The sequence below is a fragment of the Semicossyphus pulcher genome, unplaced genomic scaffold (genome assembly GCF_022749685.1).
Source record: "Semicossyphus pulcher isolate SPU_LCO1_2020_fin unplaced genomic scaffold, fSemPul1.0.p SCAF_20, whole genome shotgun sequence".
NCBI lineage: Eukaryota > Metazoa > Chordata > Actinopteri > Labriformes > Labridae > Semicossyphus > Semicossyphus pulcher.
In genome coordinates, this window is record NW_027211694.1 from 10045789 (window position 1) to 10477500 (window position 431712).

Below are 431712 nucleotides of genomic sequence, written 5' to 3' on the forward strand. Positions count from 1 at the left end.
CACTTTGGGCTTTGTTTTGCGCACCGAGCGGTAAACCTAAGAGTACAATTATAATTCAGACAAAGCTTTAAAAATGAGCGAAAGTAATCCAAAGTAAAATGTAGTTGCATCTTCTATTCTTAGAACCCTAGAAATACTTAACCTCATAACTATTCAAATTTCATTTTGACAGAGCAGCAACAAAAGCAGGAAAAAGACCTGGAAAGAGACCTTCAAAATAAGAGCACATTTTTAAAGCATACACTCCCAGTCTTTGTGTGTCTACATGTGCTACCTGTGAGGCCACTAGGTGTCTCAGTGTGTTTATATTATAAGCTCCTGTTCCGTCTTTCTTCTCTTCTTCCTTACATCCTCCCTTTCCCCATTTGCTCCAGTTCTTACCTTTCTTTTCTTTCCTCCCTTCTCCTCCCTCTTTCTTTCAACCCCTCCTCCCACATGACAGTTATATTTTAACAGCCACCTTCTCCTCCACCAATTCTTCTTTCCAAATTAGAAAACACACAGACCAAAAAGTGCAGAAATAAAGGGTGCAAAGCAGGTGAAAGAAAGCCCAGGGGGAAAGAATGAGGGAATGAAGAGCGAGAGAAAAAACTAGAAGCCAAAGCAGGACTAGAAAGCCAGTAGGTCAAAGAGCGTAAGATAAGGGCAAGAGAGATATAGTGTTTGTGGTAATGTGTGTGTGTGTGTAGGAGAGAGAGAGCGCAAGAGGGATGGAGAGAGGAAAAAAGGAGGGATGGAGGGAGGGAGGAGGGGTTTAATCCTGCCGGGATTATGGTGTAAACTGGTGCTGGACAGCAGGAAGAGATACGCTGGCGAGAGAGAGAGAGAGAGAGAGAGAGAGAGAGAGAGAGAGGAAGTCCCTTTAGCTCTCCATCCATCACTCCATCCTTCTTACTCTCCATCCGGTAGCGTAGTCGTGATTGTGGTTTGGGTCCACCACGATGTGAGGTCAGCAGAAAGGAGTCATTCTGGAAAAAAAGGGACGGCAGGAAATATTCTTGTCCTGCTTTGGATTACTTCTCTGATATCAACGATCGGACTCGAGTGAAAGACAGAAGTTTACGAGGACGACTCAAGTCTCCTTTTTCACCCCGGCATCCTGTGGATCCAAGAGAGAGCGAGCATGGAGGAGAGAAGGGGATGATGGGAGGGGTGATAATAGGATTAAGAGGTGTGGGAATATGGCTGGACTCTGTTGTGACTCCTGGTGCGCAGAAGTGACCTTTGACACCGGAGACAAGAGCTTCCTAGACTCTACATCCTGCCGGTATAACCAGCTGAGCTGACATCAAATCATCAACCAGACGCTTTTAACTTGTAATAGTTGAACTTTCTTTCCATATTTCTCAAAGGGAATGCTTTCACAGCTCTGACAGCATGACATAGTGAGTAATCGTCAGTACCATTCTGTGTGTAATGATATGGGGAAGCATGTTAATCTTCTCGCAACCCACTTTTTGGCTCCTGCTTGTATTTCCCTTTAATTAGCGTCCTGCGTTTCTGGACAGCACGTGGGATTGTTCGATCTCCCGGGAAAAGTGTCTCTTAATTATTTCTCAGTATCATGGACAGCCAGATTTAGTCTTAAATCTGTGATTGCTTTTTGGATAACATGCCTGTTTTATTTTTGGATGTTGAATCTGAGCGTCCTCGATCCTTTGAGGATTCTGAGCGGGCCTCGGACTGTCACAGATGTCTCACTAAAGACCCTTGTCTATTTTAGACTGCATGGTTAAAGGTCCAAAAGAGTCTTAAGATTTAAACATACATGAAAATCTTTGCAAGAAAAGAGCTTCACACCTTTGTAACGATTACTTCACCAGGCAAGTTGACAAAAAAAGTGTTCTTTTTTTCTTATAAACTCTAAGCTTCAATTAAGCTTTAATCTATGTTTTTTAATAATACATTATTATTATACAACATACATTTGTTGCTGGTAATAACAAACCAACTGATTTTCTCCCACTTCATCTACTCTGTTCTATCAAGCTTTCCAGCTTCTTTTAGCCACTCTTTTAGTGTAGTTTTCCAACTAAAGCAGGCAACTATTTTCAATGAAAAAGCTTTAAAACCCCACTAAATTACACGCCCAGGACCAGACGCAAATAGTTAGCAACAAGCTAGTGAAGCCACATATTTTCCTCAGGAGTTGGTGGAGACCAAAACAGAGCTAAAAGAAGAATAAAGAATAAATCAGACTAACACTCGCCAGGTGGCCAGAAACAATGTATCCAAAAGAAGGTTGCTACGTATCTGCTAAAGTGTTAGCTAAAGTCATAGCCCATAGCCCAGGATCACAAATTTGCCCGAAATGGCTTTAGCATATATGCAGCACACAACAACCTGTGTCCCTAGATCCTCAATTCCGATAAGAAAAAACTCCCCCTTTAACTCGCATTAAATGGGGATAAACTTGGCTCTCCCTTGTTACACTACGCAGAACTACAATCCTTAAAAATCAGATGAGATCTATGAAAGTTTCTGACTTGGTTTGTGAAATTGTGTCAATTCATACAAGCCAAAAACCATCCATTCCGACTGTTTCAGATACAAAACTTCATACATTATGCTAAAGTCATTATCAGGGGGATTTCACACTCTGACATGGCAGTCACCAGCTACGTCACTGCACCTTTTACGCTTCCCTCTTTCTGTGTTGGCACTGTGACCTGAGCACTTGTAATCTCACTTTGCCCTGTCCTAATTTCATCTTTTTTTTCTCTTTCGAGCCAGCGTGCAACAATTGCTGGGCTGATGCAGATTGCGGCAGCTGCAGGGATGAACTGTTGGAACTGCCGGGGAAACGCCTGGAATGCCAGTAAATCGGACAGAAGTGGGCCGCACAGGGGGAGGCTGATGATGCTGCTGTGGATTATCCTCTCCAGCTCACTGTGCCTGATGGTTGATGGCCAGATGAAGATCTCACCAGAAACGTGAGTACAGTTGCACTAGAAAACCCTGATACTGACTTTTTACCCATATGGAATCAACCACCAGGAGGGACCATTTAAGTCCAATCAAGTTTTGATGTCGGTGTAAAAACTAAACAGAATATACTGAAAATAGACAATTTTCCATTTGGTTGTATCCTCAGCATGAGGCTGACAAAGGTACTAATTGTGATCATGCAAATTTTGTGGGCAACAAACTTCCACATTCCATTTGGACATATGGACATTTTTTAGTCCATATACATTCAAATGTATTTAATCATTCAGTTATTCTGTCTAGATTTTCACATCATTCATTTCAAGGTCCTTGACATGATACAATACAATATACCGTATGATACAGTACGATACGATACGACACAATATGATACAGCGTGGTTTCATACGGTGCGATACCTTACGATATGATACGACGCAATATAATACAGTCGGTACGATACTGTACAATACTGTACGTTACGACACAATCAAATACAGTGCGGTTTGATGAGGTACGATACTGTACAATACTGTACGATACGATGCGACACACTATAATACAGTGCGGTTTGATGAGGTACGATACTGTACAATACTGTACGATATGATGGGACACAATATAATACAGTGCGGTTTGATACGGTGCAATACTGTACAGTACTGTACGATATGATGCGACACAATATAGTACAATGCGGTTTGATTCGGTACGACACAATATAATACAGTGCGGTTTAATATGGTTTAATACGGTGCGATACTGTACGATACGATACGGCACAATATAATACAGTGTGCTACAATATGGTACAATACAGTTCAAAATTGTACGATATGATATTATACAATGCGATACGGTCCGGTACAATGCGATACAATACGCTTTGATAGGGTACGATATGTTACGATATGATACTATAGGATACACTACGATAAGATACGATAGAATATGATGCGATGCGATACGATGCTCAAGTCTCAACCCTCAGAATTTAATTCATCTGTGTGATGCGCCCAATGTGCTGCCTTTTAGTTGTAAACACAAGTAAGATGACCACACACCCAGTTCTTTATTAAGACATTACATCAACTATTGCACCAAGTGATTTCCCTGTGGACACCCTGGCGTGTCTACATTATCCTTAAGCCACATGTCAGATGGATGAGTCAATGGTGTTCTTTCTATTTTAGCGGATTACTCAACTCAGATACATATTGGCCATATGGGCACCTGTGGTGTAAAGCCAACTGCCAAACTATCCTACAGCTTCCCCACAGACGCAGCCAAATACACTGAAGCTGACGTAAGGCTTTGGCTACTTTTGCTACTAGAGATATAAAAAAAAGATAGTTTGATGATTGTCCCTCATATTTTTTCTTCTTAGCTCCTTTGATTTTATTAATTAAGACAAACATTCAATTTTTTTTTTTACTCAACTGTAGAATGCATTGCCTTGAAATTTTTTACAGACATTAATGATACCCAGAAAATAAAGTCTATAGATTTAGCTGATTCCTCACGTGCCACCACAAGGTTAATATTTGTGGTTTTCACAGAGACATTTTAACAACTAGGGGACAGCTTTCCAGTCAGTCCAGAAGTTTGACCAAATACCTTCAAAAATATTGACATCAGCCTCACCCTCGTCTTGTGCTAGTTAGCATGCTAAACTAAGATAGTAAAGCAAGTAAACATTATTCTTTCTAAATATCACCTTAATAATAATAATAATAATAATAACTTTAATTTTACTAGCGCATTTCATGGGACCCAAGGTCGCTTTACAAAGAGGAACACAGAAACACTCACAAACAGACTAGACACAGTACATTAAATACCTAGTTTGCATTGTCAATGTTAGCATATTAGCATGCCAACATTAACTCGGAGCCTCTAGCATGGCTGTCAATTGATCCAATGTGCAGTCAAAGCTTACATATACAGCTACGTTTGAAGCCTTTTTTCAATTAGATCTTCATTGGCAAAAGACTTGCAACGTGAGATACAGTGCTTGAGCTTGAAACAGTGTTTTAATCAATTGTATTAATTCATCGTTGACTCGAAATAGAACTAATACTCAAGTTGCAGTTTATACAGTCAGACACTTCTCTCATTAACTGTCTATTTGGTGCGTCAAATCTATATGTCTCATTTCCTTCTTTATGTCATCAATCCTTTGTTTAATATTAAGACGTTGTTTGCATATCAGGGCTTGTGAAAGACTTTTGATACCATGGTTGGAAAAGCAGTACTTAACAGAAATTAATCACATTTCCCAAACACAAATTTGGACTTTTACACAAGGGACTCACTATGACTCACAATTCCTAATGTGCTTTAGCATTTGCTTTGTAAGTGTCTCTCAGCTGGATATTTCTTTTGGGAATGAAACGCTGCGTTTGATTGCTCTCCAGAAGCTAGACGCGGCTCTTTTCTCTGAACAGATTTCGGACCGCATGCTGACTAAAAACACTCACAGATCGATACGGTGCTGTCAGTCCACAACAGCCCATTAACTATGTGTTTGTGTGTTAAAGTGGAAGAGAAACTCGGGGAAACAGACACAGCATTTTGTTAGTATGCTCACACTGTCTGGATGCTGTTTGTGATTGTATTTGCGCGTATACTGTAATGTCTCGGACAATAACATTTTTATTCAAATGGACTTATGTACTTAATCCATAAAAGCTATGATTGCTTATGAGTGTCAGGATATATTTTGCGAATGTGTGAGGTTTTGTGCTGTCAGTTGGCCGGCTTGTGTCATTGAGGGAGATTAAAGCTCCGGGGACAGAAGAGGTCAGCAGGCCAACACATGTCACTGAGCCTAAAGTGCTTCCCTGTGCCTGGGGAAGATTTGGCAGTAGAGCCCCTCTGGCTCTGGTAGTTAGCAGGCCATGCCCGGACATAGCAGGCCAGGAAGGTCAAACCTTTAGTTCAACGCAGGAAACGACGCTCTGTTGCCACGAGGAAACTGGCATTAAGACAGCAACACCTGTTTTTCTGTAACACCCAAGATATCTGCTTTAAAGCGATGCCAATGGGGAAGAACTTCCTAATGGCCAGCAGGGGGCGACTGCGCTGGAGTCTGACTGTATGGAACCAGACGAGAAAAATACCCAACTTCTCCCCTGATTTATTAACTCAGTAAACATTCCTCTAAGGAGTTTTGTATCTCAATCTCTAGTTTTAAGACTTCGTTAACTCTGTATGATGTACATTTAGCAAAATACAGTCCCATTGAGTGTAAAATCAACGATAAATTCACCCTGTTGTCCAAATATTGTCCCTTCTGGTTCCAGAAAAAAAGATGGCGACTGCTAAAATGTTGAACAGAAGGCTTCAAAACCAGAGTTCACAACCCAACACTTACATCACGATGGCTACATCCACTTCTTATATACAGCCTATGGTTTTACAGTGAACAGTTGTTGCCGTTTGCCCTCTCACAGTACCGTAGAGAGCTACTTACTGTGATGTGTTTGTTCCTTATTTGACCCAGGTTTGGCCTTCCTGAGGCTCTACCTTAATCTGACCTTTCTTGGCTCTGTGCAGTGTTGCTTTAGCCCGAGTCAACAGCAAAACAGTCTTAGCTGCACTGCAGGGAGTGTTTCAACAACTCTATCTAAATGAATTGATTCCTAATTTATCTGACAAGACATTTTCTTCATTGTAGCTGTGACAACCCTGCTTGTGATCTAGCAGCGAGCTGGCTGACCCCCTATTGGCTGAGCCATCTGTCACATCCTGTATTCTCTGTAACCTCTCTTTGCCTTACCTGTGCTGCATTCACATGGAGGATTTGTAGAATTACTGCATGTTATTGAGCACAGAGTAACCCCTGGAGCTGGCGGATTGTCTGCTTTTACTGTCACCTGAACAGTAATCTGTTTTAAGCTTTTTATTGCTGAATGCTGGGTTACCTCTTAACATGATTGGCTCGGTTCTTTCATGGTCACCTTCAATACCGATTGGCTTATAACCTTTGCCAAAGAGGTTATGTTTACAGTGCTCGTCAGCTGGCTTACAGAAAAGAAAAGTACTTTTAAACTTCGTGGAAAGGTGGAGCATTACACTTTGGAACGGACCCAGAACAAGGAATAAAACATACTAGGTACGATTGCTTCATACCGTGCTTGAGTACGACTGCCCAGGTCCCTAATGTGAAAGCCCCCTAAGTAATGTAATCAGTATATGAGAGAAAAATCTCTACTTAAGTGATACAGAAAGACATAATTATTCTACTAGTCTGTAATGATCTTTTAATGGTACCAAAAGTGAGAACAAAAACCCACGGTGAGGAATCCTTTCATTACTATGAAGACCTGAACGCAGCACAGAACGTCAATATTTTTAAAAGCAAACTGAAGACCTACCTTTTGAGTCTGGTTTTTAATTAAATTTTATTTTCTTATTTTTTTTATTGATTTTTATAAACGTACCTCTTACTCGACACAAGGCGGCGTCTTCGCCCATGGTGTCTCTCATTTAAGGTTGTTGAATGAATGAAATGCCGATACGGGTGGAGGTGTGTCAGTGACGTGCACGGGTGTGTGGGGAAGCAAACCAATTGTATTGAGACTATGACAGTAGTGACTTGAGATCGCTACAATTGTGTTTTACTCAAGACCTACCTTTTAAATCAAATTTTAGTTTATGTAACTTTATTCATTTTCTTACTTATTTTACATTTTATGCTGTTTTATCGATTTTTTTATTGATTGTTTTATTCTATTTTATTATTCCTGATTATCTTTTAGTGTTTTATAAGCTTATTTATTTATTTCTTCCTTTTTATTCTATTTTGCTATCAAGACTTTTAACACTTTTATTCTACCTCCTGTGTTTCCTCAGTACAAACACATGATAGCGTTTCTTCGGTTTCTCAGTTTCTCAGAGTCCATTATTTATTACATTCTTTTTGTTGGGTGGTGGGGACTGTATTGTTTTTATTGATTCTCTGTTTTTGTTAAGTACTTTGTGTTACATTACTGTTGTATGAAAAGTGCTACACAAATAAAGTCTGATTGATTGATTGATAATGATACGTTTTTTTTTGCTTAGGCGTTAATCGACGCCTCTTCCTGATAAGCAACTAGATATTTAGCAGATGCAAATAAAAACCTTACAGATCAGTTTTAAGCAGTTTATAAGAGGTTCTTTTTAGTTGCCATGATGTGAAAAATCTGCTTATACTTGATGGGAAAGGGGACGCATTTATTGATGAATTAGCAGCATTTGTGATTTGTTGTTAGAAAGTGGTACCTTTGGTTATCATGTCTTAAGCCTCTTTCCCACTGGTCAAAAAAACAGCTAACACCCGCTAACACTCGGCTTTTTTGTTGTCGAGCGGCGCTCGAACATCATTCCAAATCTGTCGGCGCTAAGTTTGATAAACAGATTACAGAATGAGTAATAGATACAAAAGACCTAACCACCGTAACATCTTCACTGTTTACTAACCGTGTTTCAGGCGGGTTTGTGACGTCAGGCGGTGATGCAGCGTGACTGAAAGGAGTATACTTCACTGGCAATGGGAAAAGAGACAATCGGCATTTATTAGCGGGTCCTCCCAGGTCTGAATAACCCACGCCAATGCGCTAATTTTGGTGGGAAAGGGGTATAAGTATCCCTTATGTCTTACGTAAAGCACTTTTAATTGACCTTCATGCCTTCAAAGTTTTCCTTGCCTTTTAATTTACTGCATTGTTTTCAGTAATATAAAATAATATAATAACAGCTTTGACTGTCACGACTCATGTTTTTTCTCCGTGTCCAGGGTGCAGCAGTGGGCTGTGTCGTTTGGCAAAGAGTTATCGTCCATGTCCGCCAGATACTCCGGAGCTAAGCTGCTACAGAAGGTAATAAGACATCACACCAAAAGCACATTTATTTAAATATAGACACACAAGTGCACTCATGCTGTTGGACAGAGAGACACGCACATGCCAAAAACAGCAGAAGACAAATGTTTTCCAGGGCATCACAATTTCATGTGATTTGAAATAAGATCCATCATATTCTGTATATTACCAACTATCTTCTATCTATATGAAATCTAACACACAAACTTAGACATGAATGTTTTTACAGTTGTAGACACAGTTGGATATATAACACACAACGTCATCACATCAGACTGAGACGGGCCGGGTCTGAATCCCCCCCCTCCGTTCTTCTCCATCGGCCAATGGGAGCACGACTGACTTGCATACAGTTGCTGAACAACATCTGCACATGGCCCAGAGACCAAAGTGATGACACACTTAATTCAGAAGCAGATACACTGACACACATATTCACACACACAACTTTAACGTCTCTTATCATTATTTCCTTGTTAAAGACTTTATCATTGCACAGAGTTCGTTTGACTTGAGTTCATGTTTTGCGAGATTCAAGAAGAGGTTATGCTTGTGTTTGTGTGTGTGTGTCTTTTAGTAATTAGGATGTGCTGGCCTCCTCTGCATGCCACCCTGTAGAATCCCTAGCAGGCCCGTTCACCATCTGCCACACACACACTAACACACACATGGTGCGTTCACCGATACACGCACTTTGTGACCATCGACCTCTCCTGCATAAACTCCTCTTTATTTTTGTTTGTACCCTGCAATTTTCTGCAGCGATCTAGCCGCGCAGACAGTGAGCTGACACAGATTTCAAAAGAAGAAAAACAGAGCACATTGCGATTGTTGTTTCTGCCTGTATTTTCGACTGGATTAACCTCAAATAGCCCCAATGTTTAGCTGGGAGAAACAATGTTCCAGATTAAGCACCAGGCAGCATGTGAAAAACTGGCTAACTTTTACAAGCAGACACAGAAACAGGAGCAGTAAAAGCAATATGATTGTACCAATATTTGCACCGGTCGCCATAGTAAGCGTATATGATGTAGGCATATCGCTCCGCCCACATTATCTGTGTATTTGGTCAGTGATGTGTAAAAAGCGCAGAGTGCAGTAGTTTAATGTGAGCGACAAGAAGCCATTAATCACCCTCCTCTGTCCAATCGATGGCTTTCTCGTTATCTCTGGAACATTTAGTGACTCTGCTTCTTGCCTGAGTTCACCGCATAGGATATTGAGTGTTTGAAGAATATGCAGAAAATGTTGGAGCTGTGCTTAATTGTTATTTGCAGTGAGATTTAGTTTGTCTTTCTTATCTGTGTAACATAGGCTCTCCCTCCTGTATCGTCTGACAAAGTAAATCATCTGTAGAGGAAATGAACCTCTAAGTCATCATCTGACAACGGCACAGGATCCCATTAATAACATATGTGTAGCTGCCACTATTTAGCAACCTAGTGAACAAGTCCACCTAAGAGAGAACATTAAGTTCAAACAAAGACATTCACATGAAATTGAAGTATGCCTACACACCTCATTTTAAAAGCTAAATTGGTTTACATTTCCATGAGACTTCGTCTGATTAGTTTGAAACAGAAACACAGTTTTAACAAGAGTTTAAAACTGATAGTAATCCCACAACAGAATAACAACCCCGGAGGATATACAGCTCCGGAAAAAATGAAGAGACCGCTCCAAACGTTCCTTAAATCTGCGTGTCTCTCTACATGTCAGTGCAGATCTGAACCCCATTGAAAGCCTCCTGAATGTGATCAAGAGGAAGATAGAAGCCATCGAACAAAGCAGGGCTGCTTGAATTTTTGCACCAAGAGTGGCCTAACGTCACCCAACAGCTACGTGAAAGTCTTCCCAGACGCATGAACAGTGTAATTGAATAGCAGGATTATTCCACCATTAAAAAATGAACATGAACTTGTTTTCTTTGCATTATTTGAGCTCTGAAAACTATTTTTTGCATCTTTGTTATCTGAACCAGCTGTCATTTTTTTTTGCAAAAAAAAAGACCTAAATGAGATATTTTATTTGGAATTAATGAGAAAAGTTCTTTAAAATAAAACAAAAGTTTAACAGAAACACAAACCAAAATAGAAAAACCAGTGAAGAAATATTTTTGCAGCGGCCTCTTAATTTTCCCAGAGCTGTATTTGTGGTTATTTGACAGGAGAAACAAAAGATTAGAATTTAATTCAAACATAGTTTTATTCTGTTGACAGATTTTAATCAATGTCAAAGTAAGATTTCTTGATTTAATTTTGTTTCTGTATTTAATTCTTGATTCCTCATTTTGACACAGATGTTGTAACTGCTGTAAAATCATTTGATGCCTTCAACACCCACTTTAATAATCCAAATTATAAGTGATTTTTAAACATATATGTTTCCTAAAACTCAGCACATTCATAACAACACACACAGGCTGTGTGCAGCATGCAGGAAAGCGTTGTCCCCTGGCATCACTCTGTCATATTGCAGATTAGAGAGGGGGTCAGGCGGGGGGATAAAGTCAGGGCTTGACCCCCATCTGTGCTGCAAACTGTGAATGTGTGTGCGTGTGTGTATCTGACCGTGTAATTGTATAATACCACGATATCTCTGCCACGGTTATGGGTGTATCTCTGTGTTTGTTATTTTCCAATCCACTCAGCATTTCAGACAGATGTTATGTTTTACCCCTAAATGAACCTCGTCTGTTTTGCAGAAATACAAGGATGTGGAAAGTGTGGTGAAGATAGAGGAGGTGGACGGAATGGAGCTTGTGAAAAAGTTTGCTGAAGAGATGGAGGAGATGCTCGGGAGGAAGATGAAATCTGTGAAGGTAATTCATTATATGAAAAGCAAAAATACATTTCATGCTAGCTAATTTGACACAGCCTCCTCTGCAGTTATAACCATGTTTAATCGCAGATCAAATCAAAACATTATGCAGAATTAAACACAACGTTAAAGTGTATCTGTTACCTTCTGAATTCTCTCGCAGAGGTTAGCAGAGTCAGCGGAGGATGCTGACCTTTACCACGAGTACAATGAAACACTTGAGGTGTGTGACAACATGCTTTGAAGATCATCTGCTTGACTGTTATTTATAGCCTTACATTTCCAAACTCTAACTTTATATTTTCTCATCAAATAATTGTAGTAGCTAATCATCGTTTTCTGTCCTGCTCAGTTTGACTACTACAACTCCTTGCTGATCAACACGGTGGACGAGGATGGGAACTCAGTGCCGCTGGGAGGAGAATTCCCTCTGGAAGAAAATGAGCACTTTAATAAATTGCGGGTCAACACGGAGCAGAGTAACATACAAGTCCCTACGAATGTGTACAACAGAGGTAATACAGCCTTGCACATACTTTATAATACATCTAATCGCCAGTAGAGCATTGCATTCATCCCTCTTTCCCTCTCTTTTCCTGTAGATCCAGACATCCTGAATGGAGCGTATATGTCTGAGGCTCTGAATGACGTCTTCGTTGATAACTTCCAGAAAGATCCAACTCTCACCTGGCAGTACTTCGGCAGCGCTTCGGGCTTCTTCAGGCTCTACCCGGGTGCGTTCACACGCCCATTAGTGTTGAGACAACATGAACAGAGCTGTAGACAAACAGTCAGCCACGCAAGCCAAACAGGATACTAACACAGCAACTGATGATGCAGGAAACTGTCTGTCAAACGTGATGACTCAGTCTCAGCTGCAGTATGTCAGCTGGTGATTTCTCTCCTGTGAGGGTGTGGGAGAGAGGAGTAATTAGCAGAGGATTTGTGACACAGCGCGTTTTACTCGTCTGCTACCTCATCCATCTCTCCCTCATTTGACAATCTGTCGCCATCCATCCGCGAAGCCGTTTGTCAGCAGTCAGCCAAGCATCAGCTTTTGCTAAATCTCCCCCTCTCTCTCTCTTTCCAGGGATCCAGTGGATTCCAGATGAAAATGGTGTTGTCACATTTGATTGCAGAAACAGAAACTGGTAAGAATGCTGTATACTCCTGCCAACATCGGTTCTATTGCCTTAATGATGCTTTTTGAACGGTTGTAGCGTTCTGTATAGTAGTTTGTAAGTAAAAGGCTGAAGAACTATGGAAACTCAGCACCCAGATCATGGTTATGGGCTCTAAATCTCCAAGCATACAGCCATTACAGCATTGGGCAACATTAAAGGGGGGGTATTATGCTAATTCTAAAGCTTCATATTTCACTCTGTGATACCTGTGGAGTAGCTTAGCATAATTTACAGTTTAAAAAAACGCCTGATTTTTCTCACTCTAGTGCTCTGTGCAGGCCCTCACACAGCCTCCGCCTAAAACGACTCAGTCAGCTCTGTCCCTTTAAGAAACCTCACCCCTACAAGCCCACTTTCTTCTGACTGGCCAGCTCTCCGAAGCCTTGGTGACGTCACAAAGTGCAGCGTGTAGAAAAAACTGTGTGAAACCTGGCGTTCACAGCAGCCTGCAGACAATTAGCCTGGACATCCAACATTGTAACATTATATACATGTCCTAAAATGTTAAACAGCATAATACCCCCTCTTTAAACTATCACAGACTATCTCTGGCTGTAGTTTTTTGTGTGTGTGTGTGGCGAGTTAGCACACGTCTGACCATATCAGCATCTATTTGGACGATGGAGCGTGTTCAATCGGCTGCAGAGGCAGTCACTTAAAGAAGTCTTTCGAATCAGTCACTAGTCCGGGTTTACCTCATTTTTCTGCCTCCATTTGAAACTTTTAACAGAGGATGTGATTTGGTTTGACCAGCCTGTTCTCGCTCCAAAATTCTGAAATAGCTTTAATATTGGCCTAACAGGTTAAAATTTGAAGCTCTAGGTACCTCTCTAGCCTCATATCTGGATGGTGTCCTTGAACTCATTGTTTTGATGTGCCATTAGAGACAGTTAGAAAGAGCAAAAGTCCGATTTGGTTGGCTGATGTTGGGTCAAAAAGCCACAAGACTTTTAGTAAGTGTTGACTTATTTTGAAAGTTTCAATAAAATTAAATTTAAACAACTTTATTAATCCCTCTAGGGGCAATTGGTTTGGAGCAGCTTGTACGTAAAAAGACAAAGGGACGTACAGACGACAATAAATTACACATAAGATCTAAAATAAATACCGACATTGAGTAAACTGATTAATAAATAGACAAACTGGTTAAATCAATAAAAGGATCAGTCTTGATAAAAGGATCAACACTCTGTAAGAGATATATAAAACCTAAGGTGCATTTGGCAATCAGAGGGGATGAATGCAGAGAAAATTCACTTCAAAGAACATGTCCAGAAGAAGCTAAAATAGCTTGGTGTTTCTGCTGGTTACAAAAGGAATTTAGATCTCTTTTATCTTACAACAGATTTTGACAGTGTTGGTCAGACTGTGTCTGTCTTTTACTGTGGGGATGTGAAACCAGCAGATAAAAGAAAAACGAAGAAAACTCTCAATTAAAGATTGCTAAAAAGGACAGAGGATTACAGGACTGACTGAGAAGGAATTTAGTTTCCTTTAAAGGTGAATTTTCTGTTGCCCCCTCTTCACAATAGCCTCGCTGTTTAAGAGGACCGTCCTCTTACATCTGGTCGATTCGATATTGATTTTTGTTTGGGGTATTTCAGTTACAATATCAATGCACCTCTAACCTGGTGCATTATCAACATTTAAAAATTTTTTACAACAAGAATTGACCCCAAATAATTTACATCATGTACTTTTTATTTAACATGACAAACACGAAGCAGTCAACACAATATTAACAATTTTATGAATTAGACAGCTTATGAACCTTTTTTCCAATTTCAGATTTCTAGTCTGAACATCTGGCTCATGGTTTTGATTACACGAACTGGGGTTCAACTTGCGCGAGATTTGGCCACGAGATCTCTTATTGCGAAGAACAAAACCACACGAGACTAAGAGTTATGGTGAAAGGCATACTTTACAACATGCCGAAAATACACTCGCGGCCAAAGCCGACACTAACAGAGCGTAACATAAACATCAGTGCAAACTTACATATTCATGGACGCACACACGGTAAAAAGAGTCCGTCAGCGACCACTGACAACAAGTCCGGGCATGTCTCCCTCACTGCCGTGTTTCGGAGGTATGAGCTTAGACGTGCTGCATTCAGGAGCGCTCAGAAACGGGAGTGTTTAGACACGTTTTTACACATATTTTTAAAGATCGATCTCAGAATTTAATAATTGATATTGGGTCATTCAAATGAGAATCAATTCAAATCGGAGAAATTGATTTTTTTAACCCAGCCCTAATGTTAACCTTGTGTTGATTATAGTTTCACATCCAAAAGTCACAAAATATAAAATGTTTTATTTTGAAAGTCTACCTGCATGTTGCATATGTTTGTTTCTGGCTCGACCACAGAGCCCTGCACATTCAAAATTATGCTAGAGAGGGATACCCACAGTGTCATATTTTGAAGCATAGGACCACTGACCAAGCTGCTCAGTTGACCAGGTATGAATAACGAGACAGAAACCAATTAGTGTGTAGTGTGAAGTCTGTGAGCCAGCTTATTCAAGTGTCCCAGTAATATCAGGACCCTCTGAGGACGCAGCCACCATTAATCTTATCAGTTTCACCTGTGCATTTTGTTCCCATGACATGTTAAGTTGTCTACCAGGTAACAGCTCTACCTATTAGAACTTGAGCTGGATTACAGCTCAAGTCTGTCTGGCTCTCAGACGCCGTGTCCTCGAATACAGGGATCCAGGAGCAAGACGGCATAGGACTGGAAAGTTGCCGATCGCATCTGCTGCAGTGGAAATCCCATTGATGCTAATAAGCTTGGGAAGTCAGGGGATGATAATACGGAGGACAGAGAAACAATTAAAAGGATAAGGCTTGATCTCTGCAAGTTCTGTCTGTCCGCTAGGGGACTTGTAAATAACTTTGTTTATGCTATTGGATATGTCATTACCGCTTCTTACTTTAACTCTCCGTCTCCTTTTAGGTACATCCAGGCAGCCACGTCTCCTAAAGACGTTGTAATCGTGGTGGACGTCAGCGGCAGTATGAAGGGGCTCAGACTGACCATAGCCAAACACACCATCAACACAATCCTGGACACGCTGGGAGAAAATGACTTTGTTAACATCATAGCTGTGAGTACACGCCCCGAAAACAACACAAAACACACAGCGAGCAGTCTAATTCTCCCCAGAGGCGGAGTGTGCTTAAGTCCGGATGAGCGTCACTTTGCGATTAGCAAGCCTCGCTCAAAAACACACAAAACCTAATGCACAGGTGCACTAATCAATCACAAACAATCAGATCACACCAGGGCGATTACTTTCATTGACATCAAAGCTTCAAAATTCATTTTGTTTTGAGGTTTTTCAGGATTTTGGCTGTGCAACTACAAATCGGTGTAATAAGCATGGTTTATCCCGGTATTACTCTGTGTGTAATCATAGGCACGCAGCAAATCCCCTGCCCTTAAGCTGTTTTTACACAGAATTCAATGCTGCGCTCCTTTCCATTGAGTGACCATGCAACAAAATACGAGTTTTATTTGGGAATAAGTTGGAGAAAAAAAAGGATTTCTTTCCTGGAATTTCACACTGTTGTCCGACCTTGATCCTGTTTTACGCAGAATCGGATACCGGCTGGATTAAAGAGGTGTAATATTATTAGGGGATATTGTGTTATTTAGGGATTGATTTGCAGGTTGTTAAAATTCAATCGCTCTTAATTATCGCCTTTTATAGAGGTTAATCATAATTAGTGTTGTTATTGATTGTTTCTGGTCGTGCATGTGTTTCCTCTCTACAGTACAGTGACTATGTTCGCTACGTGGAGCCATGCTTCAAGGGCACCCTCGTGCAAGCTGATTTGGATAACCGCGAGGTAAGACAAACAGACACACACTCACAGAGGACACAGACGAACTCACAACTAATACACTCACTTAACCTGAGCTAACCTATTAATCTCGGGCTGTTATCTCACTGATCCTCTAAAAGACAACGATTATCTGTCATCACATTACAGTTAAAGATTCTCAGCGGATATATCTTCACCTCTTCTTTTCCTGTTTTTATCTCCGACAAAAAGCCATAGCATTTTTTTCCTGACCCCCTTCTTTGACTTTACACGTGTAACTATGTTACTATCTCATATTCCCACTGCCGCTGTCTTTATCTTTTTCCCTCCTAATCTGTTCCCTTGTTATTCTTATACACCAGTCTGCTCAGTTTGTGTGTTATGTGTTGGATGCATGCCCTACTTTCACTCCCCTTCACATCACCAGAGATCAGGTGAGGTCACCAAGCGCCGCCGACAATTTTAAGTAGGTCACATGACCAGTCAGCAAGGGATTTGATTGGTTGTCTGCCTAGAGTGGCGGATTGTTACAGAATGGGCTTACAGATGTTGGCTGACACACTTACGTACAAATAACATCATGTTGGAGCACATTTACAGAATGACATGTTATACAAGAGGTCCTTCATTCATAAACTGTACATGTCTTGTTTACTCCACACACTCTTGGTATGGCAGAATAACTTGGCCAAAACTTTAAAAGAGACTTATTTATGTTTTTTTTTAAATCATTCTGTTTATCAGTTTTGTCAAGTATTGGCCCGTTGATTTGGATTTGAGAGAAAAATAAGCCCAACAGAACCCAATTGGTGGTGGCAATATGGTGTACTATAAGTTACCTGATTTAAAGTTGTAATCTCGAAGATCTCAGTTTCCTTCTCTTTGGCGACACCTATGGCGATAAACAGTAATTGTGGGAGCACACTTCCCAGATATCCAGACAGTGTTGCATGTGTGACGTCCACGGTTGGCTCCGGTTGTAACTCTTGATTTTCTTCGCTGACGGTCGCTTTCCTTTTTAGACTGTTTGCCTTCATCTGAGCGTCGAGTTTGTTTCTTTTTCTTTGTATTTTCACTTATTTTTGAAGTTGTATCTGTAGTCATCGATCTTTTCTTTGTTTGTTCAGCCATAGAAGATTACTGTTTACTCGCAATACTTGCAGAGACCGGAAAAGCAACCGCTTAGCTCCGCCTACCCTCTCTGGCAGACCAACCACTGATGGGTGATGGAAAATGCGTCACTAACTGGGCGCCGCTTGTGATTTTTTTCCGTGAAAGTCGCCACAGACACCCAGTCTGTAATAATACTAAATACTGCAAATGCAAAGGCTTTCATCAGTGGGCCAGTAGATTGTGACCTAACATTTATTTAAATGAAAATCTTTGAGATTATTACTTTAAAGCTCCTGTGAGGAACTTTCGGTTTGTGTTGATTTTGGCGCCCCCTGTGGACAAAGCTGTACCTCTCATGTTTGCTGATTTTGTCCTGTACATGCTTAAGTGGTGTTTTTTTTACTGGTGCGACCAATATACCAGTGTAAAATGCAGAGAGGTATTTTCACTGTGTTGCGGTATTTTACCCAGATGATGGCATTATAATCTAGCTAAAGCTTGGTCAGGGACATGAGCTGTCATGATCGCCAGTGCAGGCGCCACCATCACAACAATCAACATTACCGTAGGCTGAGCTCGACCACTGCACCGGTAGCTAGCAGGATTGCAAACTCGACATGGCGAAAACTGATGGTAGGCTGTAATTTGTGTGTGTTTTGAATGTGTTTCAAATGAAAATACATTGTAATAGAATTGAAATAACTTTTATACACTTTCTTTTAAATAAATAGTTATAGAAAACCTTTTTCCCTCTGGGATACCCTCCAAAAACAAACTGTGTCTTATATTCCAATGCACTTATATACACTTATAGAAATCATAAATCTTGTTGCTGGTGGTCTGGTTTGCTTTTGTAGGTCATATACAGTAATCAGAATTAATTTCTGTCTCATAACCAGAGAAAAAACTCCTCACAGGAGCTTTAAGTTAAAGAAAGATATTATATAAATACATTTTAAAAATATAAATACAGAAAACCTTTTACAGAAGGAAAATATGCCAAAAATGGTACGCAAGTGTCTAGGTGTAGTTCATTTTAATATAAAATGTAGTTAATTTCTGTTTTTTCATGTTCACATTTCAAAGTTAAACATTTTTAACTTCAGACATTTCAATACAATTTACAGCAATAATTACAGCTATAATTTATAGTGAGCTTTTATTTTGAATCAAATTCTATGAAAAAACTCCATGAAGGCAAGGCCTATCGCTTGTCCACAAAGTGGCGAACCCCACAGCCATGTGGCCATTCATCCTGAGTGTGTGCGGCTGTCTGTGTCTGTGTGCGCGTGTTGATTAATCCTGATTACCTCCTCGTGTTGTTGTGACTTTGCGGTTTTGGTCAGTGTGCCAGGGAGCCGGGGATAATCCCTCCTCTACACTCTGTCGTGATCTCTCTCTCTCTCTGTTTGTGTGGTGACCCATAGTGTATTCACCTGCATTTGCTGATTTGCTTTGTCTCTCTCTCCAGCATTTCAAGCTTTTGATCGAAGAGCTTCACGTCAAAGGAGAGGGCAAAGTGAAAAATGCCATGAAGGAGTCGTTCAAGATCCTCAATGAGGTTTGTGCCTCTGTGCAACAACCACCACTATACAGCAAAGAAATATTATTATCTGCACTTTATCAGTTCTGTACAGATGATTTCTTCAGTACAAATCTGCAAAAGGACGTAAATTGTGTGTGTGCGTGTTTAGGCTGCAGCGCTGGGCCAGGGCAGCCTGTGTAACCAGGCCATCATGCTGATCACGGACGGGGCCATGGAGGACTTCCAGGATGTTTTTGAAAAGTTCAATTGGCCAGATCGACGGGTACGACACAAAAATACACACACAAGCATAACAACTACAAGCACTAAGCCAAACGCACTGTAAGCACACAAACACACATCATCGATATAAATCTGTTTGGAGGAACAAATTGGACGAGAAATAAACAATATACTTTATTGTTTTTCTAGGTTCGAGTGTTCACGTATCTGATTGGACGAGAGATGACATTTGCGGAGAATGTTAAATGGATTGCCTGCAACAACAAGGGTAAAAAGAAAAGGAATAAATCATTGGCCTAAAGGTCAGATTAACTGTTTGAATCCCTGGATCTGCAACAAAATTGGGAACAGGAAGTTTGGGTAACTTCAGCAACAAGGAATAGATTGATGGATGTGTAAACAACCACAATCAGTTGCTATATCTATTATAAAACAGTCAAGAAAGGAGGCCTCGTTGCTCTCTGCGGTGTTCCCAGGTGGTGCTGTATTGTACTGGGTATCAGCTGCTGCCCTCTTGTGAATTACAAGGGCTCATGCAGCATTTCAGCCCCGAAAATAATCGCATTATTCAGCTCTGAGCTCATCTAAAACCCTTGACTAAATACCTGATTATAATAACAGTTACACTGTAAACACATCTATGGCCAAAAAATATCAAATCTGCTGGTGTGTTTGTGTCTGTGGGTGTAATGGGTAACAGGTGCACTGCCTTCTGTTGCGTACACTGGCAGTTGCTTCAGCCAAAAACAAAATATCTACCATAAACAGACAGCTTATTGCTACAGTCCTGCAAATAAACTTCTACAGTATATGCAGATTAAGTTTCAGTTGGTTAAGCAGGTTTACCTAATATTCGCAGTGGACTTTTGTGGAGCCGTTACAAGGGGGAAAAGGGTTTCACACATTCACATATTTATACCTGGCACTGCTTCAGTAGCGTGTTGTCACTGACCAGCCTCACTGCAGGTATCCCATTGACGTCATCCTCTCCCACTTGTAGAAATGCCACAAACCTTAGACTGAGCCAAGCTTTAAAGAACATCAAAGCATTCATGGGAGATTCAAGCTGTTTATTCACTAAAAACAGCTTAGTGTTTTGGGGGAATACAAGGTTTTTGAAGTTGGATAAATTATTTTGCTCCTTTAAATGTAATACCCAAAGGCCAGACGCAGAAAAATAAAAATAATATTGTGAACATTTTCTCAGCTTAACTTTATGGGTCCTAGTTTTTCCATCTGAGTACAGTATTATGTGATAAATGCATGTATTTTTGTGTCCTGTAGGTTACTACACACATGTCTCCACACTTGCCGACGTCCAGGAAAATGTTATGGAGTACCTACATGTTCTCAGCCGGCCGATGGTCATCAACCACGATCATGACATCATCTGGACTGAGGCCTATATGGACAGCGTGGTCAGTCTTCTTCTCTCTCTCTCTCTATATATTTTTTTTTGGTCTGGCTGGTCTGTTCAGCTCTTTCTTTGTGGTGGTGTAACATGCTATCCTTTAAGCTCGATGACCAACCTATCCACTGTTTACCTACCTTGCAACACCACACCAAACGTCATAAAAGCCACCTTGCAAACACCTGTCAAAAATACTGAAACACTGAGAAAATACTTTTTTTTTTAAATAACTACATTAAAAAAACAACATGATTTTAACTTTAACTGAGAATTTATTCCACCACTTCCTGACAGCAGCTAATCGATCAAACCCCACCCTCCATCAGCCTCTGCAACAAGCTTGGCAACACCCTCCCTTGCTCATTTCTGTTTCTATTCCCCCTATCTTTCAGCTTGTCTTTTCATCTGTATCATATGTGGCATGTCTTTCCACACTCATTTCATACCTGATGTTGTCTTTCCACCCCTCCATCTTAACCTTCAGTTACCGAGCACGGAAGAGGTAATGATACTTAGCTCTTTAAGTTTACTGTAGTAATCTTATTTTTGAAGGAAAAATACTGTGAAATTAATAACAGCATAAAGTATCTATGTTGTCTTTCTTAGCCTGTAATTTATAGCTAACAGCAACAAAACTTTCCACCACTTTTTCTAATGTTGAAGCTAACTTAGCTCATCCTTTAGTTAGCTAGCCTAGCTAGTTTCCCCCCCCCCCCCCCCCCTTCTTAAACTGAGGGTAAACATGCTGTTTTGACATTGCTACTTAGCTGCTTAGCTAGCAAGTATAGCACTATTTAACTCTTTCTTTAACTAATTTTACGGGAGGATATATTTTTTAAACTTTTCAAATGTTAATGCTAGCTTAGCTCATCCTCTAGTTAGCTAGCCTAGCTAGTTTTCTCCCCTTAAAGTGAGGGTAAACATGCTTCTTTGACATTGCGTCTTAGCTGCTTAGCTAGCTAGCGTTTTTTAATTTGTGTCTACTATTTAACTATTTATTTAACTCTTTTTACAGGAGCATATATTTTTTAAAACTTAATTAGCCTGACTCCTGAGTGAATATTTCTTAGCTTCTCTTAACATTAGCTCCCCCCCTTTTAAGATGTTGGCATAGTTAATGTTCTTTGGGTCAGACAGGTTTAGCGCTTTTAAATGAAACGTCATCTTCCATTTCATCTCCATTTTCTTGCATTTTTCAATTTTGGTCAAAAGGAATGAACTCTGACAACCTAATTTCGATTTAAGGTAGTTTCTTCACGACTTAGCTAAACCCATTAAGCTTAACAATAAGTCATCATGGCTGTTTTTTGCGTATTTGTGCACAACAGCTGTTCACAACTCAGGCTCAAAGCCTGCTCCTGATGACCTCAGTAGCCATGCCTGTGTTCAGCAAGAAGAAAGAGACTGTAAGTATTCATCTTAATCTCTATTAATATCATTACCCTCAACCGGACTCGACTTGAACTTGCTTTGTATTTCCTGCAGCTGTCTCATGGGATTCTGCTGGGAGTGGTAGGAACTGATGTGGCCTTGAAAGAACTGATGAGATTAGCTCCAAGATACAAGGTAAATCATCCACAATATACACTGTGTCACATGCAAGGATTAGAAACTACAAGTTGTATTGGCTCTTCTCTGAGATGGCCAGTGGCATTATATTTATACTTCTGTTAAATTATTCACTCTTTAATTATCTGTGTTTCTGCCTTATAGTTTGTGTCCATATTTCTTTCTGTCTCTTCAGCTGGGTATCCATGGTTACGCCTACCTCCTCACCAACAACGGCTACATCTTGTCTCACCCCGACCTACGACCTCTGGTACAGACAAAGACTGGATTATTGCAATAAACCAAGTACTATAAAGTAGGATAACTTGCTAAAGACTTGTTTTGTTTTTTGTACGTTTGTGCGTGTGACAGTATAAGGAGGGGAAGAAGCTAAAGCCGAAACCCAACTATAACAGTGTTGATCTGTCCGAGGTGGAATGGGAAGACACAGAGGAGAAAGTGAGTAGTTTTCTTTTTTCCGTAAATCATTGTGAGATTTGTTTTTCACAATCTAAAGAACCGAATTGCTGAGTATGCAATGTCTATGTTACAGCTAAGGACAGCCATGGTTAAAGGAGAAACTGGAACGATGTCTTTAGATGTGAGAACTACTGTGGATAAAGGAGTGAGTACATTTGTTGGAGCTGTCTTCTCTATTTGTCCTACAGTGGATGTTTTATTGTCTTTTCTCGTTTCCGTAGAGATAATACATTTCTTAAGTCAGCTTGTATATTTTATCTTCTAAGTACCTGCTGTTTTTCTTTATCTCTGTGTTCGCTGTCATTTTATAAACTCTGTTTCCCTCTAACAGAGCAGAGTCATGTTCCTGAAAAATGATTACTTCTACACGATCATCAATGAGACACCATTCAGGTTTGTTTGATCCCTTTTCTTTTAACTTAATAGGAGAGTATAAAATTCTAGGGTTGCCTTTTTTAAAAATCTTTTATACGACTATACATGAAAGGAGGTAAGATAACATTGTCCTTCGTTTTACAGCCTGGGTATCGTCCTGACTCGGGGATACGGACAGTATATCTTCATTGGAAACGTCTCTGTTGAGGAGGGTAGGTCTTTCCCTTCTGTCTTAGTTTCTCTACATTTATGTCTGTCATACCTGCTTCCTGTGAACTCCTATATTTTTCTTTTTTGCGTTAGGTCTCCATGACTTACTCACGCCGGACCTGACCATAGCCAGTGAATGGTGAGTACTGTATAACCAGCAGAACTGTGACGTTACGGGTTCCCTATTTCTTCATAGAAATACCACTACAGTAGATTTTCGTGGATGTAAAAACTGTTTGTGTGTGTGTGTGTGTTTGTAGGACGTACTGCGAGACAGACATTGACCCGGACCATCGTAAACTGAGCCAGCTGCAGGCTGTGGTGAAATATCTCACTGGCAAAGAACCAGATCTGGAGTGTAAGTAGACACTTCAGTTCAAGCACATCATCTATTGATGAAAGGGAAAATAAAACAGACTTTAAGCCTGCAATTAATCATCAAACGGATTCTTTGATTTTTTAAGTGCCTGCTTTCCAAACTAAGTAAAATCAAGAACGCTGCAAATATTCACCAAATTAGTTTTTAAGTGTAAGTTCTCTTTGGCTGTCGCAATAGTCTAAATAGTGTTGAAAATTGATTTTTTTCTCTTTCAAATCAAAGTACAAACAATTTGGGGGTACTCATTTTATTCACGTGATCTTGGTAGACCTTTGGATTCATCCTCATTTACGTCTTCTCCTTTGGTTTCTCTCTACAGGTGATGTGCAACTGTTGCAACAAACTCTGTTCGATGCCGTGGTCACAGCTCCTATGGAAGCCTACTGGACCGCCCTCGCGCTCAATTCATCTGGGTGATTATAAATTAATTAAGACATTGACCTTTTAACATATTTACAGAGTAACTACATTTTATTTTTTACAAATATTAACCTTGTTTCCATTTCTGTCCTAGTATGGATGAGGGGATAGAAACGGCGTTCTTGGGGACCCGCTCAGGCCTGATGAGATACCAGAGATTCACTGGTATCGAGAAAAGAACTGGAAAGTGAGAAAGAAAACCACAATCAATGTTTATATTAGCAAATAGGTCTTGTCTTTAATCCACAAGCAAAAGGTTTAAAATTGGGGAGCTAATAAGGGAGAGACAGTGACAGTGATTAAGGTCTGATTGGAGGCTGAAGTAAGGCTAGAGTTCGCCCTCTGGTGGTCAATTGAGGGGCAGCAGCTGATAATGAGGTCCTTTTAGAAGTCGTTTTCTGTTAAGCATCCGAGTTACAGTCCCATTGCTGCAGACATGCAAGTGATTAAAATTATCACATAGAATAATAGTTAAAGTTGCTCACACAAAAATGGCTACAGCAATAAGACATCAGCAGTTGAGAACACCTGCAAAATGCTGTCATTCCTACTTGTCCATATCCCTTTTTTTATTCTTCCTTCCTTGCCTGACTCGTCATCTTTAGGACGTAGATAGTACGTTTTAAGTTCACGTTTATTTTTGTCTCTCCCCAGGTCTTTCCTGACCTCCACAGACAAGGAGAATATGTTCACGCTGGACCATTTCCCGGTGTGGTACCGTCGAGCAGCCGAGTACCCAGCTGGAAAGTTTCTCTACTACATGCCCAGACAGGACACGAGAGGTAGAGGACATACCTTTTCTAAATTTTGCTTTACATTCCTGTTTTTTTCAGCCAGAAATCTCTCAGTGACAGGCTCATTTCTCAATTTCTGTGTTTTATTTATGTAGTCTGTATTCACCACAGGTTTAGACACTTAAAGCATGGATTTTATTATGCAAAATGCTCATAAAATGTCTCTTCAGTCTTGATTCATATTCTCTTTTGGTTGTTCTCCACTACAGTTTATTTCGCTGTTGTGAAGAATAATCATCAGCTCCGGTGTGACAAAGTTAACAGCTACTATCACCATGTTTATCATCACATCATACTAACACTTAACTCCATCTCTAAATCTAGTCGGTTGAAAGATGAGCCGGGCCCCTTCTCTGCCTCTGGATGTAATATTCTTATTGAGCTCTAAAGGAATAAAATGTATTTTTAAATGCTTTAAAACACATCTGCTCAGAGTGCTTTCGGCAGAACTGGGGGCAGGAATATGAGTTTAATCCTCACTACAAAGAGAATACTTTAATTTCTATTTAACTGAAATAAATAACATTCAATATGTATGAGGCTGATAATACCGCCCTGCTTTATGACAGGATACGGGATGTGAGTTACTTACTTTAACATATACATTAAAGGTAGTTTGTTGTGTTTTAGTTTACATAGAGTGGATTGAAGCTGCTTATCATTTAACACAACGATACTAAACAATGACTGTATATATATATATAGATGGACGACGCATCTCCATCTGCTCTCACTGTACGAAATTAATGCCAAAATAGCCCCTGAGGCGGGTGCTGCCGTCTTGCGATGGTGATGTCATTTGGAGCCAGAGCTCGGCGGGTGGAGCCGCTGTCAGCCACTTCCACTAAGAAACAAATTCGACGCTCAGATGAAGACAAAAAGTCTAAAAAGGAAAGCGACCGTCAGCGAGGAAATTACAACCGCAACAAAGGGAGCCAACCGTAGACGTCTGGGACGTATGCACCCTCAATTGCCTTTTAGCGCCATTAGGTGCTGCCAAATAGAATGAGATCTCAACTTACAGAAAAAAACCCAGCAAAGATCCCGCACGTTGGCGTATTTAACAGCAGAACAGCTTCTTGTGTTGGTTTGAAGCAGACGTTCACAGATATGTAAACTTCAATGACTGTAGTGATTGTTTTAGTTATGTCTCCTCTCGCCGTTCCTGCTCTACTCTGCTAATCGGGATCAGATCGGCTGCAGGAGCCGGATTTGTCAACAAAGCTGTCAATCATCATTTTTACAGCATCAAATAACTAATTAAAAGTAAACTTGTCAGAAAAATTAACACTTGGACGTAAATCAGTATGATAAGAACTAACTATAATGACAGAAACCATGTTTGAGAAACATTTATGTGGGTGTTTTTTGATTTTATAATTTGACTCATGTCCCATCTGTTAACATGGAGGAGGCGGGCTTTATGACCTATACTGCAGCCAGTCAGCAGGGGGTGCTCAAAATGTTTTGGCTTCACTTTTAGGGAGCTGTCATGCCGTTCGTCTTTTTATACAGTCTATGGTACTAAACTATAATGACTCTACAGATTATTATTACATGTAAAAGACACTGGATGGTATGAGAAGTTCACATAGTTGCTCTATTTCGAAGTCCTATTTTAAGATGGTGATAAATGTTTCATGTCGCGTTAATATTGATGAAACATTGCATAACACTGCCATCACTTTAAACCTTAACAATAAAGTACAAATATACAAAAACATGTCTTACATATGTTTTAGGTTGATGCTAGATATAGTGTGTTGTGTTCAGATATATTCAGGGACTATGAGGCTGAATATAGCGCCGCCTTGAGCGCAGACGAGGTGGAGCTCCAAGCGGAGGAGGGAGGGAGAAAACGAAGGGAAGTGGATGATGAGGAGGAGGGTAGAGGAAAACTTACTGATACTTGGCATGCCTCCTCTTTCTCATTTATATCCATGTCCTGTTTTTTTTCCTAACCCCTAATCTCAAAGCATGAAGAGCGCTGTCGACCGCTTCTTCACCCCTCTCTCTCTCTCTTTTTCTGTCTCGTTCCTCCTCCTCTTTCTATTTCTGCCTCTGCGTGAGCATGCAATCAAAGTATGGGAACCTCCTCTCCTCTCTTAGGGAGTCAGTAAGGTCACTGGTTCATTTGCATCGTGCTGAGTCAGCATCTTCCCTGTCTGCTGAATTCTTGCTTAGAAGTTAATCTGGTTTTATAGAGTTTGTTGGCTGTATTTTTCTGTTACTACTTTATGTTACAGTGTTCACATCACTTTCAATGAGGCATAGACCTACAGGGTTGAATAAGAGAAACATAAACACACAGTTCACACACGCAGTCCTTCAGTTATGAGTGTGTATTAGCCGATTAGCTCTCATACTCTGTGTTACATAACGCTTAAACTGTTAATCCGGCTGGATTCTGTGGCGAGGTGACAGTTGGCATCAGCTGGCACGAAGGCTGTGAATCAACACACAGATGCACGACTGTATTAAATATTACCTACTGAGCCACATGTTTGACATATCTGCTCTCACACATCAGCTGTCACAACCACTGCTCACGCAGAATTAAAAAAGATACTTCTGGGAATACTTCTCCTTTTCAGTTCTTCAGCATGTTCGGAAGGACTATTGACTATTGTGTACCTGTGATGTGCATGCCTGCATGTGTTGGTTAAGTACTCTAAATTCTTGCTAATTATAACGTGTTGCTCCAACAGCAGGGAGGATCGCGATCGTTACGACTGCTGTGACTGTTACGGTTGGAAAGAAAACGGCCATCGCTGGAGGTAGGATGATCATTTTTGTTTGAATACACACGCACACATCATCTCGCTCTCATGCCTGCCTCTCTTTTCTCTTCTCTGTTTCCTCTTGCAGTTTATTGCAGTGTAATTGATTGGTTGATTATTTTGTTGATATTTGAACCTGCTGATTGCTGGTAGCCCCTTCCAATCAGCAGTTTGATTTTGATGGGCTGATTTGTGTTTGGGATGTGCCGTGGGATTTGAATTTTGTTGTTTTTTTAACAGAAAACAAAGAGTTAAGCTTCTTTATATTCATAGCTTAGTATTTACTTGATGTATTCTCTTCTTGTATCCGCTCTTGTACTCACTTGAAGTTGCTCTGGATAAGACAACAAGGCTGTATTTAGTGCCTGTATAAAAGGATTCATTTATATATCCACAAGAGGATAAGCAATTGAGACAGACGTGAAGACTTGAACCAGAGTGGACTTTGAGGCCTACGCTTATATCTTAAAGTTGTAATCTCCAAGATCCAGATTCGTTCTCTTTGGCAGCACCTTTAACGATAACCGGTAATTGCGGGAGCACACTTCACAGATACCCAGACAGTGTTGCATGTGTGACGTCCACGGTTGGCTCCGGTTATAACTCTTGATTGTCCTCGCTTTGTTTCTTTTTCTTTGGATTGTCACTTATTTTTGAAGTTGTATCTGTAGTCATCCATCTTTTCTTTGTTTGTTCAGCCATAGTAGATTACTGTTTACTCGCAACACTTGCAGAGAGCGGAAAAGCAGCTGCTTAGCTCCGCCTACCCGAAAACATGTCACTTACTGGGCGCCACAGACATCCAGTTTGTCATAACATTATATACTGCAAATGAAAGGCTTTCATCAGTGGGCCATAGGCTCAATCACCATTGTGTTACCTCATTCAGCGATAGATAGTGACTTAACAGACATTTATTTACATGAAAATCTTCGAGATTATTACTTTAAGAATGACAGAAAGTTGATGGCAGTAAACTGTTTTTGTTTCAAAGGCTTCAGTAACAGTACATATGGGCAAAATGTTAATTAAATCAAATAATGATTAGAATTCATAGCAATAGTGGGCTTTCGCCTCACAGTTAGAAGGTTCCTGGTTTGAACCCTGGTTTGGACGTAGTGGGCCTTTCTGTGTGGAGTTTGCATGTTCTCCCCTTGCATGCGTGGCTTCCCTCCGGGTACTCCGGCTTCCTCCCAGAGTCCAAAGACATGCTTGTTAGGGTAATTTGTGATTCTAAATTGCCCGCAGGTGAGCGTGAAAGGTTGTCCGTCTCTATGTGTCAGACCTGTGATTGACTGGCGATCAGTCCAGGGTGTAACCCCACCTCTCGCCCAGTGACAGCTGGGATAGGCTCCAGCCCCTGCGCAACCCTGAACAGGATAAGCAGTACAGATAATGGATGGATGGACATATTACACATGTAGAGAAAACATTCAAGTCAAATACACAAAAAAAAGATTTATTTCAGACATTTGCCCAAATGGACATTTAGCAGATGTTTGGGAGCATTCATGTTCTTCATGAGCAGATAGTTTTTCAGATTGTGTCATAAAACCTCAGATTTTATGGCATCATGGATGCACGGCCCTGAACGTGATCTAAATGTGATTGCATACCTGAGATGCTTGAAGAGCTCTTTCGCCTTTATTGTGTCTGGTTTCTTCAGTAGCTCCCATCGCTTATTATTGTGTGTGTGGTATTGCTTGGTAAAGATGTGTCTGATGGCTCCATAAAGAAAACACTTTTGGAGCTGAGAGTCTGTGATTGAGCGTGTTATATACACTGAGACATTTCGTCTTATAGCCTCTGTCTTTGTTTTGCTGCATCCTGATGTATTCCTGTGCGGCCTTGTTTGATTTCTCCTTGCAATCCCGTCTTTGACAGACGCGCTCATCAATCATAATTATCTAAGCGAGACAACGCTCTCTGAATCGGCATCCTGATAGCGTCTGTGTGTTTCTGTGAGTGTCCGAGTGTTTACCTGCATGCATTCGCAGTCTCATTACGATGAAAGACAGACGCGAAAAAACACTCCCGTACAAACACACGCTCTTATCTGCATTTCACAGCTTTCGTCGAAATGGTCTCAGGTGTGAAAATCTTGTTATGTTTGGAAATGGAAAACAGGGGCGGCGGGAAGAAGTGAGGAAGAGTTCAGGAGAGATGCAACCCCCTTAATCTGTCTGCTTTTCATGCTTGTTTGGAAACCTACTGTGCCGAAAAGAAACATTTTTATATACGTTAATTTTCATTTAAAACTCATGTCACCAATTTGAGGTCAAAGGTCAACATAGATTGCTGCAGTTTTTCCTCCACTGCTGCATCACTAAAAGTCAAGTGGTGCAGCTTTTTCTACCTGCTTTTCACCGTGCTGTAACAAGAACACTGAGGGAACGACTGTATCAATGTTTTATAGACCTGCTCTCTCTGACTTTCTTTAACACACCCTCACATGAAATACACACACGCACACACGCTCACACTACTCATCGTGTTTCACCCTTTGACACTCCTCCTTACCCTGTTAACTCTCACATACATCCCTCTTTTCTTAGCCTTTCTCTTTCCAGGCTGTCAGGCCTGTCTCATTCCCTGCTCCACGCTTTTTTTCCCCCTCCATCTTTCTCTTTCTCTCGTTGCTCTTTCCCCCTGTCGTGTCACTCTCCCTCTCTCTCTCTCTTTTAATGCCTTTGTCCACTCACTTCCTTGTTACAGCTTCTTGCTGCATCTGTGTAAGCGTGAGGGTCACTTTTACTATCTGAAAACAGACCAACCTCGTTCAAATATATGTAGCAAAAAATCTGTTATACATGGTGCATTAAATTGTCAAACATTCTCTTTATAAGGAGAAAAGGCTGCTATTTTATGCAGCAGTCCCATAGGAGAGGTGATACTTGATCAGTTCCTGTTAAATGCGAATTATAATTAACATTGCGCGCCTGTAGAAGCAGGTTGTAATTCCACGTCTGACCACAGAGTGTCACTATTTGTCTGTTTGTCCTCCGTGTTTGTGCTCAGCTTGATTCAGTGGCAGATTTAATTTCTCCCCCTGTGATGAAGGCCAAGGATTTTGTATTTCAGAAGCTGATCCAAAGTCAGTCAACAGTGACTTAGAGAAACACCGTGTTTATACTGTTCTTAGGGCTCAGCGATGGATTAGTATATCCCTGTGGCAGAAGTGGCAGACTGTATGTAAATAAATCTAATATGCAGCGATCGACAGCGAAGCAGCAAGAGAGGAAGAAGGAGAGATAAGAAGGTAAATAAAGAAGACGGAGGGAGCGTAGGGAAGGTGTAAGTGATAGGGAGAGGACGCGGAGGAGGAGGGAGGAAAGGAGGTGAGATAAGGGTGAAAAAGGAGACACAAAGGGACAAAAACAGCAAAGGATAAAGAGGGCGGAGAGGGGAGAAAAGAAGGTGAAAAGGGTAAAATATGGGAGGATGATGAAGTAGAGAAAGGTGAGAGGAGACAGAGGGCAGGGGTCAAAGAGCATTAGAGTATCTCATTTGACCCTGATATTCAGTCCACTTTTAATATGTTCTTAACATGTATTTCCCTCCATTTTGGATAATAAACAATGACCTAAAACGAAAGAAATAATGTAAGGCTTCTGTAAATTTTTATGTTGAAAATATCCAGGAGCTAGGATGGAAATATCGACATTATTTCGTGCTTTTATTTTGAAAGGATCGGCAGTTGTAGTCCGTCTAAGCTCGTCAATAGCCTGGATATAAACTTGACATAAGTGTGATATGTTTTTATTTAAATCAATGCATATTGACCAGGAAATGCTTCATCATCATCATCATCATCATCATCGTATCATTGCCATATCACAATCATCATATTAGTAACACAACACACCAAAGATTTCTGGGTAGTCTAGTCTTTGAGGCCCTCAGTCATCATGGCTGCTGCAGTTTTTTACGTAACAAACTAGAATTTATTATTCGTCTTTACACACACAGGCTATAGGAACAGGTTCAGCTAGCTAAGATACTTAGCTACCAACAACACGAGACCTGCAGACCAGGAGGATGAGGGGACAGTGTTTCTGGATTTATAGACAGAGTTTAGCCATTGTCTCTTTTTAGCTACTGCCCCAGAGTCCTTGTGAAAGTCATGGCTATGTGTAAATCCAGTTAAAATACTACTCTACTTCCTTTTCACACATTCCCTGATGAATCCAGCTGTTACATTTATTAGGCGACCATTATGGCTGTTTGTCTCGACTTTGCAATGCAAACTTAACCAGTGCTGGCCTGAAGGAACAAATAATCGTGCAGCTTGACATCTTACCTGCTCAGTCTCCTGCAAACAGTATTTATATGCAAATATTCTGATGAAAAAAGTTGTTTAATCTTTTTAAACGCTGCAAAATGTACAGGTGTAGAGGTCAGAGTGGTGGGTAAGGGCCTGTGTCCACTAACGACGCTTTTAGTGCTGGCAGCACAAAAACGCTCTCGGGATCAGCTTTAGATATCAGCTTTGTCAGTGGCGGAGGAGAAGCTAATCCTTTCTTTTTCTCGAGGATATAATTTCCAGGTGTATAGCTGCTGCTAACGCCAGTACACAATTTCTTTTCATTGTTTTTATATGTTCTTTCTTTCCTTAAATAAAAGCAAATATTAAGCATACAGAACAATATTAAACAGACTTTTACGGTTACTACCGAGGGAAGCGGAAGTGCCAACTTTCGTGACCTAGCAACAGTAAGCGCTGGTGAGAAGTGCGCTGCCAGCGCAAAAAACGCCGTCAGTGGACACAGGCCCTTAGTGTATCGTAACACTGGTGTCTTTGATCTCATATCCCATCTCCTACAAGACATAACTTAGCTTTGACATTTGTATGATTTAACCAGGGCCCTAACCTGTCTCTAACACTTCCTCACCTTTGGTTTGGTTTCCATATCTTCAAGGCCGTTTAACCGTATTAGTTATTGTGTGTGACTATTGCAGAAGTAATAACAACTGCAAAATTGTTGAATGCAAGATCTTGCAGACACATTTGTTCTGCAGTTTCTCCATAAATGCTAATGCTGTTAGCTGTTTGTTATTTCAAATAAGTTGCATAATGAAAATTATCTGTAGGAGACTGAATCGGTTCTATGCTTCATGAAAAAAAAATCCTATTACAACAATCATTTTCGACTTTATGCAAAATATCGTCACCATGGTGACAGCAGCAGTATGGGGCCCTTTTTAATCTCAATGGCCAAACTCTTTCTATGCCTCCTGCAGAAACTTCACCAACTACTGAATACAAATAAATGAACACAACGACAAAACAAACATTACAGAGATATTAAAACCTAAAACAAAGAAGTCATTAACACAACAAAAGACGTACATCATGAAAACAGTTACGTCAAAAACATTTTTGGGATCGCTGGGCCAACACACAATATTAGAGACTAATATTATAATATTTATCTGCATCATACCCGGGTATAAGATAACACATTAGTTATATAAGTTTCTCTCCAGCCAATTTAGATTTCAGAGGGAGCAATAGTTCGACTGCAGGGGAGCAATATGCAATGAAAGCCTGATTGTTTATCACTGAAGACACAAATATAAAGTGTACATACATATTTCAAGGCATAAATAAGGATAATTTTAGACACACTATGTAAAGCAAACAACCTCTTTAGTGAGCGAGAGAGAGAGTGCCAAACGAACAGATTCCTCTTGATCAAGTGATGATTACTAAGTTTAGAACAGATAGACTCTTTGGCAGTGACACAATTTATATGTTATGGTGACATAACTTCCATTGCATATTGCTGACCGCACAGGTTATGGGAGAAGGGATGGATGGAAGGAAAGAAAGGAGGTGTAAGTCTTTAAGGAAGCGTGAAAAAACGTTCCATAAATAGCACTAGATGGAAAGATAGATGGGAGAGATACAGGGATGAGAAGGAGGAGGGGGGAAAATAGCAGCGTCTTTCTTCTTAATCCCTTGTTCGTTTTAATCCCTCTGGGCAAATCGTCCATTTTAGAAAGAAAGAGAGGGAAAGGAGGAGGGAGAGGAAGGCCAGAGGGGATCTGATAAGGGAAATAAAGTGCAGGAGTCTGAAGTTTGTAGTCCTTAGATGATTTTTTGTAGTCCTTGCCAGGAGACAGGTCTTCTCTGAGATAGTGCTTCCATGCCATAGTAGCAAACATTCACCTCTGAGGGGGTGAAATCAGTCTGAACAAAGAATAGATTCTGTGGTCCTTTAAAATCTCAACAATTTAATTAAAACCATTGTGAATAATTTTCTGAAGCAGTCACAACGCGTGGTCGAAGTCACGCCAGAAAATCTGTTCGCTTTTTTCGCACGATAAGAGGCTTTTGATCCGTCCAGATACTCATCGCAATCATTTAACAAGCATCAAGTAACAAGAGCCTCGTTCTGAGGAAAAGTGACAAACACAGCAAGTTTATTTCCAGTTAAATCGGTTTGTTCCCATTTCAGCTGATTGATGAGATTCATTACAGAATCGCATACACAGTTCCAGTCTGTGTAGAGGGTTTGATTGGTCCAGAGGTGGTCCGAAAAGGTCCAGATAGGTGAGAATAGCTGACCTTTGTTTTTGATCTCATGTATTTGAAAGGTCCAGACATCTATGAAGGATCATTTTCTCAATCCAAATGGTCCACAGGTCCATTTTAAGCATCCTGAACAAGTCTGAATCTGTCCAGTATTCGCTCTGCAAGATAAGTGTTGACTGAATGAATGACATCTCTTTGTGTTTATCCACACCGTTGCTATCAGTTCGCCCAAGTTTTCCAACTATGGCTGTTTCTTTGAGACGAGGCGGTCCGAGGGAAAGTCAGAGGAGCGTTAGGCCAGACGAGGGTGAAAGGATCGGGGGCTTCTGTCCTGTTTTATTTGGAGGAACAATTGGCTTTGGAGTGGTTGAGGAGGAGAAAGATGCAACCAAAAAGGGAACTGGGCGCCACCTAAAAGCAGATATTCTAGGGATGCACGTTATCGGTATCTGTAGATTATGGCTTGAAAATGACGTATCGACATCGGCAGATATGTCATTTTTCTGCCGATATTTTCCGCCGATATGACAACACTTTAATTATGCCAAAATGCGTGATTTTTCCCTAAAAAAGCTTCATGTAATGCCACGACATTAACTCAGTGCGAGTGCCTGCGCAAAGTTATCAATAATATACAAATAAAGACTAAAAAGTCACAGAAACTCGAGCCAATGAATAGAAGTTAAACAACTTTCACTGCTCTTAACTAGCTCACAGTTAGCTCACATTCTTGTCATTTTACCGACTTAACATCAAACACGCCGAAAATACACTCGTGGCCAAAGCCGACGCTAACAGAGAGTAACATTAACATCAGTGCAAAACTAAATTACATATTCATGGACGCACACACGATAAAAAGAGTCCGTCGGTGATCGCTGATGTCTCTGTAGTAGGTGCAGTAAACAAGTCCGGGCATGTCTCCCTCACTGCCATGTTTCCGGGGGATGCTGCATTCAGGCGCGCTCAGAAACGTGAGTGATCAGACACGTGACCTTTTGTACAACAAGAAGGGTGCAAGATGTCTGCTTTATGGCAGTTTTTGGCCACTACAATAAGAGTAGGCCAGATATCATTCCCACTACAGGGGAGATTTGATGTTCTCTGCAATTAGGTGGAAATAAACGGAAAAAATGTGCCTAATATATCGGGATCGAAATTGGCAAAAAGGGTTGGAAAATATCGGCATATCGGATATCGGCAAAAAATCCAATATCGTGCATCCCTAATAAATTCTTCTTACCATTGTGAATATTGGTCGAATGGACACAATACCCACAGCTAATACCTGAAAAATCACCCCAGTGTTACTAATAAGTCTTGTGACATCTTCAACGATGTTTCATACTACAGAGAGGACCAGATATTTTTTTTATCTCTCTGTAGATACAGCGATAAATTCAGCAGCAGCCAAGAGCAGCAGTAGGTGGTTGGTAGGCGAGTTGGAGGGATGATTTGTAAGAAATGCTGCAGCGAGAACGGCTCCAAATGGAGGGAAATCAGGGAGCAGATAAGGTGTGTGTACGTGAGGGAGTGTGTTAGAGAAAGGGAGAGTTTAAAAATAGAAAGAGGACGAAGAAAGGAAGACAAAAAGTGGGAGAAAGGTGTTTTAGAGTGAGAGGGAGAGATACAACATCTGTCTGTGTGCATAAAACAAGCCATTCCATCTCTCTCCTCTTCGAGCCCTTTTGATTTTCGCCCCTTCCAACCTTCACCCTTCAGTGAGCCGACCCTTCCCCGTCCACCTCTCCTCTAGGCCACAGAGGAGATCTGTTTCTCCTCCCTGTCCTCCCCGTCCGCCTCTCCGTCTCCCATCAGCGGCTGCCTCTTCTTCAGCTCTCTCTGGTACTTGGCCATCAGCGAGGCGTAGATGCAGCCGTAAGCCGCCGCTGCGACCATCATGATGCAAACGATGCCGCACACCACGCCGGCGATCACCACTGTGCCGATGGCGCGGCGCACGCTCACGGGTCGGTAACGGGCCCGGACGCAATCAGACGGAGCGTCTCCGCCTCCTCCTCCTCCTGTGTTTGAAGAGGAGTCATCAGCAGTGTTGCTGTTGTCAGAACTTGGTGTTGCCCCACTTGGGCTAAGAGCGTTTCTGCTGCAGGGAGGAACGCCTCCTTGTCCTGAGCGGGAACCGTCGCCACCTCCTCCCCCGTTCTCATCTTCAAGTTGGAGGCAGTAGTTGAACATTTCCACTGGAACGCCACGGATGTCTCGCCCACGCAGATCCTTTGGCAGCGTGCACTCCACCGCGTCCACCTTCCCCCCTGACGGAGAGAGAAAGAGGTGCAGACACAGGAGGACAGTGAGAGGTCATTTATGAAATACCTTATGCCTGTAAAGCACTTCCAATTAACTGAGAGAGAGGAGAAGACGGAGAGGGGGTTGGTTGTACCAACACTTGGATGAGTCATACATCACTTAACACACACACACAGTTTGCTGTACCCTCTACACTAAGTTGGAGATAGCCTCGACTAAGCCCTTCTATAATTCATGAGATGACATGCCTAGCTTCAGCAGAGCTTTGGTGTATGTGTGGAAGAGAGAAAAATATCTGAGTCACTAATTCCCACAGGCTGCAGGAGGCTAAGGGATCTACTTTGTTATCATCACATAGTAGTCGTCTCCAGGTCGCATTTCAGAGAGCCATTGATCTGCACCCTCAGATACGTAAAGCAAGAACTAAAGGACGGATAATGCGACGACAGATTGAAGAAAGTGGTATTTAGCCCCTCGATTCTTTCATCTCAGCGTGTGACTAAAGAATCCACTCTGGAAACAGGGCTCGCTCCCTAAATATCTCCAAATATCCCAGCTGTGTGTGCTTTGCAAAAGATAGAAGCCATTTCAGGCTGCTGTCACTAAGCATTTCACACTTGTTTTGTGGTTTGTCTTACTTCCTAAAACACATATCGTGCACCATCTACCCTGTTACTGCTATGCTTTCATGTTCAACTGCAAAATGTCTTGTAATTTTCTCCGCTGCTGTGACGATTATTAAATAATCACGTCCGCCGCGTGTCATTCTCCTGAACCGGAGCGCAGCGGAGCGGAAAGGGAGCACAATGAAGCAAACAGGAGAGTGATGCAGAAAAGAGAAGAGATGCATCATTAACGGGGCAGCTGAGGCCCGGGGCGCTGAGGTGAATGTAGATTTTTACACATGAAGAGAGCGCGGAGAGCAGCTGTGGTTATCTGATGTATTAACAGCCTGCAGAGACACGTGGGTAACACACAATGAGCGTGGTAATGTGCATTCACACGCTGCTGCGTCTCTAGTAGGTTACTGAGGATACAAATGCACACCTCGCTTTTCTAAGGTGCATCCTCTAGTTTCCGCCAACTGCTTCGTGACTCTTTTGCCCTCAAGTCCAATCCCCTAATTGAAATCAAACGCACCCGCTCAAAGCTCTGGCAACATAAATCAAACATCTACCTCTGTACAGCAGCCACTCCATCCAGTGTTTGAAATCGCGGAGGTTGCAGTCACACTCCCAGGGGTTGTGTCCCAGTTCCAGGTGTTGCAGGTTGGCGAGCGGCTCAAACGCTGCCCTCTCCAAACCGTGAAGCCTGTTACCCGCTAGGGACAGCCACCTATGAAATATTTAGGATACACTACATTTATTCTTAAGAGAAGCGGCACTGATTTCAAAAGCAGCTGATTAAAAGGGCAGCCACTACATGTGCAGGTGGTGAGTCGATATCTACTGTACCTGAGGCTCTGCAGCTCGTCCAGCACCCCGAGAGGTACAGAGGACAGACCATTCAGGGACAGATCCAGACTCTGCAGACCCCCCAACCCCTGCAGAAACATTCAAGCAGTTCTCCTTAACCGTTTTGGCTCATGCAGTATGTTACAGAACTGAACACTTTTCCCAAAACTCATATTAGTTTTATTGGCTTCTTTCATGGTTGTTATGCTAGCATCATTTGATGGGCTAATCTTGTTTAATTCAGGGTCCCAAGTGAAGTTATGACAGAAGCTCATCCTGCTGACGGCTTCGCCTCAGATAAAAGTGGATAAAAGCGTTGAGCAAATGGTTTATGACTAATTTATCACCTGGATGGTAGCCCAGACATGTATATCTACTCAGGTTGGCTCGTCTCCTAAACAGAGTCTGAGGAGCCATACCCAGGAGTTGAAACAGAGTATCAGTGTCAGCTTTTTTTTATTCATATAGTAATTAGTCTGATGGGATGATCAGAAGGATATCTCATTCCATTATGACTCTTAAGTTTTCAAATACAGCAGCTTGGTAGGTGGCCAAATGCGTCAAAACGTGGCAACATATCTGCCCTTTAGCTTTTTGTCTAGATGTGCAGTTAAAGTAAGGAAAGCCAAAAGACTGCTTCGGGGCTGGTGGTCTGGGGCCATGAATGGTATCACTAGACTCTCATATGGTAAACCATGGTTAGATTTCTGTATGATACGAATAGGCATAACTGACTCCCTTGGAAAGTTATGTAACTTAGTTACATCTACGTATATGTGTGAATACTTATTCACAAAGTCCATCCATCCATCCAGCAGGCTAAGCAAGGCGACCCAGGCGTCCCTCTCCTCAGCAACGTTTTCCACCTCCTCCTGGGGGGGATTCCCAAGCGTTCCCAGGCCAGACAGGATTTATAATCCCTCCAGCGAGCTCTGGGTCTGCCTCGGGGTCTCCTCCCAGTCGGACGTGCCTGGAGAACCTCCAAAGGGAGGCGCCTAGGAGGAATCCTAATCAGATGCCCGAAACCACCTCAACTGGCTCATTTCGATGCAAAGGAGTAGCGTAGTAGTTGTAGTTGTATGTAACCTACTTATGCGACTACGTATATCTGTAAATACTTATTTACGCCCAAAGCTAAAGCCTCTTTCCTAAACCTAACAAAGTAATCCACCTAAATCTAGACGACCTAAATCTAACCTAACAGCGACTGTTTCACAAAGTTGATCACATGTTTATTACTGTTTCAGAGTCAATGTTTTGGGCAAGCTTTATTTTGAAAGTCCGACTAGACATTACTTATTTATTTTTGGTAAATTTACTACTTTATTTTGAAAGTCTGACCAGATGCTGCATAGTTACTGTTGCTAACTACACTGTGGAGACACGCGCGCCAAACTGCTACTCGGCGGTACCTACATCATCACATTTTGAGGCACAAGGCCACAGACTAAGCTGCCATATTTGACAAGTTGGTAGCTATACTGGACAGCCGAACACAAGTGCGTTACTGTATAACATTCAGCACTGTCTGAGCCGGAATATTGCGGATTAAACTGTATCAAGTTTGATGTTGTATAATCCACAGTGCCTACCTGGAAGAGTTCTCTGTCCATCCCTGTCAGTGAGTTGTTGTGCAGAGTCAGCCTCGTCAGGTTGGACATGTCTCTGAATAATCCAGCTGGTAAATTATCCAGGTAGTTATTAGAGAGGTCCAGCTCCTGGAATACACACGGAAAACAATTCTTCAGTGAGATACATATTAGCATTTTAGACACTGATGCTCCTCACTAAAAAATGATCTAAAAATGGAAAGTTCAAAGAGTTCTTGCTGAGGGGCTTCATGCATGAGGTCTGGAGGAGTATTTCAAATGGATTAACTGCTATAAACCTTTAATGCACATTTTATACCTTAAGCTGACACTTCTATTAAGCACAAACGCAAAGGTAGGATGAGAATTAAGCATTGACAGTGAATTGACCAAATCCGGTGTGTCTTACGTGCTAAAAAAACAGAACAGTATGTAGGATTGGATGTAAACAGCAGCCAGGGGCCTTTTTGGCCTGTGCAGTAACTTTCCATTATTTTTAGCTTAGATACCAACTTTGCTAGACACAATATGCTCGTGGTAAGTCGCCCTGTAAAACTTAGAAAATGTCAACTTTTCCTAACTTTCCCGACTGAGAGCAGAGGTTGCCTGTAGTTTGCTCGATATGAGACTCAACATACACTCTCACTTATTGTCCTACGGGGAGTTCAGTCAGCGATGTGAGTGCAAAAAGCGTAACAACACATACAACATGTTCAAACTGTTAGGCAAAGAAAACTTGAACAATAAACAATGGGCTGCGCACCTCCAGGGAGGAGAGGTTAGCGAAGGCAGAGGCTCCCAGCGAAGCGAGCTTGTTGTTGGCCAACAGGAGGGAGCGGCTCCCCGGAGGCAGGAGGTGAAGGGGCGGCGGGGATGAGAGCCCCCGGCCCCCGCAGTCCACCAGGCCGTCTGAGTAGCAGAGACAGGGAGGAGGGCAGGAGGAGGCTGGAGGCGGCAGCACGGCCAGGAGGCAGAGGACGCAGAGGAAGACTTGAGGAGGAAAGAGACATGATTATTGAGCTGAATTATCGTTGCACTGTGCAAACAGAAACAGTAAGCAGCTACGATGCTATTTTAATGCTGGACTCACACTGGAAATTTCCATTTCTACCATTTTACGCCACAGGAAAGATGAATGTTTAAACCTTGAGCAACCAAACATTCTGCCTGAAAGATCACTAGATCACCACAGAACCAAAACATGGCCAGACTAGTCATAAATTATTCCTCAGTGTGTGTGTGTGTGTGTGTGTGTGTGTGTGTGTGTCTAGCCTTCTCTGCGGAGCCACAGCTCTTTGAAAACAAAGCCGTACTTGTGTGTTTTGTATTGTGTCCGGATTTGCCTTTGTTTTTCTGTGTTTATGTTTGTGTGCAACTCACAGTAAGACACTCAGGAGGGAAGTCCCCTCTGTTTTCTTTTATTTTCAACTCATTGTTTTCCTGCAGACAATATAGTCATTCCACCTCTATCACTCATTATATCTTTCTTTCTGTTTTAGACATTTTTGATTCGTATTTAATTTTTTGCTCCTATACGTCTTTAATTGAGGCCTTTTCATTCATTCCTTTTCTTATTTATGTTTCTCTGTCTGTCAGCCTTTGTCCATCCCTCTCTCCACTCTCTAATTCTCTCTCTCTCCCACTTGTGTCTCTTTATCTTTCTCATTCTCTTTCACTGCCAGTCTCTCGGCGCCGCTCTGTATTCCCTCACCGTCTCGTTACAGTGGCTGACTTTGTTTCGATGCAATAGCTTATCAGCAAGACTTATGCTTTATCTCTCTGTGTAAGTGTGTGTGTGTGGGCATATGCTAGTGAGTCTGTGCGTGCGCGTGTGTTAAGCACCAACAAAGCGTGATATTAAGAAAACTACTCAGTCTAAACTCCAGACACAGACGCAGCACTTTTTGCTTCCTGACAAGGCTCTGTGCTGCACCAGCACATTTCATCACTTGCATCATCTGCATATTATTAGCATCTATTTCTCAGCGTGCCATTGCCTTTTGTCACACTATGTCTCACCAGCTCCCGGTTGTTATATTTTCTCCTTCTGATGGTCCATCTGTTTTGCCTCTATATTTGCTTTCTTTCTCATTTTCTCTCTCCTTCCGCTCGCTCACATTCAAGAATTAATTCCCTTTCACGACACATATTGGATGTCTGGCTCTGAATGTGATGAAACTCCGTGAAATAGCCCTTTACAGCCCGGTCTACATTGCAATAAGTAAAAAAAAAAGAAAGAAAAAGAAGTGATGAATATAAGAAGATATGAGTGATTGCGTTATAAAAGTCACATCATTCCTTCTAAGTAACTTGACTTTCCTCAGGGCCTCCGTATCTCATCACTGATCAGATATGAAGTTTCTTTGAAATCATGTTTTATTCCCTCTTAAATGGCTCATAAATATACTTTAAGTGAGAAGAGACTGTAGGAAATTACAGTGTCAGCACTGGATAGACAGTCAAATTAGGTCCAATTAATAATAAATGGTGAGTTATACATTAGGAATGAGTACTGATTTGTCAGATAAAATTATACAGTTTTTTGACTTAACTTAGTGTAACATTTGAGCATATCTGGCTTGTTTTTCTATAGAAATTAGACACATTTAGCTCATATGTAATTTAATGTAAGCCTACATTACAGTGTTTATGTTAATTAGCTAAAGCTGTGCTAACAACAGCGGCCACTAAAGGTGGCCAAAATGAATTAACTGAAGGACTTATTTGTGATTTAGGCTCATCAAAAAAACTTTAACGTATAGTTTGACCTTGACGGAAAAGTAATAAGCTAGCATGTTGGTTGCCTGGCAAGCTAACGGTGACGACAGCCTCTGAGAAATCAAGCCAAGAATTAGTATCTCACAAAACACCCCCAAAAGTCACACCTTGAATTTACATTTAGTTTTTTGTACAGATCAAACTAATACCTTACCTTAGCTAGCTATTTCACAGTCATTATGCTAAGCTAAGCTCGGAGGCTATAGCTCCAAAAGCTGTCATGTTGTATTTCAATCTTCTCATCTCACTCTTGACAAGAAAGTGAACAAGATAATTTCCCAAAATGTCCTAGTATTTCTCAAATAACATCAATTCTCTCTAAATTAAAATATAAGGAACGTCTCTTTTAAACTACACTTTATATTAAAAAAACATCTCACTTATGAGCAGCAATGGAAGTCTTACAGTTGCGCAATTTCATCTTCATTCAAAGGATCTTTTTAATACATCTCGACACCAGAGGGGAATGTGCAAAACTTGTTAGTGAATAATTAATATTAAGAGATTAAATCTGATTGATCTCATTTATCCTTGATGCTTAAACCCGAGCGTTTGAAATTATATTACATTGCACTATGTTTAAACCTCTGAAAACTACATGGTGAAGTTCTGCAAAGACACTGTGACAAAAGTCCAGAAATAGCACCTTTTCTCAGACAGCTTTTACCTGCCAGACAGAACATGACCCCTCTATAACAGGACACTGCTTCATTTTACATTCAGGACCAGAAAGGTTCAAAGAGGTAAGACTGTGGCCTTGTAAGAAAAAAGTGTGTGAACTCCACTCTGTGTCCCCTCTGCTCCATCCTAAGGTATAAGCCTAATCTCAGGGAAAATTAACTCCACTTCTCAAAAATGGCAGAAAGGAGAGATTTGAACGTATCCTGAAGCAGTTTGTACTGGAAATACTTCAGAGGGCCAATCTTTCACTGAAGCAGCTCAGTGGGAATGTGGAAGGATTTGGGTGCACTGTGGCTGTGAATTTCTCCTAACAGGTTTGAAAAGGTACAGTGGTGCAGCAGATTTGTGCGGACAATGTAGCTCAGAGGTAGAAGCACTGTTATACAACAGAGAGGGAGTGCAAAAGGGAAGAGAAATTTAGTGTATTTCTCTGCTTCTCCCTTATATCATGTCGAATTTCAAATTGCAGTGTGCTTTGTGCACAGTTCATCTCAGCATGCAATACGGGTTTTACTTCTCGAAAATATTCCTTTTCTTCCCTCGCTCTTTCATTCCTCCATCCTCACCACAACCCCTCTCCTCTCCTTCTCTTACTGTACGTTATAACTCCCCCTCACCTCCTCCCTCCGTCCCTCAATGCTGCAGCCTATCTTCCAACATTTATGAGTGGTTTTAGCTGCTCTCGTGGAGGAGGTGGTTGTTGTTTTGGCTTATTTTAGCTGCTCCAAATCCTCTCTTGCTGTAGCGCTCGACGCAGCCAAACCAGAAGGAAAAATGTTCAGCCACACAGTCAGAGTAAGGGAGGTTCAGTCCAAATAAGTTTTAAGTGGTTCTGTGCAGTTTAATTCAGTCCGAACAGACTCCGGACTGAATCTTTTATAAGAATCCCCCAACACACGCCGTAAAAGCGCTGACATTTTTGGCAAATGTAGGCTGGCAATGCTCTCAGCGGCAGGAAACAAACTAAGACACGGCATTAAAATGCAACAAGATGTTCCTGTTTGATTGAAGCAGGAGTTCTGAGGCAACTCTTAGAGCAGTTCTACCCATCAGACCACAAATACCCCCATCTAGTTGTCAGAAATGCCGATTAATATTTAAAAAAAAAAAAAAGATTGAGCAATATTAACATTTTCAAACCTCTTCACATTACAAATTCATCAGTGCACTGAGTTTTAAGGCTTTTATTTTGAAATTCTTAGGATTAGGATGACCTTTTCTTTCAGCTTGCATGCTAACTGACGCACACACATCTACAGTCTATGCACGCGTGTGTTTGAAGTTGCCAAAGATCGCAAATGTAGATTTGTTGGTTCAACAGTAATTAACTGTCAGCGTATGTTTGCAGTACTTTCTGCATATTTAGCTTCCCAATCTGCACCAAATTGAAGGATTATAGTTTCACGCTGATACACACACAAATCCCCACACGCTATACATCTATTTCTACTCTCTATTAATATGTAATCCTTATTTTTCCACCCTCAAATAAAACTGCAGTCATATGACACTCTAAGCATTGTTAATGTTTGACAGCATCTCCAAAGCAACTCCGGGGGCCTCAGCTGTCAGTAAGTTTATATCCAAGGGCCCTAGGGTGACATTGGACCCAGCTATGATGTCACCCCCACAGGCACTTATGTTACTGAACCCACTTGCATGTTACCAGAGGCCAAGCTGTTTTCCATGCAATAGACGGAGCCGCTGGTGTCTAATTACTAGAGCAGCCAGCTGTTGTCTATGCAGCACGCCTCCATTTCAAGTCTTTAATGTTTCACATGGTCGTCTGTGCGCGAGGATATCCTGCTGCTGCAACAGTACATGGTTCAATATTAGTGGGCCTTCACATATTTCCTTTGTATCATTTTTGGTCCAGCATAAAAGCAGTCAACAGATGTGTTTATATGATTACTCAGTTAATCAAACTTCCTTAAGAGCAACTCATGCCTCACATAAATGCAATAACCAATCAATCATCAGTCGGCTAATTCAACAACAGTGTCTGTCGGAGGTTGTTACATGTCTGATCTGTCTGTAACCCGAGCCCTCATGCAGTTAGCAGATGGAAAACTGTGTGTGAGTGTTCGCCTTGAATCTTTGTGTGTGTCTAAATCCCTTACCCACCAAAGTATCTCACTATATACATCTAAGCGCTCCGCATAAGAGGCGTAAAAGCATACACACATGCTAATATAATATCAAGGTCCCAGCAGTACCGCCACGTTATTTCAACATTGACAAGGTAATGCTGCGTTACCGTAGCAACCAAGTGCTGTCGACGATGTTCAAAAGACTGTAGGAGGCGTATGGGGAGAGAAGTTTGCGCTATACATCAAATCCCATCATTTAACCCACATTATGTCTCTTTTCTCTGCCGCACACAACCTTACCGGGCGACTCTCTGGCTCAAACGTGAATAATCCTGTACTTGCACGCACACACACACACACAGAAGTGTGTGAGGATAAGTAGGAGCAGGGTGTAAGGGTTTAAGCAGCACTCCTGCTGACGGCGTGATGACGAAAGGAACGGTCTTTTTTTTGTCCTGGAAACATCTTTGATTGTAGATGTCATTTCTTTGCATTTCATCCCCTTCTTTCATCCTCCATTTTTCTCCCTCCCCCTCTCTCTGTCTCCCCCGTCCATTTCTCCAGTGATGAATTCCGCATCACCAAGACAGACTCATCATTTAGACTTGGAGGTGTAAGTGGGTAATATGTAGGCTGATCTGCCTCTCTAATTCACGCTATCTGCATCAATTTGCTGCGACACACACACATAAAAGCATGGCTCGCGGGAAAGTATGACTTGCAGTGACATCCTTTTATGCGATAGCGGCTATTAATTAGCAAGAGTGGCAGGTAAGACAAAGACAGGGAGCGATAAAGAGACATGAGGAAGGGGGAGAAAAGTGAAGCTTATTATGAGGCCAGTTTTATCAACTCCTATATAACCGCTACATATTTCACTCTAACACAATCTCTTTGATGGATGCAGCTTTGCTTCCTTCTGACCAATCAGCTGGGCCGCCGTCCAAGGCTCCAAGAATTTGGAGAGAAAATGAAGGACGCTTGGCGTTTGATGTCACATCCTCATCAGTGTGACTAGAATAGAAAAGATGGTGCCGTGGATGTGTGACAGGTCGTAATATAGGCCCACTTGTTCCTCAGAGGGGATGTAAAGACGGGTTTAAATGCCATGTTTTGGGAGTTTTAGTTGGTTATTTTTTGCTTTAGACAACATTTTTTTAAAGATAGATAGATGGCTGAAGTCGTGGCTCTAATCCTAATATTGGACTTGTGCTTGAGATCTCTTATCTTGCTAATTGGATGCCCTTTTCCGAGGCTTGCAGAGTGTTCACCAAGACAAATCGAGCTCATCTCGAATGGCTTTATTACCCCGCACCATTATCAACCATTCTCTATGATTACTTAGCCAGTACGGGACTATTTTTCCTCAGCGATGGGCCTTCCTATGATCATCATAGCACTCGCTGTCGTCTATTCTGGGCTTGTTTTGGGTGCGATGCTGTATCGGCGTTGCTCGGCAAGTGTTGAAGTAGAGTGTGGCTGTTTGTGGTCGAGAGGATTATCCAGATTTATCCCTGCCAGTGTCCTTTGAAAGTGGGACAGTGCCATGTGTTTGTGTGGCTCATCTGGCACCATGCGATTGTTCCCGCACCAAACCAAACTGTGGGCAGAAGGAATCAACCTGGTGTGGCGTTCAGGCACGCGGCACAGCTGGAGCTACTTCAAGGTCATATTGGCTGTAGGAATCTTCTAATTCCAGCGTGACGCTGGTAGCCAAGCTGGCATTAAATCGCCTAAACAAACAACACTTTAAGTCCTGGATCGTGAATGTTACAAGCTGCCAATCCATAAGGAGGTCAGGGGTCAAATCCACATCGCCCTGATAGGAGATTATATCTCGTTATTCCTGGAAAGATCAATGCTACAAACAATCGGTTCATGGGGGAACAATGGAGGAACCAAGTTGCCTCATTGTGTTCTCAAAATAACCATCAACAACATTAACATAGCTTTTGATCACATGCTTCAATTTAGCCAGATGCTTTGGATGGTTTGCCACCAATCTGTCATTCCAGTTTCCATTTAACTCCAAGTCTCATATAACACTGTGTGAAGGGATCAGGCTCCATTCCAAACCTAATGCTACACAAACACTGGGTCACATTGTTTGGGCTGCATGCCAAACCAAACAACCCTAGCCGTGTCGTAAAGTGCCACCTGCTGCTAACCAACCAGGGTTGTTTGGTGTGTTCACCTGTACGCCAACCACAGCCAAAGTGACTGCATTATGGCTGCATTCCAAACCACATATTTTAGTCTGTGTATTATGTCTCCATTTACACCCAAATCCCCCCGCCTTTGACTCTCTCCCCCCGTCACTCTCTCTGTCACTCTTTTGATTAGAAGCTATGTGGTCACTTAATCTGCCAGCTTAGTTTGAAACTGCAACAAGGTGCATGAACACACACAGCACGATCAGATAAGCTACAGTGTGTGTGTTTACGCGTGTGTGTGTGTGTGTGTGTTGTGTGAGATGAGACAGTCTGCTGGGATCGCGGAGGCCTGGAGGCACCATATGGTCTCTGTGTCGCTCATAGACCTCTCTGTTCTTCTCTCTCGCCTCCTCTTCTTCATCCGTTGCTTTTTTCCTCACTGTCTTCTTCTTTCACAGCGACTCTTTGATCTCACATCCCTCTTCCTCCTCCTCGTCCTCCTCTCCTCCCAACTGTTCCCAAGTTTTTTTTTCTCACTTCCTCTGTCTGTCTCAATAGTTTGTGCTCTTTTTAAGCTCTAATTTAAGCTCTAACTTTTTCCTGTCTTTTAACTCTATCTTCTATTTCCTTTAACTTTTTGGGTAACAATTTGGCTAATCAATCCATTATCTGTTCAGGGTCGGGGAGCTGGAGCAAATCCCAGCTGTCATTGAGCAAGAGGCGGGGTACACCCTGGACTGATCGCCAGTCAATCACAGAGCTGACACTTAAGTCCCTTTCCCACTAGTCAAAAAAGCTGCTGACACCAATTTTTTTTGCTAGGTTACAAATGACTCCGCATTAGACCTGGGTAATTATCGCCTCGGCTCCGATCGGCAATGATGAGAACACAAAAAACCCGGGTCGGCGTGCTAATCTTCGCCCCCTTTCTGGCGTGATGGTATCCCAGCTAGCAGGGAACGTTCCCATAACATTGTCTAACATTACCTACAAGTTCTAAGTACGTTTGAAAGAAAACATTTTAATCTAATATTTAAAGATGTTTATCATTTCAAATAAAGTTCTTGTAACGTTAAAACTTAAACTAAGACAATACATGTTAACTGCAACCTTCTGAAGATATTTTCAGGATGTTATTGAGGCCTGTGATATCAGAACGCCTTTTATAAAACATTTGCTCAATGTTACATAAAAACAAAGGTAGAACACGCTTACTGCAACATTGTGAGGATCTTTTCAGGACGTTGGTACGGCCTGAATTATCAGAACGTGATTTATAAAACATTCCTGAAATGTGATTTGAACATTCTCACTGCAACGTGTTTTCAGAGAACGTTCTCCTACTATTAAAAACATTGCATGGAACAGTATCAGAACGTTCTTAGAACAAAACATTTCTATCTGGGATGACGCGCATTGAAGTTCTGGCCGTTGTCGCGTAAATACAAAAGAACATACAACGGCAAATTTGTTCTTTATTTCGTGGAAGATGCAGCAACACTGGCAAGACAGCGAGGTGAGAGAGCTTCTTCTGATCCGAGGGGAAGAAGAAATAAGGTGTCAGGTTTCCAGCGCGTTTGTGACGTCAGACGGTGACGCAGCAGAAAAGAGGCCGAAAGGAGTATACTTCACTGGCAATGGGAAAAGAGACAATCTGCATTTATTTCCCGAGTCTGAAAAACACTCACCTACGGGCAATTAAGAGTCACCAATTCATCTAACGAGCATGTCTTTAGACTGTGGGAGGAAGCTGGAGTACCCGAAGGAAAGAACATGCAAACTCCACACAGAAAGGCCCACTTCCTCAAGGAGGAACCTTCCAGCTGTGAGGCGACGGCGCTAACCACTACACATTTAAAAGAAAGGCTTAAAAGCACCCAAAGGAGAGTTTAAGTGGCTCAGAATTGATCTAAAGCATTCATTTACCACTGATTAAGCCTATTAACACTTTGTTTATAGAGGACTTGTAGATTTTATTCCATCTCTGTCCTTTTGTTTTGTTTAGTTTATATGGATGAGTTTAAACTGGAATCTTTGCTGAAAATACAGATATTTCTTCCTGATTATAAAACCATCAACCACTTAACGAGTATAGGTGATTTAGTGGGAAATAAATTATGCAATAGACTGCAATGGAAATGCATTTATTCAGTATACGCTTTAAAAATGTCTTGGAGCAGTGAAAAACACCCTCAGAGCATCCTCCGCAACCTCTCAGAAACCTCACATCACTTTCTGTCTCCTCTCGGTTACAATGTTTCATCACATTCGTACCGCCGCGCTTCCACTTCCTTATTATTTCTTGTTGATCTTTTTTCTGTCAGCTGATGAAAGCCCACCTCTGATTGTTTTCATGTTGGCGCAATATTCATAAAAAGATCATCTTTGTCCGTGACGCCACCATCTCTAAATGAGCTTCATCAGCATTAGAAGGAACACACACCCTTAATGATGTGAACTCTGTCGCTCTGTACTGTAGCAGCCTGACATATTCGTCGCCTCTGATTTGATGGGATGCCTCTGCCTCTTTATGCTCTTCTGACATGCATCACTCAGAGCGTCAGCGTGCGTTTGTGTGTGACAGCATGCGAGGATGGCAGAGATCAGAGAGGAGTCAAGCTTCGTGAGAAAGACGGCAACAAAGAGAAGGAGGAGAAAACACCTGTTATGGCATGGCAAGAATATTGAAAGGAAGAGAGAAGAAGAGAAGCTGCTTTGGCGATATTGTGTAGCACTTACGCCAAAAGTGTAATTGCATGGAAGAGCCTGAGGAAGAACGTTTGTGATGGCTAACCGAGAGTATTTTTGATTCCTGCTCCTAAAAGGCTTCAGTAATACTGTTAATGCAATATTTATGGGGATGGATCTTAATGAAACACGCTCAGAGAGGGAAACCGAGACAGATAATGTTGTTAGGTTGAACTGAATTTAATACGAAGATGGATGGCGGATGAGGAAAAGCTGCAGGACAGGTGAAAAGAGAGCGTGGCCACTGTGGAGGTTCTGACAGATAGTGCTGCCCTGTTATTTAGTGTCCCTGGTGTTACACAGCAGAATGTGGGGGCGTTTTTTTGCCAGACACCTCAGAAGCAATAATACCCTCTCCAACAGGAAGACAAACATCCCCGTTTTCACAGTCTCATTCTTTCCTGCAGAAATCGCAGCACGCCTTCATGTGCGCGCCGTGTCGCACGTTCCGTTGTCAAATGACGGGAAGAACATAGAGAGGTGTTTTCATGTTTGCCTATTAGCTGAAGAAGTGTCTGGAATCTCTCCGAGAGCACGATCCGTCCACAACGCGCACACACAAGAATGCACACAGCTGTCGTATCTGTTGCTATGCCACCCGACTTCTGATGGATTTTGTTTTGACTGAGTGTATGCGGAGTGTAGGGAAAGAGGAGGAGGATTATGGGGGGAAGAAAGACGGGGAGCAAAGTAGACAGGGAAGAAGAGACAGGTGAGAAAAGGGAAGTGAGAGAATGAGAAGAAGAGAGTGTGAGGGGAAAGAGGAAAGAGGAAGTAAAGGGAGACAAATAACCTGCAGCTCTCTCCCTCAACACTCGCTCTGCATGCTTTTGTGTCCACAGACCTCTGGCTGTATTAATACATACTGTAATGTGGCATTTCAGTGGGGGAATTGGCACACGGCCACAGCATGCTCAATGCCCTTATCCTTTGTGTGTGTGTGTGTGTGTGCACGCTAACATTAGCAGCTGTCAAAACAGACAGCGCTCCTCCTTTCATGTGTGGTTAGGAGCACAATAGACGGGGATAAAATAGAGCAGAGGTTGAGTAAGAATGGAGCGATGTTTTCTTTTCATTCTGCGCTTGGTTTTGTCGACTCACCAGGTCTGGCGAGGTGCTGGGTGGCAGAGCCGGGTGGGGGCGTGCCGGCGCCCCCAGGGGGGTGGGTGTGGGGGGGCATGACACAGAGCTCTGCTGCAGCCTTCCTCTGTCGGAGGGGGCGGGGCGATGGGGGCGTCAAGCCGCCATGCCTGCAGCCTCCACTAGGGCGGCGACTGCGCAAAAGCGACACCAAAACACCTGAGGAGAGAAAGGAAACAGCGAGTGAGACATAGATAGATACACGCACACATAAACGCCAGCAGCAATGGAGGCCACAGCAGGACGCATACATAGCGCTTTTCTTCACACCTTTGCATCCCTCTGTGTGTGTGTGTTTATGTGCACGTGTGTAAGCATCACAAACAACCCCCTGGTATGTCATAGTCATAAATTATAAATGCGTGGCTTTGGCAGTGAGTACACAATCAGTTTGCCTTTCCCACAGACAGACCCCCTACTGCTGGTGTCTGGCACCGAGACTGACACAGAGAGAGAGAGAGAGAGAGAGAGGGGAACAAAGTGAGCATGACACTAGGAGAGAGAGAGAGAAGAGGAAGAGAGATGGAGAGAAAAGGTAGCGAGAGACGTATGAAGGCATAAACTGGGACATATGGAGGCACTAAGGGGAAGCTTTTCCACCAAAAGTACCAGGAACTTTTAGTTCTAGGAACTTCTCTTCAGGAGCTAAATGGTTCCTGTGACCCATTGTTGTCTGCGTTTCCACAGCGGCCTAAAATCCCAGGAATATTATGCAAATCAAGCCAATGACGTGTGGAGAAGCAGTAAATGCTCAGCAAGGCCTGCACCTCGTCATCGGTCCATCTGTCGCAGGCTTTCTTCTCTGACTGCATCTCGAAAGCTCGGTGATAAACAGTCTCAAAGCACGGTGATAACAGAGAGCTTGCAGCTGCAGTTTTTCAGCATGGCGGGTGAAGTAAAACGCTGTGAGTACACGACCAATCAGGAACGATCAGCGCTGCAGGCCCCGCCCTGATTGTTCCTGGGAACTTTGGAAAGTACTACCCCCTGAGCGGGGACTTTTCAGGGGATGAATCGATTACCCCGGAGCTAAATTTAGACCCTGGTTCCTGCTATCGAAGCGCACAGTTCCTCAAAAGGCTCCTAATTCTTGGGCAAAGTTCCTGCTGTCGAATTATTCGAAGTATCGGCCAAGTTTCTGACATCAAGTACCTGAAATTCAGAGGTTTTTAGGAAGATGGTTTCCAACTAATCCTTTAAATTTTGGCTCTAAAAACCCTGAGGTTCTTTGCTTCACCCCAGCAAAGCTTTTAAACAATCAACACTTTTCCATTAAAGGAAAAACAATGTCCTAGACGAGTAAAACCAGACTACTGGATTGCAAGACGAAACCTGCAGAAAACCTCCTTGGTTGTGATAGACTCATCTGAAACATCATGGAAAACTGTGGCGCACAGGACAGCACTGCCACTATTGTAGAACATATAAGACAGCTTTTTCTCCTGTTTAAAGCTGTATTATATTGTCTGCAGTAATATAAGCAAACATGGGGTAAATTGACATAAAACCTCCTGACGAGAAAGTTGAAACAAGGACACCCCACTCCGATCACAGGAGCGAAATGAAACATATCCCACATGAGCTGAAAAAAGTCGAGTGTTTTTTACACCGTTGAGTCATAACAGCGAAAATAGCTTTTACAAGTGGGAAATTACCACGGGAGAACGCTCGCTCATGCCTCAATACCACATGACTGTTGACTCGCACCCCCCCTGGGCCAATCAGTGTAATTTTGAAAAACAACGCTGGAGTGCTGCTGTGAGACGCGTGTTTTCGCAAAGTATCATCAAAACGCAATCAGCGGCGTGTGAAATATGGCACTAATCAGATTAGGCTGTTGTTCAAGGGTCGGTCGCTTGTGGGGGAAACACAAGTGGGTTTTTTCACGCGGCTCGTTTCGCCTTAAATCTGAATGGAGGTGGACGTGCGTTTGTGGATGCATATGCTGGGATTATGTCAACTTTAAGCAGGCATGTTGGGCTAAAAGGATCTGGAATAGCAGAAAGATAAAGTGGATTTCTGGAAGGAAAAGAAAGAAACATATTTACAACTGTTCATATGTGTCTTAGTGCAGGGGGAGGAGAAGAAGCGGGGGAATAAGAGAGAGGGTGATATCGAGGAAATGAGCAGCAGAGGAGAGACATTGATGAAAGGATAAAAAGGAAATACAGCCGAGGCGGTGAACGCCAGAAGGAAAGCAACAAACAGGACATTAAAATTCTCCTCCACAACCTCCGGAGTGTTTTGATGCGTGTGTGTGTAAAGTGAGATTGTGTTCTTGCGCCCCAGTGGTGCTATTTGTGTTATCATTATCGCTATTAGTACCTGCCAGACACACCAAACATAAAAACAGTTGTCTAATCTATCAGCTCCCACTCCTTCCTCTTCTTCTCCTCTTTCTTCATGACCTTCGTCTTTCAGTTTTCCTCCCAGCGCTTCCCATCTCTCCCCGTCTTGTTCGCTCCTTGACGAGGGAACGCAGGCATGTAGCACTGATATCCAGCAGATGGATTCCCCTGCATGTGATTAAAGTCACATTAGGCCGACTCTGCTGGGAAATTTCAGTTCTTTTCCAGAACGAGCGAGCGAGCTTCGTTTGAAAAATTCAGGATGAGGAATGGGAGGAAGTGAAGGAATTGGGGAAGATTTATCGTCTTTGTGCTGTGCATGTGTCCTTTGTTCGGTTTATCACTCACTGAGATGAATGCCATTTCCACTTTGTCGTACTGGCTCACTAAATTTAATATTTCAAGCAGTGAAATCAATGTTTAATTCCTGTTTCGGCGTCGGGATTGTAAGTGTTGCCTCGCTTTTTTGCATGCTGGCCATTTGTCAAATGATTCATGGCTTTGTGTGTGTGTTTATTTTGATTTATTTTGGGGAGGGAAACTGTTTGTCTGGGAAGCCGTTACGAGCGTGTTACTTCATGAGCAGAAAATCAGTCAGTTGTTCTAAATGTCTGCCTTGATAACAAATGCTCAGAGGAGCTTTTAGCAGCTTTAGAGCCAATTCTTGTTTACCAGCCTGTCTTTGAAACCTTGATTGCTCGCTTGTTGAAGTTTTCTTTCCCAGAATGGAGATGTGTGCGCTCATGGCGGAATCGTCCTTTAACTGATGCTCTACAGGTGCAGCAGAAGGTCACCTCTGCAGCCACATGCTTCTGTGTCATCACTTCCCATCATGTTAAACTGGTTGTGCTGGTAAGCATGTCCGTTGGTCTATTCTCAGAGAGCTTTTTACCACTTTGACCTGGACCTGGTGGCGGCCGAACTCCACACATGCTCCCACACACATACGTGTAAACACTCGGTATGCCAAAGTGGCCCTCAAGTCGGGGAGGGATCATGTAACACCTCCTCCCATTCCTCCTCTCCTCTTTTCGTCCTATTTTTTCCTTCTGTTTATTCCTCTAACTGTTTCCTGTCCGCACTTAAGCCGGATTTACACTCCTCGGGGCGTTGCGGAGGCTTTCGCGCGGAGCTCCTGACGTGCATTAGCTCAAAAATTTAAGCACACACCTGGGGGGCCGAGATAACAAGTCGAGACCTCCGACTGCGCTCGGTCAACTCGGGCTGCGCGTGTGTGCTCTTCCGCGTGATTATAATACCGGTCAAGATTGTGGATAGTGAAGAAACGAGATAAAGAAGGCTTACCACTGCTCTTATTTAAATTCAAGCTTTACAAATGTACATTTTCCGATATGGCAAATCCATTTCCGGTGCCAGCCAGCGTACCTCCTGTGATCCTCGCTCTCTGTCTCGGAGTGAAAAAAAACAACAAGAATGTACACATGATTACTGTAGGTTTATGTTAATTTTATGACTCAGTAATCTGCAGCAGCTAGACAAATTTGCCTTCCTGAGTTCAAACATTCCCGTCATGTCTCATTTAAGCGTAAAGAAGATAACCTAAGGCACGTAAGGAAACATTTAGCGTTGTGTTGATGCCAAAACAGGAAGCGGCCTCAAAAACAATCAGTTACACGCCTTCCTACATTGAAGACATCGACTACAAACGCCTTAAAGACGCTTAAAAACCTGCTGTAACTGGCACGGAAAGCAGTGCGTGTGCGCTTGGCACATCATTCGTCCGATTTGCCCACTTGAGCCCAGCTTTCAGAGTGTTTCATCACTCTTGTCACATACCTGCGTGGCTTGACTAATAGTTTTTAATCAATGTGGCTGGACTTCTGTCCAATTTGCCACCAATTGCACACAAAAGGACATCTATCCATGTGTGAAGGCGGGCGTCTGTTTCTGTGTGTGTGTGTGTGGGCCTCCTATGAGTGACATCACAGCTGTAAACACACAGCCCAATCACTCACCTTCAGCTCTAACCTTTACTTTCTATTTACACACACATGCACACATACGCTAACGCACACATTAGCATTTGGCTGGTTAATACGAGCCTCGTTTAAGGGACCTAGAAATGACGAAACAGCCTATTATACGGTAAAACACCTGAGCGGGTTGTGTTCCTACCTGCTGTCTTTCCTTCATGTGTGTGCATGTGTGTGCAGGTTGCTAACAAAGGCAGGGAGACGCAGCCGAGCTCGCCTGGATGCATTTTTAATGCCTTGCTTACATCAGAGAGGGGAGAGAGATTGGGACAACAGAGCACATGTAAACACACACACACACACCCACTGTTAAGCACATGGTGATAGCTTGACAAATAGAGGCACCTACAGGTATTTGCTGACAGGCGTGTGGTGCAGAAATATGTACTGATATATTATTAGACTTGCATGTACGTGGACAGATAGAGGCTGTGCGTGAATACACACATTGTATAAGAGTGTGCATGCGTCAGCAAACACTTGCATACATAGCCTACAAGTCACATTCATGCGTATTTTAAGAATAGGACTTTTTAGATCAAGTCAAGGTCTGCTGGGAATTACATGTTTTTTAAAGGGGGGCTGGTCTGAGGTGTTAGCCGTGTGTTTAGTAGTCGTAGTATTAAACTACAGCACTAACCATGTTGCAAGATAGTGTTAATAATGTGTTAGAATGCATCTTTACTTTAAGGACATTCACACAATTCCCATTAATTGCTATCTAACTTACAGCAGCACAGGAGCCTTGAGCACATTAAGATGGAGTGCCTCGCACCAACTGCATTATCATATAACCACGGTGCAGCTCCTCCAACTTAATCACTCTTATATTACAGCTTTTTTAAAGCAAGGTTACAGCGTACAAAATGTTTTACTGCAGGTGTGAAAAACACAGCAGCGCACTGCTCGGCGGGCTCCTGACTGTGAATCAACAGGAGAGCGAGTATTAGGAGCTGTGAAGGGTTTCAAATGGATACATGAGATACTGTGAAGGTCAGATAAACAGGCGTGTGTATAAAGTAGCTTTATTGGAGTTCTTTAAAGTTTACATCTAGCCAATAAGTAGACAGAAGTAAATATTACATTATAAATTGTACAGTAATAAAGCTTACACATCCAGCTCACAGAGGTGCAGCATCACCTCTGCCTTCATAATGTCCATTATTAACCAAACAGACGTAACACATTTCCTTTGCATCTTGCAGATTGTCTGTTTAAAATCGCCATTATCTTGAACAGGATTTGGTTTGGAGACATGAAGCAAACTTTTTTTTTTGTGCTGGGTGAGCAGCTTCCATTGGAATACAAGGACTGCCATGTTTGAATGCCTCATCCAAGTTTAAAACATCTGCAGGTGCTACATCTGGTTAGCACTGCTTATAAAACATGGCATTATGTTAACCTTTGATCTCAACAGATTATGCATCAACTAAGCTTAGAGTTTATACAGGAAAATACAAGGGAAAATAGTCCCCGACACTGTTTAGACCGGATCATTTGTTGCCCCTGCATTTTAAGCCCTGCAGGGTATGTTGTCGTTCTTTTAAGGTCTTTACATGCTCCCTTTTTTCTTCTCATCTTTTCATCTAAATTCCTAACACAAACCTGTCATATCAAACATATCCTCACTTGATTTCTTCGCCCTTACTAAACCATTAATGCTCTCCCTGTCTCCCTCTCCCCCCGCCTCTGGCTGTCCACCTCTGCAAGCTTTGCCCCCGAAAACCACAGCCCAAACATTTCCCTGAACGTGCGTTTTGTTTTGTGTGTGTTATGTGTACACAGGAAACAGGTTAAGGGCTGACATTTTCAGCATCCACCTCCTCACAGCATGCACTTTTCACCCGATAAAAAAAATGCCCGGTTTTTTGAGTCGGCTAAAAAAAAAAGGGAAGTCTGTGTCTGCAGGACTTTGAGTGACATGTTTAAGGCAGTCGTTGAATTAGATAAGAAGCAGTTACGATGGAATAAAGTGTGTGAGTGAAGAAAGATACAGACAGACTTACCTTTTTAATAATTTCTTAAGATAGCAGCAGCCTTATAGATTTTTACAAGCAGCCATGCCCCCAAAAAATGTCCCAAAAATTAACACAAAAGCTGAAAAATCTCAGAGAAGAAAAACTATCGCCACTTCAATCAAAGAAATTCCATACATTAAAGATCCAGATGAATATCGTCGGAATAATCCTTCTTTCTCGTGTAGACAATCCCCCCCAGCTTCCCCTTCAACCCACCAATGAAATGTGCAAAAAGGAGGGATTGTGTCGGAAGAAATACGGGATTGTAGAAAAAAAAACGAGGTGAAGAGAAGCTTAGAGACACAAGAGGAGGGAAGAGAGGATGAGGTCCGTGGAGGCAGAGGGATGGAGATAGTTAATCCTTTTCTTCCGATCTATTCCCTATTTGAATGACACGTCCAGCGCCGTCCTGCTCTTCTGGCTCGAGCGACTGATGTGTGTGTGTCTGAGAGGCGTGAGAGACGGAGTGTGTTTGTGTGTAAGAGAAAGAGAGAGAGAGAGAGAGCGGCGTTAGGTTGCTGGCGTCATGCGCTAGCCCTTCTGTGTGTCGCTATGTTTGTGATTCCTGCACTCAGCACGCGTCGGTGTGTGTGTGTGTGTGTTTGTCCACACATGTTCACTTGAGGGCTGTCTTTCCTGTGTGTGTGTGTGTGTGTGTTGGTGCCCCCTCCTCCCCTTTCCTCTTTTCCGTATGTGTGTGCAGTCGTGCATGTGGCAGGAGAATGTGTGTGTGTGTCAAATATAGTAACATTAGTGCATGCTGCCTCTGTCTGCCTGCAGCTCTCCCACTGTGACAGAGAGAGGATGAGGGAGGTGGAATACAGAGAGAGCGGCGCTACGAAAGAGTGGAAAAGAGGGAGTAGGAGTAGAGGAGAAAGAGAGAGAGAGAGAGTTGGCGAGAGAAATGGAGAAGAGGTTGGTTGAAAAAAGATAAAGGTAGGAGGGAGAAAGAGAAAGAGGGAGGCAGAGGACAGGGACGGATGGATGGGAGAGAGAGAGAGAGGGAGGGAGGGATCAGCTGATTTCAGTAAAGATGAGAATCTCCCTCTGCCACATGGGCTTTTCTCCTCCCTCGTTTTTTTCTCTCTTTTTTTTCCCTTTTTTTCTCCTCCTGTCTCCCTCGCTCAGCTTTCATTTTCATCCCATTCCCCCCCGGCAGCTCTTGTAACGGCAGGCTTTGTGTGTGCGCGCGCACCTGTAGAGTATGTTTATGCATATGGCTGCATGTCGAGCGTGTTTACGAGGACAATTTCTGTCCACTTTTGGGGACAAAAAACGGTTGCATAAACCCTCAACAAATTAATGGAAGTCAATTAAACGGCCTCCAAATTTATGTGTTGAATGCGTTTACGAGAAAGCGGAAATATTTCCTCTGGAAGACGCGCAATAATTTCGAGAGAGACAGAAAGAGGGAGGGTGGGGAAGTAAAGGGGTGAGGAGGAGTGGCAGGAGCTGGTGGTGGTGGGGCTGTGTGTTTGTTTGCACACAGCATATAATTGCTTGGCTGCATCCTTACATGGACTGAATCATAGTTGACACACACACACACACACACACACATTGTGCTGCTAATGAGCATGTGAATCGTTTGGCTCTACTGTGCAGCTTTTCCCTGCATATGAGAGTGCGCTAATGTGGAAAATTTGGCTGCACCTGTGTGAGTGACACTGAGATTGGGAAAATAGACCGATTGGCCAACCTGATGTTAATGAAGCTATCGTCACATCTGTTATCTTTTGCAAAGAGCAAAAGGTTCAAGTAGCAGCATCTCTTTGGCAGGTCAGAAGGTTGTTACGGGTCATATCAGCTGTTGCTAAATAACCTTAAATGCACCTCAGACCAAAATACGTGTAAAACTTCAACAGAGTTATATTCTCCTCTCTAGCTGGCCATTTTAAATCAACTCCAGGAGTCGCATTCTCTCATTAAAGTTGTGTTAGAAAAGGTTTGCCAAATCAAGATTACGTCCCATGTGCGGAGGCCAGAGTCCTCGGTGCGGTGGCCCCGGGTTCGTCTCCCGACCTCGGCCCTTTGCCGTGTATCGTCCCCGCTCTCTCTCCCCGTTTTTGACGTTCTCCACTGTGCCAATGGCCATTTTGGCGCCCTAGGCAACTTTAGAATTTGGCGCCCCCACTGCAAATGGTAAAATATAATTGCTTTTCTGCCACACAATATAATTTTTTATTCTGCATGCCAGTGTGCAACACAGTTATCCAGAAGAGACCTGATCATTAGAGTTGATATTGCGATAAAGATCGATCAAACTTACTACAATGTGATATGAGGACATTGTGAGGTCTTAGACTCCAGTGGGGGGTTTGGGACTTGGAAAATGTGAAATTCAGACATTAGCATTAGTTTACTGTGATATTAAAAGGGTTTTTCTTCATTCATAGACACTCGCAATAAACTTTTTAAGATAGAGTTTCTTCTTCTCTCTTTCCATGACATGCTGCTGTCTCTCTTCCCCTCCCCTTCTATTTGTTGTCTGTCTGTCTGTCTCACTTGTGGGATGAGTCAAGTAGGGCGAGCTAATTAAACAACACAACATACATTATACGCACGACAAAACCTGCGTTTGAGTTTTTCCAACTGGACCTGAACGCATTTCTCCTCTCCTCTCTTGTAACTTGTGTCGTGGAAGCGCGCGCTGAGTGAGTGGTCGAGGAAGTTAGAGAGAGAGCGCGGCAGAGTGAGAGAAAGGTTGGGAGTGAAGGTGTCAAGCTGGCAGTAGGCTTGGATTTAACATCGAGGCTTCATTCAAATGTTTGGGGCTCAAGCCAGTGCCCCCAAAAACGTGGCGCCCTAGGCGACCACCTATGTCGCCTATGCCTTAAGCCGGCCCTGCACTGTGCTCTCTCTGTCAAAAAGGCATAAAAGGTGAGCACGTATTTATCCGGCTAATATCCAATACATAAAGGACTTGTATCAGAGTTATAAGGACACTAAATATAGTGCTTTTATTTTGAAAATGCATCAGATAGGCAAAAAAAAGGGACTCCAAATGAATGCTTCTACATTTCTGCTTCCTTGTATCAGCTGTGTAGGGTGATCACTTTGATATATTGAGTCTTATACCAATCCAAATATACTCATAATTTAACAGGACAAAAAAACTGTGACCGCTAACTCGAATTGCAGCAAACAATCAGCCTGTCAGAAAAATAAGCAATGACTCATCAGCATAAGACAGGAAATACCTTACATTCGTATATTTAAAAACACTCACCAAAATAACTCTTACAGTAAACCATAATATGAATTTCAAGCCATGTCATCCAGCCCTTCTATTCAGCAGCACCCTCACCACAATTTGAACTCATCACTGTCTGTCTCCAGCTCCATGGCTTTTCACCGGCCAATAAAAACCCTGGGAGTGGAAACTGCCCAAACGCGCACAAAAAAAATACAACCTGAACATGAGCGCTCTTGGTTTCCTGTCCAAACGTGGGTGCTGCGCTGGCGTCGTCGGTCCTGAATGTACTTCCTGTTAAACAGAAATCGGTTCGAGCTGCCAGAAGCTGCCGCCGCTGCTGCCAGTGACGGCTATATAGGACACACTCTTCAACGGTAGTTATGAAAGATGATTGGCTGGAAGAACAGGAAGAAAAGTGAAGGTGCAGACGGCTGTTCCACTTTTGATTTTGTTGTGTTTTATTGTTGAAGGATATTTTGTGATAGAAATAGCACCAGTAACGGCCCTGTGTGTGTGTGTGTGTGTGTGTGTGTGTGTGTGCGTGTGTGTGTTATCCCAAAGGGGTAATTAGTCCTCTAATTAGCCATGCCCCTTCCTCTCCACCGTGCAGGGGTCGGTGACCGAGCGAGCCACAGTGATGCAACCCGTCAGCTGCTGACACTTTAATGCCAGGCTCAATACAGTTTCTATCAGATATATCAAAAGGTCTGCACTGTTAGAAATAGCCTAAATTGACTAATGAATTACAATTTAAATTTTATTTTTAATTGTGCTCTATTTTATTGTTGTACATTAATGATGTGCTCTATGTAACTATCTCGGGAGGACATATTAGCCAGGCCTCTCGTAAATATTTCCTGGTTAAATAAAGCTGAAATAAAGATCTGCAACTCTCAGTGCAATTCACACATCCAGGGACGTGTCATTCTTTAATAGCAGGTGATTAGGTTCGTTCACTGCCTCTGCGTCTTACAGCTGACACGCAATTTAAAAGCACTTCTCTTTCATTTGTGCACCACCCTTATGGTGTCTAATAGAGATGTTTTGATATCATATTTTCCTTCCTGAATCTGAGTCAAACAGATACCTAGACTTGAGTACCCCTCTACTAAAACTGCAATAAAAAAACATACATATTATTAATGGAAAAACATTGATTTCTAACATTTAGCTAGATTTGACTAACGCAACACTCTCCGCTTGTTCTGCCGATTTTAGTCATTTACAAATTATATTTGCGTTTTCCATTTAAAAATAGTCTGGTACACTTAAAGTGAGAGCTGCGTCCATAGCAACGGTTTACTCTAGCCTTCTTAAAATAAGCTAAACTAGCTGTTTTTACTCAAGGTTAAATTGGACAAATCCACTGATTGTGAAGTAAGACACGGTGAACAAAACTGAATCAACGCTGTACCTGTTTGATGATGATTTGTATTTCATGTGCCGTCTTCAGTTTTGTAGGTCTCTCTGTCGCAGCCATCAGATTTTGCATCGTTGAACCTTTATTGCATTTTCTCCGCTGTTTTCGTCTCTTTTCCTTTTGTCCCTCTGTGAACAGACTGACTTAAAATTAACCGGACTTATGTTGGCAGATTGATTTGATCACAGTTAGTCCTCCGGATTCTGCGATTACAGCCAGATCCCTAGCAACGGTCTGTTCTTCATGACAACGGTCAGTTATCGAGAAATAGCAGACCTTGGAATGCTGCTGGAAAGTATTTGTAATATATATTGTTGCTGTGTAGGCTACTTTTGAAAAAGAAGAAAAAACTATATTTTTTAGGGAGGTTATAAATCTCGGTATCAGATCAGTGCACTGCCTGGAGTAATCACCAATACCCTGTACTGCATTGTAGACAGTATATAGAATAAGTCTAGTTTACACAGAGATTTATTTTTGCTTCTGAAAGGAGAGGGTGGACTGCAGAACTTTTCTGCCGTGTCATTGCACCTTAAAATTGAATCCGTTTTATCTATGACTGTGTTTCCTAATGACCTTTCACTGTGCAACAGAGGAGATGACAGCTGCCTGATTGAGATGTGACCTGAAAGAAACTCATGATGGATGAGTAGGGCAAAAAAAGTCTCCTGCAATCTCTCTTGATCGCTTCCTGTTTACTTTTATCTTCTCCAAAGATTTCTGTCTTCTGTCTTACAATCTTGGAAACAGGTGAATCTGCAATAACTTGGTAAAGTAACACTGCAGTAACCTGTATGTTCAGCAGTAGATGTGAAAAATAGCTGTCTGAAAAATGTTGAGTTATTCAAATTCATAAACAACAGTGTATTGACCGTGACAGACTCAATCTCACCTGAGGCCGCTCCTTTGAGACTCTGCTCACTGATTGAAAGGAAAACGTTTTTTTAACACCAGATAAGACGCCCGAGCTTGATTTATTTGCTCCTCCAAGGCATGTGTCCACTATTTTCAGGCTGTTTATGTGTCTGGCAGAGAGGCCCTCTGGCGTGTGGATCCATTGTCGGTGCCAGCACCTCCTGCCAAGGCCACTTTTATGGTCGGTTCTGTTCCATCAATGATGCAGGAAATACGTGTTATGAAAAATGATTACTGGCAGTGGTTTGGAGCAAAAAAAAGTGTGTTTTTTAACCTTTCTGCTTGGCTATTACAGTCATCACATTTATTTATTCCCTAGCTGCAGGGGTATTGGTTTATTTATTATCTAGGAGGCATGATTAAATCCCTGCCCTCCCTGCTGTTCGTTGTCTCTAATATTGATGATGTATGAATTTAAACCCCATTCTGTTGCATTCATTAAAAGTTGCTGGGGGGACTTTCTGCGTCCCTCCTTCTCTTCCCTCCTCTCTTTTCTCTATCTCTTAACACCCCCGCCCCCTCCCTCGCTCTGTAATTTACTGTGCTATTGGGTGCGTGTCAGTGAAGATGAATTGGCTCTAGTCTTTGTATTAACACCAGGTCTGGCCAGGCACGTTTAGCGCTACAACCACCAGTTCCTCCACCGAGTAAGTGACTTCAAGGCACTATCCATCTTCACACACACACACAGAGAGGGACAGAGAGATTGTATATGTCCATGCTTCTATCCCGGGAGTCATTGGTGTCTCTGTTTCCATATATCAGAGTTTTCTATCACCCGAGAATCAGCCTCATATTGACCAGACAGTTTTACGGCCCCTTGGTCAATATGGTCAATGAGGATTGCTCCATAAGAAATAAATCATGTTTTAATTCATGCCTTGAAGCACATTTTTCCAGACAGGATTTCATTAACTAGTCTGCTGTGTTCCCATTGTTTTGCCCTTTTGTTATTTAAACTATAAATCTGGTATTTTTGTTTTCCTCTAAGCTTTAAAGCCGCCATCAAACCCTTCAGGAGGGTTATTTTTTCCAACTTTTGAGCCTCCAGAGCCAAAGCAGATATTACACAACAGAGTACCCCTGTCAGACTGCTGCTTTAGGCACGATATTGTAGATCCTACAACAGCGAAAAATCAAGATGATTATATTTACGCAGTATCCCAAGATACTTGCTCATTTACAGGCTTATTTTGGGACTTATTTATATGAACATAACACACTGTTTTCCTGCTTCTTGTACATTTTAAATCAAAAAAGTAGCAAGCATAGAGTTAATTTGGGCTGCAACTAACCGTTAAATTCCTTATTGATAATCTGCACATTATTTTAGATTAATCAATTAGGGTGCTTTCACACCTGACCTAAAGACTTTCGGACTTTACTTGGAAAGTCTGGTTCGTTCAGAAAGGTGAGAACACGCATTCAAACTCCAAATTACCAGACCATGGTCTGCCTGAAAAGACGGGTCCGGTTCCAAATGAACCACAGTCCAGTTTCGATTCATGTGAGAATGTAATCAGATCTAAAGTAGGAACTAATTTAGGAAGCAAACTAAAAACCTGTGCATTGTGAGTTGTTAACAGGTGCTGACACATGCAGGGACAGACACGCAGCCAGGCAGCGAGATGAGTAGAGGACAGACGTGAGGGAGCGACGAGGAAATAGAAATATGGGCTGAGCAAACAATTTCACAAATGCTTGTGGAAACACACAAGAATACGGAGGTGTTCAAACTGTTCAGTGTAAAACTAAAGATGGATGGAACTAATTGAACAATGTGGAACAATGTAAGTTAAAAGTAAAAAAAAAACTCGGACAACAAAACATTAAAGTCCACGATCCTTTGTTTACTTCAGGGAGTTTTCCCACGTGGAAATTCTGACCAATCAGAGAGCAGTTTCCTAACGCATCAAGACTTCTTTTGTCCGACGAACAGATCAAAACCCATAGACTTTTATTTACGAAATTACAGAAAGCAGCGTATACTAAAATTAAGGCAGCTTGACCCAGAACATGAGACATTTTATTTTGAAAAGTCACAGAAACATTTAATCAATTATCCAAATATTTGGCAATTAAGTTTCTTTCAATCAACTGGTCGATGAATCATTTCAGTTCTACTCAAAGAAGTAGGTTTTAAAATCATCATCTGTAACCCCAAAAACATTAGTTAGCAGTTTCTTTTCATCCTCATGTTAAAAAATGTAGCTCAAAGTGAACGTAGCATGTTAGCCTCACTATAAAAAACAGCAGTAAACACGTGACGTCGACCAAAAACAGGCCCATCTGGGGTCTTGACCTGTACTCAGTCTGTGCAGCCGGCTTTGTCTGTAGTGCTTCCCTGTGACACACTATCTGTCGCTGCAGGATATATTAAGTGGTAAAGTCCACGGATTATGAAGTATTTTAGGTGCACACTCTCACACACACACACACACACACACAAAGTTTATCCCCCTGGAGAGTCTCATTAATTTGGCCAAGTTGATTTGTTCGGAACGGCTCTGAATTCATCACGGCCAGACAGATGGTAGAGAGGGATTTCCTAGAGGAGAGGAAGAGACAGAGAGAATGGCGTGAGGCCGACTGGAGACGAGAGCGAGGGATGGAAAACAAGAGATAAGTGGAAGTATAGAGGAAAGAAAAAGAGAGCAAGAGGGGTTCAGAGAGACGGCAACTAGAGAGCAAAAGAAGTGAAACGATAGAGAGATGGTAGAGAGATAAATAGGGAAGAGGTGAGAGAGTGCCATCTGTCACTTTAAAGAGAGAGAGAAACAGAAGAGGAGAGAGAGAGACGACAGAAGGAAATGTTTTTTTCTTTCCTTCACCTTAAAGGAATAGTTTTGGAAATATGCTTCTTTTCCTTCTTTTTGTGTTTGAGATAAGAGGATCAGTAAAGTTAAATACAAGGCTGTAGTCCTGATGTGTTAGCCTAGCTTAGCATAAAGACTGGAGGCCGTCTGTAACAGCAATCCTGGCTTATTCCAGAGTGAAAAAACACCTTTAAAGCTCTCAAGCTCCTTAAAGCTACACTAATCAATATTTATAAACTAATAACCCCGTGCCAAAGCTTTTTAGCATCTTTCAGCTCATTGTTTTGGTTCACTCTCGAGGCTTTTCACCAGCTGAAAGAAACACTATACACTGCAAACCCAGCACCAAACAACACTCCTAAAGTAAGCGAGTATAGCAAATGAAGATAGTGGAGCATTTAGCAGCTAAAGAGCCGTGTATCTCCCTTAGGAGTTTATGGAGGGGACCAAAGCGGGGCATGAAGGAGAGATCAGCGTGTTGAAGCTATTTGTACTGCCCCCTAGTGTCCAAAATATACATCTTGTTTGTTTAACCTGTACACAAACAAAACTTTCATGTAGCTAGGTGAATGTCCAAGAAGTTCATATTTAGGTATAATAAGTCGGACTTTTCCTTGCATTTTGTCATTCAAGCTGGCCCCTCCTCCTGGGCTCCTCATCACCAGAAGCTCACTCTCACGTGCGACAACACGCCCACCCCGCCAAGCTAACACCGACAGCATCATGGTTACCTTTGCGCTAGCATGTTAACCACCAGTTACCATTGGGCTAGCATGCTAACCGCCGGTTACCTTTGCGCTAGCATGCTAACCGCCAGTTAGTGGTATGCTAGCATGCTAACCGCGGGTTACCTTTGCGCTAGCATGCTAACAGGCACAAGGGTCTCACAAGGGTCTGCACACACTCACCAACACACGTTTAGAGGCCCATATGTGATGATTTATATTATATTATATTTGTAAAAGTCTATATTTGACTTTTCTAGGAAAATCCTACTTATTATACCTTTAAAGTACCAAATCATGACCAAAATATGCATTTAGCAAGCCGCATTGTAGCTAAAGAAGCTGCACTAGAGTAATTGGGAATATGTAAAAACCCAAAATGTCGAACTACCCCTTTAAAATCCTGATACTTAAGTTCTGCCGTAATGAAATTGGATTAGAGAGCTAATGAAAGAGGGGTGATCATGCACACAAAAGCACACACCCATTGCTGTTGATCTCCTTTCACATTATAAAAGATTGAGTAGGTAATTGAATTTCACACCAAATTAGTGCCTCAAAATGTCGCCACTTTAATTCCTTTTTGATGTGTGACGAAATGGCCCTTTTACGAGCGCACAAAGTGCCATGTAAACATCCCGAACAGGAGAAAGAGCCGAGCTTTTTGCATTCACCCTTTCTTTCTCTACACACAGGAACATGTTTCTCCCTGTCTCTCCACTATGAATGATTTAGTGAGCGTGCCTCCGACGGGCCTGCTCGACGAGGCTGTGAAACTAGGTTAACTTAAGGTGGGCTTGGCTGCCTTAGAAGGTCCACACACACTTAAACCCAATGTCAACAACATTTATATCCATTTTAAAGAGGCAGGCTACCCATTTAACACTCTGTCACTTCTGCTCCGTCACCTTAAAGACGGCTGAACAAGGGTGACAGAAGCCGATGTCCATCTTTTTGCTGTGTCAGTGGATTTCAAAATAAAAGTATCCTTTTAACTGTGTAAAGGATGACTTGTTCCTTATGTGTCTTATCTAGTGGTGTTTGGTACTTTCTCTAAAGGAAACACAGTGTCTAATTGTGCTTTAATTTAGCACACTTATGCTGCTTGCTTTTGGTGTGTGTGTTTGTGCGAATGCCTGTCTTGTGTGTAAAATTCAAAGTCCGTCCAAGCCAACACGTGCCACCACTTCCATTCTTTAAATTGAAAAATATCATGCGGCTCTCCCCGTGCGCGTGCCTCTGTCTGCATCCTTGACGTTCAGAAAGTTGCGCATGAGAAAGTGAGAGACACTTCGAGAGAGAGAGAGAGAGAGAGAGAGAGAGAGAGAGAGATTATGGTGAGAGAGAGGAGGAGGATGAGGGAGGGAGGTTGAGTCATCATCCTTTTCATCCAATCCCAGCCCTCTGCCTGTTGCTTTGGTAACGTGATGTCAGTGCAGCCTCTGGCGTCTCCTCTGAGGTTAGTGAGCTTCAGTACAGAGGTGTGTGTGTGTGTTTTAAGTTGTCACAAGCAACAGGTGTAACTTTAAAATATTAAAGGTCAGAGGTCGGGTTTTATTCGTTAGTAGGATGGCCTAACTTGAGCGTTTGTGTGTCGATGTATTTGCATCCATTAGGTCTGTTTCTTTCTGTGCATGTGTGTGCTTTACTGTGAGAGTATGTGTGTGTTTCAAGGACATCTTGTCAAACTGATCATTATAATCAACTTCTCTCAGGAGTCGTCCAGTATTTGCCGTAACTCCATTTACCGGCTTCATCAGTGTTTGTTTCCTGGCAACATGAGTTTTTTTTCAGCACTCTCCATCACAAAGTCCTGCTCGGGCTTTGTTGAACGCAACACTGACTGCTGCTTTTTGAAACACAAACAGCAATTTTGGTATTTGAGTTTTTCAAAAAACATGACTCAGCTCTGTGTTTGTGTGAGTTTTATTTTGTCAGGGTCTCTGTAACGTATGTGGGATGGGAGATATTAGTCAGATGAAGGATGCCCTCATCCAAAGTGACCTGAAACTGTAGAAAACTCTTCAGCTCATATGTTGCCAAAATTACAAGAGGAGGTGCAGAGGCCAGTTCTTTAGTATGAGAACAAAAGCTTTCTCCCTCGCTTCTGTCTCTACTTCTGTCGAACAGATGTACTTTATGAACTATATAGAGCTTATTTACATATCACTTATCTATCATTTTTGGTCAGATATTGCCTTATAGCATATACTGACAGTAAAAGTACTTATCTAAGAGCAACCTGCACTAAATTGTATGGAAGCTGAAGTGCTTGAAATCATGTCTTTGTTCTTTATCTCGGGGTAATGAGGAGATTAACCTGTTTTATTCAGGAAAAAAAAGGTTGGTTCCTCATATTAAGTATGATGTTCGTCTGAGATAAGGACCTCCAGATGGGATCTTGACAACTGTACTTCTGTCGCTGTGCAGTCCATGACCGTCAGGACAAGTATCTTAAATAGGAGTGGGACAAATTATTGATACGACAATATATCGTCGTCCTGACTCGCGCAATACAGTTACTACAGCAATTGATTTCCCTGCAATTTTGACTCACCGCGTCGCTACTTCATGACTCCTCACGGTGGCGCTTATGACATGAATGAGGGTAACGCAGCGGAAAGTAATTGGCCAAAGAAGTTGATCAGATATCACGATGTAGCGTTATATGATTGTCTTGCAATATATCAATTATCACAGAATCGCTGTATCGTGATATTATCCTGGGCCACGTATCGCCTGTCATATCGTCCATCATATTGTATTGCGGATCGCTCGTCTTATCGCGTGTCGTATCGCGTATGGTAATGCATTTGGTATCACATATTGTCGCCTATTGTATCGCGTATCGTATCACGTATTGTGTCGCGTATCATAACGCGTATCGTGTATCATAACGCATATCGTATCGCGTATCGTATGGCATACCGTATCGTATCATGAGTTGCCCTGCGTTTTCCGACCCCTAATCTTTAAGGAAGAAATCAAATGAACCCGATCAATCATTTTTGAGTTCTCCATGATTATCTTGTGATCTCTAGAAACTGGTCTTTTGTTTTCTCAAGACAAAATGATGAATTCACCCATTTTCACGAGAACAGAACCTTTGATTATCTGAAGGTAACATTATGAACTGTGATCTTCAGATTACAGCACTGAAAAAGTAAATGCAAGCAAGGCTGTGCTCGGCTTCTGTAAAAATGTTTAATATATCTGTATGTGCAGGACACGGCCAATCAAATTAGAGAATAAAGGATAACAGATAGAAAGGCTTACTCATGTCAGACTAGCTACAGTATGGTCAGTAAGAAGCATTTTTGCAAAGTACTGAATCACAAAACAATGTTTTAAAAAGTCCTGCGTAACTGCTAATTCACTCCTCTGTGATCAATGTTTTATTTGACACTCTGAGTACATTTTCCCTTCTAGAGCCGCACAGCTAATTAAAGAGTTGAAAGAGTAAAAGGTTTATTTACCAATTAAACACTTGGGAGCGAGACTTGAAAGGATATTTTTTAATTTGTCAAATAGTATAATTACTATTAAGTATCCTAAACGCCCCATCAACAGAGACTGCAGTTGCAACATTGCAGAGATGGAGGAATGTCAACAGCACATCACAGCTGTACAATAACACTCATTGTATCCTTAAAATTCCCACAATAATCCTTTTCCCCTCACCTTTATCGCCATGTTTGCATTCCTTTTTTTGCAGTACACAAAACATACACATTAACTATTAAAGACAGCCAATTGATGGTGAGGTTGGGATTAGAATGAGGGAGAGATTATGTTTTCACAGGGTCAAACAGTCACGTATTAAAGACAGACAGATGAGGTAGAAGTGAAGAGAAAAAAAGACTGCCTCTCACTTTATTCCGTCTTACAGATGAATGTTTGACATTTGTCGATAAAAACTGTAATTATGCGTTTGTGAGGGAGCCCGAAAGAAAGAAAACACAAGTGACATTTCTAAGTAAGGAAGCTGTAATCTCTCCGTGCCTGTTTGTGTTGGTATGATTGTCTTTTTCAGTGTTCGAGTGCAGAAGAGAGAATAAAGAGGGAGACGTCATAACGCTGTGACATTTGTGCAGATAAACAGTAATCTTGTTGTCCGCAGTCAGCCCAAATAGAAAATTCAGACGCTTTTAAGACTTCAAGCTAGAAAGAAAACACAAATTTAGTTAATTGGCTGCTTTTGTTAATACCGAACACGCGTACGTGAATGCTTACTCCACTCACAGCTAAAAACATGCTCCTCTTGGTTACAGAAGATTCACTGGTCCAGAATGCAATGGTTTCAAGGACGAGGTTTTGAATAAGTTGTCAACTGAAAAAACCTCACCGTACAATAGGTCCCTTGTTACATAACCCCCACTTCTCCGACTCAGAATAGTTCTCCGAGGTATTCCGAGTATGGACTGAATGGCTGTGACGTGCTAACAGCAGTCTCTTCAGCACCACTGGAGAAAATGCTCTGTGACATCAGCAAACTTGTTTATTTCTGCTCCCAGTTTCAGCTGCAACTTTAATGTTAGAAATTATACAAACAAACATGGTGGTCCGACCTATTCATGCAGATTTTATGTACTGCGTTTCTTTGCTGACGTCTTTGAGAAACCAAATCTAACGAGCAGCATCATCTAGACACCGGTTACATAAACACAGTTCAGATCTAAACATAATTGCTGAAATTCCTTTAAACTCCAGAAACATACAATAAAAGCATATGTTTATTGTAAATAAGAGCATTGGCAAGCCGCAAAAAGTAACTTTAGCCTAGCTAAGCCTCCTAAAATGATTGAAGCCCATCACGGTAGCTGCGTCTCAATCCAGGGGCTGCATCCTTCGAAGGATGCGGACTACTAAGGATAAGTCATTCGTGGCCGGCGTAGACTACTAAGGCCGAACTGAAATGAGACCGCTTGGTCTACGGAGGATTGTCTGTTTGCGTCTTGCTTCACAAAGCGCCGCTCCTGTCGCCTAGCAACAGTTAGCTAGCTGGCTAACTAGCCGACATAAACGTCACGTAACTTAGCCTGCTATTTTAAAGATACTTTAAAGGTTCAAGACCCCTTCGGTTATCTTTGATATTCGTATTGCTAGCTGTTCGAGCTGAAACCAAAAACTTTACATTCAAAAGTTTGTAATCATCGGCCATTTAAGAGTCCGCCATCTTGTTTGAATTTGCACGTGTGGCAGGGTGGTGGGGAGCTGAGACACTCAGCGGACTAAGGGTAGGCTTAGTGTATGATAAACCAGAGACAGTAATAAAACGGACAATGTAAGTTTATTAATGATTTAGACTGGAAGTATCTGTGAAGAGAGGGTGTTAGTTATTGCTTTGAGATAAATGATAAAGGAAAAAATATTAAAGTTTATTACAATAACTGGTATATTTTATGCTAAAAAGACACTTCTAACCGATGTTAATTTAAAAATAGCAAAATGGGTAGGGAAAGTGAAGGGTGCCAGCAGAGGGGAGGCAGCCTAACATCAAATGGTGTGTTCCAGGAGTGCAACTTACTCACCACTCGTGAACCCACAGCAAACGGCAATCACAGCAAACATGTGCAAACTATTGTGTCCCAGTGCGCTTAACACTGCAAACAGTGCAGGGAACCACCTTGAGTGCCTGGCCTCCACCAGCAGCCGGCAACCACTTCACTATGAGGGGTGATAACATAAGGATTAAGCAAAGAAAAGCAAATAAAGGTTATTTTAAAAAGACAAACCTTAAACCGGACACCAGTACACATGGAGCAGAGAGGCAGACAGACAGGGGACTATTTCAAGACAAATAAACTTTGTAAGTTTTAAGTGAATGCAAAATCACTCAGAACAAACTTGAAATAGACTCAAAACCTACCTTAACACAGGGAACATGTGGCAACCAGCAAGCAGACAAGAGAAAAGGCAGCCATGTTGCCACAGGTGCTTTATATATGGCTCAGCTGATTAAGGGGAGGGGCCAGAGGAGGAGTTGATCTACTTTCAAGAGGCTGCATTCAAGACCAACAATGAAAAACACAGGCTAGAACCACGACTCCCACTGCACACGCAATGAATCTTGGGATACATTAGGCCAGGAAGGATGCTCGCGATGGATCCTTTGTGGCCCGGGAAATGGAGGACGCATTTGTCGGCCGCATCTGAAGGAGCCTTCGAAATGGGACAGCCTTCGAAGGCTGCAGCCCCTGGATTGTAACACAGCTTGTGATACATTCTATATTCATCAATCAACTGATGTCGGCAAGAAAGATGTAAATGTATTTTTGCCAATTCTGACTTCTTTATAGCGAGTCTGCCATGTTCGCACATCTCAGAAATGAAAAATACCCCTTGAAAATCGTATTTTTGTGGTCCTCAACTTGCTGCAGTGATGCAGACGTGCACTCCAGGGTGTGTCACTACATCGTGACATCAGTCAACAATGAACCTAAGTGGTGTCAGAGTTAAAACAGGCTTAAAATCTTTTTACAGAGGGCTGTTAAATAGTGAGTACAATATTATTATTATTATTACCAACAGTAATGATGGTGAGAAGTACAAAAATAAAACTCAAGCTTTAATAAAGCATAATTATCCTTCAAAATAAGGTGTGAGTTTTAAAATAAGAGCTTGTTTTCACACATCCCAAAACACACAAACATCATCCTGAACTCACTGTTGTCCTCTCCTCACCTCCCACCTCCTCATCTCTTGTTTTCTTTTCACTCAGACAGAGCCACGCACACACACAGACTGAAAACACCATACTCTCATGCATGCTAACACAACCATTTGATCTCGCTCGCTCTATTATTGATAGGCACTCGTGGTTGAAATGAAAAGAGTTTCCAAATTATAACACTATTAACAATTGATTCATCCTCTTTCATCCCTCTGGCCTTTTGTCTTCTTCTTTTCCTGTCCTCCTTGAACGTCCCTTTTCATCCCTCCATCATCCTCTCTCCACCTGCCCCACCTGACTCCATTATATCAATTAATCCGTCCTTTGATTACGCTGCCTGTGCTCTCTGTTGATGACCTCTCTCTCTATGTGTGTGTGTGTGTGAAAGAGAAACAGCAAAGAATGAAATGACCTCCCCAATAGTGGCCTTATTTTCAGTGTGCCCAGAGACTTAGACGTTGTGTCAGTTTAATTTATTGACTCTGCGTGTGCTTGTGTGTGTGTGTGTGTGTGTGCTCCTATATATTTAGCCTCAACTCCAGGGTCTTGCTAAGGGAACCATCAACACCGGCTCCGCTCTCTGGTCATTTAACACAAGCTGACCTCCTGTGCCACCTCGGAACAAACTTAACCACACAAACGCGTGCGCGCACACACACACACAGTCAGTCAAACTAGCTAAACGATGTCAAAAATGTGTGAACAGACGCAGGCACATATTTTTAGAACTGCAGAGTCACCACACGCTTTTTCTACCAAGTGAAAATGATGGCAACTTTGTCGTCATAGATGGATAGATAGATAGAGAGATAGATAGATAGATAGAAAGCTAGATAGACCTTTGCCTTCCCTCTCTCCTTCTCTTCCCCCCCATCATCTCTCTTTCTTCACAGTCTGTCAGACACTTGACACTCGCGCTGCTCCATTTAGCAAAAGGCCAGCAAGCTGTTCACCTCTCGCCCCTCTTCTGTCTCTCTGCTCAATTATAGTCAAATCCAGCAGCAACACTCCGCAGCGCTGGTTTCTACATATTCAGTTTTATAGCTGCATGTGTCGTGTCCTTTTACACCACAGAAGTCAGAGTTGGGGGGGATAGTGGGCCTTCAAATAGGGTAGATAAATTGGGACAGGGTTTGTTCTCTACATCCAGGGTGTGGTTAGGTTAAAGCTGCAAAAACATTGGTTAAAGTTATCGAAAGACAGTTATTGTTTTGGGTTAAACCAATGACGCTGTATATAAAGATGGACGCTGCGTCTCCATCTGCTCTCATTGTACAAAACTGAAGCCAACATACCCCCTGTGACGGGCGCTGCCATCTAGCGATGGTAGCATCATTTGGAGCCAGAGCTGCGTAGTAGAGATCAGCGGGTGCTGCCGCCGTAGCCACTTCCGCTAACCAAAACACACATTAACTTATAGGAAAAACAGCTTTAACAGCATCTTGTGTTGGCCTGAAGCAGACGCTCACAGATATGGAAACTTCAGTAACTGTAGTGATTGTTTTAGTTACGTCTCCTCTCGCCGTTCCTCCTCTACTCTGCTGATCCAGAACAGATCGGCTGCAGGAGCCGCATATGTCAACAGAGCTGTCAATCATCCTTTTTACAGCGTCAAATAACACTTGGACATAAATCAGCATAATAATATCCAACTATAATGACAGAAACCATGTTTGAGAAACATTTTTTTGAGTTTGTGTTTTTTGATTTTATAGTTTGACTCATGTCCCATCTGTTAACACGGAGTAGGCGGGCTTTATGACCTATACTGCAGCCAGTCAGCAGGGGGCGCTCCAAATGTTCTGGCTTCCCTTTTAGGGAGCTGTCATGTCGTCCATCTTTTTATACAGTCTATGGCTTAAACATACTGGAAAAAACTGCCCCATTTAACCCTAATGTTTTCAGTATTTAACCAAATAAACAATCCTTTCATAACATTCACCAGGGCCTTTAAGTTGTCAAGAGGTTTATAGAAACATAACACAACACAAAAGGGCGGCGTATTTTTGGCTGTAATCGATGCAGCGTTGTTGCTGTTTAGAAGGCTTATGCACGTAGAAAACACCAATTATAACTTTATTAGCTACTTTCAGACCATAAATAGCACTTTTTATCTGTATTTATTTGCCCTACATATATTATACAATGCACATAATAAAAATGATCCAACACTTGTATAATGATTTTAATACACTGACATCTAAATGTTCGCAGTTTGTCTCCATTAATTGAAATGCATTTTTATCAGCTATCATCACCTAAAACTGCAAATGCATTCACTTTACTTCACTGTACTATAAATATTCAGTTCTGTCGTCTGTTTACTCCTGTTCCAGTCCCCCATTTCTGTCTAACGCATTATTTCCTCCCGCTGTTCACACTTCGCACCCCTCCGTCTCAGATCCCTCTATCTCTTCAGTGTAATAACCAATTAACGCCGGCTCTTGGTTTGCTTAAATTTTTTATTTATTTCCTCATTAATTCATTTCCTGTTGAAAGCGCACTCCACTGTGATTGGCAGCTCACGCTAATTGCAACTCAGACTGCGAGTGTTCAGGATACGCTCTTGCACAAGCACACACATGCACACTGCAAGGTCACCTATATTCTTGTAAGCAAACTGAAGACACTTTTGGGGAATGCTGGGTAGTTTTGCACACAGATTATGGGAAAAGAAACATTACAGCACACACACACACACACACACACACACACACACACACACACACAAGGATCAGTGTGATGGTTTTAATTAGATCTGGCCTCCAACTCCGAGAGGGAAAGAAGGCAGATTACTGCTGGCCTCCATAATGGCCTTTCAGCACTTTATCTGAGATTATAGCGGAGGGAGACGACTTCAAGGTCGCTGGCAGAATCGAGGAGAGATGTGTGTGAACGGGCGTTTGAACACCTGAAGAAAACGATCACAGATTGAATATCATGTTGATTGTAACACATGGAGATTTCCTGATCAGCTGTCCTGGTGGCACGAGCTCTACGAACACATAAACCTCCCCCCAATCAGCTGGACAAACGTTTCTGTGTACATGACTGATTACGGGCTGATTACAGCCACGATTCGGCATCATGACTGATTGTCAAGAGATTGGACACAAACCGAACGCTGGCAAACACACACCATCATGAATACGTCAGAATACATCCAAACGGATCCCCATGAGTGCACACAGCTCATTGTTTATTCCTCACTGATGCATTATTCATCCCCTAATACCATTTAAAGTATAACTGAGTGAGATGTTGAACTTTCAGCCTATAGATATCGACACAGCACTGACCATTAACCACAGCAGTGTGTGTAATTTCAGCTCTTCACCTACAAATGATGTGTACTCTTTCGATGTAATTTTCAAAGCCATGCTGCACAGTTATAATATCAAAGAGTATCGGTGCTCACTGAGATGGATTAAGGTTGGTTGGGATTCTTTTTGACTCAATTTAACTATCCAAGGCAAGAAAGAAATTCATGTAGGAAGTATATTAAGTATTCATTACCTGAATAACCCATCCCGCCTCCAGATCGGGATGTAGACTGGAGTAAATGTAAGAATATTCACTCAAAAGTAAAAAATAAACAAATTAATTAAACCTTTAACATCCTTTATTTACTGTCAAATCAAGAACTCTTCCTTTGACAAAAGTGACGTGCCTTTTTTTCCATTAAGTCAAAAATCAGAGCTCTTTACTAAATGTAATCCTTGTGATGCAAGTTATATTCATACAGCTGCCAACGTATCTTTCATTTTCTTATGTGTCCGGCCTTTTGCTTCCTCATGTTTTAATCATTCAGCTCAGTTTTATGCAGTGACTCATACAGATATTGGTACTGCCAAAAAGAGAGCTACCGTTATGAATAACTTCTGGTGAGATACCCTGAGTCAAGCTATCCAACTTGCACATCCTCATACCTATTGGAGAGACTAAGCTGACTTTTAATGACCCCCAAAAAGTAATCTATGCCTGTTCAGTAGTAACACGCACAGGCTTACCAGACAAACACATGGTGTATTTTGTCAAACAGTTGCAGTTTGTTCAGGTGAAGGTAAAGAACTGTCTAGTTTAGTTTTTGGAAATGTCATGGTTTGGGTTCCAAAGTTTCTGAGCTTAAGACACATAAGTTACATTACACACGTGATGTTAAGTAAGTTAAAAGCACTTACACAAGTTGACTCATTGTGTCACTACTTCATGACTCCTCGCGGTGGTGCTCATGACATGAATGAGGGTAACGTGAACAGAAATTAATCTGCCAGAGGAGTTGAACAGATAACATGATGCATCATTATATGATTGTGCTTCAATATATCATTTATCACAGAATCACTGTATCGTAATACTATCGTTAGCGGGGACCACGTATCGTATCGTATTGCGTATCGTATCGCGTATCGTATCACATTGCACATCGTATCACATATTGCTTATCGTATCATGTATTGTATTGTGTATCGTATCGTGTATAATATCGCATATCGTATTGCATGTCGTACTGCGTATCGTATCGTATCACGTATCGTATCACATTGCACATCGTATCACATATTGCTTATCGTATCATGTATCGTATCGTGTATCGTATCGCATATCGTATCACATTGCACATCGTATCACGTATTGCTTATCGTATCGTGTATCGTATCACGTATCGTATCACATTGCACATCGTATCACATATTGCTTATCGTATTGTGTATCGTATCGTATCATGTATCGTATCGTGTATCGTATTGCGTATCACGTATCGTATCACATTGCACATCGTATCACATATTGCTTATCGTATTGTGTATCGTATCGTATCATGTATCGTATCGTGTATCGTATTGCGTATCGTGTATCATATCACATTGCACATCATATCGCATACTGTATCGCGCGTTACTCTGTGATTTCCACCCCTAGTATGTATATAAATAATAACTTAATGCTAATTTTTGTTTTACACATGGAACATACACTTATCTTCTGTGTGGACTTCTAATGTTTTTGGACCCTTACACTAGACCCCACCTCCTTCCTTTTCTCACTCTTTAAACTACATCATCTCCTTTGCTCCCATCTTTATCCCTCCCTCCACTAGAGGTCACCACCTAACGATAATTAAGAGTCGTATAAACTGCTCAATCTGGAGAAAACACTGTACTTTATTGCAATCAGGAAGGACAAATTCTCCTCAGTGGATCCCTAGCTAAAGGTTGTGATTGTAGTGTATGGAATAAGACATAAAAAACGACTGGCATCGGCCCTTTAATGTACGACTTAGGTCTGAACATAAATCATTTTATGAATCCAACTCCAGCACCTTGTCTTCACTCTTTTACCTTCCTCTTCTCCCCTGCAATCAGGCCTAAAAAAGACCAACCTATAAACTAATGGTCCTCATAATAAAGCCTTTTTTGCCACCTGACTCCATTAAAATAATTATCCTGCTCTGGGTATTTATCACAGTACATGATTGCGTGTGTGTGTGTGTTTATGCCAGGCTGTGTGAGGGGAGTTGGGTGCGTGTGCAGGCATGTGTGTTTATATGTGTTCTGTGTATTGTGAGCAGCGTGGAGGCTTTCCCTGTGTGGCAGCACAAAGCACGCTGGGAGAAAATCGCTGAGTATTTGATGCTAATATGAACTGTCATATCTTCCCTCGCAGTTGTGTGCATTTGTTGTGTAAGTGTGGGTGTATACGGTGTGCGCGCTTTGAGAACTTACGCAATTACGGCCCCCCTTTCTGCATTACCACGGCGACTAAAATGCTGATGGACATTCAGCCGTAAGCTGACACAAGCAATCACTCTGCTGCCGTGTGTGCGTGCGCGTGTGTGAAACATGTACGAACGCAGGCTAATTCTTGGCTTAATGTTTAGTGGCTGAGAGGGCTGTGTTGTAGGCAGAGGTCGGGCGCACACATACGGCGGCGCAGACGCACACTGTCTAAGAATAGTCGGTTCACACAGCGGTTTTTGAGCCTCAGAGGGCCAGTTACTGTAAAGGGGTTTAAGTTCTGAAGGCAGAGCTGATCTGTGCAGCAGGTCCTCTTCTGAGAGCCGAGATAGAGAGAGATAGTCTCTCTGTCTGGGGCGTTAATCGGCTCATTAATATTCTTTCTTCTAAACTGCTGGTATTAAACTTTCCCTCTGCATTTATGGCCTACTTGTGCTGCTGCAGCCATTACTTCTAAAGGATTAACTACTTAAGCTGAAATTATTATCACATATCAGAGAGAAGTAATTGGAGCATTGTGTGTTCAGGTTGTCCGTCCGTACATATATATATACGTTCTGTGTGAATGTGAAGCTCGGGAAAGCCTGAGGGTAATATTTGGCACAAATGTCCACTTGCATTTCAAAGGTCAAAGGTCATCGGGATTGCTCAAAAATGCTAAAACGTCATAAATTATGACACAACTTGTGAAGTGATGAAATTTCTTACACAAAAAGTCAAAGGTCATATTCACAGTGGTCAGTCGTCTCTCGATGTGCATAGATCCTGATTGGAGATTGGCACTCAGGCCTCTGCCATCAGTGTGTGAAAGGGTGAATGTGGCATGTAGAGTAAAAGCAGCTGGTGGTCGGAAGACTAGAAAACGCTATATAAGTACAGTCCATTTACTGTGACATCATAATTCCCAATTAAAGAGCATTCTTCCCGTCCGATTATTGCGGACGCAAGGGATGTGTGGAATTTTATTACATCTCGTTTATGTTGGTTCTTATCCGTCTGAGAGGCCAACGACGTCTGCAGTTGATGTTGCACAATCTCCCTTCTCTCTGCTTGATGCCTACGTGTTGGTTCTGCTGTTACAAGACGGATCAGTTGATGATAGTGATGAATAATCAATTTATAGTTTCCAGAGAAACAGAGATGGAGAGACGCTTTCTCGGGGTGGTATTTGTAGTTTCACATGGTCTTCATCATCAAATTTAACTCTTGAATCACAGGAAAACAACTGAAAGGTTAAGATCCACTTTTTAGCTCTCATCTGCATCACACGGACGGCTGCTAAGCTTGCATATCTCTTGTACAAATGTGCAGACTCAATCTGCTGAGGAAGACTGTTTGAATTGGTTTAAAGCTCAGGAATCTAGAAGGTAGACTTATTACAGAATATATTAATATATACTGAAGCTCTTTCCTCCCCCTGCTCATCCTCTCCTCGATCTAACTTTTTTTTTCTATTCAGGTTTATTACACTGTGATTAATTCTGTCTCTCTTTCTTGTTCTCTCTCTCTGCAGCTATCGGCGTCCAGATGACCTTGGAGCTGATGGAGTCCAAATTCTGGACCATCACCGCACAGGTGAGTACATACACGCTCAAGTGCTCTCCACTTTAATGGATATTCTACAGAGACAGATGTTCGTCCCCAGAACCTTAAAGTGAATACACTCTTCAAGCCTTTAATTTGATACCAAAATGAGACGTGTGGTGCTGAAAAAAGGATAAAACACACCAGATGTTTACAACTTCCTGCACTCTAAACAGTAATGAATGTCAGGTACCAACTCGCACTCTTCGGGAATTAAACAGTAATTATTGCATTATTGCTTTATTATTTGTCTGTGTTAGATTTATACTGCTTTGTTTGTGTTTTTTAATGTCCCTTATAAAACAAGTTAATTGCAGTTAGCACTGAGCGGGCGAAATTTATGGTCATAGCAGTTTTATTGAATGAAGCTTGTGGAATACAAACAACTCTATCATGCTGATCTTCATTTACTGAACGCTCTTATTGCTTTAACCTATTGTCGAGGGTTATCTTCCTACTTTGGTGTTAAAATTTCACATTAAAGGAGCAGTTCGCCCCTGGAAAAATCCACTGTCAGTCAAAGCTGGTGTTATCTGTAATCGGTAGAAGCAATCATAGTTGAAATTGGCGCCATAGCTGTGGAGAAAGTTGTACAAACAGCTTGCATTCCTACAACACCCAGTGTGCATTGCGCCCCTCCCTCTGAAAGGAACGACCCAGCGAGAGACGCCGTTTTCGCTGCAGCCAATGGCTCAGAGCGGTACAGAATCGGAAATACGATGAGAATATACCGGTGGATCGTCTAAAAAATCTTCAGGTCTGCAGTCTACATTTCAAACCTGACGATTTTGAACGAGACATGACATCGGAGGCGGGCGTCATAGATTGAGGAAGTGTAGTCCAGCGAGGTCCCTGGCCTCTGCCAGCTGACGCTTTTTATGTAGTCTGGCGGAGGTTTTCCACGGCCCATTGGAGAAGCGGATAGCGTCCTCCAAAGGCACAGAGTGAAATTTTCCTACCATAATGGCATTAGCTCCCCATAATAGCATGATAGGACTGAGGTTTAAAATCAGTTAACTGGCCCTTTAATCAAACTTCAAAATCTTGTCATCGTTCAATATCTTCCTCAATAAAATACATGGGGATTTATAAGTATACTATCTTTTTCAGGGGACACCTTTTACTGCTGCGTGACAAAGAGTCAGAGTATTATAGCTTCCTTTTCTGCTCTATTAGTTTGTAATTACGGCATTTAAACTTTGTGTAATTCTAAGCTCAGAGTTTTCCATACCACTGCACCCACCATTAAAGAAGCACTTACCCTGCCTAAAGTATTGTTTTCAGCTCATTTTTTTAAGTGCTGCTCAGAGAATTGAATCTCTACAATTTACAGTGGTGGGTCACAGTATCCTTTAAGTTATTCTAAGAAAACCTTTAACTCAAGAAAAACCTGCCTAATCTAGCGTAACACCTTTGCTGTAGCAGGTGTTCTCCTCTGCTCCCACTGCAATGAATGACAGCAGTTAAAAGAGCATTAGGGCTGCTGGATAGCTGGTAAATGATGGATAGGTAGTGCAGCGCGGCTCAGCAGCTCCAAGGTATATATGTGAGTGTGTGTGTTTGGGTATTTGTTTCTGTGGAAGTGCATGAATAAGAGAGTGTGCTATATATGTGTCTATTACTGTTGATGTGCATCACGTTGACAGGGACCATATGCATGACCATCTGTGCATGAGTGTGCTGTTATGTCCACATCCATCAGCTAAGAGCTCATTAGCTTCATTAGCCGCAGCCTTGTTATTCACTGGATTAATGCCGCATAGAAAGTCACTGACACCTTCGTCCCTCTCTCTTCTTCTTCTGCCTAAAGTTTTATTCTTTTTCCCTCAATGCTTTCCTGCCGCCCCCACCTCCTCTCCTCTCCTCACCCCCCCCTCAGATCTCTTACATAATCATCTTATCCTCCTGTCATGTATTCACTGTCAGGCATCTTTATTTCATGGCGTTTGTGTGCGCGTGCAGTCTCAGCATGTGTTTGCTTTGACTGCGTTATGTGTGTCCACCCGCACTGCGTTAAATCCTGCATTTGGTCTAATTTAGGTGAAGGGTGAAGATACTGTATAACCTGTAAATCTTAAGTTGAACATGTAGAATCAGGAGGAATTAAAATAACAGGTCACATGATACCCTTTAAACCTCCTCCTTCAAAGGCAAAATAGGGCGTTGTTTCGACCCAATGGGTTAAGACGCAGAAAGTGCTTTACAGGATGTGTAAATAGATGAATCGTGACTAAATTATAATTTACTTTCTTTAACTACAAGCAACGTATACTAATAAGAGGAATGATTATTTCAAGGAAGTCTGCACATAGTCCTCAGGGTCCCTCGGGAAGGGTTACATAAGCGAGGGAAGCCCTAGACCTTACAGCTACAGTATAAGGTTGACTGCCTTAAAATCAGATGTTATTAGAAGATGAATTATGAATAAGTGAGGGGAGGAAGAAAAGCAGGGGCTGCCATCTAATAGGGATCAGTCAGGATGTTAATCGGGAAATGTTCTGACATCACTGCACAGCCTTTCTGCTCTGCCTCCTGTCTCAGTGTGTGAATGTGTTTCCTGAGAATGAGTGCCATCAAAATAGAAACAAACAACTACAAAGGCCGCGATCACTCGTCACCGTGCTCTGCTGACACTTTAAATCCCCACCTGGGTTACATTTGTAAACCTGCAACTTAATACAAATGTGTCACATTAGAATAAACAGTGTGAATCCTGCAGTCTAAGGAGCCATATGTCTCTCGCACTCCATCGCTGCCATTATTTATCTGACAGGAAGAAGAGATGCGTTCAGAGGCTGCGAGGTGTTGTAACGAGAATCAGAAGATGATAGATTTTTTGCCATTTAGATCTTGGCATCCTCTTTATCTCATGGACAAGACTCAACTGTTCCTTCCCTCTCTATTTTTCAGTGCTGGTAACTTGTTTCTGCAATCACAGAAATGTTATTTTTCTCTCTTTCATGCGATTTTCTTACCGCTAAATCAGACATAATAGCAGAGAAAGAACAGCATACAATAGAGCATGGTGATTGTAATACTGCAGTGTGTTCAAGTGCATATGTGAGCACACAGAGGGAGCGTCAGTCGTGGTGAGAAGCTGTTCGATTGAGGTTCAGGGAATGAGCGTGATAATTGATGCTTTCACATCACCTCGACTCCTCCTAGAGCTCTCAGACGAGACACATTTACCACCACAGGATGTGGGGGAGCTGCCTCAAACTTGCTGCCATGATTTAGAACAATGGCTATATATATAGATGGATGACGCGTCTCCATCTGCTCTCATTGTACAAAATTGAAGCCAAAATAGCCCCTGTGACGGACAGCCATCGTGCGATGGTGACGTCATTTGGAGCCAGAGTTGCACAATAGAGATCTGCGGGTGGAGCTGCTGTAGCCACTTCTGCTAACCAAAACACACACAGCGAAGATCCTTTACTTCAACGTGTTTAACAGCAGAACAGCTTCTTGTGTTGGTCTGAAGCAGACGTTCACAGATATGTAAACTTCAATGACTGCAGTGATTGTTTTAGTTACGTCTCCTCTCGTCGTTCCTCCTCTACTCTGCTAATCAGGAACAGATCGGCTGCAGGAGCTGTATTTGTCAACAGAGCTGTCAATCATCCTTTTGACAGTAACTCATTAAAAATAAACTTGTCAGAAAAATGAACACTTGGACGTAAATCAGCATGATAAGAACTAACTATAATGACAGAAACCATGTTTGAGAAACATTTATTTGGTGTGTATTTTGATTTTATAGTTTGACTCATGTCCCATCTGTTAACATGGAGGACCTGGATGACCTGTACTGCAGCCAGTCAGCAGGGGGCGACAGAGAGGTTTTGCCGTCACTTTTAGGGAGCTGTCATGTCGTCCATCTTTTTATACAGTCTATGATCTAGACAGCTGAATTCTATGTGTACACAGGAAATAAACTTTTTGCTCCATGAAGAGTGAGCCTTTTGTACCTAAACCAAAAAAGAATTTGTACACACATATAATACTTCTTCAATAGACATTTTTCCACCCAATTTACCAGCAAATTGGTGCTGCAAGCAACATAAACACTTTCTGATTCCAAGGACCAATCACAACAACATCTTTTGGCCCAATGTCCAGCCAAAGCTGCGTTAGCAAACAAACTTCCAGTTGATTAGACAATACATACGCTTCAGGAACAGATGATCTAGTTTCCTACAGATTTGGTCCCCTCATTTGCCAACAACATATGGGGAAAAGATCACCATCCTGCTCCCTGAGTTGTAGTTTATCTCAGGAGGCGGCGATGGGAAGCGGAGAGAAAGACTGACACTTTGCTGTAATGGGATCGAAAAGGATGATAGATTGTCTCATTCACACCTGGACACGCTCTGTATAGCTCGGCCGTGATTCCAAAGACATATTGTCCATAGACACCACATACAGTAGACACAGGGTGAAATCATGAGGGGGAATATTGACGTTTTGACTCATGACCCTTCCGCGAACGAGGGAAGTAGCTTGGAGGCCAAATTTAAAGATAGAAAACTCTCATTATAGAAGGTGCTTCTCTTACCTGGTTGCAATTTTGGGGTGTTTTGGTTGAACAAAAGTGTTTACAGCCTTTTGTCCCTTCCTGCATGTACTCTGAAGATGTATGACGTGTCAACAGCAATGTAACAGCAATGAAGTGCGACAGTCTTTTCAGTGGATTGACCTACACATCATTAACTGAAGTAATGTTCTCTCTCTTCTCTCCACGCTCCCCTTTTATCCCTCTTTGTTCCTCGCTTCGCGTCTTCGCAGCCGAACGACACAGATGTAAGTATGAATAATTTCACCAGCGCTCTTCCCTTTTTTTTTTTTCGCTCACAGGGAAAAATTTAACATCTTCCCCGCACGCTGAGCTCTGTGTGGCGTCAGCTTCACACCCCACTTAGAGACGCACACACATGCTGACAGCCACTGACATGCAGAAATTACAGCATGCACAAGCTTGCAAACAAGGAGCACTCAGGAGCTAATCACAGGTAGATGCGAGCTATCAGACAAATTAACACCGTCTCACGAGCACAGACACTTTTTTTTCCACACTCACACGTACATACGCACTTGTCAACATCTCCTCCAGAGTGTGTGATCATGTCTTTTTCTTGCATACACAAACAAGCCCTACTTTTTTACCACTTTAACCTTCCTTTGCACAAATAAAATCCTTCCTTTGTTTGTTAATCGTGAAACAAACATACTCGTCCTTTTTTCTGCAGTGCTCTGATGCAGACTGGGCTTGTCCTCTTCGCTGTGACAGCTATGTGAGTATATCCTCCTGCTTCCTCCACCAAATACAAACTGTCAAGCTAACTTGAATTTATGACTTTATAACGTCGTTGTGTTCAAGCCCTTAAAAAGTTCAGAAATTGCTGTAATTGCGAGTCAGCTCACTGTTGTTTTTCTCTGTGCTGTTTGACACAGATCCCTCCTAACGTAAGTAATTGCTTCCCCTGTTTGTCTCTCATCTCAGGAACTCGAGTGCTACGTGATTGACAATAATGGCTTTGTCCTAATTTCTAAACAGCGCAATGATGTGAGTTCACACACACAAACACAAATGCTTCCTACACCTTCTGGTTTTTTGACCTGATTATTTGAGAGCTCTCACGCCTGTCGATATTCATTACCTGACAAGAAAAGAACACAGTCGGAGTACGGGTCATAAATATTCAGTACCAATATATTATTTATGAGTGCATTTGTATATCTCACAATCTCTAAACACAATTTTGAGTCCATCTAACAGACAAACTTGTTATGAGAACAACACAAAATCACATAAATTGTGTTTTTGCTTTGTTTTATTGCCTCACATAATCTTACTTAGTTGCTGATATTGAATGACTTCTATCACCTGTATGAAACTTATATACTTTTAACATCCTTTTCCCGAAGTAACTATCAATATCAATAAAAGTATGAGGGTGTGGCGGTTTTGCTCAGGCTGTAGTCAATATAGCCTCTGGGGACAACGGTGAACATGTCAGGCGTGACCAGTTTAGCCAGCGGTTAGCAATAAATGACTTCCTTTTCCGCGTGCTGCATTGTTTACAATAAAAGTTGTTCTTGTGATTTCCTTTAATTAAAAAGTTTTCTGAAATTTCAACATCATGATGCAGAATAGTAACAAGTCTGTCCTCAAGAGGAAAAGAAAACTACTTTTAAAATGCTCGTTTGTTGAACGTAGGTGGGATCGATCATTTCTGATGCATTCAAGGAAAGTCAGGAAATCTAAACGATGAACGGCTTTCGTATCAAGGCATTTATCTCAAGTTGAATTTTCGGATTGTTACCTGTTAGCATGCAGATGTCTGTTTATAGAGATTAATAAGAAGCTAAATCACCATCAGATGACGCTGATGGGAGCCGGCATGTCATTACAGCGCATTTTGTTTCGCCTGCTTTTGCTCTCCACACGGACTGTTTTTCCTGCATACGCTGCAGCCTGCTGATACGTGATTACTCAATATGACTCGGACTACAAGCATAGTACACTCGCCGTACTAAAAATCCACGTCCCTGCCTACAGATTCTGCATTTCTACGTAGTAAATAGAGATTAAGTTGCACGTCCCATAGGAGGATACAGTCCTCGATGCGGTGGCCCCGGGCTCAACTCCCACCCCTCGGCCCTTTGCTGCGTGTCCTCCCCACTCTCTCTTCCCCTGTTTCCAACACTATCCACTGTCCTTTCTCTTTCGTTAAAGGCATAAAAAGGCCAAAAATAAATAAATAAATAAAAAGCAATAAAATCAGTTGTTGCTCATAAATCAGAACAACTGTATAAGTAGCACAGCTCTATAGATGCGTAAGGGACTACAGTTCCCAGCCTACAATTATGCAAAACATAAGCAAAGCAGCTATTTGCAGCTCTGTAATTTTAGTGTCGCACTCAAAGATTATATTGTTTTTTTAACCTCTTTATGTGTGTGTGTGTGTGCGCGTGTATGTGTGTATATTTAGACATCCATCTAAAGTTCTTAAGCAGGAAACAGAATAAAATTCTTCTGCGCTATGAGTCATTGCTGTGTTATTTTAATCATTTAAGCAAACAAAAGTTAATAAATAATGAACAAATTCTCAACAGACATAACGCTTTTATTATTGATTATAAAAACCATGTGTATAAAGAGTACCAACTCCTACAATATAAGCATATGTGTTTTCGAGGTTTGAGTGAGATTACCGGTGTGTTAAACAGATCAGGAGGGTGGTTAAACACATCATGTCAAAAATAACAGCAAGAAAAGGAAGACAAGCCCGCATTGTGATGATTAAACTGTGTGGCATTGAGTGGCCACAGTCCTCGATGCAGCAGCTATGGGCTCAACTCCCACCCCTGGCCCTGTTTCTGACATTATCCGCTGTCCTCTCTTTCTAAATAAAGATATAAAAGGCCAAAAGAAAGACAAACGACAATTAATTATTGATGTTTACAGCTGTTTGTATGTTGGATTTTTTAGCCTTTATCCAGGCTAGCTTATTCCCCGTTTCTTGTCTTTATGCTAAGCTAAGCTAACCAGCTGCTGGCCTTGGTTTCGTGAAATCTTCTCATCCTGCTGTCGGCTAAAAAGTCAATAAGCCTTGTTTAAAAAACACTTAGTGGCCACCTCTACTGAGTGTATTTGACTGAGACGCTACAAAAACATCATGTGTGTTCAGACACATTGCTTCTAAATCAACACCCACCATAACATAGTTGGATGAATAATTGATCAAGTTCAAACGGAGGTGAACGTTGAAAGGAAGAACATCATGAAGGGAGTCGATATCCACTCTCAGCTTATTTTAATTTGCTCAGATAATTTCATGTTTTTTTCCCCTTTCTCTTTCCTGATAGGCTGGCAGATTCTTCGGCGAGGTCGACGGATCAGTGATGACCACGCTGATCAGAATGGGCATGTTCAAAAGGTAAATGACTGGTTGACAGGAGAATCGTCTTCATGTCAGCAGAGCTGTATTTCTCATTGATATGTTAAGTGGCGTTTATGCATCCTGGTATCTCGTGCTCGTAGAACCAAGCATGCATTAGTATGCATATGCAGCCCTTAGCCTGTAGGGCGTGCTTTACTGTCATTATAGGGACTCAAAAGCTTTGTTTCTGTTGCTGTATAAGATTGGAGTCTCCTCCTGTGTTGTTCCTTCTGCGTGCCGAGGGTACTTTATTCATCCATCTTTGTATTTGTGGTTCAGATATTCCCCCCTTTTTCTCCCCTTTGAGCTTCTTTGACTGCTTCGCTTCTTTATTTTTTTCTCTCCCTCTTACTTTTTGCCCGTCTTTTATGTTTGAAATCTCATGAGTGATGCGCTATTTTTAAAAGAGCTAAAAGATTTCGTCACGCTTCATTTGTCACAGGATATTACATAACGGGGTTTCGAGCATGCATTAAGTGGCTGTGTGTGTGTGTGTGAATGTAATCCGTATGTGGATGCATCCACAAATTGGTGTGTATTAAAGTGTTCTCGTGCGTCTACGCGCATTAGGACCAAATATACACAGTGTGAAACAACAAGACGACTTTGTTTAAAAAGAAAATAAAAATTTTCTCTCCGGCTTTTCTAAGTGAAGTTTGGAATCAGCTCAGCCGTTCACCACTGTGTGTAGTAGTCTAAAATGGGTCAAGGAGTCAATATAAGCCGTGAAATCCTGCCTAAAGGCCAACACCATGCGTTTCTGTCTCTGTGTGTTTCCTCAGGGTGTCCTTGTTCGACTACCAGGCCATGTGTAAGATGCACTCGCACTCTGTCAGCAGCGCCCGTCCACTACTCAGTGTAAGTACAATAGACTCACAGCACTCTTATACAGCACTATAACCATAATGATCCAAGACATGCTGCAGTAACTATAATCTATATATCTATCCGTCTCTTCAGCCCTTCTATGGTTTGGCTGCAGCCCTCAAGTGGTTCCTCTCCAACTTCCTACTGTGAGTTTTGCAAGGGGCACATTTTCTATACTAGTCTGTAGTGCATACTACAGTTTTCTCTTCATTGAAACTACAGAATCATTATATGAATAGTTTGATTTACAACCGGAGCCAACCGTGGACGTCACACATGCAACACTGTCTGGATATCTGGGAAGTGTGCTCCCGCAATTACCGTTTATCGTCATAGGTGTCTCGAAGGAGAACGAAACTGAGATTACCACTTTAATTTGCTCTCTTGCTGAGTGTTAGATTAAAAAAAATCTATAAGCTACTACCTACAGTCGATAAGCTTAGCACAAACACTGCAAACACTAAAACAAAGCTAGCCTGGCTCTGTCCCAAGCAAAGTGCACCTACGAGCACTTCTAAAGCTCACAAATGTACACATTATATCTCAGAGCTTTCTTAGCTTGCGTTCTGTCTTTCGTCTCTGCTTGTTGTCATGCAAGCTCACAGGGACAGCAAGACTCCAGGAAGTCACTATACCCCAAAAAAAACAGTACATGTTGTTTTTTTTTACGGTCTTAACAATGTTTATGTACTAAACAAACAAAGCATATCATGTAAATTTATAAGCGTTAAGCGCAGATTAGTAGGTAGATGTTATCTTTGAACAGAGCCTGGCCAGCTGCTTCTCTATTTCCAGTGTTCATGCTGAACTAAGCTCATCGGCTAAGGCTTTATTTTTATCATACAGTCATGTAGAGCGGCCTTCTTCCTTAATTTTTCTCAAGATAGCAAAAAAACATTCTTCCCACAATGTTCCCAAAGTTAATAGAGAGACTCTGTTTATTTAGGAATGATTACTGTATTGATTTGTTAAAGCTAAAGTCACTTCCAGCATCTTAAATAACAGGAACAGGCTGGTTATCCTATTAAGAAAAAACAGCTACCAAAGCTCCAATTACTGCTGAATAACTGGAGGACCCATTTTAATATTCCCATGACACAACTTTGGGTCCTGGCCCAGTTTTTAAAAAGCTGCATGCAATCTGCCTGCAATCTGCTGTGGTCTGTAATGATGTCCGCCTAAGTGACTGCCTCTCTGTGTCCACTCTCTTCTTCACCAGGTTTCTCCTGGAGTTTAATATCTGTGGCTACTGGCACGCGGAGCATTTCGCTGAAGGTGAGACAGAAGTGTGGCCTTCAAATACATTTTTAAAAAATCATATTTAAATATTTACATAAAGCCACCAGTCATTCACGCCCTCATTACATCTTCATCATCACTGTGTTGCCAGCTCCTTACAAACATGTTACAGAGTGTTTACTGTGGCGTGTGTGAAACATTGATGACCAGCCGCCTGCAGGTCATTATAGAATAACGACATTGTGTCCTCTGATCCCCTCACCTCTCATCTGCCTCTGTCTCTCCATCGATCGCACATTCACCCACCTCATTACTCCACCTGTCAATCACTCCTCCTACGACCAACCTACTCCATATCATCATCTTCATCACTCCATCCAGCCAAGCCATCTTTCAGCACATGTGAGTATCTGTCATGTCGTGTATTAAGGGAGAACAGGGCCTTGTAAAACTACATTTTCTATCTCATTTTGTGTGAGGTCTAGTGTTTGTAGTGAACTCTTTCAAAATAAAAGTTGGTTTGTCACATAAGTAGCTTTCAGTGGAACCCCTTTCCCACCAAAATTGGCATTTGACGCAGGGTTTTCAGACCCAGGAAGACCCGCTAATAAATGCAGATTGTCTCTTTTCCCATTGCCAGTGGAGTATACTCCTTTCGGTCTCTTTTCTGCTGTGTCACTGTCTGACGTCACAAACGCGCCGGAAACAGGCTCAGTAAACAATAGTACGCACAAAGAACATACTCTTTGGTAAGCAGAATGGAGGCCAGTGAAGATGTGACGGTGGTTAGGTCTTTATTGTATCGATTACTCATTCAGTCTGTTTGTCAAACTAGGCGCCGACGAATTTGGAACGATGTTCGAGTGCTGCTCGGGCGGAAAGGGGGCAGAGATTAGCATGTCGCCCGGGTTTTTGTGTCCCCATCATTGCTGATCGGAGCCAAGGCGATGCACTGCCACTGCAGAGTCAAGACCCTTTCCCTTTTTTGCTTAGTGGGAAAGGTTACAGACCCGGGTCAAATTACTCTTTGTGCGTACTATTATTTTCTAACTCCGTTGCGTTTGTGACGGCAGACGGTGACGCAGCAGAAAAGAGACTGAAAGGAGTATACTCCACTGGCTATGGGAAAAGAGACAATCAGGATTTATTAGCTGGTCTTCTGGGGTCTGAAAACCCCACATCACTGCCCTAATTTTGGTGGGAATGGGGTATCATTTGACCCGAGTCTGAATGCTGATTGTAACCTTCCCACTAAGCAAAAAAGCCAGGTGTTAGTGGGCGTTTTTTGACCAGTGGGAAAGGGTCTCTAGACAGAGTTAACAGAGTTATTCTGCGAGAGTCACACAGAACCACAGCTCACAATTGGAAATGTGAAATTTTGGGCGAGCTATAATGGCGCTTATGTCTGCTTTCAACCTATAATTTTAGCTATACACACACAGACGCCAAATTCAATTTTGTCGGGAGTACACAGCAAGCTAAAGCACCTCCGGTCATTGTCGACAAAGCCATTAATGGCTTCAGCATTCTCCTGTCACAGACTCTCCTCCTGTCAGTCACCAACAAACTACTGCCCTTTAACACCCACTCATTCATATTCCTAACCTCCAGACTTAACTATTTCTCTATTAGCCTCAGCCCATAAGAAGAGAGGGGACCTCCTGCAGCCGTGCGACACCGAGTACCCCAGCTTCGTCTACGAGCCGTCAGTCAAAGAGACCAACAGCATTATTAAGTGCGGACGCTGCCAAAAGTAAGCACACACTCATGCACGCACAAATCTGCAGTGCAGTGCTCTCTAAGCCCTCAACCAGTCATATTAAATTGTCCTTCCAAAATCCATTTTCCACGGCTTGGCTCCACTCTGCATACTTATAGCGGCGAGTGTTTATGGAGTATGAGGAAGTGGGAAATAAGAGGAAAGGAGCAGAATTAGATCAGGGCGCGCAAGGTTAAACAGAAAGAGCCAGAAGCATGTGGAGAGAGGCTGGAAAACTGAGAGGAGTTATTAAAAGAGGTAAATGAAAAAACAGAGAGATGAGGGGAAGAAACAGGGGGAGGCAACAGGAGGAGGAAGTGTCACAGCATGCGGGCTTGTGTGTTAAAAACAAAGAGAAAGAGAGGATAGCTGGGGCTCTGGGGTTAGTGTGTTTTTTCAGAACGTTTGTGATGATAGGTTGAGTGTGAGCGCCCTCTTCAGGCCAAAAGAGGTATAACACATCACATTGTTTACTGCACCACTGCAGGAAGAGTGTTTACTTCACTTTATTACTCATTTTTTGCACTCAAATATATCTGCAAAATATTTTTGTCATAGAAATAATCCTTGACTTATTATGTGGGTCATTTATTTTATATTAATTGTATGTTTTATTCATGTAAGTGTCATTTTGGGTGTTGTGTTTACAATGTTTTTTCGCCTCTTAAGTGGACATTACATGAGAGGCTTTTCATTGTGTGTGTGCCCGTTTTCACGCTTTGCATGTGTGTTTCAGGATGTTTGTGGTGCACCAGATACCTGAGAGCAACCTGTTGATGTTGGTGGTGCAGGCAGACTGCGACTGCTCCAGACAGTACCCACCCATCACTATGGAGCCGAGGGAAGTCAAATATATCCTTTGGTGTTTTGGTATTCAAGAAGCACTGCAGTTCATCTTGCAAAATGATCTCAACATTCATAATACATTAGATATACTTACTTATTTTGATTTATCATGGCACCACTGTGCTTTTAAAGGAGCAGTCCGCCCCTGGAAAAAGCCACTGTCAGTCAAAGCTGGTGTTCTCTGTAATCGACAGAAGCAACAATATTTGAAATTGGCGCCATAGCTGTGGAGAAAGTTGTACAAACAGCTTGTGGTTTCACCCATTCTACATTCCTACAACACCCAGCGTGCATTGCGACCCTCCCTCTGAAAGGAACGGCCCAGCGAGAGACGCTGGAGTGAAATACTACCGTTTTCACTGCAGGTAATGGTCAGAGCGGTACAGAATCTGAAATACGACGAGAATACACCGGTGGAACGTCTAAAAACTCTTCAGTCTGCAGTCTACATTTGAAACTTGACGATTATGAACGAGACATGACTACGGAGGCGGGCGTCCTAGATTGAGGAAGTGTAGTTTAGTGAGCTCCCTGGCCTCCACCAGATGACGCATTTTACGTAGTCTGGCGGAGGTTTTCCAGGGCCCATTGGAGAAGGCACAGAGCGAAATTGCATTTTTTTTCCAACCATAATGGCGTTAGCTCCCCGTAATAGCATGACAGGACTGAGGTTGAAAATCGGCGAACTGGCCCTTTAAATTCGCTGGTACATTCCCACTGTGAGCTGCTGAGCACATGCAAACTTTTCAGACTTTGTAGGGCAGGTGATATTCTCGTGCATACCTCATTTGCATTTTAGTAACAGAAAAAACATAATGAGTTGTTGCCCTTTTTGACTTTCTTCCAAAGTAATTTCCTTTGTTCTTTAGTCCCTGAACAGTTGTATTTTTTGCTAATATTGCAGCAAGGACAGAATCTCCTACCAGCTCCCCACCAGCGAGCACTATAATTATGTTTTGATTAAGCTTTTCCCATTGCACGATTGTCGCACCACTCAATCAAATGCTGATTTCCTGTGTGACAGCTATTTTAAAGTTTGACATAATCAGTGGAAAACTTTTTTATACACATTTTAATGAAAATGTCCTGGTACTGTTGCTTCTCCTTGACCCCTCTGTACATAACTCCTCTGTGAAATGCGACAGGATGAGGTCACAGAAGATTCGAAGGCGCCCTGAGTCCTGTCATGCCTACCACCCACAGGTGAGACTCTCATTGGTTCATAACCTAAATTATCTCTTATCATTTTATTCCATTGAATTGAAGTCAAACACACTGTTAATTATACTCTCTGTTTGGTCTCTGCAGGAGAACGCCAATGACTGTGGAGGAGCTTCTGTAATCTCCCTCTCCGCCTCTCTCTTCCTCACCTGTCTCCTCTTTTCCACTCTCAAATCCTGATGAACGACATCTCTGCTGTTTCGCCCCTTCTCATGTAAATGAGGAGATTTGGATGAATCATGGGACGTGTTTGGACACTGGACACCTCAAGTGGATTTTTTTTTTTTTGTTAAACTTACCTGATCCTGCACATTTTGCTCGTAATCACCACAAACCAAGTCTCTAATGACGGACCTTTGACGTGGTTGTTGAGCATTTATTGGATGACTCCTGAAAATTATTACATTTGAACTAAAAACTGCAAAGAAAGCAAGTCGACGGGGCTGTTGTTGCCATGGATACTTTTCCACGAGTGACTTTCTCATACACCACTTTGCATCTCAAAATGAAAAGGGACTAAAGAGATTCAGGTGGTGGCTATGACGTGCATCGAAAAAAGGGAATTATGAGTCACAAGATGCGACAAAGTCCAGAGGGGGAAATAATCGCATTGAACTGAACACTGCAGACAAACATGCATATTATATATGCAGCTGCAAGCATGCACACCTTGGATCCTGAATGCTTCCTCTACAGACAGTCATACCTGCTTTTTAAACACTGAATGAGAGAAGAAAGAAAAGGGCTACAGAAATATATGGTGTTGTGTCACATCAGTGCTGCTGCTTCAACCGATGTTTCACAATGTTGTTCTCAATATGCGTTTCTCTGCAAAGGCCGATGGCTCAGTGCCAAGAAAGGAATCACAATGGAGGTATAATAAATGGACTGAAAACACAAAACACATACAGAAGGAGATGTTCCTCAAGGACTTCATTTTTTTGAGTTTTTACTTGGATTTAATCCTAAAAATATTTGTTTCTGTGACATATCTTTTTTGAAAATGTCTGCCTTTCTGTCTCTATCGGCTGTGTCTTTTTCTGTGTTTGTATACTCTGTGTAATTATGTTTGTCTGTTTGGCTGGACACAATGTGGAAACAATGATCTACAATCAGCATGGATAACACAATGATGGACTTGAATTGCAATTACCTACATTGTTTGAATGCAAATCCAGTACATAATGTAAACCCCGCAAAATGAAGTTGTAACAAAACTGGATGTTTCTGAAATAAAAACTATTTTTAAGGCAGTGTCATATCTTTCCCTGGAGTTGTTGCATTTAGGATCCTTCACTTAGATACTAAGGTCATGTAACTGGCAACTACAAATCTAACTGCATAGGTTATTTTTGCATATTAATTTCAAGTTTAACTTTAAATGTTTTTTTAGGGCTGCAAGTGTCTGTGGTATTTCTGAATAACCTAATAGAGCATGTCTTTAAGTTCTGATGACAAAATTCCCTGAGAATTTGCCTCTCTATGCAATAGGCTCGCATACATATTGTGTGTGTTAGCGTACATTCTGTCTTGCTGACAAATTCTTACACCCTTGAATGAATTTAATTGAGACAGTAATATAATTCCAATCATGTCGGATTTCATTTTGAGGTTAGTATGATAACAAACTAACCTAAATTTCCATTAAAGTATTTAATCCAGTCTAAATCCAGAATTTAGCCTTCATGTTTCCTCTAAAAACATTTGGTGCTCACAGTTTACTTTAAAATCTATCAGGATATACCCAGGATATCAAGACCCTGATTCCAGTGCTAGTAAACAAGTAAACAGTAGACTGATATCATTTTTTAAGCTATAACTTAAAGAAAGAAAAATTAAAATAATAAAAATGTTCTGTGGCTATAAAGGTCACTAAGTCTTCTTCACTTCTTCTGTGGGATAATAAATGAATGTAACATTTTCTGATGCAGACTTTACTAGAGATAATTCTCTTCTATGCTATTTAGAGTATATATTATTGAAGGCAGAGAGAAGCAAATAAAAAATTTGATTGGTTAAAAAAAAAACATGGTCAAGTCAAATTTAGAGATGCTTCGTTAGACTTGTTTCTTTTTATCTGACATGATGAGAAACTGAATCCAAATGTTGCTGTACTGTAGGTGAAACTTTAGTCCACATTTTTACTTACTCAAGATTCAAGACGTTTATTGTCACTCCTGTTATACAGGTACAACTGTGTGAAATTTCTATGGGGGCTGTAAGGCTGTAATTAAATGGTTAATATTAGATATAAAATAAAATATAGAAACAAAAAAGTATGCAGTAATAAGACAAAATACAAAAAGAAAATGAGGATATTTAAGAAATATGTCATTTAAAATATATATATATATATATATACAACGTAGGCAAAATACACATTTAAAAATAGATACATTGGAGGCAGAAATATAGATTCACGGGTAGATATTGCACATTTACGAATAAGTATTGCACAAATATTGTTATTACTTCTAAATAAATAAATTATCATTATTATTATTTATATTCTGGGTTTTAAAAAATTAACCTCCTTAAATAGCTTTTGTGCAGTGGACAAACTAGTTTCCCACGCGAGTCCTTGTTTGAATTGTCGTGTTTGCATGGTCTGCAGCAGGTGTTGTAATTAGTGAAGTCGGCCAGCAGGGGCGCTAGTTGTCCGTCTCTGTCTCATTGTTTGTGGCTCGCTGTTTCTCTGCACCGCCAGGCGGAGGGAGCGACGGGTCAGAGGAAAATGGCGGACGGTGTGGATCACATCGATATCTACGCCGACGTAGAGGAGGAATTCAGCCAGGTATTTAATCCACATTAACTTCCTTTGACTAATGAAACTATTCTCTGTATATTTGTATAATTTCTTCGTCGTCAATATAACCGGAGAGGGGCGTGCTCTACTGAAACGACGAGCTTCTCTGGCGTACAGGCCCCCTTTCACCATGCCGCAAACCTGCATCCTCTGCTACAATTACAGCGCGAAATGTTGCACCAGTGGTGTTTTCGACAGTAAACATAACCAATGCTGCATGTAGTAATTGATTTACCATTTTCTTTGTCAAATGCCCAAAGCAACCCCTTTATTGTTTATCATTCAAAGTTTCAGGCCTCGGCCTCGCCTCCTATGGCGGGCTACCGAGCCAAACAAACGTAGTGTCGTTAGCTAACTAGCATTAGCTGCTGTGCAGGTATAATTTTCACTTAGTTGCCTTTCCTGTCGTTTGAGCTTTCAAGTGATATAAGATAACTTTGACTAAAATATCGGTTTACGCAAACTATATGTTTTGGACTAGAAACCCATTTATCAGGTGTATTAATTGTTAGCTAAGGGCTATTAGCTTCTTAGAGGATTAATGTATTTGCTTGGTATATAATGTTTTCTTCCTCCATGCACGCGTTTCTCTCTCTCTCTCTACAATGAGGAAGCCACATCAGCCTTATAAGACATGTAAAAAGTGTTGTGTGAAGCGTTAGAAAACTTTATTTTCGCCAATATCATCTTCTACCTCATTTTTGTGTTTATTATGAAGAACTAGAGTATACGCTAAGGCTTATGCTATCCTGACTAGGTTTCTCTTTTAGTAATTATTCATGCTCTTAGACTATAGTTATAGTGTAGCAGTGTCATGACAGCATTATATTAATATGACTTCCCCATAACCTGTTTTGCAGGTATTTGCAGCCTTAGTCTTTGAATTTTTGGCGTGGGGTTGGTCACATGAACAGAAAATATCTATAATAACTAGACTGCTTAAACACAACATAGAAGTTTAAAGATGTAATCTAGACAAGTACTTTTAAAGTTGAAAATTGTTTCACTTTGCATGAGTAGTAAACATCACTGGAACATAATTTAAACTATACATGTGGACTTGTACATATTCTGCTACAGTATATAGTTGTTTGTTTTTCTGTCACATGTTTTACTGACATTTTTCTTTCATGGTTAACAGGAAGCTGACTACCCAGTTCATGAGCAGATCGACCTGTATGATGATGTAATATCGCCATCAGCCAACAATGGCGATGCACCAGAAGATCGTGACTACCTGGACACACTACCTGCACCAGGTGGCTCAGAGGGAGGGAAGAGTGCTCCTCCAAACGTGGTGTACACTTACACAGGCAAAAGGATTGCCCTGTACATAGGAAACCTCACATGGGTAGGTATCAGATCCTTTTTGTGAAGGGAAAAGCCTTCTTTGATTTTAGATACCCCATGCTCTTAAACTGCAGTTAGTTAAGTTAGAAATTATTTTATTTGGAGTTACGGGGTTAAAGACAGTCCTGTAAACAAGGCATTGTTTTACCATGCTAAACAAGCCTCAAACAGTTAGCAAGCAGTTTTAAAACATTGCTTTGAAATGTATGAAAGTTTGCATGTATAAACTGATGATGTTTTTTTTCCTATGCAGTGGACGACAGATGAGGACCTGACAGAAGCCATTCGGTCGATAGGCATCACAGACGTGCTAGAGATCAAGTTCTTTGAAAACAGAGCCAATGGCCAGTCAAAAGGGTGAGGTCTTTTTTTATCTACATGTCACATGATTGGACTTAATCAACAGCCAGCTCTAGATAGTGATATATACTTCCTGGTGTTGGATGAGGCGATTTTATGCATGTCTGGCAATAATGGTTTCAAGTTACTGGTAAGGATGCTGATGGAAATGCATTTAAACAAAGGGCATTCTTTTGTCATTTAAATTTCTTGTTCTACCTTGTTGTTTTAACACTTGTCCACTGGCACACATTTTGGTAGCCAGGACTTGGAAAATGTCATCTGACCTTTGCCAGCTTGAGATTAAAACAGTTCAAATGTTTAAACAAGGCAAAGAATCAGAGTCACAAGAAATCAAACAACTGTTTTAGATTGAAAAAAAAGTTGCATTAATCTGATTGTGCATGTCCTTTGCAATCCTCTTCCAGGTTCGCGCTCGTGTGTGTGGGCTCAGAGGCATCATCCAGGAAGTTAATGGAGCTGCTGTCAAAGAGGGAGCTCCATGGTCAGAATCCCATCGTCACGCCGTGCAACAAACAGTCCCTCAGCCAGTTTGAGATGCAGTCACGCAAAAGTAAGTAGGACAAGTGCACACTTGGAATTGTACATAATGCACAAAGGAAGAAGTAAATAACTTCCACACTTGTCGCCATGCTGGTTTGAAGAGGTCATGTAAAATATAGCAATAAGATAGATGGACTTTATGTTCAGTCAAATACTTAAAGTGATAATCTCGGAGATTTTCATTTTAATAAATGTCTGTTAAGTTACTATCTATCACCTGAATGAGGTAACACAATGGTGATTGAGCCTATGGCTCACTGATTAAAGCCTTTGCATTTGCAGTACTATGGACTGGGTGTCTGTGGTGACGTTCGCTGAAAAAATCACAAGCGACGCCCAGTCAGTAGCGCGTTTTCCATCGCCCAACTTGGTTGGTCTGCCAGAGAGGGTAGGCGGAGCTAAGCGGCTGCTTTTCAGGTCTCTGCAAGTGTTGTGAGTGAACAGTATTCTACTATGGCTGAACAAACAAAGAAAAGATCGATGACTACAGATACAACTTCAAAAACACGTGAAAATCCAAAGAAAAAGAAACAAATTGGACGCTCAGATGAAGGCAAACAGTCTAAAAAGGAAAGCGACCATCAGCGAGGAAAATCAAGAGTTGCAACTGTAACAAAGGGAGCCAGCTGTGGACGTGTGGCTAAATTGGGAAGTGTGCTTCCGTTCATCAGCAAGGGTGCCACTAAAGAGAAGGCAACTGAAATCTTCGAGATTTGACCTTTTAAGTTAACATATAGACACTTGAATCCACACACTTGGATTATTAAATATTGAACAGAAGACTTATGTTGTTATTTCATAGGTACCCAGTCAGGCCAGATGTCAGGGGAAGGTAAAGCTGGTCCCCCTGGTGCTGGCCCTCGTGGAGGTTTCCCCATGGGTCGAGGCAGAGGCAGGTTCCCTGGACCACCCGGCCCTGGAGGAGACCGCTTCCCTGGTCCTGTTGGCCACGGAGGACCGCCACCACACTTCCCTGGTTAGTTTGGGGACAGCTGTTTGTGCCAGAATGGGGGACTGGTTAGTGCGCAGATTAGGGCTAGTTATTATACCAGCGATAGACACACTAAATCAAATATTTTTACCAAAACTACAAGTGGGGAAAAACTATTGATTGGGCCTTGTTGAATGCTACATTGATTTTGTTGTTCAAAACAAGGTGAGTTCACGGTAGAAGATATTTGTTTTCTGATCACGTCTTTTCTGAAAAACTCGCTGAATTTGTTTTTAATTTCTCACGGAAAGAAATTAAATCATTTCCAGCCTCAACAGCAGGAGTCAATTTATGGATGTATACATTGGAAATGCATATACATCATGAATCAAGCAATTAGCTCACTTCAACATGCGTGATGTGTTGTGGTCGTGCTCTATTATCTGTTAAGGTGTATGGGTCAGTGGATTATTAGCCCTGCTATTGTTTTCAGGTATTTGTCATTCTTGTTGTGCTGTTTTATTTAATGTTGCAGTGCAACAGATAATCATCACAGTGTGCCCGGTGCCTTGAAAAATTAACATGAGATCATTTAAATTGTGCTTTCTGTCTGGCATTGTTGCTCTGTTAGCCCAGGCCAGGCTTTGCTACTTTTCTCACCCGCATGAAACTGAGGCAAGTCTGTTATAGTGTGTGTTTCCTGCGAGGGATCTTTCACCCATTAATCTCTCCTGGCAGGGCTCAGTCTTTGCATGTTTCCCTCCCCATCTGGTTTGTACTTCCCTTGTCCCTCTTCACCTCTAGTTGAACAAATAATCCTTCCCTTTCTGCAATTTTCTACTCACTGAAACACCATTGCTTGAAGAGCAGTTTGCTCAAAGCTTTAATTGGCAAACTTTTAGCCTTACACTCCTCGCAAATCTTGGATTGGCCGCCTTTCACGAGCAGTACAGAGAATGGAGCTGCCAGCTTTTCTCTTTTTTGTTTTCATTTTGGAGTCTTTTTTTTCCCCCCTCCATCCCACCTTTTTCTCATCTCCTCTTTGGCTTAGTGGCTGGTGCCCCCGTGTTGCAGGGCTGTGACAGGCCTTCAGTTAGTAGGCGGGAGTTTAAAAAGGGAAGACGTGTGATTGGTTTGCTTTCTTCCCCATTAGGCTCGGGGATGAGACCAGATCTGATTAGGCACCAAGATGGCCCTCTGATGGATATGAGTTTCAATCCCTTCCCGCCGGGGGGCAGGAACGGGAGCTGGCGCGGCAGAGGTGAAAAACCTCGATTGATTGGATCGATCGCCTTTTTTATCCTAACTCTCAGCTGTTTATTGGTAGGAGTTGTGCCATTGAAACTGTCTGGTTGACTGCCCCAGAAACAGCTGGATTTCTAACCCTTCTAAATCCATAAAAACAAGAGTTTCCATCAAATACTGTTTGCCCTACATGAAGCAGGCAATCAAACGAAATGCAATGGCTCAATGTCGGAAAAACACTCCCCTTTAAACTGTTTTCTATAAAGTTCTTTCATGCAGCTGCAGGGGAGACTTAAAACAAAATATATCTAGTGACAAAGCCTTGCAGTACCCAATTTTTCCCTAAACGGGAGACCCCTGCATGGAACAATCTGTTTGCTAACTGCATTATCTCATTAAGTATATGAGCTTGTCATGCTGAACTCTTGGGCTCTTGGCATCTTACAGCCGTGCGCCCACACAATTAAGAGCTGAGGAAAAACAATCAACCATTATATGCTGGGCTGCTGTTTTAAGAAAGCTGGCGAGAAGCAATTTGCCATGAGTGTATCTCATCCTTTCTGTTACTTTCTCATTTAATTTGCTGCATTATTATGTGGCCTTTTTATGTTTTTGTTCCCTGTAGCTATGGCTTGCTCTTCCTTATCTGTCTGCGTCATTGTCCCTTCTTTGAACTGCCTAAATACATCTGAAGGAAAGGATGGAAAACAGACTGCAGGATGTAAAAACAGCTTAACTGTTACATCAGCTGATGTAGTAATTGTTTCATGTTTGAAAGTATTTTTTCAGGTAGAAAATGTCTTTGATTTCACCTTCATACTCTGAAATGGTGAAGGAGGGGGGCTCTGCCTACTGTAACCATAAATATAAAGAGTCCAGTGAGTCCTACTTTGTCTCATGCGCTTCTCTTTTGTGACTTATGTTCTTTCTTAGGTGGAATGCAGGGTCCCCCACGTCCCCCTCCCGGTCCACCTGGTCCCCCAGGCCCTCCAGGACCTCCACCCCCTGGCCAAGGCCTCCCCCCTCCCCTCCCTGGTCCTCCAAACCGTGGCGACAGGCCACCCCCTCCTGTTCTCTTCTCTGGTCAGTTCGGCCAGCCTCCAATGGGACCCATGCCCCCAGGTCCCCCTCCTCCAGGTTACGGCCCTCCCCCTGGTCCCCCACCCCCTCAACAGGGCCCGCCACCTCCGGGACCCTTCCCTCCACGCCCCCCAGGCCCCATTGGTCCCCCCATGGCTTTGGCGCCTCCTCCTCATATGGCAGGGCCCCCACCAGGTGGACCACCACCAGCACCCCATGTCAACCCTGCGTTCTTCCCCCCACCGGGCAACAACAACATGCCTCCCAACGACAGCCGAGGCCCACCCGGACCAAACGACCCCTACGGGCGCCCGCCGCCATATGAGAGAGGGGACTACGGTCCCGGAGGCCGGTAAGAACATAAAAGCAGTGTAGCTGGGGGTGTTATAATGATGATTGATACTCTTTTTGTGAAAGATAGTTTGCTTCTTGAACTCAACACATGCTTTGACCCCTGTGTGTTTGTAGGGAGATGGAGGCCTCACGGACCCCTCTGAGCGAGGCAGAGTTTGAGGAGATCATGAACAGGAACAGAGCCATCTCCTCCAGCGCCATTTCTAGAGCGGTGTCTGACGCCAGTGCAGGTAACCAACATTATATGATGCATACCAGACCAGAGCTTCTTTACTGTGTGTGTTTCTGAATCAATTTAGCTGAATGCAACCTTGTCTTCTCGTCAGCTGATTATGGCAGTGCGATAGAAACCTTGGTGACCGCCATCAGTCTGATTAAGCAGTCCAAAGTGTCAGCAGACGACCGCTGTAAGGTCCTCATCAGTTCCCTGCAGGACTGCCTCCATGGCATTGAGTCAAAAAGCTATGGTTCCGCCTCCAGGTAAGATTTGAATGTAGTGAGCAGCCCTTAAATGCGACACTGAAGTTTTACATAAGCTAAGAGTATCTCAACATTTTTGAGATTATTAAAAGTAGAGATAAGACTATTTGCCTAATCTATATTTGGCAGTAAATTTTTAATTTTTTCTGCCAGGCGAGAGCGTTCCAGGGAACGAGACCACAGCCGCTCCAGAGAAAAGAGCCGACGCCACAAGTCTCGCAGCCGAGACCGACACGAGGACTATTACCGAGAACGCAGCCGGGAGCGCGACCGCCATCGCGAGCGGGACCGCGACAGAGACCGCGAGAGAGAGCGGGAGAGGGAGTACCGACATCGCTAGAGGAGGAGGAAGGTGGGTACAGCTTTTCCTGTGTTGTCCTCTGTCTTAGGCTGTCTCCTGTCTTCTTTATCTCTGCTGTTATCTCAGGCCTGGACTTTATATTTGAGAAAATGGAGAAGGGAAAACTTTCATTCAGGTAGGTCTAAGGTAAGTTTGATTCTCAAAGAATTTCATAATAGTGATCACAATTGTGTTATTGTGTCTTTCAGGCAATGTGTGTAACACACACTCAATGTATTCACCGACAGTTGTAAGATTTGTATTGATTCTGTGGTTCCCAGAGACAGATAGTTATTGGATCTGACTTTGTGGGTGCAATGTTATTTTTTGGTCTGCATGCCTCTGAGGCTGGTGAGCTGCAAAATGTGTCACTTTTTGTTATCTGCCAAGTAAATTTAACAATACAAAAATAGGTCTTCTTAAGATCCTGTGCATAGCTATGAAATAGGTACATGTTTGACTGTGGTGGATAAGGCTTTTCACTAGTTCTGCTTTGTTTTGGTAGATCAGAGACTCTTGCTCAACATCTGTTTGGCACCTAAAAAGTGAAAAAGATCCACATTTTGTTTTTACCAGCACTTACGGCAAGTGGACCAAAAAAGTGGAGACATTTTCTGGCTTGAATATCAAGGTTCAATACTTAAGGGGCCATCCCACTATATGTTAAAATGTACTTTGCCCTCTGGGTTGGTTTTGTAATAGTCCCTTTATGAATTGAGGTGATTGGTTTTAACTAGACCACACAAAATCCTATATCTGTACTGTCTGTCCTGATTGGATTGTATTTTTTGGGGGGGAGAAATACTGCAGTTTATAGCTTCTCAATACCGATCTACACTTTGTAAATGTTCCATTCAGATTTATGTTGTATACATTACACCATTATTATATTTATATATCATTGTCATGTTATCATGAGAAGATTACTATTTATCAATCGAAATGTGTCTATCTAATGATTTTTGGACACGTTTTGACAATGTAATTGTACCATATTTGCATGTCAGTAATATTGTCTGACAGTTTGTAAATTAAATGTTTTGCAGCAAAGTGTTGCTCACGTTTGAACAATATTACCTCAATTTAAGATGTTGAGGTAAAGTGAAAAACTATTAGTATGTTTTTTGATATCTATGTTGTGACAATACAGATGTAATGTCCCTATGTTGATGCCCTCACTTCCCATAATGCTTTGGGGCGAGGGTAAGAATTGGATTTGTGATTTGTTGATTTTCAGAATTTATTTACATTAAGCATCAGTCCACAATTCATTGCAGGATCTTACAGATATAATGTTGTGAAGATTAAATAACACACACATTGAATATGTTGACAAATTTTAAACAAGGAACAGGAAGATGTTTCTGTGCCTGTCACCAGGGTAGTTTTGAAGGCAGGATTGAAGGTAGACAGTGAATCAAAACTCTCTAACAATTGTAAAGTCAGTTGATATTTATATGCTATCTGTTTCACATTGCGTAATTCATTTTAGAAGTGTACATTTTAGCGTTGAGTTTTTGTGTGTTTCTTGTCTGTACATTGAAAAGATCTGCTTTGGCTGCAGTGTTGACTTTTTATTGACAAATCATCTCAGGTTGGCAGGAAGTATTCTGGCTCTTAGCATTACATGTTTTGTTGGCCTTTTGGATGTTGTCATGTAATGATTGAGCTGTAGATTAATTTATCTGAAACTACTCAACACCGTGTTGTAAACAACTAATACCGATACCACACTGACAATGGTGTGTTGCTCTCAAATTGTTAAAGGTAAATATTTTTCAGGCAAATTTTCTGAGACTCGCTGGCGTTTTTCTTGGATTGTTGTTGTTCGGGCTTCACAAGTCATTTTGTAATCTTTGTGGGGAGATGCTTTGTTGAATTTCTGCATGTTGAACATGGAAACTTTTGTAAAGCGTTGAAATTGAAGTTGAATTATCTTTGAGTCATTTTGTATGTCGTTCTGACGCCCATTACTGCCAAACTATTAAGATGTTTGTGGTGTTTTGTGTAAACTGGTTCTTGTAGAGCAGAGTCTTGTAGGTCACAGGGGCTCTTCAGCATCTCTGTATAGTTGCGCATCACCCCAAATAATATTTCCCACACTTTAAAATGAGCTTTCAGAAATGAACTTAATTACCATAATTGAATTTAAGCAGAGCATGAAACATGCCCTCTCCCATTAGACACATTATTTAAACATGCCATTTTTCTGAGCTTACTCCATACTGAGAAATCTTAAGTGGGGTGGTTTTGCTTGTGGAGTTGCTGAATTCTGAAGCAGGCTGTACCAACACAATGTAAGTTAGTAACTGTCTGTGTAATCTGTACTGTGATTTTTTATAGTGATGAGTTGTGCTAGTTTGCAGTTTACACCCGTATCTAAATTGATCAAATCCCTGTTCTCCTGAACTGTTATATAATTACAGTTTTTAATGAAAAGTGAGACTTTGTGTCCATCGGGAACCTCTTTTGAAAAAAAACTTTATTTAATTAAAGGAAAATATTTTTTTTTTCCTGTCACTTACAGTATATATTTTTCACATGTAGGAAATGGTAACAGCTCAAACTCAAAACCTTAAGGTGTCTTTTTTTATTAAATATGTAATGCATTTCCAAGTAGCATTGCAACTGCAGTGTCCTCTAAGCCATATGTAGTTAATTCTGTTAGATAAGAGATCCCCGGTGGGTACTGAGCCTGAACTTTTGGGAATATTTAGATGCCAAAAAATGCTTTTGTTCAGTATATTTTTAAGAATGTTTCTTGCAATATAAATGACATAACTAAAGACCAAAAATCTGAAATCTTTGAGCATGGTTATCAGGGAATACTTGAGAATAAGCTTTTATTCCTGATAGTGGTATGGCTGTTTGTTGTGTCCACAGATTTGCTTTCACACTGATATATCTGTTCATATTGCTGTGGGGGGGGGGGGGGGGGGGGGGTGTACACTGTTTGCACAGGGCTGAAATGACTTTTCGTGCTCTCTCTTCAGTCTGTCTGTAGGTGTATTTGTGTAGGGGATCACAGACCTGATGTCCTTTTCAAACAGTCGTGATATTTGCTCATGTTGAACCAGGGTCAAACAGAGTTTCATTCCTGTTCTGCATAACAATTCATGCATAAATAACGAGAAGGTAACATAATTTACTCTTTAATGACATAGAAAGAGACATGAATATACAGTTTGTGACTGAGGGAAGTATAAAATAACAATAACAAATCGAGTAGAAGCTAAAGTAATTTAGCTTAGCTGAAGCAACTGGTGACAATATAGCAGTAAATATTTTTTAGTTCCCAGGTTATTTTAGCCAACAAACCAGCTGTGTTGCAAAACTGAGCAGAGTTTTGGAAGTGTAAATTTCGCATTCTTATTGAATTAAAACTTTTTTCTGATATAAAAGGAGATTTTACAAGCCTTTCTTTAGATATGATGATAATGCCAACATTGCTTCCACTTTGTGAAATGGTAAGTATCACATATTAGGCTGCTGTTGGAGGTCTTTTGTGGCAGCTAAACAAGTTTAAGGTGGAGGAGTATTTTATGAACTGCTTGACCCTGGTTTGACTCTGACAACTGTTTCATTCCATGCTATATTAGCTGACAATGTGCTACACATGTTAATGTTTTGTCAGAACTATAATATCCCCAAATGAAAAGACTTGAAAATTTCAATTTTCAATATGTAAAAAGATTTGTTAGTGTAATATTTCTGGATGATATTTGATCACTGAGAAAAGCTCAGTTATGCCCATTTCCACTTCTCCTGAATGTTATCTATCATCTTAATTAATAGTGCTACAATGAGTACCACTAAGTTTGATTACTATGTTGTGTAAAAAAAAAAAAAAAAATATTGGTGTGTATTTATTTGTAGCCATTTACCATGTAAAACAAAACACCTCTACAACGTATCACATTTTCATCTGCCTTTGAATTATGTGTACTCATTTGACCTGTAAGTAAGGCCTTTGAGCTGCAGAAACCAGATCTGAATTCATCTTTTTAAAGGCTTAATATATTTGATACCTAATCCTAAAGAATACCATGCCATTTTGAAATGACTTTCTGTATCAGAAATGTTTACATTTCATATGATAAGTTCAACAATTTCATCAAAATGTGGTTTTTAGTGGATACAAATGTAAATTGGTCAGTGGACCATTGATGACAGTGTAATTGATCATTTATCTTGCCATTTACTATTGTTGTAGAGGTTCCAGTTTCCTGTTCTTTGCATACTGGTCTTTGTCTTTCTCAATTTAAGTATAAAACATAGCATCCAGTTCCCTTGCATTATGTCCAGTAGACCATTAGCGGTTAAAGAAAATTACATAGCAAAAAACTGCCCAGTGAAATCAAATCGAAAATAATAATGTGAAAGTTTACTGTGCTGTCCCAGAGTCAGATGTGTGCCTTTCTCTCCATAGTTTTGTGTTTTGATCTACAGCTCTTGTTGTCTTTTCTGTGTTTTACTCCTGTGTTGCTTTATTACCTGAAAAATATAGGTTGTGTTGCAACCAGTCATGCACTTTTTCTGTAGTTTGTCACATTGGATCCATTTTTAGTGTTTAGCCCGGTCTTCATGCCTGCTAGTACCAATTGGTTGCAAGGAAAATCTGGCTAATGCAGAAAAAAATAACAACTTATAAATTAATATTTAGTGAAAGCATTTAAATACAACTACAGTTGGCCCGTGTCCTAAACTATGAGAAGCTAGTGAGTTTAGAATTCCTATTTTAAGACCCCAGAAAGCCATTACTTCATTATATTATTGATAGGTGAGATTTATTGTGATGTTGTCTTTGCTCATTTGGCTAATGTTAACAGCACAATACAGCAGAGGAGGTTTAATTTAACAAATACTCTACCAATTTACCAAGATATTCTATAATTGCTGAAAAACGCATAAAACAGACACGATGCTACACAGTAAATTACTGGTCCTATGAAGCCTAACGCTGCATTCACACATGAAGCGTGTCGGCTATGTGGCGTGGCCACAAAAGTAAAGGCCATAAACAATTTGAATATGTTCTCTTTATTAATGCCATTTAGATTTATTATATACAGGAAAGAATGAAGAGGCATCTGTGCAACTTTAAATAATTAGGTTAGTAAAGATATACATCAATCACTCTTCACTTTGACTGGCTGTTTGCCATATCCAGGGATAGTTTCGGGTCTTTGTTTTAAAGTTTTCCGTGGGTTGGTCTTAACAGAAAACAATCTTATTTACATTAGAAACGGGACCTTAATTAACACAGCATAAACGACAACCGTTAGCCGAGACGGAGAGCGAGCGAGGGAGAGAGGGACAGAACGTTCCCGAATGACGTCCATAACATGATTTTATTTATTTATTTTTTACATATACACTTATGGCCTGCAGGCCACTTGCGACTACGTTTTTATTTCAACGAATATTACGCAGGAACCACAATAAGGAGCCTGTGAGTGACTTAATGTATTAAATAACCTTCCTGTTAAAGTTACTAATAAAGTTTAAAAAAAAAAAAAAAAAACGGCCCGGGAGACACTTCAAAATAAAAGCATTGTGTACAAACGAGGGGAGTCAGAATTCCAGATTGGGCTTTTACTTTGAAAAAGCATACCGAAGGCATTGACGTACTTTACTCCCCATGCCTGTGACTTTTACTACAGGAAGAGATGTTAATATTGCCGTCAGTCATCAGTAGGACTCATCACAATTCATTTTCACCGTGAATTTAAAAATAGGCGAGCTTCCTATTCTCTAGATTTTCGGTGCGTGAGCAGCGCTAATCACGCGCGCGTCGCCGGCAGTGTGAACAGGATAATTTGTTTTCATGCATTTAAAATGGAAATGAACACGCCACGGAGCAATAACGCACGCGCCACGCTTCTTGTGTGAATTAGCCGTAATGCACATTTTATGACTTCAGGCTACATTACCCTGCCCATTATTGACGAGTCTTGTTTAACCCAGCATAGTTTTACCTCTCTAGACTCTGTCAACATTTCCCCTTATGTCTATGCCTGAATTTGGAGTTCAGTATACATAGTAGACAATCCGTAACTGAAGGCCAAAATTCCGTTCCAGAGTTTTAAATACACATTTTAAATCTGGTCAATTCTTTAAAAATTGTTACATGTAATGCGGAAGCTTTTATGTATGATTTTACGTAAAATGCATGTTCAATATTTCAATGGGAAATTGAGGAATTGCATTTAGGTGTAGACTCTTCTGAGTATTGTTTTATTTCCTGGTGTGTACATATTAATAGATATTTCCTGTTCAAGTTTGCATGTTTCTGTGTCGTGCTAGGGTTGGGGGAAGTACACTGTCTACTGAGCAAGTAATGTTAATGTCCTTAAGTTTTGACTTAATGTGTCTTGTTTTCCTGACCACAAAACATTTTTCATAATAAAAACTCCACCCTTGAGACTCAAAATGACGGTGGATTGAACCCAGCCCTGGTGCGCACTATGTTTGTGTAGTCTAGAGGTTTAATGGTGGGGGGGGGGAAGTGTTCACTGTTGGGCTGCCTCGAAACCAAACTCCACCCTTCGTTTTGAAACCTTTCAGCTCACGAGGATCAAGGATGGATGGAAGGAAAAGGAGGAAGGATTTCAGTGCGCCACCACCTCCCCAACCCTGCATGACCGGACAGGATTACAACCACCACCTCTTCCTCCACCCCTTCATCTCTCCTCTCCTCTCCGTCTCCACCCATCCTTCTCTCTGTCTGTTCATCTTGTCTGCCTGACTTAAGCGCAGTGGATGGGAGACCCTGACCTGTGTAAGGCTTTGTTATCCAAACCTCTTTACTCCTGGTAACTAAAGATGAAAGAAAAGAAACTTTCCAAACAGCTCTTTTATTTTTATGATGTTTTATTTCACCTGAAGATGACTACTTGTGATGCTTTGTTTTGCAAAATACAATAAAATGGCCCACTCAATCCCCAGGTAGAAGACACAAACATTACATCCTATTGTTTTTTATTTTCCCTCGGCTCGCTGTACTGTGTACATTCAGTTTAGAGATCAGTTTTTATAGGGTACATGTTTGATGTTTTCTCCCCACCCCTCCCTCTCATTCTCATTTATTCTTTTCAAGGTTAGTATGTTTGTAAATGTCTCTCTGCTTTTGATTAAAAACTAGATGGTGTTGTAATAAAAAATGTTTAATGAGGTACTCGATGCATTTGGTGACTTCCTCTATACGTTTGGCTCATTTATATTAAATGTGTATTTTTGACTGCAAACTGCTTTTCATGTTGAATTTGCCTACATACAGGTAATGTTTTGTAGCTCTTAGTGAGTAGCTTATGTTATAGAAAGTTCTGCCCTATTACTTGTTTTATTTTTTTATGTTGGAAAAAACGGAGTAAGCGACATGAGATGAATTTACTCTGTTTGGCAACTTACATTTATTGTAGCTCTACATGTACATACAGTGCATTTCACCACACAGCCAATAGCCAAAAATACACAATTCTTTTTGTGGTGTGTTATCGCACTACACCACACCAGGAACTTATCGAATGATGACTGTGTTTGAATTCTTTGTATTGTTCATTTAAAATGTGTTCATGCTAAGATTTGAATCCAAGCAGCCATTGTAGTTGGTGTATGTTTGATCGTTCTTCAATCGCATTTGTGGAAAATTTACCATTTAAAGTAAGTGGTACTTTTTTCTATACAACACACCTTTTTTGTTCGTTTTTCAGCATAAATATGAAACACCAAAGATTGTTTTAACATGAACAGATTCGAATGCAATTTTAGTATTCACCTTGCTTTTCCTTTCCACCACTCATAAGTTTCATGTCATGCATTACCACTGAAATAGACTGTTATTGTCAACACTTTGATACAGAGCTTTTACTTTGTAATGATCAAGATGATTGGTTCAGCCAATAAGCACTGAGTTGCATGTATTTTTTTTTCACTATCTTGCATAATGAAATATATCAGCAGTAGGTGTTCTGATATTAGACCTTGGATCATGAGGCCAGATCGGTTTTTGATTTACCAGGAAAAACATGTTTGTGGTACTGCAACAGTGTTTTAACAAGGGTTTGACGTATTGCTATTTGTTCCATTTGTACTCCAAAAACAAAGCAATATGGACAAAATGAGATGGAAATATAATATTGCAACAAAAGAAAATGTGGTAAATGCTCATTAAGATGTGGTAAAACATCTGTTTAAATTGTCTAAATCGAATCCAACTTTTGTGTTGTGTTTTTATATAATTGGAACTTCTTGTTGTTTGACTTGTCAAGGTTAGTGTTTTCTTTGTTTTATTTTCCTTAAATCATCTTCCATTTTGGTTCTAATCATGACCATGCTCTGAAATGTTGCATCTCAAAATATGATTATTGTTAAAAAAAAAAAAAAAAAAAGTGGACACTAACCCTCAACTAGTCATTTTAATGGTGACGGGAACCACTCTTAACTTTGATGAAAGATCAAACTGTCTCAAGACATTTTTTAATATCCTCATGGTGTCCTTGAAATGTCTTCTTGTGCTAACAGTATGATTTAAAAGAGTTTTATATTTAAAAAATGTCTCCTTTAATCCTGTAAATTGTTAAAGTGGATTGAATCAAATTGTTAACTTGTTTTTGTATGAACAGAAAATGCGTGGGGCATTTTGCACTTGACTATGGAAAGATCGTATGTCAGAAACCAGCTGACTTTTTGGGGCTGACTGGACTTTTCTCTCAGGACTGTTCAATGTGTACAAATCAGTCAGTGCCCTCTTTAGTAGAAACTATAGGACAGCTTTATACATCTTTCATCAGCTAGAATAAAAACATGTATGTACAGCTTCCATCAAACATCCCTAGGTGTCCTCCTGTATCTGCCTTTTGCTGCCTTCTCTCCACAGCGCTGAAGGTAAGTGTTTCAGGTCTACATCGCTGCAGAAGAACAAACAGTCCAAGTTTGGCTGACTCTGCTGCCTTAACCTCACACAAGCAGCTGGAAAGTTTGTTAAGTATTTCATTTAAATGGTTAAAATTAATTTCACCATTTATTACCTGTTCTTCAGCTACTGCTTGATTATCTGTAACAGATAATACCTTTAGCCATGTGTGACCCCAATCTGAAGCTCTCCAAATGTTTAACATGGGGAGATCCAAAACACTTATTAGGTAACTGGTCCTTAACAGCAGACCTTTCTCTCTGTAAAAGTAATTGATTGGTAAAGCTTTGCCCAGTTTTTATTGTGGGTGCAACTTAATCCAACTTGGGTTTAAAGTTATATGGGGCCTATTCTGCTTTATTCCCAGTAAGGGCTTTTGATATCCTGTACTTCCATTAATGTCCTGCTTAAATTGCAGATATCCTGTCATGGAAAGCACATGGTTTCCAAATTGATGAAATTTAAACTAAAGAAAATAAACATTTTTAAATCGATTCAGTTTTGTGGCCGTCCTTTGTACAAAATACATTAAAGTAGCCTTCACAGTGGACTTTGGTTAAGAAAATCATGGACAATATAAAAAATCGTCAATGTGAACGAGGTTTTATTAAAAAGTTCATCTGCAATTTTCTTTGGTAAAATGCTGCCCTTTAACAGTTCTTTGCTGTTTACAAATTGAGGACAGATAATCGAGTATATTTTTTAAAAGACTAGCGTTACATGGAAAAGAATGAACCGTAAATACGAAGAACTCCAACTCACCTACGTAAATAATATTGATATATGGAAACGGGAGTAAAACTAACATTATAGTTATCTAAAATGCTATTTTAACAAACTTTAGGCAAAATAAAATTCAATATTAATTTTAAATTTTGGGGCATTCTGCTAGTTCGACAGCCGGAACCTTAATCTCCGCATGTCGCATTCCTCCGTGCAATTTATATCATTACACCAGCTATTTCCGGCGGTTGTTTGGCTGCCGGTTTGAAATGAGATCGCTGGCTATATAAAGCGTGCTTTAAATGCTTAAATGGCAGGTTTATTAAATCTGGATACACACTGTGGATCAAGAAGAGTCCTATAGAGTGTACTACGGGATTAACTTCACTCGTTTTCTACCGTACTATGTTTAAAAAGATGACTGAATTTGGTCCAGATTCCGGGGGGAGAGTTAAGGTAACGCAACGTTACAATAACAGTCTGTGGTTTTTGTAATAACATTAGCTCATTGAAAGGCTTGAAAGGAGTTTGATAAGCAACAAACAGTGTTCATTATAAGATAATATTTATTTTAAGAAAATATACAGTCAACAGGGAGCATTCACAACGTTATTCACAGTTTCTTTCTTTCCAGTTTCTCGTTTTTTAAACGGTGTTAACATTGTCAGCAACCGAGTAATATTGTTATCAATGTTTTCCCTCTGTGGTCTGCAGGGAGTAACCATTGTAAAGCCTATCGTGTTTGGGAACGTTGCCCGTTACTTTGGGAAAAAGCGAGAGGAGGATGGACACACACATCAGTGGTCAGTCTATGTGAAGCCTTACAGAAATGAGGTAAGACATCCAGATTGCATTACGGCTTCTATAAAGTCTATTTTATACTTACATTTCTATTGACATAGTAATTGGTTGAAATATATTAAACAACTGACCTCTACTAAGTTTATTCTAAAATATGTATCTTTGTTATTCCAGGATATGTCTGCATATGTGAAGAAGATCCAGTTCAAGCTCCACGAGAGCTATGGTAACCCACTGAGAGGTGAGTAGACCTTAACATGACAGAGATGGGATGGTAGGATGCAATTGCGTAAACAATCTGAAAATAATACAAATGCAAAATGTGTAAATAAAACAAAAAATGTTCCTCTTTCTAGTGGTTACTAAGCCTCCATACGAGATTACAGAGACCGGCTGGGGCGAGTTCGAGATCATCATCAAGATCTTCTTCATCGACCCCAATGAGAGACCTGTGAGAACAGTTTCATAGAATATAAAAACATGTCCTGTGTAGTAACTCATTGTGCAATTTTAAAAGTACGCTTCTTGAATGTATAGGATGTTCTTTGATAAAAAAAGAAGGCACCTTAATGTTGAACTTAACCTCCCTGTATGTATGTTTAATTGTGCCTGTTCTTGTTTGTATTTCAGGTGACTCTGTATCATCTGTTGAAGCTGTTCCAGTCTGACTCCAGTGCCATGCCTAAGAAGACAGTTGTATCTGAATTCTATGATGAAATGGTACTTCTACTTTCATGCTGTAACTGATGACAATTGTTACTACACTGCATCAATTCCTATGTTTCCTTACAATGAAAACTGTAGTTATGTGTGATATATTAGCACCAACATGAATGGTGAAATGACATAAATAGCATCCAAAAAGCCCCTATTGCAGAGCTCTCACACACGTAGAACTTGAATCTAATGGAAATGTTTTTGCAGATCTTCCAGGATCCAACAGCCATGATGCAGCAGCTACTGACCACTTCAAGACAGCTCACCCTGGGAGCATACAAGCATGAGACAGAGTGTATGTACGCACACAATGAACATAGAAACATGTAAATACAGCTTCCCATCTTAGACTGTCATTGTCATTTATGTGTGTTTACCTGCCCGTGTCTACAGTCAGTGAGCAGGAGCAGAGGACCAAGGAGAAAATGGAAGCAGCAAAGAAGAGAACAAGTCAGGAGATCACAGAGCTGAAAGACAAACTAAAGGCCAGCAGAGAAAATATCAACCACCTGAAGGCAGAGATCAGGAAACTGGAGGAGGACGGAGATCACAAGGAGCACTGAGACACAGACAAAGACGAGACACACACACAGAAGGGATTGTCCAGCAGAGAACGGCCTTCATTTTTGTGTTCTAGACCACATTAAGGAAAAAAAATGCCTTGTTTTGATAAATAGAAAATGCTCAATAATTTTCTGATGTTATTGCAGAATTAGTTTTGTTCAGTCATGCTGATGAATTTGATCTTGTGCTGAAGCGGTGTTTTTCAATACCAGAATCAGAGTACTATCCTTAAAACATTCACATCTGTGTGTTGGATGTGAATAATGCATTTGTTGTTGTTTTTATGGATTTGATGTTTTTCTACATAAAGAAAATGGGTTTAAAATATTGCAGTTTTTTTTGTAACTGTAAGTGGACAGATTTATCAAGCATGATAAAATACAGGTGCAAGTTAAGGTCAGTGGGAGGAAACTTAGTCAAAGCATTTTGTACAACATTGACACACTGGGAGTTAAACAAACTGTCAGTGTCAGTAAAATCAGTTAAAAAAAACATTTCGTTAAACCCGGAGTTTGACCTTATACAACCTGCTCCTGTTTAGATTAACTCTTTAGGATCCACATTTCAAAGCAGACAAGTTTACATGTGTTTATGTGCATAATAAATACTAGCTTAGTTTAATGTGGTTTACAATGTTACAATTTAATTTAGCGGATTCTTTTGTCCAAAGCAATGTACACCTGAGAGTTAATGATCTATGCATTCATGCACGATCTTGCCTGAGGACACTTCCGCATGTGACTAGCTGTCAAGGATCAAACCCCCAACCTTCCCATTGAGAGATGACGACTCTACCACTGAGCCACAGCTGCCCCGTTTAAATAGCAGAAGGGGCTCTACTAAAGAAAAGGGTGTATACCGTCTTGATCTTAGTATATCTTATAAAAACTGATATCAGAGTACTTGAAAGTAAGAATAACAGTTCTAAGATCTGCAAGACAGTAGATCAAAAATATCAATACAAAACAAGCATGAAAAATTTCCCTTTTATAGAATACATTTTTTTGTAATCATCTTTTAAACCGTTTTTGTATCTAGAGGTGATTCAGAGCTAATACTAAATGGCAATATTTGGATTTTCAGATTTCCGTGAGTCTTTGAAGGCATCGGCAGGAAGTTCGAACTACTTTTGCTGTCCGACAAAAAAAAAACACGAGCTGTCTGGACCACCATGGACGCTGAGCTACTTCCCTCGAGTTGTACACAACTTTTGTTTCTTCTTCACTAAAACTCCCAAACAACAATGTTCGGATACAAAGAACAAGAATGGAGAGGGTGTTGTGCAGGCCTGTACATTTGTTGCTTGCGTGTAGCCGTAAGTTTAGTAAATGCGCTGGGCGACTGAATGTAGTTTGTCTGCTCGGGTTGAAAGCTCTCCAGGTGCCCGTAATCAGGAGGAGGCAATCAAGGTAAGACTACAATTGTATGTTTTGACTACAAGTATAATAAGGCTTTCGACAAAGCCCCGGAAACATGTTTTTATAAAGTTGGAAGTAAGTCTGAATTTCAAACCTGTGTACTCTAAAAGTAATAATATTTAACTCAGGTGTCTTCTCAGTGGAAATATGTGCCAATTTTGTGCCTAACGACACGAAAAAAAACTTGAGCAGTACACGAAAGTGGGTCTTGATTATTAGTAACCTTACAAAAAATGTTAAACATTGTTTCATATTTAATAGAATTAATAACACTTGATGTGTCAGTATTGCATTAATTAATAAAACTATATAAAAAAAAAACTAAAAGTAATAAAATATTTTAATAAAAGAACAGGTATATGCAAGTTTAAATATAGTTCCCTAAATAAGTTAATGATATTAAATTAGCAATGAAATATGTTCGAAATTTACGTCTGTTAACCATATAAATAAAAATAGTTATTATTATTATTATTATAGATTTTTTTGCTAATTTATTTTCCATATTATTTATTATATCAGAATATATAATGTAGACAAAATAGTAAAACTTAGGTACCATTTGAAATAAAAAGTAAAAAAAATATATATATATATTTCCAAAGTGTCGTTTTTGTTTGTTTCAATTTCATTTTAATGTGTTTTTAGTTAATATTTACTTATTTGTCATAGGCTATTTATGGAAGTTTAGCCTGCAGTCAAGGCGACACTTTCTCGGGCGGTCACATGATCAGAGGGTTTTACACCGACGTCACAGCAACAGAGCTGGTGCCGACTAATGATCCTCACCGTCCTGCTGCATTTAAACTCCGCGTCATACCTTTGAAAGACATCTTTCCAACGGCATTTACTGCTGTCTTCAGATTTGCACTTGCTAGTGTCTTAAAGATACCTTTTATAGTTATGTAAACTGTGTTGGAAAGGCGCAGGGGACCGCATAGCAACAAATTATGTTACCCAGCTCGCATTTAAACACAGTATATGGCTAACGTTAATGCAACAAACATGTATCCTAGCTAAAACAACGGGTGGTTTTCTGTTGCGTTGAAGTTTTCAGGTAAGTTGGCTGGAAATTGTAACAGCTGGCATGTTTTGTAGACTTAACTACGCGTGTGGTACTCGACAGTCATTATGTGTTGGCCTTATAGTAACCAATGGAATTAAAATCTGTTATGCTATCACTGTTGCATTTTAATCTGTTTTATGCTACCACCGTTGGACACATTTCACTGGGCTAGTTTTCTGTTAAAATGTGCTAAAAGTTAGCTTGTGTATGGAAAAGTAGCCTGTGTTGTTGCTGCTGTCTTTCCTGTCTGTGTCAATACCTGCTCACACATTTTAAACAGGAAACAGTTGAAGGTGACAAAAGGTGTTTATCATGTGGTTTGGCTGTCACAGGGACTAAACTATTTCATGTTTACACTTGTCATGGTGTCATTTATTTCTCACTCATGGGGACACTTAACAGTTTTTATGAGGGATCTCTCTGTAAGATAAATGGGATATTCTGATAATGATTTTGCACAGGTAGTGTAGATTCTGTGTTTATTTTGAATGATAATTGGTGACATCCTGTCTGATAACTTCATAGAGAGATTAAATGTAATTTCACCACAGACTCAGGGAGAAACTCCTGACTTGTGGCTGTGTTTATTGCTTATATGTCCACATCAGCCACGCTGGCTGGCTACATAGATCTTTGTTTGATTGTTGTCCACAGAGCTCCATTGTTGTCCCAGTGTCTGTGTGTAGTGTGCAGTTAAAGTCCATTCATGAGGCTGAGTGCATCATCAGCACGCCATAGCTTTAATGTATGGAGTTCCCTAGAGAGGGCAAGTGCATTGAGGGGCTTAAGTTGCATAACTGCATTTGTGTGCATACCTGGAATAGTCATACATTTCTCTAAGCATGTAGGATGATCCATCTTTAGCCTAATGTCAGGAAGGGACCACATCTCTTCAATCAATATGGGATAAAGCCAGCCTATAGTGCATTATTTAATAAGTGCAAGAAGGAATCGTTCATGAGTGGATAGTAGTTAGCCAGGGTGTGTACTGCACTGTGATTCTTGTAGATAATAGCAGGCTAAAGAAGGGCTATGATTAGGCTTGCAGGCTATGGCTGTGTAGGTGCCAGCGTCAATTTCCATGTCTACTGGCAAATGTAGGTGTTTCTTATCCTAGCTAAAAAAATAAGATGTATAATTCACTCTGATATAATTCCCTTTTAATCATGCGTTCAGTCCAGGAATGATTGTGAAGACATTAGTCGTACTTAGTGTAGGGTTCGGATCAAAGTTTAACACTGCATCACTTTGTTTGAGGTGGATACTGTCCAAAATCTAGTAGATAAGTAAAGTTTAAAATCGTTAAACGTTAGTCGGATCACGATCAGGCCTCATCATCAAGTCCTTTTTAAAACCTGGAATATCTTGTTTATTATTTATGATTCATGCATGAAAAAACAGGTTATGAGACTGGTTACATACAGTATTACACAAGAGTAAAAACAGAGCTTATTTATCAGTCGTACTTGTTAGGCAACTTATGTCATAATCTTTCCTGTAAACAAGATTTTAAGAGATAAAAAAAACACAGCTGAAAACAATATTGAGGAGTCCTGCTAGGTTAGGTTGAGACATTACATTTAGTGCTCTGTGGTCACTGCTGATAGTAGTGCCATTTGAATAGTGAAGTTGACCATGCCGTGTGTCAGATAATCACCTTTGTGTCTCGCATGCAAACTACTGTCAGCGGTTGAATGTTCTCTGTTATTGTTTCAGTAGAGTTGAGACTCAGTGAAAGGAGTCAGCTTGTGATCTGGTTATCTGCAGCTTCTGTTGCACATTTGAGCAACACGTGACGTGGCTACTTCAGAACAGATTAAAAAAAATGTTTGCATCTACGGACTGTGAAGCAGTTTTTTTAAAAGCTTAAAACCTCTGTGTTTTTGTGTGCTAGGTGTGGTGGTGCGCTAATGGAGAAGCCGTCATCTTCAGACAGAGCAGCACTGGAGGAGAGAAAAGGCCTGGTGGAGGTAAGAAGCCTGTCCATCATCTCACAACTGAGTGGTTACTTTGTCTGGGGATATTTGTTCCTGCGGTTTTAAGCTGTCCAAATGTGGTCGGAATTGCAATCAAGAGCTGGAAATTGGCAGACATTGTGATTACAGACAGAGCAGAAAGAACACAGATAAAACATAATTACAATAACATTGGCTCACTTGTTCTGGTGAGCCAGCATGCAAAACAGCAGGTACAGCTCATCTGAAAGGAATGCAGTTGTTTTCGATGTTATGATTACATCTTTACTCCTCTTACTATGAGATGCCACAATGTCTACTGTATAAATGGTTGATTCACAGTCACTGTTGTTACGTTTCCTCGGGGTTTCCAGTGTGTAAAACTTAAATACAATTGAAACAGACAACTGTTTTAATTTATTATATTATGAAAAGGATTAACAAATGATCACATTTAGTTTTATTTAGGTTTTAAACACAGCATCCAAACTTCTTAAGGAACAGTGTTGTATTCAGCTATCTGTCAAGTTATATTCAGAATCGTGGAGTTTTAAATTGTAGTTCATGGACAGTAGTATTTGTTGTGTTGTGGAAAAGCGGTGACATTTATCTCACCCCAAAGTCACATCACATGGTAGCACATGCAGGTGGGATAGATAATAATTGAATGATGTAAGTTAATGATTAAACCCTTTAAACTTGTTAACCAATTAAATCATGTTAAGATGGTTAGCATTTTTAGCTAAGGTACTTAAAGCTCTTTTCAGTTTGTGTTTATTTTGGCACCCCCTGTGGACAAAGCCTTGCCTCTTATCTCTTTGCTGATTTTGTCCTGTTCATGCTTAAGTGGTGGTTTTTAACAAAAAAATCTCATCCTGCTTTCTTTAACAGTCGTATGCATCACTCACTGTAAATGTTTACCCTGTAAAATGTAAACAAAGGCAGCGTACAGTTAATCACTTCGTCTGACACCTACCCCCCGCCAGCAGTTTCAGGCATTAAAAATAACTATATAGAAATAATTAATGTTGTTGCTGATGGTCTGGTTTGCTTTTGTAGGTCATATAGAGTCATCAGAATTAATTTCAGTCTGTTTCATAACCAGCAATAAAAACTCCTCACAGGAGCTTTAAGTTGATGTGCTAGCTAACTTGATCTGCCTGAATATGACGGTTTATGATTCAACTGTTGAGAGCTGGCATGACATCAAACCTTTGTGGCAGTAGCTCTCAGTGGGTGTGATTAGCCAAGTGAAAGATTCCACCTTGCATTACCAGTGAAGTGGCTGAGGTATGTGAAGTATGTGCTAGAGAGGCGATGGCAGTTAATCTTAGCAAACTCTGGCTTTTAATCCTTCTTTTTGGTACGTGAAGCTCAGACTTTGTCAGACAAATTTAAGGCTGTGGGTGTCAGTGGTGTTCAGGCAGCAATTGTTTATGTAATTCATGAGGAAAAAAGACATAAATACATAGTAATGAGTTGTAATGATACATTTTATTTAAGCACTTGCTAAGCACAGAGCACAAAGGACTTTCCAAAAGGAGGGAAATTCCATTCAATGGTGGAGTACTCTGGATATACAGTTATAGACAATACAGTTGTAATAACAATAGTAAAACAGAGCATAAGAGGAGGTAGTAGTTTAGGTAGTGAAATTAAAAGTATTCCAAAATGTAGGTGCATCTGCAGGTGTTTTTGTATTGTCATATGATTGATAGCTAGATCATCACTGAAAATGGCTTCTGACGATTGATTAAAACCGTTACGTTGTTAAAGGGCAGCGCCGCTTTTTTAGACATCAAAGTATTGCTTCAGGTCTTGGGAGTAAATCAAAGTTATAAGGAGCTTTTTTGTGGCCTCAGAGCGAGCCGTATCAAATCTCATAAATTGCCACAAGTGATGTAACTTGTTTTTGATGTTGACTGTAAACTAGATGTTTTTATATGAAAATAATGTGGGGATGTGAAGTTTGAAAGAAAACCTCTGTAACTAGTTCCTCATCTCTGCTTAAGGCTAGAGACAAAGCTACGTTAGCTGCTACTAGCATGAAACACCCAGTTCTCAGTTTGGACGGTGCCATTGTGAGCTGTTGTGGTTAATGTACATGCAAAGTTTTTATTAGGAAGAAGAATAGAAGAAGTTAAGAGCAGGATTGTTATAGCAAAAGCATTTGTTCAAAGGTCTGTTTGCTATGTGATTTATGGCACTCACTGCACATCCTGTTTCAAAGACCCTTCAGAGCTTTATATTGACTCCATCACTGTGTGTGTGTGCTCCAGGATGTTCGAGTGCTGAGAGGTGCAGAAGGTGGGGAGGTGGATCCTGAGACCCCGAGGAAGAGCAGCTCCACTCGCTCATCCCGCAAAAGCTTCCGCCTGGACTACCGGCTCGAGGTACAACCTCACTTCCCATCATCCTCCTGTCCCCTAAAATAGTCCCCTTTACCCGAAACACACCCATCTTCACATTTGCATAAAGTCCTGCCCTTAACATGCTATCTCTCTAGTTCTCTACCTATTGTGTTAGGTGTATTGACCTGACATTTGAAATTAAGCCTAATATAAATCACTTTTGTCTAATTGTTTTGCTTTGATTGTAGGAAGAAGTGACAAAGTCCTGTCGGGACAAACATGGCCGCTGGACAAACCCCTGGCCCACATGGAGGTTCCCTTCCTACACCACCCTGCTCAGGTTCCTGCTGTTGGATAAAAACCACAGCAATGTACCAACAAGTAAAGAGGTGGGTAAGACATTGTTCAATCAAGTGTACTTTTACATGTATTATCCCTGGAGTCCATATACAGTAAATCTCACCCCTCTAAGAAGGAACATTGCCCTTTGTCGACTCACATACAGTATTTATAGCTTCCAGTGGAAACCTTGCTTAGCTCAGTAGGAGCTTATCAGGCTTCAGAGGCAGCTTTCACAGCAATAGAAAAATGTTTAACCCTCAATAGGACAGATTGCACAGTCTTTAGTTGTTATATAATACCTATATTGTTTGATGATGGAACAGTTGCTTGCAACATGTTTACATCGAGTCTGAGATTAGAAAGAGGGGGGATTATGTTAAAGGATGTGGTTGTTTTTCTTTATTCTGAACCATTCATCCCGGTTTCCTGTGACACCACCCTCTCTGTTCCCATAGGCTCTGGACAGTGAGCTCCCAGTGATGGAGCCCTATTTCATCCAGAACCCGGACCTCTCCGAGTCTGGTCCAGGTCTGAGGGTCACATGGTTGGGTCACGCCACAGTTCTGGTTGAAATGGATGGGCTGAATTTTCTGACGGACCCGATTTTCAGCCAGAGGGCCTCGCCGTTCCAGTTCATGGGGCCCAAAAGGTACCGAGGGCCCCCCTGCACTGTGGAACAAGTTAGTATTTTTGTGTTTATTATTTCCCTTCTTTACATAAACTACCAAAGAACACAACTGACCCAGCCCTTGATGTTTTGGCTGCTGTTAAATTATGTATCCTTCCGCCAACAGCTGCCCAGGATCGATGCTGTGGTCATCAGTCACTCTCATTATGACCATCTGGATGTTGGATCTGTGGCCAGCCTTAATGAACGCTTTGGAGGGGAGCTACGCTGGTATGTGTTGTGGATATGAAGTAAACAATAATGATTTAAGATCGAGATGTTCTTTAATATTCAGTAAATTCAAATGCGTTTGTGTTGACAGGTTCGTGCCCCTGGGTTTGATGGACTGGCTGGTGAAGATGGGCTGTGAGAACGTGATGGAGCTCGACTGGTGGGAGGAGAACTGTGTCCCCGGTCATGATGACATCACATTTGTCTGCACACCCTCTCAGCACTGGAGCAAGCGTACAGCACTTGACGATAACAAGGTATTTACTCTGTTACTACAATTAGAAATATGTACAGTATTGCATAAAAAAGGTAGTTTTATTGAGTTTAAAGCATATTCAGTACGTGCATGTTTAACTTCTTTTCTTGTTTCTCCTCAGTCTTTATGGGGCAGCTGGTCCGTTTTGGGTCCTGACCATCGGTTCTTCTTCGCTGGTGATACAGGCTACTGCTCTTCCTTCCAGGAGATTGGACGGCGCTTTGGACCGTTTGACCTCGCAGCGATCCCCATCGGCGCCTACCTGCCCAGGTTGTGCACATAACGCATATTATCCACTTTATTAGGTACACCTGTACAATTACATGCAATAGATACAACTGTTCTGCCATAAAGTCTACTTGTATGACGCCTAAATGCTTTTGCATTGAGCTCCTTGTTAGTCGTGGTGTTGTACTTGATTCCATTATATTGAGGTACTTCTATTATTCCCCCACAAGAGTGTAAGTAGGGAGGGGAAAATAGCACCTCAATAAAATGTAGTCAAGTACAACAACACCTTCAACCGTGACCTCTAAATAAATAAAACTTTTTGTAAAAGGTTGATTTTATGGCAGATTTTACTGTAATAAGTTGTACCTGAAATGTAGTAATCAAATGCATTATTATTAAATACATACTGTAGTAAATGCTTAGGAGAGCCATTTTGGTGGACATCATATGTAACAATGTTGTTTGGTGTTTCAGGGATATGATGCAGGGGCAGCATGTAGATCCAGAAGAGGCTGTACAGATTCACCAGGACCTCAAAGCCAAACAGTCTGTGGCCATTCACTGGGGGACCTTTGCTCTCGCCTATGAGGTAGGAGAATACAGACACATACAAGGATTAGTTAATATTTCCGTGTTTGAGTTACTTTGGAGGCTGCCGTTTGTATTTCTTTATTTGGAATGATTTATTCAGACAGGTCCATTATGTTGCCCCTCTCATTTTAATCAATGAGTGTGGGCTAGATAATAGAAATACCTCTCTGTATAATGCGCTACAATCTGTCACCTCCAAAGTTAAATCCACATCTCTCTAAAACTGAACATCATAGACTTCATGAAGGTAGGAGTTAGTGCAGAGCTGTTGTATAAAACAGTTTCCAGTTTATTAGAACTAGCTTAACTACACTGAGTGTTTGTGCTCACATTAGTTATGAGAAATTAGTATGGTAGCATTTTACACTACAGCTCAACAATTACATGCTAATTAAGTTATTCCATACAATACCCAGGTAACAGTTGACTGAAATGTATGTAATTTGCTTATAATAAGTAAAAACATTAAAATAAAGCAATTTGACAAAACTAATAATAGCATTGTTATATATTTTGTAAACAATATGGTAACCTTCTAACAGTTTTGACATTAAGTTATAATAAATATGTAATATAGGTTGATGTTTTTATAGACAAGCTATTGTATTACTAGCATATAACTGTCTAAATGTGTCTTTTCATCTAGAAGGAATTTGTGTGTAATAACAGTGAATGAAGGCTAAAAAAAATGCTAAACTACATGTTTGTATTTAAGTTATTTACAGGTGAGGTGATTTTGCTGATCACATTAATGCCTGGTAAGGTAAACAAAGGTGTATAACCAATAAGCATGTAGTTAAGCATATTTGAGGCCCTGATTTGTCGTTATTACACAGAAATTACTATAACTGTTTTCCAGGTAACAAGACACAGCATTGAACATATCATTTGTACAGTATTACCTTGAAACAAAAGGGAATGTCTGTAACATCAGGATGAATGTTAGCATTACAGTAATTAAAGACAGTATTATGTGAATAGTTTCTCATAACATCAACTTATATTACACCTTTATTATTTATGACAACTCTAAGCAGGTTACCATATTACTATATTTAAATGTTTTACTTATTATAAGCCTATTACATGAATATCAGTCAAATATTACCTGAGTATTGTATGGTATAACATAATTATTACTATGTTGTTATTGAGCAGTCGTGTAAAATGCTACTATACTAATTTCCGTAATAACTAATGTGATAGAATTAGTGATGTTTAGCTTAATTTTTCAGGCCACAAACACTCCAGTGTATTAGTAACATTTTAACTACACTCTTATACAACAGCTGTGCAGTAAATCCTACCGTCATGAAGGTTATAATGTTCAGTTTTTTTAGAGAGTGTGATGTGGGTTTAACTTTGTAGGTGACAGTTTGTAGTGCTTTATATAGAGCGGGTCTTTTCTATTATCTAGCCTACACTCACAAAAATGAGGTGGTCAAAATAACAGAAAGACCTGTCAGTATAAATCAGTCCAAATACAGAAATACAAACTGCAGCCTACAAAATAACTTAGTATTATTCTGATAGCCTAAAATGTTGTGAAAACATTAGCCCCTTAAAGTCACAATTTATACACAGTATATTACCTAATCTATTTAAACTGTTCACCATATTCACATGGCTGGGATTTTCCTCTGACACCATTCTCAGGAGGGAAAGCTCAAATGCTGCTTTTTAAAAGAACAATTTCATACTGCTGTGTTCCAGGTTTGCAAATCTGATTAATGAAGGGAATCTTGATAAATCACTGCTTCTCTATTAATTAGCAACTGATTAAGCAATGTAAAGTGAAAATCCAGAGGGACATCTAATGCTAAGCTTAGCTATGCAACCAGTTGTCCGTCCCGATTTCCCTATACTTTGTCTATTCAGTTGCTGATTAATCCAGATGCATAAAAATAATGACATACATTTATATGATGTGCAAACCTGGAATACAGCAGCACAACTTTATAACAGAGCTTTCCACCCTGTGCTTGACATAAGAGGAAAACTGCAACCGTGTGAATCACCCCACAATTACAAAACTGATGTAAAGTGCTCCATCATTATTACTTATATTAAAAAATAGTAGCCTAAAGCCTGTTACTGCTATGAGAGAGAGACACTAAAGCCTGAGTGCTGTACAGGTAAAAAGCTCTGACTCTCTATTATGTTCTGGAAACACAGCACAACAAAGGTGTCATTGTCTGTTAAGCTTCATGACCGTTTCTGCAGCGAACACAGTTTAATGCAGCCTCTGGCCTTGCTGACCAAAGCCAAAACATGCAGCACTGAGCTAAAATAATAAAGAGAAGTCTTTAACACTCACATGTTCTCTGGTCTCTTCATGCAGTACTACCTGGAGCCGCCGGTCCGTCTCAGAGAGGCCCTGGAGCAGAAAGGACTGAAGCCAGAGTCCTTCTTCACTTTGCATCACGGGGAGTCTCACCTTATAGCTTCACAGACAGGAGACGTCTTTGAGTGATCCTGTGCGTCTGCAACAAAGTGCAGAACATTATGGTTTTAATGTAAATCGACTTCAGTGATTTAAGTTTGATATGCAGCACATCCCAACTGAAGAGAGGAACCTTTAAATGTTCCACGATGCTGTTTACATGCTGAATGTTTGCCCTGCCATTGTCTTTTATCAAAACTACCTAAAGGATCTGTGACTCTACAAACATGTACAACAATGTTACACAGATGAGCATGTAATTTTGTAAAAAGATCTGTTCCTTGTGGCTCTTAAAAATAAAGCATAACAGGTAACAGAGGACATTTTTTTATCCTAAAGATTAAACGTTTTCTGCAGCGAAATGTCATCAAAATGTAGTGATAACTTTAAATTTAGTGTCTGTGAATGTAAAAAACGTTTTGCTGTCTGCACACTGCTTCACAATATTAATGTGGGTGTAAAATGTATGGATACAGTGTGGAGTTGAACCACAAACCTTCGGTATGAAGCTGGACAGGAGACTGCCGACGGTGTGGAGCAGCATTATGTTGTGTTGCTGTAATAAAGAAGAAAACAGTTATTTAGACGGTGATTTTTAAAGACTGGTGCTAGCTAAAACCACGTTTTAAAGGTCTTTTTTTTTTTCTAAATGTACTCCAGCCAATTCAAAACTAGAAATCTATATATGTTGTTGTAAATCTCCTTCAATTGTATGCTTTTAAAGTGCAGCTGAAGCTGAGCTGGGTTCAGCTTCATGCTCTGTAAATACTGTAAGCATTGTTCTTGCTGCAAACGTTTGTTTTCTGAAACTACAACACAAACAGTTTTACTCTTTGCTTTTCGGTGTGATCATTTCTTAATTTTACTTCTAAAGTGAAGATGTTTTTGCCTCAGACAGGACGAGATCATTTGAACACCTCTGTGGTAAAATGATTTTGTATTTTTAAAGCCAGAATGTAAACTGTTAACAGAACAATGTTTAGGTTATTTAGTCACCTAGTTATAACTACAAAGCCAAACAGTGCTTACTGTGGTTTACACTTGATACATGTCACTGAATTATCCATTAAATATAAACTTCCATTTCAGACGTGTTTTTCTTATTGTTAACAGCAATTTAGGCTTCCAACCACAGAAAAAAACACTTTATCTTAATGTACCTAGATGTCTGACTGACTTTCACCATTATTTTACTACTCTAATAATACTCTTAATAATGACTTATTTTATGACATGCTATTCCATGACTTCTTTTATGACATGCTATTCCATTACTTATTTTATGACATGCTATTCCATGACTTACTTTATGACATGCTATTCCCTGACTTCTTTTATGACATGCTATTCCATTACTTATTTTATGACATGCTATTCCTTGACTTCTTTTATGACATGCTATTCCTTGACTTCTTTTATGACATGCTATTCCTTGACTTCTTTTATGACATGCTATTCCATGACTTATATTATGACATGCTATTCCATGACTTATTTTATGACATGCTATTCCCTGACTTCTTTTATGACATGCTATTCCATTACTTATTTTATGACATGCCATTCCATGACTTCTTTTATGACATGCTATAATATGACTTCTTTTAAGACATGCTATTCCATGACTTCTTTTATGACATGCTATTCCTTGACTTCTTTTATGACATGCTATTCCCTGACTTCTTTTATGACATGCTATTCCATTACTTTTTTTATGACATGCTATACTATGACTTCTTTTATGACATGCCATTCCATGACATCTTTTATGACGTGCTATTCCATGACTTCTTTTATGACATGCTATTCCGTGACATGCTATTCTCTGACTTATTTTATGACATGCTATTCCATGACTTATTTTATGACATGCTATTCCTTGACTTCTTTTATGACATGCTATTCCATGACTTCTTTTATGACATGCTATTCCCTGACTTTTTTTATGACATGCTATAATATGACTTCTTTTATGACATGCTATTCCATGACTTCTTTTATGACATGCTGTTCCATTACTTATTTTATGACATGCTATTCCATGACTTATTTTATGACATGCTATTCCATGACATGCTATCTCTTGACTTCTTTTATGACATGCTATTCCCTGACTTCTTTTATGACATGCTATTCCATTACTTATTTTATGACATGCTATTCCCTGACTTCTTTTATGACATGCTATTCCATGACATGCTATTCCTTGACTTCTTTTATGACATGCTATTCCATTACTTATTTTATGACATGCCATTCCATGACTTCTTTTATGACATGCCATTCCCTGACTTCTTTTATGACATGCTATAATATGACTTCTTTTAAGACATGCTATTCCATGACTTCTTTTAAGACATGCTATTCCTTGACTTCTTTTATGACATGCTATTCCCTGACTTACTTTATGACATGCTATTCCATTACTTTTTTTATGACATGCTATTCCATTACTTATTTTATGACATGCCATTCCGTGACATGCTATTCTCTGACTTCTTTTATGACATGCTATTCCATTACTTATTTTATGACATGCTATTCCGTGACATGCTATTCCCTGACTTCTTTTATGATATGCTATTCCATTACTTATTTTATGACATGCTATTCCATGACTTATTTTATGACATGCTATTCCTTGACTTATTTTATGACATGCTATTCCATTACTTATTTTATGACATGCTATTCCATGACTTCTTTTAAAACATGCTATTCCCTGACTTATTTTATGACATGCTATTCCTTGACTTCTTTTATGACATGCTATTCCATTACTTATTTTATGACATGCTATTCCCTGACTTATTTTATGACATGCTATTCCATTAGTTATTTTATGACATGCTATTCCCTGACTTATTTTATGACATGCTATTCCCTGACTTATTTTATGACATGCTATTCCCTGACTTATTTTATGACATGCCATTCCATGACTTCTTTTATGACATGCTATTCCTTGACTTCTTTTAAGACATGCTATTCCATGACATCTTTTATGACGTGCTATTCCATGACATCTTTTATGACATGCTATTCCCTGACTTCTTTTATGACATGCTATTCCCTGACTTATTTTATGACATGCTATTCCATTACTTATTTTATGACATGCTATTCCATGACATGCTATTCTCTGACTTCTTTTATGACATGCTATTCCATTAGTTATTTTATGAAATGCTATTCCATGACTTCTTTTAAGACATGCTATTCCCTGACTTATTTTATGACATGCTATTCAATGACATGCTATTCCTTGACTTCTTTTATGACATGCTATTCCATTACTTATTTTATGACATGCTATACTATGACTTCTTTTATGACATGCTATTCCCTGACTTATTTTATGACATGCTATTCCATTACTTATTTTATGACATGCTATTCCATTACTTATTTTATGACATGCTATTCCCTGACTTATTTTATGACATGCTATTCCATTACTTATTTTATGACATGCTATTCCATTACTTATTTTATGACATGCTATTCCATGACATGCTATTCTCTGACTTCTTTTATGACATGCTATTCCATTAGTTATTTTATGACATGCTATACTATGACTTCTTTTATGACATGCCATTCCATGACTTCTTTTATGACGTGCTATTCCATGACTTATGTTATGACATGCTATTCCATTACTTATTTTATGAAATGCTATTCCATGACATGCTATTCCTTGACTTACTTTATGACATGCTATTCCCTGACTTCTTTTATGACATGCTATTCCATTACTTATTTTATGACATGCTATTCCATGACTTCTTTTAAAACATGCTATTCCCTGACTTATTTTATGACATGCTATTCCTTGACTTCTTTTATGACATGCTATTCCATTACTTATTTTATGACATGCTATACTATGACTTCTTTTATGACATGCTATTCCCTGACTTATTTTATGACATGCTATTCCATTAGTTATTTTATGACATGCTATTCCCTGACTTATTTTATGACATGCTATTCCCTGACTTATTTTATGACATGCTATTCCCTGACTTATCTTATGACATGCCATTCCATGACTTCTTTTATGACATGCTATTCCTTGACTTCTTTTAAGACATGCTATTCCATGACATCTTTTATGACGTGCTATTCCATGACATCTTTTATGACATGCTATTCCCTGACTTCTTTTATGACATGCTATTCCCTGACTTATTTTATGACATGCTATTCCATTACTTATTTTATGACATGCTATTCCATGACATGCTATTCTCTGACTTCTTTTATGACATGCTATTCCATTAGTTATTTTATGAAATGCTATTCCATGACTTCTTTTAAGACATGCTATTCCCTGACTTATTTTATGACATGCTATTCAATGACATGCTATTCCTTGACTTCTTTTATGACATGCTATTCCATTACTTATTTTATGACATGCTATACTATGACTTCTTTTATGACATGCTATTCCCTGACTTATTTTATGACATGCTATTCCATTACTTATTTTATGACATGCTATTCCATTACTTATTTTATGACATGCTATTCCCTGACTTATTTTATGACATGCTATTCCATTACTTATTTTATGACATGCTATTCCATTACTTATTTTATGACATGCTATTCCATGACATGCTATTCTCTGACTTCTTTTATGACATGCTATTCCATTAGTTATTTTATGACATGCTATACTATGACTTCTTTTATGACATGCCATTCCATGACTTCTTTTATGACGTGCTATTCCATGACTTATGTTATGACATGCTATTCCATTACTTATTTTATGAAATGCTATTCCATGACATGCTATTCCTTGACTTACTTTATGACATGCTATTCCCTGACTTCTTTTATGACATGCTATTCCATTACTTATTTTATGCCATGCTATTCCCTGACTTCTTTTATGACATGCTATTCCATTAATTATTTTATGACATGCTATTCCATGACATGCTATTCCCTGACTTATTTTATGACATGCTATTCCATGACATGCTATACTATGACTTCTTTTATGACATGCTATTCCATGACTTCTTTTATGACATGCTATACTATGACTTCTTTTATGCCATGCTATTCCCTGACTTCTTTTATGACATGCTATTCCATGACTTCTTTTATGACATGCTATTCCTTGACTTCTTTTATGATATGCTATACTATGACTTCTTTTATGACATGCTTTTCCCTGACTTCTTTTATGACATGCTATAATATGACTTATTTTAAGACATGCTATTCCCTGACTTCTTTTATGACATGCTATTCCTTGACTTCTTTTATGACATGCTATTCCCTGACTTACTTTATGACATGCTATTCCATTACTTTTTTTATGACATGCTATACTATGACTTCTTTTATGACATGCCATTCCATGACTTCTTTTATGACGTGCTATTCCATGACTTATGTTATGACATGCTATTCCATTACTTATTTTATGAAATGCTATTCCATAACATGCTATTCCTTGACTTACTTTATGACATGCTATTCCCTGACTTCTTTTATGACATGCTATTCCATTACTTATTTTATGCCATGCTATTCCCTGACTTCTTTTATGACATGCTATTCCATTACTTATTTTATGACATGCTATTCCATGACATGCTATTCCCTGACTTATTTTATGACATGCTATTCCATGACATGCTATACTATGACTTCTTTTATGACATGCTATTCCATGACTTCTTTTATGACATGCTATACTATGACTTCTTTTATGACATGCTTTTCCCTGACTTCTTTTATGACATGCTATTCCATGACTTCTTTTATGACATGCTATTCCTTGACTTCTTTTATGATATGCTATACTATGACTTCTTTTATGACATGCTTTTCCCTGACTTCTTTTATGACATGCTATAATATGACTTATTTTAAGACATGCTATTCCCTGACTTCTTTTATGACATGCTATTCCTTGACTTCTTTTATGACATGCTATTCCCTGACTTACTTTATGACATGCTATTCCATTACTTTTTTTATGACATGCTATACTATGACTTCTTTTATGACATGCCATTCCATGACTTCTTTTATGACGTGCTATTCCATGACTTATGTTATGACATGCTATTCCCTGACTTCTTTTATGACATGCTATTCCCTGACTTCTTTTATGACATGCTATTCCATTACTTATTTTATGAAATGCTATTCCATGACATGCTATTCCTTGACTTACTTTATGACATGCTATTCCCTGACTTCTTTTATGACATGCTATTCCATTACTTATTTTATGCCATGCTATTCCCTGACTTCTTTTATGACATGCTATTCCATTACTTATTTTATGACATGCTATTCCATGACATGCTATTCCCTGACTTATTTTATGACATGCTATTCCATGACATGCTATACTATGACTTCTTTTATGACATGCTATTCCATGACTTCTTTTATGACATGCTATACTGTGACTTCTTTTATGACATGCTTTTCCCTGACTTCTTTTATGACATGCTATAATATGACTTCTTTTAAGACATGCTATTCCATGACTTATTTTAAGACATGCTATTCCCTGACTTCTTTTATGACATGCTATTCCTTGACTTCTTTTATGACATGCTATTCCCTGACTTACTTTATGACATGCTATTCCATTACTTTTTTTATGACATGCTATACTATGACTTCTTTTATGACATGCCATTCCATGACTTCTTTTATGACGTGCTATTCCATGACTTATGTTATGACATGCTATTCCCTGACTTCTTTTATGACATGCTATTCCATTACTTATTTTATGAAATGCTATTCCATGACATGCTATTCCTTGACTTACTTTATGACATGCTATTCCCTGACTTCTTTTATGACATGCTATTCCATTACTTATTTTATGAAATGCTATTCCATGACATGCTATTCCTTGACTTACTTTATGACATGCTATTCCCTGACTTCTTTTATGACATGCTATTCCATTACTTATTTTATGCCATGCTATTCCCTGACTTCTTTTATGACATGCTATTCCATTACTTATTTTATGACATGCTATTCCATGACATGCTATTCCCTGACTTATTTTATGACATGCTATTCCATGACATGCTATTCCATTACTTATTTTATGCCATGCTATTCCCTGACTTCTTTTATGACATGCTATTCCATAACTTATTTTATGACATGCCATTCCCTGACTTCTTTTATGACATGCTATACTATGACTTCTTTTATGACATGCTATTCCCTGACTTCTTTTATGACATGCTATTCCCTGACTTCTTTTATGACATGCTATAATATGACTTCTTTTAAGACATGCTATTCCATGACTTATTTTAAGACATGCTATTCCCTGACTTCTTTTATGACATGCTATTCTTTGACTTCTTTTATGACATGCTATTCCCTGACTTCTTTTATGACATGCCATTCCATGACTTCTTTTATGACGTGCTATTCCATTACTTAATTTATGACATGCTATTCCATGACATGCTATTCCATGACTTATTTTATGACATGCTATTCCATGACATGCTATTCCTTGACTTACTTTATGACATGCTATTCCCTGACTTCTTTTATGACATGCTATTCCATTACTTATTTTATGAAATGCTATTCCATGACATGCTATTCCTTGACTTACTTTATGACATGCTATTCCCTGACTTCTTTTATGACATGCTATTCCATTACTTATTTTATGCCATGCTATTCCCTGACTTCTTTTATGACATGCTATTCCATTACTTATTTTATGACATGCTATTCCATGACATGCTATTCCCTGACTTATTTTATGACATGCTATTCCATGACATGCTATACTATGACTTCTTTTATGACATGCTATTCCATGACTTCTTTTATGACATGCTATACTATGACTTCTTTTATGACATGCTTTTCCCTGACTTCTTCTATGACATGCTATAATATGACTTATTTTAAGACATGCTATTCCCTGACTTCTTTTATGACATGCTATTCCATGACTTCTTTTATGACATGCTATACTATGACTTCTTTTATGACATGCTTTTCCCTGACTTCTTCTATGACATGCTATAATATGACTTATTTTAAGACATGCTATTCCCTGACTTATTTTATGACATGCTATTCCATGACATGCTATTCCCTGACTTATTTTATGACATGCTATTCCATGACATGCTATACTATGACTTCTTTTATGACATGCTATTCCATGACTTCTTTTATGACATGCTATACTATGACTTCTTTTATGACATGCTTTTCCCTGACTTCTTCTATGACATGCTATAATATGACTTATTTTAAGACATGCTATTCCCTGACTTCTTTTATGACATGCTATTCCTTGACTTCTTTTATGACATGCTATTCCCTGACTTACTTTATGACATGCTATTCCATTACTTTTTTTATGACATGCTATACTATGACTTCTTTTAAGACATGCCATTCCATGACTTCTTTTATGACGTGCTATTCCATGACTTATGTTATGACATGCTATTCCCTGACTTCTTTTATGACATGCTATTCCATTACTTATTTTATGAAATGCTATTCCATGACATGCTATTCCCTGACTTCTTTTATGACATGCTATTCCATTACTTATTTTATGCCATGCTATTCCCTGACTTCTTTTATGACATGCTATTCCATTACTTATTTTATGACATGCTATTCCATGACATGCTATTCCCTGACTTATTTTATGACATGCTATACTATGACTTCTTTTATGACATGCTATTCCATGACTTCTTTTATGACATGCTATACTATGACTTCTTTTATGACATGCTTTTCCCTGACTTCTTTATGACATGCTATAATATGACTTCTTTTAAGACATGCTATTCCATGACTTATTTTAAGACATGCTATTCCCTGACTTCTTTTATGACATGCTATTCCTTGACTTCTTTTATGACATGCTATTCCCTGACTTACTTTATGACATGCTATTCCATTACTTTTTTTATGACGTGCTATACTATGACTTCTTTTATGACATGCCATTCCATGACTTCTTTTATGACGTGCTATTCAATGACTTATGTTATGACATGCTATTCCCTGACTTCTTTTATGACATGCTATTCCATTACTTATTTTATGAAATGCTATTCCATGACATGCTATTCCTTGACTTACTTTATGACATGCTATTCCCTGACTTCTTTTATGACATGCTATTCCATTACTTATTTTATGCCATGCTATTCCCTGACTTCTTTTATGACATGCTATTCCATTACTTATTTTATGACATGCTATTCCATGACATGCTATTCCCTGACTTATTTTATGACATGCTATTCCATGACATGCTATACTATGACTTCTTTTATGACATGCTATTCCATGACTTCTTTTATGACATGCTATACTATGACTTCTTTTATGACATGCTTTTCCCTGACTTCTTTTATGACATGCTATAATATGACTTCTTTTAAGACATGCTATTCCATGACTTATTTTAAGACATGCTATTCCCTGACTTACTTTATGACATGCTATTCCATTACTTTTTTTATGACATGCTATACTATGACTTCTTTTATGACATGCCATTCCATGACTTCTTTTATGACGTGCTATTCCATGACTTATGTTATGACATGCTATTCCCTGACTTCTTTTATGACATGCTATTCCATTACTTATTTTATGAAATGCTATTCCATGACATGCTATTCCTTGACTTACTTTATGACATGCTATTCCCTGACTTCTTTTATGACATGCTATTCCATTACTTATTTTATGCCATGCTATTCCCTGACTTCTTTTATGACATGCTATTCCATTACTTATTTTATGACATGCTATTCCATGACATGCTATTCCCTGACTTATTTTATGACATGCTATTCCATGACATGCTATTCCATTACTTATTTTATGCCATGCTATTCCCTGACTTCTTTTATGACATGCTATTCCATAACTTATTTTATGACATGCCATTCCCTGACTTCTTTTATGACATGCTATACTATGACTTCTTTTATGACATGCTATTCCCTGACTTCTTTTATGACATGCTATTCCCTGACTTCTTTTATGACATGCTATAATATGACTTCTTTTAAGACATGCTATTCCATGACTTATTTTAAGACATGCTATTCCCTGACTTCTTTTATGACATGCTATTCCTTGACTTCTTTTATGACATGCTATTCCCTGACTTCTTTTATGACATGCCATTCCATGACTTCTTTTATGACGTGCTATTCCATTACTTAATTTATGACATGCTATTCCATGACTTATTTTATGACATGCTGTTCCATGACATGCTATTCCCTGACTTATTTTATGACATGCTATTCCATGACTTCTTTTATGACATGCTATTCCATGACTTCTTTTATGACATGCTATTCCATGACTTCTTTTATGACATGCTATTCCATGACTTATTTTATGACATGCTATTCCCTGACTTATTTTATGACATGCTATTCAATGACATGCTATTCCTTGACTTCTTTTATGACATGCTATTCCATGACTTATTTTATGACATGCTATTCCCTGACTTATTTTATGACATGCTATTCAATGACATGCTATTCCATGACTTCTTTTATGACATGCTATTCCATGACTTCTTTTATGACATGCTATTCCTTGACTTCTTTTATGACATGCTATTCCATGACTTCTTTTATGACATGCTATTCCATGACTTCTTTTATGACATGCTATTCCATGACTTATTTTATGACATGCTATTCCCTGACTTATTTTATGACATGCTATTCAATGACATGCTATTCCTTGACTTCTTTTATGACATGCTATTCCATGACTTATTTTATGACATGCTATTCAATTACTTATTTTATGACATGCTATACTATGACTTTTTTTATGACATGATATTCCATGACTTCTTTTATGACATGATATTCCATGACTTCTTTTATGACATGCTATACTATGACTTCTTTTATGACATGCTATTCCATGACTTCTTTTATGACATGCTATTCCATTACTTATTTTATGACATGCTATTCCCTGACTTCTTTTATGACATGCTTTTCCATGACATGCTATTCCTTGACTTCTTTTATGACATGCTATACTATGACTTCTTTTATGGCATGCTATACTATGACTTCTTTTATGACATGCCATTCCCTGACTTCTTTTATGACATGCTATTCCATTACTTATTTTATGCCATGCTATTCCCTGACTTCTTTTATGACATGCTATTCCATGACTTCTTTTATGACATGCTATTCCATGACTTCTTTTATGACATGCTATTCCATGACTTATTTTATGACATGCTATTCCCTGACTTATTTTATGACATGCTATTCAATGACATGCTATTCCTTGACTTCTTTTATGACATGCTATTCCATGACTTATTTTATGACATGCTATTCCCTGACTTATTTTATGACATGCTATTCAATGACATGCTATTCCATGACTTCTTTTATGACATGCTATTCCATGACTTCTTTTATGACATGCTATTCCTTGACTTCTTTTATGACATGCTATTCCATGACTTCTTTTATGACATGCTATTCCATGACTTCTTTTATGACATGCTATTCCATGACTTATTTTATGACATGCTATTCCCTGACTTATTTTATGACATGCTATTCAATGACATGCTATTCCTTGACTTCTTTTATGACATGCTATTCCATGACTTATTTTATGACATGCTATTCAATTACTTATTTTATGACATGCTATACTATGACTTTTTTTATGACATGATATTCCATGACTTCTTTTATGACATGATATTCCATGACTTCTTTTATGACATGCTATACTATGACTTCTTTTATGACATGCTATTCCATGACTTCTTTTATGACATGCTATTCCATTACTTATTTTATGACATGCTATTCCCTGACTTCTTTTATGACATGCTTTTCCATGACATGCTATTCCTTGACTTCTTTTATGACATGCTATACTATGACTTCTTTTATGGCATGCTATACTATGACTTCTTTTATGACATGCTATTCCATGACTTCTTTTATGACATGCTATTCCATTACTTATTTTATGACATGCTATTCCCTGACTTATTTTATGACATGCTTTTCCATGACATGCTATTCCTTGACTTCTTTTATGACATGCTATTCCATTACTTATTTTATGACATGCCATTCCATGACTTCTTTTATGACATGCCATTCCCTGACTTCTTTTATGACATGCTATTCCATTACTTATTTTATGCCATGCTATTCCCTGACTTCTTTTATGACATGCTATTCCATTACTTATTTTATGACATGCTATTCCATGACATGCTATTCCCTGACTTATTTTATGACATGCTATTCCATGACATGCTATACTATGACTTCTTTTATGACATGCTATTCCATGACTTCTTTTATGACGTGCTATTCCATGACTTATGTTATGACATGCTATTCCCTGACTTCTTTTATGACATGCTATTCCATTACTTATTTTATGAAATGCTATTCCATGACATGCTATTCCTTGACTTACTTTATGACATGCTATTCCCTGACTTCTTTTATGACATGCTATTCCATTACTTATTTTATGCCATGCTATTCCCTGACTTCTTTTATGACATGCTATTCCATTACTTATTTTATGACATGCTATTCCATGACATGCTATTCCCTGACTTATTTTATGACATGCTACTCCATGACATGCTATACTATGACTTCTTTTATGACATGCTACTCCATGACATGCTATTCCATGACTTCTTTTATGACATGCTATACTATGACTTCTTTTATGACATGCTTTTCCCTGACTTCTTTATGACATGCTATAATATGACTTCTTTTAAGACATGCTATTCCATGACTTATTTTAAGACATGCTATTCCCTGACTTCTTTTATGACATGCTATTCCTTGACTTCTTTTATGACATGCTATTCCCTGACTTACTTTATGACATGCTATTCCATTACTTTTTTTATGACGTGCTATACTATGACTTCTTTTATGACATGCCATTCCATGACTTCTTTTATGACTTGCTATTCCATGACTTATGTTATGACATGCTATTCCCTGACTTCTTTTATGACATGCTATTCCATTACTTATTTTATGAAATGCTATTCCATGACATGCTATTCCTTGACTTACTTTATGACATGCTATTCCCTGACTTCTTTTATGACATGCTATTCCATTACTTATTTTATGCCATGCTATTCCCTGACTTCTTTTATGACATGCTATTCCATTACTTATTTTATGACATGCTATTCCATGACATGCTATTCCCTGACTTATTTTATGACATGCTATTCCATGACATGCTATACTATGACTTCTTTTATGACATGCTATTCCATGACTTCTTTTATGACATGCTATACTATGACTTCTTTTATGACATGCTTTTCCCTGACTTCTTTTATGACATGCTATAATATGACTTCTTTTAAGACATGCTATTCCATGACTTATTTTAAGACATGCTATTCCCTGACTTACTTTATGACATGCTATTCCATTACTTTTTTTATGACATGCTATACTATGACTTCTTTTATGACATGCCATTCCATGACTTCTTTTATGACGTGCTATTCCATGACTTATGTTATGACATGCTATTCCCTGACTTCTTTTATGACATGCTATTCCATTACTTATTTTATGAAATGCTATTCCATGACATGCTATTCCTTGACTTACTTTATGACATGCTATTCCCTGACTTCTTTTATGACATGCTATTCCATTACTTATTTTATGCCATGCTATTCCCTGACTTCTTTTATGACATGCTATTCCATTACTTATTTTATGACATGCTATTCCATGACATGCTATTCCCTGACTTATTTTATGACATGCTATTCCATGACATGCTATTCCATTACTTATTTTATGCCATGCTATTCCCTGACTTCTTTTATGACATGCTATTCCATAACTTATTTTATGACATGCCATTCCCTGACTTCTTTTATGACATGCTATACTATGACTTCTTTTATGACATGCTATTCCCTGACTTCTTTTATGACATGCTATTCCATGACTTCTTTTATGACATGCTATAATATGACTTCTTTTAAGACATGCTATTCCATGACTTATTTTAAGACATGCTATTCCCTGACTTCTTTTATGACATGCTATTCCTTGACTTCTTTTATGACATGCTATTCCCTGACTTCTTTTATGACATGCCATTCCATGACTTCTTTTATGACGTGCTATTCCATTATTTAATTTATGACATGCTATTCCATGACTTATTTTATGACATGCTGTTCCATGACATGCTATTCCCTGACTTATTTTATGACATGCCATTCCATGACTTCTTTTATGACATGCTATTCCATGACTTCTTTTATGACATGCTATTCCATGACTTCTTTTATGACATGCTATTCCCTGACTTATTTTATGACATGCTATTCAATGACATGCTATTCCTTGACTTCTTTTATGACATGCTATTCCATGACTTATTTTATGACATGCTATTCCCTGACTTATTTTATGACATGCTATTCAATGACATGCTATTCCATGACTTCTTTTATGACATGCTATTCCATGACTTCTTTTATGACATGCTATTCCATGACTTCTTTTATGACATGCTATTCCCTGACTTATTTTATGACATGCTATTCAATGACATGCTATTCCTTGACTTCTTTTATGACATGCTATTCCATGACTTATTTTATGACATGCTATTCAATTACTTATTTTATGACATGCTATACTATGACTTTTTTTATGACATGATATTCCATGACTTCTTTTATGACATGATATTCCATGACTTCTTTTATGACATGCTATACTATGACTTCTTTTATGACATGCTATTCCATGACTTCTTTTATGACATGCTATTCCATTACTTATTTTATGACATGCTATTCCCTGACTTCTTTTATGACATGCTTTTCCATGACATGCTATTCCTTGACTTCTTTTATGACATGCTATTCCCTGACTTCTTTTATGGCATGCTATACTATGACTTCTTTTATGACATGCTATTCCATGACTTCTTTTATGACATGCTATTCCATTACTTATTTTATGACATGCTATTCCCTGACTTATTTTATGACATGCTTTTCCATGACATGCTATTCCTTGACTTCTTTTATGACATGCTATTCCCTGACTTCTTTTATGACATGCTATACTATGACTTCTTTTATGACAGGCTATTCCATGACTTATTTTATGACATGCTATTCCATTACTTATTTTATGACATGCCATACTACGACTTCTTTTATGACATGCTATTCCATGACTTCTTTTATGACATGCTATTCCATGACTTCTTTAATGACATGCTATTCCATGACTTCTTTTATGACATGCTATTCCATGACTTCTTTTATGACATGCTATACTATGGCTTCTTTTATGACATGCTGTATTATGAATTATTTTATTACATGCTATACTATGACTTGTTTTATGACAGTACAAGTAGCCAATTCTACTCGAGAAAAGTACTTCCTCTGTTTTAAATAATGTATTAAAAACTTCTTCAAAAAGTCACACAAATATGTTGTCTAGGACATATAATTTTTGTTTTCGGAAACATTTTATATATTGTGAGGATATGCAGATTTGGATCACCTAGATAAAAAAAAGAGCACTAAGTGCACACTTAATTTTTTTAATTTAAAGATTAAATCACCAATTTTACATCCGTTCTGATTACAGATTGTCTGCAGTTTATTGCTTCATTGAATTTTGGTGCACATGAATGTAAAAAGAGTTTTTAAGGCCAGCACACTGCTTCACAAACCTTTCAACTAATAAAAGAAATCTGAATGCTTGTGTCATTTTTTGGTGTTTCTTGAGAATTTAATAAAAAAAAGGATCAGTGTAAGACAAGAAACCTGAAATGCTGTGACAGTCAAACTCATAAGGTGAACTATAGCTGGTTGAGGCCCCAAGTCATCATAGTATCCAGTGCTTTTTAATGAGATATTATCATGAGTAAAGTTGCGTGTGTCGGGATAAAGTGTGACGCTAAACCACCCACCTTCAGTATGAAGCTGGACTGGAGACTGCAGATGGTGTTGAGCAGCTTTACATTGGGAGCTGTAATAAATAAGAGTTATGCATTGTGAATATTGTGCATTGCAGACAAACAGTACCGAGTTAACTTAGCACTGTTAATGTGCGCTGAATTATCCATGAAATATAAACTTGCATTTAAATGTGCTTTATTTTGGCTGCATTTCACAGAAAAAATACCTCTGTTTTTTCATGTTTGCTGTCTGATGGATTGGCCAATCACAAAAAATGACCTAAGTGTCATCATCTTGACTATCCCAGAACAGAATTTAACTCTTTTCTCCTGAAGAAGTAATCCTTTAAATCCAGTCCTGCTAGAAAGTTTTACAGACACTGTAAGTTATTCAAATGATTGACATATAAAACTTTCTGTTAAAACTGTCCTTAGCATCAATGTGGCAAACATAATACTCTACCAAAGTTTCCAACTGTGGTGCCCCCAAGTGGTAATTTTTGTAACATAAAAACATTGGAAGACAGCATCTTGAATTTATCAACAAGTGGGATTTTTTAATATATACAAATATTAATTTAAAAAAAAATATTCTAAATATATATAGAATATAGTTAAATTAATTTTAATAATTATTTCCACTTTGATATAATTTCCAGTCGTCAGTCTTGTTATGTTGCACACTTTGAATCAACTACATTGATTTTGTCTCGCGGCCGGAAGATTAATGACATTTTCAACCAGAACGACAGAGATGGTCTACAGATATTCATCACCAAAGCAAAGCCAAATAAACTGAAATAATCCAACAATCAATTCCTTGAACTTAGATTACTGTGATAAAATGCTGCCGACAGAAGCAGGTGGAGTTAAGGGAAGCTATAAACGCCACTAATTGAAGATCCCCTCATAAAGTAGCCTACGACAGTTATTAAGCAAAGAATTCAGGAGAAACCTAGTTTTTCTGTTTAAATATAACGATTAAAGAGCGCAACATTCATTATAAGGCGTCAGAAATTAAATTTGAATTTCCATTTAAGAAAAAATTTAAAATCCTGTCTGCACGTGCAGTTTTCACAGTTTTAAGAATACATCAGAGGGCGACAAGCTGTCGTAGATATATGTTTGTTATTTAGAATGAATTGATAAAGTTTTCGTATTCAAATTGTTGCATCTGATAAAGTACATGCTGTGCGCAATATCGTGAATGCGGTGTGTAGGTGTGTCAGGCTCTGTAATGATGCATTCAAGACTGCTAATTACACTGGATATCACAACATTTCAGAAAGTTTTTACCAGTCCATCCTAAATAAATGCAATTATAAGCAAAAACTAATTTCAAACTAATGAGTGAGACTTTCATAGAAAATGCACGCCAACAAAAGCAAAGTAAAGACCTAAAAAAAGACGATAAACATGATTAATTCCGACCTGCTCCGGGGATCGGCGCTCAGCCACGCGCCACGCAGCAGCGTATTCCACGGAAAGGAAATTCATCCGGTTCTTGGAAAAAAGCTAAATCACAACGTTTTATATTTTGCCTACTTACGTAGACAGAAAGAAACTCGAAATGTTTTTTAAATATCTATTTACTTTAGTAGTCTCGCTCTTGTTGTCTTTCTCCGTCATGTTGTGTATGTTGGCGTTTCCCCCTTCCCCACTCTCACAGGTGTTTCTAATTGGACTCCCCAACTTCCGGTCTGCCAACGTCTAAATGGCTAGTCTGCTGTTTTTCGTTTCTCATTTTGCTTATACACTACTACCATCATCTATATCTTGCACTTTTGTCTATCTTGCACAAAAGGATGACACAAGGTGGCAGTGTCTGCAAAAATATGGACCAAAACAAAAATATTGCCTGTTATTCGTGGTTTCTAATCAAAGTTCTGTGATTTTATGACAGTGTGTATATGCAGAATAATTGTAGTGATACTAAATTTTATCCACATTTTATTTATATTACTATTTTGTTATTTATTTTCATATATGTAAATATTGCTGTTATGCAGTCAGAATGTAAAGCTCTTCTTCTGAAAAACCATAATCAATAGTTGGGTAAAACAAGCTGAAATCATTGTTTAGAGACATTAAATTTGGTGCATGATTTGTCAGCACAACACATGTCAGATGTCTTTGAAAGTCTCCATCCGTTCAGACACAAAGTGTTTGTGGCCTGGGTGTTATTTATTGCCAGATGTGTATACAAGGAAAACTCACAAAGGGATGTTTGTCCCAGTATAGACAGACTATGAGTAAACACACTATATAGTTGCTTCACAGAATCTTTACACAGGCATTCTTCCATTTTAAATGGGTACCAATGAAATATGAGGAGAGTTGAAATACACCCAGGATGCATGTCTCCGGTTTAACATACCTTGAAACAGCAGTTTAGTTAGATCTTGACATTTTATCTCAAAACAGATTCCATTTATTTTACCTGATTGAAGTAAATCTTTGACTGACACATCCTCTGAGCCGACACAGAACTGAGTTTCAGTTGATGAAACAGGAAGTGGGAGGAAGAGGTCCGAGGTTTGAAAACAGTTGAATCTTGTACTTCCTACATTCAAAAACTGAATTCGTCATCATATAAAGGGTATATTTTTAAAAACTGACCCTAACTTCAAGAAACTTTTAACTTTTAATTAACCCCGAGGTGAGCTTTTATTTTGAAGGTGCCAGTAAAATTCATTTGCTGGACATTAAAGCAGAAGAAAACAGATGAGGCCTAAAAGCAAACAACTTTGAGTACAGTAGAGCTGTTTCTCTTGACCTGCTATGTAAATATGTCTCTCTGAATATACTAGACACAGTGTATATAGATAAAGATAAAACTTTGAGCGGAGAAGAGGAAACCAACAGATCAAGTACCAGACCAAGTGCAAAATCAAAATTAATATTTTAATAATCAAATAACAATACAGAAGCATCAGTGGTTAAACTGGAGAGTTTGTTTTACACTTGAAGTGAAGTTTGAATTTGACAGCTATAGTTATCGATAGCCCTGGTCGTTAGGAGGTATTTGACAACGGTAAAACATTTAACATGTGCAAATGTCCCAAGGATGTGTTATCATCACTAGCTCAGAGTTTGAGTCCAAGTTTTCATTCATAAAATAAAATCAAATCTGTGACCAAACCCCTCGTCTGTTGTCTAGTTTGAGAGTAAATTGATTAATGTGATTGTAGATTCCCAGAGAGGTCAGTGCTGATTTTTCCATTGCAAAAATGAGGTAAGCCTGTATTTATGGGATGGATGACCACATTTTATAAAAAATATACTTCAGTTTGAAAGATTCCCTGATGATCTGGAGCTCCATAAAATAGCAGGATACCGGGTGTGAGGAATGTCAGTCGTGTCTCAGCATTGTCCCGACATCAGTGTGTATCGCTTTACGCGTGAGTGCATCATGCCACACTCTGCCTGTTGCTGTCTCTGCTGTGCGTCGACCCGACAGAACAGCGGCGTGAGAAATCCAGAAAGATGCCGTCGTGCTCCGGCTCAGAGTCCAAAGACTCCAGGATGTGGTCCATCATGATCTCCGGACTGGAAGCAGGACTGGGACCAGAGCTCGTGTCGTGAGCCAGCGCTCTGGAGGAGGCGGGGGAGTCCGACACCAACGAGCCTGTGCAGTGTGCGTCCTCACCTGGGGACGGCTCTGGGAGGATGCAGGGGGAGTGATGCTGGGGCTGCAGAGGGAGGGGATCTGCGGGGCTGTCAGTGTCTCTGGTTGGGGGCTCCTGGCTGGAGGTCAGAGTGTCTGCACAAAGGGGGGAAGACGTTTTAGGCTTAAACAAATGAGTAGAATATAGAATAATGGGATAAAGTGTATTCGTACCTGAAAGTGCAGCAGAGGCTGTGGAAGCTGGAGATTGGTTGGTGAGGCTGGAAGTGCTGGTGTTGCTGCCGTTGTTGTCGGCAGTGTTGGTGGATTCAGCCACAGAGCTGCCCTCCTCCAAGCACGAGGTCATCTCAGAGACCGAGTGTCGTCTGATTCCTGCGCCGCCTCCTGTGGAGGGGTCGGCGTCATACTCCACCACAGGGGTCAGCAGGGGAACGTTGTAGCTCTTGGAGCGTACCACTGGGTTCTTTGCGACGGGGGAGTTGCCCGGTTTGGAGGGCCAGGTGCGCTGCAGGCGCTTTTCTAGAGAGAGAAACATTGTTTTAGTATTTAAATTACTTTATAATTTACTTTAGTTGAAGTCAATGCAAAAGTTAACTGTTGCTAAGCACTGCTCATAGTGGATTCATGTTGGGTCTTTCTCTGTATCACATAAAGAAAGAGTACGGTCTTGACCTGCTCTTTTTGTGAGGGGTCTTGAGATAACTTTGGTTATGATTTGCTATATAAATAAAATTTGATTGATTGATTGATAAAAGTTCTTCCACTATAAATGATCAATACACATATACACCCTCATGTACACATACCTAAAAGGCAGGAGGAGCAGTGCAAATTGGAAGATCCATCTCTGGAATATAAACCATGAGTCCCGAGGTAGGGAGAGACCACTTTCTGGATGAGAGACTCCAGACGGAGGTAGTCGTCTGTTACACCTTTGGATTCATGGACTCCCTAAAAAAAAAGAAACACACACACAAGGGTAATTGCAGCTTGTTGGCTGTTGGTAATGGAAACTTTAGAAGCCAGGACAAGAAAGAAAGAAAGAAAGAAAGAAAGAAAGAAAGAAAGAAAGAAAAGAGTTCTCCATGGCGAACGGCTTCCAGGTACTGTGAGTAGAATTCAAAGTCTGTGTACGGAAAAGAATGATGATGACTCCATTATGGCAGTCAAAATGATGTACATCCTCAGACTAAAATAAACTTACTGTACTCTTTCGTGATACTCTTTTTTTAAGTGTTAAAGGAGCAGTTCGCCCCTGGAAAAAGCCACTGTAAGTCAAAGCTGGTGTTCTCTGTAATCCATAGAAGCAACAATATTTGAAATTGGCGCCATAGCTGTGGAGAAAGTTGTACAAACAGCTCGTGGTTTCGCCCATTCTACATTCCTACAACACCCAGCATGCATTGCGCCCCTCCCTCTGAAAGGAACGGCCCAGCGAGAGACGCTGGAGTGAAATACTACCGTTTTTGGCTCAGAGCGGTACAGAATCTGAAATACGATGAGAATATACCGGTGGATCGTCTAAAAACAATTTACGTAGTCTGGTGGAGGTTTTCCAGGGCCCGTTGGAGAAGCGGATAGCGTCCTCCAAAGGCACCGAGCCAAATTGCATTTTTTCCTACCATAATGGCATTAGCTCCCCGTAATAGCATGATAGGACTGGGGTTGAAAATCAGTGAGCTGGCCCTTTAAGATCAGCTCCTAATCAAACAGGTTTCCTGGAACAGCTTTTGTCTAATGACTGCATTAAGTGCTTTTTTTGCCCCTTGGAGGCACTGCAACAACCTACACATACAACACTAACACATTATCACCTTATGAAGTTGAATTAACAGTTACGTATCCAGCAGACAAGGACTAGTTTATTCCATAATCTTGTTTCTCTCTACTTTATGAAAGTAAGTCCAATATATTTAGTGGCTCCGTTGGATTCACCAGCTAGTTACTGTTTGGCGCATGAGTTTAATCATACCCTACATCCACTCTCTCTATAGGATACCATCATTGCACGCATCATTACAGACTTTAAAACATAAAATAATTTTCTTTTTTTCCTCCTTTAACAGAATCAGAATCAGAATCAGTTTGAGTCACTTTCACACTTTGAGAGCAAACTTTCACGCTGGCTGCGAAACATGTGGACTCAGACGTCTTCACATAACAAAAGAGAGATCAATCAAATCGAGCTCTCTGAATCATCGAGGCCCATGCATCAAAACCACAGCGCAGAAACAAACCACATAAATAGAGCAGACCTCGGTGCATTGGCGTCACAGAGCGAGAGGGAAATTACTAACAGATGAAACAAGACGTGGAAAACATTCAGCGAAGAATGTAATCTCTCTATACCCTCTTTTTCTGCTTTCGGGTGATTTGATATGCATTGTTGGCAAAACACAGACTCTGCAGTGAACTGTATATCTATCTATCTATTATATTCTTGTTTCAGATTTACTCTCCGGACCTTCCTCTGTCTGGCCGTCTTGCTCTCCTTCTGTCTGAGCCTGGAAGCGGCAGTTTTGGGTCAATGAGTCGCCACAAAGTAACAGAAACAGACTCCCAGACACACTTGAGAGCACACATGCACTCCCAGACCCACATCCTACCTCTGACCAATGAATGACTGACTTTAAAAGAATATTAAAGGTTTTTGTCCGCCTTTTAATGACTGTTTGTTTTTTTATTTTTAAGAACTGAAGCATCTTATCCACAGGGGACACGTGAATATCTGTGCTCTCATCACTTAGGCAATGCTTTATGGGGCCAACAAGGTCTTGCTTCTACAAGTTTCTGCGAGGGCTTAGGGGTCTTAAAGGACAGTGTAAACATGGTGACTTCACACAGACAAACACTGACACAAATATTCAGACACAGACGGGGCGCAGAGGGCACCGAGTGGTCATGGGAAGATTACTGCAGTCTGTGTTCACACTGAGATTACTTCCTGTGAGATCCCTCTGCAAGAAAAAACTCCACAGCCGTCTCTACCCTCTGCTCCTCTTTCCCCCATCTGTTGTCATTTACCCTCCACGCTTGTGTTCAAGAGATAGCGTGAGAGACTGTCAGACAAAGAGGGTAAAAAGTTAAAGAAAAGAAAAAGAAAGGTTGCGTGTGTGTTTGTGCGTGCGTACCTGTAGTATTAGCAGCATCTGTATGATAGAAGGAGGAACTCGGGCTCGGGGTCGGGACAGAGCCTCGTCCAGTTTTAAGTTGAGGGTGATGATGTTCCTGAAGTGGAGCAGAGCCAGCTGACGCACGGACGGCTCCTTTCCCTGAGAACACACACACACACACACATGCATAAACACACAGTTTTGCGAGGAGAATATAAGCATGTGAGCGTTTGTGAGGCTGTGTGTGTGTGTGTGTACCTGTACAGGATAGAAGATGGCCTGCAGCATGGACAGAACATCACAGAAGAAGAAGTCCCATGTGTCGGCCAGGGAGTCCAGCAACTTCTGACCTATAACGCACAAAAAGAACAACCTATCAGATAAAATAACATCAAAGAAATTACAGCATCATGGGACACACAGCAAAAGTGGTCAGTTTGAATATCTTGATATTCTTACTAGTTGCGGCAGGAGCACCGGCTTTACTTACGTGATGCAGATGCCTCACATTAAACAGACTTTAGGGATAATTCATATTATTAATATCATATTATTTAGCGTCCTAATGTTACCAGATGTCTTGAATCTTTATACTTTGCAGCTCAGGTCTGTGCAGACACATTCAGTCACCACTGGTTTGCCTTATCTTAATTCCTTACTGGATGTGGTCTAATGACGTTAAGCATCACTTCCTGTTTGGTTGCTGTGACAACAGCACTGAAAATCTCCTCACAGTCATTGTGTGTGCGTGTGTGTGTGCGTGTTCGTATGTGTCTATGTGTTTGATAATTCAAAGGTGCCTCAAATAAAGGTCACACATAAACCACAACAGAGAACGAATTCATTTCATAGTCTTGTTTTCACCTTGTCAGTCGCTGCTCTCACTCTGACTCTCTGTGTGTGTGTAGGTGATTTTTGCTAGAGAGATAAAGCCTCCTTCTAAAAGTTACACGTCAGAGTTCCAAGGTCAACTTAGCATCTGATATTGTGGTAAATTGTTATTCTTTCCTTCCAGACTTGAGACTTTTGTCACATTAAGATAAAAGACTTAACATTCATCTCAGAGTTTCCCTGAAATTACCCTCTGGTACGGTGAACATTCCTCACTAAAGCCAGTAGGTCGTTAGATAGTTACTATTTGAAGTTGTGAATAAGGGCACAACAAAACAGTTTTGCTTCGTATTTCACTCTGTGATACCTGTGGAGTAGCTTAGCATAATTTACGGTTAAAAAAACTTTTCTCACACTGGTCCTCTGTGCAGGCCTTCAAACAACTCATTCAGCTCTGTCCCTCTAAGAAACCCCGCCCCTACAAGCCCGCTTTATTCTGACTGGCCAGCTCTCCGAAGCCTGCTGAGGCTGCACGTTGTGATGTCACAAAGTGCAGCGTGTAGAAAAAACTGTGTGAAACCTGGCGTTCACAGCAGCCAGCAGACTGAGCTGAGAAGCCTGGGGATTACGCCAACATACTTTTACCGATAGATCTGAAACTTCACCCACGTTTAGTCTGGACATCCAACATTGTAACATTATATAAGTTTTAAAATGTGAAACAGCATAATACCCCCCTTTAAAGGTTAATCAAATGGACCTTCAAGATTGCAAACTTCTTATCTGGTTTTTGCAGAATTTCCATTAAACATAGGAAAGCCTGTTCACCTGAGGCTGAATTCACTGAATCCAATACCTTTCAATAGCAAAGAACAGCATTACTAATTCATTTTCATTAAGCTCAGCTGTTTGTTTAGTGCTGATATACAAATATTAGCATTCAGACACACTGAACAAAGATGATGAACATTGTAAACCTTTTATGTGCTAACTATATTGGATGCTAAGATAAAAGAATTACATTCTGTGTTCCTCCTCCCCTTATTGGATGTGTGTTCATATAGTAGCCCATGTTTTGTTAACAGTCTGTGTGTTCACCTTCATAGAAGCGGATCTTGTCTCTCAGTATGACCATCCCCTTTGTGAGCAGCTGGTTCTGAAGGTACTCAGTGAAGAAGGAGCCCAGCTCCGTCTTCAGCAGCTGCCTGCAAAAAAACGAGTGCATGTCAGTGCATTATTCAATACGCAGACAGAGACACACAACCACAGACAGTATCAGTAATATCTCATAAACATTAACCTAAACTAACGAGGTCTTATGCACAGGGGTGCTGCAGTGTTTAAACAGCAGCAGATTCAGGAAATGAGAAAAGATGTTCTTCACACTGGAAGTCAAAAGGCTACAAAAACAACAGAACATTGTAGGATTTTCCACTGATAAACTGTAAACACAGCTTCAGATTAGAAAGAAACAATTTAACCTTTAATGTTTGAGGCACAGAAAAGATCCCTGTGAAAAAAACGTGCATGTTTTGAGCTTGTTGGCCCTTTGCTTGACACAGAAACAGTCAAAACCACAGGCCATGTTGGACTCATACTCCCTGGGAAGATCTCTGTAATGTGTGTGCATTTAAGTGTTTACTGTACACAGTGTGTACATACATAAACAGTATATTTGTGTGTGTATGTGCACTGTAATATTTACCATTCATGACGGCAATCACTTTCGACAGCGCTGTCTCAACTAACCAGTAATTAAACACACAGCAGTGAGTGACCCCTCCATAACCTCAACCTGTCATCTTTCCTTTAAAACAACTTAAATGTGTTTGTAATTCAGTGGACAGCAGACAGGCAAAAGGCCAAGATGCATCAACAGTAAGTGTCACTGGGCCTGTGTTAATGTTTCAGGAAAGACTAAATTTAGGAAGCTGAAGCTGCTATTACCCATATATGAGACCAAGGAGCGAGCGAAGGTGGGAAATTACAGAAGAAAACACTGTAATTAAGCCTTGTCCTAAAATACAAACCAGCTCAAGCGCAAGACTTGATTGGTGTTTGTGTTAAAATCAGCAAAAGTGTCAGAAAAACAAACAAATAAAGCTTACCTGACACCTTCATTCAGAGTGTAGAGTTCATTTTCCCCCAGATCCTTCTTCTGGAAAACTGATATCACTGCGTTGTGGATGCTGAAAAGAAACACACAAACACATTACTTGCACACACATTCACAATGACTCATGTGTGTGTCCTGGTGTTTATATATACGCAAATCTCTTCTCATATGAGTTGCAGAGTCTTGAGAGTCTCAGACTGAAGCATTCATCCAAAGAGACATGGACTGCTGAATGTCATGTAACTTAAGTAAGATATAAAAGGTCAGGAGGGGCATGAACTTTCATTCCCCGCTGTATTGTGTTAAATAAAGCTGAACACTATAAATACAACCAGAGAAAAAATAGAGAGAGGGCCGAAGAAGAAAAGGATCTACGAGCCAGAATGAGATGAAAAGAGGAGCGAGGTAGGACAGAGATAAAAAGAGATGGACCCTGAGGGAGGAGAGACAGAAAGAGTTGATGCTTATGTGCATGCATGTGTGTAAGAAAAGGTTGGTATTCATAGTATGAATAATGCCACCAGCAGAGCTAGTGATGTGCCGAGGAAGAAAGGCACACACACTAATGAATGCATGACCGTAAAATATACACGTCTATCTCTCAAACACGGACCTGTTCCAGGTGGCGTTGGCTCCGGCCCTCCTCTGCTGGGTCCCTTTGTCCCGGCTGCACTCCTCTGACAGTCCTCCACTTGGTCCTCCCTTGTCTCCTCCTCCTGATGTTTTCGCCTGCGAGAGGTCAGTGAGGCTGGAGGACGAGCCACCTCCCAACCTCAGCTTGCTGTGGAGGCTCCTCGAAATCCAAAAGACAGAAAGAGAGAAATTGTAAAAAACAGGCACAAACTACAAGGGGCATCTGGTGATAGTGGTTGAGCCAAGTCCAAACCTACTCTCCAACTACAGAGACTCAAAACCAGCTGAAAATATAAAGAGAAAACATAAAACTTCTGTGTATTACACCACTGATATCATTGCTTGTTTTAATGGCTGACAACACAAGAATTTATTGATGATTAGCTTTTATTAGCCTTCTGCTAATGTTTACATAAGCAGATGTGATTCACTGCTATGGAAACAGCAGACAGACGAGAAAAGGGAGAAAGGAGTAACAACTAAAACAGAGAGACAGAATGGGGCGCTGGTTTAGCTCAGTTGGTAGAGCAGGCGCCCCGTGTATAGAGGCCACCGTCCCCGTCATGCGTGTCATCCTCCTTCTCTACTCCCCATACTTCCTGTCCATCTTCAGCTGTCCCATTTAATAAAGGCAAAAGCCAAAGAAATAATCTTTAAAAACAAAAAGTGAAAGAATAAGGAGAAAAGGAGGGATGCAGGCACTGGAGGTATAAGAAAGAGTAGAACAGAAAAAGATGCGAGGGATGGAGATTGGAAGTTCAGAGACAGTATGAAGAGGGAACAAGAGGAGAGAGGAGGCGTGAATAGGGAGGTACAGACAGAGGGGGGATGCAAGAGTGGTAATTTCTTCCTAAAACTAACTAAATCTTATTGAATGTATCGATTTAATTGTGAGCAAATTCTTCTTCAGTAACCAAGTGTGTGTGCAAGGTTTAGACCTTGTGAGTGAGGACATGAAGTATTTGGAAAGGGTGAAGTGAGGACATTTTGGCCTGAAGGAAATACATGGGTTAGTGTAGTTGTAATGGTTTAGATCCGTGATTCTCAACTGGTGAGTCGGGACCCAAAAGTGGGTCGCAGAGCTGATTTCAGTGTGCTGCACTTTTATTTTGCGTGCAGTAGTAGTGTACTTTATTCCCTGATTAGTTACATTTACATTCTTTATACATGATGAGCCCTACAGTAGTTTATGTTGCACTTTTTTAAGTCAATTTCTGTTGAAAAAACGCTTTAAATTGAATGAATTTTAGAGGAAATATATATTCCTCTTATGTACCCTTGCTGGTGATTTTGGTTGACCATTATACTGCTGTGCTTGTGATTTTGACATACGGTGATGTTTTGTTCCTTCTCAAGTCCAAACAGCACCATTTTTAATTAAATAAATTTGACTGGTTGAAATTTTTCAGAAATGTAGGTGAATAATTGTCATTAAGGAGGTGCTGGGTCCTGAGGTCAGATCAGTTGAGAACCACTGCTTTAGACTGATGCATTTTTCTCACAATGACTGCCCTAAAAACTTCAGAAGAAGAGAAACAAGGTGTAAAAAGTGTGGGTTAAAAGAAACGAGTGTTTTACCGGTAACATTTAGGAACAAAAGCTGTATCAACACAGGAAATCTATAAGTCTTTATATCACTGCTAGAAAATGATGAATGAGTGAATAAAGGTGTCCATACTAGTATTTCTACAATGGTTAACATCATACATCATGTGGACACAGACACACTCACACTACCAGTATTGAGTACTTACTCTAGTAACTGAAAAGGTACCACGTATCCCCACTCCATGAGTGTTTGTCACTCTGACTGAAAGAACGAGAGTTGGATGAAGATCTGGAGGAACAAAAGGTCTCTACCTCACACTTTCACATGCCCCTTTTAATAAAGCTTCTCTTTTATTTTATTTATCTCGCTTCCACTTCTCGTTTCTATTTTTCTCTCCTCTCTTTCTGCCTTTTACCAGCTTGTGCCAACCGGTGACCATGTGACCCGGTGAGCTTTTGTGCTAGGCGAACAAAGGAACCCTTTGAGGTTCAAGAGCTGCCAAGAGAAGGAGGGGAAGGATTTAAAGGTGACACACAATTCACTTCCTCCTCCTCCTCCTCCTCCTCTCTTTCTGTCTGTGAGGGGCCCAGGACAGATTAAAGGAGTATTCAGGCTGTTATTATGAGTACACCATTTTTTCATCCTTGGTCAGTATTTTGCTATTAATCACACTGATTTTGTCTGCTTTTGGTGTGGAATTAATCACTCATTTCATCACATTTATAATGATCCATACCCTGGTGAACTCTGTTTACATGAACTAAGTTGAATTTTAAGGAATTTGGACTGGAAACTGACGTAAAATGTAAGAAAATATGGAAGGGAAGAGGGGAGAAAGTGTGTGAGTGTGTGTGTTTTCGGTCCGTCTGTCAACCTGGATCTTACTTCAACTCCATATAAATAGGTCAGTGTGAGAAACAAGAGCCCTGGGCTCAAACACACACACTCAAGGAGACCCTCACACACTCTTCATGGGTCAAATTGAGGATGAGTTTCCAAATTCTCTCTGAAAAGGTTGTTCCTCGTGCCACTGAATCTACAGAAACGTCACTTTCTGAGATATTAAAGGTGTCAAACCTCCTGCTGATCTGGAAAATTCTGTGTGAGGTAAAGGACGCCGATCTAACACGTAAGACAGACACTTGGCTCGTGTTCTTGGCTCTGAAACAACAGGAAGAGTTGAGAGAGAAAATGTTGCGGTCTAATTACTAAACAAAGGAGGATAAGGGGGATGTTTGCATGAATGAAAGAACGAATGAGGTCATTCAGGAATGTGTGTGAGTGTGTGTTTTTCCACTTTCATCTACCTCCGTGTGTCCCAAAAGACGGGGACAATGAGAGAAAAAAGGGGAAAAGAAAAGGTATTGGAGCTGCGGTGGAGCTCTGGACTCTGAATGAGACCTGCTGGCTGAAGTGTGTTTGAGTGTGTGAGTGTGTGTGTGTGTGTTTTTACCTCCGAAAGGAACCCTCTCGTTCCATGCTGGCCTTGACAGTCAGCTGCGACCTAGCGACCGCCCTGCAACCACCTCCAACGAGTCAGCATCTGAACAAGGAAACGAGCAGAATTACTGGTAGAAAACTTCCTCTGACTTGATGAATCAAACTTAACAAGCTTTGTGGATCAGACTTTCAAGATTTTCTGGAAGATATTTTGACATATTACAGGAGAAAAGCACAGGTGTACATATAAAAATTAAAAAAAACAGGTGCATCCTGACCGGGCTCATTGTAACTCTGTCATGGCTTACTGCAATTCTTCACTGAAACAAAGCCGTCTTTAATGTTGTAAGTAACACCTGTTATGTCTGCTGTTTATAAGGTCAAGGCGGCATTCCAATAACATATTTCCATACTGTTAAGTATGCCAGAAAAATGTTTAGTATGTCTCAATACATGCATGTAAAGGTATGCCAAAAACACCAGGATGTCCTGCTTCATCTGGCAGGATGCAAAACAGCGTTTCTTTTTGGCAATTCTGACCCACAATCCCCCGGCAACAGATGATACATCGCTTAATTAAGCTAGCTGTGAAACTAACAATTAAAAAATACATTAAATATATATATAATATATAATTTTACTCTTGGATATATAACGCTGCATGTAAGAATAATCCATCCATTATCTAAGCTGGAGCCTATCCCAGCTGTCATTGGGCGAAAGGCGGGGTACAGTCTGGACTGGTCGCCAGTCAATCACAGCATTCACACCCAGACCTATGGGCAATTTAGAGTCACCTAACAAGCATGTCTTTGGACTGGGAGAGGAAGCCGGAGACCCCAGACCCACGCATGCACGGGGAGAACATGCAAACTCTGCACAGACAGGCCCACTTTTCCCAAACCGGGGTTTGAACCAGTGACCTTCTCGCTGTGAGTAAGGCAACAGCGCAACAGCCTAACCACTGCACCACCGTGCAGCCCCATGTAAGGATCAGTTATGTTGACATTACATATTATACAAACTAACAACAGCGGAGCGCTCTTGCTTGATACATGATAGTATGCACGTCTTTAGCAAGCCCTTTAAAATGGCATTTTGTGTCGTCATGGTATACTCAGAGTTTTCACTACAACTGCGACAGATGTAGGAGTAAAAGGGTCAAAGTTTAAGGCACAATGTAATAATAAAGTAATAAGTTATTATACCAAAAAGACAAAGTATGTGATTTGGAACGCCTGCTGTGATAAATTAACTACACATTCTAAGAAAAGAAACCTTAAATAATTAACCATGGAGAAAAACAAGAACTTGATTTAATCAAATTGGATGAGTGAAGCGTGAGAGGACTTTCCCCTTAAGAGTGATACAGACGAAACTCAGACAGGTGCTGCTTGTCGTACCCCCCTCTCTGTGTCCCGTCTTTCCCTGCCTGTATAACCACAAGCTCTATTATATATAGGCAAATTCTAAATAAATATGAGGAGCTGCAATGTGTTGTGGTACATTGCTTCAGTACTGAGTCAGACATATTCAGTAAACTCGCTGACACTCACAGACAGACAGACGGACAGGTGTCCCTACTGGCCGTCCAGCTAACAAGACAGTATTATAATCTAATTACAGTAAAGTGGTTGAGACGGACATTTGATACAGCATGAACTCAAATGCCCCCACTCACTCACTCACTCTCTCACACACACAGATAGAGTAACACGTATATCACGCTGGTTTGTAGCAGAGGGCCAAACAGGGTGAAGCCTGGGCTTCCTTCAGGCCTTTGTATCTGTCTGAAATAAAACAACATCTCTGCTGTTTTCTTTGCTATACTGACTTGCAATGACATCGATACAATCTGAAATGTGTCAGTGGATACGTTTGCAATTCAAGAGATGGTTTTGGCTGCAGAGCAAGAATACAAACATTACTCAGAGAGCTGAGTTTTATTTTGAAATATTGCATGGGTGGAGTTTAGGTAGGAGGCTTCTTGTGAAGTTGAGGTCAAGATCAGGGTTATTAAAGTTTGTATAGATGAAAACATAATGTGTTTCTGCAGCTAGTAATGACTCTCCAATGGTTCAGGCTTTACTTCCTGTGTATTATATTAGTCACTATACCTTACGCTATCTTGGAACCCATCCACTTTCGTCCGATGATAGTTTAGCAGCGAAGAGTGACGGCCATTTTTGGGGGCTGGTCGTTGTTTACAGTCCGACTAGCAACTTTATAAGGCAGAATTAAGAGGAGGAGTTTAGAAACTATTTTTATGACTTATTTTTCTATTAAAAATAGAGGATAATAAAACGCTAAATTACCTTTAGATCTGTGGCTCTAAACTGGTGGTTCGGGACACAATAGCGGGTCACGGATGTGTTTTCAGTGGGTTGCAGATGTGTGCTTGAAAAAAAAAAGTTGTGACAAAAAGTTTATGCTGTGCTATTATTTTGAAGGCCATGGGTTTCCTTTGAGTGTAGTTTATTCACACTCCTTGAATCCACTTATCACGTAATCTCAGCTAGAATTACATTTACATTCCTGAAACTCGATGAGCCCTGCAGTTGAATTTATGTTGCACTTTAAGATTATTTTTGTTGACAAAAGAAATTTTGAGAAGAAGAAGAAATATTTTCCTCTTATGCACTTCCACCTGCTGGTCAATTTGGTTGACCATTATTCTGTTGTGTTTTGTGACGTAGACATACTGTGATGTGATGTTTTGTTTCGTCTCAGGTGCAATGTCACTTCTGCTCTCTAAGTCTTGCCGTCTGTCTCTGACTAACTCCCCAAGTTAAAGGGCTTTCAGACTGTACTTTCATGGATTGTGGTTCTGTTAGCTCGAGAATATTTGTCATTCCGCCCTTGGACAGATATTCATGAGCTATCCAACAAATAAAACCAGCGAGCTCCCACTCCTTTAAAATCCTGACTTCTCTGAGTATAAAACCTCCTCCTCCTCCTCAGCAGCAGACAGTTTACATTGTAAGTAGATATCAGAGACTCCACTGCTGAAAATTAACACCCATAATCTGCTTCAACTGGAGCACACAACACACACAGCAATCTGTAGCCTGGCAGAGCAACAGGGAAATTACCACCCTGCGCCAGACAAGTGCTAGAGTGAGTGTGTGCAGCGTCTTGCAGCAGGTTTTTCTGCTCCACCTCTGCCAGCCTCTGCCACAAAACCAACCCACCAAGTTGGAGGTCCTACAGTACAAATCATTGGTGTCTGATTTTTAGAGCTATTCAACTGAAGAACAGTTCTCAAGTCTGCCTCTTGACTTCCTCAGGGCAACTAGTGAGCAATACAACACCTTTTAATTATAGGCAATGTACATAAAACCTGAAATATGGTGGATGAAGATAGCCAATTATACTTAACTAGAAAAGAAAACTCTCCTTAGGGAGAAGTATTACTTTACTTTTAGGGCTATACTACGTTTAAAAAAAGAAAAGAACTAATTTTTCCTCCTATTAAATCTTCAATCAGTGTCAAATTGTCGAAATGACTGTTGTTTTTCATAAGTTTGGTCTGAATTGACCACTTTTCACACAAAATACTCACTTTTTCAGAAGTCTGCCTCGCTCCCTTTAATAGCAAGTGTCCTCAGTGTTTAAATCCCGAAATAAAGCCAAAAATAACTCCTGTATATCAGTGGAAGCCGTAGGTGTTCACGACGCTAGCTAAACAGTCCACTGTCGCAGCTATTTAGCGCAGATAACAGCCTGCGAGAGGCTGCGCACGTTCACCTGAAAAGCTCCGATATGCGGACCTGACCTGGTCCGAGTGAGCTGCTGCGAGCTGTCAGCGCCGCTTTCAGGACTGTCCGCGAGCGTCAGAGAGAGGAAGTGAGAGAGAGAGAGAGAGAGAGAGAGAGAGAGAGAGATGTCTGACAGATGACGGTGTGTGGGGGTGTTTGCAAGAGGCTGCATGAGGCTCTTGTGTGTGCAGGGGTCGGCACATCTGCAGCCTATGGAAAGTGTCTGTGGTTGAATCTGTGTGTGTGTAATGTAAATGTATATAACACACACAACAGTTCATTATAAAGAAAGCTTGCTAATGTTGTTTACCATGCACATATGACGCCTGAAGCCAGTTTTGAAAACAAACAAAGTACATTTACTTAAGTGATGAAGTACAGTTTTTAGGTACAATTGAATAGCTACATTTTAGTGCACTTTTAAACGTGTACAGGAGGTTGATGGATGGTAAATGGTCTTCTGCTTTTCTAGTCTTTGTGACCACTCAAAGCTGCTACGTAACGTGCACAACTGTCAATCAGCCGCCGGGAACAATTTGGGGTACAGTGTGTCTCGAAATGTAGACTGAGGGAGCTGGGGATTGAACCTTTGACCTTTCGATTGAAAGACGACCGACTCTACTACCACTGAGCCACAGCCGCCCCGGGGATGAGTGGGGGTCCTCAAATTAAAATACATAAGCTAGCACTTCTGCTGTTGTTTTAATACGTGGAATTTTAGCATAAAGTACCACAACATCAAAGCAGCGTGATTAGTAGGCTATGATAAAGCGTAAAAGGAGTGATGGATTATGGGTAGAGTATTCCAAGTGTGACGGTAAAGGATGCAGCTTGTATGTGTGCAGAGATGGAAGGAAGTGAGGTGGAAAAAAGGTAAGAAATAACATAAGAAATTAAGAAAAACATAGAAAAAGGAAGAGAGAAAGAATCTCTGCTTGTGTCCTGAACGTAACTTGTGTTGCAGCAGCTTGAAAACAGAGTTGTCATCAGCAGATTGGACTCCCATTATGTTTAATTCATAGTGAAATAATTCACAGCCCAACCAACACAGCAGCAGCCCACTCACAACACTGGACATCACACTGAGAGCTTTTACTGCCGGCAGAGGAGGCGACTCAGCAGCTACACACAGCAGCTTCTGTGTGTGTGTTCTCGCTTCAGAGCCAACTTACATTTACTGCTCACACCTATCTAATGTATCTAATGTAGACATCACTGCACTCACCACAGAGCTCACTGTGACACAAACTGTATGCACAGATTACACACATATTACAAAAAACAAAAACACACACAGACGCTCACACTCTACACCGCCCCTCCCACTGCAATAAGGAGCAGGTTTATAATAGCAAAGTCTACCGGTCAGGGCCACAGATCTTATCTTAAGAATTTCTCAGGGTCATAAACCAACCACACATGCACGCACACACACAGGAGCACCTGGAAAAACACAGCTCCCCCGGAGTTCACTAATCACCTCACAGTGTAACTAATGTGCACAAACACACACACGCTGTATTTTGGCGTACAGATAAGAGACATTTTCTAAAAGAGACAAGCACATATTGTACGCTGACTGACGCAAAACACTCCACTTATCAACCAGTTTATAGACTATGTCTGAGGATACGCGTGTGTGCGTGTGGGAGAGAGAGTTTGTGTGTGTTTGATCAATGGCATGTGACCACCTTAAAACCTGCAGTAAATGAGTGATGCAAGTTTTTCTTGCAGTTAGTGAGTGTTTGTTTAGGGACATTCTCTCTCACCCTTGTGACTTGAAGAGAGGCCTCCTTGCAAGAAGTGTGTGTCTCAGTTGGGGTGATGTGTGTCTGTGTGTGCAGGTGTGTATCTTGATACCAGGAAATACAGGATGAACCTGCATTCTTTCTGTAACTGAACATTCGGTTATCTGGAACGTGCGTCTCTTGCTCTCTAATTAATCCAGTGATAGCTGGCGACTAAAACCAGTTTTTAGCTGATATATTTCTTCTTATATCATACTACTTATTACCCTTACTGTTGCGATTGTACTAGTTGGATATAGAGCATTCCGTGCTAAAGTGTTGTAGAAAAAAACAGAAGTTAAAGGTAAGCAGCAACAGTAAAAAAAGAAGATGCAATCGATTCTGATGCTCATTTATTCCTGCAGCAGAACTGTTCTCTTTCACAACCTCTTTCTGATAAGGTTTGCGGCGGACGATTTGCACTCTTACGGCACATCTTGAGGTTGATTTTAACAGGGACACTGTATGTTCAAAACCACAAAGCACACTTTCAGAGTGTACCAAAGGGTGTGTGTGTATTAGCATCTTTATCTCCTACAGATCAAACGATCAAACATTGGTGTTTGAAGTCATCAACAAATAATCTGTGCTTCCTCATAAGTGTGAAAACTGTATTCTCTAAAGATGAGTTGTTTTAAGTCGGCCTGGTTTTGCTTCTCATTTCCTCTCCTACACACACCCACACACACACACCTCTCACTCTCAGAGAAGGCGTCCCCTTCCTGGTTAGCGTTTTCAGTGTGTACTCCTGATATCAAATTAATATTGAAGTAATTTAGGCGTCTCACGTTCTGACAAACATCTTTTGAAAGTGAGTGAGTAGGTAGAGCTCCACCGCCTGGCTCGAGGCCACTCAGGCAGGACAGAGTGTCAGTCCCTGGGACTAAACCAGCGACCTTCTGGTTGGAGAGCGGACGGCCTGTATAGAGATACACAGTGTTTGTTTGTGTGCAGCTACACTCCATCTCCTCCAGTCTATTTGAACACACACAAACTTACACCAGGCTGACGCAAACAAACAGCAGACAAGAGCACACACACGTGTACAGAGAAAGTTCTTAAATTGCAGGTGGGCGCACTTTTTTACCATAAAATGCACATGCACACAAACACTCTGTCTGCAGACTATTTTGTGCACCATTTAAAACTTGTCTCTGTGTTAATCTGGGCCGTGTAAACACGCGAGGGGAGAAAAGCTGCTCTCCGGCCAAAGGAAACACCAGCAGGAGCCTGTAATGACTCAGGAGCCCACATAGGCCAGCACAAACCTGCAGCCTGTGCTTACACAGCTACATGATTACACCAAACACAGCCAGGCTGCAACATCATCTGTGCTGCATAGGGGAAGGATGGGATTTTCCTTCAATTAATCCAACGTTTGAAACATTGTGTAGTTTATCTTCTGTTTTATGTTGAAACACAGAGGTTTAACCCATCACGCCATCTTAACCAAATACACCATTATTTGAATAATCTCAGTCCTTCCAGAATTTTCTTACCTTCATTCCCAACCTCAGAGTTATTCAGAAAAAGAGAAAGTTTTGTCGGACAACCCGGACGGGAAATTGAGATAACCAAAGGAGGTCAAACAACCACCACCAGCACTGCTGAGGAACCACCAAGCAGAGTCAGTACTAACCTGCATTTACCCACATCATCGGTCGGCATAAGTGTTCCACTTCAGCTGCATCCTGGTCACGCTCCAGCTGCAGGTTAAGGTTGAATTCTTCATTCGAGGGCGGCTGGAGGACGCTGGAAAGCAACTAGCACTTTAATGAGTAAATGAGCAAGAGGAAAAAACGAGGATGGAGACACATCCAGGAGCATTTATTTTGCATGTCAACAATATTAGTTACTTGATTCCAGATCCTAAGGGTGTGTTTGCAGGGACAAGAACTGCTAAGGGTGACCAGTGTTTAGTAAACACACACACATATACACACAGACCTCCATTAGGACCTTATGGAAACTCTCAGTCAGCTGAAAAGGTTATGTAATAAGTATTTATCTGTTTGTGTATATTAGAAAAATCAGTGGTTAGCCCCGCCACAGTAATAACAACCAGTTTAGACACATGACACCGATGGAGTGACGGTTACCATGTTGTGATAATATCAGCAATGCTATTTCTGTTAAGCTACTGTAACAATGAAGCTTATAGTGGAGATATAGAAGCATTGTGGATTTAAAGACTACATTTCCCATAAACACTTGCTAAAAGAAAATGCTGTTTTCGTGCTTACATTTCTCTGTTTGATCGTAAGTGATTTTTTAATCGAAAGCTTTCACCTGTTATTGGTGAGAAAGTCTGACATTTAGCTCTTGTTAAAGCATGGGGAAAAAATTGCGACCACTTCCTGTTTTGTGCAGTAAAAAAATAACGCAGCAGGGTTGCCAAATGTGACCTGGTTGCACCCTGAGTGAAAAGTCAATGGTGTTGTGATGCTCGGGCTGACATGTTATCTGTGGTCGCTGAGGTTCCACTGCGGTTTAGATAGGTCACGTAGTACAAAGTTATTTCAAAGAAAGGCAGCTCTTTAAAAAAGTGAGTTAAATAATCTCCTAGATTCACAATAATAATGTAATTATAAGTATAAGTGTTATGTTGATTGTGGCTCAGTGGGTGATAATGTAAGCCTGTCGGTCAGCTAACCACGGAAATATCTCAACAACTATCGAAAGGATCACAATGAAATTTGGTAGAGACATTCAGGTTGCCAGAGGATGTCTGCTCATCATATTAGTGATCCTATTGTTGTGGTAACTTTAAATAAAAACCTTCATTGCCACTCTTGCAGGACGTGAGGTTTCTGACACGTGCTCTCCAAAAGGCAAACTTCCACGTGATCCAAAAGACGAAAGAGACACATGTAAAATGACTCCTGACTTTCAACCTATAAACAAACAAACAAGACTACAAGACGCCTGTTATCGTATTAGCAACGCTCAGAAAAACGAGTGCTCCCCGTCCTGCTCGCTTGAATGCGCCATCTACAGAGCGTGTCCAAACAGGTGCCCACATGGCTTCACTACACATGGTTGTGCTTTATGACACCAGCAACAATTTAACAAATTAAGGGAGCACAAATATCTTTATAAATCTGCTATGATATATGATCTTTGATCTGCTATGATCTTTCATTAAGAATAAATGCCTAGGTGCTGGTTTGGCTCAGCGGTAGAGTTTGCTAAAAATGACGATGGCGGTTACAGCTGGCTCGCGCATCGCCAAAGTGGTTGCCATAGGTTGCACATAATGATATGCATAGCATCACCTTGTCCATTAACGGGATTGGCTCCTTAGGTTTGTGACATCACAAACCTGCCAATCTGTAAACGTGTTGTTCAGCCTGTCCTTGGTACACTGCAGTTTAAAAGCAGACAGGCCCAGCCGTGGAGATGACTGCTTATGCTTTCCCTGATATGTCTTGTAGCACATGAAGAACACCACATGGATTACAAGATTAAAAAGATCAGTACGCATGCATTGTCATTGTAAGCATAGTAGCATGTTTACATTACTATTAGCTCAAAGCACCACTCTATGCGTTAGTGCAGCTTAACTGCTACTTTTTGTCGACACTTTGTCTGGTTGTTTGGGAGTGTTTCGCTTCAGTTATATTCTATATTAACTGTTCTCCACAGTCACGCCTTTATGTGTTTGTGGTCATTTTAATCCTGCTCTAAAACACCACACATGGCAACCGTGCAAGTGGTAAGAGCAAGACAGTTAGTTCAGTGTGTCATAAAGTCCTTAACAAAGAGGCAAAAAATAAAGCTAAAATCTTTCATGTAAATGTTCTGAAGTCAGGATCAAATGTTTTCTATTCAAATGATTTCTACAGCTTAATCTGCATAAACTGGAGGATAGAACTGAAAGTTCTTTCTGTCTGCCGTCTGTGCATTTGTGCTTTCTCCCACACACATGACATTTGAAGACCCCCCTCATCTCCCTCCCTCTCTCTCCCTCTCTCTCTCTCTCTCTCTCTCTCTCTCTCTCTCTCTCTCAGTGTCCTTTCATTTCATCCTGCCATAGACAAAAGGCCATTGTCATGCACGTCCACTAATTGGTCACGACAACAGGATGACAAAACGAGGCGACACTTACAGTACACAAATAAGAATCCTATCTGAGCAGGTTTTCTCACCTAATTTAATCAATTAACTCCTCTTTTACAAGGCAGAAGTATCTTTTTTTTATTCACCCAAGTCAGGCACAAATCGTGATGTGTTCGTGTCACTGTGCAGAACTGAAAGGGATCATTTCCTGTATTTATGTGTAATTACATTAGTGTGTGTGTTGCATCTCTTTAGCTTAGAATTGGATCTTACTGAGTGTTACCTGATAGTTCCCCTCTGTTTCTGGTGTGATCAAGGTCACGCTTGTCCTCAGGCAACAGTTAAGGGCAGCTTCCAAAATTCACTTGCTAAACAGGATCCTGCAAGACTGTGAAAAAGCAGGTACATCATGTGACTTAAAAAGTACTATAACAGTACTGGTGGTTGTCACAGTCTATATATCTATTGCCCTTAAATAAAAGCATTTATTTGGCTTATACGGAGCTTAGCCAAACACACAGTATATGGGAGGACTATGTTAAAAGGGGATGTGAGATCATATAGTTCGTGGAAACAGTTTGTACGTGTGAAGTTGTGGGTTTGTCTGCATCCTCTCTTATCTTTTAGTCTCTGATGAATCTACAGACAGAGGAGGCTTTATTTGCACAATAAACAGGGCTAATAGAAGTTTGGACAGCAACTAGAGAAATCACACCTCTACATCTTGTGCGAGCTCACCTGTAAACCTTCACTTGGCTGTGGTTCACGGCATGGATAAAACTAAGCTCTACGCTGCAAAAAAGTGATGACTTAAAGGATACATTTGCTCAGCCAGAAAGAGTAAAAGTAAATGTCAAATGAAAGAAAAATCAAAATAAATGAATTTATATTTAGAAGCATTAAAATCACTTAAAGAAATGTCACCCTCGCAGTTTGACAAGGCCCTAATGCAGATTAAAATCCACATCAAAGTGTGATTCCGTGCAGCACAGTATTCATATCAAAGCAGGAAAACTGCACGATGGAAATTTATTGTTATAGTGTACCGGTAAGTCTCATTTTCCTTCCCCCCTTCCTTCCTCAGGCCTCTTTTCTTTGAGCTGACGCCGTTATTTTCATGGTATCCATGGCGACAGATAGGAAGCACAGATTCACACCTCACAACAAGCTGTTTCCTGATTGGCCTCGAAGCAAGAAGCTGGTTAATTTGGTGTGGATAAGAGGAAGGAGTCCAATATATACAATAAAGGTTCTACAGTTATTAAAGATAAGTGCTGCAGCCTAGTGGGGAGGAGAAGTACTGCAGCTAAAGGGAACTACTTTCTCTGACTGTCTGAGCCAATTATACAGCTTGGTTAAAGTATGTATGCTGTTTTCTGTCTACTCCAATGTTAGCAGAAAAGATTCTCATGGTATCATTTTAGTAATGCTATTTATTAGATTAAATAATAATATATATGTTAAATAATATTATACAACAGTTAGACTCGACCAAGTAATCTGATTGGAGAAGAGGCATCCCAAGAGTTTCCGAGGACTTTTCACTCTGTATCACTCCACCTCATCCAGGTGTTCTGAATACTGTTAATTAACATTACAGCAGACCTTGTGTGTCTACATTAATCAAGCTGGTACCTCTGAATCACACAGCAGACTCTTATCTCACTGATCGATGATAAATTAAAACAAACAGATAAATGTACATGATAAATAAACAGCCGATCTGTGATAACCTGTAGACAGAGTGCAGGAGAATGTTTGGTTGCAGTCCAGTTTCAGTTAAGTTGTGGAACTATTTGAGTTGCTGGAGCAAAAACGTATCTGTTATTGCTGTTCACTACTATCTGCCGCTTGTGTAACTGTTGTATAAAAGCAATATCACACTCGAGGTTGTGATGTTATACTGAATATCAGCACGGCTTGATTCGGTCGTAGGCTCGAGGCTGCAGTACAACATAACTCCCTCTCATGTAGGGCTGAACAATTAATCGAAATGTTATCGAAATCGCAATATGGCCTACTGCAAGTCGCAGGAGGTGCGATATTTGTTAAAGCTGAAATCTGTGTCAACATCCCATTTTAATTTAAATATTGTGCTTCAGAGATGTTCTGGCCTACTAATCATACACAAACGTAAGTATCAAATGAATTTTGGTTTGGCACAGATCCCTGCAAAAATCTTACCATTATCATTTGTATATACGTTTTCTTAATGAAAGGAGAACAATGCTGTAAAAATGATCATTCCCTTTAATATCGCAATTCATATCGAAATTACAATACAAGTCAAAATAATTGCAACTAGATATTTTTTCAAAATTGCTCAGCCCTACTCTCATGTGTCTCTCATTTATTGCTTAAATGAAAAGACTGAATAATTCAATTTAAACATTTTTAAGTTATAAACTTAATAAAACTACTACTATTCCATTACACGTATATATGCTAACATTTCAACCGTTTGTTATACAATTAAACATTAAGGGTCTTGAAAAGTCTCAACACGTCTTTAAAAGCTGAGAGAAACTTACAAAACAAGATAAAACATAATCAGTGCTGTGCTCTTATAACTTGACTGTTTGTTCATGTCTGTGTGTACCTGTCTGTCTTTTATTGCAGTTGCTCCTGTTCACCTTCAACAGACGCCTGTTAAAGAGACGTTAAACACAATCAGCAGAGGGACATGCTTCTGTTTCATTCCTACATTCATAATGATAGAAAGTCCAGTCGCTCCAATTCATTTAAACAACTTTTATTTATTAAGTTTTTACAAATAAAGTAACAAATTTCATTGTATTGTAGCGCAAAGCGCAAAGTTTCTTTTAATATGAAGCTTGAACACTCTTTACTTAGTGCAAAACATACCTTTAAAGGCTGCCGATGACTCCCTACATGGATTTTTTTGATTTGCTTTCATTCATTCATCCTTGTGTTTTTTTTTTTAATCCAACCACTTTGTACAATGTCAAACACGATACAGAAAAAAAATGAAACCACTGAATTAAGTTAGGTGCTGCTAGAGACGTTAAAACTGCTGATAAAACGAGTGAGAAATAAAAACATGAGAGCATCAGTGAGACCAGAAACAAAATCAACATGGTTTCAGTAACAGCCTGCAGAGGAAACTGTTGCTGTGCTCGAGACTCGACGTCAATCCACAGGAGCAAGCTATCTGTGTGTGTGTGTGTGTGTGTGTGTGTGTGTGTGTGTGATGTTGGTGCACTTAAAGGCATTGTTGTACACGTGGGCACTTCTACAGTAAAAAGCAGAAAACTCTCTAAACTGAATCTAATGTGAATGAGATAAAAACGACTAATGCTACACTGCATGTGTGTCACCAGAAAAAGAATCCACTTCTCCTCTTTAGCTTCAGAAAACTTCACAATAAGAGCGCCCGAATGGATAACTCTCAAGCCTTTCACAGTAAGAGCCCTCCCCAAAAAACTTCACAATAATTGCAACCAATGATAGAGCATTAAAAATAATCGTCTTCCAGCAGGTGCATAACTTTAACCCTAAGCAAACTGTAACTTTAAATAATATTGCATTGCTTTATGTAATCTGTTATTAGTTAGGATGTACAAACACGGCAAAATAGCATCAAACTTCTACTGTGGAAATCATTAGAGGCTCGAGCAATTGTGTAAATCCAACCGAAAAAAGCAGCTCCAGTGAGTAAAAGCAGGTAAATACACTCATCTTTCTTCTTTACCTCTGATGTTTTCACTTGGCTGAAGTCAAATGGCACTGAGTCTGACGCATCGTTAAAGGTTCGACTTCTTCTACCAGATCACAATAAACAGGCTAAACTAAAGCAAAGTGGCTCAATGATTATTCACAGCTTCAACCAAACTTGCCTAGTAGTAAAAATGTTGCATTATTATTCAGAAGAAATGGAAAAAAAGAAAAAAACAGGCAATGTTTTTTTGTTTTTTTTGCACGACGTAACACCTATTCCCAGCAAACGACAACAAAAAAAAGATACGTGAATGTTAAAGTTTGTACCAGATATGTTTCATTTGCTCTGACAAATGAAAAGAGAAAAGAGGACAGGGTGTCAAAGGCCTTGAATCTAAAACCTCCATCATCGCTTCTATCGCTTTAACCACCATCATCACTATGAGTACAATCAGTCATAACCACAATCATCACCTCCAGCACTGCGATCAAAGCCTGCTGATGACCAATGGCGCAGCTGCAGAACCGTGCAGTGGGGATGAACCGTGGATGAGACGGTGTTCAAACCTTTTTGCAGACGTGCTTTTTGGACTCTCTTAAAAAGCTCTGCTGGCCACGTGAACGTTTTTGGTTACACAATGTAAGACAGCCAACATCTTTCCTAGCGGGACAAAAATGGGATAACAATGGTTACAATGGCCGATTTTGAAAGACTGTTTTGGTCATTTCTGTATTTATACATTTTTCTGCTTGAGTGGGCGGGGCTTAGTTGGAAAAAGGTACACGTGCACCAATCAGGACTTTTGGTGGGTTGTTTGGTGGTTCAAACGACACCCAAACAGCCCTAATAATGCAGATTATTATGTTAAACGTGTTTTTTTGGCTTTAATTGCTGCTTCTAGAAATAAAAGTGACTTTTTGGGGGCTTTAAAGACTATAAATGCATAGTAACTTTGTTCACTTTGAGGCCGCTATGTTATTCTTTATGAAGTTTATAGTAGATGTGCCGTGTTTAGTGCGAGCGAAACAAAACACTGTCGCTCTGTGGCGAATGTCTGCACTCACTGTTCACTGAAACATATAAATGTGCTCAAAACCAACGCAGGAGACGATCTAATCCAGAGGCTGCAGCATCATCATTACTGTTTGGTTATGCGTCAAACATTAAAAGCGAGTAACTTTCGATCGCCACACCTCTGCCGACCGATTCCTGCTCTTGCACGGGCCTGCGCCTCTAAAGTACAGAGTGGTCCAAGCTTCAAATACAATCTTCAACAACTCCCTCCTGCAAAAAAACACAAACACGTTCGCTTCTTTCCCTCCAGCATCTACGTTTAAAACCCTGAAAAAACAAAATGGCACTGATGCACCCTCACGCTCCGTCCATTTGCCATCACGTCGTCGGTGTTGATGTGACCGTTTTCAGTCTTCAGTGGTCAATCTCATTGGCTTAAATGGCAGCAGAGTTAGGCTAAGATTCATGTTTTCTTATTGTGAATCAGCTTTGTTGCTTTAAACTCTCTATTAGCTGAACATAAAGAGAATTAACCAGCTGTAGCGCACCTAGCAGCTAACAAAAGCCATCATTACTGCACCCATCTACTGCAGGCCTGCAATCATATAACACCACTGACTTCAGAGCGACACCCCGAAAACTCTCCACACATGCTGCCAAGTGTGCTTACTTTAACCCAAAGTCCTCAACCCCCAAACGAAACAAGCAACAGGGAGGATGCAAGGCACTAGTGAGCACCTCCGGTATTCGCCAGAGGCTCTAGGTGGTGGGGGTGGGGGGGTCGGGGGATGCAAAAGGAAAAAAATACAGTTTTCAAGTACATTAAAATGGACACCATTGGTTTATACATTCACATTCATCTAACAAAACCAGGGAGAAAGGGAAGAGGAGGGCTATTTAAAGTGTCTGATATATAAGTACTGTATTAAGAAAAAAATAGCTAGCATTACTTTATTATCTAAATATCAACTATCCTGCCGTTCACCCCGGTTTGTCTTCTGATCGGGCTTCGAGGTCGGCTTCCACTTTCAATTCTCTCAGTGTTTACGGACTGAAGCTGCAGATGATTAGTTGTTGTAAGGCATTTGTTTTGAATCATGTCCTCAGTCCCTGACAGGAAGGACGATTATTGTAAAGAGGGTTACATTTTCACATTTTTAAAGAGACTATTTGCTGAATTTGCAGTGAATTTGCAGCGAAAGGACCCCGAAGCCGTTCTCTGTTTGCTTTTGTTTTAATAATTGTGACATCTCACCCTAGAAACTAATGTTGTCCAACAACATCGGCGAAGAATAAACGACAATAATCACAGTGTTTCCACATCGGTACGCCGATGTGCTCGTATAACAGGTCCGTCGACAGAACACACTCTTGTTTTTGTTTCTTTTTAAATAGAATAATAATCATTAACAACAATAATCATGACAGTAATGTACATTGCAATCATTTCAACACAGATGTTGACAACAACCTAATGATAACGAGAACTGAGGCATTCATTTGTGAATCTGTAAAACTGCTGCTACGCCTCAAATAACGTGCGTGTATTTACATGAGTCTTGTAACTGTGTGTGTGCAACTATGTGTGTGTGTGTTTATTAGGGATGCATGATATTGGAGTTTTTGCCGTTATCCGATATGCCAATATTTTCCAACCCTTTTTGCCGACTGCTGATTTCAATACGGATATATTAAACACACGTTTTATTCCACCTTATTGCAGAGAACATCAAGTCTCCCCTGTGGTGGAATCAATATCTACTCTTATACTCTTGTTGTAGTGGCCAAAAACTGCCATAAAGCAGACATCTTGCACCCTTCTTTACACTTGATGGAAAAGGCGAAAGGTCTGATCGCTCACGTTTCTGAGCGCACCTGAATGCAGCATCCCCCGGAAACACGGCAGCTAGTGAGACATGCCCGGACTTGTTTCCTGCACGAACTACGGAGACATCAGTGATCTCCGACGGACTCTTTTTATCGTGTGCGTCCATGAATATGTAAGTTAGTTTAGCACTGATGTTTATGTTACTCTCTGTTGGCGTCGGCTTTGGCCGCGAGTGTATTTTCGGCGTGTTTGATGTTGTTAAGTCCGGTAAAATGGCGAGAATGTGAGCTAACTGTTAGCTAGCTAGAGTTGTGAAAGTTGTTTAACTTTGAGCAGGCAGTGCGCGCGCACACTCGCGTACCGATAACATGCCGATAATATCATGCATCCCTAGTGTTTATATTATATGACTGTATTGTGTGTGTGTGTGTGTGTGTGCAGCAAGCCAAACAAAACCCAACACAACAAAATAAAACAACAAAATGGAATCATAATAGCCGACATTCTAAAAAATAAACCGAGACACAAACTGTACAGGGACTCGATAATTATTCTGATAACAAGGCCACTGTTTCACGACGAGTCCGCTCACGTTTTCTCTAAAAGGTTTCTGCTGTTATTGCTTCAAATGGCAACAGAGAGGCGGAGAGAGAGGGATGGAGGAAGAGGTGGAGTCGTGATGGTGAAGCCATTCAGTGCTTCACGCAGCCGGAAAGTGAGCAAACACGATGAGGTGTCTGTTATCTAACACTCTCTCTCTGCTCCCTTCTTCTTCTTTCTCTCCTCCATCTCTCTCCATCTGTTTGAACAGTTTGTCCGAACAAGGGAGGATCAAGACACAGAAGGTAACGGAGGAGTAGCTGTCACGATTTTTAACTCCACCACGTGCTGAACTACACCTACTCCGAACCAGGCCAGAGGTCAGCTCAGCTCCAGATTCTCTTATTTTGAATGTGCGTTTGTTTGTATGGGGTTTTTTTTTTGTGCTTTGAATGGCTGAGAAAAATCTCTAATTCTTGGACATTAGATAAGTTTAGACATCATTCTTCTCCCTCTTGTAATCAAAGCATTTACCAGCTGCTGTTTGCATGCTTTTCACAGACACTAAACACTTGGACAGACTATGCTCCGCTCTGTATCCACCAGTTACTTCTTATGTCTTCCTTGTATCAAATCTGGAAAAACCTGCTTTTTTTTTGGATGTTTGCTTCTTCTTTTAGAGCTGTAGAATTGTTATAAATGCAACTTAACTTCAGCAACTCCAGCATGAGAATCTATTAAGAGCTGCTGTGTGGACACAAGGGCTAAATTTGGTTCCTGCAAAAGCTGGCCACCACATTCCTCCCCCTCAAACTGATGCAACATCATCTCAAAAGGGCGCTTGTTTGACCTGCCTTGAAAAGACTTTCTCTATTTAGAGCATTAAATGGAACAAATGCGACCGAACCAAAAGTGCCTAGTTACTTAAACAGATCCCACACCCTGTCAATACCTCTTTGGCCTTTTAACATTGCACATACTTTTCCTTTATCTTTGAGCTTTTAGCTGGCTCTCATGAGCCCACAGTCAGGAAGGAAGATCATGTGACGCTTTTGTGACAGCTTCTCACACATGGATGGATACAGAGATGATTCCTGACTTCCTTTCTCCTCTTCTTTTCCTTCCCTTTCCTCGCTCCACCAGTTCTTCCATCCTCTCCGGCCGATCGAGTGCACAACTCTGTTCCACCCCGTTCCAGTCTAGTCGGGCCGTGATTCACACCAGCCCTCACCCCCAGCCCTACGTGGTCCTCATGTTGGGTCCTCCTGGGTTGCTGACGGACTTTTGCAGAGCGTTGGCGAGATGGAAAGCCTGGAGCGGACCCTGCCCGGGGATCTGGCCCTGTCCGCCAACCGTGCCGGCTGCGTAAGGCCCGAGGGGCTGGGAGGTGCTGACCAGCAGGGGCCCGGGCTGCGTCGGGGCCTGGTGTGCGGTCGAGAGGCCGTGAGCCGGGCCGGACCATTGTGCGCTGTAGGCGGCGGTGGGGGTGTAGTGGATGAACTGGGGCGGTTGGGGTTGAGTTGGAGTGGAGGAGGCGGGCGCGTGGCACAGGGAGCCCTTGCGGACGGCCAGAGAGGTAGTGGTGGTAGGGTTTGAGGGGAGGTGGGCGGACCCTCCGATGCTGCTGGTACACAGCTGGCTGGGAGCAGAGTACTTCCTGCCCAGACTGGCTGACTGGATCACCTGGAGAGGTAGAGAAGAGAAAAGTTTATTAATGCTTACACTTGCAGTTCTTCAATCAAGCTGTCAAAACAGCATATTTATGCCCTAACCGCCCAACAGGTTAAAGAGGGGGTGTTATGCTGTGTCACATTTTAAGATATATATATCGTTTTATGATGTTTGATGTCCAGACTAAACGTGGGTGTTTCAAATCTGTAGGTGAAAGTATGTTGGAGTAATCCCCAGGCTTCTCATCTCAGTCTGCAGGCAACTTTATGACATCACAAAGTGCCGCCTCAGCAGGCTTCAGAGAGCTGGCCAATCAGAAGAAAGCGGGCTTGTAGGGGCGGGGTTTCGTTAAGGGACAGAGCTGACTGAGTCGTTTCAGGCAGAGGCTGTATGAGGGCCTGCACAGAGCACCAGTGTGAGAAAAATGAACTGTAAATTATGCTAAGCTACTCCACAGGTATTACAGAGTGAAATATGAAGCTTGAAATTAGCATAATACCCCCCCTTTAATGTGGCCATGAGGTCAAGTGTATTTTGAAACTAACCTCATAGCTGTGTCCTTGTGCTGGGGCCTGCTGCAGCTGTTTGGCACTCCTCTTCCCCTGGAAAAGATGATATTTAGTTCAGTTTGCTAGCCACAAAAGCGTTTCATTCTACACCTCAGGGATTCATAAATTAAGACAAAGAAAGGGGACTGCCGAGGGTTCAAATCACTTATTTTAACAAAGTTTACAGAGTAATTGATTGGCTTAAAAGAGCAGTAAAACTTCCCAATACTCCCTCTCTTTTCTTAACTTTTGATCAATGTAAACACAAAGATCAAGATGGATACAGGACGTAGAAGAGGTTTAGAAAACTTCACCAGCTAAGAGCCACTTTAGCTTTTAACAAAATTCCATTTAGAGTTTAGTTTTCTGTCTTCTTATTTGGCAAACAGGAACAAAACAACTCCTGCTGCAGTGAGAAGAATTATAAACCAGCAGTAAACCTGTGAGAGGTTCATGGCGTCTCTGGCCCAGTTGTCCACCAGTTTATGGAGGTCGTCTGTGAAGGTTCCTTTCCTCTGGTGGGGGGCTGACATGTTGGGGGGCAGACACTGGGATCCGCCCTGGCTCTGACCCAAACCACCTGAACCGCTCACTGCGTTGGTGCTGTTCGTCCCTGTGGAGGGAGACCGAGAGGAAGAGAAGAACAAAGGTGAGATATCGTTCAAACTAAATGTGTGTTTTCTAAATTATGAAATGTATTTCCTGTCTTGACCATGAAAGGGGGCCATTACATGGTGACAGAGGCTGATCGGGGCAGAGTTTAAGGGTAAATTAGCATGTTGACATTATCTTAGAAGTATTTTGTTTAGATGTAATGATGGAGATAATGATGACTAATGGGAAAATGAGGAAAATTATAACTTTTCAAACAGCAGTGAGGCACTTTTGATGACAAACGGACATGCCCAGCAGCATTCACACAGAAGCAGTGCTGAGCCAGTCCTGCTGTAGATCACTGTTGCTCGCTGTAGTGTTCAACTGAGTACGTTTGTCCAGCAGAGGGCATTCATGCTCTAGTCTATCAAACATGAGCATCAAGGGGAAAAGCACACACTGCAAACTGGCGTCGCTGCATTTAAGTGTTGTGCTGTCATCCGGGTAACCTCAAGTTCAAGTATTATACCAGTGCTGTAATCACGGCATGTTCGTAAATGTCTGTTTGTAGTCATTGTGTGCCTTTTTTGTAGTTTTTCTGACTCTTTCTGTAATTGTATGCATCTGTATGTAGCTGCTCTGTGTCTGTTTTTAGTCCTTTAGAGGAGGAAGAGTATTAAATACCTCAGCTGTTTTTTCAGAGATTTTCAAAATAAAAGTTTCCAAAAATATCGCAAAACACATCCTTGACAGTATGCATAGGAATTTATACAAATATACAGTTTTAACATATTATTAAGCCCAGTGAAAGAGGAAACAATAATAAAATCTATTATTTTACTACCATGAATAATGCATCATAATTATGCCCTTATATATATATATATGTAAAAAAATCTTAAATACACACATATTACGTATTCCACATAAAGACATTAAAGAATAAGATGCAGGGATACGCCTGTAAAAATGAATCATACAGTTGGTCGGACAAAAACTGTCATGTCATGCTAATAAAATGGAGGAAAATAAGAATGGGGAGATGCTGAGTCATGACTGACTGCAGCAGCATGGAATTCTGGGCAATGTAGTCAAGACCACAAGCCATGACAAGGGAGGAGAGGAAGAGAGGAGGCAGAGTGGCTGACAGATGTTTAATTGTGTTAGTGTGTGTTTGATGTGTGTGAGAGTGGCGGGTTCATGCACTGTCAGATTAAATGTGTCATGGCAGCTCAATTCAGTTATTTCCCACTAAGTTTCTTTGATCTTTTATTATTATTTAAAAATATATACTTTTTTTTTTTTAACCAAAATGTCAAAACTGGAATGGAAATGATTCTGCGAGCTTAAATAACTGAATTGAACTCAGATCTGTCAGAGGCTTGATGTTTAGATCAAAGAGACATTAAAGAGCAGGAGGAAGCGTGGGAGAGCAAGTGCAAGGATGGAAGAGGAGGGGATGGATGGAGGGAGGGAGGAAGGACCAAAAAGAGCGATAATTACTACAGAGCTGGTTGCAGGGGCAGACTTTTTTCACCATCTTCCCTGTGCGGCCGGAAGACAACGATTGGAGGATTGGGAGAGAGTCAGAGTTAAACCCCGCCCACAAGACCCAACAACCAAACACAAAGCATCTGAGAAGGATTATTCCAGGTGAGAGAAGTTGACAACATTTTTGGGGTTGAGTTGCCCAATAACATCTGAACACTTAAATCAGCACCTTTAATGCTGTGAAGAGGGATTAATACACTGAGATGTTTAGTATCTGTGTGTAGTGTTTATATGTATGAATTAAAGGCACGAGAAACAGCTGAGTAAAGACCCGCTGAGGAAGTTTAGACACCAACTAAAGGCACGCTTGGAATATAAATATTTTGTAACTTGAAGGTAATACTTTAGTCCTTGCACTCTGCCTTTAAGGCTTGCCTGTGTATTGAGGTTTGAAGACGCTTTTGGGTAACCAACCCCTGGTTCTGATTCCTCTCTACAGCTCGCAGGGCCACACCAGAACTGGGTCCAAATCAGGGTTTACATAGTGCATATATACCTGTGACTCGCTGCACACATCTCTACTTATGTCAGCGTCTTCAACAGAATGAACATGATGGCAATTTCGTCTTATATATCAGCCAATGTAACGGGAAGGAATAAATGAACAAGTTCCGATCAATAAGACCCAGGTCTGTCTCTCTCCCCTCCTGGCTGTGCAGTGATCAGGGGGACAGGTGAGAGAGAGACAGGGCGGGGGGTGAGGAGAGGGAGTGAGGGAGGGGAGGGAGAGAAAGGCTTCGAGCTGCAGAGGGTTCAGAGGCATTCATAAACATCCCTTCATCAAGCACAAACATTTCACCAACGCTACATATTATGATTATAATATAATGATTTGAGAAAAACTTCTTTTAATCATGAAAAAATGGAAATAAATGAGGATGCACAGTATTTAAACAGAACTGTGATCAATTAATCAGGTTAAATTAAAACAATATGTTCAATTAAAAACCAAACTGAGGAAGAAATCTTAAGTCATCAGGTCTCTACTTGTCTTCCCCTGTTAGTCTGCTGTTCTCACAGAGACAAGGGTTAGAAACGGGATTAGCCTTTAGAGCAGCAGAATGCCTACAAAGCCAGTTATCATGGACTTTTTGACTGTTAGCATGTTGCCATGTAGCCGAAGCTAAATGCTTAAAATGTAAACTGAAGCACAATGCAGTAAAAAGCTAAATTAGGTTATGAAGAGTCTTTTCCACCAGGTGATTTCCTCTGCCTCTAACTTGCATACATGCAGTCCTTTCTGTCATGTTGCACTAATGGTTGATCTCAAAGCTACTCGCACTGTATGCAACCTAAAATCCGGTTGCAGCTGCGCATAAAAAAAGATATTATTGACTGCACAGGTTTGGCCTGCTGCACTGTAAACAGATGCACCAGCTGCTTTGCTGTTATATTGCTAATAGTAGTAGTTGCTTAAAAAGTGCCTACAGTCCCGAGAGAATTGGGATGTGTAGTATCAAACTGGACTTGCTACTACCACCAGTAACCCTGCGTCGGCAAATAAACCAGGAATGGTACTCTAAGAGTTAAAGGGGACATATTTGAGCTATGCAATCAATTTTCTATTATGTGTTTTTGAATCACGTTGATAAAGTTTGTTTTTCAGTTTAAAAATTGTTTACATATTTTAATTTAATTATTTTTTGGAGCCTCTCCTGAAACGAACAAGCCGTTTTGCCATTCAAAGGTCAGACCTTAGCCACGATTGGCTGACAGTATTTGGAGTGACTGCGTAGCCCCTCCCCCACATGTGCGATCCCACGTGAGGGAGCGGCCGCACTGCACTGTCACTCCAAAGTTGTAGAAAACATGGCTGCACTAGGATCGGTTATTCAGCCTTATATGTACGAGCCAGAATCGGCAGGAGGTATCGCATCGGTAAGCTGAAATCTAAACGACTTGACTACAAGCTAGTGCGAGAAGGCAGCCTGAGTTAAATGACCTCGCCCATTTCAGAGGCGACCTTTTTAAACATGTGATTCTGGAAAAACACGGAATTTTGCAGTTTTCACTTTTTCACTGTGAACAATAAAAAGTGAAAGAAAATATGAAGATATGGCCCCTTTAGTGTAGCGCAGTTACCTGTCTCTCATACTGCTGGTTGATCTCCCAGAATAACAGTCGGTGATTTCTAACATCACACTTCAGATAGAGTGCTAAGTGGTTCAGATATAAATGGCGGTGGAATTACAGTTAACAGCCTTTTAAAGTGTCACTTTACAAAGTAACTGTGCCCTTTCTATCAATTTTGCTGCTAATACATCTTTTGGGTTTTTTTATTTTGGCTGCTGTTCCTCTGCCAAACGTGCAAAGGGCTGGCACTGAAAGTGAAGTTAAGGGATTAATCGCTTGTCGAGGAGGACTATTTCAAAAGAGAGAAAGAAAGATTAAGGAGAGAAAGATAGAGAATTGTAGAAGGAGGTTAAAAGGTAAGTAAAGATGAGAATTTTAAGACTTTTTGTGTCCTGCAGTTATCTTTTTTCTCAGACAAAGAAACTACAGATGTTTGTAAGGATGTTGTGAGGCAGAATTTTAGCTTGAAGTTTTGTTCAGCTGTCAAAGTGTCAAAAGTATAAGCCAGCTGTTCGTGCCGGGGTGGGTAACGTTCTCTATTAATGCTGCAGAACACTGGTATCACAAGCAAAGGTTAAGGTCTTCCTCCATCAAAGAAGGAAGCCCATTGGAAGACAGGACGACCGTGACTTGACAGATATAGAGGTTAAAAAGAAAGAAAAAATAGAGGTAAAAAAAAGAACAGAAGTAAACAAAGGTAAGTAAGGATGACGAGTGAAAAGAGAAGAGCAAAGAAATTAAGCGTTACACACAAAGAGCCAAGCAGGGCGTACTCAGAAAGCGCGTCCTCCTGCCGCCTGGCTTGAAGGCCAAACGCTCCGAACCCCAGCTGAACTTTACACAGCCTGAAGAGAGGGAGGAGGGAAGGAGAAGGAGGAGAGAGAGGGTGAGGAAACAGAGAAGGGAACGAAGAAAGGAAATGAGAGGAGAGGAGAGCAACAAAGAGACAGAGACAGACGAGACAAAAAAAGTAAGATGAGAGGGAAGGAGAGACACCGGTGAAAGAGAGGAAGAATGAAACAGTTAGTCATCACACTGTTTTTCACAGAGAGTAACACACACAGAGAGAGACAGAACAAGATGTGAGAAGTGTCTGTGAGTGAGTGAAGACAATCAGACTGCATGCATTTGTGTTTGTCTGCATTCAAAGTGTGTCTTATGTGGTGGGGAAGCTGGTGAGGCCTGCAGCAGACTGGGATTCACAGTCGCATGCCTACCTGGGGTGGGAGCACACAGGCTGGGCACAGACAGGGCCCCCTCGCTGGTGTAGGCAGAGCACAGGTTGTTGCTGGAGGGAGAGGGTTTGAGTGGCTGGAGCATTGTGCTGCCGCCCGAATCGGCTAATCCTCCTGGGGCTAACAGAGCCAGCTGGCCGGGGTACATGGTGGGGACGCTCTGGGCGGATAAAGTGCTGCCTGGAGATAGCACAAGGCATAGGCAGGAGGGGACAGGGCAGGAAGGACACACCACAGAGACCCGAGATGCGCAAACACACACACACACACACACACACACAAAGATAACAGACAGATGAGACACCCATCACCGCAGACATTACGTAAACCCAACACACACAATTACAGAGAGAGAAACAGACAGGGAAAGCAGTCAGAAATGTTTAAGCTCCGAGCCTGCGTCAGCGCACACCCACATGCACGTGTAACCAAGCAGATAAACACACACACATACATGTACACATGAATGCATAAACACAGAGACGGTGTCATGTTAGGGTAACAGTTTTTGACCATCTTGACTGTATTTATGGTTAAAGGTGAAAAAGTTTGACTATTTTAATTACAGAAAAAATGGCAGCAATATGCATATTTTTATATTTTGTTGAGGTCAATGAAATAGGTGGTAATAATTCCTGTAGACACTGAGCCGTGTGTGTTGTTGTTTTGAGCTAAATGCTAACATGCTAACACGCACAAAATGTAAATGCCAACATAGCAGTAATGTTTACCACATTAATTCAGCATGTTGGCATTCAAACATTTGCTAATTAGCATATTAGCACATTATTTTTGCAGGTTTTTGGTCAAATATTTTTGGTTAAATGTTCGACCTGAAGATGACAGTAGATGAAAAGTACCAATGCTAAAAGTTTTCAGTATCTGTGGGTTATCTTGTTTGACTTTTCTGAAAAGAGACGTTGCTTCAGTTTCTCTTTATATATCAATTTTGCCTGTGAGCAACATAAACTGAATTTTATTCACCACCATTGTGTGCAGGTGGAGGCAGAAATCTTAAAGAGGAAGATCTTAAACCACCATCTACCGTAAAATTCGGTGTATAAGACGCACTAAAAAGTGTGCTGCCGGTGCAACCAGTATACCAGTATAAAATGCAGAGAGGTATGTTGTTGTTCCAGTATTTAACCCAGATGATGGCGCTATAATCTAGCTAAAGTTGTCGGTTGTTAAGTGGTGACGTCACACCTGTTTACGGGTCTGAGCCACTACAACGTCTCCTGTACACAATATGCCGCCGTGCTGTTTTCTACCAACTTGATTGTTGTTAACGCTTCGCCACGGACATGCACCGTCATGATCGCCATCGAAGCCACCACCGTCACAACAATCAACGTTACTGTAAGCTGCCAGCTACCACTAGCTGCAGCACCGGTAGCTAGCAGGATTGCAAACTCGAGATGGCGAAAACAGATGGCAGGCTGTAATTTGTGTGTTCAGAATGTGTTTCAAATGAAAATAAATTGAAATAGTGTTGAAATAACTTGTAACTTTTTTTTGAATAAATAACCCTCCAAAACAGACTGCGTTTTATATTCCGGTGTGACTTATATTCAGGATTTGACGGTAATTCATGGCTGGTATCCACTAGAAATTAAAGTAAAGATTTATGTTTCTTTGGACTTTTAATTTAAATGTTTAAACAGAAGCCTACCTGGCTGTAACGGACTCTTACTGCCGTGCGTGGAGCTGGTTCTGGACGATTTGGACGATTTGCTTTTAGTAGGTCGTCTCCTCCTGCCAGTCAAAGCTATAACTGGAGGGAGCACTGCAGCTGGAGGAACCTGGACCAAGACCAAAGGAAGAATGTCTGCTTGCTATATACTGTAAGTTTTAAGTATCTGCACCAATGTATTGAAGGTGAGTTACCTTTCCCAGCTTGGTGAATAAGCAGTCTATTTCCTCCTTCTGGCGGGAGTGGAGCGCTTGAATCTCACGCATGTGCCTGGTGGTAGAAAGATGGAAATTATGAGGAATAAAATATTGACAAGAAAGAGATAATAAGGGTGAGGGAGCAAGGAGAGAGTGAGAGGCCTGGTTTTCTAAGACGTGCTGAACATCTCTTCAAGAAAAGAGGAAGGAGAAAGGGTAATGACAGATCGTGGGTGGTTAACCTCATTCTTGAAAGTGAGTGAAGAGGAGGAAATAGAAGCAAAGCACAGCTGATTACTCTGGGGGGGCACAGATGGGTGAAAAAAAAAGTGTAAAATCTGGTTTTCTTCAAAGGAAAGAGATAACTTACTTTTCTCTGAGGCGGCTGACTTCCCGTTTAAAGTCTTCATCCTCAAATTCGGAGTCGTTGTCACTGCTGATGTAGGAGTTGTTGAAGGAGTTGTTGTTGAGACTCGGCAGCGAGGCCTTGTGAGCGGAGTCTGGACTCAAGAGCTGCCCAGGAGCACTGGGTCCGTTAGCAGCCTTGGCAGCGGGTGGAGGCGTCTGCCTGGACTCGGAGCTCTGCTCCTGGGCACGGCTGACGGAGAATCTCCCAACGCGGGCCTCAGCGTTGGTGGTAACCTTGGTGGATGTTTTAATAACCAAACGTAAGGTGGGAAACCTCTCACTCATTACATAACAAGATCAGAAACAGGAAGTACCTGGAAGCGTCCGATGGTGGTGGGCGGCTTAGGAGAGGGGCAGGGTGACGTGATGGGGGAAGGTTGGTGGGACCCTCCCAGAGTCCTTTGGGGGAGTCCGTCCACAACATCAGCTCCTTGTCCTCCTCCCACTTTCAGAGGAGACGTGGAGTCCTTGTGCAGCGTGTTCTCCGGGCTGGAGAGGCTGGAGGAGGACGAGGAGGATGAAGATGAGGAGGAGGATGTGGTGGAGGAAGACTCGGTGCAGGCGGGGCGTTTGACAGGCGGCTCCTCGGCAGCCAGTGAGACCTGATCAGAGACGATTAATAAAACAGATTCAATATATGTGACAGTCTTAGGAATTCCGGATGCATACATACTAATGTGTGGTCTACAGGGTGGGGGAAATCTTACCTGAAATCTTCCCAGTTTAACTGCACCTGAAGGAGGAGGATGGCCAGGAGAGGACGTAGTTTCTTCCTCCAGAGAGAAGGGAACTGAAAGATCAACGTTTCAAATATGAGACAGGAATAGAACACATATATAAAGACGTGTATGAATACACTGATTTATGTACATACTTGCTTGTCCCGCTGAAGATAAGCCACCATGAGAGGCCTAGGGTTAGCATGAAGAGAGAGGAAAACTGGATCAGGACACTATACACCATGTCAGTGTGAGTTAAAAGACTGATATTCAAACGTGTGTGTGTGTTTACCTGAGTGTGTGTGCAGACAGGAACAGTCTCCGGGCTCAGCGCTCGCCTTAACTGAGCATCCAGGTCCTCCAGAGGCTGCTGGGACTGGAAAGCGGAAGATACACTTTTAGATACACGCAGAAAATTAAAGAAACACACACACACAGGCTCTTACGCTTAATTAACAATACAAGCACAGGTAAGACAAAAGCACATATGTATGGCTACAAGGGCTGGAGCATTCAGCAGACATGTTAATTTGTGATCCATTCAAATGTGACGGAGCAAGCAAATTTGTAACAGCTCCCCATCTCTGCTACAAGATGTATGACTTCATCTAATGTGGACCATAAGCGCACAAACACAGTGATTTAGAGGGCACACACACACACACACAAGGTGTTCAGCAGCTATATAATTTTAATGAAATCCCCCATTGAACTTTGACTACAGCAGGATTTTCCTAATCAAACAGGACAGAGAGTTACATAATGGACAGAGAAGTGAGAGTCGGCAACTCAGCAGGTCAGAATCTTTTGCAAAAAGAGCTACAAGGCAAACCTCATAACTGAGGAGGTAAATGGAAGCTGTATTTTTAGACAACAGCAACAACAAAACAGACTGGATATTAATGTTTGTGTAGCCGTTCCTCTCCGTCCAGTCTCTCCCCATCTTTTAACCAGCTTCTCCCTGATCTTGTCTTTCATCTTGTATCATTATTCTTCATTGAACATAAAAGTGCAGACATTTCTTTGTAGTTTAATGTTTCTATTTGATGTTACATTCTTCTCCATAGGTCTTTATAGCTGTTAAAATATACTTTAAGTACTTTGTATGAAGGTTTGCACAGCAGAATCACCGTTTATAGCAATGACTGTATATATAGACGGACGACATGTCTCCATCTGCTCTCATTGTACGAAATTAAAGCCAAAACGGCAAAGATCCCGCACGTCGACATATGTAACAACAGAACAGCTTCTTGTGTTGGTCCAAAGCAGACGTTCACAGATATGGAAACTTCAATGACTGTAGTGATTGTTTTAGTTACATCTCCTCTCGCCGTGTCTCCTCTACTCTGCTAATCCGGAACAGATCAGCTGTCAATCATCAACAGAGCTGTCAATCATCCTTTTTACAGCATCAAATAACTAATTAAAAATAAACTTGTCAGAAAAATTAACACTTGGAAATATACTATAATGACAGAAACCACGTTTGAGAAACATTTATTTGGCGTGTATTTTGATTTTATAGTTTGACTCATGTCCCATCTGTTAACATGGAGGAGGCGGGCTTTATGACCCATACTGCAGCCAGTCAGCAGGGGGCGCTCTAAATGTTTTGGCTTCACTTTTAGGGAACTGTCATGTCGTCCATCTTTTTATACAGTCCATTGTTTATACACACAGATACAACATGGAGCTGTGACCTTAAGCATTACATGCGTGGCATGACTATAGCATTGCATTGGAAATAAACTCTAAATAGGAGTGAAAAAAAAAACACCTGTATTAGACAAGGTCCAGGGAAAGATGGCAGGAGTTCTGAAGTAGGAGAACTGGCCTAATCCCAGAGAAAAGAGAGGTGATGAGAAGACAGAGAGAGAAGAGATTTGGAGGGGAGGAATGGTGGTCATTGTGGAGAATGTTAAAAGATATTGTCATGCCAGATGAGATGTAAGGAAAGTGAGTGGAAACTTTACACATATCTCAGCAATTTCTCCTTAAACAAACTTTGGTCTGCTAACCGACCACATAATTAACTACATAATTCAACTACAAGTTTTAGCTAAAATCTAAAAGCACAAGTGAAGCTTCTCGATCACTCACCGGCACCCTGGATAAAGGAGGTTTGGATGGAGTTGTCTGGCCAAACGATGCAGCAGGGATGACTGTAGAAACTGAAATCATAAAGTCAGTAGGCACGATTATCAACCGACGAACGCCCATATGCAGACGCATTACACGATCTGTCTACCTACCAATCTGTGCAGGGGTGGAGATCGGTGTTCCAGGGCCCTGGATTAGAGCAGGCGACCCAAGTGACCCCAGTGCAAGGCTGGAGGGGGGCTGAGGAGGGTTGGTTGGAAGGCTGGAGCCAGGTGTGGTGACCGATGTGCTGGAGGTAGAAGGCGGGCCTATTGGGGAGGAAGTACCTGCCGCATGGGCTCCAGAGGCAGGGTCGGCTGCTAAGATGTCTGCAGATGGAACCCCTCCGCCGAGGTCCATGAAGAGAGAGCGCAGCTTCTTCTCCAGGGCTTGGATGTCGTCTGGTTTGCCTTGGGACTCAGCGGATGCCTCACATCTAAGGAAGAAATCAATGAATGCTTTGTAATTATGCTTAACAAAGTACTGACAGCCCCTGGGAAGATTCAAAGAGAACTTAAAGAGATTGAATACAGACGTCTGGTCCGCCTCTCACCTTGCGTCACATTCCCCACAGTGCGTGTGAGTCTGCCCGGGCAGGGCTGCCGTCTGCGGCTGGGAGTGCACCAAGGTTGGTTGGACTGAAGGAACATTGGTGGTCACTGGCTGGAGCCCCACAGCGGAGGAGGAGGCGGAAGCAGGTGGAGTGAGGTGGGAGGAGGCAGTGGCAGAGGGAACCAGTTGGGGGCTGGGGATGGCAGTGGTCGGGATGACAGTGGAGGTAAGTGAAGAAGTAGCGGAGGAGGTGGGAGACATAGACCGGCGATCGGAGGAGAAATCGCTGGCTGCTAGAGTGGAGGAAGGAGGGGAGGATACAAGAGGAGCAGTCTGGGCGGGAGGAGGGGAGGTGAGCATTGTTGGGGGGATGCTGGCTGGGGGTAAAGCTGAGGGTATTGAAGTGACAGCAGACACAGTTTGAGGATGAGGCTGGGTGAAAGCCTGGGGTTGAATTTGTGCTTGTCCCTGGACCGGTACCTGTCCCTGGGTGTGAGACGCAGCCTGTATCCCCGGCGGCGACAGCACCTGCGACTGAAGGACGGACTGATTCACCACAGTGGGAGGAGGGGAGGAGGAACAAGGAGGGCTGAGACAGACGGCAGGCAGAGACGAGGGGGCGGAGGAAGAAGAGGGAGGAAGAGACGGCTCCGAGACCTGCTCCTGGTTTAAATTAGAATGGACAAGTCCAGCAATAGCATCCACAGGAGGAGTGACAGTGCTAGCCTGTGATGGGACAGGAGCTCCTGCAGGCAGCAGAGGAGGTTGGGTGGAGTGGATAGAAGCTGGGGCCGTGCTGGGTCCAGTATCAAACTGAGTCTGGTTCTGTCTGAGCTCAGAGAAGGCTTGTTGTAAGCTGATTGGTCCGGCAGACTGGGACAACAACAAAGTGGGTCCTGGAGGATGAGACTGAGCTGGAGCTGAAGCTGGAGGAACTGGAAGATAACAGAGAGGCTGTTTGAATCCCTTTGACCAAACAGTGCCTGCAAATACTTTTTACTGTTCGTTTCACTGACTTGGAGATTGAAACTGGGGCTTTATTCCACGTAGGACAGGTAATCTGTCCATGAAAGTACCATTCAGAGGAGGTAGAGAAGTAAAAGGGGAACTTTTCTCTCTTATAAATCTAAATATTACTCGAGGTAGCATCTGTTGAGGCTAAAGACTAGGGGTGTGAATCTGTCAATATCTCACAACAGATCACACATCGCTCGTGTTTGTAATATACGAGACTCGAGCTGCCAGGCATCCGTGATGTAGTGAATGTCATGAATGTCTTGGTGGCTCAAGAGGTCCACGCATCGCAGGTAAGAGCTACTCTGTGGGCGTTGCTCAAGGCTTCCCTCGTACAGTACCGATGCCGAGAGCTAGCTAACTTTAGCAGCGCTACTGGTCCTGCTGCATCAGTTTTGGTCCATGTTTACAACATCTAAAAATAGTAAACTGATTAAAAGGCTGAATTGGTGGAATACTCATTTAAAGGCTTTTTTCGGGCCACAAAGAAGGCTGCTTTGTGAGGCAGTGACTCGCTTGTTCCATCATGTGTCAAGGTCAAAGTGTAGAGAGGGGAGGATTGATAACCACTTATGAGTTTGGCTACCTTCAGTCTAGAAATCTAATGGATTTGATAGGTATGTAAAAACTTCTTATTTGCATTATTTAATAAACTATGAAGGACCAAGAGGAGCTAAAAGTTTTGAAGCACTGCTTTAGCTCTTGATCTACAGTTTAGATTTCCACATTATCCTAATGAAGATCAGACACAGCTTTTATATTCCAGTGTTCCAGCAGAAGATCCAACGGTATCAAATTGAACAAATGCCTGTGTGTTATTACATTAGGACTGTACATTTGGGCAATTTCCTCTAAAAGCATTACAGCCTGATCTGATAAGTGTGTCTGTGGCAAAGTACGCTGCAATTTAGTGTGCATCTAGTGTGGATATTTTAAAGGGCATTGCCGCTCTGTTTATTTATTGTGTTATTTAAGTGTGTCCGTCTTTGTTTGGCAATCGCTAAAGTAAGATTTCCATCCTTACCTGATTCAACAGGAGGTGCAGGAGACGGAGAAGGAGAGGGAGGAAACATTTGTTCCTTCAGCCTGGCTTCGGGTACGGGGCTGACGATGAACCTCCGCCCTGCTGAATGGACCACTTGTGCTGTAGCGCTGGGAGTGATGTCTAGGAGGAGATAAATATTCACATTAGGATGCAAACTGTAATTATTTACCACAATTCATCTAAAAGCTAGAAGAAAGAAAAACAAGAAAGAAAATGTGGAAAATCTCCATGTGGAAATCCCTTCTAAAATACTGTATCAATCTAATTCAGGGCTTTGCTAATGCTGCACTCTGCAGTGAAAGCTTACAGCCAGGCCCTGTTGCCCAACACGCTCCTGCTGCTAATCTACATTGTTGTTTTACCTGGCATGGGGACAGATATGACAGGAATCTGCTGCTCCATATCACCTCCCATCTGTAGATCAACAAGACACACATATATATGCACACATGCTTTAAAAAAACATTCAAATAATAATAATAATAGAAACATTAAAAAGTGTTAAATGCACCTTGCTGCTTGAATCTCTCTCCAGACCCTTCTCATCAGCGTTCTCGATCACCTCTCTGACCTGCTCGATGAACGACTCCCTCTCACTCTCCAGGATGAACTCACTCTGGACCTGGAAACAGAAACAGGTTTAAAGAGCATGACCAAACAGCATATTGCCTTCATGTGGGAACATGTAGATCAGGATGAACATGGGCATGTGAAGCCTATTCAAAATTCTATACATCGTTCAATCCTGGTGAAATATTAATAGTTCGAACTGTAATGATGTGATCGAATTTAAAATTAGTAATCTGCCTTCAGAGTCCCAGAATGCATCATGTTTAAAGTAGTGCGCCTTGTATTCCAACAGATGGCGATAACACGCCGCCTGCTACAAACCAATGGAGGAAACTAACGAGCCGAGCCGTTATTAACCTGTCCTGCTTCAGCGTTCCGACCGCAGTCAGAAAGCACAGGGGAGACTTATTGTTGTTTTGCTCCACAGCCGAAGCTGTCGCTAGCTTCGGGGCTAACTCCAGTCACTTTAATACGCCAGCAGCATGTAGCAAGGAAGGCACAGGAGCGGGAGTGTGGCTTGAGTCTTGGGGAGTCATAAGCTTTATTATGCACAATTGTACATTAGTTCTGTTGTTGACACAGCTACCGATGACTCTTTTTTTCTCTGCTCCAGTCCCTGACAGCTTTTCCTCAAAGTAGTAAAAGCCCCCCCTACTTAGTGTTCGATATAATTCAAACAAACTCCACGTTGAATTCTTACAAACTTCTTTTTTTAAATTTAAATGAATGAAAAGACTGTTGGAGGAAATGAAGCAAGTGATGGTTTGTGCGTGTACCATGATCTGTGCGATCTCCTCGGGGTTGTCTCCATCCAGGTCGAACCTGAAAGTCACCATCTTCCTGTTGTGGGTCTCCAGCTGACACTCGGCCACCCTGTCTCCTCGGTTCGAGATCTACAAGCGAACAGGAATAATAACAGAGAAGAAGAAAAACACCGTTAGAAAGACGATGACAGAATGTCAACAGATGCCATCTCTATTAGATGTTTCTCATTACTTTTATTGGAGCTCATAACTCTGTAACAACCAATAAATACCAACAGTGGAGCAGCACCAGGGAGAATTTATTGTGTAATTATGACTTTATAGATTTAGAGGATGGGCTATTACGTTGAGAACATTGAGTTTGGCCTTGGAGATCTTCTCATGGCGGGAGCGGCTTCGCACAGAGCGCCTCTGATGTCGCTTGGTCGAGCGGCCTTCATGGCGACCTCCTCCGCCCTCGTTGCCGTCGCTAAGTCCGGAAGTCTCAGAGTGGCCACTGAGGAGCAGAGAATATACAGAGATAAATAAGAAGTTAGTGACAAAGAGCTTAGATCAGCTTTTGTTTGAGGAACGTGGCATGTGATCCTTACCTCTCTATGGATGAGAGAACTTGAGGTGGCTGGAGTTGGGACAGGGACAGCTCTGAAGACTGAGAGGCAGACTGAAACAGATACAGGCACATCAATAATGTACATCATGGACAATCCACAGGATCACTATCACAATCAAACAGCGGGAAAGCTGTTGGGTGAGACGATAAAGCAGGAAAGCATGAAATAAAGGCAAAGTAAGACAAAAGGAGGAGAAAAAACTAGATCCAGATTGAGCTGAACAACAACTTAAACTAGAGCATGGAGAAAAAGGAGCAATGTAAGAACTGCCACAAGAGAACCTGAACTGTATTTATAACGTGCATACAGTCTATCTCCAATCACACATGCAACTGTTCCTATAGTTTATGAATGACTAATTGAACGTAAAAAAACAACAGTTTCAACAAAGTTCAGCTTAGGGCGACTCTTGCACTTTGACCCAAATTAAATCTGCTGACTGTGAGAGGTCAAATCCAAGCAAGAAACACGCATGAACTGACTTCTTATGTAGAAAGAATTTCTTGTTATTTGACTTTTGTCTCAGGTACAGAGAAATGTAGGTGTGTCATATATGATACTTAAATTGATGTAATCAAATAAATTACTAAAGAAAACTTAATCCTTGTTTTTTTTTTTAAGTGTTTGAGGCTTAAAAGGATATTTTGACACATTACTCTTACACAGGCAGTGCAGCATTGCATCACATACTGTAGACTATAATATTTTCTCCTCTAGGGCCTCAGAAACTTTGAAGTCCACTTGACCGGTTCTCACACCAGTCATACAACACTTTGATTAAAGTGATAATCCCGAAGATCTCAGTCTCACTCTATTTGGCGGCACCTTATGGCGATAAAAGGCAAATGCGGGCGCATATGTCCCAGATAACGTCCACAGTTGGCTCCGGTTGTAACTCTTGATTTTCCTCGCTGACGGTCGCTTTCCTTTTCAGACTGTTTGTCTTCATCTGAGCGTCAAATTTGTTTCCTTTTCCGTTGATTTTCACTTATTTTTGAAGTTGTATCTGTAGTCATCGATCTTTTCTTTTTGTTTGTTCAGCCATAGTAGATTACTGCTTACTCGCAACACTAAAGACCGGAAAAGCAGCCGCTTAGCTTCGCCTACCCTCTCTGGCAGACCAACCACTGCTGGCTGATGGAAAATGCGTCACTAACTGGGCGCCGCTTGTGAAAGTCGCCACAGACACCCAGTCTGTAATACTGCAAATGCAAAGGCTTTCATCAGCGGGCCATAGGCTCAATCACCATTGTGTTACCTCATTCAGCAGTAGATAGTGACTTAACAGACATTTATTTAAATGAAAATCTTCAAGATTATCACTTTAAAGCAGATGGTCTTCTGTTGGAACAGCCGTGGAACATTTTGATTAGGAAAGACATTTTTTAACGTCCTTATATTAACCCATTCCCTCTTTGTTTGTGTCACAGTATGAAGCTGCTTTGATGACACATTGTTGACACATTGTATTATATATTGTCTCTCTTAAATGTGCTTAATTTGGCATGAATTCCAAGTTTTAAATCCTAATTATACTCCATGTCTCTACAGAAGAATTCAAAAAACAGCCCACAGCTGTTAGATTCAGGACAAGGCATCCACCTGGTGTGGTTGACCGTCCAGTACCTGGGGAGGGGCTTCCATGGGAGTATCAGGCGGGGCGGTGACTACACTGATGATTGGCACCACAGTGGCCAACGGCTGAGGCACAGGTGTGGGCACAGGAGGAGGAGTAGGAGAAGGAGGGGAAACAATAGTAGCAGGCACCGCTCTAACGGGGACTGGCAGAGGAGAGGGAGGGGGAGCCACGACCGCTGTCGGCATGGTAACGGGGAGGGACGGCGGAGAGGGCAGGGTCACCAAGGGAATGGCGGATGGCGTTACACTTGGCTGAGAGGAGGAGGAAAGGCCAGAAGGAGGAGGAAGAGGAGAGGGCAGAAAGGAAAAAAAAGAAGGCAGGTGAGGCAGAGAAGGGTGGGAGGAACAGGTGAGAAAAAGGGAGGCGGCAGAGTTACAGGGAGGATGAGGACGTGGGTAAACCCGGTGCAGTGAGCACAGACAGGTAAGGATTTGATCCCTTTGGTAATGGAACAGTGAGCTACAGCTGGTCTTTAGTTTAACTGATGGTTCCTCTAAAATATAATAGAAGATACAAACAAAATATAAAGTCACCGTAGTTCACTGATCCATGACTAAAAGGTTTGACCTAGAGACCCTCAACAAGCAACTTTTCAAGCACGATAAGTGTGATGTGATTAATCCTATTAGTGACAACATCTCACATTAAAGAACGTCATCATCATGCAACAACAAACGACTTAGATCACTGCAGACAGCGGTCAGTGAGGCTTTACAGGTGGTGAAACAACATGGACACACTTAACGCCATATTAAAAACGTAAACATGAAAACTACCTACAGAAGTTTCCTCTTACTAAGAGTTCATATTTGGATTATAGGAACCAGGTTTTTCAGCTCTTAAAAAATGATCCAAAGAACTGATGCGTTCAAGGTCCTGGAGACAGTGTGGATTAAAAGAGCTTGCGTGTGCTTGGGACAAATTAAAGGGGAGCCACTCGACCACATGAAAACACAGTGCTACTCGAAGTAATAAAAGCCGGCTACCAACAGTTTTCTTCAAATCAAAACGACTTAAACTCTTCTGAAACCTAAATAATATTATACATTCAATTATGACATGATTACAACTGAAGACAGTAAAGTAGCGTGTATAAAACACAGCTCACTTTGCAGGTTTAATGTAAGCATCAGTGACATTAATGCACAGAATAACTATATATTCTCATCCATCCATCCATTATCTATCCTGTTCAGGGTCGTGGGAGGGCAGGAGCCTATCCCTGCTGTCATTGGGCTAGAGGCGGGGTGCGCCCTGGACTGGTCGCCAGCCAATCACGGGCAATTTAGAGTCACCAATGAACCTAATGAGCGTGTCTTTGGACTGTGGGAGAAAGACGGAGTACCCAGAGGGAAGCCACGCATGCACGGGGACAACATGCACACACACAGAAAGGTCCTAACTGAGATTCGAACCAGGAACCTTCTAGCTGTGAGGCAACAGCGATAACCACTGCACCACCGTGCAGCCTGTATATTCTCGGGAGGCAAGAAGACATCAGCAGCACTGTTTCAAATATCCTCCTTATACTGTTATCAGTTCTGACATGGAACTATTTTTCTTGATGTCCTTAAAAAGTGCTCATGTATCTGTGATTCATGCTATAAATAAGACTAGTAGGATCATAAGGGGTGAACGAAGGACAACTACTAACGAGATATATCCAAACAGCACCAACACAATTATGTACTTAAATACACCCATACACACTTGTTTACATCAGGACAGACAGGGACCTACAGTACAGTAAATCCACATACGCTGCCATACATAACGGTACCTGGACCAGAGCTAGCTTAGCAGCTTGGTACAGAAAGTACAGGTGTTCTATGCTGGGAGACGGACTGAGGTCACAAAACTACACACATACACAAAGTCAGAAGTAGGCACGTATGAACACACATAAAAACAAACCGGTGATGAGCGCAGGCAGCATGCCGACGAGAAACAGAGAATGGAAAGAAAAAAAAGAAAGAGGAAACTGAGCTGAAGGAGACGCTGAGTTTACAGTGTTAAAAGAAGCAAACCATGCAGTAATAACAGATAGATCAAGCATGACATTAAATGCATCATACATACATTTAGCTGTACATTTCATTGCTGTGTTTCCACTGAATGTGCCGCATGTTAGCTGACTGTGTGTGTGTAACCTTCTGTAAAGGTCACTGTTGTAATCTGTGTGCATCCATGTATGAAAACATCCAACTTAAAGGAGTCCCTCCAGGTGAATCTCACCCTGAGGTGTATTCACAAGAACTGTAATAACTCGGTGTTTGCAGTTATGAGATTTAAATCTGGGTGCAAAAGTTCAAGTGTGTGTAATTACTGCGACTTTAACCAGGTGTGTGTGTGCGTGTAAAGATGAATGCAGGCATGTATGCGCGGCTTGAACTGCATCCAGAACCAGTGACAGCTTGCGTGCATAAGAAAAAAGTATTGTCTTACATATGTGTTTGTATTAGTGCTGCTACTTTCTGTACCTGTGCAGACGCCTGCGGCAGAGATGTGTGTGTGGGGCTTTGGACTGACGCAGCGCTCTGACTGGATGAAACCACCTGGAGAGAGAGAGAGAGCAGGAGGAAATTACCAAATATATAAATGTAAATATTTTCATGCACACCAATATCCTTGTAAGGTTTGGAACTAGTGCGGTTCAGAGTCATGTCATGCTTATAATAACCAGGATCAAGTCAAATCCCATTTATGAGAAGCCAGTATTTCATATTTCTCTCAATTAAATTCACTTATATATTATCTATCTTTATTGTTAATTTCCTGAGCGGTTGATAACCAATAAAATAACCTCCAGAAAGGTAAGAAACACGTGACAGCACTCCTACAAAATGTGAATACAGTTTCAAAGTGTGAGTGTAATTATGGTAGAAAAGCCGGTTCAAGTAAGGAAACTGAATACATTCTGAATAAGAAACATTTGATCTCTGATTAACATCCAATTTCATGCTCAATCAAATCAGTTCAAGGCTGCAATTAGTTCATAGCAGTGTTTTTGTGCTGGGGGCAAACACAGCTCTCCAGAGATACTGTGGTATTACCGCGGGCACAGTGCCAGCTCAGTGGGAGGGGTTACCTTCAAGCAAAGGCAACAACTTCAAAGACAAGAGCCGATATAGGAGATATAACTGTACGAGTGCAAACATAGCGTGTTATTCTTGGTGTTTTATCTTTTTTGGCATCAAAGGAGAAAGACGTTGGTTTTATTAAGCAAGTTGTCTAACCTGTTGGGAGGCACCAGGAGGAGCTTGTTGGGATGCGACAGGGACCAGAGGAGGTCCTGGAGAGGCCTGAGGGGTGGGAGTCTGAACCTGCTGCTGGAAGACAGATGAAGAGATGCGATGTAGAGCAAAAAGGACGGAGGAGGAATAAAGAGAGAGAGAGAAGTAATAATCAGAACATGTTTGCAGCGTGTGGACCAGAAACTGTACATGAGTGCAAACACAAGGTACGTCAGCTGCTCTCTAGTGATTTTAAGGCTTCTTCTTGTGTATGCACACATGCACACAGACAACACATATGCACAACGATCTGTACGGAAACAGATATATGCATATACACCGTTTAAGTGTAGCACGTACATAAGTACAGGCACAGTACTGGGGTTAGGCAGGGTGTAAGTACAAGGGGTTTATCTCACATGCAGGTCGGACCTAAGTGATTGGTAGTGATAAAACATCAATGAAGCACAGAGTAGAAGCTGGCATACTTACACCAAACACTGAATACTGAACTAGTGTTTTTCCCTAAAAACCCTAACAAACAAACTATTACATTAGAGCAGAGGTACAGTAAGAAAATCAGTGTATGAACCATTGGTCAACTCTTCCTTTTCGGGAAGATGGTATTAAGTAAAAACTGCTGCCTGAGTGAGATTTAAAGGGGCAGGGCATACAATCAATTTAGACAGTATTGAGAATTATTAGACAATATATTTTGGGCAAATATTCTGAGTTTAAGTTCAAGATTGAATCCTGAAACAGGAAAACGTTGCAGTTTTTAAGCTGCATATCTTTTCTTTCTTAAGGCTCCTGTGAGAAACTCTCAGTTTGTGTTGATTTTGGCGCCCCCTGTGGACGAAGCCGTAACTCTCATGTCTGCTGATTTGTCCTGTACATGCTTAAGTTGTGTTTTTTTAACACAAAAAAACAATCATATGTATCACTCACTAAAAATTTCTGATCTTTTCAATGTAAACAAAGGCAGCGTGCAGTTAATCGCTTCGTCTGACACCTTCCCCCCCGCCAGCAGTTTCAGGCATTAAAAATAACTATAAAGAAATAATCAATCTTGTCGCTGATGGTCTGGTTTGCTTTTGTAGGTCATATAGAGTAATCAGAATTAATTTCAGTCTGTTTCATAACCGACAAAAAAAATCCTCACAGGAGCTTTAATTCTTCAAATAATCTGAAGCTTTGTGGGACGGCAGCATACAGACAGTAATGAACCTTCTCCTGACATGAACGCTTAGAAGGTTGTTTGCAACTTTCTACTTGCACCAGACACTGCCACCTACCTTCTTCTAACATCACAGGCAGTCACGTAAACACAATAAAGAATTTCACAACACACATATCTAATTAAAAAATATATAGAAAAATAGAAAACTCAAGATAATTGAAGTGAAAAACAGAGGTAACAACTAAAAGAGTGAGAAAACCAGTGATTATAAGTGGTTCAAAGTAAAAAATGAAGAAAGTGAAGGTGACACTGAAAATATCAGTATTCTAAGGGTTTAATGATTTCAACTGTGACCTTTGAACCTTGTGTAAGAAGTGTGATTTCCAGTCAGGACAGGAAATGACAACACAATACGCTTTAATAAAGAACTGACTTAAAGCCAATGTCTTTAGCAGTTACAACACAAAACAGAAAGAGTCTAAAATATACAAATAAAATCTGCATGGTTACATCGCTGGGTTTGTCTAAGCCCCCTTTGTTTTTGTTGTATGTTTCTGTGTGTTTGTCCATACAAATCGACAAAGTCCCGCAGTGCTGTAATACATGAATGACTTTCTTAGACTCATAACATATTTCAGGTTTTAACATGTTCCTCCCCCCAGTTTGAGCTAATGTTGCCTCCAGACCGAATGGACTTTGGATTTGTATGAGCAAAAATGAAAGTATACCATCCACACAGTATACCCCAACAAACACACATTTCTCATATACTTCATATATGAACATACACACAAAATATTACTTACTGACAAAAATAAAACAATAAGAACAAAAAAATACACATGAACACAGAAAGAAGAGGGCTTAGACTGTTGGCTTGTAAAGCTCGTACACCAGAGTTTGTCTCAAAGGCGACCTTCTGAATGATGCGTCAAATGTTTTGGTTGTACCCAGAACTGCTCCGGGGTCGTACGCTCGCCCATAAATCTTAAAGACGTGGCGTCTACTGACGTTTTTCTATAAGCAAACGTTGTCAGAAGATGAATTGTGTGAGACATTCTGAAGGCGGAGCATGAGACTCACTCTGGAGGGGATTAAAATCACAACCAAAGACTACATGAGGACGAGGAAGCTTCGGCTGGGGCTCCTGGGTTGGGAGGGTAAAAAAAACAGGGACTGGGAAGCCTCTGGGTCAAATTACTATTATATTATTCAATCAGCTACTTTTCATGGAATGATCCACTCTCCCTGATGGATTACACCATTTTCTAGGTATCTACTTTTGTTGTTTTACAATTACAGACAAACGACCTCCTGAGATGTTGAGAGAAAGCATGGATCGCCAACTAAACCGACAGGTGTTTGTGGATCTTTGCTAAAAAAGCAACTGATGTAATGTCAACTAGTAACTGACCCAGAGGCCAAAGGGGGGTATAAGGTCTTAACTTAGTACCAGAGTTGGGTTAGCGGCCTGCATGGCCAGCAATGACTCATGGTACGTCATATCAGGCTGGGCTGGTATCACCCCTCCATGCCGGGCCCAGGCGCTCTGGATCAGAGACTCCAGCTGAGTCGATGATGCTCCCCCAAGCGGGAGCTCGGAGGACGGAGTAGGAGGGAGGAAGCTCTGCATGGAGGGTGGATGTCCCTGGGGGTCTATGGGATACACTCCTCCGGATGATTCATAGAGGGAAGCGGAGGATGAGTGAGGGATTGATTGAGCGGCTGAGGAGTCGTATGATGGGACGAGCGGTGGGGGAGGAGGTGACTGGAACTCCCCGGCATCCGAGGAGGCCATGGAGTCGCTAGAGGGTTCAGGGCTTCTGTCTTTTGCGGCTATACCTATGTGGTGGAGAAGAAGACTTCCTGGAGGCAGGGGGAGCTCGGGACTGACGTACGTGTACAGCTCTTCTGTCACCGGTTGGAGTCGACTGTAGGTGCCGGAACCTCCTGATCCGGTTCCAGTGTTGTCCTCTAAAGGGAGGTCCATGGAGCTCCTCCGGGCACGGTAGAGTCTGGATGCGAGGATGCTGGGGTCCCCAGCTGCAGCGGCAGCAGCTGCTGCGAGGTGGAACTCAAACACACTTCCAGTTGGCGGTGGGGCGTCAGTCATTACTGGGGGTGCCGACATAGCAAAGGGGGAGGGGGAAGTGTGCTGCGGTGGAGGATAGCATCCATCAGATGAAGAAGGAACGGAACTACAAGCGGGGGCACTCATGGGCGTTAAAGGTTGAGGGATCGGGCTGTGTGCGCTCATTCTTTGCATGAGGTGCGGGTGTAAGAACCCTGGTTGTGGTGGAGGAACAGGTTCGAAACCTAAACTAGCAGCTGCAGCGGCTGCTTGCCTCTGCTGGTGGAAACTCAAGTGGCTCAGCTGGTGCGCAGTCATTGGGTATCCTCCATACGCCATAGCTTCGTAATGGTCCAATAAGGCAGCTTGATTCAGACTTAATCTCCTCACTGCTTCCTCGTGCTCTGCTCTCATGTCCTTATAGCCGTACATACTTGGGTCAGATTGTCCTGGGAGATGCAGCGGCTCCCCAACGCCAAGTCTTTGAGCAGCTGCCGCAAAACCCGGATTCACCATGAAGAGAGAGGGAGTCTCAACTCCCTCCATCCCAGAAAAAGGATGCAGGCTGCTGCCGTAGCGAGGGTAGGCAGGCTGGAAGTGTCGGGTGTGCGCCTCCAGAATGGACGTGCTCTTGCGCCTCTGGGTGTTGTAGGCCTTAGGAGGCCCAGTGGGGGGAGGCGAGAAGGAAATGGGACGCTCTGGGATGGAGGGGAAGAACATTGCAGTAGGATCTGGGAGAGTTTGCATGGGGATGCTCCCTCCTCCTCCTCCTGGTGCTCCGCTGTAGGGGTGCGGCATTGAATGCTGCTGCGACAATGAGATACGTGGATTTAAGAATGAGAAGTACAACAACAAAGGCCCCCACAGGAAATGGAGAAAATAGTGCATTAAAGAGCATCAGATCAAAAACAATACCAAGAGAAAAGAAGAGAACAAAATGATGTGGTTAAAGAAGGTAAGAATACATCTTTCAGCTGTAAAAGGAGTGATGAAATGAAGAGAAGAGGTTTCGTAAAAGACACAAAGCTGGAGTCAAAGAGGCAGACACACAAAGAGACAGACTGGTACACGACAAAGACAAGCAGACAATCGAAAGAGAAGACAGGAAAGGGGGAAAGGAGAAGAAAGGCCAAATGCTCACTCTAAGCTGGGTAATATCCTGATGATGCTGCACTCAGGAAAACTCTCTTTAATTATAGAGCTTCTAACTGCAAAATGTTGACCATATAACTAAGCAGCTGCAACGTACGACTTCATATTAGGGTGTTACAATCGTATGAAAAATAGTGACATAGATGGAAATGTGAGTTTGGTTGCAGCCTGTGTTTGCAGAATAATGTGTTTCAGTAGGATCTGACTGAATGGGCAAGAGGACTGTTGACGCAATACCAATGATATGTTTAACTATCTGCATAAAGGATTAGTATTAAGCGTGTTGTCTTCACGGGATATAAAACTCGTCTACCCTGTCATCAGCTGTCTAATAGGGGCTTAAAATGCAGCACCATGAAACCCCCTCTTAGATATGTCGAACGAATGATCAGTTTTCCTCATAGCAGATGCACATAATATTAGATATTTGTATCATAGAGCAAGTTAAAGGGATAGTTAGGAATTTTGGACACCAAGCTGTATGAAATGCTTGCTAGTAGTGTGGTGGATGCAAAGCTAACTGTTCCGAAAGGAGGATAAGTAGATCCAGCGAGATGCCAGGGTCACGAAACCAAAAAGTTTTACTCCACAAAAACACATGCCTCTGCTTCTACCTGCATCTACCTAGTGTATTTTCCTCTGCAACAACAAACATCGTCTCCCTAAGTTACCAATTCCAGCGTGTTCTCTTAGGAACAGCTGATGGATCGCGTCACCTGAAAAAGCGGCCTGCCAGTAAAACTTTTAAGGTCTGATCCGCAGCTCCCTCAGTGTACATGTGGAAGTGTTCTTGGGCAAGACACTGAACCCCAAATTTCTCCCGGTGGCATGGCCAACGGGTATGAATGTAACGTCTGATTGACAGTTGGGTAGCAGCCTCTGCCATCAGTGAATGGGGGAATGTGACATGTAGCGTAAAAGCGGCTTTGAGTGGTCGCAAAGACTAGAAAAGCGCTACACAAGTACAGTCCATTTTGGGTTTCATGACCCTGGCATCTCACCGGGACTACTTATTCGACATTCAGAACCGGACAGAACTCCAACCACGGGGTTCGGTGAGTAAGCTAATAGGGACTTTAAGCAGCGACGGTTGAAGACACTTTGCGCACTTCCTGTCGTTGTAGCCCAGCTGTCTACTACGGGAGAAAGAGTGGTTTGCTGTAGTCAGTACAACGTCAGAGTGTAAGCAGGTAATCCTACGTTTTAAGCGTATTTGACACCGTCATGTCGTTTATATGCGATTCTACCTTTAGTAGCTGTATGGATTATTAATATATTTCTTAAAGATACCCGCGAATGTAACTGTTTTTCCTGTTTGTTATAGACGTGGCATCCGTTGCCAGAAGCAGTCAGGAACAAATCGTTGCTTTGTGACATTAGATTTCTACCACTACGGCAACCTGTACGCTGTAGCCATCCCTCAGCTGCTTAAAGTCCCTATTAGCTTTGAATCCTACTAGCTACTACACTACTAGCAAGTATTTCATACAACTTAAGTGTCCAAAAATCTGAACTATCCCTTTAAAGCTCAAGCCAGTAAATCTGTATTAAATATGAACACATGGTGGCTCAACAGAGGGAGTAAGAGAGAGTTAAGGAGAGGTGGGTGAGTAGAATGACAGACTCACATCACTGTCTGAAAGCAGGCAAATCTACTTACTCAAATTTAGACTGTCGATGCAGCTTTTTCTACTGATTTAATAATGTACGATTAGATTTCATGCCAACGTACAGCACTGACCTCATTGCAAATAGTTAGCTCAGCTCTCGTTAAGAAAGTTTGAGTCATGAGTTGACTATGAAGATACTGTCCTCCTATCAATTGAAGAAAAATGATGCTTGAAAATTCTCGTGCTTTCAGTCTATCAGCAAATGCATTCGATTTTCTGAATTGTGTGGTTGTTTACTCGTTTGTTTTCTGGCTCTAAATGCTCGTACAAAGCTGCAATGAAAAACCTGCTGCATCAGCATGAGTAATACAAGCTGTTTCATTAACAATCCTCCAGCAGTTAGAATAAATTACTGTTTTTTTCTGCAGTACTTTAACTTTTTCACTGGTTTCAACGTTTTGCATTCCTCTTTAAATACAGAAAAAACATGTTTATCTACTTTCAGACACCAAAGCGACCCGTATCCTTTATCTTCCTCTCTCTCCCTTCCTCTCTGATTCTCACCAACCATGTGGCCCTCTGGGATTAAGACTTTTTTTTAACCTACAGGGGTGGAGAACAGGGCAGGCAGGCTGGCCCTCCGCTGCCTGGCCCCGGGCTGAGAGGAGGCAGAGTGAAGGGGGAGGACTGTCTCCAGGGCCTTGGAGAGGCGCCCGGCGAATGTGTCCCTCTCAGCTGCGAGAGGCACGCAGGGGGAGGCGGTGGTGTGGGAGGATGAGGAGGACAGGTCTGGAGGAGGGGTGGAGGGAGGTTTTGGACGGACAGCCAGGGGCGAAGGAGTGTGGGAGAAGGAGTAGGAGGAGGGGGGGACGCAGACGGACATGCTACGGCTTCGACGACGGCGCAGCGCAGGCTGCGGAGGGAGGGTGATGGAGGAGGGTGGGGCCGACATGGAAACAAGCACAAAGAAATTAAACACACAAATAATGACATAAAGAAAACAGGAGTCCAATGAAAACACAACCGAAGAGAATAATGAAGAACTAACAAAACGATGATGAAAAAGTCACAGTTTTAGGGGAAGGAAAGATCAGTTTTTTCAGCACTTAATTCTTAGAGAATAGAGCAAAACCTTTACATGGTCGGTATTATACTGTTTAGGATGAACAACACAAAAACTAAACAACAGAAAGAAAATACGTATAAATAATATAGAAATCAAACTTGTAAAAAGCATCAGAAAACACAAAAGAAAATCAGACTGAAACTGAATAATGACATAAAAAAGGAATAATGAAAATAAAACAACAACAAAATAAATAATAATTTAAGTTGCTCCTTGATAGATAAACCAGTCTGTCAGTAAGTCAGTTTCCGGCTTCAAAAAATGACCTCTGATGAGGACATAAGCCTACTGAGACAGACCTAAAAATAAAACCGTAACATTATCAAACAGAAAGATAACCCAGTTGAACAATAAATCAGCGAGCGTAGGTTCTGGTAATGTGGAAGTTTGACAGCATTTATAGCCAAAAGGTCACCAGAAAGAAGAAATGGTCTCTGGTCTCCGTTAGTAAGTACTTATGAGGTGCACTCAACACCTCTGCTGATCCGTCTGCTGCTGCAAAGGTCAACAGCTGAGCGTTATGGTAAAGTCTCTTTGGATACAAGTGCATCAAATTAATGAGATGCAAAGTTAACATAAAAATGGCGTTTCATCTTCAAATATATCTCTAAATTTAATATCTCAAAAGGATGCGACTGGAAACATCTGTCCAGGGACTACAGATGAGAAATAGCCTCTTGGCTAACTCTGGCACATTTACAGCGATGTTCCTGAATGTCTCTGTTAATGAACAAGCAATGCAGGAATACTTTGTAAACCTTAAACACTTTGCAGAAAAAGTTTGAGGCATATCTAAGGTGAATTAGCATCTTTAAAAGACAACTAATCGGAATATTAGATAGAATACATTTAAAGAAAATATGTCCTGCATGCTTTCCTGAATTTGACGCTCGTATATAAACAAAGTAAAGACCGTGAGGGCTGACGTGTTTCCAAGAAAATATGCCATTCTATCAATGTATAAAACAGGTTTGAATATGGAAACAAAAAATACATACACAACATAACAACTATGAGGAAAAGAATAGTCAATAAATAAACAACAGACAGAAGAAAATGTGTCTTTAAACACGCAGAGTAATGAGGACTGAGGGAAGGAGAAAGAAAGAGGATTGGGGCAACGAGGGAGGCATGACATCTGGTATGCTGAGGACGGAGTGACTTAAACTTTTAAGATGAAATACAACAGAAAATGAATGATAGCTGACATATTATGAACCGTTTTATTAACTAACTGATTGTGCTAGAGCCTCACATGTTAAATCATACCTTCTCCTACTCATCTTCTTAATGTAAAGTGCAATCAACTAAACTAAAAACAACATGCTCTATCTATCTAGTGATTCCACTCACACACTGCAAACGTCACTCCAAACCAGTGCTCACTTCAAACTGGCGGGTCATTTTGAGCACACCTGATGTGTTCAACATGACCTCATAAGTGCAGAGAAACCTACATGTGATCACCACTCACCATCGGCTGCGGCGGCTGGGCGTAGCCTGGGTGCTGCTGCGGGTTTGCAGAGGGGGTGGGAGGGTAGGGGGTTTGGGGTTGAGAGGGGGGCTGGCTGGAAGGGGGGCAGCTGTAGGACATGGTCAGCTGACCCAGGTGGGGGGAGTCGGAGGAGAAAACTGAGGAGCCCTGGCCGCTGTCCAAACCTCCTTCAGCTGCGAGAGACAGAAAGAGATGTGTCAGAGTATCAGGAGCCTTTAGCTAATTCGACTTCCTACCTGCAGTGTTAGAAAGAAACTAACAAGTCATTATTTACAAACCTTACATAAGATGGGAATAATCTTATGTAATTTCACACTCCATTTATATCACTGATTATAAAAGTGCATCGGCCACAGGGGAGCACCGCTTGTTTATAAAAAGCACGACAACTAGTGAGGAACTTCAGCAGCATACAATCACAGGAAGGAAAAACTGATAGTTCCAGTGCAGTGTTTACAGTTTACAATGGGATAGGTGTGACTCAACAATGGCCGCCGCTGGCTTACAGGAAGACAATGACAATACAGGAGTGGAATCACCCTCTTGGCTCATGATGATGGGCGTCTGTACAGTAAATATTTTGTTACATGTGTGCAGCAGTGTTAGTTTTGTAAGTAATGTGCTGGAAAAATATTTTACAGATGCATAATATAAACATATCACTGAATTTATGAATGAGAAAAACATGGAATAAACCCAGGATCTTATCAAAGAACGCAGGCTAAGGGCCTGTGTCCACTAACGGGGTTTTTTGCGCTGGCAGCGCCCATGACCTTAATTTCAGAGTGCTTCTCACCAGGCTTACTGTTGCTAGGTTACGAAAGTGGCCATTACGTCTGTTTTAAATTGCTTTAATATTTGCTTTTATTCAAGGACATTTTACAAAAAACAAACATAAAAACAATGGAAAGGAATCGTGTACTGGCATTAGCAGCAGCGCCACCTGGAAATTGACCTTGAAAAAACAAGAGGATTAGCTTCTCCTCTGCCACTGTTGATATCAGAAGTCCCGCCCCTTCTTGATTTTGATTGGTCAAAACGAGCAACACGGTGTTTCAAAAGTTGAACTATTTTCAGCTGAGAGTGCTGTGGGCGCAGCGACAAAAAACAGCTGTGCGCTGAGGATGCAACTGCATTGGTTTTGTACAGAAAATAGGCGCTGCCAGCACAAAAAAAACGCTGTTAGTGGACACAGGCCCTAATATATTTTAATGAAAGAATGTCTTTGGATTGTAGTTTGTCTTACATGTGTGTGAGATGCCGGTCTGCTGATAGTGATGCTGCTGTTGCTCCACTTCAGTCTCCTCTGCCTCTACCTGCAGACAAACAAACACAAGCCAAGGTCACATTAAGAAGAACTTCAATTATGTTCGACAAGTTAAGTCTGCACATTAACACGAGGAAATGGTACCCAACAAAAAAAGATGCATGAAAAGGTAAAACATCTTTTTGATGACTTCATATTTAAGACCTTAAAAACATCCTAATTTACTCTTCTGATCAAATTGTCCCTTCAAATATTCGACCTTGCCAGCCAACCTTTAACAAACCTGTGAGTGTGTAGATTTGAGTGCCTCTTGATGTTGATGTTGTTGTTGTAGTTGTAGTTGTAGTTGTTGTTGTTGTTGTTGTTGTTGTTGTTGTTGTTGCTGCTGTTGTTGCTGTTGCTGTTGTTGTTGCTGTTGCTGTTGCTGCTGCTGCTGCAGTTGCTGCTGTTCACTCTCCAGTTTCCTCTTCTCCTGCTCCTCTCGCACCAGCTGCCTCTGCTCTCTCTTCCTGCGGATCAGAGACACGCGGTCCTTGATCGCCTTGGCCATGGTCTTGTGGTCGGCCTCAGCGACGTAGCCGGACTCAACCTGGGGAGTTCAGAGAAGTCACACAGATGCCCAAAAACTTGCACACACAGGGATTCGCACATAAATCCCTCTATTTCCATCTCTATGTACCACACTTTTTATCTAACATCCCTCCCTTCTGTCTACTCTCTCTTGCCAAAGCCCATCGCTTCCTCCCGTTGCTCACGCCACCATCTGTCCATCTGATCATCACTCGCTCCCCTCGCGCTCGTACGTACCATTTCCTGGGCCACATCTTCGGGGACGTCCTTGTTCAGGTCGAAGGAGAACTCGATTGCTTCGTTGTCTTTGTATTTGCCTACAAAGAAGTTACAAATGGCTGGTCAGGGAGCTGCTGTTGAAGATTTATTCACCAAAACAAAAGCGTAGATTTTTTATCAGACAATGCAAAGACATGCGTCAACAAACTTTATGGCTTATTTTATGATGGCTCCAGTTGTTGCTAAGACACAAACGATTCCCATAACAGTTGAATGAAACTTGCCTTTGAGCTTCTTGACGTCTTCTATCCTGAGCCAGAGTTTAATAGCAATCATTTCCCCATCATCCTCCTCTGCCAGCTCAACCCTGACCCCCGTGTCCTCCTGGAAGAACGCGTGGTTCAGCAGGATTTTTATAGCATACCTACAGGAACAAGAGATAGAAAAAGAGGGATGTAACTCTTTCATACCAATTAGTTTAAGACCAGCCGTGCCTTGTGGGCTGGCCCTCAGCTGATGAGCTAATAGGACAGACGTGGTTTTTCATCCCTCTGATGGGAACACGCAGACAACATTCAGTCCTGGAACAAGATTCATACACATATTTCACATTATATGCTGTTAGCTTTTAACGGTTCTTCAATAAGGAAAAAAAAACATTGGTAATAAAAAGACAACAAATGTTCCAACTTTCCTGGATTAAGTCCAGTCAGATCAAATGCATCTAATCAGATGACTTATCTTCACCAAGAGACAAAGGAACAATAAGGAGAGGCAGGACGTGAGGACAAACAAAGAGTGCAAGTTTAGCCGTGGTGTATTTCTAAAGAAGTACACTACAGGGTACAGTGAATGTGTTGGCACACATACAGCACGGGCACAGACAGCGAGAGAACAGAGGAGTTCTTATTTCGGACCAAGAAGCTGTGAATCAGAACAGGATTAGATGGAGTCACGCAGATTTGCGAAAATGTTACGTTTGCTTTTGTGATCTCGTTTGAAGATATTTCGATGTTTTGATAAAGTAAGAGATGGAAAGTGTTTCTCACCTCTCGTCCTTGTTTGTTCTGATGCAGCCCTCGATAATTTCCTTCACCTCAGGGATGGCTACCTTGTCAAAGCTGCCAGGCTTCACTCCCTGCACACACAGAAAGAGGAACAGTGGAGACGAGGAACCTTTTAGAGAAAGACTGAGTTTATTGCACACAAACACACGCTCACAAGAGAGTAGACAAACTTGCTGGAGTTTATAGAAACACGTGTTTAGCCTCAGCTGCAATCTTTCAATACACAAACTTTGCATGCATTTGCTGCCCATTCAATGTCTGAATATCTTAAAGGGCCAGTTCACCAATTTTCAACCTACTATCATGCTATTATGGGGAGCTAATGCCATTATGGTAGAAAACCATGTCGCTCTGTGCCTTTGGAGGACGCTATCCGCTTCTCCAATGGGCCCAGGAAAACCTCGCTAGGTAGCTCGCTAAACTACACTTCCTCAATCTAGGACGCCCGCTTCCGATGTCATGTCTCGTTCAAAATTGTCAGGTTTGAAATGTAGACTGCAGACGTGAACGTTTTTGTAGACGATCCACCGGTATATTCTCGTCGTATTTCGGATTCTGTACCGCTCTGAGCCATTACCTGCAGCGAAAATGGTCGTATTTCACTCCAGCGTCTCTCACTGGGCCGTTCCTTTCAGAGGGAGGGGCGCAATGCACGCTGGGTGTTGTAGGAATGTAGAATGGGCGAAACCACGAGCTGTACAACTTTCTCCACAGCTATGGCGCCAATTTCAAATATTATTGCTTCTATCGATTACAGAGAACACCAGCTTTGACTGACAGCGGCTTTTTCCAGGGGTGAACTGCTCCTTTAACATTTATCCAGAACACAGAACAAGGTGTAGTTGGCGTTTTTGTTTCAACTCGATATGGATCATTGTTAATACAATTACAAAGGATTATAGGAGTATTTTGCCAAAATAATGTTGTATTAAGGACAAACATTTGAGAGGCGGAGGTCCTACAGAAAGAGAGACTGTGCCAAATTAAACCCACATAAATCAAGATATCCTTTTTCAGAGCTAATAAAGACAACTACAGCCCACTTTAATGGAAAACACTCATAAACACTATCACCAGGGACGCAATCTGAAGTTTGGCACTATGTAAAGACACCTCTGAGGCCTAATATCGCACAAATGGTCATTGTGACAGACTTCTTTTTGACACTTCCAAATACCTCTAAAGGCCTATCAAACCTCTACAGGCCTATTAAAAGTTTTCAGCGCAACATTCAGAAGCCTGAAAAACTGAACAGAAGTTCAGCTCCACGGCGCGCCAGAAGGCATCTTAATGACCAGTTCATTTGTTCAGACTCTGTGAGCGGAGGAACAGAAAGAACTGAGGCACAGATGAGCTGGAACGGAGATGAAGCTAAATCATGAATAAATAAAAAGGCAGCAAAAGTCGTGTCTAATATGTCAATAACTTTCTAGTTATTAGTGTGATTAATTAAAATGCCGTAGATGGGAAGATCCCACCTGACACGCAGGTATTGAAAACAGATAACAGGCTGTTACAGTAGTTGCTAATAACAGCAGGTAAGGAGGTAAGACAGATCAAGCTTGTTCTAATATAGATAAATCTGTTTTCTTAAAATCCCATTATGCATCAAAAAAATGAACATTTGAATTAAAAAAACACATCCAAAAGCAGGAAAAACATGAGGAAAAAAACATGAATAAAGTAACTTACCAAGTAGACTAGAGGCCGCTTTGGCTGACAGATAAGGATAAAGTTATTCAGCTTAAACTTGTTGGCTAACTGACTGACCGCCTGCCAGAAAGGCAGAAATGTTTGTGTTTCTGTTTGTTCCAGCAAATGACCACCTCCTTCTGCTCCTTTCCTCCAGCCCTGTCCTCCGTTCCTCCTGTCTTTCTTTCTTTACTTTCCTGGCTTATTTCTCTCCTTCAGCCCCCCCCCCCCCCCCCCCACTTCACCATTGCATAACAACCCCCCATCTCTCTCTCTCTCTCTCTCTCTCTCTCTCTCTCTCTCACACACACACGCACACACTCTTTCTTTGATTCCAGGGCCAAACAAAGTTAGGACTGATGAAGGAAGTAATGGTATTAAGTCTGACAGAAGAAGGGAGGATGAAGGAGAAGGAGAGACAGAGAGAGGGAGATTTTAGTTTAACAAGGCTGATTGGAGGGCAGGAATGTTCCAGAAGGAGTCAGGACCATACGTCAACAACACTGTATGTCAAGTGTTATAAGTTAAGCCGTAAAGTATATCACAAAGTAAACCATGATTCAATCGTGCTAAATAATGCAAAGGGCATTGAATGAATTCATTAAAGAGGGGGTATTAGGTTGTTTCACATTTAAGACATGTAATTTTACATTTGGGTGAAGTTTCAAATCTGTAGGTAAAAGTATGTTGGAGTAATCCCCAGGCTTCTCAGGTCAGTCTGCAGGCTGCTGTGAACGGCAGGTTTCACACTGTTTTTTCTACACGCTGAACTTTGTGACATCACAGAGAGCTGGCCAATCAGAGGAAAGCCGGCTGCTAGGGGCGGGTTTTCTTAAAGGGACAGAGCTGACTGAGTAATTTCAGGCAGAGGCTGTATGAGGGCCTGCAGTTTTTTTTAACTGTAAATTATGCTAAGCTACTCCACAGGTATCACAGAGTGAAATATGACGCTTTAAATGAGCATAATACCTTTAACATAATTTTTTGGGTGAATGTCGTGACATTGAGAAACAATCTTTGTAAATGCAAACTTACTGGTTTATAAACACTTCGGCTTGTTATTGCTCTTTAAAATTATGTAATGTTACGGTTATTACCTGGACAACCAAAGGGTGCATTTCCCCACTTTTTAGGCGCTTGAACACAACATTTAAAAGTATTTTCTGAGCTTTCCTATCCATTTATTTGTTTGTTTTCTAAAAAGGGACCAAATAAATAATTTGGGAACCACAAATATCAGACTCTTTGGAGTCTAACCGACAGATTGAGCTTCAAATACAAATTCAGAATGAGTCTGTGATGGTGCAAGAGCCTGATGTAAGTCCAGAGATGGACACGATGAAAGGAAAATACTAGGGCAAGGTCCAACATTGGCACAATAAGAAATAAAAGCAGAAGTTACAGCCAAACTTCCTGTTAGCGACCTTTCAGAATAAAGAGTAGCTGTATTAAAAGGCTAAATAACCCATCTAGAGTAAACTGCTGCTTAACAAAGACAGTCTAATTGTGGTTGTATGCTAAACTGTACACTATAAAACATTGTTATGTGTGTTTTAACTGTAATTAAATTCACATTTACAGTTCAATTTCCAAATAAAATACAGTTGAAACAACTCATGGGTTAACCGAGGTTTCTAACTTAGCGAGGACGACAGAGGTAGAAATGGAGGGTGGAGGGTGGAGAGCTGTGAGGGTGGATTAGGCAGTGAAATGAAAAGGGAGCAGGTGACTGAGGCACCCTGCGGTTGTCACAAGGCTGTGTGTGTATGTGTGCACGCCTGTGACAGTAACAAACACAGACAACTTTAGTGGGTTGTTTAACAACATGTTTTTCTGTTGCATAGAAGCTCATTCAGTGGATTACTGTTGTTACGTTTTAACTCAACAAACAGAGCGGTGAACTTAGAGGCCAAGGTCACAACAGTAATCAAATATTCTGCGATGTAATTGGGGATGTGATTCCAGTTTTGTGTGAGTGAAAGGAGGGGATACAAAGACAGACATATGGATGGGAAATATACGGTGAGGATTTATTCTGTGCAGGAAGAATCTGTCATCTCTAAATTTGATTAAAGAAGACAGACAGTCAGAGGACTATTTTCCTTCTCTCAGAGCGGCGGTCAGAGGCAGGCGGGAAATCTTAATCCATATCCCTCCACTTGAATTAGCCGGTCAGACCGAGCTTAAATTTCAGACTGAAACTGAGAATAAGAGTCGCTAAAAACCTGAAAATTATAAGGACATATCTGCACTTAAAAAATAGCAATTAAAATGGGGAAAGGGAACACATCAGTCTTTATTTCCGTTATACACATTCAAGGAAAATAAACCTTCCACTGCTGCCAGTGTGTCGTCTAAAGTTACCATTAAATTTTAATGTTCAGCAGAGGTAACAGAAGCACTTGATTCAGCTGAGGGGGAGGCTGCACTCACTTAAAAGCCACAAACCACGCTGCATGCTGCATATTAAGAGATAATTGTGGTAATTCCATATATGTATGTAAGCAATCTCGGATCCCATCGGCTATAGCCTGACGACGCTTTAGCCTCTGGGGACAACGGTGAACATGCCGGGCACGTAGCCAGCGATTAGCAATAAACGATTTCCTTTTCTGCGTGCTGCATTGTTTACAGAAAAATAAAACGTTTTTCTTGCGATTGACTTTAAATAAAGGTTTGCTAAAATTTCAACATCATGATGCAGATTAGTAAAAAAAATGAAGCTTTGTCAGGTCTGTCCTCAAGAGGAGAAGAAAACTACTTTTAAAATGCTCGTTTGTTGAACAGAGGTCAGATCGGTCATTTCTGGTGCATTCGAGGAAGTCGGGAACTCTGAACGCTTGACGACTTACGTGACACACCGTTAAGGGAATTTATCTCAAGTTGAATTTTAGATCTAGAAGGGATTGTTAGCTCAGATGATGCTGATGGGAGCAGGGATGTCATTTCTGGGCATTACGTTGCGCCTGCTTTTGCTCTCCACACGGACTGTTTTTCCTGCATACGCCGCAGCCTGCTGATACGTGATTGGTCAATATTACTCGGACTACAAGCGTAGTTCAAAGGGAAACCAGAACGCTTGCCGTCCCTAAAATCCACGTCCCACATTTCTATGTAGAATCTGTAAATAGAGATTACTAAGTAAGTAAATGGCAACATAACAAATATATTATGTTCCAAGAAGGATAAACTGATTTAAAATTAAAAGGATGTAATAGAAGCAGAGAGAAGAGAGCGACTAGACGAGGATAAAGGGGAAAAAGGAGCAATAGAGATTTCTAGTAAATTCCTCTGCTCCATTAGGCATCACTGTCAGCCTCTACAACGGAGGGAGGCAGCTCTGCCTCTGTTTGTGCGTGCGTGTGTGTGTGTGTGTTGGGGTGATGACCTCAGCAGCACTCAACATAAAACCGCCTCTGATTGCATCTGTCCTCTCCGTCTGTGTTTTGGTCTGTCTGGTGTGTTTTTTTCCCTTCGTAGTGTTTTCAGGCAACTGTCAGCTGAGGAATTAGGTGCTTTAGTTTGAGATGTCTTTTTGTCTGTCAATAAATAGAGCGGAGAGAGAAGCTGAGATTCTGTCTAATACAGGTTGTCAACAGACCCTTGCTCACCCTGTTGAAGGAAAATGTCTTGAATGAAAACAAAAAATGTAATCAAATCTCACTGGCCTGAAATGAAGATATAGAATATCCTTTTACTTCCTCTCTCTGCAAAGCTGCAGGGTCAGAACGGCTACCACATCATTCTTTGAGGTAGCATTTGCTTTGCCCTGAAATGACATCTTTGCTCTCTAGTGATGGAGGAAAGCAAGCAGCCAAAAACAACTTTCTATAGAGCTACTGTTTCCTGTTTCACGTGGATGACAGAAAGAGAGAGAGAGAGAGTTGGGGAGGAAGGGAGAGTAAGCGAGAGAGACTGACCGGTGCAAAAACACAGTCATATGACTGGATCTCTTGCGGCTCATGCCAAACTTATTAATACAGTCAGTAAACAAGTGAGCGGAGGGGGGGCAGGAGGAGGGAGCTGGTGGAGATTAAAAGGGACAAACAATGCTGTAAGATATACGAGTGTCAAAAAGTGGTGTCTCCACACTCACTGGGGGTGCATTTAAAAGAAACTCTCTTACTACCGCACTCACACCAAACAGGAAATGCAGACTTACACTCGTAACCCTCCTGTAGATCTGGGCGGCGTTCTGACACTCAGAGTAAGGGTACTCCGAGGTCGCCATCTCCAGCATGCACATCCCGAAGGCGTAGACGTCCACGGATTCATCGTACTTCTCCTCGTACATCTCTGGAGCCATGAACTCCGGGGTTCCTGATGAAAAGGAGAGGGGAAAAGACATCTCAGTTACAGTTATTTTTACTGGCTGTATTCTCCAGTGCGTGCGTAATGGTCGCTTAAGATCTGTCGGCACGACTGTCAGTGCCACAGGTATTTAAGTTTGAGGATTTTAATAAATTTAAATTTTTAGTTCCGTGTGCGAGTGTGTGTGTTTCTGCGAGTATTAGAGAGAGCGCACATCAAAGGGAGCGGGCATGATGGGGAGCTCGTTGTCGGTCTCGGGCTGGAGTTTTTGGCTCGAGCAAGAATCTCCCTAAGATGAAGCAGCCGTGTGTGGAGGCAGCTTAGCTTGTCCACGACAGACTCATGATGTAAGCAGACGAGGGAAACAGAATCCAAATGCACAGCGCGTCCCCGTGTCAGTAACAAGTTGTAAACTTGCGGATGTGTGCAAATCTTACTTACGAGCCCTTGAAATAGCAGGGACAGACTGCGCCATAGACTTTAGACTAGGTTTATGTTGGTCAATGGTGCAGATGCTTTCAGTGTCCTCAAGATAGCAACGTGCCACCCGTTTGCCTGACCAAACCTCATTTAAGACCAACAAATGACACCTGCGTTGAGTGGAAAATAATACTGACACTTGCGCTGCCCGCCGCGGCCCTTTGCACAGGTTGAACGATAGCGTCTTTGATGCCCATAAGCCATTGGTGCGTGGATGCACTGTAGAAAGGAACATAGATTATCCTACACCTGCAGCCTTGAGGGTACTTGCTTTTGATCACTGTCAGTGCTGAAAGCCGACCTGTGTCCTCTCTCTCTGCAGTTACAAAACAATCGATCCATTTTGCCCCACACATCGCAGAAGCTAGCTAACCAGATACAGCTATTATTCTGGTTTATTTTTCTCACGCTGCGCCTCCCCTGTGATCCTCTGGCGCCCCCCAGGGGAGGCATGCCTCACACTTCGAAAACCGCTGCACTAGAGTGTTTGTCAGTGTTATGTGTGTGTTTCTGTTGATTTCCTCAAGGGTTCAAATACTTGAGGTCTGCCTAATTACTACAAAGCAGCTGTGAGATTTACAAAGCATAGCATTCTGGCCTCAAGTGCATGAGAATATGTGCTCTCATGTAGTTGTGTGTGAGGATATGTGTGAATACCAGCATATCTGCGGTCAATTTTGCAACTAGATCGCTGAACGGCAGCCAAGTTAATATATGGAGCTCACACAGCAGACACTCTCGGCTTGGGTGTGTATTCGGGGTGTATTCTCTATCGCATCTCCAGACAGCTTAATCCGAGCTTCCCAGCAGACGGGCTGGTGTGTATTTCACTTTTGGAATACCTGTGGTTTTGCGTTTACAAGCAGGCATTTTAGAAGCAGTAAATTTAATGTACAGTAGGCGTGGGTAGCTTGTGTCTGTGCTTCTATGAAACAGCGTGTGTGGACGTGCGTGTGTAAAGTGGCTGCTATTATTGAAAACACATAAATTATCTGTCACTTTCTCCACCTTTAGAAGTCTGCAGGCAGGTATGTTTGCATGCAAGAGGTAAAGAACTCATCTCATGCATTGTCCTACCTATGACGCTCTTTGCAAATGAGGCCCTCTTCAGCGTGGCTAAACCCAGGTCCCCGATCTTCACCGAGCCCGTGGGCCCCGTGATGAAGATGTTGTCGCACTTCAGGTCCCTGTGAATGATGGGCGGGGCCCTGGTGTGCAGGAAGTGAAGGCCTTTGAGGATCTGTCGGCACCACGAGCGCAGCACCTTGATTTTCATCACCTTGAAACGCTTCAGGTAGCTGCGAGACAAAGAAGATGGCACATAGGGAGGGTGTCAGTCAAGGAAGGATAAAGTGAACAATTGTACAAAGAAAGCAGCAGGTTCAACCAAACAGGCTTTTCAACAGCTATAAATCCAGGTCAAGAGGCCTTTTGTTTGATACAATTACAGCCAACTGGTTACAAAAAGCTTACAAAAGCAAATCAACCCCATTGTGCATCTAATATCTCATTTAAATCACCATGTTATTGAGGTTGAGGTGCCCTCAGATGATTCTTTGAACTGTTTTGATTACAGTAATATTATTGCAGGTGGAATTAATTATTCCCAAGCAAGGCAGATGATAATCAGATTATAATAATCATGAATAATGCTTCAATTGAAGGTGAACGCTTTCATAAGCAAAGTGAATTACTGGGAGACGACTCCAGCTTAAAGAGACGCGTCAGAAATGCTCACACAAATAAGAATGAGGGCAGAAAAACAGACGGAGAAAAGCCAGGCAGTCACTGACGGACAGACTGACAGGTGTCTGCATGAGGAGATGGTTTCACAAAGATGCTTTAGACTTGTCTATAGTGTTAGGCCAGTCTTAATACTGTTCACAGATTAGTCTAATGCAAGTTAGACCGTTTCACAAAAATAAAGACAGACTCATTTTAAGCCAAAACAATTAACTAACTCAGCTCTAAGACCCATGTTACCATGGTAACAATCAGTGACACCTGCTGACCAGTAGCACCAAATTTTGAAAGTCTTTGATGGTCCTTTCAACGGTCTGATTAACCGTTGCTGCAATTTTTTTTCCATATCAGGTTGCTGTTGTTGTTGTTGTTACGCTCTTGGCTGAATTTTCCAAGTTAAATGCCCTTAAAACTGTTGAATTCCTCCAACTGACAAACATTTTCCGCTGGGGTAAACAGACTTGAGCGGTTAGGTGCAGTTCCTCGATCGGCCATTTTTTTTGTTTTGAAAAAAGTCCTAATTTACCCAGAATTCAATGCACCATAGTCCTGTTTAAGATAGTCAAGAGCTAAACTGCTTTGTGAAACGGATGGATTTAGAGGCTATCTGAAGTCTGACTATTTGTTATACCTAAGCCACAGTCAATCTTTGTGAAACCGGCCCCTGACATTTTATGCATAAAAATGATCTACTGGAATACTGAAATACTTTTGAACAAATTTTACATCATGAAAACGGACATATATATTAATTGGATACAAAAATGTCTCAAAGAGCTTCATTGAAGTCAATGACAACCCAAACTCTGAAGCTGTGTCTTCATTCTGCAGAACTTTAAAAATGTCTTAGATCATAATTAGTATAAAATATATGTACTTCTTTAACTATTCAAACCATTTATTTTTGTCGTTTTGATTTCATGAAGTCAAAATATCCCAAATAATCTCATGTTTTTTTAGCAACTTCTACTGAAAAAAGAATCACAATGTTATTGCATATCTACAACATGGTTTCTAAGTGGGAGTTGCCTCTTTCCACTTCACTGTCCAGAGTAATTAGTCTGGAACATATCCCAGCATAACACGGGGAGGAAAGCAGTGATACAACCTCTGACAGGTCATACACAGATCCCCACCTGTGCTGCCTCCAGTCCACCTGCTTCGTACCACTCTGGAATGTGGGAGGAAACTGGAGGAAACCCAGTGACCCCAACGGACATAACTGTGAGTCAAATATGTTTCATTTGGCTGCAAACCAGCAGTTCTAGCTTGAAGGTCTCTTTCACTTTCAGTCATAACGTGCCATTTTAATTTTATTGATGCAATCTTTCGATTAAAAAGGCTTCTGTCATAACTTCTCTTTAAGAGCTTTAAAAACTCGTTTAATATTCAGCAACTGTCGTTCTTGATTAGCTTATTAAAAGTCAGTGTTTGAATTCTTAGCAGTGTTGCCTGTTTTCTTCTATCAGCTGGAGTCATCTATGCCTCTCTATGCTCAGACCGAAGAACAGAAGGAGTAAGAAGAATGTATTCTTTAGTTATCGTGTCATTGTCTTATCAGATAAGCTCAGACTTATCCCAAGCTACATGTTTATGTTGAATTATAAGGCCTAAAACCTGACAAGACAAGCGGCCCAGTGCAGAGCAGCATCAGTGAGTCTTGCTCCAGCATCACTGGCAGCTCCTCTTACTGTACGCACAGATCCTGAGTGATGCTGAGCGTCAACAACGCAGCAACTACAGGTCTGTCTTCACCGACAAGGAGCTGCTCGGACAAATAGTCTGGACTGAGCATCACAGACGAGTCTGCTCTGACGCTGATCCACACTGCTGCTAGAAGCTCCACTGTTATAGCTGCGACCCCTTACCAGAGTAGACTACAGTGTACAAATACTGCACTCATTCTTACTTTACTTCACTAACCTGCTTAAAAGGGGGGTATTATGCTAATTTAAAGCTCCATATTTCACTCTGTGATACCTGTGGAGTAGCTTAGCATAATTTACAGTTAAAAAAACTCCTCATGTTTCTCACACTGGAGCTCTGTGCAGGCCCTCATACAGCCTCTGCCTGAAGCGACTCTCAGCGCTGTCGCTTTACGAAAACCCGCCCCTACAAGCCCACTTTCTTCTTATTGGCCAGCTCTCCGCTGCACTTAGTGATGTCACAAATTGCAGAGTGTAGAAAAACCTACAGATTTGAACTTCACCCACGTTTAGTCGACATCCAACATTGTAACATTATATATATATATGTCTTAAAATGTGAAACAGCATAATACTCCCTCTTTAAACTAGCATTAACTTAAATCAAAATCACATTCAGTCTAGTCCATAACAACAGTGTGGCTCCTAACTAGGAGTCTAGTGGAAGTGTTTGAGAATGACCCTATATGAAGACTTGTCTCTTGATAGAATTATTTATTGTTTGGGGTACAAACTGTCAGAAACATTTATGTCTTCAAATTACTTGTCATGTCTGAGCAAAGATGTTCAATTTAATAGCAGATGAGACAAAGAAAAGCAGCAAATTAAAATCTGGAAAGAGGGAGAGTCTGTTGAAGAGGCTCTCACTGTTTTTATGTTACTCAGAAGAATTTATTAGGCGGAAATATCTGGGTGGATACACATATTTTAAGAGGGAGATGCCTTCAGGACATGGAACAAATTAGGATACCCTGTTGGGGACTTTCTAAGTAAAAATACCTCAAAATGCATCCATGTCTCATTCTCACGTATCTCCTAAGAATCAGCGCTCTCTCCTCCTCTTCCTCCCCTTTACCTTCCCAGCCCTCCTCTCCCTCGCCTGTCTCCTCTGCTTTCTCTCTCTCTGTCTGAAGTCAGAACGGTGTTGACAGAAAAGTTAAACCCCGTGGCATGCCATGTCGGAGTGACGCTGCGCAAAGCCACCTCTACCACACACGCTCGCTCAACCGTGCTCCCCTTTTCAACACACATAGGTAGGACATATACAGTATGTGACCAGAACATACAGTGCACAGTTATGTATGAATGGCAGGCATTCATACACAGACACACACACACGTGAGAAAAATGAAGCGGCGCACACATGCCTCTGTCTCTAACACAAACACGCACACAGATAAGGGGCCCCCTAATACCCTGAGCCCACGCTGGCTGGTCAGTGTTTCCATCCTCACCGTCTCCCTCCCCTCCCCTATCAGTCCTCCCCTCTCATCATCTCGCTTTCATTTTTCCACCGCTGCAGCGGAGAGCGGTCCTGTCTCCTTTTTCAGGATGCATCTGGGCGCCGGCCAAGATCGCCTGTGCAGCTTTGACCCTGCTCATATATGTCAATGCGTGCATTAGGCACACTTTAAAACATGTGGGAAGAATTTATTTCCTAGATCTATAAAATTTAGAACTAAAAGAGTGAATTATTCAGATGAAAACATGTATTATTTATGCTTATTTGTGATTATTAAAGTGAGTATTTGCTGTTATTTTTAGCGCTCTTTGTTGGTACACTGTATATTTGAGGGAATTTTAAGGAGACGCATTAGTACAGTGTTTTATTCCGCTATTTGTTTACTTGCAAGCTTTTCTTGTGACTCATTTTTGTCCAAGGTCTTATCTGAATATTTAAATCACACATGCATTCTTCCTGAGAAACCTTTTAGTAATTTATGTTCCTGCCTTCCTTGATTTTACAGCGTAAATTGACAGAAAAAGATGGAAAACGTAGACTTTTATTTTGAAAAACACTTCACTAATACATGTGGAAGGTGCTGGACAGATGCAGGAGAGAAAGTGTGTCTGTTTCTAAACTAATTTATGAAGCTTGTTTTGTCCAGTGGAGGGCGCTACTGGCCTTAGCAGTGCTGCACTGATAGATTTACTCTCACTGTGCTCACAGGTGGTTCAATAGGCTAATAGCCGCTCCTGCAATAGCTGCTTTTAAACTGGATGTCTGGTAATGTGTTTGTTTATTGATTAATTATGCGTGCCTAAATGCCACCCTAACTTTCTGCCACTCTTCCACAAACTATCTCCCAGTCTGCTCGTTCATCTGCCCCCCCCTCACACGCCTCATTCGGTCTACCCGCTGTCTGTCTCTGTCAGGAATGAGAGGAATCTGCAGCAGAAGCAGCAGCTGGCAGGTGGGCCGGTGTCCCAGGATGCGCCGCACGGGACACGCCGTGCGTCAAGCATTTACTGTAGGCTTTTATTGTGCCCGGGAGCTCAGCAATCACATTCACGGGCGCGCGTCTATTCTGTAAAGAGTGTCATGCGGTCGCAGCGTGGACAATGACAGCCGCAGATGCATGAATTCTCCACTGTGAGTTTTTTGGGGATGGGGGGCGGAGGCTGACAGACGCCCCTGACATTGACATGACAACCACATATGAGGCGTACAGTCAAGTTTTCTACCCATGATTCCCGAGCTTCTGTTGTGTATATGATAAACATACATCACATACATACATAAGCAGTCACTCAGTCAGTCACATGCTGCACATAACACACGTAGACACATACTGTACACGCACACGAGCTGACCCACAAACAGCTGCACTCGGCGTTGATCTCCTGCTGCGATATGAGGTGCTTACGACACTGAAAGACTATTTGAACGGTGAAAAAAAGAGGATAAACTGCATATTGGTTTGACAGGAATAAGAACAGCACAGTTGTGTGTGTGTGTTTGTGTTTGTATACATGTTAACAAAAAACCTGCAGGTGAGTCATCATGTGTAATGACAGTGCTCTTCAAAAGCAAAGGGGGGAAGAGGTTGTTACGAGTGTGTACTTGTGAGTGCATGTGTACTGTAAAAAATGGCTGCAAGCTAATTTTTGGAATGTGAAGACATTTATTATAAACCAAACCCTATTCATTTTTTTGTCGATTTTCAGTTAGCAGTGTCTTTTGTTTGCAAGTGTTTCACACCTTCCAGTGACACATACTGCTTTCTGTTCATTCATCTGATCTGTGTGTCCAAATTAGTTTGGACTGGCAAAACAAGAACTACAACTCCTGTCTGGTGTAGGAGCCTAAACCGGTTGGATTTTATGTAAAGGTACTGAACCGGCATTTTTGCACCGGTCCAACCCTTGTAGTGTTTACAAGCTACAGAAAACACATTTGTAGATTTCTTTTCCGTCTTAAAGGAGAAGTTCGGTGTTTTTAAACCTGGGCCCTATTATTACAAATTTGGCTGTCGAAATGACTCATAGGAACAAAAACTTTTAGAATCAGTCCAGTAGATGCCTCCGCCATAGCCGCGATACAGCCACAATGGCTGCAACATAATCCATTAGGCCAGGGCAATTACGCCCGATCAAAGTAAGTCCACTAAAAGTTGTTTTTGCCACTTACAGGCTCAGATTGTTACTCCAGGTGTCCGACAACGTTACGAAAATGATCCCTTCTTCTTTTTAAAGAGTAAGATGCTTTTTGTGTAACCAGAAACAGAAGTCTCGCTCACCAATTTCCAGAGCTTCGTGGCCTGGCAGCAGCTGCTTCACCCTCTCTCTCTCTCTCTCCTTGTTCTCTCTGCAATTACTATGAGCTCTTCATCCGTATATTCGTGGAAATCAGGTAAATATTCAGCCATGGCTTTTGAAATATATTCCTGTTGGCAGTCCTCTACGTAAACAAATCCTCTCTCCAACTCTAACTCCACCTTTCAGGTGACATATCACCACTGGCGAGATTTCAGAGCGAGACTTCTGTTTCTGGTTACACAAAAAAAGATCTTACTCTTTAAAAAAAAGGCTGATCTTTGGAGGGATCATTTCCGTAATGTTGTTGGACACCTGGAGTAACAATCTGAGCCTGTCAGTGGCAAAAACAAGAACTTAAAGTGATTTACTTTGATTGGGCGCAATTGCCCCAGTGGATTATGTTGCAGCCATTGCAGCCGTATCGCGGCTACGGTGGAGGCCACCTACTGGACCGATTCCAAAAGTTTTTGTTCCTATGAGTCATTTCGACACCCAAATTTGGAATAATAGGGCCCACATTCAAAAATACCGAACTTCTCCTTTAAGGTCCCAAAATCAACATCTTGTAAAATCATCTAATCTATGGAGTACTCACGTTTTAAGTGTGCCAGATGTCATGAGCTCAGTGACCAGAACAATACATTTCTTTCCTTTGCACGGCCCCTCCCAGGAGTCGTAGAAGCGGACAATGTTAGGATGCTGGAGACCCTTCAACATCCCCGCTTCCTCTTTGAAGCGCTGACGCTCCGACTTGGACAGCTTTCGATCCTGCAACCAGGACAGGAGAGGAAAAATTAGTCACGGTTTTAGTCTACAGAGAAGCATTTACCAAAATAAAAGCAAGGTGTTTTAATAGTAGAACACTTTAAGGAGAATTTTGGTTATAGAACACACAACTATTGTTTGAAACCAAAATACAAATGCAATTGAAATATGAAACCAGGCACTTTGAGAAATTGGTGCTGGATGACATGAAAAAACAGCACTGGAGGAGGACGTGGATAAAACGGTAGACTGTCCTTTCATCTTTGCTCAAAGACACCACAAACATCCATTAGAGTCGGAGGATGTATTTTGATGTGGCTTCTTTTTATCACAACGGTACATGCTGTATTTCTCGGAGCGGTACCTTGTGACAAACTACTCCAAAAAAGCGATTTAAAAATAAACAGATTTTGCATTAAGCAGGAGGAAAAAGTAGGTGTTTTTTCGGCCATGTTTCTCCTCCGATATAATGATGCTTTGTTTGAAGACGTAGAAGCCGACTCTCGAGCTTCTACTTCTTGTGTCTTTCACAGCTTTGTTGTTGGGTTGTGGATCTTACTCTGTAACACTGACCAGGCTTTAACTGAGTGTTTTTTACAGTGGCAGCGGTCGTAGCCACCCAGCGAGAGTTACGATTGGCATTCTTCCATCCTGCCGCTCACTAGCGTCCTACACACAAAGTTTAACGGGCATTCCGGCTCTACCACTGATACTTCAATAAACATGGACGCAAAAGGGCAGCGTGGGCGGGTCCGATCTTGTAAAGATGAGTGAGTGTGGGCATGTGTGGCCATTTGTATGAGTCTTAAATGTCAATGTGACCTTTCATATAAAAAAGGCGCTACTTTCTGCCTTTATTTACACAATTATTCATGCAAAAGTGTTTGTTTATGTGCTTTTCTTCTTCATCATTTGCACATTTATGTTTCTAGTTCCTTCACTGGCTCTGTGTCTAACGGAGCTGACACATTCGGCACACCACTGCCCCAAAAATAAACAACATTTAGGCTGGCTGAGAATGAATAAAGTGGCAAAAACATCAGTCCTCATTCCATGCCCAAATATGGTTGCGACTTCCTCTGTAACTCTACGTTATTAAGTTGCTCATACAACACCTGCAGTTACAAGTGGGCTGCACCAGATATAAAACGCAGAGGCTAAAACAAATATGAAAAGAGACGCTCCAATTAACCCGGCACAAACAGGCGATCTGTGTTTTGGGATGAATTCATGACACACATCCCGAGCGTTTCATAATGTCTGTGACCCTTTTAGAGGATGTAATTACAGTCTGGTGTGCAGACACACACGGGGGGGAGCAGCTGGGCCGACACAGAGCGTGTGTAAGTATAGATGACAGAATAGTTGACGGAGGAGCCACAAGAAATGCTGGTTTTATATTTTAGGTGCGTTTAAAGAGGCAACATGATTCTTAAGGTGATGCAACATCAGACACCTACTCTGCGGAATATTATCGGGATTATCACCATAGCAACCGGTTCTAAAAACGAGGACCAATGAGGGTTACCTTGTCTTAAATTGAACTGTTTTGATGTTTCATTCACTAAAGCAAAAAACCTTCTGCTAACTTTCACATACACAGTTAAAGTTGTGAATCGGTGCCTCGGGTTGTTTTATTCAAGTACTTGAATTTGAATATGAAATAAAAAATCAGCACCAACCAGTGTGTTAGTGCAAAGCATTGAGACAAAGCACAACTAGGCATAAATGATTCATGCCGTTTAAAAATGCAGAGCAACCAAATGCCCAAATTCTGGATAATGGTGCAACTTGTCAGGGATCAGTCCTTCTCTAATAATCCAGACCTAACCAATCAACCGAGCATTGAAGATTCTGCCCAATGACTGTATATAAAGATGGACGGCGCGTCTCAATCTGCTTTCATTGTACGGAATTGGTGCCAAAAAAGCCCTGTGATAGGCGCTGCCATCTTGCATTGGTGAGGTAATTTGGAGCCAGAGCTGTAGCCACTTCCGCTAACCAAAACACACACTTAACTTACTGGGAGAAAACAGCAAAGATCCCGCATGCTGGTGTTTGTAACAGCAGAACAGCTTCTTGTGTTGGTCTGAAGCAGACGTTCACAGATATGGAAACTTCAATGACTGTAGTGATTGTTTTAGGTGCGTCTCCTCTCGCCGTTCCTCCTCTACTCTGCTAATCTGGAACAGATCGGCTGCAGGTGCCAGATTTGTCCACAGAGCTGTCAATCATCCTTTTGATAGCATCCGCACTTGGACGTAAATCAGCATGATAAGAACTAACTATAATGATAGAAACCATGTTTGAGAAACATTTATTTGACGTGTATTTTCATTTTATAGTTTGACTCATGTCCCATCTGTTAACATGGAGGAGGCGGGCCTTATGACCTATAATGCGGCCAGTCAGCAGGGGGCGATAGAGATGATTTGGCTTCACTTTTAAGGAGCTGTCATGTCGTCCATCTTTTTATACAGTCTATGATCCAGACCTAACCAATCATCCGAGCACTGAAGATTCTGCCACGTCAGGTCACGGTACATAACTCTTTGAAATGATATAAAGCTATTAGAAGACCTTGTGAGCTGCTTCAGAGATTAGGATGACGATGATCTCATATTGTCATATTGTATAACCGGGGGCCTCATCTATATCATATGACTTACACACACACACACAAATGCACGGAGAGAAAGTCTAAAAGCCTCAGTGTGTCTCTGAGTGCATTAATGTGCGTAGCTATGTGTGTGTGTGTAAGAGCTTATCCCTTCATCCTGCAGAAACCACTTCACCGATGATGGCCCATTAGCAACGCAGAAATGTCCACATGTACTTACTCGCCACCGCCTCACCCTCTTTCCTATTATGATCACATGACCGCGCGGTCACATGACGTGAGCTGGAGGTCACCTGACTGACTGGAAGTCGGTAGTCCATTTCCCAGCAGCACTTAGAAGAGACCCCGACCACCCGTATCTCTGTTAGGACACCTCCCTCGGGGCGCTGGAAGATTACTCCGTCTTTCTGTGCGTGTGTTTTTCTCTCTCTCTTATTAAGTGTGTGTGTGTGTGTGTGTCTTCATAGATGTGAGCAGACAGCAAGTCTACGGGGGCTTCCTACTACATTATTAATGTTTCCTTCTTCATTGTAGTGTTTTGGCTTCATCAGAGACCGTAAATCGAAAAGAAAATTAGATAAAATAATAAAACTGTTCAGATTTAAGGATTTATTTGATCCATGACGCATAACTCTTTCCCTTGAGCGTACTTTTTTCCCCTCCTCTCTCTCCATCCTTTCTTTCCCGAGCTTGAAAACATCATGAGACTTGAGTTTGTCAGCCTCAAAAATACCATCTTTCTATCTCTCTCTCTTACACACCTAAGCAAGATCAGCGCATGCTCTCAGATCTGCTGCCTCTTATCTGACACATGATGGCTTCTCGCTCTCCAAACCCCGGCTTTGCTTTCTCGCTATCTTCCTTTCTCCTATCTGCAGACGTCAAAGACGCCACCTATACATCCCTGTGCGAGCGACACCTCCAAGTACGTTGGCCCTATTTCTGTTCTGCCAAAACAAGAACACGCGCACACACATACTGTACATACACTCAGCTGAGGCAGCCAGAGAGGCAGGCAGGGAGAAACCGAATCAGCAGTGTTAAAGCATTATGCAGCTTCCTGCAGGGAGCCTGTAAGCTGATACTCCTCTGATCGACTCGTCTAGTCTGGACGTCCCGCTGTGCTTTAACACTCAGCGATCATCCGCTCTGGTCTTCTTCCCTGGTTTGTTGCACCCCCAGCGAGTGAGCGGCGCTAACAGCACCAGATGGACGGAGGAAGCACAGGAGACAACACGACGAGCGCCAGATAATGTAGAAGAACTATAACATGAAGCGGTACCTAAATGTACAACATTAAGACTTCCTGGGTACCACATGATGTCGCCCGAAGTGCTTAATCTCTCCTGGGGAGGTGGAAACCTAAATATAGCGGAAATTATTCCATGATTGTCTGTTTTCAAGAGAATTGTCTGTTTCTCAGGCTTTCCATTACATAACAGTGAATTGGATTTGTTTATATAAGAGAAACCAAAACCATTAAAAGGGAGAAGAGACAGACGGAGCTCACAGCATCAGGAGTTGGGACATTAACACAGCCGTCTAAAAGGTTTGATGCTTTAGAACAGAGTAACCTTACTCTCCTTGCAGCGGGTCTTTCGGGCACGTTTATTGGGGTTGAATGTCTTGAATTTTTATCTCAGTATTTCCCAGTAACTATTAAGAAAATCACTTCCTGTTTCCCGGCAGAAATAACGGCAGGTTCCTGAGAATTTTAGCGTGCATGTGCTTGTGTATACGTGTATACGCTGAAGCATATCTGAGGCAGAGACAAAGTTCCACCTGCAGAAGTGTCTCCAATTTCTTTTCATGCAGACTTTTTTTAAAGCTACAGTAGGCAACATTATTTCAGACAAATCTGGTACTAACAACATTAAATTGAAATGATGTTGATTGCTGATATGTGACAGTGAGCTCCCGCCCCTTTGTATTTAGTTTGTTTTTATAATTTGTCCGGTCTGAATGAAATAACCAATCAGGGTTAGCTTTCCACGTAACTTAGCCAATCAAAGCGACTCTGTGCAAACTAGCAACGAGCGGCTTTAGCGTGACTTGTGTCAGCAGCGCGCACGCAGAGGTTGAGGCAGTTAGCAGCTATGGCAACTTGCAGTAAATCTCCTGCACCTCCTTTGCCGACATATACTGCGAAAGAAGCAAAAAGAAGGAAGAGTTTTGAGGAGAAAAAAAGCTACAAAGAGAGCCCGAAATGTTCCTTCTTGACAGGTGACGTTAGCTCTTACGGTAACAGCTAGCTTTAGTAGTATTTGAACATTTTGCCAGCAAGAAAGTGCACTTCTTGGAATAAACAGCACCTCTCCTCTCTCTCCTTGCCTCAGTGCAGCAGGTAGTCACACCGAACGGCAGCTGTGCGGCACACACCAGTTGCGAAACATTTTGTCCGTGGGAATGTTCAAGTTGCTTACTGCCACTTTAAGATTAAATGAACAAATTGGATATAGGCAAAGAAGCATTCAACAAATGACACATTAGTGCAGAAGATCTCCCTGAATGATACAAGTGAATATCCATGGACAATAATCCAGGTCCTAACCTGCTGACAGAACTCACAGAAACAGCTCCATGCAATGGATTGACCTCCCCTGCTCGTGCAACAGTAATAATCTAATGTCAGGTTTATAAAGGCGGTCAGACTCCTACATTTAACCACTTGCACTTAAATATGAGGATATCCTTAAATCAAATGATCTTTATGCATTGTGTTTTTTCATATCAAAAGTAGTGCTCAATAGGGCGCCGGTTTAGCTCAGTTGGTAGAGCAGGCGCCCCATGTAGAGGCTACAGTCGTCGACTCCCTGGTGCATGTCATCCCCCACTCACCCCTCCCCACATTTCCTGTCAATCTTCAGCTGTCCTTTATAATAAAAGGCAAAAGCGAAAAGAATAATCTAAACAGAAGTAGTGCTCGATTATGAGAAAGAGCACAACAGGGAAATGATTTACAATAAAGTAATATCACAATCCAACAAATATAAATGGATAACATTAGAACATTACATCAGCAGTTCTGTTTTTACATTATGTTGGTAAACCCCTGATATCCCACCAAAGGGTCACATATTTCTAGGAAGTAATCATTTAAAAAACAGAAAACCTTTAACTGTTCTGTTCAGTCACATGACAATACAACCAAAGAATTAATGCCGCAAAGGAGCAATCCCCCCCTGGAAAAAGCCACCGTCAGTCAAAGCTGGTGTTCTCTGTAATCCATAGAAGCAATAATATTTGAAATTGGTGCCATAGCTGTGGAGAAAGTTGAACAAACAGCTCGCGGTTTTGCCCATTCTACATTCCTACAATACCCAGCATGCATTGCGGCACTCCCTCTGAAATGAACGGCCCAGCGAGAGACGTTGGAGTTAAATTGGCGAACTGGCCCTTTAAGTCAAATAGCTGTATTCTTCTGATTGTTTTATGTATAAATATATCGTGTTCAGATCAAAGTGTATTGCTTCACAGAGCCTGGTCATGAAAAGCTTTCAAACTGAAGGCATTTAGAGATGATTCAGACGATTAAATAGACAAAGACTCTGCCCATGGTCTGCAGCTGCACACTCAAATAAACTGTGTACATGAAGAGTACAATTAGGAGTGTGAGATGAAGAATGATGATAAACTTTGAAAAATACTGAACTGCAAAAGTGCTGCACATCTTTTTCTCCCCTAAAAATCCTCAACTGACAGCATCATGTAACACTTTTCTGGAACCTCTGTGACCCATAAACTTTTCATCCCCGCTCCTCCAGAACGTGCGGTTGACCCACTTCGATTTCCCTCTGATAAACCTTTGAGTCCGTGACCCAAATTTGGAAGAAAGCTGCTCTGTAAGTGCAGAAAAAAAATCAGGACCTGTAAATCTTTATTACATTACGCTCGGCTGAGTGAATGAGCAGGTTTGTTTCTATAGGCAGTAAAGCATAGCAGCAGCAGCAGCGGTAGATAGGAGGGGCTCATGTATGGTGGGATGGTGGGTGTGTGTGTGCATGCAAAAAGGCCCGGTGTGCTCCATTAGTCAGTATGTAGCCAGCGTGTCTCATGGACCCCCTGGAGTGTGGAAACACTCTCCTGCAAAGAACCACAAACCCCCTACAACACACCTACACAAAAAGACACACACAATCATACATGTTCCACTTGTGCGCACAAACCAAAACCTTTTCAAAACCTTAACCACAGCTTGTTATGGTTAGTAAGAGAGAGAGAGAGAGAGAGAGAGCATCTGTTCTGAATAAGAGTGATTGAAAAGAGGATGAAAAAGTTCCACTTAAAGTCAGAAGGAGAGGGAAAGTTATTGATCTCAGTGTTTCAGCATGTGACGCAAACAAAGCGAGATTTGGGTTCACTCGTTCACACCCTCCGTCTATACTCCTCGACTGTTTGCTTTATATCTCCTTATCTCCTCCTCCTTGTTTCTCTTTCCAGCCGCCTCACTCGGCTCGATGCTTCTCCCTCACCCCGCCCCTTCCTCCTCCTTTCCTCCTATTTAGGTGGTTTTTGGTTTCCCCCATCAATCACCGCGCTACATATTGCAGTAACCAGCCCCATGTGTGTGTACATGTGTGTGTATTTTAATCTGACCTACTTGCGGTTGAAAGAATTTGTCGTTTTTGAGAAGAATGTGGTGTTATACATACACCATGGTTTCTTATGTGTATCCTTGGGAGATATGTATTTATATTGTTCATTTTATTACAATTATGTTGGCTTAAGGAGGGGGTATTATGCTGTTTCACTTTTTAAGACGTATATAATTTCACAATGTTGGATGTTCAGACTAAATGTTTCAAATCTGTTTGTTGGAGCTTCTCTGTGAGCGCCAGGTTTCAGACAGTTTTTTCTACATGCTGCACTTTGTGACGTCACAACGCTTCGGAGAGCTGGCCAATCAGAAGAAAGCGGGCTTGTAGGGGCGCGGTTTCTTAAAGGGACAGAGCTGACTTGAGTCGTTTCAGGAAGAGGCTGTATGAGGGCCTGCACAGAGCACCAGTGTGAGAAAAATGATGATTTTTTTTAACTGTAAATTATGCTAAGCTAGCTAAGATACCCCCCCTTTAAGTATGGTTTTTACAGGCAGTGACAATGACAGTGGAGCTGCAAGAATAAATCTATTAAACAATAGTTGACAACTATGATATTTATCAACTATTTTGATAATCAGTTATGTGTTTGGGCATTTTTTGTAATTCAAACTTCTTATACGCGAGTACTTCCTGGTTTCCTTCTCTTGAATGACAGTTAACACAAACTTTAGGGGAATTATCTTGGGCTTTAGAAACACATATTTTCACCTTTTTCTGACATTTAAAACACTTAACTAATATATAAATCAAGAAAATAATCGACCAACTAATTGACAATGGAAGTAATCATCAGTAGCAGCCCTAAATGACCCACTTGTGCAATAAAGTACTTTGGGGTATCAATCTTCCATACGAGAAACATATTGATCACTTTTTTCTTTGTCTGATCTGTAACAGGCACCACAAACAAACCCATTCATCAGGTTGGGTCCAGTAACAGCCCCTATGTGTGTGTGCACATGTTGTGTACTCATGTGTTAACAATAGGTGCCATCTCAGCCTGCCACTCACTGTGCACCCTATTGTCTCATCCCTCTGTGCCTGGCTGCGCAGCGCACACGCAAAACTACACACACACAGTCATTACCCGGTGCTCTGCTGGTCACGCCTCATCTCTTCTCCTCACTCATTTTATTCCTCTATCTTTTCCATTCCGCGGATTAAAAGCAGGATGTTTTTCTCGCTCGCCCACTTCTCTCTTTCTCCGTCGAGCCGTCTTGATCCAAGGATAATTAGAGGAAATCTGAGGATAATGAGTCGAACTTCTGGTGTTAAATTCTTCCCCTCTAAGGTGTTAATCCTGTGCAGAACAGCGTGTCGTGCACAAAGAATCACATTATACAAGGAATTATACAAAATCTGGAGCTAATGGGCAAGAATGATGACATGCCAGCTTTAAAAGTTTGCAGAGACAGCTGGAGGACAAAAACACGCTTCGAAAAATGATGTCTAACATTTAAACTGCCTTAGCATCCAGCATGCATGTGGACCCCTAACGCAGAAACTCGTCTCTCGCTCTGAGGCTAATAAACATCTGATCTAATGGCCAAATCCTGAGTCAGCTGAGGCAACCTGTTTCCAAGACTCTAATAAAGCCTTATTGTGGTTTTGATTGAAATGATTAGCAAACAACAATAGCTTCCTTTGTCCCCCAAACAGGAAACAAAGATCCAATGGAGTCACATGAAGGAAACAGGGATCCAAGTTTTTTCGGTCAAGCGTTCGACATTGATCACATTAAAATGTTTTTTCGCGATTTGCATCAGCTTCTTTATGACATTGGCATTATCAGGAGATTAGCAGCGGTAATCTGAAACAGAAGGTTTGGAGGATCTGAAATCAAAGAGTGGAGGATTCAATGTAATTAAGGGTCTAAGTTTGGGGAATTTTTAACCTTTTACGCGAACTGCGACAGGTTTGGGCAGGTTTTTCAGACCTGGGAAGACCCGCTAATAGATGCTGATTGTCTGCGTTCCCATTGCCAGTGGAGTATACTTGGTCTTTATTGTATCTAATACTCATTCAGTCTGTGTATCAAACTCGGCGGAGACAAATTTGGAGCTGAGATGACGAGGAGTCGCAGAAGCTACCGACAGAGCATAGCATCGCGCCGGAAAGGTTAGCGTGTCGACACGGGTTTTCTGTTCCCATCAATGCCGATCGGAGCCGAGGCGATAATGACCCGGGTCTGAATGCCGATTGTAGCCTTTCCCATTAAGCAAAAAAGCCAGGTGTTAGCTGTTTTTTTCCAAAGGAAAAGAAAAGAAATGCCAAGAAACCAAGCCTGTTAAATTCTTGCAAAACTTAATCGCATCTCTCTCATCTGTGTCTTGATTGATTGATCATGCAGTAAAATGCTCTTTGAACTGTAAGAAAGATGAATTTGAAACATGAGACATTGCAGAGTAATGGCTGTAATATATCAGCAATCCTATCTGCCCTCGGGGCTCACGGAAGTCTTTCAACTTTGAAGGATTTGACCCCTTCTGCAGAGGAGGCCACGCGGCGCTTATGCAGCTTGGATGTCAAGTTTGAATAAAGGATCTCTATGTAAGAATATACGCACTTCTTAAGTGCATGAAAGAAGGGGGAGGGGAAAAAGTTGCAGTCTTATAATAGCGTGGATCCACCTGCTTCTGTGTTAACACATCATAAACAAACAGATCTGAAATGTTGACGGACTGTTTCCTTTCCAAGTGTCCAAACCTGTAAATCTTTGGCGCAACTGAAACATCTGAATGAGTTACAACGCATGAAAAGAGAGAGCGCACTCAAAGAGGTCAAAAAGAAACTCTAAGAGGAGGATCATGGCTGAAATCCTGCAAAACACTGCCACCAACAAACAGCATATATCCACATCTGCATGTTGCTGTGTGTCTGTGTGCACGTCGCTCTGGATTCCACAGGGTGTAAATGACGCCTTATAGCCGGGTCCTGACACTGTAACAGTAACTGATGATCTAACAGGGGGTCAGGCCTGTGTTGAGAAAGGGCCAGGGCTGTTCCAGATAAAACTATTACATAATCTGCGAGGACTATCCCTTTACACTCCGTTAAACGCCCAGGCTGAACTTTAGCACTTCTTAGGTTTCGCTCTTAAGAGCATCCACAGCCGTCGGCGTCCAATCACGTAGCAGTAATCTGTGTTTCTAGGATATCGCTAGGCTGGAAGTCAAAGTTTTGGGAAAAAGCTTGAAGAATGTTTAGAAAGTTCAGCTGTAAAAGAGAAGGAACCGACTGCAGATATGGAAGACGGCTGATGGGATTTGATCCAGCATCAGTGGAGGCTTCCGAGGAGACACAGCTACCTATTCCAACATTTTGACTTTAATTGAATTATTATATGTGGGGATATCCAAGGAATATTAGCAGATCATTGATCCCAAAGTTTAAGTTGGCCTGAGGAGCTAGAACCAAACTGCGGATAAAATGGTATTGTTATTTGAAGCAAATTCAAATTATGATAGCAGGATGCTAAGAAAGCTACAGCTGCTTATGCATGCGCAAAACTACAGAAGTGTACTGCATTCACAAAATCTGCCCTGTTTTTCTGAATTAACGACATAATTATCTCAGAATTACGATAAAGGTTTTCATGAAAAACAAGAAGCTCTGTTTTGAATTTTGAAGTCGTCAAACTAACAACAGCACTGTCACTCCAAAGTTGTAGAAAACATGGCTGCTCTAGGATCGGTTATTCGGCCTTATATGTACGAGCAAGAATCGGAAGGAGGTATCTGAGTGGTGAGTTGAAATCTTGACGAGTTGACTACAAGCTATTGCAAGAAGGCAGCCTGAGGTGAATGACGGTGAATGATGATTGGTCAATTTCAGCGAAAGCAAGGTTCTACGTAGAAACCTGCAGCTGTTCTGAACGGCCCTTTTCAGAGGCGACCTTTTTAAACATGTGATTCTGGAAAAACATGGAATTATGCAGTTTTCACTTTTTCACTGTGAACAATAAACACCCAAAATTGTGAAACCCAAAATATGAGAATATCCACTCAAACGATACGGCCCCTTTAAAGACACGTGTATCTCCCAGTGTCTCGACCCGTAACCAAAATAAAGCAGGATTAAACTCAACAGGCGGGACATGCCTGCTCTCATAAAATCGATCTTTTGTGTAATGAGTAAATGCATTACACTTCCATTCAAAACCAATAGAAGTTTATAGCGTATATATTTTTTCAGTTAGTGCCAAGATGAGAACTTGAGCTGATTCAGACATAGTGTCATCATGCTACGACTCCATTGTTTATAACATTCTTAACACTGTCTGCAGCTTCATCAGACGCCATATTGGTTATCTGTAAATTGCTTTAAGTAATTATCAGTCTCTTGGGGAGGTAACTTTTTTGCATACATTTTGGTAAAGGTGACCATCAAGATACACTAGAAAGGTCATAACCCAGAACATCCCTACTGAGGTTTGCTCCCTGTGCAATAATAATGATTTTCCCTTCACTGACACATGAAGCATTTAGACACATAAATCTTTTACATTTGTGGTCAGAAACAGACAGAAAAATAAAGCAAGCAATTAAAGCTGTGTGCTGAATATTTTAAGCACTCAACCTTAATGCTCTGTCAGCCTAACAACCACTTTAGCGACAGTAACAGACTGTCTGTTTACATGTATACAGTGCCGCTTTGGCACGAACACACACACCGACTCTAAGAATATTACACGCACTTATGTCAGGCCTGCGTTTGAGTGTGTGTGCTCCCGATTGCGCCGTGTTTTTTTTAACTCCTCCACAAGCCCCCCTGAGGTTGTTAAGGGATTAACAGAAGCCCTGAAGGGACACAAACACACAAACAGTACAAGACGCACAAGTTTAATCTATATTATGAACATAAAAAAGGGGATTAGCTTGTGCCAAATGGAAAGAGATGAGAGGGAAAGAGACAAAGCGAGAAATTAGTGGAGAAGTAGGTGAATTAAAAGTCAACAATTCCTCCTCCATATCTCTGTGCCCCCTTCAGTGTTCCCGCCTGTGCCTCTCTGCCCTTTTCCTCCCCTCGCCGTGGCCTATATTTCCTCTGCAGCTGGTTAGACGAGGGAGAGGAACTGATTTAGGCTGCAGCTCTGACAGGGTAACCAGAGAAGTTAAACAGATACAGGCTACCGATAGAGACGTGCGCTGGAATCTGAAGAAATCTGCGACAGACAACTGGACGGCCTCCAAAGCTGGCCCGGCAGCCAAATGTACGCGTGTGTTATTGCGCGTGTTTGTAGTGTGGGTCTGTCTGACGAGTGGCTGCGGGTTTGTAACGTGCAGGTTTTGGGGTTAATTTGTTCCAGATGAGGAGCCGTTACTGCCAAAGTGCGCACTCTTACAAGACATTAGCCTAGTTTTTCTCTTCTTGGACACTCACACATGATGAAAGGCTGATAAATATATACTAAACAATGTTTAAATATACATACACATCTGTGGCATTATAAATAGGGCCTAGATTTGGATGAACGCCCAGCACAAGCATAAAAAAACTTCTTTTTCTCCCTTTTTACCAACAAGGACAGAATACATCTATAAGTGATTATGTAGTTCATCCAGATACAGACATAGTGATCTAATGTGGCCGACAAAGCAGGGGTGGAAGAGCGAAAGGAAATGCGTTTACAGGAAGAGGAAATGGGCCTTTTTGTCCTCTGATGTCTTTTCCTGTTGGGACGACTAACAATGCAGAAATATTCTATACAGCGGCTGATCTTTCACCGTGAGCGCACACGCAAAGTAAGTTATACTTAAAGCCAGATAAGCATGGCCCCCAAAACAATAACAGTTACCTTGACAGCTAAAGTGCAGCCAATTGTAGCAGATTTAAAAGGCCAGTTCGCCGATTTACAACCTCAGTGCTATCATGCTATTATGGGGAGCTAATGCAATCATGGTAGGAATACATCTCCTCTTTAATTATTATCTCTTTTCATATTTTATCTTGTGCTCTTAACCTTTTATTTACTTTTATCTTCCGTTTGCAGTCCTTACCGCCGGTGTTTCCTCACTGCATACGATAGCATTTCCTCAGTTCCTCTTTTATTGAGTGCTTTTATGATTGTTTTTTTGCTTTGTGTGTGGGCGAGGGGGGTGGGTGGGGGTGATGGGTGGGGTGGTCGGATTGTATTGTTGTGTAAAGCACTTTGTGCCACATTTTGCTTGTATGAAAAGTGCTAAACAAATAAAGTCTGATAGATTGATTCTCCAATGGGCCCTGGAAAACCTCGGCCAGACTACATCAAACATGTCATCTGGCGGAGGCCAGGGAGCTCGCTAAAATACACTTCCTCAATCTAGGACACCCGCCTCCGATGTCATGTCTCGTTTAAAATCGTCAGGTTTGAAATGTAGACTGCAGACGTGAAGATTTTTTTAGACGATCCACCGGTATATTCTCATCCTACTTCAGATTCTGTAGCCACTGCCTGCAGGGAAACGGTAGTATTTCGCTCCAGCGTCTCTCGCTGGGCTGTTCCTTTCAGAGGGAGGGGCGCAATGCACTCTGGGTGTTGTAGGAATGTAGAATGGGCGAAACCAGGAGCTGTTTGTACAACTTTCTCCACAGCTATCGCACCAATTTCAAACATAACTGCTTCTATGGATTACAGAGAACACCAGCTTTGACTGACAGTGGCTTTTTCCAGGGGCGAGCTGCTCCTTTAAATGGAGACAAAGGAGAAAAGGGGAGAGAAGAAAAGACAAGGGAGGCATAAACGGAGGTCTGAGTGATGCAATAAGTGTGAGAGCATCATGCGCACACATGGTGTTGGGTTACTGCAGAGGTGCCTGTCTGTCTCAGCAATGCCTCGCTGAGAGAGAGAGATGTCAATGTCACAAGGACTGAGTCACTCTGACACTTACATCAACTTGAAACACACTCTGCTTTTGTCAGGGAAAAACACTGGACGCTGCTGGATGAAAACGCACTTATCACAGTTTAGATTTTATTTGCTGGACGGGATTTTTTTAATAGATCTTCTAAGAGTTTTTTCCATTGGAATAGGTGCGTAAGAGACGAGGGGAGAGCGGTGCACCAGGAGGCGATGGGAAGCTGTAAAGAGGAGAGAAGCAGAAGGATGAAAGGGAGAGAAATGGGGGAATATGTTCTGAAAAGTATAAATAGGAGGGGACAGATGGGAGCAGGGCAGAAGAGGAAGATGAGAGGGAAGTAGCAGAGCGACAGATGTTAATGGCCGATCATGAGAAGGCAAATGAGCACAAGTAGGGAGACGGCCAGATCAGAGGAGGAGGTGGGACGGAAGACAGCTCAGATAATGAGCCGTCATTTTAAACAAAAGCAGAATTGTAGAACTCCATAATGAGTCTCCTGCTCGGTACGTATAAGTGCAATCAGGACAAAGAGGCCTCGCTAATGAGAAGAAGACACTTATTCAGACAACATTTTTCCAGAGTTAAACTATTATACTGAGATAAGCACGAGCCGCGACTAAAACTTTTAACAAAGACGCTTTTATAAAAGGACGTTAAAAGGTTTATTCACTAAGCCTGGCTAACATTGTTCCACATAATAAGGCATGAAATTAGGTTCTTTATTTGGACTTAAAAGGGTTTGCTCTTATTTTATAGCTGATTATTTTAGAACTCTAAAATGTGTGCACTGACTGAGCAAAGTATAAAAAGTTGCTCTGACCTGAAAAGAAAACAATTCACAGTTTATATACGGAGTCAGATTTAAAGAGACACACACACAACCAGAGTTTAACCTGTGACCCACTTCTGGTCCCGACCCGAACTCTAGCTCCGCTTTCCCAGCCGACCTCTGCTGCAGCGTAATGGGAGGCAGGCTTTCTCATGGGGAGGGATTTCTGGGTAATTACAGTAATGTACAGCTCTGTCGCCTCTGAAAGGAAAGCCTGTAATTAATCACACAGTACATCTGGCTACAATTAGCTTTACAAAGAGCTGTGTAATAGCTGAGCTCCTATCGCTGTCATGGTGCGCGCTCAGAGGCGTCCACGCTGGGCCGCTGAAGATCCACACGGTATGCACACTCGCATAACAAAACTTTCATTGTGCCTATAACCTATTTTACACCTGCGTGCATTTAAGGGCAGGTATAAAAGATTCTTTCATGGGAACAATGAGCGATGACAATGTGATTTATACGCCTGCGATAACAATTGATTCCTTAAATATGCTTTAAATAAAGTGTAGGGTGGCATGAGGGTTTCTGTTCATGTGTCAGATTCCTCGAGGTTCAGCAGCGACAGCCTAAAGGTAAAACGAGCAGCAGTGTGAATGCTGCTGGTTTTGAATTACTGGTAGATGAGGTGAGTAAATGATGGGATATCAGAGCTGAGCCACAGTTTGAGCAGCTGCTGCAGGGGGCTTTCTGAGAGGACCACTGTAGACTGTAGTTAGAGTGAACATCTACAAATATAACTGGGTGTAACCTTCCCTGCCCCTTTTAACGGCCATAACAAAAGCTAATGCTGTTTATGTTGTCATGAGCTGTTAATAAGTTATACAACTGAAACAGCAACTTATGATTATTTTCATTGATTATCATTTGGTCAACGGCCGGGCCGCTGCTTTGTGGGCCCCACCAAACGCAGGGATAGGCATAGGGGTCGGTGTATTATAACCCGGGTGGCCGGGGGCCTTGGTGTGCTGATCCCCCGAGAGCCTGCCTCTCTGATGAGGAAGGAACCAGAGCTGGTGCAGGAGGTGGAGCGCTACCAACTAGATATAGTTGGGCTCACACACATCCACACACAGCTCTGGGTCTGGAACAAAACTCCAGGAGAGGGGACGGACTCTCTCCTTTTCTGGAGTTGCACCGGGCGGGTGTGGGGATACTCACAAGCCCCCGGCTGAGCGCCGCTGTGTTGGAGTTTTCCCCGGTGAGCGAGAGGATCGCTTCTCTGCGACTGCAAGTTGCTCTGACTGTAGTTTGTGCTTATGAGTTGGAGTCACTGTGAAATGTCAATCATAAATTTTCCAGTGTCCAATGTGCCATCTTTCAATTATGTGGACTTTTCAGAAGATGTTGTTATTAGTTAGCATCTGTGTGACGTGAAAAACACAAGACTGACAGTGACTGACCGGCATCACATTGGTTATAAACCTTTGCTTCAATGTCACATCATTTATTGTTTGCTAAGATCATTGTTGGTTGTCATTATATGTATGTATATGTAAATATATATAAGATAGTATCATGGGTCTTGTTAAAAGATTAAGTGGCCAACTAAAACATCGACTCGGATGTTAGCAACAATGGTAGGAAACAAAATGAGGTTAGCCGGCTAGCTGTAGCTAAGGTAGGTTGCATGTAAATGGCGTTGGTTCCTTTGTTGTATTAGCTGATGAAGTAATTTGCAAATGCAAAGGTCCCAGGAAGTCTGTATTAACTAGCTAACCTTATTTGTGTTCCGTGTCAATTGGTCAGTGTTAGATAGGAAGCTAGCAATAGCATGTAAAACCAAACCCCAAGAATAGAGTGCTCTGCTGCTCAACTGATGTGGTGCATTTTCAAAGACAACAACTAATGAAGAAAAAGAAAGAAAGTATATATAAGAACATGTGTTCTACTCAGATGTGTGCTTGGGCTTTTGCAAAATATATGACAAGGTGGGGAAGTAATTACTTCCCTGGAAAAAATATATAAATAAATCAATAACACACACAAAATGAAACTCCTCTGCGATAGGAATCATCTGGAAAAGTTGTCCAGCGAGAGGGAGAGGAGGGGGGCTCACACATAGAAAGAGTGGGTAACGTCAACAGAAATGCCTTCAGCAGGCTTTCTGGCCGGCATCAAAACACACAAAAGCACGTGTACACATACACAAACACACGTTACATCACACTGCTGGAGGTTTATGAGAGGTCAGAAAAACAGGGTGGAGGTCGGCGGGAAGAAGAAAAGAAGGTGAGAAAGTTCTAGAGTTCGATGCAGCAGCTTCATCGTAACATGCGTGCAGCTTCATCGTAACGTGCGCAGGGCACGCATGTTTGTTATGTGACGGCTGGCAGGGATTCAGACGCGTTCAAGTGCAAAGCCCAAGAGAGGAGAGATCGGTGTTTGCTATGATAGGATCCATCAGAGATACAGCTTCAAGAGACTTCCCACACCTGTCCATACCGAGTGCTGTGCCAGAACACACAGCAGCATCAGAGAGCAGGGATGTCCAGGGTTAATCATTTATTTGTCTGATAAAGCACTCTCTTTGACGGTTATTTTTCCGACATGATTACAGGATAATTACCTGTATCATAGGCATGGGAAATCCCCACCCTATAACAACATTTCTTTCTTTTTTTGGATGGTATCACTCAGCGACCGCAGAGGTAATCAGACACCTAAATCTGAAGCGCTAGTGCCAGGCTAAACTTCCTGCTTGAGTCACATGTTTTATAGCTGGCATTATTGCCTTGTGTTGAATGCAAAATTGCTATATAGACAATACAAAAGGTGTGTTACCAATCTTCATAAATCTCTCATAATGTACCAGTGAACCTGCTGCTACTGTGCACCGGCATAGTTCGCTGACAGGCGCTACTGTGGATCACCGTACACTGTCATTATGCAGAGTTTATATCAATAAACAAGCCCGTCATAAAAATGTTTTTTCAAGTGTTCAGGTGTGATCAGCCACGTGTCTGACTGTCAACCAGGAATTATCAGCCGTCTGTTCATTGAATTCTTGAAGCAGTCCGTAACTGCAAAAGACTCAGAACGTGTCGAGTGTCACAAACAACAAGCATAGCTGCCAATAGCTGCCATGGTGGTGATCGCATTGTCAAAACAAGGATTAGAACTGCAGGCAGGAGACAAACATCAGAACGAAGGATGTCAACTTTTTCTGTATCTATACCTGATCTCTTCAACTGTGATAGAGAGGAGATTAGGAAAAAAGAGGAGATAAAGCAAAAGTACAAGTAGTGGAGGGTATAAATGACACAGATTTTTGTCATTAAAGCGGTAATGTGAAAGATCTCAGTGTGTGACGTCCACGATCGGCTCCGGTTGTAACTCTTGATTTTCCTCGCTGACGGTCGCTTTCCTTTTTAGACTGTTTGCCTTCATCTGAGCGTCGAGTGTGTTTCTTTTTCTTTGGATTTTCGCTTATTTTTGAAGTTGTATCTGTAGTCATCGATCTTTTCTTTGTTTGTTCAGCCTTAGTAGATTACTGTTTACTCACAACACTTGCAGAGACCGGAAAAGCAGCCGCTTAGCTCCGCCTACCCTCTCTGGCAGACCAACCACTGCTGGGTAGACAATCTAGAGCAGTTAATGATACCACTGAAAACAGGACTTTAAATTGGGATTATCAAACTTAGCGTACATTTTTACAAAGTATAATTATTTTAGGAAATGTCTTGACTTATATTTTTCTTATTAAATACACACAAAAAGTTTCCCCTGCAGTGCTCTAAAGTACCTGCAAGTTGATCTGTTCCACTGAAAACGCTGCTCTAAATGATGCTGAAAGCTTAGCATTGCAACCCTAAATTACTGGTGCTTTTATGGTCTTTTAATGAAAACCAAACCAGCATTTACCTCATCGGGTCATCACAGGGCCAGACAGAGATAAAGAAGAGTGATGAGGGATTGGCATGCACACACACACACACACACACACACACACACACACACACACGGACACACTCATGTACCAGAAATGACTATGCGATTGCACGCTCACATCCTGTGAAGTCAGCACAGGACATCAGATATGATTCATGTGTTCTTTTCTTCTTCTGTTTGTCTTTACTCATCTATCATCATTTAGACTGTCTCCACCGATAGACACCCAAAGGCCGACCCTAAATGCGACCTCTGACCCTTCTACTTCATGGGAGCCTCAATCTATCTCCAAGTGTGTGTTTAAAGCATGCGAGTGTTTGAATGGATTGATGTGGGTGGTTGTCTTTAACAAACTGTGTTTGCACATGTATTAAACTACATTCAGACATATATTTACATTAATGTGCAGAATGAAAGCCATCTGTATTTGTCTATACGAGCAATTATTAAAAGACGTTGATGGAGTCAGGCAGTCTGCAGTGCAAATACAAGCTTAACATGGGTATTGTGCACGGTTAATAATCATTAAATTGCTCTTTAAGAAGGCTGCTACAATACTGAATTATAACATCACACATAACACACACAGAAATCTGGTGAATTACAGCTCCAAGCTTAAGAGTAATTGCTTGATTGCTTGTGTTAGGTAACTTTCAACATTTATTGACTTAAACAGTTAGTAAGCGATAAAAAGATCAATAATAGAAATTTGGAAGGTAAAAAAAACCAGCTCCAGACAAATACGTTATCCTCCAAAGGCATCTCCTCTTTCTCCCTCATTAAAAATTCCTGAATCTGCATAGGCCCCGCCCACTATGCAAATTTACAACCTCCCCTTCCGTTGCAAAAACAAAACACGTCTCTGCCATCGTTTAGTGGCGACTTGTTGAAACTTAGCTAGCTTGAAATTTAGTAATTAGTAGCAGTAACGTTAGTAGTCAGTAGTGAGTTTGCAGACATCGCTGAAGTGGTTGCCATAGCGTCACCCCGTCCATTAACGGGACCTGCCAGTCTGAAAACGTGTTGTTCAGCAGCCTGTCCTTGGTACACTGCAGTTTAAAAGCCCAGCCATGGAGATGACTTCTCATGTTGTCCCTGATATATCTTGTAGCGCATGAAGAAGGCCACATGGGGATGTTTACAAGGTGAAACACTTGCACTGGAGGGGGGTCTTTAAATAATACTTGGCTGTAGTAAGTGCTAGCCATGAAAGGTCTGACACAATGTGATATACATTTAGGCGTTGTTTCCACCTCATTTCCCTGATCAAAAGGTGGCGGTAACATGTCGAGATATAAGCAAAAGCAGAGAAGAAGAACACTGCGAACAAGCAAACAAGGAGGTTAACAAATAAATACTTTTAAAAACTGACTTTTCAAAGGATTTATGTTGCATTTGTTGGCGCTCAAAGCGTTTTGGTGAGTAACACTGAATGTAAACACAACTTTAGTCTGTTTACAGGAACACTCCACAGGCACCTTTAACTATCATAACAGACTGCAGCAGGCTTTTGCTTTAGCCCTCTTTGGTTTATATATTTAAAGTCCATTTAAAAAGGATGACCGCTCTAATGGAAAGAATAACAGCCCGTACAGTCAGTCCAGCACTGAGCTCTTGCTGTCCCATCTCTCCCAGGATGCTCAGGCCATTTACACAACAAGGAGCCTTTCGTAACTCTTCTAACACTTTTGTAGATATATCTAATCTCCCACACTTCGTGCTCACATTGAAGATGCCAAGCTTCTACGAAGTGTTACAAACACACACACTGTAAAATGGGGTGCGTGCATACATGTAAAACAGCCATACAATACACTTATCCTCTCTCCAGCCGCAAGGCAGACAGATTCCTTCTGTTTAATGTTGCTACAGCTGATGCTAATGGAGCTGACTTTAACACTGAGAGAAAGACGGATCTTCAGCTTCTGAAAGGGTTTAGTGGGACATACCGTTCTGCCATACACCTCTGTGTGTGTTTTCGGTCAGTGAGGCAGAAGAAATAAACTTTACTCAGCTGTAAACACTGCTGACAGAACGCTCTCTGTCCCTCTCTCAAACTTGCTGCGAACGACTTGCCGATACGTGTCTCACATTCAGTTCAACTCTCCCGCAACCACTTTCTCTCTTTATGCTCCACCAGTGTGTCTTATGAGAGCAGTCGGAGGTTACGTGGGAGTTAAAGAAGAGACTGCTTGATGAATGGAGGCCATGATTGTTCACGGCCTCTATTCAGGAAGCGCACACGCACTTTGGTTTTTTGGGGTGAAAGTAATTTGAATATGATCCAGATGCCTTCATGTGAGGAGAGGAGGAGGAGGGGAAGAGAAGGAGAGGGGTCTAGTAAGGAGACCAGCGAAGGTAAATAAAGAGACAGGACTAAAATATGAATCATGCGCTGCTGTTGCTGCTGCTAACACCTCTAGCCCACGAGACTGCTATTTATAGACGGAGAGAGACAGAGAGAGAGAGAGGAGAGCATAGCAGCGAGGAAGCATAACACAGAGAGCAGACAGCAGGAAGAGATTAACGAAAAGAGTGAGACAAAAAAGAAAAGTTGGACAGAGGGAATAGAAGGGATGGACGAATGATTGTGCACCAGACTGAGAAATAGCAGGGTCAAACTGCAGCCGTGCGGAGGATGGAGGGAATGACACACCGCAAGAAGAAGAGAGGAAAAGTTAGGATTGGTTAGGCGGAGGGAAATGCACGTAACTCCTCCCTCATACAGGTGTATGCACCTGCCTCAGTGTGACGAGGCAGAGGGCCAGCACTGTAAGTCACTCAACAGTTTAGGAGAGACACGATCGAACGCAATGGGATGAGGCGTACCTCGCTTTGCGCACACACACCCATGAAATCGTTTCCACCCATTCATACATTAACACCACATCCGTCTTATATTGAGCCTTAATGGAAAACAACATGAGTTACAGTTTGCCAAACTTCCTTAACAAAGACAGGTGTGTGTGTGTTTGTATTGTCTATTCAAATTATATAAAAGATTTTGGTAACGAGGCAGAAATACTTGCTGGCAGAACCTGTCCTTGTCGGCAAGACTTCCAACAGAAGGATGTTGGTTCACCAGAAGAGGCTATAAATAGATTTGAAAGTCAAGAGATCATCAGAAATAAGTGACAAACACTCCTGAGAATGAAAAGATTTAAGACAATCTCAGACTAGAGATGCGTTTGCCAGATATCAAATAATCACACACATGTTGAGACAGGGTGGGTGACAACTGAATTTACGGTTTGTTAAGTGCTTATTCCAACACTTTAACCAACACATATACAAACAAACATCGCTCAATACTTAACCAAACCGCACGGCTGGTTTTGTGAGCAACATATGTTGGAAAAGGGACAAGCCTTGATGATCAACATGATTTGTAATACCTGAGTGGATCTGGTTAGACTGGCCGTGATTAGAAAGCGTTGGTCATGCTGAAAGAGAAAGTGCAAGTAAAGTGCCGCTTTGGCTAAAAGGTGGCACCGATGACCCGGCTGAGCGAGTGCTCCGGCTGCTTTTGCTCAGGAGGTGAAGGGTCAGATCACAGGTAAGACTCGAAAAACACCTATGACGGCAAACTAAAAATGCTAACGTTAGCAGCCGTGGCAAAGAGGAATCGTTATCACTGTTCAAAAAGACAAATAGTCAAAGTTATCTTTATTATTCGACATGCAAGAAAACGGCAATGCTGATTCTAAACGAGCCACGCATTTGTCATCCGTCTGCGTGACAGCAAGTGGACTTTAAATCTGAAATAACTAGTGGATTAGCATTGCTGTTTTTATCAACACAGCATGGATAACAGGAAACCTGGATGGGTTGGATGCACGGCCTGGCACAGGGGAGAAGGCTACGTCCCACTAGGTCGGACAAAAAGTTTTGTTTTAACAGCTGACTAACAGTAACTTGTTGATAGCAAAAGCAACAGCAATTTTCCGGGTGTCTTTGGGTTCGGCCACGACATTTTGGACCTGTGAAAACCTCTAAAACAGACTAATGGGTGCTAAAAACACACAACAAACTTTTTGATAGTGTTAAAACCAGCAGTATGTCTGTGTGAGTCTCCTGTCTCCTTCCTCCTTTTCACCCCTGTCCACTTTTGTATCTCCTTCCCATCCTCCCCCCGCCCCCTCGCCCGCTTCAAGCTACTGAGCTGCAACCGAGCTAATGTTTGGGCTAATTAAGGACATTCCCCACCGCTGCAGTCAGAGCCGATTTGCTGTTTCACCAAAAAGGAAGCCTTCTAAAGAGTTTAGAGCGAAATCCCCCCCTTAAATGTGCTGGAAGATGCTTAACCAGAAATGCCGGCGGTTCTTAGCCTTTTCGGCTCACAAACCCGCCCCCCCAAAACAAAACGGCGCTCTGTTATAAAAGCAGTTACACAAGATGGTCAAATTATACACCGAGTGATCTTCTTATGCTGTTGTTCAATTGGAGAGTGAATCGGAAGAAGGAACGTGTTTGCAAATGTTCATCTCCTCAGCAGAGCATGTTTACCACCAAAATATTGAGAGGAAACAAACACATCTTTCGACACCTGCCGACACCAGAGAGGCCTTTCACTGCTAACTAGGGATGCATGATATTATCAGCATCTTATCGCGAGTGGGTCAATAAACAGTACTTGAGAATGCTAACAGACGTAGCAAGAGCAGCAGGTATCTACAGTATCTATTCCAAGATCATCACACCCTCTTCAGTTAAAGGATATGTAACTCGAAAAGTCCCTTCACTTTTTGGCTTAATTAACGTGTCACAAAAAGTACATCCACACAGTCATGTGTCAATCAGTCTACTGGAGGGAAACAGAGCAGCTTTAAAGTAAACCAAAGTATAAAGGAAGGAGGTCGCTGTTAGCGGTTGACTCACCACAACGTCTGAAATATGCTTCTAAACGTACAGGAATAGCACCATGCAAAGTGTGCACAAGCGAAACCACAGCGTGCGGCTGTATTGCAGACTGTGGTGTGGTTAAGTACCACCTGCATCGTATCCGCTGCAATGCTGCAAAGTTTAGATGTCGCTTAAATAGTCCTAGAAGCGTGCACAGATCACTACAAAGTCACTCATTTGAAATATAACCTCTTCTTACAGATAACTCATAATCAATAAGAGTTAAAGGCCTGTGCAGCTTTAACGTTTATAGAATTCACAATATGATATTGCAAAACAGGAGCAAGTCTTGGTGCGCATTCAAAGATACATCAACACCCGAACCTGTTTCTCTGCAAACAAAGCCACATGGCTATGCACGAATGTTTGCACGCACGGCCACCCACACATCAAACAACACACACGGGCTGGAGAGGCATTGTCAACATGAAGACACCAGGATCTCTTTAGCGTGCGGCTTTGCAAAGCAGTCCTTACATGCTACTTGACGTGCCCTGAAACTAAACTGGTTAATGCAACCTAAAAATCTCTTAACAGAAACTAAACAACAGCGCAGCTACTGATGTAGCGGCTCTGTGCTCTGTGCAGAAGCCCCGGGGCTGGGCAGCATCTGGATACTGAGTATACAAAGGAGCAGACAATGCCTAAAGTACACAGGTTGAATGGGACGACCATCAGACCACAGGGGAGCCACAGTCCATTACCTTCTAAAGCTCCCCATTAGCTTTCTGTCTCACTCTCACTCTGCTCCTGTCTCGCTCTTTTCATCTCCATCCCACCGTCTGTCTGTCTGCATTTATCTCTGTGACATCACACTCTCTCCATCCTGGTTGTTTTTCATCAGATGTCGCCGTCTCTCCGGATCGTCTGGCTGTCTCTCTGTCCTTGTTTCATCTTCCAAACACACATAGCAGTAGACAAATAAGAGGAGATATTTCCAATTAAATATTGATGGAGGGAGAATGAACGCATGGTTTCCGATGAGGTCAGGGTAACACACACAGATACACATGCATGCACAACAAACACAACACACCCGGCCCTTTACTCTCTTCGTCTCTCTCTCTCTTTCTTCACTTCTTCCATCTTTCTATCTCTCCCCCTCGCTCAGCGCCGCCCTCTCAAGCCAGAGTCAACAACAGGGGTGACAGAGGTGAGCTGTTTATCACACATAACACAATGAATAGACAACGCAACACAACCCACACACATTCAAGCAAACAAAGGAAGGACAACAGTAAACACAACAGTCCTGACCTCTCCGTCAACCCTGCCCGGCTATAATTTGTGACCGTGTGTGTGGTCGCAGACATGTTTGCGAGAGCAGGAAAGACGGGTGGGGACACTGTTTAGCTTGTGCGCGTGTGTCGGAGCTATGAAAGGAAAAATGGGAATGTTTCGTGAGATATTGTACAAGTCTTTATCACTCAGCTGTATGACCTCTGGAACAGGTGATCTCAAGAAGGATTTTATATTTCGTTCTTGACTCTGCGCTTCATTACAGGGAAATAAAAAACAACTATAAAAATGATGCTTTAAATTATAAATTTTACAAGTTAATGCAGGAAACAAGCTGCCTGTTTAAGGCAGTGTTAACAACATAAGCAGCTGTGTCCCAATCCAGGTGCTGCGTCCTTCGAAGGCCATATTTAACTCTTTCAGATGCGGCCGACAAATGCGTCCTCTTTTGGCCGGGCCAAAACAAACTGAAGCTGTATTTGCAGTAATCGGTGATGCTTTTGACTGGGACACATGCAAAACTCTATTGTTGAAACAACATGATAAAGATACAAGAAAGGAATGTTGCAGAATAACAGTAAAACCCACTGGGAGGGGAAGGTACGTGAGGGTGCATGAGAAGGTACGTGAGGGTGCACAAGAGGATACATCGGGTGCATCCTTCGCGGCCCAACTTTTCCAGAGATTCATTGCGCGCCAATTCAAGCAAGATGGTGCTAGTTAGCCTGCTTGCTACCTGTCGCTAGGCGACATGTGCGTCATTTGGTGACGCAAGGGTCAGGGCATGAACAGCTGGTGACGCAAACAGGAAATCCTCTGTAGACCACACCGTCTCTTTTCACGTCGGCTTTAACGGTCTACACAGGCTATGAATGGAGCATCCTCTGTAGACCACCTCCTTTGAATGATGCAGCCTCTGAAATGAGACGCAGCTAATGTAAGCAAGGAGGCCACACATTTTTACAATGTAGTAGCATTACTCCTCCTCCTCGGTCCTCAAAACCGTAGTTGGAAGACTCCCGGTTTCTTTATACTGATTCAGTGAGCTGAAACCTCGCTTGTAGCTGCTAACTAGCTAACAGGCTAACAAGAGAAGAATGGCCGTTACAAGTTGGGGCTGCCATAAACTGGTCTGGGAGTTACCAATGAAAGTAGACAAAGACTCTTTTCATAGACGAACCTTTTGTCAGAGCAGGAAGCAACTCTAATGTGTGCTGAAGAAGTGACCAAGCTCGGTATCACATCATTACATTAAGTGAAAACACCTTCATGTGTGTCCCATTGTTGTGTGGGGGCTTTTAACTTGTCCTCAATTTAGCAAGTTTGAAATGAAGGCTAACATTCAAGGTTTTATCCGTTTTATCCTAGCTATGAACATCTACCCGATTTACCTGGTTTAAAGAATGGGTTCAGACTGTCTACCCTTGAGTCTACTTCACTTCTTTCAACACTAATCCATCTACCATTCCATAGCCACGCATAGTGTCAGTCTTGGTGTCTTGAAGTCTATTAGTCATCATTTGCCAGCAAAATAAAACCAAGGTTATAAATACAGACGATTTACCTTAAAAGGAGTCTTTAATAAGCCAAAGCGTCTGCTGCAAGGATCAAACATTCGCCCTTTCTGTTCTGAGATAAAACCAGCAGGCAATATTCCCACATCCTGTCTTATCACATCATCACAGAAACTAATTTCTCAGATAAATGCAACAACACTGCAGGGGAACATAAAACCTGCTATCAGCTGGATCTGGTCTGCATCCAGAATCTCATCGTCTACCTTCAACCTCACTGGGAATGAGTTGGCAAACTGTTGACGGTCAAATCACGCAGCTGTTCATCCTCACACCATTAAAAGGAGGGGAGGGGGGGGGCTTTCCCCATTGATTCGAACAGCGGTGAGCTTTGCATACCATCCATGTGACCTCGCTCTGCGGTGATTACATCATTCAGACTGTGGCTTATGAGGGATTGACTCCTAATCTGGTGTGGAGAACTTCCTACCTCACCGACCACAGTGCGTGTCATGGTGTGTCAATCGTGTGTGTGTGTGTTGATGCGGTTCACATTGACTCAGCATTGTGTCAGGCAGACTCACTCTCCACAAAGTGACCATGAAAGGGACAATTAAGGATATAAACTCATTCTGACCCCAAAACTTTACAATAAAGTGGCATCAATTGGAAACGGCACACGCAGAGGAGAGTTATTTTACCCCTGAAAATATAAACATTATCCACTCTGATGCAGCCTACAAGTTAAGAGGATAAGCAACAAGTGTAAGAAGGCTATAAACACCGAACATAACGATCAAACACACGCTGTGTTCACATTCTTAATTATACAACAGTGAGTTCCGACTGAGTAATCTGATTGGATAACAGGCATTCGATAATTGTGTCCCAAAGCAGAGGCTGCTTCCTTTGAAGGATTTCCTGTTTGCGTCACCAGCTGTTCATGCCCTTAACCTTGCGTCACCAAATGCCGCTCCTGTCGCCCAGCAACAGGTAGCTTGCGAGCTAACTAGCTAGCATAACTAACTTCACATAACTTAACCTCTTATTTTAAAGATAATTTGTTTCAAGGGCCCTTTTGTTTTTTTAAACATGTGCTTGCGAGGTAATTGATTAAGTTGAAACCAAAAACATTTAAAAGTCTATTCCTCGGCAAAGTCCGCTATTTCGTTTGAATTGGCGCGCGATGAACCTTTGGATTTGTTGGGCCGCCAAGGATGCACCCGATGGATCCTTCGCGGCCCGGGAGAAGGAGGACGCATTTGTCGGCCGCATCTGAAGGAGCCTTCGAAATGGGGCCGCCTTCGACGCGACGCAAATGCTCCCTCCAAAGGATGCAGCCCTTGGATCGGGACACAGCTCATGAGTGCTGAAATAGAGAACAACATCACTGGGACTTTTCACTCTGTGTATCACTCCGCCTCAGCCACATGCTCTGAATACTGTTAATTAACGTTACAGCAGACCATGTGTGTCTACACTGACTCTTACTTCACTGGTTGATGATCAGCATGTCTGTGAGGATATTCAGCACATCATCACTCCCTCTCGTGTGATATGGCGTACATGTAATGTTATGCTTTGTTTGTCATGTATGACGATGACTGCGTTATGAGAGAAAAATCAAGAAAAAAGTAGATTAATCAATGATGAAAATGTGTGTACTAAGTAGGCCCACTAAATACATAGTGGTAATGTCACATATACTAAAGTAAGCTCAATACTGGGGCAGAATATTTACATTTTAAGCATTTTATACCCAAAAAGCTCTTTTCAGTGGGATGGACCTTTAATTAAAAATCAAAGCTCTCATCCAAAATTATTCTAATAGCTCCTAAAACATTTACTACACCATCACAACTCATGAAAATTCTTTCAGATTTTTTGTGGAGGCTGAAAGAAGTCGACTAAATATTTTATCAGGCTGATTTAAGCTTTTAATCTTCATCGTGAACGATGTCCCCTGATGTTTGTCAAGCGTTTCCCCAACCTTCGCTCTCTATAAAATCCTGAAGAAAGTGTAGAAAAGTAGAGTCTTCACACGCAGACACAACAGACCCTGATAGTAGATCCACTTTGACACAAGCAGCCACACACAGTCCCCCACTCATTCTGCTCTAGTTATGGCTCAGCAGATGACAGTCTGGGGCTATTTTTAGAACAGAAAAGGGAAAAAAATGAGAGGGAAAAATCCCATCTCTTCTTTCTTTGTGCTCCCTCCCTCCCTCTCTCTCTGTCTGTCCGTCTCTCCTCTTTTTCTCCAGAGGCTTTTGTTAAGGTCATGGAGGATGGAGAGAGAGAAGCAGAGGGTGAGCGAGGAAGACAGAGAGAGAGCGAGAGAGAGAGAGAGAGAGAGGGAAACAAAATGGGGAGGACAGTGACAGAGAGAGAAAAAACAGACAAAGCGACAAACACAGACACACTCGCAGCTGTACACAGACGGAGCATCAATATGACACTTTGTTCTTTCTGTCTCGCTGTTCTTCAGTTCTATTTACAGATGCGAGTGAACCTGTTAAACTTAAAAACTGTCTGAGCATCAATTGTTTTATTTTTACTCCTAATAAAGACACATCAGATCTAAGACAAGTGAGAACAACTACAATCAGTCTGTGAGCCTTCCAGACGGTGTGGTGGTGGGAGCTTCACTTACAAAAGTGCACATTGCTGTGAATTGAAAGTATTTTCAACAAGTAGATCATCCAATGACAAATTAAAGGGCCAGTTCGGCGATTTTCAGCCTCAGTCCTATCATGCTATTATGGGGCGCTAATGCCATTATGGTAGAACAAAAAATGTAATTTCGCTCTGTGCCTTTGGAGGACGCTATCCGCTTAGACGATCCACCGGTATTTTCTCGTCGTATTTCGGATTCTAACCGCAGTGCACTCTGGGTGTTGTAGGAATGTAGAATGGGCGAAACCACGAGCTGTTTGTACACCTTTCTCCACAGCTATGGCGCCAATTTCAAATATTATTGCTTCTATGGACTACAAAGAACACCAGCTTTGACTGACAGTGGCTTTTTTCCAGTCCTGGATAGACGGGCCAAGCTTCCACGCCATTTGTCCAATCAGATCAGCCGTCAGTACAAGAGATATAGCTTGATTGACAAGGGACAGTGCGCCATCATTTACCACAACAAGACAAAAGAATTTAAGGAACTTGCTAACATATGTCAGATAAAAGGCAGGAAATGTAAAGGGAGTCTACACACACAGACACACACACACACACACACTTATCGCACTACCCGCCACACACACACTTATCATGGGGAGGGGTTTACAGCATGATTCGCCTCACACCTCATTCCACAAAGAATGACATCTTATCATTGGAATGTGGGATACCATGAAACCAGGGAGCTGCCCCCCCCCCCTTCCCTTCTTCACACACACACACACACACACACACACACACACACACACACAGAATAAGAGATGAACACAAAGGAAGAAACAGGAACTCTTGCACGTGCACACACACATTCTGTACACAGACTCAGCAACACACAAATAAAGGTAAATTATTGCCTGTGCACAGACAAAAGAAAGGGCAGACTAAACACACACACACACAGAAAGAAAAGACACAAGAACAGGCTCACAGTGTTGTCGAGCAAGCAGCCGAGATGTGCAGCCCGGGTCAATTTACGCTGATGCAGACCAACAGCAGTTTAGATCTATTTTAGACTGAGGACACACACACAGTCACCTATACACCTCTGTCATGCAGGGGGTGCATCGGTCTGTTCAACCACGAAGGCAGTGGTTTATACACGTCTGTCTGCAACTGATGTTTTTTACTAGTCATGAGTCAGTGTAATGACATTTTAATGTGATTAGCATTTAATCAAAGTCCCTAATAAAAATTGCCTTTTAATTAGAAGTGAGAGCAGCAGGTCAGGAGGGGGGTCAAATGAAGTACGTCGAGCCATTCTCGTCAGCACAGTTAGATATGAAAGAGAAGGCAGACTTTACAAGGCTTTACAATCAATACACAGTAAGACACCTTTCTCCTCTTTGACCCGAGATTTAATAAGGAAAAAAACCTCTTAAAGAGGGAGAAAAAGACGACATAGTAGGAAGAGAAGGAGAGAGGAGAGAAGGGACGTTGTATCTACTGAGCGGACACAGACCATTTGAGTGAAAACGAGTGAAACGGAGGCAACAGACTGAGAAACCCAGACATAAAATGCGTCTGGATTCTCTTTATTTCACTAATGTTGACTGATGACGATATTTATCAATGCGGACTTTGTATGCGGTGCTTGGAAACATAATGTAAATGTCATGTTTCTGTCTTTGCTGATGCATCGTCATTACTGCAGCCAGTGCAACTTTTAATCCATCCCAGGGAGCTGGGAGGATTGTTTTACGCAGCTGTTTTCTACATAAATAACACTGAATTCCTTACAATTACACCCAAACAAAGCTAAATCAGTATATAATTAGGCGTCTCAGCTTTTGTTTGCTGCATCCACCCTCGTTTCCGTCTGTCCGGGGGATGTAAAAAAAAAAAAAGCTGCACATCTGATCCCAGATTTGTCACTTTGAGCTGAAGAACAACGTGACCCAATCGGCTGCCTCTGCGCCGCAGCTGCCAGCCAATCGTGGCTCGAGGTTTTCCAGGAAGTGATTAGTCTTGACAATGTCGGTATTGTTTTGCTGTTTCCTGGCAAAAAAAAATTTCAAAAGTGGAAAAACACAATAACCCTCTTTTCACTAATAAGGCACACACTTGCTTTTAGTCTGGCTCCTGTGTGTGTGTGCAGGGTTGAATCAGGGTTGCAGTAAGTGTGTCCAAGAGATTCAGGGCTTTCTTGAGGACAATGCTGCATATAATAGTGGTTTAGTTTGTTGTGGGTTCAAATGCAGGTCTAATGTTTCAAAATAGAAAATATACAATATTTCTGCAGCTCTCTGTCAGAAACTTAATATATAAAAGATCAGACATGCCTTGATAAAATCCTTCAAAGTAGAGACTACAAAAAGATCGATGATGGAATGAATAAGTTAGCAGAGGTGAAGGAGGATCCAGACCGAAGAAAAAAAGCCACTCTCCCTTTTAAAGTGTGAAATTCAAGGAGGAATAGAGATTGATGTCAGGGAGAAGGGATTACGATGGAGAGAGGAAAACAGATGAGAGAATAATGAGAAGAGCAGGAATCGACGGAGGATAAAAAAAAAAAAGAGGGAGGGAGTGGATGTGATTGGAAAGGAGGGAGAGAGAAGCGTGTGAGAGAATAGGAAAACGGAGAGAGCGCATAAGCTGGGTCATCATGTCTAAGTGTGCAAGTCATCCAACATCTGCCTGATGCATTTAACGTCCCAGACTCACCCTGCAACTCGCACAATTCCTACACCACACAGTGCTACAAACGCACAACCTATTTCTAGGGATGCATGATATTGGATTTTCCAACCCTTTTTTTCCGATTTTGATACAGATATATCGGCATGTTTTTTTCCACCTAATTGCACAGAACATCAAGTCTCCCCTGTAGTGGAATTGATATCATGCCTGCTCTTATTGTAGTGGCCAAAAACTGCCATAAAGCAGACATCTTGCAAAGAGGAGTTGCACAAAAGGTCACAAGGCTGAACACTCACATTTCTGAGCGCACCTGAATGCAGCATCTCCCCTGAAACACGGCAGTGAGGGAGACATGCCCGGACTTGTTTACTGCACCTACTACGGAGACATAAGTGATCGCCGACGGACTCTTTTTATCGTGTGTGCGTTCATGAATATGTAAGTTAGTTTTGCACTGATGTTTACGTTACTCTCTGTTAGCATCGGCTTTAGCCGCGAGTGTACTTTCGGCGTTTTTGATGTTGTAAAGTCCGCTAAAATGACAAGAATGTGAGCTAACTGTTAGCTAGTTAAGAGCAGTGAAAGTTAACTTCTATTCATTGGCTCGAGTATCTGTTACTTTGTGTCTTTTTAGTCTTTTGCGCAGACAGTGCGCGCGCACACTCGAGCTGAGTTAATGTCGTGGCATTATGTCAAGCATTTTTAGGGAATCATCGAGCATTTAGGCAGAATTAAAGCGTTGTTTTATCGTCGGAAAATATCGGCAGAAAAATGACATATCTGCCGATGCCGCTACGTCATGTTCAAGCCATAATCTGCAGATACCAAAAACGTGCATTCCTACCTATTTCCAGCTGCACAATAATTAACATTAAACATCAACACATGCATATAATGATACATGCAATGTTATGTAACCCTCAGCAGTTTCTAATGCATCTTTTATCCTGTCTGCTCTTTTCATTTGCCGGATGATTTTATTTAGAAGAAGGTGCCAAAACACTTCAGCATTTGCACACACTCACACAAAAGTCTGTGTTCAGCATGACTTTACACTTCCTTTTATATTTTCTAAATAAACACAGGAGGAAGAGGAAGAGAGGACAGTCATTTTTCACTCGGAGTGCACACACACTGTCACACGCATAAGTGAACTCTTAGCACACACACACACACATCCAAGGCCTCAGAGCCATCAAGTGAGATTTATGTGTGTGTGATAAAATGCCTCACTCCCATGGGTGGCAGGTCTAGACTACATGCAGTACTTTTAACTGTATTTGCATGCTGCATTCTGCTTTAAAACAGCATTTTATTACATTATGAAAATCTTAACCTGAAACAGCACTTAGCTCATGTGACACTTGAAATCGATACTAATGAAATTCTAAAAAGGCAGGGTGGCCTGACCTTGCAATACAACATTAGGGGAAACACAGAGTCGCACATTACGCGGAAGGAAAAGCTGGATGATTTGCATATGAGGAAGTGCGAGCCCCTCTGTCTCCCTTCCTTTGTTGCACACAGCTGGTCACTGACACACATGACAGCGAGACAGAGGGAGCGGGACAGAGCGCGAGTTGGATCTGAGGCAGGAGAAACACAAAGCAAGAGGTCGACCGCGCGCGACAGTGAGAGAATGAGCAGTAAAATGAATGAGAAAAAAGAAGAGATTTCCATTCCAGCGTGCCCTCTTCTTATCCTCTGTCATCTCCTGATTATCTGACATCAGAGCTGAACACTGGGCGACCTCAGCCCCGCGGCGTTTTATTTTTATATCACTCATAAATCCAGCTGGCTAGGCTTAAGGTCCTTTACATAACTAAAGAACACATCTTTATATTCTTGGATATGATTCAAACCAGCAGCTTTATGGAAGGGAACAAACTTGTTTGACAACGTTGACTGCTGGAAGTTGAGTAGCAACATTGGCCCTTTTTACAGCTGGAGTTATCCAAGAAGAAGAACAGATTTATGAGGGATGCTATCATAAAGATTGATGGCTGAGCTGTACGTACAAGCCATTACAAACAACTGTATAGTGACTGTTTTCTATCCTGACCTCAGCATGGAAAGTGATCATTACAGCTGTGATCTTAAAGGGCCAGTCCTATCATGCTATTATGGGGAGGTAATGCCTAATGCTAATGCTTCACTCTGTGCCTTTGGAGGACGCTATCCGCAACTCCAATGGGCCCTGGAAAACCTCCGGCAGACTATGTAAAATGCGTCATCTGGCAGAGGCCAGGGAGCTCGCTAAACTACACTTCCTCAATCTAGGACGCCCGCCTCCGATGTCATGTCTCGTTCAAAATCGTCAGTTTTGAAATGTAGGCTGCAGAACTGAAGATTTTTTAGACGATCCACCGGTATATTCTCGTTGTATTTTGGATTCTAGCCGCAATGCACTCTGGGTGTTGTAGGAATGTAGAATGGGCGAAACAACAAGCCATTTGTACAACTTTCTCCACAGCTATGGCACCAATTTCAAATATTATTGCTTCTACTGATTACAGAGAACACCAGCTTTGACTGACAGTGGCTCTTTCCAGGGGCGAACTGCTCCTTTAAACTACTCATGCAGTCAAATATCACATAAAAAAACACAAAATAATCTGCAATTTTTTTTCAAAAACATCTCCACTTGAGGTTGTTGTATTATTAAACAGTTGAGCTCATGTGCAGTTCTGCTCAGCCAAATGAATAAGTTAACAATCCCCAATGCTAGCTGCAGCATGTGCACTACACAGACCCAAATACAGCCACACCCCTGCTGCACAAGGACATGAAGTCATTTACAGACCTACATTAACACACATGTAGATATTAGCTTAACTGCTTATAAGAAAAAGGAACTGTTTAAATATATACGAGCCAGCATTTGAAACATTTACAAGAAAGAATTTTAAAACTGTTGACACAGTTTCTGTTCTTTTGTGTGTGTGTGTGTGTGTGTGTGTGTGTGTGTGTAGGTTTCTTTTGGGGGCTAGTGAGGAGCAGCCTTTGCAGAAGGTTTGACACAGCTGCATTTGGCTGTTTTGTCAGGGAAATCTGAACCTCTGGAAAGGTGCAACGTTTCACCTCAGCTCTGCCTCACTGGAGGGATTGGATAATTATCCTTAGTTATATACAGGACGCCCCTTTTATCTGTACGGGTACATGATTTAAAAAAAAAAAAATGACAACTATATTAAAAGAACTTTTTCATCAACGTCATTTGTTCGGACGAATCCTCCGATCTGCACGTATTCAAAGTGCAACAGAGGATCCATTGTTCGGTGAAAGTGTCTTTGGGACATAACACTTCTTAAATACCTGATAAACAAACACCTCAGTGTCTTCTCTGTTCCTCATACTCTCCCTAATTTTCTGCCTTCCTCACCCCCCAAAAAATCTCTCCCTCCCTCTGGCATTTTTCCAGCACATGGACGGATTTCAGGCCATGTAGCAGGTTAAAATGGGTCGCCGCTATAAACAAATTGCCGCAATGCTAAAATTGGACACTGTGGGCCTCATTTATTAGCCTTGAAAGATGTGATTCATACAGAATGAATACAGCGATATGACTTCAAATTTTACTGTGTAGAACAGTGGGTTTTTTTTAAAAGGTATGAAATCTGATTGAAAGCATGTCTGAGACCATTCCCCCTGTTATGGCGCTGATTGAATGTCCGTTATTGAAGGAGAGCCTTGAAGCCCCAAAACTGTGTGTGTGTCCTTGTGTATGTGTGTGTGTGTGTGTGTGAGGGGTGGGGGGGCTAATCCGCCTCTGTTGAGAGAGAAATTTCAAGGTCTTTGAGTGCCAGCGGAGCCAAGGGCCTAAGGTCACACACACACACACACACACACAGACTCGGGGTCTCTCTTTTTTTGAGTCTCTATGCCCCTCTCCCTCCTCCTCCTTATTTCCTTTGTCTATTCTCTCCCACTTTTTCCCTCCCTACCTCCTTCCCATGTTTCCCATTTCTCTATTCTCCTGTTGAACCCCCCCCCGCCACAATCACCTCCCGCTTTCCTCAACTCCTGCTCCCGTCCCGTCCCACTGCTTTCATCCTCTCAGACCACCTCACCTCCAAGTGTTGTCCAACTCTGAAGTTTTCTATTTCTGCAATTTATACGATCTAATCTCCTCCACATGTTGCTGTTTACGTCTCACTCTAACCTCTATTCCAAAAGGTGTCTCAACACTGAACAGGCTCCTGGTGTTCGCTTTGGACACACACGCGGCTGAACTTTAACCTTTACCCCACCTCCCGCCAACCTCCATCAATGCCCTCTTAAAAAGGGACTTCATTTATCTTCTTTCCCTCCAAAAGTCTTCACTTTCCCTTTTAACCTCATTGATACTTCCTTAAAGTTGTTTCGATTGCATGCTTCCGTAATTAAGTACATTTTTCTCCATCTTCTCTCATTCCAGGAGAGCTGCGTCAGCCGCTTCTAGGACATCCATCATCTACCACACAGTCAAACAAGATCAGCTACTGAGTGACCTTCTTCTTCTCACTGCTCCCTCCATCTATCCATCACTCTATTTCTTCTAAAGCTTAAGCTAACGCTCCTTCATCTCCTCGTCTGTTTCCATCCATCTTTTAATTCCTGGAAACAGACATTAACCTGCTTTGGATCAGCTGCCAAAGAATTTAAAGACATAACCCATCTCTGAAACACACACACAAACAGACGCTAGAATTTAAACAACCTAAATGAGTCAAAGTGATGAAACTCGCACACATGCGCAAAGAAAGCCGAGAAGTTCCAGATGATCCCGTCTCCCACAGATCTCCAGTTCCCCGTGCCCACCCAGTGTGTGGATGTGATTGGTTGTCATGTGTGCGTCTGTGCGCATATGTGTGTGTAACTTAACTCCCACCGTTCAGCCGCATGTCAGCGGTTGCTCAGTCATCTTTGACACACACACACACGCAGGATTACACCACGGCTCTGTAAAGGAGCGCTTGTCTCTGCATGCATGTAGTCTAGTCACCACAGGCCTTCAATACCCTTACATAACATATGCAGTATAGGATGTTTAATGGGGATGTTCATTCCAGTAATCCTGGGTGTATTAAATAATAAGTATTAAAGGAACATGCATCAAATTATTCTAGGGTCTGAATCTGACCCAATAAAGAACCTAATACACAATCAACAATCACAAGGCCTAAAGAGAGAGAGAGAGAGAGAGAGAGAGAGACAGAGGCATGTGTGACAGAGGGAGAAAGCTTGACAGAGGCGTTTGGCGTTTGTTTCCCGATAAACAAACCGGCGTTTCCTAGACGCAGGGAATCAGGCGAAGCTGATTTTAGCTCCTGGGATTCAGGGAGACTCGAGGAGCATCTTGTGATTGAGATGACAGGAAAACAGGGATGCGCTCCCAACAGGAAAACAATGCATACTGAGGAGTTTAAACACGTGTGGATTTGCAGAGGAACTCTAGTTTGACTTCTCTGGATCGTATTTGTTTAGAAGTGGATGAAACAGGCTCCTTTTAATACTTTATCTCTGCTCATATATTTGCCATCATTCTGCAGAAAAAACTGCAAATTTAAAGATAGAAAGTAAGTTGTTTTCATCAGGGCGAGCAGGTCCACGTGAGTCCATGTCACTGTTTTCTTTCTCCGCTAAACCTTCAGCTCAGCCGGTTCCCTGAATGTCACATGACCAGCTGAGACTGTTATTCTACATCTCTAACTACTGAACACACCTCTCTGTGCCTCTGCTTTTCACCAAGACGCTCTTTTCTTTTTTACTTTCTGCCTGCCTCGCGTCTACAGTCTCTCTCTCTTTCTTTCTTTCTGACACACACACACACACTCTGCAGAAGTTGCATCAGCGCACCATAATGTAGCAACAGCATCCTGCGGTGAACTGTGTGCCATCCTGTCTCATGTTTCTCACTCTGTGTAAGAACGAAGGAAGTAATCCGTCCCGCTTAAGAGCTCTCTCACTACCAGTACCCTGAATTTCCAAGGGATTTTGACAAGGAAGTTGTAGGTTGTACTATTGAGGATGATTCCAGCGAACAAATATGCTGCTGATATCAAGCAGGCAGGTTTATGAGGCGTGATTACCGGCAGGCGAAACCGACATAGCAATCAGGAAATCAAACGCATTTACATATATTTGTTGGCCTTGATTACTCAGCATCCTCTATTTGTTTATGCAACTTGTGGTAGTGGTAAACTGACGCACCGCAGCATCCGTTCACACACACTGAAAAAGCAACCGTTAATATCAGAGTCTCTTAAAAGGTACGGTGCAAGAATGAAGCAATAAAACAGCGTGACTAAGAGGAAAAGTAGAGCCTGAGCGTGCAGGATGTGCGCCAAACTTTCAGTCACGCAAAATCACATCAACCAATTGTACATCTAAAGGAAGTACAGAGTGATCATTATAGAAATACCATGATTACAGCAACTTTTTCCATGTTGCTGTGTAGCTTAGCTCGCTACATTTCTCTTGGGGTTAGCTTCAGTGTTGTGTGTCTTCATGTAATAAAGAGAACTGGCTAGCTCGGCTCACTACACTTTCCAAGTAGCTTGCCAAACGAAGGTAGTAATCAGTCAGCCGAACACTTTCAAGCAGTGCCCTCCACTGAGAGACAGCGCGTCTTGCAAATTTAATGCCTGACCTAGAGATGAATCTATCTTTCATGGGGTAAACAACAGTTTGATAGCTTTTGGGATGCCAGTGTAGCAAAGCACTGACAGGGAAACACAACCTTATCTCAACAAGGTATCAAAAGTAGTAATGGAATTAAGTCACCTTGGAGTTCAAGTTAAGACTTGTTAGAAGGAAGAAGCAGAAGAGGTGACAGTTAAATGAGTGTGGACTCACCTGGAGCTCGCACCACGCCACCTCCACAGTAGTCTCTGTATCCAGTCCTTTGTACACCGTCTTAAATGACCCTCTTCCAATCTCGATGTCAAATTTAAGGAAGCGTCCGTCCGGTGAAGTCCCCACAGCTTTTGTTTCCACCTCCTCGATATCCTCTTGCACTCGTTTCTCGGCCTCCCTCTGCTCCGCCCGTGCTTTCGCCTCCGACTCCCTCTCTTTGTCCTCGGTCAGATTACTTGCGCTCCCCGAGCCCGCACGTTCTGCTGCTTTTCCGTCTTTTGCCACCTGTTGCGTTTCCTCTGACCCGCGGGGGCGCAATGACACGTCAGGCTCTTTTCCCGCCGTTTTTTCCGTAACATCCAATACTGTCGGGCTGGGCTCTTTCGCCGCACCGTCTGCACTGTGTTCAACACTGCTGCAGATAGGATCAGCCACCGTGATACTGCCCACACCTAAATCTACCTCAGCACTTTGGATTTGCTCTTCTGTAACTGCCCCATCAATCCCAAGACCAGGCTGAAGGGTCGAGGTTTCGACCTGCCCATCTTCACCGTCTCCCGCCCCAGGTCCAGGACCCGAGGGCTGTGGAGGGAAGAAGGTGGGAGGCCCCTCACAGTCTGGAGGTGAGGTGAGTATCACAGCTGCTTTGCTGGGCAGGTCCAAAGCAGTGGCATTGGAGTCACAGATGACACTCCGCCGGAAGAAGCGGTGCTCGGCTGTTTTAGAGTCCCTTTCCATCGTGTGGCGCCGACGTTGGACCTCGGGGTGTCCGACAAGCTTCTCCACCAGGTGCGAGTCTGAACTGGCAGCGCCGTTCACATTTTTATGCGCAGATTGGGGTGATAAGTGACAAGGAGAGGAAGAGGTGGAAGGAGGAGCCGGGGCAATTAATTTCACCGCTTTGCTGCTGCTGTTGCTTTCAGACATTCTTACTCAAGGCTCAGACCAAAAAAAATTCAAAGCTCTTCAACCTCTGATCAAACTCTTGAAAAAATTGGGTGGGTTAAAGAAAATAAATCAATCAAATCTATTGATTGCAATTTTCATTGTGTTCTGTAGTTTGGTGAAAGGGTGTATTAACTCTTCTTCTTTGCAACGTCAGCAGTTTCAAAGCCTACAGTTCCTACAAGGCCCTTCTGCACAGGGCTCAGAGAAGCCCCAGGAGAGAGGAAGGGGCCTTCGCTTGAAGATTGGAGAGGGGTGGGACAAAATGCAGTCTGAGGAGGGGGGGTGCAAGCGCTGCAGTGAGGTGATAAACGTCAAATTAACACCTGAATCCATCCTGCTGCCAACATCCAGAGAGGAGCGACCACGACATGGAACGACTGGAGATCTAACAGACCAGTACGGCCTCCAGAAGGCTGATAAGATCAAATATGACTGGAATCCAATCTTTTACAGCTCCACTTGGAGGTCTGGTGAGGATGTCCAACAGCCACTGATGGTTGAGGACTCCTTGGAGGGGTTGCTGGCCTGTCTGGGCTGGGAAGGCCTAGCCGGGCCTTGCCTGGCCCAGCTCGATGTGCGTCGGGCCTTGTCACTGGAAACAAAAAGAGAGAATGATCAGAGCTGTCAAATGACACCATATTTTCTCTATACAGGATTCAACATCTGGTTCCACTTCACGGACCAAACCAATTACACGGGACCCCCAAATGATACTTGGTTCCCAGCGAGAGTGCCTTGTGGTAGAACATACGAGCTGGCAGATATACTTCAACATCTTACCAACATTCTGCCAGTGATGAAAGGTATGAGTGTATGAGGTACGAGTAAGCAGGGTCGGAAATGAACACCAGACAACTGCTGCCACAATTTGGGTTGCAGTTGATAAATCTGTCAGCTCCTTCGACCACTAAGAGATCAAAACCTCATTCGGATGTTCTTTTTTCTGGTTGGTTGGTTGGTTAGTTGGTTGGTAAAGTAGAGAAACTAGGTCAGCAGCACAAGAAAAAACTAAGGGACCATGCATGAAAAAGTGAATATTCACCCTCATTTGCACACTCTTTTAAATTATGTCACTCCTGCACTCTTAAGCCCCTTTCCCACTGGTCAAAAAACCCACTAACACTTGTCTTTTTTGCTTAGTGGGAAAGGCTACAATTGGCATTACGACCCGGGTCAAATGACTCTGCAGTAGACCCCCGTAATTATCGATCCGATCGGCATTGATGGGAACACAAAGCCCGGGTCGGCACGCTAATCTCTGCTCCCTCTCCGGCAAGATGCTATGATGTCTCCGTCCGGGCAGCGCTCGAACATCGTTCCAAATTTGTCAGCGCCGAGTTTGATAGTCGAGTTTGATCTTCTCTGGCCTCCATGCTGCTTACCAAAGAGTATAATGCAAGTTCTTTGTGCGTACTATTATTTACAAACCCTCTTTTCCGGTGCGTTTTTGACGTCAGACAGTGATGGGAAGGAGTATACTCCACCGGCAGTGGGGAAAGAGACAATCAGCATTTATTAGCGGCTCTTCCCTGGTCTGAAAAACCCTAGGAATTTTGGTGGGAAAGGGATATCAGTTTAGGGTTTACCAGTGATACCAGCGTTTGAACCAGTGTACAATCTTCACTCTCCAACTCAAGCTTGTGAACAAGAAAAAGAACTGCACCCTATCCGAAGCTCTCCTGCCCATTTTCCCCGTGCAATTAATGCACTGGAGGGATGCAGCGGAGTGTGCGTCTAATTGCCCCAGAGTCCAAATTTAGCCCAAAGTCATCGCAGCCTGGTTGACCTCGAGGTCCAGCTGCCCTGTGGCAACTCAGCAGCTTAACATGAGAGGGCTGAAACCACTGCACTGAAACTTAATACACATCTGAGGACAGCGTACAAGCATTTTACTCTGCATATTGTATTACAGAAAACGAAGTAGGTGGTAAGAAAAATGCACACTGAAGTTGCTATTTGCCCAACTGCAGATCACTTTTATCGTAGAAGTGGCACAGAGGAGCGGCAGCTGCTTTTGGGTGTGATGTAAATCATTCACAGTACATTAAACATGTCTAAAACAACCCGGAACAAGTTTTCACAAGTCGTCTGAACATGGAGAAACACTCAGAAAACTGTCCCAATTTCATTCGGTCATCTGTAGAGTTTCTTATTATATCTGTCCCTTATGAACGAGGATTAAAAATGCACTAGGCGACTTTGAAAGTACCACAAGTGTGTCAGTAAACTGCGAAAAACACTCTCATATTCACCAACCCAGATGGAATATCATATGACCGCTTCATAGCAAAACACGGGCTACAAAGTGTGCAAAAAAAGCCAAAAAGGATCTCATGACAAGAAGTCAAATGTTTGTGTGACCATACGCAACATCAGGCACTCACTTGGCCCCACAGGCAACTGTATATTGCCTCAATTAGGTAAGCAGGTGATGGATTAGCACTACAGAGGTCAGAGGAGGTATGTGCCACAAGGCCACCAGGTACACTCTGACTGCTTCTTTCCATCTTGTATTTATATTTGTAGAATTATATGTGTAATGAACAGGATTTAAATGCTGACCGGAATAATCCCTACCATGATAAAGCCTGTAGGAATTAGTGCACATGTAATGGCACCTGGCTGCCCTAGAGGAAGTAAACCAGATGTCTCGGGTTCCAGTCCAGGTTTAGACAACAATGAACAGCCCGGAAAGTTGGGTAATACATAGGACATTATGATGATGACACCGGATTAAGAGACTAGACTGATGACTTCAGTGTGAGACAGCTTTTATCATTGAAGATAGGTGTGTTTCATCGTAGTCACAAATCAATATCCCAGTGAACAGCTCAAGTAACACTTACATTAAGCTAATTGCTCTTTAGAAACAATCAGGGTTGTCATGCTTTAGCTAAAACTAGTCTGGCTAACTTACAATATATCACAAATGCTCCAATTTCACAACATAAAAATGTATTGTTTTGAAGCATTTATACAGTATTAGCAATATAACACATTTCTTACTTCTGCTGTATTGTTTTCAGAGTCTGTTAACAGTCTTTCTGCCACATTAAACATTAAAGCACAACTAAAACAAGATGCTCCCACTTTTTTAGTTTTGAAGAGAAGTGGGTGGCAGTTATTTTTCTTTTTATGTTCCAGCCAAATCACTGAGGTCCTCGAAAGCTTCTCTTTTAAAGCTCCTGTGAGGAACTTTCGGTTTGTGTTGATTTTGGCGCCCCCTGTGGACAAAGCCTTACCTCTTATCTCTTTGCTGATTTTGTCCTGTACATGCTTAAGTGGTGGTTTTTAACAAAAAAAATCATATCCTGCTTTCTTTGACAGTCATATGTATCACTCACTTTAAATTTCTGCCTTGGAAAATGTAAACAAAGGCAGCGTGCCGTTCATTGCTTCATCTGACACCTACCCCCCGCCACCGGTTCAGGCATTCAAAATTACTGTATAGATATACATCTTGTCGCTGATGGTCTGGTTTGCTTTTGTAGATCATATAGAGTAATCAGAATTAATTTCAGTCTGTTTCATAAGCAGATAAAAATTCCTCACAGGAGCTTTAAGTGTTCCTCATGTGTCCCACACGAGCACCAGCGAGAGAGCTCTCTGTGTTTATGCCCCTAAACAGTGGAACTCACTGCCTCTGGATACCAAAACAAGCTCTAAGCAAGCTCTGTCCCTATTTTTTACAAGGAAATTAAAGACCTTTCTTTTTAATCTGGCTTTTATAATTTTACATCCAAAGTCCTTATCATTGTTTTATACATATTTATTTTGTCTTAAACGTTTTACTGTTTTTAATTTATTGATTTCTCACTTTTTTCTTTCACATCTTTTTAAAACTATTTTTTATTACTTTCTACTTCCTTGTTTAAGTATTTTAAACAACTACAAACTTGTATTTGTTGTCATTTCTGTTATATTTTACTGTTTGTTCCTCTGGGAAGCACTTTGGGTTGCATGCTTGTATGTATGAAAGGTGCTATATAAATAAATAAAGTTTGAACTAGGTTATTCAAGTATTTATTAATAACGTAAACACATCTCCAGTCGATGCCACAATTAAATTAATTCCATTTGCTAAATTCGGCTCATTACAGCCTAATGAAAAGAAGATGTTCATCCTGTTAAAGGGAGCGCAGGAGCAATTAAATCTCCCGGGTCGTTAAGGAGCTTGGTCTCGCGCAGGCCAACTCTATCCTCAAGTTATGTGAAAATGTTATCCCTGCATGGGGAAGAAACATATTCATGTTAATAACTAGGCTGGAAAAGCTGTAAACCAATGCTAAATCTCCGGAACAGCTTTGTAGGGAAACTGTTGCAGAGAGGGGGTCACTGCTGCCTGTTGAGGAAGCAATGCAGAAACAAGACATATGCAACAACGAGTCACGATGTGGATAAAGCAGGGTAATAAAAAAGAAAATGCACATGTTACCTATTACATCTGTGTGGGCTGTGTTGGCACCGTAGAAATATGAAGGTAAAAACTTGATTTCCTTTAACTCCTCTGCAGAGGGGGTCCGCTTCCACACACAGCACTAATGTCAGTATAGTGCGTCACATTAAAGCCACAGTTGGTTGCCGAAAACCCAGAAAAAAGACGCTATTTACAAAAACACAAGTTAGCTACAACCATAACAGGCTAAAATTTAAAAAGGTCCGGGCAGCGACGCAGTTAGCGGTACGTGCAGCGAGCCACAGCCGACAGACGGACACCTCCCACAGGGCAGAGAAGCCAAGTTCGCTCGCTGGTGTCGCGGCGGCTCTGGTACTTCTTTCTGTCTGTCTCTGTGTTGTCTGTGTCCGGGTCTGCAACCGCAACCAAACAGCTACTGTCTCACTAAAAGATGCTATATCCTTATCCGTGTCAACGTCCAGTCTGCTCCCGTTACCGCCGTTTAGCTCCTCTTGGCTTGCGTGGTGCAATAAATTCACTGTAATCCACAGTTATTCCCAGTTTTCGAGCCACCGGACGGCGGCTCCGTCTGCTCCGTGCTCTTCTCTGGCGATGACTCGACAAGGCGACGGCAAGGCTTTCACGCAGACGTGCCGCGTCAAACCGACAACCGTTAACCCGGATGATACCGGAAAAGACAGGCTCTTTCAAAATAAAATAACTTTATGTTTTGTTTATGTAGTTGTGTTGTGTTGTGTTGTGTTGTGTTGTGTTGTGTAACCAAGAATTAAGTCACATAAAACCATCAAAGCGTGTTTAATCTAGTCAGAAGGGCTATTGTTGACTACATAATCCCATTTTATACTACATGAGTCCTAGTGATTATATCCTGCAGTTCCAACGCAATTAGTTATGTCACAGCTCCTATTTGTCCTCCATCATTATTATTATTATTTTGTGAAGGATGGCAGAAACAGCAGTCTGCATCTGTTTGATCTGTCAGGGATCCAGCTGCAGTAGGGCTTTGGATGACCAAACATTACTCACTTTTCTTTTTCTTTTCTTGTTTGCCACAGCAGCAATGAGCTCCCACCATATAGTGTTAAAAAAAAAAAGTGTATGTCATTGTAGACTTTTTTGGTTTTAATTCATTTTGAGTTCACACAGAAAATTGGTGTTGAGAGTGTTGACAAAGAAATAGATTTTATTGTGAAAAATGCGAAATGAAGTTGGAATTGGACGGTAAAGTCATTTCAGAAATGTTTCCATTTGTTTAAAATGATCAGTGGTTTTATTGAATTTAAATGCTACAACGAATTTTTATACTAATGTTTAAAAAAGCTACATTGCTCAAATTATACATAGAGATGTGGTGTTCTGAAACTTTATACCTATATTGGACTTTTAATCCTATAAATATTTTAAATATATGCATACAAGATATTAATTTACAAGTTGGTTAATTAAACCTTACCCCCTTATCGTGTTTCATTAAAATACTACTACTGAATAATATATATATTTTTTAAACTATAGGCCTATTACGTTAAGTTTTATACTGACAGGTCAAACCGGAAGTTCTTTTATTTCCACAGGCGATTTGACGCTCGCAAGCAGAGGCAAACTCCTGTATCCTGGACCAGTCAACAGCTGCAGTTTAAAGCAACGCATGTCGTTGGACATGCTTTTATTTTATGTCACGGTCATGTTTCTCGCATGAGCAGTCAACTTTTATGATTGATGCTTTTTTTTTTTACCTCCTGTGTATCCGTAGAGTATGTCTCTCGGTCTCTGTTTCTCCACATCTCTCTCTCTCTCTTTGTATGTGTGTTGCCTTCACTTGCTCACTTTCTGACGTCTTCCTCATCTAATTAATTGTCATAAAAGCTCTTTACTTGACATGAAAGATCCCATATCTTATCGTATCTACCAAGAGACAGTTTTAACACTTTGTTTGAAGTTACAGGTCTTGATTGTCGTGTTTTATTCTCCATCAATCATCTATAAGAGCATGATGAGCCGCTTTGTGTTGATAGATTATTTGGTTTGGCTCTTATATGGAAATTTTGTTCAAATCAAAGACCACACACAAAAATGTGACCACAATTAATAATTTGACATTTTGTCTGTCTACAGATTTACACACCCTGATATTGAGCTGCAGCGCCTCTGGCAAGAATAATCAAAGCAGGATCATGTTATTAACTCATCAAAGTCCCTCATAATAAAGGAGGAAGAGTTACTCAACTTTGCAGATCCAGTGCGTAAAACAGGCCTGGTCCCAAAGCCCCAATCATCACACGCACACTATTGTTCATTTTTCTCTGTGGGGTCTTCCTGTTTGTATTTAACAGCGGGGGTCTAAACTATTTGGCACCGAGGCCCTTTGAATGCACACACACCAAAGAGAGATCCCCTGATTACAGGGTTCCTGTAACATTTTACTGGAACATAATTCAACAATTATGACAGCACCTTCGCTCATTTTCTCCACAAAGTTGTGTGGAAATAACTTCACTTAAATAACCTTTGTGGAAATGCCATAAAAATCACCACATACCTTTATGTTGTAAACTTCTCCGACTCACGCAGGCTGTATCGTCATTGTCGTATCTCATCAAATAAAGCTGCTATCTTCGCTTCAACTGTTAATAGTCAGATAATTTGCTCAGTATTGCTGCTGCGTAATCAGCAAACACTCCTGACGTGATAAGGAGCGGCTGTGGATGTTTTCATACCTGAGACTGAGATAATCCCGCGTTTGTTCACCAGTCAGGAGGTCATGGACGTGATGTTTTGGATGTTCACATGACCACGAGGAGTTTAATATTAGTGTTTCAGCACTGAGGAAATCATTCAGTTTGGGCCCTGAGTCCTGAGCTGAAATGTGTTTGTGTGGTTGGTTGGTAGGTGGGTGCTCTTTTGCCTGTTTCTGCACATGTTCATTCTGTACTTTGCTTAAGGCGGTGAAAGAGCACAGGGGTTGCCAGACCAGCATGATAGCAAGTCAGGACTGAACAGACTTTTAGAAGGTCCACAAAGGGATCATTTAATGTATGAAATATACTAACCGACTGTCGAATTGTTGGTGCTGTACCTTTAAACTCTGTGCAACATTCTGTTTTCTCTGTGTTAATTAAGCCTCCATTAATTCTATCAACCTTTATGTCGGCATACAGAGAGGATGCATGCACGATGTATATCATGCATAAAGATTTATTATATATTTGTATTGCTTGATTGAGGTTTGGTGTTTTGCATTTATTACTCTGCAAGCTAGAGGTTTCATGTTGCAGAAAATGACAACTATATAAAGAAGTTAAAGTAATTTTGTTGTCTGTCTTCAGTGTTGTTCAGCTTTGGTATATGAATGTATCATTGCTTTATATTCTATATATTATATTATATAAAGAAGGCATGTGTGTGTCTGTTTAACTGCCTCTGACTGAAATGATGATCACGTCAGAGCGGCGTCAGAGCGGCGTCAGAGCGGCGTCAGAGCGGCGTCAGAGCAATGATGATTTACTGTCTTTCACTGTCTCTCTCTCTCTTTGTGTTCTGTCCTGTGCGTGTAGAGCAACACAGTTAGATCAAGTTATACTGCGTTAAGAGTTGTGGAAACACACAACAGCCTAGGGCGACTAGGGCTGCAAAGAATGAACCCTAGACAAGACACCTAAACAACATCATGGTAACTACTCTTAAGGTCACTCATTTATATCTTGTAGCTTGTTTGTTCAATATGTTGGTTTAAACTTAAGTGTATGCAGATGTTGTTAAGTTAAGCTAACTGGCTGTAGCCTCATACCTCAGTCTTCTCACCTCACTCCTGGCAAGAAAGCAAACAAGCCCATTCCCAAAACGGTTGAACTTTTCCTTTAATTCTGCGACTATTACAGTTTTATAAATGATAGATTTGTGTTTCTCTGGAAGTTTCCACGTGCAGATTATATCAGTGTGAATCAGACTTTCCTGGTAAAAATGCTAATCCTCATCTGACTCAGGAATATGAAGTCATTGGCTTCTACTGTATTTGAGCAATAGCAGAAAGAAGCGCCAAGCGGATGTCAGTGTCGTGCATGAAATCCAAATTTTATGGATTAAGCCATTAAGTGATCTTAAGTATCTACTGTATCCTTTTGTCCTCCATGGACACACATGTTGACTTATTTTGTGGATAGAAGATACACAATTAATTTATATCATGGCCGTATTAATGCTTAAGCAGTTATGTACATTATAAACTGGATTATCCTCTTTAAAAAGCAGCCTTGCTCATTTCTTAACATCACAAAGACAGCACTATTTTCAATGAACGTGGTGAGGAAATTCCATAATTCTAATTTACATAATTGCTCCCTGCTTTTCCCCCCTTTGGCTACATTGACCCACTGATGGAAAATGTGCTATCATGCATTATCTCCATGGCGCAGTGATAAAAAAAATATGAGACATTTTGAGAACGTTCTTATTCAGATTTGTTTCCAGCTGACCTTTTTAGTGATGAAACTTTGTCCCTGATCTGTTTAAAATCCTGTTCATTCATTTGCATTTACATAACGCTGAGTCTAAATCAGCTCTACTTTTTCTTCCGCCTGTATCAAGCATGCAATCTTCTCCGAACTGTATCTGTCATCAATCAGTTCTGCATAAGTGAATCTTCATGCTGCATAAAATAAAATGTCTTTTGATAAATGTGAGATCTGTCAGTCTGTCTTAACATTAAGGATTTCCCCACTTCCCCTAAAGGCCACATTATTACCTCCATTCCTGTGTGTGTGTGTAAGAGCCTGTCCCTACACGTTTAACACTTTAGGGTTCATGCACATCTCTGCAAATGTACGAACGCGCGTGCACGTCAGCGTGCGAACTGACAAATTGTGTTGACCTCTGTTGACCCCGCTTGCAAACGTCAGTGAGAATTCGACCTTACTAAGCGAGCTGCAACAGGTTGAGTCGAAACTCGGCTCAGGTAGGCAAATTAGGCCCCTGACGCTGTGGGGAAAAAGGTGCTTTTCAAGGAAAATAAGGTCATAGTGTGTGAGGAGTTTTCTCAGAGTGTAAAGATTAGTTATCTAACTACGAATCAAAACACAGAATGTCATGCTTATAATTTATCTTCTGACACACACTTTGTTCCTTTTCTTCCTTCCTGCTTGAATCATCTAAGCATGTCGTGTATTTATTCATCACCCTCTGTCTTTCACAAGTCATACAGAGTAAATTCATGCAGTTTTTTCTTAGGTGAATTTAACTCTGCATCTTTTGCATGGAGTTAATAAATCCGTCTTCTAGCCTCTGTGGCTTTGACACAGCCAGAGATCAGATGCTGCCTGTGGGTGTCTGCTGTGGCAGGAAATCAGCTATTATTTCATCATTATTCAATGAACAAAAACAACAAATGGTCATTTTACAAGTCAAAGTAGCTGGAGGATCACTCAAACCACCTTCTGCTGCGGATAGTAACAAAAACTTTCCTTAAAATTGGCCTTTTTTTCACGTCGTTCTACCTCAGGTTTGCACACAGATTGTTGCTAGTTCCTTCTTTCTTCTTCTGCACTGAATAATGAGCGGTATGCCAGTAACTCGGCGTATGTGCCGCACATATGTGGGCGTCTGTGTGTGTCAGAGGATGTGCTTTAAAAGATCTCATGTTGCAAAAGTTGAACATGGCACTTCCCTTCTCAGTGAAGCTGCATGACACTCTCTTTCTCTCTCTAGATCGCTCTGCAGTGCCTTACTGCAATATTGCAACAAATCTGATCAATTAAAGGCACTTTTATTCTGACAAAATGTATTCAGCGTTATACAGAGTCATTTAAAGTATGTATAGTGTGTTAAAGGGAGCTTTACACGTCAAATTGAGGCACATTTTTTACTGTTGTGTCATACAGCATGGAAATCAGGCCCAAATCATCACGCAGTACCGCCTCCTGCCAGATAGTGTCACTATAGAGTCCACTCTGTCATTCTCTAGTTTGACTGATTTCCCCAAATCTCACAGCAAACTCTAATTCTCCACCTTCTCCTCTGCTCTGCGCTTCCATATGTCTCCCCACAGGCCCGTTAGAAACCCATTATTCTACTCAGGCTAAACAAAATTTATCTACACATGTTCTCACTCCCTCTGGTAGCGGTCCAAATTGTAGGCAATTAACGTAAATGAGGTCTCTTTTTCTGTCTCCCTGCGGGGTTAGGAGTATGTTAAATATGATGGGTGGTTTCTGAACTGTTAAATATATAACAAGGCAGAGGAGAGGAGACAAATGTGATTGTAATAGCAAGTTAACATAATGGATCAAAACCACAAGTTTGTTTTTTTTACCTCTTGGAAATCCCTCATGGGTAAGGGGATATTACTGCTGAAATTATGCAGTTGAAGTATTTGCAAACACTTTATGGTTTAGAGATTTTAATCCCAGAATTTGCAGGGATTTCTCCCCAAATCCACTCTTATTCACAGAGGAAAACAACTGCGGGAACCGGGCTTTACCAGCATGTGCGTGTGCCTGTGCTGTGAACTACATTTTTGCACAAAGCCTCATTGTCCAAGCCAGAGCATTACCATTATTAGCATTATTCAGAAGGTGGGAAATATTACCATTAATGAGTAATCGAGAATGACAGCTACAAAAATGAGAGTTCACCATTTCCTTATTAAGAGCAGTTCTGCTTTAAAATCTTATTTCCTGTTTCCCAAGAACTTAAGTAAAGTTTTCTTGGGAAGTAATGCTTTTAAAGCCAAAAGAAAACAAAACGTTCAACCCTTGTCTGTGTGTGTGAAAGAGTGTGGGAGTGCCTTGACTTGCTCTTGGGGACACATTTCAGGATAGCCTTGTCTAATTGTGGACAAAAGCTGTGTCCCGATTTTGGAAAAAGCAGTCTTTTGGGTCAGTTGTTGAGGTTAGGGGTTAGGTTGAAGTTAGACAAGAAGTGGTTAGAGTTTGGTTTAGTCCACAGGACCTTAGTAAATTTTCTTTTGATGCTGAAATTGCAGTAATTTCAGTACAACAAATGTCTAATAAATGTTCCATGTAAAAAAAAAAAAGAGAGAGTAATTTTATTTCTAAATGGGTTTGTCTCTATCAAAGCCCTTGTGTGGCGACTGCGTCATTCAAATTTTACTCACAGCACCTTTAGCAACATCCAATCTCCATAAATTGGTGCATCTGCATTATTTATCTGATAAAATGTTGACCCATTTTGCCTCTTCAATGCTTTGACATTTTCTTTATCGCCTTTTGTGCGACAATGATGAAGACAATTATGCATTTTAGTCCAGGGCCATTCAGTGTTTTAGCCTACAGTATATGAAGTGAATATAATGCGGCTACAACAATGGGCTATCTTTTTGTAACAGTCGCAGTCACAGCTTGTGCTAAGATAAAACATGTAGTTTGACATTTCTGGCAAATCCTACTTCTTAGCTGTCTTGCAGGGAGCTTTCTTCCCCTTAATAATGAAGCTAAAGCTAGCATAAAGCTCAGCCTAGCATAAAGACAGGGAGCTAGGAAAACAGCTAGCTTGGCTCTGTTTAGTGTCATAAACAGACTTTGTCACTCCGTGTAAAACAATAACCTGTTTCAGTATGTAATTTTTTGTACAGATTAAACAAACCAGATATAACGTTAGCTATAGAGTTGTTGCTAGGCAGATATCTTTAGCTAGCTAGCTGTTTCGTTGTGTTTCCCGCACGAATACTTTACTAAGCTAACTAGAGGGGCGGGTATATTTCACTGACAGATATAAAAGTGGAAATGTGAATAAGCACATTATTTAAGATGTAAAACTTTTCTTTAAAGTGTTTTAATAAAAAAGAAAAAGATTTATTTCAGTTTGTTGCTGAAGCTAAAGCTTAATTTTCTTTCACCAGGATTATCGCTACATGTTAGTGTGACTGAAAGGGATCATTTTTTTCGACTGAACAAAAGACTATGTTGTATTTTTGGTTCTAGACAGACTACATGCAGGTGAAATACATGAAAGCACATGTGCACCTGTTCGTCTGTCAGAGATACAAACTAGCACTTTGATCTGCGCTGTTAGCGAGGCGGCATCCCAAGGTGCTCTTCTACTGCTCTTGTGTTTGTCTGCATATGAATGTGGGCGTTATCACACGGGTTTACACATCTGCTCGTGTGTGTGGCGGCAAAGAGCGTTTAGTGTGATAGTGTGCACTGTTATCAGCCGGTATCTGAAGCATGGATATGAAAAGACGCTACGTTAATTCTGCAGCGGGTTACCTGTTGAGTGAGTGTGTGTGTCTCTATATATGTGTGTGTTTGCAATACTATGTTGAAAATTCAGGGAGCATAAAGGCCCTTTTATTATTGTTTGAATGAGAGACTGGCACTGTCTGGTTAGTGTGTGCTTGTATGTGCATGTGTGTATGACAGGCAGAGGTGGAAAGCGAGAGGTCAGCACAGCCTGGTACCCAACAGCTGAAGCCCTATCTTTGTGTGTTAATGTGTGTGTGTGTGTGTGTGTGTGTGTGTGTGTGTGTGTGTGTGTGTGAGAGAGAGAGAGAGCAAGAGAAAGACTGATCGCACAACAAAGAGACAGCAACAACAGACAGAAGGTTGTTAATGTGTATGTCAATTGTGTATCGTCGGTATCATTACACTGTGTCATGTGTTCCCACAGCTGATTTTAAATCCTCTGGAAAAGGTCCAAGTCATGTCTCAAGTCTTTCGAGACATGTCGATAGGGCAAGTCTCGAACCTATTAAAGCAAGTTTCAATTGTTTGCTAAGTCCGCCCCTCATAAAAACTGTGGCAATGGCTCACAAGCAGTTAAGATGATTTTTTTTTTCCTCAACACAAACAATGGGTCCTTATTTTTGACTGAAGTGGACAAAAATCAGGCCTCTTATTTCTAGCCAAGACCTTTTTTAACTGGCAGATTTTATGAGCTGTTGCTAGCTACCAAATCATGCTAACATAAGCTACATTAGTTGGATGAAAATGCAGTCTTTTGCAAGCTATTTAATGCCTCCAGTTGACTTACTCTAAAGTGGGAACCCTGTTAAAGGGCCATTATCAACCTCAGTCCTATCATGCTATTATTGGGAGCTAATGCCATCATGGTAGAAAAAAACGGTAGAATGCGAAACCATATGCTGTTAGTACAACTTTCTCCACAGCTATGGCGCCAATTTCAAATATTATTCCTTCTATCGATTTCAGAGAACACCAGCTTTGACTGACAGAGGCTTTATCCAGGGGCGCCTTTAAAGAAGTCTTACATATGCACTTGATGGCTACATGATAAGATACAAACGGTATGCTTGCACCTTCAATGTTATCAGATAAAAAGTCAATGAGAAAAAAATTAAAGCAGTTAGCTAAAAAATTAAACAACTTAGCTCTGATAGCATCTAGGAATGGCTCCTTGGCCTTTGAAGGTAGTAAGCTTGTTAGCCTAGTTAGCCTGACTTGCTAATGTTTATATCTCACTTCCACAAGAGTCCAATGCACTCCTCAAAGGCAAATGGACAAATCCAAAGCAAGTTGTGGCTGCTAAAGTATGATCAGACAATCGTGGTTTGTGGGGAGGGGTTTCACAGAGGTCAGATTAATTCCACATAATACTGTCTCTTCATTCTGCAACATAAGGAACCAAAACAACAAATAAATCCTGACTCACTGGCTACATAAATGTGCAGAATGTAGCTTTAACTGCTTAATTAAAAGGTTCCTTATGTCTTCAGGAATAAAGGCGGCTTATATATATTTTTATAAAGCAAGTTAATAGTGTTTTTTAAAAGGCCGTTGCTTTCCCACCAAGACATCTTCACCTCATTAACACTCCATTACTAGTTTCATGCTCGAAATTGTTGTGTAAGTAAATTTAAAACAGCACCAGGATTCAACTGAGGTCATGCATTTGAACCTGGAAGTATCATTTCATTACGCAATGCAAATTAACTCAAAAATGACCACATGCAAATCATAACTGAAATCTACTTGCAGGGAATTCCAGCTATTAATAACTTAAATACATAAATGAATGTTGCTCCCATTCGGGGGAAGGGAACTGCAAACCCAAAGCCTGTGTAGCAGGTTTTCTTGGTGTTTCGCAATAACCCTCTCACAACTTTGTTTACAGTCAAGTTTAACTGCTACATCAAATGCAGAAGTGGCATAAAGCCCCTGAAGGCTTTACTTACAAAGAAACAATGTTATCTATGATTAAAGAAAATTACAGGTATTGGTTTACAGCTTCTGTTTGGGCTTCCACGTATCCATACACACATAGAAACAAGATCAAAACTGCCCAGAATGCCCCTCGTGAACTCCCTTTCAAACCACAATCCCCACCTCGAAGTACCTGTTCATCTGTGCTGTGTTTACAGACGTATTGAAAGCCTTTTCTGAAGGAGGATTAGTTTGTCAAAACCATCACACTGTAAGTCTCTGTAAGCCAGGAGAGGGAGTAGAAAATGTTAGCAGTATAGCTAAAACTGTTTTATCTAGACTGCAGTTATTCTTTCTAGGAAAAACTACAATTGGCAGGAGGACTCTTTGTTTCTAGGAACCAGAGAACAAGAAGGTTTGGCCGAACAACCGGTGTCTCATCATGTTACTTTGAATTTCTAGGAACGATTACTGAGACAAACTAAGTGGGCAGTAAAGTTTGTTTTTAACCTCTCATTTCTGGATTAGCTGAGAATTTATTGCTCAAATAGTTCAACAATCTACACACGAGTCAAAGAGCCCATTATGTGCCACTGTGTGGAAATACAATACAGACCAGAATCCCTGAGAGACGGCAGAAGTGTAATTCTGGAGAACCACAAAAGGAAAATAACTTCTTAGACAGTGTCAGCTGACGTTAGGAGAGTTCCTGGAAGCATGTCGATGCAAATGTAATTAGAAGAACAAAGGAAGTAAAAAGGCAGATCCTTTAGCTTTTATGCCTCGAGGAGAGCAAACGCATTATACATTGTTGTTTAGCGTTGGGCCAAATAAATACATAGAATGAGTCTTTACAAAGTGGGTCAAAGGTCAGCTGTGCTCATGTGTGCGATGTTCCACAATGTTCTGCTCAGGTACACTTAAACTAATGAAATTCCTACCATTGAGGTGATCATTTTTTTTGAGGATTATGAGCTTTCAGCAGAGTGTTTAATCACTGTTGACAACCACCATTCCCCCTGAGGACACTCTGTATGTGTGTGTGTGTGCATTTCAACGAGACAGAGAGAAGAAAAGATGGCTGTACGTTTCTGAATGTTTGTCATAATGGTTGGTGTGTTGTGTGTGTAAACTCAATGAGGGAAAAGCTAATTTTTGCATGAATGTGTCAGTTTGTAGCTGAGTGTGGTGGGGTATTTTTGTTTGTCCAATATGAGACATTTTTTAGTTCCCTGTACTTTCCACTTCTGGTGACATTAAAATTCTGAGTTTAAAGAGTGCCTGCCTGTCTGCCTCTTCCTTTCCATGTCGTTCTCTATTTAAAGTCAACAGTAACACATTCCTGCGTCTCCTCAGTCTTAAAAACGTTTTTTTTCCTGGTCTAACATTGCAGCCTATTATCAATCATTCGATAAACTTTATTAATACAGCACAAAATCACAACAAAGTTATCTCAGAACACTTGGACTGTACTCTTTGTAATTTTATGGATGAGACCAAACCTAATCCCCCGTAAGCAAGCCCTTGACAATAGAAGCAATGAAAAACTTCCATTTAACAGGCAGAAACCTCGAGCAAATATATCTGCCTCGACAGATTAAGCCGAGAAGGGGGGATAGGGAAAGAAGAGTTTAAATTCTCTTCCTCTTACAAATAAAAAGTTTAATTCATAAGTAATCAAATGCACCCTTGCTGTTTGGTATAATGTTAGCTTATGTAAGTTAATGTTAACTAATGAACATTGGCGTATGTAGGCTTGTGTTAGTCAATGACTGTTTGCTTATGTAGGCTTATGTAGTCAGTGATGGTTTGCTTATGTAGGCTAATGTAGAAAAAGACTGTTAGCTTTAGTAAGCTAACCTTAGACAATGATGTTAGCTTATGTAAGTTAATGTTGGATAAAAACTGTTAGCTTGTGTAGGCTAAGTTAGAATATGACTTATAGCTTATGTCGGCTAATGTTCGTCAATGACTGTTAGCTTATGAATCTTACGTTAGTCAATGATTGTTTGCTTATGTAGGCTAATGTAGAAAAAGACTGTTAGCTTTAGTAAGCTAACCTTAGACAATGATGTTAGCTTATGTAAGTTAATGTTGGATAAAAACTGTTAGCTTGTGTAGGCTAAGTTAGAATATGACTTATAGCTTATGTCGGCTAATGTTCGTCAATGACTGTTAGCTTATGAATCTTACGTTAGTCAATGATTGTTTGCTTATGTAGGCTAATGTAGAAAAAGACTGTTAGCTTCTGTAAGCTAACGTTAGACAATGACGGTTAGCTTATGTAAGCTAATGTTGGATAAAAAGTGTTAGCTTGTGTAGGCTAAGTTAAAATATGACTGTTAGCTTATGTCGGCTAATGTTAGACATTGACTGTTAGCTTGAGTAGGCTACTGTTAGCAAACTTCAGCAAACTTGATGATAAATGAACTGTACTTAAATAGCGTCTGACCATTCAAAGCGCTTTTACACTACATGTCACACACACCCATTCACACACTCGTTCCAACACTGATGGTAGAGGCCCAAGTGCCAATCTCCAATCAGTATCTATACACATTCATACCCAGTGGCTATGCTTTCAGGAGCAATTTGGGGTTCAGTGTCTTGCCCAAGGACACTTCTACATGTGACTGTAGCAGTCGCAGGTTCAAACCCCAAACCTTCCAAATTGAGAGACAAGTGACTCTACCACTGAGCCACAGCTGCCCTGAATACCCCTTATGTAGGCTATTGTTAGACAATGACCATTAGCCTATGTAGGCTAATGTAAGATAATGGCCATTTGCTTATGTAGGCTAATGTTGAATAACGACTGTTAGCTTATGTAGAATAATGTTATAATTACTATTTGCTTATGTCGGCTTATGTTAGTCAATGATTGTTTGCTAATGTAGGCTAATGTACACAATGACCCTTATGTAAGTTACTGTTAAATAATCACGGTTAGCTTATGTAGGCTAATGTTAGATAATGACTGTTAGCTTATGTAGGCTAATGTCAGAAAATGACTGTTAGCATTTGAATCTTATGTGAGTCAATGATTGTTTGCTTAGGTAGGCTAATGTAGAAAAAGACTGTTAGCATTTGTAAGCTTACATTAGACATGGTTAGCTTATGTGAGCCAATTTTGCTGTTAGATAATGACCGTTAGCTTATGTTGCATTGTGTTAGACAATGGCTTGAGTAGGCTACTGTTAGCAAATGTTAGCAACTTTAGATAGATGCGGCTTTATTTATGGGTTTACCTCACCTCTGGTATGTAGCCTTTCACATAATTTGATTGTATTCGCAGAGGTTTTGAGATATCCGTCTCTTACAATCCTGATGTCACTTAGCCTGTCTCCTGTGCTTATAGTATCTTTGGGTCCTTGTTAGGAAGCCTGGGGTCCCCTGGTTTACAGAGCTGTAAACTACTAACAGTGGAGCCTCAGTGCTTTTACAAGAAGCGTCTGACCTCAGTTAACTTAACAGAAATACTGCAGAATGTTTTTGTAGCGCAAACAAGCACAAATAGACACAAGTTGGCGAGCGTTTGTTTCCAGTGGTTGGTCAATCAAATAGAGTCAGAGACAGGGACAAGACTAACTTTACACTTGGACAATATTTGACTGGTTTTTAGTATGATGAGGCATCTTTACAACCAAGATTTGGTACAAGGGGAGAATAGAGAGAGAGAGAGACAGGCTGAAAGACTGAAAAAGAGAGAGAGAGTGTAAGCGGGTGAATAAGCCGTTTGTTCGTCCCTCTGCTGTCCTCCCTGGCCTTGCCTGGTGCTTGGTGCCTTGCGTCCAGGGTCATTTCCTTTCATAACCACCACTGCCATCCTCGCATTAGCATTTTCACTGCTGTGGGGGCAAGACTCGAGTGTGAGAGTGTGTGTGTGCTTGATTGCTACGGGTCGAAATTATGCAGGGTCTCGGGAAGACAGAGAGAGGGGATCAGGGCCGAGACATCGACCTGACATCGCTGAGATCCACCATGCCAGCCAGCGGCCCTCTGCAGGTTAGTGCGCTGAAAAAAGGAGATAAAATTGAGAGAATCAGAGCGGGAGACTGAAATTAAGAAAACGCAAGAAAAGGAAAGAAAAGTGTCCATCTTCTTGTCTGTTTAGTTTTGGTTTCTCTCTTCCTTTCCTTCACCCTTTCATCCTTCTTTCTCTCCGTCTATACGCGGCCCTGAATTTGCAGCAGAGCTGTGGTATGTCTTGTGTATGTGAGATTTGAGGATCAGAGGGTTGCTGTGTGGCTCGGCTGAGAGTCCGTACTCTATCCTGGGACCCAGTTACGATCGCAACATCCATCAAATATCAATTAGGGCCTGGGTGCAAAGGCTAATAAAGTCTTCTAATGCAGCAACAGGTCAACAGATCAAGTACTCACTAATGCCAAAAAAAATGGGGTCAAGGTAGTGTTGGGATGTGATATTTTTTTTCTCGTATTTATTTTAAAGGTATATTTTGTCTTATTTTGAGACTTTTTTGAATTGGGTTTGGTTTGGCATTGTTCTAATCAGTTTATTTTTTCACCCTTCCCAACACCACGGACCCCCTTCCCACACACACACACAGCCTGTTGCGATTCATCCTCTATATCAGTGTCAGGGCCAGCAGTGTTCCTGCCCATCAAACCAGCAGGGCTATCAGTTACAGATATATTTAGCTACATAGTCTCCAGTGAACAAAGTGCTATTACTCAAGACCCACAACTGTGTGTGTCTAAAAAAGTGTGAGAGCTGGTATTAGTGAGATAGTGACAGATGTGGTAGAAAAAGTGTTCATTGCTGCGATGGATTATGTCAAAATCAAAGCCCTTTTTTTATCAGTGCCAGCCACACTAAATACAATGTTTTTCCCCATGGATGTACTTCTTTTAATTTGATGTGAACATTATGTTTATTCTGACCTGAGCGAGTTTGATTGTCGTGTCACTGTTGAACGTTTTTGTGTGGTAAACACATTTGTGCAGAGGAAGTTAACGAAGCTACCATTGAGTAACCCATTGAGTAGTGGACCTCCTTTTTGAATCCTTGCATATGTTATTTTGGCCGCGGCCATCTTGGTTTTTTGGACCCAGAAGTGACAATATATGGACGACTGGTTGGACATGCCGAGTTAAGTCTCTCTCCAATTAACACATTGCCCACGTAGCGGCTTGTCAATCGCAGATAGCCATGTCCATAGACTGTATAAAAAGATGGACGACATGACGGCTCCCTAAAAGTGAAGCCAGAACATTTGGAGCGCCCCCTGCTGACTGGCTGCAGTTTAGGTCATAAAGCCTGCCTCCTCCATGTTAACAGATGGGACATGAGTCAAACTATAAAATCAAAATACGTATAAAATAAATGTTTCTCAAACATGGTTTCTGTCATTACAGTTAGTTCTTATCTAGCTGATTTACGTCCAAGTGTTCATTTTTCTCACTAGTTTAGTTTTAATTTGATGCTTATTTGATGCTGTAAAAAGGATGATTGACAGCTCTATTGACAGCGACATCATCAACATCATCAGCGCAAGATGGCAGCACCCGTCACAGGGGGTATTTTGGCTTCAGTTTGGAATAATGAGAGCAGATGGAGACGTGTCGTCCACTTATATATTCAGCCACTGGCCACGCCCCAAAGCATTTCATTCTAAATGGGAGCATATTTTACAAAATACACATCATGCTTTTTTAAAGAAGATTTTAAGGTAGCGATGAGACCATAAAGTCATCCGGAAAATGTTAAATTAAGTAATAAAACATCTGGAAAGTAGCGTTTTTTGTCATAGACTTCTTTTTGCAAACGCCTCCTGCTGGCTATTAGAAAGAATGCAGGTTTAAGGCTTTTCTGCATTGGCTTCACTTTTGATTACAGAATGGTTTCTCCACTTCTTATAGACGGTCTATGGTGATTATACATAAGTTTACCTGATAGCAGTCTGTCATTTCAGGTCCTGTCAGTTGCAGCAGCATTTATATAACAGCACAAATAAGCTTGTTTACCTGCTTGCTAACCACCTCCATATTTACTACCTATGAATGCTCGTCCTGTTCATTCATTTTACTGAAGTTGGTGTACACTGGACACTAAACACACACACTCACAAACACACATTTATTGGCAGAGGTCTGCAGCACCCTTAATCCCAGATAAGCTGAGAATGTATAGCTCCATGTGGCCACCATCAGCTTCGAGCTATTGCTGTAACTGATGCCAAGTTCGCACCACAACTATTCCTCTCAACCCCGGTGGTTTAATCACATGCTGACAGAAGTGAAGAGAGAAATGTGCGATGTCCAGAAAAGCGGAAATGAGTGTACATGTGTGCACGTGTGCGGGTGTTAAGTAAGCGTGTGTGTAAGAAATGGCTTGCTCAGCATGGTACACATCCTGTATGTCAATAACATCTCATGCTAGTATGTGTATGATGGATGTGTATGCATCTCATATGTCTCTGCCGTGTTGTTTTAACAGACAGATGTATAGCTGGTAGCTACTGTATTTACATTTTCAGAGGCAGTAGGTGTACGGGTGATATGGTTTTCCTTATGTGGCTTATTCATGCTCTTCTCTGGACGACTTACTTGCAAATACTGCTGCTTGCTGGAAAAAGAATACTTTGACTACAAGGTCAACTTTGTAGCTGATCATGAGCTGTCAATGCCCCTCTTGTATGCCAACTATAACAGGTAAAGTGGCAAAAAGAGGTTTTATATAGAAAAGCAGGCAGGGTAGATAGTGAAGGGTTAGCTGGTGGAGGTCCTGAGCAGGGGAGTGATTGAGTGATCCGGGAGGAAGTTGGGTGGATGTCGGGCTTGGTAAGTGGCTGGGCAGACCAACAGGAGAACAGGTTTAAGTCAAGGCAGCAGGCAGGCCAACAAACAGGGAAGTTACACAGGCAGGCGAAAAGGCTAAACTAGAGTTGGACTTGCGGCACATAAACAAATTAGCTTACTTACTTGCATACTTCGAAGGAGGCGGTCTACGGAGGATGAGCCATTTATAGCCTGCGTAGCTAGCTGAACTGAAATGAGATGGTCTGGTCAACAGGGGACTTCCTGTTTGCGTCACAAGCTGTTCCCGCCCTTAACCATGCGTCACCAAACGGCTAACTAGCTAGCATAACTAACGTCATGTAACTTAACCTATAAATTTAAAGAAGTTGTTTAAAGGGCCCCCCTTTTTTTACCATGTGTAACACATGCTATTCGACTGAATTGAAACCAAAAACTTTTACATCTGAAGTGTTTTCCACGGCCGCCATCTTGTTTGAATTGGCGTGCAATGAATCTCGTGATATGTTGGGCCACGAAGGATGCACCCGATGGATCCTTCGTGGCCCCGGAAAAGGAGGACGCATTTGTCGGCCGCATTTGAAGGAGCCTTTGAATTGGGACTGCCTTTAATGCACCAAATACGTCAAATACGTCCTTCAAAGGATGCAGCCCCTTCCCTGTGCCATCAAGTAAAATCAATTATTGGCATCAGGATTTGATACTGGCTAATGACCCAGAAAAGCATGTTTTATAAAACTGCCAAAATACACCAGAGTGGGACTTTAAATACAGTCTGATCTCGTGGATTTATACTTGATCTGCTTGATTTTGAATGTTTCTTCATCTCTGCCTTCATGTCATCTCCTCAACATCTGTAAATCATACACTCAGCTTAGCTTCAAATGAAGTCCAGAGGCGAGCGTGTAATTCACTAAGATTGGATTTATGAGGTTTTCACGCAGAGTCTGTGTGGAGCTGCCATGATGAATCTATTTCTATGGTGTGAAGTCTTTGCACCTCTAAGTCACCCTCTATGTATAGATCACGGCAGCAGGGTGTGGGCGCAGCCACAGGACTCAGAGGAATCACACACACTTTCGAAGCATGGCCGTCATGTTTCAAAGACAGAGTATGGTCTCCATCAAAAATGGATGGTCGATTAGTGGTTTAATGGTGCTTTAAAGATAAGACATGTACAGCTTTGAGGGTCCTTTTAATAATCAATAAAACCACATAGCTTGAAAACGTACAATAAAGACTTTCTCATAAAATGACGAACAATGCGTTTCAGAGGTACCCAGGCTTTCTGTGGCACCCAAGCCAATTCATACCCATTCAACAGACAAATGTGTGAAAAAAATATGCTCAGCCATTTTTAGGCCTATTTATTAACAAAAAACACCATGGCATGGTCGTTTTTTTAGAATATGTTACTCAAGCAGGGGACTATTTTCAGCTTCAGATTTAGTTTGCCCTATGCTAAGTGTTCACAACAGCAGGACAGTTGTGATATCATTTCAAAATAAGATACAGTGCAATTTTTTTTATGGTAATAAAGGATTTAGTTACCCAGTGCATCAATATGACTTATTGGTTATTAGACGTTATAAGACAATTTAACAAGCTCAAATTTTATGGGTCTGGCACGTCTGGTCCCCCAACTTTTCAGGCAGATTTCCATCCGACCTGATTCAGGTCAGACCAATCACAAACCTCTATCTAATATAGGGAGGGTTTAAAGCTCCTGTGAGGATTTTTTCACTGGTTAAATCTGATTACTTTATATGACCTACAAAAGCAAACCAGACCATCAGCGAGAACACTGATTATTTCTATATAGTTATTTGTAATGCCTGAAGCTGCTGGCGGGGGGTAGGTGTCAGATGAAGCGATTAACTGCACTCTGCCTTTGTTTACATTTTCCAGGGCAAACGTTTAAAGTGAGTGATACATATGACTGTTAGAGAAAGGAGGATAAGATTTTTTGTTGAAAACCACCACTTAAACATGTACAGGACAAAATCAGCAAAGAGATAAGAGGTAAAGCTTTGTCCACAGGGGGCGCAAAAATCAACACACAGCAGAAAGTCCTTCACAGGAGCTTTAAGCTCCATTGGGGCAATTTCATAAAAAACCAAGATGGCTGCCACTGATCTCTGAATGCACTATTGTGTCAGGGAACTGGAAGGTAGTTCACGTTACATGGATATTGTAAGAGTTTAGAACTTCCTGGCCAAGCCCACAACCTGACACATTTCTTTGCCCTGATTGGTTACTGGTCTGGGCTGGTTGGTTACACTCCTTGGAAAACAAAACTGAACTGATTGGTTTGAGACTAATTTGTATTTGCCAATAGAAAATGTCACCAGACCTAACCTTTAACTAATACATGATGACTTGGTTTAAGTTTGCTCTGTACTTTTTGAATACATTGGTGAAACATCCAGAACCACTGGCCTCCACTGGATCGTAAGCTCCCCCTGGTGTGACTAAGTGACACTTGAACTCAGCAGCTACGTAACTAACCCTACAGTTCTATAAAGAAACATAGAGATGATGTCTCAGTGTCAGGGTGTGAGTCACAAAATGAAAGTAGAAATCACAGCAGCCCTACAAGCATGACTGTTATATTTCAGAGACGTGCAAAGTCGTTTACTGCTTGTGAACAAGCCTGAACCGGCCATTGGGTGACTTTTGCAGATGCCAGAAGGGCAGGGTCACTTTAGGGCCGGTCTTACATATCACTCATACCAACTATATTTATAATCATATTAAAAGATGATCAAAATAAGATGTCTATATGTGTCTTAACATTAAAAACAACTATATTTAACTATATCCTCTGATGTTTGGACCTGTGTGTACGTCCATGGCCACCGTCCCTCTCATATCCTTCCTACTTCTCTCACCTCCCAGAATACATTGCTGCCTCTCTTTGACATTATGCGTGTGTGTGTGTGTGTGTGTTTGTGTGTGTGCGTGTAACCCCTTCTTGGCCCCTACATGGCAAATGCCACATTCTGAGTGTGGGTGTGAAGTACGAGTAAGTGTGTTTGTGTTTGTCTGCCTATGTGTGTGTGTGTGTGTGTGTGTGTGTTTCCGAGAACTTTCATCCGAGACTCAACTGAGCCTCATCTTTAAATGACTGTTGTTGTGTAACAGGGCCGTAATATTATATTTGTTTTGTATGTTCAAACTACAGGCTGTGTGTGTCAGTCAGTATTTATATTATTTCATACAAACAGATTATATTCAATGTGTGTATATTGACCCTGTTTCTATCTAATATCTAGATATCTATGATGTTTGTACCAATTGACTTATCAGAGTTGCTTTCACCTCTCTTCATCAGCTAAAGTTGGTTAGCGAGTTGCCTTTGCTGTCACTATGACTGATCTGTTGACAGTCAAGCTCACTTGGTATTTGGATTTTGTAGTTCCTGCTGGGACTTGTTGTCCCTGTTGTCTTAACAGTAAATATTATCACAACTTACACACTTAAGAACTTTTAATGGAGATTTTAATCTGCTTAAGATTGATTGATAATGCTGAAAAATCAAGAAAAAGCCAGTAAGTGCTACTTGAGTTGAGATTTTTTTGGCCAAACCACTATTTCTAAGGCTGAGAAATAGGCATTGTTTGTGCTAAAAATCTGAACTGTGCGATTTGGCCCAAAAAAGAAACAAATCTGAATCGTTTTAAGTATTTTCTCTGGCAAAAAGCTCCTAAAACATGGTTGAAACATCCTGTTTTTAGACCTAGCTAGGTAGCTAACTCCAGCTAGCTAGGTCGGTCTAAAAGCTAGCTAACTCCAGCTAGCTAGCTAGTCAGGACAGTCCCATAGTCTGCTGTAGTTGTGTATAGTGTAACTATTTACGTCGCAGTTTGGTTAATGTTAATGGGAAATGGCTATATAACTGTACTTACATAGCGCTTTTCTCGTCTTGCGACCACTCAAAGCGTTTTTGCACATGTCGCATTAGCCCTTTCACACTCACATTCACAAACTGATGGCAAATTGCCTAATCTCCAATCAGTATCTGTAGGCATTCATACCCCGAATTCAGGAGCAATTTCGGGTTCACAGTGTTTTGCCCAAGGACACTTCGACATGTAGCAGTCAGGGAACGAACACCCAACCTTACAGTTGAGAGATGACCGACTCTACCACTGAGCCACAGCCGCCTCAGTATGTGACCGCCATGACTCAGGGCAGCTAATGTAGCGAGCGATCATCTTTGTTCCTTTTTGAGTAAAAGCAACCGTAGACATTTATCACATCAGGTAAAATTGCACACGTGACTTAATTCAAGCCCTGTAAAATGAACTTTTTCCTATGTACAGACTTCAACATGTTGTCCGAGATGTTTTGATTAGGCAGAACGAGCTGTGTTTGGGAGCTTGGCAATAAGGGAGTCATGTCTGACCACCCTCAGGATCTGACCGAATGTGTCCTCAAAGCATTTTGTTAAATCATGCCAGAGTTGGATGTGTTAACTCAGGAATAGATCAACCGTTGCCCAGATTTATCCTGCTGATCCGGGAATCTAACCTCTTGACCTTTGTGCTCAAAAACCAGCTTGTCTATCCAGTGGTGCCAGGTGTGAACAGCACCTGTGTGAGGCAATGTCTGCTCTCAAACAGAGGAATATAAAAACATGCCTTGAGTGTTTCTATATCTTATAAAATTTTAAACAGTTATTGGCGAACAATAAAAAGCTAAATTACTGCCACAATCTGAGAGCAGGTGAGTTTAAACACCCAATAAAACACACCCAATGACATATTTGGATTCCCGGCCTTTGAGTTAAATCATTGCTGTTTTTACACTTGCAGTCATGTGATAGCAGACGCATGAACATATGATTTTGTCAACAGATTTCCAAATATATCGCTGGTTTTGTGGAGATTTTCTAGAGTGCGGTCAAGGTTGTGTGTCTGCTTTTATTTTGAAATAAAATAACTTTATATATTCCTTCCTGTACTCATTCCCACTCTCTTTTACGCTCTCTCTAACTCTGTCTCTTTTTCCTTTCTTCCCCTCATTCCTCTATCCATGTCTCTCTCTTCCTCTCCTTCCCATGTCCAGGAAATCTTTGTTTTCTTTTCATTTCGGGGAGGAAATGACAACTGACTCGGTCTGAATCTGAAAACAGCTTTTACGGGAAGAGAGCCCAATACGCTATCATTTGTGTGTGTGTGCAGAAAAAAAAAATTGTACTGGAGGGTGTGCGAAAAAAAAACAACCAAGATGAGTGATACCAGACGTAACTTTAGATCCAGGCAGATACAAACAATTAGATTATCACACACACACACACAGACCAGCCTGCCTGTCTCCTGCCCTCTCTTTTTCACTAACCCACAATTAGTGTGTCAGAGTGAAACAAAGCAGATATAAAGCACAAGATCCTCATCATGCACTAACAAATCTGCTACTTAGCTTCCCTCTTGAGCAGGATTTAAATCTTAACTCCAACATCTACTCAAATATTATTTTCCATGTATTAAATACAGACTTATCAGATGGTCTTAATTTAAACCTCTGATTACAACACATGATATAAATCCGTCGCCGCAGCTTTAAGACTGTGTCACACTTTTGTTCCTCGTCTACTTGCTCCGGTCCTATCTGCCAAGAAGGAACAGGAAACCCCCTCTGTAGTACTGAGGCCCCCCTGCTAGGACACTCATAACTCATATACACACACATGCACATAAATCACAAATGCACACCGCACTTATATTACCAAGCTCACTGTATGTTGATCTTTTCACAGACACAAACACACCCAGCTCATTGAAAACACATGTAGCTGTTCAGTGGATTTCTAAGAATTCATTGAGGGTATTTTATTGTCAGAGAATTGTGATTTGCTTACCAACAGAGACATTTAACTGCAGCGGTTGGGGGTGCCATATATTATATTTTTGCTCCTAGAGGGACTGGACCGCTGCCAAACACATGTGGCCACACATCTGTGGAAAAGCATACACATAAAAATAGACATAAACATGTACAATGTCATTAAATTATACAACGCATTGAAGAGTTTGTGTGGTGGGGGTATAGTAGATTCAGTCTGTGTTAAGAAGGAGTCAATGCATAGAAGGGTTTAATATCAATTTAATAAAAAAGCTAATAAGTTGCAAAAATGATGCGCTGTACCTTTAAGAGAGGCATCAAACATAAAGGAAAGGAAAAGGAGTGTAAATTAATTGAAAACACAGATGTGGAACGAGACTGAGACACTAAATCTGACCTTTTATGTTTGTTGATAAAATGTGTTGCTATGCAGCGGGCTGCTGGCCAGTATAAAGTGTGTGTATTTGTGTGTGTATACGTCAGTCGAGCGGTGATCTAAAGGTAAACACAGGCCTCGCTCAGTCTGTGTTTTCCCAGTGTCAGGTCATCGGATAACACCGTGTGTGTATGTGTGAGCGTGTGAGAGGGAAAGATCCCGGACGTTTATGTTTCTTGTCAGTCCAGTATGTGGGTTCACGTTGTGTGTGTATATGTATTAAGTGTCCATTTGACACATGTACAGTATATGTTGGTTGTACGGCTGCCAGTGTGTGTGTGTGCCTGCCTGTGCTGTGTTTGCATGTGCAACACCAGAGGGCCAATGAGATAAGAGACGTTTCAAATGCAGCAGGCCACTGGTTTCTATACGCACACAAAAAAACTCTACTGTATGCATCCTGCCTAGCAACAAACGGCAGATTTAGCATAGCTCGTTAGCATATTGGAGCGTTTATTGGAGCTGATAAAGAATATTTGAATTATAATCATAAATGTTGCTACATCTCTGCTAGATTTGCAACTAGCTAACTTTTTTGCTACAAAACAGTTTGTTAACTAACAGTTGCCATCACCAAACTGAAGAGTTAGCCATTAGCTTGTGAACATATTGCAGTATTTAGATGCTATAAAGCCAGGTATTTCCTTCAAAAGTTGGTGAAGACCAATAACAGAGCTGAAAGAAGATGTGATGTTGGACTTAAATTCAGAATGCTAATGTTGATACATGTCTGCTGGATCTGCAGCTATATAGGCAACTTTTTGCTAACAAACAGCTATCACCAAACTCAAGAGTTAGCTATTAGCTGGTGAACATATGGGAGCATTTAGCTGTTAAAAAGCCAGGTATTTCCTTCAAGAGTTGGTGGAGACCAAAAAACGAGCTGAAAAAAGGTCGGCAATTGGACTTAGAACACTGTTTGCTAAAAAAGAGTTTGCTGACAAACAGTTGCCATGACCAAACGGGCCATTTAGCTACTAGCTTGTCCGCATATTGGAGCATTTAGCTGCTAAAGAGCCAGATATATCCTACAGGAGTCATAGGAGACCAAAAACAGAGCTGAAAGAAGATAAGATATTGGACTTACATTCAGAATGCTAATGTTGCTACTACATGTTGGCTGAAATTGCAACTAGGCAACTAACAAAACAGTGTGCTAACATTCAGTTGCTAAGACCAAACAAAAGAGTTAGCTATTAGCTGGAGAACATGTTGGAGCCTTTAAGTAGGCACGTAATTACTTTAGAAGTTGGTGGAGATCAAAACCGTGGAAAAAGAGTGGATATTCAACTTACAATCATTCATGCTAACGTTGCTTCAGATCTGCTGCATGTGTTACAAGGCAACTTTTTCCTCGGAAGTTCAACTTAAAAAGGTGACAATATGTCAGGGTTATGTTCAAAGCTTTTATACACTGCCCTCTAGTGGCCAAACAGTTATTACACTTGCCCATTACAAGCAGATAAGTACCTTTAACTTGACGCAATAAAATGATGTAGCCGTGTGAGATCATTTGTGGTTTTAAAGGTGTTTAAGGGAAAACATGGGAGCTGGGAGACAGTGATGGGGGAAGGAACGAGTGTGGGATGTGGGTGAGGTTCTCTCTTACCTCATCCAGTCTCAGTCGCTGATGTCCCCTGGTGCCCGTGGTGCTCATGGGACTATTGTTGATTGATTGCATCGCAATGAGATCACACTCAAAGTAAAACAAAGGCACTCTGTTATTAATTGTCCACTGTGTGAAAAGACAAGTCTCAAGGGAATACACACTGTACTGCAGATAATTTACTATTGCTTGGAAAAATGTGTTGGATATTGAAGTTTTTTATTAGCAGTTAGCATGATACATGTAGCATGGTTTATGTCTTTCTCATGACTGGACCCTTGACAAGTTTCACAGCATTTTCTTCTCAGTAGTCTGTCCACATAAAGCCAGCTGTGTGCAAACATATACATCATGTTTAGGAGCCTCTGGGGATCTTGATCTTCATGTTTGTGCCTGTATGTTTGTGTGTGTGCGTCGAAGAAAGAGTGCATATTCATCATTCGGAAATATCCGTCAACACTTGTGAGCCAGTCTTTTATCTTTTCTGAGAACCACACAAACACAGTCACTAACAGCTATTTGAAGTGCTAATGAGAAAGATATCAGGATAGATATTACATTTGTAACATATAATGTCTGTTTTTTATATATTTGATCTATTAATAGATACAAAATGACAGTTGTGTTGTATTCGAACAATGTAAAGTCCACCCTAAACACAAAAACATGTTTTCAGCCATGCTGTCATGTAGCATGACAGTTGTTTGATCAGTCCACCACCTTTGTCCAGACTGAAACATCTCACTTACAGCTGGATGAATTACCATGACATTGTGTGTAGACATTCCTGTTCCCCAGAGGACAAATCCTACTGACCTTTGTGAACCCCTGACCTTTTCTGTGGCACTGCCTGCAGGTCGACATTTGTTGTTTGGTGTGAAAAGTCTTCCCAGCTATGGATGGATTGCTGTGAAATTTGGACAAATGTCCATGGTCCCAAGGGGTTAATTGGTTCAAAATTCACAGCTTGTCAAACTTGTTACATTCCCATTGACCTCAGCTTTACTTTTTGTTAGTGCTAATTAGCACATGTTAGCATAGTGACATGCTGAATCTGGGTGTTAAACATGGCATTTGACCTACTAAAAAACAACATGCTAACATTTTCACTGAGAACAGTTAAGCTAAGAGTGGTGCATTTAAGGTAACAGTAGAGCCTTTAAGCTGACAGTAGAGCATTTAAGCTAAGAGTGTAGCATTTAAGCTAACAGTAGAGCATTTAAGCTGACAGTAGAGTATTCAATCAAACAGTGGAGCATTTAAGCTAATAGTGGAGCATTTAAACTAAGAGTGGATCATTTAAGCTAAGAGTGTAGCATTTAAGCTAACAGTAGAGCATTTAAGCTGACAGTAGAGTATTCAATCAAACAGTGGAGCATTTAAGCTAATAGTGGAGCATTTAAACTAAGAGTGGATCATTTAAGCTAAGAGTGGAGCATTTAAGCTAACAGTAGAGCATTAAGGCTAACAAAGCATAACGTTTTGTTTAAAAGTGAACAATTGCAATGCTTTGCAAATGAATATTGGTTTTTTGGGTCCAAAGTGTTGTATCAGATGAGGGATGTATACCTAGACATACTGCATCATTAACATTAGCCTACATCTTTTTGTTAGCCGTATGATTGATAGTACTCTGTCGACTTCCTGTCAGAACAGAAACAAAAATCTGAATGTAAATGGATTCAAACTAGTTCATTTAAACCGATAGTGAAAATGTGCATCCACTGTTTATTCGTTGCAGCAGAAAGCAGACATGGTACAGTAGGCTTGCCTCAGTGGAAAACTACCATCACGACGTTTAAACACTTTAATTTCCAGCGGTGGTCGTACATCACAGTCTTGTGGTTATCTGAAATTACACAAGTGGTTGTTGCAGTAGCTTTGATCAGAGAGGTCTTAGATCCGTGTTGATCGTTACCACATTGCCACAGCAATACAAACTTGGTAACAAGGAAGCTTTGGTTTTTTGTTTAGGCATCTTTGGGCATACACATGATGGTAATATAATATCTTAAGAGGAAGCTCTTTATTACGGTTAAATAATTTTAGTAAGAGTATCTTTATGGTTTTATTGCAATAGTATATTAACTTCCCTGTATGTGAACATTGGATACTGAACTGCAGTAGGAGTGATGTGTTTGATGTGTGTAAAATGAGGTAACAGACTCATAAACTTGTAGGAACTTATATGCAAATCATGTGCAGAGCACTTTACTTAGCTATGTGTTCAGTCGCTTTATGAGGACATGTTATTTCAAGGCATGCTAGGAGGCATGTAAGCAAACACACACACACACACTTCACCTCCTCCAGGTATGTTCCTTTGTTTACCTTTGTACCTTTGACCTACGTCTTGTCATCCAAGCACACTCTGCCTTTTAAAAGAGAATAAAACACGCATTTTTGTCTGTTTTTCACACACACCTTTTAATCTGAGCTTAAGTTTAGTTCGACACACTTGTAACTGCGAAGTCAGGTCCAAGTTCAGGTGTACGCACACAGAGAGAAAGAGGCCGCGACCTTGCTGCATGGTTGGTCGTATCTGACTGGTTGAGCAGGTGCAGGTGACTGTTTGTGTGCAGAGGCGTATGCTGCAAAAAGTTTGACTTAGTACATTTCCACTTGTCACATATCAGGGAAATTAACAGTTGGCAGTTGGGATGGATATAAAAAATTGCCACTGAACAATACTGCTATTATTCTGACTTCCTTAGCACAAACATGATCTGCATAGGTGTGTATTCAATATGCACTTGTAGCAGTGGATGCCTGGTTAGCTTAGCAGATCGCATTTACTTCCTTTAATGTCATGCATGTTTATGCAGTAACAATTTACCTGGATATCATTTATGTAAAATCAGTGCTTAAATTTTGTACAATTAAGTGACTTTTAGGTGACTTATTTTTGAATTTATGTAAGGATAGGAGGCTAAATTAATGTGATGATTGTTTCGATAGTGCAAAATAATAACTGCCCAATGAAAGCCCATGTACCTGCTGGTAGATCAGCATTACATATCCTTATTAAACTGCTCCCACTGTCTTTGTTTCACTCGCAGATATTTATTCTCCACCTTCGGCGTTTTGTGTTTAGGATAGCGTGTGTGTCCCTTTAAATGTCTGAAGTGTCAGGATGTGGCCTTTGGCACAAATTAGACGCATTCGTGGAACTCGGGAAGCGGGGGATGCCCCCAGTACAGTCCACTCAGAGGAAGGAAGCGTGTGCTGTGGACGGGCGATGAAGGCCGAGCCATTAAAGCCAGGAAGCCGCTGGGAGGAATGTGCTGTGATGTCACGCATGGACGAGGCCTGAATGTATGTGCTCCTGCGGGTAGCTTTCAGCAACATGCATGGTACTGTACATGCAGAAACATACACATCCTGCCCCTCCCACAATGTAATTCAACATCATATTGTGGCAGACTGGCATCTTAGGTCAATGAATTACAATGACACCAAATCACTGTTACAGCACATTGTGTAATCACACTGTTGTTATTCTACTCTAACATGACTCATACTGTAGGATTAAGCAAGTTTGTTGCTGTTTTTGATGCCTCGCTGATGTTGGTTCACACACACACTAAGCAAACACGCAGTGGGTTTTGGTTCGGCTGTTGCATAACCTGAATGTCAGGGGTGGTATAACGTATTGTAGGTGTTAATCGTAGTATAAAACTTCTCCATGCATGAGTCATGGGCATTTCAACTTCAAGCTGTTTGTTGGCTTTTCCGACAAACGCCACGTTTATTATTTCAGCTTGAGAAGGAAATATTTCTAAAGAGGGAGGAGACAGAGAATGGAAAGATAACATGTTCCCACAAATATCAAAATATGGCCATTACCCTCTTCAATACAACGTTGCTGATTAGGTTAAAAGAGGACATTTCTCTTGTACAGCTTTGCAACATGTGAGCCAGAGCTAACGGAAACATGGAACTAACCTGTTGCTGAAAACACTTACAAATATGACCTAATAATGATGTCACAATATTGTCAAGGGCTGTTAAATTGCTTTACTGCTTGAAGCTGTCTTTCAGGAGGTCAGAGGTCAGCAGTGAGTTGCTGAAGGACCCTTCAGGGGTTGCAGATGTTTGCTTACCGCACAGATTTTTTTTGTTCTTAAAGTAATAATCTGAAAGATTTTCATGAAAATAAATGTCACTATCTAGCACCGAATGAAGTAACACAAGGGAGATTGAGCCCATGGCCCACTGATGAAAGCCTTTGCATTTGCGGTATATAGGATTATTATGGATTGGGTGTCTGTGGCGCCCAGTTAGTGACGCGTTTTTCATCACCCAGCAGTGGTTGGTCTGCCAGAGAGGGTAGGCGGAGCTAAGCGGCTGCTTTTCCAGTGTTGCGAGTAAACAGTAATCTACTATGGCTGAACAAACAAAGAAAAGATGGATGACCACAGATACAACTTCAAAAATAAGTGAAAATCCAAAGAAAAAGAAACAAATTCGACGCTCAGATGAAGGCAAACAGTCTAAAAAGGAAAGCGACCGTCAGCAAGGAAAATCAAGAGTTACAACTGGAGCCAACCGTGGACGTCACACATGCAACACTGTCTGGACATCTGGGTAGTGTGCTCCCGCAATTACCGTTTATCGCCATAGGTGCCGCCAAAGACAACGAAACTCAGATCTTTGAGATTACCACTTTAAAAAAATGCATGAAGAGCAATACATTGATGTTATTTATCACCTTTTCTCTCTTTCACCAGCTACATGCTTTTCCCAACTCCTATCCTTTTCTTTCTCCCTTTGTCTCTCATTCTCTTAATTGTAACAGACTTGTGTTTAGCTGTGAAGCGAGTGACACAGTGAGCATTTTTTGGTGTCTGCACCTGTGACTGATGGATAGGGTGTATATGAAGGCAAGAGAATCTAGTTGATTATGATCTGCAATCCACAATATGCACTTTGTAGAGGTGAACGCACATGCCGTACAGAGATATGAATTTGTGTCTGTCAGCTTATAATTAGAAGTATGGTTAAGGCCTGTGGCAACCTTCTGAAAACATAACACAACAGTATTGTAAATGCAATAGACCTGTCAATCAATTTAAGAGAGATGTCAGATTTGAACTCTAGCTTCATGTTTTGTTAGTAGGGCCGTGCATTTGTTTGAGTTATGATCATAAAATAAACCATAAAAATGACGATATTTTAATTTTATATGATGTAATATATTATAAAGACTGTAAAGTACTTAAGCAGGTGAGCATCACGCCTCTGTCATCATGGTAGAGCGCAGAACTGCAGTATTCCTGCAAAGACCACCAGTAACCTTTAGTGTCACAAGAACCGAAGGCCGTTTTTAGAATTTTCAGCACATAAACTTTTAACTCTCTCATAACAATGTTTCACAGAGCATTTCTCCCTGACGTGGCCTGTGAGCTGCAGCAGCGTGGCCCATATCAGACGACATTCCTTCAAAGGGAATGTCTGCAGCCAGCTCCCACAGGAGCAAACATCTGCACCCCTGACGGGTCCACGAACAACTCACTGTTGACCTTTGACCTCTTGAAAATCTTATTTATTACCGCGAAAAAAAATGTTTATTTATAATAATGTTCTCACAGCTTTTAAACCCGTAGCTCCTTTTTACAACACCACAAAGAAACACGAGGAATCCCGACTGTTGCTGCCAGCTTTGTCCTCACAAAGCCTCTTTTTACATCAGTCGTCCACTTTCCAAACATGCCCTCCCCTGTCATAAAAACTTCAAGCAAACACTCAACAATGAGTGGTATATTTTTACAACTCCACAAATCATTCTGGTCGGACCAAGGTCCTTTTACATGTCATTGTGTGAAGTACATGTTTATTTCCTCCTTTCCTCTGGTGATTGCTGGGAGAATTATTTGGTGTGTGTGTGTGGGCCTACTGTTGGAGTTTTGCTGCATCATGTCGTTAATATTACAACAAATAAAGACCCATTACTTGAGCTATAATAAATCAAAATGTACATTTTTGGGGATTGTGCTTCTTGCTTTGAGAGAATTTACACAACCAAGGACAGAAATTAGGAACAGGATTTAGGACAACTTAATGACTTTCGGAGCTGGAAAATAATTCCCCAAAAATGCTGAAAAGTTGCACATAATTAATAAAAAAATTATCAGAAAACAAGACTATTTCCCTGCTACTTTAGCACACCTTTTCCCCTCCCTGTTAACCCTTTTTTGGACTCTTTCCTTCTCCAAAATAAAGGCTGAATGTAACATGTGAATGGTTGCACAGTGGCACTGGAAGGCTCCAAGTTCGAATCCCGGGTCCAACAAAGTGGGCCTTTCTGTGTAGAGTTTGCATGTTCTCCCGGTGCATGCAAGGCTTCCCTCCGGGTGTTTCCTCCCACAGTCCAAAGGCATGCTGGTTAGGTTCATTGGTGACTCTCAAATTGCACGTAGGCGTGAGTGTAGAAGGTTGTCTATCTCTTTGCGTCAGCCCTGTGATTGACAATCAGCCCAGGGTGTACCCCGCCTCTCGCCCAGTGGCAGCTCCGGCCCCCCATCGACCTTGAACATGATAAGTGGTATAGATAATGCATGGATGGATGTAATATGTGACATTTTACCGTAGTGTAATTTTCTTATGTATTTGTAAACCTTTAGATCTGCTGCAAATATGGTTGGAGAAAAACATGCATGCTACTGTATATGTGTCAATCTGTACTTGCTTCTTTTATTCACTTCTTTCTTGCAAACTTTAATTTTGATTTGATAAACTATAAAGTCTGCAAATGCATCCCTGCAAAGTTCAGTACATACAAAGTAATGCTTTTGTGAAGCAGTCGTTTTTTGCAACCTGCAGAAAGAAACGCTGCAGAACAAAGTCAACACTGAAGCTATTAGTGCAAATCTTCTGCAATTATAATTAGACCCACAAGAAGTCTTCAGCCTACTAGCGTGAACATTGAAGGGATTTAAACTTGCTCTGAAGCTGTGAGGTAACAGGGCTGTCCATACTCGTCATTCCTGCTTGTCAACAGTGAAGTTAACTCAAGTCACCACTTTGCAGAAGTTCGCTCAGATCATATCTGTTTATATGTGTGTTCGCAATGTTGCCATGACAGTGAGTAGTGTGTATAAGAACACACACACACACACACACACACAATATTGGCATGTCAAACACCCACCTGGCACTCACACTCACATACACCGAACACACACACATGTGGCACACATTTCTTCAGGGGTATTTAACATTCTAAAAAGTGCTATAACAGAACGCAACATACGTCAACTTCTTATGCAACCGACACGTCCTGCACGGCTGACGTCAGAGGAGAACCAGGTGTTTATGGGCTCTTCTTTACACACACACACACACACACAGACACACACACACACTAAACTACTGACCTGCACCTGTAGCTATCATCAAAAGACAGCGTTTCCCCCCCAAATATGAGCTCATTTGTTTAGATAAGTATATTTTAACTCAAAGCTTTCATCATCTGTTCTTCAAGTTTCATTTAGGGTCTTTATTGCATTGTGTCGACAATAATTGTATTAGTTATTAAAAAATTAAACTCTGACAGGGCAAGTAAAAAGATCACTCAGACTGATGCATGACCTAGCAGTAGGATGCTAGGCTAGGCGGCTAATTGCAACATCCAGTTTAAATGTCTTAACATAATACACAGACGTTTGGCATGACATAAATTCATAGCAAACACATTAACGCATATCAATGAGTACCACCCAGTTTGTTTAATGCTAATTATATATTGTTGATTCAGAGCGTTTCACATCAGCGGCAGCCATCTTGGTTGTTTACAAAATGTCTAAACGGCTCCTCTTTAAAGCAATTCATCATTTTAAACCCGACCCATAAAACATAACTGGTTGTCACTGGCCCGACCTGAATGTGGTCCGATAGAAATCTATACATAAACTTTTCCAGACTACCAGACGACTAAATCAATGTATTAGAGGTAAATCAAAAAGCTAGCTTGATTGATATTTTGTTCAGTGTTGTTGAGGGTTTATTGGAAGGAGATAATTCATCACCCCTCCGTGAGCTAGCATGCCCTTTAAAGGAGCAATTCTCCACTAGAAAAAGCCACTGTCAGTCAAAGCTGGTGTTCTCTGTAAGCGATAGAAGCAATAATATTTGAAATTGGCGCCATAACTGTGGAGAAAGTTGTACAAACAGCTCGTGGTTTCGCCCAGTCTACATTCCTACAACACCCAGCGTGCATTGCACCCCTCCCTCTGAAAGGAACGGCTCAGCCAGAGACGCTGGAGTGAAATATGACCGTGTCGCTGCAGGCAACGGCTCAGAGCTGGACAGAATCTGAAATATGACGAGAATATACCGGTGGATCGTCTAAAAAATCTTCAGGTCTGCAGTCTAGATTTCAAACCTGACGATTTTGAACCAGACATGACATCGGAGGCGGGCGTCCTAGATTGAGGAAGTGTTGTTTAGCGAGCTCCCTGGCCTCCGCCAGATGGCGCATTTTATGTAGTCTGCCGGAGGTTTTCCAGGGCCCATTGGAGAAGCGGATAGCGTCCTCCAAAGACACAGAGCTTAATTGCATTTTTTCCGACCATAATGGCATTAGCTCCCCATAATAGCATGATAGGTCTGAGGTTGAAAATCGGCGAACTGGCCCTTTAAGAATTCTTTTTGTGATGTTTTGCATTCCCAGATCACTTGAAAATAAATGCCTCAAAGGAAAAACAACAAAATTCCCATCTTAGGTAAAACAAAAGTCACAAGTTTTACCACCAATAAAGCAAAAAAATAAAACATTTATAATATCATATTTGTGAAATCTCTCAACTGGAAAGAGACTTTGCTGCTAAGGTTTGTGTAGGATGTTCCTGCAGGTCTGGAGGGCTCCAGCTGGGTGACGCATTGACATGAGAGACTCTGTTACACCGTGTGGTTATGGTCAGGAATGCAGAGAGTCAACTGATATCAGATCACTACCACTCTGTCGCTCTTACTCCCAGATGGCAGATGGAAGTCCAAATACACACACACACACACACACACACTCACAGAGGCTTACAAATGCACATTCATGTGGTCAAATGCAGCGGTGGCTTTGTTTCTGAATGTGTCACCTTAAATTAAAGTTATTCTCTGCGCTGGTGGGTGACTTATGGCACTGTGTGTAGCACTGTGTGTGGGATGGGGCAAGTGAGTCACCGCTGGTGGTGAGGGATCAAAGGTCAAAGGTCACGGTGGTAGAGTGGATTCATTTTTCCATTACCATCTTTCACACATTAACAAATCACTTTACTTTTTATAAGAACTTAAGAAAGAAGTATTTTGACTGGGTCTCACAGACAGACTTACACACACGCGCACACACACACACACACACACTCACACATCAATGGATTTGTGTCGACATCCTGCCCGACAATTACTGAGGCGTCAATCCTGCTGTGTAACAGCTCGCCCCCCGTAGGCTAACATGAGGATGACACTTTGATCACCACAGAAACGTAATCAAAGTAAACAACAATCCCCGGTGTAGAACAGGTTTAAATGTCATTTTGTTGTATTTTTGTGTCTCTCTTTAGGCCTTTTATTTCTACGTGTCAGTGGACGCAGAATGCAGTGAGTATAGCCAGGAAGAAAGTGATGTTTTATGTGATAGTAAACAGGAGAGGAAGAGGAAATGCACCATAAGGGAGGGATCAAAATGTCTTTAAAGGACATGTGGGTTCACTTAGATTTGTTTGTTTGAAAGACCCATAATTATCAAACCTTTTGCTCACATTATTCAGCAGCATCTCATTTAAGGAAACACAGTTATAGATGAAAAGTAAATCCATCTATCTGTGTCTTCATTAATAAAACAGAAGCTTGTTTCTCATGCCAGGGTTGCTAATTAGAGGCCAGTCAGTTAGCAGGATGATAGTCGCTAAAGGGCAAAGATCAAGGGTCAGTTGCTTTAAAGGTGCAGGACAGAAACATGTGTGTGTGTGTTTGTAAGCGTGGGTGTGTCTCCTCCCTGTTGCTTTCCGTGTCAAAGTTCACCGCCTGTGTGTTTTTACCCTACCTCAGTTTGTGTGTGTTTGTGTGCGTGTGTTGACTTTTTTCTACACTGTTTGTTTGTCTCTTAACATAATGAGTCTATTAACAGACATGCCCACCACCCCCAGCACTGAGCAGCAAACACATAACACACATAAATGCATGTAAATAAGCTGAAACATGGAATTTAAAATGCCAACAACACAGATGGGATGTTTAGCTCCTGATCGGTGATTGACTGAATCACAGGTGATGTGGTTTTACAACCGCTTAATCGGCATCAATATTTCTATTACTTAACCATAATTTAGAAAGAAAACAAATTCAATTTAATTTAATTCAGGAAACATAACTGGCGACATTCAGATTCTCTGGACTTGTTAACCGATGATTGTAGATCCAATATGGACACTTTAAGCTCTGTTTGGTCTCCACCACCTCCTGATGAAGTGGGACAGAAAGCAAGATTGTCAAATACTGGTCATAACGTCAAATGCTTCATATACAGTGAGTACCAAGTGGCCATAAGTGACCAAACCTGCATTCTGTCTAAGGGCCAGCAGGGGGCGACTCCACTGGTTGCAAAAGCAGTCCAATTTTACGGAAACAGAATCCCAGTTGATTTATTACCTGAGATAAAAATGTCCTAATGAGTTCATGGTCTTCATAGCTAGTTTCAATGTGCTCCTATTTAGCATAAAATTGACGACAGAGCGTTGTATGCATTAGGGCGGGGCTAGCGATGATTGACAAGTCGCTATCACAGGGACATGTTACAAAGTAACAACAAGACATGTAACAATAGCTGTGTCTCAATTCGGGGTCTGCGTCTACCGGGAATGCGTCATCCGTAGCCTGTGCAAACACGGCTCCTGACGTTTAGCAACAGGTAGCTAGTGGGCTAACTAGCTATCATAACTACTGTCATGTAACTTAACCTGTTATTATCATTATCTAGCTATTGGATTGAGTTGAAACCAACAACTTTTACATTTAAAGTGTATTCCTCGGCCGTTTAAGAGTCTGCCATCTTGTTTGAATCTCGGGATACGCTGGGCCGCGAAGGATGCACCCGTTCGATCCTTCGTGGCCCTGGAAAAGGAGGACGCATTTGTCGGCCGCATCTGAAGGAGCCTTCCAAATGAGACAGCCTTCGACGCACCGCTGTGACACAATCGGCCTTCAAATATGTCCTCCGAAGGATGCAGCCCCTGAATTGGGACACAACTAATGTGGATCCAACCTGCCGTACAACTATAGTCACTTTTCCCTCCAAAAAAAAAAAAGATCCAAAATGTTGAAATCAAGGCTTCGAAATATAGTCCTCAAGCCAATCGATGGCATCGCTGTGGCTAGGTCAACTTATCTTATGTTTAGTAGGCATCAAGATCAACCAGCTGACCTGTGATTTGTCCTTTAAAAGTCCTTTCAAGGAACACAACTGCATTTCCATCAAGCCATGGCTCTGAGTTAATGAAATAAGAAACTACATGTGAAAAGTTTTCTCTCAGGCGTGCTCCTACTTTCAGGCGAAAACTGAGAGCAGCCTTAGAGCCAAAGTCTTCCGAGTAAGTCCACTCAGTTCTGCTGTCAGTAAGCCAGCGAGAGAAAACACAACCCATCTCTTTGTCCCTGCCTCTCTTCCTCCCGTCATGCTGACTCCTCTTCTTTATGTCGCTATCTGTTTCTCTTCATCTGCTTTTCTGCTTTCTTCCCGCTCCCTCACCCTAAATGGCACTTACATAAAAGCCAAACAGAAAGATGATGCCTTCAGGCACACACAGAGAGCCATGGAAAAAATGCAGGAAAAAAAAAAAAAAAGAACGGAGCGACGGAGAGACAGACGGACAGTAAAAATAAGATATTAAAAGAAAAGCAGAGCTCCACTCCTAGTTGGGCTTCCCTTCCTATTGGCTGTTGTGGCGACCAATCGGAGACCAGGGGAGGAGCACTTCCTGTGAGCTCAAGGGGGGCCTCCCATGTGGTCTGCTGTATGTTTGTGTGCTGTGCGAAGTTAGCAGTGTAAATAAGTACACTTTTGCAAACATGTTTTTGCATATAAAGGTGACATTCCTTTACAACTTCTTGGGCGTGACTCATACACCAAAGTCTGTGTTTTGTGTATGTGTGTTAGGCTGGTGTGGGTGTGTGTACATTTTGTACCCTGGCCCTGTGCCCAGAGTTGTGCATTAGGGAATTTCAAGAATGGCGATTTTACAAGAAGAGTTTTATATAAAAATACCATCCACAAAAAACAGGAGAAGAAAAGGGAAAGTCTCTGCACAGAAGAGCATTTTACTAACTCAGCTACTCACTGTTTTTGGAGTGATATTAATGATGTTCCCTTAAGACTTCGGTGACCCAAACATGAGGTTGACAGTTTTCTTTTTACTGCAGTGTCTCAGCTTCTTATGTTGGGAGTGACATGAAATGTGTTTCAGATATTCATGGTGTTCAGAAGACGACTTTGATGACCTTTGACTTCCTGAAAATGTTTCTCTCGTCCTGTGTTGACATCTGCAAGCTGAATTGGCAAGATCTTTTTTTTGGCTTTTTGTCTTTGATAGGATAGCTGAAGAGAAACAGGAAATGTTGGTAGTAGAGTGGGGGATGGGACCAGGTGTCTAACCTGCGATTGGTGCATCAAGGACTGTAGCCTCTGTACATGGGGCACCTGCTCTACCGACTGAGTTAAACCAGCACCGCAATTGGTATCCTACTGACTTTAGCAATCCCCTGACTTTACCTCTGTAGCATCATAAGGTTACATTTTTAGAATAATATATTAACTACTTTTGGATCTATTGACATAAAGCATCCATCCATTTATTATCTACGCTGCTTATCCTGAACAGGGTCATGCAAACTCCACACAAAAGGCCCCCTACTTCCGAACTGGGCTTCGCACCGGGAACCTTCCAGCTGTGAGGCAACAGTGTTAACCATGCAGCCCTTTAGACACATCAAAATTTTTACAATACTTGGCAGGTGGTTAGCACTCCCTGTGCATGCGTGGGTTCCCTCCGGGTACTCCGGCTTCCTCCCGCAGTCCAAAGACATGCTTGTTAGGTTCATTAGTGACTCTAAATTGCCTGTAGGTGTGAGCGTGACATGAAAGGTTGTCTGTCTCTGTGTCAGCAAACAGGATGAGCAGTATAGAAAATGTACGTATGAATGGATAAACTCAAGTGCACTTCATGTTTAGTCCTGAGTAGCCAATATTAGCATGCTAACGCTAACATTATTCCCGCTGAACACCAGCAATGCCGCTTAATGGTTTGATCAGACTTCGTGGTATTAAAATTAGTGCTACAATTTAATAACAAAATCCTACATGCATTTATTATGAAGCAAATTAAGAGGTAAATTGCTTCTTCTCAATGACTTTGATGTTGCATATCTTTTAGTAATATAATATTAAAGTTTATTTGGTATAGCACTTTTCACAGAGCAAAGTCACAAAGTGCTTAACAAAACAACAACAATACATCACAATAATAGTGATAACTGTCACAGTTTGAATGTTCACAAAAAGGTGGAGGACCCAGGTGCTGACTTAATGATATTATGATTTAATTAACGATGAAAAATGCAAAAACAAAATCTAAAATCCAACAAAAGACAAAAAAGGAAAATCAAAAGGCAGACAGAGACTCAATGAGCTGGCACAGAAGGGTAGGAACACAGAGACTAAATACACACAAGGTCATCAGGGACAGGTGAGACTAATTAACACAGGTGAACACAATTAGGGCACAATCTGAAAGGCGGGAAACAGAACAAAGGAAGGAAGTAAAAAAGGTTATGACATACAAGGGGCAAGAACTACAAAATAAAACAGGAAACACGAGTAACCCAACTCAGGACTGACAGGGCTACAAAGTAAAACAGGAAATAATCTAAACCATGAAACAAACTAACCAAATACTAACAAAGTCCTGACAAGAACACAGAATAAACTAAATACAAAACTAAATGATGAAACTCATGACAAATAACAATCATAAATAAATAAATGATCAAAGGCCAATTTAAAAAGGTGAGTCTTAAGCTGCTTTTTAAAAACATCTGTAGAAAGTGCAGAGCGTATTTGCTTAGGCAGACTGTTCCAAATGGTTGGAGCTACAACTTCGAAAGCACCAGTCGGACACGAGGGACGACAAGTAGACCCTGGTCAGTAGACCTGAGGGATCTGCAGGGGATGTAGGGATGCAGCAGGTCTGAGAGGTACACATGTGCCTGATCATGCAGGGCTTTATAAATGAAAACAAAGACCTTAAAATGAATTTAACTGGAAGCCAAGATTCGTGCTTGACCTGCTGGACCTGGTCAGCAGCCTTGCAGCAGCGTTCTGGACTATTTGTAGACGGTCGAGGGAGGACTTACTGAGGCAGGTGAAAAGGGAATTGCAACAGTCGAGCCGGGAAGAAACAAAAGCATGGATAAGCATCTTTAACTCGGCTTGTAACAACAGATTTTCTGGTCATAGCTAGCTTGTTAGGCTCAGCATATTACAAATACATCACGCTACATTCTTTGCATCCATTTTCTTCTCATGTCTCTGTAACCACAGACTCCAAAGTGACTAATGCTCTATAAAATGCTGCTCATTGTTTGCATGATAAATCTCCCTGCCTCGGTAGTCGGTCAGATTCCAAAAATCAGACCTATACTTTCTCATGAGCATAAACACATGTATGCATTTTTGGCAGGTGTTTAGCAGCCGTTTCCTGTTCCTAATACATCTTTTATTGTTGGTGGAATGGACATGATTTTTAATCTCTCAGAAATACGCAGTGAAAGAAATGTTTATGGTGGTTTTATAGACTGCTGCTACGAATCAGGCGTCTGGACATCATCCAGCAGGAACACTGAGAGACCGTAACTCACAGCTTCTTAGGGTTAAATGTGTGTAACCTTTTTGACCTCTCGCAACTATTCATCAAGACTTGTGTTGTAAATAATGATCCATACCTCCCCTACCTGTCAGAGGAAACAAAAGGTCAAACACTAATTTATGCGCATGTGTTTATAAATCAAGATAAGTGCAGATTAAAAGCAAAGTCCGGACATTTAGAGAGACATTACACTAAGTGAACACACATGGTCCGTAAAAGTGTATGTAGGCCATTCCAATGTTTTGATTGTGGTGTGTGTGTATGGGTGCGCGTATATGTGTGTGCTTTGGCGGCCAGCCCAAGGCCGATGTTGATAAAGTGTGACCACATGAGTCCCCAGTAGAGAAAAAGATGGAAACCGGCCAGAATACATACACATACGTTCTCTCTCACTCTCTCCCCGTCTCTGTATATCTGAGTCAGTCTTTTTCTTTTCTGCTTCCTCACCTCCCTCCTTTCCAGCCCAGTTCTCTCTCTCTCTCTCTCCCTCTCTCAGATAAACACGCAGAATGGCCATGGTACATGTGTTCATAGTGTTCTGACAGTGTTAGATTTCTAAGAATTGCTTCATACTTTCTTGGAGATTAACCCAGCGTGGATCAAACTGTACCGTAACACACGCTGGTTTCCAGCGCAAAATATACCTCACACGCGAACTGGTTTGATGAGGATCACGGAATCACAGCAGGGAAAGTGATCAGAATTAAACATTTGGATTAAATGTGAGGTGCACTTTATCTTAAAATACCCTGAAAACATACTTTCCGTCTGACGCACAGGACCAGCCTGTTTTGGTTTTGGTTTGCGGCACTCCAACGGTCCAAAACCTACATCCAAAAATGTCAACATCTCGTTCTAGAAGTCATGCCAGAGTTATGATAAGACGTCGACCTCATATGAATGCTTTCAGCGGGGACTATTTGTTGCCAAAGTGCACCTGCCAAAGATCTGTCTCAACGCAGAAAGAAGTCTGCCAGTGTGCATGGGCGAGAGGGAAGTGGATGTAAAAAGTTTTGTGGTACTATTGGTTATCCAAATTTGCAGAGGCTAGCATTGTCTAACTATAAGCACATGATTAGCCAACAAGTGTGTTTACATGCACCACAGTGTTGTGCCTCATCCAGTAACAGTAGGACTACAGTGCTTCCTTGTGGAGCAATTGTAGATATAATGCTGTCCATCCATCCATTATATATACCTCTTGTCCTGTTCAAGGTTGTAGGGCTGCAGGAGCGTATTCCAGCTGTCATTGGGCAAGAGGCGGGTACACCCTGGACTGATCGGCAGTCAATCACAGGGCTGACACACACAACTTCTCACGCCCACATTCACACCTACATGCAGTTTTAGAGGCACCAATTTACCGAACGAGCAGGAAGGCGGAGTACACGGAGGGAGCCCACACAGGACGGGATTCCAACCAGGAAACCTTCTTGCTTTGAGGCAGCAGTGTTAACCACTGCATACTCCGGGTCACTCAGCCAGTCACACCTCATTCATTCTTAGTGTTGCACTCAGATATACACATGAGCCATGACAAAAGTATTCAGGAGCAATAAAGCAGGATCAAATCTCACGTGGTTGGTATGGGAAATGTAAAAAACAAAAGACTCAGCCAACAGCTTCTGACATTGGACAGATGGTGTAGGAGCATATATAGGATGTTGCACAATGATTCCACAGGCCCCTAATTGGAAGCATACTGATACCTTTACACTGCTGTGGCATGTAACAGTTTTGTATAATGGCAGCAAATTATTTATAATCTCAAGCACATGTGGAGAATGAAATGTTGTCATTGAAGTAGACAAAACCTTTTGTGACGTCCGACATTTCTTTGGGGGCCATCTTTGATTTCTGGAAGTGACCATATTTGGACCAAAGGATGGATACCCATAAGGTCATTTTCAGTGACTTGTACTGTATAAACTATAGTGACACCTAGCAGACTGCTAGCTGTCACCCCATAAATAATGCCTTGACTTTTAGCTTTAATATAATTCAAACAGGTGAATATATAAAAATCAGCTGCTGGAATTGTGAAATTAACTATAGAGACCGAAACTGTTTTGTTTTTTGTTTTTTTTCTGCTCTAAAGTTGTTGTTGTTTTTAACTTGCTGACTTAGTTTTTCATCGGGTCTTATTAGCTCTGTAGATCTTTTATAGGATACACTATCTTTTAGGATACACATGTTTAGTTACTTATTCTTATATGCCCTTTATTGTAATGTTGCACTATCCACTTTGCTGCTGCAACACTGTAAATTTCCCCATTTTGGGACAAATAAAGTATAATCTTATCTTATCTTATCTAACATGAAAGTCTATGAGGATTGTCTCGCTTTTGGAGCCAGCCTCAAGTGGGCATTCTTGGAACTGCAGTTTACGGCCCTCCTGTTTTTCTTTTTTTCCCCCCAGCCTTCTGAAGTTGCAGATTGAATCTTCCCCATGAAACGTGTGCCACTCTTAATATTTTTCAATGTTTACCTCATTCTACCACTAGAGGCCACCATAACCATAATAATATTTTATACATGGTGTTTTTAAAGAAGTAATGAAGGCCTTTTTCACAGGCATTTTTACATCCAACAGGAGGAAAAGCACAGGTGTTTATAGCAGCATTAATGATGGCTGCATTCCATTTAGCTGCTTCAATTTCGTGGCCCTAGTTGTGTGCATGCTGACTGCCTGTCATGGCTTTCTCAGACACCTGCATAGAACAGATCTGTTGTTAAAGTTATTACTAACACCTGTGCTTTTCCTGCTGCTGGATGTAAAAATGTCCGCTGTGAAATAAGCCCATACCAGGGGAGGCTGGAGCCAGCTATCATTGGTCACATCATCATCATCACAGAGTACCAGGAGGGAAGGTATAATAAGTAGGGTGTTTCCTGGCATTTTGTCAACAACACATTCAAACTGGGCCCCTCCTCCTGTTAGAGAACGCGCCCACCCCACCAAGCTAACAACGACAGCTTCGCGGTTACTGTTGTGCTACCATGCTAACCGCCGGTTAGCTTCTCCTACCCGGTTTGAGGCAGCTACCTGTCCAACAGAAAGAAGGCCAACTCTGCATCGCTCTGTCGCCATGTTCGCCTGTCTGAATGGGGCCCAGTTGCTAATTTGAACCACTCCCACACTCACCTATACGCTGTGAGTGGCTCAGGGAACCACAACAGCGCCCCTCTTGAAAACGTCCAGTGCAAAGCAGAACAACAGAATAGATGCAGAGGGAAGGGTCTCACAAGGGTCTGCACACACTTACCAACACACATGTACAGAGGCCCATAAGTGATGATTTATATTTACCATTTAGTTGTAGTTCAGTTGTAATTTTTTAAAACAAAAACCTATATGAGTACAGTATGGGGCTCAAAATGTTACCACATGAAAACAGACGCACGCTGCAGTGTTGATAAATGGCTGTAACATATACAGTGTGGACATTGTGTTTGTTTTGGAGCAGCAAAGCACATTGCAGCAGGGTGAGGTCATCCTGCACAATGTGTTGACTTCATATATGCGATCTATGTCTTCCTTAAACACGTCGCTGTTTCTGCGCAGCCTGAAGAAAAACACACTGCACAGACTCGCCGGGTAAAACGATTCATTTGTGGAATGGAGACTTTAATCTATAGAGTCTGTGCACTACAGCAGAGCAATAACTAGATCTACAGAATAATAGTCCCTGACAGGTGCTATGAGTCATACATTGAGGCCTTATGTAATGATGTTAAAGGTTGCACACACACGTATCAGCTCTTTTTTTTTTTGTCAATTCAGAGGGTCTACTTTTTTAGGTTTATTTTTCATCAAATGAGTCACATACACACACACAGTTGCTTTTTAAATCCATCATCTTTATCTTCCATCCACTGGAAAATTAGCCGCAGTTAAAGCTCTTATTATAAACGAGCCAAGAGAGAAAAAATAAAACACTTCCTGTATTTAAACTTCCAGAATATGAGAAAGCTTATCTAATCTAATGGAACACAGCGAAGTTGCTCCTGAGACTCAATTTGGTGTGAAGAAAAACACAATTACAGTCTTGTGTGTCATGTTCAATTACGAAGCAGTAATGAAAGTTAGATTTATCTGTTGTACTCTCAGATGTAATCAGTTTCTTCTTGACTTGGACGGACACTCCTTTGTTGATCATGTTTCTGGCTTGGATTTGAATCTAGGAATAAGAATCAAACACCGCACATTTCATCATATCAGACAAGACTTATTCAGCAGTATTGTTGGTATTTGCTGCCCTCTCCTGGTGACTCTCATCTGACTAGTAATTTTGTCTTGTCCCTCTTCCCTGTTTTTCTTTTATTCTACACTTATATTTTCCTTGTCCCACTTTTGTCTTCACTCTATCTTGTCTCCACCCCCCTGCGTCTCCACTTGTGTCATGTTTTTCTGCACTTCAAAGCAAAAGAAGGTGACCAGAGTTTGTGTGTTACAGAAGCCAATATCACAGATAATCACAGCCGTGCTGATATTCAGTATAACATCAATCAATCAATCAATCAATCAAATTTTATTTGTATAGCAAATCATAACCAGGGTTATCTCGAGACACTTTACAGAAAGAGCAGGTCTAGACCGACTATTTGTTAAGTTATTTAAAGAGAGGCCCAACATGAATCCACCATGAGTAGCACTAAGCAATTATTATTATGCTTTTTTATAACATCACAACCTCCAGTGTGATATTGCTTTTATACAACGGTTATACAACCGGCAAATAGTAGTAAGCAGTAACAATCAACGGCAGATTATTTTTCGCTCCACCAACTCAACTAGCTCCACAACTTAACTGAAACTGGACTTTTGTTGCCGAGCAACCCAAACATTCTCCTTCGCTCTGTGTCTACAGGTTACCACAGATCAGCTCTTCTGTTTTAATTCATCATCAACCAGTGAGATAAGAGTCTGCTGTGTGATTCAGAGGTACCAACTTGATCAATGTAGGCATACACAGCCTGCTGTAATGTTAATTAACAGTATTCAGAACACCTGGCTGAGGCAGAGTGATACACAGAGTGAAAAGTCCCAGTGATGTTGTTGTGTATATCAGCACTCATGGAATGCCTCTTGTCCAATCACTTGAGCGGAACTAAATTTATAATTATGGTTAAGTGTGCTATTAGGCTATGGCTTCATGGTTGGGATTCCAGTATGTCTAATGTAAACATGAGGAAGATTTCACCTGAAGAAAAAGTGTTTTTCAATTATGGTAACTGTAAGTGTTTACGTTGTATAATTTGTGTATTGCACGGTCGTGTTGGTGCTACATCTACAGTTTGACTTTGGGATTTGATGACGATGTCTGCATTATACTGCATATTCAGGGGCTTACTGCCCACATTGTAGGGCTACAATTTTAATAGTAAAACCCTAGAAAAGTTTTGCATTTAGTTTTGTAATTAAACATTTTTAGAAGGTGCTATTTGACCTTTAGTACTAAAGGTAAAGGTATCTCTCTCTTTCAGGGAGGTTCGCCCTCTAACTTGAACATGAATCTGTATGCCACTAAGAAGACAGCGGCTGAGGGCATGTTGGACATCGCTCTGTTCCTGGCCAACATCACACACATGAAGACAGTCATCGAGCAGGGAGCTGGATACAGGTACGGTACAGTATGAATGTATAAATGAATTAACTTTCTTGCGTCATTCTCTAAAAAGGACTTACAGTTACCTGAATCTTTTTGTCTCTCCTCGTCAGGTACTACGCCGCCGTCCTGACACTCATCTCCTTCTCTCTGGCTCTCCAGATAGTAGCCGGAGTCCTGATCATCATCATCGGTGAGATTACAGCATTACTCAGCTGACATACCACCTCCTTCAGAAATCCACCTTCAGTGTTTTTAACCAATCATATTAACATACTAATACACAGACGCATTGATTTGAACGTCACTAAAAGTAAAGACAACATATTTGGATCCATATTTGTGTGGTTTGTTTTGTTGTTTCTTTGTGTGTGTGTGTACACGTGTGTGTTTGCTGCAGCTCGGCGCGACCTCAACGAAGAGGCCAACCAGAGGCGTCTGGACAGCCTGAACAACTACGCCACCATCCTCATCTTCCTCATCTTCGTCACCAACATCTTCATCTCCGTCTTCGGGATGGAGCGCACGGGCCTCTTTCCCAGGATGCATTTCTGACCTTGTGACGTAGGGACTGACTCTAATATGTGGAAAGAAGGGCACGCAGGCCACACAAAACACACACATATAGACACACAAACAGATGAGGGTGACTCACAGTTCTACTTAAAGTACTAATCATTTACAGTATTAGCGTACTCTGATGTCTTTATTTGATGTTAGTCAGTATGAATGGAGCACAGGGACCAACTACATGTGTGTGTGTGTCTCTGTCTGTGTGCTTGTCTTCTTGTTGTGTGTGTAATGTGTGTATATGTGTGTGTGTGCAGCTCGTTGTGAGCTGACCCTCCTCCAATCTTATCAGCGGCTCTTAAACTTCCTGAACAATCTGACCACTGGCCTCTTCTTCCTCACTCTTATTGTCAACATCATCAAAGCGGCCTTCGGCACTCAACGCAGTTGCTTCTTGCGATGGCTGCTGCAGCGATTTATTCTATGAAAAACTTGCACACTTTAGGTACATTGAAACACAAAAACTGAACACAAACGTGCACGTTTAAACCCGCTTTGTGTAGAATTTGTATGTGAAAATTATTCTATTCTTTATATACTGTATTTGTGAACTTGATATTACCACCAGATGGTGCCAAATAACAGCAATTTAAAATGTACAGCTTTAATCTTTTTCCAGTCTTTAACAGTTTCCACTACAGTGAGCAGTTAGCCTCAAGGCTAAATGGGGAAACAAACTTCCAATGTAATATCTTAGCAGTTAATATAATGCTACTACCAGTGAGCTAGCCAGTTAGCTTAGCTTAGCACCAACACTAGAGACAGTGTCAGGCAGAAAGTTTAACCATTTGAAAAATATGCTTCTGTTTTCTTGCTTAGAGTTTGCATAAAAGTAAAATTGTAGCTAGAGCCAGGAGACGGTTAGCTTAGCACAAACACTAAAAAAAAGGGTAAGCAGATAGCATGGCTTGAAGAGGATTAGTTAGGAATAAAACCATTTCAAAACACGCTCACTATTTCAATGCTGGGAGTTAAATGAAAAGACTAATGCCACTCTTATATCTGTTAGCTAAAATTGTAGCTGTAGCACAATTTTAGACAAAAGGGTAAGCAGATAGCTTGGCTTGACGAGGATTAGTTAAGAATAAAACCATTTAAAAAAACTATTTTTTCATGCTGAGAGTTGACAAATAGATCGCTACCACTGTCATATATGTGAGGTAAAATTGTCAAGAGACAGCTAGCTAGCTAGCTAGCTTCTGGTTAGCTCAAAGATTGGACAAGGGGTAAGCAGATAGCCTGGCTCTACCCATAGGTAACAAAATTTGGCCTACCATCACCTCTACTGCTAATTAAAAAGTTTCCAGGTTTATTTAGCTATTTGTTTATTTGTTTTGCTAGGCTATGCTAACCTGCTGCTGGCTCCAGCAGATTTGAAAGTAGCATCAATATACTTTTAGCATAAAAAGCGCCTATTATTTTCCAAAATGTTGAACTGCTCCTTTAATTTGTTGACCTCTACTTGCCACAAATATCACCTTATGAAAAAAATATGATGTAATATTGAAGTGAATGAAAACAAACGTTATTTGTAACATTAATTCACTCACTTTTTCTAAAATACCTCCTATTAATTTTTTTGTCAAGTTTTGATCAAGTTTAAACAATTTCAACTTACAAAGCTGTGATTGACAGGTGTCACAGCCTGTCATTCACCACATGCTTGTCCCGCCCACATGCTTTCCCTCAAGATGTTTCTATTGTATCTAACTGGAGCAGCTGGTGGATCCTTGTAGCTCGAGGGAAGCATTAAATTGTGTTTTTACAGTGAGTGGATACAAATCTCTTATGTGGAATGTATTAAATACAAATTAAACAGTAATATTGTAAAAAAAAAAAAGCCCGGTCAAAATGTCACATAAACCAGACAGAGGCTGGGGGGAATGACTGAACTGTTACTGTTTGATTGTTTGGGGTATTTGCGAGTGTGTGTAACGTGGGCATGCATCACTGTGTGTGTGTGTGTGTGTGTGTGTGTGTGTGTGTGTGGATGTGTTTGAAATGTTTGAAACTGTGTGTTTGTGTGTCTGTCTGCGTGTGTGTTTGTGTGTGTTGTAGCCCGCAGGGACCTGAACGTGGTGTCCAATCAGAAGCGACTCGACTACCTGAACAACCTGGCCACAGGCGTCATCTTCGTCACCACCGTCATCAACTTCTTCGTCAGCTTCTTCGGATCCAAGAGGACCGGCTTCTTCCGCTGGCTGCTGGCCCGACTTCACTTCTGACGCACGCATACAAAACCACACATGCACACCCGTATAAAAAACGTGTATCATCCCTATACGAACTTGTCCACATGCAAAGTTTGATTTGTTATTCAGGCTTTGAAAGCTGTTTCACGTTGTAATCCAACTAAAATATTTCCACTTTAACCAACTGAACGGCCATGTAAATATGCATTATTTTATTTGCTGCAATAATGTGCTCAAAGAAATTGTGCATGTCTTCATTTATGTGTTTTTCAAACTGTTTGACACTTCCATGTTTTTCATAGCCTTTCATTTAAAAACTTGTTTGAAATAGACTGATGATATTTAGGTTAAATAGCAGACAAAAAACAGGGTAAACTAAATAAGAGACATCCCTATAATATGTACACAAAAGCTGAATAAATGTATTAATTTAAGATGAAATTATGCTATCATTATTGTGTGGAATGTGCTTAATATTACAAGCAAAAGTGTGTGTGTGAGTGTATCCTTTGAAACACAGACGTAAAGTGACCTTTGCCCTTTATTTTGCCTGTTAATCTAAAGGGAAGCCGAATGTTCTGCATCCTGCTCAAACTAGAAGACCAAGTGTAGTTTGAACCGTCTCTTTCTCTACCGTGTGTGTCTGTGTGTGTGTGTGTGTGTGTGTGTGTGTGTGTGTGTGTGTGTGTTTGTGTCACAGGCCGTCGGGATCTGAATAACGCCACCCTGCAGAAACGTCTGGATTACCTGAACAACGTAACCACCGTCATCGTCTTCATCACCACAGCCCTCAACTTCTTCATCAGTACCTTCGGCATGCAACGCACTGGACACTTCCCGTGGCTTATGATGCGGATTCACTGACATGTACACACACACATACGCACTAATGCTGATCATTCTGCACTACTTCACAGGCGCACTCACCCTTACATACATACATGCATACAGTGGACTTGTTGACCTTAAAATTTGATTAACAAACATTAGCAATTGATCTTTGCCATTTATTTTGAACAAATCCCTTGTGATTCATGTCATTGAAGCTTATGTAACAAAAAATGTAACGTAAAATACTTTTTAAATAAAGAAGTTCTGCAAGTTATCTCCAGAACTTATATTGGAAAATAAACTGAAAACAGCCAGTCCTTCTTGTATGTCTTCTTTTTCTACACTTTTGTGACTTAATAGAGACATCTGGTGGCCAAGAGATGTCAGCATCATAAAATAAAAGTGACCTTCTTCTAACAGTAACAGCTGCTCACGTCAGCAAAATTATAAAATAAATAAAATAAAACACCGATTATAAAAAAATGTTTGGTACTTTATTTAGTCAGATGGAGATAGGTGCTTGCCGAATCAAGGTCAAAGGCCATAAGTCAAGCCCTAAAACAAGATGCTCGCCTTCTTCTTGTTTTAGATCAGCTTTAGCAGTGTGCTAACAAAGCCGAGTAATAGCAAAAATAGACAAAAACATGGACAGTGTTTTTCAGATTAAACAATACTGTAATTATTTCTGTTTTCTTTATATACCTGCACCTGTATATGACCTCAATCTGCTCTCTATCGCTACCCTCTGGTGTTCGCTTAGTTTGGTTAACTTTCACATGAAATTAATCAAAGGTAGACCCTGTGAATGGTGGGGTCCTGATGTGTCATCTGACTGCATCGTTATACCTGTCGTCCTGTTGTGTTGTCTGTCTGTGTCGTTATACCTGTCGTCCTGAAATGTCATCTGACTGCATCGTTATACCTGTCGTCCTGTTGTGTTGTCTGTCTGTGTCGTTATACCTGTCGTCCTGAAATGTCATCTGACTGCTTGGCTCCTACTATCCACATGAGGACGACAGGTATAAGGACACTGTAAGGACGACACATGAGGACGACAGGTATAACGCAGTCGGACTACATATCAGGACGACAGGAATAACGACACAGACATACGACACAACAGGACGACAGGTATAATGACACTGTCAGGACGACACAACAAGACGACAGGTATAACGACACAGACATACGACACAACAGGACGACAGGTATAATGACACTGTCAGGACGACACAACAACACGACAGGTATAACGACACAGACATACGACACAAGAGGACGACAGGTATAATGACACTGTCAGAACGACACAACAAGACGACAGGTATAACGATGCAGTCAGGACGACGGGTATAACAACGCAGTCAGGACGACAGGTATTTTTCGAGGGGAAATTTGCAACCTTTGTTTTTTGTGCTAAAAATTATGTGGTTAACTGGTTAAGGCGTAAATGTTTTGTGCTTGTGCACGCATTTAGAATTTCCTGACTTCACAGAGGCATCATCTGTTTTTATGGACTATAAATATGCAGAATTAGACATACAGTGACCTCCTAGCAGTGAAGTTTGGAGCTGCTAGTGGTGGTCTATTGTTGGCTGTTTGTTGGGGTTTTTCAAAGAGAATTTATGTCAAATGAAACACTCAAACTTAAAGAACAGAGTACGTAGAAAATACTACAAAAATGTGTACATTTCTCATGTACATGGTGTACATGTTCAGCTTAGTTATATAAAAGGGGGGAAAACAATCTGAGGAAAATGCCTCATGCTTCAAAAGACTTAGTAACTTTTTCCAGGAAGAGGAGGGGAGAGAAAGAGAGGGATCATGTGTCATTACCAAGAAATGAAACTAAACGCCTAAAGAGAAACTTTCTTCTTTCCGAAGCAACACAGAAATCTCAGCAGGTAAAGTTTAAATTCCTTTCTTGATCTCACTGAGATGAAAAACACAACTGCTGGTTCTCTGTGCTGAATGGTAGGTTTCTTCTTTGGCAGTAACTTGAGTTTAGATTATGTTATAACTTCAAAGCGTCTGACAGGCCGCTTATTACAAATTTTGTGACATATTATCAGCTCCCCAACGCCGTTGTTATGCCGATCAAACTGAGGTAATAATGACTACAACCAGTGGTCTATTTATAGCCTACATGGCATGTTGCACTATAAAGAATACCACATCCTCAAACAGACAACTCATACGGGCTACTTCCCATAGGCAGTGGTAGACAGTGGACGTATTTAGATGTTAAAGCAGTAATACAACACTTTGAAAATACTCCTTACTGAAGTAAAAGCATCTAAGTGTTTTATGCTCAGCTTACTATAAGTATTAAAATTACTATTGTGCAGTACAATTGCCTCTGTCAGTGGTTTTCTATTAGTTCTGTTGTCTTTTTCTTTAACTCTTTAGTAGTTTAATCTACAGCGATGTATAATATTCTATAAGATCATCGTACATCTTAAAAGTCAACAGTGGAGTACAGTGGTTTTAAAAGTACAAAATTATTCATAAATGTAGCAGAGTATAAAGTATACAGTTGAATAAAGTGGAAATACTGTAGTACTAGTAAAGAAGAAGTACCTGAAAATAGTACCAAAGTATTCAGTCCATCTTTGCCCATACCCTAGATGATCAAGTTCTGCTCCATCACGTAGGGCAAATTCAGTCTGCAGTTGGTGATTTTCCACAGGAAATTCTCCAGTATGCTGGGGGGTTTTTATCAGTGAAAACAGGACAGCCTGGAAACATGAACTCACGGTGCGGTTTCTATGTCAAAACACTTCTTGGACAAAACACTTACTAATAAGGCACTGCCTTTACTGCAGCTGTTTGTTAGTGTTCATTGAATCGGACTGTATTTAAATCCAATCCAATCCAATCCACTTTATTTATATAACACATTTAAAAAACAACAAGGTTACCAAAGTGCTGCACAACAGATAAAAACAGTAAATAAGTAAAATTCAAATGTTAAAATAAATATGTAAAAAGTAAAAAATTAAAAAAAAACACAGTAAAATAAAAACATATAAAAGCACTAAGAAATACATAAAACACAAAACAACAACCAATGATTTAGAAACAATAAAAGACAAACAGAGACCACACAACTCTCATGCTGGATTAAAAGCCAAGGAATAAAAATGCGTTTTGAGACGAGATTTAAAAGTATCTAGAGTGGGGGGCATTTTGACGTGGGTGGGTAGCTCATTCCACAATTTAGGAGCTACCACTGAAAAGCACAGTCACAGTCAAATGAGGAATCAAACATCACCCCAGGGTTGTTTCTTTTTTTGCTTATGGTTACATAAAGGATGTCAGTTGGCCAAGTTTATCACAAAGCAGGCTGGTGAATTCAGAAGGACCAAACAGAACCGCTTAGTTTTTAGGTCATTTAGTTCCAGGAAGTTAAGGGACATCCAGGTTTGGATATCCTGGAAGGAGTCATATAGTGTTCAGAAAGACTGTGGACTGTGACATTTAGCAGGAGGTACGACTCATTCGCAAAGCAATGTTTTGAGGGGACCCATTAAGAGCATGTATAGAGAGAAAGACAAGAGGTGCAAGGATAGAGCCCTGAGGAACCCCACAGGTAAATGGGGCCACGGTAGTTTCCAGATACGTGCCTAAAACCTTTAATGATTAAGTAACTCCTGTGTTTATAGTTAAATTATTGGCATGAACTAATAAGAAAAGACTTCAATAAAGAAACATTATCTACAGGTGTTCTGGGGAAACACTGTGGATTATTGAAAGAGAAGAGGTGCAAGAATACAGCCCAGAGGAACCCCACAGGTAAATTGGGCCACGGTACTTCCAGATACTTCCAGATACTCTTCTCTGTACCAACAGGTGTTCGTCATGCTCTGAACTGTATATTGTGATAAATGCTTATCAATATAAAAGGCTCTGAATTAAACAGGCAAAAGAAATTTGGAATGAGAACCACTTGAAAATCTATCTCCTAAACAAGTGAATTGTACTCAAAAATGTAAATTAGCTGCTTGATTAACACGTTCAATTCTCTCCTCTCATTTAGAAATGGCCTCTGCTGGCAGCCTCGCATGTGAGGACCACTTCCTGTGTTCAATCTGTCTGCACGAGTTCACTGAGCCTGTCTCTACTCCATGTGGACACAACTACTGCAAGGCCTGTATCACAGAATACTGGGCCACCACTGACCTGACACAGTGTCCCCTCTGTAAGAAACAGTTCTGCAATCGTCCGCAGCTTCAGGTCAACACCGAGTTCAGAGATATGGTTGAGCATTTCAACAAAATGAGGCTGAGGGGGAAAGATGACACCCTTGCCAAACCAGGGGAGGTTCCCTGTGATATCTGCCCTGGGCCGAAGTTCAAGGCACAGAAGACATGCTTGTTGTGTTTGGCGTCGTACTGCCAGGTTCATCTCGAGCTTCATCAGGGAGTCACGACCCGGAAGAAGCACCAGCTGATCGACCCAGTGTCAAACCTTGAAGACAGGGTGTGTAAGAAGCACGACAAGATGTTTGAGCTCTTCTGTCTTATGGACCAGACCTGTGTTTGTTTCATGTGCTTGAAAGACGACCATGGAATGCATGAAGCCGTCCCGATAGAGTGTGAGATCACAGAGAGGAAGGCCCGGCTGGACAGTGTGGCGTCAGAGATCAAATTGATGGAAAACGCTAAATCCAGGAGCATTAAGGAAATCAAAAACTTTGTGGAACAGAGCAAGGAAAAGTCAGAGAAAGAGATAGCAGACATTGCAGAGGTTTTTACTGATCTGGTGGTCTCCCTGCGAAGAAGCCAGGCTGAGCTGACTGAGATGATCAAGGGGATGCAGGAAGCAGCAGAGAAGCAGGCTGAAGACCACCTGACAAAGCTGGAGCAGGAAGTCGCTGAGTTGAGGAAGAGAAGATCTGAAATGGAGGAGCTTTTACGAACAGACGACTACCTCCAACTCCTGCAGAACTGTCCATCTTTAGACGTCCCAGCACATTTTGGGAACCAATACGACCCTCTGTCCTACTTCAACCTTCCATTAACCCCAGAACTCTTTAAAATCAGCCGACAGAGTTATGTAGGGATGGTGAGAAAAGCTGTGGCTCAGATGGAGAAGATGTTTAGCAATGACATGGAGATGCTTATTCATGAGGTCAGGTTATCTGATGGCTGTGAGGCAGCTAAACCCCTTGATGAAGCTGGAAAACCAATGATGGATGGGTTTATTAAGGAAGTGTGGAATCGGCCTCAGGACAAGCTGATGATGATCCAACAGTGCAACGCGGTGGATGTGACTCTGGACAGTCGCAGAGCACCTTCCTGCTTTTTGGTGTCTGAGGATGGGAAACAACTGCGCAATCGTGAATATCCACGGATTATGCCTGCTTTATTCCAGAGAAGACCTGATATTCACCCATTGGTTATTGCGAAAGAGGGTTTTACATCCGGCAAGTTCTACTTTGAGGTTCTGGTCAGTCGTTGTAACAGCTGGACCTTGGGAGTGGTCAAAGAGTCATGGATATATTCCAGCAACCCTGAGGAGGGAGTCTGGATTATTGGATTAAAAACCCAGTCTTTCTTCCATGCGAAACATTTTGGTAATATTTATGCTTATGCGCTTCACCAGGGACAAACGCACCAGACAGTTGGTGTGTTTGTCGATTATGAGAAGGGAGAGGTCTCCTTCTATGACGTGGACACAAGGACTCTAATCTTCTCCTACACAGAATGTAACTTCATTGAGACACCACCAGCACTACCTGCTTTTCTCTATTCTATGGCTGGCGCCCCCTTAAGTAGCAGATCAAAGCTCTTTCCGGTTTTAGGTGTCATTGGAGATGATACTAACGATGTACTCGAAATCACTCCTGTGGCCCGTTGAACTCAAGGTTAGAGATGTTCTGATACCATCTTTTACTTCCAGATACTCACTCCCAAACCTGAAATGGAGCATCCGCCCAAACCGAGTACCAATCCAATTAAAAAGCCAGAAAGCTAACAGTATGCTAGCAAGATTCAGATTTAATGACATTGTGTACTGTTGATAAAAACTAAATATAATTTGACAGTATTTTTAACAAGAAGACTAGCTAGCTAATCAGTATTCACCCAAGACCAGGGTGAAGACCAGGCTGGCAACACCCTTTGAAACTGAAGCCTTGCATATCAAACATTGATGCTTAACTTGTGCGATTTTCCTGTGTAAAATATTGCCAAATTCCTTTCAGTTTGATAATTCTGACTAACGTCACTTTTTTCTGTTTGCATCACCCTGTAAATCACTAGACATCTGTTCTTCTTTGTTGCTCTCAAACAGTAGTTACAGTAATAGTGGCAGCCATGATAAATCCATGGTGGCAGAACAGTTTAACTTTCTGTGTCGGCTTTTTAAGGTTAATACAGGCACACACTTTATTGGATTATATAGTACAGTATATTTCTTGCAGATAACAAGATAAGTAGTACTAGTAATAAGAGTACAATAAAACTCAGTATACAGTATATATATTCTTTGATTTATTTCTTAGCTTGTTTTAAAGCCAAATTGTGCAAATATCAGAGATTTAAGAAGATTTAACAAAAAGACAAACAGGTAAGATCACTTATTTTTTTTACAGCTTTCATGAGATTCAGTCATATACTGATGTTTCCATACTTATTGCAGTACTTATATATGACCAGGAGATAGCGGCATTGTTTAACAAGTGGTCTAATCTATTTCTCAGCATATGTACCTGAGTCTTTTAGGCACATTTTTAGACTTGTTTTTTCAACTGTTGGTCTTTAAAAAAAAAAAAAAAAACGCAACTAAAATGTATTAATATATATTCAAATTTTTTTTTAAATGACTCAGCGATTAGGCTTACACAGTCTGTTTGGATTCACTAAATGTGCAGAAAACCTGCATTTTCTATTTTTATTCAAATATCTGTAATCTTGTTCATAGGTGACTTCTGTGAATTTTATTATACAATTGTAAGCATATGATTTGTCCTATGATGTTTTAATCGTTGACTCATTTCTTTCTCTTTTTTTTTTAAATGCAAGCTTTATTTTGAAGGCCGAAACATCCATCTGCTATGCTTATCCTGAGGATAGCTAACAAATTAGCTTTAAAACAGTGTGTTTGTTATGCTGTATGTACTGTGCAATGCAATAAAAGTGCATTTCCTGCAAATTAGCTTCTCTGACCTCGGTTTTTAATCTGTTTCCTCAGATTATATGATGGGATGATGTTAGGGTCTCAAGTGCTTTGCTAATGGGAGATGTTTTTTGATTAGAAAAACAGGGTCCTCTTAATCTTTTTTCACAATCACAATATACATAAAAGCCAGCAATTAAAGTTAACACTGATCAGGTTAGTGGAGATGTTTCAGAGGAGAGCTCCCGTCCACCACTCCTGGAGCGTTTCTCTCCAGGGGAACTTTAGCCAGTACACTATTTATACCTCAGCTGTCTGACTGCCTGGCGCCCAGGGAACTGTGACACTGTGTATGTGTGTGTGTGTGTGTGTGTGTGTGTGTCTATGTGTGTGTCACTGTGTATTTAGAAATATTTCTTTAGGATGATGTGCAATTGTGTGTAAGAGAGACAGACAGGGGAATAGACCTGGGAGGCCAGGGTGACCAGTTATGAAATATGTCACATATTAAATCAGCTACTGTAAATAGGTCATTCACTTATGAGACCTCAATCACCTACAGTTAACTGCTGCTTGCCCATAAATCAATTTCTAAGCATTATTTGATTATATAATATGTAGCCAATGTTCATGTATGTACTGTAACAGTCACAGAGACCATTATTTTCTGCATTATCATTTTAAAATAAAATACAACAAAAAATAATTAATGGATGACGTGGATAACATTGTGTATTTTACTCAAAATTAGCTTCTAAAACCAAAAGCACTTCTCTCCTTTAAATGTGGCTATAATAATTACGGATTATCATGCACGCGACTCAGCTGGGAAACACGAGGGGGGGGGGGGGGCGGGGGGCTGAGAAGTGGATAGAACGTCTCGGGGGCGCGCGCTCCACCGTCGTGACGTAACAGGAGCGCCCAAACGGGGAGGGAAGCCACCAGTGGTAGAGCTGGCAAAAGACGGAAAGGAGGGAAAGATAGACAGAAGAGATATACAGGAGCAGGCAGAGCGACAGACACAAGAAGGGGAGACAGCTCCCCGAAAAGAGAGCGTTTCACCTCGGCTGACCGTCTGTTACGTTACGAAAACGTCACGGCAGCAGGATAACTGAAGAGGCTATATGAGGCTGGCCTTTCTTACACGGAGCGTATTTCACAACCGGAGGAAGCAACGTAAACACAGCCGCAGTGAGTACTGGAAGTTAGCAGGCAGTATGAGTGTGTGCACATGCATGTTTTATTACACAGGCCTACATGTATGTGTGTGTGCGTTTTGTAGAAATATTCGGTCAACCTTACATGTGCGTCGTCTGTGTTAATTTGAGTCGCCGTAGCCACATTAGCAGAAACATGATTAAAATTTGATGCCTGCTTTAGGGTGCAGCAGGTTCAGGTCAAACCCACAGACAGCAGCCAGACTGTCATTATGATACATTGTGTATCATTTTGGCATTATGATACATTGTGTATCATTTTTCCAACCCATTCCACAAGGCTTCTCCAGTTTGGTATAATAAACCAATTGTAGCTGTACAGCCAGAGGCTTTCCGCGGAATATCAGGCTAATAACACCGTGTCTCGTCTCCGTACCTCCAAATTTATTTTATTTTATTTATTTATTAGTTTATTTAACAGGGACAGTTCACATTCAGGAACATTGATGTAAATGTGCCAGAGTAAGCCAAGAGGCTATTTATTTTTAAATTAGATTTAAAGCTCCTGTGAGGAACTTTCAGTTTGTGTTGATTTTGGCGCCCCCTCTGGACGAAGCCGTACCTCTTATCTCTTTGCTGATTGTCTTGTTCATGCTTAAGAGGTTGTTTATTACAAAAATATTATCTTGCTTTCTTTAACAGTCATAAGTATCATTCACTTAACATTTTTGCCCCGGAAAATGTAAACAAAGGCAGCATGCAGTTAATCGCTTCGTCTGACACCTACCCCCCCCCCCCCGCCAGCAGTTTCAGGCATTTAAAATAACTTTATAGAAATAATTAATCTTGTCGTTGATGGTCTTATATGCTTTTGTAGGTCTTCAGAAATCAGAATTAATTTCAGTCTGTTTCATAACCAGTGAAAAACTCACTGAGATTCAAAATCTCATTTACAAGAGTGTCCTGGCCAAGACAGCAGCAACACATTTGAACAAAGTTTCACACATACAACACAACAATTACAAAAACAAGTCAGCATATTCTGGGTCACATATAGCGGAGAGTCATTAATTAAAGCATCTACAACCTGATGCATCTCCCTCCAACGCTTTCAATCTACTTTTAACTTTTTCATTTTTCATCTGTAGTCTCTGGACAGATGTTTCGAGTCACCCTAACAAACTTAAAAACATAATATAGCCTAAAATTTAAATTCCAAAGTTAATAAAATCTATTTAAAACATGCAACACAGACATAAAAAAACATGCATAATATTACATGGCGACTATCAGTCTGTTCAGGGTGTTGCAGGCGGCAATAGAAGTGCTACTGACAGTTTATAAAGCCACATTATTGCTATTATCTTCCTATTATGTTGTTTTACGCAACCGTATGTCACTTTATACCTCCTGTGGTATCTCTAATATCCCCCCGGGGTCTTGAAATGCTCCTGTGGGACTCAATATTAAGTTGCCATAATATTCCCATGGGCACTTTTAGTTGAGTTGCATTATTTCTCACAGTCTCCCTCTCCTCTTTCAAAGTACAAATGGGTGCACTTCTCTAAAATGATGTTTCCAGTGCTGCTATAGTTGCACAGGACTGTTAACAGCCATGTCTTGTCAGCTGACAGAGTCGCGTGCAGAGCAGTTGAGACAAGATGAAGCAACTTGTACAAGACATCATCGCAATTGTGAGAAAAACATACATGTAAAATGTCCTGCGTGTAATTTGCAGTGTCCCGGAGAGAAGGAGAGGGGTGGACAGAAGAGGGGACGCCGAGTATCCTCCGTGTTCCGCCCACAGCCCTATTTCTTTGCGCCGCCCCTCCTCCGGGATCAGGGAACAGAGCAGCTTCCTTCCACTCAGATTCTTGTAAACACCAGACATTTTTAAATGCCCAGACTCTCCAGGCCCTTTCATATCACTTCCCAGAACTGACTTTCATCATGAGACCCTACTTCTTACAGGACAAAGTTGAAGTACAGCGAAGCCACCCGAGAGAAAAATCTAGTTTAGGTAACCAAAATTGGATATTAAATTATAAGAAGATGCATTACAAAAAGTCTCAAGCTAGCCAGAAGAATGACAGTGGTTCACTTCTTATTAATGCTGAACACCTAACCGCTCTGGACCAGATGATATTTAACATGAGAGCTAGGCCTATAGGTGCTTTTCTTTTTTTACTACCTACATCATCCTACAACAGAGACTAGTTAAAGCAAGAAAGGCCTTGTACTTGTACTCATAAAATATGAAGGCAAGCCTACTTACTGTTTTTGTATTATTATTATTTGCCTCTAGGTTTGACACAGCTGGGGCTGCAGCAGAAAGAATACAATCATTTAGGGAGTACACAGATTTAACTCTAGTCAGGTCTACTCATACCTTAATTATGGAGCAGTGATATTGTAAGTCTTATACCCCTTTCCCACCAAAAGTAGCGCATTGACGCAGGTTTTTCAGACCCAGAAAGACCCGCTAAGAATTGCCAATTGTCTCTTTTCCCATTGCCAGTGAAGTATACTCCATTCGGCCTCTTTTCTGCTGCGTCACTGTCGGACGCCACAAACGCGCCGGAAACCCGTCGCCCTTATTTCTTCTTCCCCTCGGATCAGAAGGAGCTCTCTCACCTCGCTGCCTTGCCAGTGTTGCTGCATCTCGCACGAAACAAAGAACAAATTCGGCGTTGTATGTTCTTCTGTATTTACGCGACAGCGGCCGGAGCTTCAATGCGCGTTGGAAAGAGGGCGGAGATTACTGTGTCGATTCTGGTTTTGTGCTCCCATCCTTGCCAATCGGAGCAGAGGAGATAATTACTACTGCGGACTCATTTGACCTGAGTCTGAATGCCGATTGTAGCCTTTCCCACTAAGCAAAAAAGCCGGGTGTTATTGGGTTTTTGACCACTGGGAAAGCGGCTTTAGTTAGCTGCTGCCCTTCCACCCAAAAGATACCCTGCGTATGTTAAACTTGCGTTGTAATACAGGCCTCAGATGGGGGCATTGCTGCAAGCAGGATGACTCTCTGGAAAAGCATGCAACAATGTGACCTCTCCAACACTGATGAATGGATGAATGGATAGATAGGTAGGATAGGTAGATACATAGACTTTCACAAGGTGTTCGGGTCCCTCTCTAAACTCAGCTTTCATCTTTGTTTAACTTGGCAATCTGTCTGAACAAGCACATTCCTTTTTACAGGACGAGCCTGGAGGAGTTCTTCTCTCACTTCCTCCTCCGTTACACTCTCCCAAATTACTTTAGTGCTGCTTTCTTGTCTTTGTGTTAATTCTTAAGTCTCAATGATACATTTTCCATTTTCTTAATAGGCAGTAGCCAAGATGAAATAAGTGTAAATGCATGTGCACAAGATCAATGTCCTGTTTGTGCATCAGCGAGTTCGTGTGCATGGATTGTGTGTGAGTCATATAGCGAATGGGTGGTTTGTTTGCCCAGCCTGCATCTCGGATTAATTTCCTGTGGTACACAATAGACTGGAGCTGATGCTATCTGTCTCTTATCAGCGTTGTGCTTTCCAGTGTCTAAGCCGTACTCCATGTTTTATCGCTGATAGAGCTGGTGGTACAGAGTGAAGTAGCACAAGTAGCACAGTCACTCTGCTGTGCCAAAATCTCTTATCTTGCCCAGACATCTTCTGCCTAACATTTAGTCCCAAGTGTAATTCGGCTGCTGAGTTAATTGAAAAAGTCTCAGAGTTGGCTCTGTGCAGGATTAATTGATTATTCTCCTAGCGGGAGACAAAAAAGCAAGACTCTCTGAACCACAACGTTTTTTTTATTTCTTCATAAATTTCCACATAAATCCTGAAGAAATCATTTAGATGTGTTGCAGTTCAGTCAAAAATGCATTAGCATCTTGATTTGTCATGCCCTGACATGGAGACAATACCTTGTGTCTGTGTGTGGCATCAAGCCAAACCACTAATGATATGTTACTCAAGACCAAACTGCAGCCTTGCATGAGCTATGGATTACACATCAATGCTGAATGAGGCCTAGTAACCCAAATATAACATGGAGCAGTGAGAAACTGCACCAGGAGTGACCTTGTGTCTGTATAGATAAGTCAAACCCTCAGGCATGCATTCTTAAAAATCTCTTAAAGTTAGTATAATCTCCAGAGATATTTCTGGTTGGTTAGAAGTAGATCCTCAATGACTGACATGATCAGTGATGAAGAATCTGTTAGCTGAAGCTGTATGATTTCTTAAAGGAGCAGTTCACCCCTGGAAAAAGCCACTGTCAGTCAAAGCTGGTGTTCTCTGTAATCCATAGAAGCAATAATATTTGAAATTGGCGCCATAGCTGTGGAGAAAGTTGTACAAACAGCTCGTGATTTCGCCCTTTCCACATTCCTACAACACCAAGTGTGCATTGCGCCCCTCGCTCTGAAAGGAACGGCCCAGCGAGATGCTGGAGTGAAATGCTACCGAGATTAGAATATATCGGTGGATCGTCCAAAAAATCTTCAGGTCTGCAGTCTACATTTTAAACCTGACGATTTTGAGACATGACATCGGAGGTGGGCGTCATAGATTGAAGAAGTGTAGTTAAAGCAAGCTCCCAGGGCCTGTTGGAGAAGTGGATAGCGTCCTCCAAAGGCGCAGAGCCAAATTGCCATTTTTTCCCACCATAATGGCATTAGCTCCCCATAACAGTATGATAGGACTGAGGGTGAAAATCAGCAAACTGGCCCTTAAAGGACTGGGTGGTGAAGTCTATCATTTAACAGACAGACCACCTATTGCTTTTATAAGAGGTGCGATTGCGGAAATTCCTCCTGCAGTTACTTCTTTCCTTCTTTTTTACTCTCTGTACGTGTCATTGTGGCACCAAATTCTCCTTATGATTTTTGTCGTGTGCCACATATACGAGCATTTTTTTCTCCCCTGGTTTACTTTTGTTCCTCTCACCATGTCACCCAATTTCTTTCAAATATATGGCTATAAGAGCCCAGAGAGGGCTTGAGCCTCTGCCCAATTGCTGGCAAAGTAGAAGGAAAGTAACGCTGAACTAGGCTGAATCCTCGTCTCTGATTGGCTAATCCTGCTAACTGCATCCCTGTAATCAATTATCGTTCACTGGAGACTTACACTGTGCTGTTAGTAGAATTAAGTTCCTTGATTGAAGTGTTAAATAAGTCTATGAGAGGAAATGTTATCATCGCCATAATAAAGAAGCTGTTCAAACAAGGCTCGGGTCATCCCGTTAAAATCCTCCCACAGATTAGGTGCTGAACAAGTACGACTCTCCCCTTCAGCCTGGCTGTCTGGTTCACTTTCAGATGGATGTGTAAACCCAGACAGCACCAGTGAGTCCTTTCCAGCCTCATCATATCACGCCGAGCCTGACGGGAACAGACAGTAAAGGAGGATGATAATATTCACGGTGAATATGATGTGACTTTATGAGCCACGATCCCCGGGCCAGAGACGAACTCTATCTAAATCGGCTCCCACGCTGAAACACCAGCCGGCTAAGTATAGGTTGAGTGCCGTGTGTGTGTTGCATTGTGCAGTTTGACAGATGCATGTGCGTGGTTGTCGCATAAATAGACCATGCTGAACACCTTCAGGAATGCTGATGGAGAAAGAGAGAGGAAGTGAAAGCACTGAGGAGACAAGAAAGACGGAGAGGGATTAGAGGTAGAAGAAAGATGATGATGTCAATTTAAAGCCTCATAATCATGATTTTTATTGGAACAGTGGGTCACATGACTACTTGTAAGTGAAAGGGGTTTCTTTTAGTGACGAAGCTGTAGATAATCATCACCTGACTGTGCAGTTTCTTTATTGTGTTTACTGTTTGTGTGGTTTTGTTTCACTCACAGTGTCGTTTAGCCACAGCAGCCACAAAGCGCTAAACCCCCCTGAAGGCTACCTGACAACAGTAAGCGACTAAGTGGAACATTTAGCTGCTGAACAGGCCGATATTTCCCCCAGGAGTCGGTAGAGACCAAAAGCAGAGCTGTAAGCAGAGTAAATATAGGATTTAATGGACACAAACACAACTCAAAATAAATGCTAATGTTGCTTTGTATTTACCTGATGGGTAACTAGACAACTGTTTGCCCACAAGTCGGCCATATTGCCCTCTTCAGTTCAGTCAGTTCTCTGCTGCGCACACTAAGTACAGTACTTCGCATTCAACCACAGAGACGTTCTTGGTATCCCAGTGTGATATTCTAGGATTTTATGAGGCCTAAGACAACATCGTGTGTGTGTGTGAGGAGGCAGTGTGTGTGGAGGAAAGATGAGACATGCAGAATGTCTGCTGTTTAGTCACAGTACAGGGAGGCAGAGGATGAAACGCAGGGCGTTGTGTGTGTGTGTACGGGGGTTTCCTGTGGACATAAAGGAGGTGAGGTTATTTTGGTTATCCTCAGGCTGTTCCAGGATGAACTGTGGTTGTAGTAGAGAATTTTGGGTTTGGATACAGTACAGCACAAAAGGCAGGTAAGCTATGGTTGCAATTATAAACGCCTGAGTCAGATTTTGCCTTCAGTGAGGATTAAGCAACAATAGAAGAGAACGTTTTATTGAGGCGGCTGTGGCTCAGTGGTAGAGTTGGTCGTCTCTTAATTCGTTATGTGCATTTCCAGTAATCTTAATATTTAAATAATCTAATTACCTCATGAATGAGTAATCGAGTACTCGCAAGTTATATATGTATTTTACCGTTAAACACGTCGGACACGGACCTCCTGGCCTGGAGGTAGTAGGCTGTATGCCTGTAAGAGAACATTACTATCTAACACTTTCACATTAATGTAAATAAATTGCCAACAATGGAAAGCAAGTGCAATTTCAAATGCCTTGAACAACCTTAACAGGCCCTTCAATTAAAGTTGTAACATTTAGTTGTCAAACGTCACAGCGGTAGTGGACTGTATGGACTGCTGTTCTGTGTTTCTTAACACCTTACTCACATTTTTCCACTCTCGTAGCTGTTGTCCGGCGTGAAGCCTTCTCCTTCCACAACACTTAATGGGAGCATATCTCCAGTCGCCATGTTTGTTATTAGCAGGCTAATCTTCGTGTGCTAACCGGGCTAGCAAACGATGTGTTGCGAGACTGCCTGTTGTCCGTCTCCGCTGGCTTCTCCTTGTGCTTTAAGCGTGTGTGGTTAAGCATCGAACGAGTATTTCTATGATCTACAAGTTTAACACCACATGTCTTGCACAGCACGTTATCGTCATCTTTTTTGTCCAAGTACTTCCAGACATCACTTTTCCATGGTGCATGTAACTGACTTAAACTACCTTAGCCGAAAACAACACATGCATAGGTGAATATTCGTCCTCATCCCTACTCTCAATCGAAAGGTCAGTGGTTTGATCCCTGACTGCTACAGTCACATGTCAAAGTGTCCTTGGGCGAGACACTGAACCCCAAATGGCTCCCGGCGGCATAGCCAACGGGGTTGATGGGCATAGATTTGATTGGAGATTGGCACATAGGCCTTTGCCATCAGACTAGAAAAACGCTGTATAAGTACAGTCCATTTATAAGCCTGTGTTTTTGTATTAAGACTAGCAATATGTGCTTCTTCTCCATAGCTACTTCCTGTTTCGGTTCACTTGATTAGGTTGCATTGGAAGAGTCACATAGATGGATTATACCACTATGGTTTAGCTGTCTGGGACTCTTTTCAGAATATCACCTCAGGCACCGGAAGAAAGTGTTGTCCTTTTAAGGGTGACCCGAATGCTTCGAAGCTTGAATCGTTACCATGGTAATCGACAACAAAAATCAGTATTCGAAAAATGTTTCTTTCCTTTTTAACCCCTCCAAAATAAGAATTAGCTTATTGAAATATGAACCCAATATTAATCATTGTAGTTGTTCATCAAGGCAGATTTCAATGTCCATTTTATTGCATGTTTCCATTCATCAAACATAAAGCAAGCTGAACACACCTGCTCCTCATCACCGGGGGGGGATTACCCATACGCACTCGATATCGTAGCACTGTTATCGCCCGTGTCTTACTGCACATTGATTTTGCACATTTGTGTGACAGGGCAAGAGGGAATGCTCGACCTGTTGACAGATGGATCTTGGACAGTCGTATGCTGTCTCAATCTCATACCATCCGCGTCATGAATGTGTCGAGTGCTTGTTCCCAAAGTATTTGTTCTTCTCTTCTTAAATCTTTATTGGAATTCTGTTTAGAGTGGAAATAAATAAATAAAATCATCAGCATGGTTGGTTCATGTGGAATTATAATTATAAGCTTGAGGTTATTGTTATTTTCTCTCCGTCAAAGTCTGAAACCACCACAAATACATTCCTAAAGTCTGGCACACGCTGGTGGTGCATTCATGTGACCCTTACACATGAACTGCTCAAAACACAACATGTGTGTGTTGTGGTTTCCACGAGCTCCAAGAGCCAATAAAAATAGAAAGAAGTGTGTGTAGCAGTGTGATGAATTGGTGACCTGTGCAGGGTGAGCAGTACCCCGCCTTTAACCTGATGCATGCTGGGATATGGTCCGTCTCCCTGCTACCCTTGACAAGATTAGGAGTTCAGAAGTTGATGCATGTTTTTAACCTGTGCATATTTCAGGCTAAAGCTGTACTACTACCTACTACCCTACCCTACTATTCAACAGTGGCGGTCTTAATATGAAGAGGCATATACGAGCAGACGCAGGTCGTTGCTAGAAAGAGAGCCACGTGCGTGTTCGGTAAATGCTCAAATAACGGCTCAGGAAGAGGCTGGACGCTGAAAATGTTTTGCATTATAGGCAGAATGGGGGCATGAGCACATACATTATCTACAGGTCAGCAGGTCCAGGGGGGGAGGAGGAGGAAGCCCTGAACACACACTCACACTTCGCTCTGTCCCTGCCGTCTCATATTGGCCTCAAATGAAGCATTTACGGTGTGTGTTTGGCCTCATCCCTCATGGTCACTGAGCTCATGTGCGTGTGTGTCCATCTGTGGATGGATCAAAAATGTGTCAGTATGTTACTGATTTTGTAGATCTGCACAAGCACACAGTTTTGGGTCTCTGTGTTTGTGTAAGTGCATATACTGTATGTAAGTGTGTGTGTGTTTGTGCTCGAGGCAGGGTCCTGGCCTGTTTCTGTCCAGGTGTGTGTTTTTGGCCTGAGGGGAGAGGGAGCAGATGGTCCCTTTTTGCAAAGAGTGTGTGTGTGTGTGTGTGGCTGTAATGGCATGGTTTTCAGTAACGTCTCCCTGGCCAAAGATGTGTTCCTCGTAGAACATCAGACACTGCAGGCAGGGCTGTTAAAGGCAAGAGGCGGGACAAAAGTAGGGGTCGACCAAAGGGCTGTACAGTTAATCACACTTGAAATGAAATGTTAACATTCGTAGTTAGCAATTTTGAAGAGGCTGCATGTTTAGGGAATGATATTTATTACGAAATACTCAACAGGGAGTGTAGAATCTGCCGTAGAAACTTAAGACTTAAAACTTTACATGACTTATGACTTGATTTCAATCTGTTAAAGGAGCAGTTTGCCCCCGGAAAAAGCCGCTGTCAGTCAAAGCTGGTGTTCTCTGTAATCGATGGAAGCAATAATATTTGAAATTGGCGCCATAGCTGTGGCGAAAGTTATACAAACAGCTTGTGGTTTCGCCCATTCTACATTCCTACAACACCCAGCATGCATTGCGCCCCTTCCTCTGAAAGGAACACCCGTTACCCTGAGTGTAATTTAGCAAGCTCCCTGGCCTCCGCCAGATAACGAGTTTGACCTAGTCTGGCAGAGTTCTTCCAGGGCCCGTTGGAGAAGCAGATAGCGCCCCCCAAAGGCACAGAGCGAAACTGCATTTTTTCCTTCCATAATGGCATTAGCTCCCCATAATAGCATGATAGCATTGAGGTTGAAAAACTGCGAACTGGCCCTTTAAAACTAAGTCTATTCTATCTTTCAGACCCAAAATTTACATGACAATCTGTTAACAATGTGTGAATACATTGTGGAAAGTTTACCACACTATTTATCATTGAACTACGGCTCGAGAGCACATGCAGCTTCAATCCCTTGAAGGCTGACATAACAGGCAAACAGCAGAGAGCAGCTCTAAGGCGACAGTATTAAAGCACTTGAAGAGGGCTGTATTTCTTCACTGTGAGTCTGATCATGTGTCAAAGACACAAACAAGGCAGTTAAAGTCTTGGCTGTTTATGAATTGGTTCACTTTAGGTCAGTGTGGTCAGGGGAGAGTGTGGATCAGATGTTCAGTTCATTGTGCGTGTCAAATGGGTCATGTGTCCACTGACCTGAGGATTACATCACCGTCTCTAAGGATACCCAGATGACTCAAAGATGACCGTTGAGCATTTGGCTGTTGATTTTGAATAGCTGTAAATGCACTCTATTGAATATACAGTACATGAGAGGGGCATGTTTCTGCTTTAATATGGCCCATAAAATTCAGTGTGGACCATATGATTAACAGGGATGTTATCCGTCACCCGGGTTTATACAGCTGATGTGATGACCGATGACTAGAGGGCATAGGTCAGACATAGTGTGATCATAAGAAGGAGGCGTGACGGGTGAACAGACAAACAGCCTGTGTGATCATATGAACCAGCAGATCAGGGGACGTCTGCTTGAGTCTACAGTCTGCTTATCAGCCTTATGTCTCTCACTGACTGTGTGTGGTGGAGAAAATATTCAGGGTGGAAGTTATAAATAGTCCTCCCATTATGATTTTTAAAAGCGAGGTTAGTGGTTTGGCTCTGGGGATAGGTGTTTTTGAAACTACTTTGGTCTATGCTAAAATATCCCCCACAAAAATGGATGGATTGCCATTGATTGAACAGTGTCCAGAGGATTATTCATACTGACTGTTGTTTTTCTCTCTAACTTTTTAAAGCAGCCCAAGCAATACAAAAATACAACGATATCTCACCACATCCTCATGATGGATTGGTGAAATTAATCATGTTCCCACGAGGACAAAACCGCCTTACTTTGGTGATTCCCTCACTTTTTAGATGGATCAGACACATATGATACTCCTGAATTCGATTTCAATTCATATAAGAAGAAGAAAAGGAGCCGAAAAGATTTCAGTTTCGTTCTCTTTGGCGGCACCTGTGGCAATAAACGGTAATTGCAAGAGCACACTTCCCAGATATCCAGACAGTGTTGCATGTGTGACGTCCACGGTTGGCTCCAGTTGTAACTCTTGATTTTCCTCGCTTGACGGTCGCTTTCATTTTTAGACTGTTTGCCTTCATCTGAGCGTCGAGTTTGTTTCTTTTTCTTTGGATTTTCACTTATTTTTGAAGTTGTATCTGTAGCCATCAATCTTTTCTTTGTTTGTTCAGCCATAGTAGATTACTGTTTACTCGCAACACTTGCACTTACTGGTTAGCTCCGCCTACCCTCTCTGGCAGACCAACCACTGCTGGGTGATGGTAAACGCATCACTAACTGGGCGCTGCTTGACACCCTGACCATTATACTGCAAATGCAAAGGCTTTCATCAGTGGGCCATAGGCCATCATCATCATTGTGTTACCTTATTCAGCGATAGATAGAGACTTAACAGACATTTATTTACATGAAAATCGTGTACTTATAAGACGAAACCAGTGTATTGCTAAAAAGTAGGTTAATCAAACCCGTTAAATTCCTTTGTACCTTAAGTGCTGTTTATCGTTATTGCACTGATTGCTAAGTCCTCATCTCTTGATCTTTTCTTTTTAGGTGATCCCATCATCCCTGGCCTTGTGGATTATCTGTCTGCCGTTATCTGAAGGGATGCCCTATTGATTTCTGCTTTCTAACAAAGCCCAGTGATTACAGTGAGGGTGCTGGAAAGGCTCTAATCACAGCTATGTCAACATTTCATCAGGACATTTCAAGTCAGGACGGACTACAGTGAAGGAGTTTGTTTTTTCAGCTGTTACAGGATTCCAGATTTTTTTGGGACTTTTGATTTATTCATCTGAATCAGGACACTCTTTTGGCTCTGCAGTACACACACACATTCCCTCACCATGTACGGCAGCTCCCGCTCCGTCTCAAAGCTGGACGTCGTTGGATCCAATGGAAACGGGTCAATGTCTGGGAGTCCCGGCCGCTCCCCCCGCCTCCCTCGCTCCCCACGCCTTGGACACCGCCGAAACAGCAGCAACAGCTCCACCGGCGGACTCACCGGCTCCGGTAAAACCCTGTCCATGGAGAACATTCAGTCTCTCAATGCGGCCTACGCGACAGGCGGCCCCATGTACTTCGCCGACACAATTGATGACCCGGTGGGCATCGGGAGCCTGGGCAGCGGGTTGAATCCCGCGCTGCCCAAAAACACCATGACTCTCGGCAGGGCTGGAGCCAGGGTCCCGTATGGGGTCAGGGCGGCCATCATGGGGAGCAGCCCTAATATAAACTCCGGAGGGGGAGGGGGAGTCGGTGGGGCGCTCATGCCCAGTGATGCCATCGCATTCGGTGGGGACATGCCAAACCAGCCTCCACAGGCGGCTACTGTCCCTCACTCCATGAGACAGGTGAGGCGATTCAGTGTCTTCTTCTTTTCTGGAAGTTTTTTCGGGTCTCAACACTTATGTTTTTCTATGCATACAGAAGGTGTATTTGTTTCAGATATATAATATAGCTGACAGGTGTTGCTGTGACAAACTGCTTTGTTATTGCACAGGTGTGTCTTCTTGCAGATGGTGCAAGATTTAAGGGAGAGCGCAACCACCAGAAGAGTTGCACACGATTAGATGTTCATTTCTCTACTAAAAGCTGCCTTTGATGTTGTGTCAATGCAGTACATTCAACTTGCCTCACAACTGCAGACAGTATGTAAGCTGTGTCCCAATTCAGGGGCTGCAGCGTCGAAGGCGGTCCCATTTGGAAGGCTCCTTCAGATGCGACCGACAAATGCGTCCTCCTTTTCCCGGTCCAGGAAGGATCCATCGGGTGCATCCTTCTCGGCCAAACGTATCCAGAGATTCATTGCGCGCCAATTCAAACAAGATCTTAATGTTTTGGGGTTTCAACTCAATCAAAAAGCTAGCGATACAAATGTTAAAACACGAAAGGGGTTAAGTGGTGTTAGTTATGCTTGCTAGTTAGTTAGCCAGCTAGCTACCTGTTGCTAGGAGACCGGAGCGATGCTTTGTGATTCGAGGGTAAGGGCGGGAACAGCTGGTGGCGCAAACAGGAAATCCTCCGTAGACCAGACCAGTCTCTTTTCAGTTCGGCCTCAGTGGTCTGCGCAGGCTGTGAATGACTCATCATCTGTAGCCCTTCGACGGATGCAGCTCCTGAATTGAGACACAGCTAATGTCAACACTCATTTGTTTTCTTCACCTGCAAAAACGTCTAAGTCCAGCCTCTCTTACACCTGCAACAATGTGTTATGTTAAAAATATGCATATATTATAAGGGGCTATCATTGTGTCAGCCCACAGCACACCTGTGTTATAATCATGCTGTCAAGCGTCTTTATATGACACACCTGCTCAGTATAAGATGCTGCTTTGTCAGAGCATTAAAACACAAAGTAACGTTTTTATTTTTGGATTTTACTTCAATATAAATAGAAAGGAATAATTCAGCATTCTGGGAAATGCTCGTATATCGATTCTCAAGAGGAGTTAGATCAGCAGATCGATACCACTCTCATCTCCGTCCATTCAATATGAAGCTCGGACCTACCAGCACCTCTAAAATACACTAATCAAAACTTCAGTTCAGGAGGGTGTGTGAGTGATTCTGGGCACTTTAACTAAATATATCCAACTGTTTTAAAGGTTTGTGTTTTCTTTTGAAGACACTTTATACATAGTGTTTAAATAGAGTACAGTCTGCCCTCACACTCCCTGTGCAATATGAGTCAGAACCTCAAAGCTCGTCGCTCGTATCCCTCCTTCCTCTCCCGTATCTCCCTCCTACACTTGTTTCTAATTATTTTTCATAACTCTCTGAATCCACCTCTACTGCAAATGACATTAATGTGCTGTGCTGGTTATTTTAGGAATGCTCTTAGTGCACATCTTGACTCTTACATTTGTAATGTTAATAATTTAACTACTCTACTTTTTACTTGCGGAACTGTATAATGATGCATACAAGCTTTAGCTAATGTGAAATCAAAGCAGAGTCTGTTGTTAAAGTTGAACCTTAGTAAACTCTTAATAATATTGTCTAAGATACTAAGGGGGGAATTCACTAAGAATGAATTGCAGCTGCTGATAGCACCATAAATTGAGCTTCATTTGCCCCCGCTATCTGCTCTGTCTCAAGGTACGATTCACAAAGCAAATTGCGCTAATGATACGCCCACAGATCCGTGCAGTTCGCTCTCGTTTTGTGTCTGATTGTGGAGAGGAGCTGCCACCACCTCTACCTTCTGCTGCACAGTGCTGAGCTCTAAGGCAGTAATTGAACTCCACACTGACGGATCTCAACTCCACGAAGAGATTGATGATGAGCGGGGAGAGGAGGGGGGCAGCTCTTTTAACAGCTTATTGTAAAGTCCAGACTCGACAGGTGCAGCTGTCTGTAACGTAGCTTCATTTATAAACGAACGCGCAACAGCAGCTCGTACATATAATAACGGGGTCCAGACCGTCTCCACATGTGGAAATGTGTGCCTGTGTGCCGGGGTCGAGCCTCGCACACATAGAAAGGGGCCAAATTTGCCACAAATGTCTGCATAATGACTCATTAAAATACTCGCAAACGGCACCGGAGCAGGGACGCCGTTTGCTCTGTGTGTGCTTTGAGAATGAGGCGGAGTCTTTCTGTGTCATTTGCACAGGTTCTGATACTATGATGTAACAAATGTTTCTCATTATCGGTACGTGTGCCAAATGTAGAAACTGTTTATACACATGCCTAACTTAAAACAATTGTTTGTTATCAGATTTTCTCCAAGCATGCATAATTGTAGTCTTAACAAGTTAAGACTACAAAAACCTATAGTTTATTTTTCTACACCAGCAGTGACTTTCAGAGAGAGTAGTTTCCTGTACTTAAGCTGCAATTAAAATATAATGTAAAACAGGAAAATTATAACGTTCCTAGTGTCAAACATTTGACACGCTGTACGTGTGTGTTTGTGTGTGTGTGTTACCAGGTGAGAGAAGGTGCAATGACAGACCTGCAGACGCAGTTACGAGAAGTGCTCCGAGAGAATGAACTACTGCGCAGAGAGGTAAGGACGCTGACAAACATGTGTTTTAGAAATTATAGCATCTGTCTGTCCATCCTGAATGTAAAATAAATATTACAAGTACACAAAAAAGATTTTAATGTCCCTATTAACAGAACTAAACGTTCATAAGACAAAAATGTTTGATGTTTCTTGTAGCTGGAGGCTAAAGAGTCCAAGCTGAGCTCCTCTATGAACTCCATTAAGACGTTCTGGAGTCCGGAGCTGAAGAAGGAGCGGGCGCTGAGGAAGGACGAAGCCACGAAGATGACCGTGTGGAAGGAGCAATACAGAGTGGTGCAGGAGGAGACACAGGTAGGAAGGAAAGGTGTTTCTGTGGGTAGATGTCTTTTCTGACGATGCTTGTTGCAGAGATGGAAAGATCAGCGATATCCTGAACACGGTTGGGTTACAATAACCGCTATAGAAGCTAATCCAGGAGCTCTTTGATACATTTGCCCTCCTCTGTTTTATCCAATATAAAAATACATGCAAAAAGTGGGGCATTCCCTGATCACTCCTTGGCCTGCTGCGGTGGATTTGTCTCGCTGCTGTAAGACGGCCTTGAGGACGGGTAAACGGATGAAGCGGGGCCGCCTGGTCGGGGACTCCCAGCTGTCTGCTGGTTCAGAAGCCATCTGGACGAGACGCGGCGAGTCTGGCAGGAGGCCGGGACATTATACAAGAGATGACTTGCACGCACGAACGCTGGCAAGCCGCGCGCCTACTAACAGTGACTCATTTCACACGCTGTCATCTTGTGCTCACTACTGTTGCTCTGTATGTGCTCTTTAACGTCCAAGGGAGGGGGCTTCAGATTGTGATCACTCTCTAAGAAAATTTACAGCCCGTTCGGTGTGTGCGTGAACATGTGGAGTACGTGCGTGCCTGTGTGCGCATCCGTAAATCTCTGCTCTTGTTGCGCGTTCAAAGCGAAGCCGGGAACAAAGGAACAGATGATCGATCCATCGTACTGGAAAAATCCTCAGTTGCTGTCACACCTCTCCCTCTCCTTCAGTGTGTGTGTGTGTGTGTGCTGAATACACACGTTGCGACATGAAAGAATATGTTCTGATCTCTAATGTCAGGAAATACACGATGTTCTCTCTCTCCTTCACTTTCATTCCCTTTCTTTCCTCCAGACAAATCACACCCGTTTAACCCAAGTCGCCCTTTTTATTTCCTGCTCTCATTATGCTTCTCTTCAATCTCTGTTTTCTCTCCTCTGCTCGGGCTTTCCTACATTCCCTCGCTCCCTTTTCCTCTCTCTCTTCTTACTCATTCTCCCTCTCTCCTTCTATTTCTGTCGGCACAGGGTGAGTCAGCTCCTGCTCTCCTCCCTCCTACCTTCCTCCCTCTCTTCGTCTCTTTGTTATCATCTGGGTGTTAAAAATTCAATTAAGTTACCTCCCAGTAGTTTCAGCGGTGAGTGCGAATGGATACACACATGCACGTTGTGTCACGCCCCTACTGAGGAATGCACAACTCATCCCCACCCTCCGTCCTCCCTGCTCCTTTCCTTCCTCACCTCCTCCTTCATGCTCGGCCCACTCTCAGGCCCTCTCTGTATCTCTTCCTCCTGTCTGCGCTCGCTCTGCATTAATCCTCTCTTCTCATATTACTTGTACAATGTGTCACCATAGACTCAAAACCGGAGTGACAGACATTCCCAATCACTTGTTTGTACTTGTTAGGACCACATAAGTGACAGTGGGATATCCACACTAAGAGAAATACTTAAATACAGGTTCTAGCACTTTAAATGTAACAATTTGCTTCTTTATATTGTAAGTGTATGTCACTGACTGACTGAGTGTCGGTACTTTCAGAGCCACATAAAGTAAAAATATAACAACAACAAAAACGGCCCGGGAAACACTTCAAAATAAAAGCATAGTATACAGACGAGGGGAGGCAGAATTCCAGATCAGGCTTTTACTTTGAAAAAGCATACCGGAAGTGTTGACCTACTTTACTCTCCATGCCTGTGACTTTTACTACAGGAAGAGATGTTAATATTGTTGTCAGAGATCAACAGGACTCATCACAATTCATTTTCACTGTGAATTTTGACCGATTTTCGGCGCGTGAGTCGTGCGAGATACGCAAGATACGCACGTGTCACGCCAGCATTGTGAAGACTCATCTGTTTTCATGCATTTCAAATGAAATTGAAAAAACCCACAAAAGCGCACATTGATCTGATGCGGTCAGCCAAATACTAGGCATTCACCTAGTCTTGTTAAATGTACTTGTCACATTTAAATAAACAGAGTAACGCTTTCACTTCATTTTGTGCTACATTCCGGCAAATTTTGCCTTAAACTAAGACTTAAATACCAGCTCCAGTTGTGTTTGAAGGTATATAAAATGCTCTGCTTGAAATAATAAATTGTGTCTGATATGTTCTTTCTGCAAAATACGTTTAATTACCTTGTAAAAATTCTCCCAAGGCATCTCCTCCTTCTCCCTGTTTTAAAATTCCTGAATCTGCATAGGCCCCGCCCCCTCCATCGCAAAAACAAAACATGTCTCTGCCATCGTTAAGTGGCAACTTGTTGAAACTTAGCTAGCTTTAAATGTAGTAATTAGTAGTATGATGTTAACGTTAGTAGTCAGTAGTGAGTTTACAGCTGGCTTGGCATTGCCGAAGTGGTTGCCATAGGTTGCACATAATGATATGCATAGCGTCACCCCGTCCGTTAACGGGATTGGCTCCTTAGGTTTGTGACGTCTCAAACCTGCCAATATTAAAACGTGTTGTTCAGCCTGTCCTTGGTACACTGCAGTTTAAAAGCAGGCAGGCCCAGCCGTGGAGATGACTGCTTATGTTGTCCCTGATATGTCTTGTAGCACATGAAGAACACCACATGGAGATGTTTACACGGTTAAACACTTGGTTTTCACTAGAGGGCATCTTTAAAGTTAGGGTTCTTTACCTGAATTTGGTGCATCTTTGGTCATGTCAGTGTGTCTTTGGGAGTTGGGTGGATAGGGTGTGGTGCTGTGCAGCATCGCTGTTTTGGATGTCTTGACTTTACGCTGGAAGAGGACGGGGAATAGCCATGTTCCTCTTGGCCTTCATACACTCATCATACTGCACTTTGTGGTGTTTTTTCAGCTGGTTGAACAGCTTAGTTGTGTTGCTTTGCAGCACAGACACAAGTTTCATGCACTCTTTGCATATAATTTTTTTCTTGCTTAACATCCTCTAACCTCCAAACAGCGGATGACGAGTCGTCTCAGGGGACCATCTCTCCGTCTTCTGCTCCAGTCATGTGACTTTTGTTTCTCCAGTTCTGTCTCTGTTGTTTACTCTTCCACTCTAAACGGCCGTTGCAAGGTAGGCGCTCATGACATGCCATGCCAGCTCTTCCCAAAATGATCGCCGCCTGGGGGAGTGACTGTTAGTTAAGGTAGCGCTTGATTTGATATGGAGGAGAGTTTTCTATGGGCGGAGCATTTTAAACATCAATATCGCCGTCAATCACGTTTATTAAATCGTGGGATGCCAAGATCGTGTATAATAATTGTGCAGCCCTACTCTAAGCTAAGCACTGCTTTAGTCTCCACTAACTTCTATGGCCATATAAGGCTTCTTATACATCCATGACACTGATTGATTGATTGACACATTGATTGAAAAACAGATATTTGATCCAAGGTTAATTTAAAAACACCTATAAGTGCAGCTTTAACGTCGAGCAGGCTGTTTGTGAAGGAAGTGAGACCAGTAAAAATACTGTAAAGTGACAAATTCTCGGTGTTCCTGTTAACCATGGTGGGTGTGTGACGCTTCTTACTAAAAGATAGAAAAGAAAAATGTGTTTGTGAGAAAGATTGTCTGCAGTGAGATTAGATGGGAGCTTTTAAGGATTATTCTCTCCCTGCGTTCTGCCACTTGCTTTCTCTTCCCCACGCGCGCTAATTTCCCCCCAACCGCAGCGTCTCCTCGTTTGTCACCACACTCTCCATCACTTCCTCCTCTTTTTTTCTCTGCGTCAACATTTCACTCCCACTTTCCGACTCCCTCCTTCCCTCCTTCCCCTCTCCTCGCTCTCCATCTGTGCCTGCGGATCAGTTTTTGCCACAGAATTGGATTGAGTAGAACGGACACACCCTTGTCTGACAGATCTATTGATGTGAACAAGGATGCCCGCCGTATTGTTTAGCCTAATAGTCAGTTTTCGACGTCTCCTTTGTCAGTTTTTGTGTGTGAGTGTGTTCGCCTAATTTTTCACGCAGAAAAAAAGGAAAAGATGAAGGAATGTCGGGAATGCGAGGGGAAAACTTTCTTCTTCTACCCTCCTTTATACAGCGCTCACTTTGCATTTGTGTATATGCACCCCTCAGCAGAAGGCTAAAATGTAAGCTAACATCTGTTAGCTTACTCTCCTGCAACTAACAAAAAGGACTTTAATGCTAAATGCTTACACGTCTTAAATCTAACCAATACGGTGTAATTTATGCATGCTAAGCTCCACACGCTGATTGTTGTGTTTTCCTTCATAACCATAAAGTGTGTGCATCTTGCTCTCTTTTTTTCCCCGGTTTGCCCCGGCACCGAATCTCACCACCCGAACAATAACCACTCTGTCCGTCCGTTTCTGGGGCTGCTTATTCAATCTATCATCTACTGTACTCCAGGCGAGCCGTGTGACGTCAGCAGCACCGACGTGTGTGTGTGTGTGTGTGTGAAAGAGAGGGAGCGAGTGTTTAAAAAGGGGCAGCTTTTCAGCAGTCTCGTACTTGTTTCAGGTGTGTTTGAGCCAACATACACACATGCATGTAGCGTGTTTCTTTGCATGTGCGTGCCTCATTCAATTTTTTTTTTTTTTGGTGCCAGCTGTGTTTGTGATAAAAAGAGACACACAGTACCAGGAGGGAATCTGTGCCCTTGCGTGTTTGTTGGCAGCCTTTATGTGTGTGTCAGGACAATTGGGCCTTTTTTACACAAGTGTGCGTGTCAGTGGAGGCGCAAATTGCCCCATCGCCTGCAAGTGTGTATTGGTATGTGCACATGCCTATTAGTGAGCATACAGTTTGTGCACATTGAGGCAGAAATGCATGCATGTTTCTGTGCATGCATTCCTCTTTTTATCAAGCGTGTCTTTTTGTTTGCCTGCAACAATTTGTGCGTGTTTTATGGAAGTACTCAGCAGTGCTGTGATGTCAGAAGTTGTGTTTGTCTGCAGAGAAAGTGCAGCAGCCAGTGGTTGTTGCACTTTTACTGCTGCACTGTTTTCATTCCCTTCAATTATTCAACCTAATACTCATGGTGCTGGTTAAGAATAGAGGTGTGTGTGTGTGTCTGCTATACAGAAAGAAAACTCTTCTCCTCCTTTAAAATACATGAATCTCAATGAGGTTTGGTGTTGAACAGAGTTATACCTGATCATTTAAGGCACAATGTAGTTTGTAGAGACGACATTCCCAACAACACCAGTCACTTCCTCTTGGATGAATGCGAGCGATCTGGCATTCTGCTGCTTTTACAGACTCCCATAATCACACTCTTCAAGCTGTTATGGGCTGCGGGTTACACACCACCTCACACAAAAATGTCCCGAACACACCAAAATAAGAAAGTAAACGCAAAGGTTAGAGTGTTTGCCCGCAAAATATCGACCCCTTGGACTTTTCCATATGTTGCCATGTTAGAACTGCGAATTAATATGGATTTTATGAGGTTTTAAGTAGTCGACAAACACAAAATAGGCCATTATCTTGAAGTGGGGTGAGGTAATGCAAGGTTTTCAAATTAATTTGCAATAAAAATAATGAAAAGCTTTGAGTGCTTTAATATGAAACCTCTAGATAAGATTAGCTACAACCAATCGCCTTAAAGGGCCAGTTCGCAGATTTTCAACCTCAGTGCTATCATGCTATTATGGGGAGCTAATGCCATTATGGGCCCTATCCGCTTCTCCAATGGGCCCTAGAAAACCTAAGCCAGACTACGTAATACGCGACATCTGCGTAGGCCAGGGAGCTAAACTACACTTCCTCAATCTAGGACGCCCGCCTCCGATGTCATGTCTCATTCAAAATTGTCAGGTTTGAAATGTAGACTGCAGACGTGAAAGTTTTTTAGACGATCCACCGGTATATTCTTGTCGCATTTCTGATTCTGTACCGCTCTGAGCCGTTGCCTGCAGCGAAACGGTAGTCTCGCTGGGCCATTCCTTTCAGAACGAGGGGTGCAATGCACTCTGGGTGTTGTAGGAATGTAGAATGGGTGAAACCACGAGCTGTTTATGCAACTTTCTCCACAGCTACAGGGCCAATTTTAAATATTATTGCTTCTGTCGATTACAGAGAACACCAGATTTGACTGACAGTGGCTTTTTCCAGGGGCGAATTGCTCCTTTACTGTTCATACTTTGCGTTGGAAAATTGTTCAGCGTCCTCAGCACAGTGACCTACAATCTCAATTTCCAGGTGTAGAGCTGCTGCTAACGCCAGGACACGATTCCTTTTCATTGTTCTTATGTTTTCCTGGTAAAATTTCCTTGAATAAAAGCTAATATTTAGCATACAGAGCGATTTAAAATGGCCTTAACGGTCACCAACAAGGGAAGCGGAAGTGCCGCAAGACAACTTTCGTAACCTAGCAACAGTATGCGCTGGTGAGAAGCACTCTGAAAATGAGGTTGTGGGCGCTGCCAGCACAAAAAAACGCTGTTAGTGGACACAGGCCCTTATGCTGTAAAATGTGGAAAAGCCTAAGGGGTTTTATACAGGACATAAAAGTCTATAGATTGTTTGTAAATCTTGCTCATTATGCCTTAAAGATCATATCAGTGTTTTTGTAAAGGACTGTTTGTTCATAGATTTTACCTACATTGGTCTTTCTTTAGCCAGGTCCTGTTTTTTCTGGTAGGAATAAGAAGCTAGCTACAGAGGACAGAGGAGGGAAAGGTCTGGCGGTTCATCGGCTGTTTCCCTCTGTGTGTGTCTCTGTGTGTGTTTTCAAGGAGCTTAATCCAAACAGGCAGGTAAACACAGTTCCTGTTACACCTTGGTGCCGCTCTTCAGGTCCAGAGAAGGATGACTGAAATAGAGAGATGAGACAAGAATGGAGGGATCTTCTCTTCCTTTACTCCTCCATCCTTCTTTTTTTCTCGTCTTTGCTCCCAGCGTTGAAGTTAGAGAGCCAGAGAGAGGGAGACACTGACTGGCACTTATGATATTTTCCACTCTATGAACATGGCAGCGAATCAGGCCTTCGGGTTTATGTGTAAATCTGCGGGGCTTGAGGAGATGGTGGAAATGTTTAAACCATCTGACGCGAGTTAAAGAATCACTCCAAAGACATTTATTCACTTAGAAGAATCCAATTCAATCCAAACTAACAGCTTTATCACCAAAACTGTTTTCATTATCTCATTACAATGGCACCTGGTAGTGGGTGGGATATGTCCGGCAGCAAGTGAACATTTTGTCCTCGAAGTTGAAGTGGAAAAATGATGCGAGTGACAAATTGTGACGGCTGGACGACTTGATCAGAGCATCTCCACAACTGCAGCTCTTGCGGGATGTTCCCGGTCTGCATGGGTCAGGACCTCTACCAAAAGCGGCCCGAGGGAGGAACAGGACCAAGTACACCCCTTCATGGAAACGGTATTCCCTAATGGCAGTGGCCTCTTTCAGCAGGATAACGCGCCCTGCCACACTGCAAACATGTCTCAGGAATGGTTTGAGGAACACGACAACGAGTTCAAGGTGTTGCATCTGTGGTCCGATCCATGGAGGCCCCACCTCGCAACTTACAGCACTTAAAGGATCTGCTGCTGACGTCTTGGTGCCTGATACCTCAGCACACCTTCAGAGGTCTAGTGGAGTCCATGCCTCGACGGGTCAGGGCTGTTTTGGCGCAGGTGGTCATAATGTTACGGCTGATGGGTGTATGTGGCATTTGGAACTTTTTTAGCACTCAAATTTTTGGAAATAACTACTCCCCTAAAACCAAACATCTCCAGTAAATAGCTTTAATGATGCCAAGCTATTAAAATGTTTTCAAATTCCATTAAGAATATATGATCCAGCTCAATTCTCTCTCCATAATCGACATCCGAAGTCTGAAAACGACACAGATCCTTCACTGCATCACGCTAGGTTTTCAAAATAAAAGAGGAATGTCCCAAACTGCGTCCCACACAGCGAAGCCATGAGATCAAAGAACAATTACGTGGCAGTAGGAAGTGTCTTTGGCAACTTTTAGGAGAAAAAACACTGACTAAAAAGCATCTGTCTCTGGTAGTGAAAGTTGGCTAGGTCCTGCTGTTAACCTTTGGCTATTATGTGATGTCATTTCGTTTTTATTATTGAGAGGAAGAGGACAGTGGATAATGTCTGAAACAGGGGAAGAGAGAGTGTGGATGACACCTGGCAAAGGGTCGAGGGCTGCCGCATCGTGTACTGTAGCCTCTGAGTATGTATACCTACTTGTCTCACATTGCCTTTCTCGCTTCTCCCTCACAAACACAAGAGATGGGGACTCTTCAACCGGGGGAGGTGTTTGTAGATTTCCTCGTGGAAACTGAGCGGAAACGCACAAAAAAAACCTCACAGATCTCAGTGTTACGATGTATATTTGTGGTTCTGGTTACTGACAGCAACCTAAAGTATCTCCAGCACAAAACTTGGACTCTATTTTCCGTGTTTTGACACACTGGGAAGGATATAGATATACTGTAAGTGCACCTCGGAGCAGCATGTGTGCTGACTGAGTAAAGAATTATAATCACCGCTCAGCACTTAAAGTTATTACACCTGATTTAAACCGATGCTTTTCTAATTTCATTACTCAAACTTGGCGTTGGGCTCGTCCTCGTGGCTGCAGATTGGTTCGATCCAATAAAAAAAAGGACGGTGCCAAGTGTTTCCGGTGTGAGATTTTCATTTACTGTATAAGAAAAAATGCAAGCAAGAGTTTCTGTGCCAGCTGGCTGTGACAAAACGCTTCGCCCGGCAATCCCTGTATGGACGAGGGAGAAAAAAAGTGAGAGCGAGGGGGCGGGGATGGATCACCGAGATGGATTGAGATGTGTTAAACGGAGAGGGGAAGACGGAGAGGAATTAGAAGAGTGGGGAAGAAGGAGGCGAGGTAGAGGACGGCAGGGATTGAGCTGGACTGATGGAGGCTGATGGAAGTGATGGATGAGAAAGGAGGAAGGATGACTGCACATTGTCGTGTTATTTCTCTTTCTAGGAAACATTTATCTGAGTGTTAACCAGAGCAGGTTGAAGGAAAGGAGGAAAGGAAATCACAGAGGATTTGATCAAACTCAGAGTTTTATTATCAGTCCTATTTATGTGAATTTGCTGGGTTAAAAAGAGAAACTCGGTTTTGTGAAGCTCTCGGACGGGAGCTACGGACGAGGCAGAGGAAGGGGAGGGGGAAGGATTCTACAAACAGTTGGGGCATTCCTCAGGAGTCACGCTCCTCAGCTGCAGATCTAAAACTCCACTAACTCCGCTGTCTCTCCTCTTTTCTTTGATGAAATGAGTCAGCTGACATGCTCATTGGGAGAATGTGTTGTGCGTGTCATTCACGCCAACATCTGATAAGAAGATGTGGATGCTAAACCAAAATGATCATATATCCGGTTTATAGAATGTGGCTCTTATTCTTCTATGTCTTTCTAACACTGTACCTCTGAAGGTAATAAATGGAGCGACGCCTGCGAGCTACTTCAGACAGGCCACTTGATTTCACACTTGACATGCGTCACTCCCCAAAACACTTCCTCCCAATTTGGCGGCCTAGATTTCTGGTCTCTCCCAGTGCTCTGTCATTGCCGCCACTGCTGCGCTCATACTTTCAGCCCCACCTCCACGTCAGCATCCACCTGCAGGCTCCGGCTGGGGGGGTGTAAGATATTATCTCATCAGTCTTTGTCTGACTGAACTGGCATCTAGGAGCACGCACATCTCTAAATAGTCCAACAATGCAATAAAACATTATTGTAAGATGGTTAGACTAGTAGGTTAGCAGTGATAATCTCAGGCACTTTATATGGAGGTAACAGCAGTAGTGAGCCCACCTGATATGTATGTGATGCTCCCTCGGTGCACATGGAAACTGTGTAGCAGCTAAATGATGAATCAGGACGCATATAAACTGTGGTGAACGTTCGTTTGGGTAATTATGTTTTCCTTTTGTCTTGCACTGCAAATCATTTCACTAATCTGAAAATCTGCGCCATCGTCTGTTTGTTTGTCTCCTCCCGTCTGATTACTTTTTAGCGATGTATTTTTCCCCATTCTCGGCAATCATCCTGACGAGTAATATTTTCTTATTATAGATGCAAATAAATGCCCAAATTACAAAATGAAGACGCAGTTATTCTGGCTTTTTTCCCACAGATTTTAACTTGCAGCCTTCAAGGTTTTCTTTCCCACATGTTCCCAACTTACCAAACCCTAAAGCACGGATGATTTGTCTCCACCCGACAGAGACTCAAAGAAAACTCTTGATCCCATCCTCCTTGAAATGTTGGGTAACATGACAGCTTGTGCAGACTGAAATAATCTGAGACAGCAGACTTTTTCTCCTGAGAGTGTTCTCCTTTTTAAAGGGCCAGTTCTTCGATTTTCAACCTCAGTGCTATCGTGCTATTATGGGGAGCTAATGCCATTATGGTAGGAAAAAATGTGATTTGGCTCTGTGCCTTTGGAGGATGCTATCCGCTTCTCCAATGGGCCCTGGAAAACCTCCACCAGACGACACGTTTTACGTCGTCAGGGAGCTCGCTAAACTACACTTCCTCAATCTAGGACGCCCGCCTCTGATGTCATGTCTCGTTCAAAATCATCAGGTTTGAAATGTAGACTGCAGACCTGAATATTTTTTAGACGATCCACCGGTATATTCTCATCGTATTTCAGATTCTGTACCGCTCTGAGCGTTTGCCTGCAGCGAAACGGTAGTATTTCGCTCCAGCTTCTCTCGCTGGGCCGTTCCTTTCAGAGGGAGGGGCGCAATGCATGCTGGGTGTTGTAGGAATGTTGACTGGGCGAAACCACAAGCTGTTTGTACAACTTTCTCCACAGCTATGGTGCCAATTTCAAATATTATTGCTTCTATGGATTACAGTGGCTTTTTCCATGGGCGAACTGCTCCTTTAAACTTGCAACCTTCAAGGTTTTCTTTCCCACACCTCTTCTTACCAAAACCAAAAGCACGGATGATTTGTCTCCACCAGACGGAGACTTAAAGTAAACTCTTGATCCCATCCTCCATGAAAGTTAACATCTGACACAGCAGACTCCACCTGCATGATTTTTCTCCTTTATAAAGCAGCGGAGGAGCTGAAGCCGGACCGAGCCGAACTGCGAGTGTAAATGTGTGAAGAATGTGATGGTGGAAATGACAGCCTGCAGGGTCAGCACGGTTTGAAGAGACCATTTCATCAAACACATCTTTAATACATGATACAATCATCTCTCTGCCTCGCTGTGCCCACCTCGTCTTCCTCCAGCCTGCACCATGTCAACCCATGAGTCATTATTCCTCCCCGCGCTTATGTCAGCATACTGTACGTGTGTGCGTCTGAGTTAATGTACATGTGTGCCACTCTCACTGCCCGCCTTTAGAGATTTAAATGCCAAAGCTAGACGTTAAAAAAAAGCCTTAAAAACGACGTATTAATCGGGACTTTTCGAAGGTGTTTTTGTTTTCTTACACACGAGTGCTCATCGGTGACAGATGGTCCTCAAACCTGTGTGTTTACTCAGTCCGGATGGAGGGATAGGAGAGAGAGAGAGGGATGGAGAAGCAGAGGGGTGGGTAAGGTAAGGTAAACAGGGAGTGATAGCAGGGGAGGAAAAAAGCAGATGGACACTAGGAAGGGAGGGAGGAGAATGAGCGGACTAGAAAGAGCAAGGAGGAGATTTATGGAGGGATTTAACCGAGAAAGAGAGGAGAGAAGGAAGGAGGAGACTTCAGCTCTCGGGTGTCTTATAAAACTTTAACTTTAATGCAGAGAGAGAGAGAGAGAGAGAAAGCTCTGTTTTACAGTGGAAAGAGAGAGAGGCTTGACACTGAAAGGGAAAGAAACGGTCACATTTCAATCTTTTCCTACAAGGCTGTGATTTCGTAAGCTCTCCCTCTCTCTCACTTTCTCTTCTTCCTCTGCGTGTGTGTGTGTGTGTGGAGGCCTGTGGTAGCCATGTCTGTCCTTATAAGGAGGCGGTTTGGGAAGAGTTACTGAGGAATGAACAGAATTACAGCGCAGTCGCTCCCCCTTCTTCTTCCTTCTCTCTAAAATCCATCCACACGCTCGCCAATCTACCCGTCCATTCACGTGCTTTACATCTGTAATGTGCTTTCTGTTAAATACGTTTGAAAGCTGCGGCGTTTCTCCTCCTTTAAACCCACTTCTGACCCTGATGTTGCTCCTCAAACTGACTGATTAAGGTCAACATTTCTCTCCCCTCTCGGCTATTTTCCCCTCATTTAATCTCTCGCCTCTTCCTCTTTTATTTTTATACACAATCATCCGATACTTCTTTCTCTCCATCTTTGGGGAATTTTGATTCTTGTTTCCGTTTTATTCTATTTCCTCGTCTTTATTGTGTTCTCCGTCCTCGGAGAAATAAGAGCGAGTGTGTTAATCTGCTTGTTGTCTGATGTCTGAGTGGGCGATGCTTTCAAACACACACACACAGCATGATCACCGGTACTTATATTATCCTGAGCTCTATGTGTGTGTCCGAGCGTGTTTGTGTCTGTTTGCGAGGGGGGGGGGGGGGGTGTGACTCACCCGGACTAAGCGAGGGATAAGACGGAGGAATATTAAAGGAGAGATGGTTAATATTGAACGACAGATGAGCTGGGGCCTGAGGGAGGATGGATGACGAACGGATGGAAGAATTGTCGCCGTATTAACAAACGAATTCCTCTTCTTGCCTTGCTTTCCTCTCGGATCTATAGAGACTGCTTATTAGATGACAGAGGATGATTAACTTTATTGTATCAGTACCTCAAGGAAGTTGCGATTAGGCAAATTCACGCAAATTCAGCCAATCCCCGCAATTTTTTTCGACCTTGCAATTTCGGCCAATCTTCGCCAATTTGCGCCAATTTGACCTGTCACCCTAATTCCCCCACGGGCGTTTACAGCAAATATTTTTTAGTTTACTGTGCCTTTAAGATATCCAGAACACTACATGCTAGAGACTTAGATTTCCCTTTTGCTGTGAAGCAGACAGCTGACCCGTTCCGTTCTCCTCCTTCTCCCTCTTTAAAAATTCCCCAATCTGCATAGTCCCCGCCCACTTTTCACATTTCCAACTGCCCCCTCCGTTGTGAAAACAAAACACGTCTCTGCCATCGATTAGTGGCAACTTGTTGAAACGTAGCTAGCTTGAAATGTAGTAATTAGCAGTAAAGTTTACGTTAGCAGTCAGTAGTGAGTTTGCAAAAATGACAATGATGGTTACAGCTGGCTCATGCATCGCCAAAGTGGTTGCCGTAGGTTGCACATAATAATATGCCATTAACGGGATTAGCTCCTTAGGTTTGTGACGTCTCAAACCTGCCAATCTGAAAACGTGTTGTTCAGCCTGTCCTTGGTACACTGCAGTTTAAAAGCAGACAGGCCCAGCCATGGAGATGACTGCTCATGTTGTCCTTGATATGTCTTGTAGCGCATGATAAACCACCACATGGAGATGTTTACAAGGTTAAACACTTGGTGTTCACTGGAAGGGGGTCTTTAATGAGACTCTACACAGTGAATCTATAATAACAAATCCAATACTCAATGTCTTCTTGTCATACTTTATCCAGGTTCAAAACTGTTAGCTGTTCACTTAGACACTTCCTGGTGCCTCTAACTTTCCACCAATCAGAGTGCAACAAATGTGAGTCAGTGTTTATCAGAGATAATAATCTCTTATCAGTGGTTTTAAAAAGCGCAGCACCCGAAATAACAAATAAAACAGCTTCAGTGTAACACTTAATGTGTACATTCATTCTTTTTATTTCATTTAATTCTTAAACCTTTCATTTTTGCATCCTGACATGGAAATTGACTGTAAGTGATGTCAGAAGACAAACAGCTTGCTCAGCCAATAGATGGCTCTATTGGAGCGTGTGTAGCTCACAGTGTCACAAAAAAGCCTGAAAAATATCTCAATTACTTTAATTTTATTATTTTGTTACTAGTTTTTAGCTCCTAAATATGCAGCAACACATCCAGTATGTTCACCTCCAACCACAGCTCTCTAGCATGATGAACAACCCAATGTAGAAAAGGGTCACGTTGCATCTCACATATGCTTCCAACCCAGCTTTGTGCCGCTTAGATATTCAAAGGGTGAAAACGATAACGCAACACACGCTGATAGTGGTGTTTTAATCATGATCATACCAATGATGTTTTGTTGTGGGTACTTTTGTTTCAGTATCAGTACATCTGAAAACACAGGCACAACCAAATGTAGCCAGCAGCCCTGATCTGAATCAGACAGAAGTACAGATGGATGCTAATGAAGCTTCTTAATAACAGCTTGTCGGAGGAAGTTGTCGCATCCTGTGTGCGCTTTTATTTATTTGTCGACCAGAGTTGTCCTAATGCTGTAATTTGCAAGTGTAAAGTTGTGAGAGGGAACAAAAAGTCCTGCTCGTACAGTGCACAGACTACTCTCCTTCCTCGCTGTGTTTGCTGTCTAACCTACTGATGTAAACGCTTGTGTGTGTTCACGAGTGTGTGCATGCTTCTGGACGCACGTGCATTTGCATTCCTGCCTCTGATTTTGACTCTTGACCCACCCTTTCGTGCGTCAGGAAGTGCATGATGGGGTCAAAGGTGAAGGAGCCAAAAGACGACTCAGCAGAAACGTAGAAGAAAAACTTCTCAGTCTCCTCCTTCTTCTTCCTCGTCGACACATTTAACATGTTTTCTCAAACTTTCCTCGCTGCCGTCTCCTTATCTGCTGCTCTTGTTTTTCTTTCCTCCTGCTTGCTTCCTTTTTATATTTCACTCCCTCCTCTCCTTGCCTCTCTCCTGTGGTCTGGCATTTCTCTGCTCCACATTCCAGCTGTGTGTGTGTGTGTGTGTGTGTGTGTGTGTGTGTGTTGTGAGGAGTTCTGGCCCAAGCCCCTGTGTGTGTGAGTGATGTTGAATTCTTTATATGTAACCCTTTGAAGCTGTGTGTGTGTGTGTGTATTCATATTGTATTAGCTTTCCCTCATGCAGAAACAAATGTTCTGTTTCTGTGAGCAGATTCTTGAGACTGTGTGTGTGTGTGTGTGTGTGATTTCTAACTCTGACATACTTCTGGATGTTTGATGTTTGTGTGTTTCCTGACTCATTACAGGACATAATGACGCATGTTGGCATGCATTCGTGCTCTTTAATGTAAAAATAGCCCATGAAATACACTATATGTATATATTAGTGTTATGAGCATTAATGTGCTTCACTGTGCTGTCACTCTACATCTATCCGTTTGGCACACATACAGCTGTGTTATTTATATCTTTAACTATGGCTTCAACCAGTAACTTCCTTCCATTATTGATCAAAAAACAAAAAACACATTTAACTTACCGGAAAAAGCGTCAAAGATCCCGCACGTCGGCCTGTTTAACAGCAGAACAGCTTCTTGTGTTGGTCTGAAGCAGACGTCCACAGATATGAAAACTTCAATGACTGTAGTGATTGTTTCAAATACGTCTCCTCTCGCCGTTCCTCCTTCACTCTGCTGATCGGGAACAGATCAGCTGCAGGAGCCGTATTTGTCAACAGAGCTGTCAATCATCCTTTTGATAGCATCAAATTAAACTTGTCAGAAAAATAAATAAAAAACATGGATGAGGCGGGCTTTGTGACCTTTACTGCAGCCAGTCAGCAGGGGGCGCTCGAAACGTTCTGGCTTCACTCTTAGGGAGCTGTCATGTCGTCCATCTTTTTATACAGTCTATGGCAGGGGTCTCCAAACTTTTTTCGTCTGAGAGCTACTGTGAAAAAATTAAAGTGGCAAAGATTACTTGCTCACTGTAATTGCTGGTGGCGCCCCATGTTGATTCATTTATCGACTAAAACGCTGGTACCGCAGATGAGGCACACACACACTTGTCCTTCACTTTCCACTCCCCGTGGAAATAGTATGTTTTCTGCTTCTTCTTGGCGTGGCCACCTTCATAAATCTGGCTAACAGCACCGAACTCCTCACTTTAGCTCAGCTAGCGTACAACATGTCAGACCCGACCTGTCGATGGAGTCGGCTGTGATTGGTCAGATTCAGTTGACGAACTTGCCAGGAGCATCACCGTTTCTTATTGACAGCTGATCGGCCTATCCTGTTTTTTTGTATTGGAGGGGGCGGGACATCAGTGTGTATGATTGAATTGAAGTAGTAAGAGGCTTTCAAGGTGCATTCGTTGTCGTCAGACTTTTTGGTCAGAGTCTGTGGCGAGCTACTAAAATCCAGGCTGCGAGCTACCTGTTGGAGACCACTGGTGTGTGGTATACATATTTGGATGCAATGTTAGTGTGTATATTGAAAATAAGACATTGAAACAAAATAAACTCTAAATATTAGAATGCTTTAGAAATAAATTTTAGGCTTGTTAGTTCGGGAACAACTGATGTATTTCATAAAATATCTTGTTGTCAGAAGAGCACATTTTAGAGGCCAGTTTGGTATCTTCAATCATATTTTTTGGTCTCCACATAAGTCCAAAAAAATAAAAAGGATAAAGTTAACAAAGCTGCAAATTCTCACATTGTGGAAAAATAACCCTAAATGTTTCAAATACGCAGAAATGTAAGTTAAAATGTCTTGAAGCTATCTTATCTCCTGATGCATCCACTTCATATTGTGCATAAAGCGAAACCATCAAGATTTTGTGCAAATTCCTGCACGATTTCTTCATATGGGTGGATCAGCGTTTGCATGTCTGAGAGAGGAATCACTGCTGGCATTGAGACAGAGGGATTAAACCACAGAGGAAATATTTAAGGAGGCAAGAGGAGACTCTTCTTCTTCTTCAGGAAAGTCCTATAAATGTCAGCCGGCCTCCAACGTGTGTGTGAGGAGATCTAAATATTCTTCTTCACTTCCCTCTTTTTCTTTTTTAATCTCCTGTTCGGGCCACTTTCTCCCTCAGCACTTTGCTACCTGTGTTATTTCTGTCTCTGGCTCTGTGACTCATGTAGTGATGACCTGGCTGATGTTCAGGTTATGTGTGACGCATTTGTGAAACCCTGGGACATCAGAGTGACACGCTCGGCACATACACACGGTTTAAACTCTGCCTTTGTCTGACTCAGGGGGAGTCATGTCATGCTGTCCTCAGCCATCATGGTTGTGGTTCTAACCTGTCAACACACTTTTATAACAGACTCGCTCACTCCAGATGATACAGACCTACTGTATGCTGTCAAAGTCATTTCGGTGCATCCCCACTAAAAATTCCAGATCCAGCCCAAATCTACAAGAAGAGACAAGAAGAACTTCTGCGCACAGCAATGATCTTTTGCTTCATTAAACTTTTAATGGAGCCTTTGTTAAAGGGCTGCACGTACACAGCTTTGTGTCTTCAGAGCTCTTTAAACCTGGTGCCATTTACCCAATTATCATACACATTTAATAACCTAAGACACAGTGTTTGGAAGCAAGCTTGATGAAGTCCTCAACATGCAAACTGGAGATGCAGACTCAGCAAAAGCTTTAAGAAAAGCTTTTAATGGACTACCCTACGTACGCCCTTAGCTGACATGTTTTTTGGGGGTGTCCCAAATTACAGCCTACCATCTGTTTTCACCATGTCGAGTTTGCAATCCTGCTAGCTACCGGTGCTGCAGCCTACGGTAACGTTGATTGTTGTGGGGGTGGCGGCTGCACTGGCGATCATGACGCCGCATGTCCGTGATGAAGCGTTAGCAACAGTCAAGTTAGCTTTCCTCGCTTAAAACAGCGAGGAGCACAGCGCTGCGTCAGATTGTAAACAGGAGACGTTGTAGCGGCTGGGACCTGGAAACAGTTTGATGCGGAGGTGTGATGTCGCCACTTAAAGTCGAGGTGAAATGAAAAATGTCATTTTAATCCTTTTAGATCACATCCCCGGTAATATTGTGCTTCTATTTGACAATATAGGTCAAAAAAATACAGAAAATCAATTTCTTCGTATTCTTATATCAAAATCCGATCATTTTTTTCTTCCGGTAAAACAAAATATCACGTGTGCTTACGTAATCTAGTACCAAACAATTTCAACCAATAATATCATGACATCCACCTGTCAATCAATCTGCAACATTTAGCCGCAGAGCACCAAGAACGCTCGGTCAGTCAGCTAGCTACTGCGCTGTGGAGAACGTCTGTCTACGCCCACTTCTCAGCGATCAAATCAAATCCCTCTAATGATATTTCCCGCCTGCACTTCCTGTTTCACTCGGAAATACGTCACGATACGGAAGCTAGATACTCTCGACATGCCGTTTCATCTGCGCTATCGCCTGGGTAAAACACCGTAACACAATAACACCAGCATTTTATACTAGTATTTTGGTCGCACCGGTTTATAGGACGCAACCCACTTTTTAGATGGAAAAAAAAACATTAAAAATTTGTCTTATACACCGAATTTTATGGTCACTCCGGCTTCCCGTGACAACAAGTTATTTCTGGTAGTTTTCTCAAGATCTCAAGAAATAACGACTCGGCACCACCGTAACATCAGATGACCATAACTCGTATCCACAGAGTTGCAAAAGCACAAAACGAGCATAAAAACAGGCTTAACTTAGCTCATTAGTGTGGGCAATGACAGCATGGCATGTCCGGGTCTGTAATATCACAGAGACCAGCCTGTTGCTTTGTTTTCTGGATAACCGGAAAATGATGTTAAGTCGAGATCTCGATAAAACGAACAGAAATGACTTGTTATCACGGGAAAACTGAGTAAATAAAATGTATGCATGCATGCATGTCCGCTAAGGCCTTCCGTACTTCCCCCCAACCTGTCCATCCATTTCTTTTCCTCTTGTTCGTCCTTTTCAGGTTTGCATGAGCACAGCACACAAGATGTTCTTTTGCCCTGTGACTTACCCAAGTTCCTCCTGCTGATCCCCATGTGCCCCCAGGCGACCTGGGAGATCTAATCCCTCCTGCATGCTCTGGGTCCAAACTAAGTTGTTCTTACAGAATGCAGGGCCAGAACACTCCAGAAAGCAGTTGGAAGAATGGCATCAAAGCCAGCATTACTGCAGCTGATGATGCAAATGGATGCCCTATTTGTCATTACCACAAACATGCGGGGCCTTAGGGGGCGTGTCCCCTAGGCCACAATCTAAGCTTCTGTTGATGGTACTCATTTACAACCTTGTAACACCTTGTAGTCCTGTTGTGCAATGAAACAGTAAAAATCTGACTAATTACTTCTACATTTAAAAAACGCTCTGATCTAAATGAAACTTCTTCTTGTCTCGCCCTGCAGCATCTTCAGTGCTCCATCCAGGCTTTACAAGATGAGCTCAGAATCCAGCGAGATCTCAACCAGCTCTTCCAGTCCGATTACTCAGAGTCCGGCCTCTTCGGGAGCCAGCCCATCCCCCCTCAGGATATGACGGAGGAGAACTTCCTGCGTCTGCACGCCGAGTACGAGCGACAGGTCAAGGAGCTCTTCCTCCTGAGGAAGACTCTGGAAGAAATGGAGCTGAGGATAGACACACAGAAACACACGCTAACTGCCAGGTAATGAGAAGATATATCTGCTGTACATCCTAACGTTGGACCTGTCGCTTTAACTCTCCTCTTTTCTCTCAGGGATGAATCTATAAAGAAGTTGCTGGAGATGTTGCAGAGCAAAGGCCTGTCGTCGCGGGCGACCGAGGAAGACCACGAACGAACGAGGCGGCTGGCCGACGCCGAGATGACCATCCACCAGCTGGAGGGTTTGCTGGAGCAAAGAGACAAGGAGATGCTGCAGCTCAGGGAGGTGTGTGCATCCAAGCGTTCCCATGTGTGTCTTCGGTTACAGCCAGATGTGAGCGTGCGCAAATCAAACCGTGTCATATCCAGGCAAGGCTCTTGGCTGCTTCGACTCCCGGGTCATAATTCAGTTTTAATACGAGACAGAAACATCAGCACACATGCACGAACACACAGGAAGGTACACTTTATCCTAGTTTGTCCACTTTTTCCTGCACAATTTGTCTCACTCAGCTGTTTTAACTCTGATCATTAATGTGTTTGTTGCCTCTACAACAGCTCCATCTAGTGGTGAGTTACGTGAATGATCCTCACATCTCTCAGTGTGTAGACTAACAGAAGGTCACGTTTACCGTCTGATATTTAAGGACAAATACAGTCTTACAGTCGTGTTGTCTTATTAGGAGACACCAGGTTCACAGATGTTTCAGTATAAATTAAAAATAACAAAAAACAATTACGCAAGCTCCAAATGGGCCACAGCTGTGAGGGAGAAACACACCAACACACAAGAGCAAGTGATGCGTCATTAACTGGATCACAGGCAGCAAACTAAACGAGGAGCACAGTTGGAAGCAAAAAGAAGAAAGGATCTTTTATAACTACTCTCATGCAATCATTCTTCAGATTGCACCAAAGTTTTCAGACAGAACTTGATGTTGTTAAAGCAGAAATCTCCCCAGGAACAGGCTGAATATGATCACTCAGTATCACAGCAGCAGTAAATAATGTAGAAGGCATCTGTTGTGTTTTAGCTTGCAGACTCCTGCCGCACTGCTGACGCTTCTTTTTTTGGACATACCGGTCGAGCATTTCACTAATTAACAGCCTGGTCCTTGAAGCTTCCTTTAGCTGAAAAGAAAAATATTTTCAAGATTCTTTCAAATTGTCTCCTAGTGAGGACGGAGCTGAGATGTGGTGGTAGAAAGTGAGCACTCTGTATCGAGGCAAAGTGCCAGTTCAAGGCGGGATTGTTATGCCTCTGTTACATCTTCTATGTAGAACGCGCGGAGGCGGAACGGTTGGGCGAGGTCGTTCCACCTCTGAGCCGGCATCAGAGGTAGTAACAGAGGCGAAACGGCGTCAGTGTAAACAACGGAGCCGGCAGGGTGGAACAGCGCTGTGTGTGTATTTGAATCACGCGCTGTTTGTTTACACCTCACGCACGTTTTGCTTCTACAAGGCTGGAACACTTCATAAAAACACACACTGGGGCGGATGTAATCCGGCGTTGCTTGCTCCAATGTAAAATGGCAAAGGTGGCGTGACGGCAGAGCTGCTTTATGGCGTTGTGGCGGCCTTGTGTGGACTTGAATCTCAGCTACCAATTACCTAATAATGAAATTCAATCACTTTAATCACTGAAATTTGTATTCACTTTGAATCGCATTAAATGTAAGTCACAGCATTAAATACTTTTATTTTGCTGTTGTAAATATTTGTTGGTAAAGTAACAAGAAAGTAGATTAGCAAAAGTGTCAACCAACAGTGTAAATAGTTACATTGTGCTTCATGTCAAGCAGCTATTTTAGTTACTTAGTCTTAGTCTGCTTATTAGTTTTAGTCACTTTTACCTTTTATAGTTGCCCCTAAAGTCAAAACATCTTAGTTTAGTTTTAGTCCAAACTTTTTCTCTCTTAAGAAAATGTGACTCCACCCCCAAAACTCTTCTTTTTCTGTGAGCCTGAAGCAGAAAGGGTTAACAGAGAAAGCTCACAAACCACCTATTTTGATACCCATTATCTCCAACCGGGTTACCACGTTAGAGGAATTTATTGCTTGTATTATGACAGAGAGATTAGACGCACAGTGGGGGAAAACATGCGCGTCACAATTTTTATTATCAACGATCTATTTTTAGATCATCAACATCTCGTCTTCATCATGGAAAAAAGATTGCTCACGAACATTTTTTGTTATTATTCTCGTTAACACTGATGCCAAGGAGGGAACAAAGTATCACAGGCGAAAGATCAACGATACTTGGCCACGGGAAGAACAAGACAGCGATATAACAAGTAAAAATACACCTGAACACTGAAGTCCACAAGAATTAAAACACTCAGAGAGTGAAAAAATCAGTTTTTGAAATTTGGTCAATAAAAATGTGATATTAGGGGTGCAGGTTTAGCTCAGCGGTCAAGGCGTGGACAGAGGCTCAGTCCTCGATGCAGCAGCAGGTTCAACTCCGACCCTCGGCCCTCTGCTGCGCGTCATCCCCACTCTCTCTTGGTTCAATCCACTGTCCTGTCAGAGAAAGGCAAAACAATAATCTTAACAAAAATAATAAATAACAAAAGAATGTAATATTAGCAACACATTTGCTACAGTAGCAGCTGTAGCATAGTGGCTAGCTTGGTTAGCAATCTCTTCCTCTATCTTATCTTGTCCTCTTGACTATTGAATCAATTTCATGTATCCTGTTGCTTCAGAGATTTAAATATGATGACAGTTCTTAGCTTCAATTCTTTTGGCTGCATCACTAACACTATCTGCGTGTGTGTATCGGAGTGTGTGTGTCCACGAGTATTCATTCTAGCGCCTTAAGCCTTTGCACCCTACTCCCCCTTTCTCCTCACATATGTGTGTTTTTGTGCTTCCTGGCTTGTGCATTATCCGCCTTTGTGAGAGTGTGATTCCCCCAAAGAGAAGCAGCGATGCATTCACTGCCCTCTGCTTTCAGTCCCTCCCTCTCTCGAACTCTTTCCTCCCGTTCATTCTTGCTCTTATTGTGCCTTTACATGTACCACTGCACTCCCCCTTCTTTCTGTCCCCCTGTGCTCTCACTTCATTTGACTGGTGACTGATGTCGGGATACAGCAGCAGGATAGAGCGGATTTCCAACTTTAAATCTGACTTTCAGATCTGATCATTTGTTTATTTTTGAGATTTAAACGTTAGAAGGATGTGGGACGGACGAATCGACCCGAGGAGGCTCAAAGCCAGCAGCTCCTCTTCCAGAGGGAAACACCTCATCCCTGCCTCCCCCTCCATCCCCATCTCTCCTTCTTTCCCTGCTTCTCCCTCCATCCCTATCCCACCACCTTTCCACGTGTCTCCCCCCTTCCAACCCTCTCCCCCTCTTCCCCCCTCTCGCCGTCCCCCGCTCCCCCCATCTCCCTCCTTCCCTGCACCTTCCCCTCGCTCCCATCGCCACCCTATCATCCTCCCCTCCTCATGTCCTCCCCACTATCCCTCTTTCGTAGTCGCCTCCTCGGTGCATCCTTCCCTCCAGCACTCTCCGTCCTTCCCCGCTCCCGCTCCACGGCCTACACCCGCCGTTCAGCCCTCCCTCCATCCCTTTCCTCCGGTCGCTGTTGCCTCCTGTCCCGGCCTGCGACCTTCTCCCCCCTCTCTGCCTCCCTCTGTGTCTCTGTGTCTGTTGCCTGCTGACCATCGCGTCGTCTGTGTCCCTCAGGAGCTGCACAGGAGATACGAAGCAGCTCCAGAATCAACGAAGACAAAGGCCCTGCAGACGGTCATCGAAATGAAGGTAAAAGCTGTTGCTTTATGTCAACACTATTATCCCTTTACTCTATCGTAGTAGTACTGCTGCTGCTCTTACAAAGCACATCACACCTGGACTTTTATCTTAACACGAGCATGTTGATGTCCCACCAGGACGCAAAGATCAGCTCCATGGAGCGCGGCCTGAGGGAGCTGGAGGAGGAGGTGAACATGCTCAAGTCCAACGGAGCTCTGAGCAGCGAGGAGCGGGAGGAGGAGATCAAACAGATGGAGGTCTACAGATCCCACTCCAAGTTCATGAAGAACAAGGTGACGCATTCACACACACACAACTTTGCCAAACCATTTTTTTCTTCCGCCTTTTGAAGGTTGCAGAATTTTGCTTGCAGGAATCTCACACATGATGGATACAAGTTTCATGGCAAGAACAAAGAAGGAGCCCCTCTCATCTTTCATTGATTTTAGCATTATAAACATGCAGTGTTATGTTTGTATAGTAATAATCTTAACGGTTTACATACCTGTTTTAGAAAGGGGAAGGTTTGTTGCAGCCCTGAATCACAAACTTTAACGTGCGCAAACGTCTGCATGATTTTTATGGTCAATTAAGACTTATTTAACAGACTTGCCACTGATAGCCTCCTGAGACCCGAGCTTTTGTTTGGTATGCATTTTTAATTTCTCCTACCTTTTGGGGATTAATAGGACCTAATAAGTATAAAAGCTAAGAATTGTCTTTGTGTTACATTGAAAAAGTCCCATGTCCTCATGTGAGTACCTTGTGGTAACGGTGTTGTAGCTTGTTGCTATTGATAAAATTAGTCAAATGTGTCTGCCATGTCAAGCTACAACTGTTAATACACATTAAACAAACAAGTTTCAATCATAAAATCTGAAGAGGTTTTGTACCTGGTTGAGTTTTCTGTAGAGACCGACTGTAACACATTTTGGTCGGGATCATGGCCATCTTGAATGTACATTGATCAGTGTAATTTGCTTTTGTGACCACAGGGTGGTGGACAAAGTGTCCATGAATGAGACCAAACGGGTCTAAGTTTCGCAGAATTAAATATTATGGTGCTGTGAAGACAAAATGTAATGTCCCCGTGTGAGGACGCAGGGTCTCAGGAGGTTAAACAATGTTCAACTGGCAACAGTAGCACATGAAAGCCATTAAAACAACAGAGAGGAGTTTTATTTTGATATCCCAAAAATTATAGTTCAGAGACAGATCATATTTTTTTTTAGTTCATCTTTTGGTTTTAGTTTTTCAAAACACAGTAACAGTAATGGCATATTCCTGTTCGGCCAAAATACATTTGAAAATTGAAAAAAATTGAAAATTCCAAGATTAAAGTGATACATTTTCCAGAAAGAAATGGCAAATTTGTGAGAAAATAACTTACAAATGTATTATAAATAAATAGTAACAATAATTTTTAATTTAATTAAACTTTTTAAGATTAATTTTTGGACTTCTGCCTCTGTTGGATGGACAGCTGAAGAGCAACAGGAAACGCTGGAGGGTAGGGAGTGGGGTACCACAGGCACCAAATGAGGAGGACCACAGCCTCTGTCTTATCGGGCGCCGCTCCACCAACTGAGCCAAACCAGCGCCCCAATAATGATAATTAATAATTAATAAAGTCATAAATTTGCGCGAAACAAAACCCGTGTTTAAAGTAGCTTAGTATATTTTATACTTAGTACCAATTGGTGTTTTTGCAGCTGAGGGCCGCTCAAGCTTTCTCAGCTATGAAGTCTGCTTCTTATGCGCAGAGAAAATTGGTTAAATATGCGCCGAGCTCCGTGCCATGCACGCCTTTGTAAGCAGCAGAGCCAACAGGGCAGAGCGCAGAAGAGAAACAGATGAATCGAGAGGGAGGGGGATGTAAACACCAACCTACTTTTTGAGTCGGGGTCACATCTCAAAAAGGTTTCTGTCAACACTATTTCCCTCGTGTTTGTTTGTCCCAAATTTTAATCTTGGAATTTCCTCATTTTTTCTTGAAATATAACTCTTCTCCTCAAGCGCCATTTTTTGTTTGTTTGTTTGTTTTCTTTGTAACAATGGCCCAAATACGCTGTCTTAAAAAAATTATGATTTAAAAGTAAAATAAAAAGTAATAACCAAGGAGAAATAAGTCTCCATCCACATCCAAAGTAGGACACTGTCAGTGGTGCTTATTCCAATCCAAACCACTCACTGCTGTGGTATATGATGGTAGTAATGCTGCATGTAGGAGGAAGATGTACAGTCGGTGGTTTTAATGCATTATCCCAGCATGTGTGGTCAGAGCGGTCAGCGGCTGATGTGTTTGTGGTCATGGTGACACCCTCCTCTCCTGCCAGGTTGAGCAGCTGAAGGAAGAGCTAACTCAGAGCCAATCAGAGACGGAGGAGCTAAAGCAACGAGCCAATGAGCTTCAGCGGGAGGTGTCCGCAGTAAGAGACACACCTGTGTGTCTATTTGCTCTTTTTTTTCTTCACTCTCTCTGAACCTCACGCTCTTTCTGTCTTACAGGTTGGCTAAAGGCTGCTGCATGAGTAGAATGTGTAGTTTTCTTATGTGTTCAGACAGCTGTAAACAACTATAACTCTTAAACGCCACAACAAACTAGAGCAACATGGTCAATTAAAACATCCTTTTTTATTCTGTAAGCAGCTGTTTTACCTTTTCTTATGAACATGTCAGGAGGTTTTTACTCCCACTCTGTTTATGATCGGCTGCTGAGGATGTATGTTGTTTCTAGCTGTCTGAACTGAGCTGAGAATCCGGTGGTGCTGTGCTGCAGTTTGCAGACGTCTAACCTGCTTCTCTTTTTCTGCATGAGGTTTCTCTTCCAGTAGTGGCTTGGACTAGTTTGCTACGGTTTTATTTACTCATTTTCTTGTGGTTTGGGTCTACTCTTTTTAGGTGTCAAGGTAAAAAAATTGGGGCTAACCCTGACCCTCTTGTGTAGTTACATGTTATAAATGGTGTGTGCACTGACTTAAATGTGTCTTTAACTGTTGTTTGCTTCCCAGAGAGAAAGAAGACTGTGTAGAGAGATTACATCGACCTCACAGCTTCCTTAGCATAACCTGACACAGTAGCCCAGTAGAATCCACTCACAGTTCGGGTTGGGCATCCAAAATTCAGATTCTGAATAAATCATTCTGCTTATCGATTCCTAAACAAATTTCACTCAGGCAGAGCCGCATGAATCACGGCCACACACACGGCAATACAGACAGATCGTGTCTGTATTTATATCCAGAATCCATCTAAGCTTTTATAACGGGACGATCCCGAGCCGACGACACAGAGAGGTGGCGGCAATACTGTAATCATGCAGCGCAGTGAGGAAACCGATCTGTGTGTGTTTCTCATGCTCTGCCCCTGGTAGGTTCGCGATCTGTCCCGTATTTCCGTGAACAACCTTTATAAAGCATGCGTAGTCTATCAGAGTTATCATGCCTGCTATCATGCCGACAGACGTTAGGAGAGGAGCAGATGTGACACGGATCTGTGTGTGTTTCTCGTGCTTGGTACCTGGCTCAATAACGTCGCAATCTGTCCGTATTTCCACGCACAGTTAAAGTATAAACTCTGTTTATTTCATTTCACGTCATCACTTCAGTCCGTATTCACCTGCTCGCTTCCCCTGTGCTGCGAGTCTGCATCAGTTTTTTGTACTATAGCATATAGATGTGTTTTAAAGTCTTATTACGATGCATAATGGAATTGACCAACAAGAATTTCATTTCAGAATCATGTTGGGTCAACAACAGTCTTGAAAACATTATATATGGTAAAAAAGAAATGCAGGATGCGAAGCCGGGGTTGCCAGGTCTGCGGTTTTCCTGCGGAATTGGCGAGAGGCCCAACCCTACTCATAATACACACAGTCTATAATAAAACTAGTGCTTATGACGAGTGCTCAATTAGTAAAGCTTGTAGTGGATTTTAACACTGAAAGTAAGCATGTAATCCTCTCCAGTATGCGCTCTAACTGGGTCTTTTTCTCTCGTTCATCCTGTCACGTGCGTGTGTCTCTCAGATGGACCAGGCAAAGCAGGAGCTGAGCCGTAAGGACAGCGAGCTGCTGGCCTTCAGGACCAAACTGGACACTCTGAACAATCAGTTTTCTGACAGCAAACAACACGTGGACGTGCTCAAGGAGTCACTCACTGCCAAGGAACAGAGAGCCGCTATACTACAGACTGAGGTACATAGATACTCTTCTGCTCATACCTGTTTCTGTACTTTTACTTGCCACAAGAAATTTGATATTTAAATACGTGTTTGCACAGGTGGATGCGCTGCGTCTGCGTCTGGAGGAAAAGGAATCCCTCCTCTCTAAAAAGAGCCAACAGATTTCAGAGCTGACGGAGGAGAAGAGCACTCAGAGCGGAGAGATCAGCGACCTCAAAGACATGCTGGACGTCAAGGAGCGCAAAGTTAATGTGCTGCAGAAGAAGGTACGAAACACTACATACGACTTTAGGATGCATTCATACATAAAGTCCGTTTGTTAGATCCGAATAAAAGACCAAATTGTTACAATGTCGCATTGTGCCTCAAGTTTGGTTTGTGTTCACACGGCAGCTTTTACCAGCGGACCAAAAGTTTTGATGCGCGAAGAAACTGCTCTCTGATTGGTCAGAATTTCCACGTCGGTACTCCCTGCTGTGAACAAAGAGAGAGAGCACACTCCTCATGTTGTCTGAGTTTTTTTTTTACTTGTAACCGACACTGCTCCACAGTCCCATCAATCCCTTGTGATTTTTTCCGCGAAAGTTGCCACAGACACCCAGTCTGTAATAATAATATATCCTGCCAACTGAAAGGCTTTCATCAGTGGGCCATAGGCTCAATCACCATTGTGTTACCTCATTCAGCCATAGATAATGACTTAACAGACATTTATTTACATGAAAATCCTCTAGATTATATTATATATTAGAGATAGACCGATATGGTTTTTTCAGGGCCGATACCGATTATTAGTAGTCAAGAAGGCCGATAACCGATATTTGAAGCCGATATTCATTTGCAGTAAAAGTGAAAATATTAGCGTCAAAATTTTGAATAATACAAACTCCAACACTTAACTTTGTTTAAATGCCTTTAAGCATATGCATCAGAGCCAAAATAACCCAGTTTTAAATTGATCTGTTATCGGCCGTTGGATAAAAAAAAAAAAAAAAAAGGCCAATGCCGATATGCGTCAAAATGCCGAATATCGGCGCCGATAATCGGTCTATCCCTATTATATATATGTTATTATATTATTATATATATTAATATCATCCTAATCCTGATTTCCTGTTACTGTCAAAGTGGCAATATCTGTTTAGCCATGGTGGCTTTCACTACTCATGCTACTTACAAGTACTTCTCTTAATTTTTAACAAACCAGTCACTAGCACTGAAAAAGTGAAAGTCAACACTTCCTATTCGTTAGTCTAATTTACTGTAGTCTAAGATTTTGAATGCAGTAAAACTGTAAAACCTTAAATTTACAAGCTATAGACTCAATCGAAATGAATATAAAAAGATCAAAAGGGGCTAAAAAGGCTTAAATTTAGATACAAATATTGTGGATGATAATGATTTTAGGTACTTGCAGATTGCTCTTCTGTTGCAATCTACCTTCACCACTAATATGATGTTGTCATGTTATGCTTCAACCACTAGATGGGGCTGTAGGACAGTGTTTAGTTCAGGTGCTGAACTGGACAAACAGACGAGTTTGCACGCACACAGAAAGACGCACAGACAAGCAGATAGACAGCCAAGAGTTACAGGTTACATTAGGTTATTTCAGTGTGTTTTTGTGCGTGTATCTCTATGGTAACGCTGTCAGTTAGAGAGATGGGCAGCAGTGGCCCAAGCTGGGAGCTAGATGCACCCTGGATTTAAAAGGACGGGTTCAAACTGTTCTTTAGACTGTAATTAAAACCAGTCAAGAGTTGATCTCCTGCATTGAGAGTCTTACGCGTCTGTTGCCGTAGAGATTCAACCTCTCCCCTTCTTCCTCCCCATCCCTTCTGTTGTCTCGAGCGCGAGCAGATAATTGATAGAGACAATCAAGCAGACAGACATAAAGCAGGACAGGGAGGGGGAGGAGAGAGACAGGGTGCGTTTGAAATCAGATGCATACTAATGAGTTCCTCCTGCTCAATAAATGATGACCTCTGCCGCCTTCAAATAGAATACAGTCCGGCGTCTGAGCGGGAGACGGAGGCGCCGCTGACTCCTCGTTTAGCTCGTGTGCACTTTCTGATTTCTTCTCTTTTAAGATGTGCAAAAACTATAAATACCGTCTTTCTGCTTCTCTTCTGTCTTGTGTTTTTAACCCGTCGTTATATGTTCTACGCGAAGGAAATTACCAGGAGATATTCACCTGATCTCCCATCATCCTCCTCTCTTTGTTCTTAATTTTCTTTCATACAAGAAGCGGAAGATGAAGAGAGGCGTCAGCTGGTTATTGTTTTGTTAACATATTCCGGCTCATTATCACATGCGATTTGGGGACTAAAATAGGACAAGACAGGCAGGGAATGTGTGTGTGTGTGTGTGCGTGCGTCAGTTTCAGGAAGTGCAGACGGGATCAAAGAGCCTCACTGCCTCTCAATGTCAAGTGTGTGTGTGTGTGCGTGAGGAGGAGGTGTCAGTCAAGCTGTCAGGTGAACACTTGATTAATGAGGCGCTGGAAATGTTTTACTGTATGAACACACACACACACACTCGCGGTCGCTCTTGTGCTGTAAATGTGCGAGTCTCACCTGCAGTGGAGTCAGAGGTTACATACCAATCTGACTTTTTTCTTAATTTTATGACGGGCTGTCAGTCGCTTGATTTCCTTTCTCTCCAACAATGAGAAGGAAAAGAGAGGGAGGCTGAAATGTGCCCAAATCTCCTCTTAACACCACCTTACATAAGCTCTCCATCCCTCGCTTCTTTTTAATCCTCAATTTGTTATTTCTGCGCAGCTTCCATCCATTTTTTAATGAATATCGCAAAGTTGACATAACTCCTTATCTTTGTCTGTGATCGCACGCAGTACGAGCACACGCACGCACAGATACACACACTCATAGTGGGTTCAGGGAAAGAGTGAGTGCTTTCGGTTATTTCTGCTGATTTTGTGTTTTAAAAGAAAATTAATCTGCTACCAAATCGCTGAGAGAAAAGAGGAGGAGGCAGGGAGAGGGGAGAGAGGTGGAGGTAAAGAGGAGGGTGTTTGGAGAAAGGGTTAAAGGTCGCAAAGCTCAGGGAGAAAGTGTGGATTTGACTGTACAGCACCTCTACCAGTATGTTAAAAATCACATCAGAGCTCTCTCTTTGTTTCAGGGAACTTTACCACCTTACACTAACGAGTTACAAAAGGACAATTTGATTCCTTAGATGTGGGAAAGCCGACACAGGTTATGTGTAATAGCATTGAACATTTATGAGCACAAAAAAATCTATAGATTGATTTATATGATTACAGTTAGTCGTCCGGCTTGTGTGATTCGAGCTCAATCAACCATCAAACGGTCTGTTCTTCATAGCAACAGTCTATTATCGAGAAATTGCTAAATCCCTAGCAACGGTCTGTTCTTCATAGCAACGGTCTGTTATTGGGAAATTGCTAAATCCCTAGCAATGGTCTGTTCTTCATAGCAACTGTCTATTATCGAGAAATTGCTAAACCCCTAGCAACGGTCTGTTCTTCATAGCAACGGCCTGTTATTGAGAAATTGCAAAATCCCTAGCAATGGTCTGTTCTTCATAGCAACGGTCTGTTATTGAGAAATTGCCAAATCCCTATCAACAATCTGTTCTTAATAGCAACGGTCTGTTATCGGAAAATTGCTAAATCCCTAGCAACGGTCTGTTCTTCATAGCAACGGTCTGTTATTGGGAAATTGCTAAACCCCTAGCAACGGTCTGTTCTTCATAGCAACGGCCTGTTATTGAGAAATTGCTAAATCCCTAGCAATGGTCTGTTCTTCATAGCAACGGCCTGTTATCACGAAATTGTTAAATCCCTAGCAACGGTCTGTTATTGGGAAATTGCTAAATTCCTATCAATGGTCTGTTCTTCATAGCAACGGTCTATGCAACGGTCTATTATCGAGAAATTGCTAAATCCCTAGCAACGGACCATTCTTCATAGCAACGGTCTGTTATCGGGAAATTGCTAAATCCCTAGCAACGGTCTATTCTTCATAGCAGCGGTCTATTATCGAGAAATTGCTAAATGCCTGGTAATGGTCTGTTCTTCATAGCAACGGTCTGTGTAATAAGTAGTTATATTATGGGGTGTAGCTGTGTATCTTTGAGTCTTATTGACTTTTAGTTTGTTTTATTTGTTGTTTTTTTCATTAAAGGTAGTTACATTTTTAGCTGAGTGACAAGTTTGAAATTTGCTGCTATACTTTCAATGCGTCTGCATAATTTGTTATCGTTGGGCCTCTTGTTATAGGCAGTTATCCCAGAGCTATATTTTGGCGGGTTTGAGAGTGGATACACATACAACACATTATTATTATTCTTTTGTGAACATGAAAAAACATCTCTGTTTATGAGTGTTTCCCTCCTTTTCTCCCTGCAGATAGAGAACCTGCAGGATCAGCTGAGGGACAAAGAGAAGCAGCTGTCCGGCCTGAAAGACAGAGTCAAGTCTTTACAGACAGACACCTCGAACACAGACACAGCGCTGGGAACACTGGAGGAGGCTCTGGCTGAGAAGGTACACACTTACACACACTCATTTACACACACACACACACACACACACACACACACACACACACACACACACACACATGACGCTGGTCTACCTCAGGTCAACTCCGGAGCAGGGTTACATTAATAAAACCACTCTGCGCAGAACCGCCGACCACCCACGCCATGACCAAATGACTCTGGATTGATGGAAATGCACCAATAATCACATCGTCTGTTTCATTATTAAATCATTCACAGCCTGTGTTCATAAAAGGTTAAGGACCATCCAAAGTGCACTCACATGGCTCGGCACACAACGTCATCGCCTGGCTCTGAACATTCAGGTACCATAGCAATAAAACAGTCCTGAGCCACCTGATCATGGGAATTGGACCCTCACCCACCCGTCTGATGATCTGTTATACTACATTGAGGACTCGACCCTGATTCTGGGAAACAAACCAGTGACACCTACACCGGCCGGCCGCTTTGAAGTGTGTAATGAGGATATATTTTTGTACTGTTAAGTCAGATTATGTTACCGACTCAATCTCCTTTGCACGCATGCACACAGACAGGAAATAGGCCTGTTAATTGTCCAGTGACTAATATTCATGGTGTCGGCTGGATGTGTGAGTGTTGGCAGGCGAAGGTGCCCGATGAGTCCAACTTCACTCAAACCACTTTCACAGAGTTTTTTCTTAGTTTTGGTGCCCTTGGATACCTTTTCTTTTTTACCTTCTATTTCTTCACCTTGTACTTTCTATATTCTTGTATATTGTGTTACTACTTCTTGCCATCATAAACACATTGTTGAGTTTCAAAGCAGAACAGAATAACTGACTATTGAGCATCTACCATCACCTGTTTGTACGTCTATATTTGTGAGGACCTGTCATTGGCATAAAGCTCTTACTAACCCCTTTATCTAACTTTACCCATTAAAATGACACTCCAACACTAATCCCTTATTGTAATCGTAACTGAAGTTAATTCATTAACTCATTTAAAAGACCAGTACATTAAATTAAGTTGCATTTAGCTGTGACCAATCTTGGAACCCTTCGACTATAGCCAAACGACAATAAAGCCTCTGGGAGCAGCGGTGAACATGTCAAGCGTGTCCGGTTTAGCCAGCGTTTAGCGATAACGACTTCCACCCAAATAGTCTTTATCCCTGCGTTGCATTGTTTACAGTCCAGTTAGCAACTTGAGAAGCGACCGTGTGTTAAGATCAAAAGTGAAGCGAAATTTGCTTCCCCAGCAAAATAAACAGCATCATTTCATGGTTCAGTATATCTCCGGAAAAGCGCTGGTTCATCTGTTTCTGCTGAGTCTCAGTTTCACTGTAAATGGTGAGTTACACAGAGGCAGCACTTGGGCTAACTACAGCGGTATGAACCCGAAAAAGAAACAGTTTTTCTTGTGATTGACTTTAATTAACGGGTCTTAAGTTTGCCGAAATTTCAATATCATGATGCATTAGTAAAAAATGAAGCTTTGTTAGGTCTGTCCTCAAGAGGAGAAGAAAACTACTTTTAAAATGCTCGTTTGTTGAACGGAGGTCAGATCGATAATTTCGAATGCATTCGAGGAAGTCGGGAAATCTGAACGCTGAACGACTTTCGTGACACAGCATCAGGGAATTTGTTTCAGGTTTAATTTTAGACCTAGAATGGATTGTTAGCTGTTAGCATTCAGATGTCTGTTTATAGAGATTAATAAGAAGCTAAATCGTCGTCAGATAGCCGCTGATGGGAGCCGGGTCGCCATGGCGGCGGATTACTTTCCGCCTGCTTTTGCTCTCCACACGGACTGTTTTTCCTGCATACGCCGCAGCCTGCTGATATGTGATTGGTCAATATTACTCGGACTACAAGCGTAGTACAAACAGAAACCCGTATTAACAATCCACGTCCCCGCCGACAGATTCTACATCTCTATGTACTCTGATTAGCTCAAGTCACAAGTCAGAATCAGAGTACTTGTTCATTCAGCCAATCAGAGTACTTGTTCATTCAGCCAATCAGAGTACTTGTTCTTTGAGCCAATCAGAGTACTTGTTCTTTGAGTCAATCAGAGTACTTGTCCATTGAGCCAATCAGAGGACTTGTTTATTGATCCAATCAGAGAACTTGTTTATTGATCCAATCAGAGTACTTGTCCATTGAGCCAATCAGAGTACTTGTCCATTGAGCCAATCAGAGCACTTGTTCATTGAGCCAATCAGGTTACTTGTTCATTGAGCCAATCAGAGTACTTTATCATTCAGCCAGTAAGAGTACTTGTTCATTGAGCCAATCAGAGTACTTGTCCATTGAGCCAATAAGAGAACTTGTTTATTGAGCCAATCAGAGTACTTGTAAATTGAGCCAATCAGAGCACTTGTCCATTGAGCCAATCAGAGTACTTGTCCATTGAGCCAATCAGATTACTGTATCATTCAGCCAATCAGAGTACTTGTCCATTGAGCCAATCAGAGCACTTGTCCATTGAGCCAATCAGAGCACTTGTCCATTGAGCCAATCAGAGTACTTGTCCATTGAGCCAATCAGAGCACTTGTTCATTGAGCCAATCAGAGTACTTGTTCATTGAGCCAATCAGAGCACTTGTTCATTGAGCCAATCAGAGTACTTGTCAATTGAGCCAATCAGAGCAATTGTTCATTGAGCCAATCAGAGCACTTGTCCATTGAGCCAATCAGAGCACTTGTTCATTGAGCCAATCAGAGCACTTGTTCGTTGAGCCAATCAGGTTACTTCTCCATTGAGCCAATCAGAGCACTGCTCCATTGAGCCAATCAGAGTACTTGTCCATTGAGCCAATCAGAGCACTTGTCCATTGAGCCAATCAGAGCACTTGTTCATTGAGCCAATCAGAGCACTTCTCCATTGAGCCAATCAGAGCACTTGTTCATTGAGCCAATCAGGTTACTTGTTCATTGAGCCAATCAGAGTACTTGTCCATTGAGCCAATCAGAGCACTTGTTCATTGAGCCAATCAGGTTACTTCTCCATTGAGCCAATCAGAGCACTGCTCCATTGAGCCAATCAGAGCACTTCTCCATTGAGCCAATCAGAGCACTTGTCCATTGAGCCAATCAGAGCACTTGTCCATTGAGCCAATCAGAGCACTTCTCCATTGAGCCAATCAGAGCACTTGTCCATTGAGCCAATCAGAGTACTTGTCCATTGAGCCAATCAGATTACTGTATCATTGAGCCAATCAGATTACTGTATCATTCAGCCAATCAGAGCACTTGTTCATTGAGCCAATCAGAGCACTTCTCCATTGAGCCAATCAGAGCACTTGTCCATTGAGCCAATCAGAGCACTTGTCCATTGAGCCAATCAGAGCACTTGTCCATTGAGCCAATCAGAGTACTTGTCCATTGAGCCAATCAGATTACTGTATCATTCAGCCAATCAGAGCACTTGTTCATTGAGCCAATCAGAGCACTTGTCCGTTGAGCCAATCAGAGCACTTGTTCGTTGAGCCAATCAGGTTACTTCTCCATTGAGCCAATCAGAGTACTGCTCCATTGAGCCAATCAGAGTACTTGTCCATTGAGCCAATCAGAGCACTTGTCCATTGAGCCAATCAGAGCACTTGTTCATTGAGCCAATCAGAGCACTTCTCCATTGAGCCAATCAGAGCACTTGTTCATTGAGCCAATCAGAGCACTTGTCCATTGAGCCAATCAGAGTACTTGTCCATTGAGCCAATCAGAGCACTTGTTCATTGAGCCAATCAGGTTACTTCTCCATTGAGCCAATCAGAGCACTGCTCCATTGAGCCAATCAGAGCACTTGTTCATTGAGCCAATCAGGTTACTTCTCCATTGAGCCAATCAGAGCACTGCTCCATTGAGCCAATCAGAGCACTTGTCCATTGAGCCAATCAGAGCACTTCTCCATTGAGCCAATCAGAGTACTTGTCCATTGAGCCAATCAGAGCACTTGTCCATTGAGCCAATCAGAGCACTTCTCCATTGAGCCAATCAGAGCACTTGTCCATTGAGCCAATCAGAGTACTTGTCCATTGAGCCAATCAGAGCACTTGTTCATTGAGCCAATCAGGTTACTTCTCCATTGAGCCAATCAGAGCACTGCTCCATTGAGCCAATCAGAGCACTTGTCCATTGAGCCAATCAGAGCACTTGTCCATTGAGCCAATCAGAGCACTTGTTCGTTGAGCCAATCAGGTTACTTCTCCATTGAGCCAATCAGAGCACTGCTCCATTGAGCCAATCAGAGTACTTGTCCATTGAGCCAATCAGAGTACTTGTCCATTGAGCCAATCAGAGCACTTGTTCATTGAGCCAATCAGAGCACTTCTTCATTGAGCCAATCAGAGCACTTGTTCATTGAGCCAATCAGAGCACTTGTCCATTGAGCCAATCAGAGCACTTGTCCATTGAGCCAATCAGAGCACTTGTTCATTGAGCCAATCAGGTTACTTCTCCATTGAGCCAATCAGAGCACTGCTCCATTGAGCCAATCAGAGTACTTGTCCATTGAGCCAATCAGAGCACTTCTCCATTGAGCCAATCAGAGCACTTCTCCATTGAGCCAATCAGAGCACTTGTCCATTGAGCCAATCAGAGCACTTCTCCATTGAGCCAATCAGAGCACTTGTCCATTGAGCCAATCAGAGCACTTCTCCATTGAGCCAATCAGAGCACTTGTTCATTGAGCCAATCAGAGCACTTGTCCATTGAGCCAATCAGAGCACTTGTTCGTTGAGCCAATCAGGTTACTTCTCCATTGAGCCAATCAGAGCACTTGTCCATTGAGCCAATCAGAGCACTTGTTCATTGAGCCAATCAGAGCACTTCTCCATTGAGCCAATCAGGTTACTTCTCCATTGAGCCAATCAGAGCACTTCTCCATTGAGCCAATCAGAGCACTTGTCCATTGAGCCAATCAGAGCACTTGTCCGTTGAGCCAATCAGAGCACTTGTTCGTTGAGCCAATCAGGTTACTTCTCCATTGAGCCAATCAGAGCACTGCTCCATTGAGCCAATCAGAGTACTTGTCCATTGAGCCAATCAGAGTACTTGTCCATTGAGCCAATCAGAGCACTTGTTCATTGAGCCAATCAGAGCACTTCTCCATTGAGCCAATCAGAGCACTTGTCCATTGAGCCAATCAGAGCACTTGTCCATTGAGCCAATCAGAGCACTGCTCCATTGAGCCAATCAGAGCACTTCTCCATTGAGCCAATCAGAGCACTTGTCCATTGAGCCAATCAGAGCACTTCTCCATTGAGCCAATCAGAGCACTTCTCCATTGAGCCAATCAGAGTACTTGTCCATTGAGCCAATCAGAGCACTTGTTCGTTGAGCCAATCAGGTTACTTCTCCATTGAGCCAATCAGAGCACTGCTCCATTGAGCCAATCAGAGTACTTGTCCATTGAGCCAATCAGAGCACTTCTCCATTGAGCCAATCAGGTTACTTCTCCATTGAGCCAATCAGAGCACTTCTCCATTGAGCCAATCAGAGCACTTGTCCATTGAGCCAATCAGAGCACTTGTCCGTTGAGCCAATCAGAGCACTTGTCCGTTGAGCCAATCAGAGCACTTGTTCGTTGAGCCAATCAGGTTACTTCTCCATTGAGCCAATCAGAGCACTGCTCCATTGAGCCAATCAGAGTACTTGTCCATTGAGCCAATCAGAGCACTTGTTCATTGAGCCAATCAGAGCACTTCTCCATTGAGCCAATCAGAGCACTTGTCCATTGAGCCAATCAGAGCACTGCTCCATTGAGCCAATCAGAGCACTTCTCCATTGAGCCAATCAGAGCACTTGTCCATTGAGCCAATCAGATCACTTCTCCATTGAGCCAATCAGAGCACTTGTCCATTGAGCCAATCAGAGCACTTGTCCATTGAGCCAATCAGAGTACTTGTCCATTGAGCCAATCAGAGCACTTGTCCATTGAGCCAATCAGAGCACTTGTTCGTTGAGCCAATCAGGTTACTTCTCCATTGAGCCAATCAGAGCACTGCTCCATTGAGCCAATCAGAGTACTTGTCCATTGAGCCAATCAGAGCACTTGTCCATTGAGCCAATCAGAGCACTTGTTCATTGAGTCAATCAGAGCACTTCTCCATTGAGCCAATCAGAGCACTTGTTCATTGAGCCAATCAGAGCACTTGTCCATTGAGCCAATCAGAGTACTTGTCCATTGAGCCAATCAGAGCACTTGTTCATTGAGCCAATCAGGTTACTTCTCCATTGAGCCAATCAGAGCACTGCTCCATTGAGCCAATCAGAGCACTTGTCCATTGAGCCAATCAGAGCACTTGTCCATTGAGCCAATCAGAGCACTTCTCCATTGAGCCAATCAGAGCACTTGTCCATTGAGCCAATCAGAGCACTTGTTCATTGAGCCAATCAGGTTACTTCTCCATTGAGCCAATCAGAGCACTGCTCCATTGAGCCAATCAGAGCACTTGTCCATTGAGCCAATCAGAGCACTTGTCCATTGAGCCAATCAGAGCACTTGTCCGTTGAGCCAATCAGAGCACTTGTTCGTTGAGCCAATCAGGTTACTTCTCCATTGAGCCAATCAGAGCACTGCTCCATTGAGCCAATCAGAGTACTTGTCCATTGAGCCAATCAGAGTTACTTCTCCATTGAGCCAATCAGAGCACTGCTCCATTGAGCCAATCAGAGCACTTGTCCATTGAGCCAATCAGAGCACTTGTCCGTTGAGCCAATCAGAGCACTTGTTCGTTGAGCCAATCAGGTTACTTCTCCATTGAGCCAATCAGAGCATTGCTCCATTGAGCCAATCAGAGTACTTGTCCATTGAGCCAATCAGAGTACTTGTCCATTGAGCCAATCAGAGCACTTGTTCATTGAGCCAATCAGAGCACTTCTTCATTGAGCCAATCAGAGCACTTGTTCATTGAGCCAGTCAGAGTCCTTGTCCATTGAGCCAATCAGAGCACTTGTTCATTGAGCCAATCAGAGCACTTGTCCATTGAGCCAATCAGAGCACTTGTTCATTGAGCCAATCAGAGCACTTGTCCATTGAGCCAATCAGATTACTGTATCATTCAGCCAATCAGAGCACTTGTCCATTGAGCCAATCAGATTACTGTATCATTCAGCCAATCAGAGCACTTGTTCATTGAGCCAATCAGAGCACTTGTCCATTGAGCCAATCAGAGCACTTGTCCATTGAGCCAATCAGAGCACTTGTTCATTGAGCCAATCAGGTTACTTCTCCATTGAGCCAATCAGAGCACTTGTTCATTGAGCCAATCAGAGCACTTGTCCATTGAGCCAATCAGAGCACTTGTTCATTGAGCCAATCAGAGCACTTGTCCATTGAGCCAATCAGAGTACTTGTCCATTGAGCCAATCGGAGCACTTGTTCATTGAGCCAATCAGGTTACTTCTCCATTGAGCCAATCAGAGCACTGCTCCATTTAGCCAATCAGAGCACTTCTCCATTGAGCCAATCAGAGCACTTGTCCATTGAGCCAATCAGAGTACTTGTCCATTGAGCCAATCAGATTACTGTATCATTCAGCCAATCAGAGCACTTGTTCATTGAGCCAATCAGAGCACTTCTCCATTGAGCCAATCAGAGCACTTGTTCATTGAGCCAATCAGAGCACTTGTCCATTGAGCCAATCAGAGCACTTGTCCATTGAGCCAATCAGAGCACTTGTTCATTGAGCCAATCAGGTTACTTCTCCATTGAGCCAATCAGAGCACTTGTTCATTGAGCCAATCAGAGCACTTGTCCATTGAGCCAATCAGAGCACTTGTTCATTGAGCCAATCAGGTTACTTCTCCATTGAGCCAATCAGAGCACTGCTCCATTGAGCCAATCAGAGCACTTCTCCATTGAGCCAATCAGAGCACTTGTCCATTGAGCCAATCAGAGTACTTGTCCATTGAGCCAATCAGATTACTGTATCATTCAGCCAATCAGAGCACTTGTTCATTGAGCCAATCAGAGCACTTCTCCATTGAGCCAATCAGAGCACTTGTTCATTGAGCCAATCAGAGCACTTGTCCATTGAGCCAATCAGAGCACTTCTCCATTGAGCCAATCAGAGCACTTGTCCATTGAGCCAATCAGAGCACTTGTTCATTGAGCCAATCAGGTTACTTCTCCATTGATCCAATCAGAGCACTTGTCCATTGAGCCAATCAGAGCACTTGTCCATTGAGCCAATCAGAGCACTTGTCCGTTGAGCCAATCAGAGCACTTGTTCGTTGAGCCAATCAGGTTACTTCTCCATTGAGCCAATCAGAGCACTGCTCCATTGAGCCAATCAGAGTACTTGTCCATTGAGCCAATCAGAGCACTTGTTCATTGAGCCAATCAGAGCACTTGTCCATTGAGCCAATCAGAGCACTTGTTCATTGAGCCAATCAGAGCACTTGTCCATTGAGCCAATCAGATTACTGTATCATTCAGCCAATCAGAGCACTTGTCCATTGAGCCAATCAGATTACTGTATCATTCAGCCAATCAGAGCACTTGTTCATTGAGCCAATCAGAGCACTTGTCCATTGAGCCAATCAGAGCACTTGTCCATTGAGCCAATCAGAGCACTTGTTCATTGAGCCAATCAGGTTACTTCTCCATTGAGCCAATCAGAGCACTTGTTCATTGAGCCAATCAGAGCACTTGTCCATTGAGCCAATCAGATTACTGTATCATTCAGCCAATCAGAGCACTTGTCCATTGAGCCAATCAGATTACTGTATCATTCAGCCAATCAGAGCACTTGTTCATTGAGCCAATCAGAGCACTTGTCCATTGAGCCAATCAGAGCACTTGTCCATTGAGCCAATCAGAGCACTTGTTCATTGAGCCAATCAGGTTACTTCTCCATTGAGCCAATCAGAGCACTTGTTCATTGAGCCAATCAGAGCACTTGTCCATTGAGCCAATCAGAGCACTTGTTCATTGAGCCAATCAGAGCACTTGTCCATTGAGCCAATCAGAGTACTTGTCCATTGAGCCAATCGGAGCACTTGTTCATTGCGCCAATCAGGTCACTTCTCCATTGAGCCAATCAGAGCACTGCTCCATTGAGCCAATCAGAGCACTTCTCCATTGAGCCAATCAGAGCACTTGTCCATTGAGCCAATCAGAGTACTTGTCCATTGAGCCAATCAGATTACTGTATCATTCAGCCAATCAGAGCACTTGTTCATTGAGCCAATCAGAGCACTTCTCCATTGAGCCAATCAGAGCACTTGTTCATTGAGCCAATCAGAGCACTTGTCCATTGAGCCAATCAGAGCACTTGTCCATTGAGCCAATCAGAGCACTTGTTCATTGAGCCAATCAGGTTACTTCTCCATTGATCCAATCAGAGCACTTGTTCATTGAGCCAATCAGAGCACTTGTCCATTGAGCCAATCAGAGCACTTGTCCGTTGAGCCAATCAGAGCACTTGTTCGTTGAGCCAATCAGGTTACTTCTCCATTGAGCCAATCAGAGCACTGCTCCATTGAGCCAATCAGAGTACTTGTCCATTGAGCCAATCAGAGTACTTGTCCATTGAGCCAATCAGAGCACTTGTTCATTGAGCCAATCAGAGCACTTCTCCATTGAGCCAATCAGAGCACTTGTTCATTGAGCCAATCAGAGCACTTGTCCATTGAGCCAATCAGAGCACTGCTCCATTGAGCCAATCAGAGCACTTCTCCATTGAGCCAATCAGAGCACTTCTCCATTGAGCCAATCAGAGCACTTGTTCATTGAGCCAATCAGAGCACTTGTCCGTTGAGCCAATCAGATTACTGTATCATTCAGCCAATCAGAGCACTTGTTCATTGAGCCAATCAGAGCACTTCTCCATTGAGCCAATCAGAGCACTTGTCCATTGAGCCAATCAGAGCACTTGTCCATTGAGCCAATCAGAGCACTTGTTCATTGAGCCAATCAGGTTACTTCTCCATTGAGCCAATCAGAGCACTTGTTCATTGAGCCAATCAGAGCACTTGTCCATTGAGCCAATCAGAGCACTTGTTCATTGAGCCAATCAGAGCACTTGTCCATTGAGCCAATCAGAGCACTTGTCCATTGAGCCAATCAGAGCACTTGTTCATTGAGCCAATCAGGTTACTTCTCCATTGAGCCAATCAGAGCACTGCTCCATTGAGCCAATCAGAGCACTTCTCCATTGAGCCAATCATAGCACTTGTCCATTGAGCCAATCAGAGTAGTTGTCCATTGAGCCAATCAGATTACTGTATCATTCAGCCAATCAGAGCACTTGTTCATTGAGCCAATCAGAGTACTTGTTCTTTGAGCCAATCAAGTAACTTGTTCATAGTACTCTGATTGGCTCAACGGACAAGTGCTCTGATTGGCTCAATGGAGAAGTGCTCTGATTGGCTCAATGGACAAGTGCTCTGATTGGCTCAATGAACAAGTGCTCTGATTGGCTCAATCGACAAGTGCTCTGATTGGCTCAATGAACAAGTACCCTGATTGGCTCAATGATCAAGTAACCTGATTGGCTCAATGAACAAGTACTCTGATTGGCTCAATGAACAAGTAACCTGATTGGCTCAATGAACAAGTAACCTGATTGGCTCAATGGAGAAGTACTCTGATTGGCTCAATGAACAAGTAACCTGATTGGCTCAATGAACAAGTACGCTGATTGGCTCAATGAACAAGTACCCTGATTGGCTCAATGGACAAGTACCCTGATTGGCTCAATGGACAAGTGCTCTGATTGGCTCAATGAACAAGTACTCTGATTGGCTCAATGAACAAGTAACCTGATTAGCTCAATGAACAAGTACCCTGATTGGCTCAATGAACAAGTACTCTGATTGGCTCAATGAACAAGTACTCTGATTGGCTGAATGAACAAGTACTCTGATTGGCTGAATGATAAAGTACTCTGATTGGCTGAATTGACAAGTACTCTGATTGGCTCAATGGACAAGTACTCTGGTTGGCTCAATGAACAAGTAACCTGATTGGCTCAATGGACAAGTGCTCTGATTGGCTCAATGAAAAAGTGCTCTGATTGGCTCAATGAACAAGTACTCTTCATCTCTATGTAGAATCTGTAAATAGAGAGTAAGCTGTGACTACCTTGCCAACCTCTCACTTCATCCTCCTTTTTCAAGCGTGAAGATGAACTTACATTGGCCAAGAAAGTCACAAAAAGGTGAAACACCCTTTCTAGAGGCAGTATTTGGTTTGTCCATTCTGGGCTACTGTATTTAAATAGCAGGGCAGCATGGTGGACTCGGAAAGAGTCATTCTGTGGGGAATAAAGGGCTCAGTGTAAGGAACACAAAGGAGCCAAAAAGCCAAACAGGTTCCAGCTCCTTAAAAGTACAAATGTGTGCTTTTTCTCTGTATTATATAATTTGTATATTAAACAAAATTGTAGTTAGGACATATTTGGATTTAACAAGCAATTTGAAGACATGAACTTTGGCATTTTTAAAGTAGCTCTTTGGTGTCACAGACCTTACCAGTTTATCTTTGAATTGAGGACATAATCTAGTTAAAACACTCGTCCACTCAACAAGTCCTAACCCTGAAGGAGCCTTTCAAAGAAGCGAGGACCGGCTGAAATATCTTCACTTTCATAAATAATGTTTCCACTCACAAAGATAGAACTTCCTGTACAAGAATGCACACACACACACACACACACACAGCCCAGCCAGTCTAGGCTCTGCATTGTGTGTGTGTGTGTGTGTGAACTCCTCTACTCTTGCTTGAACTGGCCGCTGTGTTGTTCTATAGCTGGAGATCGTCTGAGGTGTTTTAGTAGATGTGAATATTACATCTTGCGCCAGAACGTATTACGTGTCTAAAATCACTGTTGGCTGTTAGATCCTGTCAAAGCTGCCATGTACATAAAGTTTAATGTGGATGTTATTAGTATAGAAACTTGATATTGAGTGACTGTGAATAACTGTTGGAGCACTGACTACGTCTCTCTCTCTCTCTCCTCATCTTTTCCTCCTCTTTATAAATTCTCCTCTTCTCTCCCGATGCCCAGGAGCGAATCATCGAGCGGCTCAAGGAGCAGCGGGAGCGGGAGGAGAGAGAAAAGGGGGAGGAGGTGGAGACCAGCAAGAAGGAGCTGAAGGAGTTGAGGGAGAAAGTCTTGCAGCTGCAGGTTGACCTGGCTGACCGTGAGGTAAAAACACACACGTGCAAACACACTCATCCGTGTCGTTACACTCTCCCTCCTCCCCCGCTCTGAGTCGAGGAAACGTGATTGATCTGTCACTGTAGAGCAGACCTTGGATCCTCTGACGGGCCTGTGCTGAAGGACAAAGTTAAATAGTCGCATTTTCTCGACAACAAAGTGCTTCACAACCATTGAAACGGTGATTGCAAGTAACTTCCTCATGCTTCAACAGAGGCACACGGGGAGATACAGAGGATTATAAAGCCTTTTTAAGCAGCGTACTCGATTTATTCATCCTGCAGAGGTTGGACAGCAAATTAGAAAAGTTATAATTAAACCAAAATTCAGCAAAAATAAGTACAACTAATGAGAGAAGGAAAAATAGACTGTGAGATCGACAGACAAGTCGGTACTGTTGTGGTGAAGAGGGAGCTGAGCCTGAAGGCGGAGCTTTCGATTTACCAGTCGATCTACGTTCCAGTTCTCACCTGTGGTCATGAGTGTCGGGTAGTGACCTAAAGAGTGAGATCGCGGATACAAGCGGCCGAAATGCGCTTCCTCTGAAGGGTGTCTGGGCTCAGCCTTAGAGATAGGGGTAAGGAGCTCAGACGTCTAGAGTAGAGCCGCTACTCCTTCGCATCACAAGGAGCCAGTTTAGGCGGTTTGGGCTTGATTAGGATGCCCTTCTAGGCGCCTCCATTTGGAAGTTTTATAATAATAATAATAATAATAATAAAGTTTATTTGTATGGCACTAAGGTTACAAAGTGCTTTACAAAACATAAAAGCCCAACAATAAAATACACAACAATGAAGGAATAAAACAGGAAGTAATATCGGGCAGTTTCATGGCACGTCCAACTGGGAGGAGACCCCGGGGCAGACGCAGAGCTCGCTGCAGGGATTATATATCCCATGTGGCCTGGGAAAGCCTTGAAACCCCGCAGGAGGAGCTTGAAAATGGGGTTGGGCAAAGGGACGTGTGGGTCAACTTGCTTTGCCTGCTGCCGTCACGACCTGAGCCCGGATAAGCAGAAGAGATGTATTAATATCTAACCAGAAATGTGATGTCTTTTGCTACTAGTAAGGGCTAACAACAGGACATGCATGCACTAGTGCAGAAGAAATTATTGTTTTTAGTTCAGTGAGTTGGGTGCAGACTTAGATATGATTGGCTCAAATTCTTGTCGCTTCGCCACTTGTTTTAGTACCAAGAGGGACAATAGATGCGAAGGAAACACACAAATATGCAGTCAGGACTGTGGAAATATGTTTTAAGCTGCATTTAACCTTCGAGTCTTCGATGAATAGTTTGGGGACATACACTTAATTAACCGTCTTGCCAAGAGTAAGATGGCAAGATCGATGCTACTGTCGCGTTTGTAAACAAGGTAAGAAGCTAGAGCGAAGCATAAAACCAAAAAATGTACATGGTTACAAACTAGCGGGCTGATTTAGCTTTAGAGAACAGCAAGGCTAGCAGTTTCCCCCTGCTGCTGAGCTAACTGCCCTTTAGCTCAAGCTTTATGTTTGAAATCCTCTTTTAAGTCTTGCCAAGAAAGAGAATATTTGTTTTTCCTCTTGAAGTCAAACGATTCCTTTAAAAGTGAAAATACACCCTGAAATCAAGCGCTCATGTTGCTGTAGTAAAAAGTCCTTCATGCCCTTTTTGACATGGTCTCCTCAGTTACTTTTAGTGATTGCGGGCTCATAAAACCTGTAACAGTCCCTTTATATAATTTGAGAATTACATGGGAAAGCTAACAGAGAAAACAAGCATTCCTTTCTACACTGCTAAACACAGATGTGGGGTTCGTCTGACAACAGCAAAATATATATGCACCTAAATATAATCGGAGTAAGCGGCAAGGTTCCTCTGACCAAAGCCCAGTCAAACATGAGGATCCGTAGTCTGGAGTTGGTATTGTCAGTGAAGGGTGAAATTACACGTCTGAGTGTGTCTCCTTCTGGTTTCGCTGGCCCTACCAAAAGAGGGAAAGACCAGAAAAGACAGAGGGAGAGACTTCACGGATGGAGGGATCGAGCTGGAAGAGCGAGAGGAGAGGAGAGACGGGTCATGGGAAAAGTTGTGGAAGAACAAGTGACGGAGTCGGTCTTGGCTTCCTGGTTCAACATAACATGTGCATGCTCGATCAGTTTTACCGAAAGGTTTCCAAAATGACAAATATGACTTAATGAATAAATATAGGTTAGTTGATACAATACCCACACATCTGCTTAACACATATTTTAAAGACACGCATTTAGGATAATTTCTAATGAATTCATTCATGCTGAATTACTTTATTAATTAGGCATTTATGACTATTCAAAAGTCTTCTATATCCCGGAATTCTGGAATATTGACGGCCAAACTGGCCAACAAGAGACTAGCATAAACTCTCTAACGAAGCAATCTATGATCCCATCGGCTACAGTCTGACAACGATATAGCCTCTGGGGACAACGATAAACATGCCGCGAATTCTGGTTTAGCTAGCGTTTAGTGATAAACGACTTGCAGTCAAGACTTCCTTTTCGCGTGCTCAGATCAAGTTGAATTTTAGATCTAGATGACGATGATGGGAGCCGGGATGTCATTACGGCACATTACGTTCTGCCTGCTTTTGCTCTCCACACGGACTGTTCTTCCTGCATACGCCGCAGCCTGCTGATACGTGATTGTCAGTTCTACTCGGACTACAAATGTAGTACAAACGGAAACCAGAACACTTGCCTTCCCTAAAATTCAAGCCCCTGCATACAGATGCTACATTTCTATGTAGAATCTGTAAATAGAGATTACTCACTAAGAAACTGTGCTGTTGACTTCCTTGCTCATCACTCTTCCTCATCACTTGTCTGTTCTTTTCTCCTTGCAGACTTCAGTGTTGGATCTGAAGGAGAAGGCCTCCTCTCTGGCTTCCTCCACTCTGAAGAAGGACAACAGGCTGAAGAGTCTGGAGATCAGCATGGAGCAGAAGAGAGAGGAGTGCATCAAACTGGAGAACCAGCTCAAGAAGGTCAGCAACACGGACATACTGTACCTCTTCGAGCGGATATTCAGTTCTGGCTTAATAAGGAATTATAATTGAATCTTAAAAGTAGACAAAGAGATGGTGTGGTTGCATCAGATCGGAGGTGAACTGATGGACTAAAAAGGTTCAAAGTGGTAAAAAAGAATACATAAAATTCTGACTTGAACACAAAGGATGAACAGGAGGATTTAAACTAAGGAACACTTCGTCTCTTCCTTTCCTTCCCTCTGTTCCCTTAACTGTTTTTCAAGACAGATGACTGGCTGTGTGTGTGTGAGAGTGTGAAAGAGTTTGCATATCACATATTCTCCCCCACACAGCAGCCCATAGAGCGGTGTGTGTGTGTGTGTGTGTGTGTGTGTGTGTGTGTGTGTGTGTGTGTGACGGCTCGCTGACAGCCTTACAGTCATTTTCACAGAGTGGAGAAGACAGCACCACCGCCGCACCCTGAATGTGTGTGTGTGTGTGAGAGTGAATGTGTATAAAGGTGTCAGTGGATCTCTGGTGTTTCTCTCATCAGAGTTTATTTCTGAGTCTCTCTCTCTCTGTTGCCATGGATGGAAAAAAGACGTGTGTGCATGCGCATTCATTGACGTTCTGCATGTGACATTGTGTGTGATGTTTTTTGTTCTGTCTCTCTTCCCTTCCACACAGATCTTCTTATAATATCATCAGACACCCAAACATTTCTTCTCCACACAAAGACCTGTAAAAACTCTTCCAAAACTAATAGGGTTATGTGTTGTGTGACCATGGCTTGTGCGCACACACACACACAGTCAATCTGTTCCCAAGAGAAACATTTGCTTCTGGGAAACACACACAGCTGTTCTAACCTCTAAGCTCGTTATAACTTTATTTCATTTGCGTCTTTTTCTTGTGTTCTCCGTCCTATGAGAGAAAAAAGACACCGACACACATTTGCTTTCTAATGCTGCTGCTAGTCTTTACATAAATCACCATTATGTGTGTTTGTGTGTCGAGAGTGGGAAGCAACTCTCAAACCCAAGACACTTTCCGTGAGCTGGACTACAGTGTTTAACTGAATAACACTCATAACACAGTGGCATTTATAAGACAGCATATGTGTCCAAAACTAATGACGTTCCCATGAGCCACATCTGCACTTTGTTTTTAGTGCTAATGTTAGTAAGTTAAGTTTATTTGCGTCTCTCACAGAGCGAGGTCACAGCGCTTCACAAAAAATCACAGCACAATAATTAGAACAACGATAATGATCAAAAAATGAACAAACACACAGGATAGAAAAATGCAACAAAATTATGTTACATGGTCAAAAGTCTTTGACTGCTTTTTAAAAGCATCAGTTGAACCGCAAACAGTATATGAGTTGGAACAGTGTTCCAAAGTGTCGGAGCAGGAGATTCAAAGTAGCGAGGAACAACAAGTAGACCCTGGTCAGAGGACCCAAGGGATCTAACTGCACTTAATGATATTCATGCTGTTGATGATGATGACATTGAGGATGTAGTTTATGCTGACTAGGATTTTAATGATGATGATGATGACTAAACTGATCTTGTTGATGTTGCTGATAATGATTATTATTATAAAAAATAAATAAATAAAACGCCCTATTCACTGCCTGTCGGCACCAGTGTCCGATCGCACCGCAAACAAGCTGTTTGTTGGCACTTACTGACTTCGTTCCCTCCTGTCTCGATCGTTGCTTGTGTTGTATTTACTCTCAGGTGTACGTTGCTTTGGACTAAAACGTCTGCTAAATTAAATTGTAACATCTATTGGTGATATACAGATGGAGCAGGTCAGCAGTGTGTTGGGTGCTTAGTTAGCATGTTAACACGCTAATATAGGATGGTTAACATGGCGATTATTTAAACAAAACACCGGTGTGCCAAAATACAGCCTCACATATAGGGGTGGGACAAAATGTCGATACGGCAACATATCGTCGTCCTGACTAGTCCAATACAATCGTGATGTTATCGCTATTGTTGGCCACGGATCGCATATCGTACTACTCACATAGCGTGGCTGTATGCTCTGTGCCTTGTTTGCTAGTTTTTTACTGAAAACTAGTTTCAGCAGGAGTCAGTTCGAACTGGTTTTCGTCGTTTTACAGCCCACACTGTGTGTTTGTGTTTCCTGCTGAAAGAATAAATAAGAAATAAAAAAAAGAGTTATTCTGAAAATTGTGGACAAATTGCTAATGTATGATGGCGTATTTAGGCCATTGTAGAAAAAAAGAAAAGAAAACGGAGCTGGAGAGAAATATTACGAGAAAATACTTAAATTCTGAGATGAAAGTCATAAATTTGCCATTAAAGAAAACGGATATCTCTGAGATTAAAGTGGTAAATTTGCCAGAAAAAAATTGCAAATTTGTGAGATTATAAAGTCATAAATTTGCCAGAAACAAATACCAGGAAAATCGTGTGTTTAAAGTAGATTAGCATATTTTTTGTCCGTAATGCAAGGTTTGTTTCCTTTTAGTAGCAGGCATGAGACTTTATAATTTTATAAATTTGCTAGTTAATTCTGACAAATGTAATTTTTTTATGCGGCAAATTTACCACTTTAATCTCCAGGTTTTTTTCCTGCAAATTTATGACTTCAATCTCAGAATTTTCTATTAATTTCTCAGAACATTACTCTCCTCCGTTTCTGCCTGTAACATGAGCCTAGAAATTCGTTACCTCCTGCATTCATACATCAGAGGGCCTTGGTAATGCTGCATTGAATTACCTTTGACTTTGAGTCCTCACTCTGTACAAGCGTCTCTGTTTTAAACATTGAGCACAATCTACCAGATGTGCTGAAAACAATCTCTGCACGGTCAAAGTCTGGTATATTAAACTTGTGTCTCTGCCTGAAAAGTCATTTGTGAATGTCATAGTATTAACCAAAGACCAATTATAGACTAACGATACTCTTAAACTGTTTACAGAGGCACGGTTCACTTTCATCAGATCCATCCAACCCGTCCTCGGCGCTCATGTTGTTGTTGGCCTGTCCTCTGTATTTTGACCATAAAACTGTGGTCACCTAATTTTGAAAGCTAAAGCTCTGTTTATTTATAATAATTAATTTCTGTTCCAGGCTCACAGTGCGGCGGCAGATTCCCAGGCCAGCACTGAACTCTCCGAGCGTATCTCCTGCCTGGAGCAGGAAGTGGCCCAGCACAAGGAGGATGCTGGGAAGGCCCAGTCCGAGGTGGAACGACTCCTGGAGATCCTGAGAGAGATGGAGAACGAGAAGAACGACAAGGAGAAAAAGATCCACGAACTGGAGAGGTGAGAGGGGAGGATGGAGAGATGCGTTGATACAGAGCGTCGACACAAAGATCGTGTTGTATTGATGGTTTAATTTTAGATTGGACCCCAGTTTGATGCTCAAATCGTAATCCTTCCTGCAGTACTAATCCATCAGTTTCCCTTTTTCTCACCCCTTCCTTTCCCTTCTTTCTCCCCCTTTTCTCCTTCCATTTCCTGTCATCCTTTCTTTCCGTTAACATACCTCCTTCACGTGTGTGTGTGCGTACTTATGTATGCACTTCATTTGCGTGAGCGGGGGGTCTATTTTTGTGTGTGTGCGTGCGCCCATCACACCCCCAGAACCCCCTCTGCTTCTCATCTGTGGCGTTCGCAGCAGTCGCGAAAACAGGCCCCTCCCCCCGCTGCCTCTCAGCAGCCAATGGGGGGGATGGTGTGGGACTACCTGGGCACGTGAGTGGCTGGTGGCCCCCCCCAGATGCACGACAAAACAACACTCACTTTGCTTGTTGGAGGACGGGATATGAGCGCACTTTGAAAGCAACCAGCCCCATGTGGAAAAGTAATGTGGAATTAAATGCTTCCTTATTGCTTTAGAGATGATTTGTGCCGTAATTTTTCCCATTCGGAAGTGAAGCTCTGCCCAGCGCGGGACCGCAAGTTGAGTCAGAGGTTCTTCCATTGAGACTAAGATGTTGTCTGACTGCATCCGACACATGCAGTATACAAGAGTCATCAATCATTATGGTTATTTTCTAGCAAAAACACACACATTTTCCTGCTTCTGACCAATCAGAGTGGAGAATTATTTCTATTTATCTTTTATACAATTAAACCAAATTCAGAGAAAACAAGCCATTTGAATTCCTCACCTTGGATTCTGGGAAATGTCTCTGTTTTCTGACATTTTCTCTCTTTGAAATGCATTAAAAGAAAATATAAAAATACAAGCAACAGTGACTTTTCTAGAGATTTCTCATGTTTCCAGGCCTTTTCCACATGGGACAGAGCCGAGTATGTTCACTAATAATCACCAGCAAAGAGTTGCATTATTAGCTGCATGTTCACCATGCTTCTCTAATACAGCTTATCGGCGCTGTCTGCAGACTTAAAACAAAAAGTTCAGTTATCCAGTTTAGGGATGTGCATTTAGGTGTTTTTTTGACAGGTTAACCGACAAGATTAAAATGTTTCGGATTGGATAAAAGTCTGGGACCCATGCGAGTCCTCAGGTCTCCACCGCAGCAATAAGTGTAGCCGCGAGGTTGTCAGCTGTGCGTTCGGGGGACCCATTCTCTGAACTTCTCAGAAAGGCGCTGGTGTCGTCACAGCCGCTTTTTGAAATGAGATGGGGCGCCACTCGTCACCCTGGTTACAACCAAACATGGTAGGAGCAACTTGTTTTGGCCGTTTCTGTCTACCCGGAGCTGTATGATACGACAAACAAACAGTATCACGATTACACCAGGGGTCTCCAACCCCGCTCCTGGGGAGCTACCTTCCTGCATGTTTTAGGTTTCTCCGTACTCTGACACACCTGATTCAAATTATCTACTCGATATCACTCGTTATCAGTACGGAGAAACCTAATGACTGAAAATTTGTTGGAGCAGATCGGCCGGCGTTAAATGTTGCTGGTAAGGTTTTATTGGCCTACGCGTTGTAAGCTTGTTGTTAGCTGTGTAGTAAGTTAAACTTATTGTTGTCATAGAAACAAAACCTGCGTGCAGTGTTTTTTCTCTCACCGCTCAAGCGCTTCATCCCAGCGCTTTTCCGGCGCTATGCGGACATCTTGATGGGATTTGGTCATTTGGCTCGATATAGCCCAGTAGCTCCTGGCACCCACTCGCACTGACCACGCTGACAGGCAACATAACTTTCTCCGTCATTACTCTCACTCTGCGTTTTCCCCTCAGACTGCCGCGCTCTCTCCCTCCTAGCATGGAGGGCAGAGTTTGTTGAGAAACTTGCGCTGGACCCGCCGGTCGGGATGCTTGTGGAGTGTGTGTCTTGGGGGAAATAGTCCCACACGCTGCTTTTGTTTTGTTTCATTCCTCTCAGGCTCAGCTCAGCTAACGACAACAAAACGTGTGTTTCCCAAATAAGTATGTTTATTAAAAAATTATATTTAACCGCTTTACTGGTAAAAATTCGTAATGGTTTGTGAACGGTGAACCGGCTAAAGTGCACATCCCTAATGCAGTTGTACACTTACACATCTGTGCATCAGCAGAAGTTTTGTCCTCTCTTACGGTTTGACGACTGCTCGCTGGAGTTTGTAAAAAACGAGGGCACAGTTTGGCACCAGAGTCTCTGCTGTGCAACTCTTTGAGCCTCTGCTCCTGTCAATGATGCAACTCTTTCATTTAGTGGCTCTGTTTTCACACTTCACTTTTGTTTTACTTTCAGACGAGGATGCCTGACTCGCAGAGTTTAACACACTTTTTTTTTCTTTTAGTAGGAGTCTGGACAGTTTAACACTTATTTGTTACTTTATGCTAATAGGAATGGTCTGTCTGTTTCTAACTACTTTTCTACCTGCTAACCTGTTATGGAATCTATATCTACCTCTCAATCTGTCTAATTCTGACTACACCTGAATTTCTGTCTTCCTGCATGCCTGCCTGCCTCTCTGTTTTACCTGAATGTCTGTTTTGTTCTGCCTGTTTGTGAGTGTTTCTGTATGAAGCCTCGGGGGAGTACAATAAGTAAAGCAGGCTCAGGCGTCTTTATCTCATCGCAAGCTTTAAATAATACAGTTTAAAACTATCTCAAGTCTACAAAGATGTTATATTTCAGTTAGAGTAGCTAAAGTAAAGTTTGTCTTCGAGGGTTAGACACATCAGAGCTGTCTGCTCTTATCAAACTTGTCCCGCTGTCTGTCTTTACGACGCCTTTGATTTCTGAACTGTGATACATCTTTAATCTTCCTGTTTCTGCCTTGGACACAAACTCTACCCACCCTCCTCTCTCTCTGTCTGTGTGTTTAGTAGCTTGACTGTAAGTTTAATTGATGTTAATGATTTTAGGGAGAATCGCTGTTTCCGCTCTGTGTCTCCGTCTGGCCAATAGAAATAGGAGACTATTAATAATTCAGCACTGGCTGACTTCAAACTGGTGGGTTTTTCAGTTGCCACAGATGGAGATTTACAGCGGTACTAGTATTGTAAATATATTGTAACTTGACTTAATAACCATTTAAATGACACATGAGTTTAGATGTGGCAATTTTTAGTTCTTATGACACATGCATTTGAGAGATGTTTCCTTCTCCGAGTGGATTAGAATCAAATATATTTAATATCCAAACTTTGCAGGCTGATCTTGGACAGCTTTTAAATTGGCTTACTACCGTTTGTACGGACACAGCGTCCAATAACAGTAAAATTAAGATTAAGTAGTTTTTTATTAGGAAATGTTACTTTCCTTTTATATACTGGCACACGCACACAGTCATTACTGTGAAGACAGCAGTTTGTAGAGCTTACATAAGAGGCTGTTTTGACATTGTGTGGTTCAATTTAGCTGATAGAAGTATAATGAGGGGAATATCCCTGGCTGACTTAAAGTTGTGGTCGAGTATTGACATGGTGAAACAATCATTAGGAAGGCAGAACTTACTCCCCGCCCTCCTTAGTTACTGTTGCTATGCTTTTCAAGCAGCGCATTCTGACATGGAACATAAGCCTCAAACTAGCTAAGGGTTTAAAATGTACCACTTAAATAACTATAAAAATAATAGCTCCATTATTTCTGACACTATGGACAACAGCACTCGTTCTCCTTCTCATTTTTACATGACAACTGTCAATTTTACCATCAGAAAAGACAGCCGTTGCTGACAGATTTTGTCAGCTAGCAAGCTAATTAGGCTAATGTTAGCTTCATACGTTTCTTAAAAACACTGTTTCTAGCTGACTTTTTAAACTTGCCATAATTTCAAACCACAATCTGAGATATTACCTTAGAGGGGGTGATTATGCTAACTTCAAGCTTTATATTTCACTAGTAGCATAGCATAATTCACTGTTTAAAAAGCTAATTTTTCTCACACTGCTGCTCTGTGCAGGCCCTCATACAGCCTCTGCCTGAAACGACTCAGTCTGCTCTGTCCCTTTAAGAATATCAGCCCTTATGCTTCCTTCCAGACATCTGGGAACCCAGTAGAAATTTCCGACTTCAGAAGCGTTCCAGGTGCACGAACTGACGAACTGATGTTTCTTTGGCAGGTCTTTAACCAATTTAACAGTCAGCTGTTCAGCCTACTTGCCTAACTTAACTTTGGTGGAGAGAAGATAATTTACAGAGATTATTAATAGTAACCAGCTACCTTATCACGTTGGCGACATTTCTTAAAAAAAATGCTCATGCAGAATATCTGTTAGTATGTAATAGTAGTTGCTCTTTTAATTATATGCAGGCAAATTTATATAATGTTGCTTTTCAGTTGATAGTTCACCATTAATGATTTTCCTCTCCATGGGTTGGGCCATTGTTGTGTGACGTCAGAAATCTGATTCTCTGTGAAGTCGGGGTACTTGAATCTGCCCCGAGTTCACAAGTAGGTGCTCCGACTTAATTCCAGAGCAGGAGGTTGGAAAAACTTGAGTTCCCAGTTGTCTGGAGCGCAGCATCACAAGCCCGTTTTTTATCTGATTGGCCAGCTCTCCGAAGCCTGCCGAGGCTGCTCTTTGTGACGTCACAAAGTGCAGCGTGTAGAAAAAACTGTGTGAAACCTGGCGTTCACAGTAGCCTGCAGAGAAGCTTACTCCAGCATACTTTTACCCACAGATTTGAAACATCACCCACGTTTAGTCTGGACATCCAACACTATAACATTATATATGCCTTAAAATGTGAAACAGCATAATACCCCCTCTTTAATAAATGAACATTTGCCAGATTATTTCTAAGACCTAAGTTCTAAGTATTTCTGATTCTGAAGCAACCATTAAGGCCTGTTCATTAATTACAGCAGTTGTAACTATAAAAATATTAGGAACATATATATTTATATATAACAGTAAGCACTGACCCTGAAACATATAGTGTACACATATTCACTTTATCCCAGGGCTACCTCACCCTGCTGTGATTTGTAATACTTAGCCTGGAGCTAACAGGTACGTCAGATGAGAATACATTAGCCTGTGGCCAACCCTTAGCTTGGTAACAGGGCTAACCCTGGGCTACAAGCGAGCTGAGGGAACATTACTAAGAAAAAGATCACATTTAGGTTAAACAAGGTTAAAAATCAACCCTCTCTCTTTTCCTTAAAGTTTGAATCCAGCTGTAACGGTACCAGGTTATTTATTTCTGTAACTAGGATGCTAATTGGAGCGGACTCAGTGACTTCACACTGAGGGGAAATGGAGCTGAAAATCTGCCCTGATGGCCAAAATAAAGAATTTGGACAGAAGAGTGGAAAACAGAGAGAGGGGAAGAAAGAGGAAAAGGGAAGGGAAGGTGGTGAAGGAAAGAAAAACAACAAGACAGAAATTAAACATCGGATGTAGACGGAGAGAGAAAAAAGAAGAAGAGACAGCACGGTGGGTAGAGGGAAACAGAAAACGAAACTGACAGAAAGGACTGTAAAGGGAGGGAATAGAGAGAAAAATGAAGGCGGTTTAGAGAGATGAGGAATATAAACCTGAGTAATGGGAAATTAGAGAAGTTTATTGCGTGTTATATTGTTCTGTAATGGACAATTTGTCTTTGGCTCGCCGTCATTAGCGTGCGTTCCCAGGCATAAGCTCACCCCGGAGTTTGGGCTCTGCCAGTTCAACCAAACATATGAGGAGTGATTGTGTGGAAAACTTTTGTGGTCCACCAATTTAGGAAGCAAATTTTCTTCAAATTTCATATCTTAATGATAACATGCTGTAGGCCTTTTGGGCTGAGACTTCTCCCGCAAATCTAGGAGCCGCGTACTTCTCAAGTGTCCCCCAGCGAGAAGCGGAGGAAGTCGTCTGCAGTATCAAAACCATTGAAGAAGAAATAACTCATCCTGAGCACGCTCCCAGCTCATGCTTTGATTGGCTAAACGCTCGTTTTCTATGGTTTGTGAGTCCTGTTTCGTGTGTTTGTGTCTTTTAAAATGTTGTAGAGGTCATGTGAGGTGAGCAGGCCTCTTATAACCCTCTCTGCCATACTGAAAAGCCTGCATTATACCTGTCTATGTGCCTGTCTGTCTGCCTGAATTGCTGTGTTAATTTGTTTAATTATGTCTGTCTTGCTTTCTTTCTGTCAGTTCTCTCTCTCATCTCTTTCCTCTTTGAATCGTGATCAAGCTAGCTAACCTAGCGCTCAACTCTCTCACCTTTCCCTCTCCTTTTCTGTCTCCCTTTTCCTTTCTTTTATCTTTACAATGCAACACTGTCTCCTGCTCTACTCAGTCTTGCCTCAAGGTTAGTACTGCATGCCTATTTTTCTCCTACTGTCTCTCTCTCTCTCATCACGCTCTCCTTCATTGTCATACTTCTTGTCCTTGCATCACGACACTCTCTTATCTCCCTCACTCTGTCATAAACTCTGCTTTTAATCATTCTCATCATGTCTGTCCGTCTTTCTGTCTTTGAAGGAGACACCTTGACTCTCACTCTGCTCTTTTCCTGTGTCACATCACTTTGTCTTTGAAGAGGAAAATTCACAGTTTCCTTCTTGCACCCACCCTGCTAATCTTGTCACAGTATTAGCACTGGGTTCACATTTATGGCTAACACAGCAAACGAGAACAATTATCAGGCAGTGGATCGCCAGTATGAACTTGGACAGCTGGGCACTTTTATTCAGAGTTCTCCTAAGTTCTGTTTTTTTTTGGCTTTTAAAACTTTTAGTTTCTGGCTCTACAGTTGAGAGACTATTTTAGCAAGACTCAAATTTTAGGTCCAAAAATTGTTAGAAATGTTACAGTTGGACTTAAAAGTTCTTGTACAGCTTCAAAAGAAAAGTTAGACCTTTTGAAAAATAAAGTTATTTGCTTTCTTGCTCAGAGTTTGAAGAGAAGATTGATACCACTCTCATAATAGCAGGGTAAATATGTAAGCGGGAGCAAAGACACGGTTAGCTTAGCCTCGCATAAACGCTGTAAACAATGGGGAACAGCTAGCTTGGCTCTATCCAGAGGTATAAGAAGTCAATTTACCAGAATCCACAGCTGACTTAACTTTTATGTTTTATCCTGTTGTCATTACAATGAAGTTGCCTGGCAATTTGCGGTTAGCTTAGCCTAGCATAAACACTGTAAACAATGGGGAACAGCTATCCTGGCTCTATCCAAAGGTATAAGAAGTCAACCTACAAGCACAACCGCAGCTGACTAACTTGTGTCCCGTTGTCATCACCATGATGTTGCCCAGCAATTTACGGTTAGCTTCACCTAGCATAAAAAAAATTTAAACAGTGGGGAACAGCTAGCCTGGCTCTATCCAACGGTATAAGAAGTCAACCTACCAGCATCCACAGCTGACTAACTTATATGTTTTATCCCGTTGTCATCACCATGGGCTTGCCCGGCAATTTGCGTTTAGCTTAGCATAAACATGACGAACATTGGGGAACAGCTAGCTTGGCTCTGTCCAAAGATATAAGAACTCAAACTACCAGCCCCTCACAAGCTTACTAACTTCTATGTTTTATCCCGTTGCCATTACCATGAGGTTGCCCAGCAATTTGCAGTTAGCTTAGCCTAGCATAAACTATGTAAACGATGAGGAACAGCTAGCTTGGCTTTATCCAAAAGTATATGAAGTCTAACCTACCGGCACATCCACAGCTGACTAACTTATATGTTATGTCCCGTTGCCATCACCATGATGTTGCCCGGCAATTTGCGGAGACTCCAGCAAGTCGCTGTTCCCAGCCAAGAAATGGTGCTGCAAATACCATCTATAAAACTGCAACTTGTGGTTATTACACTTTAATTTGTATGGATTAAACACATGAGATAAAACATGTACATTTGTGAGCTTTACAGGTGCTGGTAGGCTGATTTTTTACCTTTGGAAGAGCTAGGCTAACGGTTTCGCTCCAGTTTTTATGCTAAGCTAACTAGCTGTAGCTTCATATTTAATGTACAGATCTAGTTCAATAGCTTAAATATAACATAAGTCTGGCATAAAAGAGCATCAGATACATCCCAAGCATCAAAAGCTCCCTTCTTCTAGTCTTTTTTGACGTTTAACTTTTCCTGCACCCAGGAGGTGACTCTGTAATGAGATTTCAGCATGCAAACTCTGAATTTGGTCTTTTCTAACAGACATATCACAGTCATATTAAAATTTATCTGACCTACACATTGCCATCGACCACATAATAACCACTTATTCCTTCTGTTTCCTGCATAAATCTGGTGGTCTGAGTGTTCTGTGCGCTCTGCTCTGCTGTAAAGGTCTCCGCGGTGCCAGCTCCTTCTTTTGCTCTTTTCTTTCTTTTTCAACTTCCAGAGCCACCGTTCCCCCTCGCCGCCTTGTCAGCTTTTTCATCGCTGTTGTTCTGGTGTTTAGTGATTCAAGTCTAGAGGGGGAAAAACTAAAGAAAAAGTTAGCATTGCAATGCCGTCTGGTAGACGACAGAAGACTTATTTTTCTTCTTCTGTCCTTTTCTTCTCGCCTTGCCTTTTTTTCTGGTTGTTTTGATCTCGAGCTAAGGAACTCCTCATCCACTGCCAAACGTCTGACATCAAGGTTTCTGCGGCTTTAAAGGGAATTGCATTGTTTCTCTGTGTGTATGTGTGTGTGTGATCCCTTTGAGGTCCCGTATGACTCTGAGCATTGAGGTGGTGCAGGGATTTGTCAGCTAATGGGTGACAACAAGCAGACACACACACACACAAAAACATGCGCTATCACAGACCCATGCACATTGGTTTTTCTTTCTTCCACACTCACCCACACACAAACACACACACACATACAAGAAGGACTTTGCCAGCTAATAGTTGACAACACTATCGCCGGGAGTTAACTAATTAAAATACCTACATAAACACAAACAAACAATTCTCAGTACTGAGAGAAATCAGAGTATTTAGAAAATAAACAGATCCACGATACAGTTTGCAGTTGCTCCTATTAAATTAGCTTTGTGTTGTATAAGCTCTTAGGTTGGATGAGTCTGTGTATTTAATAAAGGTGATAGAATACATATATTACCTTATAGCATTGTTATTACACTACCTATAGAAATATTTTATGCTTTACTGTTTTAAGACAAAGAAATGAACTGCACCGTTCTCCTGCTGTGTTTCATCCCAACTCTCTCCTCCCCTGTTTCCAACACTATCTACTGTCCTCTACCTGTCATAAAGGCAGAAAATAAAATAAATACATTTAGGTCATTTGGATGAGTAAAAACTATGTGAATCAATCAGATTCATTATTTCACTTTTTTAGACCAAAAAAATCAATCAATTATAATTAACAGTTTATAAGCAGTTTATAGATTATAAATCAAGTTGATAATAACAATATCAAGATTGTTTTTTATATACTGTATGTTGAAGATCCCGAACTCATCAGAACTACGAGCAAAACATTAAGGTTAAAGGGGGGTATCATGCTAATTTCAAGCTTCATATTTCACTCCGGGATACCTGTGGAGTAGCTTAGCATCATTTACAGTAACCATTTTTCTCACACTGGGGCTCTGTGCAGGCCCTCATACAGCCTCTGCCTGAAATGACTCAGTCAGCTCTGTCCCTTTAAAGTCGAGGTGAAATGAAAAATGTCATTTTAATCCTTTTAGATCACATCCCCGGTAATATTGTGCATCTATTTGACAATATAGGCCAAAAAAAAATACAGAAAATTCTTCGTATTCTTATATCAAAATCCGATCATTTTTTCTTCCTGTAAAACAAAATATCACGTGTTGCTGGAACCAACCAATTTCAACCAATAATATCATGACATCCACCTGTCAATCAATCTGCAACATTTTGCCGAAGAGCACCAAGAATGCTCAGTCAGTTAGCTAGCTACTGTGCTGTGGAGACCTTCTGTCTACGCCCACTTCTCAACGATCAAATCAAATCCCTCTAATGATATGTCCCGCCTGCATGTCCTGTTTCACTCGGAAATACGTCACGATACAGAAGCTAGATACTCTCGAAATGCTGTTTCATCTCGACTTTAAGAAACCCCGCCCCTACAAGCCATCGTATTCTGATTGGCCAGCTCTCCGAAGCCTGCTTAGGCTGCGCTTTGTGACATCACAAAGTGCAGCCTGCAGATTGAGCTGAGAAGCCTGGGGATTACTCCAACATACTTTTACCTACAGCTTTGAAACTTCAAACATTGTAACGTTATATATAAGTCTTAAAATGTGAAACAGCATGATACCCCCTCTTTAAAAGAATGCGGCTGTAAATCACTGCCTGCATGTATTTAATGCTTATAGTTAACAGCATACTGTTAGGTATTAAAACATTATTGAAGTACTCTTCTTGTGTTGTTGACTCAACCACACTTTTATCTCGTGTTCAGATCAAAAGAGGAATATGAGGCTAAAGAACAGAGCGTCAGAGTTTCATTCTGGGACTGTGTTGTTCTCCATGTTAAACAAAGACACAGCCAACATCAACTCCAGCTCTCTGTCACATGCTTACACTATTACTACTATTATTAAACACTTTCCCCTTCATTTGCTGGCTCTTTAATATGGATAAATGCTGTAAAAAAGATTTACTTTTATAATGACAGATTCTATTAAAAGACACTTTATTCTGTCTGTTCTGGGATCCTATTATAGTATTCTTTTAGAGCTAGTTTCCACCGTCACTGTGTATTATCTCCTTTTTGACCTCACACATTTACACTCTTTATTTTTCCAAATGTCCTCCTTCCACTGTAAGTTTTTCAGCGCCAAGAGGGCAAACCCAAACTAATATGTTTTTGAACATTTTTTCATCTTTTATAGCTTTTATAGGCGCAGTAAACCTAACCAATACTTCCTGTATTTTCAAAGGAAACACTGATGTCCAACTGTTTAAAAGGAAATCCTTGATGTTAATGTTGGGCGAACTTTGTGCAGTAAACATACATGAGGCCCCCGAGCATTTCTGATCAAATATTTATACAGGACTCCAAATGTAATATTAATATTACCTTAATGTGGGTCCCTGAGTATCAGCGGCATGCTAATGAGGGAGGCTGAAAACATTTTATTTTGGAGACTTTATGGGATTGTGTGCGTGTGTGCGCATAAAGTTATCTTTAAGTTTTAATGAAGACTATGTTTGTACATTTTGTGTGTATGCGTCAGTTATATATAACTTCTATGAGTGTGTGTGTGTGTTTCGCAAAATTTAGGAAGTTCAAAGTGCTGTCAAATATTTTAGTGTGTTTGCATATGTTTACTGTATGTTATATTACGTGCAGATGCATGCAAAACTGTGCGTGTGTGCTTTGCATGTGTGTGTGTGGTCCGACTTAGACGCTCTGACACAAAGCAGGTTGTGTTTGGAAGAGCAGACACTATGTTTGTGCGTGTCCCTCTATCAGCACAGTTTTGGTAAATTTTTGTGGACTCACCCTGCTGTGTCGATGAGTGTCAATCGTTTTGTGTGCGGATGTGGTTTGGTTGCACTTTTGTACGTGGTGTGGGTTGTGCTGTGGGTGAAGTGAACTCTCCTGTGATTCCGCCTCTTCCAGCGGTTTTGCAGCAGTTGTTGAAAGCGATTTCAGAGGGAGAGTGAAGGAAGTATTTTACATAAATTAAAACATTAAAACAGTTTCACATGGCACTTTGCCCGCACGGAGCCAAGCCATCGGGTTCACCGAGCAACTGATGCTCCTTAAAGCAGAGAGTGTGATCGAGTGTTTGAGTGTTTAATTAAACATGTGTAGATGCACAACTGAACTTTTTATCCACTGCATTCATGTCAGGATGGAGTGTAAATGGAAAGAAAGAACATGCTAGATCAATCAAATCTGATCAGCTTTTAAATTTAGTTGGAGGTTCATTTAAGTGTGTGCAAACTACCAATAAAGACAATAAATAGGAGGTCTTCATTCAGAAATGTCTTTTCATAAACTTTGCTGCTGATTTGGTTCCTACTGATTCAAAAGAGAAATAAAAAGAGGAAGAAAAAGAGATGAGAGGGACAGAAAATGTGTGTGTTTTTAATGTGAGGGACTGAAGATGTAAATGAGAGAACAATCACAAGCATGGCTGTAAAGTTAGACTGTTAAGTTAAATGACACAGTTGATGTTTGAAAGAGAGATGCGTCAGGTTCTTTCTATAGCACTACAGTGTTATATTAATAGCCATAGCTAACGTTAACTAGCTGAGAAGCTAGTTATCTGTGTGAGTCTGCATCATCCACAAATCCAGCGTGCCTTCTCTTCTAATGCTCGCGCATAACAGACGTGGTCCCGTGATTATTAAGGTCCGCTTCACAAATCATGCAGGCGATCCTTTTCTTTGCAGCGTTGAGGGTGAAATGTCTGTTTTGATAACCTGCAGTGTTGCCAGATCAGACTTTTCATCAGCCAATTACAACTCAAAACCAGCCAAATTCAATAAAAACCTACCTACCATAACCTTGCCAGAAACACATGTAAAACTGTAAAAGCACAAAACCTACATGCGCAATAGAAAAGAGGCCATAAGCACGTAAAGCTTCATATCTGCATCAACCAAACAAAGATAAAATGTTAGATAAAAATGCTATCGCAGCCCAAAAACAGGGCAGTTAGACAAGCAAATACATAAATTGCTGTCGTGGCAAAACCACAATAAATTGATCAAACACTGCCATGAACTGGGACACCAAAACACCATAATCCAACCTATTCAAAACTATAGAATTATGGAGGAATGAAACTGCAAAAATCAAACTCAAACATAAATAAATAAAAAATATAAATTAAAAAAACAAATATACCATTGAATGTGCCAAAAATATTAAAAATAAGGCATTATTTAAGCATTAATTAATTGATAAAATCAGAAATAACCCTAACCCTTTACAACAAAGAGTGAGTGGAAATCTTTGATTTTGACCATAAAATGACAGCTTGTTTGGTGTTCAAAATCCCCCCAAATGTTGACAGAAGCAGCCCAAATTGTATCTACTAGCCCAACGCTATTTTTCCCAGCCCAAGGTAAACAAAAGAAGCCCAATCTGGCAACACTGTTTACCTGTCGCTTCCCGGTTTCATGCGCAACCTTCAGCAGAGATAGTAAGGATGCGAGATGGCTCACCCCTCAGGAAACTCGGCCCTGGAAAATGATGTTATGTTCATGTACAGAATGAAAACAATTAAATTAAACAATTAAATTTGTTTGCAACTAATTTGTTGCATTCCCTGATGTGGAATTTATTTATTTTTTATTAATTGCAACTTTAAAAAAAAGAGAGAGATTACAGGTATATCCAAAAGATGTCTACCTGGCATTAAACATAATGCAAAAGATAAAATTAATGAATGAATAATAGTGTCTAGAGCTTAATGAGAAGATTTGAAATTAACCCTAGTTTAGACTGCTACCTTTTAATAGTAATGAAAAATAATGAATTAAGAAGTTTCTTTACATTTAGATTAGGAGTCTTAAAAAGCACACATCTGTGATATCCTTCTCACACAGAACCAGTATTACATTACAGATTATGACTAATATAATATATCAGATTTCTTGGCAGACGACGAACCATTAATGAGGAGATGGAAAAAGTTTTTAAAAAAAAAACTTTAGAAAACTTTGGAGGAGTCTATGGGGAAAAGTAAAGCACAGGAGATGGAAGTGACAAAAGAGGGAGTGGAAGGAATCAGGGAGAGGAAATGAGAGAAGAAGTGGTCCATGGTCTGATGAGAGTATCTCATCCAAGGGAAAGAGTAATGTTGCATTTGGAGAGGGAGTGAGGACGGAGAAAGGGAAGGGGAGCGATGAGGCGGAGTACATTTGTCCTTGTGAGTTTGTCTGATGCAAACAAATGATTCCCTTTCATGCAAGTGATCATAAAGCAACATGCAAGAGTGTGATTTTCATGAGATTTGAGCTGCATAAGTGGAACGCAGAAGTGGAAAGAAAGAGTTGAGTCAATAGGACACAATCTTAAAGTCTATTCCTAATGTGCATACGCTCGCAAACGTACAGTAAATGTAGCATGAAGGGGGAAACCTCAGAGAGCTAACCAGATGCTCGGAGCTTCCTGGAAATTGTCCAATAGGAACATTCCTGCCTGTTTATGACCTGTTACACATTCACACAGGGCGGAGAGCGCAAAATAGATCCCGAATATTCAAATCACTTCATCCCACACTCGGGGTGCAAACTGAAATCAGGACCCAACAGAGGAAAAAACACCATAATGCATCTGACTCCACGCTGACTTCATCTGCTTCCCTGTTTCACATTTAGATGTGAAAATGATGCAATATGTAGGCTTTAAAAACGCAAAATGAATACAAGTCAGAACCGCACATGTGCAGCTGAACCCGCTGATTATTATTCTGTGAGCTTTGAGCAGCCAGGTGCTGCAGAGCGCTTTTTGGCTCTGTCGACGCATTTCAATTTCTATTCCAGCTTCCCAAATTTCTCTGGACGCTTTGGAATTGGGCCCCCTGGACCTTTTAGCAAACACATCAAGGATTTTATTTTACCGTTCTCTGCCAGTATCATTCCTCATATTTTCTTGGAGGTGATGCTGATGTGAAAACCATTTGAGGGATTGTTGCCATTGCTTTAGGTTAGCTAAGCAGGTAGTTTATGGCTTAAATACACAGTCTAACGAGAGAGAGGGGATGTCATGAAATATTTAGATAGTGGAATATGAATATGTAAACAAATTAACGTTACACTCGTGTGGGTTCAGACAGAGGATTGCACTCAAAGGAGCAAAGCAGTGGAAATAAAATAAGTAAAACAACATGGGGTGAGATTGTAGGATTTCCTCACTCAGAATTCTGCAAGTCAAGTTGAAGAAACTTTAAGTTTTTGATCCCTTTTTACGTTAGGATTTTTCCAGCCAAACCAAACTCTTCTATCAGCCTGCATGACTCTCATGTTTTACCAGTAATAAGCGTGTTTATCAGAGTTTTCCAGAAGCACTGAAAGCCTGTTGAATGTCTAGACATCAAAACATTTCCAGCTGATTTCTTCATAGTGTTTTAAGCAATGACGTATATAAAGATGGATGACGCGTCTCCATCTGCTCTTATTGTACAAAATTGATTCCAAAATACCCCCGAGGCGGGCGCTGCCATCTTGTGATGGTGACGTCATTTGGAGCCAGAGCTGCGCAGTAGAGATCGACGGGTGGAGCCGCAGTAGCCACTTCTGCTATCCCGCACGTCAACGTGTTAAACAGCAGAACAGCTTCTTGTGTTGGTCTGAAGCAGACGTTCACAGATATGTAAACTTCAATGACTGTACTGATTGTTTTAGTTACGTTTCCTCTCGCCGTTCCTCCTCTACTCTGCTAATTGGGAACACATTGGCTGCAGGAGCTGGATTTGTCAACAGAGCTGTCAATCATCCTTTTTACGGCATCAAATAACTCATTAAAAATAAACTTAATGGTTAATTAAGTTAATTAATAACCTCACTATAATGACAGAAACCATGTTTGAGAAACACTTATTTGACGTGTATTTTGATTTTATAGTTTGACTCATGTCCCATCTGTTTACATGAAGGAGGCGGGCTTTATGACCTATACTGCAGCCAGTCGACAGGGGGCGCTAGAGATGTTTTGGCTTCACTTTTAGGGAGCTGTCATGTCGTCTTTTTTATACAGTCTTTTGTTTCAAGTCATTTCATCATTTGTTATTTATATAAATCTAACAGGAAGAAGGATTTAAGTCAGCTAGTTAGCTTAAATTAGCATCCAACAGTTTGACTCCCTGCTGGTGCAGCCGTATAGAGGATTGTTGGAGAAACACAGAAACAATTTCATTAAATGTTCTTACCATCTCTGGGTCCTCTGTGGATAATTTGGCTCCAGATAAAAACCTTGTGAATGATAAAGACCTAAAAACTAGACACAAACGAACAGACCAGCTAGTAGCAGCTAAGCTAGCAGCACCTCCTGATGTCCTTCTGCCAAACAGCATTCGAAAAACACAGATTTTTCTGTGAAATTGATTTCTTCTGTGTTTTTTCTGATTTAATCACAAGATTTGCTTGCAGTATTATAGGGAAGACCTCTGTGGATAATTCGGCTCTTGTTAAAAACAATGATAGGTTACTTTGAGACTCTTTTTATGAAGTTTACACTCGCCCATCCTGCTACTCCTGTATTGCTCTTTACAATGACTCGGCAAAAAACCCCACAAAAGTCAACTCAGGATCTTTGTGCGTGATGACTCAAAACATTGAGTTTTTGAAATGCATGGATTCAACGTAAGTGTTTTAAAAGGTCAAAGGTCATGTGACGATTTGAACGTGTTGACGCCAATACGCGCAGTGAACAGCTTGTAAAAGTGATTTCCCGTGAGTGCACGTGCTCTGTCGTTGATGTGAGACAGAGTCTGCCGTGGATTCCCGTCACTGGAGGTCAGCGCCTTTACTGGCAGCTGACCTCCTTCAAACGGATTTTCTACGAGCCTGTAAAAAATTAAGCTACATGTATAAACATTCGCTCAAGCTCTCTGTACGTATATCTAAAAAATGTAAACATACAAAGACCCACAGACTCATGCCGAGCAGAGAGGATGACTAATTGAGTTTGATCAGATTCTAACGTGTTAGTCAGCAGGTTCGTTTTGTCTTCCATGCCACATTCATCCTTTCTGTTTGTCTTATCTGCCATCAGCGTCATGATTCAGTCGACTCTGTTAAACCTCACTGGCATTAGCTTGTGTGAGTCCACATGTGTGCGTGTATGAAAGGTATGATCGGTCCTGATCAAGTCAAGCTGCTGTGATAGCTGATAGGTCTGTGACAGAGCAACACTGGCCTCCAGACGGCTCAAACTGGGATTAAACCAATTCTCCATCTCGGAAAACCGTGCCACTCCCATGAGGACTCACTCTGTCTGTCTTTGTCCGTCTTTGACTCTACCTCTCTCGCTCCTTCATTCCCATCATTATGATTTAGACCCCACTTCCCGACACACAGTAATCCCTGCGTGAAAAGACCTCCAATGCCTCCCGCCACGGAAATAATCTCAAATGTCATCTTGTCATTAATTCAGCGCTTTTATTGAATTCCTTTACCGATCTTTGTGTTACATTGGCCCTGAAGGGTTTTATTTCAGCATTGTGTTGCAGAGAATAGTTCATCAGATTGCAGTGTCGTCTTAATGGGAATAACAGACGGCGTGTTCTGAATGGCTTCGGTGGGAGACGGTTTGTGTGTTTGTGTTAAAGCGTAAAGCTGATTCTTATGGCTTCTCTGGTCTTAATGTTATATTAAATCAGGAAGAAATTACAGCATTTAGTGTGCAGCATAACTTTTCTTTTTAAGGGTTTAAATGTATATATTGGTAGATATAATACTTGCTTTTTTTGATGCATTCTTAAACTTTATTTACGGGGAATTTGAGAAATCGCAGGACATATTACTCGCATTAAAAGCACCAGATCGGACTTAACCTGGGGAGGCTCACATGAGCAGCATCTTAAGGCGGTTGCCAGGCATTATAGCAGTTTTGGGACACAATCTAAGCGGCTACATGAATGCAGCTATTTCCTTGAAGCCAATACCTTCAGATTATCAATTTAGAGTTATGTATGGACGTTTCTGAGATACACAGTTCCGGTAAAAAATAAGAGACCACTGCAACATCAGTTTTTCTCTGGTTCTTCTATTTATAGGTTTGTTTTTTTTCTTACTTCAAAAAAGTTTTCTCATTTAGGTCTTTTATTTGCAGAAAATGACGGCCTCGAACAGTGCAAAGAAAACAAAATATGTTTATCCCACAGAACGTTTTAACTCAGTTCAGAAATCAGTATTTGGTGGAATAACCTGGTTTTTAATTACAGCTTTCAAGCGTCTTGGCACGCTCTCCACCGGTCTTTCACATAGCTGCTGGGTGATGTTAGGCCACTCTTGGCGCAAAAATGTAAACAGCTCGGCTTTTGTGACCATCCATCTTCCTCTTGATCACATTCAGGAGGTTTTCAGTGGGGCTTCAGATCTGGGCCGGCCGTGACATGAAGAGAGAGATGCTGGTTTAAGGAACATTTGGAGTGATCTCTTAACTTTTCCAGAGCTGTATATTTAAAATTGATGAAGTGATGACGTTTTTCAACCGTATTTTCATATATTAAATTTGTGTAGTCCAAATGCTCATGACGCACTAAATCATTCATCATCCATCCAGTGTGTTTCATAGAAATACAGGAATTTTTTTAAAGCCTCCAGTGGAAATTAAGTCTTTAACCTTGTAAACATCTCCATGTGGTGTTTTTCATGTGCTACAACATGAGCAGTCATCTCCATGGCTGGGCCTGTCTGCTTTTAAACTGCTATGTACCAAGGACAGGCTGAACAATACGTTTTCAGATTGGCAGGTTTGTGATGTCAAAAACCTAAGGAGCCAATCCTGTTAATGGATGGGGTGACGCTATGCATATCATTATGTGCAACCTATGGCAACCACTTCAGCGATGTCTGCAAACTCACTGCTGACCACTAACGTTACTGCTACTAATAACTACATTTCGAGCTAGCTAAGTTTCAACAAGTTGCCACTAAGCGATGGCAGAGACGTGTTTTGTTTTCACGACGGAGGGGGCGGTTGGAAATCTGCATAGTGGGCGGGGACTCTGCAGATTCAGGAATTTTTAATGAGCTCCTCACAGGAGCTTTAAATAAAAAGAGGAGTATAAACTGTAAACTGTAACTGGCATTAGATCAGAGATGACACAATATTTGTAAGCACTGATTTTGACGTTGTATTTATCGTGTGTGTGCAGGCAGATGAAGGACCAGTCGAAGAAGGTGGCCAACATGAAGCACAAGGAGCAGGTGGAGAAGAACAGGAACGCCCAGATGATGGAAGAGGCCAAAAAGAGAGAGGACAACCTGAACGAAAGCTCCCAGCAGATAAAGGTGAGGAACGGAGGACGAGAGGAAGGAGGACAAAGAAAGAAAAGTTTCCTTCCTTGAGTATAATCTATCACAACAATGCTTCCTCAAACACGTGACGATTGTGACAGGGAGCAGCCTGAGGCAATGTCAAACACGCACCGCTCTCGTTCAGGGAGGGTGTGAGAATATTTAAGCGGAGAGGATGATTGACAGGGCGAGGAGATGAAGAAGGGAGGATATTAGAGGCGTCACAAAGGATCCAAACTCTGAACTATGAAGTGAATGCTGCGGGTTTTAAAACGCTTCCTGTGGCGTGAGAGAGCATCTTCCTAATTGTCTGCAGGGCTGTCATGTGACCAGGAGACGAACAGCCCTGCGTGGGGCGATGATTTGAATGTTGTTTTCCTTCACTTCTACCTTTAATTTCACCCCTTACTCCCTTAAAATCTTCCCTCCTCTTCCCTCTTTGTCCTCGTCGAGCCTCCTCTTCCAGTAATCGTTAACCCCAGTGGCCTCTCTGATTAGAGGCAGATGAAAACACTCTTTCTGTTTGTGTGCGAAGTATTCTTCCTTTAGCTATGATTGATCTTTGGTTTACGGAGCTTAGAACTTGTCATTTCTGTGTATGCGTGCGGTTAGGAGATGAGCTGATGAGCTATGTGAGTCACTCAGACTTATGAGACCGCAGCGGTTACAACCATAACTAGATTGTGTGTCAGACGTAAGCCATTCTGCATAGTTGTACCAGCGCTGAGGCCTGCAAACGGAATGTGAGGAACCGTAAATTCGATTCAATAAAACGAGCGGATTTAATCCAATTAGAGCCGATCGCAGTCTGCATAGTTAGACACCAAGTAATGATTCACAGCACATGTGTCGGAGATGTCCTGGAGGTTTGTTCACGGCCACTGTAATGTCTCATCCTCCCTCGCACAAATTCAGCGTCCAGGCACAAGGGGAATAACTCTGTCAGGGGGGAATTTGGTGGGAAGTTCATGTTGTCATTTTACCCAGAAACAGTTCCATGTGTGAGCAGGAGTTCCTCTAAGTGTTAAGTGGCAGATGGGGATCAGATTTAATTTGCAAGTCTTTTTGCAGCTTAATCCAGTCCCAGGGAGCAGCGGACTGGAATGAGGAGTTTCACCCCGTGGGCCAGTTCGTTAACAAAGATTATGACATTAAGTGTTCGTCAACGACCTTTTTTCCATGACGAAGACGAGACGTTGATGAGCTCAAAATAGATATTTCGTAATAAAAAATAACGTGTATGTTCTGTTTTCGTTAACGAGATCGGACTGGACTAAAATGCTAGTGTTGGGCAGTCGCACGTTCATGAGATAACAAGCATGACGAAGGTGGTTATGAACTTTCTCTCAGGCTTTCTGCTTCAGGCTCTGTGCGCGCGCTCACATAAAAAAAAGGGGCATTTTACTCGTCATTTGACGCTACTTTCTCACAAAACGGAGCGGTCATCGGCTGTCTGCTTCAGTCAGACTGTTTGAATGAGAAGCGATGTTTAAAAGTTAGGACCAAGCATAAAATATGTAGCTGCTGTGTCCTCATCGTTCTTTTACTGTATGGATGATCGGCTGATATAATAATAATAAATTTTATTTAGAAGCGCCTTTCAGGACACTCAAGGTCGCTGTACAAACAAGAAAACACAAACAAGAGTAAAAACACCAACAAGAGCAACAACAAACCAGATAAAATACATTAAGAGTGGGTGAGGGACAGTCCTGAGAGTTAGGGAGAGTATATGGAGACTGGAGGGGTGTCACATTTTCTCAAGAGAGAGATATTCGGTCTAAAAGTAGCCTAATGACTAAAATGTGATGTCTTATAATTGACTAAAACTGGACTAAAATGTTCCTCTGAAGACTAAGACTAAATCTAAAATAGCTGCTGAAATGAACCCCGCTGTCGGCATGTGCAGCAGGATATGACAGGGCATGTTGCTGTAAAGGCTACTGATGTGATTTAGTGTGATATCTTACACAGTGTAGATATGAGAGGTGTTGGATTAAGTTTTTTACTGTTTATTTGTAAGGTGATTCAATTTCTGGCTAGTGTTTGCTTAAATTTAAAGCCTTTCCAAGACCCCAAGTTAGCATAATGCTATAAAGCTAACAAATGCAGACATTTAAGCAGCTGAAAGCCATCAAATGTTTATGCTAAGTCTTGGTGACAACTTTGGTACAGACATTAATGAATTTGTCTGCACTATATAGGGCTGTACGATAAACCGTTTAACAGCCGCTATTGCGATGTGCGCATGTGCAATAGTCATGTCGCAGGACGTGCGATAGTGAGGCAAATTAAGTGAAACACGCCAAGCTGTTAATCTACAACAGAAGTCTGTCTGATTTCACATTAGTGCAGCTGTTTATGACACAGAGTGAACTGACTGCTGTGCTGCAGACTCCGTGTGTCACCTGCCTGTAATATGTAAACAAGCATGCGAACGCTGCTGCCGTCACAGATCAGGTCAGCGGGATGATCGAGGCGGAAATTCCGTTTCACAAGGTGGCTTATAAAGGAGAGTATTCCCTTTTTCGGCGGCACCTCGTCTCGGTCTTAGTTAACGCTGTGGCTACATAAACAGACCGTTCACGGAGCGGGAGTGTTTACTTTTACATTTAAACACCATTAGATGACATACCGTACAAGGAACACAAGTGCAGCTCACAAGTCCTTTCATGTAGTTTTTAAAATCGCAATAAATATCGCAAAACAAAATGTTTTTGCAATGTCTGTTTTTTCCGATATTGTGCAGCAAAGCAATCAACCTGAGCAACACTTAGCTTCAGGGCTAATTTGCTAATGTTGAATGCTAGCACACTTGTTTTAGATGGTTTACATGCTAAACTCAAGCATGTTAGCATGCTGACATGAGCATTTAGCTGCTAGCATTACTCTGATGCTCTGAATAAATGCAGAATTAATCAGCTCATGTTCTCAGCACTGCAGCACTTCCTTTTATCCTCTCTTTACGCTGCACTCTTTCTCTCTGTAGGACTCCCTCCGTCAGAAGGAGGAGCGCATTGAGGAGCTGGAGGAGGCGCTGCGGGAAAGCGTCCAGATCACAGCGGAGAGGGAGGTGGTGCTCGCGCAGGAGGAGCAGGCGCGCACGCACTCTGAGAAACAGGTACGGTCTCTTACAAATACACATAAGTGTGTCCCTGCACGTCTGAGGAGAATCCTTAACCCCCTACCAGCACATGTGTGACCCAAACCTCTCCTTAAACCCCTATCAGTTATTCATTCACACAAACATCCTCGCTGCGGGGGATTTCCTGCTTTTTTTCCTGCACAAGGAAGCACACACAAATCTGTAGGGCAACATAGAAACTCTTTCTGACATAGCTAAACATCCCTATGCTAATCGTGGCCAATGGCAGCGGCAACACACACTTCCCTGTGCCAACTGAGCTCATTCAGGTGTGGCTGCGTGTTTGTGTGTGTTTGTGCAGTCACTCCTCATTTGGACGAGAGGTAAATGCGTCCCTATTTAAAGAACAGCTTGTATGTTGTCCGTTTCAGCCAGACACACACAAACAGCTTTTTCTTAACTTCTGCTTTAGGCGACCGCTCCAATTTGTAATCTTTTTTATCTGCAACGAGACAGGAGGAAAGCTCAACGGGAGGCTCGGGAGGGAAGGGTTCAGTGGATTTAACCTCAGACCAGCCAGAGTGTGCGGTGTGTGTATGTGTGTGTGTGTGTGTGTGTGTGTGTGTGTCGTTCCCCTGGGTACCGGTGACTCAACGAGGGCACAGAGATGGGAAATGTTCCTCAGAGTCTGGATAGGTTTTGACAAGTGTGGGGGGAAAAAACAGCGTGGGCTGTGAGGATGAAAAGTGCTCTGAGAAAACATGCAGCGGGTGTAGCTGTTGGCAAACCGGCTGGACTCCATTGTTATTTCTGCGTCTGCATGTTGGCCGTCCTCTCTGACCTTTACCAGACACACACAGGCAGGCGAGCAAACACGCGTCTTACTCCTGACACCCTAATCCATGCTTAATTTTTCGGGGTGCCAGAGCTGAATAAGTTCCAGGGAGAGAAGCATATGTTACAAACAAACGACGGAGCTGTTACCGATCAAACTTACAGAAATGTATTTCAATCTGTCGTCAAGATCCGGAAGTCTCGAATAAGCCAAGTACGGCAGGAAACCATGTTAAAAATGACGAACGCGACAGCTTGGACTTTCATTCTGATATAATGATGTAAACAGAAGGAAGTGGACATTTGACTCATGCAGCTTTAACGTTGATTTATACACGTACGGAAAAGATATCCTTCATTATAATTAGACATGTCTCACGAAGCATTTTACCATCCACAGTCACATGCATTTTTTCCACATCTATAGCCCGAAAAGTCCTTCAGACTGATGTGGCAGCGCTATGGTTAAAGTCTGATTAGGTTTAGGCACAGAGACCACTTTGTTTATTTAAAAGCAGGATCATGGTTTTGGTTTAAAACAGTAATTTGTTAAGATTATGGGACTTTCGTCATCAGATAAACAGTATTAATAACGTTGTCAGAGTTGGAGAACGACTGCAGTAATAATGAAAAACAACCTTGACTGATGACAGGAATCTGGAAGCTCCTGTTTCCAGCATATCCAGCCTGACCATCTCCCTTTGTAGGTCCGCAATAACGTCACCTGACTTTATATATAAAAACTCTCATATATCCTCTTTCCACTGCAGTTCATTTTCGGGGGCCGAGGAACTCATAAGGAACCTTGGCCTTGATTTCTGGTGCCAAAAAGTCCCAGCTCAGGGGGTACTACTTGGTCAGACTTTGCTAGGTTGATCCTCACTTATTGGTGGAACACAAACCTTTTAATTAAACACGTAACAAGCACTTGTTGCTGCGAGTTGTTAGTGGGGCTTTTACCGTCTTAAATAAAGCTTGATAAAGAGAGAGAGTATGCAGACGGGAGCAAGAGAGCAATGCCGATAGAAAGAGCAAGTAAACAAGATAATCAGAGCTTCACTTTCTTTTTTTGTGGTAATTTAGCTTCTAAAACGGTAAAACAGTTAGAAGATGTTACTAGAAACAAGCTTTTTTCCACTGTAGGTGTCCCTTTTACGATGGCCGACGAGGGCAATCTCACTGCAACAGGCTACAGGCCTCGAGCACTTCCGTTATGATGTCTGAATTTGCAGCGCTTTTCCTTCTGCGTGTGTTTTTGACTTCTGTATTTGCAGCGCGTTTGTTCCAGCTTTTTGTTTTTTTCACTTGCAGGGCGTTTCCGTCGCCGCTTTCCTTTTGGACTTTTGCATGTGTTTTTTAATTTGGTATCGTTTCTGAATTTGCAGCCTAATGGAAACAGTTTGGGCCGTTTCAGCACGATTGCCCTTGTCGGCCACCGTACGTTTGCGCCATCCATTACATCCGCAGTAACTACAATGAACAATACAAGGAGTCTGTGTTGTTTCATCTTATGCAACAAATTGTGTTACAAAACCTGCCATCATTCTTGAATCCATTGAGGATGCTTCGGCACACTTGAGGTTGTGATGTTGTACTGAATATCAGCTCTGCTGTGATTCAGTCGTAGGCACGAGGCCACGAGCCAGGTGCCGAAAATAATCACAGCTGTGCTGATATCCAGTGTAACATCACAAGCTTGAGTGTGATATTGCTTTTATACAACCGTTACACAAACTGCAAATAGTAGTAAACAGTAATAATCAACAACAGATTGCTCCACCAATTCAACTAGCTCCACAACTTAACTGAAACTGGACTGTTGTTGCCGAGCAACCCAAACATTCTCCTGCCCTCTGTCTACAGGTCACCACAGATCAGCTACTTTGTGTGATGTATATTTATCTATTTGATTTAGTTTATAAAGCAGCCAGTGAAATAAGAGTCTGCTGTGTGATTCAGAGGTACCAGCTTGATCGATGTAGACACACACAGTCTGCTGTAATTCAGAGATGTGGCTGAGGCAGAGGGATACACAGAGTGACAAGTCCCAGTGTCCCAGTTCTCAATGCCTCTTGTGAAATCAGATTACTTGGTCGGAACTAACTGTTAAAAAAGCTTGTACAGTTCTAATCTGTGGCTTAATTATATATATATATATTATGCAGAATCTTTGGGTCCTCTGTCAGAGCACTTAAGGTTTCGGGGTGGCAAAGTTGGGGTGAAGTGAAGAAGAAGATAAAAATCACATCCAACATGGAGTTGACTGTCGTTTAATTTGTTTACAGAAATGTCGCCAAGCTATCACATTTAATTCAGCTGCGATATTTTGAAACGCTTCAAAAGACTAAAAGTGGCAACTTTAATTAGACCGAAATGAGACATTTAGACCAGGACAGGGAGCTGGAGAGCGTCCTTTAAATGTTTCACTAAAGCAGGAAGCAGAAGAAAAAAACGTAAGCGTGCGGTGAACGAGAGATGGCCGCCAAACTCTCAGCTCGGTCCTCTCCCAACATCAACAGCTTTAAGTCAGCCTTTCAGCACACACACACGTGTGCGCGTGGGACTCGCAGACAGGAACAGCAACACACACACGCACAAACATGGCGGAAAGAAGTGCTAACTGCTGTTTAAACAGCGCAGCAGCACAGCATTGCATTCATGTGGAGCCAGGTGGACGCCACTTTGGTTTTCTTACTGGAAACGTGTCTTTATATACACGAGTAAATAAATATTGTTGTGTTCCCATTTTTTACAACTGCGTCACTGCAATTACCCCTTCACATAATGATTTATACAACGATGACAGAGGGAGAGACAATTTCCTGCTTTAATGAGGACGGCCTGTTCAAAGGAGCACAGTGCTTATTATAGTGCGCACACGCATGCAGATGAAGCCAAAGCGGCCACATTTACACACACACACACATGTTACCTTCAGCCATGTATTGACAACCTGTGTGTACGTGTGTTTGAGTTTCCTCTGCAAAATCGACCACATGAAAAAATACTTAAACTTTTCTGCAAGACATGACTCACTTTTGTGTTTGTGACCCTTGAAGAAAGCTCCGTGTGTGTGTGTGTGTGTGTGTGTGTGTGACAGTGAAATTAGTCAGCATGACACACTCCATCTGTCGCGACAGACACCAAACCGAAGACAGACGTCCTCTCATCCCACTTTCCGTCTTTTATGATCCAAACTATTTTAATTGTTGAACTCGATGCACCTTCGTTCTTTCTTCTTCACAAACACAAACTCAGAAGACTGAAGGGGTTGCTCTCCTCCTCCTCCTCCTCCTCCTCCTCCTCCCCTCCGGCTCCGTCTCCTACAGCCGGGCCTCGTCACTCATCACCCCTCCCTGCATCCCTGCATCCCTCCATCCTTCAATCTCTGCCTCTCTGATGTCAGCCAAAGGTCTTTCCTGTCCGTGTCCTCCTTTCTCTGTCCTTACTTCACCGTCGTGTGTTCCCTCCTCTCCTCTCCCTCTTTCTTGTCTGAATTGCATTTTTAACGCTGCCGGCGTCTCTGACTGCTCAGTATTTTGCTCTGTCTGCGCTTTCTTTTATCTTTTATCACACTTTCATGTGCTTTTGTTTCTTTTACTTCCTCTAGCTCCCAGAGTGCTTTGCAGTTTACCTCTTCACTTCAGCATTCTTACAACTTTTCTCTTTCTCCTCTCTCCTCTTTTCTCTGCCTCCCCCTCCACCTGTTTGTTTTTTTTAATTGTTCCTCCTTCTTTATTTGTCCTCCTTATCGTGTTTGTTCTCTTCTCCACTGTATTTCCTTCCCCCTACTTGAGTTTACATCCTCTTTTACACCTCTCTCCTTCTCCCTCCTCCTTTGTCCATTTTTACCCTCTCCCTCAATCTCTCTCATCCCTGTCTCCATTTCTGTCCTTTCTCCGTTTTCTCTCTCCCATCCCATCCCTCTCTCTCTCTCTCTGCTCTTTTTGTACGCAGCTCTCTCACATTCCAATGCATGAGTTCACCACAGCCGGCTTTAGGTGGTCAAAGGTAACAAGCATCAAAAACATCACTCACCAATGTCTAACTGTACATTTCATCATTCGTGTTCCTTTTTCATCGCGATGTATTGACCGTATTGACTCATCTTTATTTACTGCCTTTGTTTCGCACATGTACTCAGCATTAAGAAGAGTCGACCAGCGATGACTTGACTTGAGTGTAGCATCTTCACAGGCCCATGAAGATACAGACAGTGTTCATTTTAGGTTTAGTCTTAGTCTTTAGACCTAAATGCTCAGTTTTAGTCACATTTTCATCATTTTTAACCTTTATATCTGTAGTTGACGACAGCTCAAAACATTTTACTCCAGTTTTAGTCAATTAAAAGTCATCACATTTTGGTCATTGGAAGTTTTCTATCTTTAAACTAATTAAGTCAGCCTTGGTGTCGAGGTGACAGGTTGTACCAAAGCACCATTTCACCCTCTTTGCTCTTTTACTTCTGTAATATCTGGATAATCTAGCCCAGGGGTTCTGAAACATCACTTACAGGGGAGAACATTTTCCAAGGATCCCCTGATGATCGTAACACCTATCAGGCATTATGCTTACTACCACTTGCTCTCTTAGATGCCATTGGAACTATTTGTATTGTAAAATGTATCAATCTAAATACTTCAGACCTGTTTCATAGCGATGAACAGAAAAACATTTAAATCTGAATCATGTTAAAACCACTTGTATGCTTTAAAACAGAGGCTCATTTGATTCAAACTGCTTGTGGACTCAACTTGACGGCGTTTATACTTTCCAAGTAATTGATCTTAAAAGCTTTCAGAACATTATCAGCAGCAAGACAGCCGCAGGAACGGTTCGCTGCGACCTGAGTGAGTTCAGTGATTCATGACAGATTGACTTGATGTGTCACAATTATGGCAGTTTCTATTGGTCCAGAGCTAACGTGGGTGGGACTAATGGACACAATATGATTGTTTCATTGGCGCAAATGGTCATCACCTGTTAACAGGCAGTTTTTAAAGATACAGCACAATTTTATAATTCATTATAAATAATTATTTTGCGGGCCCCCAGGCTATGGGTCGCAGACCCCACTAAACTCTCCCACCACAGGGCATCTTTCCATCTCCCTTGTTAGCACAGTGCATTGCGTTCAAAAATAAGGAGTGTCCATGTGTTGTTTTGACTGGATGCTGTCATGTTGTTGTCGAGCTGCCGCTGTGGGACATCATCAACTGTATGGCTGGTGACAACCTGCTGATCATGGTGCAAATAAAGGAGGTGGAGCTTTGCCCGATAAAAGAGAAGATCACTTTTTGGGTCAAGGAAAGCTCGCAGAAAATATACGAAATATGACTATCTTAAATGACTTTTATTTTGAAATAATCCCCACATCAATCCAAACAGAAGAAGCGTTCATATCCAGCTTTTCTTCAGGGTTTTTTTACTTCTTATTTCTGCTGATTCCATCTTTTTTATAGCAGAAATAAACATATCTTTGTGACTCTCTTCTTCTTCCTTTCTTCCATTTTCCACGCTTCAGAGACACAGGGAGTATAAAAGTGGAGGAGACAGAAGAGAGAATCCAAAGAGGAAATGTGTGTGCTGCTGTATTTGTGTGGGTACATCTGTTCAACGGTCCACACATGTGTTTTTCTGCACATGTGTAGAGGAAGGCCAGATTGTCGTCATGCTGTGAAAAATACTGCGACCCAGACACTTGGACCTCTCAGACATTAAACTGACAAAGTGATATACGCGCAGAGAGAGGCTCAGATAAAATATATATCAGAGGAGAGAAAGAGGAACAACATAGCGAGGGAAGAGAAAACACAGAGGAGAAAAACGACACGTTTGATGTTCTGCAATCGAGCATCTCGTGTAAAAACAGAGAAAGTGTTATACAACATTTCAAAAGCACAGAAGCTGTCAGATGCACGCGTAGAAGAAAGACACACACATGCACAGAGACGAAACAAATGATTGAAGCTGGAAAAAGCAAAAGTTTAAAATGTCTCACAATGTGCGCTTGTGTGTGTGTCAGGTGGAGGACCTGCTGGTTGCCATGGAGAAGGTGAAACAGGAACTAGACGTGATGAAAGCCAAGCTGTCGTCGACTCAACTCTCACTGGCCGAGAAGGAAGGTCACCTGACCGCCCTGCGAGCTGAGAGGCGGAAGCACCTGGAGGAGGTCCTGGAAATGAAGTAAGACAACACAGGCATTTTATTACTTTTATTTATGTTCACACATAAAGCAGCTGGACATCAACACTGAATGATGCATACTCTGTGGGACTCCTGTGTCATCTGTCTTGTTTACAAAGACACAACACTGACAAGGACACTGTAAACGTCTTCCTATGGATCTAACTGCAAATTCGATTGTCTCTAATCTATCTGGCTCTCTGTTTTCTAACTTTAAAAACACTCATATGTAGGTATATGCACATGGCTCCATTAGCAGCATATTAAGGCTGTACATGCGCAGTGTTGTTCATTGATCGTGTGACCAAACTTAGCATAAAATCATAGATGGCATAAAAACAGGAAGTAGCAAGAGTCCTCACACACTGGTTTGTGAGCTGTCGTATTGGAGCCTCAAGTTTTAAAGAATAGCCGTAGCCATGTTTGTTTTCTGGAGCAAGAAGTGACCATATTTAGAAGAGCTGGAGAGTAGCGAGGTGCTAAATGCTAAGTTGACAAGGCTACACAGTCTTTGTTTGTGGCTAGTTCTTTAGCGGGCTAATTAGCTACTTAGTAAAAGTGTTTCCCTGTGAATGAGATTCTATTTGTAGTGATAATAGGGCTGTGACGGTAACCACACGACCAAACTACCGCGGTTATGTGGTGCCAATCGCAGGGTGGACCCAGTGACGCCTCTTATTTTTAAAAATAGACCCAGTGATGTTGCTAGGTACGCGTCCAGCGTGTCTGATGCATAAAAATCTAAAGGGAAGCAGTAAACTCACAATCCATACGTCCCAGCACCTTAGTAATCAGCAAAAGAAACCTAGCTGTCAGAGCACCACTGTTTCAACCCTCTGCGCATCTCATCAGCACAGACGAGCCCGTGTGCAGTCTTGCCACACGCTAGTTTAGCCGCTACTGCAACAATTAGCCCGTCACCACAGATTTCATTTCAACAAATACGGATAAGAACTTCACTCATGTCGATGATGTTTTACTCTCTGGGGGACGCGCTGTAGTTAAATAAATAAAACATATTCCGGCAGCGGGCTGGGGCGGCGGTTAAACTCCAAACCACTAGGGGGCGTTAGTGTTTCACAACAGTTAGAAAAATAAAGTACCGTCACAGCCCAAGGTGTTGACTGGAGAATGTTATTTATTAGACTAAAGAAGCTAGCATAGCGTCACTCACCGACGACACCCCTCGCCCCTAATTTGTCACAATTAGAATATATTCCAACAGGTGAGTTATATTAAAATTCATCCCCTACAGTTGTTATGAATTGGGAAATTAGCTGTAGAGACCTTTTTGTGCCAGTCTGTAAACATGTTTTAATCTGCTGTTAAGTTGGGCATTTTAATATGGAGCTTAATAGAGATCGACTCACTTTTGGAACCAGCCTCAAGTGGCCACACAAGGAACTGCAGCTTTTCGTACTTTGACATTGGCTTCTTTTTTCAGCTCTTGTGGCTTCCTCTTGCATAAAAGTTTAACAGGTACCAGGTCATGAACCAAAGTAATAATTCAGTCTCTACTTTAATGTAATGTCTACCTGTTTAACCTTCACTTCCTGCACTTTTCCCCTGACACAGCAGTCAACACGTACAGCAAAAAGTTTCCAACCCTCTGTCAGTTCCTTTAAACGCAGACCCGACCTTCAACACTTCCCCTCAAATTAGCAACTCTTATGATATCTCCAGTAGTTTCCCATGTTGCTCCAGTGTTCCAGGAAGGTGGCCACTAGTCACATTGACATGAACTTCACCCGACACCTCATCAACTCTCCTTCCTCTTACTTCCTGTCTTTACCCCTCGCTCCCTTTCCTTTCTTCTTTTATCTCCCTGCTCTTTCTCTCTGCACTTTAAAGCCATAGAAGTAAGTGGTGTGTTAATGCAATAACCATGTACCGCTGTCCGGCTCTTCATATGATTGATTACATACACAGACACCCGCACACACTCGTGCACTCGCTGTAGTTCAGTGTAAATTCTGATGTTGTTATAATGGATGGGTTTGCACTTTAAGTGCAGCCGAGAGGAGTCCAGCAGGCGGATGATTCTCTGTATTTTCTGCTGTTTTACATCCTCACTGAGACCTTACAACCAGCTCTAATTTAGTGGAACGACGCTTTGGGCTGAAAGAGAAGCCAAGGAAAATGTCCGTATTAGCGTGTCCTGCGAGTTTAAACGCGCTGTGGGACTATCTTTCACCGAAGCATCATGGGAAAATAAGGACATGCACTGTGATTTCTCCCGCACTCTCTCCTCTCTTCTTCGCTTTTGACAATGAGAAAAACTCTCAAGTGTGTGTGCAGCTTCATGTCCGTTCACAGGCCAGGTGAGCAGGTTATTGGCCATTTTATCGCCGTGGTAACGACCCGTGTGATTATTACAGGCATCAGCGCTCCAGAATGCGTGGCCTTGTTTTCGCATGTGAATTTTGCATGTGTGAGTGCGCACTTGTGCAAGCACACGGTGATTGATTTATTAACATCTGACTTGTCCAACGATCCTCTTAAGAAAATACAGGCACCGTGATGAATATTTATGTAACACATTAGCAGACACACATGCATCTTTACATCATGTACACACACATACAAACACAGACCGCCCCACACACGCATGATTAGATTTAAGAGTCTCCTGTGAGCTGTTCAGTCTGTGATTGCATTTAACTTCATTCTCCGATGGTGCACCGTACACATGAGTACATTTGTGTATGTATTCATTGTGGTTAACAACCCTATAAAGCTCCAGTCACACTGTCCTAACTCTGACCTGTGATGTGAGTGTGTCTCCAAACACAGATCATACTAACTGCATTCAACCTTCAGAACAGCTGTTATAACTACTGGAGCTTTTATTCCATTAGGTTTCTTTTGGTGCCTTTTTGGGCAGATTTCAGTGACCTATTAAAATAATAATTTGTCTCACATATTGGCACATTAACAGGGGAAAAAAACACAATTTTTAATTGGAGTAATAAAATCTCTGGCAGGGTGCCTCACTGAAGAGTTTGCTACTGCTGTTTCACTCACTGCAGCCTTCGAAGGAGGCGTTAAAGCCGAACTGAAATGAGACGGTCTGGTCTACCCTTGCGTCACCAAACGCTGCTCCTGTCGCCTAGCAACAGGTAGCTTGCGGGCTAACTAGCTAGCATAACTAATGTCGAGTAAGTCAACCTATTATTAAGATTATTTTTTTGGCTTTTGCCTTTTTTTTATTTATAGGACAGATGAAGATAGACAGGAAATGTTGGGAGTAGAGAGTGGGGGATGACATGCACCAAATGATCGGCAGACCGGGAGTCGAACCTGTTATCAGTGCGACGAGGACTGTAGCCCCTGTACATGGGGCGCCCGCTCTACCAACTGAGCTAAACCAGCGCCCCAGTCAACCTGTTATTTTAAAGCTAATTGTTTCAAGGGCCCTTTCATTTTCTCAAACGTGTCTAGCTATTCGAGTTGAAACCAAAAACTTTTACATTTAAAGGCGTATTCCTCGGCCGCGTAAAAGTCCACCTTTTCGCTTGAATTGGCGCACAGTGCATCTCGGGATACGGTGGGCCGACAAATGCGTCCTCCGTTTCCATACCGCGAAGGATGCGCCCGATCCTTGGCGGTATGGAAACGGAGGACGCATTTGCCGGCCGCGTCTGAAGGAGCCTTCGAATTGGGACAGCCTTCGACGCGCCGCTGTGACGCAATCGGCCTTCGAAAGGCTGCAGCCCCTGGATTAGGCGCATGCTGTGCATTACAACACATCACCTTGACATAATATCAGTTCAATAGAAAAAAGAGCATCTTGATTTTTGCCGGTGTTGAAATACATACCGTCAGGATTTCTAAATACCCTCGTATACCATAATACTGTGACACTGCCCAAGCCTGGTTGACAGTATGTCATTATAGCAACAGTTTAATCAAAAGGTAGCAGCGCCCTAAAGGAAACCCTGCTATCGGAGTGGGACCATAATTTACTAAATGAACGACATGGTGTATTAAATGAGACTTGTAGCTTGAGATTGAGACCCTGAAATAATTCAAAACCATACAATCAGAGTCGCCCCCTGCTGGCCAGAAGAAAGAATGCAGGTCTTCTACGTCCATGTCTTCTGTGCGGTCTTTGACTGTTCCTTAAAGGCGTCCACCACTCGCCAGAAGATTTGTTACATTCATATGCGATTACTTCACCCCTCACTGACCAACATACATCACTTTCATGCCTTTCCTTTGCGTAATGCGTGATATTTTTCCAGCTCCTGTAAGATGTTCTTCCCACATATTTGGGATGTTGTGTATTTCTGCGTCTGCTCCCCCCTTGGTGGAAAGTTTAGATGTTTCAGGTAGCTGCTAGTTGTCTTTGCTGTGAGTTATGCACATTACGCCACCGCTCATATTTTTCACAAGACATTAGGGTTCGGTCAGCAAATACGTCATTCGAGTCAGGCTTTCTCCCACGTGTAAAACATGAGCTGTTTAAGGTGGCTGCGTCCCGCGCGTCCATATATCTTAGTGTAATGCACATGAAAGTGTCCCTGCGCGCGCAGGAGGCCGTAACTCTTCTCGGTTTGATGTCTGATTTGTTGCCTAGTTTTACATCGGTGTAAGGTTTAATGTTACTGTAAGACATGATATATGATACTGAGTGTTGCAGAGGTTTCTGGGACAGACATGGAATATATTAACACACACACACACACACACACACACTGATGCAAAATATACACCAAGTACAGCTGCAAGATGACATTCTGTCTCGCTTTCTCGCCTTCTCCTGTTTCCTCCCTTTCCTCCTTTCATTTTTTAGACACACACACTCACACACACACACACACACACACACACACACACACACACACACACACACACACTGTAATATAGTTGTGTGAGTGCAGATCTATCTTTGTGCCACAGTTTTCACCAGCTGGTTGTATATGTCTTCTTTACTCCGACACTCTGCTAACCTCCACTCCCTGATGTACATTCTTCATGCGCGTGTGTGTGTGTGTGTCCGCACTCCAGCATATGTCTTGATAAAGGTAGAAGGATCATATTATGCACATTAAACCACATGCAACTTAAAAACACACACTTAAAAGACGTTAAAGCACATGCACGGGCACACACGACTAAACACACTAAACCAGAGTTAATACACAAACAGAGCTACACACAGATACACACATCTGCCCTGCATGAGTCTTTCCCACTGATAAATCATCCTCCGCGACCTTCACACACACACACACACTCGTAAAACACACACACACACACACACACACACACACACACGCATATTTTCTTTGCGATATACATTAAATATGCACATGCTCCGTTTCTTCCCAGCCTCATGCGGGCATGTGTGTTGTCATGTGTTTGCACAGTTCGGAGCAGGCAGGTGTGTGTGTGTGTGTGTCGAAGTTAGCTGGAGGAATGTGCTGACAGTGTGTGTGGAACAGCAGGGCATCACGTCTGAAATCCCAATCTGGAAGAATTAAAGCCGATTTAACTCTTTGCTGTTCTGTTTGAATGGTTTTGAGATCCAACTTTAATGCAGCGTTTGTCCAGCGAGATTTGATTTAAGCTACTTTTAAAGGAACTTTAATTTGTGGACAAATCGGTACGTCTTATCTCTTTGCCGATTCCATCTGATACATGTGTAAGTGGTGTCCTTTGTCTTGAAACAGTCACACATATCACTCAGTGTGACCCTGTAGAGGCACTTTGGCTCTGTGAAGCGCTGTAAATCACATCGACCTGCTGGCAGCGGTGACAGAAATTGATAGTCAATCTTCCTGCTGATGGTCTTGTTTCCTTTCTTAGCTCATATAGAGTCATCAGTATTAATTTCAGCCTGTTTCATAACCAGCTAAAAATGTAAGCCAAACTTACACACATTTTTGGTCAGTGCACCGGAATATAAGACGCAGTCTGTTTTTGGGGGTATTCCACAGGGACATAGCTTTTTATTAATGGAAACGTGTATACAAGTTATTTCAACACCATATCAACTAGAGATAGACCGATATGGTTTTTTCAGGGCCAATACCGATACCGATTATTAGTAGTCAAGGAGGCCAATAACTGATATTTGAAACCGATATTCATTTGCAGTAAAAGTGAAAATATTGGCGTCAAAATTTTGAATAATACAAACTCCAACACTTAACTTTGTTTAAATGCCTTTAAGCATATGCATCAGAGCCAAAATAACCCAGTTTTAAATTGATGTCTTGATGCCGATATGCTTCAATATGCCGAATATCGGCGCCGATAATCGTCTTTTCATTCAAAAGAAGCCTACCATCGGTTTTCACCATGTCGAGTTTGCAACCCTGCTAGCTACCAGTCAGCCTGCGTTTTTTTTTTTTTTTTTTATAAAAAAAAATAAAAAATTGAAATCGAAAATATTTTTATTGAGTTATCAAGCAACAGGTACAGATTATGACGTTGTATCCACCTAATTTTTCCAAGTATACATGACAAAACAGAAGTTTCATACAAAAAATACGACCGGGATCTTTATAAAGCAACATCAAAGATCCAAGTGATGGAACAAACAAATATAAACAGCCTACGTTAACGTTGATTGTTGGGAGGGTGGCGGCTGCACTGGCGATCATGACGCCGCATGTCCGTGACAAAGCTTTAGATAGATTCAAGCGCCATCATCGGGGTAAATTACCGTAACACAAAAATCAACCCCTCTCCGCATTCTGTACTGGTATATTTGTCGCACTGCTATGTAGGACGCAGCCCACTTTTTAGAATTAAAAGAAATGTATTAAAAGTGCGTCTTATACACCGATTTTTATTGTAGTTAGAAATAAGCTGCTAAAATCTAGCGTTAAGTTAAAGTCAAGTCAGTTTGAGTTAAATGACCCAAAACTACAAGCTTGTCTTAAAAGGCTTTTCATTCTATTTATTGTTTGTTTGATTATTTTAAAGGGACAGAGCGTGTTGTGCATGCTGTGTGCCATGTTAGCAAGAGTGCTAACTTCCATATATAGTCTGGCGCGTAACAAAAACATAAACATTGCGTGTGACATTTAAAGATATGAAGTATACAATACACAAGTAGAAAAAGAAGAGACATTGTGCAACATTTAAAGGTACAATTGATAGAAGTTCTGGTTTGCCTTAAGCCTTTATAGAATATGTCTGTAGGTAACTTCTGCACAGCATACAGCAACTCCATCAACCTTACACCTTTGATTTGGGTAAAGAAAAACTGAACTAAAACCTCTTTTAGAACCGGTTGCAATAAAAGCATTCCTCCTCCATTAGAAGTCTGAATCTCACATGGTTTATTGTAAATATTTGCCGCTGTCTCTTTTCACTGCAGGGAATTCGCCTGAGAGACGCAGCTGAGGGCAAAGGGGTCCCTAGTGTGAAGGACGTATTTTGACTTAAAAAGGATTTGCATGTAAGGTTGTGGCTCAAAAGCATGTATAGCAAAGTAAAGAGTGAAAAGCATGCAAACATTGAAGGCATTTTCCATTATAGGGAGAAGTGGATGAGTCATGTACTGTTTAAGTTGTCCTTGACCTGCAGGCAAACTTTTCACTTAAAGTTTGCTTTGATAAAAGGGAAAGAATACGATTTCTAAGCCTCAGTCCAAAAGATGATTTCACGTGTCCCGATATAAAAATGAGGTACGGAAAATATTTCTCACTGTCAAAACAGTCTTTTGAGTTTGTGTGAATATCACCAACACTTTAAGTGTGGTATCGAATTATTGTAGAAGAGGAGAGGACACAGAAGTCGACAAGAAAGGAGGCTAGAGGAAGGAAGAAAAGCGAGCAAAGAGTTCAGGGCAGAAGTTATAAATCTCTTTTTTCGGAGAAGGGGGCATTAGGAGGATAATAAAATGAAAGGACAGAGGGAGAAATGTTTTTATGGCGGAGAGAAAAGACGGGAAAGCAAAGAGGAGAAAGACAGCTGTCCAACAACAACTCAGCGGAGCCAACGGAACGGCATGATATCCCCAACAAATTATATTTCCCCCATCTCTGTCTGCCTCCATCCTTCCTTACATCCATCAATCTGTGTGACTGCAGTTTAGAGATTGCTGTCGGAACTTTTCCCTGCGTTCACATGACGACCTTCCTGCTGTATGCACGAATTTGCTGACAAACAAGAAATCACCAAATGTGCAGCATAAAGTCGCTGCTGAACATCTACTTGTTTTCTCTGCGTGCAGGAGGCCGCTTCAGGCCGTGACAAATCAGGTGTTAAATAGTGATTCACTTCAATTCTCGTGGGTAAAATTACAGCGCCAGAATCTATTCAGAATTACTGGAATTGGATCTCTACACCCAAAAGTGGATTAAGCATCCAGACTAAGAGTCTAATTTGGCACACATGTACAATCAGACTGTAAAGAAAGTCTGCATCGCGCTGTCCTCCTGCCTGATGCCTCAAGGTGAACGCTATAAACTCAATTTATTTCTCCTCTGCTCCTCTGCTCTTTGTTTTATCTCTCACCCAGCCTCCCTCTCACCCCTCAGACCCTCCCTTCATTCCTCCCCGCATCCCTCGCTCTGGCGTCCCTCCCACCCTCCTCATTCTTTGCATCCTTCCTGCCGTCCTCTTCCTCCGTGCCCTCATTTATCTCTCCATTCTGAGTCAGTCTGGAAACGTCATTATCCCCTGATTTCTGTCTGGCAGGCCGTATGTGTATACCATAGACTGTATAAAAAGATGGACGACATGACAGCTCCCTAAAAGTGAAGGCAAAACATCTGGAGCGCCCCCTGCTGACTGGCTGCAGTATAGGGCACAAAGCTCGCCTCCTCCATGTTAACAGATGAGTCAAACTATAAAAACAAAGCACGCCAAATACATGGTTTCTGTCATTATAGTTAGTTCTTATCATGCTGATTTACGTCCAAGTGTTCATTTTTCTGAAAAGTTTAGTAGGGCTGCAACTTACAACTAATTTGATAATCGATTAATCTGTCGATTATTTCTACGATTAATCGATTATTTATCGGATAAAAAGGAAAAATATTAGCATTATATTCAAAACACAAAAATATCTTGTTTTCTTGTCCAATTAAATGTTAATATATCAATTATGTAACTCATGTTGATTTACTTAATAATTTTACATAAAAAAGGAAGAACAGACGAGGCCACTACAATAAAACAGGACATTAGGGATGCAGCCATGAAGTGAGTATAATAGGGAAATGTGACTAACCAAAATATATTTAATCAGACAGTGCTCTGGTTTCTGTTGTTTAGTATCCGTTCAGACCATTGAAGACCAATTGAAGCACTTTGTGTTGCATTCTTTTTGCATGAAAGGTGCTATATAAATAAAGTTTGATTTGATTTGATTTGAATGACTGTATATAAAGATGGATGACGCGTCTCCATCTGCTCTAATTGTACAAAATCGATGCCAAAATACCCCCGAGGCGGGCGCTACCATCTTGAGATGGTGACGTCATATGGAGCCAGAGTCTGCGCAGTAGAGATCGGCGAGTGAAGCGGCCGTAGCCACTTCCGCTAACCCAAACACACACTTAACTTACCCAAAAAACAGCAAGGATCCCGCACACCGGCGTGTTTAACATCAGAACAGCTTCTTGTGTTGGTCTGAGGTTAATGTTCAAAGGTATGAAAACTTCAATGACTGTAGTGATTGTTTTAGTTATGTTTCCACTCGTGGCTTGTCCTCCGCTCTGCTCACCTGGAACAGATCGGCTGCAGGAGCCGAATTTGTCAACAGAGCTGTCAATCATCATTTTCATCAAATAACTAATTAAAAATAAACTTGTCAGAAAAATTAACACTTGAACGTAAATCAGCATGATAATAACTAACTATAATGACAGAATTACTGTACTATACTATAATTTATTTGGCGTGTATTTTGATTTTATGGTTTGACTCATGTCCCATCTGTTAACATGGAGGAGGCGGGCTTTATGAGCTATACTGCAGCCAGTCAGCAGGGGGCGCTAAAAATGGTTTGGCTTCACTTTCAGGGAGCGGTTATGTCGTCCATCTTTTTATACAGTCTATGGTGTAAACGGACACGAATGTACTAGAGGCGGACACATCATCAGCACTGCACAACAAACTGAGGAGGAGACGAAGTAACTTCCTGTAATTCATCACGTGAGCTACACGAGCAGCGTCGTCTGTCATTATGTACAGTCATTGGTCTGAACCTGTGTCTATCCTGTATTCGAGACGGTTCGATCGGCTTTATTGGCATTAATATATCAGAGACAATACTGCCCAACGTATGTAACAATATGGCTGCTCATGTAAGAGACACACTCAAACACACACACACACACACACATGCGTGCCAGCTATCCAATCAGTAACATTACAAGTACATGCTGCCTTTGAAAATTACACACAGACACACTCAGAGTCACTTACAAAACGAGATGAGACAGCATGACTGCTTAGAAGCTTTTACTCCCAGAGGAATGCTTCGGGATGTATGCGCGCGCACACACACACACACACACACACAGGCATAAAAATACATCCTCCCACACAGATGCATGTACACATGCTTATGGTGCGCTGCCATAAGCCAGAGACAAGCGCTTTGATCCCGTCAGACAGCAATGAGATTAATTCACACTGTGCCAAAAGGAAGTCTGTGCGTGTGTGAGTGTGTGTGTCTGTGTGTGCGTGTGACAGACATGTTAAGAGCTTAGTATGACAAAAAGGGGCACGCAGTTCTGACACTTCGTCTTACAAGCTGGAATCAGGGCACTCGCCTCCCGTCTCCCTCTTTTCTTACCACTTCTCTCTTGGCGCTCTTTGTTCTCGCCTTTCTTGCCCTCTTCTTTCGCTCTTTCTCCATCCTTTTCATTTTGGTCCCTTGTGAGGAGACAGAGGGAGAGATAAGAAGAGGAAAATAGAAGCAATAAAGTTAGAAGATGAATATAAATAACAGGGTTTTATGGGAGCTTCAAAAGCCAGGCAAACCAGTGATATATCTGAAAACACAGCAGAGAAAAAGAACTCTTCTTAATTGTAATTTTCTGTGTAATCCGTTCATGTATCGCAGAGCTCTCACACCAATTAAGGACACTAAATCGAGCTGAATAAGAAGCGGTTTTTAAACAAGTACGAGACGCAGAGAACAAGAGCAAAATGTTCAGACACATGGACGAGAACCAAACGCATCAGCACCAAAGAGAAACAAGTGAAAAAGAAAGAAAACAGATAAAGCATAAAAAAAGGATGCGGCAAAACCTAAAGCGGCCTGTTTTCCTCGGCTGATTACAGGTTGTGCGTGCCAGGCCGTCAAACAGATCATTAAAGAGGGAGAGGAGAAGCATATCAAACAGAAGAAAACAAAACATGTTTCTTTAAACAAGCCTCTGATTTCACGTTAGAGAGCCAAACGATTTCATTTGTGTTCTGGAAGTAATCAAAGTGTAGCAGACAGACAGGGAGGAAAGAACAGGACGGACTTATGAGCAGATTTTGCACTTAGTATGTTATTAATTTAGGCTGTTTATGCCTTTATTTGAAAGAGAGGACAGTGGATAGTGTCAGAAACAGGAAACGAGAGAGTGGGGATGACGCACGGCGAAGGGCCGAGGGTGGGAGCCGAGCCCTGGGTGCATCAACGACTGTAGCCTCTGTAGCGCTGAGCTAAACCGTCGCTAAATTGAGACACTTTAGGTGATGGTGTCATTGGAACCTTGATTGAAGTGTCTTTTAATCATGCCCGAAGGTAAAAGAGTTTATACCTGTCATAACGCGCATTTCCATCCATCCAATTTGCACGTACAACAACATGAGACGTGCTCAAATTTCAAAGGGAAACGGCCCCTTTTCTGCGAGCGCAGGTCGACTCACTTCCTGTTTTTAAATCCTCTCTTAAAACACATTTGTTCTCTTTGGCTTTTAACTCAGTTTGAGATGCTGGCTTTTATTGTCTTCTATTGTTTTAACTGTTTTTGTGTTTGTATGCGTGTGTACAGCACTTTGGCCAACTCTGTTGTTTTAAAGTGCTTTATAAATAAAGTTGAGATGAGTTGAGAACGATCCGTTTTTAGCTTGTCAACGTCTCATCATCGTCGTGGAAAAAATACAATCAATACATTATTACAAACTGGAAACTTGGAACTTAAATATTTCCATCATGTTGTTTAAGTAGTTGTTTGTCTCATTTGCACAACAGCAAATGCATTTAATATGACTATAAGCATTATCCTTTTAATTAAAGTAACTTTATTTATCTGAACACATCACCTGATGGACAAACATTTGGACAGTCTGTTTTTAAAGGCATTTGTGGTGTTGTGTTGGGATGAAACATACTGACACCTTCACGTTGGTTAACTTTGTCCAACAAAGGTGTGAAATTGCTTCACCTAAAGCGATTTCTGAGCACTTTAAGCAAAGCCGGCAGAGTAGAGCCGCACCACAGGGAGCATCTGTAGATACAGTACATGGACAGATGTATTTTTCACTCTCACATTGTCAAATAAAGTAATAAAAAGATAAAAATCTTCCTCCGAAGACATCTGGGAGTCGCAGGTGTCCGTTACCGCCACTGGTTAGTGTTCCAGCCGTGAGTCTGTGCTGACAGATTGTAAGCAGATGTCTCGGTCTCTGTGGCGCAGCGTGGAAATGGATTTACTGTAAAGAACCTGAGTGAAGACAAAGCTGCATCTTTAGTCACACCTCTTCTCCCCTGTGTGTGTGTGTGTTTGTGTGTGGTCCTAGGGAAAGAGCAAACTCCCGCGGACCGTGGATAATGCATTTTTACACCTTTCTTATTAGTCACAGTGTGTGTGTGTGTGTTTTTAGACGCGCGTGTGTCAGAGAGACGGAGAAAGAGAGAGGTGAGAGTGTTTTTTCGGGAGAAGAAAGGGAGCGGGAAAAAGGGGAAATGTGTCAAGAACAGATCCTCATTCTGTCATGCAGTAGTCCCACCTGCCCCCCTCCCACCCTCCCTCTCTCTCTCTCTCTTACTGCCTTTGTCTCTCTACCTCCCCTCCTCGCTCCTCTCTCCCCCCTTCACGTCTCTTTGATTTGTTTTCCCTCCAAATCCTCCAGTTATTTTATTCCCTTCCCTGTCAATGCTCTCTCTCTCTCTCTCTCTCTCTCTCTCTCTCTCTCTCTCTGTGTGTGTAAGCCTTCTCGCTGTCTCCCTTTAAGCCTCTCTGATGTACAACAGCTCCTTGAGGGGAGATTTTCTCTCCCTCTCAAACACACACACACCAAATTTCTTATCCTATGCAGCAGCTTTAACCTATTTTTCGCTCTCTCTCTCTCTCTCACTTTATCCCATTCTCTTTAATGGTCGCTCGCCCCGTCTTCTCTCTGCGCACTAAATCATTCATACCCAGTGTTTCTGACCCACTTCCAGTATAGTTTTACGACACACACACACACACGCACACGCACAGATCTCGCCGAAAATCTCACCGTCCTCATCGTGTAATTGTACATTATACAGAAGGCTGCTTTAATCAGGAGCTAGCTTCTATGCTAATCAGTTAGCCGTTTTCCACTCTTTTTAGCTTCCTACAGCCTTATTAAAGAAGTAAACTTTCCACATCAGTGGAAAAAGTTTTGTGTTTTAGCGCTAAATTAAAGCACAAAGAGCATTTTTAACTACAACTCCCAATAATCACTTTTTGTCGTAGCACTTTCAACGTCGCATTTTTCCCTTTGATGTGTCTCGTCTAAAGTCGCCCCTCGAGCAATTTTAAAGTTTGAAATGTGCATAAAAAGTGCTGCAGGTGTCGGTCATTTCCTCTAATACCTTCGCTCATAATGTGGTGAAACTTTGTGTTTTGCAGGAGAGAGAGAGAGAGAAGGGGAGC

At 41.8% G+C, this 431712-nt stretch overlaps 10 protein-coding genes across 29 annotated transcripts in view; 7 read left to right on the forward strand and 3 right to left on the reverse strand.

The window, feature by feature from the left end:
• The first annotated feature begins 2751 nt into the window (after positions 1 to 2751).
• cacna2d4a (calcium channel, voltage-dependent, alpha 2/delta subunit 4a) lies at positions 2752 to 95899 on the forward strand. Its single transcript, XM_069670971.1, has 39 exons — positions 2752 to 2933; positions 8711 to 8792; positions 11500 to 11616; positions 11779 to 11838; positions 11968 to 12130; positions 12218 to 12349; positions 12706 to 12766; positions 15762 to 15912; positions 16583 to 16657; positions 19218 to 19307; positions 19441 to 19554; positions 19704 to 19782; positions 20799 to 20932; positions 22254 to 22331; positions 22411 to 22491; positions 22670 to 22744; positions 22846 to 22932; positions 23027 to 23098; positions 23285 to 23346; positions 23473 to 23540; positions 23632 to 23677; positions 23799 to 23896; positions 24237 to 24330; positions 24432 to 24524; positions 24992 to 25119; positions 27840 to 27908; positions 80707 to 80768; positions 85566 to 85580; positions 86027 to 86071; positions 86281 to 86343; positions 88650 to 88720; positions 89506 to 89581; positions 89684 to 89736; positions 90810 to 90865; positions 91211 to 91231; positions 92462 to 92582; positions 93325 to 93445; positions 94560 to 94637; positions 94743 to 95899. Exons 1-39 carry the CDS (start codon positions 2755 to 2757, stop codon positions 94833 to 94835), a joined length of 3363 nt encoding a protein of 1120 aa, XP_069527072.1. The 5' UTR covers positions 2752 to 2754; the 3' UTR covers positions 94836 to 95899.
• On the reverse strand, positions 35459 to 59805 carry lrtm2a (leucine-rich repeats and transmembrane domains 2a). Its single transcript, XM_069671548.1, is given in 9 exon segments — positions 35459 to 36722; positions 37895 to 38052; positions 38172 to 38260; positions 39764 to 39889; positions 40524 to 40750; positions 51312 to 51420; positions 51422 to 51509; positions 51763 to 51790; positions 59676 to 59805. Coding segments are annotated over 9 exon segments (1476 nt in total). The 3' UTR covers positions 35459 to 36201.
• Positions 95900 to 97367: 1468 nt separating the features above from the next.
• cpsf6 (cleavage and polyadenylation specific factor 6) lies at positions 97368 to 111391 on the forward strand. 4 transcript variants are annotated; one of them, XM_069670966.1, is made up of 11 exons: positions 97368 to 97449; positions 98603 to 98812; positions 99065 to 99168; positions 99579 to 99724; positions 100517 to 100690; positions 101799 to 101906; positions 102824 to 103322; positions 103439 to 103554; positions 103651 to 103804; positions 103958 to 104156; positions 110712 to 111391. In XM_069670966.1, the coding sequence occupies exons 1-10, from the start codon at positions 97390 to 97392 to the stop codon at positions 104142 to 104144; spliced, it is 1758 nt and encodes a 585-aa protein (XP_069527067.1). In that variant the 5' UTR covers positions 97368 to 97389; the 3' UTR covers positions 104145 to 104156; positions 110712 to 111391. The 4 variants fall into 4 exon arrangements, with proteins under 4 accessions (XP_069527067.1, XP_069527068.1, XP_069527069.1 ...); XM_069670967.1 differs by lacking the exon at positions 101799 to 101906; XM_069670968.1 differs by lacking the exon at positions 100517 to 100690.
• A 93-nt stretch (positions 111392 to 111484) lies between these two features.
• Positions 111485 to 116406, forward strand: yeats4 (YEATS domain containing 4). Its single transcript, XM_069670970.1, has 7 exons — positions 111485 to 114237; positions 114496 to 114615; positions 114757 to 114823; positions 114939 to 115033; positions 115213 to 115302; positions 115507 to 115594; positions 115693 to 116406. Exons 1-7 carry the CDS (start codon positions 114187 to 114189, stop codon positions 115860 to 115862), a joined length of 681 nt encoding a protein of 226 aa, XP_069527071.1. The 5' UTR covers positions 111485 to 114186; the 3' UTR covers positions 115863 to 116406.
• Positions 116407 to 117032: 626 nt separating this feature from the next.
• Positions 117033 to 128502, forward strand: napepld (N-acyl phosphatidylethanolamine phospholipase D). Of its 2 annotated transcripts, none has more exons than XM_069671096.1 (10): positions 117033 to 117272; positions 120242 to 120317; positions 122582 to 122695; positions 122902 to 123042; positions 123451 to 123675; positions 123790 to 123893; positions 123985 to 124150; positions 124271 to 124419; positions 124855 to 124969; positions 127313 to 128502. In XM_069671096.1, the coding sequence occupies exons 1-10, from the start codon at positions 117130 to 117132 to the stop codon at positions 127442 to 127444; spliced, it is 1365 nt and encodes a 454-aa protein (XP_069527197.1). In that variant the 5' UTR covers positions 117033 to 117129; the 3' UTR covers positions 127445 to 128502. The 2 variants fall into 2 exon arrangements, with proteins under 2 accessions (XP_069527197.1, XP_069527198.1); XM_069671097.1 differs by lacking the exon at positions 117033 to 117272 and adding an exon at positions 118083 to 118338.
• A 17838-nt stretch (positions 128503 to 146340) lies between these two features.
• LOC138599551 (proline-rich protein 5-like) lies at positions 146341 to 160536 on the reverse strand. 2 transcript variants are annotated; one of them, XM_069671271.1, is made up of 10 exons: positions 160328 to 160536; positions 156779 to 156868; positions 153757 to 153936; positions 153136 to 153216; positions 152126 to 152232; positions 150455 to 150546; positions 150215 to 150355; positions 147890 to 148034; positions 147297 to 147602; positions 146341 to 147218 (listed from the first exon to the last, which is right to left on the reverse strand). In XM_069671271.1, the coding sequence occupies exons 2-10, from the start codon at positions 156802 to 156804 to the stop codon at positions 146866 to 146868; spliced, it is 1431 nt and encodes a 476-aa protein (XP_069527372.1). In that variant the 5' UTR covers positions 156805 to 156868; positions 160328 to 160536; the 3' UTR covers positions 146341 to 146865. The 2 variants fall into 2 exon arrangements, with proteins under 2 accessions (XP_069527372.1, XP_069527374.1); XM_069671273.1 differs by lacking the exon at positions 160328 to 160536 and adding an exon at positions 158883 to 158899.
• Positions 160537 to 169128: 8592 nt separating this feature from the next.
• Positions 169129 to 266431, reverse strand: wnk1b (WNK lysine deficient protein kinase 1b). Of its 6 annotated transcripts, XM_069671333.1 has the most exons (39): positions 265877 to 266431; positions 260494 to 262033; positions 221733 to 221905; positions 215007 to 215227; positions 213301 to 213458; positions 207429 to 207517; positions 206664 to 206803; positions 206398 to 206477; positions 205874 to 206179; positions 205570 to 205639; positions 204303 to 204496; positions 202310 to 202615; positions 198323 to 199747; positions 195693 to 195785; positions 194937 to 195011; positions 192444 to 192707; positions 190797 to 190867; positions 190552 to 190702; positions 190219 to 190335; positions 189384 to 189494; positions 189235 to 189286; positions 188852 to 188992; positions 186815 to 187748; positions 186375 to 186697; positions 186223 to 186293; positions 185900 to 185956; positions 184412 to 184495; positions 184275 to 184311; positions 184108 to 184190; positions 183715 to 184002; positions 183363 to 183634; positions 182990 to 183065; positions 182775 to 182904; positions 181085 to 181282; positions 180620 to 180712; positions 177747 to 177788; positions 176090 to 176262; positions 175647 to 175703; positions 169129 to 175113 (listed from the first exon to the last, which is right to left on the reverse strand). In XM_069671333.1, the coding sequence occupies exons 2-39, from the start codon at positions 261418 to 261420 to the stop codon at positions 174670 to 174672; spliced, it is 8526 nt and encodes a 2841-aa protein (XP_069527434.1). In that variant the 5' UTR covers positions 261421 to 262033; positions 265877 to 266431; the 3' UTR covers positions 169129 to 174669. The 6 variants fall into 6 exon arrangements, with proteins under 6 accessions (XP_069527434.1, XP_069527430.1, XP_069527431.1 ...); XM_069671329.1 differs by lacking the exons at positions 198323 to 199747; positions 202310 to 202615 and having other exon boundaries at positions 195693 to 195782; XM_069671330.1 differs by lacking the exons at positions 198323 to 199747; positions 202310 to 202615 and having other exon boundaries at positions 180641 to 180712.
• A 13364-nt stretch (positions 266432 to 279795) lies between these two features.
• Positions 279796 to 315087, forward strand: LOC138599903 (ninjurin-2-like). Of its 5 annotated transcripts, none has more exons than XM_069671666.1 (5): positions 279796 to 279978; positions 311041 to 311177; positions 311276 to 311355; positions 311563 to 311726; positions 314625 to 314715. In XM_069671666.1, exons 1-4 carry the CDS (start codon positions 279883 to 279885, stop codon positions 311715 to 311717), a joined length of 468 nt encoding a protein of 155 aa, XP_069527767.1. In that variant the 5' UTR covers positions 279796 to 279882; the 3' UTR covers positions 311718 to 311726; positions 314625 to 314715. The 5 variants fall into 5 exon arrangements, with proteins under 5 accessions (XP_069527767.1, XP_069527768.1, XP_069527764.1 ...); XM_069671667.1 differs by lacking the exon at positions 314625 to 314715 and adding an exon at positions 313791 to 313875; XM_069671663.1 differs by lacking the exons at positions 311563 to 311726; positions 314625 to 314715 and adding exons at positions 311990 to 312177; positions 313791 to 313870.
• A 1538-nt stretch (positions 315088 to 316625) lies between these two features.
• On the forward strand, positions 316626 to 321878 carry LOC138599902 (E3 ubiquitin-protein ligase TRIM39-like). Of its 2 annotated transcripts, XM_069671660.1 has the most exons (3): positions 316651 to 316659; positions 318479 to 318550; positions 318795 to 321878. In XM_069671660.1, the coding sequence occupies exon 3, from the start codon at positions 318797 to 318799 to the stop codon at positions 320615 to 320617; it is 1821 nt and encodes a 606-aa protein (XP_069527761.1). In that variant the 5' UTR covers positions 316651 to 316659; positions 318479 to 318550; positions 318795 to 318796; the 3' UTR covers positions 320618 to 321878. The 2 variants fall into 2 exon arrangements, with proteins under 2 accessions (XP_069527762.1, XP_069527761.1); XM_069671661.1 differs by lacking the exon at positions 318479 to 318550 and having other exon boundaries at positions 316626 to 316659.
• Positions 321879 to 322810: 932 nt separating this feature from the next.
• Positions 322811 to 431712, forward strand: part of LOC138599323 (ELKS/Rab6-interacting/CAST family member 1-like) — a 154923-nt gene continuing 46021 nt past the window's right edge. For 2 of the 5 annotated variants that reach the window (XR_011308717.1, XM_069670929.1), the window contains exons 1-18: positions 322811 to 323068; positions 334755 to 335554; positions 338137 to 338214; positions 338371 to 338526; positions 357668 to 357924; positions 357997 to 358168; positions 361580 to 361654; positions 361783 to 361938; positions 365673 to 365840; positions 365926 to 366093; positions 370221 to 370358; positions 382359 to 382499; positions 385375 to 385515; positions 388612 to 388805; positions 395180 to 395191; positions 407652 to 407787; positions 410783 to 410914; positions 417738 to 417898. Coding sequence is in view for 4 of the 5 variants with exons in the window: in XM_069670929.1 (XP_069527030.1) it covers positions 335048 to 335554; positions 338137 to 338214; positions 338371 to 338526; positions 357668 to 357924; positions 357997 to 358168; positions 361580 to 361654; positions 361783 to 361938; positions 365673 to 365840; positions 365926 to 366093; positions 370221 to 370358; positions 382359 to 382499; positions 385375 to 385515; positions 388612 to 388805; positions 395180 to 395191; positions 407652 to 407787; positions 410783 to 410914; positions 417738 to 417898 (2792 nt within the window). In the remaining variant the exon portion in view is untranslated. Of the gene's footprint in view, positions 323069 to 334754; positions 335555 to 338136; positions 338215 to 338370; positions 338527 to 357667; positions 357925 to 357996; positions 358169 to 361579; positions 361655 to 361782; positions 361939 to 363981; positions 364075 to 365672; positions 365841 to 365925; positions 366094 to 370220; positions 370359 to 382358; positions 382500 to 385374; positions 385516 to 388611; positions 388806 to 395179; positions 395192 to 407651; positions 407788 to 410782; positions 410915 to 417737; positions 417899 to 431712 lie in introns of all 5 variants that reach the window. The other 3 variants (XM_069670927.1, XM_069670928.1, XM_069670930.1) reach the window with 3 other exon arrangements.

Bases quoted from the DNA above. Each gene is read 5' to 3' on its own strand.
- cacna2d4a (XM_069670971.1), top strand. From the start codon at position 2,755: ATGCAGATTGCGGCAGCTGCAGGGATGAACTGTTGGAACTGCCGGGGA. The intron at 22,332-22,410 runs GTAAGTATTCAT...TATTTCCTGCAG, and splicing joins TCAGCAAGAAGAAAGAGACT to CTGTCTCATGGGATTCTGCT. The intron at 23,347-23,472 runs GTTTGTTTGATC...TTCGTTTTACAG, and splicing joins ATCAATGAGACACCATTCAG to CCTGGGTATCGTCCTGACTC.
- cpsf6 (XM_069670966.1), top strand. From the start codon at position 97,390: ATGGCGGACGGTGTGGATCACATCGATATCTACGCCGACGTAGAGGAG. The intron at 97,450-98,602 runs GTATTTAATCCA...CATGGTTAACAG, and splicing joins TAGAGGAGGAATTCAGCCAG to GAAGCTGACTACCCAGTTCA. The intron at 99,725-100,516 runs GTAAGTAGGACA...GTTATTTCATAG, and splicing joins TGAGATGCAGTCACGCAAAA to GTACCCAGTCAGGCCAGATG.
- yeats4 (XM_069670970.1), top strand. From the start codon at position 114,187: ATGTTTAAAAAGATGACTGAATTTGGTCCAGATTCCGGGGGGAGAGTT. The intron at 114,238-114,495 runs GTAACGCAACGT...TGTGGTCTGCAG, and splicing joins ATTCCGGGGGGAGAGTTAAG to GGAGTAACCATTGTAAAGCC. The intron at 115,303-115,506 runs GTACTTCTACTT...ATGTTTTTGCAG, and splicing joins CTGAATTCTATGATGAAATG to ATCTTCCAGGATCCAACAGC.
- napepld (XM_069671096.1), top strand. From the start codon at position 117,130: ATGGAGAGGGTGTTGTGCAGGCCTGTACATTTGTTGCTTGCGTGTAGC. The intron at 123,894-123,984 runs GTATGTGTTGTG...TTGTGTTGACAG, and splicing joins TTTGGAGGGGAGCTACGCTG to GTTCGTGCCCCTGGGTTTGA. The intron at 124,970-127,312 runs GTAGGAGAATAC...CTCTTCATGCAG, and splicing joins CCTTTGCTCTCGCCTATGAG to TACTACCTGGAGCCGCCGGT.
- LOC138599551 (XM_069671271.1), bottom strand. From the start codon at position 156,804: ATGGAACGAGAGGGTTCCTTTCGGAG. The intron at 152,233-153,135 runs GTAAGCTTTATT...GTTTTTTTGCAG, and splicing joins ACTCTGAATGAAGGTGTCAG to GCAGCTGCTGAAGACGGAGC. The intron at 150,547-152,125 runs GTGAACACACAG...TGTGCGTTATAG, and splicing joins CAAGATCCGCTTCTATGAAG to GTCAGAAGTTGCTGGACTCC.
- wnk1b (XM_069671333.1), bottom strand. From the start codon at position 261,420: ATGTCTGAAAGCAACAGCAGCAGCAAAGCGGTGAAATTAATTGCCCCG. The intron at 207,518-213,300 runs GTAAGTCTGCAT...CTGTGTGTGCAG, and splicing joins TCTACAGGAGGGTTACGAGT to GGAGTGAAGCCTGGCAGCTT. The intron at 181,283-182,774 runs GTAGGCTTCTGT...TGCTATCTCCAG, and splicing joins TAAGAGTCCGTTACAGCCAG to GCAGCACTTTATCCGCCCAG.
- LOC138599903 (XM_069671663.1), top strand. From the start codon at position 279,883: ATGCAGGGTCTCGGGAAGACAGAGAGAGGGGATCAGGGCCGAGACATC. The intron at 279,979-311,040 runs GTTAGTGCGCTG...TCTCTCTTTCAG, and splicing joins CAGCCAGCGGCCCTCTGCAG to GGAGGTTCGCCCTCTAACTT. The intron at 311,356-311,989 runs GTGAGATTACAG...GTGTGTGTGCAG, and splicing joins AGTCCTGATCATCATCATCG to CTCGTTGTGAGCTGACCCTC.
- LOC138599902 (XM_069671661.1), top strand. From the start codon at position 318,797: ATGGCCTCTGCTGGCAGCCTCGCATGTGAGGACCACTTCCTGTGTTCA.